Here is a 576,716-nt window from a genome sequence, read left to right as displayed (position 1 = left end):
ATGGTAACTATGATTAACAATACTCTTTTGAGGTGCCTGCGGGGCTCAGTCAGTTAAGCATCTGCCTTCAGCTAAGGTCATGATCCCAGGGTCCTGGAATTGAGTCCCGCATCGGGCTCCCTGCTCAGTGGGCAGCCTTCTTCTCCCTCTCTCTTTGCCCCTCCCCTCCGCTTATGCTCTCTCTCTCTCTCTCTCTCTCTCCCAAATAAATAAAATCTTTAAAAAATAATACTGTTTTGTATATTTGAAAATTATTGAGAGAATAAATTTTAAAAGTTCTCATAACCAAAAAATAAAATACTGTATCTATGTAAGGTGATATTGACTAACCTTATTGTGGTACTCATTTCAAATATACACATATGTCAAATCAACACATATATGCCTACACAATGTTCTATGTCAATCATATTGCAATAAAGCCAAGGGGGGAAAAGGAAAGGAAGAAATTACCTAGATGTCCAAACATGAAGAAGCAGCCAAGTAAATTATGGTATATATCCATACAGCGGTAAAACAATATTCAGTCATTAAAAATGATAGTATAGAAAAATATTTAGTGAAATACATGTTTATAAGTATCATTATGCAAAAAAAGCAAAATACAAAAACTACATGAATAGAATTACCTCATTTTCATGTCAATGTTTATGTTTATATATATATGTAAAATATTTAAACATATTACTCTGCCCCATAAAAACACATGAAATAACAATGGTTGACCCTGAAAGATAAACTTAAGATAACACAAATAGTAAATAATGGACCCTAAATTCAAGCTCATTACCTCTCAGATTTTAAAACCACAGTGATTTTGAATATGAAAATATATGATACTAAGATTCTATGCGAATGGCATGTTTAAAGTCATGGAAAAGGTTATCAGTAGAATCAGACCAAAGACAGAAAAGGACAATAAGAATTTCATGCCCGGGGTGGCCAGGTGGCTCGGTCGGTTTGGCATCTGACTAGATTTTGGCTCAGGTCATGACCTCAGAGTCATGAGATAGATCCCCACGTCAGGCTCTGCGCTCAGCATGAAGTCTGCTTGAGATTCTCTGTTTCTCCCTCTCCTTCTGTCCTTCCCCCTGCTTGCACTCTTTCTCCCTCTCCCCCTCCCTCTCTCTCTCAAATAAATAAATTAATCTTAAAAGAAAATGAATTTCATGCCAATATTCATTCCAAACACTTGTCAAAAATATCTAATGGTTTTTAACCTTCATCATTCAACTCTCATAAGAACTAAGTTGAACTCTTTAATTGGACTATAATTTATAAGTGTGATCACATTATTTTTAAAGTTAAACCCATAATTAAATAAATACACTTTCAACTTCTAGAGGCTAAAAACATAGTAATTTGCTCTTCAGCACTCTGTTCAGTTCTTTTGAAAAAGATTTACCATGTTGGAGTTCATTTGAACAATAGTCTGAAAAGATTTCATGGTGTGGAAAATGATTTCCTCCAATGAATTTGGGTCAGTAATTTTTCTTGAAATTAGATAAACCAGCATGACATTCAGGACTCAAATTAAGACCAACTTGTTCAAACTCAGTTTTCCCAAAGCAAAATACAATATAGTGTCAATCTCTTTCTCATCTGCATTATATATTTGAATAAAAAATCACCAATTATATCAAATTCATCTTGTGTTCACAGACTACCAATTTGTTCAGTTGAATTGTGATCAATTAGCTCTTGCTATGTCTAAGCTTGCTCAACCTTGAACTGTTACCACGAAAAAGAGCTTTCCCTAGTCCACATCATTTGCCTGACTCCCATAAGAGTTATCCACAGCCTTTTATTATCAGATTAAATGTCACAGGAAACATATCCTTTCAGCTTAAACAGCCAGGAGCTATTATTATTCTTTTTTTAGCAAGAGAAATTTGACCTCCTGTCCACAAGTTTCATATCCCAGAGTGAATCAGGTTTATCATTTAATTTACAATTAGATGACTATAATGTTCCTACTTGGCAGAAAATACAACAAAATCTTTTATCAGTTACCTTAACATAAACCCCAGGGAAGAGGCTTTAGGGTGAGAAGAAGAAAAAGCAACTCTTCTCCATGTTTGGTTTGAATCTTGTGATTTGACACCACTGTAAGGTTTAAGGGGAGAGAGAAGGAGGTAGTAGCTCTTACTACATTTATAACAGCTACTATGTGCAGGATATTCATGTACATTATATTGGTTAGTATGCTTAAAATCCACTAAGGTAATATTATAATTTTAATTTATAAACAAATAAACCATGGCCCAAGAGATTAAATAATTTGTTCAAGTTTATTCAGTAAGTATCAGGACAAGTACTCCAACCTTTTTCTGACTCCATGTCCATGCTCTTTCCACTATTTCATTCTATCTCTTTAAATATATCTGACTCTTTCCTCCTATCCTCCCCAGCTCCCCAAGACAAGAATTGATAAGTGCCTGTTTCCTGGTAGCTGCATAAAAAGGTAAGAATAGTTTTAACTTAAGATAATCGAAAGCAAAGAACATAGCTACTACAATATCTTGAGTTTCAAAACCTAAAACAGGCAAGTTTGTACCAAGTCAAGCTGTCCCATTCTTCAGTGGGGAAACCAATTAATTCTCATAAAAAGATTAGGCTCTTATTTTAAGTCCAAAGAGGAACATATTATAGCTTTATGAGAAATCCAAAATTTTATTGAATCAATTGGGCTTGATAAAAACTGATAGGGTTTTATTAGGGTCTCTGAAATTACAACAGACTCTAAGCCACATGCAGAAAAAAAAAAAAAAAAGCGGCACAAGATTTATTTACTGCGAATTCGTAATACCTAACATTTTTTTTTTAAGATTTTATTTATTTATTTGAGACAGAGCACAAGCGGGGGTGGGGGCATAGGGGCAGAGGGAGAGGGAGAAGCAGACTCTCCACTGAGCAGGGAGCCCAACGTGGGGCTCGACCCCAGGATCCCGAGATCATGACCTGAGCCGACGGCAGATGCTTAACCAACTGAGCCACCCAGTCACCTCAATATCTAACATTTTAATAAGAATTACTCAATAAATATTTGTTAAATCCAAAGTAAATATTGTCCCTTATGCCAAGCTTATTCATAATTTTTAGAGATTTTTATTTTTTAGTGTTTTAAAATAAAAAATGTATTGAGAAGTTACTACTGACTAGAAAGATTAGTTCAAGAATTTTTCAGGAAAAAGAAAAGAATTTCTCAGGAGACTTCAGTATTAGGAATAGTTTAATTTTAAGGCCCCATTACACTGATACCACTGAAAATAATAGGTCTCTGATGACAATAATCAGCAACATGCCTAGAAGCTTCAACTGAATATTCAGAAAAGGCCAGATATCTAAGATACAGCACCTCTTCTATTCTAAGACATTATCAATAGCAATGAACACCACTGGTTTAATAATAGCTCTTTTTGGAAAAAAAAAAAAAAGTAACAGTGTATTAATTGTAGTTAAATAAGAAAAAAATGTATTACTTGTATTACCCAATAATAGGATATTCATAAAATAAATAAAATTTTATTCATAAATATCTCAATCAGATTTTTAGTCTAAGACTTCTTCATAATATATCTTTAATAATATTTCTGCGTACTTTTTGGCCATTGCAATTTAGGATAATGGTGTCATGCTGTGTTTTATAACACAATTGGAATCTTGGCCTCTTAGTATCATTAGGACATTAAGACATTAGTGTCATTAGGACAGTTATTAAAAATCTAAAGCTTATAAAATATAACAGGACTGTCATATCCAGTACTGGGAACCAAGATAATTTAGATTAACCCCCTAGCCCCCACAAAAGACAAATAAAAAGCTGGACAAAATATATTTTTAAAAAAGCAATAAAGAACTAAAAAGAGAGAAGGCTAACTAAGCCAAGTTACAAGGCACTACAGAACTCTAGAGAAAAGAACCCTACATTCCAGGATGCTTTTGTTCCAGAAGCATTCGCCAATCCTAAATAGTTGACCAAGACAGTGAGGAGCACTTTTTTTATACAGAAACCAATAAGAATAAGAGAACCTTAGTGAGACATAATTTGCCTCAAATTCCCCTCTTTCCTGAAATTATATCACCTTAAAATGAGTAGCATATTAAATAAGGAATTTGCAATGAGAAAACAGATTCATGAGTTAACAGCACATTTATGGGTTATCCACTGTTTGATTCATACATATGGCTATTTTCAAGTTAAATATTTCAAAAAATTAAAAGGTAATCTCTAGTAGCTCTTTTGGGACTCTCAATATGTGTGAGCCACAGTTAGTAATTCTTTTTGGTGCTAAAAAGTCAATTGTTGACTTACTTTATACTTAGTACTAGACATATGGTACACAATAAATACTTTCTGCTTATCTCATGCTGCTGAAAATGGAAAAGGAGATAACTAATTACATTAGATTTCCCTCTAATGCATATCACAACAAATGTATTAGGACAAATTCATGATTTTCAAAAATATAATATGCCACTGTATCTTTTTACCAAAACAGTTTGTATAATACAATTGAAATCTGCAAAAATACTTCATCTTACACTTTTGATTGCTTTATGTGATCTATTACAAACTTCCTATGGTATATGTGATATCAAAATTTTTCTTCCCATATAAATAGTCTCCAGAGTTTGACGTTGAAAAAGATAAAACTGGATATATAAATTATTTCAATGACTTCAAATATGAAGCTGAGATTTCAGAATGGGTGTGTAGAAAGCTCTTAGGTGACATCTTTCTGAAGTCAACCAAAAGCTAGGAGAGCAAGAAAGTAAAATGGAAGTGCCATCTTCATTGATACTAATACCCTTGATACCCAACTTCAAAATAAATTAAGAAGGGTTACCAATGGAGTGAAAATTGGGCCAAGGTGAAAGAAAAGAAAAAAGACAAGATGCTTGCCACTGAAGATCTAAGGTAGAGATGGGAAGATCAAAACAAGTGGACTACACCCAGAGCCAGTCCCATGAATACAGGGAAACTAAAGTGGTAATAAAAGTAAAATTGACAGTATGTGAGTGAGAGTAGAATTATTCAATAAATTCTATGCAAACAATTTTACAGAGAAAAAATGAAATCCTATAGCATCTCTTACACAAAAATCAATTCCAGGTGAATTAGAGATTTAAATGTCACCATCAAAGCTACAAAAAAACTTTCAGGAGAAAAAATAAAAGCAGAATATCTCTATGACCTAGAGGTAAGAAAGAATTTTTCAAGCAAGATTAAAAAAAAAAAAAAAAGCAAGGTTGAAAGGAAAAGAGTGATCCATAAGCCTCCTTAAAGTTGAAATAATATATTTATGAAAACACCATAACAAGAATGAATATATAACCCACAAGTTATGAGAAGTTAAATGTACCACAATAACTGACAAAAGATCAGTGAAGATAAAAAGAATTCCTCCAAGTCATTATAAAAATTACACTTAAATCAATAGAAAATTTGGGAGAAAATTTAAGTATTGGCAATGTCAGCAACCTAAATGAAGAAAAATAAATATGGTAACAACAATTGAATGATATTCAACTTCATCAACAATCAGGGAACTACAAATTAAAACCATTAGACAATATTTTACTCTAACCATAGTAACAAAAATTTTTAAATCTGATATCAATGCTAGGAGCACCTGGTGGTTCAGTCAGTCAAGTGTCTGACTTTGGTTCAGATCATGATCTCAGGGTCCTGGGATGGAGCCTAAGTTGGGCTCCCTGCTCAGTAGAGAGTCTGCTTCTCCTCTCCCCCTCCTTCTACCCCTCCCCCTGCTCATCCTCTCTGTCTCTCTGTCTCTCTGTCTACCCCCCACCAAATGAATAAGTAAAATCCTTTAAAAAAATTTTTTTTTTAATATCTGATATCAATGCTAGCAAGGACATAGGACGCTGGGAACTGTTCTGAGTGCATAACAGCAGTGGCTGATGGGAATGTAAACACACATAACTACTATGGAAACTTAGTTCACATTCTCTAAGGCTATTTATATATTTATACATAGAATGTTTATATTTATACATAGAATAAAATGATCTCAAACTTAGCACATGCCCCTGAGCAATGGATTCAACCTTATTTGCTGACATATTCCCTTAATATTTTTTGAAAACTCTGTACCCCCTTGCTCATCTTTAAATTGGCTACCATCATTTTTTTTTTAAAGATTTTATTTATTTGACAGAGAGAGACAGAGTGAGAGAGGGAACACAAGCAAGGGGAGTTGGAGAGGGAGAAGCAGGCTTCCCTCTGAGCAGGGAGCCTGATGTGGGGCTCAATCCCAGGACCCCGGGACCATGATCTGCATGGAAGGCAGACACTTAATGGCTGACCTACCCAAGCACCCCTGGCTACCATCATTAATAAAAGTTTTTGTAGTCCCAAAGGATACAGTTCCCATTTTAGTATAAATATATGTTTATTAAATAAAACTATTAATTGCTTCTTTTTAAATGCATTTAAGGAATAATAATAAATTTTTACTAACCATTATTTATTTTTAAATGCATAATCAAGCTTTTCTTTAACATTTAGAAATTTAACATCTGTCCTTTCTCTCCTTGAACTCATATATGTGTATACATATATATATGTAAAACTGAGAGCAATCACTAAAAAAAAAAAAAGAGCTATGTAAGGACATACCTCAAAAATGCTATAGATAAATCAAAATGGATTCTTAAAAGTGTTCAAGTAATCTACAGGAAAGCAGGAAAAAGAAAACAGGGGAAAAAACACAGAATACAAAAATGTAAAATAAAATGACAGATTTAAGCCTTAATCGATCGATAATTTCATTAAATGTAAATACTCTAAGTAAACAAATTAAAAGCCAGAGACTGGCAAAGTGGATTTAAAAACAGGATCCAACTATATACTGTCTATAAGAAACTCACTTCAAATATAATGATATGGATAGATTAAAAGTAAAGGGATGAAAAAATACACGCCATGCAAATATTTTAATATAAAAGCATGGGTATATTATGAACATATTACTATTAGATAAAGTTGACTTCAAAACAAAGAAAAGTACCGGGGACATAGTGACATTACACAACAATAAAAGGGTCAATTCTCCAAGAAGATATAGCAATCCTAAATGTGAATACACCAAATGACAGAGATGAAAAACATGTGAAGTAAAAATTTATAGAACTAAGAGAATAGGCAAATCCACAATTCTAGTTGGAGACTTCAACACTCCTCTGTCAACAATTGGTAGAACAGCAGACAGAAAATCATCAAGAATATAAAATAATCACACCATCAATCAGTAGGATCTAAATGACATTTATACAACACTCTACGTAAAAAATAGCAAAATACTCATTTCTTCTTCAAGTGTCTGTGGAATGTATACCAAGGGAAACCATATCTTGGGCCATAAAAAATCCTCAGCTAATTAAAAAGAAACATACACAGTATATTTTCTGACCACAGTGAGTCAAACCAGAAATCAATTTCCAAACACTTGAAAGCTAAATAACACACTTCTAAATAATCTATGGGCTAAAGAAGAAGTTGCAAGGGGAATAAAAACGTATACTGGTGAATGAAAATTCAGCATATGAAAAATTGTGAGAGCAGCTAAAGCATTTTTGAGAAAGATATAGCACTAAATGCTTAATATTTAGTAAGAAGAAAGTCTCAAATCAAAAATCTATCCTTTTGAGATTCTAATTACATGATGCTAAACTGTTTGATATTGTCTCATAGCTCTCGAATACCCTGGTACATTTTGTTCACTTTTATTTTTCTCTTGTGTTTCAGTTTGGTATTTTTATTCACCTATGTTTAAATTAACTAATCTCTTCCTTGGCTACACGAAGTCTATTGGTAAGCTCATCAAAGCCATTCTTTATCTCTGTTATCAGAGATAACATTTGCATTTGTTTCTTTCTTATAGTTTCTATCTCTCTAGTGAAATTCTCCATCTGTTAAATCCTACTATTCACTTCACTAGAATTTTTTTTTTAATTTTTTATTGTTATATTAATCACCATACATTACATCATTAGTTTTAGATGTAGTGTTCCATGATTCATTGTTTGTGCATAACACCCAGTATTCCATGCAGAACGTGCCCTCTTTAATACCCATCACCAGGCTAACCCATCCTCCCACCCCCCTCCCCTCTAGAACCCTCAGTTTGTTTTTCAGAGTCCATCATCTCTCATGGTTCGTCTCCCCCTCCGATTTCCCCCCCTTCATTCTTCCACTCCTGCTATCTTCTTCTTTTTTTTTTCTTAACATATATTGCATTATTTGTTTCAGAGGTACAGATCTGAGATTCAACAGTCTTGCACAATTCACAGCGCTTACCAGAGCACATACCCTCCCCAGTGTCTATCACCCAGTTACCCCATCCCTCCCACCCCACCCCCCACTTCAGCAACCCTCAGTTTGTTTCCTGAGATTAAGAATTCCTCATATCAGTGAGGTCATATGATACATGTCTTTCTCTGTTTGACTTATTTCACTCAGCATAATACCCTCCAGTTCCATCCACGTCGTTGCAAATGGCAAGATCTCATTCCTTTTGATGGCTGCATAATATTCCATTGTATATATATACCACAACTTCTTTATCCATTCATCTGTTGATGGACATCTTGGTTCTTTCCACAGTTTGGCTATTGTGGACATTGCTGCTATAAACATCAGGGTGCACATACCCCTTCGGATCCCTACATTTGTATCTTTGGGGTAAATACCCAGTTTCACTAGAAATTTTAATGTATTAATCATAGTTATGTCAGAGTCCCTGTTTGATAGTTTCAACTTCTGGGCCATCTCTGGGTTTAGTTCTATTGATTATTCTGTCTATTGGAAGTAGATTGTTGTTTCTTGGGGGGGTTTTGTACCTTAAAATTTTTCATTGAATTCCATACATCTTGTGTAGATTAGTAGAGACTGAAGTAAACAGTTATTATGCTTAGAAATTTGCATGCCTCTTCTGCTAGCTATTAATATGGAAGGACAAAGAGGAGTGAGTCAACATGGTCAGGAGCTGAGCTAAGTTTGAGGTTTGTTATTGCTATGGTAACTTCCACTATACTGCTTACTTGAACTTCCTCTGTAATGTGTTTGTGAGTGGAGATAGACCAGCGTTTCCTCTGGGTTTTGTTTATTTATGCTATCTTCTCAACTTTCAGTCTTTCCTTGTGCACTTGCACTACACATGGGCTCTTTCTTCACTCTCTCTTATTTTTTTAAGATTTTGCTTATTTATTTGTGAGAGAGAGTGCAGGAGCAGGGGGAGGAGCTGAGGGAGAGGGACAAGTAGACTCCACACTGAGCATGGGAGTCCCATGCCTGGCTCAATCCCAGGATCCAGAGATCATGACCTAAGCCAAAATAAAGAGTTGGAGGCTTAAACAACCCCACTGTCTTTTTCTAAGTCAGTGCTAGTGTTTACTACCCAGAGGCATGATGAGGCAACGTATTTTACTGTGGTCTTGGTACAGCCTCATTCTTAGCCGAGCTCTGTGCTTAGGTCTCTGAAGTGGGATTTTCTTAATGATCATGCTCTTCTTCCCCATTGCAGCCACACCCTACCTAGTATATTTGGTAGATCTTTTTTGCAAGAGACTTTCCTGCCCATTGCCCAAGGGGAATATAACTGATAGTATGGAGTCCTAGCACCAGGATTTTTTCTGTATTTCCCCTGGTGGTAGAGGTTTGTTGTTGTTGTTGTTGTTGTTGTTGTTGTTGTTTTCCCCCTTTTACACTTTCCTTAGTTGCAGTAGGTCATCATCTGCTCTTTGGGGGTGACAGCATTTGTTTTCCCTTCCCCATCATCTTAAATTTTGTGTACCATTTGTGAGAAAGTTCTGGGAGGGGCTTCATGCTTTTAACATAGACACTGTCCCTCCCTTCATTCAGGCCCATACTTCTGAGAGAGTCTCTCTCAACACTCAGCCCTTGCTCCTATTTTTTCTCATGAGCACCTATAAGAGGTCTCTGGAGAAGAACCTGCAAGTGGATCCATTTGTGTCTGTGACTCCCAGGTTTCAACACTCTCACTTGGCCTTTAGCAATTCATTAAAAAGTATAGCTGAATGGTAATAGTGTGGATGGCACCCAACATCTCTTCCCCCCACACTCTACCACACATGAGCCAGTGCTTCCATCTTGTCACTCCTCGGAGCAGTCTGCCTGTCTTTAGATTGCCAGTTGGATTCCCTTTGACATCAGCTGTCTGATGGGCTCAAAAAAATTCTGATTTTGTCATTTATTTGACTTTATTTTTAGGGTGGGAGCACTGTTTCTAATTTTTTATATCCTAGACAGAAGTAAAAGCCTCAGAATTTTTTAATTTATGATTAAGATGTATCAAATTTAAGTCACTAATCACATAATTCCTTCTATAGAATTTCATTTTTTTTCTGGGTTTTCTGAATGATCTCGTCTTTTCAAAAAAAAATCATTCTGCAAACTGCTGTTAAGCCAACGCATCTCAATTGCTAGTTTTTCGAAACCAAAATTTCAATATTCAACATTCTGTTTCCTTCAGTTGTTTTGTAATTTAAATTAATGTTCTGAGGCACCTGAGTGGCTCAGTCGGTTAAGCGTCTGTCTTTGGCTCAGGTCATGATCCCAGGGTGCCAGGATCGAGCCCCGCAATGGGCTCCCTGCTCAGTGGGGAGCCTGCTTCTCTCTCTTCTTCTGCCCCTCCCCCCAACTTGTGCTCTCTCTCAAATAAATAAATAGAATCTTAAAAAAATATATTAATGATCTTAATTTAACTTAAATTGCAAAATTAATAAAAAATTAGAATTATCCACACTTTGAAATTTTAAGTGCTAGACATACAAAATTAAAGCTGCTGTAATTTGAGGAATTTGCAAAGGAATAATCAATATGTTAAAGTTTTAAAAGCTAGAAGATTATATTCAAAGGCATATGAATAGAACCACTGGCAGTTTAAATATGACCATACACAAAATTAAAGAATTTGGGTTAGAAAAATAGCATGAACTAAGGGAGATTTTTAATATATACTGATTGCTATTTCACTGGTCTGTAAGCAGTTTTATAATTCTCTAGCAATTCCATCAGTAACATATCAATCTTATTTTAGTTAATTTTAAGAAAAGTATACGTCACCAATAATCAAAAGGGAACATTCTTATGAAGTTGTTAAACCATTTCTATTAAAGCTATCAAAACATTCCTGAAGGATATAATTAGTAAATTCATCAAATTAGATATACTACAAATTGAACTTTCCTTTAATTCATTTCTTGTGAATTGATTTGTGAACTGTATATTAGGCAAATTGTCCATTTTGGGAAATTGAATATTGACCAATTTACCTGCTCTCATTAAAGCTTCAAACATTAGAAACGACCTAAGCATCCATCAATAGGGAGACATTAACCACATTATCATATATCCATAGAACTCAAGTGTCCAAAAGAGAGTCATGCAGTTTCAAACAAACTGGACAGGAACAAATCCTTAGTAGATAAGGAAAAAAGCAAGTTACTGCCATTTATATAATTCAGTGATTCTAAAACTGTGATCTGCAGACCAGCATCAGCAGCATCACCTGGGAACTTGTTAGAAAGGCAAATTTTCAAGTCCCAGCCCTGACCTAGGGAATTGGAAACTCTGGGGGGTGGTGCTGTAAAGCAAACTGTTTTAACAAGCCCCCCAAGTGATTGTGAGGCATGCTAAATTTAGTGAATCACTGATATAATTAAAAGGGAAACAATGCACATATGCACACACACCATACACACACACACACACGCTCACACACAGATCTCACACATCCCTGTAGAACCGTAGACTATCCTCTTCAAGTACAGAGAAATCTGTAAGAGTTGTTCTTTCTGGGCAAGAGAACAGAGGCACTAGGGGTCCCAGATGGAAAAGAAGCTTACTTTTGATAGAAGCTTGTGTACTTGTAGAATTGGTTTTCTGTGAACATCTTTGACAAGAGTAAATTTTCAAAGAAACCTTCAGGCTTAAAGCTAAAGAAATGTTCAGAGCTATTGTTCATGTAGGTGGTTGTTGTTGTTGTTGTTGTTTCCATTAAATTTCCATGTGGAAATGAAGGAAAATTAAAATTGAGACAATGGAAAAGAAAGCATTTTGAAATATTTTCTTCCCCTTTCTTACAGTAAACATATTAAGTTAGAGGAAAGGTAGCAGGTTACAGCCAAGGTACATATTTCATTGTTAGGAACTTGAAACAACTAAAGTAACAAATAGTGATTTTAATCAATTGTCATGCTATTACCTTTCTAAAGATATCTCCACATGACATTTTTCAAAATGTCTACACAAAGCAGAAAATTATTTGTAAAATATATCAGAGTGGGTATCTACAGGCTACAACTTTAAACCGAATAAAAGATATCATATGCATAGTTCATCTCCTTCACATTGTAGTGAACTTGGCAGTAACCTCAATTGAAGCATACAGACATGAGCTCATATTAAGTCTCTGAAGGCAAAATGTTGCAGTTATTTTTTCATTCTATAAGATTTTCTGAATTTGTATGAAATGTTTCAAAATGTTTGAAATATAGCCTATGAACATACCTTTAGACTTCTTTCCATTTCTAAAACAATGCAGATGATCAACTAATTATTAGCACCACTACCAAAAAAAAAAAAAGTTTAAATTAATAGTATTTCCAAAGTTCAGTATGAATTTCTTCTTGAGAGAGTAAGTAATACTCATTTTTTCAAAACACAAATCAGGTAAATTCATGTGAAGAACTGAAAAAACATATATAAATCCTTGTGATTATTATAAGTTGTAAGTTTTACTTATAAAAATCTGGTGGGGGTTTCTGAAATATGTCCACAATTTTTATTGTATTTCTCCCTTTTAAGAGATGGGGCTGAACTCTTTTCTCCTTGGGTGGAACATGGCAGAAGTGATATTATATCATTTCTAATGTTAGGTTATAAAAAAGGCTTCCATCTTACCTACAAAAAAAAATCTCTCTTAGATCATTCACTCTTGGAAAATTCACCTTCCATGAGTGAGGAACACTCAGGAAGCTTTTGGAGAGCCCCATTTGGTGAAGAACTAAGATCTCCAGCCAACAGCCAGCAAAGAACTGAAGCCTATCAACAAACAAGTGAGTGAACTTAGAAATAGATGCCACTCTTTATCCATTCATCTGTTGAAGGGCATCTCAGCTCCTTCCACAGTTTGGCTATTGTGGACATTGCTGCTATGAACATTGGGGTGCATGTGCCCCTTCTTTTCACTACATCTATATCTTTGGGGTAAATACCTAGTAGGGCAATTGCTGGGTCATAGGGTAGCTCTATTTTTAACATCTTGAGGAAATTTCATACTGTTTTCCAGAATGGCTGTACAAGCTTGCATTCCCACCAACAGTGTAAGAAGGTTCCCCTTTCTCCACATCCTCTCCAACATTTGTTGTTTCTTGTCTCGTTAATTTTTGCCATTCTAACAGGTGTAAGGTGGTATCTCAATGTGGTTTTGATTTGTATTTCCTTGAAGGCTAGTGATGTTGAGCATTTGGATGTCTTCTTTGGAGAAGTGTCTGTTCATGCCTTCTGCCCATTTTTTGACTGGGTTATTTGTTTTTTGAGTGTTGGATTTGAGACGTTCTTTACAGATCTTGGATATCAGCCCTTTATCTCTAATGTCATTTGCAAATATCTTCTCCCATTCGGTGGGCTGCCTCTTAGTTTTGTTGACTGTTTCCTTTGCTGTACAGAAGCTTAGATGTGGTACATATATATACAATGGAATATTATTCAGCCATCAGAAAGGATGAATACCCACCATTTGCATCGACATGGATGGAACTGGAGGGGATTATGCTAAGTGAAGTAAGTCAAGCAGAGAAAGACAATTATCATATGGTTTCACTCATATGTGGAACATAAGCAATAGCACGGAGGACCATAGGGGAAGGGAGGGAAATCTGAAGGGGGAGAAATCAGAGAGGGAGATGAACCATGAGAGACTATGGACCCTGGGAAACAAACTGAGGGTTTCAGAGGGGAGGGAGGTGGGGGGAGGGGTAACAGGGTGATGGGTATTAAGGAGGGCATGTGTTGTGATGAGCACTGGGTGTTATACGTAATTAATGAATCACTGAACACTACATTAAAAATTAATGATGTACTATACAGTGGCTAACTGAACATAAAAAAAAAAAAGAAGTAGATCCCACTCACACTCATCTCCAGTCAAGTCTTCAGATGTCAGCAGCCCTGGTCAACAGTTGACTGTAACTTCAAGAGAGACCATGAGCTAGAACCATCCAACTAAGTCATCCATTCTGGCTTTAAAATTCCTGACTCACAGAAACTACGAGGGAATTAATATTTGTTGTTTTAAGCTGCTAAATGTTTGAGTAATTTCTTATGCAGATACAGATGACTAATGTATGCCCTAAACCATATTATCAGTTAAATATAGGAACATACGTTTTGTAGTTCCCCAACATCCCTTACTTTGTAGAATCACTCCTTCCCCACTCTAAATAATCCTGCACAATCCATGGCATTCCTGGTATGGCTGATTTTTACACCCTCCTTGGCAAGGAAGTTCAGCGAATCAGAGTATAACATACCTTGACCTGAGTGATTGCTTTAGAGTCACACAAGGAAGCTAAACTGGGCCAATCAGAATCCCCTCAAATAATGTTACCAGAATAATTAGGAAAGATAATCACCCTTTCCCTGAGATCAACATTCTAAGTTTCACATAAGATTAAAGCTTCTAGGTCATCTTTTCACTCTTTGGGAAGATATTTTCTGAAAATAAAGCCATGTAGATACACAAAAACAAGTAAGAAAAAGTGTGTGATTTTTATCACGCCCTTTAAACCTCTGTATCCTATTATCTACCTTTTACTTCCCACTTAGTGAGGTCTTTCATTTTTCAGCTATTTTAGGAAGTTGAGCTGGGTTTCCGTTTTTGAATGGGTCTGAATTAGTCAACTGAATGAGTTCTAATAAATATGACAAATTCTATGAACTCAAAACACACCTAAGACTTTTGCTTCTGGCTATGATGGAGTAACAGGAACCAGTTTTTCCCTGTCAACACAAAAAACTTAAAATGAACAAACTATATGAAACAATTTTCAGGGGTGCCTGGGTAGCTTAGGTCATGATCCCAGGGTCCTGGTATCGAGCCCCACGTTGGGTTCTCTGCTTAGTGGGAAGCCTGCTTCTCCCTCTCCCCTGCCTGCCTTTCCGCCTGCTTGTGCTCTCTCTCTCTCTCTCTCTGTCAAATAAATAAATAAAATCTTTTAAAAAGAAACAATTTTCAGACATTAGACAAAAGTCATCTCAGCACAGTAATCCCTGAAGAAAGGAAACTAATGAAGTGAGGCCTAAAATTTCCCCAGACTATTGTCTGCGGAGTTTCTAGATGTCAACACAGAATGGTGAAAACCAAACAACCCTAGAAGTCATCCTGAATTGAGAAGACAGTTGATAATGGGGAGTCCAAAGCAGCTAGACTTCATAGGACAGAATAACAGACAAGAGGGTGCTACAGAGAGGTCTGAAAATATGCAAGGAATTTCTCTTGAGTCTTCAGCTGAGTAGTTTTCAGCACATGCATGTGAGGTAACTATCTGAGGCTGGTAAAGCAATTCCAGAGATCATAGCAGGCTGGGAATAATTCATCCTCCCAACAGCTAGACTAGAAACGTCTTAATGCATGAGGCAACGGGTTATGTACTTAGAAGGATATTATCTCAACAGTGGAGCCAAATTAGCTCCAGGCTAAAGACTACCCTGCTATTTTCAAGGAACTTAGATAAATCATAGAATAAACTTCAAAAAATATGTAAAAGAATACAAAAATTCCAGAACCAAACAACATAAAATACACTAAATCACTTTGACAATTTCATTCAACATTGTACTGGCTGTCCTAGCCAGTGCATTGAAGAAGGAAACTGAAAACACACAGATTGGGAAAAAAGAAAATTATCTTTATTCACAGATGACATAATGATCTATGTAGAAAATCTTAAGGAATCTGCAAAAAAAATCTAGAACTAATAACAATGTTTATCAAGATTTACAAAATCAGTATACAAAAATCAATTATAGTTCTACAAACTAGTAATAAGCAATCAGAAATTTAAAACTTTAAACTATATATAATAGCATGGAAATTTTTGAAATATTTAGGAATAAATTTGATAAAATATGTGTAAAACCTGTACACTGAAAACTATACAATATTGATGAGAGAAAATTTAAAGACATAAAAAGAAGAGGCATACATCTTCAGGGGTCATGTCAATTATTAAGATTTCATTCTTCCTAAATTGACATATGTAAATTCAATGCAATCGCAAACAAAATTCCAGCAAGTTTTTAAGACACTGACCACCTGAATCTAATATTTATATGTAAATGCATAAGCCCTAGAAAAGCCAAAATGATTATTTATTTTAAAAAGAAGATCCAAGTTAGAGGACTTACACTATTGGATTTCAAGACATATAACAAAACTGCATTAATCAAGAAAGTGTGATATTGGCATAAAGATAGACATGTAACCCAGTGAAACTTAGTAGAGAGTGAGAAATAGATCCACACACATATGGTCAATTGATTTTAACAGAGGTGCCAAGGCAATTCAAATGGAGAAATCATAATCCCTTCAACAAACTGGGCCAGAGCAATTGGATAACCTTATTTTAAAAACAAAAAGCTTCAATCATTCTTTGACATCACGTTTTTAAAAACTAATCATAGATGGAAATATAGGAGCTAAACTATTAAATTTTTAGAAGAAAGCATAGGAGAAAAATCTTAGTAACCTTGGGTTTGGCAATGATGCTTGTAATAGTATACAAAAAGATACTATAGAAAACATCAATAAATTAGACTTAATTAAACTTTTACACCTTGACTTTTCATACCACACTATTAAAAAAATAAATAAAGGGGTAAGCCCACAGACTTGGAGACAATATTTTCAAAACATGTATCCAATAAAGAACTTGTATGTAGAATATATAAATTCTTACAACTCAATAAGACAAATAACCATTTTAAAAAATAGGCAAAAGAGTTGAACAGACACTTGACCAGAGAAGATATATGGATATTTATTTACATATGGAAAAATGTTCAACATTTTTATTCTTTAGAGAAAACAAATGAAAAGCACAATGATATACCACTACACATCTACTAGAAGGGCTAAAATTTAAGACTGAGCATAGAAAGTGTCAATAAGTATGTGGAGAAACTTGAACTCTCCTGCCTATTTTGAGAATGTAAAATGATTTAGCCACTTTGGAAAACTATGGACAGTTCCTTTAAAAAGTTATATATGACCATAATATTTAACTTAACCATTCTGCTCCTATTTTTACACAAGTTAGCGAAAGCATATGTCCGTACAAAAACTTGTACATAAACCATAAAAGATTGTAGAATTTTTATTTATATTAGCCTCAAACCAGAAGCAATCTGAAAGTTCATCAAAAGGTAAATGAACAGATAGATGTATATACCCATACAACACTGTTCAGCAATAAAAAGAAATAAACTATTAATATATGCAACATCTATGAATTTCAAAATAATTATGCTGAGGAAAGAATCCAAAGTAGAGTGCATACTGTATGACTCCATTTATATAAAACTCAAAAAAAGTGCAAGCTAATCTGTACTGACAGAAAACAGAGTAGTGGTTGGTTGCCTTAGGGATAGTGGAGTGTTGGGATGAAGAGAGGAATCACAAAGGGCACAAGGAAACTTTCAGAGGATGTCAGATATATTCATTATCTTGGTTGTGGTGATTTTTGTTGTAGTTTTTTTAGGTATCAAAATTCATCAAATTTTATACTTTCTAATATGAAAAGTTTATTGTATGTCAATTATCCCCCAATAAATCCATGAAAATGCTCTTTTTTATTCCTAGCTGGGACTGAAATGTTATGTCTATAAGAATACATAAAAAAATTTTTGCCACGAACTAGTACAAGTAACAGATAGCAGAATCTTAATAACAAAAACAGTTCTCCCTAAACATTTCAATCTGCAGGGTACCTTTTACACCAGGTGAAGACTTCAGACCATAATGATAAATGATCACATTTAGAGCTAAAATGACTTGGCAATTCTGGATTTTATCTAACATTTGCATATTCCCATTGATCTCTGAACATTTGGAGCAAATAATACATTCTTGGGAACCACTTTTGTTATCTATTTATTCAAGAAGTAGCTAAATATTTGAAGCTAAACTTGAAGCTAAATATTTGAAGTTAACCCTCAGACATGATCATTCTTATTCAATATATAGTTGGGAGATATATGGTGCCTTTTTTGAAGTCATCAGTAAATGTTCCTGACTCTTTAATGGAGCTAAAATGGAATACTAGATGCTACCTTCTATATCCACCCCAACCCCCAAGAAGCCAGAAATGTCTAAAAAATGAAAAAAAAGTCTCAAATGAGAAAGTAAACAAAGCTATCTCATTGAAGTATGTCCTGGCTCGGGGTAGGACTGAGTCCTGAAGTGACAAACACCAGCTAATACACACACGCGCATGCGCACGCGCTCCCCCACACACACACACACACAACTGCATCTCTTTTTTTTAAGATTTATTTATTTTAGAGAGAGAAAGAGAGAGAGAGAAAGAGAGAGAGCACATGCAGGGCGTGGGGAAAGGTAGAGGGAGAGGGAGAGAGAGTTTTAAGCAGACTGTGCTGAGTGCAGAGCCCCACTCAGCGCTCAATCTCATGACTCTGAGATCGTGACCTGACCCAAAACCAAGAGTTGAACACAACTGACTGCGCCATCCAGGTGCCCTACAACCACATCTTATAATAGCCAAAAGGAGTGTAAGCCCAAATTTTAAAATGAACAGGTTCTGTCTGCTTGGAATTAGAAAAGCAAAAATTAATTCAAGGACAATGAACAATGAAACAGGTAAGAGGAATAAAATACTATTCGAGGCTTGGTTGGAATTTCAATAAAGAAAAGAGTACAGAGCTAAGTGTAAGAATCCCACAGTCTTTTTTATCACTGATATTTTCATCTTCATTGATATTTTGGCTGGATGGCTTTCAGGATATTGTATGGTACATGGAAGTTTGGTTTGTACAAACACACCCTAAATGCCCCCGTTAATCATTGTCATGAGAATGTAGTGATCCCATCCTCCCTCTATATTCCCATCAAGCAAAATGTATAGAAGAACGTATTGTTCAGTGTTCAAGGTCAAGGTCTCTGGGGGTGGCAGACCCAGAGCCTCTCCTTTGTAACCAAGAGCATCTGGATGGCAGGCCTTGATCTCCTGGAATGCTGGCCATGCAAGGAGGGGAAGGGCTATAGATAGTTGCTAGGGTAAGTTGCTACACTACAGAACCTTGCTACATGCAGATCCCAGCAGCAGATGCTTTGTCTGGTCTGCCATTCCTGGACTCCCTGTATGTAAGTTCCCCCAAAAGATCTATGTCTTACTCACTGTCTCTGGGTCATTTCTTTGGCCTCACCAGACCATCACCCACACTTGGCTTAGAATCTGCTGGGGTGCAGCTACACAGATATGAAGAAATGTATAGTAGCCATTGAAAATTAAGTTTTAAAATATCCAGATATTCTAGATTACTTTATATAAATTTATGAAAAAACTTTGGATATAATATATCTGTGTCTTATAGACAAGGTGTAAGGTTGTGTTTGGATACAGTCAGAAGGCACATAGTAATAGCGATGTATAAAAACCTGACATGGATCAATATTGCTCTACTCTTCCAGCATTATCCTAATGTGAGGAAGAGATAGGAGAGATGGCTCACCAAGAAGCAGGCAGATCATATGACAAGAAAAGAACACTGTCTAACAAGGTAATACTTTCTAATCTGGCAGAAAAATAACCCTGTATATAACAATTTCTACTCCCCCCACCCATGCTCAGTCCTGATTGATTTAGTGGATTACTTTTAAGTCTACTGATGACTGTGTTCTAGTCACTCCTGTTTAGCTGAAACACAATTTGTAGGATAAAGAATAAGTCCTTGGCTTGATAGACCTAATCTCTTTTGAGAAAGAGAGAAAGATTGTTAGTAAGTGCACCTGTCCTTAACACAAAGTCATCCCACAAATTTCAAAGGAGACCCTTAGTCTCCTCTCATGTCATAAATCAACCAACTGAGGTTCTTAATAAACCATATTTTGCCCACCCTACCCATGTTCTTTCTTCCACATCATTCTAATGAGAAAGTAGCTCACAGAAACTAAACTCTTATTGGACAACCTTATACCAAAACTGTGCCTTCCCCAATTCAGCCTTATTTCATGCCCCTCCTGCAGTGGAACATAAAGGATAACACTGAATTAGAACTTAAAAAGGATAAAACAAGTTTGTAAAAGAACCTACTATTCCTTACCTGTAGCTTTACTTCTTCCCCACTGTTAACACCATGGAGGCAAATGGCCAGTACCTGGATTTCCATTGCTTACCCTCTTCTGGCACCCACCACAGGCACACACATATGCACACACTCTCAGCTGGGTTCCATATATTTTAAAATCTCTAAAACTTAATAATTAAACATGTTTAACATTTGAAAAATGAAGTCCTTCATTAGAAGCTGAATAGCTCAATTTGTTGCTCATTTTAGAAAGTATTAACTAACATTTACTGAGCACTCACTGTGTACGTGCCAAGCACAGTTTCAAATGCTCCATCTGCTTTATCTCATTTAATCTTTCTGAAAACCCTCCATGAGGAGGTACTACTATTAACCTCCACTTTGTGGAAGTGAAAATGAGGCACAGAAAAGTGAAAAAATTGCTCAGAATCAGACACACTAAAAAATACTATGGCCTATGTTGAAACCCTGGCAATCTTGACTCCAGAACCAAATTCTAAATGTTGCATAATATCCATTCTGAAGAAACAAGTGAAAGTGACAAATGTATTCAAAAACCTCAAGCACCATAAGTATTCTTAACCTATGTCAGTCACTTTGAATTGAAAACACAAGGGTAAAATCGAACGTTCCAAGATTATTTTGTCAAATCAAACTTGAGTCCATGAAGGAGTGAAAGCATATCACAGTGGTGGGCACTCAAACTTCCCTAGGGAATGTTATCCATCAGGCCTATGGATCAGATGTTACACCAATCCAGGCAGGCCAACTCTCAAGCATCTGAGCTGTCTGAAGGCTTTTGCTGTGACCATGGCAACCCTTGCCTTCCAGCTGTGTCACACCTGCCTTCCATCATGACAAGAACATTTTCGCCCAGCTAAGGAGCTGTATATTTCTGCAAATAGTGATTTCAGCAAAACAGTTAATCTCCAGATTGTAACTCAGCTTTTCAGGTGGGCAAACTGAAGCCATTTCTTGGCTGTTCTTCAGGAATGAAAGAAAAGAGGAAGAAGAGGAGAGAGGAGCACTTTAAAAATTACATAAATGGAATTTAATCTTATTTCTCTGAGACTCAAAGCTTAATCTGAGTATACATGTTTTATTCCTTCACTTATCCAATCTATCTTTATCAATTCAAGCCATTTTTATTAAATCAGACACAAATTAAAGTATGTTATCATTAAAGTTTAAAAAAAAAAAAAATTTACCTCTCCCAGGGCAGTGATTTGCTGATCTGAGTGAGTGTGAAAGCATGAGAATCCCCCATTTAGTTATTTACAAAGCAGATTTCAGGGTCCTTCCTCCTTGAAGATCATGATTCTTTATGTACAAAGTGAAGCAGACAAAGTGAAGGAATTTGGGATTACTTTCTATGACCATCCAAATTTTAATAACTTTTTCCTCTTTTTAAGTTATTAGTTCTTCTGTATTTTTAATCTCCCTCAATGTTGACCTTTTTTCCTGTCCTTTTATGCAATGGAGTATACACATACATTGGCACACTAATAGGTATTTGCTCAAAAGCCAGGAATGCAATTACCATGTGCCTCCCTACTTCCCCACTTCAAGGAGATGCTTTCTGAATCTCATCATGCTTTCCTGTGGGATACCTGAATAGCATTTACAAGTATATAAAGAGTTCAGGGACACGTGGGTGCCTCAGTCAGTAAAGCATCTGACTTCGGCTCAGGTCATGGTCTCAGGGTCCTGCGATTGAGCCCCTACATTAGGTTCCCTGCTCAGCAGGGAGTCGGCTTCTCCCAAGACCCTCCCGCCACTTATGGTCTCTCTCTCTCTCTCTCTCTCTCAAATAAATAAACAAATAAATAGATAAGTAAATCTTTAAAAAAAAAAAAAAAGAGTTTCACATTGGTCTGTGTGGCTGTGGAGGGTTTACCCAGCAGCCTTAGGAGTCATCATGTGGCAGAGACGAAGATGGAGACCCAGACACAGGTGGAAGGATAGACTGAAATCTGAGAATCTTCTTCATAAAAATAGAGAGAAGGAATCTAAGAGAGACCTGGGGAGCAGAGCATTTCTGGTTGATTGGGGGCAGCCTGCTCAATAAGGCAGTACATCTTAGAAGTAAAGAACATGGCCTCTGGTGTTTGATTCCCACCTCTCAGCTGTGTGACCCTGGATCATTTACTTCACCTCACCATGCTTCAATTTTCTCATATGTGACAACAGCATAGCAGTGAAACTCACCTCACAGGGCTGTAGTGAGGATAAAAATGCACTAGTACATGGAAAGTGCTTGGTGGCATACCTGGACTATAGAAATTATAAGTTATTGCGACTGTTACTATTGAAGAGAAGGAATAGGAGAGCTTCAAACACCAACATTTTTGGCTAAACAAAGTTGGAAATTATATCATCCACCTTTCTTCACTCCTTTCAGCTATGCTCATCATAAACCTCTACTCATTGATGAGAACTCCCTTTTGGACTAACTTTAGTCAGGCTTCTCTGAGCCCTCTTCTCAACTAAGACTTGCCCTTGGTCAACTAAGCCTGGTTTTAGCAAGAATCCTGTTAAGCCAGTTTGGTGAAAATCCCTCCAATCTTTGGTATCTAACCAAATTCCTCTTAGTAATTTCTATCCTGTGACTCCCTCACATTACCCATTCACTATAAATTCCCAGCTGTCCTTGTTGTCTTCAGGGTTGAAGTCCATCTTTCTCTCTATTGCAATAGTTATTTCAATGGTCTTAAATAGAGTCTTCCTTGCCTATTTAACTCCATCCAGTGCAATATTCTTTGCCATTTGTCAATGAAAAACAAACATTCTCTTTGGAGAGTCCCTGACTGGGGTAAAAGGGAGAAAAGGAGAGACAAGGGGCACCTTGCCCTTAAACTTCTCCTTGTTATTCCAAGTCTCTCCCACCCAAACATGGTCATCCATCCCTGGTTAAGTGGTTTCCAGTGTAAATGAAGTCATTTGTATGGAATTCATTTGTTGTAAAGTATAATTTATCAACCATTACATTAAAAGAACTTAAAAGTGAGAAAGCACAAGAAAACGGGCAAGAATTGGGGCATTGGACTCATAAAACTAGGTGAGGGAGTCTGTTATTAGTAAAAGGGGACAAGGAGGGGGAGGCTGAGTATTTGAACCACAAGCTGACACCTTCACAATGTGGTTTACCTCAGAAAAATATTCATATTGTGCATAATTTTTCAGAAGCATAAAAGGAAAGGAAATGTGAGAAATTCTTCACGAAAAGAAGAGAAATCTCACAGATTTAATAATTATTCCTTGGGTATCGTTTCACAATAAGAAACATTGGATATAGCTGTAAACAAACATTTTAAACAGCCTTTTAGAAAGCAACACATAAAGTAATTACACTGTAGAGATCACCTACACTCAAAAGAATGGGAAAAAAACTGTCCTAATACTCTGTGAGGTGTAGTGGTAGACTGAGATAAAATTTTCTATGACAGCAACAAACACAAAAAACAGAGTGCTATGTCTCAACTTGAGATCCAAGCTATTGGGCCCCAAATAACTGCTTTAAATTACTCAAAAAGTATGTTTATTGATAATAAAGACAGATATTAAGTGTGAATGGGGAAAGTATTAATAGGTTGTTTTTGTTTTCATAAAAAGCAAGTAGAAAAAATTACTACTTCTAAAAAAATGTCAGATATTACTCTGGGCCAGACATTCTTCTTAATACCTTGAGTAATACACATAATTACTGTAGGGAGAACACTGAAAATCCCTAATTTGCAGGTGAAGAGATGGAAGTATAGAGAAGGAAGAAATTTACCAGAGCCATTTCACAATGAGGAGGTAGGGCCAGAACTGGAAGCCAAACATTGTGGATTTGGAGTGCACAGGACCACCAGGCTTTTCTTGCTTGGCTGGGTGTGTTCTCTAATCCGTCCATGCAAGGAGGGCATCTTTCTCTAATTCCCAAAAGGTGCTACGTACACTGTCAGTCCTGAGAGCACAGATACATGTGCACACGCACATACACACACACACACACACACACACACACGCACACCTGTAATGATAAATTTAATATTACACTTTATGAATTATACTCAATTTTGCTACATTCCTAAACGGTTACATATTCCCATCAACCAAATAAACTTTTTGGAGCTTCTTACCAAGAAAATGAAAGTAGGGGCGTCTGGGTGGCTCAGTCGTTAAGCATCTGCCTTCGGCTCAGGTCATGATCCCAGGGTCCTGGGATCAAGCCCCACATTGGGCTCTCTGCTCTGCCGGAAGCCTGCTTCTCCCTCTCCCACTCCCCCTGCTTGTGTTCCCTCTCTCGCTGTGTCTCTCTCTGTCAAATAAATAAATAAATAAAAATTAAAAAAAAAAAAAAAGAAAATGAAAGTAGTATATATTTTCTCCATGAAACCAGTGTTGCTCAATGAAGATATTCTTATATCAGGTCCTAAGAAAATAATTTTTATCCACATCTTTATAAGAAAAATGTTCAATAAAGGAAACATCCAAAGCATGAGGAGAACATTTTTACAATAATTTTTAACATCTAATTTGACCTAGTTTCTCTCAAATGTGTTGTTCACAGATAAACTTTGAAGAGCTGAATCCCATTTAAGAACTTGTGACATCTATTTTTTTGTCTACACTGCAAGAAGCTATCAAGTAAAGTATACATAGATTTTGGCTTTAAGTTGTTTGGATTCTAATCTCTACTGCCTAGGTAAGCAAATCTGGGAAAGTTACTTATTCTGCCAGTTCCCTTGTCAGTATAGAATAGGAATAGTAATAATCCTTTCCCTCACAGAGGTAGTGTTGAGTGTTAAATGAATTAAAAGTGCCTGGCAGATGCTCATATAGCCCAACTCAAAATAGCTTTCAAGTAGTACATAATATATTATCTTCATTTCTACTATGCTTTTACAAGTCAAAAATTCAGAAAAAAAAACTGCTATTTACCTACTTCCACTTGTTTTGTTAAGTGATATGAAGCATTTCCTTTGTAAAACAAATACTTTGCCCACTAGTTTTCTCCAATAGTCATTTGCCTCTGAAATACCATCAGACTCATTGAACTGGAAAAAGCCTTATCCTCGTTTAGGTGTAATTCTCCTTTGAAAAAAGAAAAGGAAGTTAAACAAATTTACTTCAGTTTTCTTTTTCAATTTACTGCTTAAAAGAAAATGCAACCAACTCCAAAAAATAATTTTTAAGGCAGAAATTTATTTTCATATAAAAGAAATAATGCGAACAAAGTTATCATTCAATACACACACACTCAAAGCCTTCACTTAAAGGACAACATAGTCTGCCAAAAGCAACTATCTAGTATCTTGATTACCAAGCTCTCTTTTTTTGTTTGTTTGTTTGTAGTCTACCTTTAATAAATGCTTTAGTCTTATCTATTTTAGGAAATAGTATTTTATTCCAAATTTCTACTTCTCTCTTTTGTCCAAATTCTCAAATGATTCATATACAATTTCTGAACCTGTTCTTTGCTATACATTGCCCTTTTAAAATTCCTTCTATCACCATTCTCCTCATGTAATGCTCTTTTAGGAGCTTACCAATGACCTTTCAGTTAAAAGTCAAGCTTTTTTCCTCCATTTTTGTTTCTGTTGTTTACTAGGACCCCTTTATTCTTCTCTCCTGACAGCTCCCAATACTCCTCCTCAACCCTTACCAAAGCTCCCATCCTAGCCCCTCCGTTCCTCTCTCCATGCCTGCTCCTTCAGAGAAACAACACATCATTGAGCTTTAAACATCACTCCTACACTATCTCTCAAGTTTATGTACTATCAATGCTCCAGGGTCATTTCTTCAACTTGAATGTCAATCACCATCTCAAGTCTCAAATGTCTGAATTCAACAAGTTCCCTCATCAAAAGAAGATCTCTTCATAGTCCTCTATTTATTTCCATTGGTGCCACCATTCTCTGAGCTCCTAACCTTCAAACTGGAGATATGATCATCACCATTGTCAGAGCAAAAACATCACTGAACAAAATTAAACAAGCGAAGAAGACTTTATTGAAGACTACTGCAATAGGAAAGAGAGTCCAGAAGTCATTCTGAACCAACTCTGCTGAAAGAAAGGATAAGAAGGATTTTAAGCCCTGGGGTGAACTTGTAGAAAAGTATGATGTTACTGGAGAACTTTAGGAAGAAATCATAGGTCAAATGTGTTTTCTAATTGGCTATTTCCCAAGGCAAAATAAACCTAACTTGATGACAGGAAATGGTGATAACTTTGGAGCAAGGTGCCCAATGAAGTGAGGCATCTACCCTCCCACAGAGACCAAGAGAAGATATTGCTAAGAAACACTATCTTTATTGATAAATACATTCCAAAGCGTCCTTCAGAGGGATGCCTGGGGGGCACAGTCGGTTAAGCATCCGACTCTTGGTTCCGCTCAGGTCCTATTCTCAGGGTCGTGAGATTGAGCCCCGCGTTGGGCTCTGCACTGAGCTCGAAGTCTGCTAAAGTTTCTCTCTCCCTCTCCCTCGACCCATCCCCACTAAAATAAATAAATAAATCTTTTTTTTTTTTAAGGGGTCCTTGGGAAACAAAATTGGCAAAAGGCTTTAAAAAGATTTACATCTCAAAAGAGCAAAGAAAGAACTTACAATTACAAATTTTCTATTTTTTTTAAGGATTTTATTTATTTATTTGAGAGAGAGAATGAGATAGAGAGAGCATGAGAGTGGGGAGGGTCAGAGGGAGAAGCAGACTCCCTGCTGAGCAGGGAGCCCAATGTGGGACTCGATCCCTGGACTCCAGGATCATGACCTGAGCCGAAGGCAGTCACTTAACCAACTGAGCCACCCAGGCGCCCCAATTACAAATTTTCTAAAGTAAATGGTCTAAGAAAAGGGAGTCCAGTGGCCTACAGTCAGGAAAAGTCTGTCAAAGTTTAGTCCTGCTGAGAGGAACATTAAAGCCTTCTTGGTCATCATCATCCACCGACAATTACAGAGCTTGTTATGAACACAGCTCTGGGTCATGAGAATTTTAGATGCCTTATATCTACACTTCTCCTTCACGGCCAGCAGTCCAACAGAACAAGCAGCAGTCTATTGACCGACAGGCTGCCAAGTAGCTGTGGTCAGTGTAGGAGAGGGACACTGAGGCCAGACCACACAGCAGATGGAACTGAGCACTATAGTCTTGGGTTCTGAGAAAATGTAACAAAAAGTCCTCTCCTTCTGAGGGGTCCCACCTCCCAGCAGAAAAATAATGTTACCCAGATCCTGTTAATAAGACATAGCAAACATTTGATAACACAGATGAGGATTTATTTTTAGCCTTTGGGGAGGCAGATTTCCTGAGAGGAAAAGACTGATTTCCTCCTTTTCAAGAAACTAGAGCACAGACCATCAAGATTTAAATATTACTCTAAATATGACACCTTTTCTGTTGCTGGAAAGTGAATCCCAGAATGTGAAATTTCAAGTCTAAATTATCAGTAGATTATTTCAGTCTTCAGTGAAGAGACCTCGGCATACCTCTGGGTATGAGTTGGCCTCTGAATATGGAGGGATTTTGTTTTTCCCTCTCTCACTCTCTCTGTGTTAGTCAAGCACATTCATACACATCCATGCCCACAGATTACAAAAATGATTCATGTTTACTTATGTGGGAACATAAGAATCAATTTCAGCATTCCAAATTAGTGAATACTGGACATGAAACATTGCAAATTAGAGCAGTGTGCTACACAGAACTTTTTGTTCAAATGATGATGGGACAGAAAACCTGTAAAAGATTTTTTAAAATATGTTTCTTTAAATTTTTCACATTTTTTTCATTTGGCGTTTTCTTCACCTCTTTGGAGTGAAAGAGAATTACTTTAACTTAAATTTGAGAGAAGAAGAGAGGATTTGGGTTGCCAGTGGATGATTTAGTTAATTTGTTGTGTTATTTATTTGTTGATTTGCTTTGCTGTTGGTTGCCACTTCTATGCACCTCTATTTATATACTAAAGGAAGTAGGGTATGAAAATATACATGGCACTTAACTGTGTGTAATGTCATGCTTCTCTTTTATTTATTAGTGTGACCCAGAATCCTTGGGAGCTGTTAAGAAAAGAGGGTATCTTTATCATAACACATATAACCAAAGCAATGGGAATCTGAGGGGAGAAAAAGAGAAAGGAAACAACTTTGGAAACTGAAACATTCCTGCAGATATGGGAGACATGATTCTCTGAAAATCATTTTTAAAGAAGAGAACACAGGACCAAACTAAGCTCATTCCCCAGGCTAATGACCAGCATGCCATGAAGAATGCCACATGACCTAGACTAAAGTAACATTTAGTCTGTTTTCTGAGTCCTGTCCAAAGCTCCTGAGGTAACTTATGGTAGGTGACTTTCAAAGGCATCATACCAAAGGTCCCAAATAGCATTTTACTAGTGTTTGAATAAATGTAAATACATGGCTTTCAACAAATGGAATCCAAATATCTCCTTAGACCCATTTCCCAGTTTTCACCAAACCCTCAATTCTAGCCAGACTATTTCCTGCTAAACCTCTCCTGTTCATTTCTACCTCCATAGCTTTGTTCAGGACTTACTAGCCTGAAATACCTGCCATCTTTCTCATTTAAATCCCAGTTATTTTCCAGGTTCTGTTTATCAGTCTGGGTAAAGTCTTTCTCTACTAGTAGGCCTATTAAGTTTCCTTCCTGCTTAAATTCTTAGAAAGTTTTATGTTCATAATCTTATAAAAGTGCCTTTCTTTTTGTCTTGAATTTTTGTTTAAATATGGTCATATCTGGGAGTCTCTGAGTGGCTCAGTCAGTTAAGCATCTGCCTTCGGCTCAGGTCATGATCCCAGGGTCCTGGGATAGGAGCCCCACATCAGGCTCCCTGCTCAGCGGGGAGTCTGCTTCTCCCTCTGCCCCTCCCCTTGCTCCTGCTCTCTCTCTCACTCACTTTCTCTCTCTCAAATAAATAAATAAAATCTTTAAAAATAAATAAATAAATAAATAAAGTCACATCTGTCTTGTGATTTTTAATGTGTCTTATAAACTTGTCTTATAAATACAACCTCTGTCTTTAAAGAGTTCACAGTCAAAAAGCTCCATAGTTTCAGGAGCCATATTTTGCATCTTCAGGCCTACCATTAATCTTTAGTCTTTTGATGCACTGAGAATACATCAGATGATCTATCACCTTCTGGAAGTGGTAAATGTTAATAATAAACCCTGGTAATCCGTCCCTCCCTCAAACTCAACACCTAATTCATTTTAGACAGATAAAGATCAATCAGATTTTTCAAGATTTCCCAAAGGTGAATTTTCAAAGCCTTTTCTGATCTTTGCTATTCATTTGAAAATTACCTCCACAGTTGGTTTGACTTCACCACACAACTCCCTGCAGACCCAGGCAAAGTTTTCCCAAATTCCCCTAGCTCAGTGGATCCTAAATGGGAGGGATTTTATCCTCCTCCAGTGAGGGGTGGGGTGGCAATATTTGGCAACATTTTTGGTTTTCACAGCTAGGGATAAGCTACTGGCATTCAGTCAGTAGATGCCAGAAATGTTGCTAAATATACAAGCCAGCCCCCCTTGATGAAGAATTACCCATCTCAAGAAACCAATAGTGCTAGGGTTGAAAATTCCTGTCCTAGCTAAGGTATTATCCCCCCTTCCATATGCTTAAAGTACTTTGTCTCTTGCTTCCTTATGGGAAATAATCTTTACTTTGTAAATTGGTGAGAAGGGGTCATGCCTTTATTATCTTTTGATCTCCCTGTGCTCAGTACTTAGCACCATGCCTTATGCTCCCATCTAGTTCCAAAGACCATCAGCAGAGCCCAGGACAGAAAAAAGCAGACCCACAAAATAATATCTAACATTTATTAAAAATTATCGTTCTCTGGGGTGCCTGGGTGGCTCAGGCAGTTAAGCATCTGACATTTGATTTGGCTCATGTCATGATCTCAGGGTCATGGGATCGAGCCCTGCATCAGGCTCCACGCTCAGCAGGGAGTCTGCTTGAGATTCTCTCCTACACCCTCTCCCTCTCCCCCTCCCTCTGCTCTCTCTCTCTCTCTCAAGTAAATAAATAAATCTTCAAAAAAAATTTCTCACTGTCTCCCAGATACCCTAAGTGCTTAACAAAGATGATCCCAATTAATCCTGCAACAACCCAATGTATGGGCATTGTTATTCTATAGATGGGAAAACCAAGGCATTAGAGAAGTTATCTGTTCACATTCACAGTTAATAAATTAAAGATCCAAGATTCAAATACACAAAGTCTCACTCCAGTGATCATCTTCTTAACCAATGATCTGTACCATTTGTACTCTATTAATGTTTAAACCATAATCCTCAAATATAGATCCCAGAATTTTTAGTAATAAAGTTAGGAAGAGTATGCTTTCAAATAATAACAGGATACTTTCAAACAAATGTAGGAAAGCAGGTTTTTTTACCCACTACATTAACCAAATGAACAGTGTCCAAAAATAAAACTTGTTTCTCATAAGCCACATTTATCATACGCCTTTCACTTTCCAGAAATCATGTTAAGTTCTGTGTCTATAAAGATGAACAAGAAATAGTCCCTGACCTCAAAGAACTCATGTTGTATTAGGAGAGAGAGAAAAGAGATTGAATCCAGTGAGGCTGGTACTCGTCTAGACCTATGAACAAGGTATGATGGGAACTGAATAGAAACAGAGAAAGGCAACCTACCTCAGCCTGGGAAGGTAGCACAGCAATTAACTCTTGATGGAGTAGTAAACAACATGGAGGTTATGCCTGCAAGGCGGAAAGGACAGACCTAGGGATGTGTATGCTCTTCGTGGAACTGCAAGCAATTCATCTGACTAAGTAAGAGTTAAGTATAAATCAGGAGCAAGATAAAAACTTTGAAAAGAGAAAAGTCAAATGATGATGCACCTTGTTTGTGAAGCTGATTGTAATCCTCAAAACAATGGATTAAGGATTCTTCAACAGGAGAGTGGCATGGTTAGATTTGCCCTTTTAAAAGGTCACCCGGGCACCAGAGTGGAATATATATTCAAAGAGGACAAGATTAAAGGAAGGAAAACCAGATAAGCATACCCTGTAGCAATCTAGGCAAGAAATGGTAAGTGCGTGAACAAAGACAGTGGCAGCCAGGTAACAGGAAGTTCCCTGACAATAAACAGATGTTCCTTACCTGAGTTATTTCCTAAAATTTACAACCCAATACACTTCACCATCAAAACAAAGCACTTAGGCACGCTCATAAATATCTTGTTCTTCAGCCAAACATTCAGCACTTCTGTGATTGCCCTTGGCTGTCGTGACAAAAAGTCTAGATCTTGCTCTCTAAAAATCCCAGTCAAACCAGCATTTTATGAGGGACATGAAAGAATTTAATAGTGGGTAAGTTTTAACAGTGGGTAAGATTCTCATTTTTCAAAGAATAAGGAGAAATCAGCAACAAATCTTAAATTCCTCACATACACCTGACCTATGTTAGGCCTTCAACAACATTGACTGAACAAATGATTTAAGAACGTCTTCCTGGTGGTTCTCAATAATATTCCACCTAAATTCTTCATACTGTACCTAGAGTTCATTCGGTCTTTTATTTTGTATTATTTCCTCACATTTTAAATGCCACATATACATTTATTTATCTTGATTTAGCTTTTTTGCAGCTATTTATTTTTAACCACAAATTAAGAATTTTCACTTCTGAAAGCTTAAGCCTTAAAAAAAAAAAAGCTAAATCACTTCAACGCCTAATAATGCTAAATGTGCTCAGATGTATCTGACAGAAATAAGTGCTAAATCACAGGAACTACTTAAATATGACCACATTGCATCCTTTCTGCCTCCAAAACCTAAAATAGATGGCAGATTCTGTTAAAGCCACAGCCTTTCTTTCCCAGGTTTTATCGTACATATCATTTCCCTAAGGGAGGCCTTTTACAACCCTCTAAGTAAAGTTAGGTACCACTGCTGATGCTCATCAGCACCCTGTACTTCCCCTACCCCAACACTTCTCACCCTCAGGAGAATGCTCATTTAATTACTATCCCGCTTTCCCCACTTGCCCCAGAAATTCATTGAGGGCATATTCTTAAATGGCCTTTATCATAGCATTCCCAGAACCAAGCATAATGCCTGACACATAGGAAGTGCTTGATAAATATTTGCTCGAATATGACATAATCTACTCATCCATCCATCCAGGCTGTTTATAAGAGATTCAAGGTGAAAAAAAAAAGACAAAATGAATCATTGCCAATGAGGAGTGAGGCTGTGTTGTAAGTTGGGAAAAAGACTTACTCTTTCTCTACACAGTTTTTCCATTGTTTGATTTTGGTATGGTTTGCAGGACATTTTTCATAATGTGAAGCCTTTCTTCATTAAAAATTTTTTTTAAAGATTTAAAAAATAAAATAAATAAATAAAGATCTTTAAATTCAATAATGAAAACTTTTCCTCTATTTGACAGATCTCTGAGACAGAAAGCATAGTTGGAAAACAGCACATTTACTGATTCATAAATACTAAGAACCTCTTTATCTCCTCAGTATAATTAGACATAATTGTTTAAAAAAATTCTTTCTTGAATATGGTTCAGGTTGTTTGTTTGTTTTTTTAATTTATGCTGGATTTATTAGCATTTGTGCTTTTTTTTTTTAAGTAATCTCTACACCCAATATGGAGCTCGAGTTCACAATCCCGAGATCAAGAGTAGATCATGCTCAACTGACTGAGCCAACCAGGCACCCCAAGTCTATCTCAGTTTTAGAACTATCATAGCACTCATATCAATTCTCCAGGTATTCATTTTTGTATTACTAAATGTAATAGGTGGGAAAAAAGCATTTTCTTAAATTACATTGTCTCATTGAAAACCCTTCCAAATCCATTTATCTGTAACAATGATCAGAAGTTCTCCACACCTCATCAGCATTTGGGGACATTTTTTTCAACCCAACCAAAAGTACTTAAATTCTCATCAGTATCTGATAATTGGCTAGGCTTTTTTTACTAATCTTTTTCTAACAAAATATAAATGTATAATTCTATCACTATATGTATCACTAGGCCTATTATGTCCCTTATTAAGAAACTATTCTGTAAGAGTAGCAGTTTGGACTGCACGTAACAGAACATCTATTCCTTTTAAAAATAAATCAATTTTATTATTTCACATAACAAGAAATTGGAAGCAGTATTTCTGTGGGTGGATGATACTGTGATTCTTTTATTTCCTCTCTGCTACCCTCAGCATGGTGGCTATTAATCTGAAAGTTCCCAAATGGTCAGAAGCTCTAGACATCATATCTTCAGTCAACAATTTGCAAAGTCCAGGAGAAAGAAGAGAGTAGTTCCATTTCTTTGTTGAAATAACTTTCCTGGCCTGAGATAGAGCCACTTCTGCTTGGAACTTAGATAACTTTTATGTCCCTATAAATTCTCCACTTGCTCAGAAATGCAATATATCCAGGAAGCCAATCCCCAAACACCAAGCCAAGTCTGGCTCTGGACTTGTTTTCTTGTTCCTTCTCACCCCAGACAAGGTTGACAGTCAGATATGTTCTGCCTTTCTTTTCTGTATGCTTTATCCTATAAAAGCTTCCTGCCTCCCACACCATTTTGCAGTTCTCCAAACGGAGACTGCTCTCTTCATAAAGCATTAAGTAAAGTTTGTTTGTATCACCTAAATTGTCTTCTTTAATCATTTTTTATCACCTTGGACCCCTTTATGCCAGCAGTCCTCCTTGGTCATGCCCATTCCTAAATGAATCATTGGCAAAGGGAATGGAAGTGTCAGGATTACCTTTTACTGATCGTGATGACACTTGGTGCTGGGAAGGACCTCCTCCGCACCCAAGCAAATAGTTGCCTAGTATCTGAAAAAATCTCAAGGTTCTATTTACAAAACAGATGAGAAATAATAACAACCTGATAGCCAATCAGATGAGTCAATCCCATGAGTATTTTTTTCCTCTGATTTGCCCCTTTTAAAGAATAAAATCATGATCATAATTCTTGGGAGCAATTTACCCTAGTTAGTTAATTATCTTTAGTAAGAGCAAAAAGATATTTTTTCTTTTTTTTTTAACTTGAAGATTTATTACAAGTACAAGATTATTACAAGTACAATAATCAATGCAATGTGATATTACAATAAGGATAGATATATTCACAAATGGAACTAAGTAGACTCAAAGAATAGCAAAAAGCACATGATATTCAATCATCAGATCGATACAACAGATATATGCAAATTAAAACCAGAATTAGGTACTATCACATACCTACTAGAATGACTGAAATTTTAAAATAGTAATGATAGCAAGTAAGATGAGAATATGGAGCATCTGGAAATCTCATATATTACTGATGGGAGTGTAAAACAGTATAATCACTTTGTTTTGCTTTGTTTCATTTTTTGTTTGCTTTTTTTAGATTTCTTTTTTTTTATATTTCATTTTATTTTTTTCCATTTTTTTACTTTAAATTCAATTAATTAACATATAATGTATTATTGGTTTCAGAGATAGAGGTCAGTGATTCATCAGTCTTATATAATACTCAGTGCTCACTACATCACGTGTCCTCCTTAATGTCCATCACCCAGTTACCCCATCCCCCCACCTCCCTCCCCTCCAGCAACCCTTGATTTGTTTCCTATGATTAAGAGTCTCTTATGGTTTGTCTCCCTCTCTGATTTCATTTATTTTATTTTTTCCTCTCTTCCCCTATGATCCTCTGTTTTGTTTCTTAAATTCCACAAATCAGTGAGATCATATGATAATTGTCTTTCTCTGTTTTTGACTTATTTCACTTAGCATTATATCCTCTAGTTCCATCCACATCATTGCAAATGGCAAGATTTGTTTTTGATGGCTTAGTAGTATTCCACTACATATATATATATATATATATATATATATATATATATATACACACACATATATATATACTACACATCTTCTTTATCCATTCATCTGTCAATGGCCACATAGTTTGGCTATTGTGGACACTGCTGCTATAAACATTGGGGTGCAAGTGCCCCTTCAGATCACTACATTTGTATCTTTGGGGTAAATACCCAGTAGGGCAATTGCTGGGTCATAGGGTAGCTCTATTTCCAACTTTTTGAGGAACCTCCATACTGTTTTCCAGAGTGGCTGTACCAGCTTGCATTCCCACAAACAGTGTAAGAGGGTTCCCCTTTCTCTCCATCCTTGCCAACATCTGTCATTTCCTGACTTGTTAATTTTAGCCATTCTGACTGGTGTGAAGTGGTATCTCATTGTGGTTTTGATTTGTATTTCCTTGATGCTGAGTGATATTGAATATTTTTTCATGTGTCTGTTGGCCATTTGTATGTCTTTGGTGAAAGGTCTGTTCATGTCTTCTGCCCATTTCTTGATTGGATTATTTGTCCTCTGGGTGTTGAGTTTGATAAGTTCTTTATAGATTTTGGATACTAGCCAAAAAAGGATATATTTATTCATTAATTTATTCAATGCATTTAAAATAGCTATGTCACTAAAATAACTGATAAATACATGGTCCTTGCTCTTGTGGAGTTTATACTGTAGTAAGGGAGACAGACAAAAAATTAGCCAACAAATGAAAACATAATCATATGTGGATAAGCACTATGAAAGATGAAACCATACATAGTAAGAGGATAATACAGGGAGGAAGCACTTTGATTCAGGGGTTAAGACTTCTCTGAGGAGCTGACATTAAGACTGAAGGATGAAAGGGAGATGAGAGGAAGGTAGGCACCTTGGGAAGAAGAAAAATCATGTGAAGGTCTTGAGACAAGGCAGAGGCTATCATATTTGAGAAGGGATACTTCATCTCCTAACGCAGAGAAGAAAGCAAGACGGTTCCAGGTGCAGACAGTAGCAACAAGTTGAGAGGTTCCCTTTGAATAGATTCTATGTCTTTTTTTTTTTGAGAATTTTTTTTATTATGTTAATCACCATAAATTACATCATTAGTTCTTGATGTAATGTTCCATGATTCATTGTTTGTGCATAACACCCAGTGCTCCATGCAGAACGTGCCCTCTTTAATACCCATCACCAAGCTAACCCATCCTCCCACCCCCCTCCCCTCTAGAACCCTCAGTTTCTTTTTCAGAGTCCATCATCTCTCATGGTTCATCTCCCCCTCCAATCTCCCCCCCTTCATTCTTCCCCTCCTGCTATCTTCTTCTTCTTTTTTTTTTTCTTAACATATATTGCATTATTTGTTTCATAGGTACAGATCTGAGATTCAACAGTCTTGCACAATTCACAGCGCTTACCAGAGCACATACCCTCCCCAGTATCTATCACCCAGTCACCCCATCCCTCCCACCCCACCCCCCACTTCAGCAACCCTCAGTTTGTTTCCTGAGATTAAGAATTCCTCATATCGGGGAGCGGAGCAAGATGGCGGAGGAGTGGGAGACCTGGATTTTGTCTCCTCTCAGGAATTCAGCTGGATAGGGATCAAACCATTCTGAACACCTACAAACTCAACAGGAGATCGAAGAAAAGAATAGCAACAACTCTCTGAACAGAAAAGCGACCACTTACTGGAAGGTAGGACGTGCGGAGAAGTGAATCCAAGGCGATATTCGGGAGGATAGACGGCGGGGGAGGGGCGTCCGTCGGCCGCTTCTGGCAAGTGATAGAGCCCCAGAGCACAAAATCGGAACTTTTAGAAGTCAGCTCCGCTGAGGGACGTCACTCTGGTGGCGATGTGGGGGTGGAACCCTCGCGGGACAGTGTGGTCTCAGGACCCTCGGGGTCACAGAAAGACCGGGGGTGCCTGAGTGCGGCAGAGCTCCCAGGTATCGGAGCAGGGAAGCCGGCTGCAGAGACGGAGCCCAGGCATGGGCTCTCAGCTCGGGGTTGCTATAAACCGTGATCCGCAGCACAGTCGGGCCACTGCTCCCCCAGCAGGGACCCAACAAGCGGCAGGTCCAGGGAGACTCACCTTCTTCCCCCGGGAGGAGAGGCGCGGGAGCGCACCGCGGGGATCTGCTGGGTTTGGAGACTCCACACGGGGTCGGGTGCCAGATAGAAAGGCGTGGTCACAGGCCGGGTGAGCACGGAGTGCGGCCGGAGACCGGGGAGACGGGAGTGACTGACTGCTTTTCTCTGGGGCCTCGCTGAGGAGCGGGACCCCAAGTTCTCGGCTCCTCCGGGGCGGAGACTGGGAGGCCGCCATTTTCACTCTCCGCCTCCAAAGCTGTACAGAAAGCTTGCAGGGAACAAAAGCTCCTGAGAGCAAACCCGAGCAGATTACTTAGCCCGGACAGGCAAGGGCGGGGCAATTTTGCCTCCGGCAAAGACATTTGGGAACCACGGCAACAGGGCCCTCCCCCAGAAGATCAGCGAGAACAGCCAGCCAAGACCAAGTTTACCGATCAATGAGAACGGCAGAACTCCAGCGCTAGGGGAATACTGCACATAGAATTCATGGCTTTTTTACCATGATTCTTTAGTCTTTCAAAGTTAATTATTTCTTTTAACTGTCTTTTTTCTTTTTTTCTTTTTTTTTTGAATTTTTCTTTTTCCCTTTTTCAACCAACATCTTATCAATCCCCTTTTTAAAAAAAAAACATTTTTATTTTTCATTTTTAAAGTCATATTCTATCCCTTCATAGTAGTTACCCGTATTTTTGGCATATATATATAAGTTGTTCCCTTTTTAAACTCTTGAGATAGTTTCTTCTAACAGATCAAAATATACTCTAAATCTCTAGTGTATGGTTTTTTTCTACTCCCCTGCGTGATCACATTCTCTCCCTTTTTTCTTTCTTTTTTTTTTTAATCCTCTTCTTTCTTTTTTCAAACAACTTAGCAAATCCTTTTTTAAAATTTTTTATAATTTCCATCTTTACAGTCATATTCCATCCCTTCATCATATCAACCCTTATTTTTGTACATATATAAGTTTTTCTTTCTTTAAAATTTTGGGAGGGACTTTCTTTTAACAGACCAAAATACACCCAAAATCTAGTGTGTGGCACTGATCTATAAACCAGCCTGATCATATTTGATCACATTCTGTTTTTGTTTTGTTTTGTTTTGTTCTGCTTTTGTTTGTTTTTATCTTTATCTTTTTCTTTTTCGTTTTTTCTTTCTTTTTCTTTTTTCTCTCTTTCCCTTTCTTTTCCCACTGCTTCAGGTCTTTTCTGATTTGTTTAGAGTATATTTTCTGGGGACGTTGTTACCCTGCTAGCATTTTGTTCTCTCATTAATCTATTCTCCTCTGCACAAAATGACAAGACGGAAAAAATCACCTCAACAAAAAGAACAAGAGGTAGTACCGACTGCCAGGGACCTACTCAATACGGACATTAGTACGATGTCAGATCTAGAGTTCAGAATCATCACTTTAAAGATACTAGCTGGGCTTGAAAAAAGCATGGAAGTTATTAGAGAAACCCTTTCTGGAGAAGTAAAAGAACTAAAATCTAACCAAGTAGAAATCAAAAAGGCTATTAATGAGGTGCAATCAAATATGGGGGCGCTAACTGCTAGGATAAATGAGGCAGAAGAAAGAATTAGTGAGATAGAAGACCAAATGATGGAAAATAAAGAAGCTGAGAAAAAGAGAGATAAACAACTACTGGATCACCAGGGCAGAATTCGAGAGATAAACGATACCATAAGACAAAACAACATTAGAATAATTGGGATCCCAGAAGAAGAAGAAAGAGAGACGGGGGCAGAAGGTATAATGGAGCAAATTATAGCGGAGAACTTCCCTAATTTGGAGAAGGAAACAGGCATCAAAATCCAGGAAGCACAGAGAACCCCTCTCAAAATCAATAAAAATAGGTCAACACCCTGACATCTAATAGTAAAACTTACGAGTCTCAGAGACAAAGAGAAAATCCTGAAAGCAGCTCGGGAGAAGAGCTATGTAACCTACAATGGTAGAAACATTAGATTGGCAACAGACTTATCCACAGAGACCTGGCAGGCCAGAAAGGACTGGCAGGACATATTCAGAGCACTAAATGAGAAAAATATGCAGCCAAGAATACTATATCCAGCTAAGCTGTCATTGAAAATTGAAGGAGAGATAAAAAGCTTCCAGGACAAACAAAAACTAAAGGAATATGCAAACACAAAACCAGCCCTACAAGAAATAATGAAAGGGGTCCTCTAAGCAAAGAGAGAGCCTAAAAGCAACATAGACCAGAAAGGAACACAGACAATATACAGTAACAGTCACTTTACAGGCAATACAATGGCACTAAATTCCTATCTTTCAATAGTTACCCTGAATGTAAATGGGCTAAATGCCCCAATCAAAAGACACAGGCTATCAGATTGGATTAAAAAACAAGACCCATCGATATGCTGTCTGCAAGAGACTCATTTTAGACCCAAAGACACCCCCAGATTGAAAGTGAGGGGGTGGAAAACCATTTACCATGCTAATGGACGCCAAAAGAAAGCTGGGGTGGCAATCCTTATATCAGACAAATTAGATTTTAAACCAAAGACTGTAATAAGAGATGAGGAAGGACACTATATCCTACTTAAAGGGTCTATCCAACAAGAAGATCTAACAATTGTAAATATCTATGCCCCTAACATGGGAGCAGCCAATTATATAAGGCAATTAATAACAAAAGCAAAGAAACACATTGACAACAATACAATAATAGTGGGGGACTTTAACACCCCCCTCACTGAAATGGACAGATCGTCTAAGCAAAAGATCAACAAGGAAATAAAGACTTTAAATGACACACTGGACCAAATGGACTTCACAGACATATTCAGAACATTCCATCCCAAAGCAACGGAATACACATTCTTCTCTAGTGCCCATGGAACATTCTCCAGAATAGATCACATCCTAGGTCATAAATCAGGTCTCAACCGGTACCAGAAGATTGGGATCATCCCCTGCATATTTTCAGACCACAAGGCTTTGAAACTAGAACTCAATCACAAGAGGAAAGTCGGAAAGAACTCAAATACATGGAGGCTAAAGAGCATCCTACTGAAGAATGAATGGGTCAACCAGGAAATTAAAGAAGAATTTAAAAAATTCATGGAAACCAATGAAAATGAAAACACAACTATTCAAAATCTTTGGGATACAGCAAAGGCAGTCCTAAGAGGAAAGTATATAGCAATACAAGCCTTTCTCCAGAAACAAGAAAGGTCTCAAGTACACAACCTAACCCTACACCTAAAGGAGCTGGAGAAAAAACAGCAAATAAAGCCTAAACCCAGCAGGAGAAGAGAAATCATAAAGATCAGAGCAGAAATCAATGAAATAGAAACCAAAAGAACAGTAGAAAACATCAACAAAACTAGGAGCTGGTTCTTTGAAAGAATTAACAAGATTGATAAACACCTGGCCAGACTTATCAAAAAGAAAAGAGAAATGACCCAAATCAACAAAATCATGAATGAAAGAGGAGAAATCACAACCAACACCAAAGAAATACAAACAATTATAAGAACATATTATGAGCAACTCTATGCCAGCAAATTAGATAACCTGGAAGAAATGGATGCATTCCTAGAGATGTATCAACTACCAAAACTGAACCAGGAAGAAATAGAAAACCTGAACAGACCTATAACCACTAAGGAAATGGAAGCAGTCATCAAAAATCTCCCAAAAAACAAAAGCCCAGGGCCAGATGGCTTCCCAGGGGAATTCTACCAAACATTTCAAGAAGAATTAATACCTATTCTTCTGAAACTGTTCCAAAAAATAGAAATGGAAGGAAAACTTCCAAACTCATTTTATGAGGCCAGCATTACCTTGATCCCAAAACCAGACAAAGACCCCATCAAAAAGGAGAATTACAGACCAATATCCCTGATGAACATGGATGCAAAAATTCTGACCAAAATACTAGCCAATAGGATCCAACAGTACATTAAAAGGATTATTCACCACGACCAAGTGGGATTTATCCCTGGGGTGCAAGGTTGGTTCAACATCCGCAAATCAATCAACGTGATACAATACATTAACAAAAGAAAGAACAAGAATCATATGATCCTCTCAATAGATGCAGAAAAAGCATTTGACAAAGTACAGCATCCTTTCTTGATCAAAACTCTTCAGAGTATAGGGATAGAGGGTACATACCTCAAGATCATAAAAGCCATCTATGAAAAACCTACAGCGAATATCATTCTCAATGGGGAAAAACTGAGAGCTTTCCCCCTAAGGTCAGGAACGCGGCAGGGATGTCCACTATCACCACTGCTATTCAACATAGAATTAGAAGTCCTAGCCACAGCAATCAGACAACAAAAAGAAATCAAAGGCATCCAAATTGGCAAAGAAGAAGTCAAACTCTCACTCTTTGCAGATAATATGATACTTTATGTGGAAAATCCCAAAGACTCCACCCCAAAACTGCTAGAACTCATACAGGAATTCAGTAAAGTGGCAGGATATAAAATCAATGCACAGAAGTCAGTGGCATTCCTATACACCAACAACAAGTCAGAAGAAAGAGAAATTAAGGAGTCAATCCCATTTACAATTGCACCCAAAACCATAAGATACCTAGGAATAAATCTAACCAAAGAGGCAAAGGATCTGTACTCAGAAAACTGTAAAATACTCATGAAAGAAATTGAGGAAGACACAAAGAAATGGAAAAACGTTCCATGCTCATGGATTGGAAGAACAAATATTGTGAAGATGTCAATCCTACCTAGAGCAATCTACACATTCAATGCAATCCCCATCAAAATACCATCCACTTTTTTCAAAGAAATGGAACAAATAATCCTAAAATTTGTATGGAACCAGAAAAGACCCCGCATAGCCAAAGGAATGTTGAAAAAGAAAAGCAAAGCTGGCGGCATCACAATTCCGGACTTCCAGCTCTACTACAAAGCTGTCATCATCAAGACAGTATGGTACTGGCACAAAAACAGACACATAGATCAATGGAACAGAATAGAGAGCCCAGAAATGGACCCTCAACTATATGGTCAACTAATCTTTGACAAAGCAGGAAAGAATGTCCAATGGAAAAAAGACAGTCTCTTCAACAAATGGTGTTGGGAAAATTGGACAGCCACTTGCAGAAGAATGAAACTGGACCATTTCCTTACACCACACACAAAAATAGACTCCAAATGGTTGAAAGACCTCAATGTGAGACAGGAGTCCATCAAAATCCTAAAGGAGAACACAGGCAGCAACCTCTTCGACCTCAGCCGCAGCAACTTCTTCCTAGAAACATCGCCAAAGGCAAGGGAAGCAAGGGCAAAAATGAACTATTGGGACTTCATCAAGATAAAAAGCTTTTGCAAAGCAAAGGAAACAGTCAACAAAACCAAAAGACAACTGACAGAATGGGAGAAGATATTTGCAAATGACATATCAGATAAAGGGCTAGTATCCAAAATCTATAAAGAACTCATCAAACTCAACACCAAAAGAACAAAGAATCCAATCAAGAAATGGGCAGAAGACATGAACAGACATTTTTCCAAAGAAGACATCCAAATGGCCAACAGACACATGAAAAAGTGTTCAATATCCCTCGGCATCAGGGAAATCCAAATCAAAACCTCAATGAGATACCACTTCACACCAGTCAGAATGGCTAAAATTAACAAGTCAGGAAATGACAGATGTTGGCGGGGATGCGGAGATAGGGGAACCCTCCTACACTGTTGGTGGGAATGCAAGCTGGTGCAGCCACTCTGGAAAACAGTATGGCGGTTCCTCAAAAAGTTGAAAATAGAGCTACCATATGATCCAGCAATTGCACTCCTGGGTATTTACACCAAAGATACAAAAGTAGGGACCCGAAAGGGTACATGCACCCCGATGTTTATAGCAGCAATGTCCACAATAGCCAAACTGTGGAAAGAGCCAAGATGTCCATCAACAGATGAATGGATAAAGAAGATGTGGTATATATATACAATGGAATATTATGCAGCCATCAAAAGGAATGAGATCTTGCCATTTGCAATGACGTGGATGGAAGTGGAGGGTATTATGCTGAGCGAAATAAGTCAATCAGAGAAAGACATGTATCATATGACCTCACTGATATGAGGAATTTTTAATCTCAGGAAACAAACTGAGGGTTGCTGGAGTGGGGGGTGGGGTGGGAGGGACGGGGTGACTGGGTGATGGACACTGGGGAGGGTATGTGTTCTGGTAAGCGCTGTGAATTGTGCAAGACTGTTGAATCTCAGATCTGTACCTCTGAAACAAATAATGCAATATATGTTAAGAAAGAAAAAAAGAAGAAGAAGAATGTAGCAGGAGGGGAAGAATGAAGGGGGGGAAATCGGAGGGGGAGAAGAACCATGAGAGACGATGGACTCTGAAAAACAAACTGAGGGTTCTAGAGGGGAGGGGGGTGGGAGGATGGGTTAGCCTGGTGATGGGTATTGAGGAGGGCACGTTCTGCATGGAGCACTGGGTGTTATGCACAAACAATGAATCATGGAACACTATATCTAAAACTAATGATGTAATGTATGAGGATTAACATAACAATAAAAAATTAAAAAATAAAAATAAAAAAAAAAGAATTCCTCATATCAGTGAGGTCATATGACACGTCTTTCTCTGATTGACTTACTTCGCTCAGCATAACACCCTCCAGTTCCATCCACGTCGTTGCAAATGGCATGATCTCATTCCTTTTGATGGCATAATACTCCATTGTACACATATACCACTTCTTCTTTATCCATTCATCTGTCGATGGACATCTTGGCTCTTTCCACAGTTTGGCTATCGTGGACATTGCTGCTATAAACAGCGGGGTGCACATACCCCTTCAGATCCCTACATTTGTATCTTTGGGGTAAATACCCAGTAGTGCAATTGCTGGATCGTATGGTAGCTCTATCTTCAACTTTTTGAGGAACCTCCATAGTGTTTTCCAGAGTGGTTGCAACAGCTTGCATTCCCACCAACAGTGTAGGAGGGTTCCCCTTTCTCCACATCCCCGCCAACATCTGTTGTTTCCTGACTTGTTAATTTTAGCTATTCTGACTGGTGTGAGGTGGCATCTCACTGAGGTTTTGATTTGGATTTCCCTGATGCTGAGCAATGTTGAGCACTTTTTCATGTGTCTGTTGGCCGTTTGGATGTCTTCTTTGGAAAAATGTCTGTTCATGTCTTCTGCCCATTTCTTGATTGGATTATTTGTTCTTTGGGTGTTGAGTTTGATGAGTTCTTTATAGATTTTGGATACTAGCCCTTTATCTGATATGTCATTTGCAAATATCTTCTCCCATTCTGTCAGTTGTCTTTTGGTTTTGTTGACTGTTTCTTTTGCTTTGCAAAAGCTTTTTATCTTGATGAAGTCCCAATAGTTCATTTTTGCCCTTGCTTCCCTTGCCTTTGGCAATGTTTCTAGGAAGAATTTGCTGTGGCTGAGGTCGAAGAGGTTCCTGCCTGTGTTCTCCTTTAGGATTTTGATGGACTCCTGTCTCACATTGAGGTCTTTCAACCATTTGGAGTCTACTTTTGTGTGTGGTGTAAGGAAATGGTCCAGTTTCATTCTTCTGCAAGTGGCTGTCCAATTTTCCCAACACCATTTGTTGAAGAGACTGTCTTTTTTCCATTGGACATTCTTTCCTGCTTTGTCAAAGATTAGTTGACCATATAGTTGAGGGTCCATTTCTGGGCTCTCTATTCTGTTCCATTGATCTATGTGTCTGTTTTTGTGCCAGTACCATACTGTCTTGATGATGACAGCTTTGTAATAGAGCTGGAAGTCCGGAATTGTGATGCCGCCAGCTTTGCTTTTCTTTTTCAACATTCCTTTGGCTATGCGGGGTCTTTTCTGGTTCCATACAAATTTTAGGATTATTTGTTCCATTTCTTTGAAAAAAGTGGATGGTATTTTGATGGGGATTGCATTGAATGTGTAGATTGCTCTAGGTAGGATTGACATCTTCACAATATTTGTTCTTCCAATCCATGAGCATGGAACGTTTTTCCATTTCTTTGTGTCTTCCTCAATTTCTTTCATGAGTATTTTACAGTTTTCTGAGTACAGATCCTTTGCCTCTTTGGTTAGATTTATTCCTAGGTATCTTATGGTTTTGGGTGCAATTGTAAATGGGATTGACTCCTTAATTTCTCTTTCTTCTGTCTTGTTGTTGGTGTATAGGAATGCCACTGATTTCTGTGCATTGATTTTATATCCTGACACTCTACTGAATTCCTGTATGAGTTCTAGCAGTTTTGGGGTGGAGTCTTTTGGGTTTTCCACATAAAGTATCATATCATCTGCAAAGAGTGAGAGTTTGACTTCTTCTTTGCCAATTTGGATGCCTTTGATTTCTTTTTGTTGTCTGATTGCTGTGGCTAGGACTTCTAATTCTATGTTGAATAGCAGTGGTAATAGTGGACATCCCTGCTGCGTTCTTGACCTTAGGGGGAAAGCTCTCAGTTTTTCCCCATTGAGAATGATATTCGCTGTAGGTTTTTCATAGATGGCTTTTATGATATTGAGGTATGTACCCTCTATCCCTATACTCTGAAGAGTTTTGATCAAGAAAGGATGCTGTACTTTGTCAAATGCTTTTTCTGCATCTATTGAGAGGATCATATGATTCTTGTTCTTTCTTTTGTTAATGTATTGTATCACATTGATTGATTTGCAGATGTTGAACCAACCTTGCAGGCCAGGGATAAATCCCACTTGGTCATAGTGAATAATCCTTTTAATGTACTGTTGGATCCTATTGGCTAGTATTTTGGTGAGAATTTTTGCATCCATGTTCATCAAGGATATTGGTCTGTAATTCTCCTTTTTGATGGGGTCTTTGTCTGGTTTGAGGATCAAGGTAATTGTGGCCTCATAAAACGAGTTTGGAAGTTTTCCTTTCATTTCTATTTTTTGGAACAGTTTCAGAAGAATAGGTATTAATTCTTCTTGAAATGTTTGGTAGAATTCCCCTGGGAAGCCATCTGGCCCTGGGCTTTTGTTTGTTGGGAGATTTTTGATGACTGCTTCTATTTCCTTAGTGGTTATAGGTCTGTTCAGGTTTTCTATTTCTTCCTGGTTCAGTTTTGGTAGTTGATACATCTCTAGGAATGCATCCATTTCTTCCAGGTTATCTAATTTGCTGGCATAGAGTTGCTCATAATATGTTCTTATAATTGTTTGTATTTCTTTGGTGTTGGTTGTGATCTCTCCTCTTTCATTCATGATTTTGTTGATTTGGGTCATTTCTCTTTTCTTTTTGATAAGTCTGGCCAGGGGTTTATCAATCTTGTTAATTCTTTCAAAGAACCAGCTCCTAGTTTTGTTGATGTTTTCTACTGTTCTTTTGGTTTCTATTTCATTGATTTCTGCTCTGATCTTTATGATTTCTCTTCTCCTGCTGGGTTTAGGCTTTATTTGCTGTTTTTTCTCTAGCTCCTTTAGGTGTAGGATTAGGTTGTGTATATGAAAACTTTCCTGTTTCTTGAGAAAGGCTTGTATTGCTATATACTTTCCTCTTAGGACTGCCTTTGCTGTATCCCAAAGATTTTGAATAGTTGTGTTTTCATTTTCATTGGTTTCCATGAATTTTTTTAATTCTTCTTTAATTTCCTGGTTGACCCATTCAGGATGCTCTTTAGCCTCCATGTATTTGAGGTCTTTCTGACTTTCCTCTTGTGATTGAGTTCTAGTTTCAAAGCATTGTGGTCTGAAAATATGCAGGGAATAATCCCAATCTTTTGGTACCAGTTGAGACCTGATTTATGACCTAGGATGTGATCGATTCTGGAGAATGTTCCATGGGCACTAGAGAAGAATGTGTATTCCGTTGCTTTGGGATGGAATGTTCTGAATACGTCTGTGAAGTCCATTTGGTCCAGTGTGTCATTTAAAGTCTTTATTTCCTTGTTGATCTTTTGCTTAGACGATCTGTCCATTTCAGTGAGGGGGGTGTTAAAGTCCCCCACTATTGTTATATTGTTGTCAATGTGTTTCTTTGCTTTTGTTATTAATTGCCTTATATAATTGGCTGCTCCCATGTTAGGGGCATAGATATTTACAATTGTTAGATCTTCTTGTTGGATAGACCCTTTAAGTAGGATATAGTGTCCTTCCTCATCTCTTATTACAGTCTTTGGTTTAAAATCTAATTTGTCTGATATAAGGATTGCCACCCCAGCTTTCTTTTTGTGTCCATTAGCATGGTAAATGGTTTTCCACCCCCTCACTTTCAATCTGGGGGTGTCTTTGGGTCTAAAATGAGTCTCTTGCAGACAGCATATCGATGGGTCTTGTTTTTTAATCCAATCTGATAGCCTGTGTCTTTTGATTGGGGCATTTAGCCCATTTACATTCAGGGTAACTATTGAAAGATAGGAATTTAGTGCCATTGTATTGCCTGTAAGGTGACTGTTACTGTATATTGTCTGTGTTCCTTTCTGGTATATGTTGCTTTTAGGCTCTCTCTTTGCTTAGAGGTCCCCTTTCAATATTTCTTGTAGGGCTGGTTTCACGTTTGCAAATTCCTTTAGTTTTTGTTTGTCCTGGAAGCTTTTTATTTCCCCTTCTATTTTCAAAGACAGTGTAGCTGAATATAGTATTCTTGGCTGCATATTTTTTTCATTTAATGCTCTGATTATATCACGCCAGTCCTTTCTGGGCTGCCAGGTCTCTGTGGATAGGTCTGTTGCCAATCTAATGTTTCTACCATTGTAGGTTACATATCTCTTCTCTCGAGCTGCTTTCAGGATTTTCTCTTTGTCTCTGAGACTCATAAGGTTTACTATTAGATGTCAGGGTGTTGACCTATTTTTATTGATTTTGAGGGAGGTTCTCTGTGCCTACTGGATTTTGATGCCTGTTTCCTTCCCCAAATTAGGGAAGTTCTCTCCTATAATTTGCTCCAATATACCTTCTGCCCCCTCTCTCTTTCTTCTTCTTCTGGGATCCCAATTATTCTAATGTTGTTTCATCTTATGGTATCACTTATCTCTCTAATTCTGCCCTCGTGATCCAGTAGTTGTTTATCTCTCTTTTTCTCAGCTTCTTTATTTTCCATCATTTGGTCTTCTATATCACTGACTCTCTCTTCTGCCTCATTTATCCTAGCAGTTAGTGCCCCCATTTTTGATTGCACCTCATTAATAGCCTTTTTGATGTCGACATGGTTAGGTTTTAGTTCTTTTATTTCTCCAGAAAGGGTTTCTCTAATAACTTCCATGCTTTTTTCAAGCCCAGCTAGTATCTTTAAAGTCATGATTCTGAACTCTAGATCTGACATTGTACTAATGTCCATATTGAGTAGGTCCCTGGCAGTCAGTACTACCTCTTTTTCTTTTTGTTGAGGTGATTTTTTCTGTCTTGTCATTTTGTCCAGAGGAGAATAGATGAATGAGAGAAAAAAATGCTAACAGGTTAACAACATCCCCAGAAAATATACTCTAAACAAATCAGAAAAGACCTGAAGCCGGGGGAAAAGAAAGGGAAAGAAAGAAAAAAGAAAAAGAAAAAGATAAAGATAAAAACAAACAAAAACAGAACAAAACAAAACAAAAAAAAACAGAATATGATCAAATATGATCAGGCTGGTGCATAGATCAGTGCCACACACTAGATTTTGGGTGTATTTTGGTCTGTTAGAAGAAAGTGCCTCCCAAAATTTTAAAGAAAGAAAAAGTTACATATGTACAAAAATATCAATAATAATTGATATGATGAAGGGATGGAATATGACTGTAAAGATGAAAATTATAAAAAATTTTATAAAAGGAACTGGTAAGAAGTTGTTTGAAAAAAGAAAGAAGAGGATTAAAAAAAAAGGGGGAGAGAATGTGATCAGGCAGGAGAGTAGAACAAAGCCATACACCAGAGATTTAGGGTATATTTTGATCTGTTAGAAAAAACTGTATCTCAAAATTTTAAAGAGAGAACAACTTATATATATATGCCAAAAATAAGGGTAACTACTATGAAGGGATAGAATATGACTCTAAAAATGAAAAATAAAAATGTTTTTTAAAAAAGGGATTGATAAGATCTTGGTTGAAAAAGGGAAAAAGAAAAATTCAAAAAAAAAAAAAGAGAGAGTTAAAAAATAATTAACTGTGAAAGACTAAAGAGTCATGGTAAAAAAGCCATGGATTCTATGTGCAGTATTCCCCTAGCGCTGGAGTTCTGCCGTTCTCATTGATCAGTAAACTTGGTCTTGGCTGGCTGTTCTTGCTGATCTTCTGGGGGAGGGGCCTGTTGCTGTGGTTCCCAAATGCCTTTGCCGAAGCGGAATTGCCCCATCCTTGCCAGTCTGGGCTAAGTAACCTACTCCCATTTGCTCTAGGGAGCTTTTGTTCCCTGCAAGCTTTCAGTACAGCTTTGGAGGCCGAGAGTGAAAATGGCGGCCTCCCAATCTCCTCCCCGGAGGAGTCGAGAACTCGGGGCCCGCTCCTCAGTGTGCCCCCAGAGAAAAGCAGTCAGTCACTCCCATCTTCCCGGTCTCCGGCTGCACTCCGTGCTCACCCGGCCTGTTACTGAGTGTTTCTATCTCTGGCACCCGACTCAGTGTGGAGTCTCCAAACCCAGCAGATCCGTGAGGTGTGCTCCCGTGCCACTCCTCCCGGGGGAGGAAGGGGAGTCTCCCCAGATCTGCCACTTGTTGGGTCCCTGCTGGAAGAGCAGTGGCCCGACTGTGCCGCGGATCACGGTTTATGGCAACCCCGAGCTGAGAGCCCGCACCTCGGCTCCATCTCTGAAGCTGGCTTCCCTGCTCTGATACCTGGGAGCTCTGCCGCACTCAGGCACCCCCGGTCTTTCTGTGACCCCGAGGGTCCTGAGACCACACTGTCCCATGAGGGTTCCACCCCCCGCTTAGCCACTGGAGCGATGCCCCTCAGTGGAGCCGACTTCTAAACGTTCCGATTTTGTGCTCCGCGGCTCTATCACTTGCCAGAAGTGGCCCACGGAGGTCCCCTCTCCCACCGTCTATCCTCCCGAATATCGCCTCGTATTCACTTCTCTGCACGTCCCACCTTCCAGAAAGTGGTCGCTTTTCTGTTCAGAGAGTTGTTGCTATTCTTTTCTTCGATCTCCTGTTGAGTTTGTAGGTGTTCAGAATGGTTTGATCCCTATCCAGCTGAATTCCTGAGAGGAGACAAAATCCAGGTCTCCCACTCCTCCGCCATCTTGCTCCGCCCCCCTGAATAGGTTCTATGTCTTTACTGAAGTAACGCACTGGGTGATTTACCTTAGTATGTTGCCACTGATGGAAGCCCAGGATGAACCCCTTAAAAAGAGGGGAAGAGGGAGGGGACTGCAAAGCTCCTCTAGGGAAAGGAAACTATCTTTTTCCTTGATCCGTTCCTTGATCTGTTCAAGTTCTTAACTGGAAACCCTGGAACAAAAGGCAGATTAAAAAAAAGAAAAGCATGCAAATTTATTTAATCTAAGTTTTACATGACATCAGAGCCTTCATAAGAAAATGAAGACCTAAAGACAGGTTAAACCTCAATGTTTTTACACTAGGTTTGATGAAGAGTGGAAAGGTATGATAGGGCAAAGGGGAGCTAAGTGCAATAAACCAGAGGAAACTTAGCAAGGTCTGTCCATTCAGATCCCTCTCTGAGTGCCTTCTCTTCTTCAAAGATAAGGATGCTCTTTTCCTCTGAGTAAAGGGAGGGCACCTCTCTCATGAAGGTTTTATGACCTTCAGGGAAAGGTCAGAAGGTCCTTCCCACATATGATGTTTCTCAAATTCCTTCAGCTTGATATACTCAATAGGCAAAGTTGCCAGATTTGGGGGGTAGCGTGTCCTGATCCCCGCTACTCCTGTGGCAGCCACAGAATGAAAAGTGGCAGCCACAGAATGAAAAGCCCTGCAGGAAAGCACAGCAGCCCTGAGGACCTAAGAGACTAGAGCCAGGGATTTAAAAGGTATCAGGACTCTCACAGGCTTGTCTGCCCCCTGGGCCTCAGCTGCACTCTCTCAAGCCTTCCCCTTGTGAAGTGTGACATTGCTATAGGCAACTCTGGGGGCAAAAGCTTATGATCCAACAAAAAAAGAGAAAATGAATAATTCTCTATCACTTCCATTAAAAAAAGAAGAAGAAAACAGTTTAACACATCCCAGAATTAATCACTGTGACCATGACAATGGAGCGCTGTTACTGACTCCCTGTCTCACAAGAGTTGGGCCCATTGTCCAAATGGAGAGGACACGAGGCACGGAGAACAGTCATTACACTCCAGCTCCTCAAAAACACAACTCAAGTGTGGCCAATAACTAAATCTATACTACATAAAAACATCATTTACAATTAATTTATATAAATAAACTACAAAAATCCTCTATAATTCCCGTATTGAAGTTCTAGCCCACATCACAATGGAAGAATCGATAAAGCCTTAAGCCAGTCGCAGCTTGAAGAACAGTTTCTCATATCTGTTTGAAACCTGTTCTTTCACTGTGCTGGTTCTGTGATGCTAACTTCTCTCATTTTGTGTCCCAGTTTATGCCACATCCCGTACCAGACCTTAGAATGTTCCTCGCCAATCTCTCTGCAAATGCTTAAAATTTCACACTTTTTTTTTTTTTTTTTACTCTAGCTATTGTGGCTCTTAATTGGCCACTCCACAAATTTGTGCAAAGATGGAACAGGACAAAAATATAGATAAAATCATGAAAATGGTCATCCTTGATCTTTATCAGACATCATATAATCCACATGCAATATGCTTTCTTTTCATTTAAAGTGTTAATAGTTTCTCTAACAGAAAAAGATCATATGACTAACTGTAAAATTCACCTTAGATTCAGATAGCACCACCTGCAGAGTCATTATGGGATGATGCAATTCAAAAACCCAAGCAAGCATAGCATTTACTTTGAAGAGTAGGAGACAGAACTAAGAGGTCAGATTCTTTGTTGTTATGTTTTTTTCCAGCCCTGCCTTTACTCTCTGCATTGCAGTTTTCCATAAGCATATTTTCCAGAAAATTTCAATGCTAGGGTTTCAATGTCTCAACTAAATTCACAGACCTTGAAATCGAAAGGCTTAGCTTAAAAATGTAAAATTGAATTTAAAGGATTTAAAATACTTTACTACTCATCCTCTTATACTGCATGACTTTCTTTAAAAGTTAATGGAATTATTTGCAAATTTGGAGAAATGTCAAAAACTTAAGCGACATAGAAAACATGTAACTACGGACTAGATTGAAGAAAAAAATTTCCTTTCCTCGTAATTATTGTAAGTTCACGATGCAGCTCCATCCAGGGTCCTTAAAGAGTTAAACCTTTTAGTTAAAGTATTTATTGATTGTTCTCTACTGTACATTAAAAATGGTTTCCTACACCTTTAACTGTTAATTAGCTCAAGTATTTGGTTCAGAAACCACAGCCTTGTTTAGTGTGACCTCCCTGGTATGGCATCTGGGCAATTATCTTTGAGATAATGAGCCTTTTCATCCATAACAGAACAACAACCTCTCACTTGGATTGCAAAAGATCAGAGCCAATCTGCTGCACACCAGGGTGCCTGCCATCCCCTTTGTATCATACCTTATTTTCAAACTAACCTTTCACATTTTGAATTAATTAAAGTGTTTTCAGATTAAAAATTAATGAATTCACTTTAGCATCATTTGGGGGGATAATAGGTACAAAATACCAGCCCAACTATGTTTTGGATTTTAATACCACAGGCTAAAATAGAAGGAAAACTACATCTCTCACAGAATTTTCTGACACATGTCACAGCCTAGCCAGATCTTGATTCTGGTTACTCAGGAAAACGAAGGCTTAGAAAAGATTCAGTGATACAATGTGGTAGGGTGCTCAGTTGCTATTTTGATATATTTTAATTACATTCAGAAATTAATTTAGAGGTTACCAAGTTTTTTATCAGGTTGTGATAAAGAGGTTTCTAACCTTAACCATCAACTGCTCCTATTTATTCGTCTCCTGCCTCCTCGTCTCACCTTTCAACACTAAATGTGTCACACCTTCGTATGTAACAAAAACTAATACGGAACCTGTTTTTCAAAGGATCAAGCTCTCCTTCTCAGATATCTGCTGGAACCCCACTTCTTTAAAATATCTCTGCATGGGCGCCTGGGTGGCTCAGTCGTTAAGCGTCTGCCTTTGGCTCAGGTCATGATCCCAGGGTCCTGGGATCGAGTCCCACATCGGGCTCCCTGCTCGGCAGGAAGCCTGCTTCTCCCTCTCCCACTCCCCCTGCTTGTGTTCCTGCTCTCGCTATCTCTCTCTCTGTCAAATAAATAAATAAAATCTTTAAAAAAAAAAAAAAATAAATAAATAAAATAAAATAAAATATCTCTTCATGAGGAAGCTTGAAATGGATAGATTCTGTTAACCTGAAAATAAAGACCCACGATGAGAGGCAAATAAGGATTTTATTTTAGATTAAAGAATTGCAATTTGGGGAGCAAAGATTCAGGGAGAAACCGAAATAGTATCCCACTGGTAGGGTAAAAGCAAAGGGTTTTTATGAAGAAGAGAAAAAGGAGGACAATCACATGGATTAAGAAGAGAAAGAAAAGTTTTCTGTGGGCATTTTAACCAACTAAGCTGCTCTGGGTTGTGTAGAGGCCGCTTTTAGGCAACAGGCTTGAGCAATGGAATGCAGAAAGGGCCCAGAGTGATAACCTGGCTGGATACAGATGGGCCGAAGAGACAACCCTCCTCAAAATCTCCACCGGCCCTAACTGACCAATGGGCTACTTACAACCAGGCCTAGTTCCCAAAAAAGGAAAACTCCATATGGCCCCATACCTCCTCACCTCCCCCTTTTAAATACATCCCTAGCCCACTGCCTCCTTGCAGACAGTCTCTCCTCTGCTGTTCTGCCCACCCCTCCCCTATGGTGTATTCAATAAACTTCTATCTCCTTTGTTCTGCCTCAGGTGAATTCTTTCACCTCTGCACCACTGGCTTCCACGGGATTGTCACCCCACATTTGGGGACCCCATCCTACCAGGAGAGACACCACAGGTTATACATTGATGGACTGCTGATTTTATCTCAGAAAGTCCACAGCTATCAGTCTTGTGATCAGGATGTCCTTTCTCCTGCTGACTTCTCAAGCAATTGCTTAAAACAATTGCCACTTTGCCCAGTCCTAAGGTTTTGGCCCAGTTCAAACAAAGGCAAGTAAAGTCATTTCTCTCCAATGGCTGCTCGGACTCCATTTTAAAGTAGCTCCAGTTGTGTCGGTTTTTTTACAATTCCATCTAGGTCTATTGTTAAAGTTATTCAGATACTTGTTAAAGACAGTAAGGAAGAGGCATCTAGATGGCACAGTTGGTGAAGTGTCTGACTCTTGATTTCAGCTCAGGTCATGATCTCAGTGGCAAGTCTGCTTGCCTTGCCCTCTCCCTCTTCCCCTTCCCCTGCTCATGTGCTCTCTTGCACACACACACACTCTCTCTCTCTCAAATAAATAAGTCTTCAAAAAAAATTTAAGGAAGACTTTATTCAAGAGGGACTACTGCAATGGGAGTTCTGCAGTAGGGGAGAGAGACTGAGCTTAACTTCAAATGAAACAGACAACAGGAGATTTACAGCCCAGGAGCAGGGTGGGGTCAGTGGATGCAAAATTACTAAGAGGAAACATTAAGACTAGGGGGATTCTTGCTAGCCGGACTCAACAGGATCTTGCTGAAGGCTGGTCCAGGTGATAAGACATGGAGGGGGGGAGGAGAAATTTGATCAAATACAGAGGATGAGGAATTTGATAAACTGATTTAGCAGGAATCCTGCAAAAACCAGACTAAGTATGCAAGGACAGAGCCCAAGATCAGAACCTAGCCTGAAGAGGGCTCAGAGAAGCCTGACACAAGTTTAGTCAAAGGAGAGAGTCTTTGTCAATATTAAAACTCCTCAATATAATCTTGAAATGACACATCAGTTCTCTTACTGTTTCATGTTTGACTTTACTTAATAGGGAGGGATGAGAAGAAAAGTGATGCTAACCACTCTGTCATCATTCTCTTGGTCTTAATCAAGTTTCTTTTGGTTGTGAGAAACAGAAATCTACTCATATTAGCTCAATCACAAAGGAAGAATTATAAAAGAAATTTTTATAAGAGGACTTAGTGTAACCAAACCTCATGAAGAATAAGATCCAAGGCCAGGAAAGGAATCAAAGCAAAGCATTACTCTGTCTCTCTCTATCTCTTTCTCTTTCTATCCATGTGTTTTTTTTTTTTTGTTTTCTTCCCTAGGGTGGTTTTTGTCTCTAAGAATGAATCTGACTTGACCACTCTGGTCTGTTGCGGCACTACTGTTGTTACAGGATTTCTTTTCCTTTAGTGCCCACGGTTCTTGGTCATGCCGCTTCAAAGAATGAAGAGGTAGACCAGATGAATGAAGAGTGGTGAACAGCAAAGCAAAGTTCATTGAGTGGTAATACAAAGCTCTCAAAGAGGGAGGGGATTTGGGAGGGTAGGGGATTTTATGGGTTTGTTGGTGGGCTGTTTTAATCTGATTAACCCTCCATGCACCTGTCATCCAATCAGGTTTTTGTCATCTGCCTATCAGGTGGGAAAGGGTGGAGGGCTCCTTCCAGGGTGGTGTAAAATCCTTTTAAGGGTGGTTTCCTCTTAGGGTCAGGGCCCCTTGTACCTGCCTGCCTTTTTCTTCCGACTATCCTGCATTACTCTTCCAAGTTACTTTTGTAAGGGGAAGTAAGATGATACTGAAGGGGAGCAAAATATACCACCCCAAAATATGCCCCTTTGGCAATTGATTATTTTGAGCTGGTTATTTTTAAGAAATAGCAGATACAGGTGAAGCTCAGAAAACTTTGTGGAAATTACCCTTTTGTAAGAGACATTTAAATTTATACACGGTGCCCTCCTCTTTGTACCAGGAAGAGAAGGGTGACTTTAAATCTCTAATTATTAGTGGACAAGGCATGGACTTAAATCCACATAACAACGTTACTCTTGTTTACCATACTTTTCCTGGTAACCTCCCATATAACTGACGTCCCAGCCCCAACATCTTCTTTTGTCTTTAACTGAAGATGGTATGTAAGGTGATGCCTTCGGCTCATTTCAGAGCCTTAACTCAGAGTTCCCGAGTGTCTCCTATGTATATGGGAGGTATACATGTTATTAAACTTCTGTTTGTTTATCTCGTGTTAATCTGTCTTATGTCAATTTGATTACTAGACCAGCCAAAATACTTAGAAGGGAAGAAGAGGGAGTTTTCCTTCCCCTACATCTCCTTGATACCAGTGGAGTTAGGAATTAAATTCAGCTGGAATGATGACAATGCATCTTAAAAATCACACCTAGAAATCTGGCTGATTAAGTCACATAAAATTCATATAACTCCTTTGCCCTTTTAAGAAAACTCATTCCTGTCGTCAGCTAATCTAATAAAAGGTTTTTGCTCACATTAGAAGTTATTTATATGCTTATTTTTTAATTCTAAAACATGTGGCAGTAAAGTACGCACATAACAGAACTAGAAAATGTTAATAGTTGATTAACCATTAAATTTAAAAAGAGGGCTATGGAAGATAGATTTCATTTTAATGCAATAAATTTAGAGACTTCACTCCATTTCATTTCTTCTCTTCTAACAATAAATTCTTGCTTTTGGCTATTATTTTTAAGGACCATTCAGTTGAACCTTGTAGGGGTTATAACTTGGTATTTTAAGGGACTTTTCCTTTGAGGAGGTCCAGGAATTAAATGCATCACTCACTTACATGAAGTGAGGCAGTAAAGGAAAGATACACACTGAAATATCAGGAAATTAAAGATCTGTGCTGAAAGCAATACAGGGAACAGGACTACATCTGTTTTATGTGTGATACCAAGCTTTTCTACACATAAGATTAGGTTTTGCAGGGCGAAATTGAATCTCTGAAATATTTAGTCAGATTAACACTCATTCTGCAATATTTGTACAGTGGAAAATTTTGCACAATTTTTCCCACCCTACTTTCTACACCTCTAAGGAAACCTTGAGCTTTGAAATCCATTATACTTGTGAATAACGCCAAAATGTACACTTTGTGGTTATGGGTGAAAATCATAGTATTCAGACCTCACGTAGTAAAGCTAATTCCTATAGCTAATAAATAATAAATATTGTACTGATTTTTTTGGCCTAAGTACAATGCTCACTGAGAGTTTATAAGTCATTATTTACCACTTAGTAGACACTGAGGTTATGTTAGCATGTTAGTACTTTGAATAAGCCATGACATCTTCCAATTCTTTCCAGTCAAGACCACAGCCCGCTCCCTTGTCTTGACTCTTCTGATTTCTCTTTCCCACAGCCCAAGCCCCTGTCACCACCTCTAAGAACTGTCACATCAGCCTCCCCATAGGATGCTGTTGCTTCCCTTTCTTCTCTCATCTGGATGTTGGAATGACACTACATCATTATTGACTTGCCAATCCCCAGAAAATAGTCCAATCTCTCTCTGAAGCCATACACATCATTTCCAGTTTCCTACTTCCCTGACCCCCTTTAAAAAAATAAATAACTAGGGGCGCCTGGGTGGCTCAGTCCTTAAGCAGTCTGCCTTCAGCTCAGGTCATGATCCCAGGGTCCTGGGATCGAGCCCTGCATCGGGCTCCCCACTCAGCGGGAAGCCTGCTTCTCCCTCTCCCACTCTCCCTGCTTGGGTTCCCTCTCTCGCTGTCTCTCTCTCTGTTAAAAATAAATAAATAAATAAATAAATAAATAAATAAATAAATAAATAAAAAGAATGCATATCTCTATTTCTTTTAATCTGGAAGAGCTCAACAAGTGCTCCCTGGTAAAGAGAGGTCTCTCCTCAGATAAATGCTACCTAAATTATCCTCCCTATACAAGCATTCTCACTAATCCTCTGGCATTCCACTCAGAGAGACCATACAGATGGGCTGATTTGGGAGACTGTGATGACATTTTATTTTCCTAATTTTTATTTATTTTTTTAAGATTTATTTATTTATTTGAGAGAGAGAGCAAGCGAGCATGAGCAGGAAGGGCAAAGGAAGAGGGAGAAAGAATCTCAAGCAGACTTTGCCCCAAGCGCAGAGCCTGATGTGGGACTCAATCTCAACACCCTGAGATCCGGACCTGAGTAGAAACCAAGAGTCCGTCACCTAACCAACTGCACCTCCAGGCACCCCTTCTTTATTTTTTTTTAAAGATTGTATTTATTTATTTGAGAGAGAAAGAGAGAGAGAGCACGAGCAGGGGGAGGGGCAGAAGGAGAGGGAGAGAGACAAGCAGACTCCCCACTGAGCGAGGAGCGGGTTGCTGGTCTGGATCCCACACCCTGAGATCATGACCTGAGCCAAAGTCAGATGCTTAACCCACTGAGCCATCCAGGTGCCCCTTATTTTCTTTAATGAACCAGAAAATCTTTGCCAGAAAAGGGTCTCTGCATTTCATTGAGTGTGGTGTTAGAAAGATATACTACTGCTATAATAAAAATGGCAACTTTGGACTGCAATGTATCATATACTTAATAATGGCTATGCAATCTTAAATAATGTAAATATTTGACATTGATTAAAATGGAAATATCCCGAGCTCTGAAAAGAATCTTCTTATTTTTTAGAAAAAAGATAATTTTAATCTTTTTGGTATTTAGGCAATCAGTATTTAGGATTTCTTTTATCAACTACGTCACTATCATAGTTACAAAGGAGGATTATTTTGCTTTGTTTTGTGTTTTTTTAACTAATCAAATAAGTAGCTAATTTCTATTATATACTACCTGCAGGCATTTCATTACCACTTGGAAAAGGTGAGAAAATAAGTCATTAATATGTATAGATGCTTTCCTTAAGCAATTTAGAAAGGTATGTACAACAAGAACTCTTTCCAGATCTCCACCATTGCAAAGCTAAAAAATTATATTGAAATTCACCTATTTAACCTTCATAAATGAAGTAACCTGCATAGCTAACATTAAATGTTTGATTTAATTTACTTGCACAGGTAACTCACTGAGAAGGCATTTAACCTTAAAGTTAATGATATCAGATCTATTCCACAGTGTATGTGCCTCCAATTGCTTTCTACAGCACTGCACAAACTAATATTAAGTTCTCCTTTTAGTAATATCCGTGGGCAGGAGGGAGACATTATCTTCAATTATATCTGCATAACATCTTTGTCAACTTCCTATGCCTTCCATTTCAAGAGCTGTAGGTGAGGAAAGTAGGGGCAAGGACCCAGTTCACACCAGATAACCCCTGAAAATGGATTCAAGGAGAAACCTTTTAGAGCCAAGCATGAGTGTCTGTTTTCAATTGTTTCTAGGCCAGAAGAGCCTCCTTTTCCCTTCTGACATTTGTACCTCAGCCATCTTTAGGATGATTGGGTGGGGCTGGTTTCTAAAGGGGGGAAATAACTACAAAAGTATTAGAAGACATCTTTGGAGAATTTATCATAATCTCAGAGGGGGAAGGCTTTTCTAATCATGATTTAAAAACTCAGAGGTCCTAGGATTAGCAAATTTAACTACATATACATCAAACATATCTGCATAGCAAAATTCACCGAAGTCAAAACATGACAAACTAGAGGAAAACCACAACCATGGGTAATAAAACACTTATCTCCCATTTAATATATAAAGAGTTTCTATAAATCAGTTTTAAAAGTCTGATAGCACATTAGAAAAATGGCAAAGAATGTGAGCACAGAGTTCACTTTAAAGAAATAAATATGGATCTTAAATGAATGAAATAATACCCAAGTTCATTCACAGCAAGAGAAATACAAGGTACCCAGACACCAGTATTCATTATCGGACTGGCAAGGATCCAGAGGTTTAATAAGATACTGAAGGTGTAGAGCTACAGACACTTCCATACAGTACCAACAAGTATACAATTTCATAACTTCTATGGAAAATAATTTGCCAATATCCAGCAAATTTACGAGTCTATATGCCCAGATATTTCACTTCTAAGAATAATATAGCCTATAGATGGACTCACACACTTAGGAACTAAGACATTCATGGCCCAACATTTTTTATAAGAGCAAAATGCGCAAACAACCTAAAAAACTAACATAAGTGGATTTGTTAAATTAAGGAATATACACAAAAGAATACTGTGTAGTCATTTAGAAAAGAATGAAGAAGCTGATTATATATTAAAATAAATTGACCTAATTTAAGACATACTGTTAGGTTAAAAAAAAAAAAAAAAGCAAAGTGTGGAACAGTATGTGTAGTTATAGCATGCATATATTTGTGTAAAAAATAAGGAAAAAGGAATACTTGATAATAAAGATACCCAAGAATAAATAAAGGACACACAAGAAACTGGTCATTTTAGTTTGTTGCACTTAGAATTTTGTACCTGAGGGACAGAAATGGAAGGGAAAAAGAATGTCCTTTAAATTTTTAAATTTTGAAGCATATAACTACCTCCTATACAGAAAAATAAATAATTTTAAAAATTAAAAGAAGGAAGCAGGGGCACCTGGGTGGCTCAGTCAGTTGAGCCTGACTTGGGCTCAGGTCATGATCTCAGGTCCTGGGTTGAAGCTCCAGCTTCTCAGGTTCCCTGCTCAGCGGGGAGTCTGCTTCTCCCTCTCCCTCTGCCCCTCACCGCACCCGCCCCCCAACTTGTGCACATACATGGCTCTCTCTCTCTTTCTCTCTCTCAAATAAATAAAATCTTCAAAAAAAGTAAAAACAAAAATAATTTAAAAATAAAAGAAGGAAGCAAACAGATAGTTAATTGCCTAAAATAAATCGTGTAGATTTTCTATGAATTTCAATTATTAAAAATTTAACTTTTATGGAACAAAGGTAATCAACATTATTTTTTGAAAGAAAAATTAGGAATGCCTTTCTGAAAACAATTGCCTGAGTTGTTTATGAGGATTCCTTCTGGAGAATTCCAAATGTTTTCTCAGCACTTTCCCCACTCAGTGCCTCTTTTCCTCTCATGGCATGAACCACGATTGGATAATTTCTCTAAAAAATATCAGTCAGGACTTTCAACCCTTGCTTAAGGTCTGTATGGGATTAGCCCAGGCCTGCTCAGTAGCAAACTGTAGGCTTTCTTGGGATGTAATTTCTATATTTCTCAAATAGGGAGGCCTTATCTAACATACAGTCTGGCACTGTGATAGGACATTTTAAATGGGGCCACTTAGAAAATCATGGATAGAAAAGAAGAGAATTTTTTAATGTTTAATGTTTAAGATTAGAGATTTGATATGAAATTAAATATTCTTAGGTTTTCTTCTATTCTCTTTATGTTTGATTTTCATGTTTGTCTAATAGAGAAGCTCTTAGTTATTGGTCAGAGAAAAATGTTCAGTCCTAACCCAAAAAGCCATGGACTCTTCCCCAAGGTGAGGCCATGGAGGGAATGAAATGGGCAGGAAGAGGTAGGAGTTGGCAGCAAAGGCAAAGGCACATGTAAATGAGGCAGGTGCATGATTCTTTCAATACTGTCTGGGAGGGTGGGAAATGAAATGTGACCCCAGTGATTACTAAAAAATTATCATTACACTGCTTGTCTATTTTTGGAACGTAAAGTTATCTCCCGTCCAACAGGACTGCAAGAAGTATGTTATCATAATTGAAAATAGGTAGTTTTTAAATACCACCTGTAATAGCAGTGCAGGACAAGCCAGGAGTGTGTTTAGTGCAGCGTAACACATTTAGCCTACACAAGAAAGAGGAGATACCGATCAAAATAAAAACAGCCAGAAAGATAATTCTCCACATTTACATGTTTGTGGTCACAAAAATTTTTCCTTCTGGCACAAAATCTTTTTCCTCATAAACTCAAGCTGGGCATAATATGTTCCTTCTATCTTCTTTTTGTTCCTCCCAGCACACAGTTTGACATTGGTTTGTTGTCATTAGCATCACCTTCAACAAATCATTTTCTTCGCTTGTCCAATTACAGACAACGTAAAAATGCCTGTCCTCCATGTTTCTTATTTCAACCCACTGGACTTGACATGACTCTACTCTAAATCACAGAAGCTGCTTGTCAGTTTCTACGACTTAAAGTTAATTTTCACTCGGCTTTCTCTTCTTTTTATTTCACATTTCTTATAGGTAATGGCCAGAGTGAAAATGATGGTTTAAGAGCTTCTCCCCTTCAGACCCCTACCTTCCCCATCACGGATTTATAGCACACTTTTCCTCAGGGAAATTTTAGTGTATCTCCCCTCCACTCAACAATAAAAGCAAACACTATCATAAACCAGTACAGATACCCTCTTGCACTCTTTAGGGACAGGTCCTTCCCTTACACCAAAATGTAGAACAGCTACCACAATCAATGAAGAAAATGGAGCATTTGATGTCCTAAGAAAATCACCTGTGTTTCTAATTCTTTTCATCCTACTGCTCCAAAACAGGCTTAGAGATACACATACAAAAAGGCAACTACCTCTGTGACTGCAATCAAGGTAAATACACAACAATATTGAGATTACTCTCCTTTCAATTTGAAGAAAAACATTTTACTGAAGAGGAGACAAGCTGAGTAATTTGAATTTTACTAAATTAGTTGTATGTTTTTAATTCTTATTTTCTGCATAAAAGAAGCAGCAATGGAAATATGGGCTAACTACTCAAAGCAGAAAATAAACTCATGAAAAAGTTTGCATATTTTGTTTCAGTGCATGTTATCTTGGCCTCTCTTGGGGTCACTGGTTCTTCATTGGGACCTTCCATTTTCCTGTTTCCTTTTTTTGGTCCCCTTTTTAAGATTTTTAAATGCCTGATTTGCAGAACCTGGATTCACCTTGAAATATAAGACAATCTTCTAATCAGCATTCTGAAACACCTCCAGGGAACCTATGTAGCACTGCTCAAGCTATTACTGTCAGGCTTTTATGGGTGAACTTCAGAGTTCCCTTGGATTAGTTGAAAATGTGAGCGTCTTGAAGATGAAACATCTTTCACTGCCAATGTCTCCTGCCTGTATATACTTTATCTTTGAGCCTGTGTGTTTCTATTTTACTTTCTTTAATGAAAATAATAATATCATCACAATTTAGATTCCAGGAATTTACTTCCAATTCCAATTCAAAATTTAAACTCCAGCCATTTTATAAATCCAGAATAAAAAAATACTCATCAGAGATAAAAATGTATCAATCCCCAAGACTATCTCAACTACAAATGCTTTTATAATTTGTTAATTAACTATAACATCTTCACCAAAATAAATTATTTAAACAATTTCTTCTTAATGTTAATTGCTATGTTGGGAATACCAACATGCACTCATTTAGAGAAAATATCCAAAACCATTTCACTAAGGGCAGAGGGAATTATGTTCCTTATATTGCATGAGTTCTATTTAATCCTATATTTTGTTACAGTGTTTGATAAGAACCTCCTGTTTTAAAGGAGCCTGCATGTTCAATATGGTAGCCAACAGCCATACATGTCTATTGAGCAGTAGAAATGTGGCTAGTCAGAATTGAGATGTGCTCATTGAGAATGATACACATTGGATTTTAAAGACTTAATATGCATTCACACCAGAAACAAAAAGGCATATATTTGAGGTGATGAATGTGTTAATTAACTTGATGGGGGGAAATCCTTTCATAATGTTCATGTATACCAAATCACCATGTTGTATACATTAAATATCTTGCAACTTTGTCAATTATGCTTCAAGACTGAAAAAGTAAAAAAATTAGTATACAAAAGAAAATGTAAAATATTTCAATAATTTTTATACAGTTATATGTTGAAATGATAAAATTTTGAATGTATTGGGCTAAATATACTATTAAAATTAATTTCACTTGTTTCTTTTTTTATATTTTTGGTATGACTACAAAAAAATTTTAAATTACACATTTGACACACATTATATTTCTGCTGGAGAGCCCTGATAGAGACATTTTAATAGTATCGTGCAAGGGTTGAGATCATTGTTCTTAATTACTATATCTCAAAGCCTAGCACATGTTCTAAATAACCCCAGTCCCTGGCATAATATAGGTGCTCAATAAATATTTATTAAATAAAATAATAAGTGAAAGTAAATAAATAATTTCTTAGCTCTCAAGTATATTTTCTTTTTTTTATTATATTATGTTAATCACCATACATTATATCATTAGTTTTAGATGTAGTGTTCCATGATTCATGGTTTGCGTATAACACCCAGTGCTCCATGCAGAACGTGCCCTCTTTAATACCCATCACCAGGCTAACCCATCCTCCCACCCCCCTCCCCTCTAGAACCCTCAGTTTGTTTTTCAGAGTCCATTGTCTCTCATGGTTCGTCTCCCCCTCCGATTCCCCCCCTTCATTCTTCCCCTCCTGCTATCTTCTTCTTTTTTTTTCTTAACATATATTGCATTATTTGTTTCAGAGGTACAGATCTGTGATTCAACAGTCTTGCACAATTCACGGCACTCACCATAGCACATACCCTCCCCAATGTCTATCACCCAGCCACCCCATCCCTCCCACCCCCCACCACTCTAGCAACCCTCAGTTTGTTTCCTGAGATTAAGAATTCCTCATATCAGTGAGGTCATATGATATATGTCTTTCTCTGATTGACTTATTTCGCTCAGCATAACACCCTCCAGTTCCACCCACGTCATTGCAAATGGCAAGATCTCATTCCTTTTGATGGCTGCATAATATTCCATTGTACATATATACCACTTCTTCTTTATCCATTCATCTGTCGATGGACATCTTGGCTCTTTCCACAGTTTGGCTATTGTGGACATTGCTGCTATAAACATTGGAGTGCACATACCCCTTCAGATCCCTACATTTGTATCTTTGGGGTAAATACCCAGTAGTGCAATTGCTGGATCATAGGGTAGCTCTATTTTCAACTTTTTGAGGAACCTCCATACTATTTTTCAGAGTGGCTGCACCAGCTTGCATTCCCACCAACAGTGTAGGAGGGTTCCCCTTTCTCCACATCCCCGCCAACATCTGTTGTTTCCTGACTTGTTAATTTTAGCTATTCTGACTGGTGTGAGGTGGTATCTCATTGAGGTTTTGATTTGGATTTCCCTGATGCCGAGCGATGTTGAGCACTTTCTCATGTGTCTGTTGGCCATTTGGATGTCTTCTTTGGAAAAATGTCTGTTCATGTCTTCTGCCCATTTCTTGATTGGATTATTTGTTCTTTGGGTGTTGAGTTTGATCAGTTCTTTATAGATTTTGGATACTAGCCCTTTATCTGATATGTCATTTGCAAATATCTTCTCCCATTCTGTCGTCGGTTGTCTTTTGGTTTTGTTGACTTTTGATGTGCAAAAGCTTTTTATCTTGATGAAGTCCCAATAGTTCATTTTTGCCCTTGCTTCCCTTGCCTTTGGCAATGTGTCTAGGAAAAAGTTGCTGCGGCTGAGGTTGAAGAGGTTGCTGCCTGTGTTCTCCTTTAGGAATTTGATGGACTCCTGTCTCACATTGAGGTCTTTCAACCATTTTGAGTCTATTTTTATGTGTGGTGTAAGGAAATGGTCTAGTTTCATTCTTCTGCAAGTGGCTGTCCAATTTTCCCAACACCATTTGTTGAAGAGACTTTCTTTTTTCCATTGGACATTCTTTCCTGCTTTGTGGAAGATGAGTTGACCATAGAGTTGAGGGTCCATTTCTGGGCTCTCAATTCTGTTCCATTGATCTATGTGCCTGTTTTTGTGCCAGTACCACACTGTCTTGATGATGACAGAGCTCTCAAGTATATTTTCTCCAAGGAAATCAAAATGTTCCATAAGTATGCAGAAATGGATAATTTGCATATTTGAGGACTAAAGGAAGACAAGCACTATGAGAGATAAATTTGGGGAGTAAAGAAATTGTACTTAAACAAAGAGTAAGTATTGGATGAAGTTGCAAAACCAAAAGCAAAGAAGGGAGAAATATTTGTAAGGTGTAATGAATGTGATAAAGAACATTTATATATTGTTTCTAAGAAAGGTAACAAAGTAATGAAAGATCAACATATCTTATGTAAAATTTGGGCCATTTATTTTGAGAGTAAATTATGCAAAGTCATGTTTTAAGGAAGTTAAATTAAAACTTGACTGTAATAAATGTAATAGTCCTAAATGGTATGAAAAGAAAAAATGGTTTAAAATAAGTAACTAGTGACATCAAAACTAAGTTAGCTATAAATACTAAGTAGGCAAAATTTGCTTTTTTAGAACTTTAACAAGAAACAAATATCCATCAGTTTTACCAGATATTAGAAATAAGTTGAAAGTGAATTATTTATCATAGGGGGAATTCTAAATGTTAAAAAACAAATTAGGCAGTTTGGAAAATCTGCAAATATTTAATAAAGGAGAAACCTCTTGAGTAAGTTTTGATTGTAAAGTAATAGAACACTAAATATCTAGAAGGGAACAATGGTATTTTTAACTAATGTAGATATAGTGCTTAATATATGCCAAGCAGGGTCCTAAGCAATTTATATAAATTAACTCATTTAATTTTCACAAGACTTTCATGATGTAAGGACTATGATCATCCCTATTTTGCAGATAAGAAAAGTGAAACAAGAGGTCAACTAACTTGCCCTAAGTCACACAGCTGAGTTGCATAGTCTGAATTCAAACCCGAGCAATCTAGATTCAGTAACCCTGCTTCTAATCACTCTGCTACACATTTATGAGAACCTGTCATGTGATAGGTGTTTTACATAGACTACTCATTTAATCTTTGTACAATCCTAGGAGGAGGTGCAGTTATTAGCAGCTTAAAAATTAGGAGATCAGGACTCAAAGAGGTTAAGTCACTTTTTTAAAATAACCTATTTTGTGTATCAGAGTCAAGATTTGAATCTAGATCCATCTGACCCCACAATTCTTTCCACTACCAGCTCAATCATGCTGAATAAATAGAGCCTGAATAAACAATAGAGAATTTGAATAAACTTTTTGTCTCTAAGCGCCTATCAATAACTCAGTTTGATTAAGGCAGATCACTTAGATTACCTGTACCAACCATTCTGAAACACTTTCTCTTGTGAAAATAAAATATTCAATCCAGTAATAACAGGTTATTTTCTTTGAAATATATTGTTCTAGTGAAATTGCGCAGACCTGTACTCTGGTATTTATTATATATTCTTATTTTCAAATCTTACAGTATCTGCTAAAATAAGTATAATACAGAATATACAAAACTATGAATGATACGAGGATAGAGCTCAGGACCTTGGAGAGCTACATCAAGTTCTCTGCCTCTTTCGAAAGTATTTGCAAGCTGCAGAAAACTCTTCTCTCAAACAAAGCAAATTTTCTATACTCTTTGAAACCTGACCCATAAATACATAATCAGTCTCAAAGGTCAGTGAACAGTTAAAACACAGAGATACATGGTCATCTCATTTTTTTTTCTCTTTAAGAAGTAAGATCAGGAGAAAGCAAAGGAACTAGTGCTAATTGTGCCAAAGAATTAGAATGCAGGAAAGTTAGAAATGAAAAGTTATGCTTCCCCTAGTAACTATAACTTGGCATATTCTATATAAGGACATAAATACAACAGCAAATATAGTACATAAAATACTATCATGTGTGCAAGGAACGAATAACAATAGCTGGGAGGATCATAATTTTGACTTTCTTGACTTATATGAGTTTAAATTCTCAGCCACAATGTTGCATTAATACATACAAGTTTTTTAACCAATCTTGACTTAATTTTTCCCTCTTTCTAGGCAATTGTCCTCTAAGTTTTCTTGGCACTATGCTAGCTAAGGCAGTAATATTTGAATGCTGACCTTCCAAATTTGATTCTGATTCAAGTCTTGACCTTTAAGGAGAAAAATGGGAGGAGTGAATATTTCATCTTGGAACTCATTAAAAAAGGGAAAGAAAGTAAAGGCAAAGCTTTCAGCTGTGCATGATTGTTAAACAGTGGGGGAATGCAGAAACTGTTAAATAAAACAAGTCACGCATCAGGCCAGAAAAAAAGCTGAAGCAATCGTTTAAACCTGCACACTGCTGTTTTTTTATTTAATGCTGAGAGGTGTTTACAGTGCTGTGATTGCTGGAGAAAGGTTAATCCAGATGAGTAAAAGAGTAGCAGTATATGAGACTGTTTCACATCAGCTCTTTGCAGTGAATATTTTAGTAACCATTGTGAATCCATGTCAGCAGTGCAACCATCGAATGAAACAGGAAAGAAAAGCAAATATTACCCTAAAGAATGAATTTTGATTTAAAATAGAAGGAGAGGCATTTTCATTGCCCTCTGCTGTAGTGATGATGGGGTAGAAAACAGTTTCCATCAGAGTAAAGTGCCCTTTTTGAGGTCCTATATTCTCAACTCACCAGCCTATTTGTGCATTTGAGAGGTAGGGAGGAGTAAAAACCTCCACTCATTCTCCTTCCAGTTTTCATTTAGTTTCTTTTCCCCCATGAGCTTCAAATTATAGTAGCAATTCTCTCCTTGGAGAGTATTACCTTGCCTCTGCATCAAGCTATGTCAAAAACTATTCAATATTCTAAGCAGCTCCACCAGGGCACATGTTCCTGTCTTATTTCCTTCCCTGAAAAGAATCCGTATTGATCTCTCCAAAACCTTGGGGCCAAATGAAAATAGCAGGAGAGGCATTCTGTAGGGGGAAAAATGCAGATTTGTACTGTCCCCTCCATTTTTTTCTCACTCTCCAGAAGATCAGTGAAGACAGAGCAATACTGAAAACTCAACACTAGTTTCTTTCTTCCTCTTCCCCAAGGCTATGTTATTAGCAGCATTTGTATTCCTGCCTTTACAGCTTCAAGACCAAAGATCAATGAGAGTCATTGTTTCAACTTTTCCTTTGAAAGAACCACTGCCCAGCCCATAAATAAAATGCAAATTTCCCCTACTGTTGGTCAGTGCTACTGATTTCTATAAATAATTACTTCAGCAATTCAAATTTGTTTGTATTTTTTGCCCAGTTAACATTACTCATAACTTTGTACTTTGTTAAAGAAAAAATTATTTAGACATTTGTTAAAGACAGTAAGGCAGACTTTATTCAAGGAGGGCTACTACATTGGGGTTTTGTAGTACAGGAAAGAGATTAAGCTCACCTCAGAATAGGACTAGAAGTGGAGATTTATAGCTATTGGGGAGGAAGGCTTTCTTCTGCCCTATGGTCCTTCTAGCTGGACTTAGAATCAAAGTCACATGAGACAGATTAATAGAAGAAAATCAAATTTAATAGGAATCCATACGGGGAATTCATACAGACATGAAATTCTAAAGACAATGAGGCAACATGAAGCTTATATGACCTAAGGAAAGGGGTAGAGTCTGAGGATACAAAGGGGTGGAAGGCCATTAGCAAGAAGGTGAAAGATGTTTGGAAAAACAAAGGTTACTAAGAAGAAACATCAGGGATAAGGGGACTATGTCAAGGGCTAAACTAACTCGCCAGAATTTTTGCTGAAGGCAGGCAAGGATGATAGGATATCAAGGATGGAGGATAAGGAATTTAAAGAGATCATCAAGAGTGGTCATTTACCAAGGATGTGGTAAAGAATTTGATCAAAATGTCAAGGGTGGGGGATTTTTAATAACATGACCGAGCAGCAGAATTCTTGCTAAAACTGGACTGAGTCAAAAACAGAGCCCAAGAGAGTCAAAAAGAGAACTCAGGATCCAAATTAATGATTGGTCAAAAGAGAGTCCTCATCAACTGACTTTTTTAAATTAACTGCATATTTTTAGACAAGAAAAGGGAAATATGATCAGGCATGTTCGAAATATTACTCTGATATGTATTGCAAGCAAATGTATTTTTGATAATATAACTTCTATATTAATGAATATAAATAAAAAATTTTTATTAATAAAAACATACCAAGATCTACTACATAAAACAATGCCAAAGGTTAGGAAAAGAATCAAAGTCCCTAAACAAATTGGATAACTGGCTTATTATCTGAATGATAAATTAATAAAATCTTACATTTATGAAGTGTTCTATATTTTAAGTTATTTTCACATAATACTGTCAGGGAGTCCTCTTGCCCAACTATAGATCTCAACAATTAAAACCAAAAATAGACAAGATTGATTAACTCATGCTCTAACTGAAACCCACTGTTCTTATTTCTTATCTCACTTATTTGAAGTATTTATGGAAATGTTTTGCTATGACTGGAACATTTTAACCACCAGGCCAGAAATGCCCTGAAATGCCTAGAAGACCACACCCCACATGTCACTTCCTTGCCCATACTCATGGGCTGACCACATACCAGCCCCCACCCATGATCGTGCAATCTCTACCTGCTCTCTTGCACATACTCCCTGAACCTCTCCCTATAAAATTCTAGGTGTTCTTCTTGCCAGTGGAGAGGTCAGTTGTTAAGTCTTGACCCTGCCACTTCCCCTGCTTGCTGGCACCCAAAATAAATTTCTTCTTTTCTCTTTTCCACATCCTGGCATCTTGAGTTATTAGCTTCTCTTGAATTTGTTCAGCAACAGTTTAGGCAAACACAGCCTGGAGCTATGCTTTCGATTTGTCCAGCATCCTTGAGATTCTGGGGGCACAGAGCGGTTGGCCTCAGTAGCACACCAGCACTCACCGTTCATTGCCTGAGTTAGCAGTTGTGACAGATTGATCGGTAAAAATACTACTAATAACTGAGGTTTACTGGGTATTAGTAAGTATCAAGCCCTATACAGAATACTAGGGATATTACCTCACTTAATTCTTTTTAGATTGACACATTATCGCCATTTAAGGATGAGAACACTGAGGCAAAGAGTATTACAAAGACATTCAGTGTTAGAGTTAGGATCCAAACTCAGATGTGCAATCGGTCACTGTGGTATAATGCATATCCATAATTTCACTTGATCATTTATACATTTTTACAAAACAAGGGAGCAAATCTTATTTCTACTTGACAGATGTGCAAACTATAGAAAAAGAGGGAATGATATAAAAGGTCATAGAGCTAAGTATGGATGAGGATTAACATCCAGTACATAATTCCTGAAATGCATTTGTCTTTTAACAATTCCATGTGCTTTAACTATACATGGTTTATTTTATTTATTATTTATTTATTTATTTGAGAGTGAGAGAGTGAGTTAGAGAACATAAGCAGGGGGAGCGGCAGAGGAAGAGGGAGAAGCAGGCTCCCCGCCAAGCAGGGAGCCCGATGCGAGGCTCGATCCCAGGACCCTGAGACCCTGGGACCATGACCTGAGTTGAAGGCAAACACTTAACCGACTGAGCCACCCAGGCACCCCTAACTATACATGGTTTAAAAGTCCTTTTAATTATGACTGTGAATTGGTACTTTGAGAAATTCAACTTCATAACACTAAAAAAGGCAAATTAAAATAAGCTGCCAATTATATCACTGAATAGATCATCCATACAGAATATTGATAAGAGAACATTGACCTCAAATAACACATTAGATCAGATGGACTTAATATATACATACACAACAGTCTATTCCAAAACAGAATATACTTTCTTCTCAAGCACACATATAACATTCTCCAGGATAGATCATATGTTAAATCACAAAACAAGTCTCAATAAATTCAGGAAGACTGAAATCACAGCACACATCTTTTCCAACAATAGTATGAAATCAAATACAAGAAGAAAACTGAAAAAATCACAAGTACGTGGAGATTAAATAGCATGCTACTTAACAACTAATGTGTCAACAAAGAAATCAAAAGAGAAATCAAAAAATACCTTGAGAGAAATGAAAATGGAAGTACAACATATCAAAATTTACAGGATGCAACAAAAATAGTTCTAAGAAGGAAGTTCATAGCAATGCAGGCCTACTTCAAGAAACAAGAAAAGTCTCAAACTATCTAACTTTGGAATTGGAAAAAAAAAGAACAAACAGAGCCCAAAGTTAGTAGAAGGAAGGAAAAGATAAGAACAGAAATTAATGAAGAGACATTTTAGGGACTAAATGGACAATAGAAGAGATCAATGAAACTTAGATTTGGTTCATTGAAAAGATAAACAAAATTGACAAAACTTTAGCTAGACCCTCTAACAAAAAAGAGGATTTAGACATATAACATCAGAAATGAAAGTGGAGAAGTTAAAATTGATAACCATGAAATACAAAGGATCATAAGAGACTATTTTGAACAATTATACACCAACAAATTCAACAATCTACAAGAAAGGGATAAATTCCTAGAAATATACAATCATCCAAAACTGAATTAAGAAAAAATAGGAAACCTGGGGTGCCTGGGTGGCTCATTCGGTTAAGCATCTGCCTTCAGCTCAGGTCATGATCCCAGGGTCCTAGGATCAAGCCCCACATCAGGCTTCCTGCTCAGCAAGGAGTCCATTTCTCCCTCTGCTCCAACCCATACCCCAATTGTGCTCTCTCTCTCATGTTCTGTCTCAAATAAATAAAAATAAATAAACAAATAAATAAATAAGAAAAAATAGACAATCTGAATAAACTTATTAATAATAAGGGGATTGAATCAGTAATCAAAAAAACAAAAGTTCAGCACAAGATTAATTCACTGGTGAATTCTACCACACATTCAAATAAGATTTAATACCTATCCTTCTTACACTCCTCCAAAAATGATGACGAGAAAGAAACACTCCCAAACTCATTTTATAAGACCAGTATTAGTCCAATACCCAAACCACACAAGGACACTACAAAAAAAAAAAGAAAATTACAGAAAATATCCCTGATGAATATAATTACAAGTGTTCAATAAAATATTAGCAGACCAAATTCAACAATACATTAAAAAGATCATACACTATGATCAAGTGGGATTTATTCCAGGGATGTAAGGATGGTCAACATGCACAAATCAATCAATGTGATGCACACCATGAACAAAATAAAGGATAAAAATCATATGATCATCTCAAAGATGCAAAAAAAGCATTTGACAAAATTCAACATCCACTTATGATAAAAACTCTCAACAAAATGGATATAGAGGGAAAGTACCTCAGCATAATAAAGACCATATATGACAAGCCTACAGCTAACATCACACTCAATGGTGAAAAGCTGAAAGTTTTCATTTAAGATCAAGAACAAAGCAAGGATGCCCACTCTTGCCACTTTTATTCAACATAGTATTGGAAGTCCTAGCCACCATAATTAGGCAGGAAAAAGAAATACACTGGGAAGGAAGAAGTAGAGTTGTCACTATTTGTGAATGACAAAAAACTATTAAAACTACTTAGTAAAATTGTAGGGTACAAAATTGATTTACAAACATCTGTTGAGTTATTAGACACTAACAATGAACTCTCAAAAACAGAATTTTTTAAAATCCCATTTACAATTTCATCAGAAAAATAAAATAACTAAGAACAAATTTAACCAAGGAAGTGAAAGACTTATACGCTGAAAACTCTAAAACATTTTTCAAAGAAATTGAAGAAGACACAAATGAATGGAAAAAATATTCTGTGCTCATAAATTGGAAGATTTAATATTATTAAAGTGTCCTTTGGGGCTCCTGGGTGGCTCAGTCGTTAGGCATCCACCTTGGGCTCAGGTCATGATCCCAGAGTCCTGGGATTGAGCCCTGCATCGGCCTCCCCATTTGGCAGGAAGCCTGCTTCTCCCTCTCCCACTCCCCCTGCTTGTGTTCCCTCTCTCACTGTGTCTCTCTCTGTCAAATAAATAAATAAAATCTTTAAAAAAAAAAAGTGTCCATATCACCCAAAGCAATATACAGATTCAATGCAATCCTTATCAAAATTCCAATGACATTTTTCACAGAATTAGAAAAAAAAACCCTAAAATTTATATGGAACCCCAAAAGATCCCAAGCAAACAAAGCAATCTTGAGAAAGAAGAACAAAGCTGGAGGCCTCACACTCTCTGGTTTTGAACTGTATTACAAAACTATAGTAATCAAAACAATATGATATTGGCATAAAAACAGACACATAGATCAATGGAACAGAATAGAGAGCCCAGAAAAAAACCCATATATATGTGGCCAATTTGTTTATAACAAAGGAGTCAAAATACACAATGGGGAAAGGACAATCTCTTCAATAAATGATACAGGGAAAACTGAACAGCCACATGCAAAATAAATAAATAAATAAATAAGTTGGACCACTATTTTACCATATACAAAATTAAATTCAACATGGATTAAATACTTAAATATAAGACCAAGAAATATAAAACTCCTAGAAAAAAAAGAAAAAAAAAAACAGGTGGTAAGCTCCTTGACATTGCTTTTGGCAATATATTTTTTGGATCTGATTCCAAAGGCAATGGCAGCAAAAGATAAAAAAAACGGGACTGTAGCAAACTAAAAAGCTTCTGCACAGTGAAGGAAGCCATCAACAAAATGAAAAGGCAATTTACTGAATGGGAGAAGATATTTACAAATCATGTACCCAATAAGGGGTTAATATCCAAAATATATAAAGAACTCCTACAACTCAATTACAATTAAACAAAGAATCTGAATTTTAAAATGCGCAGATCTGAATAGACATTTTTCTCAAAAAAGACAGATGGCCAACAGGCACACAAAAAGATGTTCAATATCACAAATCATCAGGGAAATGCAAATCAAAACCAGAATGAGACACCATCTCACACCTGTCAGAATGGCTATTATCAATAGAACTAGAAATAACAAGTGTTGATAAGAATGTGGAGAAAAGGGAGCCCTCATGCAATGTTAATGGGAATATAGATTGGTACAGCCAACTATAGAAAATAGTATGGAGTTTCCTCAAAGAATTAAAAATAGAACTACCATATGATTCAGCCATTCCACTTGTGGGTATACATCTAAAGAAAACAAAAACATTAATTTGAAAAGATATGTACCTTTATGTTCATTGTAGCATTATTTACAATAGCCAAAATATGGAAACAACCTAAGTGTCCACCAATCAATGAATGGACAAAGATATGGGATGTGTAAAAAAGTAAAGGGCATCAAGAGGTACAAACTTCTAGTTATAAAACAAATAAGTCATGGGGTTATAATGTACAGTATGGTGACTATAGTCAATGTTATTGTATTGCAAATTTGAAATCTGCTAAGAAAGTAAATCATAAAAGTTCCCATAATAAGAAAAAAAATTGTAACTCTGTATGGTGTCAGATGGTAACTAGATATTTTGGTGATCATTTCTAAGTGTATACAAATGTTGAATCATTATGTCATATACTTTAAAATAGTGTTGTATGTCAGTTACACTTCAATAAAAAATAAATAAGCTACTAATGCCTATCAAATTAACAGTGATTTTCAAATAATAATATTCAATGTTGAGTCAGTATGGTGAAACTGGCAGTCTCCTATGTTGCCGGCTGAGATGTAAAATAATACAAGCTCGCTAGGAAGGTTTCATAGTATGTAGAAATAGCTTTACAATATTGACACTCTGACCAGTAAACTCATTTCTAGGAATCTCTCTTAATGAAATAATCTGAGATGCCCATGAAGATTTATTTATGAAATTGTTCATAGCAGCATGATTTTAAAATAGCAACAAAAGTCTGAAATATTTAAGTATTCAGCATTAGGAAAAGAGATAAATTATGGAATACTTTTACCATAGACTATTATTTAGGCAATAAAAAATAATGTTTCCAAATAATTTTTAATCACTCATTAATGTTTATATTCAAAACTACATAAACAATATGATTCTAATTTTACAATAAATATAATATGTTTATCTCTGTATATATATTATAAACGCAAAAATACACAGGAAAAAAACTGAAAGGCAATAGACCCTGGTATTAACAATGTTTCTCAATAGGCTTACAAAAAATAACTTTCTTTTTTTTTTTTAAGATTTTATTTATTTATTTGTCAGAGAGCGAGCACAAGCAGGGGGAGCAGCAGAGGGAGAAACAGGTTCCCCACTGAGCAGGTAGCCTGACTTGAGACTGGATCCCAGGACCCTGGGATCATGACCTGAGCTAAAGGCAGGCTTAACCAACTGAGCCACCCAGGCATCCCAAACAACTACCTTTCTTGATACTTTCCTCTATATTCCAAATATGTACAAATGCACAAATATCTATTTTTTTGTCTGCAAAAAACCAAAGTCACTATTTTAAAGAAAGAAAATTCTTACTAATTCAAAAAATTGGGGGGGGGGGGTGGTTGTTCCAGAATTATCAATAGTTTGAACAATATACATTTTTTTAAAGGGCAGTTTTTGTTTTCCAGGTTCAAAATTCAGCTAATGTAGTTTCTTATAAGTCATATTTAAAATGAAAAAGAGAATTTCAGTCAGTTTTTCAAAGTGTGATCTATCAAAGTTTACATGCAACTACATTGTTTGTAAATTAATATTTCTAAATTAGTTAAGAGAGTCTACATTTTTACCAAAAAGGAATAAAGATTCCCTTTGCAATATTATTTATTGAACACAGTTGCTAATTTTCTTTCACCATACCCATATCCTGTTTCCTTCATAATATAAACATTATCTTCAGTCTGTTATATTCTTATAAATCTAAATTAATGAAATCTAAACAAATTATCTAATACTGATTTTTAACATACTGCTAATAACTCTTTAAACCTTTCTTTTAGAGATGTGATATGATGTTTTCTACCTACTCAAAATAAATTGTACTTTAAATAATGTGTTTTGAAGATTGTTACATAAAAATAATTGGTAAATTTATAAGCAAGAGATTCAACAGTTAAAGTTTTCAATGTTTCTATCCAGAAGATTCTATGTGTCTTTTAAGAATGTCTAATGTCATCAGAATATCAAGATTAACTTGGATTTTCTTCAAATTTTTTTTCTTTTCCACTTTAAAAAGCCATCATAAGTTTCAAATATTAGCAGCAGATGTTATCATCATAGCTTTTTCCCATATGGCAAATACTCTAAAAAATGAGCAATCAATGTAAGAATCCTCAACACCAAATCATCTACTTTGCATATTCATATGGTGAAGGCAAATATATAATTATAGTTCATGGTCATGTATTTTCAAGTTTCAATTTTTTATGTTAAATCATATAGGCAAATGGATCCCAAATATGTGTATGAGAGGCAGAAACTAATGCCAGATAATTCTAAATTACTGAGAAAACTCCAGATGCTGTCTTCAAACACATTTCACTCTCAAAATATTTTATAGGGGCAAGTGTGGGATAAAATGCTGTAGCTTTTTTATGTATAAATAATAGTTGTTTAGTGAAGTTTTTATACTAGCTCTTTAAAAAGAAGAGGGGAAGAGAGGCTGTGAACAAGGCTACACACTTAATTTATTTCCCTCATGAATTCTCTGCTATCCTCTGGGCCTTAAAAGGTAGAAGTCAGACTTTGACAGTAATTATTTTGGATTGCACTGCATGAAGGCAGCTGAGTATAATTCTATACTTCAAAGAAGTGTAGCCATGTGTCACTTTGAACAATCATCATGAACATAACTTGAGGTGTTCAGGGATGCCTTTAGAGAAATAATCTGCGTAGATAAGTGATTTTCTTTAGATGTTAGATGTAACCACATGCATGTACACATAGAGGTTTTTTGAAAAAGAGTAAGTAGAAAAATTGACTGTGAACCAAATTGTCTTTTGAAAATGTTGAATCAAAATGAGATTTTAAGTGCACCATTAAAAGGAGTTTAAAATACCAAAAGTAGTACTAAAATAGATGTTGAACTTTTTAAAACCAATAATATATTAGTAAGATGGCTTTCTTTTGACTCCTCACAAAGGCAACCCTGCTGAAATTCAACTCTGGATAATTGGAAAAAGAAAGTCTCTTCATCTCCTGGAGTTCATGAATTTTACTTTTGTCTTCAAACTACTGCAAGACCTAAGTATAAAACTAACTTCTTTCCAGTGAAGACCTGAAAGCAGCAGATTCTGATTCTCTTAAACATATATAAATATGTGCATCTTATACACACACAAACACACACACTCCTATATTATTTTACTAAAACCAAAACATTCAAAGATTGACATTCATTCATAAAACATTTGTAAGCAACTTTTATGCAGCCACTGGACTGGAAACTGTGTGGATTTAATGACGAATAGGATGCAAAAGGATCCTGTCCTAGAGAAACACAATCTAGTGCTGGAGACAGACTTGGGATCAAACACTTTAATTCCTAATCAGCCCCAAGGTTATTTTACTGAAAAAGCAGATATTGGCAATCTTCCTGGAAAGATCAGTGTCTCATGGAAAATAGGAGGAAAACAATGAATTATAATTGTTCTTTAACTCAACAAAAATACAAGTTATAGAAGCCACCTTCTTCCAAAACAAAAGAGGAATAAATGTTAAAAACCTGCCTGAAATGGCAACATTTTCCTGGGCCACCCTACTCTATTATTCAGAAATAGTAGTATACCATTATGTCTGCTAATCTAAATTCTTCTTTAAGTTTTATATTAATTTTTTTTTTTAGTTTTGAAATCAGGCTTTACCTTATGTCTTTTATTTCTGTGTAATGGGGTAAAGTTTTGAGATAATAACTGAGACTACTTTTCAGGCTTTCTTGTCTCTGTTCTTTTCTCAGAGAAGAGCTATTTGTTCAGGAAGAGGCAAAGTTCAATTTTAATCTAAATATGCTCTTGAATACCATAGACAAAAATGGGAGAGACAGTAGTCTTCAAGGCCAAGACTTTCATTGGCAAAAGCCAGGTTTTTTGAAAAAAGAAATCACCTGTCAGTGGGAGGTATACAAAGACCTACGGCCATCTTTAATCCAACAAATGTGGTGATTTACTTTTTTCAATTAGCATACCTTTATTACTGAGCATATGTATCATACAACAGAGAAGTGAACGGAAACAAAAATAGTTATACTCTACCATCAAATCTGCCACCAGTGAGTAGTCTTAGTCAAGGTATTTAGTTGTTCTGATTCTCACTTTTCTCATGCATATGATTTAACAATGAGCAAGGGATATCTAAGGCCACTTCTAGTTCTAAAATCCAAATATGTGAAAGACAGTTGCTATATTAAGTCCTGTAGAAACGTAAGCATATATAATCAAACATTGAGCAAACTTTATCAAAGGGCTTAAAATACATTTGTAAAATCAGGATAAACATACACAGAAACATAATTAAAAATATAAAGCATGTAATGACCTTGATTTTTAAACATTTTCCCCCACTAAACCAAAAAAGAACTTCTTGAAAACATGGCTGATTCCAGGGCTATGGTAAGGAAAATGAAAATAAGGCTAGATCATTATGGTGAGCTAGAAAGGAAATACCAAAAAAATTATGGAGACATGTCAAAAGGACATGGAAGTCAATTTAAAGTAGCTCTCACTAGCCAAATCTGGCAAAATTTGAACATCAAAATGAATAATAAAAAGAATGACACTTAAGTATTATAAATACCTCTGAATTCATACTACAAATGAAGAGATAAAGAAATAGCTCTTTCTTACAGTAGACTATCAAATACTAAGTGTAGAATGAATGACAAGCATAAAATCACCATTTCTAGCTATTATAAGAAAAAAATAAATGGATGTTAAAAAAAACCATTGAGCCAATGTTTACTGAAGAACAGGATATTTACATTACCACAAAGTGTCTTCACACAGAAAAAAAGCAACATTATAATGGAGAAAACTGGTGAACATCACTTTACTTAATTAATCAAAGTTATCATTATTAATTGTTGGACAAATTAGCATCATGTGTCTCCTGAGATGATGTACAGAGAAGTAACAAAATACCACTTAGGTAATATTTCTGCTCAAAAACATACTCAGAATTTTGTAATTAAGAAACAATAGGCAAACTCAAATGAACAAACATCCCACAAAACTGACCCATGCCAAAATATGAGTACAATGAAAAACAAAAACAAAACAAAATTAAACCAATAACAACAGCTGAGAAACTATTCCATATTGAAAGAAACTAGGAGACTAAAGAAACATGACAATTAAATGTAATGCATGATACTCTATTAGATCCTGAATGGGGGGGGGGGGTTGGAGATTTGCAATAAAGGGCATAGTTGGAACAACCAGTGAAATTTGGATGTATATTAGATAAGAATTTTGGTTCAACATGTAAACAGTTTAAAAGTTACCATTCCTTTCTCACAAGAAAAAAAAGAACTGAACAAACCAAAATCAACAATTTTTATTAGATCCATGAAAGAATTGAAGTCATAGGGCAACCCACAATCCTCAAAATTGGAAAGACAGGTGAATACAGAAAATCACACTTTTACAGGAGCGGAAGCCCACAGCTGAAGCCAGTCAGCACTGGTAGGAACACATAAACAATGACTAATGAATTGCTAGAGGCTCAGCATGGATGAGCTTGAGAGTTAAAAATTCAAGGAAGCCCAGCCCTTTTTTTTTTTTTTTAAGATTTTATTCATTTATTTAACAGAGAGAGAGAGCACAAGCAGGGGGGGCAGCAGAGGGAGAGGGAGAAGCAGACTCCCTGCTGAGCAAGGAGCCCGATGCGGGGCTCTATCCCAGGACACTGGGATCATGACCTGAGCCGAAGGCAGACACTTAACTGACTGAGCCACCCAGGCGCCCCAAGAAAGCCCAGCCTTAAAGGGACTCCCACACTTTGAGATTTACACGCAGGAGTGCCATCAAGTTCTCAGGCTAAAGATCATACAAAAATTCCCTCATACACCCGACAGGGAAGGGGGGGAAGTAGCTATTTGAAATAAGCCCAGATCATTCTTTTCTACTTAACAAAAGCTTGCCCTGAGGGAAATTATTTTGCAAGAGACAAATCCACTCAGGTTTTATCAGATCCTAACCAACTTGAGAACAGGAAAATACCCAATTCCAGCCCCCTGTAGCCTTCCTGTCTCTTTTAAGGAGGGAAAGGGGGAATTCCGAGAGGTATGTGTGAAGGTGACAGCCCAAAGGACGCAGGCTTACTAAAAGATTCATACTTAAATATAAAACAGCAAGATGATGGAATAGGAAGCACTGGACCTGCCTTTCCTCAATGAACACTGTAACTTAACAACTCAAAAGACAAATTCCCTTAGTGAGAAATCCAGAAACTAATTGAAATGCTCCTGCACACCAGCCAAGTGTGAAACCAAGCACATTGAAATTAGTATGGAAATTTAAGACATTTTCTCACTATAGTTCCTACCTCTGGCACAGCACCATACCAACTGGGAGGAAACCCCTAAGCTCCCAGGTTTTCCTAAGGGAGGGAAAGAGTCAGTCTTCATGTCCCTTACCCCAACTTTTCTGGAAGCTTCACAAAGGATTGGCCTCTATCTTGCCTATTTCAGAGTGCCGACAGGACTCAGCACAATTTAGCTACCTGGCTAGACAAAGTTTGAGCTGACAGTTACCATAAGCCTTCCCCCCAGCTCAATACAGAGAAAGTGGTTGAAAACTTACAGATCCATTTTTCTCCACAAAGGGGAAGAGTTAGATTGAGCATCCCATAAGCCAGCTTAGCTGGAAAGTGCCCAAGGAACTACTATCACTATTACTTGTTGATGAGACTTGACATACTCTATACAACTTAGGGCTGCTAAGAACAAAGAAAGGAGACTGGACTAGTGTGAAGATTTGAGACACACCCAGTATCTCTGTCTGGGCTAATTCTTAAGGGTCTTCTGTTGTATGAGGCAGTCCATGAAGACTGGAAGAGCTGGCTATTTTGCCTAATGTGCAGACACCAACACAGAGTCAAGGAAAATAAAGAAACAGGGAAATATGCTCCAAACAAAGAAAAAATAAATAAATCTCTAGAAACTGGCCCTAATGAAATCAAATTATATGATTTACCTGACAGAGAATTCAAAATAACTGTCATAAAGATGCTCACCAAAGTCAGGAGAACAATGCAGTACAAAATGAGAATTTTAACAAAGAAATAGAAAATATTAAAAAGTCCAAACAGAAATCATTGAGTGAAGAATACAATAACAACTAAAACATTTAATAGAGGAATTCAACAATAGACTAGATCAGGCATAAGAAAGACTCAACGAACTCAAAGACAAGCCACTAGAAATTATTCAGCTAGAAGAGTAAAAGAAAAAAATAAAAACAAGTGAGGAAGGACTAAAGGACTTATGGGATACCATCAAACAATGCAATATGCACGTTTTAAGAATCCCAGAAAGAGAAGAGAGAAAGAAAAGAACAGAAAGTCTAATCAAAGAAATACTGGCTGAAAACTTCCCAAATCTAGGGAAGGGAATGGACAACCAGATCCAGGGAACTCAAGAATTGTCAAACAAGAAATAATTTTTTGTATGTTAAATTTATTTATTGCACACTTAAGCTTTATTTAGATTCAGCTTATTTAAACCTCCCACCATACCTCTGGCAACCCCAGTTTTCTATACCTATGAGCTTGGTTTACATATATATTTACTTATTCTACATATAAGAGAGATCATCCAATATTTGTCTTTCTTTGTCTGACTTATTTCACGTAGCATAAAGCCCTCAAGGTCTATCCATATTGTTGTAAATGGCAAGATTTCATTCTTTTTTATGGCTGAATAATATATATTATCTTATATATATACACTATATATACCTATCACATTTTCTTTATTCATTCAGCTGTCAAAGGACACTAAGGTTTTTTCCATATCTTGGCTATTATAAATAATGCTGTGATAAACATAGTGGTACATATATCTTTTGGAATTAGAATTTTTGTTTTCCTCGGATAAATACCCAGAAGTGGAATTTGTGGGTCATATGGTAGTTCTGTTTTTAATTTTTTGAAGAACCTCCATAATGTTTTCTGTAGTGGCTGCACCAAATTATATCCCTACCAACAGTGCACAAGGGTTCCCTGTTTCTCTATATCCTGGCCTACACCTTTTATTTCTAGGTTGTTGGGGTTTTTTCTAATAGCCACCTTTGTAGGTGTGAGATAATAATTCATTGTGGTTTTAATTTGCATCTCCCTGATGATTAATGATGTAAGCATCTTTTCATGTACCTGCTAGCCATATGTATGTCTTCTTTAGAAAAATGTCTATTCAGATAGTCTGCCCATTCTTAAATCAGATTGCTTTTGCTATTGAGTTGTATGAGCACATTATATATTTTCATTATTAGCTCCTTAACAGATATATGATTTGCAAATATCTTCTCCCATTCATTAGGTGGCTTTTCATTTTGTTGATGATTCCTTTGCTGTACAGAAGCTTTTTAGTTTGATATAGTCCCACTTGTTTGTTTTGCTTTTGCTGCTTTTGCTTCCAGAGTCAGATTTAAAAAATTATCACCAAGACCTATGTCAAGCAGCTTACTGCCTAAGTTTTTTTCTACGAGTTTTATGGTTTCAGGTCTTATGTTCAAATCTTTAATCCATTTGGTGTTAATTTTTGTGTATGGTATAAGATAATAGTCCAATTCATCCTTTTGTGACTATCCAATTTTCCCTGTACCATTTATTGAAGAGACTGTCTTTTCCTCATTGTATATTCTTGACTCCTTTGCATAAATTAATTAACCATGTGTTCATGGGTTCATTTCTGGGCTCTCTATTCTGTTCCATTGATCTATGTGTCTGTTGTCATACCACTACCAGACTGTTAATTATATAGCTTTCTGATATAGTTTGAAGTCAAGGAACATGATGCTTCCAGCTTTGTTCTTTCTTAAGATTGCTTTGGCTTTTGGGGATCTTTTATGGTCCCAAACAACATGTTCTATGTTTGTGAAAAATGCCATTGGAATTTTGATAGGAATTGCATTGAATCGGTAGATTCCTTTGGGTTATACGAGCATTTTAAGATTATTAATTCCTTCAATCCATGAGCATGGAATATCTTTCCATTTTTTTAAATTTTATTTTATTATGTTATGTTAGTCACCATACAGTACATCATTAGTTTTTGATGTAGTGTTCCATGATTCATTGTTTGTGTATAACACCCAGTGCTCCAGGCAATACGTGCCCTCCTTAATACCCATCACTGGGCTAACCCATTCCCCCACCCCCATCCCCTCTAAAACCCTCAGTTTATTTCTCGGAGTCCATAGTCTCTCATGGTTCATCTCCCCCCCGATTCCCCCCCCCTTCATTTTTCCCTTCCTTCTCCTAATGTCCTCCATGCTATTCCTTATGTTCCACAAATTAGTGAAACCATATGATAATTGACTTTCTCTGCTTGACTTATTTCACTTAACATAATCTCCTCCGGTTCCATCCATGTTGATGTGAAAGTTGGGTATTCACCCTTTCTGATGGCTTAATAACATTCCGTTGTATATATGAACCACATCTTCTTTATCCATTCGTCTTTGAAGGGCATTTCGGCCCTTTCCACAGTTTGGCTGTTGTGGACATTGCTGCTATGAGCATTGGAGTGCATATGGCCCTTCTTTTCACTACATCTGTGTCTTTGGGGTAAATACCCAGGAGTGCAATTGCTGGGTCCTAGAGTAGCTCTATTTTTATATTTTTATTTTTTGAGGAACTTCCACACTGTTTTCCAAAGTGGCTGTACCAACTTGCATTCCCACCAACAGTGTAAGAGGGTTCCCCTTTCTCCACAACCTCTCCAACATTTGTTGTTTCTTGCCTTGTCAGTTTTTGCCATTCTAACTGGTGTAAGGTGGTATCTCAATGTGGTTTTGATTTGACTTTCTCTGATGGCTAATGATGATGAACATTTTTTCATGTGTCCATTTTTCATGTTAGCCATTTGTATGTCTTCTTTGGAGAAGTGTCTGTTCATGTCTTCTGCCCATTTATTGACTTGATTATTTGTTTTTTGGGTGTTGAGTATGAGAAGTTCTTTAAAGATCTTGGATATCAGCCCTATGTCTGTAGTATCATTTGCAAAAATCTTCTCCCATTCTGTGGGTTGCCTCTTAGTTTTGTTGACTGTTTCCTTTGCTGTGAAGAAGCTTTTTATCTTGATAAAGTCCCAAAAGTTCATTTTTGCTTTTGTTTCCCTTGCCTTTGGGGACGTGTCTTGAAAGAAGTTGCTGTGGCTAATGTTGAAGAGGTTACTGCCTATGTCCTCCTCTAGTATTTTGATGGATTCCTCTCTCACATTGAGGTCTTTCAACCATTTTGAGTTTATCTTTGTGTATGGTGTAAGAGAATGGTCAAGTTTCATTCTTCTGTATATAGCTGTCCAATTTTCCCAGCACCATTTATTGAAGAGACTTTTTTCCATTGCATGTTCTTTCCTGCTTTGTCAATGATTATTTGACCATAGAGTTGAGGGTCCATATCTGGGCTCTCTATTTTGTTCCATTGGTCTATGTGTCTGTTTTTGTGACAGTATCATGCTGTCTTGGTGATCACAGCTTTGTAATATAGCTTGAAATTGGGCAACGTGATGCCACCAGCTTTGTTTTTCTTTTTCAACATTTCCTTAGCGATTCGGGGTCTTTTCTGATTCCATACAAATTTTAGGATTGTTTGTCCCAGCACTTTGAAAAATGTCATTGGAATTTTTATTAGGTTGGCGTTGAAGGTATAGATTGCTCTGGGCAGCATAGACATTTTAACAATGTTTATTCTTCCGATCCATGAGCATGGAATGTTTTCCATCTTTTTGTGTCATCTTCAATTTCTTTCATGAGTGTTCTGTAGTTCCTAGAGTATAGATCCTTTACCTCTTTGGTTAGGTTTATTCCAAGGTATCTTATGGTTTTTCGTGCTATTGTAAATGGAATCGATTCTCTAATTTCTCTTTCTATGGTTATATTGTTAGTGTATAAGAAAGCAACTGATTTCTGTGCATTGATTTCATATCCTGCCACATTACTGAATTGCTGTATGAGTTCTAGTAATTTGGGGGTGGAGTCTTTTGTGACATAAAGTATCATGTCATCTGCTAAGAGAGAGAGTTTGACTTCTTCTCTGCCAATTTGAATGCCTTTTATTTCTTTTTGTTGTCTGATTGCTGTTGCAAGGACTTCTATTACTGTGTTGAACAATAGTGGCAAAGGTGGGCATCCTTTTTGTGTTTCTGATCTTAAGGGAAAGGCTCTCAGCTTTTCCTCATTAAGAATGATATTTGCTGTGGGTTTTTCTTAGATGGATTTTATGAGAATGAGGAATGTTCCCTCTACCCTATACTCTGAAGAGTTTTAATCAGGAAAGGATGCTATATTTTGTCAAATGCTTTTTCTGCATCAATTGAGAGGACCATATTGTTCTTTTCTCTTCTCTTATTAATGTGTTTTATCACATTGATTTGCAAATGTTGAACCACCCTTGCATCCCAGGAATAAATCCCACTTGGTCATGGTGGATGACCCTTTTAATGTACTGTTGGATCCTATTAGCTAGGATTTTGTTGAGAATTTTGGCATCCATATTCATCAGGGATATTGGTCTGAAATTCTCCTTTTTGATGGGGTCTTTGCCCGGTTTGGGGATCAAGGTAATGCTGGCCTAATAGAATGATTCTGGAAGTTTTCCTTCTGTTTCTATTTTTTGAAACAGCTTCAGGAGAATAGGTATTATTTCTTCTTTGAATGTTTGGTGGAATTCCCCAGGGAATCCATCAGGCCCAGGACTCTTGTTTTTTGGGAGGTTTTTGACCACTGCTTCAATCTCGTTACTGGTTATTGGTCTATTCAGGTTATCTATTTCTTCCTGTTTCAGTCGTGGTAGTTTATAGGTTTCCAGGAAAGCATCCATTTCTTCCAGGTTACTTAATTTATTGGCATATAATTGTTGATAATAATTTCTAATAATTGTTTCTATTTCCTTGGTGTTAGTCATGATCTCTCCCCTTTCATTCATAATTTTATTAATTTGGGTCCTTTCTCTTTTCTTTTGGATAAGTCTGGCCAGTGACTTATCGATCTTATTAATTCTTTCAAAGAACCAGCTTCTAGTTTCGTTGATCTGCTCTACTGTATTTCTGGTTTCTAATTCATTGATCTCTGCTCTAATTTTAATTATTTCTCTTCTAATGCGTGGTTTAGGCATCATTTGTTGTTTTTTTTCTCCAGTTCTTTAAGGTGTAAAGATAGTTGGTGAATTGGGGATTCTTCTATTTTTTTGAGTGAGGCTTGGATGACTATGTATTTCCCCCTTAGGACTGCCTTTGCAGTATCCCATAGGTTTTGGACCAATGTGTTTTCATTCTCATTGGTTTCCATGAATTGTTTAAGTTCTTCTTTCATTTCCTGGTTGACCCAAACATTCTTAAGCAGAGTGGTCTTTAGCTTCCAAGTGTTTGAATTTCTTCCAAATTTTTTCTTGTGTTTGAGTTCCAGTTTTAAAGCATTTTGGTCTGAGAATATGCAGGGAATAATCTCAATCTTTTGGTATCAGTTGAGACCTGATTTGTGACCCAGTATGTGGTCTATTCTGGAGAAAGTTCTATGTGTGCTCGAGAAGAATGAGTATTCTGTTGTTTTAGGGTGGAATGTTCTGTATATATCTATAAGGTATCTGGTCTAGTGTGTCATTCAAAGCTCTTGTTTCTTTGTTGATTTTCTGCTTAGATGATCTGTCTATTGCTGAGAGTGGAGTATTGAAGTATCCTATAATTAACGTATGATTATCAATATGACTATTTTGTTTAACAGTTGGCTTATGTAGTTGGCTGTTCCCATGTTGGGGGCATAGTTATTTACAATTGTTAGATCTTCTTGTTGGATAGACCCTTTAAGAATGATATAGTGTCCTGTGTTTCTAACTACAGTCTTTAGCTTAAAATCTAATTTGTCTGATATGAGACTTGCTACCCCAGCTTTCTTTTGAGGTCCGTTGGCATGGAAGATGGATCTCCATCCCTTCACTTTCAGTCTGGATTTATCTTTAGGTTCAAAATGAGTCTCTTCTAGACAGCATGGGGGTGGGTCCTGACTTTTCATTCAATCTGCAACCCTGTGCCGTTTTATGGGAGCATTTAGGCCATTCATGTTGAGAGTGATTATTGAAAGATATGAATTTATTGTCATCATGTTGCCTGTGAAGTCCTTGTTTCTATAGATTGTCTCTGTAAATTTCTGTTCTCTTTCCATTTATTTATGTCTTCAGTCTCTTTCATTAATGTCTTATAGTTTTCAGTATACAAATCTTTCACCTCCTTGCACCTCCTTTGTTAAGTTTATTCCCAGATATTTTATACTCTTTAATGCAATATAATGGGATTTTCTTCCTTTTTTTAATTTTTTTTTTATTTGAGTATAGTTGACACACAATGTCACATTAGTTTCAGGTGTGCAACATAATAATTGCATCTCTCTCTACATTATGCTATGCTCACCACAAGTGTAGCTGCCATCTGTCACCACACAACACTATTACACTATCATTGACTATATTTCCTATGCTGTGCCTTTCATTCCCATGATTTATTCATTCCACAACTAGAAACCTCTATATTCCACTCCCTATCCCTCAATTTGCCCATCCCCCACTTTTCTCTCTTCTGGCAACCATCAGTTTATTCTCTGTATTTATGGGTCTAATTCTGCTTTTTGTTGTTCATTTATTTGTTTTGTTAGATTCCACATATGAGTGAAATCATATGGTATCTGTCTTTCTCAGTCTGACTTGTTTCACTTAACATAAAACACTCGAAATCCATCCACGTTGTCACAAATGGCACAAATGGCACAATCTCATCTTTTTTTATGGCTGTGTTTTTTATGTTTTTTTATGGCTGTTGTATATACATACATATATATATATATTACTTCAGAAATATAATAATAATATATAAATATATAATAAATATATAAATATATTATATAGTAAATATATAAATATATTAGATAATAAATACATATTTATTAATATATATTCTTTATTCAATGGGATTGTTTTCTCAACTTGTCTTTCTGATAGTTCATTATTAATATATAGAACCACAACAGATTTTTGTGTATTGGTTTTGTATCCTGCAAATTTACTTATTTTTGTTATTAGTTCCAACAATTTTTTGATGGAGTCTTTAGGGTTTTCTATATATAATATCATGTGATCTGCATATAGTGACAGTTTTACTTCTTTCTTTCCAATTTGGGTATTTTTCCCCCCTTTTTCTTGCCTAATTGCTCTGGCTAAAATTTCCAATACTATGTTCAATAAAAGTAGCAAGAATGGGCATCCTTGCCTTGATCTTAGAGAAAAAGCTTTCAGCTTTTCACTGTTGAGTATAATGCTAGCTTTTGACTTGTCATATATGACTTTTATTATTTTGAGGTATGTTTCTTCTAAACCTGCTTTGTTTAGAGTTTTTTTATCATAAATGGAAATTAAATTTTATCAATGCTTTTTCTGCATCTATCTAGATGATCATTTTTTTTATACTTTGTCTTGTTAATGTGGTGTATCACACTGACTGCTTTGCTGATATTGAACCATATTTTCATCCCTGGGATAAATCCAACTTGAACATGTTGTGTAATATTTTTAATATGTTTGTTAATATTTGGTTGACGAATTTTGTATTTATGTTCATCAGGGATACTGGTCTGTATTTTCATTTTTTGTAGTGTCTTTATCTGGTTTTTGGTATGAGGGTAATGCTGACCTCATAAAATGAATTTGAAAGAGTGCCTTCTTCTTCTATTTTTTGAAGAGTGTGAGAAGAATTGGTATTAATTCTTTGAACGTTTGATAGAATTCATGAGTGAATCCATCTGGTCCTGGACTTTTGTTTGTTGGGAGGTTTTTGATTACTGATTCAATCTTCTTAAAGAAGTAGTAATTTGTCTATTCAGATTTTCTCTTTAATCATGGGTCAGTATTGGGCGCCTGGGTGGCTCAGTTGGTTAAGCGACTGCCTTCGGCTCAGGTCATGATCCTGGAGTCCTGGGATCGAGTCCCGCATCGGGCTCCCTGCTCGGCAGGGAGTCTGCTTCTCCCTCTGACCCTCCTCCCTCTCATGCTCTCTGTCTCTCATTCTCTCTCTCTCAAATAAATAAATAAAATCTTTAAAAAAAAAAAAAAATCATGGGTCAGTATTGGTAGGTTGTGTGTTTCTATGAATTTATTTCTAGAAATTTATCAATTTCTTCTAAGTTATCCAATCTGTTAGCATATAATTGTTCATAGTATTTAGGATCCTCTGTATTTCTTTGGTAACAGTTGTAACGTCTTCCCTCTCATTTTTGATTTTATTTACTTGAGTCCTCTCTCTTTTTCCTTGTTAAGTCTAGCTAAAAGTTTGTCAATTTTGTTTATCTTTATAAAGAACCAGCTCTTAGCTTCATTTACATTTCCTATTATCTTTTTAGTCTCTGTTTCACTTATTTCTGCTCTAATCTTTATTATTTCCTTCCTTCTACTAACTGTAGGTTTTGTTTGTTCTTCTTTTTCTAGTTTCTTGAGGTGTAAAGTTCGGTTGTTGATTTGAGGTAGACATGTATCACTACAAACTTCCCTCTTAGAACTGCTTTTGCTGCATCCCATAAATTTTGGTATGTTACATTTCCATTTTAATTTGTCTCAAGGAATTCTTTTAGTTCTCTTTTGACTTTTTCTTTGTCCCATTGGTTGTTCAGTAGCATGTCACTTAATCTCTACATATTTGTGAATTTTCCAGTTTTCTTCATGTAATTAATTTCTAGTTTCATATCCTTGTTATCAGAAAAGATACTTGATATGATTTCAATCCGCTTCAGTTTATTAAGATTTTTTTGTAGCCTAACATATTCTCTATCTTGGAATATGTTCCATGTGCACTTGAAAGGCATGTGTATTCTGTTGTTTTTGGATGGAATGTTCTACAAATACCTGTTATGTCCATCTGGTCTAATATATTGTTCACTTTTTGATCAAAATAAACTTTTTGTCATATCAAAAGAAACTTAGCCATAAGTTTGGAATCTGCATTCAAACTACACATGCAATGAGGACAATATTCTGCTAATGTAATTGATTTGTTTCTGCATCAATTATATACAGAGCAATACAACTAGTATTTGGAACAATCATTACAGTGTTACAGTGTCAGGCATAACATTTAACTTCTCTTCACACCACTAGTTTTCTTTGTTTACCTGGGCTTTAGGTACATACATATGTCCAACAGGTACCTGAAAAGGTGCTCAACATCACTAGTCATCGGGGAAATGGACTATCAAAACCACAATGAAATATCACCTCACACCTGTTAGGATGGCTAACAGGGTTAGAGAAGATTTGGAAAAATGGGAATTCTTATACACTGTTGGTATAAATGTAATCAGTACAGCCATTATGGAAAGCAGATGGAAGTCCCTCAAAAAAGTAAAAGCAGAACTATTATCTGATCCAGCAATCCCACTTCTAGATATTTATTTAGAAGAATTGAAATCAAGATCTGAAAGATATATTAGTACTCCCATGTTCATTGCAGCACTACCCACAATAGCCACAATATAACTTAAATATATATCCATAAATGTATAGAGATATTTTATGTACACATGCACACACACACACATACATGCATGCACACATACAATGGAATAGTATTCAGTGTTTAAAAAGAAGGGAATTCTGCTATATGCAACAACATGGGTGGATCTTGAGGACATTGTGCTAAGTAAAATAAACCAGTCACAGAAGGACAAATACTGTATGATTTCACTCATATGAGGTATCTAAAATAGTCAAACTCAAATAATTAGAGAGTTGACTGATGATTGCCAGGGGCCAAGGGGGGAGGAAAATGAGGAATTGCTACTCAAAGAGTGTAAAGGTTTGGTTATATAACATGTGTAAGTTAAGTGATTTGCTGTACAACATAGTGCATACTGTTAACAATATTGTATTATAGTCTTAAAAATTTGTTAATAGGGTAGGTCTCATATTAAGTGTTCTTTCCACAAAAAATAAATAAATAAAAATTTTAAAGACCAAGATATAATCATAAAAGTATAGAATGCTTCCTCTTCCCCCACACCTTATCACCACATCAATTGGATTCCTGTTTAATAACAGAAGATTACAATTGAAATAGCTACAAACTTCAGACTCTAAGAAACAGTTTCTAGAGAAACTTAAAGACAACAGGGGAGACGAATATAAGACACACGAGGACTTTTTAGGTTCTGACACCAATAGCTACAGCAAACAATAAACAAAGACTAACTTCTAGCTAAATAAACATAAAAACACACACTAAAGGCCTATTTATCTCAGTTCCTTTTACCCAATATATCACAACCAGCTAACACCAAAAAACTGTAAGACATGCTAAAAGGCAAAAACAGTCTTGAGGGACAAAGTAAACGCCAGAGCCAGACTCAGATATGGCAGAGATTTTAGAATTATCAGATGGGGAATTTAAAATAACTGTGATTAACATACTAAGGGCTCCAATGGAAAAAGCAGATGTCCTTAGTATATTAAGGGCATTCAGAATGCCAGAAGAGATGGGTGATAGAAGCAGAGAGATGGAAACTCTAGGAAAGAATCAAAAGGAAATTCTAGAACTCAAAAACATCATAACAGGAAGAAGTTTAATTTTATATCAGAGTTAAATCAAAGTTAATTGAATTGTGATTACATGAGACTATGTCCTTTCCATAGAAAATACCTGCTAAATATGTAGGAGCAGAGGAACTATTGTCTGCAATAGTTAATCTTAATTTAATTTAATTTAATTTGAACTTAATTTAAACTTAATCTGAAATAGTGCAGAAAATAATTTTAATGGTATATATATGTGGGTATGGGGGAGGAAACGAGTATGCTAAAATATTAACTTTGGGTGATTCTAGGTGAAGGATATATAAAAGTTCATATTATTTGTATTATTTTTCTCAATGTTTAAATTTCAAAATAAAAAAGATATGTGTGTGTATAACAATATAATGTCAATTCCAAATAAGTGGTATAGTAGATACCAGAGAACTGAGGAGAGTAGGTTAGGCATAATATAGGATATGGAACACAAGGGGAGCTGGGAAGTTGGAAAATTTTCAGGAAGGCAAGGAGAAACAGAAGACTTAAATGTGAGGAAGTGACCTTCACAAAAGCAATAGTCAGGAATGTGCATTGTATGTTCAAAAGGTGATGTGTATAGCAGTGTAACTAGGAAATAAATATGGAAACTGAATGAAACGACTTGACTATACATAAAAAATAATAATTAAAAAATCACCATATGGAGGAACAAGTTACCAGTCCTAGAAAAGACAGTGCCTAGAGATACCCATATTCCTCATACATATGTATTTACTAACTTCCTTTCAACCAGATGCTTGGACACTTCCTATATTCAAATCTTTTTGCAGCACTGTTTTCTGCTCTATGACCTGAACTCGTGAGGTTGTAATTCAGAGTTTCTCTGGGAAAGTTAAAGTTATATATTCTAGACAACTTTTACCGACTCTTGATTGCCATGATAAACAATTTGATCTTCTATGGATAGATGCCACAGACAAAATTGATCAAAGTGACAAACTAGGAAGTTTAAATGCAGCTGGATCTGGGTGTGAATCTTGACGTGGATACTCATCAGGTCTGTGACCTTGGGTAATTTGCAATCTTCCTAGCTGCAGTTTCTCCTCCTAAAATGATGACGGTAATATAGAGTCCTTTCAATATGTTTATTTAAGAATGGACTAGGTAGAGGCCTGGCACATGGAAGGAACTCACTATGATTGTTAGTTAGAGCTTGTGTAAGTCAAAGAGCATCCAACAAATATTTCTCTAAACCAGAAACAGGCAAATTATAATAGTTAGATTTGACCTACACTGCTATGACCATAGAAATTTATTTTTAAAGAAGAAGAGAGACACTAAAATATCTGCCTACCCGATTTGCTCAATCATTGGCAAGAAAACAGTGAAATTTTGAGTGAAAAATTCATTCTAATGTGAGGTCCAAAAATTGTCTGCTGATCTTTAGCCTCCCTGAGCTATCTTCAGAGTCGATATAAATCAGGAAGAAAAACCCATTGTGACTAATAACTGATGTAACAATATATCTCAAACTATGATCGTATAGTTTTAGGTAGGGAGACTTAAATTTATCCTTCTCATGGAAGACATTATCAACCATTATTCCCACTCTGCACATTCTCTTCACAAATATTCCAAGCACTAGAATTCCAAAGGAAAGAAGTGATAAAATACTTATTTCAGGCAAGATGCCTCTAAATTAGAACAAGGTGGAAGGGGTAAAAAATGCCAGTATGGGTTGTAGTCCAGGAGCTAAGGTACAATTCTGATATGCTTCCATCCCGGAAACTGTTTATTTTCTTTCCTGTGGAGATATTCTACAGCTGAATTATCATAAGGCAAAAAAAAAAAAAAAAAGGTTGAAAAGCATCCAAATAGAAATTGCTTACAAATGCTTGAAATACTGCATGAAATCCCTATTTAATCTTCCAAACAGATTTTAAGAATCACTGTCTTAACCATTTTCCACAGCTGTTCAAAAAGCCCCACAACTTACAGTGCTCTGCCAGGCAGAATTGAATTCGTTGTCACCTCCTAAGAGGAGGGTTTGGGTGATGTAGGTCAGAAAACAACTCATGTATGAACTACTTAGTGCTTATTTGCCAGATTCTATGGATGTTCTTGAGTTAGACCTGGTAGATTTGTTTGTTTGATTGATTAGTGAAGGTTTACGTTGAAGGGAAAGAATAGTATTGAATCAGCGAACACCTTCACATGAATAGCCTCGTGGCATGTTGCTATCATTTTCCACAAGATGAGGATCCCCATACCGACAGAGACCTTTGGATACCAGAATGTCTCTGAAGGTAGGGGGATGAATGAGAGATCAACCATCTCTACTATCATATTATTAAAAAAGAAAGTATTCTTTTAAAGACTGCATTATTGTGGCAATGGTCCCCATACTCACCAAATCTCCTTTCTAAGAACCATCGAGTTTAAGCCATTTTTCTCCAATTTCTTCCAATTCATTCTCCCACTCAATAATTTTTTTATTCCTTTGCATATTCTCCTTACATCTATCAAAGTTCTTTTCCTCTGTGGGGGAAGTTCTCATTAAAAATCTCCCCTCCTTCTTAGCTAACGGACAGCTTGTTTTTAACCCACGAATCACTCAACCATTAAACGGATTTCTTAAAATAATTTATTGATGCTCCAATCTATGCAAGGTGTCCTTGGGAGATAAAGAGAGGAGTAAGACAGTGGACCTGCCCGAAGGAGACAATGCAGTGGGAGACACAATGTGACAAGGGTTATTCAGCGGTGTGAACATAATGCTATAGGATCACAATATATACATGTGCTGAAATAATTGTGTATTGTCAGCATACGTTCTTTTTTCCTCCTTTCTAAATTTCTTGGCCATTATACTAAAGATTTCCCAAATATCAGCTGTGAAAATAAAATATTTTTAAAGCTTTTTCAAAATGTGAAAAAGATGAAAACGTTTCAATATCATGCCATAACTGACATATGTGAATTAATTCCAAAGAAGGAAGAAAGGAAGGGAGGAGAGGAAGGAAGCAGGGAAGGGAGGGAGGGAGGGAGAACTTTTAAACAGCATACACTCAAGGATCTGCCAAGGATCACAGTTGATTCACATTCTGTAATGACTGGAGTAGCCCTTTAATTGAGTACTGACACTTGTATGGCATCAAATGATATCTTCTGCAGGCACTTGTAGAGTATTTTTCATATTCTCCGTGTACTCATCTGATGGCCAGAATTATTAAAATACTCTTTCTAATGAAGAGACTTCCCCGTAATTTGAACATGTCAACCCCTTAGAACAGTGGCAATAGCCTCGTGCAAACTCGGCATGCTGGAGACAAGGATAAGAGCTTTTTCGTCCACTTATTCTTTTTCATTTTAACTCGCACTATCTTTTTACAAATTGAAGACTAGAGTATAAATTTGCGATTCACATCCCACTTTCAAAACTGAAAGGCTGATATTACGGTGGGTGAAAATATTTCCCTCAGGACCTCTAGCCACAGAGCCATGGCACATTCCCAGATAATGAGGTCTCAAGATAAGTATAGTAGCAGACAAAATAAATGCATCTTACATAGCACGTCTAGAAGGAGTAAGTGAGCCCTCAAGTTTTCCTAAAGTCTTCGGTAAAGTCCTTGAAAGTTAACTCACTAAGGCAATTTCTTACTTCTCCTACAATGTTAAAATGAGTCGTGATAACTTTAATGGAATCCAGGTTTATAAGTTGTCTCGTATAGGATTATAGACATTGAATAAATATTTACTGAGAAATTCAGCCATTGTATCAGAAAAGTTTACAAGCCTTATATTTTTGTCAGTGGCCTGGAACATAGTAAATATTTTCCCAAAGGAATGACATGGCCTCTGTAGAAAGAGAAGGCTATATAGAAGGATTAATCAGTTACATTATCTTGCCAAATATATGGCTCTCATTTATATACTGTTGAATTCCAACAAAGATTTAGAACAGCTTACAAAGATATATTAAATTTAGCAAGGAATTAAAAATAAAAAACAAAAAATACTAGTCTAGTTCTGGCAAAAGTATGGGGAAATGGGACATCTCATGCATTTTGAAAGGGAATGTAAAATATTCAACATTTCTGGAGGGCTATTTGGACCAACATTCAAAATGTGCATACCATTTCATCCTGAAATTCCATTTCTCATTATTTATCTTGAGGAAACAAGAGTGCAATTGTATAAAGGTGCTATATAAAGATGTACATTGAATACTGTGTAATACAGAACCCTTAAAATAATCAAAACATCCAATGATAAAAGATTGAGTAAAACAATGATATATCCATATAATGGAATACCACTTACTTTTTTTTGAGGTAGATTTTTATACTAACATGGAAAGATGTCCACAATATTTTGTTGAATTGAAACTGCAGGTTATGGATTACAATGTGTAGTATAACTACATTTATGTAAAATATATACATTATAGTTTATACTTGCAGAAGCATCTTGAAAGATATAATGAAATTCTTAAGAGCAATTACTTTTGAGGAGTGAAACGAGGGAGTGTTTCTATACTTTAAAACAGAGATGTCCTCCATTTTCAGAAAAAAATACAATAGGACAACTCATTTTAAATTATGCTGAAGGAATATTTCATTACATTGGAAAATGCTCACCATCAATTTTTAAATGAAAAGAAGCAGTTTCCTAACCAGTACAAACAGTATAATCATGATTTTCTAAGTTTATTCATACATAGACAATAAGCCTGAAAAATTTGTACTGAAACATTAATATAGTGCCGTTTTCATGGTAAGAGTTGATCAAAGTTATACATTAAGAGATCGGGGAACCACACCTGCCTTCATGAAGCCTGGCGGCGAATGCAGGGTTCTCTTCTCATCTGTATGTCAGGTTACAGCAACGGGAGCAACATTCCCCCTACTGCCAGAGAAGCCCAGAGAGCAGAGGAGTGAGTCCCAAACCAACTTAGCAGTAGGTAGAAAGGGAGAAGACCCTGGGAGACAGCATCCGCACTGTCCACCGCAGTGAGCTAAGTCCAAAGTCAAACTGACAAGAATAGACATATATTGAGAACTTGCTATACGTTAGGCAACCTGCTAAGAGCTTTGTATATAAATTATCTGTTTCATCCTCAAAACAGCTTTAGGAATAAAATACTATTAGCTCCATTTTGAGATGAAGATACCAGTGCTCAAGAAACTGATGCTGGTAAGTAACTAGTAAGTGGTAAAACCCAGTCCAGAACACAGACCTGCCTGCTTGCCAAGATCGTACTTTTTAACCATTTGTATGCCCAGGTAAATAATGTAGGCACTGCCTTTGTGCCTTTTTTTCTTGTTTTTAAGGTCTTAGTTAAATCAGTACAGTCTGCTACTTTGTTTTGGCTCAGACCAATTTCACCTGGTTGCCATACGGATACTCACGCAGGATGCCATGCAAAAGTATAATGCACTACATAAAACTCAAGGCATCTCCTTAAAGTGTGCAGTACAGTTTTCAACTGAGAAAACAGAGAGAGAAGATGACCATCCCCAAGATTGCTATTCTGAAAGAGATAATTGCTGTTCATCTCACTCTGCTCACAAAGAGCTTTGCTATGGTGACACTTACACCCTTGGAGGTCAGCCCACACTTCACTGAGAGCTACCAGTTCAGCTGTGTCAATTCTACCCGAATCTACTTGCTTGCAGGGTTTTCAGAGCACACAGCTTACCAAGCCATTATTATTTTGTACCTGTGCCCAGAGAGCTCTACAAAGGGTGCATTTTAATGAGCCTGAAATAGGTAAATAAATAAATAGCTCATAGGTAGTATGTAATTTACTAGCAAAAAAAACAACCATGACTTGCTGCCCTCACAGTCCATAGCCTGATGCCTTTGGTGATTACTTGCAGAATTCTATGGAGCAGAAAAGCTGAATTTCATTTTTTAGCCTATTCCTTAAAATTGTTAGTTGATGGATCTTTCCTCAGCTTGCCTCAAATGTCCTTGTTCATCTCCACTCTAAGGTAAACATATTTCACTGAAAAACTGCATCTATGCATGGATAACAACGCATTCAACATCCTCTGCATGCCTACCCATTCTATATAGGGAACGCAATCAAGTGTTTAGAAATACCAAAGCATCTTTTCCTTTCTTTACTGTTCAGAAAATGAAGGAATTTAAAGATCTACTTATCATTCTCCAACCACCGGGTCAATCTATGTTGTAACTTTCAGTTGGATCAATGATGTTCTAATTTGATGTTTCTGACAAAGCTGGTTGAAACATTTCAGAAAAAAAATGGGATATTAAAACATAGTTGCTACTTGATAGCAAGACCAAAGTGCTATACAATCAGAGCACTTTGCAGTCTGGGTTCCATGGACCCTCTAGCTTTGGAATATCTAAGAACTCCCTAAAGTGTATGTAAAATTTTGTGTTAATGTGCATTTTCTACCACTTATTAAGTTTTCAAAGTATCTGCTCACCAAAACAGATTAAGCATCACTGGATCATTCAGAATCCTGGTGGGGAAGGGGTGGGGGAGGACTGTAAAACAGGTGCTTTTGACACAAATGTTTATCTCAAGAAAACTCACTTTTACTTATTGCATTATTGCTCATTCATTATTCACATTGGGCCAACCTCTATCCCATCATACACTCTGCCCATTTCTACTTCTAACTTCTTTCATTGACCCATCTCCCTGTTGGATATGTTATTCTTCCTTGAAAGCAAACTCTAAAGTTTTTCCTCACTAAAGCTTTCAGTGACTGACTTTAACCTAGATCACTTTTATCCGATTTCTGAATTCTTACTGTACATAGAATCTGGGGAAATCAGAGAATGTGCACGCGCGTGCGTGTGTATGTGTTTGCCATAGACGTTTCATATACGGAAATGTCTCTAGACATATTATGACATACATCATATATCTTAACCTATATCTTCATTATTGCCGGGGATCCAATAACTCATCAAAGTCAGGGATAAGTAACACTTTTTGTGTAGCTCTCACTATGACTAAACTACACTTGCTTGCTTAATTCTTACTATGAGCTATCAGTAACTCATAATCCATGGAAATGCCTGTAGTTTCAACATTCCTCTCTGTAATTGAATTAGCTTTAAGGAACTTTTTCTTCCCTAAAGTTAAAGACTATGGTACAGCATTAGAGCAAATATAAATTAGAGATGGATTTTTTGAAATATGAAATTTTCTACCAAATTATAAATTCTGTATTTAATCCATACAATTTACCAGCAAATCCTATTGCCATTTTTTCCCCATCATCTGACCTATTTCCCCCAGTGTATAGCTCTTGCCCTAGTCTTACTCTGATTACCGCAACAACCTCCTCATCAGCCTCTCCATTTCTGAGGGTCTGTTTCACAGAGCAATAAAAGTGAGTCTTTTAAAATGTGAGTCAGATCATGACACTCTTCTCTTCCAAATTTTCCCATGACCTCCCACCTTCGAATAAAAAAAACAATAGAGTCTTTAGAATGGTCCCTAAGATCCTGGTTATTCAGCTGCTCACGCTTCACTTTGGTTAAAACTGCTATAATTTCAACTTTCCTTCTGGTCTAGTCCACTTGAGCCAACGATTCCAGTTCCTACACCAGAGTCCTAGCTGGTCCCTGAACCCAACAAACATAATCCTTTCTCAAGGAATTTGTACTGTTCTTGCCTCTGTACATTTCCCTCAGATTTCTCACAACCTCCTGTTTGAGAGTCTTGCCCTGATCACCCTCCAAAATTAACACATACACAAAGTACCCACATCCCTTTTTCCCTGCAGATCTATTTTCCTCCTAACATTTATCTCCATGTAACGTATTATATATTAATTTATTATCTTTGGTTCTCCAACTAAGGGACAAATATTTTTGCCTATTTTGTTCATTGCTGTAACCTCAGTGGCTAGAACACTGCCCAACACATATAAAGTGCTCAATACATTTTTGTTGAATGATTGATCCATATTAGCCAAATTTCTTTTGAACAAAGGCAACCATTTGAAAATATTTAAAGAATAAAATTATTTTTTAAGATTTATTTATTTTAGAAAGAGAGAGTGTGTGTGCATGTACAGGGGGAGGGGCAGAGGGAAAGGGAAAGAATCTCAAGAAGACTCCCCACTGAGCATGGAGCCCCACTCGGGGCTCAATCTCATGACCCTTAAGATAATGACCTGAGTCGAAATCAAGAGCTGAAAGCTTAATCGACTGAGCCACCCAGGAGCCCCAAGAATAAAATTATTAAAATGTATCCACAGAAGAAAGATTAGGAGGGAAAAACACCAAAAATGTCTACAACATGGTCAGTTATTTGCCATTTCCTAAATTTCTTTAATGGGTAAATAGAGAAAAAATAAGGAGGAGACAAAGAGGAGGAGTTATTTAAAGTAGCAGACAGATCATCTGGAAATTTTTGAGACTAAAAATCTACTCTGGAGACTACTGTCCAGAGGTAGTGGGAAAGGGCTACGATCTATGCTGTACCAAAAGATACCATTCCTCCTGACAATTAATTATTTATTTGCTTAACGCCCGCCATTATCACCCCCTTTGGAAGACAGCCTTGGTGCTCCTCACAAATCCTCTTAGAACCCTACAATTTCATGCATCCTATGTCCACCAGTGTGCTTTTATTCACAGCAGCCAGGAAACATACCTCTTTGTCAGAGGATGGACCTCAGGTGGCCAGAACTCTTAGCCTGTGCATGCAAAGAACCAGAACTCCCTGGGAATTGGTTTTCCAGCAATGGCAACCGCCTCCGTCAATGTCAGAGCTGCAGAGGAACAAAGACTCCAGCTCCCCTGTCTCCTGGTCATGCATGACAGCCCTGAGGTGTAGTCGCAATGTCTTTTGATCTTCCCCACATGAATGAGGCAAAGTTCTTCCCTCTTGTTCTACCTCTTTCCCTACCTGGCCTCATTGTTCCACTGCCCTGCCAGTCTTCCTGGTAACACTTCCACATAAATCCTTATTTCATGAGTTGCTCCTGGAAATCCCAACCTGAGACAATTGGTACCAGAAATCATCCTGGAGATGGACACTCAGGGTAGGTTTCTAGAGTTGGAAGATTCACTCGCTAGAAGGCAATAGGAATCCCATTGTTTGTGGTAAATAAAGTGACAAAAACCTGGGAACACTGTTAAAACTTCCATGTGCAGTAAATTGGATGGGATACAACAGGAAGGGGGTATACTAACTGTACAATATCTCTAGCATTTGCGACATATGGTCATGAGGCTAATTATTATAAAAACTGTGGGGTTCATAGTTGTCATTAAGTGCCACTAATGGAGAAAGAAAATTACAAATTTAGGTTAGCCAATTACCAATTCAGAGCAGAGTGTGAAAGCCCATAACTTTTCCATGGCAGCATTTAAGGAGACCATCACATCTGGAGCTGCAGGGAAGACTGTTGCAGCCAGGACCAGAACTTGAGAGTGACAGTAGCAAAGGTTGATTTGCACCTAGGCAAGTTCTTATGCTAAAAGTAGGATTGTGATAGAGAAGGAATGGGATCCTGAGACTTGGAATGGAGATACCTGGGATGCATGCAAAATCACTGAACTCCCAATGCCTTTAATCCCCTGGGCCTGAAAATGTGACTCAAATCATCTAGCTGGAGAACTACAGCTTCCTCTTGTTGAAGACTGTACAGAACTTTCCACTGAGACCAACGTTTTACAAAATTATATTTGTCCCTCAAGATGGGCCAATTCCTTTCTTCATTTCTACTAGACCAGCATGATTTTACCGGCAAAGTACTGCCTCTGCTAAGGGAAGAAAGGAATTACTCACTTAAGGACATATAGAATCTGGCTAATAGGTGCTGGAAGGAACTGAAAGAATATACCTGGAAATGGATATTGAAAGTGCTGGAGTGGAAAATGTAGATTTTAAGGCTAGATAGGGGAGAATTTGTTGCTATGGGTCACGCTCTTGTAACTTAACACCCCAGCAGGGGCACTTGCAGCCAATCCTAATATATTTTGTTTAGTTCGTTCCTAGAAGCTTTGAAAAACCAGTGACTCATATTAATTGAGGTAGAAATACCAGAGCTTCCTTGGTAGAGTTTGAAAAAGATATCAGCAGGCTCAAAGAAGTGGGCGAGCTAGTTATGTAAAACCTAATAATCTACCAGGAGACCATGTTCCCTGGGAAATGCCAGAAGACACTCCTCTCCCTAAGTGTCAAAGAATGCACTAGTGAGGAGGACACTGGTGTTGTCAAGAAGTTTATTGGTGATTGTTTTTAGTAGGATTGAAGGTAGGGATGCTGTTATGAAACTGACTTCCTTATCTCAGTGGGAAGGGTAGGATTTGGAAGAGCAGAGGCCAGATAGCAACACTTAATCACCGGAGACATAAGAACAGTTACCATAACAGGTATCCAAGCTGCAAGTATCTGTGGTGATATGTAATAAACCATGGTGTTTCAAGGACAAGAGAGATGGGCCTAGAACACGGGCATTACCTGATAATATATATAAGTTTTTTTTTAATGATGAGCAGATGAACAGAAGACTAATGTCATGTGTACTAATGGACAAGCAACTGCCCTTTTGTGGTTTCCAAGCTTGAGCCAGTTCTCAGACAGAGTCCATTATTTAAAGGAAAGGCCAAGTTCACCTGAAGAAGAATCCTGCAATCCACAGCAAGGACATTCAATATTGGTTCTTTCAGTCTTCCTCAAAGAGTACTGTGAATATTCACACAAATAACTGTACACTAGGAAACGGAATATCCATATTTGCTTTGTACTTTTAGCTACAGGATCCAAGCTAACATTGATACCGTAAGTTTCCAAAACATCATCATGGTACCCTTATAACAGTGGATGTGTCATATAGAGGCCAGATAATAATGGAGTCCTGACCCAAGTCTATCTCACAGTGTGTCCCTGGCCCCACACATCCAGTCAGTGACATATCCATGGGTCTACTACACCAGTACTGGGGTGGCCAAGGACAGAGGCTTTATGACATCTACAGGATGAGACATCCTATCCACAGGTTGTTTATCTCATGCTCTGCAGTGGATGCTATCTAGTGAATATTAACATTCAGGATAAATGTTCACACACTTTGTGTCCATTCTCACAGATCTATCCACATGCTTCTTCCCCAGATTTCCTTAATCTTCCCTAATTTTTTGCCCTAAACTTCTTCTTTTTTATTATTTATTTGAGAGAGAGAGATCATGAGTAGGGGGTGGGGGAAGGGGCAGAGGGAGAGGGAGAAGCAGACTCCCCCCACTGAGCAGGGAGTCTGATACAGAGCTCAATCCCAGGACCCCAAGATCATGACCTGAGCCAAAGACAGATGTTTAACTGACTGAGCCACCCAGGCACCCCTTGCCCTAATCTTCTAATCTTGCTGCTTCCAGTTCACCTAGAAAAGACTGGGGAAGATTAAGGAAACACTGAATATTCTTTCCATCCTAGTACTAGCACAGTAGACCCAGCTGCCCTTATAGTAGAGATGGAAGCTATTCATGGACCCAACAGCCTGGGCTATCTCACCAAGGCTGATCCAATGACTGATGCTGTTGAACATCCAACCAGTCAGAAGCAGAAACAGATACTAAATCCTCACTACGGTACCATCCCTTACAGAGACCAAGCACCTACTTGGAGGTGAGTTTATTAGGTCAGACCCATTCCACATTCTAGGCGTGGGTTTGCCTCTCTAGCCCATAGTGCCACAGCATGAGGAGTCAATTTAATGTTCAGTATACATGGACCTGAGTGATACACTGAGTAGTCCGGAAAAAACATTGTCAGTACCCTACCATATCCCCTCTGATCTTTTTACCATAATCATACTCACAGATATCTATCAATATCAACTACCTGCACCCTTTTCAGGCTTTGGGAACTTACTCTGCCCGCCTTTCATGGGAGAGCTGAAAGCGCCTTGGAATTTACATTCTTCCTAGAGCAGCTTACTTGCTCCAAGATCAGGGCAGCTCTCAGCTGTGACCTACTATCTCCAGAGCTCCCCTGTGGAACGGATCCAAAGTCACACTCTGTGGGATTTTCATTGATACTAGCCACTTACTAAGCCTCTTTCTTCCTCATCCTAGCTTCCGACTCCCTTAAAAATTTTTTTCCAGGAATACTCCCTAAAAAATCACTTCATATGAATCGCTGTCTTGATTCTTTCACTATAGCTGTGACTCCACACCCGGCACAGGGCCTAGAACATAGTAAGAACTCAATAAACATTTGCTGATAAACAGATGGTCATTTGGATTTAGCAAGTGTCCTCAATAGAACTGTACATCTCACTTGCAGTGGTTGGTTGTAAAAAAAAGATGTGATTTGTGGGTACTTGGCAGGAGTACCTACCCTCCAAAAATTCAAAAAACTACCATGTCACCATCAATCACAGAGCTCTACTGCTGGGAATTTTGTGCAGGTCAAATCAGATTTTGGTCTCTGAGGTACTCTATTAAATAGAGTAAGTCAAGAGTAAATATTTTAGCTAGGACTTGCAACTATGTAGGGCCAAGATAAATGTGAATGTGATAGAGCATACCCTTGAAAAAGCATCTAGAAAGAGAAGCCCCTGAATGTGAAGGTAGATCAAAGGCAATTCTTACTTCCTTTAAAATCTACTTCAGAATCAAACTTTATTTGCAAGTGATTGTATCATCAACTAGAAATCTCTTGTAGCTTAAAGAGCTAGCTTAAAGAGCCCTTGTATTAGTCAGGGTTCCCCAGAGGAAACAGAACAGGAGAGAGACAGATTATTTATGGGTAACTGGATCATGTGTTTATGGAAGCAGAGAAGTCCCACGATCTGCTATCTATAACCTGGAGACCCAGGAAAGCTGGTTGTATAATTCCAGTTTTCTGAGTCTCAAGGCCTGAATCTCAACCATGAGAGCCAATGGAGTAAATCCCAATCTGAGGGCAGAAGACCCATGTCCCAGCTGAACAGGCAGATAGGCAGGGAACAATCCTCCCTTCCTCCACTTTTTATCCTATTTAGGTCCTCAACAAATTGGTTGATAGCCATCCACATTGAAGAGGGCAATTTATTTTACTGAGTCTACTGATTCACAAGCTAATCACATCCAGAAACATCCTCACAGACACACCTAAAAATGTTGCTTAATCTGGGCACCCCATGGCCCAGTCAAGTTGATAGCTATAATTAACCATCACAACCCCCAAAAGACTGAAGAAGAACTGAACTCCTAAGCCACACTAGAACTAGAGAAAAATAGTAGCTTGCACTATATCCAACATTGGCTCTTCAAACAAGCCTGGATCTTTTGATTGTTAACAGGGGGCTCTTTAGAACTGCTCATGTCTTCTGAAGACACTCTAGTATAGTAGACTCCACAGGATGGAGTGTAATCATTTGGCAATCCCAACTATTGGATATTTTACACATGACTCTAGGGCCACATAACTGTGAGCGTTGTGGCTTTAGATTCCCAAGTCTTGGCTAGAGGAAGCGGGTGACTGCTTTCTGTGCACAGAGCTCACCCCACATACCTCCACCCTCAAGGGAAAAGAGCACCCATATGTACTGTCCATATTAAAGAACAGCAAATCCTGCCAATTTTACCTTCAAATAAAAATCCCAAATCTGAACTCTAGACACTTCCTCCACCAATACAATTTGGATCAAAGCTGCCATCATTCCTCTTTGGATTATTGTAATACTTTCTATCTTCCCATTTCTACCCTTGAATCCGTATAGTCTGATCTCAACCCAGCAGCCAGTATGTCCTCTTAAACTGTGTCTGAGAATGTCAGTCAGCAGCTGAAAATCCTCCAGTGGATTACCAGCTCATTCAGGGTAAAATCCAAGGTATACTAGGTTTCCAGGCTCTTCATAATCTGCTTTCCACCCACTTCCTCTCCCACTCTCCTTTCACTCAGCCTGCTCTCTTTAAGCCACACTGACCTCCTTCCTAGTGCTTGAACACATTGTGTTCCTGCCTCTGACCATTGAACTTGTAGTTTCTATTCTAAATGCTCTACCAGGCTTGATCCCTGACTTCCCTCTGGCCCTTTCAGGTCTTCTCTAATCAAAATAGCAACACTCCCCCCCCACCCCCACCCCGTACCCCTAGCCCTTTTCACCTAGCACTGCCTATACCCCTCAGCTCACTTTCTTTTTCTCTGTATCACTTATCACTATCTGCCGTTACACGTTTAGTGTTGTATGTTTACAGCCTGTACCACTAGTCTCTAATTTCCTTGAGGACAAGGATTTTGCCCCTCTTGTTTACTTCCATGTTCCTAGGTCTTTGACGGCAGACACATTGTACATACTTAATATTTATTCGCTGAATTTTAAAAAGATCTCCAAAAAATGTCATTGCCTCCATCTCAATATCATTTAGACAAACCCTCTACTGCCCCTTTATACCCACTGCTGTATGAGTGAGCCCAGTTGCATCCATTCAGGTATCTCTGTGTCCTGATATCTTCCATCTTCCCCATGCTTCAGATTCTTTTTGCCTTCACAGCCGTCAAATATTAACAATCCTCCGTGTCCTCAGGGAACCACCTTTCTCCTCATTTGACTACACTGCCTGGCACATAAGAAAGCTCAATTACTAAATGTTAAATGACGGAAGGTGGCAGTTTGCCAGCCTATGCTAATGAAACAGCCCTCCTGTCCCTCCAAGTCAGTATGCACATTTTGACAGGGCCTTCCAGGAGACCTTGCACCAATGCCCTAACACAAAGGAAATTGTTGAAAGTTATTGTTAAAAAAGGAGGCCAAGATAAAGTAGGATGAGTTTAGACCAGGGAAGGTGGTTTGGGGGGTGGCGCTTGTAGTACCTCAAGGTCATTTTGAATACAACTCTCTGAATCCCTGATTCAACAAAGAATGTTATTTGGCTTCTTATTTATCATGCTAATGGAGAGCCAATTTGTAACAAACAGTAATGAATACATTCTGCAAAATGATATAAACCTGAAAACATTTGCCATCTTGTCCTCCATGTACAAACGCTCACCCAACCCAAAGAAGTAGTTATAAAGTAGACACATTTATGCGGAAAGCAAGCACACAATGTCTCGCTAACCTTTACAGAAGCACATGCTTCTGCTTCCAAGCCTTCTATCCGATGTGTGCAAAGGCTATTGCAAAATAAAGAATATGCCATAATAAGGAAGTTCCTGGAGGAAAATTCTGAAATATCTTTCAATGCAGAAGTGCACACTATATTAATTCTAGAGATCCGCTCTACAAGATTGTGCCTATAGTTAACAATATCATATTGCTGTCAATACATAAAATTGACAATACATAAAAATGACAACATAAGATGTTGTCAAGTAGGTAGGTCTGATGTTATCTTTATCACAATAAAAAAAAAAAAAAGCCATACTAGCGTGGGTCCACATATGTACATGATTGCGTTGATAATGGTGATTTATATTGATTAGAAATTCTCTAAAACCAAATAGTAAGTACTTTTGTTGTTGCAACTTTATCAGGGAATGAAAAGTGGATTCTCAACAAGCTCTTGGTATTGCACTGGGAACTATAAATTCCAGACTGAAAAAGTATCTAATATACAGAAAATGGGAAGAATAGGGTGAGAACAGCAAGTAACTGCTGAAGAGGGATCTTAAAACTGCTTTGACCTGAAAAACACTTCAAACACAAAACTAGTGATTTATAAACTGAAACACAGATATAAAAATATATTTGGGTCATCTGTTTTCCTAGATCTTTCTCACAACAGTGCCATCTGGAGACTCGGTTTGACCAAGGACATGAGATCTTAAGGAAAGTTTGACATGGAAAAGGTTGCTGATGAAGTCATTCTTATTTCCTGTTACTCCTATGCTGTTTGTCACCACAGCAAAGAGACAACTGAAAATTTGAAAACTGAAATCTTTTTTTAAATCTTATGTATGCAAAGTTACAAAAGAGAAAATAAACTGTAATATTCTAGTGTGAATTACAGAGAAGTTAATGTATGAGTTGTTCATCCAGAGGATGTTATTATTTTAGGAGAATTAAGAAAATAGTAATACATTGCAATCATTCATGAGAATGCCAGTATTTACAAAAGTGTTAATTTATATATTTGAAATTACAAGATGGTCTCAAGGAATAGCATGGAGGACATTAGGAGAAGGAAGGGAAAAATGAAGGGGGGGGGAATCAAAGGGGGAGACGAACCATGAGAGACTATGGACTCCGGGAATCAAACTGAGGGTTTTAGAGGGGAGGGGGGTGGGGGGATTGGTTAACCTGGTGATGGGTATTAAGGAGGGCACATATTGCGTGGAGCACTGGGTGTTATACGCAAACAATGAATCATGGAACAGTACATCAAAAACTAATGATGTAATGTATGGTGACTAACATAACATAAAAAAAAAAAAAAAAAAAAAAGATGGTCTTCCAACCCTCAAAATGGGCAATTCAAGTAGGATCAAAAGACCTGAGAAGTAGAGAGCAAACATAACTCAAGTTTCCATAGGCTTTCCTCCCTCTGCTCACGTGGTACCTCAGCAGCCTCTCAATTTTCTCCCCAAGGGGACCTGTGAGGTCCCATGAAAGGTCTCACAAGTGTTCACAGACTCTGATGAGCCCCGTCCCCCTGGGTAAAAATACCACATCTTTTTGGTGCCCACACTCCCACTGGGCATGATGCTACCTCCACTGTGAATAGCTCCCAAAAGTCACCTCTTGTTTTGCTCATCTTCCCAGCAACTTCCACACTGTCTGGCAGGTGCAGCTGCCATTTTGCAGCAGGTAATACTGGGCATCACCACCGCTGAAATCGTGGGGTCCTCAAAATATAATACTGAGTGTTGATGGGTGGTAGAGGAAAAGATGTCTTCCCCTTTCTTCCTTCTCCAAGACAGATGTAAAGGCATGAATGTTTTTTGTCCAGACCTTCCAGAAAAGTCCTTCACCCAAAAGTTCTCAGTCTCTGTTTTAAAAAGAAAGTAATTTATTCTGACAAGCACCACTACTGAAATATCCACTTCAATACCTATATGACAGTGATATATTTTTAAATACACATGTAGACACAGACAGTTACACAAAAATACACAGTTTCATGGGCTGCAGTAGAATTCTTTTTTTTTTTCCTATGAGCACTTTAGAATTAGTATGTTTATTACAATAGTATATAAAAGACACAATGCAGGTTCTCAGATCAATTATGCACCAAGTTGCTATGGCTGGATTTCTGGGTGGAAGACATACAAGATATTTTTTTTCTTTTTTTTATTATATGAGTTTTAGTTATACAACATTATAATTCGATGTCTGCGTATACTACAAAGTGATCACCACCAAAAGTCTAGCTATCATCCATGACCCTGCAATTGAGCCCCCTTTTATTCCTTTCTTTTTTTTTTTTTAAGATTTTATTTATTTATTTCAGAGAAAGAGAGAGAGAGCAGGGGCAAGGGGCAGAGGGAGAGGGAGAGAATCCCAAGCAGACACTGAGCAGGGAGCCCAAAACACGGGGAGTGTGGCTAGATCCCCCAACCCATGGCCCAAGCTGAAATCAAGAGTCGGACACCCAACCAACTGAGCCACTCAGGCTCCCCCGACCTTTTACCCCTTTCACCCATCCCCCAGTCCCCTTCCCCTCTGGTAACCACCTTGACCTATTCTCTGTGTCTATGAGTTTGTTTTTGTTTCACTTTGTTTGTTCCTTTTTTTGTTTGTTTATTTTTTAGATTCTACATAATGAAATCATGCAGTGATACAGTGTTTGTCTTTCTCCTGACTTATTTCACTTAGCATAATACCCTCAGGGTCCATCCATGTTGTTGCAAATGGTAAGATTTCATTCCTTTTATGGCTGAGTAACATTCCATTTATATATATCTTCTTTATCCATTCATCCATCAGTGGACATTGGGGTTCTTTCTACATCTTGGCTATTGTAAATAATGCTACAATGAACATGGGGTGCAAATATCTTTTCAAATTAGTGTTTCTATTCTTCTGATAAATACCCAGTAATAGAATAGCTAGATCATATGGAAGTTCTCTTAATTTTTTGAGGCATCTCCATACTGCTTTCCATAATGGCTGCACCAATTTACATTCCCACCAACAGTGCATGAGGGTTCTCATTTTTCTACATCCTTTCCAACACTTGCTGTTTCTTATCTTTTGCTACTAGCCCTTTTGACAGGTACAAGATGATATCTCATTGTGGTTTTGATTTGCATTTCCCGGATAATCAGTGATATGACCATCTTTTCATGTACCTCTTGGCCATCTATATGTCTTTGTTCATGAAATGTCTATTCAGATACTCTGCCCATTTTTTAATTGCATGGTTTGCTTTGTTGTTTTTGAATTGTATGAGCTCTCTACATATTTTGTAAATACATGATTTTCAGCTATATGATTGGCAAATATCTTCTCCCATTCAGTAGGTTGCCTTTTCGTTTTGATGATGGCTTCCTTTGCTGTTTATCTTTGCTTTTGTTTCCCTTGTCTTTGGAGTTGGAGCCACAAAAACATTGCCAAAACTGATGTCAAGGAGCTTACTGCCTATATTTTCTTCTAGGAATTTTATGGTTTCAAACTTACATTCTAATCTATGTTGAGGTAATTTTTGTACATGATGGTATAAGATAGTGGTCTAGTTTCATTCTTTTGCATGTCACTGACCAACTTTTCCTACACCACTTATTGAAGAAACTGTCATTTGTACATTGTATGTTCTTGGCTCTTTTGTTGTAAATTAATTTTCCTTATATGTGTGGATTTATTTCTGAGCTCTTGACTTTGTTCCACTGATCTCTGTGTCTGTTTTTAGTGCCAGTACCATACTGTTTTGATTACTATCGCTTTGTAGTACAGTTTTAAATCAGAGAGCGTGATACCTCCAATTTTGTTCTTTCTCAAGATTGCTTTGGCTATTTGAAATCTTTTCTGGTTCCATACAAATTTTAAAGTTTTTGATCTAGTTCTGTGAAGTATGCCATTAGGATTTTGATAGGGAGTGTGTTGAATCTGTAGATTGCTTTGGGTAGTACGGAAATTTTAACAATATTAATTCTTCCAATCCAAGAGCACAGAATACCTTGCCATTTATTTCTGGCTTCAGTTTCTTTAACCAATGTTTTGTGGGTTTCAGTGTACAGATCTTTCACCTTCTTGGTTAAATTTATTTCCAGGTATTTGATTCTTTTTTATGCAGTTGTAAATGGAATTTTCTTAATTTCTCTAATAGTTCAATATTAGTGTATAGAAATGCAATGGATTTCTGTACACTGATTCTGTATTTTGCAACTTTACTGAATTCATTTATTAGTTCTAACAGATTTTTGGTAGAATCTTCAGGTTTTTCTATATAGAGATAGTATCATGTCACCTACAAATAGTGACAGTTTTATTTTTTCCTTTCAGATTCACCCAAAAGTTTTTCAGTCCCTTATTCAAAAAGACCCTACACTCTCCAATCTATCTATAATCTTTCTTACACAAGAACTTGGTTAAGAGTTTGGGGTCTGATCCAGAGAAGAAGTTAGGTAATAGATCTCACTGATACCAGAACATTGAGTTGTCTCAAGGCTGCCATCGATTTAAGCAATGCTGAACTCCATGTGGAAGCTATAGACTGACTTGAGCTATTTTGTGTGTTCTGGTTTTAATTTAAGTGCTCCTTTATACACCAAATGTCTCGTAGAGATTTTAGTTCAAATAGCTTTTTCTGATTTAGTTTCTTTTGTTTAACTTTTTTTTTTTTTAACACCTCCCTCCTTTGGATATATTCATTGGTTCATGTGGCATGGCTAGAGGACACGTATTAGTGAGAGAACCTGGCTGTTTTCCTCATTGCTTATCCCTATTTTCATCCCCCATTCCCAACTGAAACCTTCTATCCAGCCAGCTTCCATGTTTTACTCTCTCTTTGTCCAGTAGCAAAGGTTCTTTTTCATTTCCAAAGTGCTCCTATATTTTTTTCTTTTTTTTTTTTATTAACATATAATGTATTATTAGTTTCAAAGGTACAGGTCTGTGATTCATCGGTCTTACACAATTCACAGCACTCACCATAGCACATACCCTCCCCAGTGTCCATCACCCAGCCACCCCATCCCTCCCACCCCCCTCCACTCCAGCAATCTCTTACTTGAATATCCATCCTCCCAACAGGTCCCTGCACCAGGCCTCCAGGCACCAGCTGTGTGCAAAGGTCAGATTCAAGTTGAGCCCTCAGTGAAACATGATTGAGATATTATGTGAGCCACAGCATCTGTTAAAACCAAGATGCCATGGATCAAATTCAAAGAAATGTTTGAAGATTACCGGTGCTGGGTACTTTGGGGCTTTCTGAGGATTCTAAAGTTGTGTTGCTTTATAATAATCAATCAGATCTATCCAGAGTTTATCATACCAAATCTGACTAAATGTTTGCAGCCTATCAAAGGGAGAAGAATAGGAAAAGCAAAGCGGACAGGAAGCTAATATTGGTACATACAGGTTCTGTTTCCATCAATGCCACTAAGAAGTTCTGAACTTGAGCAGGGCACTTACTTACACTTCCTGGTCCTCATTTATCACATGAAAGGGCTGGACTGAATGATTGTCAAGGACCTTTTCAGTTGTAACAATTTATTTCAGTAATAATATATGGTTCTCTAAGCAACCTAGAAAAGAGGGCTGGTCATAAATAAAAGAAACAGAGCTGTGTCTCAGTTGGTAAAACGATTGTACCCAGCAGGGGATTTGGGCAAAAGGAAAGTGGTTTTCAGAGCTGACAATAAGAGGTGGGGAAAATGCTAGGCAGCCTGAAAGCAAGGGAACTGCCATTTCAGTGCAAAATTTATAGTGATAACATGACAACTGGCACATTGTCCAAACAATGGTATTTCATGAGGTATAATAAATTCAAATCAGATAAAAGCACTTTCTCAGAACTCTAAAATACCATATATATGTTAAAATTAGCTTCATAGATAACGTTACAAGTGTGTTCTTCAAGATTAAAGTGCAGTTTACAGGGATTCCAGCTAATTTTAAGAAAGAATAAATCTGACTTCATGCAGTTTCCTATTTGGTTTAGGACATCCATTTTTAAAATGTCATCTTTTAGGCAATGGATTTTTTTCACTTAATCCCAGTGAATGCCAACTATATCAGCAATTGCCAAAGACAACTCTTCCCAGCCTTTTATGTGTAGAAAACCAGCAATTTAAGCACAGGAGAATCAGCACTTAAAAAGTGGTAATACTTTGGGAGTTCTGTGTAAGAAAAAATAAATTTCTTGGGTTTTGTGGAGGGAAAAGATACACACAGACACACACGCATGCGCGCGCGCACACACACACACACACACACACACACACACACACACACACAGCCCACATTCTGAGTCTTCTTGACAGATGTTTTACTAAGGCCCAAGCCAGGGTTATTTGAGCCAGAAGAAAACAAAATGAGTCAAAGAGCTGGCAGGGCTGATAATTAGCTGTGTATAGGATTATAAACCTTAAAAAGGCACAGTAAGAGAGGTGTTTAGATTTATAGTGACGCACATATAACCATCAAAATTGGGAAGTCCAGACACAATGGTAATTTATGTGGTTTTGGTTTGTCTCTACTATTCAGCACTCTTTATAGCCTAAGAAGGAAAATTGGGATTCAAATGTGAATTTTATGTTTTGTGGCACCTTATTAAAATTATAATGAAAAATTCAATTCCTCCACTTGGAACTTCAGCATAAAATGAATTACATAAAAAGACAGAAAAGTACAGGGGAGAAAAAGTGCAGTTCAGCGTGATAAAGTAGAAAGAATATCAAGCTAGGAGTCAGAAGACCAGGATTCTATTCCCAGCTCTGCTAATAACGGGCTGTCTGATTTTGGACAAATCATTTCATTTCTCTGAGCCTCAGTTTTCTCATTTGTAAAATGTGGGGACTGGTTCTGACAAATACAAGTCTGTGATCACCAGTGTCAGACCTTGAAGTATTTTCTGTGCTAGCAGAGTCACTAAGCAAATTATCAAACACTCTTGCATAATAGAAAACATTTCATTAAATCCATCCCCTCCCATGAGGTCTGAGGTAGACAGAAGAACCCAAACACTTGGTATATCATGCACCTAGTTGATCACAATTTATCTGCAGAATATCCCTTTTCTGACATTTAAGAAAGGTCAAAATTCTCAAGAGCTTAATAGGAATGTTAATGCCCTTTAAAATGGTATGGCTACTTGGTTATGTTGAATCATTCAAAGGTCCCTGAGACTGTGAAAAATGAATGACAGTGACCTTGAACATCTACTCTACTCTTGTCCAGAGAGTAGGGGTAAGGGAAAGGGAACAATACAGTTAATCTGTCAAGAAATTATATAATCGCTGTTAGAAATATATAGTGCTCTGTTCACATCTTCTCTACCTGTATGTATGTCCTGATAGGCAATTTTATTACATTGAACATTTCAGTAGTTTTCTACTCAGTTGGTAAGATGCAGTGTAATTATGACAAACATCAGCTAGCATGTCACCTGCCTGGAATATTACAAATGGAAAGGCAAAGAGATGCAATTAGACATTTAACTGCACAAAAGTGAGTGCTGGATTAATGCACTTTTACGTTTAGAGGTTTTTATTCTTATTTGGAGAAAAATCATTGTTTAGCCTCTTTACCCAGATCCTCATCCTTTTCATTCAGGACTGTAAAAATCCTCATCCATTTTAGAAATACAGAGAACCAGACATCATGTATTCTATTAACTCATAATCAGCAAAATATATTAGGTAATTTTTTAACAAATGTATATTTAAGTTTTTCTTTATCTTTTATTGAATATTTTGATAACAAAAGAGAATTTTACAATGTCACTTTATAGTTGTCATATCCCAAATGTGATAGGCCACTAATATTCAGGTAGACTAACGTCCTAGTTTCTTACTCCTGAATTCCATCCCTATTCTCACTTCATAAAAAGTAAATCAAAACCAATTAATAGTATATTCCCATCTAGTGTCTGAGAAGAAATCACTGAAGCAACAAATTAGTTACCTGTTGTAGATAAATATATATGAACTTTAACTTTGTCATTATTTAAATGCTAAGAATTAAAGGGTTTTAATATTCACTTCTACAAACCTCCTACAAATTTTTTTTAGAATTTTTTTTTTTTTTTGACAGACAGACAGAGAGAACACAAGCAGGGGGAGCGGCAGGCAGAGGGAGAGGGAGAATCAGGCTCCCCGCTGAACAAGGAGCCTGATGCGGGACTCGATCCCAGAACCCTGGGATCCTGACCAAAGCCAAAGGCAGACGCTTAACCGACTGAGCCATCCAGGCATCCCTACAAACCTCCTACAAATTATCAAAGAAAAATATTTAATGTATTAAAACATTTTTATAAGGAACAGACTTGAGGTGAGGTGGGGGTGAAATAGGGTTAAATAGCAGTAAAAATACCCAAATTAACTGAGGAATAATTGACAAAAACTATTGTATACATTTAAAGTATACAATGTGATGACTTGATATACATATACATTGTGGAATGATTACCAAGATCAAGATAATTGGTACATCCAGCACCTCACATAGTTGACTCTTCTTGCATGAATGTGTGATGAAAAGGCTTAGGATGTTCTCTCAGCAACTTCCGAGTATACAATACTGTATCGTTAACTATGTCACCATGCTGTACATTAGATTCTCAGAACTTATTCTTCTTATAACTGAAAATTTGGACCCTTTGACCTTCACCCCCCAGCCCCTGGCAACAACCATCTTATTCTTTGTGAAATAAAAGATTTTCATTCCAGTGGATTAAAGCTGTATTACACGCCCACTATAGCATTCCTCTTCAAGCTAGTGAAGCTTCCTGCTTAAATATATATATTCAGTTAATAGTACATGAATAAGTATTAGAAATAAATACAATTTTAGAACTCAAAGAGAGTTGTTCAGGAGTCCATTCACATGGTCGAGAGCTCAGAAGCCAAGCCCAACAACATAGGCTAGAACGTATGAACCAACGACTTTGAAACAACACTGCCTGGATTTTAATCTGGCCCTACCACTTACTAGCATGAGGAACTTGGCAAGTTTAGGAAAACCTCTCTGTGCCTCTGCTAACTCATCTATAAAATAGGGACAAAAGTACATCAAAATGTTGGTGTGAATGTTCCGTGAAGTAACACACGTAAATGATGGGAAAAGTGCTAGGAACATAATGATAAGTATTGATAAGTATTGATAATGAACATAATTAATATGTATTTGCTACTATTCTGTATTACTGTAACAAAATGGACAACTTATGGATTCAGCTGTCCTGATTCACTGCAGCCTGCAGCCAACTTCTATGGCTTTGTGAATGTCAAGAAAGCTGGAAGCACAACCTGCATGAAAGCTGGTGACTCAGTTCACCAGCTAACCTTCCTGCCACTGCCATATTAAGCTGGGTTTTTAAATAGCGGAGTAGCCTGGCTTTGCCACTGGCCCACAGCATGGGAATTATGTTCTAATTCAAGTCTGCACAATACTAACACCTAGATAAAAGGTTTTAAACAAACAATTTAAGCCATCAATCTTGAAACCTGTTGGTGTATTTTTTTAATGAAAAATAGAGATGATTGTTTTATTCATCCCAATGATTATTGTCCCAATGATTATAGTTTTACAGTGTAAATGTCCATATTTATTAAATGAAATGAACACTATATGAAAGTACTTTACTAGGGTTTACTTAGGGTTAAAGGAAGGTGATCCACAGTGATGGAGTTTGTAATGAAAAAAAAAGAGCCCCCAATACGTTTATTTCTTTATTTTTTAAATTCTCTTCACTAGTTTTCCTGTATTTTTACTTTCTCTCCAAACACATTGTGAAACTCAGTTAAAAGGCACAGAATAATGATTCCTGTGTCTCCTGCAAACCTTACTATTACCAGTTTTATTAACCCACATTCTTTACTTGAGCCTTTGGGGGAAAAGTGATTCAAAAGAGTTCACGAACGACCTCTGAGTTCAGAACTATTGTGAAAAAACAAATCCTGCTCCTTATCTTAGAAAGCCTGACCTCTCAACTTTTAGTGCAATATATGTCCCTGGAGGGGGCACTGACAATCCCAAAGGCCTTCCCATCCGACCAACCGATATCAACAAGAAGCGTTGACCTTTTCAGCACAGCGTTATTCAACTTTTCTTCACAGCTGTCAACAACCCTGGACTGCAATTCTGACAGTTTTTAAGCAACCTATTTTTTCTTGCCTTGCCGAATGAAATTGTGAGTGAAATTGCATTGAAGTTTGATATGTTCTTGTTACCCACATGTCATTTAAACTCTGCTCTATGTAATTCATATATTGTTCATGAAAGTTTACTGAAAACATTTGGAGGAAGAAAATGTTTTCCATTTTTAGGTCTATGGAACTATTTTATTTTTAATGAAGCAATGAGGGTTAGGAGTCTTTTTCTTCTTTCACAAGTCCTCCCAGGCCATAGAAATAAAAGATGCACAGGCAGAAAGTAGCTGTTTACTTCTTTAAGTTTCCCAACTAAACCACATTATCTCCGTGGATAAGGTACTTTGTAGTTGGTTGAGTATATAAGAAAGCTAAGCAAATTTCTACATGTCACTAAGTGCAATTTGCTGCACAGGGGCAGTAATTTCATGAGCAGCATCTTAATAATTTGAAAGAGCTAGTACAGACATCTAAAAACTCAAAGGGAATAAAATACCTGTTGTGCTCCTACTCTACAAACTAAAGTTGCAAGGCTCAGCAAGGAGATTCCCACTAACACGGAGAATACTCCTGTAGGGAAAATGATTATGAAAACACGTTACATTATAATGCGGTAAAAGCTACATATGGGGTAAAATGATAGCTAATACTGATTTAATGTAATGCCAGGTACTGTTATAAGCATTTTACATGTGTTAACTCATTTAATTTTCAAAACCCAAAGAGAAGGTACTATTATAAGCACCATTTGATAGATGAGAAACTAAGACAAAAGAAAGATTAAATAACTTTGCAAAAATTACAGCCAGCAAGGATCAGAAACAGAATTTGAGCCCAAGTTGTTGGATGCTAAAGTCTTACTCTTGACCACAGTGATAGCTGGTAGTCACTAGGGCTGTTGAACAAATATTGAAATTGGAAAGGGGTGGCTCATGTGCTTGCTTTGGCCAATGATTAGTGAGTACCAGTGATGTGTCATTTCCACTAGAGATTTCAGGGAACCAGGACACAATTCATTCCTGAGGTGATGGAAGTGTGTATCAAGTAAAACTTTCACTACCGGGTCCCTGAGGAGTTACCATGAGCAAAAAGCTCCTGTGAACCAGCACTATATGAGTACTATAGAAGAGAATCAAAGACTTATTATGTTAAGCCTTTTGAAAATTTGGGATTCTTTATTACTGTTGCAAACTTAACCTACTCTGGCATGGACATCCTGCCTACATGATTATGAGGGTTCATTCATGTTCACATAACCCAGTTTTGGAGGGGATTCAGGATGAGGATGATTTATACAGGTGAAGGCAGGGCACAGGGAAAAGAAAAATCATAAGCAAAGGCCCAAAAGCAAAAAAAAAGAAAAAAAGTATGAAGCTTTTAAGAATTTCAAGTGGTGGAGAGGACTAAACATATTCACATTAAATAAAAGAATAAAGTGCACAATTATTCACACAAAATTTGATTTGCTTAAGGATTGACTCTTTTTTATAATCCATTTTTAAAAGACATGGTAAATAAAAAGTTTCAAATTACTTATTAGTTTATATATTTAGAGATGTCAAAGAATCCTTAAGTTCATTAATACGAGTGTTGGGGGCTTAATTCTGTTTCACTATTGTCACAGAATCACAACAAAATTTTCAAATCAGATTAACTCTAAGCAGCCCCACAGCTTGTTAACAGCAAAGGGTCAACTAGCAAGATCTCCTGCTTCCCAGAATTTTTTACTTCTTTCGCATTCCACTCTTTAATTTTTATTTTAGATTTGTAAATGAGCTGGAGTAGGTTGATAGCATATTATTTTAAGGACAGATTCACAAATTGTTAAAATGTTCACTGATAGTATAAATACGTATGGGACCAATTTCTCAATGCCCCATCACCAGGAGGCTTAGAGTTGCAAGCTATCAAACAATTCCCATTAGGAAAGGCTTTTGTAATTATTTGTCATCTTGTGTGACAAGTAATGGCATTAAGAGAATTGCACTAATTATTACTAAATTTTAGTTACATATTATGCCCTTTGATAAAGGCACTTTTTGTCTAATTAAAGATAGATATTAACTACTCACTTTTTTATACATGGAGACCAATATTTCTTTCTCGGTTCATGGAAATCATCTATGAATTATTTAGAAAACATTGCCAGGGTAAACTACCTTTGCTAAGCAAACATTGCTTTGAAATGGGGTCACCCATGGCAAATTGTGTTGGGAAGGTGTGATGGACATGCGTGTTTACATCAAAAGGGCAGATGTAGTAAAAATGCATTGAAAGGCAGTGAGAGCTACTTATTTAGTACCGAGCTTAGAGGCAGGAAGTTTTGTTGAAATTTAAACTTGGGTCAGAATCTGAATTTATTTCTCTCTTATGTGCAAATCCAGCTCTCTAATTGCCTATACTATGCTCTTGCCTTCCTAGAGAATTGGACAATTGATGAGATATTGATGGAGGTTCTGCAAGTTGGAAAAAAAATTTTTTTAAATATGGTGAAAGTTTCTATGGATATAAAAATTCTTTCACCATGTGTTTTTGAGACTATCACTTATCCTCTTAGATAATGGGAAGCTGTTAGATATTACACTTTCTCTGTATGTTGCTTTCAGTATTATTAATTTCCCTTCTCCTTAAATCCATCCCCCAGAAACGTACACAAATATACACCATTTTTTACATTTTGCACATTATGAAATAATTTTATTCAATCATGGCTCCTCTATAGAAGCTTCTTCAAACAATCTCTAATTTTACCCATCTGGTCATGCAGTGTGTCTAAAAACCCATACAGTTCATTTTTCATCACTTTGACAGATTCTCTTCAATTTCAGCTTTTTTCTCCTCAGTCAGCATTTCTCCTCACCCATGCATGAACACTATCCAGGGACAGAAGCTGTGACTCTAGCCTATACAGAGCCGCCTTCGATTCTTTCTTGGGAGTGAGTTTGATATAAGTAAATTTAAAATGTTCATGTCTTTTAGCATAAAGTGTTAAATGATCCATTTCTGGCCATTCTACTTTCTGATCCAGTTTTTAAAGGCACATTGCTATGAAAAACAAAGAAAGTTCATGAACAATGTGCCTCATTTCCCTGCATCTAAGTAGACAGAAAAAATTGAATGAAATTTCTTCAATTATATGAGAAGAGTAAGCCAAGCATCCCTGTCCATAAATTCTAAGATTTAAGATTGTTTATTGAAGGAAGAATCCTTCTCCATCTTCTTTGCCCTTCTCTGCTCTGCTCCTTCCCCCTGAGACTGACCAATATAAAGTTGCATCACCCTGGACAGCTGGTTCTTGCTAGCTGACTTCTGATTGGACTCAACCAATGGGATTTATTGGCAAAAGATCAGAGGACAGGAGGAAAAAGAGGCTGAGGTATTTTGCCCCCATAACTACTCACTCTGGGCCAGTTTTATAGCAGGGGTTACAATTTTCCAGGGATTCAGCTACTGTCTATGGTTCCTTTTCTTTAGCTCCAGCTCTCACTGGACTCCTGTTGATACTATTTCCTTTCCTGGGGCACCTGGATGGCTCAGTCAGTTAAGCACCCGACTCTTGATTTCAGCTCAGGTCATGATCTCAGCGTTGTGAGATCGAGCCCCACCATGGGCTCTGTGCTGGGTGTGGAACCTGCTTAAGATTCTCTCTCTCCCTCTCTCTCTGCCCCTCCCCCCCAAAAAAGAAATAAAAATAAAATAAAAGTGGTCAACACAAATTTTATATTATGTGTATTTTACCACAATAAAGAAATTAAGAAAAATAATAGTAAAACTGATGGAGCATTGTGAGAATTAAATAATCCATGTAAAGCTCTTAGCTTAGCCCAGTGCCTGAGAAATAGTATATGTTCCTGGTCATAGTTGTTTTGCTGTCCTTACTGTATTTATTCTATTTTAGCTTTAATATCATTGTGGTAAAAAATGATAGTTTTAATAATGGTGTTATTTCATTTTTATGCTGAAGCAAGCTATACGTGCAATATTTTACTCCTCAGAACACTCATTCATTCAAATGTATTGTTTCGTGTAGGTCAATTTGTTGAGAAGCAGCATCGTGAATACAGTTTACATTATGACGCTTTATTTATTTAAGTAGTTCTTGATATTTCATTACTATTTTATAATTTCAACATACAGGTTCTGACCAGTTTTGTTAGAATTTGTATCTAGGTGTTTTGTTTTGTTTTTTGAGTGATTGTAAATGGTGTTGATTTTTAAACTTTCATTTTCCACATTAGAAAAAAAAAGAGGTTGTTTCAAGTGACTGCTGTTCTAGAGAATTCTATGGGAAGCATGAAGGAGAGTGTCTCTAAATAAGCATGATTAGGGAGGTTTCCACAGGGGAGGTAATATTTCAGCTGAGGTTTAATTTCCTCCACTTGAGTGTGGGCTTGACTTACTGACTCACAGAATATAGAAGAAGGTGTATATATAGAGAGAGAGCAAAAGGTATGTGATGATATTAGATTATAAAAATACTGAGAACTGGGGTTTCCAACTTTCACGCTCTCTCCCTTGCTCATTCTGAAGGAAATCTGCTTCCATGTTGTGAACTGCCTTATGGAAAGACTCATTTGGTAAAGAACGGAGGGAGGTCTCTAGCCAACATCCACAAATGAAATAAGATCCCCAAGAAACAACCTGCAGAACAGGATTTTTCCAAGAACCACCTAAGTGAGTTTGGAATTGGTTCCTCTACCACAGGATGAAACCATAGGCTGGCCAATAGCTTGATGGCAATCAATAGCTTGAGGCCTTGATCTAGAGGCATCCAGCTAAATTGCACTCACATTTCTGACACAGAGAAACTGTGAGAAAATAAATGATTGTTGTTTTAAGGTTCCAAGTTTTGAGGTAATTTGCTATACAGTAAAATATAACTAATATGAATCTCTAGAAAGTCAATACAATCCAATTCATTAGATAATGTTTAAAGTTAAAACTAATCAGGAAATAACATTATTTATTATTATTATTTAGAAATATGAAGGTCAGAGTTAAAAGGGGTTGGCTCTGTATCTCGGGACTAGGGAATAGAAAGGGGTAGAGCAAGGACCACTACTTTTTCATTAAGCTCTTTGACTTTCAGAAATTTGCCTCACGTTTCTGAAAAACCTCTTCCAGAAAATCCCTTCTCTAGGGCTTCTGAAGAGCCAAGGCTCATTTTAAGATCTCAAAATTGCATAGCATTATATAGTATTAGCTGCATTTCTAAATGCATTACCTCTGTAATTCTCTCATTTCCTTCAATAGAAGGTGAGAATAGTGCAGATTTTGACATTGTCCTGAAAGCAGAAGAAAAGGACTAGCCATGAAAAAGATTCCATAACTCTTGATGGACAGTCAGTTCATAAAATGTCAAATATTAAATATTCCAAATTATTTGAGTGGTCTGACACTTAACAAATTTGCAAAGGAAAAAATATAGAACACATGAGAAAGACTCAAAAAAGTGACATTCATAAGCTAAAACTTGAAAAAAATAAATCAATGTAATTTAATGCTGAGCTGATGTGGTCTTGTTTGATTTAACTTCTTTCATTAAAAAGTCATATTGCTTTCTTTGCTTTTTTTTTTTCATTTGAACAATAGCTTACATCCATAACCATGTCAAAAACACAGAAATCAAGAGAAATGGCAAGGCCCAGAGGAGCAAGTAAAATTCTAGGATTTGAAGGAATTGAAGTTAAGCACCACCACTGACCTTCTTGAGGTTACATGAACTCACTTAAGCTAATTAAAAAATACCTATGGAGTAAAAATAAAAATGATCATGGACCTCATAAGACTGTGTTGGAACTAACAAATAAAATGGATCATAAAGCACTTAACCAAATAGAACTGAAAGGCTTGGAACTAAATACTATGCTAACAATATTTTGGTGTCCTCATTTAACCCCTAGAAATTGAAAAACATTGACTACAGACCTAAGAGCATAGAGATGGAAAAAACTGGCTGACAGTTTCCAAAGCAAATCTTTCTCCTTGAAAGAAGTGTCAAAGGTTTACCACTCAAATATAATTAAAATGAAAAAAAAAAAGCAAAACAAACAAACAAAAGAAAAACAAACAAACAAAAAAACCCCAAGCTCCTCCCAGACTAAAGGATGGCAAGTAATGAAAATAAAAACCACAATAACCCACAACCCCTATGATTTATTGAGGGCTTACTATATGCCAGTGATTTTGCTGAGCACTTTATTTCTATTATTTATTTACTCATCACCGTCTCCCACTAGTTGGGTATATTTGTACCTATTCTATAAAAGGGACCCTAATAATAAATAGGTCATAAAGTAGCTGAACTGATATCCAAACAAGGATCTGTCTGCGTGTAAAATCTGGTGAGCAAGAAAGCACAGCACTGGTAATGTAAGTATCCTGAAAAACTGTTTGTTGTTTTAATGAAGAGAAAGATTTCAAGTTCTTTGTTGAGAAACATACTAAACGCCCTTCACAGCTTCCCTGGGCCCAGGCTCTACTAAGGGAACTTAGGCAAACATTTCGTGTTTGATGATGGCCCTGTACCCTGACCAAATTGACAAAACCAAGAGCAACCAGCATCTTGAAATTAGCCATCAGTTGACTGTCATTGTCCAATGAGGAAAGTGGAATGATCAGTCTAAACTGAAGGGATGGTTATGAACGAGCCAATCAGATTCTCTCTTTAATTTAAATTTGTTAAGTTTTGAAATAGTTTAAAACCTGCAGAAAATGTACCAGCAAAGCACGAAGAATGGCTGCATGCCCTTTGCAGATTCCGATTGTTAAATTTTATATTCTCCCCGTTTCTCTTTCTTTAGAGAAAGATGGTGTTGTTGACCCATCCCTTAAATACTGCGTGTGTACCCCCTTCCTCCAAAACAAGGATACTCTCCTATATTAATACTATACACTCCTTCTAGTCAGGAAGTAAACATTGATACACTACCATCCGACTTACAGACACCATTCCAATGGTGCCATCTACTGGCATCAATTTTGCCATCTGTCTTAATAATGGCTCTTTTTCGTTTCTAGCCTAGGACTGTACCCGTAAACACGCATTACTTTTACTTGTCTTCTTCGTGTCCTTCAATCTGGAACGGTTCCTTAGGCTGTTCCTATCTCTCATCCTTCATAGTCTTAAGGAGTACAGGTCTTTTCATTTTTCCAAAAAAGACATACAGACAGCTAAAAGACAAGAAAAGATGCTCAACATTACTCATCATCAGGGAAATACAAATCAAAACTACAATGAGCTATCACCTCACACCAGTCAGAATGGCTAAAATTAACAAGTCAGGAAATGACAGATGTTGGTGGGGATGCGGAGCAAGGGGAGCACTCTTACACTGTTTGGTGGGAAGGCAAGCTGGTGCAGCCACTCTGGAAAACAGTATGGAAGTTCCTCAAAAAGTTAAAAATAGAGCTACCCTATGACCCAGCAATTGCACTACTGGGTATTTACCCAAAGGTTACAAAAATACTGATTCAAAGGGACAAATGCAGCCTGATGTTTAAAGCAGCATTACCAGCAGAATAGCCACATTGTGCAAAGAGCCCAAATGCCCATAGACAGATGAATGGATAAAGAAGTTGTGGTATATATACAATGGAATATTCCTCAGCCATAACAAGAATGAAATTTTGCCATTTGCATTGACATAGATGGAGTCAGAGGGCATCATGCTAAGGGAAATAAGTCAGAGAAAGACCAATACCATATGATTTCACTCATATGCAGAATTTAAGAAACAAAATAGATGACCATAGTGGGGAGAAAAGAGAGAGGCAAACCATAAAACAGACTCCTAACTATAGAGAACAAACTAAGTGTTGTTGGAGGGGAGGTGGGTGGGGGATGGGCAAACTGGGTGATGGGCATTAAGGAGAGCACTTGCGAGGAGCACTGGGTGTTATATGTAAGTGATCAATCACTGAATTCCACACCTGAAGCTAATATTGCACTGTATGTTGGAATTTAAATAAAAACTTGAAACAAAGGAGTACAGATCTTTTATTCTATAAGGTGACCCTAACCCTAGGTCTAACCACTGTTCACTTGTGACCAGAATCGGGCCGGGCATCCAAGGCAGCAATGCCAGAGAAATGACACTGCTCTTCTCAGTACTTCACATTTGGGAGACACACTGTGTTTATCTATCCCAAGGTAATGTTTACCTTGATCACACACTCAAGTTGGCATCTGCCAGAATTTTCCACTATAAAGTCAGTATTTCCTCTTTTGTATTTGATTAGTATTTGGAGGGAGATATAGATCCCTCTTTATACCATTTGATCTGGGAATATATAAAGACTTTGATAAGTGGAAGCAAATAGATGCGGAGAGGAACAGACTCGAATAGCATAGCTAATTCACCTTAATGGCAAATGCCTGAAATGAAGATCAAACCCTCTACTTCTGGAAACTGGTCCCACATGGCTTAGTTCTATTATGATTTCTCAGCTTCCTGAATCTGGAGAGTTCAGGTTTTCCTGAATTTGGGTTCTGTGCACACTTGAAATCACCTTAGGCCTGGGTCAGATTCCAAGGGAAACCTGCTCTGTGGCAGAGATTTGTGTGGGGGAGGTTTCATGGAAGGTGCTCTAGGGAACAATGCCTCGAAAGAAATGAGAAGAGCAGGATTAAGGAGAGTGAGAAGTTGAACTGCCACACAGGTGTATCAGAAGCCTCAGCCAGTCTCACGAGGAGATCTGGAGCTGGGATGGCCCTTCGGAGTTGGCCTGAATTGAAGCAAAGGGGCCTGGACCTTTATATTCTCTGTATGGATCAGTCACGAGGCAAAGTTTTTCCCAGAGAAGGGTAAGTACTGTGGGTGAGATAGCTCCCATTGGCAAGGCAAACTCCCAGGGAAGGGTTTAGTTGGGAACCTGAGCAGCCCAAACTCCTCCCAGTGAGGGAATAAGTACCTCAGTCCTGAAAAGGGAAGCTGGGAGGCTCTCGCAGCACTGTTCATAGCCCATCCTTGTACCACCTACATCTATGCGCATCATATGGTAAATCCACTCCACCTGGTAAGAACTCCTTCAGAATTTTAATTGGTCTTTTCTTCCCAGGGAAGCTTACAAAAGAACAAATGACAGCGACCACTGCAGCCAGTCTTTAGAGCATTAGTGATGCTTATCTTCTTCCTCATCTACTACTCATCTCATAGCTCTGTGGTATAAATAGCATACTTCCTGAGGCAACCCAGACCCTCACCCCTGAGGGATCTGAGCCCCTAGACATCAGGCCATCTTCAGTCCGTGGTTGCTGCACCTGTCTATCACTAAAATTGAACAGGGGAGTATCAAGAGATGACCCAGTAGATCCTTGGGTGTTACAGATGTCCCTCCTGCTGCTGTCATGTAACAGCCACTCTACTTCCCCTTGATGATCAAGGTCAACTTCCCTGACAGTATGATGACTCTCTTCCTTGTCTACTAGTATCTTATCACAAGAAACCAAAGTAACCAGGTGGAGCTCTTTTTGTGTTCCCTGATGGAAGGTTCTGTACGTAAAATCACAGGAAAAGAAGCACAAATTATCCAAGCCAATCATTAAGAGTTATAGTGAACAGGGCCATTTCTATTTCTGAGCTCAGTTGTTGATTTATGGTATATAACACACACTGGAAAATAGTGTCTTATCCTCGAAGAGTTTCACCGTCAAACTGGCCCCTGAGTTGAGCCTTTAAAAGTCCATTTCATCAGTCTGTCAGGTTGGGATATTCTGGGTGGCATGGTATGTTCAAAGATAATCGGATCCCATGGTCATGTGCCCAATTCTCTTCTCCTTTACTATAAAGTGGGTCCTTTGGTCTGAAGTGATGTGATATAGATTACTATGTTGGTAGATCAAACATTATATAAGCCCCTAGACAGAGAGGTCCTGCAAATAGGAAAAGCAAATCCATACTTAGAATATGTGTCATCTCTAGTCAAGATGTTTAGCTTTCCCTTCCATGATGGAAAGAGTTCAATGTAATCAACCTGCCACCACATGCCTATTGGTCTCCTAAAGGAATTGTGTCAGGCTGGGGCCTCATTATTGATCCCTGTGACTGGCATATTGGATATTCGGAAGCAACAGTGCCTAGATCAACCTTCATAAGTGGCAATCCATGCTTTGGGGCCCATGCATGGCCTCTACCGCATCACAGTGACTACCCTGTTGGGCTGGCGTTGGAGTAAAGGATGATAGAGCCTGCCTGACGTTGACTGGCAGGTTGTTCAGTTTACTTGGCTGTTGTTATCTCTCCCATAGGGGATGTTCTCTAGTGGGAATTAACATAGCTACAAAGATCTTTATACTTTGTACCTACTCCCATATGCTCTGATCTCCTTGTACCTATTTTCAATCTTTCCCCCTTCTAGTCTCTGCTTTAACAACAAGCCATTTGCCACCACTCAGGAATCTATATGTATCTTTACGAAAGCAAACTTCTCTTGTCACAAAGTGCTGACCACTGCAGGGATTTCTCCTCATCGCTCTCTTAAGATTTTATTTATTTATTTATTTATTTATTTATTTATTTATTTGAGAGAGAGCACACAAGCAGGGGGCAGGGAGGAGCAGAGGGAGAGAGACAAGCAGACTCTGCACTGAGCTCAGAGCCCGAGGTTGGGCTCGACCCCAGGACCCTGAAATTATGACCTGAGCCAAAATCAAGAGTCAGACGTTCAACCGACTGACCTACCCAGGCGCCCCTTCATTGCTGTCTTTTAAAGTCACATCCAAGTGGTGCCACAATGAAGCAGCAGTCCCTTTTCAACTTGCATCCATGTAATAAGCGAAATTATTCATAACCCAAGCGAGGCCTTTTGGTTATAAAACATTCCCCACAAGGCCAGAGGAGTGAGCTAAGGGATTAATGGCAGCGCAAGAGTGGTGGTTGATATGAGTTTCTACATATACTTATGCCTTCTCGCCTTGTCCATGCCTGATTTTGAATATATTTTACCATCACTTGATAAATTGCTGCTGATCCTGCCCAGAGGTGACCTGCTGGGTCTGACCAAACCCAGTTCATAATGGACAACTCTGACCCCAGTTTCAGCTTCACCATCTCTACCAAGGCCCAGTGGAATGCGAGGAGCTATTCTCGAATGGAATATTGTTCTCTCTCGAATGGAATGAATAACCCTTCAGAGTTGTCCCAAATTGAGGCAAAGCCGCCAAGCAGGTTTACCTCCATATCAACCAGTTAATAGATACAGGGAGAAGGTGCAGCCCTGAATGACGTAGCTCCCTTCTGCTGAGGGCAATTCCTGAGCAGGGTGGGTGGGGAATCAGCTACGAGGCATAGGCCGCTAACCCTCCCAGCAGCTGGGGCAATGTGGCTCTTGGTCTTACAGGAGAGATGCATGGCACCCCATAGCATCCATTACAAATAGCTTAGGTCAGACTAGTTTCTTACTAACACAGCCTAACTAAAACCACAATGGAGCATTTACTATTAGCATTAGAGATTTGGTTAAGAAAACAACAGATTTGTAATTACTCCCAAATAAGAGTTAACCATCTCACATGTACTGCATGGAGCACTGGGTGTTATACGCAAACAATGAATCATGGAACACTACATCAAAAACTAGTGATGTAATGTATGGTGATTAACATAAGAATAAAAAATTTTTTAAAAAAGAGTTAACCATTTCAGAAAGCAAATGGGCAGACCTTTCTTTTCTCTTTCTCCAATTTTTTTTATTGTGGTAAAATGCATATAACATAAAATTTACCATCTTAACCATTTTTAAATGTACAGTTAAGTGGCGTTAAATATATTTATATTGTTGTGCAACCATCACCGCCTTCCATCTCCAGAATTCTTTTCATCATGCAAAACTGAAATTCTATACACATAACTCCCTATAACACATAACAAATCCCCACTCCCCTTCCCCTGAAAATCACTATTCTACCTTCTGTCTCTGTGATTCTGACTACTCAAAGGTATATCATATTAATGGAATCATATAGTATTTGCCTTCTTGTAACTGGCTAATTACACTTAGCATAAGTTAATGCAAGTGTAATGTACATTAGGTTCCTCCAGGTTCATCAATGTTGAACATATGTCAGAATTTCCTTCCCTTTTAAGGCTGAATAATAGTCCACTGTGTGTGTGTGTGTACACACCACATTTTGCTTATCCATTTATCTATCAATGGACACTTGGCTTGCTTCCACTTTTTAACTATTATGAATAATGCCATTGTGAACATGGGTATACAAACCTCTTCGAGACCCTGTTTTCAATTCTTTTGTGTATATACCCAGAAATGGAATCGCTGGATCACATGCTAATTCTATTTTTAGAATTTTAATTTTTTGAGGAACTGCCATAGTGTTTTCCACAGCAGCTGTACTATTTTACATTCCCACCAACAGTGTACAAGCATTCCAATTTCTCCACATCCTCCTCAATACTTGTTACATTTTGTTTATTTGTTTTATAGTAGCCATACTAATAGGTATGAAGCAACAGTATTGCAATGTGGTTTCTGATTTAAATTTCCCTTATGTTTAGTGATATTAAGCATCTTTTCATGTGCTTCTTGTCCATTTGCGTATCGTCTTTGAAGAAATGGCTAGTCTGTCTAGACCTTTGCCCATTTTGAGTCAGGCTGTTTGGTTTTTTTGTTGTTGGAAAATGAGTAGACTTTTAAAACCAGTGTTCAATGTTGAATTCAACAATGCCAAATTTCTCCAGCCTAAGGTACCCACAGGAATTAAGGTAACTAGTGGCAAGATAGTTCAAATGTGGTATGGTGGAGGATGCCTGGGTGGCTCAGCTGGTTAAGCATCCGGTTCTTGGTTTCAGCTCAGGTCATGCATGGTCTTGGGGTCGTGGGATCAAGCCCTGCATCGGGCTCTGCACTTAGTGTGGAGTCTGCTTGGGATTCTCTCTCTCCTTTTCCCTTTGCCCTCCCCTGCCCTGGCCCTGCTCACACGCATTCTTTTTCTCTCTCTCTTTTTCTCTCAAATAAAATAAATAAATAAAATCTTCTAAAAAGGAAAAAAAAATGTGTTATGGTGGCTTTTCAAGTCAGGGGTAGAAACATTTTTTTTCACAGCTAGTTATACTTCTATATGCTTGTTCTTGAAATTTATCCTAATGGCTAGGAATTTATACTTAAAATGTCATCATGCAGATGATTCCAAATTAAATCCTATTTCTTTTTTTTTTAAGATTTTATTTATTTGTCAGAGAGAGAGAGAGAGAACACAAGCAGGGGGAGCAGCAGGCAGAGGGAGAAGTAGGCTCCCCGCCAAGCAGGGAGCTCGATGCGGGACTCAATCCCAGGACCCTGGGATCATGACCTGCGCCGAAGGCAGACACTTAACTGACTGAGCCACCCAGGTGTCCCTTAAATCCTATTTCAAAGGTACATCTGAAACTCAAAAAAAGCCAATTTCCCATTGAGGTAATGCTGTGCCTGAGTGTCAGGGCCATATGGCTAGTCCACAAAAGCCTAATACTGGAAAAAAAAAAAATCTCAAAAAATAAACCACTATCTATAGTGAGATTCCTATAACAAAAACAGTGTCTTAGAAGAAGGGACATAAAGGCCTGGAAGCAGTTAAGAAATAGAAATACCTTTTCTGATAAGTGGTAAGAAAGAAAGGTAGGGTGAAGTATAGACAAAATTCTCTCCTCTTCCCCCATCTTATCCTGTCCCCAATTTTAGGCATAACTATTTTATGTGACTGTATTCTGTGTTCCCGTTAGCACTCTATATGGCCTTCTATTAGCATTTATCTCAGTATTTTAATACCTTATTTAAAAGTCTGCCATTTTATGCATTCAATACCCAGCATCTTTCAAAAGCATTATATGCATTAAATATATGCTTGATAAAAGAATGAGTGATAAATGAAGACATCAATAACAGGAACTCATTACCCTGGTGGAACTACCTTGATTCTCTTGGCACCTTTAAAAATGGCTCCTAGAAATTCAATGTCTTCCACAGAATGAAAAATTGAAAACTGACGAAGCAAAACATCTTTTCAGAACCACTTACTAGCTTGAATTTTCTACAGTGCTATTTTACTGCTGCTCTGAGTTTAATGTCCAACACAAGGATGGCAGCCAGACGGCTGGTGGGAATCACACCACTGTTCCCTCCTACTGTGAAGAAAGTGATGGTGTTAGAACAGAGCTGCCCTGGATATAGTTTACATTCCTCCCAATGAACCCCTTTCCTGGTAGAAGTGCACATTTTGAATTTTTACCAGTGCTTCACCCCCACCATGATAATACATGCAGTGTGTACTCTGTGTTCCCTTAGAGAAAAAGGAAGGTATAAATGGTTTTAGGTTCAAGTGAAACCTGTAAAGACAATCTAAAAATTCCTCCACATTCCCACACTCATTTCAGTTCAACTTATATACGGTTCCTACTTTTCTATCCCAAAACTCATCTGGAGTTAAGCTTCTCTTGAAATGTTCCCCTTTCACAGGAGAAGAAACTTCGCTGTCCCTCCCAACCTCTACTGAGATTCCTCAGAAAAGGTGAGGGGAGCATTTCTCTTTGTCCTGGTTGGCTCTGGCTTAGAATCCCTTGTGAGTTTTATTAGTTGGTTTAACAGGGTCATTTCACTATAGCCTTCACACTGCTTCAACCACCAGCTCCCCCTCTACCTGAAGTACCAACAAACTGACGACTGGGCATAGGTCAGACATCTAGGAAGGTTTAGGGAGAGACAGGAGGGCTATGCTGCCACACTGCCTAGGAAACTTAATTAAAAATGTATATAAGAGGGTGCCTGGGTGGCTCAGTTGGTTAAGTGTCTGCCTTTGGCTCAGGTCATGATCCCGGATTCCCGGGATCGAGCCCCACATCAGGTTCCCTGCTCAGTGGGAGGTCTGCTTCTCCCTCTGCCCCTCACCTTGCCCATGCTCGCTCTCTTGCTCTCTCTCAAATAAATAAAATCTTTAAAAAATGTATATAAGATATCCATATTGTAAATGCCTTTCAACCATGCCCACTGGCCATGCTCACGGTAAACTCTGTGTAAATCCTTAGCTTCCTCATTACAGTTGGTCTCCTTTTCTCTTGTCCAGTCCCTCCAAATTCTTGTTTTATTGATAAAGGCAGTTGATTCTTCTTCTCATTCCTATGCTTTCCAAGCCATTCCCTGAAGCTTATCTTTTTTTTTTTTTTTCCCACAGCTAAATGGCTCATCTATTCCAAAGAGAAACTCTGCCACTTCCTTAGGATTCAGAAGCGGCTACAGTCTGCTGGGATTTTAAATAACAAATTGTTTCTCCTACACACAAAGACTAGTGGGATATAATAAACAACTCTTAAGGGGCTTCCCATCTGACAAGGCTTCCATCGCCTGTAAGAACCACCACCCACATGGGTGTGGTGGGCAGCCGCCATGTGTGTCCTCTGTCTCTCTTTCCACCCCCAGCCACAGCTGACAGATGCTTGAGGGAAGACCTGAGGGAAGCTGGAGAAACTGGGATCAGGAATTCAAAACAGTAATTCATTCCAAGAAAGATACAGCATCAAAATTGCCATTACTGGATAGTCACACAAGATCTTCTAGAAATGCCTAACCCCATCACAACATTCATTAAAAGATTGGGGACGAAAATGTCTAAAAGTTGTTTTCTTTTTTAAACCTCATTGGTTCCCCCCAGAATCTGTCATTTCCAGGAAGAGACTAAGAAATGCTGCTCTTCAGACTCTGACCTATTACAGAGATGAAACCAGCTGTGTACATAAGGCTGTTTCCTCTGCTAATCAAGTTATCGTTCCTTCCATGCCCTTGAATTTCAAAGTGAAACTTATAAATAATCTGATCTTAACATTTAAAATATGCACTCTCCTTCTGCCTGCCAGAAGGTAATGAGCAGTCTAAAGTCACTCAGCCTGGGTTTCCTTTCCCTAATTGCCCTAAAAATTAAATAAAACTTCCCTACATCCCTTCTGTTGCGCTGTGAAAACAGGATAAAATACAGCAAATTCTAATAAGCCAGCCTGTGTGAAGTTTTCCTCCTCACTCCTTAACACCGCATTTACATTCCCTTCCAAACAGCACTAACTTCCCTGCCTCTTTATCTCCATAGAAATCAAATCACTATGGCTCAAATTCATGCTGCAGAGAGAATTTTCTTCTATTAGAAAAAAATTGTCTCCCATTTTGTGGTGGAGTTTTTTGTTTTATTTCTTTAACACAGGATGGGGGGGGTCAGAGGAGGGAGGGAGAGGGGCAGCTTGAATTACAGGACTATTTAAGCCATAATATTTAATTTCAAACTTTGTTCTTTGCAGCCGATTACCTCAGCTGCTGTCTCTCTCCTTTTCCCTCATTTTCTGTTGAAAATTGATCTCATTGTTCTTGTCTGAATAAAAAGGCCCAGGCTCTGGGTATTTCAATTGGCTTTGGCTCAAGAATAAAAGATCCCTTTTAAAGTGAAAATCCTTGTTTTTGCCAATTCAAATCCCATTACTCATTTCCCTCCCAGGCCAGGCGGGAGAGCCAGGAGCGGCACCCATCAGGATGGTACACACCGCTGAGAGGTCTGGCAATTTGCCACTTCACCGGCAATCTCCCTGGCTGTGTGACCTGTGGGTCATTCACAAACCTTCTCGGAAGGGTCTTCAATTGGCAGCATCAGGCAAATCCTTATACGTTTCCATGTAGTGTCCCAAAGGGGTAACTTTTTGCACTTGACTTTATTTTCTGCACCACTGTTAGCCACCTAAATGGGAACACTGTAATTTGTTACCCATTTATAAGGGAAAATTGACATTGGAGCCTATTTGGAAAGTAAGATATTCTGAGCACCTAGAAGAAACTAGCGTCGCTGACACACCATGTCTTCTCCCTCTCCCTCTGCTGCTCCCCCAGCTTGTGCTCACTTGCTCTCACGCTCTCTGTCAAATAAATAAATGAACTGTTTTAAAAAATTAAAAAATAAATGGTCATTTCAAAGTAGCATCATGTCAAGCAAATGCAGTAAAATGATAACAATTTGGGCATCTGAGCGATAAAGACACAGGAATTTATTTTTCTAGGCTTGCAACTTTTCTGTGACTGTGGAATTATTTCAAAATATTACAAAAATATCATCTTCATAGCATTTGACAAAACTCTGAACTCACCAAAAATCTAACAGAGTTGATATTTGTAGAGGTCAATAGAACAATAGAGCATCACAGGGAGAGGAAAATGTTAAGGATTGAGGTAAAAAAAAAAAAAAATTGCCCCCGGGCTTAAAGATGTAAGTGGATTAAAGGTTTTACTATAGAACTTTATCCCCTGCTTTAGTTTATGAGTCTAGTTTCAAGGCAACAGGCAGAGGGAGGTTGTCGCCAAGAAGTTCTGTTTGCAAGTCTCCAAGCTTATCCTTCAGGACCGTCATATATCTGCAAACAAAAACGCCCCAAGAGAGTCCTCAATCTTTATACCAGCATCAGGCAAATACAATCTAGGGACAAATTAAAACATAGTAAGCATAAAACATGGCTTTGAGACAGATTAAAATGAGCAAGGTATTTGCCGACATCAGAGATGGCAAAGTTTAATCAATAATGATAATGAGTCCCTTATCAACAAAGAATTATTCACAAAGATGGAGGGGTTGGAGAGGCAGTCCGGAAGTGAAAGGAAGCAGAATTCTGTTCCTGGGTGGTGTTACATTACAGATTACCCAGGCAAACCACAGAAGGTCTCACCTTTGAGACACAAAGAAATTAGCATCACAATCATTAAATTAAATTGCAAACAGGCTTGTTTGTTTTCTTTGCATCCCACAATGTGAAGTTGGTGCGAGTGAAACCTCCCCTTTTCAATATTCAAAATTCTTTCAGCTCATCAAGACTCAGTTCAAATTGCCAATCCTTTTTGAAGTTTTCCCTGACTAAATAAATCTACCAAGCATAGCACAGGTGCAAGAGAGAGAGACCGGCGATTTTTTAAACTGCAAGCGGCCCCTTTGGGACATGATAGGATTTGCTGTTTCATGTAGCAGCTTTCAGGGCAGAGCCTTCTGGGGAAATGTTACCAAATAGAAAATATTTGAGGCAATTTGAGAGTTCATTTTGAGTCTGTCTCTGGGGTAAATATTACCCATAGCTAAAAACTATGGGCCCCAAAATCACATGTATATAGGGAAAAAAAATGTAAAAGCTACTTCAATTCACCTCTTAGCAATACCTGAGAAACAACTGGTGAAGTAGTGAATATTTTTGTTATCATAGTTAATTCAATAACAACTAATGTCTAAAAAGAAAAATACCCTCAAAAAGACATGGGTCATGTTGGATCGAACTTACAGCTTCAGCTGAGGGTCAGTATAACACAGCAGTTAAGGGCACAACTCTAGAGTCAGATGCCCGGGTTTGAATCCCCCCTCTGCTACCTGCTGGCTGCATAACCTGGGCAGGACACTTAACAGCTTTGTGCCTCAGTTGCCTCATCTTTAGATAGCAATAATAGTACCTTACGGTTCATTGGGGTAATGTAAGATTAATGAGCCTAAATTACATAAAGCCTTTGGAACTATGCCTGGTACATAGTAAGTGTTATATAATTATTAGCCGCTATTAGTAGAATCTTAAAATTAGACTTTCTAATTTAAATGATTAGGTGGCGGGATTGAAATCATTCAAAGGTTAACTATTTCAGGGCTATGGAGAACTGGATTCTAGTCCTTCTTCCATCATTATGCTTGTATGATCTGAAACAAGTCAGTCACTTCCTTGAAGTCTCTTCATCTATGAAATATAAATGAATAAAAAAACATAAGTAATGTATTCCACCTCATGCCATATGGGGAATAAACTGTAGGAGACAAGACCGGTGCAGGGATATGATTTAGGAGGCCACTGCAATGTAGCCCAAATAAGAGAAGCATGGCCCAAACCATGCTCATGGCAATATAGATGGTGAGAAGTGCTGGGATTCAACACTTCTGGGACTTGTCGATGGGCAGGAACGTAAAGGAAAGAGAGCAATCTGGGAAACTCCTTAAGTGCTTGGCCTGAACGACCAAATGGATGGTGTCACCATTAAGGAAGATAGGAGAGACTGAGAGAGAAGCAGGTTTAGAGAAGGAGAAATCAAAAGTTCAGTTCTCGACATGTTAATCTGAAAGTTCCAATTCCATCTCCAAGTGGAGAATCAGAAAGAGAATCAAATATATGAATCTGGAAATCAAGGCAGGGGTTGGAGTCGAGATATATATTTCAGAGTTATCAATATTTATGAAGAGGGGGGAATTGGAGTGGGAGACGAACCATGAGAGACTATGGACTCTGAGAAACAAACTGAGGGTTTTAGAGGGGAGGGGTTGGGGGGATGGGTTAGCCCGGTGATGGGTATTAAGGAGGGCACATACTGCATGGAGCACTGGGTGTTACAAGAAAACAATGAATCATGGATCACTACATCAAAAACTAATGATGTATTGTATGGTGACTAACATAATAAAATAAAATAAAATTTTTAAAAAATATTTAATTATCTCCCAATATTTTAATATAAGTGGGTTCAAAAAGAGAAAAGGATCAAGGATCAGGCATTAACTAAATCAAACCAAAGTTTAAAGGTCCAGCAGAGGAGCCAGCAAAAGGAAACTGACAAGAAATTGCCAAGGAATTCAACAAAAGACCAGGAGAGTATGGTGTCAGGGAAACCAGGTCAAGAAAATTTCCAGAAGCAACAAATCTCTAACTTTGAAAACCAGACCTAGGGGTCCCATTTGCAAGCAAAGATAAAGTCTGTCCCGATTCTAATTTTAAAATAGCTAACCAGACATCATATAGTCGACTGGAACCTTTAACTCTCCCCTAAAAGTTAACTACACATGTTGTCAAATGAAGGAATGAATGAATTAAAATTTTGGTTGAAACTGCTTCACCATTTGTGTATGAGAGATTGATGCAACAGAATCCCACCAGAGGAGGTGTTTTTCGCTGTCAACACATAACCTAGAAATTGAGAAGTCAAGTCTTGCTGCCCAAAGCCATTGTGAGTGTGACTGGTATGAGGAAGAGCCAGCAGCTTGAACCCCAAATCCCCCTGCAGCCAACATGGCTGTCTCCCTTCAGCGGCATGCTGCAATGGTTTCCAGCAGTTTTCAAAACCATTTAGGAACCCAGGGTAGCCAGCGGCTTCACGGATCACCGCCAACAGTTGAGCAATTCTATCTGAACCAAGCACACAGAAAGACTGAAAAAAAACATCTCTCTCCTGATTCAGTACTTCCACCACTTGTGCAAAACTTATATTCCGAAGTTCAGAATCCAGTTTTGTTTAGAAAGATTAAAGCAAGTAGAGATTTGCACTCTGAGGAAGTGACTTTTAAACAGAAAGGCACGGAAGCGCCATGTGTAATGTGTGCTACAGACTCCAGAGCCCAGTAGACGGAGTTAATAATGACTTTTCAGCCTTATCTCTTCCATGTGTCTGCCATTCTTAGAGCCAGACCCCTAACATGATCTGCCTTGCGGTGGGTGTAAACTCTTTTTGCAAGAACATCCTATCCTGAGGTCCTGTACTCAAGGGAGATTAAGCACATTAGATAGGCAAACCACTGTCCAGGGGAGGATTAATAGCATCACTTAGCATTTATGTGGCACTCACCTTCGTGTTTATTGTCCATTCCTTACAGAATCCCTACGAGGTAGGTGATCACTGTGATCCTCAGAGTTCAGTGAGGTGGAATGACTTGCTTGGGGTCACCCAACAAGAAACAAGACAGAATTGGAGCTTCGGTGTGCTACCTTGCCCACGAGACATATACCGCCATCACGAGCAATTCATTAGCTGGAGCCAAGGACTCCACACGCAAACAAAAAGGGAGACTCCTGCCACCTTCCCACTGCCAATACATTTCCCCAAGCAATCCCTTCCCAAATACAAGGTCAAAGTGAGAACCCACATGGCAATGCCCACTAAGCCATGGGATGTATACGGGTTGGTCATTCTCCGCATTCCCACTGCCCGCCCACAACCTTATCCCTGCACGCACGCGTGGGAAGCCCACGTGAGTACCAGCCTCGACTCTGTCCTGTGACAAGAGGTCCAGACCAGCACTATTTGAATCTCTCTCCTCCCCCGACGTGTACACATGCGTTCACACTGGGGCCAATACCACATCGTATCTCTAGTTCAGAAATGGTTTATATCACCGTGCCTTTGGAAGCGCTCACCAGTTTGGTTTCTTCTCACTTAATTTCCTCTCCTCTGCACGTATGGCAAGCTGTGCTTTTTGAAGCATGCTTTTCCCTAGGACACTTTTTATTCCCTTAGCTCTTGAATAGGGTCGATAGAATTTATTATCAAGCAAGTGCATCTTAGATTCATTCAAGTACAATTAGAACCGATGTGACTTAATAGGAAGGCAATCTCACAAAGCAGCTCTATTTTAATAGTAAGAACATGGATTTATGAATTGGGGAGACATGAGTTCAAATCTCTGCTCCAGCACTTACTGGCTATGTGATCTTCATGAATCACTGAGTCTCTCTGAGCCATACTCGTCTCACTTATAGATCTGGATAATAATATAACCAGTAGGGTGATCATGAGGAAATGATATATTGTATGTAGAGAGTTTGGCACATGAGGCATTCAATAAATAAAAATCATTTCTAGTTTGTAATGTTCTTGGGTTCCATGAATTTTGTTCTCCTAAAGCCAAATTCAAAAGTACATTGTGATGATTAAATGAGCTGATACAGGTAAAGTCCCCCACAGTCATAACACATAGACCTGTAGGCAATAAATGTTATTTCCCCCTACTGAGGGGGCCATTCTAGGGATACTCTGCCCCAACCTAATTTTATTTACAGCTTAGGAAACTAAGACTTATTCCCAATTATACAAGGTGGTGTAGTTGCCATATTGGTTCTTAAGTCCGTCTCCTTTCTTGTCCCACGTAAAGCTCATGGCTCTTCAGGTTTATTAGAGAAGTCCCTTTGAATGACAAATGCAGCAAATCCCACAGCTAAGATATTAAATAAATAATAAAATAATAATAAAACTATAGTTAAAATGTAATTCCTATATCCTATGTGCCAGGCAGTGTCTTCAAGATTTACATATGTTAAGTACTTTAATTAAAATTAGAAACTCTTATGGTTCCAAAACCCAGGTAGATATGGAATGGGCCTTGAGCCCTATCCTCACCCTTTGCCCCACAACTCTGCAGCAGGTATGTTGGTTCACATAGGTAAATAAACCAAAGGCCCCAGACAAGGTGAGAGTAGCAGTCACACCACGTAGCACAATATGTTTTTTGCTAGCGATAGAGTTTTGGACAAACGCCCTGGCACAAGTCAGCAGCATGGATGTCCCCTGCTCTGCTTGATCTACCTTAAGCACCTTATCCAAAAGGCACCATATGCTCCCAGGAAATATGGTCTATTTTCAAAGCCAAAGGAAAGAGGATTTTCCACACTGGTGCAATTGAGAGGGAGCAGGTCTGCCTGAGGCCAGACCGTAGCAGGAAAAGGCTTTGTGTTTCGTTGTGATTCCTTTCCTATGCACATTCATCTTGGCCTGCCACACTTTTATTCCTATAACCCCAAGCCCTCTGCAGCCAAAATCAATCATGCATGCCCACTTGTGCGCATGCACACACACACACACACACACACGCACACGCGCACACATACGTATTCCCTCTCACTGAGAGATGGAAACATGTCTCTGACTCCTCCAGGCATAAATTTTGGTTCAGCTTCATTAGGCTAACCATCTGGGTCATTTCAATTCTGTTTCCAGTCCCAAAATAATTGCAGCCTCTGAATCAGCCATTCTCCCAACCCTATCTCTTCCCAACACCCCCACCCCCACCACCAGCTGCGTAAGTGTTAAACTTTTTAAAGAGAACATAATGAATGTTTTTGGAAGATTGCAGAATTTTTTTAATCCACATCAGATCAGGCGGTCAGAGGTCTAGAGTTAATCTCTATGTTGGTCAGAGCAAATGAAAGCCCGTCCTGTCATGGAATAATTATTTAGAACTGTGCATCCTCTCCCCAAACCCCCATTTCTGATCTCTCTGAACTCTCTGATGTGACTAAGCTCATAATTGGGACAACAGCCAACAAATAAAATGTGACTCTGTAATTTCATCTGCATCCATCCAAATTGTACTAAAACAGCTGCGAGGGCCTTTGGCCTCTTACTAACTGCTTGACTTTATTTATGCCAAAGGAAATGATTATAGTTTGGGTTAATATAATCAGGCGCAGGCCCTGTGAATCCCCAAGCTTGCAAAGGGTAAGCACCTAATGTATATAGAAATATAGTTGTTGGAAGACACTGTCTATTAAGTTCTTCTATTACTGAGTTTTTAAACTGGTGGGATTTTAAAGGGATTTTCTGTCTTTGCAGAAAACAGAGACAAGAAATTAAAATGGATCAGACAGGTCGTGACAAATTCCCCAGCCAATTACTTCATCTGACCATAGCCAAGTAAAAGGTGTCTTTAAAAATGTAAGAATGTAGCTACCTCTAAGATAAAGAGCATCATAAGTTAAAAAAAAAAAAAAGGTTTCTTTTGTTGTTTTTGTTTGCTTGACTGCTTTCTTAAATTGCTTCTTCTTGCTACCTAATGTATTCATTCATCCAGCCAGTATTTACTAATTTATTAATATTTATTACCACCTGCTAAAAGCTAAGGATAAAACTGCCAACAAGCCGGACACACAATCTCGGCCACCACAGAGTTTATGGTCAAGTAGAAGATACAAAGCAGTAAATACGCTATAGCATGGTAACCACATGGAAGTGAAGGATAAGGTATTAGGGAGACACTTAGGAAAAATAACCAACCCAGACTAGAGGAGTCATAAAAACATCTCGGGGAGGAAAAGGAACCCTCGTGCACTACTGGTGGGAATGTAAATTGGTGCAGCCACTGTGGAAAACAGTGTGGTGTTTCCTCAAAAATTAAAAATAGAAATAGCATATGATTCAGTAATTCTACTACTGGGTATTTACTCAAAGAAAACAAAAGCACTAATTCAAAAAGATATATGGCCTTCCTTCGGGGGGTACACGAAGAGAAAGAAAGATCACATGTCCCTGCCTCTTTTTATAAGGGCATCGGTATCTTCATGATGGCTCCACTCTCATGACCTAATCTAACCCTAATTACCTCCTAAAAGCCCCACCTCCAAATGCTATCATTTGGGTTTCAACATATTAATTTGAGGAGGATACAAACATTCAATCCTTAGCAGTTTGGAAAACCATATTCCGGGCAAGGACAACACAGTCTGCGCAAAATTCCAGAGGCTGGAGAGATCAAGGCTCATTCCAGGACTTAACCACAATTTTCCATAGCTGAATTTTAAAGTGTGAAGGAGAAGGAAGTAGAAAAGAAGCTTGAGCAGTAAGAAAGGGGTGAAAAGATAGAATTTATCCTATTCAGATCAAAGGTCCACATTTTCAGAGTAGACAAATACCCTAATTAGATTTTGGTGATTAAAAGATTATTCTGTCAGCTATGTGAAAAGGAATTGGATGGAAGCAAACTAAAAGCAGTGAGTTAGTAGACACAAGGATTAAGTTTGAGAATTGGTGAAACTGAGGACTCTGATATACACAGATTACTTTTTGTTCTAACGAGCTCAAAGAATACATTTTCCACAAAGGACATCTGAGGATGTTAGCCTATCAAATGTTCAGTGAGTCTCCCATTTATTTATTGGAAATGTTCCTGGTTGGTGGCAACGGTAATCACCTATCTGTCCACGGTTAGACCCTTCCAGGCCTTAGGACATTCCAAGCAGGGGTTTACCACTTCATATTCCCCAACCACAACAACCTTATATTCCAGCAGATTTAATTTTTATGGTTGCAAAAACCACCATTAGCAAACCCCATTACCTGAATATAGCATCTGGACTCTAAGTATAATTCCTAAAAAGTCACCATCACATCCTGTTAATTGCCCACAAATCATATAATCACACGGCAGCTCTGAAGTACAGACCGATCTGTGGGCCGACACAATAATTCATCTCCTGATTTACAATGCACAAGAGGGTCTGAGCAGGACAGGTTTTATGAGAGCCCACCACAAACTTGGAGACTAGTCAAGAGGCTGGGGAAAGGAGGGTGACCTCAACGCCCATGGTGATAATAGGAATAAAATTGAAGCAAGCTCACAGATTCAAGATACATTTTCAAGATAGAACTTGGCTAATGATGGATATAAGGGAAGACAGATTTCTAGGAACTATTTCTTTATTGGGATATAATTAACATTATACTTGTTTCAGGTGTACAACATAATTATTCAATATATGTATATATGGTGAAATGATCATCATGGTAAGTCTAGGTAACATCTATTACCACATCTAGTTATAAATTTCTTTTTTCTTGTGATGAGATTTTTTTAAATCTTTCTCAAGAACTTTTAAGACGCATATTTTTAAATTAAGACTTGGCCATCTATATAGCTGGAATCTCACAGTTTCTTCTGTGTTTTTTAGAGACTTTCAGGCATTCCAAAGTCTATCAACATCATCAAAATGTAGCAAAATGTTTTCCCAGCAAAGATCGTTAGGCCAATACGGCAGATGAGGAACAAAATAATGAAGCAAAAGATGTTTGTTTTCTTTGCCCTCTATGTCTTTCAGCTCCTCCCTTACCCTCCAGGGGCTCCCACCCTCTAACTACTTAGGGACTTAGGGAACTCTGATCCTGGTGTCTCCAAACTGCTCTCCAGCTTTCTTGTCTTGGAAAATCCCAGACTCTTCTGCTCTGTTCACACCCATTCAAAATTAACTCTGCCCCCAGCCAGCTGCCAGGTGGGAAGGAAAGCTAATACCAGTTCCACAGCTAATAATGGTTTATATTTATACCAGATTTTAAGTCCATCACCAGTTGATGACAGAGTCCCTTTTATCTGAACCTCTGTTTGTTTATCTGTAAAATCAAGTGATTCGAGCAGATTCAGATGTTATAAATTCAAATACTTACAGAGATTGTGTGTAACATGGATGAAAAGCAAACTGAGGTGTTATGTAGTGGGAAGGAGTGGTTTCTTTGGGGACTGTTCTGAAGAAAAGATTCACGGCAGCTGTAACTCTCAGTTTCAAAGGGAAAAAAAAAACACGTTATTAATATTATAAAAATCTATAGAAACAGAAAGAAAAAAAGGAAATCTGTGCATAGATGAGGGCAATAGTAAGCAGTAAAGGAGAATAAGACAAAGTTACACCAAATCAGGTACTTACAACATCCAACCTCACTAGCTGGGGAAGCTCCTTGGAGACAGCCAGGCTGGAGTCCTGATTGAGAGGCCTGGGTGGTGCATCCTCCCCTCAGGTAGACTTCCAACTGACCATAGGGCTGTATTTATAGGGCAAATGACAGGGTCTGAAGTTAAACATTTGTTTGCCTATGTACAATTTGGAGTGAGCTGATTTCTATGTTATCATGTCTTTACATATTCAAGGAGCCTGGGCTAGGTGTGCTTGTCTCCCCTCCTAGATTCCATTTTGGGGGACCAGTCCAGCCTGGAGCCAGAGGGGATGTAAGGCAAGATTTACAGCTCTTAGCCTCTAGACCAGAAAGGCCAATTCTGACCCAGAGGCCGGCTAATGTTAACGAATCAGGCTCCCAAAGTTACTTATGCAGCGTAAGTCTCACAAACAACATTCTTTCTCCTGCCTGGGTACGAACCGTAGGTCAGGACAAATCACAGGAACTTCCATCCATATAATACAGGGACTTAGTGAGCTCCTTCCCTATATAAAAGGAGCAGCCTGGGGGCACCTGGGTGGCTCAGTTGCTTAGGCATTTCTGACTCTTGATTTGGCTCAGGTCATGATCTCAGTGTTGTGAGATGGGGTCTGGTGTTGGGCTCCGTGCTGAGCGTGTAGCCTACTTAAGATTCTCTCTCTCCCTCTCCCTCTGCCTTTCCCCACCCCAACGCCCAACGCTTGCACACACATGCACTCTCTCTCTCTTTAAAAAAGTTAAAATAAAATAAATAAATAAAAGGAGCAGCCTGTATTCTGCTTCAATTAACTATTGTCCTGTAGGCTCAAAGTTGCCAATACTTGCAATTTTTTTTCAAGATAATTTGGAAATGCAGATAATTAATGTGATTATCTAATTTCAAAAATTTGGCAATGTGACTAATTAGATATATATTTTTTTAAATTTGTGAGAGCCAGCACTGTGTAGGCCAAACAAAATGCATCTGCTGGCCAAATTTGGCCTGTAAACTACCAGTTGGAACCCTCTAGATTAGATAGTCTCTAAGGCTTTTTCTGGCTCCCCAACTGTGGGAAAATCTAAGATGACTTCACTTTCAGGACCTAATCTCTAAAATTGTGCAATTCTAGACTCTAGGACTGACCAGAGATAAATATAAGCTTGCACCAGTAGGTTGCTCAGAGTGTCCTTCCGATTTCAGCAAAAAATACTTCATCAGTACATATGATTAACCTCATTTTTGTTGACCTTATAACACTGTAAGGTATGAGACTGTCCAATGTGGTAGAAGATAAAATTGGCAATTTCTCAGAATAAACAAATCATTGCTTTTATCTTGATCCAAATTTAAATGATGTTTATTGATATTAAAATTAATGTCATCAGGGCAGTACTATATTGAAACAATGTGCCCCTTCAGCTAATATAATATTCAACAGTGAAAAGCTAAGATCAGGAACAAGACAAGGATGCCCACTCCTGCTACTTTTATTCAACATAGTACTGGAAGTCCTAGCCAGAGCAATTAGGCAAGAAAAATAAATAAAAAGCCTCCAAATTAGAAAGAAAAAGTAAAACGGTCACTATTTGCAGATGACATGATACTACTATATATGGAAAAGACTCCTTATAGACTCCACCAAAAAACTGTTAGAGGCAATAAATGTAAAGTAACAGGATAAAAAATTGATATCCAGACAACTGTTGCTTTTCTATACACAAATAATAAACTATCAGAAAGAGAAATTAAGAAAACAATCCCATTTATAATTGCTTTCAGAAGAATAAGATACCTAGGAATACATTTAACCAAGGAAATGAAAGACCAGTATACTGAAAACTGTAAGACATAAATGAAAGAAACTGAAGACGACAAAAGTAAATGTAAAGATATTCCATGCTCATGCAATGAAAAAATTAATATTGTCAAAATGTTCTTACTACTCAAAGCAATCTATAGATTCAGTTCAATCTCTATCAAAATCCCAATGGCATTTTTCACTGAACTAAGACAAATAATTCTAAAATATTTATGGAACCACAAAAGATCCCAAATAGCAAAAACAATCTTGAGAAACAATGAAGATGGAGGTATCACACTCCCTAATTTCAAAATATACTAGAAAGTTATAGTAATCAAAACATTATGGTCCTGGCACAAAAACTGACACATAGATTAGTGGAATAGAATTGAGAGCACAGAAATAAACTCACACATATACAGTCAATTAATTTACAACAAAGGAGCCAAGAATATACAATCTGGAAAGGACAGTCTCTTCAATAAATGATGCTGGGAAAACTGGACAGCCACATGCAAAAGAATGAAACTGGGCCACTATCTTACACCACATATAAAAATTAACTCAATATTAATGAAAGACATGAATATAAGATCTGAAACCATAAAACTCCTAGAAAAAAACAGGAGGCACTAAGTTCCTTGACATCAGTCTTATTAATGTTTTTCTCCAAGGGCAAGGGAAATAAAAGCCAAAATAAACTACTGAGACTACATCAAACTAAAAAGCTTCTGCACAGCAAAGGAAGCTATCATCAAAATGAAAAGGCAACCTACTGAATGGGAGAAGATATTTGCAAATCATATATCCTATAAGGGGTTAATATCCACAATATGTAAAAAACTCATACAACTCAATAACAACAAAAATTTTCAATTAAAAAAAATGGGCAGAGGATCTGAATAGACATTTTTTTCAAAAAAGACATTCTGAAGGCCAACAGGCATATGAGAAGATGCTCAGCATCACTAATTATCAGGTAAATGCAAAGCAAAACCACAATGGATATCACCTCACACCTGTTAGAATGACTATTATCAAAAAAAAAAAAAAAAACAAGAAACAGCAAGTGTTGGAGAGGATATGAAGAAAAGGGAACCATTGCACATTGTTGGTGGGAATGTAAATTGGTGCAGCCACTACAGAAAACAGTATGGAGGGTCCTCAAAAAATTAAGAATAAAAATACCATATGATCCAACTATACCACTTCTGGGTATTTATCCAAGGAAAGTAAAAACACTAACTTGAAAAGATATGTGCACACCTATGTTCATTGCAGTGTTATTTACAATATCCAAGGTATGGAAATAACCTAAGTGCCCATCAAAGGATGAATGGATAAAGAAGATGTGGCATATATATACAATGGAATCCTACTCAGCCATAAAAAAGAAGGAAATCTTGCCATTTGCAGCTACATGGATGGATCTTGAAGATATGCTAAGTGAAATAAGTCAGACAGAGAAAGACAAATACCATGTAATTTCACTCATGTAAGGAATCTAAAAAAACAAAACACACAAACAAAATTCATAGATACAGGGAATAGATTACAGGTTATCAGAAGGGAAGAGGGTTGGGAGGTAGGTGAAATGGGTAAAGGGGGTTAGTTATATGGTGACAGATGGTAACTAGACTTATTGCAGCGATCACCTTGTCGTATACACAAAAATCAAATTATTATATTGTACACCTGAAACAAATATAATGTTATATGTCAATTTTACCTCAATTAAACAGAAGACATGTAAACAGATTTTTTCAGTTATGAAACTTGAGAAGAATAAAGAAGGTTTTTTTTTAATACCAATAATATTATTTCTCACCATTCTGAATTAGCTGGGCAGTTCTTCTCATCTGGGCCAGTGTGGCTAGTCTCTATGGTCAGCTGGTGGCTTGGCTGAGACTGGATCATCCAAGATGGCCTTACTCTCATGGGCAGGCTGTTTGGTCTAAGGAGCCTTAGCTGGAGCACCTGCCTCTGCTCTATATGATCTCTCATCCTCCAGCAGGCTTACCTAGGCTTCTTCACATATTAGTCTTAGGGTTCCAGAAAGAGAAAGAGACAGCAAGCCAATTGGATCATCCATGTTACACATTCAGCCCTTGTAAGGATTTGAATTTGTAACATTTAATCTACTCCAAGTTCTTTCTAAGTCTCTGATTTTATCATGCCTGATAATGTCCTTTTGGCCTGGGCCTCAGAATTTTTCACTCTCTCCCTATACATCTGCCCCCCAACTCCCCAGGCTTGCCAATAGCAAGAATGGCCTCCTTGTATGATCTTAGGGAATGTGCAATTTTGTGAGACCATCACTGCTAAAGAAGAGCACATCTTTTTTTTCAAAAGCTGCTTGTGTTGCCCTATGTTGTGAGGTACTTGGTAAGGGTGTCTCTTCTCTGGATTTCAGGTGGGGACAGATCTCTATTTTGTTTGGATGGCCCCTCAACTTATCTTAGGTGTTGACGATCTTATTAGCAATCTTGTTCAAGACCCAAACAGCTATGGCACTGGATCCCTTTTGAAATATTCAGGGCCCACCTAGTTCCATCTCTTCTGATCTTTCTCTTTTGACCTTCTTATAGCAGGAATCTCCTTTCCTTTATCAGAAGGAAAAATTTCTTAAATCATATTCTCTATCTTCTTCTGCTCTACAAATTAAACACTCCTCCAAGCATTGGCTCAATATCTTTCAATTCAAGTCCTGGACGAGGTCTAATTTGCCTTGGGTCAATATGAGGTCTACAGGTCAAGCTCAGAGCTTCAATTTTATGACTACTTAAGAGGTCAGATAGGAAATCTTCACGAAGGCCCTCTCTTCAATAGAGGTTATCCAATAATGAGAAGAATAAAGTGGTAATTTTCCAAATAAGCTAATCATTGCTTCTATCTTGGCATACATTCAAATGGAGTTTAACCACATTAAAAATTAATGTCGTCTGGATGCAACCATGTGCAAATAGATTTTGTCTACTTATGAAATTTGAGAATGATAAGATACTGCAAGGTGTTTTTTAGTACCTATAAAATGACTTTAATAACTTTGAGTTGACATCTTATGCAACCTTAGTTCAGATTGTTTGAATAAAATGCCCTGAATCCCTTAGAAAGAAAAAAGAGACATTAATTCAGTCATTATTTTGCATGACATACTGTTTAATTCTGTTTTCAACTTGTTCAAAACAGTTTCTTGGTATAGCTGAGTAGTTTTAAAAATTATACTTGTTAATTGTTCCTAAGAAAGTGGTGGTTTTAGTATGCTATTTTCATAATCTATACATTTAAAAGTTATTTAAATATGAGTTTTTATAAAAGTACAGAGATAGCTGGCCAGGAATTTAGTACTAAACTCCTAAACTGTGGATAAACATAATAGCAACTTCATCATTTCTACCCAGCCTAATGTGTTCACCATAATTCATAAAGCATCATTAGCACGTGATGCTATAAGAAAAGTCAATGGATGTTTTGGAGGTTGAATCCTCCCATTGTCTGCCACCAAGCCTACTGTTTACTAAAACATTTTTGCCTTTTGTTAAATGTCATCACTAAATTATTTTTCATCATATAGTTGTATAGTTTTTTTTAGCTGGCTATAAGGACCCAGCAAGAAACATCATTTCTGAGAAGTGAAGAGAAAAATACACAAGAAGCAGGAGATAAAACAGCAATTTGAGTGTTTCTCAGAAAACAAGCATCAATAGAAACATAATATTTTAACTATGCTGCTGGCTGGCCTCATTCAGCTCCGGGCACCACAGGTTAGGAAAAACATGATCGTGTGCAGTTCATTTAGCTGGAGAAAGGATTGAAAATGATGCCATGCTTAAAAAATAAAGACCTGTGAGAGAGCTTAATGCAATTAACAAACAGAAGATTTGCAGCGTGATGGTTACTTTAATGCATCCACTTGACTGGGCTAACGGATACCCAGATAGTTGGTAAACCATCATTTCTGGGTGTGTCTGTCAAAGTGTTTTCAGAAGAGATTAGCGTTTGAATCAGTAGACTGAAAAAAAGGTTCCTCTCACCACTGCAGGTGGGTATCATTTAACCTATTGAGGGACTAAGCAGAACAAATAGGTGGAGGAAGGGTCAATTCACTCTCTCTGTGACATCCATCTTCTCCTACCTTCAGACCATCGATCTTTTGATGCCAAAATTAATACCATCAGCCCCAGATTTTTGGGCCTTTCAACTTGGACTGGGACTTACACCATCAGCTCCCTGGTTTTTAGGCTTTCAGATTCAGACCAAATTATACCACCAATTTTTCCTGGTTCTACAACTTGTTGATGGCAGATCATACACCTTGTCAGTCTCCATAAACATGTGAGCCAATTCTTGTAATAAATCTCCATATATACGTCTAGATCTCCTATTGGTTCTATTTCTCTGGAGAACCCTGACTAATATCTGGGAAATTCAGAATAATTCCCTTCATATGTGGAAAGTACTGTCATGGGAAGAGAAATCAGTCTTCTTTTTCCGACCCTCTAGGAGCTGAGGTAGGAGAACCTCAGCTGACTATTCGGCAGAACCCTCTTATAGTCAGAAATGTCCAAGGAAAGAATAGACTCCTGGGTCCCTAGCACGCTAATATACAATCACAGCAAAGCAACCAGCTGATAGAAAGGCCATAGAAGGAATCTGAGCATCAGACAGGTGATTGGAATGGTTGAATTTTAATGTTGTTTTGTCTCCTGCGGCCTGATATTTGCAGTCAAACAGCATGGGGGTTAAGAATAGGCCTCAGGCAAACTGGGTCTCGGCTTCCGCTCTCTGTGAAGCTCAGTTTCACGGTTCTTAAAATGGTTTCTACATCACAGGGCCACTTTGAGGGTTATCAAAGACACACATGTTCAGTGAGAGCTCAGGGCAGAGCATAACACCGTATACTCTCAATAATGTTCGCTGCTATTTTGGTTACTACCCAGCCTCATGAAGATCCTTTCAAAGAATGATTCAGAAACCCAAAGACAAAGAATTGATGGGGACACACTTTTTCCTAATGGTAGACATTGAAGAGAAGGGAAGTATAGCGTCACTGTAAGAACAAAAGAAGAATCATTGTGAAAAACCCAGAGATCTGAACTTTTTTTTAATGTTTAAAAAACGCATTTTATACAAACCTTTGAAACATGAGGGGTCAGAACAGTTTTTTAATGTTCTGTACTTGAACATAGCAAAGGAAACCTGACTGGAAGCTGGATTCTCTGTTCTGGGTCTCTGAAGTTAGATCAATAGCATATGAACCCAAAAGGGAGTTTCTTCCCCTTTAGGTATCTTGTACTCTCTCCCATTCCAGCCCCAACTGATTGCATCCAATATTCTTCACTGCCCTGCATGGAGCAGCACCCCAGAGTTTTCCCCCTTTACCAAGACAGAAATGTCGTTTCTGAGAGAGCCTGGCTGTTTTCGGTTTTGAGTTAGGTTTATGAGGGAGTTCCATACGTGTCTCCTTAGGCTATCCTGACATGTCCTGTGGGAGAATTTTCAGCTCCGCCTTTCAGCAGGGGGAACGCTCAGCCCGCCTATTTGTTTTCTGGTTATTGGGTGACCCCTGCTGGCCACGAGGAGCTGTTACTGCCTTTCTAATTCTGTCTTGGCCTTCCGCATTTAATTCCCCGTCATCATCAGCCTGTAACTGCCACTTTCCAAGATTCCATTCACCTTCACTTAGTTGTGATGGCTTCTATTAATACCTGTTGTGCATTAAATGTCATTTTTATTGCATTAAACTCAGAGTTTTTGAAAACTGCTCCCCATAAAATGATTAAGTCCATAGCAAAGGAAAACATCTTTTTGCTCCAGTCCGTGCTGGTGAGTCTTAACGATTCAGTGAACTCATGCTGACAGAGAAGATGACAATTTTTCTATTTGCTTGAAAAATACTAGTCGGCAACAAACCTGGGGACTGCCACATTTTGAAGCCCAGCTGCCAGCGCACAAAAACATTTGCTTAACTCTTCAGCCCAGTGCTCTCATTGATTGAACATACATAGCTACCCAACCACAGCACAAGGTAATCTATGGCTTACACAGCCAGAAAGGACTTTAAATAAGGTTAAAAACATCCCACCATTGTAGAAATCAACAGCATTTATCTTTTGAATACATTTTTGTTTAGTGCACCTACTATGTAGAAGGCTTTAAATAAGGTAGGGAAGAGAATGAGTAACAAATAGAAAATGCAAGAATACAGCCATATCTCAGCTGCAACAATATTAAGTCTATATATTTTGAGCCTCTGGCCTGTTCATATGTGTTAAATAATTTATTTCAGTGAATCTCGGTGTCTTCTACTGAGTTTCTCATTTATCATACAGTGAGAGTAAAATGATAGCATACACTTAATTCCCTTAGTATTATAATGACTGGCAAACCCCCGCTCCCAGCCTCTATAATTCACCGTAAATAAAACTGCTTCTTCAAAAAGATTGTATTGTATACTCCTATGGATAATACCAGCCACTCACCCTACCAAGAGCCAAGATGGGCAAACTTTCAGTTCAGCTAGTCATATGTGGTTTTTAAAATCTCTTTCAAGAAAATACAGAAAGCATTATTTTCAGCAGTCTCAGAGGTCATCACTCAAGAAAATGCAGGAAAAAAAGGAAAGGAAGATTGGGCACTTATTGGCTATATAGATGCGTGCGTGTGTGCGCATGCGCGTGTGTGTTCCACGTATGCAACAAACACTGATAAATAAACGTCCATACCTTAATGTGAATGGTAGAGTTACAATGATAACTAAATAAGTTAATAGGATTTAAATGAGGCACTGTCCCCTTGTGATTTTGCTCTGTTCAATTTTAGGCACATACAACATATCACCTCCCTCTCTTTAGACTTTGCAAACCAAGCTATTATTTATTCTATTTATTCATACTTTCTCTTGAAAAGTCAATCCTCCACAGACCCTGAAATACTTTTGTTGTGTGGTTTTTTCCCTCTGAATTCCCATCTCTTCATCCTCCTGGCAGTGAAATGCCTCAAACTGAATACAATATCCCAGGTTTTGTGAAAGGTCTTCATGACTTTTTTTTTTTTTCATGACTTTCTAATAGTAAAGACTTTGCCTAGGATTTGAAAATCAGCCTATTTAGAAAAGTAAATTCACAGCCTTATCCATTTAAAGTCTTATCACAACTCCTTTTTATTTATTGTATTGGCATGGCTTTTTCTCTCTCAGAGGTCTTTCTACTTTATGTGGTTCTTATAACCTCTTGACCCTTTTAGTACACATTAATTTAATTAAATATTGCTGCTTCTCTGTGTATTTTCTCTGCAAGTTTTCGATTTTTGTTGGTGTTGTTTTTTTTTTTTAACTGTTCCTTTTTTTCTATTTTCCAATACTTCAGTGACCCTTAGACCTTTGAGAAAATATTTGCAAATCTGCACTGACTTATTTATTCATGGCTCTTTTCAGCAATGGTTTTGTTGTTGTTGTTGCTGTTGTTTGTTTTTTGTTTTTTGTTTTTGCAAGGAGTTCAAAGCCACTAACAAGAGCTAAGGTCATTCTCAAAGCACACTTCCGATTACAACTGAAAAATAAAGGGAAAGGGAAAAACTGGAAAATACTTTAAGAATCCTAAAGATACTCAGTCTTGACTTCAGTTATACATTATAAGGTATAGCATTCTTTTTTCAGTGAAATGGTATGGTCCTTTGCCTATATCTCTTTTTCAACTTCAGAATTTAACTTTCTCCAATTTCACAGGAAGTGAATTCTCCAAATACTGTGGAATTTATCTTAATAAAAATATTTATTTAAAAAAACCTGCTCCAGGGGCGCCTGGGTGGCTCTGTTGGTTAAGCGTCTGCCTTCGGCTCAGGTCATGGTCCCAGGGTCCTGGGATCAAGCCCCGCATTGCATGGAGCTCCCTACTCAGCAGGAAGCCTACTTCTCCCTCTCCTACTCCCCCTGCTTGTGTTCCCTCTCTCACTGTCTCTTTCTGCCAAAAAATTTAAAAAAAAAAATTTTTTTTTAATTAAAAAATAAAAAAACCTGCTCTGTTGTGTCATTTTATCATTCCTTCCCTGAGAGTGTCAGTGAAAGTGTACTGAGCAACCTGTGTCTCACCTACCCATTTGACTCAGCCTGGAGAGTGACTAAGCTTCCTGGTTGTTTTTAAATCTTTGCCTTTCTCTTTCTTCTGATTAAGGTATAGATATTTCCTCATCCTAGCTTTGGCCAGCCTTTACACAGCCTAGGCCATAAAGTTTTCATTTTTAATGGAAAAATATCTCATGGTTGATGCAAGCTTGTCTGTTCCTTTTTATCTGGCAGATGCCTGTATAGATAAGCTCCTGAATCCAAGATTATGCACATATCATCCCACGCTTTCAAGTACTGGGAAAATGAAAAGACATTTGAATCATCTCTACACCCATCTCTACAGATAATTCATTAGGGACTCTGATTTTTATTTCCATAGTATTCTTCATATCTGTACTACCAATTCCAAATACCGTAACATAGAATCAGATTGGTACAACTAGCATGGAACTCAGTCTACCCCCTTTACTATGTAGATGAAGGACTAAAGTATAGCTACAGAAGGCAAGGGACTGGTCCAAGGTTGCAAAAGTTGGCTGATGACAAAACTAGGATAACATCAAGTCTTTGTGTGGGGCACCTGGGTGGCTCAGTCGTTAAGCGTCTGCCTTCGGCTCAGGTCATGATCCCAGGGTCCTGGGATCGAGCCCCACGTCGGGCTCCCCGCTCAGCGGGAAGCCTGCTTCTCCCTCTCCCTCTGCCCCTGCTTGTGTTCCCTCTCTCGATATCTCTCTCTCTGTCAAATAAATAAAATATTTTTTTAAAAAAATCAAGTCTTTGTGTATTTATAAGTATGTGTGCTGTTGTAATGAGCACTGGGTATTATATAAGACTGATGAGTCACAGACCTGTACCCCTGAAACAAATAATATATTATATGTTAATTAATTGAATTTAAATTAAAAATAAATAAATAAAATATAAGTATGTATGCAACAAATGCTTAGGTAGAGTTTACTATAGACCAGATACAAGCTGAGTCCATTTTATAAATCTTGACTCTTTTAATCCTTACAACAACCTTATGAAATTGATACTACTAGTATCCCATTTCAAAGATGAGGAAACTGAGGCACAGAGAGATTAAATAACTTTTTCAAGGTCACAAACCTTGTAGGCAGCAGAGCAGGGATTGAAACCCAGGCAGTCTGGCTCCCAAGTCTGTGCTCTTGATCACTATGCACTCTCTCTCATGAATTTCAAGCAATCCATTACATGTCATCAAGAAGTAAGCCTGTTCCAGCGGATGCATAAATTACCTCAATTCTGGCTGAGCCTAGCTCTCCATTATCAATACATCTCAGTTTCCAAAATTATCCTCACACTGGAAACATAAACAATCTCTCCAAATATTCACCCATAAAGCCAAGATATACTTTATCCAGATGTGAACTCCTACATAAGGAAACACATAAAATCTTACTCCTTTGCCCTCAGGGAAACAAAAACTGAACCAGAAGGTTACAGCAGATTTTTGAAAATCACCACACTCTGTCTGCCTCGCTCACAGTATGTTTCTATAAGCTCCCTTCTGTCCCCCCTAGTGGGATCGGAGCATTTCTAAAGCTAAGAGGCAGAGTAAACACCTTTGCATTTAGTAGATGTGTTCTGTTTCCCCTGTTTGCCTGTGGCCGCCTCTGGCTTTTCAAGAGCCTCTGGGATTGAGACATCATGCCAGGCGCCTCAGGCAAGGCGCACAGCAAATGTAAACTGTGGTCCTCTATCATTCAGGGCCGGCCTTTGTCTGGATCTTCTCCTCACGCGGTGGTTTCCCACAAACAGCTCTCAGTGGACATTGGAACCGAGAGAAGAATGACCCTATGATCAGCTGGTAAGAACACAAGAAAACTTGAAAACTCAATGAGTCCACTATGCCAGGAGAGGTGCTGCTAAGAAGCCCTGAGCACCCACAGTATAAACATCATCCTCTACTTAGATTTTTATAACAACAACAACTACGGTGTTGGAGAGATTTACTTCTGGTAACACAACAACAAAAGCACACCAGAGAAACAGGTTGCTCTGACTTACCTGTGTCCTTAATGAAGTTGTGCTAATAGAGTATGAGGGAAAAGACATTACTATGGTTTCCCCTAAGACACAGTGCAACAATTTGACAGGAAAAACTGTTTATGCTGTGGGAACATTTACTGTCCCTGAAAAGTCAGAAATGGCTTGAAGTGATTTTGAAGGGGTTTTGAGAGGTGCAGGGCAAACACCCTGAAGGGTATTAAAGGAACTAGATGTCAGGTGTGGAACTGTCTCTGCACGCCACCCACGAAGTCAGAAAAGGCTGCCAATGTTTGACCTCCCAGGACCTGCGATACCCCCATTTATTTTCAAGAGAAGAGCCCACATTCAAAAGCAGAAAAATCACACAGCACAAAGCTGTAGGATTTAGAGTACCAGGGAAAATCAGAAACAAGTTAAAGATGGATTCATAAGGGGCGCCTGGGTGGCTCAGTCGTTAAGCGTCTGCCTTCGGCTCAGGTCATGATCCCAGGGTTCTGGGATCAAGCCCCACATCGGGCTTCCTGCTCGGCGGGAAGCTTGCTTCTCCCTCTCCCACTCCCCCTGCTTGTGTTCCCTCTCTCGCTGTCTTTCTCTCTGTCAAATAAATCAATAAAATCTAAAAAAAAAAAAAAAAGATGGATTCATAAAACAGTGTAGGGAGCTCAAAAAAAAAGTAAAAGGAGCAAAATTTCTTTTTCAGACTCATACATCAAATGCCTTCTTTGTTATCATATTACACGTTTGGGTCTTTGTGTTAAATGTTGTGGGTTGTCTACAAATATGACTCAGGGTTTTCTTTTCTTTTCATTTCAAATTATCATTTATATTTAAATTGGAAATTTTAATCATGTTGCCACCTCCATCCACCCAAAGGAACCATGCTTACAGGTTCTTTTTTTTTTTTTAAAGATTTTATTTATTCATTTGAGACACAGAGATACAGAGAGAGAGAGAGCATGAGCAGGGAGAGAGGCAGAGGGAGAAGGAGAAGCAGGCTCCCTGCTGAGCCAGGAGCCCGATGTGGGGCTCGATCCCAGGACCCTGGGATCATGACCTGAGCCGAAGGCAGGTGCTTAACCATCTGAGCCACCCAGGTGCCCCCTTACAGGTTCTTTGGACAGGGATAGGCTCAGAGTGGATGACTGGATCAAGGACCAGCCCATAAGATTGTCCCAGCCTAGCTCTCTATCCAATCAGAGGATGGTGATTAGCAAAGCCAGTCAGACAGGCTTCCTCCAGGTTGTTGACTGAAGAACCTGCGTGATCTGGCCTATGAGTCAGAGAGAAGCGGAGAAAGGCCTTGTGAGCCCAGGGAGGGAGTTGCTGACCATTGGAATGGCCTTGGTTCTTTGGCTTTTCTTTGTTCCAATCCATGTGTATCCTTAAAGTGAGCTTTATTTTTTAAAATCTAGTCCATATCTCATCTAGTCACATCTTTGGTTCCATGCAACCAAAGTACCCAGTTGAGCACAACATAAAATAAAATCAGTGACATATCCATTAGTTGGAATAGTCCTGGATTTTATGTCCTGACTGTTCTGATAACATCTTTACTCTGTCCCCCATTTACACATTTCATCTTTTACCACATATCCCTCAATGTCATATTTTTCTTTTCCACTTACCCCCTCTCTGTCTCTTGCATATCCTTTTGTGTCTCTCTTCCTTTCCCTCTCCCTCCTCCCTCCCTATTTCCCTCTCTCTCTCTTACACCTCTTATAATTCTTCTTTCCAGAGATAATGTCATGGCTACATCCTATTTCTCCCCTTCTGTTTTTCCTTCTTCATCCAATTCCATCCCGGTTTTCTAACTAGGTCCCCCAGAGTCAACACTCCATCCTCACTTCATATATACTTGAGGAGAGCACTCTTCCTTAAGGCTTAAGATTCAGTGTATAACTTAGGCAAGAATTGGGTATTTCTAAAATCTGGTTCTTTAAATAAAGCCATATCGGCTCATTGCTATTCAACAAAGTGCTAATTTTGGTTTTCCATATTCAACACAATTTCACAAATGTTTATACCAATATGTTCAATAGGGAACACCAGAATGGATAAGAAAGGGCCCCAACAGCTAGTTACCTTATGATCTGGAAGGAAGAAAGCACATATGGAGAAATAATTATCACTCTAGGCAGAATATAACTGCATTGCTATGATGAGGGAGGCACAGAAGGCGACAAGGTTCAGCCAGGATTCTAGCTGCAAAAACATGGCCCAACTCCTCCAGGGCGTGTGCACATGCTTCATATAATGTAACCCACAAATCACAGTGAAGGTGGACCATTCTTCATAGGTATATGGTATGAAGACAGGCATTGAACTTGATATTTTTGAGAATATGCCAAAGAGCACACCAAGAAGGTTTTCAGTATTTTTCTAAAAATGACCATGATGGAGCCCAAGGGAAATTTCAGAAGAGGAGATAATAATCTTTAGTCCCAACCATTTTTCTATCTTTTCTTTTCTCTTTTTATATGTCTTTTGAAATAAAAGTGCCTTGGTTCTCACTTCACTTTCAACTTGCTTGTTGGCTACCAAGTCCACCGTAGGGCCCTTCCACATGGCCATCCTACTTTCCCTATGCTCTCATCCTGTCTTTCCCAAGCATCCTATTCCACTATATTTTAGCCATGTGTTAGGCAATGTAATTTTCTATTCAAATATCCACAGTAAAGGGTGAACAACTGAGGGACTTTACCCTCCCCAGGCATTTTTTTTCAAATTTTATTGATGGATTATTGACAAATATAATTGTATATATTTAAAGTGTACAATGTGCTGGTTTGAGATAAATATATATTGCAGAATGATTAACAAAGATATTTGTTTTTTGAATGGCAACTCACTTCAATCAAAAATTTTCAAATTGACAGAATGGATATTTTAGATATAGCCCTTCAAACTTATATCCTATTTCTGACCTTACTTCAGTTCTCCCAGTTTACTACCCCTCCCTCCACCATCCCACCCCCACACATGCAATCTCTGTGTCAGAGAGATACAGGGGGAATCTCTGCCCTCATTTGAGGAAACTGGCCTCCAACCCTAATTAAATAGTAAGAACCTAATTAAACATAACTAATATGTAAGCTCCCATGTCATTTCTACATAAAAATTGAAATTAAACATAACTAGACTTTTGTGACCTCCTATTGCTGCATAACAAATTACCTAAAAACTTAGTTGTTTAGAACAATCGACATTTATTCTCTCATAGGTTCTGTGGGTCAGCAATTCAAGAGTGCCTTAGCTGGGTGGTTCTGGCTCAAGGTTCCTCGTGAAGTTTAGTCAAGTTGTCAGCTGGGGCCAAGGTCATAGGAAGTTAAATGAAAGCTTGACCGAAGCTAGACTTGACTGAGGCTCACTTAGATGGCTAGGAAATTTGTGCTAACTGTTGGCAGGAAGCTTCAGTTCCTCACATGTGAACCTCTCAGTAGGGTCTCTTAAGTGTCCTAATGCCACAGTGGCTGATTTCCCCTTGGGTGAGTGATCTAAGCAAAAGAAAGACAGATGCAGTAATGCCTTTTATGACCTGGCCTCAGAAATCACTCATCATAATTTCCTCTACATTTTCTTGTTGAGAAGTAAATCACTAAGTCCAATCTGATTCAGGATAGGGAGTGAAAAGTTTAGACTTTACCTTTCGAAAGAATTTGTAGACATATCGTAAAACCATAAAAACCATATTGTAAAACCATAAAAATCCCTTGACCACTTCTTCAGTCTTTTGCTTCCCCTGTCTATTTAGCAACATACTCTATTGAGTAAATACTCTATTAAGCAAATATTTTAAAAACTTTAAGTTCCTAGATTTTAAATATTCTCATAAGCAATATAAGGTTTTCAAATCTTTATTACTAATCCCTTTCTCCAATTTTCCATAAACTTTCTGCATTCCAAATTACACAGTGTTGTTCAAAAATAAATCTTATTAGTAATTTGGGGTTCAACTATACAGCATTGCTGCTATGAATTGACATTCATAAAACCAATTTTTAATTCATTCATATGTGGCTAAGTAAAATATTGTATGAGGTATTCGTTCAAACATCTGTTCATTTCTTTTCACTACTACTTCAGTAATTGAATTATTTTTGGAAAAAGCAATCAAATTAGCTTTTCATAATTGTAGACTGTTGATTGTTCATATTTCATGTCCCTCACAACACAGGAGAGTGATTATTTTTCTACAAAGCATTTTTCCATTATTTTACTAGACTCTAAAGCAATCTTATTTACCCAAGTGACCTGCTTCCACAATTAAAGTCTGTTTCTTAAGAATAGTGGCAAACAAGGAGTGTTTATCTTACTGTTTCAAAACTGAAGGTATGTTTCTCTTCTGGTTGATTGATTTGTACTGTTGAAAAACAATGGCAGTTATTCTCAGGAATATTAATTTAAGTAATGCAATAGTCGATAAAGCAACCATGCGATAAATAGAGATCACTGCTTCCTCTCTTCAAATCCATAAATTGGGTTAACAGAATGACAAAGTCAGACAAAGTCAGAGTCAGTATATCTAATTAGGTCAAACAACCTTCCATTTCAGTGAAAAAGTAATGAGGCCAGATGTTTAATTTGTGTACTCATTCAACGGACAATTTAATTAAGACTTCAAATACTCCAAACACTGAAAAGATTATGGTTACCATACTTTTTTCAAAATAAAACTAGTATCTACTTCCAATACAACTAAGTAAGGTCCTCCTGGATCCTCTAGATATCAGCTATGAACTGTGGGCGAAGTAAAATAAAATAATGAGCTGAAGTCACTGGAGAGTGAAAAAAAGCAGACAAATTCTAGAGGGAAGAAAAAATTAGAAGAAACAAGTACAGAATATGTTTACATTTTTTCAAATGGCTTTTAACTTGTGAGCAGGATGAAGATAGCATCAAGTAAAGTGACTAAAAGTCTGGCATAAAAACCGTATTTCTGGCCAGAAAAAAAAGAACACAGAGTTCATAACAACCACAGATACTAGAAAGTAAGGGGCTAAGTCTCAGAAAAACAGAACCAGAAGGCATGAGCGCTGTGTTAAGTACATAATTTCTGCCAAAGTCTCTGGCTGCCCCATGAATGCATGCATGGAACAGAATTAAAGCAGTGCAGCTAAGTTAAAAGAACTGAAATATTATTTGAACTTCCACCAAAAAGAGAGTGTTAAGTTTGAGTCTAAGCAAGTAAATTTTCTGATAAAAATCTCATAGTAGGAATATAGCAGAATTGAGAGTTTCCACAAAATAATTTTCACAATACCTAAGATAAAATCCAAAATTAGTCAACATGCAAACAAGAATATTTGACCTATTTTTAAGAGAAAAGACAAGCAACCAAGACCACTGGTGAGTCGACCTAGATACTGCAATTAGCAGACAAGAATTTTAAAATAGCTGTTATAACTATGCTCAAGGAAGTAAGGGAAAACATGTATGCTTGCAATGAATGAAAAGATAGGAAATCTCAACAGAGAAACATAAATAGTAAAAAAGAACCAGGAATTCTAAAACTGAAAAATACAATTTCTGAAATTATAAATTTACTATATTGGCTTAACAGAATGGAAATGATGGAGAAAATGATCAGTAACTTGAAGATAGTTCAGTGTAAATGTATAGAGCACAGAGAAAAGGGATTAGAAAAAAATAAACAGATCTTCAAGGACCTGAGGACAATATCAAATGTCTAACAGACATGAATAAAATCCAAGAAGGAGAGGTAAGAGAGTATAAGGCATACAACTTATTTGAAGAAACAATGCTCCAAAACTTCTCAAATTTGATGAAAGACATACATTTTCAAAATCAGGAAGCATAGTAAACCCTAGTAGGACATATACAAAGAAAACCATGCCTAGGCACATGACAGGAGCAGTGGAGGGAATGCCCCCAGGCCGAGTCCCAAGTCCTTGAGGGAAGAATGATAGAGAGAGGAGCTGGAGGCAAGGACGGTGATAAATAAGCTTAGTAGCTATACATTAAAAACCCTGGGGCACAACATCCTGACCCTGTGGCTTCCAAGACCTTGTGGATGACAGATCAAGAGCCACAAGTACAGAGCATGCTCTCTCCTCTTCCACTTCTGCCCCAGGGTAACCCCTAGACTCATTATAATACATTTGAATTACAGGTACACACACTCCACCCCCCACCCCCCCCAACCATGGAGAAAAGCTGCCAAGAAGATCTGGTACAAACCTTGTAGAGTCAAAAACTCCTCCTCCCAACCTGTGGGAGGAGTTTCCCAAATGATTGGAAGCAGCCTCCATTACAGACCACCCCACTGTAGGTCATAGCTCCTCCCAGCCCAGAGAGACCCAATAATATCCAATCCTAAAATCACCCACTCCGGTTCCACCTCTGGAAACTTTCCTGCTCTCCCACCTTGAAACTACTTTTGCTTTAATCAACTGCTTTGTTCTTGCTACCTTCTGGCTGTCTTTCTTCCAGCATGGATCCTCGCTTAAATTTTCTCGTGTGGAATCCAGGGACTAAGACCTCCATTCATACAATGCGGACTCTCCCACTAGTAACAAAACTGTTGATAACTAGAGTTAAAAGAAAATTATAAAAGCAACCAGGGGAAAATGACACATTACATACAGGGGAACAATGACTCAAAATTTATCAAACTTTGACAGACAGAAGCTGTGGAACATTGTCTTTTAATTGCTGACAGAAAAACACTCCCAACTAAGAATCTAGTGAAAATATTCTTTAAATATAAAAATGAAACAAGAACATTTTCATATTTTTAAAAAATACTAAGAGAATTCATTTTCAGTAGAACTCTTCTCCAAGATATGCTTTAAAATTTTATTCAGACTGAGGGAAATGATATCAGACTGAAACTTGAATCTACAGAAAGGCATAAAGAGCATCAGAGATGCCAGCTCTCAGGGTAAATATAAAACTATCCTGGTAAATATACTTGTATATACCTATAAAGCCAAATCCCTATCCAGATATAGATGATCATTACTCCAGAAAGTTCCACCATCCTTCTTCTGTGTCAACTCTCCCTCCCAGGAGAAAACCAACATTCTGGGGGTTTCCCATCCTAGATTAGTCTTACTAATTAGTTTTATCTGCTCTAAAATTCCATTAAATTCAGGGTAAGATCTTGAAACCCACTTAAAAGAAAATAGTTATAAAAACATTTTGATTTGCAAGGCTGAAGCACATCCAGTCTACACTGTGTAGTCAATCCTTTCTTCAGCTGCCCAATATTCTCTTTAAATCTTGTCCCCTAAATAAAGTTTCCCTGGGTGCCCTGAAGAGGCAATGTTGTATGGAAAAGAAAGACACCCCGCTCCTGAACTTCAGGTAAGGTGGAGAGAACAAACTCTAGTCTTCCCATGGATAAAGTAGTGAGACCCACCTCCATTCCCAATTACAGCCTTGAAAGGAAAGAGCCATTAGAGGGGATAAAGTTGAAGATACAAACAATAGAAGGTTGAGTGGCACAAACTCCTGGAGAAGGTGGGAGAACATGGTGTCAAAGGACAAAGTGGCCTTAAACATTAGAAAGGACATCTTATCTCTTGAGACTAGAAGAAAAAGGATAAGACTGATAAGGAAATAAAAACCTTTAAAGTAGTGGGTTCAGGAAACTAAGAGGCATCTGCCTTGATTAATTGACAATTACTGCAATCAAAACAGCTGAACCTGGAGATCCAATGGACCCAGGCATTAATTTACAGGAGTTGTGATTTGAAGGTCAAAACAATTTAACCCTGTACATTTGATAAAGTAAAGTGGTGCAAGCACAACAAAGCAACTACTCTAAAATAATGCTGGATGCCTATTTTACTCTTTAAAGCAAAATTTCAATTAGATCTAGATTCAAATATAGAGAATAAACCATAGAAATACTAGAATTAACTACTCTGATACAGTACCACCCATTGCACACTGTTAATACTAAAAAATATGTCATGATGAGGCCACACATCATTTTTAAGAAAAACTCTAGCATTTGACATTCACCGCCTTCTTACATACTTGCTTTGCTGTTTCAGCTTTTCCAGGTTACCAGTAGTTGGCAGACTTTGCTGAGATGGTAGAGACAGTCTCTAAACTACAGATATTTAAACCTGACCTATGAATTGAAATTGCAAATAAACTGCCAAAGTTGGCCAGAGTAGCTAGTTATGGAGTGTTTTAGCCCTCACAGTCTTTACCAGAGGACCTGTTACATATTTTAACCATTGAAGTTTTTGGAGCCACAGTACAGCTGACCTTGAACAATGTAGGGTTAGGGGCACTGACCCCTGTGGAGTCAGAAATCTGAGTATAACTTCTGACTCCCCCAAAACTTAACTACGGTTGATAGGAAGCCTTACTGGTAACATAAAAAGTCAATTAACATATATATTGTATGTTAGATGCATTATATAATGCATTCTTGCAATAAAGGAAGCTAGAGAAGAGAAAATTTTATTAAGAAAATCATAAGGAAAGTACATTTATAGTACTGTACTGCAAAAAAAAAAAAAAATCCATGGACCTGCACAATTCAAATCGGGTTGTTCAAGAGTCAGCTGTATATTGTAATTCAATCAAAATACTCCAACGTTCATTTCCTTTCATTCATCCAATATTACTGATGAGGTCCCACTGAAGAAAGAAACTATATTAGAGGTAAAAACAGAAAGAGTGCAGGCATTTTTCACTCTGAGGAAGTTTAGCTCATAGGAGCCACCTTTAAGTGTCAAGAACCCCTCGTTTGCAGCCTCCCCACTCATCTCCTCCACAATGTCTTGGGTCTTCTTTTCCACATTTCTCATTCTGGAATACTGGAATAATTCAGTGGAATCAGAATACTTCAGATGGCCACCTGGTCTTTTCCTGACCATACCAAATATTATGCCATTCCCTTTATTCCTTCCTTCCAATTTATGCAAACACAAAATAATAAAATCAAAGTTCTATTTCACTTACTAGCTCACAAAACAGTTGACTCAGCTCCATACATCTTGCCTTCTTTCCATAACACCTTTAGGAATTATTTTAAAACTAGGGGAGTGCTAGGGAACATTCCTACCTTCTGTGGATTGATTCTTATTTCAGAAAAAAAATAAATAAATAAGTCACTGCAAACATGACTGGTGGGTGAGATAACAGAATCAAGATATAGTATCTCATGTACCCTTTGGAATTAATTTTACCATTTTATAAAACACAATTAGATATCACTTTCCACCTGCACCTCTTGAATTCCTGGAGCAGTGTACCAGCAGCACTTAACTATTATCAACCTATGTATCAGCAGCTTTTGTATTTATTTTTTCTCTGCTCAACTTCAGGAACCTGACTGAAAAACAATGGGTCCAGCCTCTCTCCTGGCCACTGAAAGCAAGAGGATGCTCACCATCCACCATTCACATCAGCTTGATGATTGTTCCCTCTTCCCTTGACTTTGGGCATTTTAAGATGCTTTGTTAGAGAAAAGACATAAAACTTATGCTTTAAATGCTTTAAAATGTTGAGATAAGAATCCTGCTCAATTTGTGTTAACTCACAAAGCACATTGTATGCAGCTCAGAGGCACATCTGGGTCAGAGACTGCATTTATAATGATCAGTTCTTCAATGTTGGTCTTCACTTCTTCCCCAGTGACCTCAGCTCGCAAGTGAACTTAAAAATTGTCTTACATGTTTTAAGTAGATAAGAGTCTGAGCAGATCTTTGTCTTAAGACTGTTCTATCTTGGGTGCCTGGGTGACTCAGTTGGTTAAGCGACTGCCTTCGGCTCAGGTCATGATCCTGGAGTCCCAGGATTGAGTCCCACATCGGGCTCCCTGCTCAGCAGGGAGTCTGCTTCTCCCTCTGACCCTACCTCCTCTTGGGCTCTCTCTCTCAAATAAATAAATAAAATCTTTAAAAAAAAAAAAAGACTGTTGTATCTTTTTCACGGTTACTTCGTGAGGATCAGTTTCCAGAAGATAATGTTAAGTTTGGAGAATAGTTATGATGTCACAGGTGAAATGTTCTGGCCTAAAGCTCCTTTAGGCTATAATTTAAAGACAGTAACCAAAGCAGCATGGAGTCCTCCTAGTTTACCAAGGTCAAGGCATATGAGGTGAGAAACAGAAAGGTCTGGCTGGATGTCACACACCATTAGAAAAGGGAAGTTTACCTGAAGTCTTTGGGAAGTCAATGGCATCCATGGTGAAGGTTAAGATTATTACCCAGGATCAACTTCTTGGGCATGCAACTGTGCACTCTCACAGGCCCAGGTTCAGAAGTGCCCCCACCATGCTTGGTTTCATGCTCTTCAGTCACCATCTTAAAATTATTGCTAATTTCTGAATAAGGATTCTGCATTGTCATTTTGCACTGGGCCCTATTTACAAATTATTTTGCAAATAATTTTACAAATTATTCAGCCAGTCCTGTTGTCACTTTTTCTTCTTTGTATATATCGTGAGGCAGGAAAAAAGAAAAGGAAGAATCAGTTGAAGTCAAAGTGGTTGCTAATAAATTTTGGCTGTGGGACTTCTGGATTTCTTCTCTCTATCTCCATCTCTTTGCCCGACTAAGCCATTCAGCACATTTTAAAATTATGCCATCTGACGCCTCAATTCCCATCTGCTCTGATTTCAAATAAGAAGCTGAATAATAGTAAAATATATACCCATGCCTTTTTTCCTTGCTTTTGGGAAATATCCATTTTAGGGAAAGGAACTATACGGGAGGAATATGCTTTAGCAAGAGGTCCTTGGAGGCAGGTTGGGAAAGAGAAAATAAAAGAAATGAAAGTCACTCTCTAGGAAGAAATGAAAAGAGATCTTCAACACTCCAGAAGATGTAAAAGCAAAAATAAGATGACATTTTCAGAAAATGATCCAGTTCCCCTTCTCCTGGTAGAATCAGCCCAGTTCCATGATACAGAATCATGACAAGGGGACACTGGATTACAAAGCCCACACAGCATCTCAGAAGGTAGTCAAGACTATAGCCTGAACGAATAAGAGGTTTGCTTTTTTGTCAACACAGAGAGGAGATAGCTAATTTAGCAAATGCAGTTCTGTTTTTTTCTAAGACTTAGCATTTGCCACATGCAAGGGTGAGCCTAGGAGAGAGAAAGAAGGAGCTAGGAGGGAAGAGGATTCAGAGTATATGTTAATGTAGGGGCCGAAGTCTTCCCCTCTGCCCTTCTAGGTTCTTTGGTGGTCTAATAATTAAACTGATAGAAGGCAGATTAACAGGAGAAAAATAAACAAAAGTGACTTACATGTATCCATGGGAGAGACCCAGAAAAGCTGACTTACTCTCCAAAATGCCCGAAGCCAACACTTTAAATACCAAAAAGCTAAATATGAATAGCTAAAGACAAAAGAAGATGCTGGGGTAGGGAGGGAGTTATGGGGGGTTAAGAAATAACAAGTATATGGTTGTTGTGCAGAGTTAAGTCCTTGCCTTCTCCATTGATAGAGTTTCCGGAGATTTAGGGTCATCCCCCTCTTTCTCTGTACAGTGAGGGAGACACCCTTTCAAATGGAGATCTCCTTTATACATGTTAATGGCTTTCACAAAAGGGTAACTTTTCTCCTTAGTTTTCTTAGAGCTTCTTTTGTGTTTGCAGTTTCTCAAATAATAATAATAATAGTGATAATAATCAGCCTAATACTTACGCCAGAGAGACATATTTTGAAGTGGCAAATTCTGCTCCCTTACATTGGGTACACATAGAGGGTGCTGAGGGGAGATGGAAGTCACATCTGCTGGGGAGGACGGAGAAAGTTAGGAGGATACATACAGAAGCAAGCGAGGCTCAGTGTCTGCGTGCCGGGGAAGGAATGGCACTCCTGTATCAGCAGGTGGTGTGAATGAGCTCCACAGTCTCAGGTGATCCAGGAACTCTCATGACTTCCATGTGCACTAAAGTTTGATATATGCTATGTAGTATTTTTTCTTAATTAAACTTCTTAATTAAACTTTATAGCAAAACACTTGTCTTTTATTTCAAATATCCCCAGGAGTGCTGGAAAAGGGAAATGTACCACTAGGAATTATTCCATAAAAGTAATTACCTGAAGGAATTCATGAAACAAGTGTACTGATTCAGGTTTTACACATGCGATTAGTCATATTTGAAAAATCTTAATGCAAACAAAATATTTGTATTCTCTGCAGATGGTATTGGCTCTAAAAAGGAAGTCATTTCCATGTTGAAATGACTGTAGAGCCTACAAAAGTGGAAAAAGCAGCAGACTGGGAATATTGATTCTGCATATAATTCCACTTCTGCTACAACCTAACTATTGGACATTGGCCAGTCATTACCTGTGTGACCTTCATAGGTTGAAAAAGGAAGTGTTTAGAGCAGTGGGATATCAAACCCAGCAACATTGGCATCACTGGGAACTTAGAAATGCAAATTCCCAAGCTCTATCCAAAGACCTACCAAGTCAGAAACTCTGGGGCCTACCAACCTGTGTTTTAACAAGACTTCCAAGTCATTCTAATACATGCTGAAAATTGAAAACTACTGAATTAGATGAACTCCACCTTTCCTGACAGCTCAAAAATTCTACAGCACTGACTTCAATGTCATCACCATCAATAATATATATCAAGAGCTTACTCTGACCCCACCCTGCCTCAGGCACTTTATGTATAATAATCTATCTAATTATCACAATACTCCAGGAAGTAAATTATTACCACTTGGCCAATGAGCTATGAAAAGTGTCTGGTAATTGTGGTGAAAATCACCACCCAGATACTTCTTCAAGGAAGGACTGTTCCTCCAGCTATCAGCAACTTCAAGGTTCTCCTCAGCTCAGAGAGCCCTTTGTCCAAGGATACATTCTTTCCAGGGAAGCAATGAATAACAAAAGGGTTTTAAGGCCTGACTCCACCCTGGGGCAACTCTGACAGGTATATATGTTCCAGAATTCCCCATGGTTGGTGGAGTCTTTGTCAGGCCTATATCACAGCTCAATTTCTCTCTGCCCAGTCCTGTTTGCTTTCCCTCCCTTTCACATATATTGACTCCTAAATATCCTACACACCAAACTTCTCAGTACCTGCTTTGGAAAAATCCATTTTACAACAGTAGATGAAGACAAGCTAGAGGCCAGGAATTAGTAAAGCCTGGATTCAAATCCAGATGGTTGGACTCTAAGCCTTAGGCTCTTAAGTATTAATTTGTCACCCACTTGGACTTGTAAATTAGTGGTTCAAGCATTTGAACAGGAGACCTTGGAAATAATTTAATTTTACAAATGAGGAAACCAAGGCTAGACTGCACGTTTGTCCCTGGTTGGTAGTGAGCAAGCACTGACTTGATCTGAGATGTTCCAATTCCCAGTGTTCTTTTTCCTGTTACATCCCACCTTAAGAAAAATATTCACATATTATAATACCAGTGAGAGAAGATTGTTAGGTAAATTGTAACTGTACTGGGGAACATGAGCCACAAAGCCTAGGAGACCTAACAGCTGATAACACAGAAATACCAAGGATAGTAAGAGACAACTATCAACAACTATAAGCCAGTAAAGTGGATAACCTAGAAGACATGCATAAGTTGTTAGAAACACACAACCTAGCAAGATTAGATCCTGAAGAAATAGAAGATCTGAAGTGACCAATAATAAGTAACGAGACTGATTCAGTAATCAAAAACCTTCCAACAAAGAAAAGACAGATGGCTTCACTAATGAATTCTACCAAACATTTAAAGAACTAACACTAATCCTTCTCAACCTCTTCCAAAAAATAGAAGAGGAGGACACACTGCCAAACTCATTATTTGAGGCCAACATTACCCTGACACTAAAGCCAGATACAGATCCCACAAGAAAAAAAAAAAAAAACAACTATGGGTCAATATCACTGATGAATATAGATGTAAAAATCATCAACAAAATATTAGCAAACTCATCCCAACAGCATATTAAAAGGATCATACACCACAGCCAAGTGGGGTTAATCTCTGGGTTGCAAATAAATTAATTAATGTTATTCACCACATAACAAAATGAAGGATAAAAGTCACATAATCATCTTAATTGATGCTGAAAAAGCATTTGACAAAATTCAACACCCTTTTGGGGCACCTGGGTGGCTCAGTCAGTTAAGCATATGACTCTTGATTTTGACTCAGGTCATGATCTCAGGGTTGCAAGATTGAGCCCGATGTCGGGCTCCATGCTGGGCATAGAGCCTGCTTAAGATTCTCTCTCTCTCTGTCAACCTCTACCCCTCCCCCACTCTATCTCCTTTTCTTAAAAAAAAAAAAAAATTCAACACCTTTTCATGATAAACATTTTTAAACTAGGTACAGAAGGAATTTATATCAACATACAAAGGCCATATATGACTCGTCCACAGCTACCATCAAAAACTGAAATCTTTTTGCCTGAGTTCAGGCTGCTATAACAAATCCTATAGTGGCCTAAACAACAGAAATTTATTTTTCACAGTTCTGGATATGGGAAGTCTAACATCAAGATGCCAATTGATTTGATTCCTGGTAAGGGCCTTCTTCCTGATTTGTAGACAGCTGCCTTCTTGCTGTATCTTCACATCGGAGAGAGAGAGATCATCTCTCTCTTCTTATAAGGACACTAATCCCATACATGAGGGTTCTACCCTCATGACCTAATTCTTCCCAAAGGCCCTACTTCCAAATAACATCACACTGGGGATTAGGGTTTCAACATATGAATTTTGGAAAACACAAACAGTCAGTCCATAGCACTTTTCCTCTAAGGTCAGGAACAAAACAAGATGCCCATTCTTACCACTTCTATTCAAAACAATTAGGCAAGAAGAAGGAATAAAATGCATCCAAATCAGAAAGGGAGAAGTAAAATTATCTCTGCAGATAACGTGACCGTACATGTAGATAACCCTAAAGATTTAAAAAAAAAAAAAACTTTCTCAGAACTAATAAACAAATTCAGCTAAGTTTCAGGATATAAAATCAACGGACAAAAAAATAATCTATTCACTAACAACAAACTATCCAAAAAGGAAATTAAGAAAACAATTCCATTTACAATAGCATCAAAAAGAATAAAATACTTAGGAATAAACTTAACCAAAGAGATGAAAGATATGTATACTGAAAACTACAAAACACCGATGAAAGAAATTTAAGATACAAATAAATGGAAAGACATTGTGTTTGTGCATTGAAAGACTTAATAATGTTAAAATGTCCATACCACCCAAAGACATCTACAAATTCAAATCTGTATCATGCTCTCTCTCTCTCTTAAAAATAATCTTTTTTAAAAAAAGAAAATATAGTATATATAATGGAATATTATTCAGTCTTTAAAAAGAAAGAAATCCTTCCATATGTGACAACGTGGGTGAACCTCGAGGACATTTTGATAAACTAAATAAGCCAGTCACAAAAAGACAAACAGGTTATGATTCCACTTATATGAGGTACTTAAAATAGGCAAAAGCATAAATCAAAGAGTAGAATAGTGGGGACTAGGGGCTGGAGGGAAGGGAGAAGTGGGAAGTTGTTTTCAATGGGTATACAATTTCAGTTACACTAAATGTATAAGTTCTAGAGATGTGCTATACAACATAGAGCCTACAGTTACCAATACTATATTGTACACTTAAATACTTTGCTAAAAGGGTAGATCTCATGTTATGTGTTCTTACTACCAAAACCAAAACAAAATAAAACAAAGGGGCAGAGGGAACTTTTGGAAGATGATGGTTATATTTATTACCTTGATTGTGGTGGTAGTTTCATGGGTATTTCCGTATGTCAAAACTCATCAAATTGTACACATTAAATATGTGTAGTGTTTTATATACCAATTATACTTTAATACAGCTGTAAAAAAAGAAAAAAAAAAAAAACCTGGAGTGTGATTTCAGGTTACACATGAAACAAAGAAATAAAAATTTTTAAAGCAAGTAACCATCACCAAAAAAGAACTTTCACTGGAAAGAAAGACCTAAAAATGTTATAACCAGGGTAAGTGTTTTAGTGCAATGATGCTCAATATTGGCTGCTCAATGGAATTACTAGAAATTCTCATTTAATTGGTATAGGGTATGATCTGGGCATTGGGATTTTTTTTAAGCTCCCCAGGTGACTCTAATACTCAGTGAAGACTGAAAACTACTGCTTCAGGGTAAACTCAATTCTCATAACATAGCAAACAGTTCCTTATAGAAGAAAGCACTCCTGTGTGGTAAATTTGGAAGGACACTTAAATATTTCATTTTATGAGGTGAGGTACCTGATAGATTTAATAGCATAGAAGGGATTTGCCCCAACAGTGATGAGATACAAAAATAAAAGTGCATTTCTATTGTAAAGTAGTAGGGTGGGGACACAAATTTCACCTACTTCCCTCCCTCTTCCTCTCTCCAAATTCAGCCTTGTATGGATCACAACCATCAAAGCCACTGCTGGCCAGCCCAAGAATGATACAAATACTCTAGGCAGATGACTCTATGCTAATAGTAAAAACAGATAACTTTATAGAATTTTATACGTCACATAGGATTACAAAGACATTATCACATTTAATCTCAGACCTATCTCCTGGTGTACCCTTCAGGCATATGCCCAAAGTAAGTAACAAACTAAAATATTTGTGTGCCCAGTATTCATTCAACAGCTTTTATCCAACAAGTATTTATTGAATGTCAGCTATGTACAAAGTACGAGAGGACACTCAATAGGAAAGGATAGAAATATGAATTAAATACTGATCCTTAAAGACATTTACATTCTTATAGAGAACATAAGACAAATGTGTAACTATGCCACAAAATATGGCATAAACATAGAGAAAATGCAATGAAACTTCAGATTAGAGAAACTACATCTGGATGGACAGATGATAAGTTCAAGCTTGGTGGAAGACAGGAGGAAACAAACCAAAAAGACAGTCGGATGGGGATCAGCTCTCCAAAACCACTCAGTGTGCTGATCATTGTAAAGGAGAAGGATTTGGACATGGGAAGGACAATAAAGAGTAGATAGAATGGGGCGGACCAGGAATTCCTGACATAGGGAATCAATGAGAAGCCATATTTTATTTATTTTTTTTAAAGACTTTTCTTATTTATTTGAGAGAGAGAATGAGATAGAGAGAGCATGAGATGGGGGAAGGTCAGAGGGAGAAGCAGACTCCCTGCTGAGCAGGGAGCCCGATGCAGGACTCGATCCTTGGACTCCAGGATCATGACCTGAGCCGAAGGCAGTCACTTAACCAACTGAGCCACCGAGGCGCCCGAGAAGCCATCTTTTAGAATAATGTGATATAGGACATGCATGACAGAGAACCATTTTTGCTTGGCGAGGCTAGAGCAAAGAATGTTCAAAAGGGACTAAGAGAAAACAGAGAAAAGTTGTAAGATCAGACCCTGAAGAACAAACATACCTGGCTAAGGAGTCAGGGCATTAAACCATGTCCACATTTTCCAGCAAGGTACTGATATGGCCAGAGCTCTGCTTCAAGAAGTTCATAACGGCAGCAAGAAAGGGAGCCCAAGCAGAAAGTTACCACAAGTGTAACGAAGGCCTAACACACAATTAACAATATGCACATTTCTTCTGTCAAGAAACCAGACTGGGTGTTCGCAGCCGCCGCCGCGCGGCCGTCGCTCGCCAACGCCAGCACCGCCTCTAGCTCGCCGAGCTCCCGCCGAAGGAGAAGGCGGGTAAGTGAGGAGGTTTCTGTACCAGGGCTCCTACAAAGCAGACTGCCCGCAAATCGACCGGTGAATAAAGCACCGAGGCAGAACTGGCTACAAAAGCCGCTCGCAAGAGTGCGCCCTCTACTGGAAGGGTGAAGAAACCTCGTCGTTACAGGCCTGGGACTGGCACTCCGTGCAATTAGACGTTATCAGAAGTCCACTGAACTTCTGATCTGCAAACTTCCTTTCCAGCGTCTGGTGCGAGAAATTGCTCAGGACTTCAAAACAGATCTGGGATTCCAGAGCGCAGCTATTGGTGCTTTGCAGGAGGCAAGCGAGGCCTATCTTGTGGGCTTCTTTGAAGACACCAACCTGTGTGCTATCCATGCCAAATGTGTCACAATTATGCCAAAAGGCATCCAGCTAGCGCGCCGCATACGTGGAGAACGTGCTTAAGAATCCACTATGATGGAAAACATTTCATTTCTTAAAAAAAAAAATTATCTTCTTCCTGTTATTGGTAGTTCTGAACACTAGATATTTTTTTTTCCATGGGGTCAAAAGGTACCTAAGTATATGATTGGCGAGGAAAAATAGGGGACAGAAATCAGGTATTGGCAGGTTTTCCATTGTCATTTGTGTGTGAATTTTTAATATAAATGCAGGAACATAAAGCATTAATGCCAGTCAAAATGTTTCAGTGAACACGTTACAGCAGTTCAAATTGAGGGAGACACAAAGAAATGGAAAAATGTTCCATGCTCATGGATTGGAAGAACAAATATTGTGAAAAATGTCAATGCTACCTAGAGCAATCTACACATTTAATGCAATCCCTATCAAAATACCAACCACTTTTTTCAAAGAAATGGAACAAATAATCCTAAACTTTGTATGGAACCAGAAAGGACCCCAAATAGCCAGAGGAATGTTGAAAAAGAAAAGCAAAGCTGGTGGTATCACAATTCCGGACTTCCAGCTCTATTACAAATCTGTCATCATCAAGACAGTATGGTACTGGCACAAAAACAGACACATAGATCAATGGAACAGAATAGAGAGCCCAGAAATGGACCCTCAACTCTATGGTCAACTAATCTTCGACAAAGCAGGAAAGAATGTCCAATGGAAAAAAGACAGTCTCTTCAACAAATGGTGTTGGGAAAATTGGACAGCCACATGCAGAAGAATGAAACTGGACCATTTCCTTACACCACACACAAAAATAGACTCAAAATAGATGAAAGAACTCCATGTGAGACAGGAGTCCATCAAAATCCTAGAAGAGAACACAGGCAGCAACCTCTTCGACCTCAGCCGCAGCAACTTCTTCCTAGACACATCACCAAAGGCAAGGGAAGCAAGGGCAAAAATGAACTACTGGGTCTTCATCAAGATAAAAACTTTTGCACAGCAAAGGAAACAGTCAACAAAACCAAAAGACAACTGACAGAATAGGAGAAGATATTTGCAAATGACATATCAGATAAAGCGTTAGTATCCAAAATCTATAAAGAACTGATCAAATTCAACACCCAAAGAACAAATGATCCAATCAAGAAATGGGCAGAAGACATGAACAGACATTTCTGCAAAGAAGACATCCAAATGGCCCACAGACACATGAAAAAGTGCTCAACATCACTCGGCATCAGGGAAATCCAAATCAAAACCTCAATGAGATACCATGTCACACCAGTCAGATTGGCTAAAATTAACAAGTCAGGAAACAACAGATGTTGGCGGGGATGCGGAGAAAGGGGAACCCTCCTACACTGTTGGTGGGAATGCAAGCCGGTGCAGCCACTCTGGAAAACAATATGGAGGTTCCTCAAAAAGTTGAAAATAGAGCTACCATATGACCCAGCAATTGCACTACCGGGTATTTACCCCAAAGATACAAATGTAGTGATCTGAAGGGGTATGTGTACCCCAATATTTATAGCAGCAATGTCCACAACAGCCAAACTATGGAAAGAGCCAAGATGTCCATCAACAGATGAATGGATAAAGAAGATGCGGTATATACATACAATAGAATATTATGCAGCCATCAAAAAAAAAAAAAAAAAAAAACGAAATCTTGCCATTTGCAATGACATGGATAGAACTAGAGGGTATTATGCTAAGCGAAATAAGTCAATCAGAGAACGACGAGTATCATATGATCTCACTGATATGAGGAATTCTTAATTTCAGGAAACAAACTGAGGGTTGCTGGAGTGGTGGGGGTGGGAGGGATGGGTGGCTGGGTGATAGATATTGCAGAGGGTATGTGCTATGGTGAGTGCTGCGAATTGTGTAAGACTGATGAATCACAGACCTGTACCTCTGAAACAAATAATACATTATATGTTAAAAAAAAAAAAAAAAGAAAAAGAAGAAGATAGTAAGAAGGGAAAAATAAAGGGGGGAAAATCGGAGGGGGAGACAAACCATGAGAGACTATGGACTCTGAGAAGCAAACTGAGGGTTTAAAGGGGGGGAACTCGTTAACCTGGTGATGGGTATTAAGGAGGGCACGTATTGAATGGAGCACTGGATGTTATACGCAAACAATGAATCATGGAACACTACATCAAAAACTAAAGATGTAATGTATGGTGACTAACATAACATAATAAAATTAAATTAAAAAAAAGAAAGAAAGAAAGAAACCAGACTGGCCAGCGCATAGGGCATATGTTGAAAAATACAATTAGGCAGAAGAACAGGATCAGAGTATAGACAACCTGAGAAGCCAAGAAGACAAGACAAGCTTTCTCGGCCCCTCCACTATCCAGTTCTAGACCTCTCTGGATCTTGCACCCCTTATTTATTAAAAGACAGAAGTGAGGCAGCTGGGAAGTTGACCCAGTCTCCCACTTGCAGAGTTATGATTTAATATGATTGCCCAAGAGAAACTCATTGTATGTTCTTGAGCAGGGAAATAGTAAGATGAAAGGGATGGTTTAAAAAGATGAGCTTGTCAGCAAATATCTATTGTAGGAATTACTATGTTGATAACACTCTCAGTACAATACCTTCTATCCTGATGTCATATTTTAGAATCTTCGGAAAGCCTTTGATATGCACTGAACATGAAACATATATCACTGCTAAAGACAGGCAGTATGTTTCCCTCTTAGAAAGCATAATGATATAATTGCAAAATGGATTCAGATGAGTGTTTCAAAAGAGGTACTTAAGGTGGTGAAATATGTAACTACACTCAGGAACTGTTCAACAATCTCATAGATATAGCTACTCTTCATTTATTCAGCATGTTATTGAGCACTGCTATGTGCCAGGCAGAGTGCTAGGTTAGGAAAACAGTGGTAAATCAAATGGATGTGCACTCTTCCTTCATAGAGCTTATAATCTAGGAGAGACATATAAATATGCATAAGCAAACCGCCAGCGGGACTGTGAAAAAAGAAAATACTGGGATGTTGAGCAGTCTATGGACCTGGTTTAGACTGGAAAGCAGGAAAAATTGACAAACCTTCTGTGAGAGAGAAATATTTAAGCTGAGACCTGAAGGATGAGAAGAAGTCAGCTAGGCCAGAATTAGGGAGAATACTTGGAGGGGAAGGTATCACATTTCCTTTTTCTTGGAAGAGTATAGTGAAGACTGTATGGGAGTTTATAAGACATAAGATAGCAGCAGATCATGGCTGAACAGGAAAGGTGGCTTATTGTCAATTTGCCCCAGTCCATTGAAATCACCAGCTATCTCTACAGCAGGGTCAGTAGAAGGAATGTAGTCCCTGATTCACCAACGTCACCAACATACTTGGCTGCCAACCTGTTGGTTCACAAACCGGCCCTCGTAGACAAAGGACAAAGAAAGACTGAAGAAAGAAGCAGACCACTCCAAATTGGTAGGAGTCAGTTTTAATAAGCAAAGGAACTTACACATGAGCTTTGTTTTGAGCAGTCGCAAGGTAAGATCTCTCAATCTACCCGCTAGAATCTTAAAAGTATACATAGAGGCCTTAACTGAGTTCAATGGCACATCCACCTAAATGGTCTCAACACCACATTTCTCTCTCAAGGCTGAGTCCTTGGGGCAGTTTCTAGCCTCAGAAAGGTAGTTAGAACTCACATTCTAAAAATGGGAGGGTGTGGGGAGCCTCTGATTGCCCAGGTCCAGCTTGCGGGGCCAACTGGCAGTCACATTCCCTTAATGACCTCCTCTAACACTTCATCTCTTGAGACTGGCTCTTACAATCTTATATGACAACCCCCCCACCTCCTTTCATAATGTGCCCTGAGAGATCAATGAGGCGTTTCGCTAACATGGAGGTGGCCTATTTGGTGGGTGACCGGCTGCCTTGGAGGCAGATGGCACAGCAACAGTATAGACATATGCAACAGAAAACAGAGATTAAGATAAAGATTTCCAAAATAAGTAACAGTTTTTCTATCAAGAGCCCCATGATCTGAACCACTGATTTTATTAAGTCCTCTAGGTTGCGGGTCAAATCACTCAGGGTATTCATTCGTGTCTTTATGTGATTTAATAAAGATGCTACATTAGCAGACTCATCAAGCAGAAACATATAACATTCTGTTTGGATAATGGCACAGGTGCCTCTTCATGAGGCAATGATAATATCCAAGGCCATCCTATTTTGGAAAACAGCTTTTCTCATAAGAGACATTTCCGTATTCAGTAAGGATAGGCTTTGTTGGCTATCATTTAAAGCTTGCTGAGTGAATTTAGTTAAGAGCTTCTATATGTGCTGTAATGTCCTCCAAGCCAATGGAAGGAACAGACATGGAGGCCATTGATCTTACCAGTGGAAAATACAGCATGCCCATCTGGCCTTGAAAAGAGGGTGGTTGACAATTGTTGTTACCATGAGGCAGATTCTCCCCTGTGCCCAGGGAAAACCCAGGGTGCAGAGGCCCAATAGCCCAGGTGGAGGCCACAGCCAAAGATTTGTGCCTCATAATCACTTGGGCTTACCCAAAAAATACCTGGGAGTATAACCAGTTAGGGCTAAACCAATCATTATCCTTGTGTGTGACTGAATGACTACACAGTTCCAGTGATATCCATCCCATATTTCTGGTACAATTGGGTTAGTTCTATTTTGAATAATTTTCCTGTTCCCAGTGTAAGGGTACCTGGGTGTTCAAATGTCCATAACTTGGGGTAATGCACATAAACCCATCTCAAATCTGAGCATAGCCACCCATGTCTCTAATAGAGGTATTTTTAGGACCCTTCTGGTCAGCAGTTTGATGGGCTACCTGTGTAGTTTGATTGACAGAAAAAGAATACCCGTGTCCAGTGTTATTAATAGCATTAATAAACCTGGCCAGGTTTTTGGATCACTACTGGTAATATCAGATGAATTAAGAGTACCAGTCTTAGCTTGCTTTTCCTTAATGCGCTGCTTTAGGGCCTTTTAATCCCCTCCCTGGATGATGATAGCCATCATGGTCATCCTGACAACCTAGAGAGGGGCATCTGCCCACATACCTAATAGTTGGATTGATTTCTTTGTTGGGTACAGGAGTGGGCTTATCGATTGTAGAAAGGTATTTCCATCAGGTGTCCATCCTATAACGAGACACCATAGGAGCAGCAGAAATCTAAGGTTGAAAAGACAGATATTTAGTAGGAACTTGTATGGGAAGGTCTTTCCCTTCCATAAGAATTACACCTGTGGCCTGATCCTTAGATGTTAATGTGGCTGCAGCTTTAGGAACTTGATCTGATTGTGCATAGCATACATGTTGGCCAGGAGAGGCAGCACTATTAGAAGTGAGGCGATAAACTGGGGGTAGGATATGCCAGACCAGGTTCCCCACCTTCTCCCTCTTCAATGGTGTGTGTTCCATTCCAGGTATCGTGTCCTGCTTACAGCAGGACAATGGGATCCCAGTGGAGACTGAGTAGTTCCTCCTTATCCAGGGGCATGAAGTAATATCCTGACAAGATGTCCTATTGCAAATTCCAATAAATAATTCTTTTCTCCAGCAGGATGGGGCTCAGTGTTCTCTGCAGCTTAGCATGTTGATCCACAAGTAAGAGTTGGAGCAATGGCCATTTCCCATGATTTCCATACTTTTAAAGGTATTGGATGTTTCAGCAGGGATCCCCAGTCTGGCATATGAGGCAACAGGCCTGATTTATCCAAATGTATTTCAAATATATTAAAGTCTGGGACAGTACTTCAGTCCATTCCAACAAAGTGGTTTCACTTGTTAGTCATTTAATCTGTTGCTTTAATACTCCATTTTTCCTTTCCATTAACCTTGTTGTTTGTGGGTTAGAGGGGAGATAGAACCTTCATTCGATGTCACGTTCTATTGCCCAGTCTTGCCTATAATGATCTCTGAAATGTGACTCCTGATCACTGTCTATCTGATCAGAATATCCATACATAGAATTCAGTTCTTTAATCCCCTGATGGTGGCAGCCTGGTTTGCACAGTGACAGTGAAAAGCTTGAGTTAAGCCAGATACAGTATCCACACAAACCAAAGTATATTTAGAATCTTGGCTCAGAGGGAAGGGGTCAGTATAATCAATTTGCCAATTCCTCATCAGTTGGGAACGTCAGTGGATGGCCCCAGATTCCACTGGCAGTCGCTTTGGGTGCTGTTTAGAACATGCAGGGCATGCTGTTACTGCATTAACAAAATCACTGTATTTCAAGGGCAATCCAGCATCCTCGGCAATATGCCATCCCATGTGGGTGCTATGGTTGTTCCTCTTTTTATACATCCAATTTACTGTATCTAATGAAGGGTCGGCTGCTAGGGTTTTTAACCCAAGCTAGGGCATCAGCTTTCTGGTTAGCAGGGGGTGTCAGTGCTATATGATGTAGAAGACAGGGAAGACTGCCTCAGGCTCTTGCAGGCAGACCCAAATGCCTTTCTCTATCTCATGATCTCACCGGGGCTTATTCATGATCGTCCACCCCCTCAGTTTCCCGTTGTCCAAGCCAAAGGGTTAATCCCTTTAGAACAGCCCAATTGTCATTGCAGCCAGAGCTCAGGACTGATCACCAGCCAAAGTGCTCTGAGTTCAGCCCACTGGCCGCTGCAGTTTGTTTCTGTTTCAATCCAGATGGCATCAGTGTTGGGCTGAACAGCAATTACAATCCATGTGGCCAATTGCTTGATTAGATCTATCCATATACTAGGTATCAATGGGAATTTCCTCATTCTCTTCTCCATAGGAATAGAGGTGGAGGTATTTGGAAGATCTGCATACTCTACAGGGCCTAGGAGCATTCCAGAGACAGTGGGCTGGTGGACAGGGTTCTCCTTTGCTGCAAATAAGCATGCCACATAGTCAAAGTGGCAGTTTGAGCCATAGCAGAGGTGGGTGGATGGAACATATTCTCAATTTACCCCTTCAGAGCAGGGAAGTCCTTACCATACTATGCAGTACCTTCATGAGAGGCTCTACATGAGGATGCTATGGACACCGCTAGGAGCTGTTGCTTTATGGGGGTATATTGGGTTTCTGTCCCTTTCCAGAGCTGGGACCAAAATCCCTGGGGTATTCTCTCCTTTTGTTTGTTTCTGCCACAGTGTCCAATTCATACCTTCTGAAGTCACAGATACATCTGACTCTTATGGTAGCCCTGCTTTGGGAGAGTTGCTCAAGTTTCAATCTGTTTCATTAGTATTTTTGCCATCTCAAAGTCAGCTTGCTGCTCTAATCCCCAGTCCCATATGTGCCATTTCCTTACCTGGCAGCACATGGGACAGAGGCACTATGTCAGATGGGGAATAAAAATCCTCCAAAACCTCAAAATCTGTACAAAGGCTTGCATCTCTTTCATGTTCTTAGGGGTTGAATGGGCTTGCATTTTATCAATCACAGTTTTGGGGATAATGCACATCTTACCTGATCAAATGACTCCCCAAAACATTACAGTGGTCCCGGGCCTTGAATTTTTTGTGGGTTTAATATTTATCCTCTCCCTCAAAGATGTTCCAGCAAAGTTTGCAGAATGTCCTACAGGAGAGGTGAGTCTTCACATGTTAACATTATGTTATCAATGTAATGGGCCCATTTGATTGATGTGGGAAAGGAGAACAATAACAGATCTCGTGTTACCATCCTATGATATATTGTGGAGCCAGGCAGGTGGACTTGAGGAAGCACTTGATAGGTCCATTGTTGTCTCTCCCATATTAAAGCAAATTAATCTTGTAATTCAGTGGCCATGGGTATACCGAAAAAGAAAAAAAAAAAAAATGTGCTAAGCCCAGTACAGCATGACACATTCCTAGGACCATGGCCAAGGTATCTAAGATGGTGGCAATGTTGCGCACAGGCACATGGATGGGGAGCACTACCTTGTTCAATTGTCTGTAGTCCATGGTCATCTGCCATGAGCTATCTGGCTTTTTTAGTGGCCATACTGAACCATACCAGTAAACCTTACTGGTTCCCAGTTGGCATTTCCCCTTAGCCTTAGTTTGATTAACTGGGAAAAATTCAGCAATAGAATCTGCAGAGTTTGACCTGGTAGGATATCACTGCCTAATATTTTCTCTGGTATTGAACAGAGAAAAACTTTATATTCTTGTGGGGGAGAATACCTACTTTGCAGTGTCAAAAAGACCTTCCTAATCATAACTGTTTGCCCTCCATAACCATCAATGGCATTGATGGGGCTAGAAAACTTTTGAAGGTTACTATGTATTATAGTACACCTAGCTTCAGTGTCATCTGGAGCTGTCACCTTTTGTTTATTTCTTTTTTTTTTTAAAGATTGTATTTATTTATTTGACAGAGAGAGACACAGCGAGAGAGGGAACACAAGCAGGGGGAGTGGGAGAGAGAGAAGCAGGCTTCCCGCGGAGCAGGGAGCCCGATGTGGGGCTCGATCCCAGGACCCTGGGATCATGACCTGAGCCGAAGGCAGACGCTTAACGACTGAGCCACCCAGGCGCCCCACCTTTTGTTTATTTCTGGGAAACCAGTGAATAGTGAGCTCAACATGAGGCCTCTAATCGCCTCTAATGGCCCTCACCTGGAGGCCATTTTGGCCTGCACCTTATACCTAAGGCGTGGGAGGTACCTACTCAGAATAGGACTGAATCACTGAGGCCTCTGCTGAAGCAGGTGGAACATCAGGGATAATAGTAACAGGTGAAGGTCTGAACTATTGTCCAGGTTTTTAAGCTTTCCATAAGCCGATCAAAACAGCATTGGGTTGTCAGTCTATTTGTTTAGGTGGGGTCCTAGAAGTAATGAGGTTCCCATAGCCCATACCCACTTCTGGAACTTGTCAGTCAAACCCAGATTAGCAATAGATTGCCTAATATCATAAATGTCTTGTCCCATGATTGGTTTCATCAAGCATATCAGTGTCCTCTACCAGGTACTGGGGCAGACTGGAGAATCTTAGCTCTCATTCCTGCCATGAATGTAGCCCAATCGGGGCCTTCAAAGACAGGGGCATAGATGGCTTGTGTCATCCCTAACTGTCTAAGAATTTGTTGTAACACCTCTATAGATTTCCAGGGTCCCACATGCCCAGCATAATTCCCCTTATTGGGCCAAGCCTCCCTGAAGGTTAGAATAATCCAGTCTAAAAGGGAATGAGTATCTTGAGTCCCCCAGGTTCCCTGCAGGTACTGCAGGAGGGCAGAATGTGTGACGATGTTCATTTTCCCTGCCTCCTGCCCAGTCAAAGAAATGCAATCACACACACACACACGCACACACACACACACACACATACACAGCCCGTATCCCATAGCCATGCTAACCATGCATGGATACTTTCCCTGGCCTTTTGTTGGAATTTGGCAGCCCTATCAATAAGCTCAGCGGGAGTGTAGTCTCTCATCATGAACATTTCCTGAACTGGGGGCTGCCCAACTAGCTGGGGTTATTGTTGCTGTGTTTTTGCTTTCCTTTGCATTAGGGGTCAGAAAGCGTGGGGCACCCCGTCTATTTCATCGTCAATCACCGCAGCATCCTACCCTTCTTTTTCTTCACTTTCCCAGGGACTCCACCTCTTAGTCTCCCAAACAGGCTTTGTCACAAGTACTCAGACCCTAATCCTCAGCAGTTTGTGCCCCCCCAGTGTTGCAAAACGGCACCCTAAATTCTCCCACTTACTATCCTACTCTCCCACCTCATCTGCCAGCCCCAAAGCCAGCAGATTAGTGGACGCCGGCATATCCTTCTCTAATAACCTCAGCTCTTCTTCCAACTTTCTAACCCGAGCTTCAGCCTCTAGGTGGGCATCGGCAGCCCATAGTAGAGGCCAGCCCGCTTGTGGCAGCCATGCGCAGCTCCTCTGACGAGCGCGTTAGACCAGCTGGTGCTTTCCGGGCGCCCCATACTCCTGCAGAAGTCCGCAAGCATCTAACATACAGGACACCCCTCCCCACACCGAGGCGGGAGTTCCCCCACAGATGCTCATTTCATCAGTCTCCTAGCAGGCTGCCCAACTGTCAGCTTGCAAACCGGCCCCCCGTACACAGAGGGCAAGGAGAGACCGAAGAGGCAGACACGCCAGATCGGTAGGTGCCAGGTTTAATAAGCAAGGGAACTTACTTACAAGGTATGTCTCGGGCTGTTGCAAATTGAATAAATCTCCGCGTCCCGTTGCCAGAATCTTAAAAGTATATGTGGAGGCCTTCACTGGGTTCTGTCACCTATAAATCCAAATGGTCTCAACAACATGTCACTCTCTCAAGGCTGTGTCCGTGGGGCAGCTTCTAGTGCTGAGAAAGCAAGTGAAACACACATTCCAAGGACGGAGAAGCGGTGGGGAGCCTCTAATTGCCCTGGCCTCAGGTCAACCAGGGTCACGTTCTCTCCATGACCTCTGCTAATTCCACCCCCATCTGTGTCTCCATCTGATGGTCCCTGTGTAACTGTTTTCTTATTTCTTCCCTCTAGTATTTACAGGAAAGTTACCTGGACCTTGAAATGTTGTTTTTATTCATTTCTTTTCTTAAACATCATTTTGAAAATGATTAAAAGGTAAAAAAGGAATACTGAAAGTAAAAACTACCCAAAATATTTGTAAACCAACTGTTTAACTATTATACAATGTAGTTATTGGAAGTCTCCCTTTCGTACAACCTTACCCCTGACATGCAATCCTATTTGTACAAACTTCTTATTCCTATTAACACATTGAGCATTTCCTTCTAATTTTTTTTTCTGTTTACTCACACCCAATTTTTGTTTTTACAAATGACTTTTTACATCACATTTCAAATGTCAGCATTCCCAGTATGTATATTCCCAAGATGTATATATAATCTCACCTATTTTCGGAAAGGGAGACAAGCCACCACAGTTTAAAAAAAAAAATCGGGGCACCCGGGTGGCTCAGTTGGTTGGGCATCTGCCTTCGGCTCAGGTTATGATCCCAGGATCCTGGGATTGGGTCCCACATCGGGCTCCCTGCTCAGCAGGAAGCCTGCCTCTCCCTCTGCCTGCCACTTTTCCTGCTTGTGCTCTCTCTGTCTCTCTCCCTCTTTCTGATAAATAAATAAAATCTAAAAAAAAAAAAAATTCAATTATCAACCCAGTGTTTTCCTCACAAGGGCTTTGGAATTAAGAAACTTTCAACAGATTCTGAACTGATAAAAAAAGACCTACTTAGACTGACAGCAAGATTACTGGTGAGCAGCAAGGGAGATCCGTAGCCAGACACCTGAGACAGATCAATTTCTTCTGGGATAAATTATCCTTGGTGTATACTGTAAGGGCCAAGGGCAGACTGCCCCCAAAATGTGCTACTTTGGTGTATTGATTATTTTAACTAAAAGTTACTTAAGAGACAGCCTGTACGAGAAGAGCGCTCAGACCCTCCTCTGTTACCCTGAAAGCAGGAATTAAATCTCCATGTGAAATGTACCCTCTCTCTACCAGGAGTAGAGACATTCTTATCACCACAGATGGGAAGTTTAGAACCAAGAAGCTGTTTAAACAACCGTTATTACTTTTTACTAATTTACTACCACAGCCCAATAAGAACTCTTTATTTGAAAGATGCAAGAAAGAGGGGCGCCTGGGTGGCTCAGTCATTAAGAGTCTGCCTTCGGCTCAGGTCATGATCCCAGGACTCTGGGATCGAGCCCCATGCCGGGCTCCCTGCTCGGCGGGAAGCCTGCTTCTCCCTCTGCCTCTCCCCCTGCTTGTGTTCCCTCTCTCACTGTCTTTCTGTCAAATAAATAAATAAAATCTTAAAAAAAAAAAAAGAAAGAGGAAAAATTTAACAAGCAATATCAGCCCGTGAAAGAACAATATCCAGAAAGTAGTGGGCATGTGTTGCCTATTATCACAGAGGAAAAATGAAACAGAAGAATAGGCTTAAATGTTATTAGAAAAAAATTAGGTTAAGAACTCAAGCGAAGTAAGTAGATTATTGTCAGATTAATTTTAATACGAATAACAATATAAGCACATAATGTTTTACACGCTCTTTCAAGTTACCCTCCTCTTAAATTCTCAGTCCAAAATAAAACTAAACTGTACTGCAACCTCCCCCATCCCACATCCTCCCTTAGAGTAACCAAACAAAGCCTCTTTAATTGTTCATGTCCTCAGGAAGGTGGAACTTCTTGAATGTTTTTTGTGATGTCTTTATCAATGCACTTTAAGATTCACAGGTCTTTGAGTGGAAAGTTGACATGACAAAGAGCACGAGGATGGAGCTGAAAGTCCGCAGCATTTCATTTCATCACTGCGGTAAGACATCACAGGGAAATTATCTGCTGTTGCAGGGAGTGACCACCAGAGAGAGAGTGTGAGCCATAAAGAAGGAACAGAGCCCGAGAAAATCCCTTCATTATTAAAAAAGCAATCGCAGACCTGTACCTCTGAAGCAAATAATACATTGTATGTTAATTTAAAAAATAAAAAATAGCAATTGGAATGGGAAATGATGTTTATCTTATTTATGTATTTTTAAGATTTATCTGTTTTATTTATAAGTCAATATTTAATACATATAAATAAGGTGTTGAGAATCAAAGGAAACACCTATGTACTCCAGCTAGGTGAAGAAAGGAGACTTAACCAATACAGTATGGCACAAACCACAAACCCCTTGGGTATTCTTTCCTTATCATATTAGCCTCCTCCCACCCCAGGGATAAAATACTAAATTTGATATCTCTCATTCCATATCTCTTTTCATACTTTTAATATAAACATATGAATCTCTAAAGTTTTGTATGGTTTCAAACTTCATATGGTATCATAGTGAATATATAACCTTCCTTCTGTATCCCGTTTGTGAGATTTATTCATGTTGACAGATACAGTATTAATTCCTTCTTAATATATTTATAGCATATTTTTATATTGAAATACTACAATTTCTATATCCATTACCTATATACAGAATAAAGGACTCCTAAATTTAATAAGAAAATGATAACTTGAAAGATGGGCAAAAACATTTAAAATATATTTGGATATGACCATTTTATTCCTAGGGCAAATAATGCTACAAAAAAAAAATCCCAAATATATCTCATTGTATACATGTAAGGGATTCTCTAGGGTATATATACTTAGGAGTGATTAGGCTAATACAAATTCTTGCAACAACACAGAACAGATATTTGATATTCTCAGATGTTTTTAAATCTTGCTGATCTGATGGATTCAAAATGGCTTCTCATCCTGATTTTAATTCTCATATTCATCACCACTAGTAAGGTCAAGAATAACACCATATAGGGGCGCCAGGGTGGCTCAGTCATTAAGCATCTGCCTTTGGCTCAGGTCATAATCCCAGGGGTCCTGGGATCGAGCCCCGCATCAGGCTCCCTGCTCCGCGGGCAGCCTGCCTCTCCCTCTCCCACTTCCCCTGCTTGTGTTCCCTCTCTTGCTGTCTCTCTCTGTCAAGTAAATAAATAAAATCTTAAAAAAAAAAAAAAATGCCATATATTTATCAGCTATTCGTGATTCCTCTTCTGTTTATTACCTGTTCTTTTTCCTGTCCATTTTTTCTACTGGGCAGTTTTTCTTATTGGATTTAGGAGTCCTATATTAATTCTTTACTAACTCTTTGTTCTATGTATTGTAAATAACTTATCCCAGTCTGTGGCTTGACTTTCATTTTTTTAATAAAGATTTTTGATGAACAAAATTTTGATCTTATTTTAATGTATTCTATTTATCAATCTCTTCTTTATGGTTTGTTCTTTTTATTATACTGTTTGTAAAAACTCTTTCAGATCCTGAGAACATAGTGTTCATTTTCTCTTTTCATTTTAAAGTTTATTTTTCATAATTATTTTTCATCTACATGAAATTTATAGTTGTGTATGGCATGAAATAGAGAACCTAATTGTTTTCCACATAAACAATCACCTGAGGACCATTTTTGAATAATCCATAAATATGCAATCCAACTGTATCATATATCAGGGTTTTATATAATGTACAGGTTTGTTTATGGACTCTCTGTTCTGTCCTGTTAATGTGTCTATGCTTACTCCAGTACCACATCATCTCATATTACTAGAGATTTATACCAAGTTGTCACATTTTGTCCTTCAACTTTGTCTATTTTTAGCTATGAGCTTCTGTAAAAATATTACAGATGCCATGAAAACTTTAAATTTTTTATTGGCATGGCATTTGATTTGTGGATTGATTTGAAAAGACCTTATGTCCTGGTAATATTGAGTCTTTATATCCATGAACATAATATATTTTCTACTACTTAGGACTTCTTTCTAATCTTTTAATAAACTTTTATAATTTTCCCCATACATTTTTAAATGTTATAATATATGTATTTCTAGGTCCTTTATTTTCTCTTCTTGCATATTATACCATTTTAAAATTACATTTTCTGATTTGTTGCTAGTTTATAGAAATTCCATTTTTTTTAAAGATTTCATTTATTTATTTATTTGAGAGAGAGAGTGCGTGCGCTGAGGGTTGAGAGAGAGAAGGAGAAATAGAACATGAGCAGGGGGAGGGGCAGAGGGAGAGGGAGAAGCAGGCTCCCCACTGAGCAGGGAGCCCATTGTGGGCTCAATCCCAGGATCCTGGGATCATAACCTGAGCTGAAGGCAGAAGCTTAACCAACTGGGCCACCCAGGTGCCCCTAGGAATTCTGTTTTTTTTTACAACTTTATTATGGTATAATTTTCATATAATAAACTGCACAAATCTAAGATGTGCAATATAATGTGTTTTGACAATAACAATCAAGATGAAAACAATTGCATTACCCCAAAAGTTTTTCTTGGATCCCTTCACAATCCATCTCACTGTCCACTCATGTTATCAGGCAACCACTGATCCTGTTTATGTTCCTATGGATTACTTTGCTTTGGTAGAATTTTCTATAAATGAAATAATATAGTGTGTATCCTTTTACAAAAGTTTCTTTCATTCAGTATAATTATCTTGAGATTCATCCATAATTTTGCATGGCAATAATTCATTCCTTTTCTTTTTTCTTTCTTTCCCTTTCTTTCTTTCTTTCTTTCTTTCCCTCTCCCTTCCTCCCTTCCTTCCTTCCTTCCTTTTCTTCCCGTCCTTTTTCTTTCTTCCTGTTCTTTTATTCTTTCTTTCTTTCTTTCTTTCTTTCTTTCTTTCTTTCTCTCCATTATGTAGATACTACACATTTTGTTTATACATTCACCTGCTAGTGGACATTTGGGCCGTCTAGAGTTTATGGCTTCCACAAATAAAGCTGCTATAAGCATTTGTGTACAAGACTTTGTGTGGATATATATATTCATTTTCTCAGGTAAATCCTAGAAGTGTAATGGCAAGGTTATATGCTAAGCATTTATTTTCCTGCTTAAGAACTGCCAAATGTTTTTCCAAAGTGATTATACCATTTTACATTATACCAACATTATCTGAGGGCTCTAGTTGTTCCATATTCTGACCAACACTTGGTACAGTCAGTCATTTTAATTCTAGCTATTTTAATAGGTGTGTAATGGTATGTATTTGGATTTTCATTTGCATGATCACTGATGATGTGGAACATAATTTCATGTACTTACTAATGTGCCATTCATGTCTTTTTTTAACGATACATTTATTCAAGCCTTTTGAATACTTTGATGAGTTGTCTCTTCTCCTTGAGTTCTAAGAGTTCTTTGTACAGCCATCTGAAATACAGGCTATGAATATTTTCTCCCACTCTGTGGCTTGCCTTTCATTTTCTTAAAAAAACAAAGTTTATAATTTTGACAAAGTCCAATTTGTCCATCTTTTCTCTTAGATTTTGTGTTTTTTGTATCTTTTTTTGTATCCTAAGAAATCCCAGGTCACAGAGACTTCATCCTGTGGTTTTTTTCCTAGAACTTTTACATTTTTTGCTTTAGCATTTGTCTGTGGGGCACCTGGGTGGCTCAGTCGGTTGAGCATCAGGCTCTTGATTTCAGCTCAGGTCATGATCTCAGGGTTGTGAGATTGAGCCCCATGTTGGGCTTTGTGCTGGGTGTAGAGCCCTGCTTGAGATTCTCTCTCTCCTCTCCTTCTGCCCCTCCCCTTGCACTCACTCTCTCTTTCTCCCCACCCCCACTCTCTAAAATGAATAAATAAATCTTAAAAAATAAATAAACCATTTCAGTCTGTGATGTTTTCCAAGTTAACTTTTCATACAGTATGAAGTAGGATTCAAGGGACATTTTTTTTCCTTATAAATTCAGTACCATTTTTTGGGAAGAACTTCCTTTTCCATTGAATAGTACTGGCAAAAAAATTTTTTTTAAAGATTTTATTTATTTATTTGTCAGAGAGAGAGACTGAACACAAGCAGGGGGAGCAGCAGTTAAAGGGAGTAGCAGGTTCCCCGCTGAGCAAGGAGCCCAATGCAGGACTCGATCCCAGGATCCCAAGATCATGACCTGAGCTGAAGGCAGACCCTTAACCAACTGAGCCACCCAGGTGTCCCGGTACTGGCAAATTTGATATAAGAAACCTATCTATGTATAAATGGATCTACTTCTCTAATTTGTTCCACTACCTCTTTTCTATTATTGTTACCAGTACCAAACAGACTTGATTACTGTAGCTATTAGAGTAGTTTAAGTTTTCCTGACTCATTCTTCATTATTAAAATTGCTTTGCCTATACTAGGCCAAATGGATTTATGTGTATTATTTTATTTTAGAGGCAATATTTTAAAAAATTTAATTCTAGTATAGTTAACATATAGTGTTATATTAGTTTCAAGTGTATAATATAGTGATTCAACAATTCTATACATCAGTGCTCATTTTATGTATATATTTTAAAACCAGCTTTTCAATTTCTATAAAAGAGATTCTAAGAATTTTGATTGGGATTGCATCGAATCTGTAAATTAACTTGGGGCAAATGAACATCTCAAAAATATTGAGTCTTTCTTTTTTTTTTTTTTTTTTTTTTTTTTTAAGATTTTTTATTTTATTTATTTGAGAGAGAGAGAATGAGAGAGAGAAAGAGAGAGAGCATGAGAGAGGGGGAGGGTCAGAGGGAGGAGCAGACTCCCCGCCGAGCAGGGAGCCCGATATGGGACTCGATCCCAGGACTCCAGGATCATGACCTGAGCCGAAGGCAGTCGCTTAACCAACTGAGCCACCCAGGCGCCCTATTGAGTCTTTCAATAAACATAATGATAGCAAGACTTCTAAAATAGTTCCTAAGAACCTCCCTCCACCACTTTGGTATGCACATCCTGTGTAATCAATCCCCCTCCCTTGAGTGTAGGCAGGACTGTGAATATGATAGATTTCACTCCTATAATCTTACATTACATTAAAAAGGGATTTTATAGATATAACTAAAGACCCAAAGCAGTTGATTTTGAGTTAATCAAAAGGGAGAATACGGGTTGGCCTGACTTAATCAGATGGAAGACCTTAAAAAAAGAGAGAGTCAAAGCATGAATAAGATTTCACTTGTGGGCCTTGGAAGAGCAAACTTCCATGTTGCAGGAAATAGCATGTGGCCTCTAGGAGCTGAGAATAGCTGCTGTTGACAGCCATCAAGAAAGCAGGAACCATGAGACACCGGGGTGGCTCAGTCAGTTAAGCGTCTGCCTTTGGCTCAGGTCATGGTCCCAGGGTCTGTGACTGAGTCCCTCATCAGGCTCCCTGCTCAGTGAGGAGTCTGCTTCTCCCTCTGCCTGCCACTCCCCCTGCTTGTGCTCTCTTTCTCTCTGACAAATAAATAAATTAAAAAAAAAAGAAAAGAAAGAAAGAAGGAACCTCCGTCCTACAACTGCAGTGAACTAAATTCTGCCAACAACCTTAAATAAGCTTGGAAGAGGATCCCAAGTTCCAGAGGAGGACCATTGCCCTGGCCACCACCTTGATTTCAGTCTGGTGAGACCCTGAACAGAGGACCCAGCTAATTCATACCCAGACTCCTTCCCCAAGGAAACTGTGAGAAAATAAATTTGCATTGTTTTAAGGATGTAAATCTTATACATACTGTGTTAGATTTACCTCTAAGCATTTTATGGCTTTTTATTCTATTGTAAGCAGTACCTTTTTAAAAATTTATGTTTTCAATGCTTTCATTGCTAGCATAGAGAAGTACAAGTGATTTTTGTATATTGATCTTATGTCCTCCCAGGGAGCCTCTCTCCCAGCCAGGCCTGCCAACACAAGGATGTCAGGTGGTTTAGACCACCTTCAACCACTCCCTTGGCTCCATCTTTGCAGATGACTCATTTAGTCAGAAAATGTTTCTCCAGCCCCTCCTAAGAGAAAAACTTCTCTCACTCAAAAAGTTCAATCTAGATAGAAAAAATTTTATAGTTTCCATGCCCTACCTCCTCTGGAGGGGATGATCTTTGTTTTTCATAATCAAGAATATTTATTATTTCAAAACGTGTTGGTTTATTCTAATAGAAGAGAGTTACCTTCTGTCTGCACTGGGTTTGAAGTATAGATTTCAGGCATCCCAGAAGTCTAGGCTTAGAAAAAGAGAAGTGTAGGCTTCAGCTCTTACTGAGTGCTTGCTTTGACTTCTACAAAGTGACCAAGGTCATGGAGGGAGCTTGACAGTGACAGGACATACCCACCTTCATGCCAGTTTAGTTCCTTTGTACCTGTTCAGGGGAAAGATTTTTAAAACACATTCTTGCTTATATCATACTGTCACTATAAAAAAAAAGTTAAAATTACTATTAAAAACATCCAGGGCTTGTCAAACTGAGAAAAACCAATAAAGACTCCACCCTATAACTTGGGTCTACCAGTCTTTCTTCTGCTTCCCTCACTAACTTGAATTCTACACAGCTTGTGGAGGGAGAAAAGGACAGTTACACAAGAATAGTCCTCACTCAGTCATCACGAAAGACAAGGGATAATTAGCTTCACATAGCAAAATGTGAAAACGAAGTTTGGGGATGGTTAGGCTCTGAATTCTAATGCAAAGGAAGAAATCTGTGTCTCTGGATCTCTTGGTGAAGAATTGCTGCCACCTGCCTGTAACTTTCCTAATGAAGGCTGACGATATGAGCACTGCTCTCCAACTCTTACCTTGACCTCAGTGAAAATGTCCTGGAGTCTACCATCTTCCCCTTCTACTACATTTATTCATACTCCAGAACAATAGGGGGCCGAACTTTTAGCTCCATGACCCAGGTTGGGGGTTTGTCAGGGAAGATGCTGTCACCCTGGTTCACCTCTCTGCCCCAGTTAAAAGTATCTCATGTTCAATAGTTTGCTCACAGGTTACTCCAGAGAGATGGTACAAACAGCTATGTGAGTGGCACATGTGTGTGAATATCTATATGCTAATTTTGGCTATTTGATTGTTCAACTCAGGTCACTCATTAGTTACTGAAGTACGAACTGCATTCAAACACAGGCATTAAAATTGATCTCTGGCCTGGGTATGGAACCCCCTGCTTTCAAATGGACCTTGTAGGGTTGGACAATGAGCATCCTAATGATAGCCATAATGGACTGAACATCAGAGGCCCTTTTCTCAGTATTTTTTAGCGGTATACTCCCACCAACCCCACCTCACCCCCACACACACTGAATAGGAAGGTGAGCTGCCATGATACCCAAATGGGTTTCTTCTTACTCTAGTGGCTAAGAGCCAGATTCAATTTAATTTGGAAAAATTAATAAGATTTCACTTATACCTTGGTGTTGTATAACAAATTTATGATTTTACACTTATTAACCTGTTTAATCTTCATCACTCTCTGACGTTGGTACTCTCTGTATCTTTAACAAGAAGACAAAATGAGGCACTGACAGGTTCAGGTTAATACATATTTATTGGGGTAGCCCAGAAGATGGAGACAATGATAGAGAACCTTCTTGTATAGTGAACAATCATGTAGCTGAACTGTCTGGGAGCAGGGTTAGTTTCAGGCAGCAGTGCTGATGCAGGGTCTCAAGGGATGTCATCAGAATTTATTTTATTTCCATATTTTGACTCTCCCTCTTCTGTGCTAGCTTCATTCTTAGGCTTTAGGTGGTGACTGGATGACTGTTAGCAAGTTAGAAGCTACATCCTCCCACATTCAAGTTTAGAAAATGGGGTGCCTGTATCACAACAACACCTACAGGTGGATTGTTTGCCTCTCCCTAAAACAGTCACTGTGGCCAGCTGAGCCAGTTGAGTGAAATCCTCTTTTGGGGCAAGCCTGAGTAGAGGTGTGGGGGAAGACAATTACACCTGCACATGGACTGACACTAAAAAATGTGGTTAGTTTCTCTAGAGGGCAATTGAGGTACAATTCACAGAATGACAGGTGACAAAATAAAACAAATACAAACAGATGTCTACTACAGCCCTCTCTCATGGTCCAGCTCCCGACTTTGGGCTCACAGCCACATGACTGCCTCTTTGAGCTATGAAGCTTGCTGTCAAGTCCGAATGCAGGTACTTCTAGACACCTTGGGAGATGGGAGGAGGGGCAGCATGGGGTCCAGGGCAGGGATCTCAAAGAGGGGAAAGCTATCTGGGAGATCTAGACATCCCTGTGATGGACCATCCAATAAGTTGGCACCGCATTTCCCAGATCTAGAATTTCAATCTCAGAGTTCTTTGCCTCTATTCCAATAGAGCTATGACCACAACCTAGGCCTTACTCGCAAGGAACTGCTCTGCCTGCTGAAATAATGCAGTTTCTATCTCACCCTCTGAACTCAACCTTTAGTCCTTCCTTCTAGCCTATGTCCACATGCCAGTCTTCAACCTTGTCAGTATCTCCCGTCCATCCTTCCACTTTCTCTATCAGCAACCTCTTGTCTTCTCTACACCATAGATTTTAGGACCCATCACTTAACCAGCAACCAAAACAGCCCTCCACCCCTACCCATTCTTCTCTTTTCTTGCCTAGCAAAATCCAAACTCTCTGCCTTTTCCAGGCTACCCTCTAGTAAGATCATTCACATAAGTATATTGGTACCACTGTAAATTCATGGTCTACAACCAATGGACAACTACAATACCACCTGAAACTTATTCGTTCATTCATTCATTAAAGCCATGTGTTCTTTACTGAGTGCCTATGTGGCACCTGCTTACACTTAACACTGTGGCACTTACATCATTGTGTCCTCAGCCAACTGGCGCATCCCTCTCAAAACTATCTCAAACCTTCTCCATTTTCCTCAAATTTCTGTCCCTCACCACCTCGCAGATGTACTAGGACTCTATTTCAAAGGGAAACTAGAAGTCCTTAAGGGAACTACTTTATTTTTTCTCCTTATTTAGAAGGTTCTTTCCTTTACCCTCCTAAACTGGGATATACACCTTTACTTCCCTCATCACAGCAGTTTTCATTCTGTTATAACTTTTGGCTTAATTATCTTTGCTCCCTCGGGACACGGACGGTGCCTATGTCTTCATTATAGAGGTCTGTCTCTAGCACCTGTTGCTTGGCCGCTAGCATTCACTCACACCCCCACCCGGGGAAATGAATGGGCTAATATGAAGCACGTGTGGGCTAGGCTGGGGTTCTAGTCTCCAGTGCTCCGGAGTGGGGCCACGTCGAGGGGCGGGGTCTGAGCCAAGCCCTCCTCAGGCTCTGAATGGCCTTTGCCCGCTTCCCCCCACCCAGAGCCGTGGGGGGTTGTCTGCTTTACTTCTGTGAAATAAAAAGTCTTGATTTACACTCACCGAGGGGGTTTTGGAGACCCCTTGAGGGACCCTTCAGCCTTTAGTGCCATTTTTTCAGCCAGACATGCGGGGGTTCGCGCCACTGAGACTTCTGAGGCCGCTGTCTGCCTTAGGCCGCAGTTTCTCCAGCCCAGGTCTGGTTGCAGCGAAGGAAGGTCTTGGAGGCCATACCCGAACCTGGGCCTGCAGGAGATAGGAGCCGCCTTCTCTGTTGGCGGTCGCCGGAGCTCTTCAGCATCACCGCCCTCACAACTCCTGTTTGTTGCGGCTACACGGGACACTACGGGACACTACGGGACACTGGCTGCCAGCCTGGGGTAAGTCACTGAGCTGTCCCAGATCTCAGCTCTAATGGGACATAGGGATACCGACCTGACAGGGTTATGGTGAGGAGTGGCTTGAACAAGAAAAGGGCTTTTACACCAGTGGAGTTAAAAGGTCGGGCTTGGGGCCCTACTGCAGTTGGCACATGGCCTTAGAGTGACTCTGCCCAGTGAGTCCCCGGAGCGCCCCAGTGCTCTGGGGGGTCTGGGCTGCAGGCCTTTGTGTTAGGGTAGAAAAAAATCTAAGGCGACTGCCTTTGCAAACTCATATATCGATACATTCTTGATTTATTGAGAGCCTACTATGGGTCAGGTACCCTGCCAGATGGGAACCGTTGCCAAATTTTTCTTCACTAGAGCTAGAAGTGATGCCCACTGTCAAAGAATTTCTTGAGCCGTTTAAGGTGCAACTTAGTAAGTTTATTTAAATAGCACAGAGGGCAGGGCCCGTGGGCAGAAAGAGCTGAACTTTTTTTGCTGTGTGAGCTGGTTATATACTTAGTAATCGAAGGGAAGGGGGCATGCAGGGAGTATCAGATTACAAAAGTTTCTTACAATTTCTTTGAATTTCTACTGGTAAAACTACTTTGGCAAGATTTCTCTGGTGCTTATTATTGAGCTCAATATTAACTATTGGTGAGATGCACAGGCAGTCGTGTGCCCCTTAAAGACTGTAGCAACCGGCACAGTTTGATCCTTATGGAAACTATGCAGGCTTTAGGTCCATCTTCTGGCCTAAGGGTAGACGTTTTCCTGCTTCTTTCTCTCATCATTTTCCCTGACCAAACTTCAGTCCTTAAATCTTTAAGGTTGTTAAAGGGTGAAGGGCTCATCTTCTGTAACTTCTTCAAGTTGACAGGGAGTTGTAGAGAAGTTCCTGCCTGTGGACCGAAATCGGTCACTATCTGTCCCTACAAATAATATTTACGGAAGGCCACTGCTGCAGAGTACAGAGTGGACATCAAGGAAGGATTGTTTTCGTGTAGTAAGGATCATCTCTCAACAAAGGAGTCAGGAACTGTTTATGTGTACCTCGACAATAGAAGAAAACAAAGCAGAAGAGACAACACATTAGGATTAATATTATAATAAAAATAAGAAGTGTGATAAGACCCTTTAAGGTAGGCCGTAGTCCTCCAAGAACTTAACCAATCATTAAGGGACAATGTAGAGTCTTTAAAAGCACCCATTTGATTATTCATATCAGTAAGTAATCCTGTTACATTTTTTGTCATGATCTGGACGGTAGACACAGTATTCTGTTTTAATAATGGCACGTGCTGGGTCGCCTGGGTGGCTCAGTCGTTAAGCATCTGGCTTCGGCTCAGGTCATGATCCCAGGGCCCTGAGATCAAGCCCTGCATCAGGCTCCCTGCTCGGCGGGAAGCCCGCTTCTCCCTCTCCCACTCCCCCTGCTTGTGTTCCCTCTCTCGCTGTATGTCTCTCTGTCAAATAAATAAATAAAATCTTAAAAAAATAAAATAATGGCACGTGTTACTTCTTATGCAGCTGTCAAACCATCTAATGCTGTTCTATTGTGTAGAACAGCTTTACACATTTATTTCAGTGTTTAATAATCTATTGCTATTTTGAGAGTCCTCTGAGTCCTTCCTTATGTATTTATGAAGGGCCGCTCTGTGCCCATTGTAGAAGAGAGTTGCCATTTAGATATGGTGTGTAGATGGCAAGTAAAAGAAAACCCTCTTTTTTTTTCCTGTTGTTTGAAGAGGAATTTGAGCTCTTCCATCAGTTCCCAGGAATATGAGGGCACATCGTCCAGTTCATTGTTGTCCTGTGTTGAAGGGGTTATAAGTTTAATTCTAGAAATAGGAGTCCATGTTGAATGACCTTTTAGCTTCACCACAGTGGGAGTGCTTAATATGGCCCCGTAAGGTCCTTCCATTTTCGAATTAGTTCTCCTGAGTTGTTTGTCTTCCAATCATTTAAATAAACCAGTTGTCCGGGGATTGTTTGCAAAGTAAATTTTGATCTCCATTAGGGTCTGGTTTTGGCAGTAACTTACTAGCATATTCTTTAAGAGTTTTATGGATTAATCCAGCTTCTAAGGAAAAATGTAGCGGATTATTATAATCAGGGTCCAAGGATCAATCAGTGGTAAGGAAAGGTCTACCATATATTAATTTAAAAGGGCTTAACCCTAATCTTTCCCATGGGGTAGTTTTCATTCTTAAAAGACCTACTGGTAAAAGAGTTACCCATTTTTCTTGTGCTTCTATGCTCATCTTAGTGAGGTGTCTTTTTAAATTATGGTAAGTAAGCCTTTCAACTTTGCCTAATGATTGAGGATGCCAGGCTGTATGTAAAAAAATATTTAATTTTAAGGGTGTGGGCTACCTTTTGAGTTATTTAGGCTATAAAGGATGGGCCATTGTCACTTTGAAGAGATCGAGGGAGCCCAAACCAGGATGATATTCCTTAATAAAGTCTTTGTTACTTCAGTAGCCTTGTCTGTCTTACATGGACAGGCCTCTACCTATCCAGTAAAGGTATCTATATAGACTAATAGATATTTATATCTCTTACAAGGTGGCATTTGTGTGAAATCACTTTGTCAGTCTTCCCTGGGATATGTTGCATGACTTTGGACAGGTGTGAAAAGAGGGGGTAGTCATAGTACACCTTCTGGATTAACCTTAGCACATACTGCACAGGATTTGCATACCTTTGTGAGACAGCTCTTAATTCTATTCCATCAAACAGTGGTGTGATGAAATTCCATAAAGCTTCTCTTCCCATCTGAGTAGCCTGGTGCAGGCCTGTTGCTAATTTCCATTGTTTTTCCTCAGAGACAAAGATTTTTCCTTTTTCATTCTTATACCATCCCTCGGCAGATTTAGTATATCCTTCTCCAAGTGCTTTGTTGTCCACCTCTATAGTATAAAGTAGAAACAACAGTGCTTAAGGGATTAGAGACTAGTGTAAGACTCATAGCTAGTTTAGTTCAAGCTGCCAGTTTGGCTGCCCAGTTGGCTGTTATTTCCTTTAGATTCTAAATTCTCTCCCTTTTGATGTACTCTAAGATGTACTACAGCAACGTCTTTAGGGAGATGAACTGCCTCTAATAGAGTTATCATTTCAGGTCCATATTTAATAGGGGCATTTGGTTAATAATCCCCTTTCCTTCCAGATGGCATCATGGACATGAAGTACAAGGAAGGCATAATCTATATCCATATGTATATTAACTCGTTGGCCTTTAGCTAACTGAAGAGCACAAGTGAGAGCTCTCAGTTCTGCCTTTTGAGCTGAAGTATTGATTGGTAGTAGGTTGGTAGTAGGTTGGCCTTGATGGTTTTTGTTAAACTAACAATTGTGTAGCCAGCCTCGCTTTGTCTTCCCTCTGTAAAACTATCACAGTCCATAACCCAGCTATCATCAGCATTATCTATAGCTTGATCTTTTCGATCTGGATGGCTGGAATAGACTAGTTCTATTATCTCTTTACAATCATGTGTAGACACAGTAGTGGCATGGTCTGGTCCAGGCATGGGGGTCGCCAGGTTTAGGGTTTGACAGGTTTTGAGAACAGCATTGGGGGAATATAGGAATATAGCTTGATATTTAGTCAATCGTCCCCCTGTCATCCACTGATGTTCTTTAGTTTCCAAAACTCCTTGAACCTAATGAGGATCAATGTCAATGGCTATCCCATTGAAATTTTAGATGCTTCTTCTACCAGTAGTACAATAGCTGCTACTCCCCGGAGGCATGCTGGCCATCCTTGGGCTACCTTGTCAATGGCTTTCGAAAAATATCCTACAGGTCTCAATTTATGCCCTAGTTTTTTTTGTTAGTACTCCTAGGGCTTGGCCCTGTTTTTCAGCAGCGAATAGAGTAAATAGCTTTTCTAAATTTGGCAGAGTCAGCTGGGCAGTTTAGCTTAGTTTTTAGTTGTTGAAAGGCCCCCTATTGTTCTTTGTCCCGTTTAAGAGGTTCTTCATCAGGTCCTCTAGTGGTCTCATATAGAGGTTTGGCTAAGATTCTAAACCCTAGGATCCAGCAAAACCCAGTCATTCCTAAAAAAGGTTCAGAGTTGGGGTTTTTTTGCAGTGGGAGGTCCGGATTCTATTATAGCTCTTTTTCTCTCAATTGACAGGGAATGATGTCCAGGAGATAATTCATTTTCTAAGTATTGTACCCTCTGTTTAAAACTTGGAGCCTTTTTCGATGATACTTGATATCCTCTCTCTCCACGAAAGTTTAGCCCAACAGTAGAATTATAGTCTGAGGCCTCTTTCATGGGGCTACATATTAAAGTGTCCTCAACATATTGTACTGGTGTTCCCTGAGGCAGTGTAAGATCTTTAAGTTCTCTACTGAGTGCATGGCAAAACAAATGGGGACTATCTCTGAATCCCTGCAGTAGGACTGTCCACGAGAGCTGGCATGCTTGGTGTTCTCCTAATGGAGTCCATTCAAAGGTGAATAGAGGTTGGGCCACTTTGCTTAAGGGGTTACAAAAGAAGGCATCCTTTAAATCAAGCACTGCAAACCATTCTGAGTTGGAGTCTGGGGGTCTAGGGCCATCTTTGCCAGTTTATAGTGAATGTGGATTGGCTCATAAAATGCCTATTTAGAGTAGCCCTCCCTTCTGGGCTGGTTGGGTCTAAATTTGTGTATTTACAAATTGCTTCTATTAAGCACTCCTGAAATAAGGCCGGATTTTCATCATTTGAAATAAAGGTAAGAGGCCTGGAATCTTGCCAGACACATCCTACAAGTCTCTCTTAGATTAGGATCCCAACTGAATGCCATGAAGGCCTGGTTGTAGGGCACTTTGGTCCATTTTCCCTTATGCCTACAAAAAAGGTCTAACTGATAGATACAAGTATTGAAGTTTAAGAGTTTAAGTATCAGTTAATGGGCCATTTTTCATCATTCTCCAAGGAATATTGAGGCCAAGCATTATTATAGAAAAAGATGAGGTGCTTCTTCTTTAAATCCTGTTGTCCAAATTGATTCCATTATGTTAGGAAACAGGCTGAGGGGGAATCCTTTGGGATTGAGGAAGTTGATCCCATAGTTAACTCCTATAAAATGAGGAAAGTACATTACGAGTACATTACCAAAATCCCCCTCTGCTTCCAAATCGCGTCCCATCAGGAATATTACCCAAGGTTCCTGGGGTTCAGAGTGGCAGGAGGCATCCTCTTCTTGACCACTCTGACACCTTTGTACTACTTGAGAAGGGATGTCAACCTCCCTTCACTTCCCTCCTGCATCCTAGGCTACAGTACGTGCTGTGGATGGACTGAAATGCCCCAAAGTTGAGGCTGCCTCTTTCAATTTGAGGGAGTCGATGTATTTAGCAACCAAAAATAATACCCTTTATAAGCCTCTAGATCTAGTATTAATGGATGGGGTAAAGGCCCTAGCCTTTGTTGAGAAGGGGCAGCTATTTTATATCATATTAAGCATCATATATCTAAGTTAGAAGTACTTTTTTTTAAGAGGGGGGAGGGGCAAAGGGAGAGGGAGAGAGAGAATTTTAAGCAGGTTCCACGTGCCCAGCATAAGCCTGATCTCATGACCCTGAGATCATGACCTGAACTGAAATTGAGAGTCGAGCACTTAACCAATTAGCCACCCAGGCACCCCACCCCCCCCGGCAAGTTAGAAGCACCTTTAATCTGAGAAAGACTGAGACCATCAAATAGCTCATGGATAAGGACAAATGAAAGACATGGAAAAATGAAAGTAAAGAATTCATATCTAATCCGGGCAACTTTCTCATGAGCTTTATCCATGATCCAGTTCCAAGGGAGCCAGTCCCCTATTGGGTGAGTGCCCCAGCTGGGTAACAGCTCCAACCAGTCCCTTTCGGGAAGCATGGGTCGGATGTAGCTGTGATTTTATGCTTATCGGAGGATCACACCAGGTTATTTAGGAGGAAACCTTAAGATCGGTGACCATCCTAATGACAAGTATGTCATCCCGTGCCTGAGAAGAATACAAGTATTAAAAGAACAGGTAAAACAGGAAAGCCTGATTTCTGAGCCCAACATTGTAAGGGCCAAGGTACTAGTGTCCAGCGGGGCGGCAGCATTTTGTCTCTCCCTATAATGCAGCCACAGGCAAGAGGTTCTCTCCTGAGAACTCAGACAAGGCACATTCCAAAGGGTTGTACTATTCAGGACATTAAAAACAAAACAAAACAGGTAAGAAACAAAGACTGGGGGTAAAAAAGACTTAAACCAAGCCTCACCTAAGCTCTTGGATTCTCTTTGTCGCTGTCCCTGTCCAAATGATGTTGGGTCATTGAGAGCAAGAAAGAATTCTTGAGATGTTTTATGGTGCAGCTTAGTAAGTTTATTTAAGTAGCAAAAGGGCAGGACCCGTGGGCAGAAAAAGCTGCACTTTTTGTTGTGGGAGGTTGGTGGTTATATACTGAGCAATCAAAGGGAAGGGGGCACGTAGAGAGTTTCAGATTAGAAAAGTTTCTTCAAATTTCTTTGAATTTCTACTGGTAAAACTACTTTTTCAAGATTTCTCTGGTGCTTATCATTGAGTTTGATATTAGCTCTCCGTGAGGTCACAGGCAGTCGTGTGCCCCTTAAAGACTGTAGCAACCAGCACATATGTGATCCTTATGGAAACTGTGCAGGCTTTAGGTCCATCTTCTGCCCGAAGGGTAAACATTTTCCTCCTTCTGCCCCTTATCAGAAGGAAGGTTGTTTTTTTGTTTGTTTTTAACCCGAGTCTCCCTTTTATTCAAGTAATATATACTGAATTTGGAAGATTTTGAAAAGTAAAAAAACTCCATAACTTCCCACCTTGCCAATATTAAAACAATGTATTAAATGTATTAAAAATATGTATTACTGTATTACTCTAGTAAGTGGTTACACTATACCAACTTAACCATTCTTTCTCATTGACATTCTTGTGGTTTCCAATTTTTTGATATAGTATTTGCTTTAAATCTTTGTGTATAATATATATATTTATAAAATGTTTTATTCCAAAAAGCATAAAGATTTTCTGGCTTTCACATTATGTCTTACCCAAGGTTTTGCATTTTAACCACTGATCTTCTGTCTCTAGAGTTTTTTGCAACGAGGAATACTATGATCCATTTCTTATTCCCACACTTCTGACAACAAAAATGTAGGGTTTTCCGCACCAACAATCAATTCTCCACCTCACCAGACATCAAATGGATATCCAGTATTTCAATACCATTTAGTTTTCACACTAACTACCCAGAGTTACTGGCAGTCCCCACACGATAAGGGCTCAGTTCCACAAAATTGCCCCAATTTAGATGCCAGTCATAAGTCCTGGGGTCTAGTACTTCTGACCTACCAACTATAAATTGGGGGTTTCCACAGCCCCCTCCTCAGGTTTGATCATTTGCTAGAATAGCTCACAGGACTCAGGAAAACAGTTTACTCACTATTACTGGTTTTTATAAAGGATACAACTCAGGAATAGCCAAATGGAAGACATGCATAGGGCAAAGTGTAAGGAAGGATCGCAGTGCTTCCGTGTCCTCTCTGGGTGCACTGCTCTCATAGCATCTGTGTGTTCACCAACCAGGAAGCTCTCTGAACCCCATCATTTAGGGTTTTTATGGAGGTTTCATCGTATAAGCATGATTGAATAAATTACTATTGGTGATTGAATTCAATCTCTAGCCCCTCTCTTTTCCCCAGACATGGGTTGGGGTGGGGGAATGTGCACAAAATTCCAACCCTTTAATCATGCCATGGTCTTTGTGGTAACCAGCTCCCATTGTGAAGTTATCTAGGGAGCCCCCAGCCACCTGTCCTCTCATCAGCATGAAAAAAGATAGTCATCACTCCAGAGATTCCAAGAGTCTTAGGAGCTTTTGTTTTAGGAACTAGGACTAAGAACAAATACCATAAGAAAAGATGCTCCTATCACTTGTCACTCAAGAAATTAGAAGGGTTTTAGGAGTTCTGTGCCAAGAATGAGGGACGAAGACCAAAAATATACCACAATAGCCAGTAATCCATTTGTGTGGCTTATTTTGGTACTGTCTTCTCTGACCTTCAATCTCCTAAAAAGCAAATTGATTGCTAAATATCCTCAAATTCAATTTGCCACAGGAACCCCAAACTTAATATTTTCAAAACTCAGCCCATTCTCTTCTGCTACCAATTTGCTCTTACTTTTATAGTAGAGTCAATTAGTAACACCCATTGGTCGAAGCAAGAAACATATGAACTATCCTATATATTCCTCTCCCTTCATAATTTCCATGTGTAATCAGTCACCAAGATTTGCTGATTTTATCTTCTAAATATTTCCCAAATCTGTCTCTGCTCTCATTTCTTATTAGACCATCATCCTTCAAACCCTCATCGTTCTCAAACTGCAGTAGTTGCCTCACTGATTTTATTGTAGATTTTTCCCTCTTAAATTCTTTCTTCTCACTACTGCCAGAGCATTCTACCTAAAACAGCTATGGACTCTTCTGGTTATCTATTTCATCTTGGCTAACTTTTGGAAGTTTACAGTTTGGGGGAATTAGTTCATTTCTTCATAGTTGTTGAATTTATGAGTGTAAATTTGTTTACAGTATTCCCTGATTATCCTTTTAAGGGCTGTAGGTTCTATTGTGATATAGTGTTTCATTCCTGGTTGATGACGTATGTCTTCTCCTTGTCTTTGTCAATCTTGCTAGAGGCTTATAAATTTTACTTATCTTTTTCAACGAACCAAATCTTTGTTTTATTGATTTTTTTTCTCTGTTGTTTTGATATGTTCAATTACAAAGATTACTGCTCTTTACTATTTTCTTCCTTCTGCTTGCTTTAGGTTTATTTTGCTGTTCTTGGGGTTGTTGAGGTGGGAGCTTAGATCATTGATTTGAGATCATTCTTCTTTTTATTTTATTTTATTTTATTTATTTTAGAGAGGGGGGAAGGCAGAGTGAGAGGGAGAGAGTGAATCTTAAGCAGGTTCTACCCCTAGCGTGGAGCCTGACCACTGAGATCATGACCTGAGCTGAAATCAAGCATTGGGCACTTCACCAACTGAGCCACTCAGGTGCCCCTAGACCATGTAAATTTAAAGTAATTAGTGATACATTAGGACTTAAGTCTGACATTTTGTTTTCTCTTTGTTTCTTTTTTGGTCTTGTGTTTTTCTTTTTCTTGCCTTCTTGTGGATTGCTTGAACTTTTTTTTAGAGTTCTATTTTAATTTATTTATATTTTTGAGTAAATCACTTTGTAGTTTTCTTATTGGTTGCTCTGGGCATTACCATATCCATATGTAACTCGTCAGAGGCTACTGGTGTTAAGATTTCACCACTTAAGAAAAAAATTTTTTTCACCACTTTAAGAGAAGTATAGAAACCTTACTTCTACTTAAGTCCTTTTATCTGCTTCACCTTAAATGACCATCAGCTTGTGAAGGCATAAACCAGTTGTGGTACATCCATACAGTGGCATACTATTCAGCAATAAAATGTCATTAACTACTGATACTTATAAAAACGTGACTAAATCTCAAAACCATTGTTAAAGAAGCCAGACTCAAATGTTACATACAATATGATTCTGTTTAGATAACAGACTAATGGGATCGAATGGAAACATCAGTATTTGCCATAACCTGGGCTGCAGGGAAGGGGTCTAATACCAAAGGACTGAAGGAACTTTTGGGGTGATGAATTATTCTATATATATTGGGTGTTGTTTATATGACTGCATGTATTTGTCAAAATTCAAGTGGTAGGATGACTGGGAAAAATTCATAAGGTGAACTTTACTATGTACAAATTATATCTTTTTATATCTTTTTTTTAAAGGTAGCCTGGCTACATGGCACATTTATCTCTATCACATATGAATTTAATTTCATGAAAATATATTTTTTAATATCAGAGTTTTTGATTGGACTTATTTTTATGAGAAAAAATAGAATTCCATAAAATATATGATCTTAGAAGGAAAAAAATACTTATGGGCCAGTAGAGATTTGGGTGAAATGTTAGAAAGTAGATGGGAGATATCAAGAAACCTTTCACGGAGGAAGTATCCATAGACATGATTCAAAACTAATAAAAGATATTGATATATATCATTTAAATTGCACTCTTAAAAGCTTGGATTGTGTTAAAAAGAGGGCATCTTTCCCACTCCACAAATCAGGATGGATATGTAGGTTGGTGTGAATGTATTTGAAAGAGCTGAAAAGTTGTTTATTATTAAAGGACAGGATGTTTAAACATTGGCAGGAAGGTAGTAACCTGAGTGAGAGAGAGAGAAAGAAGAGAAGGACCGGTAGGATGAGATCCTTAAAAGAGATTGCATGAGAAAAAGAATAGCTGAAAGGGGGGTTTTGAATTGTTGCCTAATTGTGTGCTATATGTCTCTCTTGCTCTTTGTCATCCTTACAGTATGCTTAGTAAAGACTACATTACTCACTAAATCATTTTTATGTAAATAGTGTCTTTGGGGGAGGGATATTGAAGGAGGGGGTATTGATTTCTATGTCTAGATGAATACAAGTTAAAACCCACCCTTGGTTTAGAGGCATGTACTCTTCATTTTCCATTCAAGCCACTTCAAGGTCTTACAGTGTTCAGCACCTGCCTAATGGGGGACTCAGGCTGACCTCCTTCCCTAGGTAACTTAACACGTTGTACCTCAAAAGTCGGTTCCAGTGATGTGGGGTTCACTCTATTGCTGTCACTACTGCTTGGTGAGGCTACTACTGAAACACAGAAAACCATAAAAAATATAGAGTATAATATACCACAGAGCAACTTCACACCAAACTGACATGGAGATGTTTTAAATCTTGAGTCCCAACCACTTAAGCCCTGCTAGGATTATTTTGCCAACTGATTGTCCTACTGACTTGGGTGGACCTCACATTGATTTCCTGTGCATCTCTAAAACCCCATCATTGTCTCTACTTGTAGGGACTGAGTTTGAGGATTTTGGAACAGATTGAGAAAAAGATATGACCATGAGGTGGCAATTGCACACACAAGTTTATTTAGGTAATTCTTAGCACACACCCCCCAAAAAATGAAATACTTAAGTACAAATCTAATAAAATATGTACAGAATTTATATTAGGAAAGCTACAAAATTCTGATGAAAGAAATCAAAGATCTGAGCAAATGGAAAGAGATTGCATGTTCATGGGTAGGAAAACTCAATATTATTAAGATGTCATTTCTTCCTAACTTGATCTATAGATTCAACATAATCCCAGTTAAAATCTCAGCAAGCTATTTTGTGTATGTCAACAAATTGATTTTAAAGTTTTTATGAAGGGAGCCTGGGTGGCTCAGCTGGTTAAGTGTCCTACTCTTGATTTTGGCTCAAGTCATGATCTCAGGATCCTGAGATAGAGCTGAGCATGGAGTGTGCTTGAGATTCTCTCTCTCCCTCTCCCTCTGCTCCTCCCCATCACATACACACACACACCCTCTCTCTCTCAAAATAAATAAATAAGCCTTTTAAAAAAATAAAGTTTATATGAAAAAGCAAATGACCCAGAATAGTCACACACACACACACACACACACTCACTCTCTCTCAAAATAAATAAATAAATCTTTTTAAAAAATAAAGTTTATATGAAAAAGCAAATGACCCAGAATAGTCAACATGATATTGAAGAAGAAAAAGTCAGAAGACTGATACTACCTGACTTTAAGACTCACAGTAAAGCTACAGTAATGAATACAGTGGGTATTCATAGACAATGAATTCATAGGTCACTGGAACAGAACAGAGCTCAGAAATAGACCTACATAAATATAGTCAACTAATCTTTGACAAAGGAGCAAAGGCAATTCAGTGGAGAAAGCGTAGTCTTTTCAACAAATGGTGCTGGAACAACTGGATATCAACATTCAAAAAAAAAAAAAAATGAATCTAGACACAGACTTTGCATCTTTCACAAAATCAACTCAAAAATTAAGCCATAGGCCTAAATGTAAAATGCAAAGCTATAGAATTTCTAGAAAGTAACTTAGAATATCTAGGTCACCTTGGGTTTGGCAGTGACTTTGTAGATAGAACACCAAAAGCAAATAATTCATGAAAAAAATAATTGGTAAGTTGGACTTCATTAAAATTAAAAACTTATGCTCTGAAAAGATCACTGTTAAGAAAATGAAAAGATAAACCATGGACTTAAAGAAAGCATTTGAAAAACATATCTGATAAAGGATGGGTATCAAATAAACCAAGAACTTCTAAAACCTGACAATAAGTAAACAAACAACCCATTTTAAAAATGGGCAAAAGAGCAGACACCTCACCAAAGAAGATATAAAGATGACAGATACGCACATGAAAAGATGCTCAATAGCATCAGGCCTTAGGGAATTGCTAATCGACATAATGAGATAGCAGGATAGAAGGAATGGAGAGTGTGATTATTTCTAATGTTGAAAGTCATCTTATTCTCAAATAAGCCATATCTGTAGTTAACCTAGAGAAATGAGTGCAAACATTGGGCTCCAGTCCTTTATTCTTGCCTTTTAGTGTCATTGTAAAGTCATTAGGAGGACTGAAGGTGAAGCATTAAAAAGTAAGCTCTCACTTATTCAACCCTGAGTTCCCCAAGGATTAAACATAGTCTCTTCTTTTTTTTTTTTTTTTTTTTAAAGATTTTATTCATTTATTTGACAGAGAGATAGACAGAAGAGCACAAGCAGAGGGAGTGGCAGAGGGAGAGGGAGAAGCAGGCTCTGCACTGAGCAGGGAACCCGATGCGGGACTCGATCCCAAGACCCTGAGATCATGACCTGAGCCGAAGGCAGACGCTTAACCATCTGAGCCACCCAGGCGCCCAAACATAGTCTCTTCTTTTCAGAAAGTGCTCTGGTCCCCAGTCTCTGAGGATGGCAGATGCTAGAACAAGTCCCTCTCAGAAAACAAATCCCTTAGAGGAGAGGCTCATAGGAAGTTAGAACCTGGCACCTTTCTCAGAGTCCCTACCAAGTGTATCCTCCTAATCAAAGAATGATGGAGCTGGACAATGGGTATTGCTAAGTGGTTGTTGGAGTGAAGTATAGGGGGACCATAACTGGTTAGTTTTGGAAGCAAAATTTCCTGGTCCTAACACTGTACATTTATATAACTTACCCAAGGCTGATTCCTCACAGGTTGTTTAATGGAACACATTGAATAATGTATGTGAAAGTACTTTGTAAATGATAAAAACACTATACGTGTGTGAGCCTTACTTTTATTATCATTCACCATTTGAACACTAATTCCTGGGGCTCTCAGAGTCCAATCTCCAGTCTCCTCCAAAGCCTATTCTGCAGCATCCTATAAGATCCATGCTCCTACCTCCACCACATATACCTAGTCTCCTGATTTCCTGGTTTGGAGAACTTGCCAGAAAGAAGCTAAAGTTGGCCTTGAGCTAATTTGTCTTTGGACATATTTGTCTTCCCCTTCTTTCCTAATCTCTCATGTATGTTTATATGTATGTATGTATGTATGTAATCTCTACACCCAGCATGGGGCTCAAATTTACAACCCTGAGATCACATGTTCTATCAACTAAGACAGCCAGATGCCCCTTTCCTAATCTCTTTCCAACATAGTTCATGTAATTCTGGGCCCAAGTGCAGCCTAAGATTGACATAAATTGAGGAAACCCATTGAGAAGAGAATATTAAAACCTCTGGGTGAGTGACAGGTGTATTGTAATGTGAAGTGTGTGGGGAAATCGACCCCTTCCTGGGTTGCCAGGCCTTTCTGTCCCCATTCTGATCCTGGCTCCTATTTGTACCTCCTGCCTCCTGCAGTCCCCATGGGCAAGCTTTCTGACCATTAAAGGTTCTTTAACTATTATAGCAAGATCCCAGATATGAGGTGTGTGGTATAGTTTCTGCAGGTGACCTAGTCTTCGGGGGTCCTCTATTCTCTTCCCTCTCACCAGAAGCTTTAGATAACCAGTTACCAGCCTTTCTGCCTGAGCACTCTTGCCTCTTGCCTGCAGTCTTTCACCAGATTCTTCAGAGGCCCAATTGCCAGGCTTTCTGTGTGAGTCCTTGGAATAACTTTCAAAAGCTCATCTTCCCTCATTGGACCCCATCTTGTTTCTGATCCTTTCTGTTTCCCTTTTTCTCATTGTATCTTGCCATCACATTGAGTCCCATTCCCTTATCATTCCTTTAACTATTATCATTGGTCTTCTCTCTGCTACCAGAGGCCACTCTACCATTGCCCCCACATTTTTACTGTTTCCAAACTTTCTGATGGCTGTCACCACCTTTGTCCTTAGATCCTTCCTTGCTAGTTGGCCATTCTAACTTTCACTTACCTTCTTTCACCCCTACCACTGGTTTTCCCAGCTGTGACCCAAGAATCCTCCCTACTTCTTTTTCCCCACTTTTGCCCTTTCACCCTCTACACTGGGCTTCTCTGTCACTGGAGAGCCCCTTTGCCACGGTATTCCACATTCTTAATGAACCATCTTTTATGCCAAACTATTTGCCTTTTCCCTTCTTCCCCAGAGCACACTCAGATACTGGATCTTTTTGTCTAACCAGACCTTACTTTGTCTCTAGATCCTGCCCTGATCCCACCAATCTCAAGATAATCACCTTTTCAACAAACTTGACATACCTTATGGGTATTTATTTCCCAGTCATTCCCCAGCAAGCGCTCTATTCCAGCTCCACCAGATTTCACTTTAACTCTGACTCGATATGACTTAGTCCCAACTTTACTGAACACTGTCTCCACACAATTCATATCCAAATAACTCCTGTTGGTTGGCCTCTTCTGTCCCAGAAATTTCAGGCGTTGACTAGTCAAGCCTGTGCATTTCAACTTTCTCCTGGCAGCAGATCTCTGCCAAGGATTTGTTCTTCCTCACATATTGGGGAGGGTATGTGCTATGGTGAGCACTGTGAATTGTGTATGACTGTTGAATCACAGATCTGTACCTCTGAAATAAATAATACATTATGTTAAAAAAAAAAAAAAGAAGAAGATAGCAGGAGGGGAAGAATGAAGGGGGGGAAATCGGAGGGGGAGTCGAACCATGAGAGACTATGGACTCTGAAAAACAAACTGAGGGTTCTAGAGAGGAGGGAGGTGGGGGCATGGGTTAGCCTGGTGATGGGTATTAAGGAGGGCACGTTCTGCATGGAGCGCTGGGTGTTGTACGCAAACAATGAATCAAAAACTAATGATGTAATGTATGGTGATTAACATAACATAATAAAAATAATAATAATAAAAAAAACATATTGTGATTTCCAACAAAAGTTTCATACTCTCTGCTCAAAAGAGACGCCTCCTATCTCTAGGAAGCTTCTGCAACCAGACATGTGGAAGCTGGCAGCTTCCCTTTCTTCAGTCCTGATGTCCAAGTACTCCCAGAGATAGCGTTAGAAATAGACTGGATTTCCAGATTTGGGAGGGGAAAAAAAAAGGAGGAATCCCTTCCAAAACAACCAAGACCAGGCTATCAAGTAAATTCTTCTGGGAAAATCATAACTTCACTTGCTGATGAGTAGGATACCACCCAGAAGATTATTTAGGGAATTAGTTATCAAGGAGCTCAAAGGAACCTGGACTAGAAGCAACTCAAAAAAGCATTAATGGTACACTTGGGCAAGAAGTTGGAGCATCTCTCTCAGGATTGGATGCCTGTAGGTGGGTTTCATTCATTACTTTCTCCTAAGAATTCATTGTCTCCTCTTGGAAAATACTATGTGCCTTGGGATACTAGTAATTTGGTATCCTTGTTGGGTCCAGAAACATCACCTGAATACCTCCCTGGAGTTCTTCCCTGATCCAGTTCTCCATCCCTCACCATTTGCTAGAAACTCATAATCAACTTTGAGTACAGCAGAGGTAGGGCCTACCCCTCAAGATCTTTGAATCCATAAAACTGTTTAAAGATGAGAGAAGCCCAATTATAATTTCTTCCATAGTTAGCCTTCTTCTCACACATTTAGGGGCTGACACCACAGTAAAGTTGCCAGCTTCTTTGGGGAAAACCCTCTTGCAGGTAGGAGAGTAGGTGATCACAAAAAATTTGGTCCACCAAAGAGTTCTGAGAAGGTTCCCCATCAAAGATTGGTAGTGGCCCTGCAGAGTCCTCTCCATCTCCCTCCAATGGGGAGAATAACAGAATTTTTATCTCCTCTCATCTAGCTCATAGAAAATAACCTGGAAAACTGGAACTTTTTGGAGGCCCTACCAAAACCACTTTAGGTCCTACAGAATTAGCTAGGCCTCCAGAAGAAGAGCCTATTTTCTCAGAAGATTAATTTCTATTCTTATATTTAGTAATATTATACATCCATCTTTCTGTTTGATTCTCAAAACTTGAATTTTCCAAGTACTATATCCCAAAGACTTGGGATTACATAATATGTCATACTGGCCTGCCAAATCTTTGCTTATTTCCAGAGAAAGAGGGAACAAGGCAGTCAGGGTTTGTAATCCAAGAGACTACTAAATGACTTGTCCAAAAAAATGAGATAAGGATACAACCTAGGAAGAAACCCCCACTCTCATTTTGCTTCTAGAACTCAAGTTGTGGTTTTGTTTTCCCTTTTAGCCAGCTCATGCCCATGTGGGAAAGCCAAAAAAGTGTGTGGGGGGGAGCGGCAGAAAGCTCATTAAACTGAGTAATGCTAGGGGAAATGAGACATTTCTCTAGAAAACTTTTCAAATGTTTTGTGCCCACACCCAGAGCTCCTAGTATTATACATGTCCAGGAGGCATCATTCACTCTGTAGAGTTGTGCTCAAAAAAGTTCTGCTGACATCGAATACAACAGGAGTGGGGCTTCCTGGAGTTAGATCATATCAAGTCCCCCACTCCATACCTGATGTTAGGACAACTTTCTCCCATCTTACTTTATTTAGAGACTTCTCTACTTTGCTCAAATTTCAGCCTCACTACCTCAGCAGATAAACCTTCTCTACTCCAAACAGGAACTAGAAACCATGAAGTAGGAAGCTTTCACTAACAAATATTCTAAAACACTTGGATCTCAATCCTCCTTTCCTATTTCCTCCCAGCTTTAAAGAAAGAGCTGTACCTAAAGGAGATCTTCTTTGGCCATGATAAAAGAGGATAGGTGCCCTTACTTCCCCCATTACAGCATTTTCCACACTGTTGTGACTTTTCATTTAGTTTATCTTTTTTTGAGGAAGGTGATCTGGTCTATCCTGTTACTGCTCTATCCCCAGCATCTGAGTTTAGCATCTAGTAGGTGATCTATAAACCTTGGGGAATGACTGAGCAAAGGAAGGGACACCTGGGGGACAGGGCTCACCCAACATGCTCTGCAGCAGGGCCATCTCCAGGGACAGGGCCTGAGGGCCTTTCCCAGGCTTCACTCCTCTCAATTCTGTCTCTGTTGCTTCTGAGTTGGAGATCTTACCACACACTGGAGTTTCTGGTGGAGCTTTGTGAAGTCTGAGGAGTCTTGCATTTGTTCCTTGTCAGCAGGCAAGTCTCACACTCCTGGAGGGTGCTCTAGCCCAGGCTTGGCCTTGGAGTCTCCCAGCACCCAGATGTGGCCGCAGGTCCTCAGAGACTTTTCAAGGCATTGGTCTGCTGAGGATGAGATCCTTTTCTCCAGAGACTTGGGCAGTGTAATAATAATGGTAATAATACTGACCCACTGTTTATTGAAAATCCCCCTGTACTGGCTGCCTGGTATTGGGGAAGTCATTTGACCCAAACCCCTTATCTCATCTATTGAAGGAAATATAAATGCCTAGCTAATGCAGTTGTTATGAAAGTGGTGCTAGAGTTAAGGGCTCAGTAGTGTTCTTGTTGCAGTCACTATTGGCCTTACTGAATGGCCTCCTCCACTGCCCCCTAAAAAAGCCCTAGGGTCTTGGAAATATCAGGATGGATCAGAAAGACAATGAGACCTCAAGACGCCAGCCAGTCTACTAAATTGAAGGGTTGGCATCTCAAATTCTCTCTGCAGGACCAATATCTACAAATAGATAGTGCCCACAGTCCTACTCTAAATTGCATTCAAAAGAGCTGACATGAGCTGTGCAGATCCTAGTACCCAAACGTAAGGCCAGAGAGAATGGTTTGTGGTTACCCCAGAGAAAGTCCTGTCAAGGCCCAGAGTCAGCATCACAGATGAAGCCTCCTCCTGAGACCCAGAGGCAGAACCGCGTCTCATGCTCTGCAAAATTCGGCAATTGGCAAGATTCCCTGCAGGAGACAGGATTGGATCTCAGGCTTCTGTGATAGGGCAAAAATTCCGAGATGACTTCCTTCAAATACTCAGGTATTGACATGTTCATGCATTCATGGAGCGCCAAATATTTGTCAGGTACTGTGCTCATAGGAAGTTTATTTAGCTACTTTGTCATCACTAGCAGTAGAAGGAAATATTTTTCTTTCCTAGTTTTTCCAATTATAAAAGTATTATATAGGGAATTTGGGAGATATAGAAAAGTGGACAGAAGAATCTCATGACTCTCAACTTCAAAACAATGACAGTGAACCTACAGATGTTTTTCTTTATAAAAATGTGCAGAGCAAAATCTATAATGTTTAATATATAGTGTTTTTAAAACCATAGGGGAATATTTGACATCATAAACATTTCTGCATTATTGTAAACTTTTCCTAAACATCATTTTTAAAAATTGAGGTATAATTGACATACAATATTACATTAGTTGCAGGTGTACAACATAATGATTTGCCATTTGTATACATTGTGAAAGGATCACCATAATAAGTCAGGTTATTATCTGTCACCTTACAAAATTAATACAATATTATTGATATATTTCCTAGGCTGGACATTATCCCCATGACTTACTTATTTTATAATGGGAAGTTTGTACTTGATCTCTTTCATTCATTTTGCTCCCTTCCCCTGGGGCTACCACCAATCTGTTCTCTGTATTTATGAGTCTGGGTTTGATTTGGTTTGTTTGTTTTGTTTTTTAGATTTTGCATATAAGTGAAACCATGTGGTATTTGTCTTTGACTTATTTTACTTAGCATAATACCCTCAAGTTCCATCCATGTTGTCATAAATGGCAGGATTTCATTTTGGGGGGCTAAGTATTGCTCCATTTTATCTATCATCTATCTATCTATCTATCTCACATCTTTTTTATCCATTCATCCTTTGATGGACACTTAGATTGTTTCCATATCTCGGATATTGTAAATAATGCTGCAGTGAACAGAGGGCTGCATATATCTTTTTGAATTAACTTTTTTGTGTTCTTTGGGTAGATATGCAGTAGTGGAATTGCTGTAGTTTTATTTTTAATTTTTTGAGGACCCTCCATACTGTTTTCTGTAGTGGCTGCACCAATTTACATTCCCACCAACAGTACCACAAGGATTCCCTTTTGTCTACATCCTCTCCAACACTTGTTATTTCTTGTCTTTTTGATAGCAGGTGTGAAGAAATATCTCATGTGGTTTTTATTTGCATTTCCCTGATGATTAGTGATGTTGAGCATCTTTTTATGTATCTGTTGGCTCTCTATATGTCTTCTTTGGAAAAACATCTATTCAGATCTTCTGCCCATTTTTTAATTGTTTGGGGTTTTTGTTGTTGTTGAGCTGTATGAGTTCTTTATGTATTGTAGATATTAACCCCTTCTCAGGTATATGATTTGCAAGTATCTTCTCCCATTCAGTAGGTTGCCTTTTCATTTTGCTGATGGTTTCCTTTGCTGTGCAGAAGCTTTTTAGTTTGATATAGTCCCAGTAGTTTATTTTGGCTTTTGTTTCCCTTGCCTTTGGAGTCAGAACCAAAAAAAAAACATTACTAAGACTGATGTCAAGGAGTTTAGTGCCTCTGTTTTCTTCTAGGAGTTTTATGGTTTCGGATCTTTCATTCAAGTCTATAATCCACTTTGAGTTAATTTTTCTATATGGTATAAAATAGTGGTCCCATTTCATTCTTTTGCATGTGGCTGTCCAGTTTTCCCAGCACGATTTATTGAAGAGACTGTCATTTCTACATTGTATATTCTTGCTTCCTTTGTCAAAAATTGACAATATATACATGAGTTCATTTCTGGGCTCTCAACTCTGTTCCACTGATCTATGTGTCTATTTTTGTGCCAATACCATACTGCTAAACATCATTTCTGATAATTCTGATATTTTATCAAGTGGGCATACCATGTCTACTATATATATGTGTATAAATATATCTATAAATATATGTGTGTTTGTGTATATATATATATAAAATAAGTGTGTGTATATATATAGGATTTTTCAATTTTTTGATAAGACTTTGCTTCACATCTTGTGCATACTTGTACTTATTTAGAAACTGTCTTATTCCAACAAGTATGAAGCTGTTTCTGATTCCAGATTATTTCCTAACCCAAAACTCTATCCTTGCTTCTCTCTCTCTACAGTCTCCTTAGTTGAATTATCCACAAACGTGGTTTGTTACTTCAGCTCTATGTCCCTGAGCATCACATTTATTAGCCCAGTTGCTTGCTAAACATCCTAACATCAATTTCCCACTATTAACCTAACATCTTCAAAACCTAACTAACTAGTGATCTAACATCCTCAAAATTTAGCTCATTATCTTCCTACACCACCAACCTACTCTTCTTGTATTACAGAAATCAATTAGCAACAGCCAGTAACCCAACATTAGAGCTATCTGTTCTCCTTTCATTCTTCCCGTAACTAGTCACCGAGTTTTGTCCATTTTATCTTCTAAATATTTCTCAAATCTGTTTCTCTTCTCATAATTCAAACCCTCAGTGTCTCTCACCTAAACTATGTAGTGCCTCCTAGCCAATCTCCATCCTTGCAACTTTTCCCCTCTTATGCTCTTTCTTCTCATTACTACCAGAGCCGTCTACCTAAAATAAAAATGTCCATGATATTCTCAAAATCCTTCAATGACTCTATTGTCTGTCAAATAAAGTCTGCTTCTTAACATGGTATATAAGCCCTCTACTAGGACCCCTCCTCCTTCATGTTACTTCTATCACTACTACTCCCTGCTCTGCATTTGTTACTTCAGTAACAGAGAAATGTTTGTAGTTTCCCATGAACTCCCAATGCTATTCAATGCTTGCATGTCTTTGCTCATAATGATACATCTGCCTAGAACACCCTTTACCCTTCTCTTCACCGGGCTAATTCTTTTTTTTTTTTTTCTTAAGATTGATTTATTTGAGAGAGATAGAGCACAAGCAGGAGGAGAGGCAGAGGGAGAGGGAGAAGTAGACTCCCCACTGAGCTGGGAGCCCGACGTGGGGCTCGATCCCAGGACCTGGAGATCATGACCTGAGCCAAAGACAGATGCTTAGCCATCTGAGCCACACAGGTGCCCCAACCTGGGTAATTCTTAACCATTCCTTAGATTTAGCTCAGTCAGTCATCACCTCTTTCAGGAAACCTACTCTGAAATTTCTGGTTGGGAGAAATTCTTCTTTCACATAGTATTTATCTCTATCTTTTCATTTTGAACATACTTTTAAAATACTTTAAACATACTTGTTTTATATACTTCATTATAATTTCAGTATCAGTAGTCTTTGCAAGTGTCTTAGTTCACAGTTTGTAGTTTCTGTTGCTTCTTGCTCATGTTGTCTTTTTCCTCACATATTGTAGGATTTGCTAGATTTTATTTTGAGCTCAAACTTGGTTGACTTTTAAATTTGGGAATCCCACATTACCTGAATTGCTTTGGTTTCTGCCAAATGCTAGAAAACACTACCAACCTGGAACCATTTCAACTGAATTTCTTGCATAGGGTTTCTCAGCCTGGGAGTATGCTGAAATTCAAATCTCAGGACTACATGAGAGTAACACTGCAGTGCAAAACATTAGGAAATACTATTAGGAATTTTTTCAAACCCAGTATCAACTGAGACAGATTGATTTTCTTTTTATTCACTTTACCAGCATTCAGAATTTTCTAAATTCATCTTTATTTTAAAGATTTATTTATTTATTTATTTAGAGCATGCTCATGGGGGGGGAGGGGCAGAGGGAGAGAGAGAATCTCAAGCAGACTTTGCACTGAGTGTGGAGCCTTACGTAGGGCAACCCTGAGATCCATGACTTGAGCCAAAATCAAGAGTCTCACGCTTAACCAACTGAGCCATCCAGGCGCCCCCTAAGTTCATCTTTTTAGTTGAAGACATGGCTTAATGTGGGTGTCTCAGTTTCCGCTAACTCACTTTGTCAGGTTGAAATTCTGTTCCTTAGTGGGGCTTTGAACTAGCAAAGCTCTAGGACACTGAGCTGGAGACCAAGCTCAGGTGAGCCTAAGCTACATGTTGGCTACCACACTAGTTTCAGCTCTATATTTTGTTTCGTTTTTGGACAGGAGTTATTTTTATTGTTGTCTACTTATTCATTAAGGACTTTTCTTACTTTCTTATAACCTCAGCAATGCATTTAAAAGTATGTTTCCTCTCATTTATCTAGCATTTGGAAGCACGTTTCATAATATCCATTCTTGCTAAATTGTTGGAAATGGAAATGTCAAGAGCTAATTTTTAATTTATGTTCTATATCAGGATTACTTGCAAATTAAAAAAATAATGCTCTGCCAAATACTTGGGGGTTTTTTCCTGGCTAATTTTTAAATTTTTTAACCAGAGTCAAGCACACACACTGTATTACTAAAAGTCATATAGTAAAAACAATGATTTGTCCTCTACTTTCCATTATCTCAACTCCTGCCTCCCAGAAGCAACCATTTAAAATCTTCAAAATCTTTAAAAACTGCTTGTATTATTTAACTCCTTTTTAAAAAATATTTTTATCAATATTCTTTGATTCATTAATTATGCACATTGCATATTGAACTCTTGTAATGAGAGATGACATTTGTTTCCTGCATCTCCCTATATAGCTATATGATAATTTTTTATTAAACCAGTGTTTAATATCTGCCTTACTGTGTGAAGTAGTACACTCCAATTATGTTTACTTTGTGTACAACATTCTTTTTTCTGGAGTCAAAAATTTACTCACTTTTTTCACTTACTCCATTTCCTATACATATTATCTCTCAAACCTGCTTCAAATTATCAAATTATCATTTACATTATTTTGCCCTGATGACCTCCCTCCTAAAATTTTCAGTCTTTATATTCTAATATGGATTTTTTTTTCAAACTTCTTGTACATCTGTCAACCAGAATCTTTCATTTGTTGCTCTTCTGAAATAAAGAAGAGCACTTCCTGGATACTATGTTGTTCTCTTTCTTATTTTTTCCTCACATAGTTTTGTTGAGAATGCATCCTCCAGTGGCTTCCTGAGAGAGTCCACAGGAAGTAAAATTTTTGAGATCTTGCATGTCTGAAATGTTTTTATTCTACCCTGACACTTGAATAGTTTGTCAGGATAGGTACTCCTATGTTGGAAGTCATTGTGCAGTTGTCCCAGAAGCAATGGTTGAAGAGACCGTTCTTTTCCCAATAAATGAACTTGGCACCCTTGCTGAAAATTGCACGCATTTTCTTAAGGCATTAGTGTTTTCCTTCCATTTATCTAATGTCAAGTTGGTAGCAAGTGCCCTGTCCCTTATTTCATATTGTTTTCTGTAAAATGGTTGTTCAGACCATGGAATGCCCTGTAATGATAATTAAAAATAGTGTTCTGAATGTGGACGGTTTGGATTCAAAATTTGACTTTACTGCCACTCAACAGTGTGAAGTTGGTCAAGTTATTTACCTTTGCTAGGTCTCAGTTTTCTCATTTTGAAGTGGATATAGTAATAATAGTACCCACCTCATATAGTTGTTTTCTCTAATCAAATGAGATGGTGCATAAAGAGTTTAGTGCAGTGACTGGCACAGAGTAAATATTCAATAAACAACACCTGTATGCTGTAGAGGCTGTCAGCCCTTACCTAGACTATACAGAGCTAGAGGGGAAGATAGTGTATTCTGGGATTAGCTTCTCAAGGTGCAGAGACCCTCAAATGTAGAAAACAGAAGGAAGGTTCCTTCTCATTACAGTCTGATTATGTGCCAGCAATATTACTCTTGGTGACTCACCAAATAGAAATGTGGTATGATGAGCCGCCTCGCCCCCATGTCCCATCCACTCTCTGGTGATCCTGTTCCCACTACCAGTGGAATGCATATTTTCACTTCATATCATTAAGCAACTTCCTGTGGGTTGGATCCTGTGCAGAGTTTTCTGTTAGTTCATTTGCAATTCCAGACAGAATGATCCTCCTCTGCGTCTCAAGGACAGTCCTGGAAAACGGGCCATGTGGATGTGAGGATCAACCACTGGCATTATTGACAGCAATTCAAGCTCTGTTGTTGTGGGCAATGTGCTTTCTCCTGTTGAGCACTAGAGGGTGCTCTGTACCTGTGTATAGGAGATGCTGAGCCCATAAATTTGGGTGGACTCAAGTGAAGTAATTCAGAGAAACGCAAAGATATACTCATGCACATACGTGTATTCAGATACATGGATAAACACCCACCCATTATCGCATATATAACACGCACCTCCACAATATAGATACATACATACCCATCAGCACATGTGCACAGAAAACAGACTCGTGAATACAGTCACATGTCCCTAAAAACCCATGCAGACACACAAATGAACATATCTATAGACACAAAAGATACATTCAGATACACACATATAGACCCATCCAGGTCCACTTACACACACACAGATGCACAGACATAAACACAGCCAAAGACATATACAAGCAGGCAGTCTACAGACATTTGTACACCCATGACCTCACACTGGGTTGGGATCATCATTTACATGTTGTAGACGGGGAACAGAGGCTGCAAGAGTTTAAGTGTTTTAACTATGGTCAAGTAGGGACAGATGATAAGAGTTAAGATTAGCCCCTAAGAAAGTTCTCCAGTAAGGAGAAGCAGTATTTCAAAAAGATGTAAGTTGTTGCTCATATTTACTTTTGCAATTACTCCAGTGTTAGGGTCAATTCAGCTGTTGTTCCTTGAAAGCTGTTGTTTGAAATTTCCACCTTCAGATCCACTGGTTATTTAACCAATAGTTTTTTTCTCAATTGACAATAGCTCCTTGTTCATTTTATTCTGGCTAGGGAGATGGAGAGCAAACATTCAGACTATTCTGTCATTGCAACTGCCTCTCAACCCCGAAGATAATGGAGTAGTCATGGGAACACTTGCAGCTTTGCTCACCAGTAGGAGAAGCCAAGAAGGACAAGGAAAATGATCTGGGATTCATTCTGCCTTTCAAATCTCACACAAGTTCATTTAACTCACATTTAAAATGTTAGCTGTATACAAATTTCAAGAATATTAACTTTCCAATCTCCAACCAGAAGGAGAGTAGAATGACATTTAGACAAATTGCTTCATAGTATAGTGTATATTTATACCACAGCAACTTGCTCAAGGTCATATAGCCAGTAAGAGGTAGAGCCATGAAATTCAAAATGAGTGTGCATTCTGCATCCTTCTCTTACTCAGTAATCTTATACAGTTTCAAACAAATGATATTATAAGATGATTGATTTAATGAAGAGGGTTTTTTTTTTTTTTTTTATTAGAGAGAGAGAGTAAGCACAGCAGGGGGAGCAGCAGGGGCAGAAGGAGAGGGAGAAGCAGGCTCCCCACTGAGCAGGGAGCCTGACAAGGGGCTCAATCCCAGGACTGTGGGATCTTGACCTGAGCCAAAGGCAGACACTTAACCAACTGAGCCATCCAGGTGCCCCAGTGAGGAGGTTTTTGAGAGTTAGAAATGAAGATGTCTTCCATATGCACCCCAATGTTCATAGCAGCAATGTCCGCAATAGCCAAACTGTGGAAAGAGCCGAGATGCCCTTCAACAGATGAATGGATAAAGAAGATGTGGTCCATATATACAATGGAATATTACTCAGCCATCAGGATGAATACCCAACTTTTACATCAACATGGATGGGACTGGAGGAGATTACGCTAAGTGAAATAAGTCAAGCAGAGAAAGTCAATTATCATATGATTTCACTTATTTGTGGAACATAAGGAATAGCATGGAGGACATTAGGAGAAGGAAGGGAAAAATGGGGGGGGGAATTAGAGGGAGAGATGAACCATGAGAGACTATGGCCTCTGAGAAACAAACAGGGTTTTAGAGGGGAGCGGGGAGGGGGGATTGGTTAGCCCGGTGATGGGTATTAAGGAGGGCACGTACAGCATGGAGCACTGGGTGTTATACGAAAACAATGGATCGTGGATCACCACATCGAAAACCAATGATGTATTGTATGGTGACTAACATAACATAATAAAATTTTTTAAAAAAGAAAAAGAAATGAAGATGTCTTACTGGGTTCTCCAGAAAGAACCAGAAAGCAGAGTCTGAGGCAGAAAAGTCCTTATGAACTATTTATTACTTTGTTAGGGAGCAGAAATGAGGGACAAAAGGAGGGAAGCAGGGAAAGGAGATGAGGCAGGACAAGAATATATTTTTTGAACTGGCCACTGCTAAGTGCAACTCATTGCTGGATCTGTGAACAAAATGTATCTCAGGTCAGTAGCTTATTTTATGGAACTGGAAAGGAGGTCCTGGTCTCTCATCAGTTAAAAATTCATGCCTAGGATGTGAATTCCACACCACTTCCTGGTTGTACGTGCATCTCTAGGAGACCCCAATGACTGAACAAGGATGGTTAGAGTTTGGTTTTAATGGACCTTGAATGGTGACTCATGGATTTTGGGCTTGATTCTGTAAGAACTGCACAACTACAGGGATATTTTGAAAAGGAAAAGTGGCATAGCCAGAGGGGGCCTTAACTAGTTGTATGATTTCCTTATAAAATCTTTATCATCTCCCAAAGTGAAATATTTGTGGAAATTCACAAGCCAACTCTTGGCAAATAGTACTAGCATTGCAAATCCACATGTCATAAGCACAGTGCTTTGGAGTTTCTGAAGTGCTTTTCTTTCTTTCTTTTTTTTTTTTTAAAGATTGTATTTATTTGACAGAGAGAGAGTGTGCACAAGCAGGGGGAGCAGGAGAGGAAGAAGCAGGCCCCCATCTGAGCAGGGAGCCCGATGTGGGGCTCGATGCGGGGCTCCATCCCAGGACCCTGGGATCACGACCCAAGCCGAAGGCAGATGCTCAACCAACTGAGCCACCCAGGCGCCCCCCAAAGTGCTTTTCTATCAAAGACTTCATCAGTCTTTCTCTGTGTCCCTTGGGACATAGGCACGGTAAGGATCAATAGCCATGCCCATTTTCAGAAGAGACCGTGTCAAGCAGGACCCATGGAAGATAGTAAAATCAGGGTGGTGGAAGCCAAACTTGGCCATGTGATGAGACTAGATTGAGAAATTTCATTCAAATTGAGATAACACTCATTTTCTCAGGGTGGATGGGGGGGAGTGGGAGGGAGTTATTGCTTCCTGAAAAAACCAGAAGGGTAATATTTTGGTCTCCCTCAAGGACTTAAGGATTATGTCATTGGAGATTCTGTCTTCCCTCTGACCAGCTTATCTGTACAGGTCCCTGTGCTAGGTATCAGCCTGGCATTGCGAAGCCAGATGGCTTAGGTGTTCGCTGCCAGCATCATCTAGTGGGATAGGGCAGACTTTGTTCCATGCCTGCTGATCTCTGAGTACCTTCAGTAAAAAACAAAATTAGGGTAGATAATACATATAGTCTTTTGTTTGTATAACAGCTTATAATTAAAATAACTCATCCAAATATTTGTGCATTTAATATCCACAATTTTTGAAACTTCTGATTTCTTATCCTTACATTTCTCTTTGCTCTCAAGCAGAGCAAATTACTTAATCTCTCTGGTTTAAATGAAAAAAAAAAAAACTGGAAAAGGCAACAGTCATAATAAGTAATAGTCCTTATCTCAGATTGTTGGGAGGATTTAATGAGGTAAGGTATAAAAAAGTACTTAGGATAATACCTGGTACAAAGGGAAGGCCCTCAATAAATATTAGCTAATCTTTTAATCACCATCATTGTGCCTTTTTTGATAGTATCATAATCAGCAGTAGTAGTAGTACTTGTAATAGTATCATCAGGAGTTTGGTCCAATTTTGAACCTTCTAGAACTAATGCTAAATTGTTAGGAGAGAATACAAAGTATCTAGCACAATATGTAGTATAGAGTGGCTGTCTTCGTCTGTCTGGACTGCTATAACAAAATACCATTGGCTGGCTTATAAACAGCAAACATTTATTTTTCTTAGTTCTGGAGACTGGAAGTCCAAGACCAGGATGCCAGCATGGTCAAGTTCTTGTGAGTGTCCTTTTGGGTTGCAAACTGCTGACTGCTTGTTCTGTCCTCAAATGGCAGAAGGGGGCAAGAGAACTCTCTCAGGCCTCTTTTATAAAGGCTTTAATCCCATTTATAAGTGCTAATCTCCTTCTAAAGGTACCTCTTCCTAATACCATAATATTAGGCATTAAGTTTCAACATATGAATTGAGGCAAGGGGACACAAACATTCAGACCATAGCAGTGGCACTCAGTATATATTCCAGATGTTAGCTGCCTTTCCCCAGTGGAGGAGGGGTATAAAATCACCACTCTCAGGACTCAGGAATCAGTCATTCCAGATGCTATTTCTGGTAACTGGAATTCTTTTTCTAGTAACTGGAATTCTTACATAGTCCTGTGATGATAGTTATTTAAATAGTTAAGAGCACAGACTTTAGAGCCAGATCACCTGGGCTCAAAACCTATTCTACCATGGGTAATTTGCTTAACCTCTCAGCGCCTCAATTTTATCTTTAAAATAAGGAGGTAATGGTGGCCACTTCATGGAGTTTGATAAGAATTAAGTTGATAAACGTGAACATGCTTAGAAAAATGCTTGGCATAGAGTAAATGCTATGTAAATATTAGCTAATATTGTCTTTTTCTATTCCCTTTGCCTTTGAGTTCTTGCCTAAAGTTCTCATCCAAATTCTCTTTTGCTTCCTAACCACACACACACACACACACACACACACACACACGTCCAAGTGTCTGGGCCCCTGATCTGCTGATGGTTCCCAATTGTAATATTGAGATTTCCCAATTGTAATATACTAATACCAGGATACCTCATTATTGTAGAAATTCAACTACAAATGTCACAGTGAGGTTGGAGTGATGCCATAAAGGTCCCCTTGACGTCCTCATGCAGAGCCACAAAGAGTGGCATTACTTTGGCGAATTAACAAAGATAAATAGTTCACCCTTATGAGCACCCAGGAGTTTGACTTTTTCATGTCCTGTGATTGACCAATTCAAGGACACCACATGTCAGTAATAAAACTCTCAAAGATTCTCATGTGTAAACCAGTGTGTCAGTTTACTAATTCCCAACAGGAAATATTTTCAATGAGGGGCTTAGCACTTTACATTATCTGGCCAACAGGTTTTGTCCTTGTAGCCAAACTACTCAGGGAGCCAAAGGCAATCAAAAGTCCTACTGATATGAGTTAGTTAAAAGATCTAAATGTTAAACAATCAGGGTCTCAACACCTGATGCGTCCATCTTAACAAAAGCAATATCACATGCCAGAAGAACTGACAATTCAAGTCCTAGGTCAGGGTGTCCTCTACCCAGATTGTACTTACACAGTAACTACCAACATTTGCCCCTAAGACTGTATTTTTAATGTTTCCATGGATGACCAACTTCTCTCACCTTTTTCATTGACATAATATTTTTAGGGGAAGAAAGCAAAGAAATAATGCTAATAACTTTACTTAGGCCTGATCTGGACTCAGATCTATATCTTTAACATTATTTTGCATATATGTTCTGATGATTCATAAATAATGTTATATTTAATTATTTCAGAGTAGTCTTATTGTCCTTTGTTCTGTATTCATGAAGGACACTTAGGAAGTGCCTACATTCTCTTTTGGACTTTGGACTTCTTGATGATGACAGCTATGCTCTTGGACTATCATTTGTTGTAGATTTTATGTGGTATTCTATTTGGCCAATGAAGTTTAGGTCTATCTCCATCCTATTGTTCTGTTTCTCTGGAGAACCCTAACTAAATACACAGCCTTAGCAAACTAATACACTTTGTAAGAATAGAGAGGGCATTATCAATACCTTCACTTGAAAGCATAATTATAAAACTTTACCTTAGAGTTATAAGTTATGATAAGCATGAAATAAACAAATATTCACAAAGAAGTTATATCTAAACTCTTTGAGCAAAGTTCAGAAGTAGGCTATGCCAATATATTTTATTTATCAAATAATTTATTATCTGTTAACCATCTGAGGTGCATAACCCATAAAGACAGTTGCTATCAAAATTAACAGTAAAATAAACATATATGTTGTTAAATATTTAAAATGCACTGTAAAGTATGATAACATGGATCACCAGTTACTACTTACATACACTAATAAACACAATTTTTTACTCAAAAAATGGGAGTAAGAATTTTAATCCAGATGTGGTTATGGTAGGAAAATATTTTGGCTGCCCAGAGACTTTCTTTTAGGGAACTTTTCAACTTAATTAAATAATAGGAATGCTGATTGGGGCTGTCAGTCATTATACCTATTTTTACTAATCATTGTGGTATGCATGTTAATCAAAGCTAATCATAGTATACAGTGGTAGGCAACATAATAATGTCTCCTCAAGGATGTTCATGTCTTAATCCCAGGAAACTGAAAATATGTTACATTACATAGCAAAGAGGAATTAAGACAGTATAGAATTAAGGTTGCTAATCAGCTGACCTTAAAATAGGAAGATTATCCTGGATTATCCAGGTGTGCCTAAAGTGATCACAAGGTTGCAGAACTTAGTCCTATAAGACCCCACTTAGATCTATATTTAATAAAAAACAATAATGACCTGTTTCTATCCCATGATACCATAGGATTTTTACTCTTTCTGTTTCTTTTTCCAATACTTTTCTGAGCTGCCTGTGGCCTTCAGGACATTCTTCCTTCTCTCATATGTAGTGATGAAAATAAATAGTGTCAAATGTAAAATTCACTTTGACTTGCAGCTCTCCTCTTATCAAGCCCACATTCCACTGATTCCTGGCATCAGTCTAAAGTGAGGACATCACACTAAATATCCTCTTGACAAAAGCATTTGAGCATGGAATACTTAAGATTTTACTTACCAGCAACAGCAGGATTCTAAACTTATGTGAATTAGTTTCCAGCTCTCCAAAACCGTCCACCCACTTTATATCTACAAGCTTGTTTTGGTTTATCAGTTGGGTTCTTTGCTTCTGTAAACTTATGATAGAGGCTACCCATGTCTAAAATGCCCTTCATTTTAAACACTTATAAGCACATTGGACATCGTCATAAGTTAAACCTCTCTTTCTCCAGAAAAATGGTTTTAAACCATAGAGATAACTTGAATTTATGGTATCAAAGTTGAATAACTGTTAAGTTACAGTTTTAGTAAAGGAATCAGTTAACTGTTTAACTTGGCCATCTTCTTCTGGGGGCTTCATTTTGAAGTTTTGAAGCAATATTATTTCAAGAAAAAAATAGCTTTTTTTCCTGTATCAGTTTTTGTTGCAACCAAATAGAGCATTGAACAACTCAGGTGCAGTCAGTTCATTCTTTTCTAAGCTTCTTATGTCTCTTCAAAGATCATCAAGCAGTTTTAGAAAAACACCACCTACATTTCTGTTTGTAATCCTTTTCTCCTTATCCTCAGTGTATGTCCAAATTAGAGAAGGGCATTCTTCTTGTCTCACACTTTCAAAATCTAATTTTATTTCATTTTTAAAACAGATTTTATCTATTTATTTGAGGGAGAGAGAGAGAACACAAGCTGGGGGAGGGAGAGGGACAAACAGACTCAAGCTGAGTACAGAGCCCTGAGGCGGGGCTAGGTCTCACAACCCTGAGATCATGACCTGAACCGAAATCAAGAGTAGGCTGCTTAACTGACTGACCCACCCAGAGGCCCCTCAAAATTGAATTTTATAGCAGACCAACATTTTCACATCTTCTCTATGGCCAACAACACTGATGGGTACTTGTGGGCATATGTCTAAGGGGGCTATCTCCTTGCACTTCCAAACAATCAAAAATCTCAATGGCTTCTGCACATTTTGAAGAAACTGAAAAGTGACCAAAAGCTTTCATTTGTAATGGCTTCAATATCATAGGAAAGCAGAGCACATCCTTTCTTAGTGTTGTATACAAAGTGTGCTGGACATTTAGCAGATAAGATCTTATCATTTTAGTTAGCAGTTTACAGACTGAAAAGAATTTGCCAAAATTTACACTTTCACTGTGGAATATATAGATTAATGAGCAAGTTCTTGCTTGTATTTAGACAAGGTATCAATAATCTTTTACTTCGTATTTTCTGTGGTTTCACTAAAATCTTTAAGGAGATTAAGGAGATAATTTGAAAGTCCCATTTTTCAAATCAAAGTACCTAAGAGCTAGCAGGAACATTTTTTCCTGCCACATTTCAATCTATTATGTGATATACTATAGAAAGCATAATTTTTGGTAAGATCTGACAGAGTCAGCTCTACACTGTAAGGGGTCAAAACACCTGTTATTTAAATTTCCCTTTTTGTTCAACCATAGGACATTTTAGTTGAAACCTCTGGAAATGTGGCTTCACTTGGTTTCATACAGCAGTCAAGGGAACAGTTCTGCCAGTGTTTGTTTTTGAGTATACCTAAGCTAATTCAGAGCCGGCTGTTTTCTGCTGAGCTTTGGTATCTTTTTGGCAATGAAAAAGCATTTAATTGATTTAGAAGTACTTGCACAGTTCATCCCATACTTGTGAGATTCAGTCTCCATGTTCACTTTCACCTTCTCTTCTCCACCATACTCTTATCCCCAGTTCTTTTCTGCATGTTGTGCAGTATGCTCTGTTTTGGTTATTTACATCCTAAATCTAGTCATATATGTCCTTCTGTCCCATCATCGAAATAATACAGTTGCTCGTCTTCAGTGATGTCTGGGTTATACTGGCATTGGTATGGTAATCATTATCATTTTCATGAGCTGAGCCCTTAGAAAACATGGTGACAGTATTTACAACTGTAACACTTAAACTAGTTCTATGTCAAAACAAAGCATAGTTAGTTAATCTACAGTCAAAGATGGGTTGGTTGTTAGTACTCATAATTGTGACACACTTAAGTTGCGTGCCTGCAAAGAGGAAGTTGGGCACGAGCTAAAGGCAGTAAGACACATTTTATTCAGTACTACTGTAATAGGGGAGGGACGACAGTCTAAACTGAGCACAGTTCTGCTGAAACAAAAATCAGTAGGCTTTTTAAATATTGGGGTGTGATAAAGGAAAGTTTTGAAGGTTGTTAAAGGGGACAGTCAATGGAACTAAGCCATCTGTTTGCTTACTGAAGTTATAATCCCAGAGACTGGGAGGCAAGGGCACTATCTTTCTTGATGATTACATTTCAAAAGGATGATCTCCTGGGCCTTGAGAAAGACATTCCTGGGTTGTAAAAGGTACATCTCAAAGGGACAGAGAAATGGTCTACAATGGCAAGTTTTTTAAAAAGTAAATGCTTCTAAGAAAAGGGAGGTCAAGAGCCTATAGTCAGATGTTGGCAGAATGGACAGTAAAGTCTTTTGGCAGTGTTGAGCTTTCTCACGCAGGTTTTTCAGGGGGCTGGAGTCATCATCTTAGAGACATGGCCTTCAGCTGTCAGGAACTATGCTAGTGTTGTTCAAATCTCTTAGTTTGGGAGTTAGATGAAATCATCTGTGCTAAGACTCTGCAGCCAGGTTCTCACAGGCCAAAGTTGAGGCCTATTCAAGAAGAAGTCTCAGTGGGAGGCTGATTAAAGTTTGGTTAAGGAGAGAGTCTTTGTGAACACTTAAGCCACATCCCTTGGAGTGATGCATTTTTGTGTACCACAAATCATGATTGTGACAGCAGTCATGGAAGATGGATAATCTATGCCATATCTACTTAACACTGAAAACAATATTGTTTTTAGTCCCTATTTGGGGGTTAACATATGGCTTTTATGCTTTCGCCCCAACCTTCCATATCTACTGCAGAAAACCAGGACTTTTTGCATCCCAGGGTGAGGCTTCCAGGGAAGCAGGAATTTCCATGCTATAATCAGAAAAATCATGGGTAAAACTAGTTGTTTACCCTCAGAACTCCCCTTCTCACCTCAAGTGAAGAGGAACTTCAAAAAAGCTTGAGGGGTGCCTGACTGGCTGCCGGTTAAGCGTCTGACTCTTGGTTTTGGCTCAGGTCATGATCTCAGGGCTGTGAGATGGAGCCCCACGTTGGACTCTGGGCTCAGTGAGAAGTAGCTTGAGACTCTCTCTCCCTCTCCCTCTGTCCCTCCTCATTGCATATGCTCTCTCTCTCAAATAAATAAATATTAAAAAAAAAAAAAAAAAAGACTGATCTCATTTAAGATACATGGTAATTCAGTATCTGGCTTGGAAAATATAGAGATTGATAAAATGAAGGAGGAGTGGCTGCAATGCATGACATGCCTTACAAGAAGACATGAGGGCAAAGGACATGAAATTATTTACCATGAAGTAACTAGCAGTAGCAAAGAAGCATTAGTCTGGGTCAGGGAAACTACTGGTGAGAAATCCCAAGAGATGGAGTCAAGGAAGTCCTCTGAAGATCCAGGAAAGGGACCATGAGAAAAAGAATCAGCTTTAAAGATTTTATTTTTTATTATTATTATTTATTTGACAGAGAGAGAGACACAGCAAGAGAGGAAACACAAGCAGGGGGAGTGGGAGAGGGAGAAGCAGGCTTCCTGCTGAGCAGGGAGCCTGATGTGGGGCTCGATCCCAGGACCCTGGGATCATGACCTGAGCTGAAGGCACATGCTTAATGACTGAGTCCCCAGGCGCCCCAAAAGAATCAGCTTTAAACTTGAGCCAAAGCCAGAAGAAACTAACACTAGATCAGAATCTAGATCTTTCCTCATTCCCTCTCCTGACCACACCCCCTTCCCTCAACAGGAAGACCTTTTTAAATGTAATTAAAATTGAAGTTTTAGGGCGCCTGGGTGGCTCAGTTGGTTAAGCGACTGCCTTCGGCTCAGGTCATGATCCTGGAGTCCCCGGATCGAGTCCCGCATCGGGCTCCCTGCTCAGCAGGGAGTCTGCTTCTCCCTCTGACCCTCCCCCCTCTCATGTGCTCTCTCTCGCTCTCTCTCTCTCTCTCAAATAAATAAATAAAATCTTAAAAAAAAAAAAAATTGAAGTTTTAACTATTATTGTACCTGAATATTTTAATTACTGACCAAAGAACATTTTAGTACCTGAGTGTGAGCAGAGAAGTTGTGGGACTTGGCCTAAATTTCATTCAGTGGATAAACTACTTCTACCAAGTAAATTCTAACTAATAGGGGAAACAAAAATAAATTTGCTTTCTGATTTTACTCTGTAAAAATTACAGAGAAAAGGTGATTTGTAAAGGGGCTATTATTATATGATAAGCCCCACAATGTCACAGTCACAATTCAACAAATGCATAATAAGTATCACCTAACTAGTCACTTAACACTTCTGACAAGAAAGAACTAGGAATATAAAGATAAAAAAATACTGACTTTAAGGACCTTAAGTGTACAAAGGGAGACATGTTACTATATAATTATGTAAATATTATAACCCCTTTTCAGCAGTGGTGTTGAGGCAGTTGGTTTTATTACTGTCATCCCACGTGTTTAAAGTTTCTCCTCAGTGCACACTATTCCCCCCAGGCCCCAGCCCTGCTTCTCAGGAGGGCAAGCCCGAGCAGTAGTAGAGGGACATTTGTTTATAATTAAGTCTTTCAGTATATGGCCAGAAGACCAAGCCAAGAAAGCATGCCTTTGAAGATCACAATAATCTGTGAAGAGTTTAGCATTCTGCGAAGACTTGCAAGAACAAAACAAGAATATAAGAGCACAAGACATTGCATTTCAAGCCAGAAATGGCTGGCTTGGAAAATTGTAAAGGAAGCAAATTTCATATAAAACAAAACCTATAGCCTCAGCAGATCATCAAGCCAACATCAGTGTTTCTTGATCAATTAAAGATGATGATTCTGTAAGAGATTATTGTACTGATGAAATGGGTTCCTTCTTGAATTTTTTTTACTATGAATTTTTTTAAAAAACTCCTAATACTATTGTAGTTTTCCCCACCCTTTATTTTCTAAGAGAGTTTAATCTTGCCAGATAAAAATTACTTCTTAGAAACACAACCTCTATACCAGATAAGAGAAGGTAGCTCACTGTATAATCTCAGCCACAAAATTTCTTGGATTTTATTGACAATTATATTTTTACTTTCTTTGGAAAGAGGCCAGATCAAAAATTTCTACATCCAGAACTACCTCATTAATTTGACAGCATTTTGAGAATTTGAATTTGTTTTTCTTTTTTATAAAACACAGATCATCAGAAACTATTTCACTATACAATGAATACATAGTAACATAGTTATTGAAATAACCAGAAATTCTTTGTGATTGAGAACACTCTTTGTTTTATGACACTGACTGATAATAAATCCAATCACAGACCAAGATAATCTCTGCTTTTACTGATATTTAATACTCCAGAAAGGGTAATGTACTTTCAAGGATTCTCAAACCTCTTTGGCTTCAAGGCTCTAAAATTGATTCAACTCTTTATTGTGCAAAGAAAAAAGATTCTGAAATAATGAAGTGTCAGTGCTTGAGGATAAAATGTCAGAAACAGCTCAGTGAAGCATATTATATTGGTGTCCTGTAAATGATCGAAATGGTTATATTGTTTGCTCTCAACACATTTATTGACGATCTGCTATAAGCAAGGAATTATTTGTAATAGGTACTATGGAGAATGCAAAAGGACACAGTCCCAGTTGTTACAGTTCAGTGAGAGAGACAGACACACACAAATAATTAGAATACGCAGCACCTGGAGTTTGCATTGCAGTAGAAATGTGATGTAATTGGAAATTGGAGTAGTTCTAGCTGTAACAGTAATCAGTTATATAACAGTGAACATAATTCAGAGATTCTCTGTAACATAATTCCTTAACTTGTAAAATGAAGTGTTATATGGGCTGGTCCAGAAACCTCTAAATATTTTGGATTGCATATACCTATCCATAAAAATTGTTATATCATACCTCCAATATTTATTTCTAATAATGTGCATGTTACATACTCTATTACATACTCTATAAAACAATGGTCAGTATGAGAGGCTTTTAAAAAATGCCAAGACCAGGATCCCCATCAACCTAATTATATCAGGAAATCTGGGAATAGGGCATAAACATGGATTTTTTTTTAAAGATTTTATTTATTGTGCTCACTTCAGCAGCACATATACTAAAAAGATATTTATTTATTTAAGAGAGAGAGAGAAAACACAAGCAGGGAGGAGGTGTAGAGGGAGAGGGAGAAGCAGACTCCCCACTGAGCAGGGAGCCCGATGTGGGACTCAATCCCAGGACCCTGGGATCATGACCTGAGCCGAAGGCAGATGCTTAACTGACTGAGCCACCCAGGTGGCTTTTTTTTTTTTTTTTTAAGTACCTCAAGACTAGGAGAAGAAACAGATGAACAAGAAATGAAAATTCAAGTGTACTTTCAAATTTATCATAAATTCTATGAAGACATTTGATAGAATTAAAGAAAATTAACTGGAGATACTTACTTAGATAAAGTAGAGGTACTTGTTTAGAGAAACATAATCAGAGAAGGCTTCTCCAAGAAGGAGAAAATTTGAAGAATGAGAAAGAGCTCCCTATTAGGAGCTGAGCTGTGTGGACTTGTGTATGTGCGGGCAGGGGGCATGGATAATAAGAATATTTCAAACAGAAAAGCAAGAAACATACATCTAGAAGAATAAATGAATGGGAGCAAACAGATGAGTTGAGAGAGAGTGGCATGAGTTAAAGCTAGAGAATTAGTTACAGGGTAGTCATATAGGCTTTATAGTGGGGAGCACAATTTATTCACAGCATAGAAGAAAGCCAGTGAGGGGTTCAGCAGGTGAATCACGTGGTCTGATGTTCATTTACAGAAAATACTCTATAAGCACTTAGCCTGAATACAGGCATACCTTATAACCCATCAGTTATATACTCTTTGGTATATACCTAACAGAAATGTGTACATGTGATCTCCAAAAGGCATATAAGAGAATGTTCATAACAGCATTCACAATAGCCAAAAACTGGAAACCACCCAAATGCCCACCAACAGTAGAATGGATAAATAAATTGTGGTATATTTATATAATGGTACCCTATATAACAATGAGATTTAACAATCTATACGCATATTCAACAACACTGGTGAATCCTATAAACTTTATATAGAGTAAAAGAAGCAGGGCATAAAATGGTCTATATGGCCAGTGACATTTAATGTACAAAAATAACTCTCCACCTGAAAAGGCAGTGAGGGAAGAGTGTGCTGTGGACAGGTCATTTGAAGCCAATATTGAGAATCAGTAATGTAATATAATTGATACCCTAAAGAGACCAAGTATCTCTCAAGCCTGTAATTCTAAGTATAAAGTGAAAATGTATTCCTGAGTATAGATATAGATACAGATATAGATTTGTAGATATGTATCTATTGCAGCTTTCAAATTCCTTCTTAAAGAGAGCATGCTTTAAGAAGATTAATAGCTAAGGGTAGAATAATTCTACCCAGAAATTTAAAAATTCTCCTTAAAAAAAAACTTTTATTAAAAAAATACTACCTACCTGGATTACCAAGAAAAAATAGAAAAAAAAAAACAAAAAACAAAAAACAGAATCATCAGAAAGAGACACTAGAGGTGCCTGCAAAAGAACGTTACAAAAAGAGAAAATTACAAAGAAAAATGAATATTTTGGGCCTGTTGGCAAGGTTATCTCTATCATGGAGAAGAACTTTTCAAGCTACCTGGACCAACCAAGCCGTCTTTGATTAAAATGAGGCTTCTGAGTAAGAGTCCATCTGCAGGAGGGGAACTGGTTGATCATGCAGATAAGAACATTCCTCTATTCCTCCCTTTGTGTCTGTTTGTTTCATAGACAGTCTAAATTTATACTTGTCTTTGTAAGCCAAGTAAATATTAGACTTTTCCTTAGAAAATGTGCTTTTTTGTGCTTGCAAATTAGGATTCTTAGTTCACAAGGTTGGGGGTAAACCCTGGACTCAGGTGAATTTACCTTGGTGAATATATTGTTTCCTCAAATCTAGATACCATTCACTGCAAGAGTCACACCTTTACCATAATAATTGTTTTGTTTCATGGGGGTGGGATATGCAGGGGAGAGAAGAAACACCACCACTCTATTAAATGTCCCTAGCAATTGTAAGATACATCTGAACATCTGCAATATTGAAATACGAAAAAATATAGACATCCTAGAATCAGGACCATTCCTTCTAAGCCTCTTCCTGTCTCTTTGTCTGGTAACCTTCCATTGTTTTGGCTTCCTTTTCACCTGGTGTTGCACACTGATCTCTCTAGCAAGAGACTACTTCCCTCAGCAGTGACCTTTTCCATTTGAAATGTGTACTCTGGTGCCCACTCCCTCAGAGTTCCTAACACTGCAACTGAATGCTGCTGGGGCCATCCACTCTATCGGATACTATTTAGGAACACGGCATGCAGCCTTGTAGAGGAAGTGCGATGTGGGTCATCTGTAGTTGGAGGGGAGAAGAAATATTACAAAGACTTGCTAACAAAACCTTAATGTGGATATGGCCTCCTGGGAAGCAAGGGAAGCAGGCAGACTAACCTAGGAGGAGTCACAAGAAAATGGAACAGCTATTTTTAGCACAAGTGCCTGGCATTTAAAGGAGCTGCAAACAAAGCCTTAAGGGGGAAAGAAAAAGGACTGTGGCTACAATTGTAAGCCATATTAGATAGGTATGCAGTGAGAAAAGAACTGCTTCCCACATATAATACACATACCTAGCAGGATAGTCAACTATTGGCCTATTAAATCAACTATTTCAAACCACTGCATTGAAACATAATCCAGTTGTTTAGTGGTTACTGGGATTGCAACTGGAAAAATAAAAAAAAGTTCAATTCCATACTGTCCATTTGTCAGCCAGAGCCAGTTTTAAACTCTGTCCACAAAACAGATTGAGCAGAGTCTCAGGAGACTAGATGCTTAAGCTGCCTTTCTGAGAGTATAAGACCTTCCTGTTTCCTTTTCCACTATACCATAAAATAAAAGAAAACAAAGCAACACATACACATAATCACTGGAAATTTCATTTATTCTCATGATACATGCCACTCTCACCTTGAAGACATAAAAAATACTACCTTTAACATTTAAAAAATATGAAATCTCTGATCCTCTGACTATATAAAAGAGTTCACACAAACTAGTCAGTTTTACTAACTTGAATGTACACATCCCATCTACACAGATTGTTTATTGTTGTTATTGTTGTGCTCATCAGGCTCCAGATGGCTAGTTAGAAAAACAAGAACAGTATCAGGTATTCTACCTGGTAGAATTCCAAGAGAAAAAGAACAGCACTTTGGAAGTCTCTAGATGTCAGTAATCCCAAGAGAAGATAGAGACAAACTCTTAAAAATCTGTTGAACATCTCCCATGTGCCAAGCACTATACTAAACACTAGAGAGGATGTGAAATAAAACCTGGTCTCTGACCCCGAATACTTAAGAACCTAATGGATCTAAAGACATAAATACAAATGCCAGTCAATTGATTAATGATTAAATAACTGATGGTCACTGTATGCCCGAGATATGTTTCGGCAGGTTTGGGGGTGTACATTTTTTAAATGACCCATAGCTAATTATATTGCATAAGCACATTTGGGGACAGTTGGTCCAGTTAATTAAAAACACAAACCAAGTACTTTGGGAGCACCAACAAAGAATAAAATCAGTTAAGCTTCATAGAGGTGATTGTATTTAAACTGGGATCTGAAAGCTTTTAAACAAGCATGGTTGGAGATAAGGCAATTCTACAATGAAGGGAAATTGTATATTATATATTTGTTTGTACCTCTGTCCCTTAAAACAAATTGGCAGTACTCTACAACAAAAAAATAAATAAAATACTGATGAAAAGAGAAAAATGGAATTGAAAGAAGAAAAGCAAATATGCCAGCCATAAGTATTCAACATGATTTCTGTGAATGAGCATGTGAGTCTGACTTTATGATACCCATTACCATAAAAACAGTTTCAACAAAAGCAGCTACCTAGAAAGGAAGGAACACCAACGGTTCAGTATGAGGTTGGAAAATAGGAAAAGGCCATGAAAAATAAGGCTATTCAGACTCCTTCTGTACTTCTGCCTCATACACAATCTTCTACTCACCAAAACACCTATTCCAAACTTTCCTATTCCCATTTTTTTTAAATGGCTCCCAAATTCTTTGGTATTTCTCTCAATGAGAGATGAGGTCTATATTTCTTCTCTTTGCATATGGACTCCTTGACCAACAGAATATAATAGGAATGATGCCGTGCCAGTTTCCAGGGCCCGGCCTTAGAAACCAGAAGCTTCCAAGGTTGTCTTTTGAGACACTCTCTCTTAGAATCCAGCCGCCATATTATAAGATCAGGTCCATGAGATGGGCCCACGTAGGTGTTCCAGTTTACATACTCAGCTGAGGTCCCAGCAAAAAGCCGGTATCAACTGCCAGATATGTAAATAAAGAATCCTCCAAACGATAAGAGGTGCTAGACCTGGAGTTACCCTCAGCCTCCATGTATTTCTGGTTGAAGCCCCAGACATCAGGGAACAGTGAGGAGCTATCCCTATTGTGTTCTGTAATTGGGGTTTATGAGCATAATTAAATGACTAAACCACTAAAGTTTGAGCTGCTTTGTTATGCAGTGGTAGATAACTGAAATACTTTTCTGCATTTCCCTGGTCTCTTGAATCCTCCATTGAACTCCCCTCTCCCCAAACATACATACACACACATTTACAGAATTTCTTTTTTTCTCAGGAAATAGCTTTATTTCTTACTTTACATAAAAATAAAACCGTCAAATGAGAACCCTTTCAGTCTGCTTCTACAAGCATATCACATTACCTACAATTGTTGCCATACTTCTGTTAACAAAAGGAAAGCTCCTTTCTAAGGTAATATGAGAACCCTACGGGAGGGTAGAGGGCAGGGATTCAAAGCATAGCCGTCTCATAAAACATACTTTATCAGGAATTCAACCTTTCTCTCCTAATTGAATCCTTTCCATTCTTATTTAGATATGTCCAACTAATTCTCATTAAAACAAACCATATCACTGAACCCTATATCTCCCTTCTTCTCCCTAGCTTCTGCTCTATCTCTTCTTCTTGCACAGAGTTATATATACTAAACATCTTCCTTTTATTCTCTTTCCCCCACTTTTCTGGCATCTAATCTGGCTTCCACCCCATGATTCTGTTGAAACAATTCTTACTAATGTCATAAGAGACCTCCACTTCACTAAATCCAGTGACTATTTTGGACCTTGTACTTGATATCTTCATTGCATGCAGCAATGTTGAGCGTTCTCTTTGTCTTCTCTTGTTTCAGGCTGCTACAACAGGGCTACCGTACTCTGGCTGGCTTAAGCAGCAGACCTTTCTCACAGTATTTGGAGGCTGGGAAATCCAAGCCAACCCAGGTGCTGGCAGAGCCGGCTCATGGGACAGAGCTCTCTTCCTGTTTTGCAAATGGTCATTTTCTCACATAGACAGACTGAGGGAGCACTCTGGGGTCTTTTTTTATAAGACCACTTGTCTTATTCTTGAGGACTCCACCCTCACATCCTAATCACCTCCCAAAGACCGCACAGCCCAGTACTATGGTATTAGGGGTTAGGATATCAATGTATGAATCTTGGGGTGACACAAACATTTAGTTCATAACACACTCTTTCTTAAAATATTGTTTTCTCCTGGTTTTCATCCTACTATTCTGGCCATTCCTTCTAAGTCATATTTTCTAGCTCAGTCTCCTCTAATTAACCGTTAAATTTTGGAGTTGTTCTCTTGGCCTCTCTCCTTCTCTGTTACATACTCTTATTCTAAGAAATCTCATCCACATCCTTAGTTTAATTGCCATATAAAATTACGAATTCATATCTCCAGCCCAGACCTCTTTTGTTTGTTTGTAAGGTATAAACCTATGTATCCAACTGACTGTTTAATACCTATCTTCTCTCTTAAACCTGCTCCCCTTCCAACACTCCCTGTCTCAGTGAATAGTATCACCATCTGTTCAATTATCCCAGCCCAGAAACCTAGCAATAATAATACCTATCTTCCTCCTCCCCATAGTCAATGTCTCATCAAATCCTGTGTGTTTTACCTACTAAATATTCCTCATAGCATTTCTTTTTAACTTACCACTGCTTCTCTCCAAACGCCTGATCCATTCCTCAGAGCCAGGTGATGATGTTTTCAATGTAAATATGATCAAGTCTGTATAAAGCATCTCAAATGGCTTTCGTTACTTTTTCAATAAGAAGAGAGAATTTTTTTTTTCTTAACATAGTTTGCAAGCCCTGCATGATCTGTCCTGTATCTGCTTCTTAAGCCTTACATTACTCTGCACTGTTGGTGGGAATGCAAAGTGGTACAGCCACTATGGAAAACAGTATGGAGGTTCCCAGTTTCCACCACTGAGTATTTACCCAAAGAAAACAAAACACTAATTTGATAAGACACATGCACCCATGTTTATTGCAGCATTATTTATAATAGACAAGATATGGAAGCAACCCTAGTGTCCCTTGATAGATGAATGGATAAAGAAGATGTGGTATATTTATACAGGAATATTACTCAGCCATAAAAAAGAATGAAATCTTGCCATTTGCAATAATGTGGATGGAGCTAGAGTGTATTATGCTAAGAGAAATAAGTCAGTCAGAGAAAGACAAATACCACATGATTTCACTCGTATGTGGAATTTAGGAGATAAATGAACAAACTAAAAGAGACCAAAAAACAAACTCTTAAATGGAGAGAACTGTTGGTTGTCCAGTGGGAGGTGGATGGGGGGATGGGTGAAATAGGTGAGGAGATTGAGAGTACACTTATCATGATGAGCACTGAGTAATGTATAAAATTTTGAATCATTGTACACCTGAAACTAATATAACACTATGTTGATTATACTTGAATATATTTAAAAAATATATTTTTTTATATGCTGAATCACAGACCTGTACCCCTGAAACAAATAATACATTATATGTTAATTAATTGAATTTCAATTTAAAAAAAGAAACAAAAGTGAGGATCATAGGGGAAGAGAGGGCAAAATAAAACAAGATGAAATCAGAGAGGGAGACAAACCATAAGAGACTCTTATCTTAAGAAACAAACTGAGGGTTGCTGGAGGGAAAGGGGGTGGGAGGTTGGGGTAACTGGGTGATGGACATTAAGAAGAGCACGTGACGTAATGAGCACTGGGTATTATATAAGATTGATGAATCACTGAATTCTACCTCTGAAACCAATAATACACTATATATATGTTAATTAATTGAATTTAAATTTAAAAAAATTTAAAAGAAAAAGTGAAAAAAAACTTGAAACTTGCTTAGTAAAAAAAAAAAATATGAGTGCTGAGGAGATTAGGATATTATTGTTTATTGTAGGAGTTTGGGGACTAAGTGAAAAATGCCAGTGAAATTTCCCATGAGAGCCCTGGGCAAAGGACATTGACAAAAATAAATAAATAAATCTAACATTCTGTTTAAAGCTATATGCTAGGCTCATCCTTTACTACAAAGTTAAACTTGGCCATTGTTTCCATGTCTTCTTCAGCAAAATGCTAATAAACCCAAGTTCCTTTTGCGTGCCATATAGGGATATAGGGGAGGAAAAACATCTTCCCTCCTTCGTTTTAAGTTCTCTGCCTGGGGCCCTGTAAATTATACTGACAAAAGACAGGTTAACAGGAGAGAAACAAACCAAAGTTGATTAGCATGTGCATCATGCATACAAATGGAGCACACTGAAATGAGTAGCTAGAACTCGGGCTTCTGTAGCATCTTAACAAAAGAACAATAAATTTTTAGAGAAGTGACAAGACAAAGGAAAATGACTTTGAGTTTTGAGGTGGCAAATTATGGACAGGTAAATATATGAGGAAAACTGATGGGAGATAAGGACTAGCTTTAGGAAAATTTGTTATGTAGATTCCTCTGGTGCCATCTCTGGGCTGATAAGGGTATAGAGTTGTCTCTGGTGATTAACTTCTGTCCTTCCTGATAGTGGTGATGGAATGGGGGGAAGGGGGACACCTTTACAAATTTGTTCTATTTTTAGCCAAAATAGAGGGAGGGCAGAGAGTTTTTCTTGTCTCTGCTTCTCAGTTGCCTTCAACTGAAAAGAATCATTATGCCAAAGTGTTATGTTTTAGGGTGGTGTATTCTGCTACCTTTCAGGGGAAATAAGGGGGCTGTATTTGTTAGGGTGCAGGCTAAACTGCTACAACAGAGAATCCAATGGCTTACAGAGCAACTAAGTTCACTTTGTTCTCATGTACTAGCCCCAGTGTGAGCCATCCAGTTTAGGGAGAATCATTTAGCGACCTGGTTTCCTTCAGTCTTATTGCTCCCATCAGTCCTTAGGACTTTGTCATCATCTGCACAGTCAAAGGTGAATCAACCTTCAGACTAGATTCCAGTGAATGGGAATGAGAAACAGAACATAGAAGGGACCCTAACCAAAAATGGCACATGTTCCTTTGGCTAGAAGAGTTACATGGGCATTGTTAACTGCAAGGAAGGCCAAGAAATGTGATCTACAAACCAGCAATGAGCTCAATCATGCCAATCATCTCCATATTACTCTGGAGAAATAGATAATGGATATTGGCAGATAGCTAGCTGGTAGTCTCTGCCAGAACCCAGCTCTCTGGACATCTACATATTCGTGTATCTTCCCACAAGTAAAGCATACCCTTTCCTCAGAGGAGAAATTCAATGTCCCCTCCAGTTACTGAATCCAGTTCAAATTTCAGAAACTATGGGTAATGTTCTTATGGGACCTTTGTAGTTCAGGTACCTATAAACAAAATGATTTTTTAAATCTGCGTAATCTCCCTACCCCATCCCACTCCCACACTCCATATGCAGTGATGGAGCATAAACAAGATAACCATGATAAAATTCCCACCTAGAAAAGAGAATAAAAAACACACAGAGATCACTAGTGCATAAGTATTATCAAATCCTGGGTAGAAAATCATAGAACTTTACCCTGGCAGTGAAGTCAGTTGTCTGGTAGCCCAATTTTTTCTCTGGATATAACTCCTATGTCCTTTATGGACCCAACTTTGCATTTATAGGACGTTCTTTCTTGTCCATGACTCCCAGGGTCAAATGTAAAGTAGATGTTAGAGGGGCGCCTGGGTGACTCAGTCGTTAAGCGTCTGCCTTCGGCTCAGGTCATGATTCCAGGTCCTGGGATCGAGCCCCGCATCGGGCTCCCTGCTCAGCGGGAAGCCTGCTTCTCCCTCTCCCACTCCCCCTGCTTGTATTCCCTCTCTCGCTGTGTCTCTCTCTGTCAAATAAATAAATAAATAAAATCTTTTAAATAAATAAATAAATAAATAAATAAATAAATAAATAAATAAATAAATAAAGTAGATGTTAGAAAGTATGCCCTATTAGGAACGGTTTGGGTTGAACAAGAAGCTTTTACAGGCGAGGCTTGTCATTTCTTACGCAATACAATCCCTTCAAAATCTTAGTAGACTTCTGGTATATTTTTATAGTCTGTTCCATGTGCTAATATCCATACCTACCATTCTTTTCCAGCCATATTTCTTTAACCTGCTTTATTTTTTATCCTCTGAGCTTAAACCTGACCTCTCCATTTTAATAAAGATTACCTTGGGGCCATGTGAAACTCTAGGTTTGGGTAGGAAAGCCACACCCAGAGACTTGGCTCTCTTTGTTTTGCAGAAAAATTTTAATGGGTCTTTGAGGAAAAATTTCAAGGGGTTCAAAAGTGGTTGGTCTTTAACTTATGAGGCTCTAAATACATGGAACTCTTCCCATTTCCTTACATCCCTGATTACAAACTGACTAAATCTTGGCTGAACTAGACTCTTTATTGAATTCCTTGCTAAAATTTGCCAAGAGAACCCATAGTCCTGTTCTTTCCAAACACATCCCTTAGAGCAGATAGTGTGTCAGGTGAAAGTTTTAACAACATTTTGCCATGACGTAAACAAATATGTTTCCAGCCCGCACTGTCTGCTTTCTCACTGTCTCACTCTTGTCAAACAATGTATAACTGATTGGCATGAAGGCTAAGTTGCTTTAATAGAGACCCAAAAATACAGTGGGTTGAAGAACGTTGAAGATTATTTCCCTGTCCAGTACCAGTTAAGCAGGGCACCCCCCTCTAGATGGCTATTCATGGACCCAGTTTCCTTCAGTCTTGTTGCTTCACCTAAGGCTTTGTTATCACCTGTTTGACCAAACCTGAGTCACAGCCATAACTGGGTTCCACAACCTGGTGGGAAGGGGAATGAACAAAACTAATGTCGTAAGACCCATACCAGCAAGTGTCAAACATCACTCCTTTCCTATGCCATTGATAAAACCTTAGTCATATTACAAGGGTTTTCTGTCATATGTGGATGGATCAAGAGATACTGAACAAATGGGAAATTCTCATTCACTATACATTGCTTTTCCCTAAATTGTAGACCAAACCTCTTCTGCTTGTAAGGATTGTCCAAATTGAATCCTGCAGCTGGCCTCTCAGAGAGGGAGTTGGCTTTCTCCAAAGCTTCATGTAATCTAGCCAAAGCCCTGGTTGAAGGCAGTCATTTCTCATCAGTCATGTACCTGGACCCCAACCCCTCAACAATGCCAGCAGAGAGCAGGTGTCTCTCTAATGATAGAAGCCAGTGTGGCAAATGCTGCTTCTGTTTTGTCATGTTATACACAAGTCTTGAACACTGGGCCCTTGACCATATCAGAGTAGAAGCTAGTGCTTTCCCAGTCACAAACACTGAACTCTCAGGATAGGGCTGGACCCAAGATTCTGCTTCATTATATTGCTATTGTATGAGTGCCCTGATCACAACAGGGAGGGGCTGGTGCTTCCCTAATCATGCGGCTTAACAAACTTGAGTTCGAAGTTTGAGGTCCTCTCCCATCTTGTCTTTTTTTTTTTTTAAGATTTTATTCATCAGAGAAAGAGAGAGCACAAGCAGGGGGAGCAGCAGGCAGAGGGAGAAGCAGGCTCCATTCTGAGCAAAGAGCCCGCTGTGGGACTTGATCCCAGGACCCCAGGATCATGACCTGAGCCGAAGGCAGACACTTAACCGACTGAGCTACCCAGGCATCCCTCTCCCACCCTGTCTTAACTAGATCTCTCTGCACTGCCCTAGAATACAATGTGCAGTGATGGGCATGCACACCGGCTACGCTCCTGTCTCCTGAGTCTTACCCAATCCATACTGCTCCACCAGCTCAAGTACATATGTGCTCAGCTATTTGTCCCCTCTGGAGCTCAGGTGTGAACTTGGTCTCTAAAGGAAGAAAGGAAGGCCCAAGATCTTTTCATTTGAGCACTAGAAGAGAAGGTAATTCACAGAAGCTTGTGGAACAGGAGACACATGGGAGGCTGATATTTGGGTTATACCAAATATCAAGTACAACTAGATGATTTTGTTTTTTAAAAGCCTAGTGATAAAGGAATTAAGCCCTTTTATAATAACAGGACACTACATACAGTAGTTAGAGAAAGTTGAAATCTCAACACAGTGATATATCACTATAGTTTTGCTATTTAAAAAAAAAAAAAGTTGTAATCTCTTTCAAATAAGCATTCTCAGTACTCCCCACAAATAAACTTTTTGAAATCTGCTAAATTGGGTTTATAAGGTTCACTTTCTCTTGATGTGCTATCACAAGGCTTCTCCTCTTCAGCCTTATGCATTATGAGGCCCTTTCTCCCCTGTTGGTGACAAGGCAATTCTCAGAATGGGTCTTAGATTGTCTCGATAACCTAAAGAAAAGCCTGTCATTTTGATACGTGAAGAACTGAGATACAATGTTTGCCCAGTATCTGGCTAGTGCTTTCTTTCCTCCCTGCTGTGCAGTTCTTAGTAAATGACAAGTTTTATTATAAATTCTGAGTCCATTTTCTTAATTGCTGCCAAACTAGTGATTACTAATTATGTCCCTTTGCAAAGCTTCCTGGCCAGTTGCAGACATCAGACACCCATAATCCCCTTAGCATTGAATTCTATGAGCCACCTGAGCTGCTTATTCTAGACCATCTGCACAAATTCAGTTCTGGAAATTTTATAAATGAAAGAAGACTAACATTAGCTTAGAAGATAGGATACAAATATGTAATTGGCAAAGAAATTTAAAAAAATTTTGGGGGAGAATGAATGAGACAGAAATCACATTAGAAGTGTAGAGAATCAGACTAAAATTAGGAGAAATGAAACAGAAGGGGCAGATATATTCACATTATGCTTGTCTATTAATTTTTACCCTATGCCATTTTTAAAAAGATTTTGAACCAAAGTGAATTTTCTGCAAAGAAATTAAACCTTATAAGCTTTGGTTTAACTAAGGATAATTCATGAATTTTATGAATAGCTATATGCCCCATAACAATGGTTCACTACAATGCTTTTTTTTTTTTTTGTCAATAGCCATAGACTTCTACTACATTAGAAATTCTAGGAAATTAGTGAATTAGTTACCAGATGCTTTCCAATTAACATTTTATATCTAAATTCCAATAGTCAACTAGATGTTCTTAAGATTTAAAAATATAGCTGAGAGGCAGCCCATTATGATCTCTAAATTTGCATTATGTTTAAAAGACTAATAATAGTAAGGAAAGGTGAAGAATATCACCTTTGTATGTCTGATTTGCAGTGATATTTTGTAAGCTTTATGAGAACAGGAAACTTCTTGTCCCCCGAGTCCTGGTACAAGGCAGACACTCAGTGAGTACTTGTGGATTTGATGAATAAAGAATGTCTTAAAATATCAGGTCTTATATATTCAGAACTTTCACCATCACTTCAGTCTAAGCCCAGATCTTTCTAATCGAGCAGCAGAAAGACCAAGTTCTTTCCTTTGTGGTTTAGAAATATAAAAGATCTGTTTGCATATTACTCAGTTTTCATCTGTCATGATCACAGGGACCAGATGGCTACCTCCTCTATAACACTTGCATCCCAAGGAGGACAGCATGACAGAATGTGAAACTGGCAGCATTCAATGTGAGTTCTTCATAATTCTGCAAGGAAGACTTCCGTTTGTTTTATATTTTGTGGAGCATGCGCACTCTAAATATGGCCCGTAAGATGAACATTTATATAACTGAGAGACTTTCGAAGCAGAGAAAACTCACTATGGTTCTCAGAGCTGTTTTGAAATATTCCCAGAGGGCTATCAGTGCTGACACACAAGTATCCATTACCCCATCCCAGAGCACCCCCATGCCTGTCAAGAAAGGAAGCTTCAGATCCTCCCTTAGTTAAAGACTAGAATACAGAGGTAGGCTGTATTTTTCCCACTTGACAAACAGTATACATATACCCAGCTACAAACAGAAGTGAGTGAAATGAAGCCAGGGATTTCCAGTGCATGCAGGCCATCCACTTTGCCTACTCAGTAAGAGTATATCTCATCCAGGAACATGGTTTTAGAAGAGGCAGTTCAATCCCTATTACTGGTTAGTTCAGAATCCCCACCTTCTTCAAGGGATTGTATCATATTTTAGGTCAATTTCAAGACTGGAAACAGAGTGTGACTTCAGTATTTCACCATGTCTGTCTACAAAATTGGGTTGAATGCCATGGACAGGCCCTCTTTAGTTTCTCCGTGTTTGTGTGTAGGCTGTGAAGAGTCCTCTGGTCTTCAGGTAGTTTGTGTCTCTCTATCATGTGGTTTCCTACCTCCAGCTCTTTGGGGGTTTTTTGTTTTATTTTGTTTTGTTTTGTTTTGTTTTCAGTGGTGTTGGAAACTGCTGTGACTTGCAGGTAAAATTTAAAAGCAGTTTTACATCTGTTCAGAGTAAGTCATAAAGGACTATGACTTTGTGATTTGGAGTACAGATACCTTGAACCAAGTATATAATTGAGGTTCCTTTGGAGAGTTAGTATGTTTGCATTTAAGGAAGTTCAGGAGAGAAAGAATTTATGTTTGTGCAAATAACTTGTATAGATTTTTAACAAAGAGCTTATGCTTTCTGTCAGAGTGATAGACAACGCAAGCTTAAAAAACAAGAGCAAATGAAAGAAAAGAGCTGTGAAATAAACAGTGAAGGGTGCAGGAAATGCAGGATGGAGCATGGGACATTTATTGACAGTAAAAGCAAATCGAATGCAACAATGTAGTCTACTTCTTTAGCCCCTGTAGTATCATTGAAATTCCAGCACAAACATATTAAGAACCATCTATTTTAGTCAGCTTAAATTTTTGTTCTTTTTTCTGTTTTGTTTTCCAGTTATTGCGTCTGTTAAACTATCAGTGGGTTTAAGGTGTATAAGTAGATAGATTTAATGTATAATGTATATATATTTTACAGTGAAAATAGAGATAAAAACTGAGTAATATGCAAGCATATGTGTATGCAAATATATACACGTGTGCATAAATATGTGTGTGTATGTATTATGTGTATCTCATTTTGTTCTTTCTTTGTTACCTAGATAATTTACAGTTCTTCTACAAAATAAATTTCTCTCCTCACCTCAGGTTTAGCTCTGGACAATTTAAAATGGCACTGTGGGATTGAACGGCAGTGAAAATAGACAAAGGATGAAAGTCCTTCAATAAAATAGCCCAGTATCTATCCTTGGTTAATCTCACCTTAAATCAGCACAGCCACCACCTACATGTCCTCAAGGGGAACAAAACCAATATGACTTCATTCATTCATCATTAAGAAAATATATTGAATTCCTACTGTGTCCCAGACACATATCAGTAACAGCAAGTATTTCTATACCGCTTTAAACTTTGTCTCAGTTTTCCCACATGTAATGCCAGGCAATCATCCTAAAATCCTTATGAAGTAGATATTATTGTTATTCTTTTTTTTTAAAGATTCGTTTTATTTTTTTATTGGAGAGAGAGAGAGAGAGACAAAGAATGAGTGGGGGGAGGGGCAGAGGGAGAGAGACCGGCAGACTACCCGCTGAGTTCAGAGCCCTCCATGGGGCTAGATCTCATGACCCTAAGATCATGACCTGAGCTGAAATCAAGAGTCAGACATTTAACTGACTGAGCCACCTAGGCACCCAGATATTACTGTTATTCTTAATCTGTTTTTAGAGATGAGGAAGTTGAATCTCAGAGGTATTTAGTAACTGGCCCAGATCACATGGCATTTGAATGGCAGATACAAGTCTCAGGTCCACGGTCATTAATGGAAGAGCCTGTGGCTCTTCCACAATACAAAATGGATGATCCAGGATTCAAACTCAAAATAAATGAAAAAGTTATCATGAGGAAAACACGGGGATGTCTCCTTTGAGTATAGTTATGTTCTAGGGATGGTACATTTTTGCGTGCTTCTTTTTCAGTTAGCCTGGTAATTATAAAGAATTCGCTTTGGGGTAATCAATTAAAGTGGTTTATTAGGGAAATTGTTCAAAAATTTAATCAGTTTAGTAAATTAAAAGGGAGTAGGGTGGGGGTAGTAATCCCCAGGAAATTATATAACATCTAACAGTGTTTAATTAGCTTTTTAAAAATGTGTTGCTGTGAAGCAATGATTGCCTATAAAATGCTTGAATTGGATTTACTGTAAAAGTTATGTGAAATAAGAAAAATTGATCTTTTCCTTCTGCAACTTTCATGAGCAACATCTGTTGCCAAGAAATAAGGAGTGCCTAAATAGCTTAAAGCTTGCCTGAAAAGGGATCACTTTGGTGAAGGGAAAGGGAAAGACAGACTTTTTCTTCTGTGGGAATTACATGCTAGTCGAAAATAAACAAATGTAAAAAAATAATGTCATGTAAGGGAGTGATAAGTGCTAAGAAGAAGAAAACAAACAGGGAGATAGAATGATCCCAGGATACATTGGTTAGGATACATTGGTTAGGAAACGCCTCTGAGGGGGTACTGTTCAATAAAGACCACAAGAAAATAAAAAAACAAAGCACTAAAAATATATGGGGGAAGTGCATTCTAAGGTGAGGGAAGAGCAAGTACAAGGGCCCTGAAGTGGGAAAGTCCTTAGCATGTTCTAAAAAATAAGGCCAGTGTGGTGGGAGCAGAGTGAACAAGGGGAAGAAGATAGAAGTCGAAGAAATATGGGATAGCCTGACCATGGAGAGCTTTTTAGTCCATGCAGTGGAATTTCATCTTATTATAAGTATATTAGTCAAGGTTTTCCAGAGAAGCAGAACCAATAGGAGATAAATATAGATACAGATGTGGGTATAGTTATCATGAGACTACATATTTACATATAGTAGTCTCCCTTTTCCACGGTTTTGCTTTTTGAGGTTTCAGTTACCCGTGCTCAGCTACCCTACAAGCAGATGATCCTTCTTCTGACAATATTGTCAGAAGGTCAGTAGTAGCTTCATGTCATTCACCTCACTTCATCTCCTCATGCAGGCATTTTATCATCTCACTTCATTATAAGAATATGGGTGAGTATAGTACATTAAGATGTTTTGAGAGAGAGAAATCACATTCACATAATTTTTATTACAGTATATTGTTATAATTGTTCCGTTTTATTATTAATCTCTTACTGTGTGTAATTTATAAACTAAACTTTATTATAGGTATGTATGTTTAGGAAAAAATGTAGCATATGCAGGAAGAGGGAGAGAGGAGAGAGGTAGAGTATTTGAATGAAGTTGATGCTTCTCCTTGATCTCCAGTAACTTAAATACTATGATGTAAAGTTAACAATACTTAAATACTATAATACAAAGTTAATACTTCTTATGTTACATGATAAGGGAATAAGGGAAGAAAGACACACATATTTTTAACAAAATAAGGAGGGAATACTTATGAAAATTATAGTCCTCATTTCTATAACTGGTCACACGGTTGTAGCTGGCATGTATAACTACTTTCTTTTACTACCCATTCCATATTCTCTTTGCCTTCAAGTACCTCAGCTGATCATGGTTCTTTACCTGGTAGGGTAACCCAGACCTTCATTCCTGAAGAGTTGGGACCATTAGTAGTTCTGCCTGGATTGGGTTGTTGTAGTTTTCCATTGACCTTAATCACAGGACATGATGATAGAAGAGATGCCATAAGGGATCTCCTGTATTGTAGACATACTCTTCCCTGCATACTTTGTTGTGGAGTGGTAGCCCAATTTCCCTGTGGTTGTCAGAATCAATCACCCAAGCCAATGCAGTGGCTTTCCTTTTTGCCAATTGGTTCATAGGCATGAGGAACCCAAAGTGGCCAGGCTGCAGTCTTAGTTTCCAGTTCAATGGAATTATTGTTCTGTTTCTTGGCCTTTGGAACTAAGACCTCTAGGCCAATAGAACATAAGGTCATGGGAGCAACAAGTAAAAATTTTGCTAGTGGGTCACTGGGAGTAATAGTGAGGGATGCCACTCTCACTTTTCACTCTTTGATTCCTGGACCCATGAATCCTAGCTATGGAAGAAGCAATGCCATAGATTGGATGCTGATTCAGAGCATATACAGCCTTCTGGAGAACCTTGCCCTGGCCTTATAAGGCAGTGCTACCTAGCTGTCATTGTAACTGTCTTCAAAAGGCTATTACACCTTTCTGTCAAGCCAGCTGTTTCAGGACAGTGGGGAACATGATAATGTTAATGAATTCCATGAGCATGGGCCCATTGTCATACTTCATTTGCTGTGAGATAAGCTTCTGGATCAGCAGCAATGCTGTGTGGAATGCTGTTTGACCAAATGTCTGGGCATCCCATGACCCAGTTAAGTTGACACATAAAATTAACCATCACAATAAGCTAGCTAATAAGTCATTATAGGTTTCTAAGTAGATCATTACATGACCTGGCTGTATTTCAGTAGGATCAATCTGGCAGTTGTGTAGGAGATGTTAGAGGGAAGTAAAAACAAAAACAAGGAGATTATTGCAGTCAGGAGTTGATGGCTTGGACTAGATGGTGATGGAGAGATGGAGGGAATGTATTACGAAGCTAGAGTCTGCCAGATGTGATGATGGATAGTATGTAAGTCATGAGAGAAAGATGGGAGTTCATTCCAATTTTGGGGTAAATGATGGCATTTACTAATATATGGACCACTGTGGGAGGAAGAGATTTGAGAAGGAAGATAGAACTTGGTGTTGGATATGTAATAATCAAGATTCCCATTAGAAATCAAATAGAGGTATAGAATGGGCAGTTGAATTTCTGAATTTAGAGATCCAGAGAGATTCCCAGGCTGGGGAGGTAAATTTGGAAGTTTTCAACATATAGATGTCTTTTAAACCATAGAACTATATGGAGTTGTCTAGAATAAAGTAAGTGTGAAAAGAAAACAAGAGTCTAAAGACTGGACACACCAACATTTAAAGGTGAGAAAGAGGAGGAGGAGGGGTCTGCAGTGGAGGCTGAGAAGGAGCAACCAGGGAGGGAAAAGAAAAGTAGCACTGGAAGCCAAGTGAACACTGTTACATGAGAGAACAAGCAACCAGATCAAATGCTGCTAAACATTCAAGTAGGGTGACTGCAAGTGAACATTAGAAGAGGCTCTGTGGGGGCACCTGGGTGGCTCAGTCAGCTGAGTGTCTGCCTTCAGCTCAGGTCATGATCCCAGGGTCCTGGGATTGAGCCCCACATCGGGCTCCCTGCTCCACGGGAAGCCTGCTTCTCCCTCTCCCTCTGCCTGCTGCTCCCCCTGTTTGTACTCTCTCACTATCTTTATCAAATAAATGAATAAAATCTTAAAAAAAAAAAAAAAGTAGAAGAGGCTCTGTGACACCGTGGCTGACATTGACAGAAGCAGCGGACTGGTGGGCTTGAATGTCAATAGAAGTGGTTCAAGAGAGATGGATGCTGATGACAATGATCCAGTAGAGAGGAGAAAAAAAGACAGAGGAAAGTGAATTGCAGGAATTTAGTCCTTCAGGAGGTGAGAGGATGGGATATGGTGTCACAGTAAAGAAATTTGCTTTAGATAAGAGCAAGGGAAAGTCCCCCATCATACATGGAAGGAAAACAGAATATATATATAGCTGCATATGGTGGATGGATTTGGTGATGGAAAGAAATAGAGATTTTCTTCTGATCGCCTCTGTGTTCTCAGTTACAATAGAAAGCAAGATCTCAGCTGATATATCATTTCAGTGAAGGAGTTTGAGGAAAGTGAGAGAGTAAAATGACAACGGATATGTACAAGACTGACAGGCAGTGCCGGGGACCACTTGAGGTTTGGCATCACAAATTTAGTAAGACTTGTTCAGTTGTCTTGGCTGTGGACATTAGGAACAACTGGATCAAAACAGGTGGAGAGATTTCCCAGAAAGCATAAGAATGATGTAGAGATATAAGGGACTTTAAGGTATATTCAAGGGAGTAATTACAACGATGAACCATAGATTCTAAGCTGGATAAGTAAAAGGTGGTAGACTCAATTAATTGGAAGTGGAGTCAAAAAATTATTGAAACGGGGAGCCTAAAGGAAATAAGCTATGAGTATAAGAGATAACACTCAAAGAGTGGTATATTTGGAATTAAGGTTTTGGAGATTGTAAAATTATAGGCAATGACAAAGATATGATTGTGGAAGTGGGGGGCTGAGGTGGGATGGAGGGCAAAGCATTATAAGCAAGGATGTCAAGGAACAGAGAGGTCAAGATGTGGATGGATTATTTATGGGGATACCAGTTATCAGAATAATAACCAGAGTCATGCTGGGGAGAATGACAGTGAACCAGATGGTAAGATATCAGTAAGGGGAAAAGGGTAACCAAGAGAATGGTAGATAATTGCAGTGTGAAGGGGTAGATACAGATCTAATCCAAGGTCATGTGCTTCAAAAGATCTTGAATATGTTAGGAAAGAGGATAAACAATGGTTTGGAAAGAGCAATGAGGAGCTAGGAACTACCTGCCCCAGCTTTACACCTAGTCTGAGCATCAGAAAAGGACCAGCCACCATTTGAGACATCTCTGAAGAAGCTGGGTCTTCCAGGGACAACCAGGTCTGAGCAGTACTGTCCTAGAGCAATACAATGTAAGCTACGTGTGTCATTTAAATTTTCTACTAGCCATCATTTTTTGAAAGTAAAAAGAATTGGGGTACCTGGGTGGCTCAGTTAAGCACCTGACTCTTGATTTTGGCTCAGGTCACATTCTCAGGGTTGTGAGATCGAGCCCTGTGTTGGGCTCTGTGCTCAGTGGGGTGCCTGCTGGAGATTCTCTCTCCCCCTCTCGCTCTGCCCCCTTCCTCATGTTTTGTCTCTCTCAAAAAAAAAAAAAAAAGTAAAAAGAATTGGGTACACATAATTTTAATAATCTGTTTTATTTAACCCAGTAATAGTGAAAATATTATCATGGAAAAACCATGGAAGCCAGAAGGAAGTGATATGTTTTTAAAGTGCTAAAAGAACCATCAACACAAAATCCTATTCTCACCCGAATAGCCTTCAAGATACTTTAAATTATTTTTTTTTCACAAAAATCTTCAAAATCTCATATGTATTTTGTACTGATAGTACATCTCAGTTTGGAATAACCACATTCAAGTACTCAGTGGCCACATGTCGGTAATAGCTATTGTATCAGCTCAAAGTTAGAGCAAGAAGGTGAAAGAGATATGTTCACAGATGAGATTGAAGACAGGAAATCTTAGGATGACAGGCTCTGAGTTCCAGAGGGCCAGGGGAATGGCTAGGGGTCAGGAAGGGGTGGGAACATGAGTCGATGAGAAAATGTCCTGAACGATTGTGGGAATGAGTCAGAATTTAAAGGTTGACCTTGAAGACTTGGACTTTTGGAGGTGACTGAGGCAAGCAGGGACATGAGTGCTGGAGGGATTTTTCCTCATGGTCTCCTGTGGGGATGTGGATAATCAGTTCTCATTACAATCTCTTTTAGGGGGCTGGTCTCTTAGGCAATTTATAGTGAAGACAAGGGAGGGTGAAGGGTGGGGGGTAGTAGATTATCAGAGTCCTTGGATCACTGTGACTCCCCCTTTAGTCCTGCTATGGGTGGGGTTCAGGCTTGAAGAGGCGTCAGAGCCCCCCACATTCCTGACCTAGCCTTGCCAGCTATGAAGAGTAAAAAATGGGAGGTTAACATGGGAGGTGGTGGGGAACTGAGCAGGATTTGTTACTTTGAACAAAACAGTACTTTTCTTGAGAAGAACACTGCAGAATAGTGGAATCAGTGCCTCTTAACTAAAGGAAACTGAGCATAAGAGGAAACTAAATCACCAGAGCAGACAAAAGGAGTGCCGACAAGGCAGGAAAAGAGAAGAGGGTAGGGCAGGAAGGAGAGAGGGTGGAGTAAGGAAAGGAAGAGGGAAGTCAGACAGGATGGATGAGGGACCCACTGTCCTTGCTTTGTTTTCAAAGACCTGAAAAAAAGATGGGCTCTCTGTGGACCGATGGCCCTTGGCTGGCAGCCCCATTCACAGTGACTGTCAGGGCCCAAGTGCTGAACTCTCCCCAAGCAATCTGCCTCCCCCTGCGCGGCTCTGGGCACACCAACCTAGAATGAATGACCTTTTCTCATGCTGGCACACCCTTGCTCTCCCATTTAGGCCTGCCATGCGTACCCCCACAGAATCAGGCGCATAAATGACTTACATGTGTCTGAAATGAATCCCTCCTCAGCATCTGGTTACCCACCCATGTTCTTTTCAAAGGAGCAGGACCGGATCACAGCCCCCAGCCAGCACTTAGGCAGGTGCGAAGCTGTCTTCTAAATGATGGCTTCCCTGCCTTGTAAACTTGCATCCACAGCTAATCACAATAATGGGGACATCTCCAAAGGCTTCATGTTACTCCAAACTACTTCTCAAAAGGTTAGAAGTATGGAAGTGCCCAGCGGCTATTCTCAAAGAGAAGGTGAAGCCAGGGTCCAGCACCCATTCTGAAGGGCATAAGGGTGAGAGGGTGAGTGGTAGGTCAGCTGCCTCTAGTAAAAAAAAAAAAACCTCCCCCCAGGGCACACATCCCACCAGCAGATCCCCATGCTGTGGGAGAGGCGTCAAAATCCTCAGGGGAAATTTCTCTGTGATTAAAAAGGGCTGCCTAATCCAGTTGCATCTTTGTGTGAAACATTATCTCAATCTTGTGTTAAAAAAAAAAAAAAAGTCTGTGAGAGGATTTAACTAGTCTAATTTTAGAATGGCGTTTGACACAGTTCAGAGGGAAACAATTGACACTTGCTAAATTAATTCAAATTGGTTTGACTGCAAACAGAAGCACATTACCCCAGGATGTCAAACAACTCCATTTCAGGCAGAAAGGGACTGGTAGAATCCTGTCCTGAGCTTTAGCCTCAGGCATGTGGCCCATCTCCACCATCTTCCAACTCAGGATTCCCTCCGCACCCGCGGGCGCTGGCAGGACGCACCCCATCCAGAGAGTGCGCTGCCCTGGCAGGGGCTGAGTCACCCTGGCCTGCCTCCGCCTTCCATTCAAGAAAGCACATGCTCATAGGAATGAAAACGTCTCAGCAGGCAGACTCTTTTTTCCTCGGAGGCATCATTATCTAGTTTTGAGTGGCCTCTTTTATTCCTCTCCCATTTTTCTCCTTGTGGCTCTAGATCAAGACGGCCTGAGTGCAGTCCTGGTTCCCGCATTTACTGGCTGGGTGCTTTGGACTCTCTGTGCCTCCAGTTTCCCAGTTACTACATGGAAATAACACTAGCATCTCGTCATAGGGTTGCTGTGTAGGTTAACATATGTAAATCATATAAAAGACTGTCTCTCATTTAAAGAAAATACCCAGGAAATATTAACTCTTTTTATGGAGAAATAGCGATTTGCCAACTCGGCACCTCGGTCTACTGGTCCATTCCTTGCAGCTGCTAGTTTTAAATCTAAGTTCATCTTGTAGTGTAATGTCCTCTCTTACCCACCTCACTCCACCGCCGCACACACACACAAACATATCTCACTCCTGTACCTACCACCATCGCCAAACCTTGAAGAATCTAAGTCAGAAAGAAAAAAAAAATCCTCTAGTGACACCAGAAAACATAACCCCTCCCTTCCAATGTTTAATCCATGCACAAGGTTGGTTCCCTCGGACTTCTTGCCTGAGGGTGAGGATCTGCCACTGCTGGTCTACAGGTTGGGCATTTAGGGAGAGCATGATGTCCCTAAATTTGTCCAAGCGTTATCGTGCTTAGGCTAACTTGGTCAGACCTTCCCTCCCCACCGCCCCGCCCCAGGAGAGTTTAAAGCAAGAGAAACCTGCATAGAGGTCACTTACAAGCCTAAATTCTAATGGTGGGCTTCCTCTGAGTCTTTAGCTATATGTCTTCAGGTTTCGTTCCTTTGAACAAAATGGCACTTAATGAAGATGGGACATGGTATCTAAGTTGAAGTTGAGGTGAAAGCATCCTTTGCCCTCTTTTTGGAAAGGTTTCAGGTGCATTCACCTGCTGCCCAAAGGCGCAACAAACACGGCCTGCCTTTGGGAATATAGGCCTGAGCTGCTCATCAGTCTTCTTTTTTGCTCCCTCCCAAGCTTCTCTCCAGCACAACAGTAGGCGGTGCTAGCTTCTTGCAGAGTCAGCTCGGTATATCCTTAATTGTCCTAATTGACTCCCCAGAGTCAAACATCTGCTCAAGTCCAAGAACGTTTCAAAAAGCCAAAGTAAATAAACAAAAGAAACCTTTTTCCATGGCTCACAAGTTGATTTCCCAAGTTTTTCCCAGCTATAAAAAGATATTTCAACTGACAGGAAATACTTTCCCAACTGACACACTATCTCTTGAGGGGAAATTTAACTTCTTTTCTCTCCCTATTTCAAGTCAGCTAGAGAATCATCCCACCTTCCTTTGAAGGCCTCCTAACATGCTTTCTCCTGGGGAATCAGGTGTTCTAGTCACGAACGCCATGATATTATCTGAACCTGATGCTCCTCTTGAGTAATCCAATGTATTGGGAAATCCCCATCTTTACCCTTAATTAGCAGTGTTCTTTTAATTAGCTCACAGAATAAGGCCCAGGTATATTTGGAAATCTTTTTCTCTCTTAAAGCTTCTCGTGGTTCAAGAGGCAAAATATTTTTCAATACGAGGTAATCCATTTCAAAGATGCTTTAACTTAACTCATGTATTATTTTCCTACTGCTGCTGTAACAAATTACTACAGATTTAGGGCACAGACAACAAAAATTTATTCTATTATAGTTTGGGAGATCGGAAGTCTGAAATCCATCTCACAGGGGCGCTTGCGTGGCTCAATGGGTTAAGCGTCTGCCTTCAGCTAAGGTCATGCTCCCGGGGTCCTGGGATCAAGCCCCGCGTCGAGACCCGCATCGGGCTCCCTGCTCAGCAGGGAGCCTGCTTCTCCCTCTCTCTCTGCTCCTCCCCCTACTTGTGTTCTTTCTCTCTCTCTCTCTCTCTCTCTTCAAATAGATAAAATCTTTAAAAATAAATAAGTAAAATAAAATAAAATCCATCTCACATTGACAGGGCTGGTTCCTTCTGGCAGGTCCAGGGAAGAATTTGTTCCATGTGTCTTCCAGCCTCCAGAGGTTGCCTTGGCATCCTTGGTTCATAGCCATATCACTCCAAACTCTGCTTCTGTCTTCACATCATCTTTTTCCTCTTTGACCTTCTTGCATCTCTCTCATCATTATGTACCTTTGTGATTACGTTTAGAGCCCACCCAGATAATCCAGTATAATCTCCCCATCTCAAGATCTTTGATTTAATTACCTCAGTAAAGTCCTTTTTGCCATATAATATAACATTCATAGGTTCTGGGTATTAGGAAGTAGATATTTCCGGGGGGACTGTTATTCAGCCTAATATGTATGGCTTTTATTCATTTTGAACATTGTGTACTAGTTTGCACTTAAAAGAAAAGTCTTATTTTATACATTATAATATGGGTCAATTGATAAAACCAAATTTTCTCTGTCTGACAGCCTGCACAATTTTAATACCTATTTTGAAGTTCTGTCCTATAACTATGATTTTCCCAGTCACTCTCCTCTAGGACCACAAGACCTCCATATAATATTTCATTCCTTGTCATGGCCAATAGTACCAATTCACAGAAAACTAATTATGTTAATCAGAACTCTTTCAGTTGCCTGTGTAACTCAGCTTCAATTGGCTTAAAATAATAATAATAATAATAATAGTTATTATTACTGGCACACAAAACTGACAAGTGCAAGAGTATGGATGGGCTCAGACATAGAGGGAAGCAAGTACTCAATAACATTTTCAGGAATTTACTTGCCCCATCTCTTTGATTTGCTTCTGGGTTGGCTTTTTCTCAGGCAAAGGTTAATGCTTTTAAATATTTTTTAAAAAATGGCTACCAGAAGTGCCAGGTTCCCATTCTATCAATTTAGCAACCTAGTATAAGACCCTGTATCTTTCCCAAAAGTTCCAGCAAAAGTCCCATTGAGGGACTTGACCCAGCTGAGGTCACAAGCACATGCCTCACCCAATTCCTCTCACTGATGTGACATGGTGCTCTGATTGGCCAGGCTGGAGTCATCTACTCTTCTTGAAACCTAGAGGAAGCATATGATCCAGGCCACATAATAGAGAGGGATGGACTCCATCACTCAGATAAAGATGCAATTAATAGAGGAAGGGAAAATGGATAATGGCCAAACAAAATTAACATGTCCACTACACCTGTGTTGGACCCAAGTGGCACCTTTCACATGGAACATCTAATAGTATATTCAGACAGTCTCTGAAGGCAGATTTACCATAGCTTTCTTAAAGCCAGATCCTTACTTTTGTCCTCGAGCTACAGTGTTAATTGGTTGTTTGTGGAATCTCAGATAACACTGGGGTCTGGGGACAAATTATCTTTTCTCATGCCTAGGGATGAATCATGAAAGGACTATTTTCTTTCTAAAATGACCAAATATTCCAGGATCGCAAAACCACATCACAAAAAGTCGGAACCAATAGTTAGATCTATTAACCCTGGGGAAATTTAAAAGAAAATAAGTAATTCAATTGTCTGAAAGGTTAAATGACAACAATGAAAACATGATGTTTAGAGCACTATCCTCTCATTTCCAGTAAGACACAGAATAAGAGTAACTGAACCAAAAGTTCTTAATTTTGAAAGCTCTCCTAACTAAATGAAGTAAAAAGGGACCAATAAAGGTCTCAATTTCATGGCTTTTAAAGGCTTTTAAAGCTTATTTTACCAAACTAGTCCTTGGATTCTTGAAGTCAGAAATCTATTTCTAGATAGGATATTCTCTCTCCATCCAAGAGTGGATATATATTCTCAGTCTGATTTTAATTTTTGTCTTATTCGAAAAAGATGAGCTAGAGAAATAGGAAACAAAGATTACACAGATAAAGGAATCTGTAATATCACAGTTTATACATTTTTCATATTGTTATCAGTTATTTCTATTATAAAATTATAATCTTAGTGTTTCTCACAGTTTCTTTGTTAAATGATTATAACAGGTAGTATAATCAGACAAGTATATGCTGAATCAAGAAATCAACCTGAAGGGGGCACTGCTTACCTAATTTTCCCATTTTGAGTGACAGAATTTTTATTGCAGTTTTTAGTGGGGATCCACACTGCCCAGCGAGACCAACTGTGGAAATAACAAAAGGGGTCATTTAGATCGATTCATTATGTAAACAACTGAAAAGTTAACAAAAGTACTAAACCTGCATTACAAGATGAAAATCATACATTATTGTAATTAACTCAACCACATAAGGATGAACAATAAATAATAAAGTCTGAGATTTTTGCCAGTTCCTTCTAGGAGCTGGTCAACTCATAACACAGTAAAAAGTGTTTTACTCTTTTCTGATTAAATATCTTCTCTTTCTTGTTTCTGATTTCTTCTGGTTCTTTCTAATTTTAGAAGTCTCCATTTTTAGTTATATGAAGTCAGAATTTTAAATGCAAGGTCATTATTCTTTATCATCTCAATTATTTTTGAAAGTTTATTCCTTTAAAACATTCTGTACAATTCTTTTAACTACCTGTCTGCCTCTGGGAGTAGTCCTCCTCCACCAAAGCATATGAAACCCTAATAAAACAAGAGACTTTGTAGCAAGGTTTCTGCTCAGAGTTGCATTCATAGACCTCCCATACAAGAAGCAAGGTAAGTTTTAACAGAGACTGTAATCTTTTCTTGCATATACTGAATAATATTGAAAGACATCCCTTTTTAAATTCACAGAAACACTTCTCAAATGTCTCTTTCTACTCTTCATTTCTCTCCCTCCTTCTAACCACTCAAAATCCCCTCATATGTTCGACCTAAAGCTCTCATTTGAGCTCCTGCCTATGTCTTCTGAACCTCTCTGGTTCTTTCCTCTCCCCAGGTTCTATTGTATGTGGAGATTTAGGCTATCTGAGTAAGTTGTTTCCCTTTTTTCTTACTACTCAGCAGTCCCGTTTTACTGACTGCAACACTAAAGAGTAGGAAACACAGGCAAGTTGAAGCAATCCAAACATGTTAAGGGATAGGAGATTCTTTGCAGAGGAAAAACAAAATTTTCTGAAGGCAGAAAGGGGTAAATTGGGGGAAGGAGGCAAGGAATATTACACAGCACTGAAGCTTGTTCCTTGTGTTTCTACAGTCTTTAGCACTTTTGGTTCAGCACTCTTTGGCTGTTTACATCTTGTTCAAGTGTGTGTGACTCACATCAGATAAGAAAAGGCTATTAGGGGGTTTACAGTTGTCTGCTTTTTATTTTTTTTTTAAGATTTTATTTATTTATTTGAGACAGAATGAGAGAGAGAGAGAGAGCACATGAGAGGGGGGAGGGTCAGAGGGAGAAGCAGGCTCCCCGCCGAGCAGGGAGCCCGATGCGGGACTCGATCCAGAGACTCCAGGATCATGACCTGAGCCGAAGGCAGTCGCTTAACCAACTGAGCCACCCAGGCGCCCCTGTCTGCTTTTTATAAAGAAAAATAACTTCCAAATTCAGTCTGAACTAAAAAGCCTTCCCTATTGCTCAGAAATCATGGATGCCAAGACAATTTCAAGGAAAACCATTTATGTAACCTTTCTGGATATAGCAATTCAAATGTTTAGTGTTTAATCATTTACAGAGTAATGGTTAAGACCACAAACTCTGGAGCTAGCCTTGCTGGGTTCAGATATTCTAGCTCTACATCTTTCTAACTACAACTGCAGCAAGTGGCTTACCTCCTATGCTTGTTTCTTCACCTAAAACAATGGAAGAAAATCTGCCTTATAGGGTTGTGACAAATCATCCTGTCACTAAAGGTGACATGCCTTGAACAGTGTCTAGCACACAGAAAAGGCTCGATATGTATCAGTTATTGCCATTTGTGTCTGCTCTCATGTAGACTACATAGACACATGGATCTGGGACTCTAGGATAATGTCTGCTAAAGTACTTTTAGCATATTCATGGCATAGAAAAATTTCTATAAGCTGTGATACACATACTGCTGTGCAGTTCTGGGTTCACAAAAAGTGTTATTTAGACTAGAAAATGACAGTGTCTCTGAGTCTCCTGTAAATAAGTAAAAGACTACCTCTCCTGAAAGAAAGGCTAATGTACATAGATCTTATGTCCAGAGTGAGCATTTTAATTGAATTTACCATTTGACAGACATATAGTTGGCCAATGGTCTGGTATTCTCAAGTCTGAAACTGTTACAAGCTTAATAATAGGTCTCAGGTCCATTACTAATTATGGGTAGGTCAGTCCACTTTTTGAAATTACAGTTTTCTTATTTAAGGTTTGATCCAGCTCTGAAAGCATATGTGTTTCCTGCTCTTAATCAAGGTGAGGACTTTCATGTCTATTCCTATTATTCTGGGAGTTTTTATCATAAATAGGTATTAAATTTTATCAAATGCTTTTCTGCATTAATTAATATGATCATGCAATTTTGTTATTGTTTTCCATTAGTATGGTAAAGTTTGCTTTATGACTAAGGATATGGTCTATATTGGTAAAGGTTCCATAGGTATTTTAACGAATGTGTATTCTGTTGTTGTTGGGTGGACTGCTCTATAAATGTTGATTACCTCCTGTTGGTTAAGGTTGTTCAGTGCTTCTATACTGTTGTTGAATTTGTTCCATCTTTTGTTCCATCAGTTGTTGAGAAAGGAGTGTTGAAGTCTTCAACTATAATTCTGGATTTGTCTGTTTTTTCTTTCAATTCTACCAGTTTTTCCTTCCCTAGGTGGGATTATAGATTTTTAAATAAAATATAATTATAGATTATAAATTTTTAATGCATATTGCCAATCTTTATCTTTTAATTGGTGTACTTAGGCCATTTACATTTAATGTAATTACTGGAGTGTTAGACTTTAAGTCTGCCATTTTGTTTTCTGTTCTCTGTTTTTCACTTCTCTGTTTTCTTTTTCCTGCCTACCTGTGGGTTACTGGAACATATTTTAGTATTCCATTTTGATTTATCTATAGTGTTTTTGAATGTATCTTTTTGTATATTTTTTTTACTAATTTAGGTGGTACATAATATATACATAACTTGTTGCTATCTCCTGGTGCTAACATTTTACCCATTTTACCAGTTTGAGAGAAGTATGAAAACCTTATCTTTCTTTATGACCTTTACTCTCTCCCATTTGTAATAATTGGCTTAAATATTTCTCCTACATATATTAAAAACTATATCTAGCAGTATTATAATTTTTGCTTCAATTCAAACATAAGTTAGGAAATCTGAGAAAGAAAATGTTCTGTATTTACACCATATTTACTCTTTCCATCCTTCCTTCTTCCTTTCAGATGTAAATTTTCTTCCACTCTTGCCTTTCTGTTTTGAGAACTACTTTTAGCCACTTTTTTAACGTAAGTCTACTGGTGAGAGATCTTTTTAGCTTTCCTTCATCTAAGAATGCCTTGATTTCCTCTTTATTTGTGAAGGATATTTAGTTGAGTGTAGTATTTTGTGTAGACAGGCCTTTCCTGCAGCACCTCAGAACTGTTGTTTCACTTACTTCTGGCTTCCATGGTTTCTCAGGACGAATATATGTTATTCAAATTGTTTTTTCTTTGTAGTTAAAATATCATTTCTTTTTCCTTTTTCAAGGTTGCTTTAGCTATTTGAGGTCTTGTGGTTCCATACAAATTTTAGTGTTGTTTGTTCTAGCTCTGTGAAAAATGCTGTTGGTATTTTGATATGGATTACATTAAATGTGTAGATGGCTTTAGGTAGTGTAGATATTTTAACAGTATTTGTTCTTCCAATCAATGAGCATCCATTTCTTCATGTCATCTTGAATTTCTTTCCTCAGTGCTTTATAGTTTTCAGAGTACAGGTCTTTCACCCCTGGTTAGGTTTATTCCTAGGTATCTTATTATTTTTGGTGCAATTACAAATAGCATTGTTTTCTTAATTTCTCTTTCTGCTCCTTCATTATTGGTGTATAGAAATGCAACAGATTTCTTTTTTTTTTTTTAATGAAATGCAACAGATATCTGTAGATTGATTTTGTTTCCTGCCACTTTACTGAATTCGTTTATGAGTTCTAGCAGTTTTTTGGTGGAATCTTTCAGGTTTTCTAGATCATGTCATCTGCACATGGTCAAAGTTTTACTTCTTCCTTACTGATTTGGATGTCTTTTATCTCTTTTTGCTGTGAGAATGCTGTGGCTGGGACTTCCAGTACTATGTTGAATAAAAGTGGTGATAGTGGACATCTTGTCTTGTTCCTGACCTTAGGGGAAAAGCTCTTAGTTTTTCCCCATTAAGGATTATGTTATCTGTGGGTTTTTCATATATGGCCTTTATCACGTTGAGGTATGTTCCCTCTAAACCTACTTTGCTGATGGTTTTTATCATGAAAGGGTGTTATACTTTATCATGCTTTTTCTACATCTGTTGAAGTGATCATATGGTTCTTATCCTTTCTTTTATTGATGTGGTGAGTCATCTTGATTTATTTGTGCATATCAAACCATTCTTACAACCCAGTTATAAATCCACTTGATGATGGTGAATGATTTTTTTTAATGTATTATTGGATTCAATTTATCAGTATTTTATTGAGGATTTTTATATGTATGTTCATCAGAGATATTGGCCTATAGTCCTCTTTTTTTTTTTTTTTTTTGTGGTATCTATCTGGTTTTGATATAGGAAAATGCTGGCCTTATAGGATGGATTTGGAAGTTTTCCTTCCTCTTCTATTATTTGGAATAGTTTGAGAATAATAGGTATTAACTCTTCTTTAAATGTTTGGTAGAATTTGCCTGTGAAACTATCTGGTCCTGGGCTTCTGTTTGTTGGGAGTTTTTTGATTACTGAGTCCATTTCTTTGCTGGTAATCGGTCGGCCAGATTTTCTATTTCTTCCTGTTTCAGTTTTGGTAGGGTATATGTGTCTAGGAACTTATCCATTCCTTCTAGGTTGTCCACTTTGGTAGCATGGATTTTTTCATAATATTTTCTTAAAATTGTTTGTATTTCTGTAGTGTTAGTTCTTATTTCTCCTCTTTCATTTGTGATTTTATTTATTTGAGTCCTTTTTATTTATTTTTTTATTTGAGTCCTTTCTCTTTTTTTCTTGGTTAGTCTGACTAGAGAGTTTACCAATTTTATTAATTTTTCAAAGAGCCAGCTCCGGGTTTCATTGACCTGTTCTATTGTTTTTTAGTTTCTATATCATTGATTTCTGCTCTATTCTTTATTTTTTCCTTCCTTCTGCTGGGTTTAGGTTTTGTTCATTGTTCTGTTTCTAGCTTCTTTAGGTGTAAGGTTAGATTGTTTATTTGAGATTTTTCTTGCTTCTTGAGGTGGCCTTGTATCCCTATAAACTTCCCTCTTAGAACTGTTTTTGCTGCATCCCAAAAGTTTTGAACCATTATGTTTTCTTTTTTTTATTATTATGTTATGTTAATCACCATGCATTACATCATTAGTTTTTGATGTAGTGTTCCATGATTCATTGTTTGCGTATAACACCCAGTGCTCCATGCAGTACGTGCCCTCTTTAATACCCATCACCAGGCTAACACATCCCCCCACCCCCCTCCCCTCTAGAACCTTCAGTTTGTTTCTCAGAGTCCATTGTCTCTCATGGTTCATCTCCCCCTCCGATTCTGCCCCTTCATTTTTCACTTCCTGCTAGCTTCCTTTTTTTTTTTTTTTAAACATATAATGTATTATTTGTTTCAGAGGTACAGGTCTGTGATTCATCAGTCATACACAATTCACAGCACTCACCATAGCACATACCCTCCCCAATGTCTATCACCCAGCCACCCCATCCTTCCCACCCCCCACCACTTGAGCAACCCTCAGTTTGTTTCTTGATATTAAGAATTCCTCATATCAGTGAGATCATATGATACATGTCTTTCGCTGATTGACTTATTTCGCTCAGCGTAATACCCTTCAGTTCCATCCACGTCATTGCAAATGGCAAGATTTCATTCCGTTTGATGGCTGCATAATATTCCATTGTATATACATACCACATCTTCTTTATCCATTCATCTGTCGATGGACATCTTGGCTATTTCCATACTTTGGCTATTATGGACATTGCTGCTATAAACATCAGGGTGCACGTACCCCTTCCGATCCCTACATTTGTATCTTTGGGGTAAATACCCAGTAGTGCAATTGCTGGGTTGTAGGGTAGCTCTATTTTCAACTTTTTGAGGAACCTCCATACTGTTTTCCAGAGTGGCTGCACCAGCTTGCATTCCCATCAACAGTGTGGGAGGGTTCCCCTTTCTCCACATCCCCGCCAACATCTGTCATTTCCTGACTTGTTAATTTTAGCTATTCTGACTGGTGTGAGGTGGTATCTCATTGAGGTTTTGATTTGGATTTCCCTGATGCCAAGTGATGTTGAGCACTTTTTCATGTGTCTGTTGGCCATGTGGATGTCTTCTTTGGAAAAATGTCTGTTCATGTCTTCTGCCCATTTCTTGATTGGATCATTTGTTCTTTGGGTGTTGAGTTTAAGAAGTTCTTTATAGATTCTGGATACTAGCCCTTTATCTGATATGTCATTTGCAAATATCTTCTCCCATCCTGTCGGTTGTCTTTTGGTTTTGTTGACTGTTTCCTTTGCTGTGCAAAAGTTTTTATCTTGATGAAGTCCGAATAGTTCATTTTTGCCCTTGCTTCCCTTGCCTTTGGCAATGTGTCTAGGAAGAAGTTGCTGCAGCTGAGGTCGAAGACGTTGCTGCCTGTGTTGTCCTTTAGGATTCTGATGGACTCCTGTCTCACATCGAGGTCCTTCAACCATTTTAGTCTATTTTTGTGTGTGGTGTAAGGAAATGGTCCAGTTTCATTCTTCTGCATGTGGCTGTCCAATTTTCCCAACACCATTTGTTGAAAAGACTGTCTTTTTTCCATTGAACATTCTTTCCTGCTTTGTTGAAGATTAGTTGACCATAGAGTTGAGGGTCCATTTCTGGGCTCTCTATTCTGTTCCATTGATCTATGTGTCTGTTTTTGTGCCAGTACCATACTGTCTTGATGATGACAGCTTTGTAATAGAGCTTGAAGTCCGGAATTGTGATGCCACCAGCTTTGCTTTTCTTTTTCAACATTCCTCTGGCTATTCAGGGTCTTTTCTGGTTCCATACAAAGTTTAGGATTATTTGTTCCATTTCTTTGAAAAAAGTGGATGGTATTTTGATGGGGATTGCATTGAATGTGTAGATTGCTCTAGGTAGCATTGACATCTTCACAATATTTGTTCTTCCAATCCATGAGCATGGAATGTTTTTCCATTTCTTTTTGTCTTCCTCAATTCCTTTCATGAGTATTTTATAGTTTTCTGAGTACAGATCCTTTGCCTCTTTGGTTAGATTTATTCCTAGGTATCTTATGGTTTTGGGTGCAATTCTAAATGGGATCGACTCCTTAATTTCTCTTTCTTCTGTCTTGTTGTTGGTGTATAAGAATGCCACTGATTTCTGTGCATTGATTTTATATCCTGCCACTTTACTGAGTTCCTGTATGAGTTCTAGCAGTTTTGGGGTGGAGTCTTTTGGGTTTTCCACATAAAGTATCATATCATCTGCAAAGAGTGAGAGTTTGACTTCTTTGCCAATTTGGATGGCTTTTATTTATTTTTGTTGTCTGATTGCTGTGGATAGGACTTCTAATACTATGTTGAATAGCAGTGGTGATAGTGGACATCCCTGCTGTATTCCTGATGTTAGGGGGAAAGCTCTCAGTTTTTCCCCATTGAGAATGATATTTGCTGTGGGTTTTTCATAGATGGCTTTTATGATATTGAGGCATGTACCCTCTATCCCTATACTCTGAAGAATTTTGATCAAGCAATGATGCTGTACTTTGTCAAATGCTTTTTCTGCATCTATTGAGAGGATCATATGGTTCTTGTTCTTTCTTTTATTAATGTATTGTATCACATTGATTGATTTGCGGATGTTGAACCAACCTTGCAGCCCAGGGATAAATCCCACTTGGTCGTGGTGAATAATCCTTTTAATGTACTGTTGGATCCTATTGGCTAGTATTTTGGTGAGAATTTTTGCATCCATGTTCATCAAGGATAGTGGTCTGTAATTCTCGCTTTGATGGGGTCTTCGTCTGGTTTTGGGATCAAGGTAATGGTGGCCTCATAAAACGAGTTTGGAAGTTTTCCTTCCATTTCTATTTTTTGGAACAGTTTCAGAAGGATAGGTATTAATTCTTCTTGAAATGTTTGGTAGAATTCCCCTGGGAAGCCATCTGGCCCTGGGCTCTTGTTTTTTGGGAGATTTTTGATGACTGTTTCAATTTCCTTAGTGGTTATAGGTCTGTTCAGGTTTTCTATTTCTTCCTGGTTCAATTTTGGTAGTTGATACATCTCTAGGAATGCATCCATTTCTTCCAGATTATCTAATTTGCTGGCATAGAGTTGCTCATAATATGTTCTTATAATTGTTTGTATTTCTTTGGTGTTGGTTGTGATCTCTCCTCTTTCATTCTTGATTTTATTTATTTGGGTCATTTCTCTTTTCTTTTTAATAAGTCTGGCCAGGGGTCTATCAATCTTGTTAATTCTTTCAAAGAACCACCTCCTAGTTTTGTTGATCTGTTCTACTGTTCTTTTGGTTTCTATTTCATTGATTCCTGCTCTGATCTTTATGATTTCTCTTCTCCTGCTGGGTTTAGGCTTTATTTGCTGTTCTTTCTCCAGCTCCTTTAGGTGTAGGGTTAGGTTGTGTATTTGAGACCTTTCTTGTTTCTTGAGAAAGGCTTGTATTGCTATATACTTTCATCTTAGGACTGCCTTTGCTGCGTCCCAAAGATTCTTGAACAGTTGTGTTTTCATTTTCATTGGTTTCCAAGATTTTTTTTAATTCTTCTTTAATTTCTTGTTTGACCCATTCATTTGTTAGTAGGATCCTCTTTAGCCTCCATGTATTTGAGTTCTTTCCAACTTTCCTCTTGTATTTGAGTTCTAGTTTCAAGGCATTGTGGTCTGAAAATATGCAGGGAATAATCCCAATCTTTTGGTACTGGTTGAGACCTGATTTGTGCCCTAGGATGTGATCTATTCTGGAGAATGTTCCATGGGCACTAGAGAAGAATGTGTATTCTGTTGCTTTGGGATGGAATGTTCTGAATATATATGTGAAGTCCATTTGGTCCAATGTGTCATTTAAAGTCTTTATTTCCTTGTTGATCTTTGCTTAGATGATCTGTCCCTTTCAGTGAGGAGGGTGTTAAAGTCCCCCACTATTACTGTATTGTTGTCGATGTGTTTCTTTGCTTTTGTTATTAATTGTCTTATATAATTGGCTGCTCCCATGTTAGCAGCGTAGGTATTTACAATTGTTAGGTCTTCTTGTTGGATAGACCCTTTAAGTAGGATATAGTGTCCTTCCTCATCTCTTATTACAGTCTTTGGTTTAAAATCTAATTGTCTGATATAAGGATTGCCACCCCAGCTTTCTTTTCATGTCCATTAGCATGGTAAATGGTTTTCCACCCCTTCACTTTCAATCTGGATGTGTCTTCGGGTCTAAAGTGAGTCTCTTGCAGACAGCATATCGATGGGTCTTGTTTTTTTATCCAGTCTCATACCCTGTGTCTTTTGATTGGGACATTTAGCCCATTTACATTTAGGGTAACTATTGAAAGATATGAATTTAGTGCCATTGTATTGCCTATAAGGTGACTGTTATTGTATATTGTCTGTGTTCCTTTCTGGTCTATGTTGCTTTTAGGCTCTCTCTTTGCTTAGAAGACCCCTTTCAATATTTCCTGTAGGGCTGGTTTCGTGTTTGCAAATTCCTTTAGTTTTTGTTTGTCCTGGCAGCTTTTTATCTGTCCTTCTATTTTCAATGACAGCCTCGCTGTATATAGTATTCTTGGCTGCATATTTTTCTCATTTAGTGCTCTGAATATATCATGCCAGTCCTTTCTGGCCTGCCAGGTCTCTGTGGATAGGTCTGTTGTTAATCTAATGTTTCTACCATTGTAGGGTTCAGATCTCTTCTCCTGAGCTGCTTTCAGGATTTTCTCTTTGTCTCTGAGACTCATAAGTTTTACTATTAGATGTTGGGGTGTTGACCTATTTTTATTGATTTTGAGGGGGGTTCTCTGTGCCTACTGGATTTTGATGCCTGTTTCCTTCCCCAAATTAGGGAAGCTCTCTGCTATAATTTTCTCCAATATACCTTCTGCCCCTCTCTCTCTTTCTTCTTCTGGGATCCCAATTATTCTAATATTGTGTTGTCTTTTTTTTTTTTTTTTTTATCTTTCTGATTGAGATTTATTTTTTTTTTAATTTTTTATTGTTATGTTAATCCCCATACATTACATCATTAGTTTTAGATATAGTGTTCCATGATTCATTGTTTGTGCATAATACCCAGTGCTCCATGCAGAACGTGCCCTCCTCAATACCCATCACCAGGCTAACCCATCCTCCCACCCCCCTCCCCTCTAGAACCCTCAGTTTGTTTTTCAGAGTCCATTGTCTCTCATGGTTCTTCTCCCCCTCCAATTTCCCCCCCTTCATTCTTCCCCTCCTGCTACATTCTTCTTCTTCTTTTTTTCTTTCTTAACATATATTGCATTATTTGTTTCAGAGGTACAGATCTGAGATTCAACAGTCTTACACAATTCACAGCGCTTACCAGAACACATACCCTCCCCAGTGTCCATCACCCAGTCACCCCATCCCTCCCACCCCACCCCCCACTCCAGCAACCCTCAGTTTGTTTCCTGAGATTAAGAATTCCTCATATCAGTGAGGTCATATGATACATGTCTTTCTCTGTTTGACTTATTTCGCTCAGCATAATACCCTCCAGTTCCATCCACGTCGTTGCAAATGGCAAGATCTTATTCCTTTTGATGGCTGCATAATATTCCATTGTGTATATATACCACATCTTCTTTATCCATTCATCTGTTGATGGACATCTTGGCTCTTTCCACAGTTTGGCTATTGTGGACATTGCTGCTATAAACATCGGGGTGCACGTAGCCTTTCGGGTCCCTACTTTTGTATCTTTGGGGTAAATACCCAGGAGTGCAATTGCTGGATCATATGGTAGCTCTATTTTCAACTTTTTGAGGAACCTCCATACTGTTTTCCAGAGTGGCTGCACCAGCTTGCATTCCCACCAACAGTGGAGGAGGGTTCCCCTTTCTCCGCATCCCCGCCAACATCTGTCATTTCCTGACTTGTTAATTTTAGCCATTCTGACTGGTGTGAGGTGGTATCTCATTGAGGTTTTGATTTGGATTTCCCTGATGCCGAGCGATATTGAACACTTTTTCATGTGTCTGTTGGCCATTTGGATGTCTTCTTTGGAAAAATGTCTGTTCATGTCTTCTGCCCATTTCTTGATTGGATTCTTTGTTCTTTTGGTGTTGAGTTTGATGAGTTCTTTATAGATTTTGGATACTAGCCCTTTATCTGATATGTCATTTGCAAATATCTTCTCCCATTCTGTCAGTTGTCTTTTGGTTTTGTTGACTGTTTCCTTTGCTTTGCAAAAGCTTTTTATCTTGATGAAGTCCCAATAGTTCATTTTTGCCCTTGCTTCCCTTGCCTTTGGCGATGTTTCTAGGAAGAAGTTGCTGCGGCTGAGGTCGAAGAGGTTGCTGCCTGTGTTCTCCTTTAGGATTTTGATGGACTCCTGTCTCACATTGAGGTCTTTCAACCATTTGGAGTCTATTTTTGTGTGTGGTGTAAGGAAATGGTCCAGTTTCATTCTTCTGCATGTGGCTGTCCAATTTTCCCAACACCATTTGTTGAAGAGACTGTCTTTTTTCCATTGGACATTCTTTCCTGCTTTGTCAAAGATTAGTTGACCATAGAGTTGAGGGTCCATTTCTGGGCTCTCTATTCTGTTCCATTGATCTATGTGTCTGTTTTTGTGCCAGTACCATACTGTCTTGATGATGACAGCTTTGTAGTAGAGCTGGAAGTCCGGAATTGTGATGCCGCCAGCTTTGCTTTTCTTTTTCAACATTCCTCTGGCTATGCAGGGTCTTTTCTGGTTCCATACAAATTTTAGGATTATTTGTTCCATTTCTTTGAAGAAAGTGGATGGTATTTTGATGGGGATTGCATTGAATGTGTAGATTGCTCTAGGTAGGATTGACATCTTCACAATATTTGTTCTTCCAATCCATGAGCATGGAACGTTTTTCCATTTCTTTGTGTCTTCCTCAATTTCTTTCATGAGTATTTTATAGTTTTCTGAGTACAGATCCTTTGCCTCTTTGGTTAGATTTATTCCTAGGTATCTTATGGTTGTGGGTGCAATTGTAAATGGGATCGACTCCTTAATTTCTCTTTCTTCTGACTTGTTGTTGGTGTATAGGAATGCCACTGACTTCTGTGCATTGATTTTATATCCTGCCACTTTACTGAATTCCTGTATGAGTTCTAGCAGTTTTGGGGTGGAGTCTTTGGGATTTTCCACATAAAGTATCATATCATCTGCAAAGAGTGAGAGTTTGACTTCTTCTTTGCCGATTTGGATGCCTTTGATTTCTTTTTGTTGTCTGATTGCTGTGGCTAGGACTTCCAATACTATGTTGAATAGCAGTGGTGATACTGGACATCCCTGCCACGTTCCTGACCTTAGGGGGAAAGCTCTCAGTTTTTCCCCATTGAGAATGATATTCGCTGTAGGTTTTTCATAGATGGCTTTTATGATATTGAGGTATGTACCCTCTATGCCTATACTCTGAAGAGTTTTGATCAAGAAAGGATGCTGTACTTTGTCAAATGCTTTTTCTGCATCTATTGAGAGGATCATATGATTCTTGTTCTTTCTTTTGTTAATGTATTGTATCACGTTGATTGATTTGCGGATGTTGAACCAACCTTGCACCCCAGGGATAAATCCCACTTGGTCGTGGTGAATAATCCTTTTAATGTACTGTTGGATCATATTGGCTAGTATTTTGGTGAGAATTTTTGCATCCATGTTCATCAGGGATATTGGTCTGTAATTCTCCTTTTGGATGGGGTCTTTGTCTGGTTTTGGGATCAAGGTAATGCTGGCCTCATAAAATGAGTTTGGAAGTTTTCCTTCCATTTCTATTTTTTGGAACAGTTTCAGAAGGATAGGTATTAATTCTTCTTGAAATGTTTGGTAGAATTCCCCTGGGAAGCCATCTGGCCCTGGGCTTTTGTGTTTTGGGAGATTTTTGATGACTGCTTCTATTTCCTTAGTGGTTATAGGTCTGTTCAGGTGTTCTATTTCTTCCTGGTTCAGTTTTGGTAGTTGATACATCTCTAGGAATGCATCCATTACTTCCAGGTTATCTAATTTGCTGGCATAGAGTTGCTCATAATATGTTCTTATAATTGTTTGTATTTCTTTGGTGTTGGTTGTGATTTCTCCTCTTTAATTCATGATTTTGTTGATTTGGGTCATTTCTCTTTTCTTTTTGATAAGTCTGGCCAGGGGCTTATCAATCTTGTTAATTCTTTCAAAGAACCAGCTCCTAGTTTCGTTGATCTGTTCTACTGTTCTTTTGGTTTCTATTTCATTGATTTCTGCTCTGATCTTTATTATTTCTCTTCTCCTGCTGGGTTTAGGCTTTATTTGCTGTTCTTTCTCCAGCTCCTTTAGGTGTAGGGTTAGGTTGTGTACTTGAGACCTTTCTTGTTTCTTGAGAAAGGCTTGTATTGCTATATACTTTCCTCTTAGGACTGCCTTTGCTGTATCCCAAAGATTTTGAATAGTTGTGTTTTCATTTTCATTGGTTTCCATGAATTTTTTTAATTCTTCTTTAATTTCCTGGTTGACCCATTCATTCTTCAGTAGGATGCTCTTTAGCCTCCATGTATTTGAGTTCTTTCTGACTTTCCTCTTGTGATTGAGTTCTAGTTTCAAAGCATTGTGGTCTGAAAATAGGCAGGGAATGATCCCAATCTTCTGGTACTGGTTGAGACCTGATTTATGACCTAGGATGTGATCTATTCTGGAGAATGTTCCATGGGCACTAGAGAAGAATGTGTATTCCGTTGCTTTGGGATGGAATGTTCTGAATATGTCTGTGAAGTCCATTTGGTCCAGTGTGTCATTTAAAGTCTTTATTTCCTTGTTGATCTTTTGCTTAGACGATCTGTCCATTTCAGTGAGGGGGGTGTTAAAGTCCCCCACTATTATTGTATTGTTGTCGATGTGTTTCTTTGCTTTTGTTATTAATTGCCTTATATAATTGGCTGCTCCCATGTTAGGGGCATAGATATTTACAATTGTTAGATCTTCTTGTTGGATAGACCCTTTAAGTATGATATAGTGTCCTTCCTCATCTCTTATTACAGTCTTTGGTTTAAAATCTAATTTGTCTGATATAAGGATTGCCACCCCAGCTTTCTTTTGGTGTCCATTAGCATGGTAAATGGTTTTCCACCCCCTCACTTTCAATCTGGGGGTGTCTTTGGGTCTAAAATGAGTCTCTTGCAGACAGCATATCGATGGGTCTTGTTTTTTAATCCAATCTGATAGCCTGTGTCTTTTGATTGGGGCATTTAGCCCATTTACATTCAGGGTAACTATTGAAAGATAGGAATTCAGTGCCATTGTATTGCCTGTAAAGTGACTGTTACTGTATATTGTTTGTGTTCCTTTCTGGTCTGTGTTGCTTTTAGGCTCTCTCTTTGCTTAGAGGACCCCTTTCAATATTTGTTGTAGGGCTGGTTTCGTGTTTGCAAATTCCTTTAGTTTTTGTTTGTCCTGGAAGTTTTTTATCTCTCCTTCAATTTTCAATGACAGCCTAGCTGGATATAGTATTCTTGGCTGCATATTTTTCTCATTTAGTGCTCTGAATATGTCCTGCCAGTCCTTTCTGGCCTGCCAGGTCTCTGTGGATAAGTCTGTTGCCAATCTAATGTTTCTACCATTGTAGGTTACATATCTCTTCTCCCGAGCTGCTTTCAGGATTTTCTCTTTGTCTCTGAGACTCGTAAGTTTTACTATTAGATGTCGGGGTGTTGACCTATTTTTATTGATTTTGAGAGGGGTTCTCTGTGCTTCCTGGATTTTGATGCCTGTTTCCTTCCCCAAATTAGGGAAGTTCTCTGCTATAATTTGCTCCATTATACCTTCTGCCCCTCTCTCTCTTTCTTCTTCTTCTGGGATCCCAATTATTCTAATGTTGTTTCGTTTATGGTATCGTTTATCTCTCGAATTCTGCCCTCGTGATCCAGTAGTTGTTTATCTCTCTTTTTCTCAGCTTCTTTATTTTCCATCATTTGGTCTTCTATCTCACTGATTCTTTCTTCTGCCTCATTTATCCTAGCAGTTAGCGCCCCCATATTTGATTGCACCTCATTGATAGCCTTTTTGATTTCTACTTGGTTCGATTTTAGTTCTTTTACTTCTCCAGAAAGGGTTTCTCTAATAACTTCCATGTTTTTTTCAAGCCCAGCTAGTATCTTTAAAGTGATGATTCTGAACTCTAGATCTGACATCGTACTAATGTCCGTATTGAGTAGGTCCCTGGCAGTCGGTACTACCTCTTGTTCTTTCTGTTGAGGTGATTTTTTCCGTCTTGTCATTTTGTGCAGAGGAGAATAGATTAATGAGAGAACAAAATGCTAGCAGGGTAACAACGTCCCCAGAAAATATACTCTAAACAAATCAGAAAAGACCTGAAGCAGTGGGAAAAGAAAGGGAAAGAGAGAAAAAAGAAAAGGAAAGAAAAAAAGAAAAAAGAAAAAGATAAAGATAAAAACAAACAAAAGCAGAACAAAACAAAACAAAACAGAATGTGATCAAATATGATCAGGCTGGATTATAGATCAGTGCCACACACTAGATTTTGGGTGTATTTTGGTCTGTTAGAAGAAAGTGCCTCCCAAAATTTTAAAGGAAGAAAAACTTATATATGTACAAAAATAAGGGTTGATATGATGAAGGGATGGAATATGACTGTAAAGATGGAAATTATAAAAAAATTTTTAAAAAAGGATTTGATCAGTTGTTTGAAAAAAGAAAGAAGAGGATTAAAAAAAAAAAAAGAAAAAAGGGAGAGAATGTGATCAGGCAGGGGAATAGAAAAAAACCATACACTAGAGATTTAGAGTATATTTTGATCTGTTAGAAGAAACTATCTCAAGATTTTAAGGAGAGAACAACTTATATATATATGCCAAAAATACGGGTAACTACTATGAAGGGATAGAATATGACTTTAAAAATGAAAAATAAAAATGTTTTTTTTTTTTAAAAAAGGGATTGATAAGATGTTGGTTGAAAAAGGGAAAAAGAAAAATTCAAAAAAAAAGAAAAAAGGGAAAAAGAAAAAAAGACAGTTAAAAAAATAATAATAATTAACTTTGAAAGACTACAGAATCATGGTAAAAAAGCCATGAATTCTATGTGCAGTATTCCCCTAGCGCTGGAGTTCTGCCGTTCTCATTGATCGGTAAACTTGGTCTTGGCTGGCTGTTCTCGCTGATCTTCTGGGGGAGGGGCCTGTTGCCGTGGTTCCCAAATGTCTTTGCCGGAGGCAAAATTGCCCCGCCCTTGCCGGTCCGGGCTAAGTAATCTGCTCGAGTTTGCTCTCCGGAGCTTTTGTTCCCTGCAAGCTTTCCGTACAGCTTTGGAGGCAGAGAGTGAAAATGGCGGCCTCCCAGTCTCCGCCCCGGCGGAGCCGAGAACTCGGGGTCCCGCTCCTCAGCGAGCCCCCAGAGAAAAGCAGTCAGTCACTCCCTTCTCCCCGGCCTCCGACCACACTCCGCGCTCACCCGGCCTGTGACCGCGCCTTTCTATCTGGCACCCGACCCCGGGTGGAGTCTCCAAACCCAGCAGATCCCCGCGGTGCGCTCCCGCACCTCTCCTCCCGGGGGAAGAAGGTGAGTTTCCCCGGATCTGTCGCTTGTTGGGTCCCTGCTGGAGGAGCAGTGGCCTGACTGTGCCGCGGATCACGGTTTATAGCAACCCCGAGCTGAGAGCCCGCGCCTGGGCTCCGTCTCTACAGCCGGCTTCCCTGCTCCGGTACCTGGGAGCTCTGCCGCACTCAGGCACCCCCGGTCTTCCTGTGACCCCGAGGGTCCTGAGACCACACTGTCCCATGAGGGTTCCACCCCCGACTTCGCCACCAGAGTGACGTCCCTCAGCAGAGCAGACTTCTAAAAGTTCCGATTTTGTGCTCTGCTGCTCTATCACTTGCCAGAAGCGGCCGACGGAGGCCCCTCCCCCGCCGTCTATCTCCTCCCGAATATCGCCTCGGATTCACTTCTCCGCACGTCCTACCTTCCAGAAAGTGGTCGCTTTTCTGTTCAGAGAGTCGTTGCTATTCTTTTCTTCGATCTCCTGTTGAGTTTGTAGGTGTTCAGAATGGTTTGATCCCTATCCAGCTGAATTCCTGAGAGGAGACGAAATCCAGGTCTCCTACTCCTCCGCCATCTTGCTCCCCTGATTCTAATATTGTGTTGTCTTATGGTATCACTTATTTCTCGAATTCTGCCCTCGTGATCCAGTAGTTGTCTGTCTCTCTTTTTCTCAGCTTCTTTATTTTCCATCCTTTGGTATTCTATATCACTAATTCTCTCTTCTGCCTCATTTATCCTAGCAGTTAGAGCCTCCATTTTTTATTGCACCTTATTAATAGCCTTTTTGATTTCAACTTGGTTAGATTTTAGTTCTTTTATTTCTCCAGAAAGGGTTTCTCTAATATCTTCCATGCTTTTTTCAAGCCCAGCTAGCATCTTTAAAATCGTCATTCTGAACTCTAGTTCTGATATCTTACTAATGTCCATATTGATTAGGTCCCTGACAGTCGGTACTGCCTCTTGTTCATTTTTTTGAGGTGATTTTTTCCATCTTGTCATCTTGTCCAGAGGAGAATAGATGAATGAGAGAACAAAATGCTAACAGGGTAACAAAGACCCCAGAAAAATATACACTAAACTAATCAGAAGAGACCTGAAACTGGGGAAAACAAAGGGAAAGAAAGAAAAAAGAGAAAAAAGAAAAAGAAAAAGATAAAACAAACAAACAAACAAAAACAGAATATGATCAAATATGATCAGGCTGGTGCATAGATCAGTGCCACACACTAGATTTTGGGCATATTTTGGTCTGTTAGAAGAAAGTGCCTCCCAAAATTTTAAAGAAAGAAAAACTTATATATGTACAAAAATAAGGGTAAATACGATGAAGGGATGAATATGACTGTGAAGATGAAAATTATAAAGGATTTTATAAAAGGAATTGATAAGAAGTTGGTTGAAAAAAGAAAGAAGAGGATTTAAAAAAAAAAAAAGGGAGAGACTGTGATCAGGCAGGAGACTAGAACAAAGCCATGCACTAGAGATTTAGGGTATATTTTGGTCTGTTAGAAGAACCTGTATCCCAAAATTTTAAAGAGAGAACAATTTTGTATATATATATATACAAAAATAAGTTTAACTACTATGAAGGGATAGAATATGACTCTAAAAATGAAAAATAAAAAAAATTTTTTAAAAAAGGGATTGATAAGATGTTGGTTGAAAAAGGGAAAAAGAAAAATTCAAAAAGAAAAAAAAAGAAAAATTAACTTTGAAAGACTAAATAATCATGGGAAAAAAAGCCATGAATTCTATGCGCAGTATTCCCCTAGCGCTGGAGTTCTGCCGTTCTCATTGATCAGTAAACTTGGTCTTGTCTGGTTGTTCTTGCTGATCTTCTGGGGGAGGGGCCTGTTGCCGTGGTTCCCAAATGTCTTTGCCAGATGCGGAATTGCCCCGCCCTTGCGGGTCCGGGCTAAGTAATCTGCTCGGGTTTGCTCTCGGGAGCTTTTGTTCCCTGCAAGTTTTCCGTACAAGATTTTTCCAAGGGGTAAAGCTACGGAGAGCAAACCTGAGCAGATTACTTAGCCTGGAGGAAGGGGAGTCTTCCCGGATCTGCCGCTTGTTGGGTCCCTGCTGGAGGAGCAGTGGCCCGACTGTGCCGCGGATCACAGTTTATGGCAACCCCGAGCTGAGAGCCTGCGCCTCGGCTCTGTCTCTGCAGCCGGCTTCTCCGCTCCGATACCTGGGAGCTCTGCCGCACTCAGGCACCCCCCGTCTTTCTGTGACCCCGAGGGTCCTGAGACCACACTGTCCCAGCGAGGGTTCCACCCCCCGCTTAGCCACTGGAGCGCCGTCCCTCAGCGGAGCAGACTTCTAAAAGTCCCGATTTTGTGCTCCACGGCTCTGTCACTTGCCAGAATTGGCCAACGGAGGGCCCCTCCCCCACCTCCTATCCTCCGGAATATCGCCTCAGATTCACTTCTCCGCATGTCCTACCTCCCAGAAAGTGGTCACTTTTCTGTTCAGAGAGTTGCTGCTATTCTTTTCTTCGATCTCCTGTTGAATTCCTAGAGGTTCAGAATTGTTTGATCCCTATCCAGCTGAATTCCTGGGACCAGACGAAATCCAGGTCTCCTACTCCTCCGCCATCTTGCTCCTCCCCTCTGAACCATTATGTTTTCATTTTCATTTGTTTCCATGTACTTTTTTATTTATTTTATTTCCTCGTTGTCCCATTAATTGTTTAGTATCATGTTATTTAACCTCCATGTACTTGTGGTCTTTTCAGATTTTTTCTTGTGATTGACTTCTAGTTTCATAGCCTTGTGGTCAGAAAAGATGTGTGGTATGACTTTGATCTTTTTGAATTTGTTGAGGCTTGTCTTGTGGCCTAATATGTGATATATTCTGGAGAATGTTCCATGTTCACTTGATAAAAATGTGTATTCTGCTGTTTTAGGATGGAATGTTCTGAATATATCTGTTAAATCCATCTGGTACAGTGTGTCATTCAAAACCATTGATATAAATGAGGTGTTACAGTCACCTCCTATTATTGTATTATTATTGATTAGTTCCTTTTGTTTTGTTTAAGATTCATTTATTTATTTTGAGACAGAGAGCATGAGTGGGATGGGTAGAGGGAGAGGGAGAGAGAATCCCAAGCAGACTCTGCACTGAGCATGGAGCATGACTCAGGGCTTGATCTCACAACCCTGAGATCACAACCTGAGCTGAAACCAAGAGTCGGATGCTTAACTGACTGTACCACCCAAGCACCCGTCCTTTATGTTTGTTATTAACAGCTTTATGTATTTGGGTGCTCCCATGATGGATGCATAAATATTTACAATTGTTGTATCTTCTTGTTGGATTATCCCCTTATTATTATATAGTATTATTTTTTTTTGTCTTTTCTTACAGTCTTTGTTTTAAAGTCTATTTTGTACAATATAAGTATTGCTACTCTGGCTTTCTTTTCACATCCATGTGTATGATAAATGTTTCTCCATCCCTTCACTTTCAATCTGCAGGCATCTCTGGGTCTAAAATGAGTCTCTTGTAAGCAGCATATAGATAGGTCTTGTTTTTTATCCATTCTGTCACTCTATGTCTTTTGATTGGAGCATTTAGTCCATTTACATTCAAACTAATTATTTATAGATATGTATTTATTGCCTTTTTATTACCTGTTTTTTAGTTGTTCCTGAAGATTTTCTCTGATCCTTTCTTGTCTGTCTTTCTTTCATGGTAGCCTTATGGGGTTCCCCATGTATGTAACTGCCTTCTTTTTTCTTGCTGCTTTTAAATTTTTTTTTTATTACTATATTTTGCCATTTTCTGAAAAGATTTTATTTATTTGAAAGAGAGAAAGCAAGAGAGTTCACAGAAGGAGAGGGAGAAGCAGACTTGAGGCTGAGTGGAGAGCCAGATGTGGGGCTCAATCCTAGGACCCTGAGATCATAACCTGAGCCAAAGGCAGACACTTAACCAACTGAGCCACCCAGGTGCCCCTATTTTACCATTTTAATTATAATATGTATTTATGTGGATCTGCTTTTGTTGATTTTGTTGAGGGTTCTCTGTGCCTTCTGGATAAGTTTCCTTCCCCAGATTAGGGAAATGTTCAGCTATTATCTCTTCAAACAAATTTTCTGCCCCCTTTCATCTCTCTTCTTCTGGGATTCCTATAATGGAAATGTTATTACATTTGATGGAGTCACAGAGTTCCCTGAGTCTACTCTCATTTTGCATAATTCCTTTTTCTCTCTTTTGTTCATCTTGATTATTTTCCATTACTCTGTCTTTTAGGTCATTAATTCATTCCTCTGCTTTTTCCAACCTGCTATGCTTTGCATTGAGAGTGTTTCTAATCCTGTTTATTGCACTCTTCATTTTTGATTGGTTCTTTTTTATCACTGTGTTAAGGGTGTCACTGATGTCTTCTACTCAAGTCCAGTGAGTATCCTTATGATCACTGTTTTAAATACTCCATCAGGCATGTTGCTTATATCTTTTTTCCCTAGGTCTCTGCTGGTGGCTTCATCCTATTCTTTCATTTGGTACATATTTCTCTGTCTTCTCATTTTATCTAAGTCTCTGTGCCTGTTTCTGTGTGACAGGAAAGTCAACTACATCTCCTGTTCTTAAGGGTAATGGCCTTATGAAGTAGTGGTCCTGTGGTGTCCTGCTATGTAATGTCCCCTGTTCCCAAGGGTCTGGCTCTTCCGGGAGTGTGTGCTATGGTCCTCTGCTGTTTTGTCTGGCTGTTTTATCTTTCAAGCCAGTTGTCAGCAGAGCCTCTCTTTGCCTTTTGTGGGCAATGTTTTGTCCCTGGCCTGAATGTGGCATGTTTTAAGTAGGTGTGCTCTGGTCTGCTTATGGAATGAGACCTGTCACCACCATTGCTGGAACTTAGGCTTCACAAAACTCCCAGGTCAAAAGGCACAGTGTGGGCAGGGGTTTGGGCTGATCTTCTGGTTGGGGGTGGGGGGCCACCACACTGGGACTGAGGCAAGCATAACTTGGGAGGGTGGTTCCCCTGGAGCACAAGGGGCTTGGTGTAAGCAAGAAGCAAATTAGGTAGCAAGTATTGATGCTGTGCTTATGATGAGGCGCAGGGAAGGGAAATGGCACCTGCCAGTTCCTTTGTTCCTGGAGGGGTCTCTCCATGAACACTGCCTCTCTGGGATGAGCAAATAACCTCTGAACTGGGTACCCCCAGACACTCTTTAGATCACTGTTCCCATTGTATGTCCTTGGGCTGTTTGTCCTGCCTTTCTCCAAGAGCAGCCCCAAATGCCTCTGGGCTCTCCTTGAGCTAAGCCTGCTGACCTTTAGAACTCCAGGCTTTAAGCCCCACTGGTTGCAAGAACTCATGAAACTTGGCCCCTCTCTCATTCCAAGTCAATTGCTATGGGGATTCGTTTTCCCTGTGCAATCCCCTGTATGCTAATCTGTCTCCTGCCTTCCTCCAAGACCACAGTGGCCATGATCCATTTCTCTCCCAAACTGCACCTCTGCCCTTCCTACCTTCTTTGAACAGCCACTTCTCTACCTTTAGTTGTGGAGTCTGCCAGTCTTCAAGTCAATTTCTGGGTTATTTAGGATGATTTGATTGTTACCTAGTCGTATTCGTGGGACAAGGTGAGCTTAAGGTCCTCCTACTCTGCCGCCAACTTCCCTTCTTCCCAGATTGGGTAATTTCTATTGTTCTGTCTTCAAGTTCACTGTTTCCTTCCTCTATCCCCTCTATTCGGCTGTTGAGCTTATCTACTGAGTTTTTTTGTTGTTGTTGTGTTTTTCAGTTCTGAACTTTGCATTTCTCTTTTTTATATCTTCTATTTCTCCATTGATACTTTCTACTTCTTATTTGTTTCAAGCACATTTGTAATGTTTGTGAATCATTTTAATGATGGATTCCTTAAGACCTTTATCAGATAGTTCTAATATTGTTGGCATCTATTTTTTGTTTATTTCTCTTTAGTTTTAGTCTTTTTTTGTTTAGTTTGAGATCTTCCTGGTTCTTGGTATGAGTGATTTTCTGTCAAAAACCTAGACGTTATGTAATGAGATTTGGGGGTTTATTTAAATCTTGTTTTAGCTAGTTTCTCGTAGGAAGGGAAAGCAGAAGTGGGAGGTATACTGCCTCATCACTGCAGGATGGTGTAGAATTTCAGGGCCTTCATTGGCATCTGAGGGGAGGAGCTAATCCTAACTGTGAGATGGGAGCAGGAGTTTTTGCTCCACACTCAGCCACCCCTGGGCTGGGAGGGGTCGAGGGGCTTGTTACAGCTTTCCTCATGGCATTGACTGACATTATGGGGGCAGATTGGCCTCATTACTGCTGGGGGGAAGTAAAAGTCTTGACTCTTCAGTAGGCCTCCTCTGAAACCCAGCCAGGAGGGGCAAAGGCACTTCATTATTGCTCATTACTTCTGGGTAGGTATGAAAATCTATACGGTCTTGAGTGATACTGCCTGGGAGGGATGAAAGTCCCAGCTCTCTGATCAGCTTTCTTTGTCACTGGCCCAGTAGAAGTTTTAAGGGGAGATTGGTGCCACTACTATTACAGTCTGGGAACAGTGGAAATCTACGCTTTCCATCTCAACCTTTGCTGGCATGGGGAGGGTGAGGCTACAGTTTTTTCTGTGCTGTTTCCCTGGAGCAGAGCAGTTATTGTCTAACGGTTTTCTGTCTTGCTAGTTGCCCATTTCTTCATTCTTGCTAGAGAGCTGGCTTGTTTTGTTTGCTCTCCATTCACTGACATTTCTGGGTTGCCAGCTTTAGCTCCGAGATACATGAGGCAAAAAGAAAACCCAGGGAGCACATCACCTCTGGTCCTGAGGTATCTAGCCAGCCTGTCTTCTCCTCTCCACCTTTCAGAGTCATCTTATGTTTGTTTTATATATAATGTCAGAGGTTTTAGTTGTACTTTTGTGTAAGGAATAGGGGAAAGTACATTTATTTTATCTTCCTATCTACAGATTTTCTAAAATGAAACTGCAGTAAGCTACTATAAACACTAGAGGTCTCTTCTAACATACGTTTTTTCCCCCTTTTTTTTAAAAGGAAGTCTAATTTTCAGCATTCTCAAACATAAATGAGGGATTAAATTGTTTTAATTAATTTTCGATTACTAAATATCCAGATTTTCTTAAATTTCATCTTGAAAAAAGTCAGCCTTATCTAATTATTTTCTTAAGATTACATTATTCAATGGGAGGAGCTACAGGTGTGAGTAAACTGGGGCATTATTATTATTTGTCCACATTGATCAGTTTACTTTTGACATGTTATATCCAGTAAAGTCTTTGAAGGGAACACATCAACTGCAGTTTGAAACAAAAAGTAACACTTAAGTCAGGATTTTGAAATTAGTTTTATTATTCATGTATCTTTAATGAAAAAGCATTTATTGAAAATCTAAAGCATTTATTGAAAATCTGAAGAAAAGCAATTTACATTAAAAAATCTTTTCCATTTTAACCAATTTAGTAGCTGGATGGGACAGCAAGTGTTACAACACTTGAATTTCTAAATGTTTGTTTACCAAATGTAAACCAAAAAAAGAGAGAGAGAGTTAAATACTGCATCTGGAAAAATTGAAAATTCTTGAGGCTATTTTCTAGTTGATTGTCAGTTTTATTGGCAGCGTTGTTTGCTCTTAACCTCTCACCTACATTCTCTCATCTTCTTTCAGAACAGAATGATCCGCCTTTCCAAGTGTTACCACAGAAATTCAAATTGAAATTCTTAGTGTCTTTGGAAATGTAGATTACCATTCCAGTTCAAGTGTAGGTAAAGGTCATAAACTGCTTCTCTAACTTTGCTTTCTGTAAGCCTTTGGCCGATTAGTAGTTTAAAACCAATTCTTTACACTCAGATAGAGGCATTCCCATGACCTCTAACTGGACCAGCAGGATTTTACTCTTAAATCACTTCTGTATTTAGAAATCAAAAATTACCATAAGAAAACATGGATACCATTTCAAACCAAGCTTCCCTAAACTTTTGACCTGGGTGCATTTGTGAGTGAAGAAGGTAAGGAAAAAACTTTCTTCGAATGGAAAGCTTTTTCAGTTGCCTATTATTTAGAATTACTGGTCATGACGGCTTAAAAAAAAGAAAGAAAGAAAAAAGGTCAAAAATCCGCATAATGAATGACATCCCGTGCTGTGAACTCTGAAAGTGATCTATATGAAACAAAGGCAGATTTGCTTGCTGCAGCCCTGGGGGCAGGAATCATTTCTCTAAGGTACAACATGAATGGTGTCTGCTGGGGTTTTCCCGTGTTTTCTCTTACCCCTACCACCTATGAACTGCTGCCCCTACCCAGTTTATTCATCCACCTGCCTTATATACTTCGTGGAGATTTTTGAGGAACAAATGAAATAAGAAATGTGAGCAAGATATTGGAAGTCCAAAATACTACTTAAGTTTTCTTTGTGAACAAAATATAGTCATTTTACTCTATAAAGCTTTTTTTTTTTTTTTTTTTTTTTTCCCAAAGCTGGGAGAAGCATTGCTGAAGCTTGAAAGTAAGTCAGAGTTTGCTGGCAGTGCAGGAGAAGGGTTGTGGGGAAAAAATACAACACATTTGAATGAAAACGCGATTGTCTAAAATAATTTAGAGCGCTGAAGGAAACACGAGTGGTGTTTATGTAGACAAAGTTAAGAGGAGAGATTGGAGAAATAAACAGGATCTGGATCCTGAGCAGCCTAGTTTATTTCAAAAGGAATGTTTTCTTTAAGTGATAGGGGGCCAGTATGTGCTTCTAAATATAAGAGCCAAATGAATCAATTTACATTTAAGATCTTGCTAATGGTTCTTGGAGGAGCAACTGAAGTGGGTGAGACTAGAGGTCAAGAGATAGTTAGAAACCTGTTGCCATAGTGCAGGAAAGGAAGAAAGAAGTCCTGAACTAAGACAGTGGCAATGGGAATAGAGATATTGAAGATGTCGAATGGATAGAACTTTGGGCTGTGGTTCTGTTGCAGGTAGGGAAAGAGGAATTAAGGATGACTCTTTGATTTTCTGACATAGACAACTGGATAGAAGGTTTTAAGTATTGTTGTTTTTAGTGTTGTCTTTTCTTATGAAAAGTCTCTAAGAAATTTTCTATGAAAATCTCTAAGAGTCGACCTCTTGAGAATTTTGATTATGTACTTGTACTTACATGTACAAGGCTCCATTATGTACTTATAACTTATGTGAAGTTGTAAATCATCTCAGCCTGATATTTGTGTGTGTGTGTGTGTGTGTGTGTGTATTCAGCATTCAGAAATAATTTAAAAATGAAAGTATTTTATGTTGAAATGACATGATATCTTAAATTTTCTTCAGAATAATCCATTGAGGGAGCAGGAGTAAATAGGTCTAAAAATGAAATAAGATTAGCTATATGTTAATAAGCGTTGAAAATGGGTGCACAGAGGGGTGGCAGTAAACTATTCTCCCCACTCTCTACCTTTAAAATTTACAAAAGGAACACATTTTTTTAGAAGATTTTATTTGCCAGAGAGAGAGCAACAGGACAAGCAGGGGGAGCAATATGTAGAGGAAGAAGCAGGCTCCGCGCTGAGTAAAGAGCCCAACGTGGGCCTTGATCCCAGGATCCTGGGATCATGACCTGAGCTGAAGGCAGACGCTTAACTGACTGAGCCATCCAGGTGTCCCAGGAACACATTTTTTGGACTAACTAAAAAATTAAACAAATACACAAGTTTGTAAAAAACATTTCTAAGGAAATTTTGTTCACAAGAAAAGTAAGAGCATACGATTCTAGGAATTAGGTAGTAAGGGCAATGCAGTTTTTGAATCTCTCTGGATTTCCCTGTTAAAACAATCAGAGCAACTAAGAGAACAAAACCAAATACAGAGATCTACTAAATGACTCTCAGTGACTCACTGGAAAGGGTGGTGGACGATTCTAAGAATAGCTGCAGAACCTGCGAAGGCATTTTGCAGGCTGCTTTGGGCCGATAACTTCCGTGGGGTTTCAGGAGATTGAGGATGCAGAAGATTGAGGATGCACAAATCTATCCAGGGATTTGTGCCTATGAATTCTTGAAAGTAACAAACCAAGCCAGTTTTCTGTGACAAAGCCCTGCACCAGGAAGAAAATGCTGAGAGTAGGATCCTGTTTGAGTAGAACAGAAACAATAGAGACAAAGGAGGGGGAATTTAAATAAAATTAGGGGAGAAGACCAGAAGAGGAAAATTTCAGGAATTTTACTGCTCTATTTTTTTATCACTTTGGAAAAACAACAGAAGAGAGAGATCTAGAGTCGTGAAGTTAGAAAAACTGTCCTGGCTCATTCATTCCTCTTCAGAAGACAGCAGTACTCATTTCACTTAAAAATGAATTGCAGAAAGGGATTTATCAAATCTCAAGCCAAGATATTGTTATTAGAAAAAAAGGGGAATGGGAGTATATTAAAATAAATCCTTCACATACTATGAAATAATGCCAGAAATCCAACTCACAAAATGAATGAAAACTGTACTCTAATATTTCAAAATATGTTAAAATAACATAAGGAAAAGTATTATAGGCTTTGATACAGCATCAAAAATCAGAATTTTTTAAAAATTTCATAAAATGAGTAGAGAAAAAGCTTTAAATGAGAAGTGAAAGAATTCAGAAAATGAAACACAGTAACAAAGCCAACACAAAAACGTTTTAAAGGAAATAGAAGATGGCAAAGAAGGAAACTTAAGCATCAAAAGGAAATGAAGAAAGAGACAAAAAAAGATTTGATTGAAAGTGGTAGCTGTAAAAGTCAGCAAAAGAGAATCCAACGTGTATTATGGGGGGCCTTTGAAGAGGAAAACCAAAATAATTGCAACGAATGCTGAAATCTGAAATTCAGTAAAATTTTCTTTAGGAAGGATGTGAACCTATTTATTGAATGTGCCCCCTGCTTGAATGAAATAATAGCTGACAATTCACAGCGCAAGATTTCTGATTCTAACAAAACTATAGCTTTTCTTGGGGAAAAAAGATATCCTTTAGGCTTCAATGCAAAAAGAGCACAGAAAGTATTGCTGGCTAATAAATTACCCCTAAAACATAGTAACTTAAAACAACAAATAGTTTCTGTGGTCAGGAATTTGGGAGTCTTTGGCTGGGTGGTTCTGATCACCATCTCTCATGATGTTGCTGACAAGTCAAGCAGGGCACCGGGCATCTTAAGGCTTGACCGAGGCTGAAACATGTTCCAAGCTCACTCACATGATTGTTGGCACCTCCATTCTTCACCACATGGGCTTTCCACGGGCTGAGTGACCTCACAGCACAGACTGCTTTCTTCCAAAGCTGTGATCCAAAAAAGAAGCAAGAACTCAAGATGGTAATTGCATTCTTTTATAACCTAATCTTGAAAGTTATGTACCATGACTTCTGCCATATCCTATTGGTCAGAGAGACCAATATCCATCATGGAAGGGGCACAGGGGTATAAAAACCAGGATATAAAAGGTATAAAAGACCAGAGATCATTGAGGACTATTTTGGAGGCTCAGCAATGTAAATCTCTCCAAGTCACATAATGAAAGGAAGAAGATCTGGATTTCAAACCAAGATCTATGTGACTCCAGAAACTGTTCTCTTTGTTGTATATTCAAACCAAGATAGAATGTAGATTATAAATGTTCTAGATCTTTCTCTTAGAATTAAACTATAAGAAAAATAGACTAACCTTTCCTAGAGTTTCATATCTATATTTTTAACAGATAAATAGGTCTTACTTTATTTTCAGTGACCCTGGACATCCACAAACACTTTTCAAAGTTCAGCCTAACAGCTTAGTTGCTCATCATTTTCATGTAGAGAAACTCTTTAATTTATAATTTTTAATGTATGTGATTTATGTCTGTTTGGTTTTAATAAGGAATGATCAAAATGGTCTGTATAACAGGAGCCCAATCTAAATTTTAAGGTAGTGATTCTCAACCTCTTTTGTTGACACATTTCATTATATAATATCCAAAAATCACATTCTTTAAGATATCGCTACTGGGGGGGGGGGGGAAGATGGTAGAGGAGTGGGGGACCCTATTTCAACTGGTCCCTGGAATTGAGCTGGATATCTACCAGACCCCTCTGAGCACCCACGAAACCAGTCTGAGATGTAAGAAGATCTGGATCTCTGTGCTTGCTTCGGCAGCACATATACTAAAATTGGAAAGAAGATCTGGATCTCTAAAAACAGAATATCGCAGGTGGTTGGTTTTGAGGTATGAAGCGGGGAGCCGTGATTCCGGGGGCAGATATCGGAAGATAAACGGCAGCAGGAGGGTGCCTGGCCGTGGGGATCCTACAGCGCCAGTGAGTGACAGCCTCGCACGCTGGGGACCGGGCACAGACTCGCAGACAGGTAGTGGTGGGGAAAGGACTTTAGGGCAGCCCTTGGGGCAGAAACCCGGAGCTGCGGGGTAGTGCCCGCGAACTGGGAGCGGCTGGCAGATTTAGAAGCACAAAGGAGAGAGACGTGCCCTGACCTGGAGGCAGGACTGGGAGTGCTGTGGAGGGGCGCACAACCCAGGACGCTGCTGTTTATAGCAGCAGGGACAGAAACGGAGACGGTGTGGCCTGGAGAGCTCACTGAAGAACAGACTGCGATCTCTCTGCTCTGAGGCAGAGGGTTGGAAATGGTCTCTTCTGCTCTGACTCGTGGAAGAGACGCGGAAAGCCACCAGGGAAAGCCGCCAGAGAACAAAAGCCCCAAAGACTGATTCCCGCTGAGCCCATCCCCCTCCACAGAGGGGCAGGGCAACTCCGCTGGAACAGGGTTGCCTGAGTAACAGCGTGGCAGGCCCTTCCCCCAGAAGACAGGCTGGGAAAACAAGAGGCCAGCAACCCTAAGGTCCCAAGAAAACAGGTGCATCTTGCTTGGGTTCTGGTCAATAATTTGGACTCTATACGTTCCCTCAAACACCCATCAACAGAATGACTAGGAGGAGGAGCCCCCAAAATAGAAAAGACTCAGAGATTATGACTTATGCTGCAGATTTACAAATGGATGCAGATATAACCAAGATGTCGGAGATGGAATTCAGGCTAGCAATTGTGAAGACAATGGCTAGAATGGAGAAATCAATTAATGGCAACATAGAGTCTCTAAGGACAGAAACGAAAGGTGAATTGGCAGAACTTAAAAATGCTATCAATGAGATCCAATCCAATCTAATCTAACAGCTAGGGTAACTGAGGCAGAAGAGCGAATAAGCGACCTGGAAGACAATATAATAGATAAAAAGGGAAAAGAGGAGGCCAGGGAAAAACAACTCAGAATCCATAAAAATAGAATCAGAGAAATAAGTGACACCATGAAGCATTCCAATGTGAGAATAATTGGAATCCCAGAGGGAGTGGAGAGAGAGAGAGGACTAGAAGATGTATTTGAGCAAATCATAGCTGAGAACTTCCCTAATCCGGGGAATGAAACAAACATTTGCGTCCTAGAGGCAGAGAGGACCCCTCCCAAGATCAAGGAAAACAGGCCAACACCCCGGCATGTAATAGTAAAACTTGCAAATCTTAGAACCAAGGAAACCATCTTAAGGGCAGTTAGGGGGAAGAGATTCCTTATGTACAGAGGGGGGAACATCAGAATAACGTCAGACCTATCCACAGAGACCTGGCAAGCCAGAAAGGCCTGGCAAGACATATTCAGGGTACTAAATGAGAAGAACATGCAGCCAAGAATACTTTATCCGGCAAGGCTTTCATTTAGAATGGATGGAGAGATGCAGAGCTTCCACGACCAGCAGAAACTGAAAGAATATGTGACCACTAAGCCGGCCCTGCCAGAAATATTAAGCAGGGTTCTATAAAAGGAGAAAGACCCTAAGAGTGATATACAACAGAAATTTACAGGGACAATCTATAAAAACACCGTCTTCACAGGCAACATGATGACAATTAATTCATATCTTTCAATAATCACTCTCAACCTGAATGGCCTAAATGCTCCCATAAAACGGCACAGGGTTGCAGATTGGATAAAAAGACAGGACCCATCCATATGCTGTCTACAAGAGACTCATTTTGAACCTAAAGATACATCCAGACTGAAAGTGAAGGGATGGAGATCCATCTTCCATGCCAGCAGACCTCAAAAGAAAGCTGGGGTAGCAATTCTTATATCAGACAAATTAGATTTTAAACTAAAGTCTGTAATAAGAGACACAGAAGGACACTATATCATTCTTAAAGGGTCTATCCAACAAGAAGATCTAACAATTGTAAATATCTATGCCCCCAACATGGGAGCAGCCATCTACATAAGCCAACTGTTAACCAAAATAAAGAGTCATATTGATAACAATACGTTAATTGTAGGAGACCTCAATACTCCACTCTCAGCAATGGACAGATCATCGAAGCAGAAAATCAACAAGGAAACAAGAGCTTTGAATGATACATTGGACCAGATGGACCTCATAGATATTTACAGAACATTCCACCCTAAAACAACAGAATACTCATTCTTCTCGAGCACACATGGAACTTTCTCCAGAATAGACCACATACTGGGTCACAAATCAGATCTCAACCGATACCAAAAGATTGAGATTATTCCCTGCATATTCTCAGACCACAATGCTCTAAAACTGGAACTCAATCACAAGAAAAAATTTGGCAGAAATTCAAACACTTGGAAGCTAAAGACCACTCTGCTCAAGAATGTTTGGGTCAACCAGGAAATCAAAGAAGAATTTAAACAATTCATGGAAACCAATGAGAATGAAAACACGTTGGTCCAAAACCTATGGGATACTGCAAAGGCGGTCCTAAGGGGGAAATACATAGCCATCCAAGCCTCACTCAAAAAAATAGAAAAATCCCAAATTCACCAACTAACTCTACACCTTAAAGAACTAGAGAAAAAGCAACAAACAATGCCTAAGCCACACATTACAAGAGAAATAATTAAGATTAGAGCAGAAATCAATGAATTAGAAACCAGAAACACAGTAGATCAGATCAACGAAACTAGAAGTTGGTTCTTTGAAAGAATTAATAAGATCGATAAACCACTGGCCAGACTTATCCAAAAGAAAAGAGAAAGGACCCAAATTAATAAAATTATGAATGAAAGGGGAGAGATCACGACTAACACCAAGGAAATAGAAACAATTATTAGAAATTATTATCAACAACTATATGCCAATAAACTGAGCAATTTGGATGAAATGGAGGCCTTCCTGGAAACCTATAAGCTGCCAAGACTGAAACAGGAAGAAATTGACAACCTGAACAGGCCAATAACCAGTAATGAGATTGAAGCAGTGATCAAAAACCTCCCAAAAAACAAGAGTCCAGGGCCTGATGGATTCCCTGGGGAATTCTACCAAACATTCAAAGAAGAAATAATACCTATTCTACTGAAACTGTTTCAAAAAATAGAAACAGAAGGAAAACTTCCAAACTTATTCTATGAGACCAGCATTACCTTAATCCCCAAACCAGGCAAAGACCCCATCAAAAAGAATTTCAGACCGATATCCCTGATGAATATGGATTCCAAAATCATCAACAAAATCCTAGCTAATAGGATCCAACAATACATTAAAAGGATCATCCACCACGACCAAGTGGGATTTATCCCTGGGGTGCAAGGTTGGTTCAACATTTGCAAATCAATCAATGTGATAGAACACATTAATAAGAGGAGGGAGAAGAACCATATGGTCCTCTCAAGTGATGCAGAAAAAGCATTTGACAAAATACAGCATCTTTTCCTGATTAAAACTCTTCAGAGTATAGGGATAGAGGGAACATTCCTTAAGTTCTAAAATCTGTCTATGAAAAACCCACAGTGAATATCATCCTCAATGGGGAAAAGCTGAGAGCCTTTCCCTTAAGATCAGGAACACGTCAAGGATGCCCACTCTCGCCACTATTGTTCAACATAGTACTAGAAGTCCTAGGAACAGCAATCAGACGACAAAACGAAATAAAAGTGTGTTCAAATTGGCAAAGAAGAAGTCAAACTCTCTCCTTTTGCAGACGACATGATACTTTATGTGGAAAACCCAAAAGACTCCACCCCCAAATTACTAGAACCCATACAGCAATTCAGTAATGTGGCAGGATACAAAATCAATGCACAGAAATCAGTTGCTTTCTTATACACTAACAATGCAATCATAGAAAGAGAAATTAGAGAAACGATTCCATTTACAATAGCACCAAAAACCATAAGATACCTCAGAATAAACCTAACCAAAGAGGTAAAGGATCTATACTCTAGGAACTACAAAACACTCATGAAAGAAATTGAAGAAGACACAAAAAGATGGAAAAATATTCCATGCTCATGGATCGGAAGAATAAACATTGTTAAAATGTCTGTGCTACCCAGAGCAATCTATACCATCCCGATCAAAATTCCAATGACATTTTTCAAAGTGCCGGAACAAACAATCCTAAAATTTGTATGGAATCAGAAAAGACCCCGTATCACCAAGGAAATGCTGAAAAAGAAAACAAAGCTGGGGGCATCACGTTGCCTGATTTCAAGCTATATTACAAAGCTGTGATCACCAAGACAGCATGGTACTGGCACAAAAACAGACATACAGACCAATGGAACAGAATAGAGAACCCAGATATGGACCCTCAACTCTATGGTCAAATAATCTTTGACAAAGCAGGAAAAAACATGCAATGGAAAAAAGACAGTCTCTTCAATAAATGGTGCTGGGAAAATTGGACAGCCACATGCAGAAGAATGAAACTCGACCATTCTCTAACACCACTCACAAAGATAAACTCAAAGTGGCTGAAAGACCTCAATGTGAGACAGGAATCCATCAAAATCCTAGAGGAGAACTTAGGCAGTGACCTCTTTGACATCGCCCACAGCAACTTCTTTCAAGATACATCTCCAAAAGCTAGTGAAACAAAAGCAAAAATGAACTTTTGGGACTTCATCAAGATAAAAAGCTTCTGCACAGCAAAGGAAACAGTCAACAAAACAAAGAGACAACCCACAGAATGGGAGAAGATATTTGCAGATGACACTACAGATAAAGGGCTGGTATCCAAGATCTATAAAGAACTTCTCAAACTCAACACCCAAAAAACAAATAAGTCAAAAAATGGGCAGAAGATATGAAAAGACACTTCTCTGAAGAAGACATACAAATGGCTAACAGACACATGAAAAAATGTTCATCATCATTAGCCATCAGGGAAATCCAAATCAAAACCACATTGAGATACCACCTTACACCAGTTAGAATGGCAAAAATGGACATGGAAAGAAACAACAAATGTTGGAGAGGTTGTGGAGAAAGGGGAACCCTCTTACACTGTTGGTGGGAATGCAAGTTGGTACAGCCACTTTGAAAAACAGTGTGGAGGTGCCTCAAAAATTTAAAAATAGAGCTACCCTATGACCCAGCAATTGCACTCCTGGGTATTTACCCCAAACACACAGATGTAGTGAAAAGAAGGGCCATATGCACCCCAATGTTCATAGCAGCAATGTCCGCAATAGCCAAACTGTGGACAGAGCCGAGATGCCCTTCAACAGATGAATGGATAAAGAAGATGTGGTCCATATATACAATGGAATATTACTCAGCCATCAGAAAGGATGAATACCCAACTTTTACATCAACATGGATGGGACTGGAGGAGATTATGCTAAGTGAAATAAGTCAAGCAGAGAAAGTCAATTATCATATGGTTTCACTTATTTGTGGAACATAAGGAATAGCGTGGAGGTCATTAGGAGAAGGAAGGAAAAAATGGTGGGGGGAATTGGAGGGAGAGATGAACCATGAGAGACTATGGACTCTGAGAAACAAACAGGGTTTTAGGGGTGGGTAGGGGGGATTGGTTAGCCTGGTGATGGGTATTAAGGAGGGCACGTACTGCATGGAGCACTGGGTGTTATACGAAAACAATGGATCGTGGATCACCACATCAAAAACCAATGATGTATTGTATGGTGACTAACATAATAAAATTAAAAAAAAAAAGATATCGCTACTAATTTCATCAGAAAATCTTTAACTGTTGGGAAGTTTTCAAGGGTACAATGGCAGATACAGATTTTCCAAAATTTTGATTTTCACATGAAAGTTTGAATTTTATCATTGACAGCAAATACCATCGGTTATTCTTCCTTAAAGGGGTGGGCTCACTTTTTTATTTTTGAAGAAAAATTTTACCAAATGTCATAGTCAGTTTGGGCTGCTATAACAAATTACCATAGATTGGGTGCTTATAAACAACAGAAATTTATTTCCCACAGTTCTGGAGGCGGAAAGTCTGAGATCAGGGCGCCATCATAGTTAGGTTCCCGGAGAGAGCCCTCTTCTGGGTAGCAAACTGCTGACTTCTCATAACCTCACATGGCAGAGGAACAGAAAAAGGAAGTCAACTTGCTTGTGACTCTTATGAGGGCACTAATAACCATTCATGAGGGCTCCACCATTGGAGAAATCCTAATAATTTCTCAAAGGCCCTATCTCCTAATACCATGACATGGGGAAGTAGGGCTTCAACATATGAATTTGGGGCGGGGTACAACACGACATGTGGTCCATTAACACCAAATATCCAAATCCAAGTAACCATAGTCATTCTTCTGGAAAAAATGATGTTCTTAATATTTCATGAAAAAAAAAGCAGCTACTTAAGTTTACATTCAACCAAAAAAGTGCATTTTCTTTTTTTAAAAAACCACTTTATTGAGATATGATTGACATCAAACAATATTAAGTGCTTTTTCCTGAGGCGATCATTGTACTTTGGTATACAGAAGTGCTTTATTGGCATTTACATTTCTTCATCAAGAATGTTAGAGAGATGAGCACTCCAGGGACAAGATTTAATAAAATCTTAAAAGTTTTAAGGGTTGGCGTGTTTCTGTTTTATCAGAAGTAAATGACAATGAAAAACAATGACAGCTAGTTCAGTTTGATGCTCCTGCTTCAGTTCATGTTAAGATACCAACAGTTTACCCACCGTTGCTTTTGCATCATCAGGTAGATGCCAACACAGAGAACAAAGCAAATGATGTGTTCATTCATTCATTATTTCCATGATAATGAAGCTGATGGAGTTTTGACCACATACACCTTCTTGAAAGTGTTTTGAGAACAACTGCTTTTAAATGGCTACAGTCATTGGACTCTGATAATTTGGAAACTTTCACTTGAGTTTTTTTGCTTAGGATTTCTTGAGACATTTTCCTTAATCGTGTTGCCTGAGTCATTGTCCTGGGCTCACCCCCACCACGACCCGCGGCCCTGATAATATCCCCAACCACATCCTGTGCCAGCCAGACTGGGTCCAGTCACCACACGTCCAATCTAAGGGCCAAAGGGCTGGCTAAAGCGTCCACTGTTCCAGTACATTATGGACCTTCACAAGCGCTCTGCTCTGCGTCGTCAGCATTTCCCCCAGGACAGGCTGTACTTCGCAACCTCGGCTCGGACATAGCTGCCACGTCTCCAGTTTGGGGTCATGAGAGGACCTATTCCCTGATAATTGTAACCCATCCGACTTCACTGCCACTTGCAGGTTTACATCGTTAAAATGTGTTCGTGCACATCTATGCCTTTTATGAAAAAAAATTCTCAAAAAATATGCAAAAAGTTTGCTACTTAGGAAAAGTTATTTGATACTAAAAACTAAGACCTTGGACTCAGCAGAGCATTTCCTAGGAGGAAACAGGGACTGAGGGTCCTTATGAGAGACTGATAGGGCCACAGCTTACCTTTAAATGATCTTACTCATCATGTATACGGACAGAGTCCCTGGAGGATTGTCATTAGTGAAGAGTTTTTTGGCTGTCCCTTTGTGCTGCATGAGGACTATTGCTTTTGTGAACCTGAGATCTTGCTCTTAGCTCCCTGCTGGCTCAGTGACCACCTATTATGGATTGAACTGTGTTCCCTCAAAATTCATGTGTTAAAGCCCTAATACCCAATGCGACTCTATTTGGAGGGCCTTTAAAGGGAGCAATTAAGGCTAAATGAGATCATAAGAGTGAAACCAGAATAATAGGACCAGTGTCCTTAGAAGACACGCTAGGGATATGTACTCAGGGTGAAAAGGCCATGTGATAATACATCAAGAAATCAGCCATCTGTAAGCCAAGGAGAGAGGCCTGGGGAGAGCCCTCTTGATCTTGGACTTCCGGCCTATGAGAAATTACCCTTCTGTGGTATTATGACAGCCCTAGCAAACTAATTCAGGGAGCATAAAGGAAAGAGAGCAATCCGGGATAAGCCCAAGAGACCTTTGCTTTCTCCTCCTGCACACTGCCTGTCCTCCCTGCTACCAGGCCCCAAGCCACTCCAAGTCTGGCGTGTTCACCAGTAAGCCTGGTAGACTTCCTGTCCACGTGTCACCCCGCTCCTTCACAGAGCAGGATGGACACCAACCTCTCCCTTATGGCAGATGACCGTGCAGTGTGAGCTCTGTATTCCTCGTGATGCTTTGACTTGTCATAATGATGCTTTTTAAGAATAAAATAAGGAATGGGAGTTTGCTACTACATTTGTATTTGAATTCATCCCTTAGGGCTCACACATTCCCAAGAGGTGACTTGGAGACCTTGCTTCAGTCATAGAAGGAAGCCAGCCTGACCAGGACTGGGGTGCATTCATTGAACATCTTGGGAAATTTATTGGGTCCATAGGCCATAACAAGAAATGCCAGAAGGCCGTCCTGGGGTGGAAAGGAGCTTGGCTCAGAGCACTCTCTGGCAGCTGAGAACAAGCTTTACCTTCACCAGGGAAAGAAGCCCAAGATATACACAGACTTCTTGTCACATTTAAAAAAATATATATATGTATATACACACACACACATATACATATATGTATACATATATATGTGTGTATATATATATGTGGCATATATATATGCCAATTTACTGTCTTGGAGGAGAGCTTCTGGAAGGATATTCATATATAGCTTTATACACATACACACACCACAGGAAAAGTAAGCACGACTGAAAACTTTGAGTCGTTCACCTCCTTATATCCAAAAGAGTTCTCGGAAGAGAAATAATCTCTTTTCATTATGCTCACGGTTTATTTAATTTTTAAAGATAAAGGTTTGTTGTCATGTAGAAATAAGCCAGGAAAAATGGTTTGCAATGTCTTAAAGAGGGTTAGAATATTTTCTTAATGCCTTCTGGTTTCTTGGCATCTCAGCTTAAGTAGCTGGGCTACATTTAAAAAAAAAGTTTTAAGCTGTAAAACTGTACTCACTATGTGCCTTTACTGTTTCCTCTTTTCCTTTTAATCTGTCTTCTTATCCTCCTTCCACCATATTTATACCCATCCTTCCCCACATGAGCGCACACACACACACTCATCTTCTCCCTTCACACCTCTTATGTCCTATCAAACACATTTACTGTTCATCTTGCATTGCCAAGAGCTTCTCATAAGACAAACCCCAGCCTGATCAAAGAAATTAACTAGTTTAGTGAAATGATGATGCCCATTGCCTTTGAGTAATGTTTTTAAAGGGGGAGGGACAGAAGCTCATTTTTTTCTTGGGATGGAAATGAACATTGTCCGGGCTTTTGTGCAGAGGCTGATGAGAGGAGGTATCGGGCAAGAAAGGACACCAGCGAGCTTGGTGGAAGTTGTGAAGGGTGTTTCAAAAGATCCTCAAGACTTGGCAGTAGAAGATTCATAAGGAGCCTGAGGATGTAGATGAATGCATTTAGAATTTCTCTGAGAGCTACTCTTCAGTCAGGTGTGGGTCAGGATAGAAGAACGCTCAGAGAAAGGAACTGTCTTCCTAAGGCAGGGGTGGGTGGTGGTGAAGGGTGTGGGTGAGGACAGGGAAAGGAAGAGGGAAGGAGGGGTGGGGAAAGAAGGAACTATTTTATGGTAGATATAAGTTAATAAAATATTCAGAGAAGAAAAAAGCACCACAGTAGCTAATAGATATTGTTTACTTCTATCCCACTTTGTTTCAGAGACATATTGAAAGTGGTTTGAAAATCACTTAAAGCTTACTGACACTCCTAGCTTTAAGCTCACTAAACCCCTCAGTGTGACTGTCACCATGGGGCGGAGTCTTCCTGTCTGGGTGGACAAAGCATGATTTAGAGACCCAGTGAAGCCTCCCCAGCATTTGGAGTCAAGAAGGCGGTGACATTCCATTGTCATGAGAATTAGTTCCTCAAAGAATCTGCTGCCCTAACATGACCTCCAGCGGGAATCCTTGATTGATATAGAGTGCAAAGGGGCAGCTTCCTGGAGAGCCATGAGGAAGGAAGCAAAGTTTCACTTAGAGTCATTGCTCAAAGAGTAACTCAGAGTTCAAGGCTTATAATGTGTGAAGCTGATAAATTCTGGGTTCCCTTCTGGGTCTGGAAAAAATTGAAAGCACTTATTAATATTTTGTCTCTTAATAGTGATATGTATATAAATCCACTAATAATTTGCTTCCTCCTGAGCTGACCAGGTCAACTGAAATTTCAAATGAAGTGAATGTGTTTAGCCTATTCTACCCTCCCCATAAAGATGGCCTCATCTGGGGGAACTCTGAGGATCTCAGTCTCTATAGGAGTAAAAGGAAGCATGGCTGTTGAAATTTCAATCACACTTGACTGACCTCAAAAGATACTTGAAATCAAAGAAGAAAACCATTCTAAGTGTAAACCAAGAAAACTCTGGATTCAGCTATGATGTGAAAAATTAGGTACTTTAATCTTAGACTAATTAAATGAGCTTATCTGGTAACCACCAAAATCTGACAATTGAAAGATACAATCCTTTGCTGTTATCAGAAGTATCCAAAATATAAGCCACATTAACTATTATTAATGGGAAAATCTCAGCGCCATTATTATAATGTGAAAGGGCTGGGGTTTCTTGTTGCACAAGAGTTCTGCTCTGCGCCATGTCTGTGCATTTTAATTTTGAAAACCATGTTTGCCATATACCCAAATATGAATAACCATAGCTACTGTCTCAGCAAAGAAAAGTGAATATAAACATCCTCTTCATTCTTTCTATTAGATGCCAGGAAGTAAAACCAAAAGAAAAATGTGTTTCTGTTATTCATTTTTTTCTTTATTATGATAATGATATTGTCAATAAAGTGGTAGTATTCTTCACATATTATGGTTAATACACGCATATATATTGAGTTATTTGAAATGAATATGAACCACTGTGGAGATTTTCCTCTCTTGAAAATGTTATTTATTTCTCCCATATGATCGTTGTTTCTTACCCTTCTCTCTTTCTCTCCATCTTTCCTTGTCCTTCCATCTCTACTTAAGATTCTCCTGAGTTTTTCCATACTTAGTAATATTTAGTTCTACTCTTGACATCCCATAATCAATGACAACATTGTAAAGAATCTGGATTTATGTTACTTTCCTCTGAAGAGTATTGCGTTGTGTTCCTTTGTAATTAAATTACAAACAGATCACTTTGATCCTGGGGGCTTAGCTATAGGCTTTGTCAGGATGACTCTCTTTTAGTTTTGCCTTAGAGGACATAGCCCTCAGTTTGGGGACATAGCCCTCTTTACTCCTAGTAATGGCCCTTTTGGGCTTTCAGTGGAAAGCCTAAGGTGATTATTCTAACTCCAGTCTCCCCAGAACCTGACAGTGGCTGAAATCTCTGCTTAGCTCTCTAGCCTCCCAGCAGCTGCCTTCTGCTGGGTACTTTGGACCATCACTTGGCAGGTGAATAATCCTGGAGTCCTCCAGTAACTTGAAGGGAATTGTTATGCAGATTTGGTGCCTCTCCTCTGTGACTGTTATCTCTCAGCCTCTCAGGACAGAACTCTGATCTTCCTGAGCCCAGTACCACTGACTTTGACCTCTGTCCCTGATGGGCCATGTTACCGGAGGGTTCCCTCAAGGGAAAAGTCAGTTGACATGGAGCTCACCTGGTGTGTTTTCCTTCCTTCGAGGGCTGTGTCCCTACCAATATTGCTTTTGGTTGCTCTCCAATGCATTCAAACTATTGTTTGTTTTTATATTTTGTCTAGCATTTATAATTGTTATCAGCAGGAGGGTTAGTCCAATCTAAAGCTATTCTTCCATTACCAGAATTGGAACTCCTACTTCTAATGTTAAAGAATGGAGCTGAAGTCATACTTGATCCTACCTGATGCTGGGCCCCCAATCCGATTAGTTAGCCAATCGATTTTCTGTTTAATTTCCTGCCTCATAAATATATAGTACCATCCTGTTTTCCTAAAGCATCAATACAATGTATTGGACACAGGATATAAGTAAGCAAGGTTATTTTACGTTCAAATGTTTTAATTCCTAGTATCCTTTTAATTAAAACTGATTTGCCTTTTAAAGGGAAACTTATCCCTGATTTCATATTTTCATTCTCAAAGAGAGAATTGTACAATTTTGTTTCCATCTCTGGAAGATGGCTATAAGGAGCAAGAAGTATAGAGGCACACATGGAGTGAGACCACTGTGGGCTAATGATAAACTTTAAAAAAAAATTTTATGGTGGTAAAATACACATAAAATTTGCCATCTTAACCATTTTTAAGTGTGCCAGTAAGTGGCATAAAGTATCATCACTATGCATCCACGAAGCCTTCTCATCTTAGAAAACCAAAACTCAGTACCTTTTAAATGGTAACTCCCCATTCCTCTGGCCACCGGCAACTGCCATCCTACTTTCTGTCTCCATGAATTTGACTCCTCTAGTATGCATACCTCACGTAAGTGGAATCATACAGCATATGTCCTTTTGTGACTGGCTTATGTCACGTTAGCATAATGCCCGGCCATTCTGTAACATGTGTCAGAATTACCTTCCTTTTGATGGCTGAGTAATATTCCATTACAGGTATGTGCCTCATTTTGTTTGTCCACTCATTGGTCAATAGGCACTAAGGTTACCCCCATCTTTTGGTTCTTGTGAATAATGTGGCTGTGAACATAGCTGTACAAATAACCCTTCTGGTTCTTATTTTCAATTCTTGTGGGTATATGCCCAGAAATGAAATTGCTGGATCATATGGTAATTCTATTTTTATTTTTTTAAGATTTATTTATTTATTTGAGAGAGAGAGCGCATGCGCGCATGTGGTGGGGAGAGGGAGAGGGAGAATCTCAAGCAGACTCCCTACTAAGTGTGGAGCCCAATGCGGGGCTCAACTTCATGACCCTGAGATCACAACCTGAGCTGAAACCGAGAGTCGGACGCTTAACTAACTGAGCCACCCAGGCGCCCCTATTTTTAATTTTTTGAGGAACTGTTTATATTGCTTCCTACAGTAGCCGTACCGTTTTGCATTGCCACCAACAGTGCTTCACCAGCCTTTGTTATTTCCTGTTTTTTTGATAGTAGCTATCCTAATGGATATGTAATGGTATCCCAGGGTGGTTGGGATTTCCATCCTCCTGAAGCGATAAAACATTTTGCTTAATTGCATTAAGTTGTACACTTAAAAGCATACTTTAATTGCAAATAGATATAGAGGTCATTAATATGTACATGCTATTTGGGAAAATATTTTGCATTTTAGAAAATCTAACAGCTAACATTTTTTTTAATTACCTACTATGTGCCACACACTGTGTAAAATGTTTAATATGTGATATTTTACTTTACCTTTGCTGTTACCATTGAGATAGATACCATTATTTTAACCATTTTACACACAAGGAAACTGAGGTATAGAATTCAGTTTCTTTCCCAGAGTCACACAGTTAAGAAATCAAAACCAAGGGGCACCTGGGTGGCTCAGTTGGTTAAGTGACTGCCTTCGGCTCAGGTCATGATCCCAGGTTCCCAGGATCGAGTCCTGCATGGGGCTCCCTGCTCAGCAGGGAGTCTGCTTCTCCCTCTGACCCTCCCCCCTCTTGTGCTCTCTCTCTCATAAATAAATAAAATCTTAAAAAAAAAAGTTAAAAAAAAAAAAAAAAGAAATCAAAACCAAGCAGTTCAACTTCAAGATTCAAATGTTTGGACAAAAAAGAATGTTAGTAAGATTATAAAAGAAACCTTGGCATCTATTCATTTCACCTTTTTGAAAACAAGGTGTTTTGTCTTGTTTTTCAGAGCCTTGGTCACATCTCAGGACTCTTGATGGAGTAAGAATCTTAGCAAAGGACTTCTGTTCCCATTTCTTGGGTAGTGAAGGACCCGACAGCAGGCACAGTGGAATGCCAAGTCACCAGTCTCTTCCCTTGTCAGGAAAGTCCGTGGGAGAAGAGACGCTCAGAGAATCAAGACTCTCCCATGAGCAGGCTGGGCATGTTTTCATTTCTGCTAGTCCTCGGGGGAGTGCCTTTTTTAAGGTGAGTCTCTGAAATTCCATATTGTAAACGTCCTTCTCTGGGCCTAGCTTTTCATGTGAATCAATAATTATAATTTTGTGGGGCTGTGGCCTAACCTCTTACCCACTCAAATTCTCTGTTTGGCTCTCTTCATTCTATTTATTCACATTCTGCATGGCTATTTTGTTTCTTCTACACTTTTGGTCTTTTGAAGTGCTATAAAAAAGACTAACCAGCTGACCCAAGATCACACAAATTCTATCATTTAAGCGTAACTATAGGGTACATAGTGCTAGAAATAGTTTGGTTCGGTGTAGTGGCCTGCCCTCAAAGATTTGAAACCAAGGCAGTGATATAAAAGAATGAATCAAACATGTTTTGCAAAATGTCCCCTAACTTATAAATACAATCTCTGTAAAAAATTTTTGTTTCATGTAATCTCACATTCCCCTAATTATTCCACTACTTTCTCCTAATGCTGATGTCCCATCTAATTAAACGTGTCTCCCCAGTGTCCCATGGGCACTGCCTTTGTTCATCACATCTTCCTAATACATGAAGGGAGAACTGAAGACTCCTTTTTATGGATACTTCAGTCTTTATGGATCTTTCACCTGTCTGAACTCTGGCCACACAAAATTTAACTCTTAAACAGTATTCTATTCTTTGTTCCTTCTGGTTAATCTTCAATCCTTGCTAGTCTTGTTAAGAGTCATTTATTTGTGAATTATACCTCAATAAAGAAAAAATAATTTTTTTATAAACTCATTTATTTTACTTCTGAGTATTTACCAGTACTGGGCACAGTTGTAGATTCCCCTCATAAATGCATGTTGGCTGATTTTGATTATCCAATCTACCAGTGTAATTTGGGCCCTTTAGGGTGCTTGGTAAGATATTCATTTATTAAAAGCCTTTACAATATCCCAGGCACTGTTCTAGGTGCTGAGAAGAACGGTTATCAGAAGAAGAAACACAAACAACAGGAATGGCTTTTCATCCTGGTTTCAGGAAGAATAAGAACAATTCACAGAGCTAAGCCGCAAGGGAGTTGTTCTGAGACTGGAAATCTATTCAGGTACATTGAAGATATATCTTTTGGTTGCTTCCTAGGAAACAGGCATCTGTTGTGCTAAGCTTTTCCCCCCACTCCTGTCTTTGATTAATCCCTTTCTTGACTTCAGAGACTCCTTCTTATTCATGATTTCTGCATGCTCATCACTTCTCTTGTCTCATGGCTTCTGCATACGGATTTGAATACAGCTTTTGCTCTTTTTTGCTTTCACCCAGAAATACCCCAAAGAGAACGTGATGAGTTCAAGTTGGTTGTTGCTTTCCTTACTGGTCACAGTGCTTATGCCATGACCCGCTTAAACATTGCTGGCAAGTCTACATGGGTAACTCTTGGGCCAGGTATCTCCTTTGATCCAGCTATGATCAAGACTATTTGATAAGATGTTCATTATTATCTTAGGATCACTCAGTTTTCCCCTCTAAGGCCTGAGAAATGGGAGACACCTTGCAAAAACACTGTAATTAAAAAGCACCTCAGTTCATTTTAGTAAAATCTATAAATATCCAGCATCTAAAAAGTGCGTCGATCATAGTAAGTACACAAGATGAATGAAATCAGCTCATTTAACTACATCTGGAAGCATTGCACATATTTTCATCTTAATGCTACACGTGACACTGACTTGATCCTATATCAATTTTATAGTCTGATTTGAAAAAACTGTTTTGTAAAAATTATAAATCTAGGGGCTCGATCCCAGGACCCTGGGATCATGACCTGAGCCGAAGGCAGACGCTTAACCGACTGAACCACCCAGGTGCCCAAAGGCAGACGCTTCACGACTGAGCCAGTTTATGAAACTATTTACAGAATATAACTAGCTTTTATTTATTTATTTATTTTTTAAGATTTTATTTATTTACTTGACAGAGACAGCAAGAGAGGGAACACAAGCAGGGGGAGTGGGAGAGGGAGAAGCAGGCCTCCTGCCGAGCAGGGAGCCCGATGCGGGGCTCGATCCCAGGACCCCGGGATCATGACTTGAGCCAAAGGCAGACGCTTCACGACTGAGCCACCCAGGTGCCCCAACTAGCTTTTATTTTTGAGGTGTTGAATAGCCTGGACTGAATTTACTTAACACCTCAAAAATAAAAGCTAGTTGGGGCACCTGGGTGGTTCAGTCGGTTAAGCGTCTGCCTTCGGCTCAGGTCATGATCCCAGGGTCCTGGGATCGAGCCCCACGTCGGGCTCCCTGCTCAGCGGGAAGCCTGCTTCTCCCTCTCCCTCTGCCCCTGCTTGTGTTCCCTCTCTCGCTGTGTCTCTCTGTCAAATAAATAAATAAAATCTTTAAAAAAAATTTATAAATCTATATAAATTAAGGAAAACCTCAAATATTCTAATGTACTGTTAATTCATTGGTTCCCATAAGACCATACTGCGTGGCAACTACTCAGTGTTAGGTCACATAGTTAATATTATTAATAAAGTTCCTTAAACTTTATGAAACTATTTACAGAATATAACTAGCTTTTATTTATTTATTTATTTTTTAAGATTTTATTTATTTACTTGACAGAGACAGCAAGAGAGGGAACACAAGCAGGGGGAGTGGGAGAGGGAGAAGCAGGCTTCCTGCCGAGCAGGGAGCCCGATGCGGGGCTCGATCCCAGGACCCCGGGATCATGACTTGAGCCAAAGGCAGACGCTTCACGACTGAGCCACCCAGGTGCCCCAACTAGCTTTTATTTTTGAGGTGTTGAATAGCCTGGACTGAATTTACTTAATTATTTCCCCTTCTCTATAAAATTGGTCATTTGACTCTGAATTTGGTTTGCTATTATATTCGATGCCCAATTTTTCCCATAACCTGTTATGAAAATTGTTATCTTATTGATTGCCCATGAAATAAAGCCTAAGATTCCTTTAAACTTGCATGCAATGTTTTGATCACCTCTAAAAATTTGCCTGTTATATAGCCATGGCATTGTAAAAACTAACTGGGCAATAAGTATAATTTCAAACATAGGAATTTTATTGTGCTTGCAAAGAAATGCGAATGTCAAAAAAGCGCAATTCGCAAATTATTCTTCAGTTCCAGTCAGTGTTTCTTTTTTCTTTTTTAAAGATTTTTATTTATTTATTTATTTGACAGAGAGAGAGACACAGCGAGAGAGGGAACACAAGCAGGGGGAGTGGGAGAAGGAGAAGCAGACTCCCCGCTGAGCAGGGAGCCCGATGCGGGACTCGATCCCAGGACCCCGGGATCATGACTTGAGCCGAAGGCAGACGCTTAACGACTGAGCCACCCAGGCGCCCCTCCAGTCAGTGTTTCTGTCTCACTTTCAGTGGGGTAAGTTCTCATTCACTTTAAAATCTTTTTTCAAAGTCCTGTCAGCTTGGCTGCAGTCTGTCCTACTCATTTCCATCACATTATTGCCCTTTTCAACATTCTTCTTGACATTAGTGAATATTCATAAAATCATTTCCCTCTCCATCAACAACTTCACCTTCAGTTGCTTCACTTTTCCTTTGAGTAAGCTATTTTTATTTTTATTTTAAGATTTCACTTATTTATTTGACAGAGAGAGACACAGCGAGAGAGAGAACACAAGCAGGGGGAGTGGGAGAGGGAGAAGCAGGCTTCCCGCTGGGCAGGGAGCCCGATGCGGGGCTCGATCCCAGGACTCTGGGATCATGACCTGAGCTGAAGGCAGACGCTTAATGACTGAGCCACCCAGGCACCCCGAGTAAGCTATTTTTAAAAGAGAATTATATCATGGAATCAAGGACTCTGCTTCCTATTTTGCTTTGACAAAAACAGAAGTGCAGTAATGCATTAATACATCAGGACCCTGACCTAACAGGTGTCATTGCTAAATGCATGCTCAGAACCTTGCATCATTCAGGAACATTGGGGGAGATATTATCAGTGACCTGGAGATAAAATATATTAAAGCATAAGTGAGCATAAACTCTACACTTCCCGACAGATGAAAATGGATTTAAGCTCTGGAGAATCTTTGGAGGGCTTTAACTGGGATGTGTGGAAACAGACCTGGGCCTGTGCGGCTTCTTTGATTAGGGACTAGAGCATCAGATGTTTGCCAACAAAGTACTTTCTACGACATTCCTAAAACTTGGCCAAGTTCTGTTATTAACATGACATAGGTTAAACTCACTACTATCGATTATATCTGATGAACACATACTTCTTGAAGCCCTGAGGCAGAAACAAGTCTTTGGCTACTTGAAGGTAACCTAAAACATCAAAGTGTTAATGATGGGCACCGTGGCTGATTTGTCATTTTCCTATGTTTTTAGCAGAATACAAAAAAGTTAGGAAGAGCTTATTAATATCAGAATTTTTTTGAACCACATTTGAGAAAATTAAGCTTTTTGAATGACAAATTTAAATAGAGCATTGCATTAAATAAAGCATAGGTTTTTGTTTTGGTAAGAGTGTTCCTGAGTAATGGGTTTCATGGGGAAAAGATGGAGGCGGACACATAATACACGTACACACCGTCCCTTCATTTTGTAGACGCTATGGTTGAAGCTATTGGTTTTAATTCTCCAATTGTTTTCATGGACAGAGTTTCAAAATTTACTCACCAAGATAGCTAGCACAAATGCCTCAGGAAGATTTTTAGGTTTGGCCAGTGGCCACGTTAGTATCGGCACTAAGCTCCTGACTCCTTTTTGGACTTTCTCACATCTCGCCCCCGTGCTCCTGTATGCTTCCGCTCCAGCCTCTGGCGCTTCCCGGTGAGTGGTGGGTGCTGCTTGTATTTATGCGTGCTGCCGGGTAAGAAACGAGTCCTTGGTTTCAAAGTGTGCTTAAATAGCTTGCTGCTGCTTACCTGATTTTTACCTTTTTAAGTATAATGCCCTTCTGATAGGCTGGAACATGATTCAACTTACCCAACAATAGAACTCGTAGACACAATCATTTTTATGTACTCATTAGAAGTCTGAAATCGTTAGCTAAATTGTACCTTTAACCTAGTGGTCATGATCTTGAAGGACAGTTTAAGTTCTCCGAGGTCCTGTTTCTCAGGATGTATACTGGGAATTAAAACATTATGTCCCACAGAGATTTTTATTGGAAAAAGGTTGAGAAGAGACAAATGCTCTGTAACTACATAGTGATCATCGTCATTATTTTTCACTGAATCCCAAGAAACACTGAAATCTGAACATGGTTGGGTTTGTGACGTTAATTTCTCTGAATCAACAGAGAGCTACCTAAAAGAATAGGCCATTGGTCAGTTTTTACGCTAAACAGATTATAAATCTCCTTGGCCTCCTGAGGACTTGCTCCTGCAGGGAGACCCAAGAGCCTTATTACACTTCAATAATAAAAGCATGCACGATTCATTAAGGATATAGACAAAAGGCTTTACGTTATATTTATTTATTTTCCAGCTTGTACAAACTGGATGTAGAAGCATAAACATAGTACATTTCTACCATCTTCAACAAAAATATAACCAATATGTACAATTATTGTATTAAAAATACAAAAGGGATACAGACTCCACCAATGTCTTTCTAAAAGACATACAGGTACAAGTAGTATCAAAAGTAGGAGGAAATCACCAGTTAATTGTACATTCTGCACTTGACATCACAGAGCGAACTGAGATTAGCAGTCCTATGTTCTACGATTACTTATGCTTAGATAACATTTGTGCAACTTGTGGTAGAGCTAGATTTCTGTCTTTCTATCTGCACATGAGGTCCATAGCCTATATAAGAAAACTGGCAAATAATGCATATTACATGTAAAATTACAAATGCATAATTGACAATGTAATATATAAGCAAGTAGACAAATGCCATGATACAGAAGAGATTTATTAAATAAAGCACGGACATCATTTGATACAGTGAAAAAACACTGCAATTTGACTTTTAAAATTTGAAGCTATTTACGTTTATCTACTGATCAATATGATCAGCTGAATTTAATGGAAAAAAAATCCAAGACCAGCAGTTCCTCACATTTGAGTACTACTCGGATTGGCAGCCTTCACTTTTCCGGAGTCTGTGCAAAAACAACACAAAAATAGAGTGGAGGGGTCATTTCGGTCATTATCGGGTTCATAGCAGCTGTGAGCAGGTGGTTGCTACACGGAGGCCTTCTCTATCTGCAGTGTCCATAAAGCCACTTACAGGTTAGTCTTGGGTGACTAACCCACCTTGCAAAGGCTGGCGTATCTCAACGGGCTTTCGATCTTTTGTTCTTTTATCACGTTAAAGGCTTGCTTCTTCCCTCATGCCAGTTCAACAAAGGGAGGCTGTCTTGACCGAGCAGTACTAACAGCGGGCTTTCGCTCCAATACCCCAGCTGCTTTCACTGCAGGGCTATCCAGTTATGAACGTTTCTCTTTAAAAACGACCACCAACAACAAAATCCCTAAAACTAATTTAACAAAAATCAAAGAAACATAACTTAAAAAAAAGTGGGGTTTGCCATCCATCTCAAGGGAGCAGGACCCGCCCTCCAATGACACCGCCCTGCACTCCATAAGGCTCAGACACAGGACACAAGAGTCCCATCTCCCTCCCCCGGCCATGTGCAAACAGTTTTACAGAAGACCCCCACCCACTGGGGAAGGAGTGGATGAGGCGTCTTGGTAACTACGTAATTGGCTGACCTCTTCTACTTCCAGGATAGGGCACTTCACGGGTGAGGCCAGACGGACCCGGGAAGACAGGGTCGCAAGCCAGGTCTTCCCTCTCCTCGCTGTGACCACACCCTGTCCGGCATATTTGGTTTTTCAGAAACCCAGGCTGGCAACCCGACTTAAAGGTTCAAAATAATACTGTAATCATTAAATGGATATAACATTTACTCTCTGAGCACAATCTTTCAATTCATTTCTTAAAAAAAAAAAAAAAAGACATTGTAAACAAGTGGACAAAGCACTGTACTCGAAGGATTTCATTGTTTTTCTTTGTCTTCCTTGATGGGTTAAAGGCCCCACGTAGTTCAATGGCTAGCTTTTCTCATTATCCCAATGAGACCAAGTGCTAGGACTGGATTGAAATCTAAAAGGAAGATTTAAAAAAATCCTTCCAGGCATCGAGAAGTGCAGCCAGAGTGAATCATCTTGTTGTGATGATCTTGGAATTGGGAATGATACTGTGTGATGTGGCAGGCAGCAACAGTGGGAACTCGAAGATTGCTGCACTGTGCATTTCAAGCAACAAAGTCTGGAAAGTGCCAGGGCAATTTCTTCACAGTATTTCACATGCAAAGGGGAAAGGAAGAAGGGGAGAAGAAGCCCCATGCTGCTTTTAAGGCAGGGAAGGAGGCAAACTGGTCCACCGGCCTCAGAATGTGAGTTCCAAGGCTCCGCTGCTAGGGACGTCTTCTTGTGCTCTCCTTTTAAAGGTGGCTGACTCTGGATCCAGAAAAAGCCTGTGCCTCAAACAGCAGATACTTGTTCATCTTCTGCAAACATAACCAGGAAAGAGAGAAAGGAGAAACATCAGTGAGCAAGCGAGTCGCTTCTTGGGCTAGAGAGAACACATTTGCTGATGGGTTAAATAAAAATACCATAGCTGTTTCTTTAGTATAACTCACCTAAGTAATGATTAATAATAGAGTTTTTAAAAAATACATAGGATTCATATCTTTAAATATATATACACAATATAAAATAGAAACATTATTGAAAAATTAATTTATTGAAAATTATAAATCATAGCAGCACGTGACTTTAAAATAATATATACTCACACATAAAGTCTAGAAGGATATATAATAAAATGTAACTAATGGTTAGCTGCAAGCGGCAGCATTAGAATTTTCCTTTTTTGTCTTTTGCTTTTTTCCAGAATGATTGATTATTTACATAATAAAACAAGTTAAACTTGAAAAAATAAGGGGAGGGGATGATCTCTGTCATCCTCATTCCAGCATGACCAGGTAGATTTATAGAAAGAAGGCAAAAGAGTTATAGAGAAGTCTATTTCTTTATCAGACTTCCATCTGAACTCATTAAAAGCCCAAATGCAACATTTCCACAGAAAACGTTGACAATTAGTAAAGAAATCTAGTCGCGTACACACTTCATGACAAGTGCTCCCCTCTGCAAACTTTGGTATTTCTTAAGCCATTAGAAACAAATGAAAAAACCTCAAACATTCGAAAGCTTTAACCCTAAATCTGGACCTCTGAATATAAACTGTTCTTTGTGTGTTAAGAAAACCAATGCCCTGGAAAGCTTACAGTAGGCAGCATAAGTGACCACAGCTAACGTTAGGGTTCTAAGAATGCGTATGTACCGTCCTCCTCGGTGGAAAACCCTGGAGACGACTGATACGGGGCGAGGCGCGGGTCGCACTCGTTGGGCTTATGCCACTGCGGTTTGCTCACGGGCCTGCCGCTGGCCGGATGCCCGTGCGCCTGCTGTACCGGCGAAGGCCCAGCCGTGTCCGTGGGTCGGGCGACCATCCGAGATCTCTGAAGTGCCACGTTGTAGTCTGGAGGTTTCCTGGCTGGGTGGGAATGCCCTTCTGGAAAGTCAGTGATGGGGATTCCAATGTAGCCGGGAGGGGTGGGTGGGGGCTCTCGATACCTGCCCTCCTTCCGCGCTGTAGTAAAGACAGGGTACCGGCCATGAAACATTTTGTGGAAGAATGTTTCATGCCCCCAAATGTTCATGGTAAATTATACAAGTAATTATTGAGACAGCAAACACAGTGTAACCGCAGGTGTGATTGTGTGTGGTATGAGATAGCCGTGGGGGATATATGGTAGGCGAGGGAATGGGTGGTAACTGGACCAAATATCCACAATGGTTATCTCTCCGTGGTGAAATAATTGGTGAGAGAAGCAACTAAGCAATCTGTTATCTTTAAACAGACTCCTTCAAGCCTCGTACTTAACTATAAAAGAGTCATAAGGACCCTTGGGTTTACTGCAAAGATTAAGCAAAGAGAAAACAGAAAAGGTACCCAGTAGTATGCGTGGAACATGTTAGTAGTGCCTGGTGAACGTTTCCTTCCTTCTGTCCCAGCCCCAAGGTCAAGGTAGGCTAGTCCATCTTTGCCAGGCACTTACCCAGCTTTACTCTTGTCAGGCAGAAAAATCAACCTTAGGCTACTTTCAGGTCTTGGACCTCACTTTGGAAAATAGAGAATTAAATTTGGAAAAGTAGTACCCAAAAAGATGCAAATTTAAAAACCCTAAACTATACGGTTATTTCTCTTAAAATCCTTTTATTAATGTTCATGACCTAGAACATGAGCTCTGTAAAGGCAAGTAAAACTAAAGTTTTATTTTCTTGAACCTCACAGATTCAATTTTTAGGAATGAACATCATTCTTTTCTTTGCAGTAACAATTCTGAGTATTAGTTTGTTTAAAAAAAAAAAAATGCTTGAAAAATCACAACCAAGAAGAGGTATTAACTGTTATCTATCCATGACTGTTTGTTTGTGGCGAAATAACTGTAATTTCTTGACTAATAAAAGTGATATCCGTAATGATGATACTCTAGGGTTTCTCGCGCTCCATATCCCGTAACGTAGTCCTGAGCTTCGATTACGTAGATATTGAATATGCCCCAGAAACTACAAGCTGATAGGACTGGGGGAGCACGGAAGACTTCACAACAGCAAGCGCTGCGGCAAAGGAACAGTGTGTTTCAGGTACGTATGAATTCCTAGCCAGGCACTGTTCCAAGTGCTCGCCCTAGATTTCCCTTAATCCCCACCTCAACTGTATTAGAAGAAATTATTCAGCTCATTTTACATAGGAATAAACAGGCCAAGTTTGCTACCTTGCCCAATGTCGCAAAGCTAGTGAACTGGCCAACAGGGAATTCAAACCCCAATCTGCCAGATCCCTAGGCCTCTGTACGCTCTCCCTTGTTCTACAAGGTGCAGAGAGGATTTGGTGAGCGCCCAATTTGTCTGCATAACCAAAGTCAGTGGAAGATTTATACATGCAAAGTGCAAAGTTCTAAATACACTTCAAGGGAACAAAACAGAATAATAGAACATTTAAAACAAAACAGAATAATAGAACATTTAAAATAGTTTCAATTAAAGAAAATTCTTCCTTTAGAAAGAACGGGCAGCCTTCCTCATAATTTTAGCTTAATGGGTAAGAGAACATCCATAATGATAATCTGCTGATCTTGACTGCCAGGATTCACTGAATGTTTAGAATGTTGGAATATATCTGTATGTACCTGACCATGGAAGCTGGGCTCTTAACTACTCTTCATTTCAAAATCCTGAACACACCGCTAATTTGGAAGCCCTATACACCAATGGGTGGGACAAAACGAGGAAAAGCACCACGAACACATAATTTTACTTTGGAAACAAGTTAGATGCGACAAAGCTCTCTAATCTGCTTACCAATGAGTCCCTTTGCGGTACTCGATGTCACAGCGATGTGGGCCGGCATGGGAACAGGTTTGGTTTCTTCTGTGGTCACAGAGGTCATGCTGTTGCTTTCAGCCTCAATGGAAACATCCTTCCCACCCCTCCGCTTGATTGTGCCTGTGTCACCTTCTGAGTCTTCTCCCCAGTATCCTGTGGACGATGCCCAGCTTGCCCGGGATTGGGCTTGTTCAAGACTTTCTCTACTTTGATTTTGCCGGTTATACTTTGTGCTATGATCGGAAAACATAATTTGGTCCATATGGCTGCTGGAGGCCCATAAACCTGCAGGATCCCCTGAATAATCAAAGTGAGTGTGCCCGAATGGAAGTGTCTCCCAGCTTCTCTGGTGCTGGATGGTCTGTATGTTATCATGTGAGCCGCTGGAGCACGACGTCCAGCTCCCACGGCCGCTGTCGGCAGCATCGAGTGAAGCCCGGTCCCCTTGGTCTTGGGAAAGTTCCTCTGTGCTTGGAGAAGAAATTACTGTAGCTGTAGCATATAAGCCTCGGCTCTCGGACATTGGTGCATAGGACCTAAGCAGTTGAAAGAAATGAAAAGGAAGAAAAAGTGCAAGATTGTTAACTAAGAAACCTAGGATATAAAATCTAAATACCTTTTCTTCCCCCACCCCTCCCCCCGGGGAAAGGTGGCTTTGTGGCTTTTTTCATCCCAGGAAGAGGATGAAAGCCCCACTGAACAGTATTTTCATAGCCGGTTCTGCTACATCCAGTTTGCTCACCTTGTCATTACCAAAAAATAAATCCAGGAGGAAAAGAACAACCACCTGCTTATAATAAAGGAACACTTTCCTTATGAGGTTAAAGGATGGCTCAACATAATCTGATTTCAGGAAGGCAGCTTCTACAAAGAATCTGGGGGGTACGTCCTAAAGCCACCCTCTCTGCCTTTAGCACAGAATAACGGTCTTCCTTTTTTTTTTTTTTTTTAAGATTTTATTTATTCATTTGACAGAGAGAGACACAGTGGGAGAGGGAACACAAGCAGGGGGAGTGGGAGAGGGAGAAGCAGGCCTCCCGCTGAGCAGGGAGCCCGACACGGGGCTCGATCCCAGGACCCTGAGATCATGACCTGAGCCCAAGGCAGATGCCCAACGACTGAGCCACCCAGGCGCCCCAAGAATAACGGTCTTCCAGTGAAGAATAAACCTAACTTGAAAAGCAGTGTGTACAACAAAAATAGCATGACATTTAGTAATCTAGAAATTGTGAAAATTAGAACTGGGATGGGAGAGCATTTCTTAGGCATTATGTAAAATAGTAGAAATATACATCAGGAGTAAAGGACTCATTTGTAAAGGATGGGAGAAGGAATGTAACAGAACACGGAACAAAAGCTGCCTACCCTAAGCTGTACTGGTCTGGTTCAATCATAGTTCGCCTTTCCATCCTTCCCACGCCGAGGTTTGCTTCCACGATGCTGACAGAATGCCTCTGGCGCCTGTCATCGTGCAGCGAGGCCGGCACCGAGTCAAAGGAAGAGTTGCTGATGATGCTGGATCGGGAAGAAATTTCACTGTGACCAGAATCTGAGAAATTATCCACAGTACCACTGGGAGCCAAGGTGTAGCCTGCGTGGGAAATACAACCATATTCATTAGACACTGTGGGTTTACAACAAAAACCTGAAGTCTACCAAACAGAAGCAAAACCGAAATGTGGATCAAAGATAGCACCACTGAAGTGGGGGGGAAAAAAACCACTTTACTTGTGGAGACCGGGTGACCGAGATAAGGTAAACTTTTACTCAGATGAAATTTAACATGCTTAATGAAAGATTAAGGAGGGAAAAAAAGAGACCGTGTTATGTGAGCCAGGCAATGTTGCAGAAATCAGGGCACTACTCGACTATTCTTAGCTCTTTTAAGTATAAATTACACTATTATTAGTCTATATAAAAGAAACTGAAGAACTATGATCAAGTTTAAAAGTATTTTTTTTTCAAACTGCAAAGTCAGTAACCTTCCATGAAGTTTTAAATTTTTTGAACTTTATGGTATAGAGTAATTCAACTGGAAGTATCTATGTTAGAATTTTAAAAGGCGACATATGAGAATAATACCTGAAGAAGACCTCTTTGGTTTTTCAATATTAATAATATGTTGGATGAATCACATAAAAGCCAGTTGTTTTGAAGGATGTAACGTGCAAAATCTCCATTTTTCTCCCTAGACCAACACAATGTCTAAACAGATGTCCCGAAGGACATTTTTTCGCCTGAAGGAAAACTCTCCTTTGTTGCTAAAAATAATTTTGAAAGTCACAAAGGAAGAGACACTTGTGTTGATATTTTTAATGAAAAAAAAATTCAAATCTTCTTTCTCAGAACTCATTTTTTTAAACATTACTATAGATCTCATGTTACCTTAAAATACTGGTTTTATATGATTATATGGATGCAATGCAAATTTTTCAGTGCCACGTACCTAATGAAAAAATTAAATCTAGAACACCTAAATGCTGCTAATGTACTCTCTAAATAGTACTTGCCCATCCTTTCAGTAGTTTGTTAATTCCTGATTTATTTTTTAAAGGTTGCACAGGTCTTGATAAGGTTTAACGTGTTCATCTATGAGAAGTCTTTTTATAAACCACCCTGGAAGTTCTGACAGACAAGATTTAAAGCCTTTGCTGAACAGTCTGCTCAAAAAAAAACCAAAAACCAAAAACCAAAAACCAAAAAACACAAACATCTCGAGAAAAAATCATCACTCAGATGGAGCACTTGACATTTAGAGGAGTTCTCCCATTTTCCTTAACTAATAATGAGAAAATTCCTCTCTTTCCCACCCCAGTTTTGGTTCTGTTAACCCCACCTATCCCATAGGTCCGTGGTGCATTGTTATTCTTGTTACTGTTCTCACTTCCAAGAGAAGAGGAGGAACTGGTTAAGTCCAGCTGCCCGGGGCCAAAAGGTCTCAGGTGATTGCCACTTCCACCTAACAACAGGATGAGAAAAGAATTCAGATGTATCCATTTAACCAGGACAGTAGAGACTGATACCCCACAAAATGCACAGATGTCTGAAATATCTAAAAAGCAAAGCTGAAAAGGTATTTGTCATGTCAGTGAAATCGAACAGTTTGTTAATCTCTTTGGCCTTCCTCCAGAGAAAACCGTCTTGGCCATTCACGGCTGGCTTCCCCCCGTTCACTTACGGGGGGGGAGAGAGCAACTCGGGGGGTTATGCAGCAGAAAGCCACTGTTACTGTAATCTCAGAAAGCATCAATATAAGGGAGAGAGTTTGCCTAAAAATTTAATCTCTTTTAAAAATAAAACAGCGACAAAAAAAGATAATCAAGACCCGTGTTAATACAATGAAAAAATAAATCAGGAAGATACTAATTTTTCTTATGTATTTAAAGTCCTCTACTCTGTAATTATTGTTATATAATCATATTTAGTTAGAACAACTTTTGGTATAAAAAGAATTATTTCCACTTACAGTCAATAAAAATCTTAAATGTTTTAAAAGGCCTTATCTAGTTTAACACTACTTACTAGAAATATAATATTAAAAAATACCAAAATTCTTCCAAATTTATAAACTGAGGAGGGAAAAAAATCTCTTAGGGATTACATAGTAGATCATTTTAAATGACTAATATTAATCAAAAATGATGTAATATGTAACTCTGGAATTGATTATAGCTGAAATGTTATAAATCACTATAAAGGAAAAGAGAAGTAATTTAGTTCTACCTTTCCTTGGAGAACTTTGTGGAGAAGTGGGAGGAGAAGAGAGCTGTGAAGATGCATTTGATATAGTATCTTCTGCTTGTTTTTTATGACGCTCCAGACTTCCTTCTTCAGACAAAGAAAGAATTTTCTTTAAAGCTTGTGGAGAGTTTATGCCTGTAAAAGAAAGAAATACGTATTTTCAAGACGAAAAAGAAATAACATTAATAACTAAAATCTTTTTGTAAGATTTAACATTACACTCAGTTTCAATGTATTTATAATCTCAACAGTCTTTGTACTCATCATGGTATAAACAGTAAGCTTGCAGAAGGCACACGATACCTGTAATGTGGTTTCTGATTGCTATCTGCTGGAGTGCTAGAAACAGACTGTTTTTGGTATTTTACTTTAGATTCTAAATCTTAATCACCATCTTTATTCAACAATATATTAAACAATGAAGAGAAAAACAAGCACAACTTGAAAATATTAGAATTTAGGATGGAAGTGATACAGCTAGGCATATTTATTATTAGAATTCAAGTTTGAGTATTTTGGTGAACTCAAACAGGTATTTTGGTACTGTTGGATATGTGAGCTCAGGAGAAGTGGGAAAGATGGGAGAAAACTAACGAGCCAAGAGCTAAACAAAAGTAGTAAGAAAAGTGAATAAAAGCATTCTAAGGAATTCCATACAGTTAATATTTGATCAAATAAGTAGATGAAAGAGAAGGCAGAAGGAGACCCATGAAAGTGCCCTGTGTCACAGAAATCAGGGGAGATGATTTTCAGAGGAGTGATCCAGTGCCAAGTAGAGGATCAAATAAGGTGAGTGTAGAAGGAAAAGGATTACATATGCCAATATGAGGTGATTTCCCCCAAAAAAATTATTTTTAGAAATAAGGTACTCACGTTAAAATATTTTACAAAGCCTCTAGTATTCCTATGAGGCACTCTCAATTACCTTATTTTAAACAACAAAGAGATATTTGGAAAGGCATGATAGCCTGACACTACCTTGATCAATGCTAGTTTTAATGTTCTTAAACTTAACAGAATCCATTAAGAAGGAGGCAGTAAAATTTAACAAAGATGTAATCCTTCATTTCACCTCATGTAAGCATTTGATCTTGTTTTAACACAGTTTTTTAAAGCCACTTTTTTTTTTTTTTAAAGATTTTATTTATTGACAGAGAGAGTCACAGTGAGAGAGGGAACACAAGCAGAGGGGGTGGGAGAGGGAGAAGCAGACTCTCCGCTGAGCAGGGAGCCCGATGCGGGGCTCGATCCCAGGACCCTGGGATCATGACCTGAGCTGAAGGCAGACGCTTAACGACTGAGCCACCCAGGCGCCCCTTAAAGCCACTTTTAAAGCAATATTTTATTTACATGTATAGATGCTAATATAACCAAGATGCATGAAAATGTTAGCTACACTAAAACTGTATGAATAGTTTTGATTTGGGAAAGAATTCCAAGGCCAGCATTATACACAGATTCAAAAAGTGCTTTATACTCAGGCACACCTATAGGTTTGGCTAATAGGCTATATTTAGCTAAAAGAAAGACTGATAAACTTCCATATAAGAAATTCAGTGTAAAAGAGGAAATAAAAGTCAGGTTGCAGGGGATTTAGGAGTATATAAATATTAATAAGATAGTGGACAAATAAACATGTAACTCAGTTTGTGATAGGGAGAGCAATACAACTATTTCAAAGGGGAAATGTCAAGTAAAGGTATTCTTTTGTCACTCTTCCCCAAATTCAACAAATGGCATATTTGCTGATCAGGAAGAAAGGGCCAAAGATAAGAGTATGAAGGACCTACTATAAGACTCTTGCTCACCTCATAAGGACAGGTTGTAATTGGGCAGGAGCTGCATCAGTGACCAAGTACCTATTTTATCTAAGTAAACTCTACTACCAAGTTTTTTTTTTGTAATTTCTTCCCTTTTATTAACATTGTTTCCTTACACACACACACACACACACACACACACACACACACGTATAAAAAAGAACCCATACATTTTATGAAATATAATTTTGTTCATAAAGGGACTAAACTTGTAGATATATTTAAATGGAAGATGAAGCATGATTTGGCTCCTTAACATTCAGGAATTAACTATATTTCCCCCTCAAGTTATAAGAATCAGTGATTCAACAAATAAGAATTCACCTCCAGACAAATCATTTCACTTAAAAATATTCTGCCTAAATTCTAGCAATTCATTGATCATAAGCCAAGCTAGTTTAAATAATGTATATGGACAAAGCAACTTCTGTTCTCGTTAAAAATTAAATTAATAAAAGCAAAAATTTTCCCATTTCACACCCCCACCCACCCACTGCCATGACAAATGAGCATGATTAAATGAGAAACTCTGTAACATAAACAGTCCCTTCCACCAGCAAAAGTAACATTTCACTTAGTAAACATTAATGTTTTATTAAGAGGTAACAATCGGAGAGAGACTCAAGTATATTAGATAACAGAGTTATTCAAGATAAGGATTTTTTCCTAATCTGAAAAACATGACACCGAATAGCCTCAAAAGAAGATATGGTTTTAATCACCTACCAAAAGGTGGGAGATCCTTTACGGGGACTTTCTTTCGTGAAGGATAAAGGGACACAGCCGGAACCTGCAGTCCCTGGTTGATTTTATGTTGGGGCTGCGGCTGCTGGGGCTGGGGCTGGGCTTGTGCTTTCTGTTGCGACCCTGCCCTTGGGGCCACTGGGGAGGTCTCCGATTTGACAGGCTTTTTGTCACCAGGATTCTTAGGCACTGTTCATTGTTTGGTTTGAAAACAGAACAAGAAATTTCAGAGGTTAGTAACTATATACCAGATAAGTTTAGAACCGCATGAGTATTTTCTACACTTTGGAACACTAAAATGTATCTCTTATCTTTTTTCTTATTGCCTATATAAAAGACAGAAATGGGGGTGGGAGAGAACTCAGCTACAGAAAATCTTAAAGGCATGACAGGAAAAGATATTTACTTTACGAAACTAGCTCTCAAATGATAATTATACTATTAAATACTACCACATTAAAATAAAAACAGAAAAATATGGGGAGCCCAATATGCTACGTGTATGTATATAAAAAGCACAAATAAATGGTAAAAGCTACAACCGGAAAGTTGTTAGGAATTACTTTTCAAAATGGAGTCCAAAGCTCCTCGACATACATGAGCCTAGTTTTTATTTAATAAATGGTATGAATTGTAATCTTGTTACCGTCAAATTCTCTCTCCTTTGGGTAGAACGATCTATGTTCGCTAATAGCAACCAATACTGCTGGACTATTATACTAAGTATATAATTCCACGGCATATAGAAAGTAAACCAATTTAGTAGGGCAATGAAATTCTGTATGTATATAAATATTTGAAACAACTCAGTGACATAGATATACTTCCTCCATTTTACACATAAAGAAGCTAAGGATTAGGCAGCTCACATAACTTGCCTAAGGTGACACTGCTATTTTGAGGAACAAACAGAATTTGAACTCAAACCCAATCTGACTCCAGAGAACAAACTCTTCATCATGACACACAGTGTTTCCATAGCATCCTGAGAAAATCTAATAATTTGAATCTTCTCAAATTATCTAACATTTAAAGTCTTTATAAAAGGTATCTTCAAACCTGCCCATGAAAGACCCAGAAGTGTCCTATGCGGAAAATGCCTCTATCTCACACGAATGCAGATGCAAGTAAACAGAAAACTGTCCCCACTTCTAGCCTGGCCAGATTTTTAAAGGCTGGGAAGCTACACGTTAGGCTGAGTCGTGGCTCACCGCGTAGCAGAATTACTGCTTTATGTGGTAGGTGAACTTACTGCTGGCCGCTGTCCAGGCTGAGGGTCTAAAAGGCAGCCAGCACGCCTAGGTACGGGCCCCTCTGACAAGGCAGGCCCCTCACCCCTCTCAGGTGGCCCATCAATCTGGAAGTATCTTTGTGAGAAAAAGGGATGCAGCCAAAAACTGCCGGCACTGTCAGTCAGTCTCTGATGTCATCCTCCCGACACTAACCTAGTCGGACACAAGGGCTAGCCTAGGACAGTACTGCACGGTACCAACAGCAGCATTCAAGGGAAAGGCTGGTGTGTCCCTGGGATGCTAATTACCCCTGCGCACTGAAGCCCCATCTGTCACGGCCCATACCACCGCACAGGAAACCACTCTGCATTCCAGTCAGATTCTGCAGCCACTTCAGGGAAAAACTCACATGTGTTGGTTGCTGGCTCACACTGCAGTGATAATGTCTGAAGACTCTCCTCATCCATTTCTAGCTCCAAATTGGACAGGTACTGCTTCACTTTTCGAGCCATTTGGGCATCTTCATAAAGCTTTTTGGCATTGAGAAAGGAACTACGACGTACCCGCTTTTTATGACCACCTGTCTGAGCAACGTCTAGCACTGTTGCATTTGTACTACCCTGGCTGAGAGACCTGGAAGATGAAAAGGCAGATATGCAGCTCACTCTAGCACGGGGTTACGGCAGCTATTTGAAACACGCCAAGACTTACATAAGTATTTTATGTTCAAAAGATCACATGCCTCATTCTGGTAAGTAAACTGTTACAGAGAAATATAGACTAATACAGATTAAAATGTTTTTTAAGTTAAAAAATCATACACACACACACAAACATATATATGTTTGGCACCTGGTTCTAGTCCAATTAGGAAATTCTGCTTTTCTCATCTATAGAGCATTCAAGGCAGTTCTTCCATAGAAGCCAGCAAATAATAATGATTATATATATAAGCTCATGCAATACACAGTCAAAATCATTGAGATTTACATTAAATTTACTTCTCTTTTAAAGAGGATGTCTTACCTAAATTTAAATAAAGTTAGCTTTTACACTGTTCACAATCATTTCCTTATTCCTTGAGTTAAATGTAATGAGTTTTTAAAGTAACATGGGTCAATTTGTTAATAAAATGATCATGCAAATGTAAACATATATATATACAGAAACTAGTACATGAATTGTTAAGAATTACGTTTAAAAAGTACTGGCTTATAGAATGAAAATAGTAGTTAGTTGAGCTATAAAAAATTTAGTTTTAACACGTAGGGGCACTTTTTGTATTATACATATTTACTTAAATATCTGTGCAATACTATTTAAATTGCACAGTTTTTCCTTTTAATGTTCTTCCTCCCCTAACCCCACATTAGGCTTTCTCCATTTCAAAGCACACAAATTAAAATCTTTTTGAAAGTTCCGAAGTATGCCTGGCCTACAGTTCCCCAGAACCATCATCCATCATTTCACAGCTGTTATGGATCATGACCTCAAAAGCAAAAGCCCCAACAGATTAAACTTGAAGTCAGTTTGTCAGCTGAAATTCTGCTAGAGCAAGAGGGTTAAGAAAAAAATGCAAAGCATCAGAAAATATAGCAGGTAAGAAAACAATGCAATGAGCAGAATAAGAATCGTGTGTGGGTTTGCAAGGTCTCCACCACTTACCCCAAACTCCTCCACTTCTTCTTCCTGTAAGTGAGAGCCATGGAGATTGAAGCATGGGTGTAGAAAGAGAGACAGAAAGATCACAAGCTCAGAAAGAAGGGACTAGACTTCTGGGTAAGCAGTACTAGAAGCTCACAAACATTAAACTGCATAATCACCTCACACATGCAGCTTTACTGGCAATAATCTTCTGGCTCAAAAGACAGATATATTTAAAATTTTTGTTCTAAAAACTCCTCTCCTTCACTGGATTAATCATTTTTGCCTCCACTGACAACTAAATCCATTGTATAGAAACTGAGACAATATTGTTTGGGTTCTCTACATATTTCGGTTCATCCTATCAATTACGAGTTTTAGCTCCACAAATTGGTGTTCTGACAAATAAGGCATAGTTCTGCCTCGTGTCAAGTGAAAAATTTCTACGGGACAGGCTGTTCTTAGTAACAGTCAAAAGTGTACCTGATGCAGAATAAGACATTTATTTCAAACTGGAGCTCAAGGGGGATTCTCGGCATGACCTTACACAATTTCTACCATGTTACAAATATAAATATTCAAAAATTTCTCCTTTATTAGGAAGCTCTAAGACCAAACTTCTTTAATCCCACATGTGCTACTGAACTTGACACACTCACCGAGTCCTGAACATGAGGGCAGGGTCCATGTTAACTGAAGCCATGCGACCAACATGACGAATTTCTTTTGCGATCATCCTTAGCTTCTCAAAATTGACTAGCCCATCGACTTTTGAGTCATTTCCTATAATTGGCAAAGAAGAAAAAGGGGATCACGTTGCATTCATTTATTCTGTGCTTCCACAAGTGAAGACAGAAAATCTACTTTAGATTTACCTTCGTGAAGGAATGTGAGATCCTTCTTGATAACTGGGAATAGGGGGATTATGGGAGGCTGTAGGTTTTGACTGTTGAGGACATTGCGATATTTTGCCATGTTTCTGGAGGGATCAAACAGGTCTTGGAGATCTTGAAACAGCTTTTCATATTTATTGGGAAGTTTTTCCCAGGTGGTTCGTAGTCTTGCCACTGGTGCCAAGTTTAGGCCACTGGAAGGAAAAAAAGAAAAGTGACATAAAACCAAATTACTCATTAACGATGGAAGTAAAATAGCATACTGTTTATTAATATATAACACCTCTGTGTTTATGCTGTATATACATAGCAATTTACAGGATTCATAAGAAACTATTAATAATTCTGGGTAATGAGAATTGAAGATAGAAGCAGGGTCAGGGCCAAGGGGCATTACTCTTCTTCTCTTTATAGCTTTCTAGTCTGTTTTTTATGAACAAAAAACTAGAATGTGATGTATCACGAGGGTAGCATTTTGTTTTGCAGCTTTGTCTCTGTACATAGAGAAGCACTTGGCACATAGTGGGCATTTGATAAAACAGACTAGCCAGCTATCCTGTAATAATAAAATGAAAGTCCTAATAGAAATGAGAGTATGCTCAAACTCCTAGTGACAGAAAATGACTAATATCACCATGACTATCAATATTGCTAATTGTTTCAGTTTATATTTTCTTCCAGCCTCAATATAAGCACTTTTAAAAGGGAAGAAAATGAACATTTACTGGGCACCTGCTTTGTGCTAGCGGATAGAACTCCACATACATAATACCATTTAATCTACTCAATCACTCTCTGGGACATTGTTATTTTACAGAGAAATAAAACTGATGTTCAGAGAAATTCAAATAATTTGCCCATTTTTTTAGTTCACAGAACTAAAAAAAAAAAAAAAGTAGCGAATATAGCTTTTCTGGGCTCTACATGTAGCTTACAGGAGATTTTAAATTAAGAACTACTGGATTCAGAGAAAAAGAATCATTCAATATGATTCAATTAAAAACTGCTACCCTTACACAAATTATATGGTGTTCCTGGATTGATATATATTTTTGATCTACAAACTGAATTGAATCTTAGGACCAGTACGCTCTCTTACCTGATGATTGCAAACATTGAGTTAAAATTCTTGCATTCCCTGCAGTGTAGTGCTATCTTGATGAAATGCTTAATGATCTTCATCCTCTTTAGCTGGTTTGTCTCTCTCAGAATTTCAGATGCTACCCAAAATGTTTCTTGGTTAATTACTTCTTCAAATTTCTTCAGGTTGGCACAGCTGGTTTTGGATTTGAGTTTAAATAAATCATCTATATATTCAGTCGGTTCAATGTTACGGAAAAGTTCAAAATTTCGCATGGAGAGCTGTGTGGCAACTTCAACAGTACTGAGCTGCAGGAGGGAAATTTGACTCTCCCTCAACAGCTCCTGAGCATCTTCATCTGAACAAAGAGTTTCTGTCTCCATGTTGTTTTTCAAGTAATACCTATGAAAAACACAGAATTCAAAGCCTAAGCAGTAGTCTCATGACATTACTTGAAAGAATAATGCTGCTTTGTAGACAATATTTATAAGAACGCTCAGTTGAAGGATGGAAGAATTCTTCTCTATAAGGACAGAGAATGCAGCTGCTGCCTGAGTCACTGGCTCACAGAATCACCTATCCAGAAGCCACTGGTGGAAGCTAACGAATCCCACGTCATTTCATTTGTACCAGTTGTAGTGCATTTTTCTCCTGCCCTTCCCTGCTTTCTAGATGATTTTATCTGTTTTTGCTAAAAGTGACAGAGAAGAGCTAAATTTGAAATTTCAGTTTAAATAAGAAAATAGTCTCTAAGGAAGGCAGCAGGAGAGATCAGACACAGGTCATCACTCTATTTTCACAGAGAGAATCTGTGACTATTGATGGGTCCAAACTGGATTAATCCAAGTTTACCTATTTATTCAAAAACCAAAGAAACCTATAAGCTATTCCCCTCTGTTTGATACTATGAGTACAACAATCCTAATACAGATTTTTAACTTTTAAATACCTGATTTTCACAAAAACCCTACAAGTGAGGAAGGTATTATTCTTATCATATGAGGAAGCAGAGGCTCCCAAATATTAATGAGTAGTTAATATCAGTGACAGAGATGAGAACTCATCAATACTCCTTTCTCTCTGTAAACAACTTGTTGAAAATAGAATCCAGATGTTTGCCCTGTGGTTTTTTTTTGGGGGGGGGGGCGGGGGTTTGTAGACAGATGCTTTTCCTAGGCCAAATTCCATAAAGACAGAAACAGAATAGACAGTGGGAGTCCTGACAAACTGGCCTGTTGTATATTTCACCAAAGCAACCAGGACAGGAAACACATACCTTGAGGCCTTCACATTCACAGATTTAATGTTCCCAGTTTTCATTACTCATTAAGCCCATGACATGTATTCATCTATAATTTTCTTGAATGTGAATCATGAATCTGCACCTCAGTGGAGATTTGTAGTACTCCATCATGGATACAGACATATCAATGTACATTCAAATGACCATGAGAAAAACTGATCTCCTACAACAACACTAACTGCTAGTGTCAGGGTTGGAAATAAAGGAGGAGTGAAGGAGAGTACGAAAGTTACAGTTGATAGCAAGAAAAACGAAGTTTTGAATGAATTAGATCAGGTTTAGATACAGATAATGGAAAAGTCAAGTACAATAAAACACTCCATCTGGCAAGAAAGAAAGGAAAAAAATGTGATTTATGGAACTACTTAATATTCCATCAGTGCAGAATCTGGTCATTAAATGAGAGCGAAAACTTAATCACTTTTTCAACTTCCACTAATTTGTGGTTTGAGGATACAAAGGATATATATATCAAGGGAAGTAACACTCAGGAGACTCACAAAATCAGGCACAATGTTTTCTTGCCAGTAATAGGTGAGATAAGCAGTTACACAGCAGGAGACCAAGCTCGGAAGCAACTACAAGTTTAGCTCTAGAGCGAGGTACTTTCATAGTGTAATGCATGATCACAGGCAGCATCGGCCAACCACGCTGTCCTAGATGTCGTCATCTAAACAAATGAAGCTCCTCGAAAAGTTAGGCAGGCAGGAGCAACTGACACTAGAACATTCTTTAAAAATGTGTCTGCGAATGTACACATCCAAGAAGAGAGGCTGTCCTCAAGGGCGAGTCTAAGAAGTGACTGCCGGTGCCCTGACAGGCCATAACAACATTCAGAGCACACTGCCCTGCTTTGGAAAGGGTTCTTAAGAGATCCTCATGAGGGTCAACAATCTATGGGGTACATTTACTTTGATATAGCAATTCTTAGAGAATGGGAAAATACTTCTTTCTAGTTTGCAGGGGTATTTAATTCATTTTAAAAACCCTTTGAAAGTGTTCATTTCTTAGACTTCGGTGTGGGTTTGAAGAGGGGTTAAAGAAATCCAACAGAATAGATATCATATACCTTCCACTCAGTTGTATTCTATCAGCAAGTTTGGAAAGCTGATCCGGAAGTCGTCTTTGTTTGATGACACCCTCAGGTGTGACGGAGACCTCACACAACGAATACTGATCCGGGGTGGCAGTCACAGCAAACTCCCTGATGGCCTGAATGACGACTTCCTTTGCTGTGGTGTCCTTACTGATCATGATGTATCGGCTTTGCTGGTCAGCCTTAAAAACCCGTAACACTTGATCTGGCAAGTCTGGGGGGAAAGAAAGGCCATAGGTAAGTAGAAAGGATTTTAGTATATGGTAATAACATTAAGTGAAGTAATCTGAAAAACCTCCTGAGAAAAGATAACGCTGAACGAATTTCATCTCTCCCTCATAATCCTTCTTCAAAGATTTGAGCAGTCAACATACTGATTTGCTGCATGAACACATTTTTCCCTGTAGGTAACCGAACGCCTGATCCACAGACAAATGCAAACCTATCAGTACACAACCGCATCACTTAAGATTGTTAGGTTGTTAACACATCCAAAAAAAAAAAAAGATTGTCAGGTTGGTAGCAAAAAAATGAAAAATTTAAATCTAAAATCCTTCTTTATTATACTGAAAATCCCATTTAGCTAACCTAAAATATTCCTTTTACACTATTTAAGATGACCTAGTAATAATCTGCATGGTATGCGTTATCTTCATTTTATGAAAAAGAAAACAAGTTCAGAGAGATTGATTTGCCTATGAAATTAGTCTGAAGAATAAAAAAGAACTGATTCCAGTTGCTTGAAATTTAAGGTTCATTCTAACTTTCAGCATTTTTGACATAAACCATGCCAAACCAAGAGCATAGAGCATCACCATTATGTTAGAAGCAAACAGATTACTACAAGAAAACAAAAGCGGCATGGGCAGGGCTCACCGGGAGTAGTACTGAAGTCTAAAATGCGATGATGTGACTGCAACAAGTCGGGATTGCTGGATGACAAGGTTCCACTGACGGGCAGCGCAGTTGGGATGTGCTTCGTCTGCCTTAATCCCACTATGCTGTCATCTTGAGACTGACCAATCCCAATGTCACTGAAAAAAGAGGAAAAATTAGAAAATCAATGATCCACAAGTAAAAAGGCTATAACTCATCAATACGTAATAGACGCAAACCAAAAATAAACCATATTTCCTAAGACTTGCAGTTAATTTAAAAGTACCATTAATAAATTTGGTTGAAAACAGCAATAGCAAGTAATGCTTAAGTGTATCTAACTCAACTTATCTTGCTGTTTCTTAAGCGTATTTTACTCCAAAATCTATGTCTTTTTCACTAGACAGAGCATAACAAATACTAGTAGTTTATCAGTATATTCAAGAGAAGATAAGCTCTATTTACTCCTGGAAATAGATTTAAGAAAAAGCACATCGAAAAGAGTGCATTTAGTCTCATTCAATTGATGATTTATGCATCAGAATGATAAATTATTTTATAATCTGATCTTTAAAAACTGAAAAAAACAGTAAAATGAACAGAGGGGAAAAAAATCGAAACTATCCTAATTTCATTCTCCAATGTTTCAGAGAAATAAATGAAATCTCTATGGAGTCAAATGTAAAGAAACCCTGACACAGACACTGTTTCTTAATTATACAAAGCATAAAAAAGCAGTGATGCATGGTGATATTTCTTAGCATCAAAGAAGAGGCAATGGAAATCCAATGACTCACTTTTAATTCTCTACTCAAAATTTCTAGTTAGACATTTAAGTTCCCAGAGAAATACTGCTTATTATTGATAGCTACTTCCATTTGTAAAAAGTCTGTTACTGTGGACAATTCTTAAAAAGTGATTTCATAACATAAAAATTTCCAGAATTGAAGAGTCAACTGTTTCCAAAACATTAGAATTAAAATAAGCATGGACACACACAAAATAACTAGATCATAAGCAAATGCTTATAGTTCTAACTAATTTCTAGAAATACCTTAAAACGAGGAGAAAGAAAACTGTACTAAGGTTGGGTGTCCAAGGTGTCATAAATAAAGTTAACATTTAGTATCAATTAGGTTTTCAGACATTAGAGCTTGATCATAGTACCTACTATCTTTAATGGCTGTGATAAAAAAAAAAATCTAGCTGCATTCTTTATTTTGAGGGGGGAAAGAATGGAAATTCTAAAGTTAAATAAGCAAGGATAAGATTTTTCTTTTAAAGTCAACATAAAAGTTAAAGATATTAGTGTAAATTCTTCCAAATTCATAGGTAAGTGAATGACAAAATTCAATTCAATTTAAGCACATATAGGCATGCATATAAAGACAAGAAATATTAATGTTCTGTGAAACATTAAGACCTTCACATTAGTAAAATTTCATTTTTCATGCATATAAACCTTTCTGCCAAAAATCTCAGATATAATCCATGACATGAGACTACTACTATGGGCTCAGGCCAAAGATATAGCCAACTGGACCACCACTGCCACAAATGGCTAAAAATACTAGAGCTACCTTCTTAAGAAATGTTTCTCAGCAACATTTTAACACCTAAAATGAAGATCTAATAACTCTTGCCTCTATCTCTCTTATCCACAGACGTGAGGCTACTCTTGGATTGAAACTACTTTATATTCAAGACTTAATTCAGAAATGTCCCTCTCTGAGCACATTCTCTTATTTTTCGATCTCTCCAACTCTCTCACTGTTACTAAAACTGTTTTTTGGCCTTTGTTGATTCTATAGTTTGTTGACTTATTCCCTCTTTTCTCAGGATTCATCAGTCTTTCTCTACTTACCTTACAACCAGATCTGAGTCCTATAATCCTCTTGCCTCATCCTTTTCTTCCCCCACCGTTATTACGCCATGATGCCTATCCTTGCCAATTCGCCCATCATCCAGCATCTTACCTGCTGTAATACTGACAGTGTTTGGTGGGAGAAGGAACCACAGTGTATCTAGAAGATTTGTCTAACTGACTAGTTTAGTGGCTTTGTTTAAAAAAAAAAAAAAAAACCTTTGTGAACACATGCTGATTTCTAGGAGAGCAAAGTTTAAGTAATAACTAGTATTAAATCAAGACTATCACACCATATAATAGATCCTACAGTTTACTGAGCCTTCTTCTAAATATAATTTTTTTTCATTTCAGTTGCTTTACATATATGAATTATTTCAAATAATTTTCACAATAAAATACTTAAAAGAGGCATACACGTTCTTAAATACAAATTAAGATGTTTCCTCAGTGTTTCAAAATCAACACACCTTATTATCTTCTTTTCCCTTCTCCAGCTTTTGAATACACATAGAACAAAATTATACATAGTATTCTCATATTGTGTTCCTTGCCAACATCCTGTACTGTGGATGGCTTATATCCCAGTTCTTACATGTCACGTTTCTATTAATACTTGCCAGGGTCATGCTGACTTTTATTTAACTTTTTTTTTAAGGTTCATATTTAACTCATGGTCAAATATGACTGTAGGATATTTTTGTTATTGTGCTGCTAATAATTCTACATTTAAGTTATTTTTTTGCCCATTTAAAAATAAGTTGTTTTTTTTTTTAAATCTAGAATGGTCACTTTAAAAATCAATTCCTATTTTCTGTAATGTTAACAGGCCTAATCCATCACTTATTAGAAACTTACTCAATATAAACATGCTCTCAAGTCTATAAATAAAACCATCATACTCATTGCTTATCCTTAGGACTCTGTTATAGAAGTCTTTTTAGCTGATACAAACCCACTAATCCTTATAGTTCAGTGGGGACAACACAGGTTTGACACTCCCATCAATACTATATCTTGGGCCATATTTCTCTAACCTGTGGATAAAAATTTTATCTGAAATGGAATTTAAGAAATGTTTGATATAGTTCTGAATGTCTGTATCTACTGTTCCTCTAGAAGACCCATTATATTATCAAAGAAAGAAAAATAACCTACATGCTTTGAACTTCTCTCTTACATCACTATAGTTCAAGGAATATAAAATAAATGCATTTGGTGCATCCATGTTATTTATTTATGATTTGATAGTGCACGTGCATGTGAGCACTTGCACAAGGAAGGGGAGGGGCAGAGAGAGAGGGAGAGAAGCAGACTCCTCGCTGGGTGTGGAGCCAGACATGGCCAATCCCAGGACCTTGAGGCCACAACCTGAGCCAAAAATCAACAGTCGGAGGCTGAACCAACTGAGCCACCCAGGGGTTATCTATTACATCCAGGTTATTTAACATTAAAAAAAAAAAAACTTTGGCTAATGGTAATTGAGTTTTATAAGATTTCTAGACTCAGAAGGTGCTAAAATGAAGAAATAACCAAGCAAACAGGCAAACAAACACACAAGACTTAAAAACTGTGACACCTACAACTTTGTCCAGTCTGAGCTCCTGGCATAAATAAGCAGCCAAGAAGAGATTCAAGAATACACCTGACATTCTGACTGTAGAACCCACTGAGAGACGGAAAGGAGTTCTGTGCTTGGTTGGTGATGTCTTGGCAACAATTAAATAACAGAAAACAGAGGGAGGAAAAAGGAGAATGGCAAGGATAAATAGTAGCAACTAGAAGAAGCAATGATTTGGTTGTCAAAAAGCAGATACTGACGGTAGAGAAGATATCCGGAAACAAAGAAAAAGTAGCAAAAATAACTCCAAACCATGGGTGAAACAGGAGTAAACATACATTCTTAATTTTTTTAAGTTCAAATGATTAAAAAAAAAAAAGTTCAAATGAGGAAGTGCTAATGAAGCCTGTGTTGGACAAGTAAGTGGCAAATATATGAGTTAAAATTAACGTGGTTATTTAATATTGCTTCTAAGATAGCTCAGCTATAAAAGCTTAGAACATTTTTTAGATTCATGTGTAAACATTAATTATATCACTACCTTTGCATATCATTTTAACACAATAAAATAATGCACAGAAAATTTATACAGACACTTACTTATATGGTTTCTGTGGCAAGATACTGATCCGAGTCTTGTCGAGTATCTTTTTTAGCTTGTTCCTTCCTCCAACAGTATTGGCTTTACTTTTTTTATTTACTTTTTCAAGTCCTATCACCTGTTCTACATCTACAGCGAGATCTGGAATGGAGTAGCGACTGGCCTTTTTGATGTCTCCAATTTTAGGAAGGTGAGGGGCACCATTTCTTTTCTCTTCTGACAATCTTGTTAGAAGTTCTTTAAATACTAAAATGGAAAGAAACACCAAAAAACGCCCATTATAAGAAATCTAAGCAATTCAAAGCAAGTTGTAGAACTCGGAAATAGGTGAGAAGTAGACACTTCAGCTATCAAAACTATAATCCTATTGAAAAATACTACTCCAATGAATGAATGGCACCAAGAATCTGCTTTGTTATGTTGCTCTACCACTTCCATTCAGAATAAGTTACAATACAGGAGTATTTTTAAGTATTTAACATAATGGATGTTTAAGACATTTATAAATAAAAATAATTTTTATGGTCCTCAAGTTAGTGGATTTTGATTTAGACCGAATTATATACTTACATAATTAATATCTATATATACTTACATAAATAATATCTATGTATATGCATTTTACTGCATCTTGATTCTTATATTTGAAATATTACTTATAAAAATGACTTTTGTCATGATTAAGACCTAAATGTGGAAAAAAAAGACTGAAAGGAGAAAAATGAAAGTATGCAAAACTACTTACCGAATAAATTGGTTTTCACAGTGATCGATAAGTGTGTGTTATTTCTAAGGATTTCCATAGCTTTTGACAGCTGAATATTTTCAAAGTTTTGACCATTTACTTCTAATATCTAAAAATAAAATTATGAAATTTATTTCAGCATCCCAATTGATTGGAGAAAAAAAAGACACCAGTATTCACCCTGAAGTTTGGACTTAGAAATACCATACCTGATCTCCTCGTTTCAAGCCTGCTTCAGTTGCTTTGCTACCTGAATCCACACTGTCAACAAAAATTCCAAATCCCTTCTCTGAGCCACCAAGTAAGAGAAAAGGCAAAGGAGCTTCTCGGGATGGTTTTGTTAACGTCATCAATCTTCTTTTTGCTTTAGCTGCACATGCAATATTTAACAGCCTTAGATGTCCACCCATTTTCTATAAAAGGTCAGAAAGAATGGTTTCAAAAATAGGCTGAATTAAATGAACTTAAAATTGATGACTTTTTTTAAATCACAAATATTACCTCTCTTTCCAGGTTATTTTCAAATTCTTCTAGAAATCTAGTCATTGCAGGATCTCCTTCAAAGTCATTGAAGTGATTATTCACCCACAATAATACTACCCGTGTAACCTGAAAAAGCAATTGTTTTCAATAGGTTTTCTTCTTTTCAGGGCTAAAAATGTGCGATTAAAGTCATTTCAAAAAAGATATCTAACAAACAATTTACTTAATAACAATGGACAATAAACTAACAATAAAACTCCTCACAGCAAGGATTTTACTCATAAGAAAATGACCTTCTGAAAATATATATATTATGAATATAGACTTTTTGTTGTTTTGCCCAGAAAGGTTTTGAATCTGTGAAGGGTGGTACTTGTATCTTGTCTAATCTCAAAACATTTGAAGCCGGTCACAAAAAAAACAAAGCTATAATAAAACCAAAATAAATACAAGACAAAAGAAGACAGAAACTAAAAAATAACGGCAGAGGGCAGAATAGACAAAAGGAATGAATAGTATGAGGCCTAGAAAGATCTACAAGGGAACAAGTTGTAAAAGGAAGGGGTTGCCTGGGAGTTACTGGGAGTTACATCTTACTTGCTAACGTTAAGATTTAGGAGGCTTTTAATAGCTACAATTCTTCAGGAAAAATGAGTAGCCTTTCTTACACTGCACACTTGTTTTCACAGAGCTCTATACCTCCTTTATACAGACACATAGTTAGAGAATATTTGTGTTGTACTCAGCAAGAAGTGTGTGACTTTCATTAGACTCTAAGTTCCACATGGACAGCTTTATCTGTTATGTTCGAAGGACATCCTTTAAGACTTATTACAAAGCCTGGCATAGAGTGAATTCTCAACAGAATTTTACTAAATGGGGATGCCTGGGTGGCTCAGTTGGTTAAGTGCCTGACTCTGATTTTGGCTCAGATCATGATCTCAGGGGGTCATGAATTCAAGCCCTGCATTGGGCTCACTGCTGGGCATGGAGCCTGCTTAAGATTCTCTCTCTCCCTCCCCTCCTCCTCTGCTCCCCACTGGTGCACTCTCTCTAAAAAAAAATTTTTTTTTTACTAAATGAAGTGAGTATAACTGTAACTTTAAATATAAAAGTATTTGCTGGTGATGGGTATTAAAGAGGGCACGTATTGAACGGAGCACTGGGTGTTACATGAAACAATGAATCATGGAACACTACATCAAAAACTAATGATGTAATGTATGGTAATTAACATAACACAATAAAATAAAATTAAAAATAAATAAATATAAAAGTATTTGTTTTATTTATGAGTTTAGTTTTCTAAATTTTAAATAACAACATAAAAGCAATTTTCCATAGAATTGTTTTCAAACATCTTAACCTCTAATCAAACCATCTAACTTTTTAATTAAAGTGAGAAAATTAAGCACGGTATTCTTCTAGCAGTAGAGAAACAAAGGTGACAGTATATAGTTAATTTTTTTAAAAGATTTTATTTATTTAAGAGAGAGAGAGGGCACGAGTGGGGGGGGCGGGCAGAGAAGCAGACTCCCCGCCGAGCAGGGAGCCCAATACGGGGCTCGTTCTCAGCACCCTGGGATCATGACCTGAGCCAAAGGCAGAAACTTAACTGACTGAGCCACCCGGGTGCCCCTAGTTAATTTTTTTTTAAAGAGGTTATTTTTAAGTAATCTCTACACACAATGTGGGGCTCGAACTTACAACCAACCCCAAGATCAAGAGTCGCATGCTCTTCTGACTGAGCCAGGCAGGCACCCTGGTATATAGTTAATTTCTAACTATAGTTAAAATACTATTTACAGTTAATATACACTTAGGAGTCAAGTCTTGATATTTATATTAATTTTTGGTCATTTACTATCACCACTGTCCATTTTTCAAATTCTGGAAACCCAGAAGATTATCTCCCTTGAAACTATATCAAACACATAACCTTTTCATAAAATTAAAATTTTGCAGCCAAGAAGCCAACTTAAAAGTCTTACTAGCTTATTACAGGTTAGAAAACTGAGATTCATAAATCATAAGTTGAATACTACCAACTTCCACCACCAACAAACAACTTTTAAGATGTATTATGTGTTAAGATATACTAAGTGAATTGAGTCAGGCACTACAAAAAGAACTTTACTTCTATTATTCACGTTCACAATAACCCCAAAAGGCTGATGATTATTCATTTTACAAGTAAGTGATTGTGAGGAGGGGTCAGATGACACATAAAGTACATGGCAGAGTTAATACTCAAAACTAAGTTTTGACAGCTGGAGAGTTTGGCTCAGCTCTTCTAGGCCTATGACTCTCAGAATATGAAATGAAAAGCATTGCTGTCCAAATGATTTCTCTAAGGCCACAGAGCTAGTTAGTGGTAGGACGAGCAGGAGAACTTGGGGGCTTTTCACTGTCGGTCTCCTATTCTGGATCTTCCTACCTGTCTTCCCAAGTCTTGGGAAGTCTCATGTAAATCAGACTGTCCCATGGAAAGGAGAAACTGAGTACAGGCTACGATTAACTCACACCTCACAAGAGTATGCAGAGTTTATCATCCAATCTGGCCTTGACAGAGCTCGCAAGAGCTGCTAAAGGAGTCTGTTTAGAATTGTATTACTGGGGCCTACCGACCAGCAATGCTTACAATAAAATGCTGCTCTGGTGCCAATTTAAAAACTGTAACTTTATCTGACATACACTGACCATTTGCCCAAGTAGAGAATGCAGATTCCAATGGAACTCAGGAGTCTGGGGGCACTTGCATCATTTTTGGGGGTTAGAAAGTACATTCTCTTATTCCATTAAAATAATGTGAACATAACTGGTGTGACAAATATTAAAGTATCTTTAAGTTTATATCTGAATATTTCACATTTAAAAGCCAAACTAGAATATATTTTCCAACCTTATCCCTGAGGCTCGGGTCATTAAACCACTCCAATAACTTTTTGCCCACTTCCATTGGGCTAGAAAGAAAAGTCCTATAGGTCAACAGGAAGTCCTCTATGAATGTTGGATCCACCACCGAATGCTCCTCTACCAAATGCATTGTTAATCTTTCTGAGGTGCCCTGTAACAAATAAAAGGTTTAATCACTATCCTGCATAAATATCATCTATATGGTACCTTAATTCCAAATTTTCAATATAAGATGAACTGGGTACTAATATATATATATATATATAATAATTTATAAAATTGCTGTTCATCAGGCGGTATACAGATTTTTCTTAACAACTGATAACTTTTCAGAGAAATTATACACAAAAATGTGGCGGGCAGAATCTTAAGTTGTCATAACTAACTGATACTACCAAAAAATCCTTCCCAGAAGATGGAGGAACGTCTGTCTTACCTTGATGACGATGTGCCCCTTTCTTGTTCCGGTTCTATCAAGTTCTCGGTGTTCTTTTACCATAACAATTTCTCCTTCCTCCTCAACTTTTTGCATGTTCTTTTCTACTTGGTTCAGAATACGGCAGTAATCTTGCTGGGCTATACAGACAAACTGGAATAAAATGTAAGTCACATGTTACTGATGAAGTGCTTGCAAGGGACCTAGCAGTACTAATAATTCAGTGTTTTAATTATTTAACACTGACATTTTTCCATGTCTTTCCCATACTCTCTAAATGAATGCAGTAATGAACCTTAATCAGACTTCCCTACTTTTTAATGTATTTCTTCCTTGGTCAAATCAAGTTTCATTTTTAGCATATTTATATGTAGTTTATATTAAAAATCCTAACAATTTTAAAAATCAGAAGACATAATAAGAAGAGTCCTTCTTCATGCCTCTTCTTTGATGGTGGAATCCTAGGAGGATAAATTTAAAAACATAACTACCATTTAGTGGGTTTTACAAGTTAGAAAATATTTTAAAAGCAACAATTTTAAAATAAAGATGGTTTTAATAAAAGATCAAAATTCATACCCTCCCCAATATATGTGCTATGGTGAGCGCTGTGAACTGTGTAAGACTGTTGAATCACAGACCTGTACCTCTGAAACAAATAATACATTATATGTTAAAAAAAAAAAAAAAAAAAAAAAGAAGAAGATAGCAGGAGGGGAAGAATGAAGGGGGGGAAATCGGAGGGGGAGATGAAACACGAGAGACTATGGACTCTGAGAAACAAACTGAGGGTTCTAGAGGGGAGGGGGGTGGGGGGATGGGTTAGCCTGGTGATGGGTATTAAGGAGGACATGTACTGAATGGAGCACCAGGTGTTATATGCAAACAATGAATCATGGAACACTACATCAAAAACTAATGCTGTAATGTATGGTGATTAATATAACATAATAAAAAAAAAGATCAAAATTCAAAGATACCCCTGGAATAGATATTATAAATTTGCTATTTATATTAAGAAATCAGTTTAGAAAGTTTATTCAAAAAAAGTCCACAAAACAAGCCACCTACTTGTTGACTCAAGCCATTATTCCTTGTAACTAGTATTAAGGGTAATCCTTGCTCTTAAACAAAAAGTTAAAAATAATATGCACATCAAGCCATTACTCCTCCATCACCCCAAATATAAAAAATATCAGGGCTTAGGGCAAACTATTAAATTATATTTCTTAGTAATTTTTAAAAGAAAGTGAAGAATGAATTATACAAATCACTTATTGCACAAAATAAGCAGAAGCCAGTGAGGAGGAGATAAGAGATTCTAAAGTAAGAAAGAAACGTTATCTTCTCCGAATTTTGAAGAATTTATTCTCATTTTGCAAATGAAAAAAGCATGGACATTTCTTTTTCTCCTTTAATGTGAAAAGATGAAAAAAAGGGGATGGTTAAATTACAGCATACAGAAGATAAAATATGACACAGCCATTCAAAAATCATATTTTCATGGAACATTTACAGTTTTGACTTAATGTTCATGATAGCACATTAATTTTTTTTTAAAGATGCAAAACCAAATGTTGTACTTAACTATAATGAAGACAACAGGATGATCATCATCATTTTGTGGTAGCCTTACAGGAACTTTCTCAATTTATCCTCCTAATCATCCCATAAAGGAGGTACTACTATTATCCCCATTGTACAGATGAACAAACAGCTGAACCAACAGCCTGTTAATTTGCCCAGTGTCTCATAGTTACACACTTGTTAATTAAAAAAAAAATTATACATGCACATCAAAATCTTCGAATGAAATATAACAGTGTTAATAATTATTGTTTCTGAACAATGCAAATTACAAGTGACTCATTTTATTTAAAATACTTTTCTATATTTTCCATACTTTCTGTACAATCAGTAAAGTTTTTTAAAAGAAATAGCAGTGCTTCATACTTGAGCAACAGCGTATTACAATACTAAGTTTCTTCCAGAGCTGGTTGATAGAATCTCATTAATTTTTCAATCAAGAATTTGGAATAAAAAAGTTGAAATTCAAAAGACAGGCTTTTTTTTGTAATTACATATAGTTTAATTTTTTAAAAAACCTTAAAAACAAAACCCATTTCTGTAACACTGACTACAGGTATGTGTATGTTTTGAAATATGTGGTCCTTAGTCCCTTGTCTCAAAAATAGTTTATTTCTGTCTTTTTATAGGACACCAAAATTGCTCTCTATGCCTTCAAATAATTTTAGGTGATCTTTCTTATACTCAGTTTCAGAGAAAACAATTATATATTGTATTTTCTCATTTATCTCCTAAAAAAGAAATACATCTATGAGTTAAAAGGAGTAAGTAAACAGAGAAAAGAAAAATGCTTTTAGAAGAGAAACATACTAAAATTAATCTTGACCAAGGATTTAAGGAGAATAAGCTTGATTTGAAATGCTTAATGCCTAGAGAGACATTTTTGGCACTTCCTCTGTACCAAACTGAAAAGTACCATCCAAAAAGAAAATAAAACCCAACTGAATTTCTAATATGGCCACACATACCTAAAAAAGAAATTTTAGATGAAAACATTTATCTATATTTTTATTAGCAGATTTATTTTTGCTTTAAGAAGTTTGTAGATCTAATAAGAAATTCATGTGTAAAACATAATTTTAATTGGTATGATGAAGCCAGATGAAAAATTGTGAATTATGTAAATAATTGTATTTTTACACTTTCAGATAGCGGTTAACACATGAAAGTGATATATGATCTTGGCATTATGATATAAAATAAAAATTCAAACAAGATTTTGCTTATAAAAGGCCAAAGGCAGTTCATATTGCAGGATTGGTTTTGGGGCACATGACATCACAACTGATATGTAGAAGAAAAATTACAGATGATAAAAGGATGAAATATAATTAAACTTCAGCCATAATATAATATTGTCAACTTTCAATTTATCCATGCAAATTTCTCCAAAACTACTTAAATTCAAAGTGTCATTAGTTCCCATGGTCTCTGAAAAAGGTATGTCTAACAGGTTTACCTTAAGAGGTTAGATCTATTTAAACTGGGGCACTTCGCGGTCTGTAAGGGAAATTCATACCTAATTGTTCACACAGGTATCCAAGTGTTCATTTCCCATTGAAGGGTGTAGGACAGGGCTAAGCAATGCCTGATGTGTCACTGGCAGGCCTAAGACACAGGCAGTGGAGAAGGAAAAAGGGAGAAAGAAAAGGAGAGTAGGAGAGTAGAAGAGGAGGAAAGGAAAAAAGGGATAGGAAGTGAGAAGCAGAAAAGAAAAAGGCACATATGGGAAACAGAAAACCATTACCAGTCACCGGGTACCATAGGGTGTCTATATGTAGCCCTGCCTTTGTCCTTCAAACCGACAGGGGAAGAAGAATAGACAATGGAAGGAAAGAACTGAAAGAGGAGCATACAAAGGAGGGATCCAGAGCAAAATACAACTTTGAGTATGTCTTGGGTTCCAAATAAACAGAAATAAATGTCAAATTTAATCCACTCACTGTAAACCACTCAGGCTTAATCTGAGCTCAACTCAGTATCACATTACCCAATATTTATTTTCGGAACACATTGGAATGTAAGAAAATTAAGGCCAGTCCTAGGTGAAGTTGCTTTTGGTAAAGAGAACACCATTTTTGTTCATTTCATTCAATAACTGTTAAATGCCCATAGTGTGCTCAGGAGAATGATATAAACTTATGGAGGCCATCTTATGGCTGAATGAAAATATGATTCTCATTGTTTCCTTTACTTCGCCTAACAAGAGGATGATCTGACATGTGTACTTTCTGAGAGATGTATGACATTTTAACAGAAATACACTAAACTACTAGACCAAAACAAGCATTTACATTAAATGGTCTAACTTCATTCTCCATCATTGTTTTACTGCTGAGGGAGTGAATGTCAGGCCTGAGCAGATGAGTCAGTGGAGGTACAAGAGTGATTCTTGAAACCCCTGATTTAACATGTTCCTTTTACAGTGGCTTAGACTGGAGTGGAGAGGAAGAAAGAGACTTTCTCCAGCAGATACCTCACCCTTGACCTTCTTTGTATATCTGGCAACCTTGTATCAGGAGCTATAGGAATCTAGGTATCTTAATCAGAATTTTCTTTTGGGTCTACCTTGCTAACATTGGGTTTCCCACCAATTCCTCATCCAGTAAATAGATTAGACTTTCTTCCTTGACATCTACTTCCTCTTCCTTTCCCAGAACTCCCAGATAAGTATTTAATGTTATCTGGTACATGTGATTATTATTGCAGCACTCTGTAATACTCAGTCATATAACATTTTTATCAATTATTCTGAAACATTTCTATGCCTCTAATATCATTTCAGTTCCATGATTACAAATTTCTAACAAAAGGAGCTGGCCAATTAAGACATAGTAATGTAATCAATGAATTCTCAGGAATAAAGTTACTTTTTAACTTGCCCTTTAAGGGCAGAGACTGACTAAAATGCTCTAGTAATGATATATCAGTTCCAGGGAGGAACTGATAAGAGATAATAGAATGGGGAAAACTTTAACAAATTTCTAGTTTGTTTTGGACTAAGTATGGCTTTATTATTTTTGGGAGTACAGTTCCAGAGCTGAAAAATCACATATGATCGCTTTTACAAACACATTTCCCAGCCAAATAAAGACTTCAAGATTTACCTACCATTTTGTTTTCTTCTATTATGCTAAATAATTGAGAGTTGACTATATTTAGAATGTTCTTCCGGCATTACTATTCAAAACAATGAACATCGCTATTTATTTTTTCTCTACAGTGCTTACTGAAAGGAATTATTTGGCAACATTATTTTGATTCTCTAGGTAAGATCATTTTATTTATAGCTATGGTCATTTTCTCTTTTGGTAAGTAAAATGCTCAAAATGAAAATTTAAATGGGTACTATTTTTCATTTATCAGACACTATAAAAATTCAATGATGTTCTTTTAGAATAAAGTATATTCAGATGTATTTCAGACTACAGACTAATAAATACAATGAGCACTTAACATTAATTAGTCTAAGTCAAATCTTTGGGTTTATTTATATTAAAATATTTTATCTTTCAAAGACTTCTTTTTTCAGAAGAAATAAATTTTAAAAACTTGGTAACACAAACATCTTAAATTTATCTCTTACTAATATAGAGGTTATCAGTTATCAATCTAATTAAACTTCACGTTTGGTCTCCATATTTTCTCTAGTCTTTTATTAAGTGCTTTTAAATAATGAATATTAACATAATATCAACATTAACATTTTTCTTTTGCTACCAAGTATTTTCTTTTAATTAGTAATTACTTTTTTACTAGCAAGTTCTTCTGATTCATACTATGATTAATTTACATGACTTCTAAATCAATTCCTTATCTTGTATGTATTTAAATAAAAACACTGCATAACTGTATCACATCATCTTTATTAATCTACTTATAATTTCTTTTCATAGTGGATGTTTTACTTCTATATTTTTTGATGAACAGATTATAAAAATATTAATGGAAATTTTAAAATACCATATTTATAGAACACTTTTAATAGAACATATTTATAGATCACCTTATAGAACACCTAGTTATGCAGAGTCCAAACAACCTTTTTTTTTTTTTTTTTTTTAGTAAGCTCTATGTCCAATGTAGGGCTTGAACTCTTGACCCAAGATCAAGAGTCACATGCTCTACAGACTGAGCCAGCAAGGTGCCCCGAGTCCAAACAACTTTAAGGAAGATTTATTTTTAATTTCCTGGGGCATGATAACACTAAAAGTAATAGTTCTAATTTAAAATATTATTTATAACCCTAAAAAATGACCTATTTATATAGGCAGAAAAATCTTACCCCAACGGCATATATGTGTTAAGCATAAAATATACATTTTTAATGATATTTTATACCTGGCAGTCATCCACTTTTGTTCTCATTACTCCTTTCATGTATTCTTTGTCCATGGTAGGAGAGACACCAAAACTATTCCCCATACATAATATTTCTGCTTTTCCATCTGGATAAGTTACTTCCACAGAACCATTCAAAATCACTGACCAGGAATCCAGCTAATTCAAAAAAATGAAGACAAGGCAGAAAATCATGGTCATGCAGCTGTAAATGCAAGAATGGTCCCCACAAATGATTTAGCAGATCTTTCACTTTAAAGATGGAATAATCCAAGTAAAATGAACTGTTTACTAAACTCAAAGAACAAGGAATAAAGCAAAGCACAGCCATGTATCTGTGTTTTCCACATGCCTAGCAAAGTACACATCATTCTGCTCTTTTAATTTGACCTTGGATATTCCTCTCTAAAATGACACAAGGAAAAAGAACTCTTCTGCTCCCCAAAACATATGTAAGCAATATCAAATGATCACTATTGCCTCAATAAGATCATTTTGTTCTGACCAAAGGCATATTATGAACATTTAAAGTTACAAAAATCTGTAAAGTTAATACAAAGTATTTCTATCAGTATCATATGAAATATTATAATAAAAAATGGATTTGGAATACTTTGACATAACAGTAAGTGTATCACAATTCTTGAATTATTCAAATTAATTGCTGCTTATTTTTAAAGAGGAAAACATGAAATTTGATTTTTTGTTTTTTTGCTGTTACTGAGAGACCCTCAAACAGAAACTTTTCCAGTGGTGGCAATGTTCACTGACCTCTTCACCATCATTTAACACTATGGTCCCAGCTCTTTCCACCACTGCGAACACCATCACGGCACAGAGCTCTCGTCTCACCGACATGGTCATATTGGCAAAAGCAGGCAACTGGTGCATAAATTCTAAGAGTTGTTCTGAAAGGCAAAAGATATCATAAACATTATAACTTTTTTAAAAAGCAAGCATTCAAAAAGAATGCTCTAGGGTTTTTGTTGTTGTTGTTGTTTGTTTTTTGAGAGAGCGAGAGAGGGAACACAAGCAGGGGCAGAGAGAGGGAGAAGCAGACCTCCCACCAAGCAGAGAGCCCTATGCGGGACTTGATCCCAGGACCCCGAGACCATGACCCAAGCCAAAGGCAGACGCCCAACTGACTGAGCCACCCAGGCGCTCCTCTAGGGTTTTTTTTAAATGTCCTACAAACCTGCCCACTGGAAAATATAATTACTTCAAGTATTGTTAGTATAAAAGTTGGATTTCTTGCAGGTACACAAAGAATTGTCACTGTGGAAATGGTGACATTTACCTATTGATTTAGGAACAATAGTATACACTGTAATTCAAATTCTAATGGGAATGAAGAAATTAACAAACTTCAAATGGGAAATTTCTACTGAAAATGAGCTGTGATCTTATTAAGGCTAATTAAAGGATAAAATAAGCTGAAATGAAATAGAGCTCTGAGAATTCTCCAAGAAGTCAACAGGTCTATTCTAGTGCCTTCTGGGCAAGTAGATGTCCAAAACAGCAGAAATAACCACTTTCAATCTAAAGATAGTCCAGGATTTAGAAACCAAAGGATATTTTCTATGAATGAAAACAAATCTATAAAAATAAATCAACTAAAAAAATTTACATTATGTGAGAAATACAAATTAATATATTATTTTTTATTCCACAGATTGGCCAAAAAAGAGAAAAGTATGATCACTCTTCCTGTTGGCAATGTTGTGGACAAACAGCTTAAACTTTCATACATTTCTAGCTGTTGACAAGACAGATGACTTCATAGTCTTTTCTAGTCCTGTAGTCTCTATTTTTAATTTTCTCTATTATTAGGTAGCTTTACTAATTACTTACTAAGTTCCTTCCTTACTCCTCACCATGGATCTATGAGGCTCGTTTTCTTTCTCATTTCACAGGGAGGAAACAGGCTCCAAGTCATATAATTCGGAGGTGGCAGTGATATGATTCAGGGCTGCCTGCCTCCAAAGCTTCTGCTGGACATTACAGGTAGTGACAAAGAGCATGAGGTGTATGTCAGACAACATCTGAATACTTATTAGTTATATTACTTCGGGAAAGTTGATTGATTTCCTTAAGCATGTTTCCGTCATTTGTGAAAGAACAATATACAGTTGTGATAATAAAATTAAATAGAGATAATAAAGTCCTTAGCACAGAGTGAATACTCAATAAATAAGAACTGCTATTCTTGTCATTATTATATCATTCAAACTTTTGGCTAAGTAAAAATTCTGGTACATTTTTCTTGTCCTCACATAATGAAACTGTCCCCATGCACATTCCCTCTATCTGTTAGGATTTAGTGACATATTTTATGTTACTGCGTATACAGTAGTTTGTTAACTGCAAAAACAACACAGAATAGAAAGATATATTCTGTGAAAACATTACATTTCCAGAAGGTCAGACTGAGTGTTTTTCTCTGGCCCAGCTGGGTAATGTCTCTTCTGATTAGACCCTACATCATCCCTCCTGTATAAAACTTTTCATAACACAGGGTGGCTTCGGAATCAGAATAACAATGGTAGGTGGTACCCAGTGTTCTTAGACCTGACCCAGACTGACGTGCCAGGAAATCAATTTACTGCTGCAACCAGCACTTTTTTTTTTTTGCAACCAGCATTTTAAAAAAAAAAAAAAAGAGAATCAAAGCATATCACTTATAGAATACGTTCTGTTTAGTGAAACTTTTATTTCTGGAATGAGTAGGTGCGTTTGTGTCATGCCATATCTATTCCTGGGGACAGCGATAAAGCAATTTTTAATACCACTTCAAGAGGTACCCATATCTATTATATATGGGAGGTAAGAATCATTGCTTTACAAATGTCCTGACCTTTTGATCTGAAACATAAAGGCAAATGTATAAGCCCTGGTCCTCTGACTTGCACGTCACTGTTCTGCAGTTATCAGCTCTGTTTTCTTCAAGCTATCAGTCCCTTACCCCTCACCATAAAGTATTAGAATATTATCTATAGAACACATATTTTGCTTTTTTTCCCCTTCCCTACTGATACTAAATTTCCTTGGACAAATGAAGATTTATGGTCATAAGAAAATATGAGACCAGAAGTTGTCAGAAATGTTTTAAATTTAACATAATATGTTTAGGCAACAATAAATCAAATTACAACTACATATATGATTGAAGAATATGAAGCATATGAATATGAAGTATAAAAATATATTCAGCTAGGGGCTCCTGAGTGGCTCAGTCGGTTAAGTGTCTACCTTCACCTCAGGTCATGATCCCTGGGATCAAGCCCTGCATCTGGCTCCCTGCTCAGCGGGGAAACTGCTTCTCCCATTGCCACCCCCCCAATACTCTCTCTTGCTCTCTCTCAAAATAAATAAATAAAATCTTCAAAAAATATATTCAACTAATACTTGTTATAATGATTTGAAGTGCTTTGCATAGACACTGTTCTTGCTTTTTGGAAGATTCCTGCTCCATTAGTGGGTCATGAAATCAAGTTGATATATGAGTAATGACTAACATTAAAAAAAAATATGACAGGATAGAAAATATCTGTGCATCACATATAATATAAATAATAAAAAGATAGAAAAGATGCAATTATAGTAATGTACATGATTCTTCAGGCTCAGTTGAAAAACTAAAAATAAATAAATGCTTAACCAGAAGGCATCTAAGAGTTGTTGAGACTCTCAAAGATTCAATAATGGTACTGCTGGTTTTATAGTAACTTCTGTTTATTACACTAGAGAATTAGAGCAATTAAAAAAATAAAAAATTTCTATCACTAACCTTCAAAAAATAAATAAATATAAAATGAAGCATTTGGTTGTCAGGACTCAACATAAACTCTGGTAATGCCACAGGAATCACACAGAGGTAAGGAATTCAGAACCTGGGATGAGTAATAAGATAGTTTCTAGGACATGGAAAGAAGCAGCCATGGACTGGAGAAGCAGGACTACTTTCTTCTATATTGCTTGGGAAAATCTATTAGAATAATACATTAATTAAAACTATTTTATTTTATTAGGAAAGGAATATTTCTGTTTATGAAAAAAGACATTTTTTAAAACTTTTTTCTAGTCAGTGTGACGTACAGAAAAGCCTGATAACCAACTTATAGACACCACAAGCTACGTCAGTATAGAAATTATCTTATTTGCTTTGGCTTAATTTTGTATAAGAAATTATACTATTAAGATTTTTTTTTTTTTAAATCTGTGGAGGTTTTTTGGTGGTATATTGAAGGGGAGAAAAAAGAATTCTTTGGAAGGGGTCTTGGAAGTAGGTCTCTACCTTAATGTGTCAAGGCATCAAAACAAAAAATTAAATTCACAACCATTCAATAATTGAGGGCCTACGAAGTTATGAGTTGGAGAGCAGAAATCAATAAAGTCCCTTCCTTCAAAGCACTGAAACAAACAAAGCATTGAACTACACCCAAGAATCTATGGGAATCCAAAGGCAAATTTTTTTTAATTCTTGCAGTTTTTAAAATAAGATCAAATATTAGCAATTTCATTTGATTCAACTTAGATCCCCCTCCCACCCAGACACACCATTCCTTCCCTTTTTTGTGGGGGTAGAGGAAGGTGGTTAGGAAGAGAGGCATCCAGAGAAAGCATCAATTATGTAGAAGTTTGTAGTTTATATGAAAGGTGTCTATTGTAACTAAATACTGGAGGACCAGTTAGATTTAACAAGAGTAAAAGCAAAAGAGCTAAAGAGTTCTCACATGTGGTTCTGTTTTGAGGAGTCAGAATATAAGACCTTACAAGATCTCTTGTAGACCACTCATTAGGCCTTATCTTTAATAATAATGGTTTATTATTTTAAACAAAAGTATATTTGATAGAAGCAAGAATCAGAATCATCGCTGCTTGTAAGTGAATTGGTATTCAAGTAAATGTTATTCACTGGAGATTATATCAATAAGCCCATTAAAAAAAAAAAAGATAGCTTTGTATTCTTTTGTAGGAATCAGCATAGCTTTTGCTTTCCAGAAATTGTGGAAAAGAAAGCTTCTTAGATATGAAGTGAAAATTTTAAATTTCCAGGAATGACATTTTTAATAATCATTATTTTCTTCCATAACTATACTAAAATGAACATATTCAAAAAGATGATACATTAACTTACAAAAGAATAATTTCCACATCAATCTGTTCATAAGCAATGTTCAATCTAATTAAAAAAACCTATGAACAAGGATTTCGGATTAAGATGGCAAACTGAACACACTTCCAATTTCACTTTCTCTTTAAAACTACAATAAAAAGATTTTTGAAAAGAAGTCAGCAAGGACAAAGAGAATAGGACAGTGAAGTACAACTTTGGACAATGGAAACCAAATGCATGTGTATGTGGTATCAGACACGAGAGAGTGAAACCCAGTATTTTCAGCAGGTAAAACAGAACCACTCTCAGAACCCTCCAAAGACTTATGAACTACTAACACCTCTGGAATGGGAGTAGAGGTGGTAGAGAATGAAATGGGCTGGAGTCAGGGATGGACATCTGTGAAGCCATTAAGTCCCCTCCTCTGGCAGAAATTATCCAGAAAGGATTAACACAGAACACATTCTTTACTGGGGGCCACAGACACAGGTGGCTTCCTCTTTTCACCTCCTTCAGGTCTGAGCCCTGGAAAAGGGCATTACCAGCCACTCCTTCCTAAAACAGGTTCCTGTTCAGTTCATTCCCCAACCTCCATCACTCCCTAATCCCCACTTTATTCTTCAGAAGGCAAAAGAGCAAGGACCTTACATGCCTTGCCCCCCACTGAGTTGCCAGGACCTAAAAACATGTTCAGTACATCAAAGGCGTTCAATCGCATTAGCCGAATGAATGAATGGTTACCAACACGTGATAGTCACCTTAAATACTTAGCAACTCCTATAAATTTTAAAATTATATTTTAAGTGTCTAATACTAGTTGTTGGTTTTTCATCCTTAATTTTCTAGCATATGTATATAGTGTAAGTGGTAAAAGATTTTCTTCATAATGTTTGTTTCCCTCAAAACACATTCAACTGGCCACTCATAACTACGCCCATACTATCCTATATCTAACCCCAAGAGATCCAGTTCCTTGAATTTGTCTTCAAATATATATTGGCCCAAAAAGAGTTGGCAGAGTGGTAGGACAGATAATCTGGGCTCAGCCAAAGATGGTTACAGATTGCAGGCCTGTGGTAGAGAGAAGACGCTCAACAGAAGTTGCTCTGACTCCTAGTATTCTAAGGAAGAAGCCGGCGTGCAGAAGGCATACTCAAACACTAAACCGTTATTACACAGTCCACTCTTGCTCTAATAGGAGAGTGGGTAAAGGGAACTTCAGGGATGGGGAAAACAGATACAAAACCACTTAGATTTCTAACCTTAGGGTGCACTTAAAGTCTCAACAACCCACAGCTCAGAGGCTGCTAACTTGACATTTCGTAGTCTTCTTTCCCTCAGTCCCATCTTCGTATGGAACCATAGAAGCAAACACAATTTTACCAATTGTCACTGACTAGTATTTACATACAGAAAACATGAGCTTAATAGGAACAGTGCTCACAAGAAACATAATAGAAGTAACACTATTTGGAAGACTACTTTTAATTTTTTTTTGTCATAAAGTAAACTAAGAAGGGGCTATGGGGAAGGGTTGTATTAGGAAGTTTTATTATTTGTAGACTCCAGAACATAACTGAATAAAATTGATTTTATTTTCAAACTTTTTTCAACAAATGTCACTTATTGTTTATGCAAGGGAAATTTATAAATTAATAACTTTTTAAAGCTTACTATTCTTGGGCTCTATTTTATCAGATCATTTTACCCTAAATTTTTAAAATTGCTCTTAGGTTCCTTTTGCCATCCAAACTTACCAATGTCATCATCTGTTCTGTCAATTGGATCCTTCTCTAGACAGTCTCTCACAATGTCCCTACTCATCAGAGGATCTGATGCCCTCTCAATGTCTTCTTCATCATCGTCGTCCTCAGAATCCACTGCTGTTTCTGGCAACCCACTCAGGTCCATATCACCAGCCTCACTTTCTGTGGCCTTAAAAGAGACCAAAACAATTTTTTAACTGTTTTAAGTAAATCTTTTGTAGTCAAAGGAAATAAGAACAAATCTAATTTGAAATATTCAAATTTTAGTATATTAACTTGTCTATAACTAAGCATGTATTCAATATCAAGAAATATTAATGCACCAGGTACTATGTAAAAGGAATTATTTCAACAAAATAGGAGTGAATTTATCTCCTATTACATTTCTAGTTAGGATTAATGATCTTATCTCAATAATTCTGATTTCTTATCTGAGCTGTCATATGTACTTGAAACAGTAGACTAAAGAAAAAGATAGTGTTTGTTTTTACTCCATTTTTCAAAGAGAATGGCTTAAGCTAAGAGCTTAAGGGTAACACATGATTTTGAGCAATCCTTCCCCAAAAGAATAGGTGTGAACTTATTAATGCCAAGAAGACTGAACAACTTCTTTCCTATTAGATGGTCTTTATGGAAAAGTGAATCATAAATCAAAGGTAACTTGATAAGTACGTGAACAAAACATTTAGTGTGACTATCCTAATGTCCACTCTCCAATTATAAATTACCAAAAAATATTAAAAGACCATATGCCTACAGGTAACACATTCTTTCTTCATTCCTCAACACAGGTGACTGTATCACCAAATTTCAAGTAATCAAGATATACTCTAGTACTTGAATGTTTTCTTAGTCACTAGAGTCACAGATTTCAAAATGATCTCTTTTGTTGGGCGATCTCAAGGCTAGAAGAGTTATCCTATTTAGGTCATTCTATAGCCTGTTGTGATTATCATCTCAATAATACATATAAATGTTATCATATTGGCCTTACTTGACATTCTATACCCAGAATTCACCGTTTAAGCATAATAAGAATGACTTCAATTAAATATTACTGTGTAAGTCTTAAACATCACAAACATGTTTTGCCAGATAAAATATTAAAACTTTTGAAAACACTTTGTTTTAAAATGATTAGCTTTGTGGAAAACATGTATTATAAAGTTTACTAACTTTGGATAACTTGCAGTCCACATGGTTTTCAAAGACAATAGACACCTTATTTTTAAGAATAGCCAAAAACACATTAAAAATGAAAGATAAAAACATAAAATGTTGAGCCTGATCATCATCACCATCATCATCTAACACCAATACTTACAATGTGCCAGGAACTGCTCTGTTTTATATATATATATTAGCTCATTTAATCCTCAAAACAATCCTATGAAGTAAGTGCCATTATTGACTTTTACTATTATTCAAACATTCGGGTAAAGAGAAATTATTTTTCCAAGGTCATGTTGCTGATAAATTGCAGAATCAAAATTAGAACCCAGGAATTCTGACTCTACAGTCTTAACCAAACCTAATCTGTCTCTTTATAAGATACTTACATATGATTGTGGCTTATAGAAGGATCTATACTTTTTCTGTAATTTAGCTTAAGTCAATATTTAAAGAAAATTTTTATTATTTTCTTATCAACAGAGTTTTATTCTTCTCAAGTATTTTCTCTTGGTTTATACTGTCAAACATAAGATTTAATCCTACCTTTCAAAGCAATTCAAACAGGTGTTACTATTTTCTAAAGTTTAACAAAAAGAATTTTAATCACATGTTTAGTTCTTCAGGTACAATTTCCTCAACTAAAATACATACATGGTAAGAAAAACTTAAGGGGAAAATAAGTGAAGACAGAATACCTAATGAAGACAGAATAATTAAAAATGGAAAAACCTAATGTCTACAAAAGCTCTAAGCAATGGCCTTAATAAATATTACTGCTGGGGTTAAGACCATTATCAGCAGAGGTGCTCTAGGTGGGAGAGCAGTAAAACCACAGAATTAATTGTGGCACACTCAGAAACACATCTCCTAATTTAAATTCAGAATTCACAGAATTGTCTCTAGACTGTAGAATGAAACTGAGGTAGAGCTTGATACGATGTAGTATGCCAAGACTATGATCAGAGAAATTAGGCCAACCCTGTTATTATCACTACCTTATTTCTGAAGTCTAGAAATGTGACAATGTGCTAATGCTTGCTATGTTTACATTTTCACCCCAGTTTCATCTGAACATTGAAGATTATTATTTATCACCTTATATTCTCAAATATACAATCAGTCCTCTATATATTCTTTAATATGAGCCTGGAGTGAAGAAGGGACACTAATGGAGACAGAAATAAATAACAAAACAAAAAAATAACTTCTAAGTAATACAGTTATATAGCTTACAGTTTTTCTTTAATTTTTAAACATCTACCATACAGTAAGAGATAAGATATTTCACACCATCCCAAAGAAATCATTACCGTCATTTACATGAATTATATGTAAATCTTAAATAGAAGAAAAAGACTTTTTTTTTTTCTTAAAGTAAGCTCTATGCCCAACATGGGACTTGAACTCATGACCCCACGACCCTCACGACCCCAACAGCAAGAGTGGCATGCTCTAATGACGGAGCCAGCCAGGCATCCCAGAACAAAAAGACTTTTAAATGGGAATTGGATTAATCTCTTCAAAAATGAAACGTCTACCCCACTTGTGTAAATGATCATTAGTTGTTTTCTATTATGTGTATTCCATTCTTAAACAAATTATTCATGAAATAACATTCACTAAACCAGTAACTTATTTTTTAAAATAAATATTCATTATATTTTAAAATACTACAGAATTCCCCCGCCCCCTTTTTTTTTAATCTTTAAGTAAGCCCTAGGCCCAATGGGGGCTTGAACTCACGACCCTGAGATCAAGTGTTGCATGCTGTACTGAGTGAGCCAGCCAGGAGCCCCTACAGAATTCCTTTTAATCATACCTTTTAAATAGAACTTGATAAACAATTTTTTAGGAGTCTACTAATTCCATAATATTACTGTTTCATGAACAATGAAATGTTTGGAGACTGGAGTTAAAAATTTAATGAACAAACACCAACTGGTCTACAGGAGAAGTGTACTAAGCTTAGGAGTGCCTGGAACCTAGTTACTGAATTTACACTTGCCAAATGAACAAACATAGAGTTTAGTTATTCAAATCTCAGCTCTACCATTTATAATGTGACTTTAGCAAAATTACTTACCTCTATGAACCTAGTTTTATCAGTAAACTAGAGTTATATCTTCCCACTCATAGGACTGTTCTTGACTCAAATAAGGAGAAAGAAAAGAAAGCTTGTTACAGGCTACTTCAAAAGTCAGTCCCTTCCTGGGGTACCTGGGAGACTCAGGTCATGATCCTAGGATTGAGCCCCATGTCGGACTCCCTGCTCAGCAAGGAGTCTGCTTCTCCCTCTTCCTCTGCCCCTCACCCCATTCATGCTCTCTCTCTCTCTCAAAGAAATACTAAAATAAAATAAAATAAAATGTTTATATAAAAAAAGCCCCTTCCTCAAGGGGACACATTTTTTAATATCAGCACTGGCTTATCTTTACCTCTTCCCATCCCAGTAATGAAGCTTGCACACAATTTATATTGGCAGAATTTTCAAAAAAACCAAAACTCTGTTAAATACTGCAACCTCTTACTGTAAAAAATGTCTCAGGCTAATTGCGACTATTAAATTCCGGCTAAATGGCTCATACAATAATTATAAAAACAGTGATCCTACACTGAATGACTACCATGTAGCTAGTACTACATTTGATGCTTTTAATACATAATCATCTTCACATCAATTCAGCAAATTAGGATTATTACTCCTACTTTGCAGATGAGAAAACACCAGGAAAATCAAATAAATTGTTCAATGTAAACAAAACCAAACCTAGTGATTGTACTGGGACTTAAAATCAGGTCTGACCAATACAAACTAGTAAAATACTCTGCACTATAATACTGTGCCCAGTTTTCTCAATAGACTGTCTTCATAAAGAAAATAGTTAAATCATTAATCATCAGGGAAAAGCAAATCAAAACTACGAGATATTACCTTACACCTGTCAGAATGGCTAGACTCACAAAGACAAAAAATAACAAGTGTTGGTGAGGATGTGGAGGAAAAAGGAACCCTTGTGCACTGTTGGTGGGAATGTAAATGTGAAAAACACTATGGGGGTTCCTTAACAAATTAAAAATAGAAATACCATATGATCCAAATATTCTACTGCTGGGTATTTACCCAAAGAGAATGAAAACACTAATTCAAAAGGATACGTTCAACCCTATGTTTATTGCAGCATTATTTACAATAGCTAAGATATGGAAGTAACCCAAGTGTATATCTATAGATGAGTGGATAAAGAAGATGTGAAGTGCGCGCGCGCGCACACACACACACACACACACACACACACACACACACAGATATTATTCAGCCGTAAAAAGGAATGAGATCTTGCCTTGCCGTTTGTGACAACATGGATGGATCTATAGGGTATTATGCTAAGTGACTTATTTCAGTCAAAGAAAGACAAATACCACATGATTTCACTTATATGTGGATCTAAAAAACAAAACAAATAAACAGACAAAAAGCAGAAATTGACTTATAAATACAGAGAACAAACTGATGACTTCCAGAGAGGGAAGGGGGTTGGAGGATGGTCAAAATGGGTGAAGGGGATGGGAGATACAGGCTTCCAGTTATGGAATGAATAGGTTAAGAGAATAAAAGTTACAGACAGTATAAGGAATATAGTCAATAGTACTATAACAACATTGTATGGTAGCTATACTAGTGGTAAGCACAGCATAATTTCTTGACTTGTGGAATCACTATGTTGTACACATGAAACTAATGTAACAATGTAACACTGTCAACTATACTAAAAAAATAGTTAAAATATAATAAGGCAATGAAATGTTTTCTGCTTTGCTAAGTCATAAAACATAAAATTTTAAATATATCTATTTATGTATAAACATAGATAAAATGCTTGCTATTTTCTAGCTTCCTCCAAACTATAATATTACTAAGATTAATGCTAGTCTTTAAACCCTTTTATTCTAAATAAAGATAAGCACACGGGCACTCTATATTTAAAAATTATCTGATTATATGTGTCTCAGGAGCAAGAAGGAAGATTTACCTAAATTATAGATTTAGATGTACATTATAGTTAAATAATAATATTCTCAAAAAAACTAGTAGTATTTTCAGATCAATGCCAAAAGCTCTATGATTTACTGAAATCAAAAGGGACTACATATATTGTATTATGAATACAGTTCTTAAGAGATTATTTTGCATTTTTAAAGGATATCAAGAAAATGAACAGAGGAAATATTAAATGCCTAAAGCTCCAGTGAAGCATTAATTTAACTAACATTAATTTATTTAACTAAAATAAAAATAACTACTACATATATTTTATCATCAAGTACTCAAAAATCATTTATGAAAAAAAGTTTTTCCAATATCCCCATGGTTAAAAGAGTTGCTTAATAAGCATTCTTGATGTAAATCAATTTTGTGCAGAATTTCGAACATACATATTTAACCCAAATAGTATCTAAGTCAGACCTTGACATAAATTTAGGTTAGAAGAAGGTTATAGTGAATGCTTAATGCTGATGATAATTTAACCGAGACAACAAGTGAGTAGGAACTACCTACAAAACCATATATATGTAGAAAGTATGAAAATATATTTGGAAATAAGTATAATGCTTGCTATAAGGATAGTTTGTATATTATAAGTTATGCTGTTCCTAATTTTACACATCAATTTTTTTATTTCAATATAGGCTTTAAAAATATATTTATGCCTAAAAAACAGGAACAATTTTACAGCTTAGTATAAATTGTTAGGTTTCTTTCCAAAAACTATAATCGTAACAGGTGTAATAACATCTATCTGTAAATATTTATTATAAGTAAGAAAGTCTGTGCTAATTTGACAGGAAAATATCATATTTAATCCTCATATACTCAATTACTAATATATTTTGAAATACTTTATTTAAGGTACAGATATCTACATGTACTCTTTTGCAAATTACCTACTCTTGTATTTTGAATATTGTTATATGGTGAGCTGAGTATTTTTCTTATTAATTTGCATAAGTGAGTTGTATTCTGACTTTATTTTTTTTAATTTTTTTGGATTTTTTTTGTATTCTGACTTTAAATCTTTGTCTCAAATGATCTTTTAATTATTAAATTTTTTATTATTATACCATTAAGAGTTTGCTAACTCTTTAGTTTATCTGGAATTTAATCTTAGTTATGATATAAGGTGAGACTACAGAGGTGCTTGGGTAGGTCAGTCAGTTAAGCGTCTGACTCTTGGTTTTGGCTCAGGTCATGATTTCAGAGTCACGAGATTGATCCCTGCGTCGGGTTCTGTGCTCAGCATGGAGTCTGCTTGAGATTCTCTGCTTCTCCCTCTTCTTCTGCCCCTCCCCTTGCCTGCATTCTTTCTCCCTCTTTCTCATAAATACATACATACATACATACATAAATATATTTTAAAATAAAATAGATAAAAAAATAAAGTGAGACTATAAAGTGACTCCCCCACCCTAAAGATCATTTACTGAATAATCCATCACATTCTTCATTGATTTGTCAGGATTTCTCTATTACATATTATGTACTTACACATGAATTCCATTTTACTTGACGTCTCTGTTCTATTGATCTATTTTTGAACAACTGTTTCCAGTCCACCAAGCTACTGCTCTGATACTCACACTACGTAGCCAGGATCTTATGGCTAGAATTGCACTGTCTCATATAAACAACTTAGGCATTCTGTTTTCTACTGCCAACAAACTCCTACTTTCAACTGCTTCCGTCTGTTTCCAAGATAACCCTTTTTCAACTTAAGCATGACCTTCAGTCTGCAAGACCTACTACCTTCTATGTTTAGCTTTCACCCCTCCAGCTTGTAAGCTCTAACATTTCAATCACGTTCATTCAACACACCTTTACCGAATGCCCACAATTTCCTGGCTCTAAAGAGAAAATGGGGATGAGACAGAGAAGTTCCCTATCTTCTTGAAGCTGTCATCTTAGTAAGCAGACAGAACAACATAGAAAGCAATAATCATTTCAAAGTCTAAACAAAAGGACTAGCCAGGGAAGAAACCAAAATGTAGGACCTACTTTTCAGAAAGTAATAAGGAAAGAACTCTCTGCAAAGATGGTACTTAAAAATGAAGGCAGAAAAGGATCAACCTAGGAGAAAACATTCCAGGCAGAAGGCATGCAAAAACAAAGCTCAGTAGTTAAAAAGAGGTTGGCAGGTTGCTTCATCCGTCTTTGTGTTACACTCATTTAACAAAACTCCAGGACTGGGTGAAGCCAAGTCTTTGCTTTCTTTTTGCTTGCTGTAGGAAAAAAAATACTTAACAGGACAGAGGGAAATCACTCTGTATTTGCACCATCTCAATTGAGCTTCCATTACTCTAGTCAATTTGCTCTCCTACTCCCTGAAACTTCTATTTCAAAACTTCTCTCTCCTTAAAACTCTCACCCTTGCCAATCCTCTCACTCTCAACAAATGAACTCACCTCTTCAGAGAGAAAAATTGGAGCCATGAGAGAGAAACGCACTCAACTCCCAAACTCCCCACTCCAAACCCACCATGATAAATATGTACCTTTTAAAACAGAGGAAGGTTTCTCTTCTTAAAGCTAGTTATTCCACTTTGCTCTTGAATTCCCTTCTTCCCACCCTCTCAGAAATATTATTCTACCCTTTTCTCTCTGGTACACAGCATTCAATTTCAGTCTCTCTGTGCCCATCTTGTAAGCATTTATACTCACTTCAATATGACAACTTTCTGACTTAGGAGAAAGTTCTCCTAAGTCAGAAGTATACAAAGATTAAATGGACTGCCATGGGAGATAGTTGTCCATCCCTGGAAATGTTCAAGAATAAACTGGATGCTTCGCTGATAGAAAAGCAGTAGATTAAGTCGGTCAGAGAAAGACAAATACCATATGATTTCACTCATATATGGAATTTAAGAAACAAAACAGATAAAAATTGGGGAAAGAAAAAAAAAAAGGAGAGAGGGAGGCAAACCATAAGAGAGACTCTTAACTATAGAGAACAGACTGAGGGTTGCTGGAGGGCGGGGAGGGGGGGTGTGATGGGCTAAATGGGTGATGGGTATTAAGGAGGGCATTTGTTGTGATGAGCACTGGGTTTTGTATGTAAGTGATGAATCACTAAATTTTACCCCTGAAACTAATATTACACTCTATGATAACTAACGATAATTTAAATAAAAACTTGAAACACTGAAAAATAAATAAAACATAAAAAACAAATAAAAAGAAAAAGAAGAAAAAACAAAAAAGAAAAGAAAAGCAGTAGAGGACTCAAATACAAGATTGGTCACTGACCCAGGTGCATCTGTCAGGGTCCTTCTGAACCTAAGAATTTCTGATTTAAAGATAATCGAAATGGTCTATTGGGGATCTTTATTAAATGTTAAGTTTTGTATAGCTAGTAACAAATCCTCAGATACACCTATGGATTTTTCCTTATGAGGGGTATAAACTTAACAAGGCTACATGCCTACCATCAAATTTGAAATGAATAGCCTTGAAACTCAACTAAAATGAAGCAAAATACACAGGGACCCTCTATTCCATCTATATACCCCAAGATAAAGTTAGGCTGCAGGCAGACCATGTCAGAGCAATTTGGAGTTCTCACCCACAGTCTGGATTCTCAGACATTCCATACCATCAAGAATTTCCTCATGAACTTATCCTAGCCTACTCAAGGTTTAAACACATAAAGCTAGAATTCCCTTCAGAATATGCCTCAATAAATTATTTGAACAACTTACTTCATTCTTATTATAAATTTGCCTTCTAGGAGTTCCATTCAGGTTTGTATATACTATAACCTCAAGCTGTGTTTCCACCGCAGCTCTTTAAAGTATACAATCATCTCAAAGTTTGGAAGACAAGGGCTCTATCATGATATTTCAGTTACTATAAAGCACAGCTTTTAGTTATACTGTTCATTGTTTTAGGATAAGGGATACTCGAGTAAATGTTTTAAAAAATCAACTTCTAAAAATAGGCAGTACTGGCTGGTGGAGGGAGGAGAGCAAAGTTACCCTTATTCACCACCTTCTCCTCCTCTAACATTTGAAAAATGGGATTACTTCCTAAAAATTTTATTATAAGTTAACACTTATTATAAGGTATTGATCTTTGCATTTGATATTCTATCAAACTAGAATTTTTTTAAAGTTACCTTAAAGAGCCAGATAATATTTCTTATTGCAAAATACTAAATTCTTAATCAGCCAAAAATCTACAAATAATTGCATTTATGTCTTTTGATTATTAGGCAGTAAGCTCTCTACAATACCCCTAAATTATAGGAAAATGTATACCTATTACCTCCTTCAAACAAAACTATTTTCTAAGATCTACTAAATTTAGAAGTTAAATATTTTTGTCTGGAGGGTATTCTAATTGTTTACTTTTAGTATTTTTTTTTTAAATAGAAAGTTAGCACTGCCTGAATATTTCAATGACCCTAAAACTATAATGTTTCTAAAGAAAGGTACTTCTATGGTCATCTCATTCACAATTCCTAAGAAGTCAAGAATTATACCTTGTAAAGCGAGTACTATGTTCTTTTCATTTGAAACCATCCAAAATCCCATATTAGTAGTATTTATTTAAAGACCTCTCCACAAACAGACCTTTTTTGCATTATTTTAGTCATTATTTAGTCATTAATTTAGTCCCAAGCCAGTGAACTCTTCCTTAACAATTAAAATTATTTTGCTTTTAAAACAGTTATGGAATTCCATAGTTCTAGTTTCTTTTCTATCCATCGGTATCATAAAAATTTATTTTATAAACATAACTAAATCTATACATAGTTTAAAAATGCAAAAAAAAATAACCCAATGATTTAATAATAACCTCAAGATTTTAATAAGAAAAATTTACTATATAGCATAATTCTGCAGTTTTCCCCTACAGTTTTGAGAAAGAATCAAAAACTTAATACTACAGTCAAATTTATAAAATATTTAGTCAAGAGAAATATCTCCATTGTAACCACTCTATTTAAAACTCTGATAATTGGTAATAACAGAGGTAAATACAATTAGACAGTAGTTCTACTTCCTGAAACAAACATACTATAACATTAACATTTTATGTACCTGTACATATAATATACACATATATATTTACTTTATAGATCCTATCAATTAAGAATCATAAAACTCCTTGGAATACATAAAAATGAAGCAAATGACAAGGAAAACACTTTCTTACCTGGTAGATATCAGAAAGACTGCTGCTTCCAGAATCACTAGTGATACTACATCCTGAATGGCTAGAAGAAACGTGCGTCACCTGTGGGTGGAGACTATCAGTAAGGTGTAGTTTTGTGAAATCTGCAGGAAGCTATGGAAGGAGCAGGAGAAACAGGATTACAATTTGAATCAAGAACTCTTAAGACATTGAAACATTTTATTATACTCTATCCATACCATTTACCCAAAAGTACTAAGAAACATCTTTCATATTTCAAGTTCACAAATTACCAAATGTTGTCCTATGTATCAAAAATCACAAAATAAATTTTTAAAGTTTAGGGACATTCAATGAATCTTAACACTACGTTCAATATTTAAAGAGGTGGCTTTAAAGAGGTGGGTTAAAGAGGTGCTCACTTGGGTGAGCAATTAATTCAGTGAGTGACAACTTTCTAATTACACACCACTGAGGAAATTATTCTATTATTCGTTAGCCCCACAAATATAACTTTGTAGCAAGAACTAGCTTAAACAAGAAACAGATTTGAGGTTCTTATATGCTCAAATACTATTTAGAAGTAAAGAAAAGGGGTGACTGGGTGGCTCAGTCGGTTAAGCAGCAGACTCTTGATTTCGGCCCAGGTCATGATCTCAGGATCCTGAGATGCACCCCGCGTGGGGCACTGGGCGTGGAGCCTGCTTAAGATTCTCTCTCTCCTTCCCCCTCTGCCCCTCCGCACCCCCTGCTCATGGGCCCTCGCTCTCTCTCTCAAAAGAAAAAAAAAAGGTAAAAAAAAAAAATGAGCATTTTAGAATTGACAAAATGTACTGTTATACAAGTAAATGTCCTAGCCTCTATGAAGAAAACAGAAAAGAATGCCTTCAAAGAACTTAGACTTGAGAAAGTTATGGACAACATTTACCTATCTATACACATACACGTACATATCAATTTTCTATTTGTTCATGTTTAAACCCTAAATAAAAAAGCTTCTATGGAACAGATTCACTAAGTATCCCTCAAGTGCTTCTACGATTCCCCCATATAACAGAGAAAATGTATTGAAAAAGAAAATATCCATGGGTGGCCTGGGTGGCTCAGTTTGTTCAGAGGTGGACTCCTGATTTTGGCTCGGGTCATGATCTCAGGGTCCTGGGATTAAGCTCTGCATCGGGCTCGGCACTCAGCAGGGAGTCTGCTTGAAGATTCTCTCTCCCTCTCCCTCTGTCCCTCTCTCTGCTCTCTCTCAAATAAATAAATCTTAAAAGGAGAAAACATCCATATATTTTTCCATTCAACAAATATTTATTGAGTCTTTTTCCTGTTACTATGTGCTAGTCAATGAATGAGACACTAAGAAAACACGCCTTAAGAATCTTATACTCTTATAAGTTATTACCAGTTCTTTTGAATTAAAAAAAGGGCACTATTTATACTATCCCACTTATTATACTATTGGCCAGTAATACACTTGGCATTTCAAAATATAGGCTGACATCATGCAATACTGGTAACATTTTCTATGTCCTCCCTACATACTGATTCTATTTAGCTGTTAAATAATAATAAAAAATATTAAAATAAAACCTAAATAAGAGTTTATCTTAGCAACATTCCCTTTTCTCCTTTGATCTCATCCCTTCTCCCCTTCCAAAAACAAGATGCCATTCCATAGATTAGAATAAATTTCCCAAGGGAGGTGATTCAGTTTTATGACAATGACCAATGAATTTTAATACCTCAAAGTTTCAAACAAAGAGGCAAGATGTACTTATATCCCACAATCATTCAGATCTGACTCAACAAACAGACTATGATATTTAATAATATTAAATACCGTCTGTACAGAAATATTTTTGACTTCATGAGAGACAAGGTAAACAAAGAAAAGACTTAAAAATAAAGTTTTTTTCAAGGCAGATGCCTAATGGGGGCATCTGGGTGGCTCAGTCAGTTAAGCATCTGCCTTCAGCTCTGGTCATGATCTTGGGGTCCTGGGATGGGGCCCTGCATCAGGCTCCCTGCTCAGTGGGGAACCTGCTTCTCCCTCACCCTCTGCCACACCCCCCTGCTCATGCTTTCTCCCTCTCTTTCAAATAAATAAAATCTTTATAAAAAAAATAAAGTTATTAGGAGGTATATGATTAGATGCCAAATAAATGGACAAAAAACACATATGTTGGAGGAACTCAGAGAAGTGAGGTGCTTACTCAAATGTGTGAAATCATTGCAAACGTGACATATCTCACTAAGGGTGTTGTTTTTTAAAAACCTGATAACTGAAGATGCTGTGAAATATTAGATAAAATTTAGGAAAATAACAATTCCCATATAAGGAATAGATAGGTGAATAATTCTAAGTTGAGAATTTATATATATATTTATCCACAATGTAGAATGGTGAAATATTTGCAGGATTTCTTCAGGAACAATTTGAAGACAGAAATCTGCCAAGATGTACTAATGACTATGATTTTGCATGTTGTTAAGTGATAGATATCAGATATTAAAATGTGTCCAAAACCAGGATAAATATCCTTCATCGTCTACATTTCCATTTAATTCAGCCACTCACTGCAGAAGCCAACTGGGGAAACATTATTCAATGGCTCAGTGATTTTAAAAGGCATAAATCAATACATATAATTATAGAACAATAAACTGATTTCTATTGATTATTTTTTATAGACATGACTCAGGTTGACACGTGCCACATAGTGTGATTTTTTTAAATTAACTTAAATTTGTCAAATGAAGATAAAACTCTCTAATGAATTTTTACTCACTAGACATTTATTCAAGTCTCATAGGACTCTCTTCTCTTCAATATCCATTAGGTGGTCATCTTTCCTAAGAATTTGCTGTGTGGATAGTACTAAGAGCTACAGAGCTCTACATCTACTACAATACACATGGATCCAGCCCTTATATACTACAATCTCTTCAACTATGCTAGCTTATAGCCACAGATACCAGAATTATATAGCTATGTTAGGCTAAGACCCATAAAGAGCTATTTAAAAAGAAAAAAAAATATTTTCACTCTTAAGAATTCAATTCTACTTTAAATACTTATTATTGAGTATCTGCTATGTCAGACGGTTAGGGCCAGGGAATATGGAGGTGGGTAAGACAGTCCCAATTCCAAATGTAACTTTTACTACCCAAAATGTTATTGAAACAGGTGTTACCTACAAAAGAAAAAGAAATCAGACATACTTTTTTTTAAAAAACATGGCTTTTATCTTCCCCCTACCACCAGTATTTTTTTCAGAACAGCATGAAATGTTATATTAAACTCAGAGTAAATGCATACATAATTTAGTATTAACTGAATACTTCTTTATATTAGAGCAGATGCCACATTTAAGAAAGTTTAAAAATTTTCCCCATAGATTTGTATAATAGTATCATGATTAAATTTTATTGACAGCACACCTCAGCCAAGGTTTCAGAATGGGAGAAGCTGTGGGAGCTGTTCCCATAAAGGAAGAGTCTGAAATGCACTGCTTTCACCCAGCCAGCCACAATACTCTAAAAGAATAGAGACCTGAGCCCACATCTAGGGGAAATGGTCTTTAAGAGGCAAATGGACTAGACAGGGGTTGGAAGTTAGGGGACACGCACAGTACAGGCACCCATGTTTAAACATGAGGTCAACAAGGATAACACAGAATCCTTAGGGAGGCAGTAACTCATAGTCTGAGTAAAATATACCAAGAAAGGGCACAGTATGCCAAAGACAACAAGATTCATCTATTCCAAATTTTTCTAGGCTTGACACAGTGCCCATTTAAATTACTATCAGTATCCTATTTCATTAAATTTCAGATTAAAATGGGGCTGTGAATTATCTTGTGATTCTAGCCACCATTTATAGCTGAAACTGTTCAAAATATAAGAAAAATGTTTGAAGTTGGGACTATATACAGTAATTACCTGAATAAAATTAAACAATAATTAAACTAAAGGGAAAATTAACACATTTTATACATTTTGATCTTAATACCAATATATTTCACAATCAAGAACATAATTTAAAGGAGTCCCATATTTTTTTATCATTTAAATATTTTTACTATTTGATATATGAATATATTACTGTTCAAATTTTTCCTGGATCCAGCAACCTATATTCCTAAAAATATGGTACTTGTGGATCACAATTGCAATAAACTTCTGTTAGGCAAATGACTGAATCATAGTTTAACCACAAACACTATTAATACATAAAAAATGCAGGGTAATATTAAAATCAGATTTTTAAATGCATAAAGTGAGCATAAACAAAATTCATCATAATTTCATATAATCTGGGTATTGTAAAAAGTTATATTATTATTTATATATATTATATTATATAATAACTTTTTTCTTTTTTGGGAGAAAAAGGGATGTTACAACAATTAGCTGTAAACAGGTACTATACAAAAAACTTTAGTCTCATATAGGAACAGGCATTTGATAGTCTTTGATTTATTAATTAGTCCAATGACTGGCATTTATAAAATTACTAGTTAATAAATGAACTATGTTTTAAACATAAATGCACTGGCTTTGAGTGCTTTGAAGTCTCTGATACCACTAAGTCAATACTTTGTTGAAATGGTAAAATTCTTCAAAGTAGTGATAATGTATTAGAAGCTAAGATGGCTGCCTTCTTCCCTTTCCTTCTCTCCCCACCAAAGACTTCTTTATTCTCATGTTTTTAAGCTCTACAAGGAAGAGTTGGTATATTACTGGACATGTAATGGAAATGGACTAGAGTTTCATGTTTCACAATGCATTATTATTAGCATAGGGGGTTGCTAAGAAAGCCAATAGTTAAAAAACAAAACAAAACAAAAATACTGCCACCAACATTTGAAATTTATTTAACTGAAAAATTTCCCAACTAACCTTTAGAATCACTTTATTTCAAGAAATAGTTAACAACAAAACACACAAGGTTTGGGTTAATTGTTGGGATCTATGTAATCTTCCCTTTACCTTGAGTGACACTATCTAAAGTAAGTTAAATATCGTACTTAGTGACCCAAACCTAACTTTATATTAAGATGTATTCCTAAGAATTTACCCAAATGAATACTGTTTTCCTCCTATCATCACTGGAGTTTTGTGAGTGTTCTTTATGCTCATGTTTTCAAGCTCTGCAAGGAAGAGTTGGTATGTTACTGGACACATTTCCTATTTTTCTCTGAGATGTTAGTGAAAATACAGTCCCTTCTATTTTCTATTTTCTACTCATTCATCACTTATTGGAAACCTATGTTGTGAGGATTAAATGTATGACCAGGCATAAAGCATTTAGGGTAGGGCCCAGCACACAGAAATCACAATAGAAGTGTGTTAGCTATAATAATTACCACACGTGGATGCTGTGTAAGACACAGGTCCTTTCCAGCTCTAGAATTCCTACTGTAGCTAGAATCTAAGACTAGATACCAGTGGGTTATTGAGAGGGCTTTAGTGGCCAAAATCATTCAGCCACAAACACTGTCCCCTTACTCACTTTAGAACTCAAGTTGTGTTTTAAAAGCAATTCATATTTTCTCTCTCTCTCTCTGCGTCTGTATACACACACACCCTATTTTTCTTTTATTACTCATCTGTTCAGATACTACTAGTCCTGACACTCTCTGACCTGTTTCAATATACAGCTTGAATAGGCAGGAATATTATTTAGTAGCTCATTTTAAAGGCCACTTCATAATACGATCGACTTTTATATCTCTCAATCCTAATATTTCTTTAAGAACACCAGAAAAAGTAAACATTTGGATTCCTGAATATTATTCATCAGAAGTAATTTTTGCTTCCCTTATACCTTATGATATGTTCTAGATCCAATACTTATTCTTAATTACATCATCCATCAGTATTCCAGAGAAAGATATTTGCACAATATACAGTTTCTTTTGTTCATAAACATAAAAGCAAGAAACAGTTTTCCTAAAAGTGTCATGAGATAATGATTTAATAAATGAATAGATCTAATTATATTTCTCATTAAAATACATGGAGACATTTTTTAATGTTGATATGACTATGTTTCACAGGAGTGGGTCTACAAGAATTTGCTTTATGTCTACTGGAGAAACCTGACAAAAATTAATCATTTGTAAGAACATTCTCCCAGCTTCCTGCCAGGCTCAAAAGACATAAGCTTCATGTCAACATATATGGAGTTATCCTCTGGTCAACCTCTTCCTCAGGAAACTTTGGACAAGTTAATTAACTTCTGTGTACCTTAGTTTCTTCTATCAAATGAATATAACATAATACAAGGACTAAATGAAATAATCATTGTGAACTACAGAATCTACCTTACTGATGCCTCTCTCTTCCTTTTCATTCCCTCTGGCATTTTTCCAGTCAAGGTTCTCCATCACCTTAGGTCAGATGTTTTTCAAATACAATGAAAAAAAAAGAGAGAAAAACCTGACTTATTTTTGACACTGTCATAACTAACACTACCATTACAGTAGTTTACTTATGATATATATTCCCCCGTCTATATGTTACATTTTAAATAAACCATATGTTTATATGGACGAGCTCGCTGCTTAGAATACTGTACTAAATTCTGTGAAGTAAACAACCTCATTATCATGATATGCTTGTAGTTCAATTACTTACTCTCTTTTATAAACATTCAAATTGTCATAGCTAAGAATTCTCTCAAAGTGATAACATCTTGGGGAGTTTGTGCTTTTGTGTGTATAGTCTTACGATGTTTGACTGCAAACACCTCCATGTATTTGACCCAGACACATGCTGAAACCTGGTATGGCTTAACCACAGTAAGATACTCTTGCCATCCTGAGCACACTGCCTCTAGAGGACAGTCTGAACAGAAACACCACTGAACAGGAGCAAAGTCCAAGTTTAGTCATGCTTTATTTCAAAAATTCCTTGCTACTTTCGTACATGAAAATAATGCTTTAAAGGGAACTTAATAGAGAGGACTTGCTATGAAGATACTTATACACATGACTATTTCACATGGCTTTCTGTCCAAAAATAAACCTTTACGTGTTAGAATTAGCTACTGAGATATGGTAGTGACCTAGCCCTCACTTCAACGCAGAAAAGTCACTCTCATGTTTTTTGGGGTTGGTAACATAAATGAAATCATAAACTTCATTGGCTAGAGTTGGACAAATTACAATCTAAAATTTAATTCCTACACTTATGAAATAGTGATAATTTGCACACAAATAGAACACATATTACCCTCTGTTGAGGAAAATAAACAGCCAAAACTAGTAAATTGATGTTTTTAAGCAAATACTTTTAGAAAGCCTTTTCTACTAGATGTGGAATGAAAGCATTGAACAGAAGGAATCCACGTGACATTTACTTCAAAACAGAAAAGTAGAATCCTTTAGTATGATGAGAAAATGTATGAACTTATTTAGGTACCATATATTTCAAAATGTAAGGCTGTGCCCCATTTTTTTCAAAGAGAAGCAATACTAAAAACACCTGTATATGAGTTCCTTTGTGCCAGGCCCGGACCTAAGCACTTGCAGATATATTAGGTCATTTAATTCTTATGACTATCTTACGAAGTAGGTGTTATTATGACCATTTTAAATAGGAGGAAACTAAGACACGGAAAAGTTAAGTGATTTGCACCAAGATCACGTAGTGAAGAGGCAGTAAAGAAAGATTATAGCTCTGGATGTCTGGCTCTAGAGCACACACACTTAAGCTTTAAATTTAATGTATTTATTTAGTAGCTGACCTGAAAACTCTCATGGATATTAATGAAATGGTCACATGGCTGCTTATATCAATTTATTGATATAGTTTCTTGTGCAAATTTTAAAATCATATAGGAAAATACTAATTTAAAATAATTTTTCACTGTCACTTTCATAAAATCAATCTATTAAAACTTTACATCTGCTTCCTAACAGAATTTTCATTCCTTCTAAATTGTTTGAGATATATTACTTTTTTAGTCTGTATGTGATAATGTGCATTAGTGAAGTTGATTTTTCATTTATCTTATAGGTTCTTTATAAAATCGCTTACTATATACCTTATAAACTCATCTTTAAAATATTATGGCAATATCCAGTACTTGCCATTTTGAGATCACACACCCAGGAATCATTATTAAATCTGTATAAAATGTAAAGCTTCTTTCACTCCTTTATGCCAGCTCCATCATGTGACACTGGTAAGCATTCCAAGCTAGCACTGCTTGAGGTCATTTCTGCATTATGTTCCTTACTGAAGAGTATTTTAAGTTTTTTTTTTTTTTAATGTAAAATAAGAGAGAACCTCATAAAATATGTGAGGAGAGCAACTCCTTTTCTGGCACTTATTTTTGGCAGAAACTAAACCTTGCCTGATGTATAATTTCCCTAACATTTGATAATCAGAAAAAAATTATGCAGACACATACACAGAGTTAGTTATAAGTTAGTCAATGAATTTCATCGTCTTAAAGGAAGACACCTGGCATAGTGAGAGCAGTTCTATAATTAATATCAGAACCAGTGAAAATTCGTCATTTGAAAGATAGCTGTATTTTTTCAAAATGAAAATGCTTATCTGGGACCTAAAATAAAACAAATGTCTATACAGTTTTCCACAGAAATACTGAGGTGGTTGATTAATTATGATATATGGCCATGAAACGTCCTGTTGCCTATTAAGAAACACAGTTTTATGATGGTTTAAGAGACAGCCACTCCATTCTCACTCCACCCCCCCATCCTAACTCCCCTACACAACATATAATCCCTTCTTCTTTTCAATTTATTTGCAATCATCAATAACCACCAATCTGAAAAGCACACATTTCTCCAAGGGATTTAAAAAAAAAAAAAAAAGCCTAGATCACTCAGTCCAAGAAATTGTCAATAAAATACATGGCAGCTGCTGGCTTTGAGTCAGGTATTTTAAGCATCATCTTCTCAGTAGCATTCCACCTATTTAAATCCCAAACCCCTTCGTGCATTTTCTCTTCATGTTAGTAACAATGACTGCCACTATTTGGGGGGTATGTACTGTGTAATGAGCAAGGAGTTCAATATTCGATATCTATTTGTTCTAATACTTGTAAAAAAGCCCAGATGCTGCTAAAGAGACAGAAGCTCAAACAGCTCAAGTGACTTGTCCAAGGCCTCCAGGTAAGAGGCTCCAAAATCTCTACCCTTTTTACTTTGTACCCTGACTCTAGATATTTACTATTTGGGGCCATATTCTTTTTTTTTTTTTTTTTTTTTATTTATTTATTTATTTATTTGAGACAGAGAGAATGAGAGAGAGAGAGAGAGCACATGAGAGGGGGGAGGGTCAGAGGGAGAAGCAGACTCCCTGCCGAGCAGGGAGCCCGATGTGGGACTCGATCCTGGGACTCCAGGATCATGACCTGAGCCGAAGGCAGTCGCTTAACCAACTGAGCCACCCAGGCGCCCCTGGGGCCATATTCTAACCCAATCTTTGCACCTATCTTCTCCCTTATTTAAACAGTAAACACCTTAAAGGAACTTTACACTAATATAAGAACAGCTTTATTTTCTAATGTGAAAACCAGCCCAATAAATACACTTCTTAGCAAAATTTGTGATTATCCATATGGTAAAACTGATAATCTCTTGCAGTTGCTAAAACTTGAGTCCTCAGTCTCTTGTTTTCCAGGACCAAGGGGGACCAGTGCTATGGAAGTAGCAGTCTCTGGAGAGGTTGAGAAGTTGCTGGTAATACCTGAAACCAACTTCTGTGACCAATTAGACAAGAACTCTGATGAGCTCCAAAGGGACTATGCTCAGTTATCCCGGCTGTAAAAATGCTCAAGGGAGTATGGAGTTAGGGAAATGAGTGTTTAAAGTCAAGGAAAAAAGATTCCCAGGGGATCTATGGAGAACCTTAAGCTGCCTTCTTTTTGAATAAAAATAAAACAGTTGGTTTGGGGAGAAAGCCTCACACAGAATTAAAAACATTAACCTACAAGTAGTTTTTAACTCTTTAAAAGTTATAAAAGCTACCACACATCCAAATGCAAAGGTACTAAGGTCTCTAGATGACAAAATACCATAAAATGTCTGAGACTGGCTAGTTATTCATCAGTGTCCTCCCTTCCAGGAAACACAGCTGGACCACATTTCCCAGCCTCCCTTATAGTTACGTAAGTGCCCATATAAGTGAGTTCAAGCCTTACGAGTATGGACAAACACCAGTGATATATGCCATTTCCACACCTTACTTATAAAAATCTTCCTTAAGACTGTCATGATCTTTCCCCTTGCATCAAAAGAATGTCTGTTGGATGACAACAGAAACTTTGTTTTGAGGGTTAGACAACTGAGCCACCAAACAGAGGGGACTGGATCCTCGAAACACTGCTTAGAAGGGAACTATCCACTAAGTAATCAAGAGGACTTGCTTTAGATTTTATGCAAAAGAGAATAAACTTCTACCGTGTTTGAACCATTATGTTTTGTTTGGTACAACGGCTAGCATTATCTTAACTCATATAAATACATTATCATTAACTCACATAAATAAATATAAATAACTCATATAAATACATTGTCTTAACACATAAATATCTTAACTCATACTCAGTGAGACCTATTTGTGAAAAATCTTTCACAATGAAATTCTAAATTCCTTAAGGAGAGGTAGGTGGGGCTCTGAAAATATCTTGACCTCATAGTACTAGGTCCAATTTGGATAAAATAAACATTAGAGTTTTTCTACATATTCAACACATTTATTGAAACCCCACTTTATGCTAGTATACCAGGCACTATTCCAGGTTTTCTAGATATTGGAGTAGGAAAGATAAACTCCCTGCTCTCATGGATCTTACAACTAGTGGGTAGAGACAAACAGTAAAAGGATAATGAAGAAAACTGTCAAATACTGATAAGTGCTGCATTCAACAAAGATTAAAGGAGACTGATGTGTTATGCTAAGTGAAATAAATCAGTCAGAGAAAGACAAATACCATATGATTTCAGGCACACGTGGAATTTAAGAACAAAACAAGTGATTTTGGGGGGGAAAAAAGAGAGGTAAACCAAGAAACAGACGCTTAACTATAGAGAACAAACTGATGGTTCCCAGAGGGGAGGTGGGTGGGGGGAGGTGAAATAGGTGATGGGGATTAAGGAGGGCACTTGTGATGAGCATCGGGTATTGTGTGGAAGTGCTGAATCATTATATTGTACACCTGAAACTAATATCACACTGTATGTTAACTAACTGGAATTCGAATAAAAACTAAAAAAAAAAAGAGAGAGAGAGAGAGACTGATGTGATGAAGAGTCACAGGATAGCCAGGGAAGATCTAAGATGTGATACTGAGATGAGAAAATTATTTTTTACATTTTCACTTATTTTCTAAAGGAACAGTTCCAATTATATCATTTTGCTAGATATATATATTTTATAGATGTATATATGTTATGTTATCTAATAATACACATAACATACACCTACACACATATATATTATACACATAAACATACATACGTATGTATATATATACACACATACTTTATATATATAACACATACATTACTTTCCATATATTTTTATAATATATGTTGTCTTTGTGTAAAAGTGAGATAAGTCTAGTACATCTCTAAGCCAAAGGAATATAGTTATTAAACATTTTATTAAAAATTCTTAGCTATTTATACAACTTAACAAAATCAACTAAGTATCACATAGTACCTTATGAATCAAAGACAGTATAAAATACCTTTGGAGTTGTTCAGTGCCCTATGAGTTGGAGACTACTAATATCTGCTCACATTTCATGACACAAATATTATATGATGGAAATACCAGTCTTCAAAATAATTATTTGTTCTCAAAAAATACTGCTGAATAAATTAAATGGAAAATTAAGTCTAGAACCCACCCACTTGTAGTCAATTGATTTAAGTACTCAAAAATTTCATTGAATAGACTGACCACTTAAGAAAAAAAATAATTCTGTTAAAATTTATGTTGTAATCTTTTAAAAATAGGAATTATTGAACCTTTATTTCCCTAGGAAGAAGCCTGGATATCCCCCAAATCCTAGATTCCATAGACTTTACATCCTAGCATTTGTGTGTGGTAGTAAGACCATCAAACAAATAAGAATATGTCACACAGAGTTAAGTAAATTGAAAACTAATAAAGTAGGATACAGGATATAGAGGGTAGAAGGTCTCACCACTAAGATAACATTTCAAAGACCTTGATGGAGCAAATGCCTGAACCCTACAGATACATAATGGGGAAACAGGCATTTCGCAATACAAGGACATCAAGAGCAAAAGTCAAAGGCAGGGGCGGCCTTGGTATGTTTTAGGAATAGATAGAAGGTTAGTAAAAGCTCTGAGAAGACCAGAGGGAATTAGTACAGAGAGATATTCTATGCTGAAATCATGTAGGAAAGCTATGGTAATGATTCTGGATTTTATCCTGAGTGACAGGGGAAGCCACTGGAGGGTTTTGAGCACTCACAATGTATGCATCCTGAATTTAAAGCATTTTTCCAAAGTGTTTATTGTGAATATATGTTACTTTTTTGATAAATATTTATGAGTAATTCCACATGACTTAGAGAGAAAAAGATGTTTATTACAGCTTGTATCAAGAGGCCGTCAGCAAACAAGGGCATTGTAGCTTGTCTTGATGGATACACCATAGGCAGTGTGACTCAACTGTGAGGTCGTGTCTATTCGAAGTTATCGTTCATGGGTACACTGGCTGTGTAACTTAATTTACTGAAAAATCCCACTCCATTTATGTGAGACACACATGTACACACACACAGAGGAAACGACTTTGATTTTAATCGACTTCTTGGATCCTACCTCTAATGGTTCGTTTCTAGATTTCATTCAAACACTACCACCAGAACTGCTACTTTTCCAGCGATGCGTCCTACAACTTAGCTAGACAATAAACTTTAAATCAAAAAATAATTACATGTGGGCGCCTGGGTGGCTCAGTTGGTTAAGCGACTGCCTTCGGCTCAGGTCATGATCCTGGAGTCCCTGGATCGAGTCCCGCATCGGGCTCCCTGCTCGGCGGGGAGTCTGCTTCTCCCTCTGACCCTCCCCCCTCTCATGTACTCGCTCTCTCTCATTCTCTCTCTCTCAAATAAAAATAAATAAAATCTTTAAAAAAATAAAAAATAAAAAAAATAATTACATGTTATCCCTCTTAAGTTACTAACAAAAATAGTAGGTATTAATTTTATGTGTCTAGTGTATCACTTTTTCCTTTTACTTCAAAGACAAAGATATTCATTTCAGCATTTATTTCCAAGGACTTCAATGCTAGGACATTTAATTTAATGTTTATTGTCAAGGGCTTTATGTATCAACCCTGGCACACCAGGTAATTTCATTGCTTTAGCTCTGTCTGGAGGGCACTATGGGAGAACCGACTGAACATGTGCGGTGCATTACTCATTGCCCAGGGTCAGCAGAAACACAAAGTGCATAAATTGCAAGAAGTCTAACAGATTTTTCTTTTTCCTTCATCTTTCCCTTTTTTTTTTTTTTCTTTGTTTGGACTAGTAAACCTTAGACACCATATCATCAAATGAATAGTTCGAATTACTAAGACACAGTCAAACACAACGTTACCTCATAAGGAGACTCCTTCCTAATACCCTCACTTCTGTCAATGCTCCAGCATTTTTCATGACCTTCTCAGTCATCTGCAAAGATTTATTTACATAATCAATTGAGCGACTCTCTTAGAAAGCACATTCTTCCTAAATTAACACCAACATTTAGTACTCTATCAGTCCATTAAGGTTTTACTTTCCTCAAACTTCAACTACTTTCTCTGAACTTTTCTGTTAAGCATGTACGTGTATGCATATTAATTTATTACCCCAAGTTTAAATCAGGAAAATAGAATAGCATTAATCAAGATGCACTTAGGGAATCTTATGACTGGTTTAATATAATCTGTGATGTCAGTGCATGTGTGTATGCACGTACATGCACACACACAAGCACTTAATAAATTGAACACGTCTTTGGATATAAACAGTTTAACTTTCATAACCTGGAAGTTACATAGCCTCCATTCACCTTCAGCAAAAACAAGAACTTATAAAATGAGCCACACTTGCAGTGACAACACTGTGCCAGGGGATTTACAAATACTATCCCACTTCCCTCTGATGGTCCCGCACCACCATTGTCCTCTCCTGCTGCTCCTTGCAAGTCTTTTATTTTTTTCCCCCTTTCCATCTCTTCTCCATGTTGCAGCCAGAGTAAACTTTTAAAAGAGGACAGAAAAATACACACCTGATCTTGTCAATCCCCTGCCACAAATCTTTTATGGACTCTTTTCACCCTCAGGCAAGTGTTTACACTCCTAACCACTGCACCCACCAGCTTCTCCTCCTGATCTTTTCACACACCTCTCTGCCCCCTCAGTCTCCATACTAGATCTCTAAAGCTCTTTATGGTTATTGAAAAGTCAGACTCTGTAACTCTCTCTGGGTCTTTACTGTTCCCTCCTCCTAGAAGAACACTTACCCCTAGGCTGGCTAATTCTCTGAACTTTCCTTATAGAGGTGAGAAGTTCTTATAAGATGCTCCTGTGACACTGAGAATGTTGCCTGTGATGGAACTTAACCCCACTTTACCATAGTTGTTGATTTAACTCTCTAGGTTAAACTCTAGGTGAGTCCAAAAGGGAATATGCCTTTTTCATCACTCTTTCCCTTGCTTCAAAGTGCCCAAGCTATAGTCGGTACTTAATACATGCACGAACCACAGAACTATTAACCCTAGTTTAGAGCTGAAGACAAAGCGGCTGAGAGACACTGAACAAGACTATCTGTTGCCAATGTTCTCTCTCCCTTCCCAATTCCACAGTCACCTCTTCTTACCAGCAGTTATATGCAGGATCACCAGAATAAGATGAAAAGACAAGGAACAGAAGAGGGATGGAATTATACAAAACCTAGGCCTACAGTAACTATAGTTAAGTATTATATTTAGTTTGGATTTCCCAGAAGTCAGGACAAAAAAGTTAAGGACAAAAGCCTCTGGGCTAAAAAGTTTTTGACTTTCTATCTGTAGAGATCCAAAAGAGGAGCCTGGAAGATGAAGAGTGTTGGAATTCTACTTCAGAATTGTAAGGTTCATTCATCTACTTAATTATTTAACAAGTATTTACTGACTTGCTTCAATTAACCAGGCATTGCTATAGGAGCTAGTTATATGGCAATTGACTGGGACTGGCAGTTTACATTTCTAGAGGCAGGAGGGGCTTGAGGGTGGAACAGCAAGAAAAATAACAATAAACAAAACAACTTTAGATATGAGCAACTACGGTAAAGACAATACTAAAAAGGTAGGGTGATGTAATGGACAGTGGTGGTTGCGAACAGGGACGTTATCTTATCTTATTTTCTGGGAGGCTATTTTAGATTGGGCAACCTGGAAAGGTGGCTCTGAGAAAATGACGTTTGAGATGAGGGATGAATAAACACAAAGGATCTAGCCAAACAAGGGGCGGGGAGAGCTTTATAGGTAGAAGGGATCTCAAGGGCAAAGACCCTAAGGTGGGAAGAACCTATGAATGTTCAAGAAACAGAAGTCCAAGGTGACTAGATGGGAGAAAGGGAGAGAATGCTTGAGGGGGAAAGTGGTGCAAATGAGGTCAGAAGAGCAGAACTATTCCTGCTAAAAACTAGGCTTTTTAAGGGCAATGGGAAGACACTGGACTTTTTAAATAAGCAATTAACAAGATCCAGTTATGTTTTATAAGATCATTCTGGTAGGGTGGTGGGGAGGGAGAACAGATTCCAAGAGGTTAGAATGGAAGTGGAAAGACAAGTTAGGACAGAGTGAGGCATGCCATCTAGGTTACTGCAAACAAAGTGGCCTTTTGAAACCTAACCTGTGATACTTAGAGGGGTCTCTGTAATCAACTGTTTAACTTCTTCAAAAGATAAAAATTCTATCTAAAGTACCATAATGGCGATTAATTATATGGCACCGGTTGCTACAATACTTTAGTAATTAGTTCTGACCTCCTATAAGTTCTGTGGGTGCCTAAACAGATTTCCAAAGAACAAGGGGTCAGATTATAAAAATATTCACGTTATTTCAGTAATAATTTATTAAATATCCTAATAAAATGGATACTTCTTTTGACAAAGCACCTAACCAGAGAGTAGCATTAGGAGGTCACAGTTTATAATATGACATTATAAAAAGAAGACATGGCTAGTTCCAAGCTGTCTGTGTGACTCAAGAAAATCATTTAAATTCCTTGCAACTCAATTTCCTCACCAGCGTAGAACAGACATAACAAGGTCTGTCCTGCCCATCTCACAAGAGAGCTGTGAAAATGAATGGAGGATAAATGTGAAAGAATTCCAGTAATATAAAGCATTACACAAATGCAAGGTTGTGTATGAACTACAGTGACAGACCTGGGAGTATTTTTAGGGGTTCATTTAACATAATCTCATTTCACAGTTGTGAGAATTGATGTCTGAGAAGGTGAATTAGCATGGCATTGCTAACACTAGAATCCAGATCTTACATTTATGTAATAGAAAAAAATTAATTTGAGTTTCCAAATTCTCTACAATATAAACTGTAGCATTAATATTTTTAAATAAGTATTCTGAAGAACACAAAAAGTACTAAAAGGGAAAAGTAACCTGGAACTCATTATTAATGATGTATGATGTTTGTATATATCAAAAATAATGTAGGATTAATTTTAATCTCAATTCCAAATTACGGACACATAATTATGGTCACAAGTTATGTGTCTTAAAACAATGATTGCTCTCAGAAAAGCATGTAACTTTCATAATGGTAAGTGGTCAGGGTCTTTACATGTAAGGACAGAAGCAAGTACCTTTACCTGGTTTTTGGCATTCTACTGAAGGCCTTAGAAGATAGTTTAATATTTAATATAATCCATATTAATATTGTTTCTAAATAGTATGTTTCAAACTTTTTTTTTTTTTAAAGATTTTATTTATTTATTTGACAGAGAGAGAAAGACACAGAGAGAGAGGAAACACAAGCAGGGGGAGTGGGAGAGGGAGAAGCAGGCTTCCCACGGAGCAGAGAGCCTGATGTGGGGCTCGATCCCAGGATCCTGGGACCATGACCTGAGCCGAAGGCAGACGCTTAACGACTGAGCCACCCAGGCGCCCCTCAAACTTCTTATTATCCAAAATTCCTAAATAGCTTATACCAGAAATTTTTTGCTGCTTAGGTGGATATTTATTTCCATATTTACATAAATGTGAAAGAACTGCATGACTTACTACAACAAAATTCTGATAATTAACAATGTTAATCCTAATTTATCATTAGAATTGCCAATATAAATATCGGGGAGCTGATGCATGCTGGCTCCAACTTTACACCCTACTCAGTTTCATCTAAGTTTATCTAGCCATAGGGGGAAAAAAAAATCTTCCCAAGGTAAAACAATTATCCACTGATTCTGAACTTAATAACATTTGCCTGTATCTGCATTTTTGCACTTCTTATTAATTCATCTCTTATACAATCAATAAATACTTATAAAATGGCTGAGATCTGAGAGTCAAGGAATTAAGATCACAGGAAGATCAAGGAATTGAGATCACAGGAAGCAGAATTCAGGCAAAAGAAACAACTGGAGGAAAGACTCCATGGCTTGGTCTGTTAAATGAACAAAAGGAAGATCATGGCAGCTGAAGTGGAGTGGATAAGGAAAGTAGAACAAGATAAGGGAAGAAGAGCAAGCCTCAGCTGCTTCATACACAGCTCTGTAGGGAGTACAGATTTTATTCCAGGTGCAATAGGGAGTTACTAAAGAGTTTTAAAAGAAATGACATGGTCTAGTTCATATTTTACAAGATAAATCAGGCTGCTCTGTGAAAATGGCAAGATTTGAAATAAAGGAACAGTGGGAGTCAACTGGAATAGTCCAAGTGAGATGATGATAGCTTAGATCGGGATGATAATGGAGATGGAGAGGAAAAGCATGAATTCATGATTAAAAGGGTATAACAAACAGGATTTGATGAAGAATAATGAGTTTTGGGCAACGTGAAGAACCAAAGATAATTTGTAGCTTTAGGGCTTCGATATCTTAATAGATGGTAATGCCAAAGATGATGAGATGAGGAAAACTAGAGAATCATAGGTATTTGTGGCCTACTCGGTGAGTTAGTTGGTTGGGTTTATTTTTTGGTGGTGGTTGGGAGAACACTCAGGAGTTATAGTTTGGCCATGTCAAATCTGAGTTGACAACATCTACATCAATATATCTAGTGGGTAATTGAATATATAGTCTTGAATTTTATTATAATCAACCAATGGATGTCTGGCTTGGGGGGCACAATTTTGTAAGACTTTTCACCTGCTCATTAAGTGTTTACATGTTAATACATACAAAAATAATAAATGATGATCAAGATGATTATGATGATGAGGAAGAAAATATTTTGATTTATACTGTGATGGGATAAAGATTCTTGAAATCAATAAACAGATGGGGCAACAAGAGATACAAGGTCCCATTTTCTCTCCCTTTTGATCTAAGCCATTAATATAAAAGTGTTAGATACACACTAGCAAAAAATTTAAAAAGTAGCCCCACGGGAATGTAAAATAGGAATTCATTTATATTTTAAAGTTAGCTTAAACATCCAGAATTTTGCTCACAGAATCTTTTAAAGAACTTGCAAAATACCTAGTACCTCCTCCAAATGTATAAAGCTAATAAAAGTTCAGTTGAACTAGATGTTTGTCATTTGACTTAATGTGCCTTTGCAAATAAAGTCTGTTCTTTAAATGCTTTCAGGATTAACAAACCTCCTAAGATAGAAATCTTCTTTCTTTTACATCTTAAGAAAACTCACTTAAATATCAGAATCAAGAAAAACTAAATAGTAACCAAGACACCAATAACAAACACATCCTGCAAATAAGACATAATCTCTGATTTCTTTTGTGTATCCTCTTCCCTTGAAGGCCATGGTCTGACATCTGTTATTCTCTGATGCTTATAAACTAGATATCTTCATATCAAACTAGATAGATGCATATCTTCATATATGACCAAACAAGGCTTATTCTAATGTATTCTACCAACTATGGAAAACTGGGGAATAGGAAATTAAAAGTAAAGGAGGTGGAAATAATCTTAGGTCAATGCAGAGAGAGTAAATTAAGACGTCTTTATTCCAAAGTGAACAACTGATTTAAGTGGTGAAAGGAGGGGAAGGTGATGATAAATACACAATTGCCAAGAATTCTATATATTCCACTTAATTATGTTTCAAATCTGTGAGATATTCTGAAGTGAATGGAACAACAATAAAGATTTAATCACCTTTAATTCAGGAAAAGGGGGGTGGGGTGTCGATGTGAAGGGATACCTGACAAGTCAGGTACTGCATATCCCCACGAGGACACTGCTTTGCTAATCTTAGAGCAGATGACCTGCTCTATGTGTACATGTGGGTGGGTGTGGTGTGGGAGTGGGGGTGGGGGAGCAAGGATTAACAACATCCTTAATATTTCCAACCTAAATCCTCCCCAGGGTGGTTAGTCCCACCAGGTACCTTAAAAAAATCCTTGAAGTGTTCAATTTCACAAGTCCTAAGGGTTGCTCAGCGTTATTTGTGTAAGAAGCTTATTATATAAGTATCTCCCTAAAGTCAGTGAATGGTGAGACAAGAAAACATTTGCCTTACCTGAGAGCATGTTTAATTGATATGGTTAGTATATTATTGTGTTAGAAGAAGGCAGATACCTTTGTTGGTTGATTTGGGGTAAACAACTCTGAAAGAACAATGGCTTTTCTGACAGAAGTGCTAAGGGAATTAGGAGAAGGATCCAATAAAGCCAGATTTAGGAGCTGTTATACCACTTTTCAGTAAAGAAACTTTAGCCTAAAGTTGTTCACTTCTCTTAAATTTAAATATAGATGATTTCACTGAGAAACAGCCAACATAAAATATGTTGCACTTAGCATATAAGAATTTCAGTGTTAACACCTTTTTTGGCACAGCTTGTCAATTTTTATTGCATGCAAATTTGGGGGGATGAACTCATGACTTAAAAATCTGGCAACTGCTTGAATTTCACTGTAAAGAAGCATCATTAAGAAGCTAGGAATGTGACTCACTTAATATCAGGCTTCAGCTAAATTCTTAAGTGGTTACATAACACCACTAATTTTTAAGAACAAGAAAGAATTTTTTTTTTTTAAATGTCAGGCTTTAGGATTTCCTTTTTCTGTTTTTCATACTACAAAAATGTCATGTCTGACCCTACTATATTTTATTTATTTATTTATTTATTTATTTATTTTTGAAGAATGAAACCTCTCTACATCTTCAGACAGATGTCCATTATTAATCTGGCTCTCCAAGATCATACCTTTCTTTAGGTTTGGAAACTCATCTTTCTATGATAAAGCTTCATGTTTACAAAATAAAGTAAAACATGAGGAATTCCACTGCAATAATTAAAATAGCACTAAAATCCTGGTTAGTTCACACAGTATCAAATAATTGAATTAAAAATTAAAAACCAGGCTTTAAATCCTAGAAGCTTCACACCATGCAGATAACATGTTCGAATGAATAACAAAAGTTTTCACTCAAGCTTAGACATTTTGACATGAAGTATAAATATAAATTTTAAATTTTGGAAAATGAATAAAGAACATATATTTGAAAATTAATTTTAAAAATCGTTTGAACTTCTATATAAATACTTTCCCAAAATTAGCTGTAGTAAAATTAGAAAAACAAATATATAAGTTCTATGTTTATTATTAATCAAAGGCACACTTTTGTGAGAACAAGGGTCACATACAACTAATATTAATTTGCTTAAACTGTAAGAGCTTCTTTTCCCAGAATTTTAAAAAAGATGAGAAGAACCAGACAAAAGAAAATATTATCGTAACTTAATATATACAACACTGTGTTTAGAGCAACAAGAAAGCAAATAACCATGTCCCTCTTACATGCTCAGCATTAAATTATCTTTCACAAAGCAAAAGGCTTTTTTTTTTTTGACCGAAAAGCAGTATGTACAGTTAAGAGGTCTAGAACTCCCACATCCCGGCCTTTAAATTTTTCTTCTTATAAGAAAGCAGCATTTATGAGCCCCATAATGACTATTTTAAATCCCCTGAATCACATCACAATAGAAAAACACTGTGTAGCATAATCTATAATGGCATATTTAAATATGACCCAAAATTCCATGCTTCTATAATCTATATTAAGTTGTGAGCAAAATAAAGGCATTTCTACCTTGATCATTTCTCTAAGCAAAGGTTAACCAGAAAGGCCAACCTTAGGAAGAAATAGAATACATACCATGATATAGTCTCTTTCGTTAGAAAAGGCAAGAAGAACAGATTTAAATTAAGACTTGGTGTATAAAAGCTGAAAGCATAGAATTTGTATCCACATAATGAACTGATGTCTCCTCTAAAGACGTCAGATTGCTGTTCAGCTAAACTATCTAAAAATACCTCCTTGCAAACACACACACACACACACACGAAATGACTACAAAGACAGGTCTTACTAAGCAGCTCTACTTGCACAAAATCACTTAATAAGTGGGGAAAAATTTTAAAGTACTTAGGGAAAATTTAACGGGAATTTTTCATAGCAACTATGATCTTTTATGAGCTATTTTGAAAACCAGTTCCCATCTGTAAAAAGTAGTTAATGAAGGATCTTAAAGCAAATCATACTTGATCGAAGATGTCCAACAGAGACTCATGTTCTATGAACTTAAAACGAGATAAAGAAAGATAAATCTCTACATCACTGTCAACATTCTATTTAAAAACCAAGAAAAGGGAAATTTTCTGGCTAGAAAAGTGGGAATCAAACTCATGGATGCCACCGAATGCCAGACCCTGTCTGTGCCCCATACGTAATCCCCACAAACAACCTATGAAGTAGGCATCGTTAACAGCACTTTATAGACTAGGAAAAAGGGTTCAGAACATTTAACTAATCTGCTTAAAGCCACACAGCTACTAAGAGGTAGGGTTCCAACCCACAGAAAAATGATTCTGGAGTATTATAATCTAGCATCAATAACTGACATTCACATAGGCTGCAGAGTCTGCAGATTCTGAAAACATTAACTTTTTACGTTTTTCTTATTTAAACCTCAAGTTTTTCATCAGTAACACAGGGAGATTCTCACTTCAGTCCTAGTATTATTTTGGTAATTAAAGAAAATAATATGTGTAAAGTACTCAGTAAAACAACTGTTAACTATGACTGTGATCATTAATAATCTTCAAAACAAGGTTGTGAGGGAGACCAGTACTGTCATCATGATCTCCACTGTGAAGTGAGAAAACAGAAACTTCAAGGAGTTACATGACTTGCCTAACAGTTGAGCAGCTAGTAAACATCAGAACAAGGACTCAAAGCAAGGTTCTTGTATATAAGGTATTTTATTGTTTGACTCTACAAAAACCTATAGTTCCTTCCTATTACTGTGGGGAAAGGTTCACAGCTGAAATAGGTATTTTGCTTTTTTTTTTTTTATGTTATGTTAATCACCATACATTACATCATTAGTTTTTGATGTAGTGTTCCATGATTCATTGTTTGTGCATAACACCCAGTGCTCCATGTAGAACGTGCCCTCTTTAATACCCATCACCGGGCTAACCCATCCTCCCACCCCCCTCCCCTCTAGAACCCTCAGTTTGTTTCTCAGAGTCCATCGTCTCTCATGGTTAGTCTCCCCCTCCGATTTCCCCCCCTTCATTCTTCCTCTCCTGCTATCTTCTTTTTTTTTTTTTTTTGCTTTAAATAGCCCTGTTAGATACTTGAAGATGATATGCAATGAGCACTGTTAGTGAGTGAGTTTTGCTACACTAGGACATTTCAGTATGCATCCTGTGTGCTCTCAGGTTCAGAGTAACACTTCAAAGCTACCCATTAAGTTTATTATAAACCAACTGAAGGCAATATCTTCTTTCCGCAGCATCTGTGGATAGCACTTAGAGGAAGGAACAAAACAGAGAAAAGAAGTAATGTGTATCCCATGGCTAACAGAGCCAGTACTTGATACACCTTGAGGGATGGTCTCTGACCCAGCCTACTACAATGCCCTGCCCACCATCCTACTTCACAGAGAATGGGGACTGAACCTAGGGCCACGAGCGCTGCCAAGAAAAATCTTCTTAATTGCAAGAGAGTCCATAATCATCAGATCTCGGGTCACTGTTGCGGCCAGGTTAAAGTATATTTTAACACAGCTTTCTAAAAGGTAAGTACATTCCACAGTCCAAGAATATGTGTTATAGGGAAGGAGGTTAAAGAAATGTCAACATTGTGACAAAGATGGATCTAACTATGATTCACTTATCTGTATTTTAAATGGCTAAGACAATGTTGCTAAATCTGTGTGGCTGAAAAAACCATCTCATCTAGCTAAATGCTAAAATTAGCTCCTTATAAATTACTTATCGCACTAGAAACAAATTAAGAGGGCAAGCATATCACCCAAACAGTAAGTTGAAAAAAAAAAAAAAAACAGCATTCTTTTCTATATTCAAGTATAAAAATAAGGTAATGTGAAAGATCTCTGAAGAACCATACAGATGGGAAATCTCAGATATGTGTGGGGACCCGGAAAAGGCTGAATTAACAAAAGAAAACTTCCGTGTAAAGAGAGTAATTCTTCAATACAAAATTACACTCTTGTAATTTATTTAGCTAAATAAATTAGCTAGGCTCACATAGCTGGTAAGTGGTGAAGCCAGAATGTAAGTCCAAGTTCCTGGCCGTAGAGCCCTCCTCTGCCCACTAGGCTACAGTTTTTCCTAATCCCTTCTCTCTGTGTAACTTTCTTCACAAAGGTTACAACTGGTCAGATTACAGTTTTCATTATTTCATGTACAAACTACTTCCTAAATTGGGTTATTTTTACAGATAAAAAGTGAAACTACTCCTAGGAACTTAAGTAAGATTCCCCCTCTCCCATTCACTGCTAAGTTCTAAGAGCTCCTATAGATCCCTAGGGTAGTTTTTTAAAATATATTTCAGTATTCAGTTTCCTTTAGGTAGAAAAGATAGCTTCATATAAATTACAAGATTACTACATAGAAACCAATATGGGAGCAGGGCATCTTCAACCTCATTTCATCTTGGGCTTCTAGTTCTTCTATCGGATGACTCTGATCTGCTGCTTAAAACCTCCAAAATCTGTCTGCCTGAAATGCCCTTATATTCCTTACATCTACTTATATCCACCAGGTGGGCTCCAGCTGCCCCCCGTATATTCCTCCACTAGGCCCCATACATAACACTAATACACATGTCAGCAGGTGTCTCTCCTGCTACTCTTCTGTGAGCAACTCTTGAGACAGAAGTGAAGTCTTATTCACAAAAAACCAAGACCAAATATAGAATACATTTTCCCAAAACCAGTGATTTTGTATATCTAGTTCCACAACTATATGTGCACTATTATTGTAATATACAAGTGTTATTAAACAAAATTATATTAAGCAGTATACTAATATCATTTTTCACTGATTCTAAGATACACAGTTTATTTTTTTATCTTAACATCTTTGAAATTGGGATCCATCTGAAAATCAATGAAAAGAAAATACTGGGTTATTTAAAGCAAGGTGAATCGTCAATCGTGTCTTAGATTTGATAAAAAATTATATTTTCATTAAAATACAAATTTTTAAAGAAAATAATGTTAGGGAATTCTTGATCCATCCCACCTGCTTACCTAATATAATTAGAAGAAATGATTAGTCAGCTATGTCCAGATCAATAGAAATGGTTTGTCTACTAGCTACCCTCAAGAAAGACTTAAAACAAAGCCCATACTTCAGAAAGCTAACTCATGAATATTACAATCCCAGGTGGTACCCTGGCCACATCACACTTTTCACTATATTCTACCACTAATGGCTTTCTAATTAATACCTGAATCCACAGCATTGGGCCAAAACTCTTTGAGCTGCCATTCAGAGGGTTTTACAGTCTGAGCCCTCTCTCATCAACGTGTGTACCTCTGGCTGACCCTCCACCTCGGCCGAGCTGATCTATACTCACTGTTCCTTGACTGTGCATGAACACTTTTGATTCAGTGCTTTAGCTCATTCTGTTTGCCTTGCAAACATTCCTCCCATTTCCTTTTTTCTTCACATCTTGCTTATCTCTTGCCCTTATTTGTGGCACAGCTCAGGTCCTATTTCCGTCTTTGTAGACTACTCAAATTATACGTGACATTCCTGCTTGTGCACTCCTATGTATTTTTTGTCAATACTGCTCACCCAAGCATTTAAATATATGCAACCAGATGCAAAATTTTCAAACCATATTTTTCAATCTCTTTGATAGAAATCTGGATAAAAGAAAACATTAAATGTTTTCTTATTTTGACATTTTATTCAGTTAACACTGAAAACACTTCTATTATTTGAGAACTACAATCTATATTCTCTTCTTCTATTCGAAGAGAGAGCTTAAGTGGTCTTGCTCTAAGAAAAAAACTGAGAGATATTTAATTTATCCATACCTCTTTTTCTAGAGCAAAAGTAAGCTTTCATTTAATATCACTACTGTCAACTTTTGTGATGTTTTTCTTCAAAACACAGGCTTTAAATCTTATTTATACCAAGTTGTTAATTTTTTTCAGGGGGACAATAAGCAAACAGGATAAAGAAGGGTAAAGAAATCTGGGAATATGCCCAACTAAAAGGAACACAAAAGGTTTCAGCGATAAAAGACATGATACACAGTGGAAAGGGAAGAGGACAGGACTGCCTTCACAGGTGTTTATATATTTTCTTTAGCTAAGCCATTTGAAAGCTCACTTCCTTTTTCTTTTGACATTTTAATATTGACTTCCAATATCTTAAATTTTTTCATAAACTTCAAGAAAAGCACAATGATATGAATACAGTAAGCTTTATTAAAATCACATTTTGCATTTTTTCTCTTCCATATTTGGGATGGAATTCGAACACTAACTAAAGAAGCTCTAAGTAAATAACTTTCCCTCAAAAGGTAAAATACTATATATAATACATACTACATTATATATCAATATTTAATATATGGCAAACTTTGAAACTATAAAGTAGACAAAGCAGCTTAGGATAGAAGCTTCATACTAGTTACAGTGTGTCTCTTAAATCAGTTGTCCTTAAATATATTTTCTACATATATTTTGGGGGGGGAGGAAAATCTAGAACAAATGCTATTACCAGATTTTACTCTATGGTATAATACGAATATGTCTGTAATAAGAAGATACGTATTAAAATGTTACCAGTGGTTTTGTCTGACTAGTAAAACTCTGATTCTTTTTCTGTCCTTGTCTTCACCTGTTTTCTCTTCAATGAACATATAAGTTATGTATTTTTTAAATTATAAATTATGCACAAAACTAATAATGCAGACAAGCCACAGGTTAAACTGCCACCTTATGAATAACCATAACACAAAGCAAACAAGCACCAAAAATTAGTTTACCTATTCAGGCAGTATCCCTTCTAAAATAATTTTAAATTATTTTTATACTTAGGTAAATGTTATCTCTAAAGTAGTATAATTTTGACATTTGATTGTTTCCACAAATGGAATTAATTCAAACAAGAAATAGGAAACTTTATACATTAATATAATACAAATATAATATAAAATGCCTATTTTTAATTGCCACTTAATATGAAGAAAAGTGCATTTTAAGAAAACAGGTAAGTATGAGATTAATCAACCTTAAAGAAAAAGTTAATTTCAGCCTTCACATCTCAATCACTAGAAACCTAGGTTGTAAATTGTACTCATCACTCAACTTCTGCCAACCTCCCCTGGCTCTCCCTTGCCCAGCCACTACAGGCCCAGTGAACCTTCTAAATCCTTACTGATAACTCCAAGCAATCTTCTTTGTCACTAATAGTAAAAGTGCTATGCACTTCTCAGTTCCATAAAACCCAGAAAGACTACATGTCACAATATCCCCACTTAACTCCAAATTTTTCCTGATTATTGAGAGAGAAAAAAAAAAAAAAAGAGTGCTTTCATTTATTCAAAATCACTCAGAGAGTAAAAATGTCTAGTTGAACCCATTCTGTTTCTCTAGGAGAACAGAGACAATCAAGATTACAACTCTATAGCTTTTTTTACAGCCATGTTTGTCTCCGTTTATTATGAAAGGCATGAAGTTGTGTACTAGCACTTAAACTTAGTGAAAAGTTGACCTACAGGAAATAATTCATTATAAGGTGCTCCCATCATGATCTGTATTTTTAAGTTCTCTAATTAAAATTAGCTTTTACCAATAAAATAAACTATGCAGAATATTAAATTCTAGCTTTTTCTATGTACCTAAATTAGAAATGAGATTATGGGCTATTTTTAATTATTTTACACAAACACATGTGCATGAAATACACTCATTATATATATAATGCATATATATATGAATGAAATGAAATGAAATAGGGGTATTTCATTTTATAATCAATTCAAGTCAATACATAAGCCAATCATGTATTTCTCTAGAGTTCACAAAAACAGAATATATACTTTAGTCTGAAAGGTGTTTTCAGACTATCACTTTATCAATCAACAAATGTAAGGTTAATCCATAACTAAGACACCTCTGAGAACAGCCTTTATAATGCACATGCAGTGTGATCTGGTGTACTGATACGGAATGAAGAGATTTGAAGTGCACAGGAGAATATTTATATAGTGACTTAACATACAAAAGAAACATAGATAAGGGGTTGACTGGTAAGTTATGCAGATATGACACATATCTTAGACTGTACAATTAAGATCAATCATGTATCATATACACACACTAAGTATATATGAGAGAGAATACAACGTAACTAACATAAAAGGCCTATGCTACAGGTTCAATTAAGAAGAAGAAATGGCAGAGGTTGACAACTGACTAGTTCTAGGTGGCAAGGTGTTTCTCTACTAACAGAAAGGGCAAGGGCAGGGACCAAGAGCTTAAGAGGACTACCTGTATGATGCACAACACTTCTGTGAGTGTATTCTGCTACATCATTTCTTTATGTGCTTTGGAGTACAAATGTATATTTATGTTCTCCTATATGCTTTTGTACATGTTTCTTATCTGTGTTCCAAAAAAAATGGGCACAGTATTTAACCAGTCCTCTGTAACTCCTATGTCAGTACTAATAGCACTGGCATTTTAATACTGTAAATGGAAATAATCACAAGCATATGTCAGGTCTTCAAAAATAAATTTCATTTCTTAATGATGAAGAAAAATAAGGAGGTCAGAGAGAGTAAAGATCTTAGAACAAGGAAATTAACAGGGATCTGAAGGACACATTTACAAACTTTCCTTTAAAACACACACACACACACACACACACACACACACACACCCAGGTGTATCTCTATATACATCCAGACACTCATGTTCTTTTGTTTTTAAAACCTCTTTTTTTAAAAAAAGTTCATAACCAAACCACAATCCAAATAAAATATGTGGATAATGATAAAATGGTCATTTTGATCTAAATAGGTGAAGTTTTCCAAGGTTTACAAAAGACTGCCAAAGACGTGATGGTACTAAATTATTCTTTTTCTTTTTACTAAGTACATAAAGTAAGCATTAAAATGTACTTCATTAGGGATTTAAATTAAATAAAAATAATTTTATGTGGCTATTACTAAACATAGGAAAATGAAGAAAACTGCACAATTACTCTGGAGGGATTCTTAAACAGATTACCTGAATAAAATATTTAAGAGTGTTGTCAGACCTAAAATCAAGGAAATGGACTGAAGAAATTTCAGGTTATATTTCAGGGATATTTATAGCTACATGACCAAATTTAAAGGGCATTTATTTTGGTGCAAATTAAGTATCAGTACTTCAAACATATAAAATATGTATTTTAAATCAGAAGGGAAAACTACAATTAGTGATCTTACTATGGTTAAACAGTTAAAGGAGAAGAAATAATTGAGCTTCTAATGATGCATTTTAAACATTCTCTTCTTTTTTTTTTTAAGTTGATCATTCTCTTTTCACTAATCTTAATTGATTTACTTTTTATACAGTCTATTTTTAAATGGACCGTTATTAAATTATTAAACAATATTTAAAAGCAAGGATGGGAAGTATGGTTCTTCTCTTGACTAAAAGTAAGGATTTTTCTTTAATATATTCCACAATGAGACAGAGCTTTTTTCAATATCACACATATAAGTAGTGCTTGCAATACACTGCAAGTTTCTAAAATAGATTTCTTCACTTCTAACAGGGTAAAAAGATCTATTATTTGTTGCTAGGGTTTCTTGGCCCAAATCCAAGACAAGATGACCTTGTCCTTGAATAAAACAATAGGATATTGCTTCCTCTCAGGCCTCTTTGCTAGCTAGCACAGTGAAAAACCTCCCCAAGAGATGAGTTTATTTCATCTCAGGAAATATATCTGTTATAACAGATGAAAAAAAGATCAGATAAAGAAAAGGTGGAATCTTAACCCAAAAGATGCATAACCTAACATCCATAATTAATCTTAATGCTATTTTCTACATTGCTAAGGAAAATGTATCAATCAAATTATATTAAAGAGATACTCTACTCAGTGTTTACAGACAAGGTCAAATTGCCATGGTAGGAAAAAAGTAATTTCTTAAAAATTGACTTTTCTTAAATCTATTTTAGTTAAAGATAGAGGGGGTGCTTTGGGAGGTGGAGATGAAGAGGAGGTCACACTCCTTTGCTGGATCTTCAAATTATAGTCATTATTTGTCAGGTATCCTAATATCTTCCTCTCCATCACCTGTATTGACCTACTCTCTAATATAATCCATTCCAACAGTGATGATCTCATTGATTTTCCTAACCTTCTGATTCCTCATATGCTTCTATATCTTCCTGCCTCGGACCCTCACCTGTTATTCTTCCTTCTCTATACTGTACTTTTAACAGTTAACAATTCCGAATTGCAACTACATCCTTAATACATGGTATAAGGAAGGTGAAGAATTAATTCAAGATATGATCTCTCATCTAACTGTAAATAAACCAATTTACAAGCACTGGTTAGAAGAATAAATAAAATTAAGCATTACATATTAGGTGCCACTAAATCATTGCTCAGAAAAAGCAGAGATGAATATGAAGAGACAAGGAGCAAGTGAAAGTCAAGCAAAGAGCATTGCATTCTGAGAAACAGGAAAAGAAAATGAATCTGAAGGGTCTGTAATCAGATCATCTTGTCCTAAATAAAAAAGTTATAATTGGGGGGGAAATATGTTCATAAGGAAGAGAAGGTAGATTACAGGGGGCTTTAGTGACCAACAGGAATTTAGACGTATGGTTAAGCTACATTATACCCTTCTTGGTTAGGGCTAATGAAATAATGAAATTTATATTTATGGCTACAAACGAACCATGACCAGTATGGACTTCTGAGAGGTGATCACGAATTCAAGTTGGCTTCCATGATAGATGCAGATTTCATTAAAGCACAAACAGGGTAGAAGAAACAGCAAGACTCAGTGCTTCCAATGAAGCACAAGTGGCCAAGGTCAGGCTGTCACAAGTTACAAAGGGAACAGCGGAAGTTGAGGCATGAAGGTTATGTTTACAGAGTCAAGCAGCAAAAATAAAAAGGTATGTGTGCGATAAGGCCAAACACAGAAAAGCAGAAAGAGGAAGGAACTGAGCTAAATTCCATCTATTCCTGATCATCCCAACTCAAGTCTCAAGATAACATCAAAATTGCACAAAGCAATAAGTAGCTTTATAAAACTACTTTTATGGAAGTTTTATACAATAATTTTGATCATGACATTGTTGCTTTTTTATGTTGACAGTGCTTGGAATGTCACAAACACCAGGAAAAAGAGTAGCAGGAGAAAAGCAAGCATTTTTTTCAAGTTATGTATTCCACTGATTAATACCAGCTCTCATAATGATGCAGTCTACACACCTAATGTACTCCAAATTTGGCTCCATAAGGAGAAGTAGTATAGGTTTGTGGTTAAAGCAGGGCTACGAAACCAGACAAACCTGGCCCATGACGGCTCCACCACTTACTAGATGTTGGAAAAGTTTATTTTTGTCCTGCTAAGCCTCAGTTTCATTACCTCTAAAAAGGTGACGATACACCTTTCTTTAATGGGTTGTTGTAATAATTAAGTCAGATAATATACAGTCCCTGTCATACAATAAGTGCTCAATAAACAACAGCTATTATGATTTATTCCAAGCATTTAAGTAAAGCGTTTTCTTATGTACACCACTTTTTAAAATTATAATTCAATCATGACTGAGGTTTTATCTACTCTAAGTACAGCCCACTACTTATACCAGTAATTTCTAGAAAAAATGCACAACTGGAAAAGCGATTATTGGTTTCACAGTATCAAGTTGATTTATTTTAAGTAATTCATTTAAAAATCTGCAACGATTCAAAGTTATCGTATAGCGCGGAATTTTTAAAAGAATGCTCAAGGAACACCCTTCCCGTTAGATAACCCGAGGCAGGCAAAAACGGGAGAGGAGGTTAAAAAACAGTTGGTAAACAGAGTAATGATGCCTTTAATGCCACCCTAAGGCTTTCCCCAACTTACTGAGCTTTCAAAACTTTTTTCATGAAATATCTATTCACAGTCCGTTCAACTAGTGCTCAACAGTAGTCTTTTGGAAAAGCAGTTTTATCACACATTTTTAAAATGTATCTTATTTTCAAAATTCACAAAACCAGAAGATCCCTCTGAAGACTAACTGAAGGCACTAGATGACTGTAAGGACACAGCCCAGTGCCGGGTACACTGTCGGTGACACAACAGGTATTCATCTCAGTGTTATCAACCGACTATCTAGAACTGGGACAGGGAGGAGATGTAATAAAATATATGAAATTTACTTGTTTAGAGGGTTAAATGAGACTTCATTAATCCAAAAATACAATTAAATGACAAATTCAACAGTACTTATTGTGCACCTACTATGTGCCAGGAACTGAGATATGCGCTGGGTTAGCCAGAAATAAAGAATAAAAGCCCATAAGATCTGAAAAATCCTGACAAAGTAGAATAAGTGAGTTTACTACTGGTGCCCAATCACAGCTCTTTTAAAAGCGCCCAATTTAACATTTTTGCTTTTTAGTTTCTCACTGCCTTCTATTGTCAAAGAAGCGAAGCCACTTGAAGCCACTTAACGAGCCGCAACCCTAAGAAGATGTGGTGTATACGTATACAATGGAACATTATGCAGCCATCAAAAGGAATGAAATCTTGCCATTTGCAACGACGTGGATAGAACTGGAGGGTGTTATGCTAAGAGAAATATGTCAATCAGAGAAAGACATGTATCATATGATCTCACTGATATGAGGAATTCTTAATCTCAGGAAACAAACTGAGGGTTGCTGGAGTGGTGGGGGTGAGAGGGATGGGGTGGCTGGGTGATGGACACTGGGGAGGGTATGTGCCATGGTGAGCACTGTGAATTGTGTAAGACTGATCAATCACAGACTGTACCTCTGAAACAAATAATATATGTTTAAAAAAAAAAAGATAGTAGGAAGGGAAAAATGAAGGGGGGGAAATCGGAGGGGGAGATGAACCATGAGAGAATATGGACTCTGAGAAACAAACTGAGGGCCCTGGAGGGGAGGGGGTGGGGGGATGGGTTAGCCTGGTGATGGGTATTAAGGAGGGCATGTTCTGCATGGAGCACTGGGTGTTATATGCAAACAATGAACCATGGAACACTACATCAAAAACTAATGATGTAATGCATGGTAATTAACATAATAAGAAAAAAAAGCTGCAACTTTTGTAGAAGCAAAAACGGAAGTATATATGAATTTACTAGATTTTTCTCATTTAAAATGAGCTCTGACATTATTCTCATAAAGCCTCATAGGTCAAAAGAGGGGCATTCTCACTCATTTTTGCTCAACAGTTTACTGAATCACCTGTTATGTGAGAGCCAGAGTAATTATTCTCCTATTCAACTCCTTATAAATCATTAAAATCTTAAAGGTCTGCTCATTACACAGCAAAGCCTAGATAACCAAAAAACTCATAGCAAGATCTTGACACCATAGGCTACCAGCTCTGCTGCACATGATGATCTACGATGGCCAGTTCTAGTATTCCAACTTGTAAAAGTATCATGGGAAATACCACTCACATGTTTTTTAGAAATTGCTTGGTTCAAGGCTATTTTATGGCTGCAGTGATTTTTGTCATGGTGTTACCCTAAATTTCAGTAAAATATATACATAAAGCACTTGTCAAGAAACAAACATGCTTACAGAATAGTATACTAGGTGCCGCAGCTTACCCACTATTTGGTGTTATCTGTCCCAAGTGATCTTGTTGTCACAAATCTAGTAATACTCCACCCACCGCCACCACCAGTAAATAATTTTAACAATTTTCCTTGTTCACTAAAATGATATTATTAATTTAAATACCCCCTCTCTCCATTTTGAGAAAGGTTATATGAAAAAGGTAGACAAGGAACCTGTAGTTTAAACTTTCCTTCGAAGGTTCCTCAAGTAGTCTTAAGTAATATTCTCACTTTTACCTGGAGGGACCATGACTACAGAGGAGCTTAATTTCGAAGGCCCTGTTAAGAAAATCAAACTACAGTAGAACTTTTCTGTAACAACCTTTCCTATTAGTGAAATTAAGTATAAGGCTGGTCTTTTCCTGGATCTGGCCCGAAGAGATTTAATTAGTGAGGTACCATTAGGATCTCATTAGGAAGGGGCTGGGCTCTAAGCACAGCATCATAACATGTTTCCACCACAGATACTGCCCTAAGAGCACCCTGTGGTTCACTGGAAAAAGTGAGATGGTACCTTCAGAGTCACTTCCTCAACGAAAATCTCTTGGATTTAATTTACAATTTTGTTCATAAGGATGAACAAAACCAATCTATACCCATAAACCTAAGCATCTAAATATTCTAAATTCATGGCCGCCTCTCTATAAATTTTCAAAGCCTTAGCGATCTATCTCCATTTTTGCAGTTTAACATATTATCCTTTTTAGAATACATAAAAGATAATTCCTACACCCTAATAGAATACTTTCTATATGCTAGGGTGTAAAAATAGGCAATTCAAAAATACTTTAGACTACTCTATAAGCCGCCTAAATTTATACATTTTCATTTGGGGAATTTAAAAAATAGAGAGAGAGAGAGAGAGAGATAAAAATATGACTTCGTGTGATGGCAGAAAACTTCCAACACGGTGACATAAAAGTAGCACTCTGAGAACTCCCATTCCTGAAACAGGAGGCTCAGACTTGGTGTTAACCATAGAAAAGTGTTTCCCACAAACAGCAGTAGCTGCCTGTGGGATTTCAGCATGACAAATGCATAGCTGACTCATGGGATCAATTATAAAGAAGCAATACTTGTGGCATTAAAAAAATTATTCTCTGTTTTTATCACCTATTAATGCACGTTAAGAAGTCAGATGAGTCCCACTGACCAAACGTTTTATTACCAAATCAATACCCAGAGCTCTCCCTCCCTCCCTCAAACCTACATGTGAATTCCTTACCACAGACGTCTGTTCCCAATAATCCTTTTCGTGATCTCTCATTAAATTCAACTATAAAAAACATTTTTAAAAAAACTCTCTGAGTCTTAAAGCTGAATTGTCTAGTTCTCATTTCTGATGACAGAAATTTAAGGCAATATTTTGTCTTAAATGAATTGTTGATCTTATTTAAAATTTTTAAAAATTACAACAAAATTGGAAGCACGAGCCAGTCGTAACTTACCCTCCCTCCTCCAAGCACACTATGTCACACCCTCTAAAAAACCTGTTTTCCCTGAACAGAAGCAGCAATAATTCCCATTTTAAAGCAATTCTCTCTGACGTGCTTTTGAAGCACAAGCAGCATTTGCGATACTTACTGAATGTTTCTCCTGCTGGCCCATAACTCCATGGTTAGCTGGGATTGCTAGTGGTTTCATAATGAAGAAACATATGCTGAACTGAATTTACACATCATGTACCAATCTCTCATGGATGGCAAGTCACCCTCTACAGCATTAAATTAAAAAAGAAAAAGGAAAAAAAAAAAAAAAAGAGAGGAGGAAACCAAGCTGCAGCTGAAAGTGTCACTACTGGTGAGCTTAAAAAACCCCTCACACTTGTAGACCAGAAAAGGAATCCGAACAACGGTGTTCGTCTCCATTTTTATAACACTGAAACTCTAACCATCTTAGGCTATGACAAGACAGAGGAAACCTTATACAGCTCTCAGTCTTCCAAGAGAACAAGATCATTTCTGAGATTGAAGAGCAAGAGGCAAAAGAAAAGAAGAAAAAAAAAAAAGCTAAAATGGCTGACTGCACACAGACTCCCCTCAAAAAGGCTTAATACAGAATTATATTAGTCAGGGTGGTATAAGAACCAGTCTCTAGCATTCAACCAAGCATTGTTAGTACTCTTGTTTCATTTGCAATCACACATACGGACCCCTCCAACCAAGAAAAAAAGAAAAAAGGAAAAGAAAGAAAGAAAAAAATCAGGACAGAGCATGTGAATCAGGACCTCCTCCCTAGCTGCTAATGATGCTGACAGAGTGGTGACCAGTGATCTCTGTCCCACTCCACTAACCAAGTTTGCACAATTAATCTTAGCAGCATGACACTGATGGACATTTAATTTAATGATGTCTGTCCCTCACAGTCAACACAAGCATGACTGCTAGCAAGAGAGTCACTAACAGAAACACAACACATGCACACACACAATCTCGAGAATCATGAGTCTGAATGCAATACACCAATATAATTACATTATTGTGCTTACTTTGGAGGACCATGGCTGCAGGCAGTTGGCATAGCAACGCACAAGGAAAGCCATTTCCTGGGTAGAGAGAAAGCTTCCTTTTCTAAATAAAAAATTCCTCTTAGGGAACAAACGGCATTGCTGCTTCCTGCAGAAAGCAAGACACTGTAGTCTGTCTCTTAACCTGCAAGGCTCACACTCAATGCAGTTCTAGTGATGTAAGTGGATTTCTCTCTCACCCTCCCTCTCTCTACATACACTGAGATATTCAGCTCAAATGGTACACACATTCCTTAAGACTCGCCCCCTCCTCTACTTAACCATTTCACTCATTAAGGTAGCGATGGACAATTCAGATAAAGTAACAAGCTCTTGCCTGTATTATATCAGCGGCTGTAGGTTAAGCAAGTCTCAGAGGGATGGAATCCATTGATTGCTGACTCCAAATAATATCACTGAAGACAGGGTGGGAAAACGGAGCAAGGACTTACTTGAACAGCTTTGAACTAAAACATGATTTTTCACCAATCTGAAGATAAGAGAATGGATGTGACCTCTTCCCCACCCTCAAACATTACTGTGCTACAGGAAGCAAGTATCTATCAAAAATTTACAAAATGCACATTTAACAGCTTTATATAAATTTAGATGTGATTTTCACAAACACCCATACACACACACACACACACACACACACACACACGCATGACGCACACAGCACATTGCAAATAATAACAAAATAAACACACTCACAATTTAAAAAAAAATCAAACTTTTAGAGGTAGAGAGTTTAAATTTAATGAGGATATGTTATTCTACCATAAACTCTTAATTTCATCTGGATTAGCAGGTTATTTGAAAGACAGCATTATAGCTGACAAAGAATAAGGACATTTTAACTCTAAAGTACTGGTCAATTTCTCTTGTCAAGACTGTCTATAAATGGCATACATAATAGAAAATAGATATGGAAAATCTAGCAACTTTAATAACTGACTTTGGAATTGTCAGTGCTTGCTGATTTGTGTTTCTTGTCTACTTAAAACTGCACCCATACTATTTTCTTTTCTTTTCCCCTCTCAGTATCTAAAGGCAACCATTCCCTCCACATGACTATTTTGGATTGTTTTCTCTGCCCATGACTATTTTAGATCCTTCTCTCCTGCCCATCCCCAGTATACCCCTTTCACAGACTTATTATATTATCCACTATCCCTTCTTTCCCACATATATTCCACCTCTCCCCCACAACTAGCAGGTCTCTTCACTGGCTTTTAAATATGTTCAGGTCTCTCACATCTCAAAAACAAAACAAAGAACAGAACCTTCTTCAGACCCTACATTTTCCCATGGCTACAGTCTAATGTCTTCACACGAACCCACTTCACAACCAAATTTCTCAAGAATTACCTAGTTTTGGCTTCCACCATTTCCTCATCCCATGCACTTCTTCAATAAAGGACCATCATGGTCCTGTTGTATAATTTATAAATCTACGAGTTATCCTTAACACCCTTCTCCATGCCCAATCCATCACAATATCCCATTAATTAAATTCTCTACCTTTTCTCAAATTTAAATTTCTATTCATTTCTGCTGCTATCATCCCACTCATTACTTTTTGCCATAAAAATTGCAAAAGTCTCTTTATTGAACTGTCTGGATTCAATTTTTCCCTCACCCACCCTTCTCCATTTAACATACTCCTCCTGAGATCTTTTAAAAACTAAAGTCTGGTCACTTCAACCTAATCTATTGAGCCCTTTTTTAAATTAAAACATATCAAAGGCTTCCCATTGCTCTCAGCATACAGACTAAAACTCCTATTACAGTGTGCAAGATTTGTATATGTTTTTATGAGTTATACCATGCTCATGCCCTCCAGGTCACCTGGGCTGCTCGTTTCCTTGCATGAGCAAAAAGGCCTTTCTACACATGGTTTCCTCTGCCTACAACATTCCTTCACCCTCCTTTTCCTGATTGATTCTTATTCCACCCCTAAAAACCACTGGTGAAATGCCCTCAAATTTATCAAGATATTGTGTATCACTTCCCTATAATGCTTATTACAGTTCTAATTTTGCATTTAATCATGGAATTACTTAAGTAGTTAGTGTCTACTTCCCCTGCTACACTTAATCTCTGTGCTGGCTGGCACATGTTTGTGTACAGTCACTGCACCTGCAGCCCCTAGCGTGGTACGCATCATAGGCTCTCACCTTTTCTGAATGAGTAAAATCTTCAGTGATCAGGAATGGACATTAGCAAAACCATATTTGATCTTGTAAACTAGTTCTTATCAAAATCCCAAATGCTTTTCTACCATAAACAAATGAATGATTTAAAAGTAAATGGCACTGATCTTTGACAAAGGAGCAAGGGCAATATAATACAGCAGAGATAGTCTCTCCAACAAATGGGTGCTGGAACAACTGGACATCCACATGCAATAACTCAATAAATCTAGACACAGACTTTATGCCCTTCACAAAAATTAATTCAACATTATCACAGACCTAAATGTAAAATGCAAAATTATAAAACTCCTACAAAATAACAGGAGAAAACCTAGATAAAGTTGGGTATGGTGATACCTTTTTAGATACAACACCAAAACACAATCCATGAAAGAAATAATTGTTAAGCTAGAATTCATTAAAATGAACAACTTCTGCTCTGTAAAAAACAGAAAATTAGAAGACAAGTCACAGATCAGGAATAAATATTTGCAAAAGACACATCTGATAAAGAACTCTTATCCAAAATACACAAAGAACTCTTAAAACCCAAGAGTAAGACAAAACTTGATGAACGGGCCAAAGACCTTAAAAGACACCTCACCAAAGAAGATATACAAATGGAAAATAAGCATATGAAAAGATGCTCCACATCATATGTCATCAGGGAAATGCAAATTAAAACAAGAGTGAGATACCACCACATACCTATTAGAATGGTCAAAATTCAAAACACTGACAACACCAAATGCTGGTGAGGATGTGGAGCAATGGGAACTTCACTCATTGCTGGTAGGAAGGCAAAATGGTACAGCCACTTTGGAAGATAGTGCGGTGGTTTCTTACGAAACTAAACATACTTATAATGTGATCCAACAATCACACTCCTTGATATTTACTCAAAGGAGTTAAAGACTTATGTCAGGGCACCTGGGTGGCTCAGTCAGTTAAGCAAGCGTCTGCCTTCAGCTCAGGTCATGATCCCGAAGTCCTGGGATTGAGCCCCGCATTAGGCTCCCTGCTCAGCAGGGAATCTCCTTCTCCCTCTCCCTCTGCTCCTCCCCCCAGCTTGTGCTCTCTCTCTCACTCTGCTCTCTCTCACATAAACAAATAAAATCTTTAAAAAAATAAATAAAAACTTATGTCTACATAAAAAACTACACACAGATGTTTAAAACAGCTTTATTCAAAATTGACAAAATCTTGAACGGATAAATAAATGGTAGTACACCAAGACAATGGAGTATTATTCAGCACTAAAAAGAAATGAGCTATCAAACCGTGTAAAAACATGAAGGAAACTTAAATGCATATTACTAAGTGAAGGAAGCCAATCTGAAAAGGCTGAATACTGTATGATTCCAACTATATGACATTCTGGAAAAGGCAAAACTATGGAGGCAATAAAAAGATCAGTGGTTGCCAGGGGTGATGAATAGGTAGAGCACAGAAGATTTTTAGAACAAAGAAAATACTCAGTATGATATTATGTTGAAGGATAATATGTCTTTGTACATTCGTCCAAACCCACTGAATGTACAACATCAAGAGTGAACCCTCAGGTAAACTATGGACTTTGGGTAAATGTGATGTGTCAATTTGGTTCATACTGAGAGTTTAAAAATGGACCATTCTGGTGAGTGACGTTGATAATGGGGGAGGCTATGCATGTGTGGGGGTGGGAGATGTATGAGAAATCTCTGTACCTTTCTCCCAATTTTATTGTAAATCTAAACTGCTCTAAAAAAAATAGTTTTTTAAAAAGTACACAGTATCAAAAGGTAGAAGCAATCCAAGTCAAGTGTCCATCTATAAATGAACATGTAAATAAAATGTAGTATACACCTACAATGGGATATTACTCAGTCTTTAAAAGAAATAAAATTCTGTTACAAGTTACAAGAATAAACCTGGAAGACGCTATGTTAAGTGAAAAAAACCCAGCCACAAAAAGACAAAACACTGTAGGATTCCACTTACATGAAGTATCTAGACTAGTAGTTAAATTCATAGACCAAAAGGAGAATGGTGGTTGCCAGGGGCTGGGGTAAGGGGCTAAGAAGGAGTTATTGTGTAATGAATATGGAGCTTCAGCTTGGGAGGATGCAAAAATTCTGGAGATGGGTGGTGGCGATGGCTGTGAAACAATGGGAATGTACTTAATACCACTGAACTATATACACTTAAAAATGGTTAAAATGGTAAGTTTAAATGTCGTGTATATTTTACCACACACACACACACACACACACACACACACACACACCCCACAGTTAACGGCAACCCAAGAACTAAATAATCAAGTTCTACAACTTCCATCCATCTAGCCCATGTCCCACATGTCCATGTGTCCATGTGACAAAAACTCTCCTCCAAGTTTAAGTCAAATTAGCCCCATGCTGATGATGTCTGACCTTACATGTGAAGGTCTGCCATTGCTTGCCTCTCTGGGAAAATGTGTCACTTCTCTCAAGAAGGAAACTAAATGGGAAAACCTGATAGGTGATGTCAGAAAATCACACATCCTCAGGCACCGTTGCTTTTCTGTGCTGAGACTTGGTGTGATTTCTCTCACAATCTGGCTCCATGCCTACAACCTACATATCTTAAAACTCATGACTGTTATACTGAAATTTTACTATTCCTACTACCTTGTGCATTGAAACACAATTATGCCAGGCTATAATATGCCAAACACTGCTTGAGGAATAAAATATAACCTGAAGATTTAAGAGAATCCTATTACAGATTTTATACAAACAAGAACTTATACTCACCTTGAAGTAGCCTTAATTTGAGTTTTATTTGCTTCATTCCTTAACCATCTAAATTTGGCAAGTAGCATTAAATAGATCCAGCCAGAAAAAGGACCATGTAACAACCTTCTGTCTTGTGTCAAGAACATCTAATAACTTCCAACTTATTGGTAACAATGATCCAAAAGACAGAGATTACATTCATAGTTCAGGAAATTACTTATGTAAGGCCTTTCCATGCTAAATTTAATGTCATTGTATTCATTCATATTTTTTCCACCTATTGTGTTTGATTTTTAATTACTATGAAACTGAGAAAAAATGGACTGTTCTCAGTAATTATTAACCACATTTAGAATTATTATGCTTATTTATTTATAATATCTATACTATTTATCCATAGATCTCAATGTGCTTTACAAATATTTTAATTAAGCTTGATCATAAGTCAAGGAAAGCAATAAAATAATTTATTCATCTTTCATAGAAAATAAACTGTATAAAATTATAGGTTTGGTAGTTTGGAAGAATACAAAATAAAACTCCAGGTCTCTAATATCATTTACTTAGCTTATCCACTATATATAGATTTCCTCCCTATTCCCCCTACCTGAGAGGAAAAACTTTAGAGTTTTGGAGAGATTCTGTGGGAGAAGGTAAAAGAGTTTACTCTTTGATATCCAGAAACAAGAAATTTTACAAATCTCATTTCTAATATTTTATTGTTCACCAAAGAAATGACATTTTAAAATGCTGTTTTCCCTATGGATATGCCAAACGAATTAAGCACTAAGCCAACACAAAATAAAATTATCGTAGGAGGTATGGTCAGAAGTTTTTCTTCTCTTCCTAAACCCAATATATCCCCCCCATCAGTACTACAATTTCAAAGGAAAAGTTGATTATCTAAAGATTCTTTATACCATAACTCAATCCTATATTTCACATAATCTATTCTATCCATCCCTGAGTATACCTCAGACACATCTTCCACGTTCATCTTCCTAAAGCTTTCGTAGACAATTTTACTTTTTTCTACTTTGACCAAATAAAAATGGTACTTCAGTTCATTATTAAAAATAATTTTTAAATTAAAAAATTAAAAAAATAATTTAGTTATGAAATACATGAAAGATACCAACACAATGCCTGACACATGATAATTGTTGAGTAAGTACTGAGCTGAATTTAAATACAGGTTTCACAAATACTGGGAACCTGTTACTTCAATTAACACTTAGTATCAGAAAGACCAAACTAAGAGTCCAAAACTTTCACCCAGATATAGTTCAAAGACAGGTTCCAAAGAAACCTTTAGGCTCTTTTCTTTTTTCTTCTCAACTTCTTTTTTCTCTTTTTCTTATTTTAATCACCTGGTGCCCATCATGACAAGTGCACTCCTAAATCCCCATCACCTATTTCACCCATCCCCCCACCCACCTCCCCTCTGGTACCATCAGTTTGTTCTCTATAGTTAAGAGTCTGTTTCTCGGTTTCTCTCCCTCCCTCCCTCCCTCCCTCTCTCTCTCTCTCTCTCATTCTCTTTTTCCCTTTCCTCATTTATTTTTTAAATCCACATATGAGTGAAATCATATGGCATTTGTCTTTCTCTGACTTATTTCGCTTAGCATTATACTCTCTAACTCCATCCATGTCATTGAAAATGGCAAGATTTTATTCTTTTTGATGGCTGAATAACATTCCATTATATATATTATGTGTATATATACACTACTTCTTTATACATTCATCAATGGATGGACAGTTGGGCTGCTTCGATATCTTGGCTATTGTAAATAACACCGTTATAAACATAGGGATGTATGTATCCCTCTGAATTGTTGTTTTTGTATTCTTTGGGTAAATACCCAGTAGTGCAATTGCTGGATCACAGAGTAAGTAGTTCTATTTTAAACTTTCTGAGGAACCTCCATACTGTTTTCCAGAGTGGCTGTACCAGTTTGCATTCCCACCAATAGTGCATGAGGGTTCCCCTTTCCCCACATCCTTGTTAACACCTGTTGTTTTTTGTGTTGTTGATTTTAGCCATTCTTGACAGGTGTAAGGTGATATGTCATTGTAGTGTTGATTTGCATTACCCTGATGATTAGTGATATTGAGCATCTTTTCATGTGCTTGTTGCCATATGTATGTTTTCTTTGGAAAAATGTCTGTTCATGTCTTCTGTCCATTTTTTTTTATAAGCTCTTTATATATTTTGGACACTAATCTTTTTTAGATATGTCACTTGCAAATATCTTCTCCCATTCCAGAGGTTGCCTCTTAGTTTTGTTCTTTGCGTCCTTTGCTGTGCAGAAGCTTTTTATTTTGATATAGTCCCAATAGTTTATTTTTGCTTTTGTTTCCCTTGCCTCAGAGGACCTAACTAGAAAAAAGTCTCTAAGGTCAGAGAAGTTACTGTCTTATGCTCTCTTCTAGGATTTTGATGGTTTCAGGTCTCACATTTAGGTCTTCCATTCTTCTGAATTCATTTTTATATATGGTGTAAGAAAGTGGCTCAGTTTCTTCCTTTTGCATGTTGCTGTCCAGTTTTCCAATACCATTTGTTGAAAAACTGTCTTTTTCCCATTGGATATTCTTTCCTGCTTTGTCAAAGATTAATTGACCATATAATTGTGGGTTTATTTCTGGGTTTTCTGTTCTGTTCCATTGACCTATGTGTCTATTTTTGTGCCAGTACTATACTGTTTTGATTACCACTGCTTTGTAATATAAGTTGAAGTCTGGAATTGTGATGCCTCCAGCTTTTCTTTTCTTTTTCAAGATTGCTTTGGCTATTCAGGGTCTTTTGTGGTTCCATACAAATTTTAGGATTGTTTGTTCTAGTTCTGTGAAAAATGCTTTTGGTATTTTGATAGGGATTGCACTGAACATGTAGATTGCTTTCGGTAGTATAGACATTTTAACAATATTTGTTCTTCTAATCCATAAGCATGGAATGTCTTTCCATTTCTTTGTGTCATCTTGAATTTCTTTCATCAGTGTTTTATAGTTTTCAGAGACAGGTCTTTCACCTCTTTGGTTAGGTTTATTCTTAGGTATCCTATTATTTTGGTGCAATTGTAAATGGGATTGTTTCCTTAACTTCTCTTTCTGCTGCTTCATTATTGGTGTATAGAAATGCAACAAATTTCTGTAGATTGATTTTGTAACCTTTTATTGGAATTCATTTATCAGTTCTAGCAGTTTTGGGGTGGCTTTTATAGGCTATTTCTTTCTTTAATAAAAAAAAGTTCCTGACTTATCCTGTTTGTGATACTTTTGATTGATAATTGGAAAATTAACATAGTAACCTAGCCATAATAAATATGCCCAATATTTACATGATGCATGTTAGAAGAGAAAGATTAAAAGATAACATGAGATGGGACACATGCAGAAAAAAAAAAATAAAGTAGCCTGTAAGTCAGTGAGAAATTCCAACATCAAGAATGGGGCTTTTCCAATGCATTTATTCAAAAAATGAATAGACTTTAATAGCTTATTTAACAAAGCTTATTTCATTTCCTAGAACCTATTTTAAGAAAATTCCAGACTTCATCTTGAAATGCTCAGTTATAGAGGTGAAGTCCTTATACACTGGTACTCAATATGGGCTCCCTACTACAGTATTTCACAAAGCAACCCTCCAAATTCCATAGCAATTATTACCTTTATTACTAATTTGCCATGTAACATATTCCCTTATAATTAATATATTTAAATGAGCACATGAATTGTTAATTACCCCTCCATTTTTATTGAACAAAAAGGGGACTATTGATCACAAACTGGAATGTCAGTTAGCTGAAGGCAGGGGCCATATATATTATTTATTTGGTATTGTTAATGACAAATTATGCTTTATCTCTTACGCTTAACACACTGTAATTACTCAAAAAAGAATGAATGCATAAGTGATTCCATTTAAACTTTTCCAAACTACCCTGTGAAGTATTATTATACCAGCTTTAAGATGATGAAACAGACACAGGATAATTGTATAACCATAAAAGATGTCCAATTTGTTTACCAACAAAATTAGGTGTTTTAAATAATTTGACAGGTGAAAGGAGTAGGCTAAAACCAGAAAATTTAAATTTAACAAGGATAAATATAAACATCTACATGTGTACTATCAAAATGTCACTTGCACAATTACAATATAAGGGATATCAGACTGGAAGAACAATTCACAGGGATGGGAGGAGGTGGGAAGAATTATCTATAAAATTGAACTGGCTAAAAGCTCCATATGAGCCAATACACAATACCTTACAACTCTCATATAATTATGGGTTACGTCATCAGACATATAATGTCCAGAGCAAGGAAGACAAAGTTCTGCTATAATCTACACTGTAGGGTACTGCAGGACCTTATGTAAGTGGTAGCAACCAGTTCTAGACATCATAACCTAGGAGAATAATGAGTAACTGTTGTACTAAAAGCAGAAAACCTAGATAAGGTGTTTAGGAAAGTACCAGAAGTTAGGAATGTTTAACCTAGAAAAGAGTCTTAGTGCAGTAGGATCTCTTTATCTGAAGCATAGTTATATGAAAATGGAATATGAATATTCATTTGTGTTGCTTTAGAAGAAATCTAGAACCATGAACTAAAATTATAGAGAAGCAGATTTCAGCTAAACATAAGGAAAAGTTTCTTCATAATTATCCCTTCCCTAAAATAAATAATAACTGTTATGATTTACTAAACCCTTACTTTGTACTAGGCATTAGGGTACAATTTTGACACATTATGTAAGGACTATCTTGCAAATATCAGTGCTAGTTGTAATTAAAAATCTTACAGCAGAGGCTGAATGTCAGTGATTCTATAGAGAAAAATAAATTGTATTAAGTGGTTTGACTGGGAGATTCCTAAAATCCTTTCAAGTTCTTAAGGTTATCTAACACAGCTATTTTTTTTAAAGATTTTATTTATTCATTTGTCAGAGAGAGAGCACAAGCAGCAGGAGAAGCAAGCTCCCCGCTGAGCAAGGAGTCCGATGCAGACTTGATTCCAGGACCCTGGGATCATGACCTAAGCTGAAGGCAGATGCTTAACTGACTGAGCCACCCAGGTGTCCCTCTAATACAGCTATTACCAAATATTAGCTGGTAGCAAAATGGGGATAAAAGGGATGATACGATATAGAACAAAAAAAGAGAGACCCATTGAATGGAAAAAATCTGTCTTGTAATAAGATTTCCTGCTAGTAACTATTCCTTTATTCTGAGATTTCTGTCTTCCTTATTTTGGCAGTTAAAGGGGAAATATTAAAATGCTCTTACTTTTTAAAAGTTATAGTGCCAATTAGACAACAGATTAGAGATTTTTTAAACATCCTTAGCTCATAAATTAAAAGTTGCCAAGTTCAGAAGAAGGTAAGTAAAAGATGATTTTCTTAACGTTAACAATAATTGATTAAAAATTATACATAACTAGAGGGGCACCTGGGTGGCTCAGTCATTAAGCGTCTGCCTTCGGCTCAGGTCATGATCCCAGGGTCCTGGGATCGAGCCCCTCATCGGGCTCCCTGCTCAGTGGGAAGCCTGCTTCTCCCTCTCCCACTACCCCTGCTTGTGTTCCCTTTCTTGCTGTGTCTCTCTCTGTCAAATAAATAAATATTTTTAAAAATTTAAAAAAAAATAAAAATTATACATAACTAATCAGTTTTATAAAATGTTTTTTAAATCCCTTGGAATTACTTAATATATGTTTTTAATATTCTTAAATATTACCAAAACTTCCAGTTTTTTCTGGTGCAGAAGCAAACAATTTTATGACTTTATTTTTTCATCTCTAAAAACTATGACTACTTTCAGACAACTATAAGTTGTTTTGATTCATTAAAAAGTCATACTTAAAAAAAAATCTTTAAGATTTGGCTTTTGTTAGTTATAATATTAGTGAAACTAACTTTTAAAATACATTAATTACATAGTCATCTTTGACAAAATGGTACTACTTAACAGTAAAAACCCGTTTCTGCACTGGAATGAAACTAAAGGTTAAAGAAGGGGAAAAAATGCTGTGCTTTATTGATGAAAGAGATGGTTTGAAAAGGAAAAGTGCTTGCAACAAAAATACTGATGAATCAACCAAAGCCTATTATCACTGCCAATATAATTTAGTAATTATTTTTCACATTGGACATTCTCTGCTCTAGCCTATGTCTTTTAAAGGTACTTAAATAGCAGGCATCTAAAGTGGCTGAATTATTTGATACATATCTCTTTGAGATAAAATTTAAAGTTCAAGTAACATAAAAGCAAAATATGTTAAGTTCATTTTTTAAATAGTAGGAATGGAAAAGAAAGATGTCTAGGTTTGACTCTAAGTACCATAAACATTGAACATGTAACTTAACCTCTTTGACCTTAGCATGCTTATCTCCTATCAGTGGAGACACCATCACCTAAGTGTTCAGAACTACAAAGTTTAATTGACAAAATATATGAGATAATACCTAGCCACTGGTATATATCATAAGGACTCAATAAGGGTAAATTTTATTCCTTCCAAGATATTCTAAAAAGTCAACTGCACTCAAGGTTTGGGCAATCCATTACTTAATACTGTATAGATGGCTGGGATTAATATCCTTGTGCAGATATCCTTGTGTAGAACTGCTAATGTAGGTAGATCTAAATTGTCACACCTAGGGGCACCTGGGTGGCTCAGTCGGTTAAGCGTCTGCCTTCGGCTCAGGTCATAGTCCCAGGGTCCTGGGATCGAGACCCTCATTTAGGAATTTAATTTTTAACAAACATACTCTCACTTTTAAGATCCAGTGTCTTGGGTGGCTCAGTCGGTTAAGTGTCCAACTCTTGATTGCAGCTCAAGTCATAATGTCAGGGTTCTGAGACTGAGCCCCATGCCGGGCTCTGCTCTGGGCATGGAGCCTGCTTAAGATTCTCTCTCCCTCTCTCCCTTTGCCCCTCCCCCCTACTCTTTCCCTCTCAAAAAATAAAAATAAAAAAAAAACTAATGTCTTCAAATAAATATCAAATGTGTAGGTTTTCATAATGCTTGAATAATCTTCAATCTAAGAAATGACAATGTTTATAAATGGAAGCATTAATCAATAGACTTCACAATCAGGAGTAGAATTGAGACTGTCCCTCTACTGTAATTAAATATATTCCAGACAGGCAATGCTTCCAAGTAAATTTGCCTGGAAAATAATTAAATATAGAAGATTGTCTCAATATAGAAAATATTTTAGATACCAGAGAAATTTTTTAAGTGTTCTCTTGAAAAAGAAGTCAGCCTACGATATATAACCATATGAGCTCAAGATGACAACATTCAATCGTCCTTCTCATAAATAAATGAACAAAGCCCAAACCACACATCTAATTTTTCCCTCTCCTTAAAAGCTCTAAAAAAGGCAAACAGAGTATTTTACCTAATCATATTTTAGTTGCACTCTGAAATTTTCAATTACCACCATGCTGATATTTTTAAATAATACTCAAATAATTAATTGTATATATCAGACTATTATAATTGTTAAAATTGTTCACAACTGGCCAGATGGATCATATTCATGGAAGACTATAGCTCCTGGTTGTGCCATAAAGTAGCAGTTCATAGTATCAACACATAACCATAAATCTATAATTAAATATTAAACAGAACAAGGCAGTCACTTATTCATTCTACATTTGACCCCCAAGACTTAAGTGGGTAAGTTAGGAAACAAGAAATCAGGGATTAACTTTAGAAGTCATCCTGGGCAGCTGAACAGTGTGACAGACCTAAATAAAATGTATTGTTCATCATATAAAATGCTCACTAAAAGACTGCCTTAGAACAAATGTACAACAAAACCTATTTTTCTTGATGGCTTATATTTTATAGGTTTTTCAATGACAAAAAGCAAAATAAAAATCTGTTGGACCAAAATTTAAAAATATATGCCATTCAACCCAGTGGACTTACAAGATTAAAAACAAAAACCAAAACTCTAAGATATTAATATATTATACTCAAACGACTACAAAACATGGTATTTACAATAAAGGTAAAAATACAGTAGGGAAGAAAATGAGACAACTGTTTAAAGGAGACATTTCTCTATGTGAGAAATAATACACAAACCTATAGTAACCACTAACCCCATAAAATATTCATGTGGACATTTCAGCTTTCATTGAGGGAAACCCACCCACAATTTGAAATCTGTGGAGCAGGACATTTTCAGTCCCTTTCCAAAGGCAGCTCTATCCTGTCAGATTTTTGCTTTAGTAGTTGATTATTGAATCACATTGAACCTCTGAGCACAATCAGTAGTAAATCACACTTTGTGATGACAAAGGAAACTAGCCACTAATTAACATAAGCAGAACAAAAGATTGAAGACAGAATCTTTATTTAGACACAAAACAAAACGAGTCAGTAGAAAAAGATAGAAAATAGGTACTCAAAGTAGAGGATAACAAAGAGAAAAGAATTCAACTCTAAAAAAATAGGAAGTGGAGTTTTGAGAAGAAAAAGTTTTAAATATATTGCTAGGTTATTTGTTTATTTTGTACTATCAAACTGGGAATAATTTGTAATAAATTGGATTAGATTATCTTGAACATTAATGATGAATCACTCACAGAATGTTGTTAAAACTACCCATGGTGATTTTTTCTTTTTGAGGGTATTGGGGGACAAGGACCTAAAACTACTCTTATTGATATTGGCATAAGACCCCAAATGCATTTTTAAATATTATCTAACAGACATTTTACAGTTATGATTACTATACTTTCACTGCCATACAAAATTGGACATAAACATTTTAAATATTTTTTAATTCCACATAATAGCTCATAATTATCTTAATAGGGAAGGGGTGTTAACTTCTTTTGGAGGGGATGGGGGAGTAGATAAAATTCCTAAAGGGAAAAAAGCTCTAAATGAGAAATGTTCAATAAATTAAGTAAAAATGTCTATCTTTTAAAATCACTACAGTGGGCGCCTGGGTGGCTCAGTTGGTTAAGCGACTGCCTTCGGCTCAGGTCATGATCCTGGAGTCCTGGGATCGAGTCCCGCATCGGGCTCCCTGCTCGGCGGGGGGTCTGCTTCTCCCTCTGACCCTCTTCCCTCTCGTGCTCTCTGTCTCTCATTCTCTCTCTCTCAAATAAATAAATAAAATCTTTAAAAAAAATAAAAAAAATAAAAAAATAAAATCACTACAGTAACTACAAAATGGATTGTTGGTAACCATCCAATACAATTAATACATTTAAAAATACAATTATTTAATGTAAAGCATTTTAAAATTCTTCTGATTCTACCCAAAGGGGGCTTGGGATCTTTCCATTTTCTCCCAGTATCTATAAAGGAATTAGGCAGCAAAGAGGAAAAGGAAGCAGTGAGAAAAATCATACAGGAAACAAGGTTAGGGTCAGCTTCAGAGGTATGGGAACCTATGCAGTCACAAAGGACTCTGTTCAGAAGGGTCCCTGCACTTGGGAAAACTACTTTTATTTTAAAGAACAAGCAACAGACAAACTATGGTTATTCAGAATTAGATATTTGGCAGATATTTTCTTGAAAATGAACAAACCGAGCTTGTCACTTCAAGGAAAACAGCTGATAGTACTTTGTTTGCCAATGATAAAAATTTTAGCTTTCAAGTAAAAATTAAGACTTTTGCAAAATTTATATCCAACACCATAAGCCTGACAGCTTCCCAATAAGTGAGGCTTTTTTAGTGAGACTGGTGGTGATATTAATAAATGTGATTTTTTTTGATATTGTATAACACACCAAAATTTGGATGACAGCCTAATTTACTGACCAATGCATGATGTTACAAAGTCATACATGAGTCATATGGGCTTTAATAAAAGAGAGTAATTTCACTGACACAGCTTTACATTCTTTACTGCAACTAAATTTTTAAGAAATGACCACGTGTCAAATTTGGGTGAAGTATATCAATAAGATTATTTGAAAAAGCTGTTAAAATACTCTTGCCTTTTCCAACTACCTGTGTGAGGTCAGATTTTCTTCATGTACTTTATATACTTGAATCAGAAGACTGTATCATAACAGATTGAATACAGAAGTTCATTTGAGAATCCAGCTGCTTCTATCAGGCCAAATATTGAACAAAAGTATAAAACAACATTACTCTTTATTTTTTTTTATATTTTTATTTATTTATTTATTTATTTGACAGAGAGACACAGCAAGAGAGGGAACACAAGCAGGGAGAACGGGAGAGGGAGAAGCAGGCTTCCCACTGAGCAGGGAGCCCGATGCAGGGCTCGATAAAGTATAAAATGCATATAAATTTTCTTCTATAATTTAACCTGCTTAGGTTAAGCCTTTCTTTCACCTAAAAGTGTATTTAATTTTTCTAAATTTTCTTAAAAAAAAATTTGTTATTTATTTATTTGAGAGACAGAGCATGAGCAAGGAGGAGGGGCAGAGGTAGAGGGAGAAGCAGACCCCCCCGCTGAGCAGGGAGCCCAATGTGGGGCTCAATCCCAGGACCCTGGGACCATGACCTGAGCCGAAGGCAGATGCTTAAGGACTGAGCCACCCAGGTGCCCCGAAAACAACATTATTCTTCTTATAAATTTTTTTGTTTTGTAAAATATAGTTATTTTTCACCAAAAAAAAACCCCTTATGTAATATATAATAGTATAAAGGAGTCCTGAAATGAAAAACTTTGACAACTACAACTCTAAGAGATGAACTAGAAAATAATCAGCCTTTTTGCTCTTTTAAAGATTCCACAGTTATCAAACATCCATAGATTCCTTTAAGACAAAATCCTGTGTTTACATGAAATACAACTTCAGCTGAACCCTCGAACACCTTAATCTGCTTGCGGAATGGTTAGTTGCTCATACTCTTCCGGTCTAATTAAAGTTAGGAAAATGTTCGTACCAAAGAGACATAAAAAGACCAAAGCTATCAAGTGCTCGTCAATAATGCCCACTGTCAAGGGCATCAATATCATCAAGAATATTAATGATGCCCAAGTACTCTCTACTAGATCCCAGTTAGTTGGGATGCTCATGCTTATGTCACAAATTAACAAATGGCAAAATGATCTTTTTTTCCCAAAAACTTTCCTGAATATTCCAAAATTCCTGATGATTCAGCTTTTTTAAGGTTCAGTTTAAAAACTGTATAAAGAAATAGATAGAAAGTAGAAGTATACTAATAATTAGTGAAAGGAAAATGTCACAACTTATTTTGAGATTTATCTTTATTTTCTAACATTTGCAAATGCCTTCTGGATTGTACCAAAACCACAAGTGACCAATTATCATTATTATCCTCATAGACATCTAAGTAAAAATCAAGACAACCTGAATATTTTCTTTTTCATTCTTAAAATCTTCCCTTCTCAATTAGTCTGCCAATCAGTCATCCCAAGGAGCAATTCATATTTCAGATTGGCTCACTCTACTGTCACATCATATCTCCTCTAGGCTAGCAATTCCAAATTCCATGTCACATCCAGCTAGCACCTATGTTTCACTTGAGAGAAAGGAAGACCTAAGAAAAATAAAGGACTACTTGATCCCATACTAAGTCCATAAGAAATTGCTCTAATACAATTACTCAACAGATTCTATAATTATTTTTTTTTCCAAAATACCTTAGTCATTTTTCAGCCTCTGTGTAATTTAAACCACAGAGGATATTAGGTACAATGTAAACTGCATATGTTCAAGTCAGTCAAAAGTAAACTACTGATATTCTTAACACTACTGAACTATACATTTAAAAATGGTTAAGATAGTAAATTTAATGTTATGTGTTTCTTACCTAAAAAAAGAAAAAAGAAAAACCATTGAATTATGCACTTTAAGTAGGTAAACTGTATGGTATGTGAATTATAATTCAATAAAGCTATTATTTTTTAAAAGTGTAAGTCTGCTCCTAATCAGTTGCTTTTTTGTTTGTTTTGTAGCAAAGGTTTGAAAAAAGGTTTACTACTGAGATATGGATGACTAATTTTTCTTGAGAGAAGAAGTGGGAGATCTTATATACATAATTATGTATAACATATAGTAGGCATTTTAATAATTAATTTAAATATTTCCTTTCACAAGTGATTTAAACCTAACACCTATACACTGAATACAAACCTAGAGTTTCTTCCAGAGTATCTTCTAGCTAATAGAAAGGCATTTCTACTTAATAATGTTTTAACACTGGATTCAAAATCAAAAGAGAATATTTCTAGTCACCTGTTATTCAAACAGTGAAACAGACAACTTACTGATAACTTAATTGTAAAAAGATCAATTCAGCACTGTTAGGAAATAGGTCTGAATATCAAAGTAGATTTTCGCAAAGAAGAGAGACATTTTTCAAATCAGCATGTAGCACTGCAAAATCTCATGAAGAAAAAATCACATAAGAAATGAAACAGTCTAAGATGAAAGGATCTTTGCTGTTGAAACTAAAAGCTAAATTTTAGCCAAGTATATTTAAAACATATACAAGCACAGAGAGTCACCAGCGTTCACAATTAGAGGCAGGACAAAGTAGCAGTGGTCTCTCTGACAAATAAATTGCTTGAAATATTGCATGACTTGCTACACAACACCCTTATTACTTTCAATTTCCAAGTGCAACCAAAAGATGGGTCCAATTATGACATCAATACAAGCTTTCTTTCAAAATGGAATGAAAGAACAGTAAATCCCAGTGGACACGGGAGTTCTGCAGCAGAGATGATGTAATATATAAAAATAGACATCCTCTAACAGAAGCTGAAACTTGGGTAAACAGCACACTGCATACTATTCTCAACTGCCTTGCATGAATTTGCAATGCATGCTGTTAATAGCGCAAGAGAAATCATTTCATGTTTTAAACTATTTCCTGATTTACATTTCAATTTCGATACACACTCTATAGTATAATTTCCCAATCTGTATAAATTAAATGAACATAAATACCTGATTATAACTGCAAGAAAGAGAAATAGTCCCCCCAAAGCAAGGAAATGGAGGCCACTGCAGCAGTTTTTCCATGCTGCATTTTGTTAGAAATTGCAGCACACATGGCATAGAATTGTTACGTCCACCTATTGTTCAAAGACCTTTCCACCGGGAGCTTTCTGCAGGATTTTAAAATGCAACATGATCTAGGTGAAGAGGAACCAGTAAACCTGCTGATAATGGGTGTGAAAAGCAAAGAGTATTTTTGACATTCTAAGACTCTGATGCAAACATAAAACATCAGGCATGCACACAATAACTAGGATCTAGCAAAACTTGTGTTGTTGGTTTTTTTTTAATATATACATCACTACTGTCTAACACTCTCTCTACACCTTTCTTTTCCATTCTTTACCAATTCAGTTTTCACATTTCTATTGGGCTTTCCTGGATTGAAGAATATTTTCCTTTGAGCCAAGACATTAAGAAACCATGCCTGATTCCTCAAGTGCCCTGTCTATGTGCCTCCACTGTATCTAGAATTCCCTATATTTTAGTTGCCCATTTATTTATCTATATCCCCTATGAAACTAAAAGGACAATAAGGGCAAAATATGCCTGTCCTCTAGACCTTCATAGCCCTAGAGTCTGGCACAAACCTGAAACAAGGTGGGCACTCGATAAATATTCATTAAATGAATAAAATATGTAAATGAAAATACTGAGCTTTCCTCTCTATGATACAAGAAAGAGAATACACACATTTCCTGAAACTCCATCCTATTATAATTCACAGAGAGGCACTGATGACATTATTGAAGACAAAGGCTTTAGGTTTAATTAAGCGAACAAATGCTTGACGAATTTAAAAAAGAATGAAAATGTCAAAATAATTAAGACATTTCCCCTATATGTGAATATTTTCTATTTAAGCATATAAACAGATTTTTAAAATATCATCATATGAATAAATCATAGTCAGGTATAATATGATGTGAACTGATTGTTGTAAGTTAAAATCCTAAGACCTTAATATTCTAGGAAATTTAGTAAATATACAAGTCACTGATATATTACTCAAAACATATTCTCTTACTGTTAGGCAGCAAATATTGTATTAAACTAAGAAGACTTCAGTAAAAAATTAAATAGATAAGTGAAAAAGCAAAGCCATAACACGAGTGAAAACACTATTTCTAATGCAAGAACAACAGTCCACATCAAAAAGATGACTGTCAAATAAAAGTACATAATCACACAAACACTATAATTTTTCATTTGTTTCAATATCTGACAATTTTTGAAACTAACGAAACCTACCAAGTAGCCCTTAACTAAAAATGAAACCAACTTAAATCTATCTTTAAAAAAAAAAATCTACTTCAGAGAAATATAAGATACAACTTAGGAATGATTATATAACCATTATTAGAAATAGAACTTGTCTTATATTATAAAAAATGGAACTCATTTCCATAAGCCTCACGCATGGATCAATCTTATTACAGTGGTGCCACATTTTATAGATATTGTATTATCACTGACTATAATACAAAAATTATCCCCATTATGTTTTTTTTTTTTTTTTAAAGATTTTATTTATTTATTTATTTGAGAGAGAGAGAGAGAGAGAGAGAAACAGCATGAGAGGGGATAGGGTCAGAGGGAGAAGCAGGCTCCCTGCCGAGCTGGGAGCCCGATGTGGGACTCGATCCTAGGACTCCGGGATCATGACCTGAGCCGAAGGCAGTCGCTTAACCAACTGAGCCACCCAGGCGCCCCCCCATTATGTTAATATTACATTGTATTCAACTTATATTATATTAACTTAATAATTTTATGCACTATTTTTTATTACCTTTTATACATCTGCACCAAGAATTTTAAACTAAGCCTAATCTACTGAAAAATGTAATACATAATTATTAAACAGTGCTTTGAAATGTATATTCATATTGTAGAAAAGGACTACTAATAAAATGTGTGGGAGATATCTTTTTATATGATCAACCGGTTTCCATTATTTCAAAAATTTTGCATTGATTGAAACTTTATGAATATGTTTTATGTTATACTGTGTTCAAATCCTCCTAATTCAAATTTGTATAAAACAGAGCCATTCCTTGGGAAAATGTCCTTTGGGACAGTGTGAGCCTGCTTACACCTGATCAAATAAAACATTCCAAGATTAAAAAAAAAAACGACAACACAAAATTAAATGTCACAAGGCCATCTTGGATTTTGACTGTCTCTTCTCATCCTAAAACAATTACTAGTCACGGACATTCCAAATATTACTTAAACTAAATCAAATCTCATAAAAATGTTTGGCTAAGAAATTATGACAACTGAGGAGTACCAATCCTTTTAATTTGTAATCTACTTTTTTTTTTCATATTTTAAAAGAGGTCACTTTCATTCATTGAGTTCATTGTATTCTGCAGTATAGAATAATGTGAAGCGCTTTGACTCTGGAGCCAGACTTCTGGGGTTAGGATTCTGGCTCGATTACTAATATTAGTTGTGTGTCCTTAAGCACATCCCCTAATCTTGTTCTTTCATTTCCTAATCTGTAAAATGTACTAATAATAATCCATTTCTCACGGTAGTTATGTATATCAAATGACTTAATTTATATGAAATGTTTTAGAACAGTAGTACATACATAGGTAATACTCTATAGATGTTTGCTAATTAAACTATTAAAAAAAAAAACAAAACTAGAGCCATCTGTTGGAGGTAAGCAGGAATGGGAAGTGGACAGTCAATCAGAATGTCAAAGCACCAGGAGCACTCCAATTCTTTCAGCCTTGCTAGGCTGCAATATCTGTTGGTACATGTAAACTCCATGGAATAGACAGGACAAGTTTTCTTCAGTCTCCAGTCTAATATCTCTGTATAATTTTGTTCTTTCTAAACTGAGAAGAGGGCAGAGCTCTCTTTTTATTAAAATAAAAAAAGAAATAAAAGATGACAGAATAAATATGTACCAGTCTCCCCATCACTACAATCAGGTAAGTTAAGTCGTCCCCTTAAGTATCTTCTAGAATAAATTACAAACTCCTAGAATAAATTACCCATAAATGTAGACAGGCAGGGTCTGTAATCATGGATAAAATAAACAAAGCTTTTTTCCTCTATCTACTCTGAACCCAGAGACAAAATAAACTTGTCCAAAGTCTAAAGAGACTGACCCCAAATTTTCCAGCCTCTGCCAAGAACCTTATCTACTACCTGCCTCTATTTTCATTATCTACCTTAAGACTGAAAATTCATGCCACATCCCCTTTTCTGGCAATCTTAAATACAGCCTCAACCTCAAAGCATCAAAATGTAGGAAAATGTTAATGAAAGCCATCTCCAATATTCCCTTCTCACTGCATTTTAAAATGCTGATTATTCTCTCTGCAAACCTCATAGACTTGCCTTGAAAAAACGTCTTGAAAACACTCCACATGGACTATTTGAGTACTCATATTTCTGAAGAAAATGATTATAATCGGTTTAAAACTATTGCAACACATCTAATTTTAAAAAGTGTACATAAAGTATATATCATAACTCAGTGTACATTTTCAATTCAATTCCTACTTCTAAATGGGAATTAGATGAACTAGTAATTTTTCCTATTAGAAAGGAGAAAGATTATGTACTGACGTATCTTTTAAAATATTAAAGTTACATATTTTTAGACTATACTTTTACCAGATAAAAGCCCAAAACACTGGTGCAATTTTAAAAAGTATACAATTACATCAAAATTTTATAAAATTTACAAATGGTATGAAAATGTTTAAGATTTACCACATCATTTAAAAATTAGCAGTGCTTCTCAAGTACAATATAGCAACAACCTGTGGCATTTTAATATGCATTCTCTTGCACAGAACATAAAGTTACTGCCTCATTTTAATTTGAAACTCTATATAAATACTTCATGCTTTCAGGCAAGGTCACTATAGTAGCCAAAGATATTATATTGACAGTCGACTTCCTCTAATGTGAATTAAATTATACATGATCTTTTTCCTGGGCAATAAGAAAACACAACCATAAGATTTTACTAAGTTACTTAACCAATTCCTTTCCAGAGATAAATCAGTTTTCCTTCCTTTACTCCAAATTCCCTGATAACCCCCAATCTGACCCCCAGTTTCAAAAGAGTAACACTGAAAATCATAAATTAGTCATGTGTTGGCATGAAAGAAATGAGCAAAGATATTATTATAGGCTTTTTGATTAAAATATAGAATGAAATAAAGCATGAATTCTGGTTAAAAATAAAGTACAAATAAGAAAACACAAGCGTTTTCAAACTCTCATTTCCTTTTTGACTAAGCCTTTACTCTATCTGACTAAAATTTTACTTGTATTCTCCCAAAATGCTCTCATACTGGGATTCCTGAAATTTAAAGCTTTTACCTACAGCATCATTTAAAATGTAAATTTCTAGTGGATTTCCCATAAGCTTTTGCATAAAAAGCAATTAAATTTCCATTACGTCTACCTGTCTTTCTCTCCTCATTTTTTTACTTGCAAATCATGTTAGTTAAGAACAGTGCTTCCACTCATTTAAAAAAAAAATAATAAGTAGGTTGCACTTAGGTGGACCTAAGGTGGACAAGGTGGACAATCCATCACTACATCTGCACAAATAGACTGTGCTATCACCTAAACCATTAACAGTTTTAAGAGATTTTACTGAATCAGGGCAAAATACAAAAGAACAAGACCAAGCTAAACACATCAATATTATAAACTCATTAGTTACAATGCAAATTCACAAATAAACTTAGGTTAGTATTAGGAGACCACACACAAATTACAATACCTGAGATTTAGTGCATTCCTTTGAGCCAAAATGAAATGAGTGCCATAAAAGAGGAAAGGAAAAGATGAACATTATCAGACATGCTATAGTATATCTGCCAAAACGAAGATAATGTTAAAATTAGGTTAAGAATGACCATATAGAATTGGCTGTATGTATAATGTTCTCTATGTTTTTTAGCCATGCACTTGAAATGCACTTGAAATCATTTAAAATCACCTGTGAAGTATGATCATGCATCTTCTAAATAAACTTTTCACCCTCAGTCCCACTCTACTAGGGTTCTTTCAAAGAGAAATATTTCTGTTAAGAATAAGTAAATATAACTTAGGACTAATGAATAATAATTTCCATTTCACTCTTTTTATCCTGTGGCACCATATATACAAAACAAAATTTTGTTGTTTTCTATGTTAAAATCATGTATTTGGTGAAATAATAAATATTATATAAATATAATTAAAACACACCTTGCACACGCAAAAAAGGATCCAATATTTTCAATTATGACCATGTTGCTGCCAATCTGAACTCATCCAGTAAAATTAATACCAACATGTCACATATTAGTAAGCTAGTACATGATCCATTAGTAATCAAGTCAAATTTTTCATCCTAGCACTGAATATTCCCTAATAAAAGTACCTATTGACCAGGTAAGATATTTATTAAAACCATTAAATTAAAATAAAAAAAGTAATCTTGTAATAAAAAACCCTGCACGTTTTTTTAAAAATCAAACCAAAAAAGGGAAGTCACGTAGGGAAAGTGAAATATTCCATAAAGAGGGAAACAAATGGGAATAAAAGAGAAAAACAGTTATAGGATTTCCCCAACTTAAGTGTGAAAAACAGGACTATAAAATTAAACCAATCAGCTTTAAGACTAAATTTTAAGTAATTCACACTCCCACTATCTTAGTATGGAATCTGATTTGGAAAAATAATTCCAGAGCAGAAAGAATATTAACAACATTAGCACCAGGCTAAAATAATATATGGAACTATTAATATGTACAACTATTTTTAATCCAAATTTCCTTCTTCCATGATGCTATGTCAACACTAAAAATACTACCTTCTTTTACAGATAATGGTAACAAAAAACCTTTCATAGTTGTTGTTTTGTTTTTTTTTATACCAAGTCTCTCCAAAGGACAAACAAAGCTCTCTTTATGATGAGCAAAAAGCTACCCTTTCCAAAGGAGCTCAATGAAATGATTCAACTATAACATTCATGTTAAATTAAAATAGTGCATGGGTAGTGTAAGGAGTAGGCGGGTAGCTGGTGGTCAAAACTGCTTAAATATTCACACACAAAGAGCTCTCAGAAATAAAACATATGAAGTGTGGGTATAAAGTATACCGTATCACTAAAAGTTACCAAAAATTGAGTATATAATTTTAAGTCTATATATTTTCCCATGTATTTTGCATTTATACTTATTTGCAAAAGGAAAGAAAAGTGCAGGTAAGCAAAACAAATGAGAAATGTAAAATAGCTGTCAATTACCTATTTTTATGTTTTTCATATTTTTATTTTAAAATTAATTTCACATATAATGACTACTCACTTAACGGTATTTATGTACAGACAAACCATCTTAGACTCTATTATGACATATGTAAGAACTCATGTTACTTTCTTTTTGAAAATAGAAATCCTCAAATATATTCTCAGGGGAAATGAGCATAGTGCAGCTAAGCAGAAAGAAAGGAATAAGAAAATAAGGTCCTAAAACTGACTTTATTGGGGTCTTGTACAAATCACTCATTATCTGTGCCTTGGTTTCCTCAAACATAAAAATACTTTATCAAATATTTATGAAATAAATGATGATCAAGTGGACTACAGCATTTAAGAGGATCTTTGAGTCTATCAAATACTTCAGATCATCTTTACACTGGGATTTTAAAAAGCATCACTTCAAATTATGTTTTCACTTCAGCGTATTAAAAACAAAAAAATTATCAGGCAATATTCTCACAGTGGTATACAAAGTATGAAAATAACATATCATTTTTATATATCTACTTTTGAAATAAAAAGTAAGTCTGATGTCAATCACTGGGGTAGGAGCAGGGAGAGTTCAAATTTTAGATTAAGGTAAGAACTTAAAATATCCCAGTTACAACTGCATTGCTGTTCACAAAGCTAATCCTCAGAGAACATTTTAAGAAACAAAAGGGCTAAACAATGTCTTTTGATAACTTATTTCAATGCTCCTTAAAACTATTCATACTATATGTGTTTCCAGCACATATCACAGAAAGGAATTATTCAATTAAAATAGGAAATGCACATGTCTCTTCATAAAATTCCCAATAAAAAAACTAAAGATTAAAAATATTATATTTTAATAACTTACCGTATGATAGCCTCGAGGCAAAGGTGGTTTGCCCACAGGATAAGGATCCACAGTGTCAATGATTGTTTGTCTTTCACCTTTCTGGTTGATTTTTCTAAATCTCCTTCGAGATTGTCGATGAGAAGCTTGACGCTGAAAATATTCTTCATTTTCATCCATATAGTCCACCTGAAATAAAACCCCCCAAAATTTATGTCTTCAAACACAACATTCTATATTAACATTAGACGCAGAATAAAACTTACAGATAAGTCCATATTCATTCATTTTGCAAAGACATTTGTGGACAAACTATCATGACAGACTAAGTGTCTTTGAACTTCTCTGGAACTAATTGGTTTTGAGTTAACTTTTCTTTTATGAAGAAGCATTTTCAGTTCCACTTAGGACAATATGAGTAACTCTTGAATTTCCTGCAGTTTCAAAGGGAAGGATATTTTCAGCAATCTTTGTACTGATTTATTAGTGAAAGAACTCACAGGATACATTGCCTCACATTATGAAAGCAACTGCTTCATTGTCCTAACCCTGATGTATGTGAGTAAAGCTGTAAAAACCCCCAAATCCCGAATGACTCAAACAGGACTGCTAGCAGAATGGCTTTGGTAGATTACCTAAGGGTTTCTCTTCCTACTTTCAATCTGTAGATTCAGTTTCTCTTCTTATAGTGTTATTTAAAAAAAAAAAATCCTCATTTTCAACATTTTAGAAACTGATGAATGGACTAACCAGAATAAAAGTTACGTTAGGACAATCCTCGTAATACTTATATAATGAAAATGTGATTGCTCATAATCAAGGCATACTAAGATTCTAAGACTATTCTCACACTGGCAAACTTAGGAGTTTGTATAATATCGGCAAGTATAAAATCCTCAAAGAATTTTGAAGATCAAAAGTCCCTTACAGAAACACAAAATAGCACTGATGGAGGCCAAAATCTCTAGGAAATATCTAAAATGCTTTTCAAGACCTGGTGCTGGAAAATCCTATGTAACCACCCACATTCTTCCAATCCTAAATCTTTACTCACCACCATGTTACTTTCTTACTGAAGAGTAAATTTTGTGAAATTTTACCAAAGGTTTTCACTAGCTTTGACAAGGAAGTTTTCATTCTGATGAATTCCTCTCCTACATTATAGGGAAAAACCCTAAATCCTCTCTGAAAATAGACTTACAGCTTTCTACCAAATACTTTACTTAATGTGAATAAAAAGCTTCCACCATCTTCTACATTAGGCCAGAAAATTGGGGGACTAGTATGCTGGTTAGACACTCTGTTGAAATCTTTATCTCTCTTTTTAACCGAATTGTAGGATTTAAAAAATATATTGATATAGGACATAGACAAAAAACAGAAATTGATTTCCTTATGTTAACTGTTGCCTGAATACATATCACCTTGACTCATCTGAAGTATTTCACTCATTCCAATTAATATTTGGAGAGCTAAAGTCCTGCACTTCAAATATTCCTCCCAAATTTCAATTAAATGGCATTATCATAGATCGACTTGACAAAGTTCAAGCACAAAACACATATGTTCTTGCCCCTTTTGAGCCTTCTTTTTCATTTCACTGAATCTTATAAATAATTACAATATAATGATTATAAACTCAGATTCCCAATAAAAATTATGAAATAAATATATCTAAAGTTATAAAATACATAAATACAGTATTATAACTACTTAGTTAAAGGGCTTTTACTTTATAATTTTTTTTTAGGGAAAAAAGTCTTCACAGAAGTATTCTTACCACAATCATTTCAGAAGGCTCTAAAACAATGCATTCACAGCCACGCCTAAAGCTTCCTGCAGAACGCTTGCCAAAACTAGGAAGGAAAAAAAAAAAAGATTTATGAAATATAAATTGTAAATTTGGGCCAATTCTCTAAATAAATGAAAATGAAAAACAAAAACAACTAGTGGAGAAAGAGAAACTCTTTAATCATTATTTACACCTAATGACAAGGAACCATTCAATTTCTTAAATTTCAGACATATATTTTTCTGGAAAATTCCAATATTATGTTTTCAAACTGATAATGTAAGTAACAGAAAATCAGTATGAATGTGTTTTATGTTAGGCTGTTTTAAATTATTCCCAGTTAGGTGAAGACTTAGAATATTCTAACGGATGGCAAACTATAAAATGCATATAAATTTTCTTCTATAATTTAACCTGCTTAGGTTAAGCATTTCTTTCACCTAAAAAGTGTATTTAATTTTTCTAAATTTTCTTTTAAAAAAATTTTTATTTGAGAGAGAGAGCATGAGCAAGGAGGAGGGGCAGAGGCAGAGGGAGAAGCAGACTCCCTGCTGAGCAAGGAGCCCGATGTGGGGCTCGATCCCAGGACCCTGAGATCATGACCTGAGCCGAAGGCAGATGCTTAACTGACTGAGCCACCCAGGCGCCTCTTCCTAAATTTTCAAATCAACTTATTCTAAATAAGTTTAAGGAAAAGGTATTCAACTTAAGACTTTTTTTCTTAATTCAAGTGGTTGTGCATATTACTAGCCCATTTCCCCTGAAAATTTTTCACTAGTGAACTCAGATACAGCAACTTTGCTCTATCTGTGATAGCTCCCACCTTAACACTTAAGTAGTTTTTTTTAATTGAATTTTATTTTATTATGTTAGTCAACACTGAAGCAGATTTATTCTGACACAGCTATATGCACACTAGAACCATGAAGAGAAAATCCTTGTACAAATTAGCCATTGACTCAGAAGAATTTTATGGTAGGAAGATATTATTTGCACTAACACTATTACTTTGGAGATGAAAAGTTTGCATCCTATACACTGTGCTATTAAAAAATACTTCCATAAGAGTCTTTTGGGAAATGAGATCCACTAGAATCTGATGAAACTTTCTTTGCAGCCACAAGAGTCAAGTTCTACTGAACAACACAAATATGTGAACCGTAGGAGAAATAATACTGTCCCTCAGGTGACTCTTTGAATACACAGAGCAGAAAAGGCAAATGCACACAGAACGCAGTCTAGCAAAGGAGAATATATTATTTCATTTATCAAAAAATCTATTATTTCAAACATAGCTAAGAACCCAGAGGTAAAGAGTGGGCTCAAAAGAGACAAAGAGTGGGTCATGAATGCACATGCTAAGCCTAATGACTAGGCCTCTTGTCTCTAAAGCAAAGATGACTTCCTCTTTGCTTACAAACCAGAAGCTATCAGGCAAGAATGAACAGGGAGAGTAATGAAAAATGTTAGCTAGAAATTCACTAAGTCCGCAAAATACTTTTGCTTTTCCTATGTGATTCTCTGAAAAAACAAATATGTAAACAAAAGTAAGTAAATAATCATTATTTACTAAGCTTTTTAAAATCTTGGACCAAGTTTTATTAACTGTCTTAAAAACTCAGTTCTGGAAAATAGGTATAGAGATAAAAAAGGAAACCAGATAGAGATGTATAAGAGGTAAGATCTACCCGAGGTGATATTAAGATCAATTCTTTAAAATATTTTAGATGATTTAGTAGAAAGAAATGGAGAGAAATCTTCAAGTTTGCAAATGACATATAGATGTTTAGATAGTAAAGCACAAAACAAAGCCAGTAAGAATAAAGTACAACACATTTCACTAAGATTTATGTGAGTGCAAGAAAGCAGTAATTAGAGGATCCAATCTACACAATGAAATATCCAATGTGAAAAGTGATCAAATGCACACACCATTTAATATGACATTAAACAATAAGGGGTTCTCACATTTTAGTTAAAAGACATAAATGAAAACTAGAAGTCTTTAAAGTTTAGCACAGTAGGCTGCTGACATAATAAAGAATAAATAATACACAAAACACACCTCAAAATGATAAACACACCAGGAAGTAATAAAAAATGAAAATGACTAAACCTACTCTTAGAGAAAACCATGCAGAATCTATGAAATAGCACTGCCCTAGACAAGTTTCTAAGGGGAAAAACACAGAACTGAAAAGTTTCCAATAAAAAAATTAAGGAATTCCAAAGGGCTTTCTGTAAGATCAGGGGCACAAATTAAAAGAACACTTCTTCAGTCTTATTAATAGCAGCTGAAACTTAGTAGCATTTAAGATTTTAAAATCATGATTTAAGAAAATTTATGAATGATACAAATTAAATAAGAATGCGGGCAACTTAAACATACCTACAATCCTTAAGGGTTTTAAGAAGTCAGAGAAAGAGAGAAAGAGAGAGAGAAAGAGAAAGGGAGAGAGGGAGAGAGGGAAGGAAGAAAGGGAAGTCAGAGATAGGTAAGTATTATTTCCAAGCTATGTGACTAAACTCTGCTCCAAATATTCCTTGGTGCCACTTCAGAAATGGACAATTAGTCCTATCAAATGCATTTTTTTATTATTAAGTCTTATAAGAGACTACACAAAGTACTCTACAGATTCAATGCAGTCCCTATCAAAATCCCAACAGCTTTTTTTGCAGAAATGGAAAAGCCAATCTTCAAATTCATATAAAATCCCAAGGGACCTACTTAGCCAAGACAGTCTTGAACAAAGTCGAAGGACTCACACTTTTGATTTCAAAACTTACTTCAAAGCTATAGTAATCAAAACAGTGTGGTACAGGCGTTAAGGACAGATGTATAAATCAATGAAATAGAATCGAGAGTCCAGAAATAAACCCACAAATCTAACCAAATTTTGACAAGGGTGCCAAGTTCAGTCAATGGGGAAAGAACAATGTGCTGGGACAACCATATTGCCATATTGAAGAAAAAAAAAAAAAAAAAAAAAAGAAGTTGGACCCTTACCTCTCACCACATACAAATATTAACTGAAAATGATCACTGACCTAAATAAAAAAGCCCAAACCACAAAACTCTTAGGGAAAAAACTGGGATAAATCTTCATGACATTGGATCTGGTAATGGATTCTTTTGGTTTTCTCTTCCAAGTTTTTATTAAATTCCACTTAGTTAACATACAGTGTAATATTAGTTTCAGGTGTAGGATTTAGTGATTCATCACTTACATACCACATCCAGTGCTCCTCACAACAAGTGCCTTCCTAATCCCCATCGCCTGTTTAACCCATTCACCATCTCCCTCCTACCCCCCTCCTCCCCAGCAACCCTCAGTTTGTTCTCTACAGTTCAGTCTGTTTTATGGTTTGGCAATGAGATTCTTAGATATGACACTAAAAGCACAAGTGGCGAAAGAAAAAATAGATAAATTGGACTTCTTCAAAATCAAAAACCTCCGTGCATCAAAGGACATTATCAAGAAGCTGAAAAGAAAATCTACAGAACGGGAGGAAATATTTGCAAATCATACATCTGAGAAGTGTTTAATATTCAGAATATATAAAGAATTCCTACAATTCAACAACAAAAAGACAAACCACCTAATTAAAAAATGAGCCAAGTACTTGAATAGACCTTTCTCCAAAGAAGGTACACAAATGGCCAATAAACACATGGAAAACCGATCAACATCCTGAGTCATTAAAGAAAAGCAAATCAAAACCACAATGAGATACCATTTCACACCTGATACTAGATGTGAGATACTAAGATGGTTATAATTAAAAATATATATATAGCAAGTGTTAAAGAGGATAGAGAACTTGGAACCCTTGTTATTTTGCTGGTGGGAGTATAAAGTGGTGCAGTCACTGCAGAAAACAGGTTGGTGCTTCATCAAAAAGCTATACAGAGTAACCATATGACCCAGCAATCCCACTCCTAGCTAAATACTCAATAGTACTGAAAACAAGGACTCAAAGGGATATTTGTACATCAAAGTTGACTACAGCATTATGCACAAGAGCCAAAAGGTGGAAACAACACAAGTGTTCATCAACAGATTAATGTTTAAACAAAATGTGATAAATACATACATTGGGAGCCACAGAAAGGACTGAAGCTCTGATACATGCTACAGCCTGGATCAGCCTTGAAAGCATTCTGCTAAATGCAGTAAGCCAGTCACAAAATGACAAATATAAGATTCTACTTATAAGAAATATATAGAGGGCGCCTGGGTGGCTCAGTTGGTTAAGTGACTGCCTTCAGCTCAGGTCATGATCCTGGAGTCCCGGGATCGAGTCCCACATTGGGCTCCCTGCTCAGCGGGGGGTCTGCTTCTCCCTCTGATCCTCTTCCCTCTCGTGCTCTCTGTCTCTCATTCTCTCTCTCTCAAATAAATAAATAAAAAATCTTTAAAAAAAAAAGAAAAGAAAAGAAATATATAGAACAGGCAAATTTATAAGAACAGAAAGTAGATGACAGATTATTGGGGGTTATAGGAATGCTTAATGGTTACAGAGTTTCTGTTTGGAGCCATGGAACATAAACTTTGGGAACAGGTAGCAGTCATGGTTGCACAAGTGTGATTGTAATTAATGCCACTGAATCATACAGTTTAAATAGTTAAAATGGCAGGGGTACCTGGCTGGCTCAGTAGGAAGAGCATGGGACTCTTGATCTCAGGGTAGTTGAGTTCAAACCTCACATTGGGTGTAGAGATTACTAAAAAAATAAGCAAATAAACTTCAAAAAAAAAATGGCATATCTTATGTAAGGATAAAGAGGTTGAGTTTCTTGGCAAAAATTCAGGGCCTGAATAACAAAAAGGGGGAACACTACCACTTTGACCAAATAACAGCAAATCTTAGGGACAAAGAAAGAGTTTACTTTGATGACAGAATTATACCACTGACAAGCCTCGAACCAATCTCTTTTCTATGTTAATTAGCAATGAAGTGAGAGAAGTTGTGGGTAAAAGTTGAACCAGTAAGGAATGGGGAAAAGGTAAACAAATATTACTGAAATATTTTTGAAAAGTCAATTATACCTACATTTTTCTTTCACCTAACATTAATCCCATTTTTATTTTATCCCTGGCCATAAATTAGAGGGTACTGCCGTGCTAGCCCCATCTCCACAATTCGGCTTCCCATTCCTCGTCCACATATTCACTGGACACATACAACAGAATCTATATATAAACTCTATTATCAATACAGAGCTCACTAAATACAGTCCCTCTTCTTACATAGGTTGTGGGTAAGAACGTATGTATCTTCTAAAAAAGATGAGTACACAGGAAGTTGTAAATACAGACAGAATAGTAAGTGCCATGAGTTTAACAAAAAGAATGTCATATTTGTTTCCTACAGTTGCATCTCAAAACCAAAATAGATTTGTAGAACTTCAGAGTTGAGAAAAAAACTTAGAAAATCATATCGTACAGGGCCTCTTGGCATTTTTTTCTTCAGTTTTAAAGCTGAAAGTATGCCATAACCTAAGCTACTACAGTCAAAGGTCCTCAAACATTTGTATTTAGAAAAAGGCCCCCAAATGATTATAATACGTGACCAATGCATTCCTACTTTCCCCATAAGAACTGTCTCTCCAGTTCAATTTTCCTTTCACAATTGAAGAAACTAGGCCAACCTATCTGAGGGAAGGTTAAATGAGATGCCTGAAAGGACAATCAGATTCCATGATAACAGGATTCTGTCCTCCTACACGGACCTTACCCTCTCTCTTGCTTTCTACTATAGCCCCCCCTTCCGCATTCCATAACTTGAAATCTACTCTTTGGTAAGCTTGACATTTATGAGGAATAATTACCAGACCTCCTCAGGAATATTGCTACAGTGTATCACATTTACCCATAAAGCACAAACCCGATAACCAATGGAGAGCAGAGCTTTGTTAAAAGGTAGATTCTCAGAGGCTGGCTAGGCTCACTCACTGCCTAGTTGAGTGAGAAAAAGACAAATCAGCTCTTGTAATTCAGAAGGCAATTCAAATTCAGCAAAATTACAAAAGACCATCAAGAGTTTGAGGGTTACCCTGGAATAGTCAAAGATTTGAATGTCCAATCTATAAAAACCAAGCTTCTGCAGGCAGCTGCTGCCAGAACTTCAACTAGTAGAACATCTGCTTCTTCGAAATGGCACTCGTAATACCACACATCACGATAAACAATGACATTTTTAAAGTTTAAACTTAATTTTTTAAAGTCACGTAGCATATTTTTAAACTTTGAATTAAATTATTTTTAAAAATTCCCATCTTCTGATAATTTCAGTCCTTCTGTGTATATACATAAATATGAATACAAATGCATAATAACTTTCAAAATCAAGAAAGATGTGGGTAACAGTTATCAGTAAGACTTGGCCTGAATATTTAAAAACTTGTTAGCCCTTTCTATACTAGATACCAGCCTTTCACAAGAGGCCATGAAGTCAGAAAGAAAGAGATAGGGAGATAGGAAGAAGTACGCTATGTGTGTTTTAAGAATGCTGATAGTCTTCCGGTTCTACGCAGTGTGAAAATTTAATTACTCCCGCCTATTTTAAATTCTTCTAAAACTGTTCTGTATGAATACTCTGTACAGTTTGGCTTTCAACTGTTAACCTCAATGTAATTTCAGAATGTCCTTATAATCTTACATTAAATAACCAAAGATGACAACTAAAAGTGATGCAGGTTCACTTTTGGTCAATCTATTGGTTCTCTGAGCTATTAAAAAGAAAAAAAAAGTTAAGCTCACACAAATGATTATGGAAAAGACCACTTACAGCATAACAAGCAGATTATTCCTAAATGCTCATGTTCCCTAAGTATAACTAATTTATGAATGGTTGCTCCCAAAACAGTTTAACAATCCTGATTTTCATTCCCATTAAGTTTCTGTACAGAACAAATTTAAAATTAAGAATTATAAATTGTTCTAAAATTGAAATAAGCTAACTTCAGTACCTTTACAGGTGCAAAATGCAATGACTTTATAGTACTAAAAATACGCAAAAAATTACTATAAGTAATTCGTCTTCTACATAATGTAAAATAGAGAAAATTTTAATAGCTTTATAAACTTTTTTCAAGTTCAAGACTCACAACCAGAAAGCACAAATGGTTGAAAATATAAAGGCTTGGGGCGCCTGGGTGGCTCAGTCGTTAAGCGTCTGCCTTCGGCTCAGGTCGTGGTCCCAGGGTCCTGGGATCGAACCCCGCATCGGGCTCCCCGCTCCGTGGGAAGCCTGCTTCTCCCTCTCCCACTCTCCCTGCTTGTGTTCCCTCTCTCACTGTATCTATCTCTGTCAAATGAATAAATAAAATCTTAAAAAAAAATTATAGAAAATATAAAGGCTTACCTAGTTTTCATAAGTACCTTTGGTAATAATACACCAGACAGGCTATTGAGGGATCTTACTCTGGTAAGGCCGTCCTGTCTTAACTTGCTGTGACCACATTTTCCCCACCCAAGTTGAATCAAGCGCACTTTCCACCAGTGTAAGTTTCCACGAAAGGCAGTTGCTGAATACAGAAGCTTCTTCTAACAGTGTCCCTAAACTTGCCCTTTGTATGGGCCTCCACATTCTTGTTGTACGTCAGAACTACTCAGTGGAATGCAATTCCTCAGTATTGGAATGTAAACTTATTCATGTCAGGCTATACCCAGCGAGGGAATACACAGCAATCAAACTGAGATTATACTGGTGGGCAATCCCAATTTATAAAATGATTTAAAATGTAATACTCCAAGATACCAATTTTTCATACCTATTTCTAAGTAGTTACTAAACTGCACTGAAAAATTTACCATAAAAATGCATTTAATCTTCTTAAATATTTTGTCCTCACTCATTAGTTTAACCAAAAGGAAAAAAAAAAAAGGTAACAGCTATTTAAAACAAAAACATATACACACCAAGTATACATATAAGTTACATGTGTGTGTAAACTACAAATTGTTTCTAAAGCATGGCCTTTAACAAGCTCATATTTCAGAAGTAACTATTTGGGAAAACTACATACACACTTAAGAGTCTCTAAATTTCTTTCGAGGTTCATTTAGAAATGTTCTAACAATCATCACCCTGTACAAATTAACGGGGGCGGACTTCTCCACAGCAAATCTCAACATTTAACCTTTGCTTAAAATAGAGCAACAAGAAAGGCCTCATAAGCTGTGTCTTCTCCTCTCTGTCCATTCCTCAGCAGCCTGTTGTCTACTCAACGACGGGAGAAGTACTAAACATTTGCTATTAGTACTATTAACATTTTAATTCATTTAAAAATAAAAAAATCTAACCTGCACTGTCTTCATCATATCTTTGAAGCACCAGTAACAGCAATAGCACTGCCACCTTCTATAGGAGCTCTTTTCTCTGCAGCAGTGAGCACTCCCCATTTCCCTGTGTGTTTTCTCTCCGTGAGTCCATGCGGCTGTAGCTTGTGCAGAAAGCCAACATTCCTTCTGAAGGCGAATTTCCTGCTTCGATGACCCACCCACCCCTCCTGGCTGCAGTTATGCGTTACGCATGTTGTATGGGCACTGTTTCCGCATACCAGCCTCATGACCTCAGCGGCTGCCTGACAGACGCTCTTTATCAATTTCTATTAATTCATTATCTACTCTCTTGTAAGTCAAGGGCAAGTAGGGAAATCTGCAATGTCTGCTCTCCTAGGAGTCTTCAAGGTCAAATGCTTAGATGTGCTCAGCAGCGCAATTTTGTTATTAGAATTTATCTAAGCTGTACTACACACATGCTCTCCACCAAAGGGAGGCTGAATTGTGTACCTGACTTGAGGGATTATCATGGGAAAAACTAGCATAAATTTAAATCAAAACAATGTGGGAAAAGTTGAAAGAGGCTGCTTTTGGTCTTGCTTATCCCTTCAAGAGAAAAAAGGTGGATCTTACCTCAGCTGTACTGGGGTGGAGAGCAAGCAGTTTTTCTCTCTTGCCACAATCTAAACCAGCAAAGGACAGTGGTGTGATGATGACTACACTTTGGTAGTGTCTATGTCCTCGTGACCGAACTGCTACAGAACAGCTCAGCTAAATTGATCTGCTGCTATCAGTCTAAACAGTGGCACAAACAGGTCTCTGCTGATCACAGTGCTTTGCACACAGATGGCAGCTGATCAGTTTGTATAAAAGTTATGGTCCATAACAGCTTTCCCCTTCAGCATATAGACACATGCCTTATCCAAAATGCTTCTGTTAAATGGTCACCATTTCATCCTGCAAAGCTCATCATGTAGAGACAAAGAAGCTTAGCTCTAACATCTTATTTAAAAATGACCTAATTTTCGTAAAATTCATTAAACAGGTAAAATAAACAATTGCACTAAGAAATAACCAAACAGATCTATGTAACTTGTTAATGAGAAAAATGGTAGATGAATTCGTATGAATGATTCAGATTGGCCCTTCACCAGGAAGAAACTGAATGGTTCTCAAAAATCAAACAAGGTCTCAACCATGCAGCTGATATTCTTTAAAGGCTTACATGAATGGCACCAAAACCTAGCCACCAAGCTCCCCCAAATCTGGCATATACCATAAATGAAGTTGAAATAGTAGGTATGTCCTTGTAAGACAGGACCCCAAAACACAGGTCACCTGAGTAGTATCATATTCGTAAAATTCTTAGAAGTTAAAAAAACACATTTACAAGAAATGAAAAGCATAAACTCAAACCTATATGTAAATTCTTACAAAGATATCAAGTAATAAAATGTCAACTAATTTAATTCATCTGAATAAAATGTGGACATCTCTCATAAACCATATTTATTTTGTTTTACCTTGTTTTATAAGTACTTGTTCTAATTCTACCAATAAGTAGACAATCCTGGCAATATTGATTAATCTGTTTCAGATCTTCCCTTATAGACCAAAGTAGTAAAAACCTACTACTTATCATCAAAAATAAAACACTTAGGAATAAATTTAATGAAGGATGCATATGGCCTGTACACTAAAAATTATAAAAGGATACTTAACCATGTGAAGGGAAATAATAGAAGATGTAAATAAATTATAAACTATACCATGTTCATGGTGTGGATGGCTCGATATTGCTGAGAATAAATCTTCCCAAACTGATCTATAGATTCAGTTCAAACAAACCCTAACAAACATTTGACACTGACCAGCTGATTTTAAAATTTATATGAAAAAGTGAAGATATAAAAGAGCTAAAACAATTTTGATAAAGAACAAAGCTGGGGATTTATACTACGTGATTTCAAAAGCTACTATAAAGCTACACAATTGAAGACAATGTGGTATTGGTATAAGAACTGACATGTAGATGAGGGCGCCTGGGTGGCTCGGCTGGTTAAGTGTTCCAACTCTTGATTTCAGCTCAGATCATGATTTCAGGGTCGTGAGATAGAGCCCTGCCTCGGGCTCCACCCTCAGCAGGGAGTCTGCTTTAGATTCTCTCTCTTTCCCTCCCCACCCACACTCACTCTTTCTCTCTCTTTAAAAAATAAATAAATCTTTAAAAAAAAAAAAGAACTGACTAGTAGATCAATAGAACAGAAGACAGATTACAGAAATAGACCTTTTTGGTGGGCAAAATCCAATTTTAAAAAAAAAATTGTTTTAAATGGGTGAACTAACATTTCACCAGAAAAGGCATATGAGTAGCCAATAAGCATTGAAAATATATGAAAATATTCTCAACAACACTGGTCTTCAGAGAAATGCATAATAAAGCCACAGTGAGATTATCACCATATATCCACTAGAGTGGCTAAAATTAAAAACACTGACAATACCAGGGGTTAGAGAAGATGTAGAACACCCAGAATTTTCCATAACATGTTGAGAATGAAAAATGTTACAGCCATTATGGACAACACTGTGACAGTTCTTTACACAGCTAAACATATATTTACCATATAATCCAGCAATTCTACTCCTATTTTCAAAAAGTAATAAAAACATATGTCTGCACAAACAGATGTTCATGAATGTTGAGAGAAGTGAAAAATTGGAAGGAACTCAAACTACCATTTTCAAATTATGTTTTGCAAAAGATTAATACTACCTTGCTTACAAAATTCAATAGAATGCAGGTGACTGGGTGATTCAGTTGGTTAAGCGTCCAACTCTTGATTTCGGCTCAGGTCATGATCTCAGGGTCATGAGATCAAGCCCCAGGTCAGGCTCCGAGCTGGGTGTGGAGCCTGCTTAAGATTTTCTTTCTCCCTCTGCCCCTACCCAAACCCCCTGCACTCTCTCTCGAGCGCATGCTCTCTCTCTCAAAAAAAAAAAAAAAATCAATAGAATTTATGAAATCTGGCATCCACTTTATATGAGAATTGGCAACATATTGCATGGTTTGCTTAAAACAGGCCATGAGATAATTTTGCATGGAAATGAGCAGCAAAATTTTAGTTGTCAAAGTCTGTTCCTATAGCCTTCTGACCTTATAAGCATCTCATTTTTGCTTCTGTATTCTTCCTATTTACCTACCTTTCCAACCTACACTACTCTATCTCCAAAGTGTTTCATGTGACTCAATGCCTAGGTTCTCTTCATACCTCCTGTAGTCCCCCTGTCTGTCAAAGCACGTACCACAACATGCCTAATACCCAATATATTCATTTCAACTCTGATATCCACCATTTCATTCCTTCCAGATTTGGTTTAGCTGGCAAAGGCATCACGCTACATGCACACTACACACACAGACATGCAAGTTCAAAGCACTGGAAACTCTTTTATTCCATCTTTTCCCTCACCTGTAATTTCAGTCTCTAAATTCCGTCAATTAGTCCTAAATTACACTGACATGTGACCCACTGACTTCTATTTTCCTGAAAATAACAGGCCCTTAGCTTTGGCACACCAAGGCCACTGAGATAGGGTTCCTGTCTTGGTCCCAGCTTTGTCAAATCTTGATGACCTTCTCATTCTACTGATCTTTAAACTTCAGTGGTTACACATCAGTTTCATAGTCATTAGCCCAGCCTTTCAGTTCAAATCTGACTGACCACCTACTTGTAAACTTTGAAAATGAGAGCGTATGGTCCAATCTCGATTGTAATGAGTAAAAATCTCTAAGGCCTGGGCCTCTATTTTACCCTCCCAAGCCAGGTGAATCTACTAACTAGCCCAGTTTAGAAACCTCTGCCTTGGTCAATTACCTTTCATAATCTTGCCCCATGTTATCTGCTAACCATAATCCAATGTCTTTTCTACTTATCATCCCACAAGCACATTCTTCGGAAAAATTAAACTCATACTTCTTGGGCTACAGTAGTTAGCAGCCTGTTCTTCTCTACTATATTGAAAAACTGTAATTACTTTAGACTCTGACATAGATAATCAAGGAAAAAAATCCCTGCTTTAGCCACAGTGATGTTTCCATACACAAAATTAACTATATACAAAGGTTTTTAAAAGTTCACTTAATAGGGGCGCCTGGGTGGCTCAGTCAGTCAGTTAATCATCCGACTCAGGTCATGATCTCGGGGTTGTGGGATCAAGCCCCTGTAGAGGGTTCTGTGCTCGGCGGGGAGTCTGCCTGAGATTCTCTTTCTTCCTGTCCCTCTGCCCTCACCCTCCCACTCTTGGGCCCTCTCTCTCTCAAATAAATAAATAAATCTTTAAAATATAGTTCACTTAATATATGTCAATCATACTTCAATTAAAAAAGTTCACTTAAATGAGATAATGATTATAAAACCTAGAAGACCCTACTCACAGATAACTCTTCATTCTGTGTTTCTGAAATCATGTTAAAATCAGATCAGGTGACAAAGTGGTAAACTGAAATGGTTTCAAGATCCTGAATAACAATTAAGTAATCATTACTTCAGACTATATAAATCATCTTGGCAGCAGCAGACCTCTGAGATATATATATATACACACATATACATGGACAGGTACAGATATAGATATATTGTGTATTATATACGATTTAGAATGAAGTTTTTCCTACTTGTAAAACTAAAGTATACTTAATGATGGTTTTCTAGATTCATCTTAATAAAGCAAAAAATAATAAAAATAAAACAGAGGAAAGTGACAGATTTTGACCATTGCCTCAATATTTTAAATTATCTGAAAATGTTTAAATTAAGAAACATTATCTTAATAAAGCTGATAAACTAAGCAGTTTATAGCTATAAAACAGAATAAGTCATCAATAAAAGACAAAGTAAAAATAATCTTGAAGTGTAGTAGGACTAGAAAAGATTTACACGAACGTATAACTAGGAAAATACAGTTACTTAATGTTTATATAGATCTATAACATATGAACATGCAATACCAGAAATTGTATTTTATATTTCATTGCAAGAAACACGTAACCTCTATAAAGCCATAGATAAGTGACAAAGTAAGAAACACCTAAGGAAATAAAAATGTTTTCATATTTTCAACTTACAGTTCAATATTCTCATCAGTAATAAATATAGAAGGTAATTTTTAAGCACACATTACATTTATTTAAATTCTAATATAAAGATGGTAATACACATCTAAGCTATTACTTTATTTCAACTATCTTAATTCTTGAGGTACTTTTAAACAATTTCCAGTACACTGAAAAAATCAAGTGCAGTACATAATATAAAGGCATTTTCTTTAACATTCAAATATATGATTGTTGCCTTTTATACATATATGTACGTATATATAATTTAACTCATAGTGAAATGAAATAAAGGGTCCCTGAACTATGATTAATTAGAAACCTTTATTTTAATAAATATATTCTAATTTCACCAAGTATAATTTGTTTCGTATAGCAATCTTTCTCTTAGTAATAACATTCTTACTCCTATTTACTGTTAGTGTTCCCAATACTGAAAGTATGCTTCTTTAAAAAAAAAAAAATTTTAGTTGCTACATATTTTAAGACACTTTGAATGCATACAGGTGAAATGGTAATTCACCCATTCCTCTAAACCAAGCGCCCCCCACCCCAAATAACACAAATAGGGGTCGTGAGTTCCATCACACTTAGCAAAAGATAAGCAAATCCTGCTTTTTACAGAGAAAAATATTGTATTTCATTGACACACACATCAGACTTTAAAACCTTTATGAAATACAATATTTACTTTTGCAAGAGAACTCCAAACATCACTACATAGGACATCTAGGGTGAACTCTCACACACTCATTTACACCAAGGATCACAAATGACAAATTCCCTGACTAGAAGATGTCAAGCATCAGATGACCTGGGATATCGTATCAATTATACTACAAACGAAAACATCAGAGTCCTTCTCTTTAAGGCTACTTACGTTGTTAAGACACTACCAATGCCAACTTTCCAAGGACTATGAAAGCCTGTGCTTTTTATCTGTGAAGTTGTAGTTATAGCAACCAAATTCCCAACTTGATCCAGCAACTAAACTCCCTCTCTAGAGAATAGTTTTGCTCTGTGCCTCAGGTATCCCATCAGAATATGATTTAAAAAGGGATAGGGTTGTTCTAAAAAGTGCTCAAAATCATGTTAGCTTTCCAGAATGAAGATGCTTCATCTTGAAGCAGAAAGTACAACTAATACCTGAAGGGGAACATTTTAATATAGTCCATTGTATCTTTTACATATCTACTCTATTCCTTTAATTTAGACATCTACCTTATTTCAAATTTAACACAGGATATATTTGTATCAAGTGAAACTAAACTCTCCCCTCAATATTACCAGCTGTGGTCAAACCGAGCTCACGTTTGTTTCTTAATTTTATTTGCCTTATTTGGAACCCTATCCAGCATTTCCTTAAAAATCTTTACTATATATCTTTACCTTATATGTGTGTGTCATGGGAATACCTGGACTAAGTCAACTTTAGATACGACAAGTAGAAATTATAGATGATGTAAGCCCTGAAGCGGCATGAATAAGCTGAAGAGGAGTATGATCCTAGGGCTGAGGGAAAGAATGATCTGGCAACGAAAAATAATGAACAAACTAAGAGAATGTGAGGGGAAACTAAAAAGCAAATGTAGCAGAGACTGCTGATGGTCCACTCCAATATCCACTCTCCTCCTTCTCCTCAGAAGGATATTTTTATATTATTACTTTTAGCAGGTACATTACATAGCAAAATAAAAGACTACTTGTCTTAGACTCCTGGGTAACCTGAAGTGGCCATGTAAGTACCTCTGGACAACATGATATAAAAAGAAACGTAGTTTCAAGGAATCTGATGGGGATGGAAGTTAACTTTTTTGTTCTTCTGCCTTTCCTCCTGCGTCTAGCTCCCACTGCAGATATGACGGCTAGCATTCAGCAGCCATCCTCCGGTATGAACCAATGCTGAAATCGGCAGGTATGTGTAAGCAAGTAGAGAAGAAGGGTGAAAGCCAGTAACCTTTTCACATTGTGGAGCCACCAGACCATCACGGACCATCTACCTTTAGGGTTCTTTTGTGTGACAAAAAAAGTAGTTCTTGCTGTGTTTATGCAATTGTTTTATATAACCAAAATTAATTGTAACTAATGCAGTAAGCAAAACGATATTCAACAAGACACCATTTGCCCTTCTCCTCCTCCTTCTACACTCCTGCACAAACTGGCTAGAACCAACCTCTCATGAGCATCCCCAGACTCCCTCCTTCCATCGTGTTGCAGCCTCCTTCTTTTCCCAGACTTTTCGTTTCAGTACTAACCAGACTTTCAATACGTCATAGGTTATTGAAAAGTTATTTCTAAAAGGGAGGATCTTAGCATAATATTGTTAAACTCTTAAAGGGCAAGTTAAAAATATAATCCTGAACCAATATGATTCAACAAATATTTATGAAAGGGCTGCGATGTGCTAGGCACTGGGAAAGCAAAGATGAGTAACACAGCCCATGCTCTTCAAAAAATCTTACAGTTGAGTATGGATAGGGAATGATTAATCCCTACAGGAATACAAGGGTAGGACTCCCAGAGAAGAAAACATGCTGTTTTCACCAGCAGATGAGAAGTGGGAGTGAAGGTAGCCACAATGAGATGGACATTCCAGACAGGGAGAACAGCCTGGCAAAGGTATGCTCAGACCACAATGATTGGCTTGGGTGTCTGGAGAGGGTAGAAGGAATAATGTAGGTTGGAGACATTTTGAGCTGCCCTAAACATATCACTAAGAAGTCTGGATTTTATCTGTTTGGCAGCTGATGGTCATTTAAGTTCATTATGTGAAGGATCAAGGAGAAAAATTCAGTGCTTTGAACAATGATATGGAGACACTATGGGAGAAGTACTGAAGGCACATGGGGAGCTACTTTAATAGAGTGACACCTGAACAAAGCCACTGCCAGTGGGGATGGAGGCAGCTGATCTGATAGATACTGTCATTTCTAACTCTGAAGTGTTTGCTTAAAAAAAAGAAAAACAACTGTCAGGGGAGAAAAGGGAGGTCAAAACTGAGACCCACAGAAATTTCTAGAGTAGGTGACAAACTACTTATCAAAGCCATTATTAGAGAGAGAAAAAGCAAGAAGTGAAGCACACTTGTAGGTGTTTGTTGCTTTCCATGTATGGTATCTAGAGTTCAAGGGACCTGGAGCGAATCCACATAAGGAATGCGTGTTCCAAATACACCCTTAACTCCTGTTTCCATCTCACCCTTTACTGTATGCACTGACAAAGCACAAACCCCAGCGACACCCAACTACCCACCTTCTCCATGCCTGCGCCTAAACAGCCAAAAGTAGCTAGGACACACACACGCACACATGGACACACACACGCACACATATACACACAAACACGCACATGCACGCACGCACACACACACACACACGCACACCTATGACCACAAATACCAAATGGGCACTCAACACTCCCTTTGTTTCATAACTTCTCTCTCTTTTGTCAAAACTCCTAAATACCCACTATCGAACTCCCAAATCTACCCAATGACCTATATAACTTTTATCATCAGCTTGCAAAGAAGGTGAAGCTCTTTCATTCCTTCCAAAGCTAACACCTCCCCCATCGTGGGGGGGTCTCATCCACTTCTGCAATTACCTCTCCTCTTTCCGGTATCATCCATTTACCCCTCTCTACTGGATCCTTTCTATCAACATACAAACACATACTAGCATCTTCTAGCTTTACAGAAACAAACCTCTCTTTACCTCACAAACAACTCCCAGCCCCCACCCCATTTCCCCACTCCTCTTCACAATAAAATTTCCTGTAACAATGAAATTTCTCTTTCACCAGTTCTTATTTTCCCATTGTCCCCCCCAACCAGCTCCACCACTTACTGCAGTGAGACTGGTTCACTCAGGTCACCTATGACCTGCCAGTGGCTAAATCCAAAGGTCACGTCTCTATTCTCACCTTGCAGCACCCGAGAAGCTGACCTTCTCAAACACTTTTTATCTCTTGGCTTTGGTGACACACAGGCAGGATCCTGGTGTTTCAACACTATATTCTGGGCAGGCACACAGAGGCAACTCAATGCTATTTGTAGGCTGAATAAGATAGAAGGATACCCATATATAACTGAAGACAAGCAATTTAGGACAGAGGTTGATAGAAGGACTCATTAATACTAATTAAGCATCAAGTTGAAGACTCCCTTGAAAGGACATAACTAATAGCCTACGGTACTGTTTGGTGCTAGAAATCAGTTCTAGTCATTATGCTCATCACTTTTGATAACCCTTTTGGCAAACAATTCTCCTAAGATATGAAGTTGTTAGGACACTATCCCTTGTAGTGATTAGGTTTAACAGGCTAACATTTTAAAAGAAAAATACATTTATCATTGATTCTTGGTAACTATCTGTTTAACTTAATTAATCTATGAAATAGAATGCTTATGCAATCTCAATAAAGTATTTCAGTTTTGTTTTCTTTTTTTAAAGATTTATTTATGTATTTGAGAGAGAGAGAGAGAGAGAGAACGTGCACGAGCGCAGTGAGGAGGGGCAGAGGGAGAGAGAATCCCAAGCAGACTCCATACTGAGCACGAGCCCTACTTGGGGCTTGCTCTCATGACCCCGAGATCATGACCTCCACCAAAACCAAGAGTCAGATGCTTAACCAACTGCGCCACCCAGGCACCCCAAGATATGTCAGTTTTTTAAAAAACTGCCACTGGATTAGGTGTAGGCAAAATAACTGTAGAAGACTGACAGGACGCAGTGAAGTCCAATAAGCCTGATACACACACACACACACACACACACACTCATGCATATATGTGTATATTTTAATCCAATTATATATGCAAGAGTGTGTGTGTGTGTTTATATTTATAGATCAAACTGAATATTTTTAAGTTAAAATAGAAGTATATTTCTGGGGAGCTTGGGTGCCTCAGTCAGTTAGGTGTCTGACTCTTGATTTCAGCTCAGGTCGTGATCTCAGGGTCGTGAGATCGAGCCCTGCCTCAGGCTCCGAGCTGAGCGTGGAGCCTGCTTAAGATTCTCCTTCTCCTTCTGCTTCTGCCCAACAACCCCCCCCCACCCAGCTCTATCTCTGTTTAAAAAAAAAAAAAAGTGTGTTTCTATGATTCCATGCCTAACCAACTATTTTCATTAACTGGCCATCCACAGGCCCCAATCACTTGCTCCTGCAAAATAATGTGGTAATGGGTTGTATGAGACAATGTCTGAGATAAGTGGTTCTTATAACTTACTAGCCCTTACTAATTCTTCTATCATCCACTAACTTTAGAATATTCCAAATATGAATTAAATAAAATCTTATGGTTTCTTAGAAGAAAGGAAAGAAGGGAGGGAAGGAGGGAGAGACAATTTTTTCTTTTAAAGAAATAACTTTTAGTAATACTGGCTATAAAGAAAACTTCCGAAAAACTTATGTATCATGTCATTTAATCCTATTACAAGTTACTGATATTTCCTCACGTGAGAAGGAAGGTATATAGAACCAATACATTACTTTAAAAACCCAATGAGGGCAGTTTTAAAATGAGTTAAACAGTTTTTCTTTTTCTTTTCTTTTCTTTTTTCCCCATTCCTTCTTTAGTAACCATGATTTCTCTTCCTTGCTTAATCTATGCTACCATTGTTGTGAATTGGCCAGTAACTGAAGGTAAATCTTACCTGTAATGTACAATTTCCAGAATTCTGATCCTCACCTTCCCTTCATACCATTTGGATACATTTAATGTCCAATTAAGTTCCATAACATGATTCACCAGTGAGTTGTTTTTTAAAAGCCATATCCCATCTCCAATAAGGCATCATATGATTTATAACACATTTGTACTTTCAAGAATATGATTTTTCTAATCCTATACAGCTCTTTATATGAAATAAGGAATATTTAGTTGTGTTTTCAGTCCCTAACATGTAAATACAGAATCATTTTTCCATTGTTTCACCCTCTTCCATTACTGGAAAAAACTAGCAAGTTTCAGAGCAATCAATTAACTTATCATGTAGCACTGGCAAGCAGGAAGTAGGCCTATGATTTTTAAACTCAAGTAGCTCATTGTCTGTCATGTGAATCATAATGAGAATAGTATTTTAGCCTCTCAGAACTGATTAGTTAAATGTCTTGTTTCCCCACTTAGCCTCATTATAGCTGCCAGCTCTAATTTAAAATGTGATTATTGAGAATACCATAGCATAATTTTAATTTTTAAATTGTGGATACATTTGGTATCAATAAAAGAGAAGCGCTACTTGTAAACGGACACAGCCGACATGATACAAATAAATGATGTGTGCGTTTCTCCCAACCTCTCATCAATGTTACGTGACACCTAACTTACCAACAATCCTAGCCTTTCCAACCAACTTACGTAGCTTTGTAAACTAGACCTCTCATTAATGCCACCATTGCCAATGCTTTTGCAACTAGTTCACTCCCTAAAGTGCATGTCTGTTCTAGATAGATGATCCTATTCTTGGGCCTCCACCCAAGCTTTTGCATATGTATGAACTGTGGTCCTTCAATCCTATTTCTGTGCCATCACTCATGCTCTTTACTATGTCCAGACTCCTTTGCAACCACTGTCCAAAAATCTAAATCATAAACTTAACTCAAAATTCACTTCCTTAAGAGCGACTCTTGATTACCACATACATTAAAACACCACTACTCTGGGAAGGGAATTTGCATTCTGTGTGGTCTTTGCTGTATCAATTTACACTGTATTATCTAATGACACCTAGGCGATTTTTTCATGTTTCACATAAAACAGCCTCAACTCCCCAACCAGATATCAAATTACATGACAGCAGGGAGTAGACCATTTTGCTTCTTTTGCAAACTCCAGAACTTCATATAGAGACCATACAGTAGGACTTAATGCCACTTTCAACTACTATTTGAAGTGACAGGGATATATGCCTCAAAATTTAAACTCTACCAAACCTATTTTACCCTTCTGTCCCCAATTCCTCCAGCCCCCAGCTTTGATTACAACCCATTTCTTGGCATCTTCAAAGTTTCTAGACTATGGCTAGCTTGGGTTTATCTTTTCCTTCAAACTTACAGCCCCTGATACAAAGTGAAGAGATTTGTTTACTAATTGCTCTGTATGTAAAAAAATATAGGAAGTTTTTAACTATCAGAGCAATAAAAATAGTACTTATGCTTAAATATGGTATCTATGATCATTTCTATTAAAAGTCCCTTCCTTGGAGGCTTCTATGATAAAATTGATTCTATTGAGAAAATCATGTTCAACATTTTAATAAAGTGATTTTTTTTCCAGGATTGTGATCAACGTAAACCCAAAGGAGAGTTTTATAACTATAATGTTTAAATATCTAGCATTCTGTTTTTTGCAAACAAATGTAAAATGATTGATAAACTACTAGAAAAATATTCCAACACTATGAGTTAATGTAGGTAAACTGTCTTCTTTTCTAACAAACAATCCAAACAGCAAGTGAAAGTTTAGAGGCACCGTCTAAGGCTATCTTCATTATCTACATTAAAATGTTCAGCCTTTCAGGGTGCCTGGGTGGCTCAGTCGTTAAGCGTCTGCCTTCGGCTCAGGTCATGGTCCCAGGGTCCTGGGATCGAGTCCCACATCGGGCTCCCTGTTCGGCGGGAAGCCTGCTTCTCCCTCTCCCACTCCCCCTGCTTGTGTTCCCTCTCTCGCTGTGTCTCACTCTGTCAAATAAATAAATAAAATCTTTAAAATGTTCAGCCTTTCAAAGAAGCCAGCAACCAAAACACAACATATCAACCCAAGTTATTAAATTGTGACTTTACTACAAAGTAGGTCTCAGCATTCATAGGATGGGACAATTTTAAAAGTGAGAAAATGTAAAGTATATAACAATTTCTATTAAAGTTCCATAAATATGCTGATTTAGATCACATTAGGACAATGAACACTATTAATATCTTCCTCCCATTATGTAGAATAATTGAAAGTATATTAAAAAAAAGAACCACTTCTAAACCTGCAACTTTATATAAGACAATTTTCATCATTGCTTTCCAACCTCACTGTTGTTGCAAATGATGCCTTTGAAAAAATTGAGGGGGGGTAATTACTTCCTCAAAATATTTCACCACCCTTTGCCTGTCACCGTCTTAACAGATCAACTTACTATTACCATGGACACCACCTGCACAACTCAGCGACTACCACTGCTTTGCTTATAGGATTGGAAAACACATCCAGTTTACACTGTTTCTATATTCATCTGTGACAAATGTCCCCTCTGACATTTTCCTAAATGAGAATGAGAATAACCCTTGCTGCTTTCCTAAATTACCCTTGCTCACCATCTTTCTGGTCAAAGAAACTGAATTTATTTTAAATACGACTTTAAGAAAAACATTACTGTAAATCATACACTGCTTCAAGACTACAAATTTTACTCCAAATGAGAATTTAGCCCTATCTTAGGGCAACATTATATGTAACAACATTATAAATGACATTATAGCCACTTGTACAAATACCAGTGCTTCAAAAGGTGATACATTTCTTTTTTTTTTTTTTAAAGATTTTATTTATTTATTTGACAGAGAGCGACACAGCGAGAGAGGGAACACAAGCAGGGCGAGTGGGAGAGGGAGAAGCGGGCTTCCCGCCGAGCAGGGAGCCCGATGCGATGCAGGGCTCGATCCCAGGATCCTGGGATCATGACCTGAGCCGAAGGCAGACGCTTAACCAACTGAGCCACCCAGGCGCCCCAAAAGGTGATACATTTCTAATAGATTTACAATAAAGCTCATAAAAACATTTATGAAACTTAAATTGCTTGAAATGGGAGTAAGCTGTCACTGAGAGTCTCAAAGGAATTAACAGACTCCATAAATGCTGTAACTTTTATCACAGAAAAAGATTCATGTTTCAACAATCACGGTAAAGGTATGCAACCGCAAGAACATTTATCTATCTAAAAAGAAAACAAAATTTCTTTTTTAAAACCATAAAATGCTGACCTAAATGTCAACTGAGGAATTCAATAAAGCAAATGAAATCTGGAAGTCAAATGACAAATTTTTTGCAATGTACATCATCCTTCTCACTTGATGATATCAGGTGTCAAAGCAACGTCATGAGAATTAGTTAAAAATATAAAAATGTTTTTCGAAGTACTTTGATTCAAAACTAACTGTTCAGGGTAAATTAGCTGTCAAAATGAGTTGAAACTTTTAAGAGAATGAGCTGGTTACTTATTATATATACCAATAAACAATTTCCAGACTAACATAATAAAAATTCAGTAAATGTGAGGAATAATCTGTGAACTAGTTGTTTTATAAAATCAGACTGTTACTAATACCTCACCCATATTATTCTCTAATCGAACCTCAACATTTTCTGGAGAAAGAAATATATATGAACCACTAATGTCAACCTATAGCATAGCACCAGCAGAGACTCCTTATTAAAACAGTATCAGTACTATTCCTAAGGCAACATCACCAAAGGAAACAAACAACTTAGAGCAAATGTCACAGGTGCAATGTGAAGAAATAGTCTATATATAGTACTAGTTGTCATTCAGACTGAAACACCATTCCTTCCTTCATCCCATTAAAGTACTGGCTTGCAAGCATTTGACATCCAGCCAGAGAAAGAGTAACTTATGTCATCTTTTTAAACAATTAGACATACAGTCCAATGTGTTCATAAAATAGGTCTGAACTGCAAGTCCTCTTTCTTCTAGAACAGCAGTTTTCTGAACATTAGGTTCCCTTTCCAGAAGTTAGAACAAGCTGTTACTTGACTAGCTAATTATGGCTAGTAGTCAAAAAAGATCATCACAGGCTCCTTCACTGTTCTAGGACCTCAGTCTATAGATTCTGTTTGCACAACAGACCTTGCATCAATATAATGAAGTCATTAACCTCTGTACTCTTTTAAGATGCATAAATTTCAAATCACAGTCATTAAAGCAATATTTATAATAAAAAGTATCAAAAATGTACCCTTACATTTATTAACTGTGGAAAGTTCAAATAACTGAACAATTAAACAGGCATTAAGATGCATAAAGTGTAAGCCTTTTAGAGTTTTTAATATTACAAGGCAACATATATATGTACACATATTCTTTAACTGAAATAAACAAGATATTAAATTGTTTATTAAGTATGCTCTTAAGTGTGTGGAATGCATACATGTAAGACTAGATAGGAAACCACTAGAATATTACAGAATGATTTCTTGGATAGGAGATTATAAATGATATTTTCCTTCTCTTTATCTTTGCTAATTTATATAGTAATTATTATTACTTTTTACATTAAAATTACCATATAATTTTAAAAATGTAACAATGTTTAAATATCATTTGCCTATACCTTCTTCCAGGTTCAGAAATACACTTAGAGTCTCCAAAAAGAGACCAAAATGAAGGTCCTGTATTTGAATAAGAGTGTTGTTATTCAATTCGCCATTCCTCTGGGAAACAGAATTCCTAGAACTACAGGAGCTGGTTCATAGGGACACTCCAGGCTTCCTGGGCACAACTCTAGGAGGTACAACCACCCACCATCCTCTCCTGCCAGTTTCCTGAGCCATAAAATGAAGATGATAAGTATACTTACCTCAAAGGGTAGTTGCAATATTAAATGATTTCATATAGAGAGATATGCTAAATACATATGTGTGTGCATATATATATATATGCAAACAAAATGCACATATATTTAGCATATAAAATGGTGACCTGGTAAATAGAAAGCACTATCAAAGCCTTAGCTATTTTTCTATCCTCATTTTATTACTACTACAACGACTACGACTTCTCTTACTACTACTACCACCACCAACGCTAACACCATTACTCTAACTATTGCTACTATAAGAACAACAGACAAACAGGCAATAGAGCCCCTCTCCCTCATGGGGCCATTTTCCAAAGAGAATAATGCCTGCCAATCTGATCTCGGAGAAGGAGAAGGGCAAAAGAGGCATGGGAATTGCACCAGAGCTTGTTTTTCAGTAGATGCAATGTGCCCCTGGCACTCTTTCACTACATTCTGGCCTCCAGAGGCCATCCCAGCGCCTTCTAGCAGCACACCCAGGCCTGTAGAAATTACCTCTCCCTGTCTCACTGACTGACATTTTATAAAAGTTTGTTCATATCTTTAAAATAGATTCTTAACATCTCTCTGACCCGTTCAGAATTACTCAAGAATATACCTTAATATTTTTGTGAGAGAGTTAGGTTACAGAAAGGTGGGAGTCATTATGCTTTAATAAGTTTTGTCAATTTAAATATTTATTTAGTAAATTTAAATAAGGATATTTATTCTTTTTTTTTTTTTTTTTTTTAAGAGAGAGAGTGTGTGTGCATGGGCACAAAAGGTGGAGGGGAGGTGGCAGGGGAGAGGCAGAGAGAGAATCCCAAGCAGGCTCCACACTGAGTGTGGAGCCCAATGTGGGGTTCCATCCCACAACCCTGATCATGACCTGAGCCAATATCGAGAGTCAGAGGCTTAACCGACTGAGCCACCCAGGCGTCCCTTAATCAGTTAAAATTTTAAACACTTTAGTCAAAATAAAAATATTTAATTGTAAACAATAAATAATTGGGGCAAAAAAATAACTAGTAAAAGTTAGTGGCTGAGTTCCCTCTGCTGAGTCAGGGAACTTAAACATAGGCGGCCACATGTGTAACAGGTAAGTCCTAACCCTCTTTGGTCATAGCTGATTGAAACTAACTACACATCTGCCCCAAGCCCAGCCAATGAGATTGTAGCCTGAAGCATCCAAAGAAAAGATATGGGCACTATAGTCAAATGACATCATCATTAGGGACATAAGGTCATCAATCAACAGTCAGCACATACAAACCAAAATCAGAGGAAGAAAGGCATTAATAGCTTTAGAAAGCAGAAGCCAGTCGACCGACAAATGCAAGGATGAGAGACCATATGGTCCTGAGAAGCAGAGAAGTCAACGACAGTCCCTGGCTTTCTATTTCCAGTCCCATGTGGTCTCAATGAACTTTCTTTGCTTCTCTTTAGATGTTTATGAGACTGCCTGTTACAGAGGAAGAGATGAACAAATGTGCCCTAAACTAGCCTGAAATGTATATTCCTATAACAAATGGACATGTCACCAGCCATCTTTTTGTTCTTTTCCTTGGTTAAAGAGATTGGAATAGTGTTTAAACATCAAATAGTCCTTTCTTAAAGACAGACGCCCCAAGATACTACCCTGCTTTGTGTCAGCAGAAGAGGAAACAGGAAAAGAAGAATTCTGCAAAAGAACTCAATTCTGCAAAAGGATTTTAAGCTTCATGGATAATCTATTACAGAATATCTATACAATACCTGCTTCTTGGAAGAAACATGGATTCCTTAATGAACACGGAACCAGAGAGAAGTATATACCAGCAGGTCCCAATATCATCAGGACTGGAAAAAAAGATAATAAAATCAGATGATTATCTAAGACAACAACAACAAAATCAAAACACACACAGCACAAAGTATAGTACCCATGTTCCTTTTAGAACCATGAAGAATAATGAAATAGCATAAAACAAGTACATAAATATACCATTTCATTTTTTAAATTATCTTTTATCCCAAAAATAAGTTAAAGATACTAATCAGTATATTTAAATGTTTTAAATGTTCCTTAGACCTACTGCACCTACCATCCCAAGTTTTAGCTTTTAATTTTTTTGACTGAAAATACTTCCCCTGCTTCATAAAACAAAATATAAAGAGGTAAACAGTGAAACTCAGTCTTCCCAACCTTTTCCCTGGTCTACCAAGCTCCCACATTTTTCTACCACACTTGTTGGATATTCTTTCAGAATTTCTTTATGTGCATGCACAGAAAAATAGACATATATTCTTACTCCCTCTACTGTCTTTTTTTCTTTTTATGGAAAGATAGCATACTCTAGTGTTCTTTCCTTTGTGCTCTTAGAGATCTTTTTATGAGAGTACAGCTTTCTTGTGGATGTGCCATATCTGCTTTAAGCAACCCCAGTGACAGTCATTTCTGTTGTTTTTAATCATTTGCAATTATTTAAAAATAATAAATAAAAAGTGCAATGAGTAACCTTGTGCATACATTATTGACTATAACTGGTAACCAGAAGTGCGACTGTTGGGTCAAAGGGCATGTACACTGTAATTTTGATAAATGTCAAATTGTCCTCCGCAGGTGCTCAACAACTTATTTGCCTGTATACTTTCACACAGCTTTACTAATATATAATATAGTTCGTTATATTAGTTTAACAAATGTTTCACAATTTTATGAGGAGGGCTATTCTAGGTGCTTAGGATACTTCAGGGAACACCACCACCACCACCACCAAGTCTCTTCCCTTATGGAGCTTATAATCTGGTGGGACAATACAGATAATAAACAAGAAAAATAATAAATTGGTAAATTACAAATCAGTGCTCCGGGGAAAGAAATCACTATAGGTTAAGGAAAATAGGGGGCAGGGTGTTATAGTTTCAAATGGCTGGGGAAGACGAGTCTCGCTGAGAAGAGCACATTTGAGCAAAGGAGCTGACAGCCAACTGGGTTCCTAGGGAACCCGCATTCCAGGCAAAGGGCGGGGAGGATCCAGTGTTTGTGCAAACGCTGACATGGCCTAGCAAGGGGGAAGAGTATGGTGTGGCTGAGGCAGAGTAGGTGAGGGGTAAGCCTGCTGGGGGGCATAAGGAATTCTACCACTGAGGCTTTTTATCAATCTTTTAGGTTTTTGCCAATCTGCTTGATGAAAATGAGATCTTAGTATATCTTTTTCATTTCTTTTTCTTATTATTATTACAAGAGCATCTTTTTTCTTATTTCCATGAGTCATATCTTTTTCTGTGAAATCAGTTTACTACTTTTAACCAACGTTCTATTAAGTTGTGGGACTTTTTCTAATCTAGAAACACTTTATAAAAATTAACCTTTTTAAAATACGTGCTGTGAATACCTTTTTCCTCAGTTTGTTGCTTTATCCTTTGTGCTTTTTGCCATGTGTAAGTTATTTTATTTTATCCAGTCAAGTTCACCAAATTTATTTGTTAAAATACAGGCTCAGCTACTATTAAAACAAAACAAAAAGCTTAACATAGTAATGGCTTAACCAAGAGGGAGTTCATTTCTCTCACACACACATAATAACAGCCTTAACAACAAAGGCCCAAGGCTGATAGGATGGTTCCATGGTATCGAGAACTCAGGCTCTTCCTATTGTGTGGCTTAGTCATCCCCAACCCACAATTATGTCATAGTCTCAGGTGGCAGCTTCATATCTCACCAGTGTATTCATATTCTAGCCAGTGGATGCGGTGGAAGGAGTACAGAGCCTACCCCACTGCTGCTAAGAGTACAAGGAAGCTGCATACTACACTTGTCTCACATCACAATGAATCACGTGTGTATTCCAAGGGAGTCTTCATCAATCCCGCCCCCCCTCAAGTTCTCTCCTTTTTGGGGAATGAGTGGGAGGTGTAAATAGATTCCAAAAGTTTTTAAAGGACAATAAATTCTATTTATGATTCTGAATAGTTATTTAAAACCAATCACTATCACGTAATCATTTTCATTTTGCTATTTGCTTCTAAACAAATCAGCAGTTGACCATTGTTTCCTCCCAAGTCCAGTCTTAACTAATATCACAACTACTAAGTCCTCGATGGCAAGGCCTCATGAAAATGTAAAGGAACAATACTGACAAATAAGAGTTTAGCTCCAAGGAAACCATAAAAGTTAAATGATTTCTCAAATGAAAATGTACAGTACTTCAGAAATAATTCATATCCTTTTCTCTCCAGATTTTAATCATTAGCTTTTGCAATCTACATTTACCTAGTTTTGAGGGAAAAACTTTGTCTTTCTTAGCATAAGGTGACCGAATTATTATTAAATTCTAATTTATGTCAAGTGAAAGTGTGTTCTCCCAAATGCAAGCATAGCTTAAAATTTTTTTTAATAATAATAAAACACTGAAATAAAAAGAAAAAAGAGAATTATTATGTAAACTTAATCTGCTCTTACAATGCTCCCTTTATCACCAAAAGGTTGGTCAAGAGAAATGAAATCTAGAAAAACAGGAAGTTAAGGTAGATCACTGCTTATTAACTATGTGGCCTTGGGCAAGTTATTAGAGCGAATGCAAGGATTAAATGAACAATGCTCATTAAATGCAAATAATAATTATTGTAGAGCTTTTTATCATGTACCATGATCTAGATTAACTGTGACATAGAGAATATAACAAACATTCGTTGGCTTTCTAGTTATTCTGTATCTGTCCATTTTGAAGGCAAATTATTATGGATAAAATAAGTGCAAGGTTTGTAAACTTGGCTTTCCTGGCACTGATCATAAAGCACACATGAAATGAAAGGCGACCAATGTCCAAAGTGGATAAAGGACTATAACAGCAAATATTCTGGCTCCCTGAACGTCCATTCATTACCCTATAATTAGGGTTGGTTCTTCTAGAAAAAACCGAAGGAGATAAAGATAAGAAACTGGTCCACCCAACCTTTTCCACTTACTATAATTTTGTTTTCCTAATAGATGGGCTGTTTCCTCTAACTTTTCCAAAAAATTCAAAGGTTAACTCACGAGAGCTATATTTGCTTGAGTAGGAATTGGCAGAGGATGATCATTCAATTAACAAACATTTATTGAACTTGGTAAGCATTTACACTACATGCCATGCCAAATACAATCACTCCAATTTCTTTATTATTGAGTTGTCCCTCTTTTACAGATGCAGGTTTTATAAAAGTAAGCTCATTAGAACTAAGAAAACAAAAACAGTGAATCTTATTTTATCGTGTTCTGGAAATAGCTGTAAGCTAGAAAATCCCTCCCATCTCCTTCTCTTCCCACCCATCCCCCCACAGAACTCATGTGGGTTTGTGTTCCAAAAATTCCTTGCTGTGAGATGCCACCATAAAATCTGTTTTACTCAGTCTTAATCATCCAGAAAATTCTCCTGACTTTGTTAGAAATCATCTACAATTATGCCTCAGGCAGGCAGTGTTTCAGTATGGGGTACATCCTGCTTCCCTTCAAAGTCTGCAAATACTCCTTTCCCACAGTGCAGCTGTCGTTACCCAAGAGGTTTTAGACCGTTTTTGCACAAAGTGATGTTTTTTCAAAAGAAAAAATGAGTAAGTCCTAAGAACAGTACTTAGCAGGAACAGCATTAAACTTTTCTGCACTTAAAGGGTAAGCAAATTGAATCCATGACCTCGCTTACAGACACACTGGCAACAAAGTTAGCTAACAGAAGATTGACTATAACAGTAATAGTTATCTGGGACTAACGCTGGGATTTTTTTTAGTCCAGTGGTTCTCAGGCTTTCATATGCATATGAATCACCTGGGATATTAATGAAGAATGCATGCTCCCAGGCTCTGCCTATTCCACCCGATCCCACAGTCCGTGATCGTTAGGTGGGAGATCCATCACAGTGACTTTCAAACAAATATCCCAGGTGATTCTTATGCCTGGGGCTTGTCAACTTTGAAAAACCTTTAGAAAAGCTGTCTCAATATTAAGCCCCAACAACAACAAATGGCAAGAAAAAAAAGTACAACTCATCAATATCTGTGCCAATACGTTGCCGGTGTTGTATTCACCAGTGTTATTTTAATTTTTTCCTCAAATAATTGTTTTATGCTTTAAAAATATGAGCTAAAGGCCGAAATTATGAGCTAAGGGGAAAAGCTGAATCTTAAAATAAACCTGATTGAACATCTCCAAATAACCTAAGTCTTAACACCACCAGCAATGGGTAGAAGAGAGAAACCTAAAGATTAAAGAGGGACATATAGCAAAGTAGTACGTTGCAAGTCTCTCTGATTAGCCAAAATGGACACTTAGAAAAGACCTATAAATTTTTAGACTGAACTAACAACTACAACAGACAACTGATTTGATGCCAATACAGCCCATTCTGCAATCTGCAAAATGAAAGCCACAAAAGCCTAGATGTATAAGATACTCTGAAAGCCTATTTTTTTTATTTCATCAACAGGGAGAAAATGAATAAACCCAAACAAAACAAAACAAAAACAAAATATAAACAGACCATTACAACATGATCGCTTCACTCCCAGTATAATTAGATAGAAGGACCCTGAAGTAATCAGAAATGAATGATGCCCTTTAAGAACCAAGGCTAAACCAAAATGGCAAGTGCAGACCTGGAATAATGGGGAAGAGGCAAACATGGAATCTGGTGCCATTCTTTCCCAACCTTATTTCCTTCTACTCCTCATCATAAACCCACCACTGCTGACGGGCTGCTTTCCTGTCTTTCTTTCCCACCTCTGTCAATCTGTCCAAGATGTTTGCCTTTCTCCATCTTCTCAATCATATCGTACCTGAAAGAAATGGTTCAAACCCTATTTCTTTAACAAAATCTTCTCACTCATTGTTTTCCAAATTCCAAAATATTTATCCCATCTAATTTCATTCTATTTTATATTTTTCTCTATTGAATTCTTAGTCCTGAGGTATCTAGGTATCTTCCTCCAACTACACTGAACCTCCTTTTAGACAGGAACTGTGTGCTGTACCAGGTAGAAACTGGGCACCATTTCAGTTATCATTTGCTCGAGTAGATCAGATCATTGCATGCTTCTGCTCATAACCCACCGTTCCCTCACAAGGGACAGTCCAAACCCCTTGGCATAGCAGGTAAGGGAAGCAATCTATTGCTATGCAAAGCGCAAAGGTTTTGGAACATATGTTCTTTCCTACTAGCCACGTGATTCTGGTGAAGTTAAATTCTGACATTCTAGTTCCTCCACTGTAAAATGGGGATATCGATACCTTTTTCACGACATTACTTGGATTTAACAAAACAGTATATATGCAGTGCCTTGTATAATAAGTACACAAAAAAATACCAGTTCTCTTCATCTCTTTTCTTCTCTTATGACCCTTTCTAAAAGGGCCAACCTACAACTGTACTTTCTATTCCTAACCCCGAATATCCTATACTGCAAACTTCACCCTGTTCAGCCATACTACACTTTTTTCCCACCAATGCCTCAGGGCCTTTGAACAAACCTGCTGTTCCAGCTTAGAAACAGTACCTTTTATCTAGTAAACCCATTACTCATCCTTTGAATTCCAGGTTAACTACCACTTCCTCTGAGAAGTGTTTTAGTAGCTTTCAAATAAAGTGAGTCACTTTCCTCCTGAGTTCCCAGAGCATTTTGTACATGCTTACACTAAGCAGTTGCCAGTATCATAATATTTATTTTAGGAGTCTTCCCCCATTAGTTTTTAAACTCCTCTAACTCACCAGCACCCCAATATATAACGCTACACAATGCTTGATTGGCACTCAGCTATATTCTTAATGAATGAATTAATAATTTAATAGACACCAACTCAGATATGGTATTAAAGTGAAAGTCGGTTAAGCATCAGACTCTTGGTTTCTGCTCAGGTCACGATCACAAGGTCATGAGATCTGGCTGAGCAGGGAGTAGGGCTCTGCGTTCAGCATGGAGTTGGCTTGTCCCTCTCCTTCCCCCTGTACTCCTGCCCAACCCCCCATGCTCTCTCTCTCTCTCGCTCTCTCTAAAATAAATAAAATCTTTAAAAAAAAAATAAAGTGAAAGTCAAAGATATAAGTTCCAATTTACTAGTAACCAGAAGAATGAAACCAGGCTAAAAGAACTTCCTTAGCAATATCCTGTAAATCCACACGGTGGCGATATCTCCACGTGAAAGAGCTGTGTGTGCGGCTCCACATTCCCTATTTGTAAAGCAGGAAGCTAATACAAGGGATCAAACTGAAGTTGACAAAGGAGTTGAAAGAATCATCACCAGCACCAAAAGAAAACTAACTCAGCAAAGATGGCTATTAGAGAGCAAAAAAGTAACATGAAAAGGCCACTGTATTCAGCTGTTAATATGATATGAAAATTTAATAGTGTTTTGTGGCACCCAATCAACCAAAAGGGCTGCTTATGGCAATGAAGGCAAGGAAAACTGAGGAGAGAGAATGACTTGTAACAAAACATGAGTGGCAGGAGTGGGGCAGGCGGCTGTGGGCAAAGGATACTTAGCTAAGCTTAATATTCAGCTCAAAACAGACATCTAAAGGGGGAAGGGTGGTGACAACAAGTACGACACTGAAACATTGGTAAGAATGGTACCCTTGCAAAATCCGAACAGTTCTGGACCAGAAGTTAGTGCCTTCCCAGATGACCTGACAAAATAAGGCATGAGGAGGGCATGAGCACTACAAGAAGGGCTCCCTCCCACTTTAGCAGATCAAGTGCAATACGGGACTGGCACAAGGCAGAAGTGATCCAGGGAAGTGTAGAAGCACCTCTATGGTGCTTTCCATGGGCAGCATCAGCAAGGGCTTTAGAACACAGAGAAGCAAAGACATGAAAATCATTCAAGCATCGGGGAAGTGTCTACAAACAGTGGTTAGGAAGACCATTCAGGGAAGAGGTGGTACATGGCAATCACAGAGAGGTTAGGTACAACTAAGACCTCAAACATCAAACATCAATGTTTTGGATATTTTAGAAGGGATGTTATACCATATTCAAACAACAAAGTTGCTGGCATCCAAGAGATGCGGAGACAGGATTATTATCACCTTTATGTGGGCGACTGGCTCCACATCCAGGGTAAAACATCAGAAAGGGGAAAAAAAAAAATGAAGACTAACAAAAATTCCAATAACTAAGTGGAGACAACTAGCAAGGAATCTCAGAGGGCCAGCCACCTAGTGCCCAAAACTAGAAAAATACCTGTTCCTTTTCCTGTATCCACTATCTGAGCAGCAGCTTCCAACCAGAGGACAAAAACCAGAAAACAGAAAACCTTCCTAAGTGTCCCCTTCCCCCCAACCTATCATCACATCCTTTTTGTGCCTCCCAACCCCTAAGACTCTCTCTCTCTTTTTTTTGCTTTTAGTCAAACCAAAACAGAGACTTTATTTTGTTTAACCAGAGGGACGATACTTCAGAACTGAAAGGAGTGCTATAAATGCAAAATTCATAAACCCCTATCTACTTCTTTATCACATGTCCTTTGGTACCTTACTGTTCTAAGTGTGGTGCCCTGGTAGCAGCATGGACATCACTTGGGAGCTTGTTAGAAATGCAGAATCTCCGGCCCTACCTCAGATTTACTAAATCTGCATTTTAACAAGATGTCCATGAGGTCTGTATATACATCAAAGTTTGGGGAACACTGCTGCATAGATGACTTTTTAAAAGGAAATTTTAGCTGTAAAATAATATCGTACTCTTAAGCTCCCTCTCCAGGAAATTAAAAGCACTAATTTAACAAAAATATGGCAATTACACATCTCTTGCAGAGCCATCAGCAAAGCCTCTCAGTGGAAGCGCTCCGCTGAAGTTCAGGCCCTCACTGCTGCCCACATATGCTGTCATTACCCTCTTCTGGTGGGCTTAGACTCGTACTCTCGAATATAAGATTATGCCAAAAACATGAAAATAACGTTACTTATTTACAGCAAATTATTCTCTGTTCTTCTACAGGAGTCAGGCAGTCAGCTCACATCAGAGGTTTTCAATACGAACTTGCGAGCCCCCTGGGACGGCACACTGTCCAACCCTCCTCTAACCATAATAGCTACTGCTATTGAGCTAAATAGGATTTCCTATGAACAAAGTGTTCCATGGCTTAAAAAAAAGAAGTTCAAACAATGGCCACCTTCCAATATGCAGATGGCTTTTCAGATACACAATAATTGTAATCTTTTCCAAATACATTACATCACTTTTGTTACTGGATTTATCAAAAAGTTTAATCATTAGTTGTTTTTGGTTTTTGCTCCTCTGATGGGGCTGTAAGCTATAAGCTGAAAAGCAAAATATGTATTATTTATTCTTGTATGGTCAATGGCACAAAGTAAGCTCACCAGATAAATTAATGCAACACAGCAATGTAAGTGACCCTAACAATATTAGGTCAAAAGAAAAGTGAACCCATACCATTTTTACTAAGGCATAAAATATAGGATATATTTTAGAAAGAGCTCTACCAAGAGTTACAGGTGTTTGGCATTTGTATTTCTAACCTATAGAGAAGTAATATTTTATCATAAAATTATATACTTCATAATATTTAATTATATATAAATATATGAATTCCCATACTTATAAAAACACATTTAAAAAATAGAGGGTAACTTTTTATTCTATTTCCTAAAAGTTCTAAATTGTAAGGAAGTTACTTCACTTTTATAAATAAAAACTTTGAGGGGGAAAAAAGCACCATTTAACATTAAGTTTTTCAGAAAATCCTTATTCTCTACTCAATAGCAACTCAGTTGCAGAGGCTTAGAACCATGGAAAAGGAAAGTAAATAGCATCAGAAGAACTCTGAAAACTGATGAAAATATTAAGGCTATTTCAGCTTTATTTTGAAAAAAAAAAATTGTATTTTAGGGGCGCCTGGGTGGCTCAGCTGGTTAAGCGTCTGCCTTCGGCTCAGGTCATGATCCCGGGGTCCTGGGATCGAGTCCCACATCGGGCTCCCTGCTCAGCAGGGAGTCTGCTTCTCCCTCTCCCTCTGCCTGCCACTCTGCCTACTTGTGCTCTCTATCTCTCTGTCAAATAAATAAATTAAATCTTTAAGGAAAAGAAAAAAGAAAAAAAAGAAAAAAATTGTATTTTGAAAATAAAGGGAATACAGTAGGCATACATTTTTTTAATTGTAATTTATATAACCAGCAAAATGAACAATATAAACTATTGAAGAACTAGTAAAGCCAAAAATTCTGTAGGTTCATAAATGGAGTCATTCTTAAACATAAAATTCATTTAAAAAATGAAATGAAGGAGTGATGCCTTGGGAGCCATGAAGTTATTAAAAACACTTTTTTTTTACAAGAAAGAAAAAATGTCAATGCAGATTACATATTTATTACAATATATCAATCAGTCATTCAGCTATATTGAGGGTGGAGGGATAGAGGGCTTATGAAACAATTTATCAGATTTAAAAGACCGGCCAAATCTGAAAAATTAACGGTTTTGAAAACTACCAACGGGTCATAAAATTAATTTTAAAAGACATTTTTAAAATGTCTTTTAGAATTATGCACTGCAATTTCGTTTTCACAACAAACCCGTTCCTCATGAAGAAAAAACTGGTGCTCAGAAATTAAAGAGAATTGTAGACATCCAGAAACTGAGTCAAATCCAAAGCCAGATCTGCCCAACCCACTAAACAAGGGTCTGGAGTAACTGCGATAATACTGCCCAACAATTTATAGCACCACTAACCCCTACTTATCAGAAAGCAGTAAGCCTTATTTACCTTATTTACCAACCTTACCTTATTTACCAACTATATATTTCCTTAAATAGCTATATTTGAGGGTTCAGAGGTCTTTATGCACTAAGTTTCACAGAAAATTGATACAAAGAATCTAACACCTAACATGTAGTCAGCTCTTATATTACAAAATGAGACCATAATGAAGGTCTTTATTGGCTGATCTATAAAACAGTATCTTCCTTTGAAACAAATTCAAAAAAATAAGAGAACAGATTAATGCAAATTTCTGTACTAGAAATGGCAAATGTAAACCCCAGTCCTTGCCCTGACAGAGTTTAAAACTAAATACAGTTTTGAAAGTTATTTAATCTTACATTCACCACAAAAATAAAACATTTTCATTGAAAGACTACTAGTCAATATTAAAATATCGATATTGCTAAGAAGCCCTAAAGTATTACCATATGTACATAAAACAATCTTTCTAAGTATGTCCATATGTTGGTGTATATACACACACACACGCACGCATGCGTGTGTATTTGAATTTTCATACTTACGTAGGGCACATGAGTACCTCACAACATGCCAAGCTTGGTGGCCAAATATCCCTGTACTATAATTCTATGCACAGGCTAATTCTTTAAAAATATCATTGCTTCATGTAAATGAAAACCTTAGGTTTCACCATTTTCTTTATATACACATACAAGTATAGCAAAATTATGGAAACATGGACAAGAAGGATACTTAAAAATTGTGATTACAGGGGCGCCTGGGTGGCTCAGTCGTTAAGCGTCTGCCTTCGGCTCAGGTCATGATCCCAGGGTCCTGGGATCGAGCCCCGCATCGGGCTCCCTGCTCCACGGGAGGCCTGCTTCTCCCTCTCCTACTCCCCCTGCTTGTGTTCCCTCTCTCGCTGTGTCTCTCTCTGTCAAATAAATAAATAAAATCTTTAAAAAAAAAAAAAATTGTGATTACATCTTGCTAGGAAAGAAAGGAGATTTGAAGTATTTTCTTTTTTTTTTTTTTTTTTAAGGGGGAGCTAAAGCAACCTAGGTAGTAGATGCATAATGTAAAATAAAATAAATGCTTGGCCACATCAGGAAGGAAAAAGCAGTACAACAATTGGATATGGGCCAAAGAGTCAAAGGAGACCGTTTTACGGATGGCAGAGACTGGCACACTTGGAGTCTGTAGGGAAGGGGGCAGGCGGGGAGGCCGGCAGCACAGGAGAGAGCAGGAATAACCACCCTGTGCAGGAAAACGGACACCCCTCCCCCTGGAGGGATGGGTGAGACAGGAGGCACCTGCAGCCACAGACAAATTGGGTATCTGAGAACAGAAACTAAAGCCTGAAGCGAAGTCCCTGGAGGAGGAGTGGGAGGGCACAAAGGGGACAGCAGTGGCTTGCTGGCCTTGCAGAGAAGTGACAATTCAGGATAGCTGCTGTGAAAACAGGAAACCATGTCAACAAATGAAAAGACTGCTATAAGCAATAAGGGCCGAGCTGAGGCTTAAAGTCCTAAATTACACATTGCACATTTACAGATTTAAATCAAAATGCTTGAGGAGACTCAATAGGCCTCAATGAAGCTTTTGTTTTTTTTTGAAGAACAATTTCCTCTCCTGCAATAAGGAGAGATAAACCCCTTCACAAAATGCTATGAAAACTCTTTTGGAGGGCGCCTGGGTGGCTCAGTTAGTTGAGCGACTGCCTTCAGCTCACGTCATGATCCTGGAGTCCCGGGATCGGGCCCCGCATCGGGCTCCCTGCTCGACAGGGAGTCTGCTTCTCCCTCTGACCCTCCCCCCTCTCATGCTCTCTATCTCATTCTCTCTCTCAAATAAATAAATAAAATCTTTAAAAAAAAAAAAAACTCTTTTGGAAACCAAAGCATTCAGGCAAATATACATGTGGAAATAGAGTTACACATATTTATAGTGTGGGCGTGGGGTGTGTGCTTACACTTTTAAAAAACTTATATAACAGTTGAATTTCTGATCCAAAGGTTTTTAGCACTTCAAATGTATCTATAAATTAAACTGAAATGGTGAGGATGGTTGGCCACTAAAGAAAAACTAAAGCTGAAAGGACACATTGTTTATCTCATTTCTTGAATTAAATTCTTTAAGTAAAATATCTCTAAATTAAAGTCCGTCAGGTTAGGAATTTATATTATCCAACTCTGATTCCCAAGTGAGCAAAATACCTAGCATATAGTAGATAACAAACGAAAGGAAGGCAGAAATCACCTGATATTCTCATCCTCTGTATAAAGTTCAACTAATTTTATCTATCTAGTACAGAAAAATACTAGAATCTAAATGGTCAATTCTAAGTTTTTTAAAGTTCTATTTCATCAGAACCACAACTCTCCCCCTAATCTTGATGCATTTTAAAGCAGCATTTTTGTCATCCTGTTGGTTTATGCTAAAACAATAACACCATAGGAGTTAGATGTCACTACCATAATGCCTTCCTAACAAAAGTCTAAAGCAGCTAAAAAATTGGGAGACCAAAATGTAAATTATCAAAACACTGATGATGACCAAGACAGTAGCAGCTAACATTTTTTTAAGATTTATTTATTTATTTTAGGGGGAGGGGAGCGAGAGGGAGTGAGGGGAGGGGAGAGGGAGAGAATCTCAAGCAGACTCCCTGAGAAGCTGCTAACATGTTTATGCACTTACTACGTATGCAATGCTCTACATATTTTACACATAGTACTGATAACTGTCCTCACACCAACACTAAAAAGTAGGTACAATATTATTCCCAATTTATAGATGAGAAAAATGAGGTACAGAGTTAGATCAAAAGAGTATTATATTTACCTGGTGAAATTATTAAAACCATAGACTTAGAAGTTACCAGCACACAAACATAATAAGGAAAAGAAAATACTCATCACTTGGTCATAAAACCAAAGTCTAAAAGTCTTTGATATTCTGGCTACACTACATTCTTAAAGCTCAAGGGAGAACAAGAACAGACAAGTCATTTCCCTCATGAGTTAATAACAACAGGTCCCCAAAAGAGGGATAGCATTATTAAGTTATCTCATATTTATATGCATCACAAATACAAGTGTTCTTTAATTTTCAAAACTGCATTTACACGAATTGGTAAGAGCAGAAACATGTCTATTCAAGGATCACAGAAGAAAACGCTCCAATTACCCTTCATCACAAGATTGGCCAAATACTAGGGATCTGATTAAGTGATCTACAATTAGTCTCTGAATTTTTGGTCTTAGGAAATCATGATCTCCTGAATATCCACAGACTTTTCATTGCTTACTAACACTGTCACCTAATTCTAACTAGTCAAAAATGAGCAACTGCTACAATCAACTTTATATATAAACTCTAGCCTAAATGCAATCAATTTAGGATTATCTATAACACATGGCTTTGCATTATCAGGAGACTCACATTCACTGTCTAAACTGACTTAAAAAAAAAAAAAACCAAACAACTCAGGTATATTTAAAGACACTGTAACCTACCTTCAATTTAAATAAATAATAAGTAATCATTGCTAGGGACTCAGGATAATGAAGGCAGAACTGATGGTGGGTTTCATCACCCCAGGGAAGCCAGCAGCAGGGAGGGATGATGTGTTTATACCAACTTGCACACAAGCAATGGCATTTTTACGGCACCATTTCTTACGATGGCATGAAAACGGCCGGAAAAAGCTGGTGAGTGATAACAGTTAAGGTGATAAAATCACAATGTCTAGGCTCAAATCCAGATCCCACTTTCAACAATGAGACCTTGGCAAGTTCCTTAGCCCATAAAAGCCTCAGTTCCTTCATGTGTAAAACTAGGGTGATGACAACATCGACCCCACAAGGCAAACTATAAGGAATAAGTAAATTAATGCATGTAAAGCACTTATTAGACTATGTGGGAGATAGGAAATCCTTGTTAAATGTTTGCTATGACCTCATCATCAATACTACCAAAACTGTGTTTTAAGGGGGGAGGACAAAGGAATAGAAGGTTGACACTTAGTGCCACTAGACTACTTCAATAAATGTTAATAACAGTCCTCAGAGATTTCCAACCCTGACATCTGTACACCTTATTGCACTGATAGCTTCTAATTGCTCCTAAAAGAAACAAATATTCTAAAATATTTGTATCTTAATTTCTTCAAGAATAAATATGTTAAGGGCATTTGCCTCTTGTTATTTTTCCCATTAACAAATATATCCTCATTACTTACTATTCTTCTACATTTGATGTACATTCTTTTAATCTCAAGACTGGATATTTACAAATCCTGTTAAACAGCCTCTAGATGTCATAGTTTCCTAAGTTACAACCTAAGAATCACCCTAGATCAGATCAGATCACCTGTATCTTCTTCTAAACCCCATCCCTGACTCCCCCCATTCCTTCAGTTAGCCTCAGTTCAAGCACTACCCTCCTCAGATTACTTCGATTGTCTCCTCACTAATCTCCCTGCCCAGCCACTCAATCTAATCCACCTTTGTATTTTCAGAGAGACACAGGTATCGTCTTTGAGGGGAAGGATGGGGAGGCATTTGGTCACATCATTTTGCTGCTTGAAAACTGGCCACCTGGCTACAGATTAAAAGAGATTTAAGAAAAATATCAACCAATAAATAAACTGTAAAGAAAAGATTTTTTTTGAGACAAAGAGATTTTGAATATTTTCATAATATTAAGGAATTATTTTTTTAAGGTTCGATGATAATATTGTGGTTAGGGTTTTTGTTTAAGTCTTTATCTCTTAAAGATAAAGATACATATCAAAATTGATACAGAAGAATTGTTATGTCTGTATTTACTTAAAAATAATCCAGTTAGAGGTGGGAGAGGGGGAGTAAGAGATGAAACATAACTGGCCATCAATTAACAATGCTGGATGATGCATACATGGGGGTCCATTATACTACTGTCTCTAATATTGTGAACATTTGCAATTTTCCATAATAAAATGTTATTTAGAAGGGAAAAAACTCATTTCCAATTGCCTAAAGAATCACGACTGGTATTTTTAACAACACGTTCACAAGCAAATATGACTGTAGCCTGACCCTTCTCTTAATTTGTCATCCTGACGCATACCCAGATGTCAGCGGCCCTGAACTTGCCGCAGGTATTCAGAACATCAGACCAGGCCCCTTCCCCTCTCTGTGTCCCCATATTTACTGTTCCTTCTGCCAAGAAAGTCTCTCTAGACTACCAGATACACTTTTGAGACCTAATTCAAAGGGCCACTTCTCTGAGACTCTTCCCATTCCCCTCAAGGCTTCCCTTGTACTTCTTCAGCCCTTAGTACCTACCTATATTCTCAGTTCTTCTGGTTGGTTACGTTTTGTTGTTGTTGTTTTCCTTTTATTCTATTTCTACCTCCTTCAAGAGATTATAATTACAGCCTCCCTAAGGGGGAGAAGCTGTATTTCATTTATTTCAATAAATATTCCCTATAATAAGCATGGAAAGTAGTAATTATTTATTTAATAGCACTTTGAAAAACAGAAAGTCAACAGAACAACAGCCAATTATGGCAAACATTATTAATAAAATAATATGTGCAGTAAACCAGTTTATATGTCCTTAATACAATATATTTACCTACTATATGTTTATCACATTCTTAAAAAAAAATTGTAATTTTTTCAAGGAATATGTTACATATCTTGAAAGAAATATCAGTATTATTTATAGAACAAACTAAGCCCAAAGAGATGTGGGCAGCTTATTTTCCTATTTCTGAAAAGGTGATAAACTAAAATATGACATTTATGCTATCATTAAATCTCATTTGATGTGGTTGTGGGAACATGTATTTTGTTCTGTTAGAAAGACTACACTGTTTCTTATTTCATAATGATAAAAATGTCAAATATTCCATAATATTAAATAATATCTCTGAACCACAAGTGAGAGATATATAGGTATAGATGGGAACTTAGCAGCAAAGGACTGTAAACTTTTACTTTATGACAGGCAATAGTTGAAATGTTTTACGTTTCTAAATTACAAAAAATAAGTTAATAACTTAGCCTTTACTAATACTTCTGTGATACTTTAAGGAAATTATTTCGTTATTGCAGTATACACTGTACAAAGAGAAAGAAAACACCTACTAGTATAAAACTTCATTTGCTTCGTGTCTTTCATATCTCACAGTCTCACACATTAACCTGTAAAAAAAACAAAACAGAGACATGAGTTCAACATGTCACGAGAAAACATTCTAGTAGGTTAAAAACATAAGAGACATGTGGTCTAGAAAGTTAAGATTACTTTATATGGACTGCCACAATCATTTATTAGCCTCAAGATAAATATAAATATTTTTGGTACCCAGGTTAACAAAATATAATAAAACAAAATCTGGTAAAGAGAAAAAACTTTTGTTAGATGTCAATTTTGCCATGTGTATTTTATAGGGAACAAAATAGCATGTGTTTTACACTGTGTAAATGACATGTGGACAAATTAATGTTTTCCAAGGTAAGCAGAAAATGAGAAAAGAACCTAAAAATTAGAAGGGAGAACCCATTAATTTAAAAAATGATAAAGTCATTCACGTTAATGTTACTTACCAGTATGTAATTTCAGACAAAAGGAGGCTTTTATTAACTCAGTATATTTATGACTAATGACTAAATGGAGGCTTTACAACTTAAAGATTTGTTATTTTGGCTGATTCATCCCTGAGGAAAAAATTATGGAAATTATGGAAAACATGAATAAATGTTTAAATATTCAAAATTACCTCAAGAACAGCATCTTCAAGAAGCATCCTATTATATTAAGCCCAAGTAAAATTTCCAAAAAACACAGAAATGCAAAAGAGAAAATGACTATTCCTTCTTATGAAGGAACTAGCAAATAAAAAAGTGGCTATAAAAGTGATTATTTCCACAGCACCTCCATTTTGGTCAATGGGGTTAGTGGTCTCCAATTTGTGAAACTCTGATATCAACCTACATCCATTTTTCCTGTTTGCTAAATCCAATTAACACCACATACTCTTGATTTTTCACTTGAAAACAACTCTCTGGGATATTCTTTTTCCTTGTTCTTACTACCATCACCCTACTTCAGAGGTCCTCTCAATCCCTTACTTGAAACATTCTACCTGAATGTCACTAACTCCAGGAGGAAGCATCAAACCTTGAATACACATCATTAACAGAGATTGAATCACACCAATTCTTTATAAGAAAAGATAAGAGTCACAATTGATGGGTCTTAAATTACACAGCAGCTCTGTCTTGTTTCTATTAGAATGAAAGAAGGATCCTTGCTGCAACCTCTTCACTGGATCTCATTCCTTCTCCTACAATAGACTCTGCTTTCCTTCAGGTTTACCTCCTTCTCCACATCACCATCCATTTCTACCTCTCTCCTAAATCACTTCCTTTACTAAATAAATTCATCTTAGCATCACCTATTGTATGGGGCAGGGGGACACCTATTTGAGCACACATCTCCCTCCAGTTATTATCCATATTTTGCTTTTCCCATGACAAATATTCTCCTCTTGGACTGACTATATATTCTTCTCTCCATTTTCTCACCCTCTTGCCACTTCTCCATCATCTGCTCCCTGAAATTCCAAAGAAAAGACTCTAAAAAGTTATTAGCATCCTCTGTGTTATCTAAATCCTTTCTGTCCTTATCTTAATTCCACTTCTCAGCAATATTTGCTGACTCCCTTTTTCCTTACACCATCATCTTCTCGAGGCTTCCTGTCCTCAGGCTTCTGGTCTTCCTCTTAACTTCTTAGTCATTTTTTCTGTCTCCTTTAGATTCTCCCCCCTTTCCATTCCTCTACCTGACTTCTAAATGTTATCAACTCCTGTCAGCCCTCTTCTCCTCTGCACCATGTAATCTCATCCAGTTTGTGGTTTTAAATTTAATCTATAAACGGATGACTTTCCAAGCAATGCCCCACACCTCTCACCATGATATACACTCATCTAAATGCCTACTCAACATAGCCACTGGCTGTGTAACAGTGATTTCATGTTCAAAATGTCCAAAACAGATCTTAAATTTCTTTCCTAAGAATTTGCTTTCCCACAATCAGTAGTACCCAATTGTTTAGGCCAAAGATCTTGGAGTCATTACCCTTGACTCCTCCCTTTTCTTCATATCCCATCTCTCTGCCAGCACCTGTTTCCAAAATATATCCTCTCAAATTGACCAAGTCTACAAATGTAGATGTCAGCTTCTACTTTTGTACACCTACTGTCCATTCTCCACATGGTTTCTAAAGAAATCTTTCTAAATGTTAAGTCAGATCACCTACACTTCTGCCCTTGATTTCCACTACCTTTGGAAGAAATCCAAACTTCTTATCCTTGGTGCCTTCATACAACAAGCCTATTCCCATGGCAGAGTATCCGGGGCATCACTACACTGTGGAGATTTCTGCACAGCTGCCCTGACTCAAATGTTACTTCCTTTGACTACAAAGTCAAAGCAGCCCAGCACCCATTCTTATGTGTATGGTAAGTGCTGGAAGGCTTGTTTGTACAAACACACCCTAAATGCTCCCAATAATCACTATCTTGAGACTATAGAGATCCTATCCTCCCTCTATATTCCCATCAAGCAGAATGTATAGAAGAAAGTGTTCAGCATTCAAGGTCAGGGGCGCTGGGGGATGGCCGGCCAGAAGCATCTCCTTTGTAACAAAGAAAAAGAGGTATCAGAAAGGCAGGAATGAAGGAAAGGGACTCACAGGAGAAGGAAACAAAGAAGAGGGCTATGCATGTTACCTGTTGCCAGATGTAATAAGACCTCACCGCAGCAGGGACCACCCCCTCCTTGAGAAAGCAAATAATCCAGTGCAGCCCTTGTTGGGCTCTGGCAGAAATTAAAACCTGAACAGCAATTTACAAAGGGCACCCTCAGAGGGAGGATGACGGACGCTTTCTCTATGAACTAGGGAAGAGGCAAAGGACACGGACTGCTGGTTCAAGCTACTGTCACCTGGGTGTCTGGGGACCGGAGCCACATGTCGGTCACATGTAGAACTCACCATATATTGGTCTAATAGAAACAAAATGTTTTGGCTCTGGTTGAAACCGGTGCCAAATTTACTCTCCTTTATGGAAACAACTACTTTCAAGGGCCCATCTCTGCCATCGATGGGTGGGGGGTGGTACCATCCAAATGAAGCAGACTGCAGTAATTGCGCACAGGATAACTCCCACCAAAGCCCCGTACAGTGTATATAACCCCAATACCCAAATATATTCTAGGAATGGATGTCCTCTCAGGACAACTACTGCAGGGGAATTCAAATTGAGGGTACACTTGGTCAAACAAACAAAAGGAGATGCAAAATGGACAGCTGTAATACTACTTGTCCACAGAGGGTGATGGCAATTAAACAATATCATCTCTTGGGAGGCCATGAAGAAATCACAGGCACAATTAAGGAATTAGCCAATGTGGGCATTATATGACCAACTCATGGTCTATATAATAGTCTCGTCTGGCCTGTGAAGAAACCAAATGGAACATGGAGAATGACTGTGGATTACAGAGAACTAAACAAGGTGGTACCCCCTCTACGTGCAACTGTGCCCAGCATCATGTCACTTGTTGATGTGAATTGGGGAAGTTTTAGGTACATATGTTAGACCTGGCTAACACCTCTTTAGGTATTCCCATAGCCCCAGAAAGCCAAGAACAATTCGCTTTCAGCTGGGAAGGAGAACAGACATTCATCATCCTACCACAGGGGTATTTATATAGCCCCATGATTTGCCACAGCTTAGCGGCCAGTGACCTAAGTCATTGGGCAATTCCAGAGGCAGTCTGTTTGTCTCATTACATTGATGATCTAATGTTAACTTCTCAGTCTTTTTCTACTTTGCAGTCCGCTGCACCAGATTTGCCTTCTCACCTAACAAGTCAAGGATGAGCAGTCAACAAAAACAAAATGCAGGGCCCTGGCTTAACGGATAAGACAAAAGTTGTTTCTGCAGCAGTTATTGATAAAATACAGGCACACCCATGTCCCACCATCCCAAAGCAGTTGCAAATTTTCATAGGTCTCCTAGGGTTTTAGCATCAGTTTATCCCCTGCCTGGCTCAACTGCTTCTGCCCCTTTATAGACTGGTTTAAAAAGAAGCCCAATGGGACTAGTCCACAAAGACAAGGCAAGCATCCGAACAAGCCAAGATGGCTATTAAATACATCCAAACCTTAAGTATTCTCATACAGGGACAGCCATATGTATTGGATGTCTCCAGTTACCCAGAAGGGTTTGGATGGAGCTTGTGGCAACAGCAAGGGCACAAACATGTGCTATTAGTTTCTGGTCACAATTTTAAAAAGAAGCTGAGACCCAATATAGCATTTTAGAACAATAGCTGTGTGCTATTTACCATGCCTGATGGCAAGTAGAAAACATAACTAAAGGGATCCCAGTAGCTGTTCACACCCAGTATCCTATAGCAGGATGACTAAGGATACATTCCAAAAGCCCAAATCAGGCAGTGCCTAGACCCAAACTAGCTGAATGGCATGCCTACTTGCAACAATGTAGTACCTTGACACACAGCCCCCTTCGTGTGGAGCTGCACTCCATCTTGGCCCCGTAACTTATGTCACAGCCATTAACTGACATAGCATAGCCACCATGGCTGCCATCCTTTGTGCTGGAAGGAGAAAGACCAATCCCTGAGCACGCCTGGTACGTTAATGGCTCAGCAAGGAGCAAACCCTGCACCTGGATGGCTATTGCCATCCAACCCTCAACTGAAAGTATCTGGGTAGACTCTAGTACTAGACATAGTAGTCAATGGGCCAAACTATAAGCAGCATGGGTGGTACTGCTCCATGAACCTACCCCACTATTATATGCACAGATAGCTGGACAGTCTACAAAGAATTGACCCTGTAGCTTCTCCAATGGAAGGCACAGGACCGGATGGTAGTGGAACACCCACTCTGGGGCAAAACGTGGAAGGACATACTCCAGCAATCATGAGGTATGAACATCACTATTTACCATGTAGATGCACACACAGCATGCACCCCACCTGGTAATTAACAAGATAATGATCTGGCCCATGGCTGCCTCCTAGAAGATATGCCAACAGAAGATGTTACCACTTGGCTACACAAGAAGGTGGGACACAGGACACAGACCTTGTGGGCCATTGCTAATAACTGGGGCTTACTGTGGTGTTACAAAGACATTGGAACCATCAGCTAACAATGCTCCACCTGTGCCCAGGAACAGCCACAACCTTTGTCAAGTGACACTGGACAGGTAACAAGGGAGTAGCACCATATTCAAAGATGGCAGACTGACCACCTCGGCCCCCCGCCCCTCTCTGATGGTTGCTGTTATACTCTGATGTGTACTGACACTCATTCGGGACTCCTGCAAGCCTACCCCAGTAAGCGTGCTAACCCAAAGGCTACCATCCTCAGTCTAGAACAGCTGGGTGCTCCCTATGAGGTACCACTGACATTGACAGCAACCAAAGCTCCCACTTTACAGGACATGAAGTGCAAGAGTGGGCCAACACTCAGACATCCACTGGCATTTCCATCTATCATACAATCCCACTGCAGCTGGACTGATGGAACACATGAATGGACTGTTGAAACAACAAGTGCAACAAGAAACCCATTCACTGGCCTTCTGGACGAGTGCCCTGTCAACAGCTATATGGACATTAAATTAACATGTACATTCCAATCAGTCCAGTGCCTATACTCTACTCACTCAAGGACCTGATGTCACCCTTAGAAGACAAGTAGACAGAATGCAGGAAGGATGTTCTCTGCTGCAAGTAGAGGCACAAGGTAACCTTTTATTGTCCCTGCCACAAGATCCATCTATAGGGAAACATATAATTAAATGGCTCTGGAAATGGCAAAGAAGTCCACAGTGGTTCGGGTTTTTGGCCCAGTGGGGACTAGGAACAGAACAAGACCTACCCATCACCCCATTTCTTGACCCCACTCCACCAAAGACAATGAAGGTACACAACCCCAGGCCTCTCATAAAAAAGGACACTACTGGGCCATATGGGTGGCTCAGTCGGTTAAGCACCCGACTCTTGATTTCAGCTTAGGTCATCATCTCAGGGTTGTTTGACTGGGCCCCATGCTGGGCTCCGCTCTGGGTGTGGAGCCTGCTTAGGAGTCTCCCTCTCCCTCTCCCTCTGCCCCTCCCTCCCTCTATCTCCCTCCCCCTCTTAAGGGAAAAAAACAAAACAAAAGGACACTATCATAATCACCTTATGGAGCACTATTATAGCCCCACCATCCTTTTCAGGCTTATCCCACTGTATAGCAGAGGGGAGGCCAACAATTGGATACTATAAACCTGGAGCCAAACCACAGTCATGGGTGGTGTTATTCCAGAACACTGCCTCCTGCATTCTATTAAACAATCATGACTTGCCTCTTCTGGTGCTTACTAAACAGCTTAACTTTTTGCCCTTAGATTCTGCATGGGGAACCTTTTGCCTATCGGGTCCTGACCATAGCTTCTATACAGAATAAAACCAACTGTTGGGTATATAGTGAACTCTCCCTATCAGCGACTGTAGGCTTCCTCTGGCAAAATGTTTTCTAGAGTTTCTTAGCCATTTGTGTTCTCCTAATATTTGGATGCTGTGGCTTGTACTGTTGCTGTAGGATTTGGTTACACTGCACCTCGGCATACTCGGCCCCAGGGACATTGCAAAAGAAGAGAATATAAAAAATGTACAGGCCAGGGGCACCTGGGTGGCTCAGTCATTCAAGCATCTGACTTTTCATTTAGGCTCAGGTCATGTTTTCAAGGTCATGGAACCTGCTTAAGATTCTCTCTCTCTTCCTCTCCCTCTGCCCCTCCTTGCCTCCTCTCCTCTAAAAAAAAAAAAAAAAAAAAAAAAAGAAAAAATGTATGGACCATCCAAGGTATGCAAGGTGGAGTATATGGTACATGCTAGAAGGCTAGTTTGTACAAGCACACTCTGAATGTTCCTGTTAATCACTATCTTGAGAATGTAGAGATCCCATCCTCACTCTATATTCCCATCAAGCAGAACACGTACAAGAACGTGTTGTTCAGCGCTCAAGGTCAGGGGCTCCAGGGGTGGCCAACCCAGAGCATCTCCTTTGTAATAAAGAGTGACTGGATGGCAGGCCTTGAGCTCCTTGGAACTGGCCATGGAGGGTGGGAAGGGCTACAGACAGCTGCTAGACTAAGTTGCTATGCTATAAAAACTTGCTAAGTGTGGATCCAGAAGCAGGTGTTTTGTCCAGTCCACTGTTCCTGAATTCCCTGTACCTAAGTTCCCTCAATAAACTTAGGCCTCGGGGCGCCTGGGTGGCTCAGTTGGTTGAGCGACTGCCTTCGGCTCAGGTCATGATTCTGGAGTCTCGGGATCGAGTCCCACATCGGGCTCCCTGCTCAGCAGGGGTCTGCTTCTCCCTCTGACCCTTCCCCTCTCATGCTCTCTGTCTCCCATTCTCTCTCTCAGATAAATAAATAAAATCTTTAAAAAAAAAAATAAATAAATAAACTTAGGCCTCAATCACGGCTTCTCTGCCCTTGGTTTAGAGTCTGCTGGGACATGGCCACACACCATGCTGAATGCACTAACATCTGAATAAAACAACATTGACCCATTTACTTAAATCTTGTCTGCCCCACCAGGAATATAAGCTCCATAAAGGCAGAGGTCTGGCCTACCTCAATGTATCTCCATGGCTTACGTCAATGTCCAGCACATAATAGGCACACATCAATGACTGCTGACTGAATAAATAAATTTAACCAGTGCCCTCAGAAAATCATGATAAAATCTTCTATAAGACAAATTAATGGGGAAAGTACTAAAATAAATAAATAAATGGGAAAAGTACCAAAACTGGTCATCTTTAAACATCGTTGGAGGATGTTTTAACAAAAAGCACATTGATATTCCCTGAATTCAAGAATATACTAAGCATAATTTAGTTGTTTCTTAATGGTCTAAAACTGCTTATGTAACAATAATTACACTTATCCGTAATGCTAAAGAACATGAATTCCAGCAAGCTCTTACTTCCAACACTGAATGGGTCCAGACAGTTAACTTTGCTTTTTCAGATTTTTGGCTCTCACCTAACTATAGCATCCTCTGCCCTTTTGGCAAATATGCTGCTTCTAATCCATGTGGATTCAGGGAGTAAACGTTAGAAAAATAAAGTTGTGTTGAAAAAATATATAGTTTTCAAGTGAAGATCTGAAAACCTATACACTTCATAGGATATGTGATCTTACAGCAACATAGTCATTAACTGCATGCCAACTAACACTCAGAATCACTTTACTGCTTACACATGGGTGGGCCACAATAATGCACAAAGCTGAAGTTTTCCAAAAAACGAAAGTCTCTGCTGTCCCTCATAGAAGACTAATGTTCTATTACCTAACGCCAAATAAACAAACTTTCAAAATCATGATTAAGTGCTGTTTCTTTTCTAAAATTGGAAAACTCTATTATGTGGAAGTCTTAACTGTTCCCTGTTAATCCCAGGGATAAAACTTTTATGTATAAAATTCAAAGAAAATAAATTATCTAAATAAGATATATTTTTCCTAGAAATGGTAGCTCTTTTATCCAAGTCATTGTATTTATCTATACCTCTTTTTTTGTTTGTTTGTTATTAACCATGTTGGTATCTTGATCTTGTTCTAAAAAAGGACTGAAGTTAGTTTCAGCTGATATTTTCCATAAATATCAGAAACAAATGATTTTCAACATAAGCAGAATAAGATAAACATCTTAAAGTTCCCTCCCTGTAAGCTCATGCCAACAAACAAAACTGTATAGTCTCCAAAACAGACTTTCTAAAGTATAAATAGACTAAACTATATGACTGAATTAATCAGCTATTTCTACCCAAAATTTCCCTTTGAAGCAGTGGAAAATTGGTGGTTCTAAAGCTGGGTGATGGATTTATGGGACTTCATCGTACTACTTACTTTTGTAATTTTGAAAATTTCCATTAAGAAGTATTAAAATTTTCCTTGTTCTATTGCACAGAGTCCCTGTTACCTAAATAACTTTATAACCACATATACCATAGACATACATTATATATGTAAATATTATTTAAATATTATCCATGTGTGGTTTTATACACACATAGGAATGTGCCATTTATATTTGCTTATTAAATAATTCCACTTGCACTTGCAGATTAACTGCATTCAATCAAATAGATGGTGCTACAATTTTTTCTTAGGGTAGTTGTCACCAAAAAAAAACATAAAATGGAAGTTAGACACTTTTAAAATTATTCCTACTTTAATTTGAGCCATCTTCTAAATTCCCAATAGTTTTGTCCTTTCCAATAAAACCTGAATTTTTAAACACTTAACCTGCAATCTAATTTAAATGATTTTCATTAAAAATTAAATTTTAGAAGAACTCAATCCTCTTGACACTTTTTTCAATTAACAACTAAATATGAAATTGACATGCTCGCATATTAATTAGTGTTTAAAGAGTAAAGGGAAAATACATAGAAAAAGTATTCCTTTAATAATTAAAAGCTGCTGGTATCAAAACTAGCTACAATTGGAGGAAGCAAAACCTTCTCTATGTCCTTGCTGGTGTTTATATATAATCCATCTTCCCAAGGTCCTTTATATTCTGTTCCAGTTAAGACAAAATCACTGGATTATATGTTTTTGTTCTTTAAATACAGCCCAGATAACCATAATTAAGGTTACTCTATCACTGTAGAATAGAACCAATAAGATTTTATATGTGTTTCCCAAAAAAGGGCAGTTAACTTAATGCAATAAATATATTCCATACAGGGGCACCTGGGTGGCTCAGTTGGTTAAGCGACTGCCTTCGGCTCAGGTCATGATCCTGGAGTCCCGGGATCGAGTCCCGCATCGGGCTCCCTGCTCAGCAGGGAGTCTGCTTCTCCCTCTGACCCTCCCCCCCTCTCATGTGCTTTCTCTCTCTCTCTCTCTCAAATAAATAAATAAAATCTTTAAAAAAAAAAAAAAAAAAAAAATATATTCCATACAAAGACCTAAAACATATTAAAATAATGAACCTCATTGTTCTTTGAATGGTTAAAAACATTCTGGTTTCTTATATATCTAAGTGCTGAAATGTAGATCTTTGTTTGCCAGGACAGCAAATAACACTCCTTTTGGGGTATTCACCAAGTAGTGTTTATTCCTTTAGATGAGGGGGGCAAGGAGTGGGATATGGAGGAAGAGAAGATATCACTATGGCAGAAATGTCAAAAAATTATTATATGGATGTAAAACTTATAAGGCCCAGTACAGAGGCTAGATGAGGCAGAGTTTTCATAAGTTATCTTTAATCCTACTTCTTAACCATAATAAAGGGTCATATAAAATTCCAGCATCCCATTATTAGTCATCATAAAATGACTTACCTAAGTTGGTGCTCTCTCAAGTTTGATAAGGCTTCCATACCATGTAAATAGGAATATACTATTTCCAGATCCTGTTTGAAAAGAAAAATAGAAATTATTAGACTTGTCAGGAAAAAGCAGGAAAAATCAAGAGAAAAGCTAAATCACACAAGTGTCATCCATTCAACCATCTTGGGGATATATACAAGGGTATTAAAATATATAATAAATTGGCTTAAACTTATCGAAAATAAGTATTTTAAGAAACTTGAAAAATTATCATTTTTTTAAAAGATTTTATTTATTTTGAGAGAGAGAGAGCGAGAGAAAGAGCGTGTGCGTGCACGCATGGGGTGGGGGGAAAATCTGAAGTAGACTGCTGCAAGGAGCTTGGAGCCCCACGCAGGGCTTAATCCCACCACTGTGAGATCATGACCTGAGCCAAAACCAAGAGTCTGACACTTAACTGAGCCACCCAGGTGCCCCTATCCTTTTTGTCTTGTTTTAAAATAAGAATTCTATTGAGATATAATTCACATACCACAATTTTTTTTTCTAGGAGACCACAGTGGCACTAAGCCATGGCACAGAACCCAGCGGAGGCCATGTACATGACCCTTCCCCCCTGCCCTCTTGGCTCTGAAACCCACTGCACTCTCCTCAGCCCAGAAAAAGAGCAACAGGAAGAGGGCATGGGTGGGCAATCCGCAATAAATAAATAAATAAATAAATAAATAAATAAATAAAGCTGAAATTTTAATAAGGATTGCACTGAGTCGGTAGATCAATTCAGGTAGTATTGCCATCTTAACAACATTTAGTCTTCCAATCCATGGCAGGGGATGTTTTGCCGTTTACTTAGGTCTTCCTTAATTTCTTTCAACAATGTTTTATACTTTTGAGTGTACAAGTCTTATACTACACTTTGGTTCAATTTAATCCTCTTTTCTTTTTTTTAAGATTTTACTTATTTATTTGTCAAAGACAGAGCACAAGCGAGGGAGCTGTAGGCAGAGGGAGACGCAGAATCCCCACTGAGCAAGAAGCCCAATGCGGGACACAATCCCAGGACGCTGGGGTCATGACCTGAGCCAAAGACAGATGCTTAACCAATGAGCAACCCAGGTGTCCCTTAATCCTCTCTTTTAGTTAAGAAAAAAATTCTGTAGCCCTAGGAATACCTTTCTAAACAATTCAAACTACATGTGTAATTAAATTTCGTATATTAAGGGCACAGATAAGGGATAGTGATAACAACTAGGTAAGAAATTCGAAAACTTTTTAGGAGGATATTGAGGTTTTCAGCCTAAAATATTTTAGTGTAGTCCTTAAACAATATTGTGATGTGATAGGGGGAAAAAACCTTACTTATAACTTTAAATTGTCCCAATTTAAAATTTATAGCATTAGATATTTAAAGTGCCATCCTCTGGTGATCAACTTTCAAATAAACTGATGGTCTTCAACTTTATCCATCTATAGTCCTTGTTATTTCCCACAAGTCTTTTAAAAGCTATTTAAAGACTGAAATCTAAAACTAGACCCTATAAATTCAATACAAATAAGAAAGCTGAAACAAAACCTTTCCCACCATCTAGTTAAAGTTTGCATTCCTAAAGCTAATAAATTCCTTCTTTAGAAACAATCAGACTCCAATCATAATACTCTATTTGCATGTAGGGAAAATCAATAAAAAGTGTCCTAATTAATGAGTTTTCTTTAATAGCTATAATAAGAGCTTTTCTGGACAATCCTAAAGTACACATTCTATTTTAGATATTATAAATATCTGTGCTACTTGCAGTCATTAAATAGTATGGAAAGACTGCCCCCCATTTCTGAAGACCTTATATTATGAATCTAATACTAAAGTCTTAAATATTTTTCACTGAATTACCTATCAACCTTGGGTTATAACCTGCCCAAGGCCTAAAACACTCTTATTTAACAGACAAGACTATTCACATTCATTTAACACTCATCAAGCAAATAAATTTACAATGACAAAAAAAGGTATACTGGGAAAGCAGTAGAAAGAAATAATTTTTTTTTTAAAGGTGGAGAAGGGAGAAGTCTAAAAGAAACATGACAGAAGCAAGAATTTGGAAGCTTAGATATAGAACAGAGGGAAAAAACACCCTTAAGCCTTAAAAGACAATAGGTCTTAAATAACTGTCTTGTTCAAACAAACCCAGCAAAATCAAAGTAAAAGAGCATACCCCTTAATGAAATGGCACTTCATTAATCTGGTGCTTCTTAACATTGTAGGGTTTCATAGTTGCGCAGGGGTCACCTTCCTGAATGTTATGTCACACCCAGGACATATGTCAGTACTGATGCAACAACTTGGAGTATGAACATATAGCCTATATGATTATATAAAATATATTTAAGGACAATAGCTACATTATTTATCTTAAGATGATAAGTATAGTTATAACTTGCAAATTAAATAAGATTGCTTATTAGTTTTAAAAATGTAGAGAACAATGGTGTATTCTCACCTATAAGTCACTGATATAGTAAATGGGTCAGAAATCTGTTACGGAGCCTGCATTATGAAACTCTGAGTGTGAAGGAAAGGGACTGCATTACCTCACTACTGCGTGACCCAATCTGTATGTATGTCACTGCATAAATAAGACATCTGCAGCTCACATAATCATGATGTTTTCTGGGGAATAAATTTAAACATGTGTCACTCAAGCAATACAAAATCAGGGAATCCTATGCAACTGTTTCAAGTACTTCAGATATCTAACTAGACTATAAACTTCTTGAATTGTATTCAACTCTCGAAATGAATTCAACGATTACGTCTAGAGTTTCTTCTATTACCCTTAGAATAAGCCATCTCAAAAGAAACTTATTTTAAATGGTTTATGCCCCAAGGAGCTTATAAACTCAAGAAGCAGACACCATTATTCTAAATGAAGCTGTTAAATGGAAGGCAATATAATCTAGCTTGAATTAGATGACTTTATAGATACATTGTATCTACACTTGAGACCTCTTAGTTGTAACTAACAGAAGGAATGGTAAGAAATGATGTCTAGATGGCAACAACAAGTAAGTGTAATGTTTCACTGTGCAATATGAACACAGCCATCACAGATTTGAGGTAGGTAGGAAAAGCAGAAAAGCTTTGGAAAAGGCATCAGGAAATCTCTCCTCCTGACTCTGAGGAAAGAAAGAACTTGATTAGAGATGAGCAGAAGAAATGCAAACTAAAGAAATAAGGACTCTGGCTAAGCTTTTCTTCAATAAAGAGCCCAGTGGCCAAATATTAGGTTTAGCGATGATCAGGGATTTCAAGTAAGGTAAATAACACTGAAAGGCAAAAAGGAAGACAAGCTTTCTTATCCTTCCCTAGGAGCAAAATGGACCAAGCAATATTTTGAAATAGGCAAAGATGGCCTTTTGAATCTTCCTACGCATTTTTTTCTACCCTCTCCCCAGGTGTCCGGCGATACCCCAAACCTCATTCTAAGGCATCAATGCCTCGGTCTAAAAATTAAAAGTCTAAAAATTAAAATTAAATCTGAAGACAAATGCAGAGATGAGTGATCAGTGGGGGCCCTTGAATCTTCTGTGGGTAGTTGTCTGCCTCCATTTGCAGTTCCATAGTCCAAACAAATCTGTAAATGTATGAGATTTCAGAGAGCACAACCAAGAGAAAGGAAAAATATCAGCAGAGTAAGGGAAGAGATACGGGGGCATGAGAAGCCAAGTGAAGCAACCCAACAAGCCCAGGAACCACTTCCATCCCCCTTCCTTGCCCGTAGAGGTCACCCCTAAGTGCTCTGCCTTCACTTTTCACCTATAAGTTTTAACCCTCATTTCCTCTTAATAGTTGGTCTTTATTAAAATAATCTATAAATTGGCATGGAATTGCCTTTACCCAGCAAAGATACAAAAAGGCAAAAAGGTGAGGTGCTAAGGAAGATTAGCTCCTCCAACCAACCTGAATGTGCAAACCTCAGTGAAATGCAGATATGCTTGCTGCATCAGAGAGCAAAGGCTTTCTCTTAAGATAAACAAGGAAATGTATGACCTTCGGGGAGTCATATTCCTGGATGATAAATTTTTTTCTATGCAAACAAGAGACATTCACAGACTGAAGTTACATTTCAACAAACTTGACTGCAGAAAAACAAATGCTGGAGCATTAAATCACCTGAAGTATCCCAACTGACATTTCTGTCAAGAAACTATGATATGCAAACTGAGAATTCCCCAAGTGCACCTCCCAAGACAAATACAATTGACATGACCGTTGCTATTTTAAAGGACCCTTAAAAATGTACACTATTTTTCCCCAAATTTTTCTAGTCTTGAAGACAAACAGGAAAATGTTGCTCTAACCAGGAAGCAGCATTTTTTGGAACAATAAGCTTTTCCTTCTACCCTAGGAAGGACATCCTTTTTTCAAAAATAGATGCTATTTGAAAGCAGACTGAGCGACTGTAAAAACACTGCAGCCCAGTAGACAAGAATACTGACAGGCCGATTGGAATGCAGCTTTCCATGAAAAGAAGAACAAACAAACACACTTTTGCCCCAAACATAAACCACATATCAAAACCCAAAAGCATTCTCTACTTGTTCAAAACCTAACCAACCTTCTTGCTCAGAGTCTATAAACACAACACAGTCTAATAGGAAAGAAGTCAGAGGGAAAGTTTTCTGCATCTTGGGCTCTTTCTCTAATTTCTCCTTAGAGGCTCATTCAGATTATCATCAGCCTCATAGCAAATTCATAATGCATTTAGAACTAGCTTTTAATTTCACTTGTTCACCAGAATCGGGGATTCGCCAACAACTTACAATATATTTTAATACAATCTTTGGAGATCTGAGAAAAGAGAAGTATTCCTCTATCTCCTTTCCCACAATTAGCGTTGTGTGCTCCTTCTTCCTATCCTCTAGAGACTCTTTGTAAACAATGGGGGAGGCAGTATTTTGCACCGCACTATGAGAAAAAATACATGCATCTTGTGAAGCTATGTATTTTTTTTAAGATTTTATTTTCAAGTAATCTCTACACCCAGTGTGGGGCTCAAACTCACAACCCGGAGGTCAAGAGTCACAAGTTCCACGGACTGAGCCAGTCAGATGCCCCATGAAGCTATGTATTTAAACTATAATCAGTAAGGTGGTCAAAGGGTATAACCCTCCCGTTATAAGATAAATTTAAAAAAAAAAAAAAAGGAAGGTTGATTCCTTTAAAAAGACTTTATCTCAATCATCAAAGAATCTAAGGCCAAGATTTTGCCACAATTAGCAGGTCTATGGAGACCCAAGGGGTAAAAGCCTACAGATTTAAACATAAGGAGAAAGAGAAAGGAGCACCTGCTTAAGTGGCATCAATGTTAGCACCAGGAACCGTACTGATGCCAATTTATTCTCCCTTGCAAAGACAAAAAGGTAATTTATCCTTGTCGGCTAAAGATCACTAGCAAGGAATTAGAGAGCTATGTCTTGAACATCATTAGTAAGGACGTTAAAAGCTAAAATATTCAAGACTAAAACTCAAGTGTATAGCCAAATGGGGGAGAGGGCAGAAAGGTGAGAAGCCTGCAAGTTTCTCTGTGTCTGTTAACATGGCGGTAAAGCTGCAAAGTTTTATTTGGAAGATCCTCCATTTTTATACACTAAAACATATAAAACAATTATCCCAAGAAGGATAGTTGGAAAGAACATAGGTTTGGGTGTCAAATGGAGCAGAGTTCACATCCTCATCTCCATCACTGCCAAGACGTGTGACCTTTGGTGTCTTACAGAGACTATATTTGCAAAACAAAGTAAAGACTATCTACTCGGCTAGGCTATATGGCTAACGTGATATATAATTTCAAAACAACACTTGGCACATATAGACCCTTGGAAACTAGTAGCTGATTTTATTACCTATGAGATCGGAGTACAAGCACATAGTAATGCTAAGAATATAAAATTAAAAATATTCCTGAAATCATACACATCAGAATTTTTACAAATTAATGCATCCTTTTCATACATATCTCTATCTAAAAAAATAAAAATAAAGTCAAATGAATTATTTATAAAACTTTTAAAGGGTCCCTTAAATTGTCTGCTTTATAAATCCCAATTTTTATATCAGGTTTGGTGGGCAGAAGATGCCTATTTCCTCCAGAGCACCTACCTGTGCACTGTTTCCAGCACATCCCATTCAAATCTCCTGCTTCCAAAGCCCCCCAGGAGGGCTTCTGAATAAAGCCCAAACACCAACAATCTCTTGCACCCTTTTTGTACAAATGACTGACAATCTTTGGGTCCAGCCTAACAAAGTCCCTCTCACCCTAGTGAAAAGCACGTTTCCCAGACCCCATTTTGCACAGGTAGTGTGGGCTTCCTTTCTGAGCCACGGAAGATCCCACTGCCTGTGCCACTCACATGTGGCCCTTCACATGTGTTCTGGGTGGCCACTTTACTTTCAAGGGTTTGCATTTTATCTCCTCAACTGGAGAATAAGCACCTTGAACAAAGTCACTCTGTTCTCTTTTACACCTTCTGTGTATCAACAGACTGCGGATGCACTAGATGCAAAGAAAGGAAAGGGCAACCTTCCTGTGGGGGTGGTGGTATACAAGACCTTAAAGTGAATACTCCTGAGAATAACAGTAAAAGAAAAAAAGGCAGAAAACATGTTTCCAAACTTGGTGTTCAGAGCTGTGGGAAACTCCTACCTCTATAGTCTGAGACAATTCTGTAAAGGGCCACAAGGTGGCAGACCGGACCAACAGTCCATTTCTATGACCGGAAATCTCAGGCGCTGGTCTCAAGTACATTTCCACTATACATATACTTAAGAGATTTGAGTGTTTAAAGCATTCCTTAAGATCATCTGAGAAAATACAAGTCCTTTTTCCCGTGCTCGTAATGAAAAGGGCGTAGGGGAAGGGAGACAAGTCCATCAGCACACCTATTAAAATCACTTAATTCCAATCATCCGTAGCAGGGAATGATCTTTTAAAGCAGCTTCCCCATCCCACATGTCATAGTAAAGCAACAGAGCATTTAAAACAAAAATGTCAAATCACAACACGGCTGAGGTGTTTTGTGCCATCCAAGTCCTTCATATGCCAGAGTTACACCATCACACACTTCAGGAAAAAAATCCATGGTGGACTGTATGATTTTCAGTAAAATTCTTAAACATGTTCTTAAACAGCAATTTCAACTTTAAATCCTATGAAGACTGTTTCTGAGCTTACTAATTTATACCTGAAAGGAAACATTCTCCCAGAGCTGTAATTTCATTCAAATTCACATATCAGAACTCAGGAAAATGATATTACTGGTCATCTTTGATAAAGCCTGGATATACTTCTCCAGCTTCAGGTTTTTCAGCATTGTATCTTCACAAGACACGTGCATAAGGAATTCCAGAAGTAAAAGGTACAGATTCAAGCTATTCTGTTTGTCTAAAACTTCCTCGGGTGTTTTCCCCTGAAGAAGGCATCACTTATACCTTTAAAAAAGACACAGAGTTTTTGAACAGTTGCTAAATTTGAGACAAAAGTAGTTATAAAGTCATTCCCTCCTGAATTAACCATGACAATTACAAGACAGACATCTAGCTTCAACAAAACACACCCTTGTCCCAAGACTCCTCTACTTCAAGTTGGTGTCAGGGAGACTTGACAGCAGTTACGTTTCAGGGGTGATGAGCTGAAGAAGGTAGAAAAGTACTTCATAAATTCTAAGAGAGAGATGAAGTGTTGCAGCCTATCCTCATTCTCAAAGAGTTTACCTCTTATTGAAGAAAATGCAAGAGTTAAAAGCTACAGCAACAACAGACATCACAAAGCAATTTTTATGATTACTAAATGAGCAGTGTTATGTCGAACAACTTAGAATATATTGCACCCTATGTTCGTTGTCATATCCTAAGGGGGAAAATCCATCGAAGCAATTAAGTTTCATTTGTGAAGATTAAAATTTCTCATTAGAAAAATCAACAATTTAGTTGTAACTAAAAACTCATCTTGTGCACGAATGAGAAAAATATCAAGTGTCTAAATCAGTCCACGATTCCTGTTTTCAAGAGTCAGTATAAGTATTTCCCCTTCAGAACAATGCATTACCACCAAGTTTACAGCTTCCCAGAATTCACATCTCCTAGGCAGCAAAAACAAAATATATCTTCATTTTAAAGTCACTATCTTACTTTAATTTCTGAGAGTAAAAAAACTGTGTAGTCAAATTTTAATTTCACATATACAGATTAACACACTAGAAAATTATTTGCAGTAAATTTAACGCTAGCCTGCTTTTTGTTCTCCATGATTAAGCTAGCAGGCAGTGAATGACGGCATTTCAAGTTAACATTTAAACATCTGCTGAAGAGCAACAACCAGAAGGTCAATCAGCTGGACACAGGCGTGCGCACGCACAAACATAAACACACAAACACACCGCTCTAATGATTCATTTCAATTAAAAAAAAAAAAAAAATCAACCAAACATACTCTCTCGTCCCCAGCTCTCCTCTAAACAACACAGTTAACGGGGCGCCTGGGTGGCTCAGTTGGTTAAGCGACTGCCTTCGGCTCAGGTCATGATCCTGGAGTCCCTGGATCGAGTCCCGTATCGGGCTTCCTGCTCGGCAGGGAGTCTGCTTCTCCCTCTGACCCTATCCCCTCTCATGTGCTCTCTCTCTCTCATTCTCTCTCTCTCAAATAAATAAATAAAATCTTAAAAAAATAAAAATAAAAATAAACAACACAGTTAAAACCTACAGTTTGGTGTTCAACTCACTTCCCACAGACAGTTTGGCTCAGGCAAACCCCGTAGAAACCTTGTTGAGCTGGGGTGGGCAGAGAGGAGCTGACAAACACCACTCCACTGAACACAGTCTCTGCAACAAGGGGTCCTGGAGTCTACAAAAATCACCCTCAGTTTGCCTCAAGTTTCAAATACCGACCTAATTCCAGAGGCTCAACTTACGGTACTTATTTTGAATCATTGACTGTACAAACGTCAATATTCCTACAGCAGTGGAGTTTAGGCAGTCCTAACATAATAAAAGCAAAGCAGAACAGGTCACTGAGGACACAGTCTCTTTATTGCCTCTTAGCAGAAAGGAAGAGCTTCTGAATGGAAGCAGGTTTAAATATAGAAAACTTCACTGCTGCCATTTTTCCAGGACAAAAGACAAAAATAATTTGACATCTGTTTTTCCCATCTTGAATGTTTTACTGAGGAGTCAACCACCAATATTATACTTTTTCTCAAACTTTTCTATTTCTCAAGAGAACAGGAGAAGCAAATGAGAATATCCCACATATGTAATTAAAGCCTCCCAACTATGTTAGTCAGAAATTAACTAAATGCTAAAAAAAAAATATTAGGTACTGCTCAAAATTCAGATCTGTCCATAAAAGGTAAGGTGGCAGGAAGGGGGAAGTTTGACCATCTAACCAGATAAACACTTGATGGTAGGGTGGGGGCAGCAGTTATAGAAAAAGAAGTGTATTATTCAATTATAGAAAAGAATTAGAAACATACACATATAATATATATTATATATTACACACATATATATAAAATTCGAATCAAGTATTCCACTAGAAGGGATAGCAGGTCATACTTTCTGAAGGATCCCACCTCTCAATCATGTTTTGAACTCTCCTTCGAAGCTAAAATCTAACGTCTTTTTACTTATCCTACTGTAATTGTTTTACCTCACCCAATTGTACAGGATATGCCAGGCACGCATGACAGCTTCAATCTGTGCATGTATACACTGATATCATGGACTCCATGACATTCATACATAAACACATCTGGCCTTCTTAACAGCAATACTCTGACATCAACACACACACATACACACACCTGAAGCCACTGGAGCATCGTTACACACACACACACACACCTGAAGCCACTGGAGCATCGTTACACACACATACACACACACACACCTGAAGCCACTGGAGCATCGTTACACACACACACACACACACACACACACACACCTGAAGCCACTGGAGCATCGTTACACACACACACACACACACACACACACCTGAAGCCACTGGAGCATCGTTACCAAGATTCTCCAGAAATAAGAAGAATGCAAAGAGCTCTTCTGTGACAAGAGTGACGGTCCTGTGAAGTCAATGATTGCAGAGACGCTACCACAACCAGAAAGGGAGATAAGAAGGTGGGAAGATGGCTCCCAGCTCCACATTTCCTAAAATACATGTTCACAATTTAAATGGCGTGCCACTTCAGAGCCAGCGTTACAAAGGGCAGATGCGTTTCTACATCGACCCCGGAATCCTAGAACTACAGGATCCATACAGGAAGAAGGAAAAGGAAGCTGTACAATTTTCCCTTCCTGGTAAAGGACAAATTTCAAAGAACCGTGAGAAGGTTCCAAATGTAGGTCCACAGGAACATTTCTGCAAGAGTGAGTGGCAAGATGAGATAACAAGGACAATGTGGTGAGATTCTCGATGAGCTAAGTGTATCCAATTTAAAGAGCCCTCCTTTATGTTAGGATCATAACCACATTTTTTTGCTTTCTTTGAAATTGATACTAGATGATAGCAGTTCATTGTTTTGTCTAATATCATTAATAGAAGAAACTTTTTTTAATTGCCCACATTATGTCGGTAATTTAATTTTTGAATGACAGGGAATTCAATGCTCTTAATTCAATGAAATCCAAAAACCTGGGACACCCACTTAGGCAATCATACTAATGAGGTGGTGGGGGGTAAATATAAATTTCAAAAATTATTAACCTCTTAGGGGCGCCTGGGTGGCTCAGTCGTTAAGCGTCTGCCTTCGGCTCAGGTCATGATCCCAGTGTCCTGGGATCGAGCCCCACATCGGGCTCCCTGCTCCACGGGAAGCCTGCTTCTCCCTCTCCCACTCCCCCTGCTTGTGTTCTGCTCTCTCTATCTCTCTCTCTGTCAAATAAAGAAATAAAATCTTAAAAAAAAAAAAAATTATTAACCTCTTACTTCTAGCTCTTATTCTCAGAACTTTCCAGAGAAAAGCACTGCAGGTATTTGACCCTCCCCAAAAGAGATTTTTCAATAAATTTTAATTCAAGAAATTTCTCACATTAGAAACTTCTGGTGGAATTCTGGGCCTTAGAACAGAATGAAAAATTGGCAGAAAACACAGCAAGATATTTATTTTGGGCAGGGTAGGTATTCAGAGGAGTCCTGCCGGGCAATTCTCCTGTGTACTCTCTGTCCACCAGGCCACTGGGCTAAGAGTATAACTCACTTGAACCACACTGCCTGAGTTCAAAACCTGACTCTGCCATTTAGTAGCTCAGCATCCTTGAGCAAGTCAAGTCACCCGTCCTCGCTGTAGTTGTTGACTCACCTGTAAGATGAGGATTATAGCAGTATCTAAGTTAAGCTTCATAAAGTGTTTAGACAGTGCCTTTGCATATAGTAGGCACTTTTCTTGAGCACCAGCTACTATTACTATTACTCAGTGTTTAATGCTAATTATGGGAATCTAAGACACAGGGGTGCTGCAGTGGAGGAGACATCAATACTCCAAAATTTGTCAGGCTACAGAGACCTCCTGGCAACATATTCAAAATAGCACTTTAGTGTTTTGTTGTCTTCTTATATTTCTGGATTTAAAAGTAAAATACAATGCTGCAACACTCTTAACAGGAGATAGCTAAAGAAGTAAAGAATGGCTGGATTTGAAAAGTAATGAAGAATCCTGAATACACCTCATGCTCTTTGTGATACAAATGAAGACTTCTACCTATCCCAATTTCAGCACAGGGCAGGGAGGACCCAGAATCTGTTTAGACGTCATCCCTTCCCTTCATTCACAGTTCACAGGCAATCCACTGTCAATACTGAATACGTGCTCTGAGCAAGCGCTGTGCTAGAGGTCGTCTTGGAGGACAGAGATTGGAACAGAACAACTCTGGTCCTCAGAGAAACTTAGTCTGTTAAGATAGATGAAACATCCCCACAACCAGCTACAATGCAAGACAGAAATGCAGCTGTAAGTCATAGGTGTCAGAAGACACATTTTCTTACTCCCAAATTCAACAAATGCTTTCTGTCACTCTACCATTGCCACCAGCCAATATCAGAACTTCTAAATTATATCACATATTTTCTTCCCCCATAGGCTCTTGATCCTCAAAACATGCATTAAGAGAATGAATTATACCAGAAATCTTAGATATCTAGAACCTCACTCTTTCATTTGACAAATTGTTATTGAGTACCTACTATGCATAAGGAAATGTGATAGGATCCAACAGTCAGTATCGAGTCCTTTTACCATCAGAGAAGGAGTGTCATTTCCAAAGTGTAGGTTTATGGAGTTATTTACATCTATTACAGCTCAATAATAAAATTTTCAGCAATGCCTTAAAAGTACAAATAAATTTACATGCCTCTGGGGAGAAAACCCAACTTAGCAGAACCACCAGCTAAACGCGTGTCGGGCCCAGCCTTCCACTGCCCTGCACCCAGTCTGCTGTCAAAACCAAGTGCCAACTGTGATCAACTGAGCAGAAAAAAAGAAAAAGGGAAGACAAAGGACATACTTGCTTCCTCTCTAGTCACAGGTCTCTCCCCATTATTCACAGCTGTGGTCTAGCTATTGAACGTATGCATAAGCTTTGTGTGCTTTATGAATATCTGTAAGCACATTCTTCTGAATTTTATCATTAGTAGTACTTCTGGGAGGTTGGGCTTTTGAAAACAGCCAACATTTACCCAGAACTAAGCCTAGTGAGTGAGTTGGTTTTTCAAGCTCAAGCAGGCTCAAAAATAACATACAATTGTATGAAGTAAAGAGGTAACTTCCTTGTAGGATTCACTAAGCAACTCTGATAACACCACATTACAGTCTAAACATGTTTTGAACAACAGCAACAATGTTTTTATAAAAACCATATTACTTGGAAATGTAACAAATTCTAAAGATAATACTTTTTTAAATATATAAGCCCTGATTATAGCTGATCCTCATTTTTGGTAGAAAAAAAGTTAGTACATCAAAATCAAATAACAGATAATTAGGGAACTAAATCTATATTACATGACTTATACCTATGTTTCATTTAATCCTCCTTAACTCTAAAATATGTGGCAGATAACTAACTGTTGTATTTCTTATTCTTCTGGAATCAATGCATTGTTTTATTCATGAAGGTAAATATTAGATGCCATTGAAATGATCCAAATGTAAACCTGTCCAAAACCGTTGCTTCATCATGCCAGTGAGGATTCTACCAAACATACACGTATTGCCCAGGAGGCCAGTTATCTTATGATTAGAAGATTCAGTGCAAAAATGTGAAATGCAGAAAAAAGTCTGGTAGACTAGTAAACTCCTCCTCACAACCCCACTACCACCACCACCCAAAACACTCATGCTGATCCTGCCTTTAGTATTAATACCCTGAGCAAAAATAAGTCATTACAAATTAAAACAGGGGGGAAAAAAAAAGAGTAGTTTTTTTTTCCTTTTTGTGTCTTTTCTGAAATTGGTAAGTCATTCAAGCACAAAATAACAGCATACACCCAGATTTTTAAACTATTAACATTGTGTTCTCTGTAACATTTTCCATTCTTTCCTTAGCAATGAACAAGTTCCCCACCTCAGAAAAATCTTCACTTGACCCTTCCTAAATCCTCCATAGCAACAGCTCTATTTCCTAGCCAAGATTGTGGAATGAGAGGTGTACCCCTTTTATCCATTTTTTCAACTATCGTTATTGTATAACCTTTTGGAATCTGATCTTTGCCCTTAAATTGACTGAAAGTCCTTTCTCCAAGATCACCAATAATCGGCTTAAAACAAATTAATTTTCTCTTTTCCCCTGTGCCAAGCACTCTTGTAGGCGCTAAGGATACACTAATATATAAAACAGACAAAATTCCCTGTCCTTGTGGATACTGCAGTCTACTGGGACAGAAGAAACTGAATAAGCAAAGCATAAAAACTGTTGATAGTGATAAGCAGTAAGAAGAAAAAAATAATGAAGGGAAGGCGAGTATGAGATGTCATGAAAGGTGGCCAGTGCTGACCACTCCCTCCACCTGGCTCTTCCCCAGCCCCCTCAAGGGGCTCTGTAGTCTGCACTGAGTCTCTCCAAGGTGAGTATCCCAAGGCTGGTCTTTGAACCTCACTCTTCTTTATAAAATCCTTTCACTCAGAAATCACATCTGCTCTCAGCCTACCATTACAAATGACTCCCAGACCCTGACTTTTCTTACAAATGACCACAATCACCAGCTGATTAGTGACCATTCCAAGCTGCTGGAGCATTGCTTAAAATGGTAACTAAAATCCACACTAAATTTCCCCTACCCAAACCTTTTGATTTCTCTTCTTCTGCCACTGGGGTACAAGTACCCCAGCTGCTCTGGGGAGAACAGTAGGACTTATCTTCAACCTATAGCTGCAACCTATAGCGGCTCTTTTCTCCTTTTTCACACATTTAGTTTTTTCAAATCCAGTTAAGTCTTTTGTCATACTTTTTTTTTTTTCATTCTATTTTCAATGGCATGGACAGTTTTAGAGCCATCGCCCCTTTTATCATGCATAACATAAGGGACTCCAAACAACTGTGTAGGCTGCCCCCCCTCCCCTAGTGAAAAACTTCCATTGATCACCAAATTTCAATTGCATCACACATGCATTCACAGTGCTTTCTACATCCTGCGCCTGAGGGCCTATCCCAGACTTCTCCCACTCTTCCTCTGCTCCATTCTCTACTTGGGCGGCTTTTCTGCCTACCAACATATGCAGTGCAAGATGTACACCTCCTTCTGCCTTGCACATATCCAATGCCCAATCCATCCTGATGGGCATCTCAGCTCGCATCCTCTGAGATGCCTTCTTTTCAGACCACTCTACCATGCTCTTTCTTCCTCTAATATCCTAAGCATTTATTAATGTATCATTCATAAGTAACTTACCATATGTTTGTTGGTACTGTTCGTATTTTTTAACATGTATATAATGAAATATCTACGGGAACAAATCGATATGGGCAATACTCAATAAAGACCATATGCTCCCAGAGAGGACCATATCTTGTAACTCTTTTTCCCCATAATCCCTAGGAAATGTCTAGAATTGCTGAAATCCAGAATCTGATTGGCAGAGGGCTCTGTAGCTAGTAGCTACACTAACTTCTGTAGTTGACTAGTCCTGAGACTGGGAGAGATTAACAAAGTGATCATGCTAAGATCCCAGTGCAGAAGGTAAGTGAGAATGTGTGTCTGGTCACTATTTATTATCTGCAAATAAATACGTCTTTCCTCTAGGAGCGTTCACCCCTCTTGCCCAGCAGCCTTCCACCTCCACCACATCTCACTGCCTGAGCCTCTAAAGGGGTTGTTTGCTTTTAATTTATGCCTCTGCTCTTTTCCTTCCATCTTTTTTTTTTTAATTTAAGTTATCTCTACACCCAGTGTGGGGCTCAAACTAACAACCCTGAGATCCTCAGACTGAGCTAACCAGGCACCCCTTTCCTTACATCTTTAGAACACCAATCTGCATTTGGCCAGTTCCTACTTCCTAATTTTTTATTTCTCTTTCTTCAATTCTTTTGTTTTTTTTTTTCTTTTGTCCCATAATTTTTTTTCAAATATTCCACAATACCCTTTGCTTATACAATTTGTTCAATGTCTGACATGCTAAAATATAAATACCTGTGCTTCTATACTCAATCAGACATGAATTCTTCACTTATGATAACTTGAGTTTGAAAACTGTTAGGCAAAGAAAGGATACATTTAATTCTATTCATGCATGCATATTTAATATATAGAAAATCACAGTCAAAATAGATCAGAACCGTATGTTTTTTCCTTTAAGTTAAAAATGTACTGATTTTAAAATAGCAGTTGCATGAGAAAGAATGACAACTTTGTACCAGGTAGCCCATTCTAAATGTTCTAGGTGAGGCAACACTACTTTAAATAAGACTCCTTTATAAGTCATCATTTAATTAATATCCAAGTACCTTGAGAGCCAATAATAGTTCAACAAACCAGCTGGAAATCAAATATCAGATATAATTACTCACAGCTGGCTTTATTCAACTGATGTCATATTAAATAAACTTATCCCACAGAGCTTCCCCCCACCCCTGGGAAAAAAAATTTCTTCAAGAAACAGAAGGCTCTTTGTGTTGTCTCTTTTTTAAAGTTCGCCGAATATACTCCAATATTAAAGATTTTCAGCAGGAGTACATAATATTAAAGATTTTCAGTAGGGTACATTGTTATTTTTTGTACCATTCTGTGTGCCTGCAATATTTCAGAGTCTGGGAGTTTTGTTCTCCTCAAGACTAATACAAAAATAGCAAACTGGACTAAGTCACAAAATACAATGGACATCTGTATTTTTATGATCTGGCATTCAGTTTACTGTTTTGATATTGAGCTCTATTTGTAATTTTTCTAAAGATGTCATGTCTCAACAGCTTAGTAATATGAATTATCAAACAAAAAATTGGTTTCATACATACTGTTTCAAGACATTATTTAAATCATTTCACTATATTGTACCACCTATGTTTTATGAAGGGTAACCTCTTTATAAACAATCACTACTACCCATTACGTGCCAGGCACTGTGTTGGATGTTCTACATCTATTATCTCTAACTTCCATTAACAATCTCACATGTAGATATTTTATATTCAATATTTACCAAATGGAAAGAAATCAGTTTTTAAACTGCTCCCCTCCAAACATGCACACAAAAAGATCACTCTATAATAAGCAAGATTATTGTATTTATACTACAGAATTTTTAAATCCCAAATATTCTAATATTCATTCTTCTCATTCATTCAAATTCATTCTCATATTCATATTCTCTTCCTCTCCCCCCCGTTTTAAGAAAGAAAAAAAATGAAAGAAATTACTGGTAGTTATACACGTTATAGTTATCTAACCATCAAACTTAAAACTAAAGTCATACTTTATGAAACCTCACAATTAGTCCTGGTGTTGTTTCATATATGATATAACCTTTCAACAATCACCTTTCCAAATTAAATGCATGCTCAGTAGCAGCAATTTAGAAATATACAAGTCCAATCATAACATGTCACTTTAAAAAAAAAAGTCTGTAATTTATAAACTACTATATACCTTGATACAAACCTACATAATATTAATTGTACTGTAAGCAATTGGCAACCTTCAAAGCCTATGATTCTAACTTTGGTCATTTTATCTGTACTACTATTTCTTCATACCCATCTAGATATCTGACATGATTTCCACAGTTGTAATATGTCCACTTATTTTTCTGATCCCCTTTGACCTTTCAGTAGATCCATCTTGGCATCTTTCTAAACTATACAGCATCTAGCCTACAGAATGTCCTCAATGAAAATATATTGACCCAAAGCACTGCAAAAGGTAATTCTCATTTCATGCCCACCAAACTATTTCAATAGATTAGTCTTAACATGAAATTTTCTTGGTTTGCCTTAGTGCCACTGGATTGATTTAATTTGTGGATTTTTAAGAAGTGTGAATATCATTTATTAATCAGAGCTTTTATTTTTCCATGAAAGACCAAATTTTTTTCTGCAATATATAATGTAAAAAAAAAAAAAAAAATGGACTTAGGCATCATTACTCCCAATAGCCAAGGTATGGAAACAACTTAAGTGTTCATAGATGGATGAATGGATCAAGAAAATGTGATACATTTATACAGTGGAATATCATTCAGCCTTTACAAAAGAACGAAATCCTTTCATCTGCAAGAACCTGATGAATCTGGAGGGCATTACACTAAGTGAAATGAGCCCAACAGAGAAAGATAAATACTGTGTGGTAATAAGGATCACTTATATGTGGGATCTTAAAAAATTTTTTTAAAAAGTCAAACTCATAGAAACAAAGTAGAAAAGTGGCTGCCAGGGACTGGGGGGTGGGGGGAATAGGGAGAAGTAGCTGAGAGGGTAGAAACTTTCCCGAAACAATAGAAATTTCATGTATATGGTTAGAAAAATTTTCTACAGAATTTTCAAATCTGTAGATGTTAAATGTTAAATCTGTAAAGCTGTAAATGTTAAAAAACATTTTCATGAAACAAAAACTATAAGGGAACTACAAATTATATATGATGCAGACTTCTAAAAATATAATTTAACTATTTTAAAAGAAACCTACCTCCAAATAGTTAAGATCTTCTAACTACCTCCTTTCTAAGCTCAGCATCACAGAAGAAATTCATTACAAAATTCAATTTTACTAACAATTTTGAATTCATATTGAGCAATCAATTTCTAACAAGTTAACACATCTATCTTAAAATGTTTAGAATGCTACATAGCAATCCAGTTTTAACGATTACATCCAAGATTTTTTTAACCACATACATGAAATTTAATAGTAGAAATTTTCATAAACAAAGTTTCTGTTTGTTTGCATGCGGCCTTCGGAGGACTTTTCTCCCCAGAATTTTATAATGCACGCTTTAAAAAATTATGAAAGTTCAGAACATATCTGGGAGATAATCTAAATTACTGTAGCTCTCAAAACATAAGTCTTAATTCCCCTTATTAAGCGACCATTATATTCCTGAAAGATATTGTCATTCTTGATTTACTCATCAAATCTGACCACACACCAGGGATCAAATTTAATATGTATGAAGATAAGCAATTACGTATGGCTATTATTAACAAACTATCACAATTGACATCACAATCTACATTATTTCTTTAATTCAAAGAACAATTTTCATGAAACAAAAACTATAAGGGAACTACAAATTATATATGATGCAAACTTCTAAAAATATAATTTAACTTTTTTTTTTTTTAAGATTTTATTTATTTGACAGAGAGAGACACAGCAAGACAGGGAACACAAGCAGGGGGAGTGGGAGAGGGAGAAGCAGGCTTGCCGCAGAGCAGGGAGCCCAATGCGGGGCTCGATCCCAGAACCCTGGGATCATGACCTGAGCCGAAGGCAGACGCTTAACGACTGTGCCACCCAGGCGCCCCTATAATTTAACTACTTTAAAAGAAACCTACCTCCAAATAGTTAAGATCTTCTTCTAACTACCTCCTTTCTAAGCCCAGCATCACAGAAGAAATTCATTACAAAATTCAATTTTACTAACAATTTTGAATTCATATTGAGCAATTTCTAACAAGTTAACACATCTATCTTAAAATGTTTAGAATGTTACATAGCAATCCAGTTTTTACAATTATATCCAAGATTTTTTTAACCATATACATGAAAGAAGGTCCTCATTCAAGTTATCCTTTTTCCTCTCCTCATGATTTTTTCCAGTGTAATCATGTATCTGATCAAAAACATTTATGTATTCAAAACCTATAGCTTTAAAGAAATTTAATTTCTGATTAGTTCCAAAATATGTAATCACAAGAAATTAGCAGAAGATGGAAAATGTAGCATAGGAGATATTACAGAAGAAATTGTTGCAGTATTTTTACCTTTTAAATCTCAACATGGATAAGTAAACTCCACTTGAATATGAATTCCTGCCTTGCACTTGGAAAGTTTCATTGTGAAAAGAGAAAAAGATGATCATTTACCAGATTGCATAGATAGAGCCTGCCTTACAAATTCACTTAAATCAGATTCACTTCCTTTTGAAGTCATTACTTTAAAGCACAAAGTAGCAGATGTTCGTCCATATAGCTTCTTACACATAGAAAAAGGTAAACTGCCTATCACATTAAGGATGTACACCAACTCTAGTCTAAGCTCTGTGGGTTTCAATGCAGTTGATTTGAGGTAGACTTTCTTCACATGTGTGCTACTGAGTGAAATAAATTAAACAAACACCTTGTAGCCATAGTCTCAACACCATCAAGGATATTCCTATGTTATGAATGGGACTTTAAAATCAAAGAGATGGGTTTGAGGCTTTGTTCCACCATTTACCTTGGGCGGGTGTGACCTTGGGCAAGTTCCTTAACTTTCCTCACCTGTAAAATGAGGATAAAAATAAAAGTATGTTCTTCATTGGGTTTGAGAGAGGATTAAACTTGCTTAAATATTAGCTATTGTTAAGATCTCATATAGAACCATGACTAACAGTTATTGGCAGGAAACAACAGGGAAGAATCAATTGGTAAAAAGTGCATTTCATAGAATAAATAACACTTCAAAACGAAGATAGGAGGCGGCGCCTGGGTGGCTCAGTCGTTGAGCGTCTGCCTTCGGCTCAGGCCATGATCCCACAGTACTGGGATGGAGCCCCACATCGGGCTCCCCGCTCAGCAGGAAGCCTGCTTCTCTCACTCCCCCTGCTTGTGTTCCTGCTCTCGCTATCTCTCTCTCTGTCAAATAAATAAATAAAATCTTAAAAAAATAAAAAATAAAAATAAATAAATGAAACGAAGATAGGAAAAAAGGGGGAACGGCTCCTGGGTGGCGCAGTCAGTTAAGCGTTGCCTCTGACTCTTGGTTTTGGTTCAGATCATGATCTCAGAGTTGTGGAATCGAGTACCATGTCGGGCTCCACACTCAGTGGGGAGTCTGCTTGGGACCCTCTCTCCCTCTCCCTCTGACCCTCCTGGTCATGCTCATTCTCTCTCTCTCTCTCTCTCTCTCAAATAAATAAATAAATCTTCAAAAAAATTTTTGAATAAAATGAAGCTAGATAGTTGTGCCCATCTATGGTATACCTGACATAACAGAAGAGTTTTTAAAGTCTTTGCACAACCAGAATACCAAAGTAAAGTTGAATAATGACAGTTTATTGATGAAAAACTCCCATTAAACTAAAAAATAATGTAAATGTCCAATTATGAATCCAATGCCACATTTCATACTTAAGATATTAGAGTTAAAATGGATTCTCTTCTTTGCAGATTAGTAAAAGCTTGGTTGGAGGGAGATCAATAATATCTATGCTATAACTGTCTTGCATTTTCCCACAGGAGTGTTCACCTGATGATTTGAGGACAATACTGTTTGCTCCTCCTAAGAAAAAGGATGCAGCTGCTTCCATCTGGAAATAGGGGACTGCTATACAAGTTGAGAACACTATTGTTCACACTGTCAATTAAAATTGCTTCCACACTTTTTTTTTTTTAAGATTTTTTTTTAAGATTTTATTTATTTGACAGAGAGAGACACAGCAACAGAGGGAACACAAGCAGGGGGAGTGGGAGAGGGAGAAGCAGGCTCCCCACCGAGCAGGGAGCCTGATGTGGGGCTCGATCCCAGGACCCGGGACCATGACCTGAGCCAAACGCAGATGCTTAACAACTGAGCCACCCAGGCGCCCCTGCTTCCACACTTCTAATGAAGAGTTCCAGTTGTAGAATTTTTATATTCTGCTAATTTAAAAAAAAGAGGAGGGGGGAGAAAAAACTAAGCCACGAGAAAGTACCTAATAAAAGAGCAAAGAAAACCCCCACAGAAAGCAATGAATGGGTTGATAAATAAATGGGTGGTTCTGCAGTGGCCTAGCCAATGTGCTATCCCTTCTAAATAACAGATCACTGAAATTTTGAAGACTGGAAAATATAAGGCCTCAAATTTAATTTGTCATAATATAGACAAAGATAATTTTATAGCGGTCAAACTCAATTCTGAACTGTTTTTTTTTTTTTAATTGACATCTTGAACAACAAGAACAAACTACACTTAGTTTTCTTAGAAATATCATAGGTTGATTCCATTATAAGTTCTACAATCAAAAGAAAATTTTCCACACAGATTCGGACAACACATTTTTTCCAAGAGAATAGTAATGATGCCTTGCCACTTTTGCAATACAGTGGAATCTCAACTTACGAATTCTTATTTGTAAAATGGAAGGAGGATGATGCAAAATATAAAACAGCTGCACGATCCAGAAAGACAAAGGTTGAAGGACAGATAGACACTGCAAATGATAGAGGTAGCAGAGGACAACAATTAAGAGAACATTATTTTGGCATCAGAACCCAGTCGCAGTCCTGACTTTGCTATTTACTGCTGTGAGATCCTGGGAGTTACTTCACACCACTAAACTTAAATTTCACCATATGTAAACTGCGGATATTATCTACACTGTAGAGTGCTGCTGTGAAAATCAAGTAAGATAAGGTATATAGGGTGGCTGGGTGGCTCAGTCGTTAAGCGACTGTCCCTGGCTCAGGTCATGATCCCGGAGTCCCAGGATCGAGTCCCGCATCAGGCTCCCTGCTCAGCGAGGAATCTGCTCCTCCCTCTGCCCCTCCCTCTGTTCATAGCTCTCTCTCTCTCTAATAAATAAAAACAAAGATAAGGTATATAAAGCATTTACGCATTAGCTATTATGAAGCTATTGCTATTATTTCAAATTTAAGGGGAAAAGGATTAGCCAGACTCCATGATGCCCATCAAGACAAAACGTGAGAAAGGGACTGTGCAAGGCGGCCAGTGACAGTTTCCAGTTCCTTGAAGTTGTCAGGTCTGATTTAGCAAGTACTGTTAGTAAAAACTTCATTATTTTCAACGAAATTGAATCAAAATCATACAAAATGAGTAAACTGAGAAGACTTTGGTGTGTGCTTTTCAGATACTTTGGATGTTCTCCTAAATGAACAATCCCTGCATTATTTTTTTTACAACTACCAAGGGTTACCATTGGTATGAACTTACTTTTTCCCTCCTTACAAAGAAGAAAACATTTACACAAAATGTTCAATAAGGAACTCTATAAATGACAGGTGTCCACTCCTTAAAAGTAGAGAAATTTAGGTAGAGAAATGCTGAATGACAGCCAATAATCTTTTAAGTGCCTTCAATAAAGATGGTTTAGGTACTGCCCCCCATTGAAGACTAAAGATTAACTAGATAATCTTTTTTTTCTTAAGATCATATATATATGAGAGAGAGAACACCTGCACAGCAGAGGAAATGGGAGAGGGAGAAGCAAGCTCCCCACTGAGCAGGGAGCCCAATGGCGGGACTCAATCCCAGGACCCTGGGACCATGACCTGAACCGAAGGCAGACACTTAACCGACTGAGCCACCCAGGCGCCCCTGACTAGACAATCTTAAAGTTCTTCCAGACATACAACACAAGAAAGAGAACCAAAGAACAGTCACATGCCCTTTGCTTTTTTCCAAATACAGTCTCTATCTGTATCCATATTTATACCTGAGTAATAGTATTTTCCCAGAGGAGGAGAACAATGAAAGATAGAAGAACAGTGAAGTGCAGTTCCTAGAATTTATTGTTGGATGGGGAGTACAGAGGGTGGATGCAGAAGACTTAGCAGGAACTCACTCTCTCCTCCCTTTGGCAAAAATGCAATGCAGACATTATTAAGAATAAAAATCATCAAAACCTGCTAGTTTATATTTTTCTCCTTTAAGGAGAAAATATTGACTTTCAGTAAGCTCTGAAATGCTGAATAAGCAAATTGGGGAAATAACCAACTGGGAGAATTTTTAAATGGCACAACCCCGGGTACCCTTTGTTAGTATTAGTACAGACATTTCATTGTGCTTTGCTATCATTGCTCCCTGCCTCAGTCCATATTCCAACTCCTCCAAAACCCAGGTTCCATACCCCAATCACCTTGCCACCGCCATGAACTCAAGAGGAGAGGAAAAGGGGGTGTGGGGGGATGGGATGGCTTCAATGGCTTAAGGGATTGTCACAGGAGAAAAGTGATTCCTTTCTCTGACAATGAAACTCTAGTAACAGTTGGGGGTCTTTTTTAAATTCCTAAAAGGAAAGTTGATATTTTAAAGGACAAGGAAAGCCACTGCAATACAAAGATTAAAGTTGTTATCTCTTAAGTTTTCCCTCCATCCTAAAGAGCAGGCTTGGTGAAGAATTCCTTTTCACAAATAGATTACAGATACCAAGCGCAACAAACCCTGTAAGGTTGTAAAACCTGTTCTTCTAAAAAGCCATTCATCTATCTTGGCTAACAGATATAGTCAAGTTAAGCCAAAGGCAAGGCTCTGAAACTCTAGAAACCATTTTAAAAAGTCATAGGCTTATGATTCCCAAACTGGAAAGTAAAGAATAAACACAAAATTCAGCAATAAAGTTTAGGAGTATCGGCCATAATGGATGAATACAATAAACACGAAATTTGGGAGTATCACCATAATAGATGAAATATTAATGGCTCTGTCTCTCCCAACTGCTTAGTAACAACCCTGCTGGCTTTTTTTTTTTTTTTAAGACTGATACTGACTTGGTATACCCTGCAGGCCAGCATTTATATTGTTATTACATGGCAGTTTCTTTCAGGCTACTCAACTACAACCATCTCAGATCCCTACAACAAAGGTACAATTGAGCAGTATCTTTTCCCTACCTTGAATGGACAAGGCAAAAATCCTGACTAGCCAAATAAAATGAACAGCCAATGAACCAAGCTACGGGGGCAACTAGGGAAATAGTTCCTAAATTAACGGAGTCACAGGGTGAGCTTCTTAAATAGTACATAATCCTGAGCCTCTCTCTAGCTGTATTCATTCTTCAACTCTGGAGACCTAGGAATCTATATTTTCACAAGCAGAATCTGTGCCTCCCCTGCCCAAAGTAATTCTTATAATCAGATGAGTTTGGGAAACGTAGACATAAGGGAACACTTGAAGGAATCATTGGCTTCCTGTCATGTGCAACTGGGTTTCTTGTCTAAATCACCTACTTACCATTGTACTTGCTAATCTTACGGTGTTAGATGACATTGTGATACCAGAATTATGATTTTCCACATAGGGTATAAAAATCATGGTATTCGTTTACAGTAAGTCAGCTTTATAGCTCTCATACAGTTAACTAACATACCTAACCAAAGATGCCATAAACCAGGTAAACTGAAAATGCTAACATAAGCCATCCTAATGATTACAGCAAGCTCCTACTTAAGTATTTGGAATAAATGTATATAAGCATTTGTTAGTACTTTAAGGAAAACAAAAACACAGCATATTGGGACATGGTAGGGAGTAGCCTGACTTGGGGATCTGAAAGCCTGGATTTCAATCCCAGCTTTCCTACAAAAAAGCAAATTACCAAACTTCCCTGAGTCTCATTTATATAAAAAGGGGTAATAACGATTTCACAGTTTTACCATTGCAATTAAGTAAGGAATAGGTGTACCATCAATAAAAGTCACAAATACATTTGAGCATCTGCCTTGTCCTAGAGATTACTCTTTTTTATCAATCAAAAATTTATTTCAGGTTCAATTATTTTTTTTTTGTTTATAATTTCTCCTTCCCAGCTCTATCTAACTCTTTCTAAGATTGTAACCTAAAATGCAGCCATGATCCAAATTGAATTATTGGATTTAGTAGTGTCAAACTCATAAAAACCACCTGTTTGAAAAAGATCATTTTTTTCAATCCTCAGAAGAGTCTTATGAGGTAGGTTCTTTCATTATCCCTTCTTTTACAGATGAAAAAGTTCAAACAGGTTAAGTAACCTGCCCAAGTTCACACAGCTTATAAAGGAAAGAAAGAACCTAGGATTCTTAACCAGTATGATAAACTAAATCTTTCCTCCCAGTCTCTACTAATTCAGGATCCTGGGCAACAAAAACAGATCTCATGCTTCCAATTAGGTTTAATACTCCTTCCCCAGCACATTAAATGAAATTGTCTCTTTAAACCATTTATCTACCCCATCTGGTTGGTCAAGGATATCCTGGTGTCTCTTGCCAATGCACTCCTTTTTTTTTTTTTTTTAATTCTCTGTAAGCCCAAATTTCAAGCTTAGAATGCTTTTTGCCTCTGTTACCTACCCTTTATTATTAATAATTAATAATTATAATTTATATTTACAATAAACACAATGACCATTTCAGCTGGACTTAGGGCTCCATTAACTTTATCCAAAGAGAGCAGTGAAAACCTAAGGGCAAGCACAATTATCCTGCCTAATTTTGCATTTTTACAGTGGGTTAGAAGACAGCAATTCACAACAGGCGGTTTTCATAAGTTTGAACTACTGAATCAAATACTTGAATTTGGATGATGGCTTCATTTTAGGTTAGAATACTGAGAAGAGTTGAATAGACCTGGAAAGGAGAAATTATAAACAACAACAACAAAATCAACTTGGTGATACAAATTTTTGACTGCCTGAAAAATGTGAATCTTTATATTGTAATTAAGGATACTTTACTCAAAGGTTTCAGAGCAAGGAAATTAGAAAGTGACCATTTTCAAAGTAATTACTTAGCTTGTCTATACTTTATAACATACACAAGTGAAATATATTTTTTTCAAGATCAGTCAATTGCCCTTACTTTTAAAAATGAGTTCATCTTGAAGCATAGGATGCATTTAGTTATTAAATGGCACAGGTCTGCCAAAAGAGAGTACTTTTTCATTCCTTAAAAAGTACTCAAAAGACATACTTGAAAACTGTCACATTTTCTGCAATATCACCCAAATTAATTCCAGGAGTTTCTCCTGTTCTAAATAGAGTCAATTCAGGTGGGGAACTATAAAATAATGCCCAGTAATGGCCCTACTACAGAAACAGATTAACATCTCATCTGTTCCACTACCTGGAAACTTTTTCCACAAAGAAACCCATTATCTCCTTTTCATTAAATATGTTTCTTCTCAAGACACAGTTATATTATTGAACATTCCCCTTTGTTCAAAGCCAAAGGGAAGAAATGCCTAAACATTCCCTTCTCTAATCCTCTTAGATCATGTCAAAACAAGGAAGAGGAAATAAAAAGAAATGTGCACAAGAGACTGTCGATCAAAATGGAAAATCAAAACTGCTCACCTGGAGTTTCATAGTGACTTTAAGTGCTAAGTTTTCAACTTTTTCCAACCTATCTACACTTTTATAAAACTTAAAAATCTGTCTTCCCCCTATAGTTTAAGGTTGTCTGTCCTCTATTTCCAATTTCCAATTTGAGAATCACTGTAGCCACACCAGCTAAATGTTTCCCCATGTTAATTTCTGTGGCTTATGTTACAGAAGTTACAGGATTTTCTGGATTTCAAAATATCAAAATTTTTATAATACCGAGTGTTTCACCCCTAAAAATTATGCTTTAAATAAATATGTAATCTACTAAAAACTGGTGTATACTGTATATTTATAAATAGATTATACAAATGATTGGCTTCCTAGGCAAATAGAATTATACCATGGCACATGGACTATCCTCATACCAATTACTATCAGCAGAACACCTGTTTCACAACCATTCAATCTAATGTAGAATCTTAGTGTAGTAACAAGGTGAAAAATCTGACTGCAATCTGGAATCAAATCCTATCTGAGATTCTGAGCAAGCCACTGATTTCCTCTGGGTCTTTGATCCCCAATGTGTGTTGTAAAAATGGTTAAATCAAGGATCTCTAAATTCTAAAATCCCTAGTCAATCACTAACTCAGCCTCTCACCTATCTCCAAAATCAGTTTACTGTACAAATCTTCAAATACATTAACATAGGGCGCCTGGGTGTCGCAGTCAGTTAAGCACCTGCCTTCGGCTCAGGTCATGATCTCAGGGTCCTGGGATTGAGCCCCGCGTCAGGCTCCCTGCTCAGCGGGGAGTCTGCTTCTTCCTCGACCTCTGCCTCTCCCCCTGCTTATGCTCTGTCTTTAGCTTTCTCTCTCTAATAAAAAATAAAATCTTTAAAAAAAAAAAATACATTAACATAGTCTAACATCAATCACCAATCATATGTTTTTTTTTCTAAATGCTAAAAGCCGTTTCTAAGGCAATCTGAATTTAAAACAAAGATAAAACAAGAAACAAAGGTAATGTGAGTGGAACAAGAGGTTACATAAGAATGTGATTGTAATCTGAGTTCAATGATACTAGAAGTGTTTATTCTCTAACATACAAAGACAACTTTATGAGTGAAAGGATTTCAAAAGATGGAAACACACACACAAGACAATGATGGTGAGGCAATAGTATCATGTATCTCCTTTATTTCTTAGGAGTATTCAAGAACTGTGCTGGGAGAGGATTAACCTCTACTATTTTCCTTTCCAAACCCTACCTACCTAATAAGTTTTCTTGACATTTCACCAATATAATGAATCTCACTTGTTTCTCTAGTTCTAACATAAAACACAGTTATATATTGATCAGTTGATGAAAAGATTGTGACCAGAGGCTTTCAGGGACCTACTCTGGTACTTCCCCTAGGAGCAATGGCTCATTATTTGCTAATTCACGGTTCTCAGCAATTTTATATAATATAAATACCACAAATAATGAGATAAATCAATTCTACTAATAACAGTAACAATATAACTAATAACAAGATAAATTAATACTACTTGATGAACCTTCTAGGATGTGCAAATTCCACTGCAAAAACCAAAATATCCTAAGTAAAAAAAACTAAGATTACAAAGGCAATTTTCTAGATCCAAATTCTATGTGCGCCCAACTGTTTTTAGAATAAAATTATGTTCTAAATCACATCTGTTTGTGATAACAATGTCTCCTATGAACCCTGATTATTATTGCTCTAAAGCAAACAAGGGGAAGCCTACCCAATCTTAAACAATTCTATTTTATGAAGTGTCTGCACAAAATTGGACAGTCTAAAACTTAATGCTCAAAGCAATTTTTGAACACTCTTAATTACCAATGTACATAGAAATAATCTATTTAGGAAAACAGAGTAATTCTCTAGTTATTTTCAACATTTACATAAAATGTTCTCTTTAAAAAAAAAAGGAAGGGATAGATGGATGGGGGCAGAAGGAAGAAAAAGGAAAAGAAAAAAAACTGAAACTTTACCTATATCTGCTATCTTTTAAAGTGTCCACAATTTACAGTTTTAAGAGCCAGTTTTACTTCTTATTCAATGAGTAGATATTTCAGCTCTTTTTTCTTCTTCTTGCTCTCTGTATTTTTATTTATTTATTTATTTATTTATTTATTTATTTATTTATTTTTTTTTTAAAGATTTTATTTATTTATTTGACAGAGAGAGACACAGCGAGAGAGGGAACACAAGCAGGGGGAGTGGGAGAAGGAGAAGCAGGCTTCCCGCCGAGCAGGGAGCCCGATGCGGGGCTCGATCCCAGGACCCCGGGATCATGACCTGAGCCGAAGGCAGACGCTTAACGACTGAGCCACCCAGGCGCCCCTCTGTATTTTTATTTAAAACAGTATTTCCCAGAGTGTCCTTCATGATGATTCTGCAAAAGCATTGCCTAGTCAAATAAATTTGGGAAATACATACTCTATTTCCTTCCGCCTGAGAGAGGCATGATGCAGACCTGAAACTTAAGAGCTCCAAAAATGCTGCAGTAAATAAATTTGTTTAATCCAAGTTTAATCTGGAGCCAAACACTAATTTGACAACACTCTCATTTCAAGAAATAGAGTAATAGACATTTTCTAAAATGTCAACATTTGACAAAATAGATTATAGAGAGAAGAACTTGCATAAAATAAAAAAATGTGTTCATCAGAATTAGGTTTACTTTTGTTTCTTCTGGACTCGTTCTTGACAGTCCCACCAGAATGCAACCAATAAAAAAGAAAGATATACTACTCCTGAGACAATGTAATATGAAATCCAGATTCACTCCTGTACCCAATGCCTAACTACGATCAAAGCTAAGAATGATTTACAAGAAAACCATGAAAAACACAATGAAATTCCATTTCAAATGGAAAGAGTAGGCATTCTATAGGTAGTTATTAAACATGGACCACCATATGTGCTACAGATACTTCAAAATAGGTAGAGGCAAAATGGAAATAAAATCAGGAAAAGTAATCAGAAACAGCATTATACATAACCTCCAAAATTAGTAAATCATTTGATAGTTTGCTCTTCTCTTTATTAAGGGTCACAACAACACTTCCTCATTCAAAATATAAGAAATGACTTATATAAAGTAAAAACTTTCCTGAAAATAAATATAAGGAACTACTATTTTCAATTTTCAACATCTATTCTTTGTTGAACCTCACCTAACCACCTACTTTAACAATAAAGAATAAGCCCTAGGATTCAATGAAAACTATCTTCATGAATACTACTAAATATAAGTGTACTTGAAGGGCTGTTTTCAACACCAAGTGAGTGGTTCTCTTAATTTTCCAATTCAGTAAGCAATATAACAATTTCTGGTATATGTCTCATCTAATATCTAATCTATATTTTCTCTCTTTAACCCCGAAGTAAATTAAGCATTTTCTAGCCTTTTTTAAACTCAAAAAACATACCTATTGTAGAACAAGTATGAATTGTAGAAAATAAGAAATTTGAAATTATTTGTAATCCCTTTACCCAGAAACAAGATTTTTTTAAAGACCTCTGAAGGCCATTTATTAAGCACATATGTCAGACACTGTGGAAAACTCTTTGTGTTTATTTAATCCTTCCAACTACCTGTAAATTGGTAATAGAATTTCTGTGAAGAAAATTAAAGCAATAGGAAGTTAGGTAGCTTGACTAAAGTCACACACCTAGTAAGGAACAAAGCAAACACTTGAACCTGAGTCTGTTGAGGTGATTTCCAATCACCTATGTAATGTGAGCATATGGGTATATTTTTAAAAATTCAATTACAGTATGCATTCTGTTTTGTAATCAGCTTTCATCAGTGACATCTATTATAAATATCTTCAGGAAGTTAAAGACTACAAGATAGTCTTTGACTGTAAACTCTGTTCACTCCATTTAAGCCATTCATTTTAGATATTTAAGTTCTTGCTATTTTTTTTTTTTTTTGACGATTTTAAGTGATGCTGTAATATATATCTGCCGCTTGGTAATGTGTGACCTTGGGCAAGTCATCTGACCTTTGTGAGCCTCTTGGGGTGCTATGAAAATTATGTAAGTTAGCAGATGTAAGTGGTAGATGGCATATAAATTAAGCCCTAAATGGTAGTTTATTCAAATATCCTTAATTGCTTTCTTGTGATTAAATTCTAGAAGAAAAAAACTGCTGAGTCAAAGGGATGTACAGGCTTTCAGTGCATGTTACCAAAGGACCTTCCAAAACTGCTATAAAATTTATATGCTTACTACCCCTGTATGAGGGTACCTCTTCCTTAAACCCCTAGGAAAACTGGGTATTATCCTTCTTTTTCTAACATTTTTTCAATTTCATGAACAAAAACATGGTATTTCATGCAACCTGTATCTTTAATTTCTAATGAAAGTCACTTTTTCATATATTTTAAGCCATTTGTATTTTTCTTTTTGTATTTTCCTTTCTTTTTTTCTGTTCACTATTAATGTTTGCCTTTCACATTGAGTTCTTTTAAGGACAGTATCCTTTATGTTGCAAGTAATTTTCCCCAACGATGTTTAGTTATTAATGTTTAGTTTCAGATGAAAAGAAAAGGCTAGCTACTAGTACAGTAATGTGGAAAATAAAAAAGAATGATTTTAGATTAATGTTGTAAATGTTGTCTTAAAAAAACCAACTTTTTTAAAAAATAGTTTTAGCAGGTTTTGGAAAAGTAGCTATAAACATCCATGTTCAGGTTTTTGTAAAGACCTAAGTTTTCAACTCCTTTAAGTAAATACCACAGAGCATGATTTCTGGATCATATGACAAGGGTATGTTTAGTCTATAAGAAACTGCCAAATCATCTTCCAAAGTGGCTGTGCCATTTTGCATTCCCACCAGCAATGAATGAGAGTTCATATTGCTCCATATCCTTGCTAATATTTGGTATTGTCAGTTATAGATTTAGGCCATTCTAACAGGTGGGTAGTGATATCTTACTGTTTTAATTTGCATTATTCTGATGCCATTTGATGTGGAGCATACTTTCATATGCTTACTTTGGTAATTGATACTTCTGAAAATTGTGTTTTCTATACCTGCGCTGTCCAATATGGTAGCCACTAGCCACGTGGGGCTATGGAATGCTTGAAATTTTGCTGGTCCTAGTGGAGATAAGTTGTAAGTGTAAAACACATACTAGATTTTGAAGGCCTGGTATGAAAAGAAGAAAGTAAAATATCTCAATAGGTTTTACATAGTTTACATGTTGAAATGACAATATTTTTGGATATACTGGTCAAATAAAACGTATTGCAACTGTTTTGTTTTACATTTTTTGCTGTGGCTACTAGAAAATTTTAAGTTATATGTGTGGCATGCATTACATTTCTGTTGCGCAGCACTGATCTATATTTGGCCTATATTTTGACAATTGTATTGGGCAAACACTGAGTCCACAGCAGTACTTTCTGAATAGTATTATGATAATAAGGAAATTAAAAATAAGAAAATTAAAAATAAGAAAGCAAGTTGTGATCATCAGCAGACTTGATCAAAAGTGCTCTTGCTTTGCTTTCTCCAGATATCCTAGACCCAACGAAATGTTACAAGCAGTTTCTTACAATAGGAATCTGTTACTTATAATCTTCTGAAAAATGCATAACTTGAGGAGATAATCAAGGACATCCCAGAACCTGGCCAGGCTACAAGTACCTGGTTAATATGTATCACAGTTCAATTTTGCTAGGTTGAATATGTGAAGAGAAGGAATGAGTGGAGGATACCTAAAACAATTTTTTCAAATAACAAAATAAACAGAGCCTATTGGGGAAAAAAATGGAAAAACAGATTAATGGTAGCTTATGACCTGGCTTTCACCAAATCAAAATTAAATCAAGCAAGTATTTATTGAGTGCCTCTACTGAACAACATGGAAAGGACAGGGAGAAAGAGAACTGAGGAGTTACAAAGAAATACAATGGGCGAACACTCTAAACATCCAAAACCTGGGTGGCTCAGTCATTAAGCGTCTGCCTTCGGCTCAGGTCATGATCCCAGGGTCCTGGGATCGAGCCCCGCATCGGGCTCCCTGCTCTGGGGGAAGCCTGCTTCTCCCTCTCCCGCTCCCCCTGCTTGTGTTCCCTCTCTCACTGTCTCTCTCTCTGTCAAATAAATAAAATCTTAAAAAAAAAAAAAAAGTCCAAAACTAAGGGACTAGATTAGAATAGAATACAATACACCAAGTAAAACAAATGAACCGGACATACATCCACATGAAGAAAACTCAAGAAATATGGCTAAGAAAAAAAGCAAGCTGCAGAATCATATATGAAGCATGGTAGTATTAAGATAAACTTTAAAAACATAAAACTATGACGTATGACACATATGCAGTAAAAGAATAAAAACACTGCAAGGACATTCACTAAATTCTCAACAATGGTTGGTTCTCTCCTGAGAGGAAGGAGTATGACACTAGAGAAGGAAAAATGGTTTTTCTCTATACTGTTCCATTATTTCTATGTCAGACACACACACATACATAGGGAAAAAAAAGACAAGAAAAGGGGAGATTGCAAAAAGACCAATGGGCTTCTGGCTCCTGCAAAATAACTTCTATGAACAAACTGACTATACACATCTGGACTGCACTCTGCTCTCATGGCCCCTCACACTCAACCCAATGCCCTATTTCTGTCTACATTTATAGAATCTAAAGGTCTCCATGGCAACAACATGGACTGTGAAAAAGGGAGATATTTGTTCAAACACTGCTCCCCAAAAGCACCCTGCCCATCCAAAAAAAACAAACAAAACAAAACGAAAAAAAAATAAAACAAAAAAGCCAGCAACACTTACTCCATACAACTCACTCCCCATCAAATATCAACTTAAAAGCAACCATGTAAGATTTGATCAAGCTCTTACCCAGATTATATATCCCTGCAGCTGTAAAAAATTTATAAAATGTGATCCAAGCCCTCAGTCAATATAAACTAATATATCACACGGTTTTTAAAAATCCTCCTTCTATTATCAACTAGATAGGGGCCCAGAGGAATATTTTGTGCCAAAAAATATATTTCCCATGTGTATACCTAAAGATGGGGAAAATAAACATTTCAAACGTATAATTTTTATGTGTCTCACTTTTATGGGTTTCCATTTAGTGTGGGAGTCTTCACATAATCCCTGGGACCCAAACAAGGGAGAATTAAGATCTGAATCAAGAATAGCACAAACACCAACATTTTTCATCAAAAGAACTAGAGGAAATGGGTATTTATTGTAGAAAAAAATTATTTTTGAATCCTTGAAAAGTACTCAAAGAAAAATTTTTAATGTTTTAAAATTAGCAAAGTATTTATTTTATTAATATAAGCCCAACTCACAAATTCTATTTGTTCTTCTTAATGACTTAAATCCAATCTAACACAGTGCTTAAGAGCACAGAGTCCCTGATTCCAACATCGGCTCTACCACTTACCATCTATATCAGCCCTGACAAGTCACTGCATTTCCAAAGCCTCTTCTGAAAAATGCAGTGTGTTCTTCACATAACAGTAAAAAATGTTTTATACAGAAGCTATTCAATAAATGTTTGCTCTTGGCTATTACTATTTTTTTACTTAACCGTTGCTTTCTGTTATTTGAAACACTGAAAACCAAAAAATAAGGACTCTTTTTAGAACTATGTTTTAAGTGATCTTTTTTATTTATTACCAGTAACTTGTCAGTTTACCCTTTCATGCCCAAATGCATTTCGTATTATTTTTCTATGGGTTTGGGTTGGTGGGGTTTTTATTGTTGTTTTTTCACTGTTGGGTTTTGTTTTTTGTTGTTGTTGTTGTTGTTGTTTTTTATTAAACCATGAAGTATTCTGGTAAATCAACCCTTCCTCCATAGCAGCTGTTGTGTGAAACTGACTCATGAAATGTAGATGTAGAAATGAAATATCTGATCATCTGGTCCCATCCACTTGCCAATGTACCAGTAAGATTTTTCCATCCTATTATTTACTTTCAGACACTGCAAATAAATTGCTTATTGGTTTTGTCAGAAATCAATCTGGATTCATCATATATTAGAAATAATCTCCCTCATTTGTCAAAAAAGGAATAAAATAAGATATTGCCATGATTTTTAATGTTCTGAGTGGTGTTAAGGTATCTTTTTGCTTTCAAAAATCAAAAAAGAAAAATAAATATCCAAACTAAGTCTTTTTTTTTTCCAATTGTTCTTTATAATGTTCTTTGCTAACAAGAATAAAACTGTTATACCTATAATCTTAGATGGACACAACATGGAAAAGATGTTTGGTCACACGTACTCAGATGGTACAGGGGATTCTCTATTTCTTCTGTTCTACATACATGCCCCACACATGCACCATACACTGCAATGTGCACCCCACTATGTTATAGAGGAGCAAGGCTTTCGGGGTCCCATTGTTTGTTGAGCCAGTCTCCACTTAAAATGAAGCATTTCTCATTGACATATAGGTAAAACTGGTTAAGACTGCCTTCAACATTAGCCAGTAAACATATAAAAATATGTTTAACCTCACTTAGAATCAAAGAAATGTTATCTGAAAACTGTGATACAATTTTTCACTTCTCAGATTGGCAAAATTGGAAAAGTTTAGTGAAAATCGATTGTTGGCCTGGGTTTTAATACACTGTTGGTGGAAATAAAAATTAGTACAGTTTTTTCAATGAGTCATTCGGAAATATCTATCGAAATGTTAATTATATGTATTCTTAGACTTGGTAACTCCACTACCAGGAATGTAATCTATGTTCCATAAACACACAGACACACATGTGCAATGATATTCATTCACCACAACACTATTTGTTAAGGGACATGGAATCTGGAAACACCCTACATGTTCATCCTTGAGGGACTGCAGAGATAAATTATGATGCATCCAGGGGGACATGGTACAACCTCTGAAGAGAACAAGTCTGACCTCGGGATCATCTCATAAAAACTCTATGTAAAGGAAAAGGCAAGAATTATATGTAGAGAATGACTCCACTTGCATATATCTTTTATATATGCTGTAGGATCATAAAACTTTTTTCCCAAGTATATAAAAACTTATTAGAGATTTTGGGATGGTGGTATATAGGAGACCTATTTTTACTTATACTGCTTTAGATGAGGCTTTAGAGTGTTTGCATTTTTTAAATTAAAAAACGTATTTCTAGAAAAAGATTTGAGGCACAAAACAGATTCAACATCACTGCTTGTAAGATCCCGTTACACATTAAATTGGCATTATCAATGTTAAATTCCTCTCAGCCTCATCTGCTTAAATAATGTGCTGGTCTTAATTTTGTTTTCTACTTTGTCTACTAGAGAATTATCAATGAGACCCTTTTCTCATATTGATCTCCACCCCCATAAGTAGAAGAGCCTTCCACAACACTATGTTGGTTATCCAGTTCTCCATTTTCCCAGCTCACAACAGATCCTGAATTCTCTGACATTTTTAACACTTAAAGCTGTCTCCGTACAACTTAATATTTGGCAATTACAGAAGAAACATTCCAAAAACATTTTAAGAAATTGTAACATCACTGGAATTAATATATACCTTCCAAAAAAAAATTTTTTTTTTTAAGATTTTTTTCTTTATTTGAGAGAGAGAGAGGGGAGGGGAAAGGGCAGAGGCAGAGGGAAAGAGAGAAAGAGAGTCTTAAGCAGACTCCCTGCTGAGCACCGAACCTGACGCGGGGCTCGATCTCAGGACCCTGAGATCATTACCTGAGCCGAAACCAAGAGTCGGATGCTTAACTGACTGAGCCACCCAGGCGCCCCCAAAAACAACAGCTTTGAAAGAGAAAAATAAGTTCAGGTTTGTTTGATGTTTACCTGCTGGAGTTCCAGAAGGGGGAAGTGCTTTTTAAATATTACAGCTGACATTTTCCCAACTTTCTTGAATATATATACACACATATGTATGTAAATATAAAAACATGTGGCTATACTAAACAATATGAAATTCTACTAACCATTCTAAATTATACCTAGAACTATCTCTGTGGGTGCCTGGGTGGTTCAGTCGATTAAGCGTCTGCCTTCGGCTCAGGTCATGATCCCAGGGCCCTGGCATCGAGTCCCGCATCGGGCTCCCTGCTCCGTGGGGATTCTGCTTCTCCCTCTGCTCCTCTCCCCACCCGTTCTCTCAATCTCTCTCTCTCTCGCCCTCTCAAAAAAAAAAAAAAAAAAACTTAAAAAAAATAAAAAAATAAAATTATCTCTACCTAAAATGAAATAGTATCTCCTTACAGTATAAAGTATTGAAAACAATGAGGCTAAACACGGTGCATTAGCCTGTGAAAATACAACTGAATTAAATTTAAAACCTTTAATCTGCAACCTGCAATCTTAGTAGAGATCATTTGTCATCCATAGTATTATAGTGATGAGAAAAAAGACCACGTGGCACTCCATAACACTGCACATTCTTAAAAAGGTTCTCATAATGGTGAAATATTCCACTGAAATTTTCAGAGCATGGGCCTCCATTTCCCGTTCAAAATCTGTCTCTCAGCATGCATTTCCTGTTTACTGGGTTTCAGTCTTCCCGTTTAATGACTCCACCCCTGGTGTGACAAAACTCAAAACTTGAGGAATCCATTTTTAGCACATCTACTTAGGTATTTTCTATTTAATCAACAGGATATAACATTGTTTATGCCTGGCAAAAATCTGTCCAGTTTGTTCACTGTCCACTTGCTAATACTGAACAAAGGAAAATCTTTTTAACAAATATTATTTGACAAAAGATAACTTTAGAATAATCTGGAACTTAATATCCCTCTTTATATTATGGGAATTAAGATTACCAAAATAGCCTTTAAAGAAAAAATTAAGGGGTGCCCGGGTGGCTTAGTTGGGTAAGCCTCCAACTCTGGATTTTGGCTCAGGTCATGATCTCAGGGTCTGAGATCGAGCCCTGCGTGGGGCTCTGTGCTCAGGGGAAATTTGCTTAAGACTCTCTCTACCCCCCGCTTCTTCCCCACTCATGAGCACACATGTGTGCGCTCTCTAATAAATAAATAAATCTTTAACAAAAAAAAAAAGAATTAAAAGTGCTCTGTATATTTGGGGTATAAATGATAGTGCAGGAAATACTGCTCAAAATGCCTTAGAATCTTTTATTATTCTATGCTCTAGAACTGTGCTTTACACTGTGTAAGATGCTCTTCTCAAAGCCCTAAGTATCACAGAATTACTATCTCGAGCAACACTGAATTCAGAAAGTATATAGAAGAGGCTGCTGAGGAACCAACAATCCTTCCAATAGAAACAGTTACAGCGTATGTCATTTGACATTTGCACATTAAAGTTCCTTTCACTCTTTTCCATACCACCTCATCGCTTCCACAATTGTATGAATTCTTCTCCACTGAGTACTGCCTCCCTGAACTGTAAGTTCCCTTCACTGTCTTACTCACCCGAATATCCAAATACAACTAGTAGTGCAGTGCCACACACACCATAAATGTGTTAAAAAATATCTGGCCAGTGACAGTGTGCCTCAAGTGTCTAAGTATGCACCTCTTAGAACTTTACACTGTTATAATATATGTTACCTTCACCCATTCACTGGAAATGTTACTTAACCAGATGTACCAAATTGACTGAGGCTCTATTTCATAGAAATTGGACAGTATTCTGTCCAACCAATTTCAGTGCATTATTGTCTGGAAACTTCCTTCAGGTGGTAGTTATGTTAGGTCTCCATTCAATGTGTATGGAACTCTAAACTAGAACTACATGGTTGGTATCCTGGTCCTGTTACCTTTGGTTCAAGTGGTCTCAAAGAACAGTTTTATGCTCCAAACAGTGAAGTAGCAAATAGATAAAGTTATAAGATTATTACGCTGCATTTCTTAATCCTTTCAATCAACTAAACTAAAAATATAAAGTCAAAATCCCCTTGTCTTCACCATTTAAAAAAAAAAATAAGTATGGGGGAGAAAATATTTTCCCCCAACACATATATTTTATTCCTTCATATGAATCTTTCTACCTCCCAAATATGAAGTTAACTAACTCACCACAAAGGCAGTGAGTCACCTTATTCTTATTGGTGTATTACAGTCTGTTCACTCAACTCAATGAGATTTTAACAGAGTAGAATTTTGACAAGGTTTGCTCTGCATCCTAAGGTATGAACTTAACTTTTATTTCCTCCCCATACCTGCCTAAATTTCAAAAGCTGAAGAGAGATAAAAATTTTATTCAACATAGCAGTGAAAACTATTATCAAACTATTTGTATCACACACACAGGCTTTGTAGCTTTAGCTGGATAATATGGACGTGAGAATATAAGCTCTGTATTTTCATACTTTTTATCAAAAAGAACAGAATACTCTATAGTAGTGCTTTTAGATGTTTTGTGTATATAGACCCATTTGTATATGTATGTGTGTGTATATCTCCATCTATCATAGATTATTGGTTCTTTCAGCAGTGTCGGAGTGGGATGAAACAGATACCGATGTAAAATGTCCATGGGGATACCTCTTATTCCAATACCTCCCTAGAGAAAGCTTGTGGTTGATGTATCAGGCCATATTATGTGGTAAAATTAAGCCATATTCATTAAGGTTCCACTAATTAGCAATTCAGTCTGTGCAAAAGTCAATTACACCATGAAAATGCTAAGCAAATTAATAATGCAATCAAATCTGTATGTGGGCACATTTTCCCTACTTAAGAAAAGAATTTAAGAACCCTAGCACATTAGTTGCATGTTAATTACAAGTGAATAATTTCTTAATTCACTAAAATCAATTCCATCAGGATAAAAAAAAAATTCTTAAAGTATCACTATTATTCTTTGTGCTTATAGATAAGGAGCTGCATGTATTTAAATATTCTACAACGTAAGCATTTCAGAAATTTAAACTACCCTTCCCAGTAAACCTAAATCTTTGCATTACTTTTGCATTTATTTTTCACAAAGTCATTCTCATTTTCTAGAATGATGCCTCAGGTATAAGCACCTTAAAATATGTGTTCTTTGGGGTTTTTTTCAAACACAAGGGAAACTGCAAAATAACCCCAGTATCTAAAGATGCTACCATGGTAATTGTGTCCACCCCCGCCAACCAAATTCATATGGTGAAGTCCTAACCCCCACTGTGATATCTGAAGATGGGACCCTTAGGAGGTAATTACAGTTAGATGAGGTCTTTAGGGGGCCTTAGTCCAATGGGATTGGTATCTTTATGAATGAGGGAGAGACATGAGAGCCCTCTTTCTTTACACAGAGGAAAAGTCCATGTGAGAACACAGCAAGAAAGCGACGCTCTCCAGAAACCAAAGCAGTCAAAATCTGGGTCTTGAACATCTAGCCTCCAGAACTGTAAGGAAAAAAATGCCTCCTGCTTAAGCCACTCAATCTACCTTGTCTTATTATGGCAGCCTGCACAGAATAATATAGTAAGTTTCTTAAACCTAGTAAAGTTAAGCCAAAGTTTCAAAACATTAAATAACACATTCAAATAGATCTCTAGGCCCACTGAACAGAGCCAAAATACAGTTACTTCCAAACCCTTCACTTTTTCTGATAATAAATAACTTATGATACATATAAATTTAATTTCTTTCACAGTCTAAGCATTAAAATCAATGGCCATAGGAATAAGAAGCCTAGGATCAAGGATAGCACTTTTTTTTTTTTTTTTTTTTTTTTTTTTTAGAGAGAGAGTGCAAGTGGGGTGGGGAGGGGACAGAGGGAAAGGGAGGGAGAATCTTAAGCAGGCTCCATGCCCAGTGTGGAGCCCAATGCGGGGCTCGATCTCATGACCCTGAGATCATGACCTGAGTAGAAATCAAGAGTCAGACACTTTAACCGACTGAGCTACTCAGGTGCCCCGAGGATAGCACTTTTGATGATAGTCAGGAATAGAAGTAATGAGGGAGCAGTGTGAATAGCTTCAGCTCAGATACATGTTCTACTTTTTAATATCTACACATTATTTCTTAGCATCTAAATATTTCCAGAAACTATTATAATAAAATATATCATTAGAGAAAACAGTATTGAGATTTACACTTCAAGTCCATTCATCAAATATTAAACATTTCCATCATATCAAGCACTATGCTAGGCACTCTCATCACTAAGATCAAATAAAGTCTTCCAATGATAGAGAGATGTCAGGTGAGAGTTAAAAAGCATATAGCACTGGGGCTCCTGGGTGGCTTTGTCGGTTGAGCATCCAACTCTTAATATCAGTTCAGACCACTATCTCAGGTTGTGAAATGGAGTCCCAAGTCAGGCTCTACACTCAGTGGGGAGTCTGCTTGAGATTCTCTCTCCCTCTTTTCTTCTGCCCCTCCCCCCATGCTCTCTTTCTCTAATAAATTAATCAATTAAAAAAAAAAAAAAAAGCATTATAGCCTTAAATTTCGAGCCCAGTAAACTCCAAACTACTTACCTGACAACAACTCTGTGGATCACAACTAAGCATCCCAAGCTCTACTTGTTCTAAAACTGAACTCCTGATCACTACTACCACCAGCACCACCATACCATCCCCAATCAAACCTGATCTTCCCAAAATCCTCTTGTCCAGTAAATATCATCCCCACTCTTCCAGAAACCATGAAGTCATCCTTGAGTCCTCTTTCACACCCAGTTCTAATATATTTTGTCAGTTCTACTTTCATAATGTACCTGACGTGACCATTTCTCCCTTCCATCACCTGCTATCACAATTAGCTGATTGCTTTGACCCCCTGGACAGGTCTCCCTGTTTCTACCCTCTCCCCTCTACTGATTATTCTCAATCCGGCATTTAAAATTGATCTTACCCTACTGCTATTCAAATCCTTCCAATGGTTCCCCAACATGCTCAGAATAAATGCCAAAGTCCCTAAGCAATCAGGCCTCCCCTGCTAATACTCTGACGTCAATACCTTCCACTGGCCACTGCTTCAACTCTGAAACTTCCATTCCTCACCAGGCCAAGACAAGATCACACCTAAAAAGCCTCTGACGTTTTCTATTTACCACAAAGCTAGTTCCATAGCTACATTCAGTCCTTCTTCCAATACCACTTCATCAGTGAAGCCTTCCACATGTGACCTTACTCAGCTTAATATTTTTCTATAATACTTATCAACATCTGACACGCTATATATTTCCTTGTTTGCGTGCTTCCCCTCACTAAAATGTAAGCTCCGCATACTAAGCAGGGGTTTTTCTGTTGTTGTTCACAGATGTATGCTCAATGGTTAAAACAGTGGGTGGCACACAGTAGACCCTTGATAAACACTTGTTGAATTATTTAATTTCTATTACAAGGATTCATAGGAGTAGTGAATGTTTACTGATATCCAAGGTACAAATATTTCTACAGTGAGATCCACTGTAAAAGGAAAAAATAAAAAATATCTGCCTCATACAAAAGGGTCCTAAGGCCCCCCCGACCCTCAGAGGCTTTCTATCCAGTCACATATTCACGTCTGCAAAGCGTCTTTCCCTATGTTTGTCAGAAAAATCAATCACATCACACAGGGAATATTTCAGCAATAAGAAAATATTTTTCTGGGGTGCCTGGGTGGCTCAGTTAAGCATCTGACTTGATTTCGGCTCAGGTCATGATCTCAGAGTCATGAGATGGAGCTCCGCATTGGGCTCCATGCTGGGTGTGAAGCCTCCTTAAGATTCTCTCTCTCCCTCTGCCCCTCCTGCCACCCCCCAACTCCTCACATGTGTACTTACTCTCTCAAAAAAGAAAGAAAGAAAGAAAGAAAGAAAGAAAGAAAGAAAGAAAGAAAGAAAGAAAGAAAGAAGAAAAATATTTTTCTGAGAACATATCTACAAAACTATGGTGAAATCTGGAGCAAATATAATTTTTTCATAATTTTTAGAATATATTCATTTGTTATGTAAGTGGGGAAACTACAGACCTCTAGTGTTATGTAAATTTAATCAGCATTTAAAAATATACATACTTGCATTTAGCTAAAACAGAATGAGTAATGATTCTGCTGCAAATAAAAATTATTTTATAGAACTCCGCAAAGTTACAAGTGGCATTCATCTGATAAAGGACTTGTATCCAGAATATATAAAGAACTCTCACAACTCAAAGAAAATCATCTAAATTTTCAAAATGCTAAATGCAATGTAGTATCCTTGACTGGATCCTGAACAGAAAAAAGACAGTTGTGGAAAAACTGGTAAAATGCAAATAAAATTTATAGTTTGGTAAACAGTATTGTTCCAATATTAATCTTTTAGTTTTAACAAATACACCATGGTTCTGTAAAGTATTAACAGCAGAAAAACCTAACTGACAGGTATACATGGGAACTCTCTACTAATGTGCAAACTTTTATATAAATCTAAAATTATTTCAAAATAAAAAGTTAAATGTGGGGGACAAAATATTTGCAAAGACCTTCACCAAAGATATGTGGATGGCAAATAAGTATAGGAAAAGATTCTCACCATTAATCATTAAGGAAATACAAACATGTACATGAATATTTACAGCAGTACTATTCAAGGTAGAAACAACCCAAATGTCCATCAACTAGTGAATGGATTAACAAAATATGTTATATCCATATAATGAAGTATTATTTGGCCTTATAAAAGAATGAAGGGAGTACTGATACATACAACATGGATAAACCTTGAAAACATTCTGCTAAATGAAAGAAGGCAGTCACAAAAAAACCACATACTAGTCCATTCATATGAAATGTATGCAATAGGAAAAGCTACAGAGACAGGAAGTAGATCTAGGGTTGCTGAGGATGGGGTGGTGGGGAGGACAGAGGTAATAGCTAAAGAGTGCAAGGATTTTTTTTCCTGAAGTCATGACCATGTTCTAAAACTGTGATGACACCTGCACCTATGTGAAAATATACTAAAAACCATTGCTTACATACTTTAAATGGGTGAATTGTTTGGTATGTGAATTCTATCTCAATAAAGGGGTTTTTAAAAAAAGTAAGTAGACATCAATACACGCCTATTAGATAGTTTAATAAATAAAACCAACAAATCCAAGTACTGACTAGGGTGCAGACACTGGAATTTTCATACGTTGCTAACAGAAACACAATATGACACAGCTGCTTTGGAAAATAGTTGGTCAGTTTCTCATAAAGTTAAACTTACACTTACCATATATCTCAACAATCCCACACTTAGGTATTTGTCAAGAAAAATTGAAATATATGTCCACATAAATTCTTATGTACAGATGTTTGCAGCAGCTTTATTCAGAATTGCCAAAAACAGGAAGCAACTCAAATACCCATCAGCTGGGGAATGGACAAATTTTAGGACATCCATATAATAAAATACTTCTCAGCAATGAAAAGAAAAAAATTATGATATGTGGCATATGATATATGCCACAGCATGGCTGAATCTCAAAAGCATTATGCTTAATAAAAAAAAGCCATACAAAAAGATTGTACACTACACGATTCCATGCATAGGATATTCTGAAAAAGGCAAAACTACAGGAATAGAAATCAGTTCAATAATTGCCAGACTCAGGGCTAGTAAGAGGAGGCTGACTACAAAAAGGGACAAGGGAATTTTTCAGGAGGATGAAAATGTCTTTATTTTTATCACAGTGGTGATGGTGATGATGTGACTGTACAAATGTTAAAACTCACTGAATTTTACACTTCAAAAGGTTAAATCTTACTATGTATAAATTATACCTGACTTTTGAAAAAGTTGCATCCAACTTAATTGCAATTCGACTTTTTAAATTCGTAATACAATGCTGGCAGGTAGTGTAAACTGCTACTACAATAACCACCAAAATTAGAAATGCAAGCACCTTTGGTCCAGCAGAAATAGACCAGATTACACATGTAAGGGGTATTCTTTATAGAACTGTGAATACTCTGAAATAGTTAAGCACACAGACACAGACACAGACACACACACACACACACACACACGGGAACTCTTCATGTCCTATTCTAGAAAGATCCCCAAATTATATTTTCATTTAAATAAATAAGCAAGGAACAGATGTATAGACATAATTTAGGGGTGGGGGAATACATTTTGAATGGGTCTGTATATGGTTTAAAAAAAAATCTTTGGAAGAATAAATAAGCAACTAAAATCACCCATTTCCATTAGGGCATTGGGAACTGGGCAGATGTGAAACAGAAGAGGAAGTAAGACTCTCCACTGTGTACCTTTTTATACTTTTTGATGTATGAGCCATGAAAAAAACTAAATAATATTGAAAACACTAATTTTAAAAATATATACCTTAAGTACAAATTATAAACATTTTTGGAACACTAAAAACATTCCAGAGACAGAAAACATTATCAGGTACACTTACAATGCAAGTTAACTTTCAATTACCAGAAGATAATGAGCAATCCACATAGGAGAACTATGTACTTAACCTTTCTTTTTGACCCCAGTACCCTACAAAAATAGAAGAAAATAAGAAGTATAAGAAATAGAGAACAGAGAATGTTTTGGAAGGAAAAGGTGTAAGTTTTTTAAAAGGAGGAGTAAATGAGAAAAAAAAAGTCAAGAACTTGGTATACCTTTGAATAGCCTCTATCTTTTTGTCCTGGAGCATTGTCCTCTTCCAACCCTAAAGTAGGGATTGATATTTTCTATGTCTTATAAGAGCCAAAGGGAAACAAACAGAACGTCTTGCCACAAAGTGACACACGTCCTGGGAAAATGACTGATACAAAAGCATCATTTAAACACAGATATACACTCAGCACAACCAGAACATCTGCATGAATTATTTTTGGATTTCAGAAGCACTTAAGAGTCCTGGAAATTTCACATTCCCAACCCAGCAATCTGCCCTTTATTCTGTAGTTGAAACTGTGAAATACAATCCTAAAATGGTGTTAGAGCTACATAACTTCAGATAAATAGTACATTTGTGCAAGATATAGGCTTATGAATCAATTCTTAGCATACCTGAATAAATGTTTCTCAATTCTGGTGAAATTCTAGTCCAATTAGCCCCTCCCTGAACAGTGTGGCCAGACAACAAAGTTCATTTACAACCAAAGACATCCTCATGGCCACAGCTAAAGAAAAGCAGAAGTGCCAGGAATGTTTTACCCTCCAAACTGTTAAGTTTCAAAGACTAAAGCCCATTCAAATCTAGTCCCTGGTAGCAATCTCCCAAAACTTTCCCCTGGCTTTTCCAGTCAGCACTGAAAACCAAAGCTCCCAGCTATGTTCTTATACAGAAAGGCTAAGTATAAAGTAATTTCATGTTGAAACTTCATAAGCAATGGAAATAAAGAGGCAAGCCAATTCTGTGATTCTGACAATCCAGCAGATGCCTGGTTGTGCTACTGCTGATGAGAAACGGTTACTTTCCCCCAATAAAGAACAACTTGAAAGGCCACATGCTAGCCCATTCTGTAAACCAAAGAACTCTTAACCAGACTTATCACTGGCAAAAATCTCCAACAGTGTACTTGAATATTTAAAAACAAACGAACAAACAAACAAAAAAACCCAACAAGCTAAGAACCAAAAACCAACATCAAATAGTTCAAAGAAGGTATCAGAGGATATCAAGATAATAAGTCATTTACATCCTTCACACAGTGTCTGGTAACAAAATTAACAATCAATAAATATGAAATGCTATTAAGACAGGCTACTTAAAAGGTATAGTTAAAATAACAATAGCCAACATTTATTGAGAGTGATCTATTTGCTAAGCACCTGAATCTAATTTTAAAAAGTAGACCTTCTAGCCCTACTCTAGTAACTGTAATAAAACTAGACTTTAGATCTGAAGCTCATCTCTAAAGTGTAAGTAACCTAATGTAGTACTGGGAATATAAAAAAGAAAAATATAAGCAAATCAGAACTTCATTTTGTAAAAGTCCTTATTAACAACATACAGTTATACCCAAACTTACTGTAGAGGGAGTACAGTATAGTAGAAAAAACATGGACTTTGAAATCAGACAATTATGTGTCCTTTAGCAAATTACTTAACCTCTTTGTAGCTCAGTTTCTTCACTGGTAAACTGAAGACAGCACCTCCTATTTAATTCAGTTGATTTTTTTAAAAAACCAATGAAAAAATTAGAAAACACCTAGTTGACTTTCAAGCACATAACTGACAATAAATGTCAATCGCTTTTCTGTATCTTTCCTCAGCTATTCTGAGTTATGCTCTCCCCGAAATATAAAATGAAGAACAAACACAACTCAAAGTATTTACATATTATTACATTGATAGGCAACCTGAAACAGCTAATATGGAACTTTCAAAAGGGCTGCATCATAAAAATCACTCTTATTTAAAGATAGTTAGAGGCATAATATAAAGATTCATTTACTGTTGCATCTTTTGATTTTGAACATTTATATTATGAAAGTAATTCAAGGGTGCCTGGGTGGCTCAGTTGGTTAAGCGACTGCCTTCGGCTCAGGTCATGATCCTGCAGTCCCTGGATCAAGTCCCGCATCGGGCTCCCTGCTCGGCGGGGAGTCTGCTTCTCCCTCTGACCCTAACCCCTCTCATGTGCTCTCTCTCATTCTCTCTCAGATAAATAAATAAAATCTTAAAAAAAAAAAAAAAAGTAATTCAAATTCCTCCTCAAATTCTTTGAAAACAGTCATGAGATCTCTATTCCACATTCTTATTCCTATTATGCAAGTTTCTGGCTATATGTCTAAGTTCACACAGCATTCATATTTAAGTACAAAATGATGACAGATCTCAATAATCAAAAAAGAAAAGAAAATTGCATCCATTCATAACATATAATTACAAAGATTTAGTCTAAAAATTGTATTCTGATAAACACTCTTAGAATAGAACATATGCACATGTTACACACATGGAAAGACTTCGCCACTTTTGAACACTTTTGAAAGTGAAGAATTTGGGGTTCAGCTTTTTTACTCAAAATAAAATGATGAAAACTATTTGAGATACATTGGTGTAGATGAGTTTTTACACTGTGGTTCTTTGAAGTCTGAAAATGCTTTTAAAAAGAAAAGTTCTTTATAAAACTCAACATGAAGCCTATGCTTCTAAAATGATCCAGAGAAGTATTAACCTGGACAACCAAATAAAGAAATAATTTGAAAATATGGTTTTACTGCCTACACACACCAAAAGGAGACATATTTCTATAAGTGCTACTAGCCAAATATTAAAAGGATCTTAGTCCATTATTATCTTTATAAATGGTTCACAATTTCTACTGGCACTAATATTTTGGCTGTGTGCTAGTAATGCCTTACACAGTGTAGACTTTTCCATTTGTGAAATACTTTCTCATATATTATACCCATTTAAGCCTTACACCACCCTGAAAAATAGGAAAGGCAGACAGTGTGCCCTATTTTACACAGACTAAGGCCAAATGAAAGTTGCCAAAGTCACACAGAGAATGAGTGGTATAACACCAGTCCTTCTTTTCTAGCTACTCTTCCTCATTAGAATTATAGAACCCAAAAATGAGTGGCATCATTAGAGTGACAATGCAATGCAAAATAATAATAATAATAATAATAATAATAATAATAATAATAATAATAGATAGATAGATAGATAGATAGATATTGTAAGGCATTATTACTCTCAGTTTTTTTCTTCTTGGATCTTAAAGAGATTGAATATATAATTTAAAATACTGTTGATCTAGCTTAAGAAAGGTTAAAAGGTAGATGAATAAAACAAAAAGTTCAGAATCCAGTGAAAGCAAATGGATACATACTGAAACTTAATCCAAAGCAACAAACTCAAGTCCAGGGCTTAGAAATTCATAATGTCATGCCTGGAATTCAGGTTTTACTTCTGACTTACTTCTTTGGCTGACACAAGTCATGGTGACTAAGTAAAATCTGAAGCACTATCACCTAATCAGGTAATTCTAAGAATCAACTGGGCACAGTCTTAAAATAATCATAAGCCTCAACTATGTTACAATGAAATAAAAATAATTTTCTAAGAGTTAAATTTTAAAACTGTACCAAATTGGGTCGTGCCCCATCAGTACTGCTTACTGAATTACAGAAGAATGTCTGACATACACTTCACACATTCAAATATTTATTAAATGCTAAGGTCTTTTAAAACCTCATGGAAATATAAATGTCAATAAGATTTCACCTTTAAGGAATTTTGCAGGTTAAAAGAAGAGATAAGATGTATATAGCTAATAATTACAAAATAATTACCAGAGGACAAATGCCTTAAAGAGATGCACAAGCTAAAAATAGTAAACATCCCATAAAGAAAAATTCAGCCTCTTGCTGAAGGGACCAGGAAAACCTTCATGAAGGAGGAAAAAAATTGGTTAATTCTTAAATGACCAGGACAGCCATGAGGGTGGGAGAGTAGCATTAAATGAAGAGCTACTAGCATGTGTAAAAAGAGAGGAAATCAAAAACTTCACTAGCGGGATGCTGAAAAGGCCTGAGAAGGACGGCAGTTGGAATGGAAAGAAGAACTAGAAAGGAAAATAAACTGTTTTCTTTCCTCAACTCCACAGTTAGCTTTTTACAGAATCAGTTCAAACACAGGAGCAGTTTACTCAGAAGATAATGCGAGATTATTGTTCTCTGTGGTTACAAGTATCATTCTTGACAATTACCATCCACATGAATGGGTTCTACTTGACAATGAGAAATGAGGCATCAGGTTTTTCCTCTAAAATACCATCCTAAGTAAACAGACCCACAACAGCATTTCTCTTCTCGTACTTTTGATCTTATAATCAACTGAGAAAAGTAAAAATGAAGGGAAATGGAAATTAGGACCTAGCCTATAAGCAGAGAGGAAGAAAGATAAGCATGGTACATAAGTATGTATTTCTAATGTAGTTATTTTCATAATCAGCAGAGGGGAGTGATTATCCAATAAATTACGAAGAACATTCTAAGAAACTATTCTAATCCTCTGAAAGAGAAGACAGGGATTAGGCATTTTTTTAAAGCCCTGGACAAAAAATAAATGACATTTTAGCCTATTTCATATATAAAGAAAACTGTAAGATGTACAAAAGACCAGATTTTAAGGCCCAGATGTTATGGGTGAGATCTTTCTTCTCATTTTTCCTAAAAAAAAAATTCACCCAACTTGATGAGAATTATGGACTGCTTTCCATCAGACTTCCAGAGTTATAGGAGCTGCTAGTTTTTTGGGGTTTGGGGGATTTTCTTTCTTTCCTCCATGCTATTTTGTTGCAACCAATTTGAAGGTAAGTATTGTTCTCCTGAAAACTGATTCAATATGCTTAATATCTACTCCCTTTTTTAAAAAAATCAAAAGTAGAAATATACAAAATATTGTATAACATGTTTTAAAGTTTTAAGTTAGTTTTTGACCCTTTCAGAAGACTACATTAATCAGCTGAGATCCAATTATTTTCATAAATAACTGAGATAACACCTCAAGAGATAAAAATTGATTACCCTCTAAGGAAAAGTAGCTGAAGGAGAGTAAACACTAAGAACATTTCTATTTGGGAGTGAGGAGTTCTGATACTATGTACATTGCGATAATGTTTTCATTAGTATTTTCTACAAAGTTTCCCCTTAATGCTGGCAAGACACTGTTGCAAATTTGGAGGGGTATCTCCCTCCTACACCACCATTAGAGCAAATGCTCTCAACTAAGTAATTTCACTTCTAACCCCCCAAGTCCCATTGCAATAGTCTTTTCTTTAATATATTTGATATAATTTATTACCACAGATGTACAAGTTATATTAACTAATTATTTAAAAATTATTTGTGTAATTGCAAAGAAATTAACAGCTACTGAAGACAACCCCATAGCACACTACAAAGAGGAATGATAAACTCATGCAACTTTGGTTGGGTGATAGAGAAAGGTAAACAACTTAATAAAAAGTAAACAGTTGTATCTCTGAGTCCAATTTCAAGGTTTAGATAATATGCTTACAGTAATTTTAAATAAGATAAAGTAGCAGTAAAAATAATTCTTCACTGCAAATTAAATAGAAATTAGGGTATCTTTGAGTACAACACAAAGGTGCATAACTGAGCAGAGCACCCAGCATGCACCAGGGACTGGGGCCTGATATATCCGATAGGCTTACAGAACTCAATGATTTCACTTTGTTTTGTCTTTTTCATAACAAAAGCCTAATTCAGGAAGAAAATTTTATTAGAAATTTTCATCTAACTCCAAATTTCTTGAAAACCTGGAAAAAAGTTTCTAAAACAGACACAGTTTCCAAAAAGTTAGGAGGCTGGAAAACCGAAGACAACAACCTAGACAAAAAAATATCCTTCATAGGAGTGAAACTGTATGACTCAGAAAAACCATATTGGGTGAACACTAACAGATAAACAAAATAAATAATGCATATTATATCCACTGTCTTTAAGATGTTTTGTAAACAGTTATGTTAATAATACTATTATGGAATAAAGTTTCTTTTCTCCTTTCAGAGTTTATTTGTAAAGATCACAAAGAGCTACTTTATTAGAATGATTAAAAGTCCTACTCTTTGTCTGTCTATACATAGGAAGAAAAAATAAGAGATTGACAAAGTAGCTTTGTTTTTGCTGTTTTAAATAATAGTGAAACTATGCTGGGGTGAGTCCACTCCTCCTCATTCCTCTGTGTAAAGATATCTCTTCACACTGAAATGACTACAGGCTTGCAATTATAGAAGACTTACTAAATCCTTGAGCCCTAAAATCAGTGGGAAGTTCTCACTGAGTGCCCAAGAGACAACCTAGGAAAGAAAAACTTAATGTTTTTAATGCCACCAAAAAAAAAAAAGGTAAAATAATAAGAACCCATATTCCGTGCCCCTACCTCTCTTCAAACTCCTCTTTAGCTTTCCTGACAAATCAAATTTCCTCATTTACTTTATCCTCACAGTCAATGGACTGTAAGATGTTATTCCTTTTTTGCTGTTGTTCTGTTTTATTTTGATTCCAGTATAGTTAACAGTGTTAAATTAGTAAGACATTATTCTTAACATATTCTAAAAAAATAACATAATCTAATATAAAAGTCATATATCATGCCCTTACACCATAATTGATCATTCATAACAGTCAAAAAAAAAGAAAATAATACAGTCGTTCATTTCAAGTATAGTCCTGAGCTACTACTGGTCCCTCTTCCATCCAAGTTTGTCTGTTTCATTTCGAACTGATATAGATCCATCTCCATGTAATTTCTTGTCCAGTCTAGTTGAAGTGTATGCCTTAATCATGTCAAAAGCCTTAGCTGTCCTCCATGACCTTCACATTCATCCTAACAGTACAAAATTATTTGTCTTCAAGCACTATCTTGACTCACTGCCTGGATTTAAAAGCTTCCAATGATTCCCCACTGCATATCGAACAGACTAGAAATTCTTAACCTAGCATGATTAGATGTTTCAAGCCTGTAAGCAAACCAGAAATCAGTGAAACACATTTTTTTGTAACCACTAGGGCAGTCAGCAAGATATTTCTTAAGGAATATATGCAAAATATGAAGGAATTAACACTTCCAGTATAACGAAAGAGAAATATGTAATTAAATGTTCCATCACAAAAGCAGAAAGCAGCCTTGCTAAGAATTGGTGAGTAAACTTATCCCACAAGTAGCTAGCTTTCTAAATTCTCAGTTTGAATGGTTCCTAAGCTTTTATTGTTATTGTTGGCAAAATAAACAGCTAAAATAATTTATTTACGAAGGGGTTTAAGAAATAGAACACAAAGCTCGTGGATTAAGAGAATTGAAAATCAGTGTTTTCATTTCCTGTGTTGGTGAATATATCACCTTCATTCACTAATAGTACAGCATTTATTTCTAAGGTAACAAATTTGTTTTCTGTCAAACAAACAAAAAAAAAACTTTCACCAAGTTATCATACAATAAATGAAGATATATGATATGTGCCAAGAAAATTAATTTACAATATGGGGGCCTACTCTTTAAAAAGTTCCTAAAGTTTTCATTTTATGAATTGACTAGTAGTAGACTATGGACTAGCAACTGTAACATTCATAATTGTAATCCTTGAAGAGTTCAAGCAATTAACTGACATTTCCTAAAAATCACTGTACACATAAACAAATTCTGAGTTAGAAAAAAACTGAGTGAGAAAGAAAAATAATGGTCAGGTGACTTAATGTTCTACCAATTTGATACACATTTCCAGCCTATCTTCTTCATTCTGAAGTTTTCTAAACTGTACAGCAGACCATTCAAGAAAGTTAATTATTTAATCAAATCTGCTCAGAACTACATTATAAACAACTCCAAAAGAATTCTGCATTATCCCTGAGACAAATACATATTTCAATTTAAGGCATATAATTAGAAATAAAGACATTTTTGCTGATTATATTGCTGTTTTTTTTTTTTAAAGATTTTATTTATTTATTTGACAGAAAGAGAGAGAGCACAAGCAGGGGGAATGGCAGGCAGAAGGAGAGGGAGAAGCAGATTCCCCGCCAAGCAGGGGAGCCACCCAGGCACCCTATATTGCTATATTTTTAATAGAAGCAGCCCCTCAAAATTATAAAATACACTCTTTTAGCAAAGTTTGGTCCACTCCTCACCTTATCAAATATTAAAAAGGAAATTTCCACTTCTCTGAGGTTTAACTGATAACAGTACTGAATAGTCACCCCACACCCACACTCTTCCAAAAGTATCTGCATTTTCACCTAGATGAAGGTCTAAGAGAAAGGGCAAACTTTTTCTGTGAAGAGCCAGACAATAAAAGGTTTTATGCTTTGCAGGCAACACTGTGTCTGTCAACTCCTAAATTCAGCCTCAACAGCATGAAAGCAGCCAGAGACAACAGTAAAGAATGAGCATGGCTGTGTTCCAATAAAACTTTACCTACAAAGACAGGCTATAGGTTGAATTTGGTCCAAGGGCAATAGTTTGCTCACCCTGATGTAGACGATTAAATTTTCAAGTTTGCTGGCTCTGTCTCCGTTGACATGGAGACATTCACTCAACTACTCTTGTTGTTTACTTCTTCTACTCAGGAGTCCAAACTAGATCAGGAATTTTCAACATTTTTTTAGTGGTGAATCTCCTTTTTCTAATAAAAATTAAGTGTGCAAGCTAGGCTACATTTCCAGGCCTCCCAAAAGGTCCCTAAGAAGCCTCCCAGGGCCCATCTACAGGTCTGCGGGACAATGATCAGCTGATCTCTAAGGTTCCACTCAATACCAAGAACCAATATTGACATGTTTTCCTCACTGTCACCTTAGGCATCATCAGAAAATGAGGGAAGCATTCTGTGGATTAGGGGCCTTCCAGATTCTCCAGAAATCACACTCTCTCCTTCCATGAAGAGAGCAGTTACATGTCAAAATTAAAAATAAAGAACTGGTGAAAAGTAGAAGACAATGAAGTGAAAGTTAAAACACTACCTATGTATTTAATTAATACATCTCTTGCTAAAAATTTATAAAAGAATTTACCTACAATAAGTTTTATTACAGCTTACTTTTTCTTAAAGTTTTATACATCAAATCTTGAGTAAGATTTCAATGGAGTATATTTAATCTATTCTTGACATCACCCCTTAAGAAGTTAACAGATTTGCATGTAAATCATTCTACAAAAAAATAGTCTTATCTATTAAAATAGGGCAAGGCTAGGATCTCTACTTAGTAACAGTTCGTCAGCAAATTAGTTTTAGATGCTAGAATCGCATTTAATTTTATAACTTAAGTCTGTCATTAATTTAAATTACTGTTCCTGATGATAGTCAAAAATCTCAAAGTAATAAAAAAATTTGCATAATAGGACAAAAATGTCACAGGAGCCCAGAAAAAGAATTTATACCCTGTGTTAAATGCCAGTGAAAACATCATGTAACTGACAGTTTAAAATACTAGCACCAAAGTGATTAAACTCACAGGGAGGCAACTGCCTGATACTCAATAAAAATAATTTCATTCCACAAAGGTACACGTTTCTATAAAATAGGAGGACTTAAATGTTACAGAAACTGAACCAAAAATTACTACTCCTTTTCAGCTTTTATTCAACTTGCTATTAATATAGAAGTATATAATTACTTTTCCCCTGTATCTCAAACTCTCAGGAAAGATCAAGTCATTAAACATTTATTAGCTCAAATTCTGCACCAAAGGGCACACCAAGTCCTGAGCTTTAAAGATGGATAGTTAAGTCCCAGACCAGCAAGCTCTCTAGTTAAGTCGATAGACACAGTGCAAGCTAATCCATTTTAAATGAAATGGGGGTCCTAAGTTAGACTAAAATTTCAGGCATTTATTATGCACTCACCCCACCCAAACAAGAAAGTTATGAAAACATAGACTATTTTTAAATGACAAATAGCCAGGACTCTTTCCAATAACATCTCTATCCATTAGTTTCTGATAGCAAATTGTTTAACTGACCTCACTATACATAAGCACCATTTATCTATATAAAATCTTGAATACTACCATAAAAAGCTCATAACTAAACAGAACAATTGCTCTAAGTTTTAGTATCAAAGCTAGTTTTGTATAACATTCATTATCAAACCATTTTCCTTAAAGACATAAGTTTATAAGTATGGATCCAACAAAGTACAGAAAACTATTTAAACAGCTATCTTTTACAAATGTTTTATATATAAATGTATATATTTATAAAGTGATGATTCAACTTCTAGGAGGAATGACAACTGCAACCTTAAAGTCACAGAAACATGACAAAGTATTTACTACATGTAGTAATATAAGAGCACACAAATGGAGCACTTTAAAAAAATGAAATAAAATTTCTGCAATTTTAAAAATAGAGTAAATTTAAAGCAAAAGTAACAAGAAATATAAGCCTACATTTAACTTTAAATCAATATGTATATCAATAGTTACCACTTAGAAATAATTACATTTAAAAGTTACATTGATAGTCAATAAATATAAATAAATTTTTATATATTTATATTTACATATAATGCTCACCCACTGGTATTTTTATCTCTATTTTCAGATAAGAGATTGCAGTTCAGGAAATTAATAACCATACACCCAGTAAGTGAACCAAGAAATTAAATATATCTGTATGACTCCGTAACTGTAGCTATAATAACATAGCTGTATATTCCAGTAAGATTTTCAAAGAGGGCTCCTGAGAATCACTGCATCAACTTACTACAATTATCCGTTTCCTATGCAAAGTAAGTTGGATAAATACTATCAGCTCACAGCACTCATTCATCTGAATCTCTCTCTTTCCTGCCTTTCTGTAATATGGAGGTTTAAAAGCAAAATACTCGAATTTCCAGCTTCCTTTGCCACCAGTAGTCACGTGACACAGCTCTGGCCAAGGACTAGTACCAGGAAAGGGTTGTCCTTCAAAACAAAAGCACTCTTACCAAGAAAACATTCTCCCTTCTCTCCTGGTTGGTGGTACAGCTGTCATCTTGGGACTTTGAAAACTAAAATCACTTCCTAAGTAGGCAACTGAGCCAGCTTCCTTAATGACACCCTTGAGCATCTGCACCAATCTTACACCACCTACCCTTAGATTTCTTATTGTGTGAGGAAAATAAGCCCATGGCTAAGCCTATGTGTATAGTTTTTGGTAACCTGTAGACTAATGCAATCCTAACACAATTTATGCTATGAATCAAGCCTATAAAATTGACTCATGTTACAAATCACTTTGGTGAATTAGCCATAAGGCATACTAATGATGAAAAATTATCTAAGGGGAAAAAGTAAGATCAGATAGTAAATGAATACCAATTATTGAAAAATAATAATATTAATAATAAACATGAAAATATTAAACTACTATTATTCTTAGCTATTCATTAAATTATTTATGCCAGAGACTGTTACAGAACTTTCATATACATGAACACATTTAATCTCCACAACGATATGAGGTAATATTACCACACACAGCCATTGTAAAATTTTCATCAATTCTTGACAAAAACAATAATATAATAAAACAAAGCTATATTTACTTATTCTGAGGTTTTCTATTTTTACATTAAAATGTCCTTTCTTTCATGAAATGGGAATAGTGGAGAACAAGTTTATATTCATCTTAACATAGTTAGCAAAATGAGTGACAAATCAATGTCAGTGCCCCAGTGTTTTATGAAATTTTAATAGTCCACGAAATCCAAAGGCCTGAAACCCACTGAAGTTAAATAACCTGCCCAGGACAAAAGAAGTTTGTTTGACACCCAAGTCCAAGATCACTAAATACACTAAATGAAGTCAAAACAACTATTCTGTGAACACAATTAAAGATATAAATGTAGGGGCACCTGGGTGGCTCAGTCGTTAAGCGTCTGCCTTCGGCTCAGGTCATGATCCCAGGGTCCTGGGATCGAGCCCCGCATCAGGCTCCCTGCTCTGCGGGAAGCCTGCTTCTCCCTCTCCCACTACCCCCTGCTTGTGTTTCCTCTCTCGCTGTGTCTCTGTCAAATAAATAAAATCTTTAAAAAAAAAAAAAAAAAAAAGATATAAATGTATAACTACGAAGGAAAATAGCCAGCCCAGAATATATAAAGTGGGAACAAGGACTTCTAAAGTGAAATGACTTTATCATGTTACCCCCCCCCCCCAGTTTTCTCTGTGTAATGTAGATTTAAACCATACCAAAGAAATGGACTCAAGATAGGAATTCCCACTCATCCTAATCACTAGGTTTGGAGATTCACACTGGGAAGAACTTTTGGGTCTCTTCCTACATTGCCTGACTCTAAAAGAAGTTTGTGGTTTCCCAAATAGAAGGAGTAGGAGCAGGTATGCAGATAAAATTTGCCCCCTGAAGTTTGCTCCTCCATTTTTTCCAGTTCTACAAAAGTAGGGGGATCAAACATGAATGAAGATTAGAAACAAAACTGAAATGCAGTCAAATTCTTACCTCAATTCTTGGCATTTTATGCTACTGCATTTCATTATTTTAAACTCTTAACTTTTTAAAACTCATCTCTAATTGGGAATATATAAATTTGATCAGTTTCATAATATTATAAATAATGGTTTATGTCTTTATAAGTGAAAATAGTAAATACTTTCAGACTTAAGTTTATTTGTAGTTTTCTCAAATGTTAGGGTCCCATATTTTTAATCCAATCTTCCAGTGCCAATTTGTTTTAGAAGAAAAAAATATATACAAATACAGCATGCATTCTCCAGTATTTACCATAAATAGAGGAAAAGTAGATGGCTAATGGAGGGAAGGGGGCTGGGAAAGTGGATGGATGGTGGAGTTTGGCTTTATAATTGAAATACAAAGGTGTACATATGAAGGAAAAAAATACTGGTAAAGATATTTCTGCTTTGAACTGATTTTTTTTTAAGATTTTATTTATTTATTTGAGAGAGAGAAAAAGAGAGCACGAGCAAGGGAAAGGAGCAGAGGGAAAGGGAGAAGTAGGTTCCCTTAGCGCTAAGAAGGGAGCCAGATGAAGGGCGCTCAATCCCAGGACCCTGAGATCATGACCTGAGCCCACGGCAAACGCTTAACCACTTACCTGACTGGGCCACCCAGGCGCCCTGCTTTGAACTGATTTTAAAAGAAATTGTTTTTTTTTTATTATTATTCTAATTAAAAAAAAGTCCTAGAAAGTGTATTGACCGCACTCAGTTTATATAATATTATCACATCTGTAGTGGTAATAGTGCCTATGACCAAACTTCTTATACACACCCTTGCCTTTTCCTTCCATCCACACCCTCACTCCTACAAAAAGTAGTAATTTAAGTAATTTTTTAAGTTCACAGGAAAGCAGGGAGGGGAGAATCTACACCTTTATTTTAACCTAGACTGACTTCCTTAAGCTACTACCACAATTTCTTTTCTATTGTGATTAACGTACATGGAATATTTTATTTCCTACATGTTTTTTCTTATACCAAATACACTAATCTAAAATTCAGGACTGTGAAACATTCAAAACTGATAAAATACACTGCATCTTGTGAATGTCTACAAAATTCAGACAGGAATAAAAATGAATAGTTAAAAACTTATTTTAGCTCTTCATGTCCACTTATCTATTAGTTCATGTGCATGTTTTAAATTTCTTCCAACTAATATATTGCTTGGAACATGTCATTAATGATCCAATGCATACAAGACATTTAGCTAGAAAAGGAACAGGCTCTTCAGTAAGATTAAATCATTAATCAGGAAAAAGATTATTTTTCAAAATAAATATCTTTCAAAAAGATTATTTTTCAAAGTCACAATAAAACTCCAAAAGCTGCCTTTTTTTTTACTTTCAATTTTAAAATAACTTTAGAATAAGAAAGTTATACAAAAATAGTTCATAGATCCTATATACTCACCTAGCTTCCCATAATTTAACAAATAAAATAACCACAGTAAAATTATCTAACTGCTCAAATTTCACCAATTGTCCTACATTATTAACTTTTTTTTTTTCCCCTGGTCCAGGATCAAATCCAGAATGTCACATCTCATTTGTTTATCACATTTCCTTAGTTTCAATCTGTAACAATTCTTCAGCATGTCATCCTTCCATAAACTGGACACTTTTGAGTACAGTTATTTTGTAGAATTTCCTAAAATTTGAGTTTGTCTAGTATTTTCTGACATTAAGGTTGAAGTATTTTTAGTAAGAATACTACACAGATGTGCCCTTCTCAATGCAGCATGACGTTGATATGCCTTCTCGCTGGTGTTAAAAAGAAACAACAGGTGCAAAGTGGAGTCACTTGTGCTAAACCCATGTAACCAAACCGAGGCTTCATAATTAACCTAATGGCAACTTCAACCTTCTCCAGGAATTTAGTAACTGGTCCCCACCAATGAGGTAGTTTGCCACACAGACCCTTTCCATCCCCCAAAGAAAGATGAAGTAATCTGCTCTTTCATTATCCCCTTCTCCCTTCAGCCTTCCATTTTCTAGAGCTTCTGCGAGCTCCTTCCTGTTTGCTAGATGGGATGCTACCTGATTCATGAATCATCCAATAAAGCCAATTACGTCTGCAAATTTATTCAGCTGAATTGTGTTATTTGACAGTGGTAATATAACTTTGATTCACCTGGTTCATTTGGTGTCTACCAGTTTTCCTCACTATAAAGGCACTGATTTCCCCTTCATAATTAATCAATCTTGGGGAGATATTTTGAGACTATGCAAATATTCTGAGGATATCTGACACAGATTTCTTTTTTTTTAAGATTTAATTTATTTGAGAGAGAACATGCACGCACCTGAGTGGTGAGTGGGGCAAAGGGAGAGAATCTCAAGCAGACTCCCCCGAGTGTGAAGCCCAACCCAGGGCTTGATCTCACAATCCTGAGATCATGACCTGAGCCGAAACCAAGAGTCGGACCTTTGACTGAGACACCCAGGTGCTCCTCTGATATATGTTTTTCATATTTTCACCCACTAATTTTGACATCAACTGCGTATTTTTGCTTACAGCAATTATTGCTGCGATTTTCTATTTCCATTTTTTATAAAACTTTTTTTTTAATTTATTTATTTTTGCGTGTACACGGCGGGGGAGGGAGGAAGAGAGAGAGAATGAGAAGGGGTAGGGGCAGAAGGAGAGGGAGAAACAGACTCCCTACTGGGCAGGGAGCCTGATGTGGGACTCGATCCCAGGACCCTGGGATCATGACCTGAGCTGAAGGCAGACATTTAACTGACTGAGCCACCCAGCGCCCCCTTCTAAATTTTTTTTAAATTGGAATTCTACAGTAACAAAGAGCTGTCTCTCTTCTTCCCCCATTTACCTATGTATTCAATTATTTACTTACATTGGTATGAGCTAATGGATATTTTTTCCCCTAGAAGGTTATAACTGATTTTTTCCCCTAGAGGTTATAACTCATTTTTATTTTGTTAAAACTGTCCCTGATTTGACCATTGGGACACCTTTATAAAGATATTCATTAGACTTTCTTTTGAATTGTAAAAATGTCACTTAGGGAAGATCAAGTTATTTTTTTAAATGAGGGATCACTGATAGGCTAAAGCTAGCTTTACCACTTCCATTATGACCAAAAAAAATATTTTTTTTTTATGTTAAGAAACTATATATACTGAAATATCCCAGATGTGTTGTACTATCATAACTCTTGCTCATCCATGACCTTATAATCTTTGGTCATTATTTTATACATATCACAGAATTTTCTCACCATTGTCACTATTTAAATCCACTTTACCTGGCACTCCCCAATCCCCAGATACTACCGGTATTTCAGGAAAACAGCCCAAACCACTCAGTGACAATAGTAGAAATTCATTTTAGCCAAAAGGTAAAAAGCTTTATTTATGCTGAGTGGGAGCGGGGGAAAAAAAGTCAATCCCAAAGGTCAAATATTGTATGATTCCGTCTGTATAACACTTTCGAAATGACAAAATTATACCAATGGAGAACAGACTAGTCCATGCCAGAGGTAGGGTCAGGGAATGATTATGTCTACAAATAAGGGCAACAAGAGGAATTCTTATGGTGATGGGATTGTTCCGCATCCTGACTGTATGAATGCCAACATCCTGATTGCAGTATTTTAGTCTCACAAAACGTTGTTAATGGGGAAAACTGGGTAAAGGTTCCACAGGACCTCTGCATTATTTCTCACAACTACATGTGAATCTACAATTATCTCAAACTAAGAAAATTTATTGAAATAAAAAAAAAGATGATGAGTTTTGACAAGAGTTTATACTCAGGAGAAATTAGATTACCATCATCGTGCCTCACCCCTTTAGATCTACTGATTGCTAGGTAACTTCTCAGAAAGTTACTATCAGGCCTCTTTGGAATAACCAGCTAATGACTAATTCTTCTTTAGAGTCTCTTAGCAGCTTTTATGTTGGGTAGGAACAAATACCAAGAGGTAGAGAAGAACAGGAAGATGCTAATAAGGGCCAATATTATGGTGAATGTTGGTTTGTCAATTTAACTACCAACAGGATCAAAATATACATTTTTATTTCATTTAGCTCATATTAAATATTTGAAAAATCCTAAACATCCATAATTTATGGTTTTCAACTTTTAAGAGTTGAACAGCAAGAAAAAAGAGGGTTTAGTTCCAATGACAAAACAAAGTTCCCCTTCAAGTCACTAACACCAACTCCTGTAAAACACTTTTTATGCGTAAGGATGTGAAAGCACAGAAATGGTGGACCCAAGAGAATTTAAAATGCAAGGACTAAACTTTCCACTCCATAAAAACCCCACCATAACCACACGAAAGGTAAATTCTTCCACAGATTGAAGAAGAAAAGGAAACACCTGAGTACAGCAAGAAACACTTAGGGTAAATAGTTCAGTAAGTAGTGGTTAATTAGCATGTGAGACCACAGCTGTTTTTTTTTATTTTCCTGAAAAGATAAAAAACAAATAAAGTAGCAATCAGCTTGTTTTTCTCCCTACAAAGGCTGATATAACTACTGAACATATTTTGACTAACTATATATATTCAATCTCTGACAAAGCTACAAAAGAGCAATAATATGTACTACAATTTGCTTTTCCTTCCTAACTTACCAACATTAACTAAATGGTACAGGGGAATATACATCCCAAGTGTTCTCAAACACTCACTATAATCATTACATTGTGCCATCATAAGTCACTTGTGAGTTTTTATATAAATAAATCCTTTTTTCCTGCTTAAATTCAGATAATCCTCAACTCTTCGAAAGGGCAGAATGCTTAAAAATCACATTACAGGGATGCCTGGGTGGTTCAGTCGGTTAAGCATCATCTACCTTCGGCTCAGGTCATGATCCCAGGGTCCTGGGTTTGAGCCCTGCGTTGGGCTCCTTGCTCAGTGGGGAGTATGCTTCTCTCTCTGCCTGCAGCTCCTCCTGCTTGTGCTCTCTCTCTCTCTCTCTCTCTCTCATAAATAAATAAATAAATAAATAAATAAATAAATAAAATCTTAAAAAAGTGGGGGGCAACCCTCTCGGGCCCCTTCCCTCCTCAGGAGCTTTGTACTATCACTTTGTTATCACTCAATAAACCTTGCTTTGCTGCCCACTTCAAAAAAAAAAAAAACCCACATCATTACAAATTAAGAAATAAAATATTTAGCAAAACGATACGATAAATCAAATATTTCATATTAGATTCCAAAATGTAGATGTAGAAGATACCAAAGTTTAAGGAAAAAACAGTATAAGATAAAAAAATTTCAATAAAAAATATATTCAACAACTTAGAAGTTTTTCCTATGAACTAGGAAATGTCCATCATAACCACTTGCCATGGGGCGCCTGGGTGGCTCAGTCGTTAAGCGTCTGCCTTCGGCTCAGGTCATGATCCCAGGGTCCTGGGATCGAGCCCCGCATCGGGCTCCCTGCTCTGCGGGAAGCCTGCTTCTCCCTCTCCCATTTCCCCTGCTTGTATTCCCTCTCTCGCTGTGTCTCTCTCTGTCAAATAAATAAATAAAATCTTTAAAAAAAATAATCACTTGCCATGATCAGACTGTAACTGGCATAATGTGCACTAGTTTGATACAATGAGTAGCTGATAAAGATATGCACACATTCAGTCAGCCTGTCCAATAAATTCTACTACTGCAATAATTCTAGTCCCTCTCCACTGTGTAACTCAGGCTACCAACCATCTCAAGCCTGAAGAACAGACAACAGTCTTTAACAGATTTCTTGGTCTCTGCTTACTCTCCTTCAAAACACAACCTTCTATACTCCAGTGGAATCACTTCTCATCCCCTACTCACTTCCTTGGCTCCAAGCACACAGAACGAAGGTTTACACCTATTTTCTTACAACCATGTGTGCTACTTCTGGAATATCCTGCATGTCCCCTACTCCACTGGTGGGTAACTTCCTACTCCCCTGAGACTCAATACATGCTTGTCTAAGTGTTGGCATAGGACATGTCATCTAGGAAGTCCACAGCCTCAATGGCTGCTATTGCAACTAAAGAATCACATCCTACTTAAAGGATACAATACATTGGTGAGTTACTGGAGGGACAGAGGTCTCATTTCATCTTTGAATTCCCAAGGCCTGATAAAAAGTATTTCATTAAAATGTGCTACAATAAAAACTACTATTAGACATTGCACTAAGTAGTAAATGTACTTTCTTTCACTTAATCCCAAAACAACCTCAGGAAGCTATTATCCTCATTTTACAGATAAGAAAACTATCTGGTGCCAAAAATGAGGTGAGTAGAGGGAATGGCCCATAAAATTTAGATATCAAAGAACTATCAGCACATTTCCCTATCTCTTTAGCCTAGATCAAAGTTACTCAGGTAATTACAAGTCTTTTTCACTAAAAAGGAAAAAAAAGTAAGTTTTCAAATGAGTCAAGCAGCAGTATGTGTCTTTAAACAGTTATTTTATTTTTACCTCAGATAGTTAATTTATATCTGAAGTATAACCCACTGTTACTTTACGTGACTTGAATTTCAAATATCAGCAAAGGCAGACCTACTGTTATCATTTATTCCCCCCAAAATCCACTTGGATAAAGTTGTTTTCAGGCCCACAGAAAAATTAAAAACCAAAAAACAAAAGTGAGTTTTCTTATGAATCAAGGAATCTTTGATCTCGAGAAATAGCTTTACAATGACAGTATATCCTCCCTTTCTTATTAAAGGGCAGGACCATTAATAAAATGATAGTGATCGAAGGTTATAGTTTGTTATTTTACATCCTTTCTTGAAAGGAAAAAAATGAAACAAGTTGGCAACCGAGTAGTCCACTTCCTTTTCTTAGTTTTATTTTGTTATTATTTTTTTGTAACTGTTCTGTTAAAGGCCAGGGCCTGGGAAGAACTGCATTAAACCAGTCCACATACAGCACTGCAGTTGGATAGATTCATTTTGAAACTCAGCCAATATATGCAAAGCTAATTATGGAACTGTTAATTACTAAATGTTTAAAAGATTATGTTAAAACAACTAAGTTTCTACCAATATCACAAAAAAATGTTAATTTTTACCATAAATTTCAAAGTCACATGCTAATACAGTTTGAAATTAGTATTTCAGTTATAAATATGTATATGTTTAACCTATAAATTCAAATATCATTATTATGAAAGGTAAATAAGTGATTGTTGCTGAACAGGAATTAGTGAAATATGATTTTCTAAACTGCACAAAAATCATTCAGTTCTATCTTTTGAACAAAAACTACTTCAGAACCAAATATTTATTACTAGAGCCCCAAAATTTGCTAAAATATAATCAAAGTATAAGTTGTCAGATGAAAATATGAAACTGCTCATAAACAATGATAAAAAGAAATTCAAATGGAAAATGTAACTGTAATAAACACAATTCTTTCACTAGATTTTAAAGTCAAGTATTTACCAGAGATACTCTTTTGTGCAGATTCTCATAATTTAAAGTTCTCTAGGAAAACGGTATTTTTTCAGTCCTCTCATTATGAATAAGTGACTTTGCAAAGAATGAAGTCCTACACTGTTTTGGGCCCTCAGCTGACAAATTCATGAGTTAACAACTAAATCAAAAGGTTCAAGAGCCAAAAAAATTTTCAATAGTGAAGGACAAAGTAATATTATTAACTAGGAAGAAATGAAATGGAGCTGTTTTACACATACCATTTTTAAAAATAACTTGTAACTGGCTAAAAACACATTAAATTAGATCTTGAAAGAAAACAATTCAGCAATAGATGCTTCACCTGAAAAACTAAAAACATGCATTTAAACACTCTACAGAAGCAGCTACAAAGGGTCTGAACTCAACAAGTTAATAAAATGGTTTAGAAAAAGCATTTTATTGTTTAAAGCCTTGGGGGATAAAGCTGTTTGTAATTTATTTACATCTTTTACTTTACTAAATTGCTTTGGTGACCAAGCTTCTCATTTAAATGATTAAAGCATAAACCCAAATAGTTTAATAAAGCAATTACTTAAGAGTCCTGTTTTTCAACATAGGTGCATTGAAAAATATCCAATAGAACATTTACTGTTCATTATTTTCAAGGGGTTTGTTATTTAGAATACAGTGCCCCATTGACTAAAACTTAGCCAGGTTTCCAGACACATAATGTGGGACACACATAGGATCAAAGATTTTTTTCATCCTTTCAGAATATCAGGTGAAAGAGTGACAGCCTCTTAAATCTAGGTATGCATGATTAGGCTAAAAATTCAGGTGACTTTTTTTTAATTTCTCCTTACCATTCTGCCTCTCTAATGACATGGCTAAATAAAATGGGTTCCCACTTTCCAGGTGTGCTTGAAAGCTCCCTAATATGCAAAGTCTCCGTGTTTACACTGGGACTCTCCCCACCCTCAAATTCTCCTCTAGCTAACGTCTTAGGTTACACTAGCAACATCACTATTAACTTCTAGGCAATGGATTGACCTAAATACAAAACTATGTCTTCACAGAGTTTGAGAGAGAAACTGGGATGGTAGAGATTAAAAAAAAGAAAACCTGAATTTAACAAAAAAATTATATATTTCCTCTATTCTTTTAAAGCATTCCTTTTGCCTGTAATGAGAATCATATGAACTCCTTTATCGAGTCTATCCTGAAAAACAGAAGGAAGCATGACAGCAAAACTTTCCTAATTCATATCCTTCTGTTTGTGATATCAAGTTTATTTAATACATTTGCTTTCCTCGTATTACAAAATTCTCTCTAGCATTGACAAAAGATGGTAACAGAAAAACTTTCAGCACTCAATATAGTGAGTGCTTACATTACAAAGCACTCAATATAAAAAGCACCTTCTACCAAAACATTTTTTTTTACTCTTGAGTACATTTCAAACTTTTAGAAGATTGTTTTTAACCAGCCAGGTAAGGTTGGGAAAACATTCACATTTCAAGCTACTTTCTCCTGAAAACAACAATAAGCAAACATGGGGTTTGCATTAGTAATAACCAAATGAATATCAAAGTTAATAGGGCTGACACTTAACAATGTTCAAAATGTTTGGTAGCTTTCTCTATGCCTACTTTTCCAATGAAGGTTTGGTGGGGGTAAATGTGCTGCTTTCAGATTATCAATGAAGCTTTCACGTTGTGGTGTTAGTAGTAACCGACCCACTTCTGAATCAGGCCAAGTTCTATGCTAGGTCAGTTTTTACTCTATTCTACACAACTGGCAGGATAAGAGGAAAGTTTAACAGTTCATTTATTTGGCACCATCCACACACTTTCACAGTGGAGGTTTTGTCTCTTCCAGTCTTGTTTGTTGACCCCACCCCCCCAACTGATAGTAGGTTTCAAGTCATTGCTGTTCTAATTAATCAACCGAAGGCACAGCTTCCCCCCACTCCCGCTTTAATTTCCACTAAAGGCCTATGACATCATTTTCTAACCCGCCTTGCTAGGTTCTAATATTCTCAACTTGTGTGATTTCATTTGGTACTTCAAACACTGAAAGAAACTGAAATATTTCACTGAAATTTGCTTTTCCATCACACTACCACGGAGAACGTGCATTTTCGGATGCATTAGACTGATTCAATTTACAATTTTAAAACAAACAGTAGAGAAGGAAGGCACATGGGAGGCAGTGCAATGCCCAGGGACAAGATCAAAGCAGGATACTGCTTGGTTTTGATAAAATAATCCTATAGAATTGGAACTTTCCGGAAATACAGTGAAATGAATATTCTTGTACAATTATCACACACTGTCCATTCTTTTGGTAAATATGTGCAACCTATGATCCCCCAGATATGATGGCTCCATCAGGAAAAATGAAAAATCAGAAACGGTACCAGGTGCCATTCTTGGGCCTTGTCCAAAGGCAGCCAGTGGAAGATTCTATTTTATTCTGTTCTCCCCACATTAAATAATAATAATCAACATCAGAGAAGGAGAGCATTTGGGTTTGAACAGATGGCATCCAACACCTAACAAGCGAAGCAACTCTTTCAAGCATTAGATCCTAAATGTCTGATGGTCCCAAGGATCAGGAGGGCTTATTTGTCTTAAGAGGGTTGGCAGCAGGATCCCCTGTAGTCACCATCCCAATGCTTAGGAATATGCGTCATTAACCAGTCAGCAACTAAAAGCTTAAAAAAAAAAAAAATCAAAGCACCACATTTTTATACAATTTCCCCCTCTCTAGTCCAACTTGAGACGACCAAATCCAACACCATCTGCAATCGCTCCACTTAAAGAGGACAAATAAGCCTGAAGGTAAACGAATGTATATAAAGGTTAACAAACTTATCTAATTTTGACAAGGTTGTGCAACACCAAAAGAATCCGCAGGGTGCCCTTTCCGGGGGTGTATTTGAATATGCTCTGCAGTTATGCCTGCAATTTAAACTCAAAGCACCAACCTAGCTAATCAACTTTTCTTCCCCTGCACTGGAAAGCTGCATCCCTTTTTCAAAGAAGCAAAATAGTAAATATACAAACATCTCAATATTTTACTTTAGAAGGTCAAGACGGATTTGTCTTTCGCAGAGCCATACAAGTTTCCTTCCTACACCTTTTCAAACACCACGGAACTCTGAAGGTAGAAGGGGCCACATGCATGGGAAGGAAAGGGGCCCTGCAGCCAGGGTGGCAGGAGTAGCTGGTCATGGGGAGGTGAGTCCCCCCTCACCCCCAAGATTCAGAAGCTCCAGGGTACGACTGGGAAGAGGGGAAGCTAATTAGAGAATTCCCTCCTCCGCGGGGCCAAACGAAGGAGGAAGGTCAGTAATGGGGAGGGCAGCGAAAAGAATATCGAGGAGAGGGAAAAATAAACCCAGGACGACCAGGGGAAAAGATTCGGAGATGGGATGCCATTGAAAGTTGGGGGTCCTGATGGGAGAAGTGGGGTGCGCGGGGCCAACTGTGTCAGGAAGGGGGGACGGGGACAGGAAAGGGCGCAGCCGGCGAAGCACAAATCCAGCCAAGTCCCGGCGGGTCTCACCTGGGGGGTCCTCTCGGCGGGGTTCTTCATCACCGCTTGGCGGAAGCTGTTATCCACGTAGGACGCCATCTCCCCCCGTGGGCCGGGCCGGGGCCGCTCCGCACCCTCGTCGGCCTCCTCCCGGCCCAGCGCAGCCGCTGCCTCCGCCCTGCGCGCTCCGCCTGCCTGCTCGCCCGCCCGCCTGAGGCTAGTAAGCCAAACCGCGGCGGCGGCGGGGCCTACGGGGGGGCGGCTCCGCTGGGCCCGGCGGCCCCGAGCGCGGGACGGGCGCGCAGGAGACCCGGCAAGAGAGCGAGGCCGCGCGAAGGGGGCGGGTGGCGCGCAGCTCCAGAGACCCGCGGCCCGGAGGGTCCCTGCGGGCGCTCGGCGGCCGGGAACTCCCCTTCCTCCTCTTCTTCCCCGCCGCTCGGCCGGGAGAGGCTTCCTGGCGCGCCCGGCTCCCTCCGGGCCTGGCTCGACACGCCTCCCCCGGCTCCACTCGGGGGACAGTGGCGTCTCCTCCTGGCCCCGGCGGGCCTGAGTTATTTTTAGGGAGGTACTAGCGACTGTAAGGAAGGGAAAGGCTTGCAGGCAGACGGGGCCTCCTCTCCCCTCTCGCGCGGAGGGTCGCCCCCTCCTCTCAGGGGCTCGCCCCGCCGCCCGGGAGTCTCCGCGAAGCACTCGGATCTCCCGCGTCCCTAGTCCTCGGGCACTTGGGCGCCGCAGCCGACGTCGGGACGACTGGCTCAGGTCCGGGCGCTGCTTAGCCCGATCGTCTCCGCCGCCGTGCCTGCCGCTCCTAGTCTCCGTCTATTGGACTCGGCCGTCCCTCCCGACTGCTGCTGCATCCCCCCGGGCCGCCCCGCCGCCGCCGCCGCCGCCTCTGCTGCTCTGGCCGCCGCCGTGGGCTCCACCGCCGCCGCCTCCCCCCATCAGCGCGCCAGGAGCGGAGCTGCCCCGGCGCCGGCGCCGCTGCGGCCAGAGCACCCAGCCGGGGCTGCAGCCCTCCGGCCCAATCGCTCTCGGCAACTTTGTTCCCGGTCGGCGCGGGGCGGGGGAGGGGGAAGAGGGGGCCACGGGCAGCCCGGGTCCGGACTCCCGGCGGCGGGCGTCCTAGGGCCGAGGGCCGAGAGCCGAGAGCCGCGCACAGCCCCCTCGGCGAGAGTGTTTGGGAAGCGGCGACTCCCCCTCCGCTTCCTCCGCCTCTTCCTCCTCCTGCGCCTTCTCCGGCCGCCGGAGCCGCTCCTCAGGGAGGAAGCGGCCTCCGGGGCTTGTTGCTTTGTGCTGCAACCATGGTGAGGAGTGAGTGACAAGGCGGAGGCGAGTCGGCTGGCGCCGCATCATCGAGGGGCGGGGCGGCCCCGTCGCGCTCGGTCCCGCCTCCTCGCGCTGCCTGCGCCCGCCCGCCGGCCGCGCCCTCCCCCCCGAGCAGCACCTTCGGTCGCGACCAGGTGAGCCCGGCGCTCGCGCCGCGAGAGGGTCTCAGCGCTCCCGGCTGAGCTGGCTAGAGCCCCGCACCGCCTGGCTCCGAGGAGGCGACGCGAGTCCTGGTGCACGGGTGCGAAGCGCAGGGCTCTCCTCTTCCTACCCTCCCCACCCCTTCCCTGTCTCACGCGTGCCGCGTACCCACACCCCACCCGGTTCCTAGGAGACTCTGCAGAGTCCAGTCGCCTCTCTCAGACGACTCCTCGCGCCACGCCGAGGCCAAGGGGGCTGAAAGTTGACCCGGAGCAGAAGTCCAGCCCGCAAGCTTGGGCTGTAGTGGGCATTCATTTTGAACCCGGGGGTTGGCTCCGAGTTGCTTCAGAGGCGATAAATCCTCTAAGATTTTATTTTGCTTATTTGCAACTTGCTGCAGGGAAAGCTTTCCTCTCTTGCCTTCCGTGCTTACTGCCACCTTCAGACACTTTAATGACGACGAGATTAAGGACATGGAAAAGTGCCAGTTTCAACACTAGATCCAATACCACCCCCAGACAGGCAAACATGCCAGATTTAAAGGTGATCAGTCATTAGCGAGAGACCCGGACGGCAAGGTCCGTGACATAATCAGAAGCATTGGCAGATCTGGCTCTGCATCAAGGCAGAGCAAACCTTCTCCAGACCCCAGATTTCCAAGCCGGACTCACTTGGTGCAGAGAACACGGTAATATAGCCCTTTAAGACGTTAAAGGGCTGCTTCATTTCCCCCTCCCTCTCCCTCTCTGAGCCAGGTCAAGGTGTGTAAGGTCAGCCAAGCTCTGAGGACAGCTCTGCTGTTCTGGTCCTAGGGTTTTATTTTTATCTGCCTCCTCTCCTTCCTCCCCCCTCCCTCCCAATAAGTTCATGTTTTGATGTCTGTGTGGAGGCTATACTTAGAGGAGGGTTGTTACTTTTATGGCCTACTATATTGAACTTTTTTCAAATTTTCAAACATATCTTTTTAACATCTAGTTTATTTTAAACACTTAGAATGGGTTGGTTATGAGCAAACATTTTGGGGACCTTAAGTCACCTTTGTGTTATTAAACAGATTGTGTGGCTTCCTAGAGAAGTGACTGCCCAACCTTGTGAAACTGGACCTGAGTTATAAATTGTATCTCTAGACCCTTTTATATTATGGGTCTATCTTGCTGAAACTGCTTCCCCACATGTTTTTCACCCCTTTGTTGAACCCCAGCATCAAATTCTCTATGACATAGACCACCACATTGAAAGCAAAGGGACATGAATAAATGCTATTACAGCTCTGTAAAGAGAGAAGAAGAAGAAGAAGAAAAATCAAAATCCAGTGAAGTGAAAAAATATACCTGACATCTCCATCTGCTGTCTAATAAACATCTCAGAATTAACGTTTGTAAACCAGGGTCTAGATATTACCCGAAAAGTGCCCCACCCACAGCCTTCTTCATTCCAGTTAATGCTGGCTATGTGGTTCTCATTGCTCAGGTGAAAAACTTTCGAGTCTTTATGACTCCTTCCTTTCTGTTATACCCCACAAGTGTCAGTAACCTCTCAGCTCAACCTTCAAAGTGCCGTATCTGGAATCTACCCTCTACCCACCACCTCTACTGCCAGGACCTTTGTCCAAGCCAGCATCACCCTTTGCCTGCACTTTGCAATTACCACCTACCTGGTCTCCCTCTTTTTGTCCTTGCCTCCAGCAGTCTACTTTGAACACAGCAGCCAGAGTGAGTCTTTTCACTTTAGCTCAAATCACTCGTCTGCTAAGGAAAAAAAAAAAATCATTAGCTCCTCATCTCATGTGAGGTAAAGACCTTACCATGGCCTAAATGACCTATGGACCTTGTTCCCTCCACCCCATATCTCTCTACCCTCATCTCCTACGACTCTACCCCCAACTCGTTTTCCTAGCCACGCTGGAAATGGAGATGCTGTTTCTGAATGCATGAAGATGCTATATAGTGAACAAACTCCAGGCTCATGGCCTTTCCATTTGCTTTTCCCTCTACCACCTGAATTAGCTCCCTGCTCCCCAGTCCACCAGAAAACAAAACCAAACCTAGAGTGTTGTTCCCTCCCCTCCTTCATATCTTTATTCAAATGTCAGTTTCCCTGCAACTTCACATCCCTATTTCTCTTGCTTTCTTCACCACCATCTAACATATATTTTACTTATTTTATTGTCTCCCTCCCCTATAATGTAAGCTTCTGAAGTCGATGGCTTTTGTTCCTTTTGTTCACTGCTATATCCCCCAAAGTGATGTAAATGAATTAATAACTACGGTGTTGCCTTATATGCAAATAAGATTGTTACATACATTATCTCAACTGTGTCCCTGATGGGGGAGGGAAGTCTGGGAGAGAAACTTAACCTCTCTGAGCCTATTTTTCTGTTCTATAAAAAGAGGATAAAAATTGCATGCCCTGAGGATTTGTAACCATTCAATATTGCCTTGAAGAATCCTTGAACCATAGTATGTATTCAACAAATGATAGTTATTTTTAATATCATTCTCATCATCCCACCCTTTGAGGTCAGTGGAACAATTATGATCCTGTTTACAGATGAGGAAACTGAGACTGAAATAGGCTACCTGACTTGCCCTAGTACCAGGCCTGCCTTTAACTTTGGAAGGGTCTGGGGTAAGCTAACAATGGAGACCCATTTGCCCTATTAAAAATACTGAAAACTATACATTAACGGGAACAAAGTGCTGCAGGGAGGAGTAGCTACTGGCCTGAAACTCACACTCGATTTTCTTCCCATGTGAACTCCATCCCATACCACAAAAAGGCTCCTACCCATGAGGACACCCCAGCCTGCATATCTAACCTACACCGTATTCCATGCAAAAGGCACCGCTCGGCGATTCCTCCAGCCCTGGGCCAGCCTTGGAGGATCAGGCCTAGAAGTGGCAGACCAATAAATTCCAGGGTCCTGGGTGCTCAAAGAGTATGGAACTCCTTGTCCCATGAAGAAGTGTGAAGCTAGAGTGGGGTCCTTCAGAGCACGGGCAGTAGGCTGAAACCCCCCTCATCTGTATCTCACAGCCATTAAGTTGTGAATTCCAGCTATAAACCTAGCTCTTTTTTTCTGAGTGCTCTCCTGTGATACTGAATTGCACCCATGACCTCAGGTAAGGCTTAATAGTATATCTTCTCCACCGCCAAAATGACTAACTCACTGTCAACTTCTACACTATCATTTAACTTCAATTACAGCTAATGTTCTCACTATTTAAAATCTACTTATCTACATATGTCAATAATGCTTATCACCATTCAGCATCTAGGACATCTGATTCTTGGCATGCATTGCTGTTTTAGTATCTTTGAGCACCAACAGCATGTTAGGTATAACGTGGATGACACAACTGGACACAAATCTGCCAATTTGCCAAATAGTCTGATCCAAACTGTGTCAACCAACTATAATCAAAGTAAGCCATCTATTATGCTGCCTTATAAAGGCAAGTATAAAAATGAGACTTTCTTTGTTCTGTCTCCACAACCATCATATTATCTAGAAAGTTATTAGAGGGTAGACAGAGACAGAGCACTAAGTTTTAAGTCAGAAATACATTTTAAGTTCTGGCCTTAATACCATTCTACTTGTAATCTAAAAATCTTTTATCTTTCCAACTGTAAAATCTAATACATCCCTACATGTATTAATATATCATGTAGGTTAGGTGTTGAGGCTCATTTTTTAAAGTGAGTTAAAATAATTTTTAAAAATTCTTGTGAGTCCAGCTATGACACAAGACTAGGGATTGATAAATTTACATTTATACTTTATCTATTGACCAACTGATAGAGAGAAGTCACTTTGTTAACACACACACACACACACACACACACACACGCTGAGCGTCATTGTTCAGTCAATAAATATTTATTGGGTGCTATGTGCCAGGTGCTGATTTTGATGCTTGGAATACCAATGGTGAATAAGACAAGCATGGTCCGTCCCCTGGCCTTGTGGGCACTCGTTCTATGTGCCAAGCACTTGGTTAATTTACTCACCTCACCCAGGAGAATGGTGGCAGTGACTGAAAAGATCCAGGAAGCTTCCCTGATCTGCTGAGACAAGAGCTTCCTCTGGTTACCATTTTCTCTGGTTGTTAAAACCCTCTGAACAGAAGATTCAGAGCAGAGAAGTTGAATTCTATTAATGACATTCCTCGCATACTTCCCCCTCCCTCCAAAACATTTTTTTAAGATTCTATTTATTTATGTATTTATTTATTTGAGAGAGAGAGAGAGAGAATGCACATGAGCCAGGGGAGGGGCAGAGAAGCAGACTCCCCACTGAGCAGGGAGCCTAATGTGGGGCTCAATTCCAGGACTCTGGGATCATGACCTGAGCCAAAGGCAGACACCTAACCACCTGAGCCACCCAGGTGCCCCAAAACATTTTTTTATATTGTTTTACAGTTACTACTACCCCTGACATCAAGTCAGTAAGAATCTCAGGAGAGTGGAAGGCTGTAACTTAGACACTATCATTCATAGCACACTCCACTAGGAAATATTCACCTGCAAATAGCATATTGACATAGAATGCAAATAGCATTCCAGAAGAGTCCCTGGTGGAGAGTGCAGTGACAGACATCCAGGGAAAGATGCAATGTGCACATAGGATAGAGCTCATGAAATAAGTTAGATGAAGCATATCAAAAGCACAATTAGAATCAGACTCTTAGGTTTGATTTTACAGGAATCGTAATAAATTCAGTTTTGAGGATGCTGCCACATGAGTAAGAACAACACTAATGTAAATGTCACATAGATGTTTAGATATTTTGGAACTGACTCTAAGAAAACAAATCCATTTATTTCCCCTAATTTAACATTATTATCACCTTGGTTCTGCCTTGGACATAAATAAGTATACAAATAAAAAAATATTCAGGCTAAGAAAACTGTTCTATCTGGTTACACTATTATATCCTTCATACTGATATAACTACTTTCTTCCATTGATTTGTTTGCATTTGAAATAGTAGGCTAGTGGGAGAAAACAACCGTCTTTATTTCCTTATTGTGAGAAAGCTGATGCTGACATTTCTAAAAGGAAATGCATTGTTAAACTTTGGATCCACCGTCAATTCCTTCTATTGTTGCCTGGTGTTTGGCATTTATTTTTATGAATTGCCCTGTGGAACTGTAGTCCACAATCAGTCTGCCAACTTAAAGGGGTTTAGGTATGATATACAGATTTTTTTTAACATTAAAATAGGTAAAATTAAAGACTTCACTTTAAAACCTAACAATGTAAATGCCACTACACAGTCAATGAGTACTTGATGCATAGATTTTGAAAGCCCACGCTGGATATCATGAGTGCTCAAGCTAATAATTCAAAGAGAAAAAGACCTTCAATTTCATGCAAAGTTAACCCAGTGAGGTAATTCTGTCACAACGGCATCAGGGAGCATTGTATAAGATTGGACCTGAGTTTCTCTAGTTATGGTAAGGTGATGCCACACAACTGAAATTACATCCACAAGCAAACTGGTATGTGGTGCAGAATTTGTAAATGTGTTCTGCAGAAGAAGAGCAGCTATGGTTATTGCCAGTGCTTGTCTCCTGAGTGGTATTCAAGGGGAAATGCAAGTGTGCGATAATACCGGCATCTACTACAAGACTGTCAAAATCAGGCAAGGTCATTTGAGCAAAAAAAAAAAAAAAAAAGCAGTACTCTTGATGAGCTGTGATTTTTTTTAAATGCCAATACTCATAATCATTCTGAAGTCATTATTATTTAATATTTGTTAAATCCAAGACCAGTGTGAGGCACCGTATGTACATAAAGAAAGACAAAGTGCCTATGCATTGCGCCTACAAATCTAAATTAGGCAAAGGAAGTGAAGGGCAACCAAGGGCGTGGGAAACAGGCACTGAGGGCCTGTTTAGAAAATGAGGCTATTTTGTTATGTTGTTATTTTAGTTTTAACTATCAGAAGGTCCATTATGTTGCAACACAAAAATTTAAAGGCGGGAAGTCAAAGGGAAAAGCACATTCCCTCTACGGGAGTTTACGGAGGGAAACCTTAAACATAAAATGGCAAAATGTATCGAGTTAGAGACCTAATGGAAGAAAGCACAAGTGAATAGCAAAAAGAGAAACTCTGAATATTGGATGGGCTATTAAGATACAGGGACCAGGTAAAGATAATACATGAGATATGGCACAGAAGAAAATAGAACCGTCCAAGCCCTTGAGAGGCATATCACAATCGGTCCTGGCCATCTTCGGTGTTTTTCTTACCGTTAACATTTTACTCATCACATAACATAAATACAACCAGTGATAAGTACTGGTAAGATGTTTAAAACAAAGTTCAGTTGCACCTTATGCTCATCTCACCCACAAGGAATGAGCCTGTGGCGTCAGAGCTGTCTGTAAGCATCCAGAGGTAATTACATCAAGTTAAAGACCAACATAAACCCACAGCGCACCACCCCAACCTGGTCAGGGCCACACAAACAGGTCTATTGACACAGAAGAAATAGCAGAGAGGTGACTGAATTTACAGAACTTTATCACATTGCTGCAGGAGGAAAACATAATCTGTATTTTCAGTGGAGTCAATAAACGCAGCTTTATAAAGGCATAGTGGAATATATGATATAAGTAATATAGTGGGAAAACCTTGGAATCTAATAGCAGACAGCCCTGAATTCGAAAGCCTTTCTGATATGCATGAGTTCTGTGACCCTGAAGATAGAATTTAACCTCTCTGAGCCTGAGTTTCTACCTTTGTAAAATGTAGTTAGTAATATTTTCCTTGCCAGATTAATATGACAGTGACTGAAAACAGGGTTTATCAAAGTAAACACCCTTTCTCATCTCTCACTTCCCCCTAAAGGGAATAGCATTAGTCAAAGAATCTTAATATGGCCCTTCAAGTCTCTAGGGCAGAAAGATTTTAGGTTAAAAATGTATTGACCTATCTAACTTTATATATAGAATTATGAACTTAGAGAACTAAAATAGGCTTTAATTACTTTATTCTAAATAGCCCAAAGCCTCAAAAGTAAATAATTTCCCACCTGGGCCAGTGATCCCCAGCTGTGGATGATCAGCATCTTCTCAATGCCGAGTGTACTGGCCACCTGGACAGGGCTAGCAGTACCCTGAAAGCCTCCAGGGTTCCACAGGGCAGAATGGGAGCGGCCCATCAGATGTGCCAAACCTGGGTCTGACAGCATCTCTGCCTTTATCAAATAAATGAAAAACCAGAACTTACTCATACAAATATTAAATCTACTGCCAGGTTTATGTTCATTCTGAAAAGCAAGGGATAGTTGCAATCTACTAGTTTGGGTGTTATGGTTTCATTTTTTAAGTGTCAGAATTACTGATTCCAAATACTAATATGTGTAAACCTACACATAGCACTCAAAAGACTAAATCTAAAAAAAAGAGAAACGTAGAGTAAAATCAAACAAATCAGAGCGATCCAATTTATTTACATATGAAGATAATATCTAAAGTGGTATGTTTGTAATATTTGCAACTCCCAGATTTTTAATGGATTTTAAAACCAAATCAATCTGTGCCTTACCCTGACCCACCAGGGGCCAAAGAATAATGCTCCAGGAGCCTCTCAATACCCTCTACCCAAGGGTAACCACAGCGTTACAATCTGATTAACCAAGTGGAATCTGTACAAAATTACCTGAAGCATTCTCCCTCCTCCCCATTTATCTTTACGGTGATCAAAAAATTTTTGAAGATAAGCTGTCTGCAATCTAACACAACTTCCATCAGGAACTATGAAAACTTGTGAACACAAAATCACTGCAGAATTTCCAGAATGAATAGTAGCAGCACTAGGTCCCAGAACGATTGGCTTTCTCCCAATACTACAAGAGATCTCAAAGGAGCGCCTGTATAGCTCCTTTGCCTGATTGGAGCATCTGCAGTCTATGTGACTGTATCAGACACTAAGTTAGCTGTGGCTCTCGTTCCTGGTACCCGCCAATATTAGAGAATACTTGTCTTCTGGCCAAGACATTTTTGACTCTTCACAATAAGATGGAAATTGGAGAAAATAAAGACTCTCTGAAAGGGCTTCAGTTCTCCCCTTCCTTCCATCAAACAAAGCGCCAAGCATTGTCCAGACCATCCGGTTGTCCCTGCATGATTTCTGTCCTTGCCCTGAAATGGGATTCTTTTGAAGGGCCCTGGCTCCAGGGTGGAGCCAACTCATGCAAAGCTGGAGACAAACTAAGCTAAGGTGCTAATCTCTGTGAACAAGGCCAAGCAACCACTGGTGGTAGGGAGGGGTGGGGAGGAAGAATATGAGTTCTGACCGCTTTTCTTTTGCTTCCCTTCAGAAAGAAATTGTGAGTTCATGGTGATATCCAGCCACAACTCTCATACTTTATTTGGGAGACATTGCAAAAACTGCAGCAGACATGGTTTCTAAACAAAGAGCTTTGGAAGGGGGACAATAAGACCTGGGTATATCTTGTGCAAGAAAAATTACCACAGTGAGTGAATCCCATCTTTTCTCGTGCAAACCAGGAGTAATTACCAAATAATAATAAGACTCTTAAGAACCATGAAGTTTTTTCCAAGGCATTCCCACAGTAGGCTCCTGGCAATTCATTTATGTCACTAGTAATAATAGCTGACAAGTATTGAGTGCTCACTATAGCCAAGCACTGTTCTATGTCCTCTAGATGTACTGTCTTAATTCATCTTCCAACAACCCTATGAGGTGGGTACTATTACCACACATATTTTACAATTCAGGGGAACAGGGGCTTGATAGGTCCCAGAGCCAGAATCTACACACATGCTCTCTGGTGCCCAAGTGTATGTGTTAAATCCTCATCATGGGGGTTCTCAAGTCTTCCTTAACTTATTTCTTAAACTTGGAACTTCTATCAAGTGCCGGAATTAACCATTTGTTGACAATTGAGGTGACTTTTAATCCTCAGCCCTGTTTTCTTCTCTATCTTCTGTCCCTGAAAAATGTGACATCTCTTGAGAAATATGTGATTATACTAAACCTGAATTCCAACCTAGACAACACCCCAGATCTCCAGGCTTGCCCACAGAACATCTGTGCATAGGTGTACACAGACCCTTAAAATCAACATGTCCAACCAAAACAAATGAAGTACTTAGGGACAAATTTAATGAGATACATACAAGAGCTGTACACAGAAAACTATAAAACTCTAATATGAGAAATCAAAAATGTCTAATTAAAGTGGAAAAACATACCACGTTCACAAATTGGGGGACTCAATATTAAGATGCTGATTGCCCCCAATTTGATTTATTGAATCAGTGCAATCCCAATCAAAATCCCAGCAAACTTTTTTATAGATATTGAGAATCTGATTCTAAATTCATATGAAAAGGTCACTTTTTATCACACTTCTGATAAAAAAGAACAAAGTTGAAGGACTCACATTACCCAATTTCAAGGCTTACTATAAAACCACATTCAAGACAGTTGGTATTGGCAAAAGGATAGATACACTGACCAATGGAAACAGAATAGAAAGGCCAGAAATAGACCCACAGAAATATAGCCAGCTGATTTTTGACAAAGAGACAAAGGTAATTCAAAGGAGCAAGGAGTGTTTTCAACAAATGGTACTGGAACAACTTGATATCCAGCAAAATCAGCATGTTCAAATCTGAAATCAGCATCTTTCTTCCAAAATTTTTCCAAATATTCTTGTATGTTGGAGAATGACGCCACCAACCACCCAGTTGTTCAGGCTAAAAAAAAACAGACCAGGAGTTATCTTTGACCCACTGTCTCACTTTTAGCCAAGTTTGATCACTTACTAAATTATGTTGAATTACACATCTAACTCTTCACTCCCTTCTACTGCCATTGACCTAGTGCAGGCACTCTTCCCCCTAAACCTTGTCTCCCGCCTTCAGTCTCCGCAAAATGCCTCTTAAGGAGGAGCATGGCTGGAAGTAGCAGAGGGAAACTTTGCTTCCCTGAGCACCATTTGCAAAAGTGGTACCTTTACAACATCCTTTAAAAGAACATGTTGACATGATAGTTTCTATGATTGTGATGAAAAGATGTTACATTCAGTCTTGTTGAAAGAAGGGCCATAAGTTGTAGAGAGAACACAGGCAAAGGATAAGACCTGCCCGGTGTCTCCAAAGTGTAGGCTCCACCACATGGCTGGCTCCCCTGCTGTTAGAAACTGCCTGGGCCTTTGCACAGAGCGATATTTTGAAAAATCAAATCTATCATGTAATTCCAAAGCTAGAGTGGCTTTCCAACTCATTCCGTGAAGTACAAGCCTCTTTGTACAATATTCAAGAGCCCTGAGTGTTCCGGCCCAGGTATACCTGTCTAGTTGTCTCTCCCACCCCTTGCTACCCACAGAACTTCTACTCCAGTCATTCCTAACAATTGAGCCTCTGAGGATTTGCTAAACTCTCTGAGTCCTTAATGCAATGCGAAAGCACCTCTTGCCTAGAATTCTCTCTTCTTTCCAAGGTTCACCTGTAAAATTCCTACTCCTCCTTTCGGACCTTCCTAACCAAAGGTCTATGGGCAGGTGGTGTTACATACTAGATGGAGCAAGAGATGGAGACACCTGAGTTCTAACCTACATTCTGCCTTGCCACATACCAGCGGCTTGTCCAGAGGCAACTCACAAACCTTCTCCTGTGAGCCTCAGGCCTTGTTTAAAATGGAGGCAATATTATCTGGATAACATATGGGAAACACCTGGGAAGGGAGTCTGCGGCGATGGCAAAAACGTTCTAGCCCGGTAGACTTGTTAACATTTTTTTACTCAAGATTTGTATTGATATATCCAGGCACCTTCCCTGCTAGTAATTTGTACTGGCTTCTGCCAACCCTCCACCCTCCCTTATGCCTTCATAAATATAGATATAGTTATTATATTTAGGACTTGCATGTTAGTATTATTACTGTTGTTGTTGTTACTATTATCACTTATTATTGTAACATTATTCCCTGATTCCTCATCTCCTCCCTCCCCTACCAGGTCAATTAGGCTTCTTACTCCATGCTCCCATAGCAGCTTATACATACATTATTATAATGCTTTTTACATTGTACTTTAATCATGTGTCAAATGTCTGCCTCTCCAATTGACTCCGGACTCCTGGAGGACAGGGCCCATGTATTTTTATCTGTGTATGTTTCAAGCTAACACTGGCCTTGGCACAGAGTAGACAGTCAGTAAACTTTTACTAATTGGTTGAATAAAGGAAGAAAATATATTGTATGGATTAGGAAAGTATAAGAAATACCACTTTATTGATTCTTAACAGGTTCTGAGTTGCTAGAAAGCTGATGTAGAAGAAATTCATCAAAAGAAACCAGTTAGTTGGTTTTCAAAGGGCAGGACTCCCTCAGAAAGCAATTGGCATTTGGCCAGTAATTACTAGGATTAATTGAACTCAGGTCTTTGTATGCTTGTGTGTGTGTGCGTGCGCATGCCTAAATTCATTTATCTAGAATATACACTACAATGATCTTTAAAAATGTAGATTTCTTTGATGAACCTAATAAATCAAAGCTATAGTTTCCCATGTATCTTAAAGCATCATATAATATCAACTCTGTTTCTTTTGATACTTGGCATTCTAGTTTTAGTGATTATGTGGTTTTTCCCTCTATAGAAAATTTGGAAATATAGTACATATTATACCACATTTTTGTCATATTTGCATTCTCTCTCTGTTCCTATCTCTCTGTGTCTATATATGTACATGTATAACACACATAGTTTTACAATTTTTTTCTGAACCATTTACAAGTTACAAACATCATGACACTAAAACGCTAAATATTTTAGCATGTACTTCCTACTGATGAGAACATGTCCTATATAATCACAATACCAGTATAATTCCTAAGGAATTCAATTCAATAATATCCAAAACTCAGTCTGCTTTCAAAGTCACTCAACTGTCCCTAAAATACCTTTAATTGTTGTCTATGATTCCAACTGGGGTTATGCACTTTATTTGGTTTCTTTCCACTTTTGAAGGAAGGAAAAAGGAGCAGCAGTGGCCTCAATCTTCATGAACTGATTGAGCAGAGAAATTAGACTTGTGACCATATTGGGATTCATGCTAGAGATGGTTCATAAGGACTCCTGCACTTATACATAGGGAGGGCTGAGTAACGAAACAGACAGACTAAACACATATTTAGGGCACCAGCACAGCAGGGACATTTAAAAAAAAAAGATTTTGGGGGCACCTGGGTGGCTCAATTGGTTAAGCGACTGCCTTCGGCTCAGGTCCTGATCTCAGGGTCCTTGGGATCAAGCCCCAGGTAGGGCTCTCTGCTCAGTGGGAGTCTGTTTCTCCCTTTCCCTCTGTGCTCTCTCTCTCTCTCAAATAAATAAATAAAATCTTTAAAAAAATTAAAAAAATATTTCTTAAAGATTCAAAATAAAGGAAGGAAAGGAGAAGGAGGGAGAAAGGAGAGAAGAGAAAAAAGGAAAAAGCATCAAAATGCTCATTAAAAGGAAAATCAGAATTTGTTGGACTCTATCTTACAAATTAGTTTGTTGGTTTTTTTTTAATTTAGAATTGCATGTGGGGTGAGGGACCACCTTTTTTTTTTTTTTTTTTTTTTTTTAGCACTGAGGATTTCTAAGAGTCTGTGTCCAGGCCTGGTTGGCTGTGACAGGGGGCTGTAGAAAGGCAGGCCAGCATGATTTGGGGACACCTAACCAGGAAAAACTGTGTGCTGTAACTGTGATGTGAGTCATCTTTTCTTCTTCAAGGACCACAATGTGAGGATGATATCAGCCAAAAAAGTTAAAATGTAGCTTTTTTTTTTTAACTAAATATAATTTCTTACATAACAGGATGGTGGTGGATTGTCTCCTACTCTATGCAGGGTGATCTCAACCCTGTTTAACACTCAGGTGTCAAAGAGTGTTCTGGTTCCTCTGAGAAAGCTTTATAACACAAAATACATTTGATAGCTTTGCCCTACATAGTATATCCAAAGTAAATGATGCTCTTCACTCCATAGAGATAGTCCACTAAACGTTTGTAATTGTACTCTAAGCATACACTTAGACACAAAAGGATAATTCATACTCATTTGCATTTTCAAGTTTGTAGACAGCCAACTAATTCAAAAGTCCCTACATGGACACAGAACCTAGTCCTTGTTTTTCAACCAAGCAGCTTTGAGTAACTGCCACCATTTTCTTTTCTTTTCTTTTTAAGATTTTATTTATTTTATTTGAGAGAGAGAGTGAGCGAGAGAGAGTGAGAAAGAGAGAGCAGGAGCAGAGGGAGAAGCAAGCTCCCCACTGAGCTAGGAGCCCAATGTGGGACTCAATCCCAGGACCCCGGGATCATGACCTGAGCAGAAGGCAGACGCTTAACTGAGCCATCCAGGCGTCCCTGCAACCATTTTCTTTTTTTTTTTTTTAAGATTTTATTTATTTTTTGACAGAGAGAGACAGCAAGAGAGGGAACACAAGCAGGGGGAGTGGGAGAGGGAGAAGCAGGCTTCCCGCGGAGCAGGGAGCCTGATGTGGGGCTCGATCCCATGACCCTGGGATCATGACCTGAGCCAAAGGCAGACGCCTAACCAACTGAGCCACCCAGGCACCCCTCCTGCAACCATTTTCTTAAATCAAAATACCATACTAACATTTACTGCACTTACTTGTAACTATGTAGTTAAACTGGGGAATGTTATCCCCTGTGGTTCCGGAAGCACTTTTAAGTAATGGAAATTATAATGCACTCTAGAGAGATTTATGAGAATATTAATTAAAATCAACTTGTCCTAGTTTTCATAGTTTTTCCAGAATTGAGAAGGATGATGAATAGGGCGAAGTGACATGTTTTGAAAATATGTCTGCACCTCAAAACTATAGTTTTAAACAAAGTCTAATAAATCTTCAGAAAAGATGATTTTGAGTAGAACACAGCATTTTTTACTTCAAAAATTACACAATAATTTATACTTGGGACACAGGAGGGACTCAATTAAATTAATGAAATATGAAAGAAATAAGACAATTTCTGACAGTGTCTGAGAAATCTGCAGCATTTTTTTCTCCCAAGGCAGAACCTATTCATAATTCTACTTTGATGTACACGCTTAATATGTATTAACATTGACAAGAGTTAAGCACACAATTTAAAGGAGAAAATTGCACCATTTTGAGTCTATCTCCCAGATGATTTAATAAACACCAAAAAAGTACGTTTAATTTGAAATATAAATCTAACTTAAAATACCAAAAGCTGAGAAATTCAGCTCTGATTACGTTGTCAGGTACTAAGACAAATGAAGGGGGTGATGGGGCAGGGAGATCCAGAAATTTAATTTCATAGATAGCAAGTGCTTAATCTGTTGAACTGATTATTTGCCCACCAATTTATAGCCAGAATTGTTCCTGGAACACTATTTTCTGATTATGATCAGATTAATACATTTATGAAACTGCAATTGAAAACGTTTGACTAGGAGCACCTGGGTGGCCCAGTCGGTTGAGGGGCTGACTCTTGATTTTGGCTCAGATCATGATCTGAGGGTCATGAGATCCAGCCCTGGAGGGGGGCTCCATGCTCAACTTGAGATTCTCTCCCTCTCCCTCTGCCCCTCCCCCTGCTCACGCACATGCTCTCTCTCTCTCTAAAATAAATAAGTCTTTAAAAAAAAGTTTGAATAAAATTGTACAGTATTTATTTGAAGATAATGTTTCAGTACTTCCAGCTTGTCACCAAATACCGTGCTTAACTTCCCCTTCCTAGTCTTGAGTCCCTTCATCTTGGCCAAGCTTGTATTTGACCAAGCCTCCTACCCCTCAGGTCCCAAAACAAAACAAAACACAAGCACAGACACACACATGCATGCAAATGGTGAATTGTCAGATTTAGATTATCCTTCCTTCTGCTTGACTTGAAAACTTTTTTTTTCCTTCTTCAATTAGAGGAGAACAACTTTTCAAGAACACTCATATAAGCCAGGTGCATTAAATGACTAAGTGTGGAGTCCCAACACAGACTAGAGAAGATGGGAAAATCAAGATTCCAACATTCTATACATCTTGAATTTCAGGCCTTCCTTTACTCATCATTTCATTTCCAGAAATCGATTATAAGTAAAGAATGAAGAGTTATTTGCAGCACTGTTTATAATAATAAAATAGTAGTGGGATGCCTGGCTGGCTCGGTTGGTGGAACATGAGACTCTTGATATCAGGGTTGTGAGTTCGAGCCCCACATTGGGTGTAGAGATTACTTAAAAATAAAATATTTTCTAAGTAGTAACAATCTAAATATTCAATAATAAAGCATTTATTAAATAAATTATGTTAAAGCAATAGAACACTATGAGGTTACTAAGCTCACATTTTCAAGATTATTTATTTTATTTTATTTTTTTAGAGAGAGAGCAGGAGGAGGGGCAGAGGGAGAGGGAGAGAGAGAGAATCTCAAGCAGAATCCCCACTGAGCATGAATCCCCACTCAGGGGCTCAATCTCACGACCCTTAGATCATGACCTGAGCCAAAATCAAGAGTCAGCCCCTCAACCGACTGAGCCACCCAGGCACCCCACATTTTCAAGATTATTTAGTAACATAAGTATATGCTCATATTATATTTAGTGAGAAAAAAAGTAGACTCCAAATCTGAATTTACAATGATATCCCAATTTTTAAGGTATATATATATAGAGAGATATAGCTATAGAAATAGAAATAGGGGCAATTTTTATGCATTTACTTATATAGAACATCAAATTAAAGTAAAACCTAAAATGAAATTCAGTATTCCAAAAATTGTGCTTTAAATATATGGTTGAGCTCTGGCTGGTAAAACCAACCAATGTACCAACCAAACAGCAACCACAAAAATCCCAAGTCTTCTTGAATAGAAATCAATGTTTTAATGTGTCCAGTTGGTTTTGAGATGACAAATTGGTTTCCCAGTTGGAAATATTGATCTAGTAACTAGGTAAATGTTTGCGTTGTGTTATGACCAGCTCTATGCTCACAGGGAAAGTGAGAAGTTTGTCTTTTGACTTCCAGCCTTTCTTTTGGTGTCCTACCCATCTAATCCTCCAGCTTTCTTCCCCTCCTCACCCTCATGCGCATCCATTCCCTGCTAAATAATACTAGGCTAAAGACATGTATCATATGACCTTACTGATATGAGGAATTCTTAATCTCAGGAAACAAACTGAGGGTTGCTGGAGTTGTAGGGGGTGGGAGGGATGGGGTGGCTGGATGATAGACATTGGGGAGGGTATGTGCTTTGGTGAGTGCTGTGAAGTGTGCAAGACTGTTGAATCATAGATCTGTACCTCTGAAGCAAATAATACATTACATGTTAAAAAGAAGAAGGAGAAGAAGAAGAAGAAGAAGAAGAAGAAAGAAGAAGAAGAAGAAGAAGAAGAAGAAGAAGAAGAAGAAGAAGAAGAAGAAGAAGAAGAAGAAGAAGATAGCAGGAGGAGAACGAAGCGGGGGGGGATCAGAGGGGGAGACGAACCATGAGAGACTATGGACTCTGAAAAACAAACTGAGGGTTCTAGAGGGGAGGGTGGTGGGAGGATGGGTTAGCCTGGTGATGGGTATTAAAGAGGGCACGTTCTGCATGGAGCACTGGGTGTTATATGCAAACAATGAATCATGGAACACTACATCAAAAACTAATGTGTAATGTATGGTGATTAACATAACATAATTAAAAAAAAAAGGAAAGGTTATCAAAAATTCATTCAGCCCAAGCTTAAAAGTTCTGGCAAGTTTCATTAAGTCCTTCCATCACAGGTATTTGTTTTTAGTAGGGAATCAGCTGTGAAGCCCCCAGTGTTTATCAACTGGGGCACTTTTTGCATTGGGGTAGGGCAATTCCAACACCAGTAAGAACTCCACACCCCCTCACCCTGAGAATCCAAAGTTGATGCAGAACCAGCATCATCCTGTTCCATTCTGGACTCCTACAGGTTGCTTGAGAATTCATTTCTTTATGGATATTTATTGAGGACCTACTATAGGCCAGGCACTCCTCTGGGATTTCAGAGCAAACTTTGGTACTCATAGCTGCACAGGATTCATGAAATAAAACACATAATACACTGAAAACTTCATTTAATAAAAATCATTTGTCTATTGTTCATTCTAGGTTTTCCCTCTCTACTTTCTGCTTAATTTTTATTTATTTATTTTTTAATATTTTATTTTTAACTAATCTCTACACTCAATATGGAGCTTGAACCTACAGTCCCAAGATCAGGACTACAGACTGAGCCAGGCAGGCGCCCCTCTAATTTTTGAAGCAAAAACAAAAAAAAAAACAAAAATAAAAAAGGCTAGATTTAACTTGGAAATACCTGTTGCACCAGGCCTCTGCTTCCTTTCACATTTCATATACTATTTTTAGACACCTTGACTTTTTTCTTTTACGACTTTTTTTCTTTTATGTCATTTTCTGTACAAACTTGAGACGCCTGATTACATCTCCTCTTTAGTAAAGGAACAAGAAAATGAAAGTGCCACCTGCTTGCTACCACAATCACACTGTTTGCCTATCTAAGTTTCAGTAGTTTATTTGAGAGGATGATGCTTTGTTCCATTAAATTGGAGTCTCTGGGTTTTTTTTTTTCCCAGATGTTAATCACCATCATTCTGTTACTTAAGAGGCTTTGTCTAGGTAATTAAAGATCTCTTCATATCATGATTGAATATAAAGTCTTAAATGAGTTATGCAGTGACCTTTTGTCTTTTGAGTATAATGAGGTCTGTTTTAATGAACAAAATTATTTTTTGATACATTTTTAAAATGTAAAAGAAAAATCCAATTATACATTCCTAATATAGCTGGACTTAAATAGCATTTAAGCTTAGTAAATAATGAGAATAATTTATAAAAACTATTACAAAACTCAAACTTTGGGTTAAAAAAACAAAGAAACAACCCCCCCCAAGAAAAACTCTCCTAAGAGAAAAACTCAAAAGAAAAACATGTAAAGTATTTATTACTGTTTATATAACATTTTTTTTATGGACATCTGGATTTCACCCCTACTTTTCTTATGTTTTAAATAATGAGATGTATTCAATTTGTGGATAACAATGTTTATTTTAAAAGGATATTTTTTTAAAGATTCATTTATTTATTTATTTGAGAGAGAGAGAGAGAGAGAGAGAGTGAGCAGGGGGAGGAGCAGAGGGAAGGAGAGAATCCTGACATAGACTCCATGCTGAGCGTGGACACACCTAACATGGGGCTCAATCCCAGGACCCCGAGACCACGACCTGAACCAAAATCAAGAGTTGGCCACTTAACTGACTGAGCCACCCACGCGCCCCAGGAAATTTTTCTCTTTTCTCTCTCTCTCTTTTTTAAAGATTTCATTTATTTATTTGAGAGAGAGAGAGCACAAGTGGGCGGCGGGGGGGGGGGGTGTTAGGTAGGGGCTGGGGCTGAGGACAGAAAGAGGGAGAAGCAGACTCCCCGCTGAGCAGGGAGCCTGCTGGGGGCTTGATCTCAAGACTCCAAGATCATGCCATTCATCGAAGTCAGATGCTCAACCGACTGAGCCACCCAGGGGCCCCAGGAAATTTTTTTCTTGATACACTAGTTGTTCCATTAAAATTCTAGTAAGGAGACATTAAATTTATTTCAGCAAAGAGAAATAAGAACAATTACAAAAATAATTAGAAGTAACTGTGAAATCAACTATGGCCTGCTATATAATAACAGAAAGTAAACATATTGACCCAAAATTAAAACAATAGGTCAGAAGAGCAATCTATTGGAAGCCAACATACTATACAGCCATCAGGACAAAGATTGCATCCAGACAGACCAGAATTTGAAAATGGGTTTCAAAGTTATTGGAAGTGTAACCTTGTTTTCATAGCCCTCTCTAAGCTACAGATTATTCACCTGTAAAATGGGAATATTTGTACCTGCGTCATAATTGTTGAGAGAATTAATATGTATGAAGCACACAGTACATATTATCCCATAAATGTTAGCATCATCATCATCATCGTGCCATTAAAGAAACTAGAAGCCAACTATTGGTTTAAAGACCTAGTTAGAGGTAAAAATTTATTGACTACATAAAAAAGTTTGTCCACTAACCAGGGTATTTTTCTGCTATCAAGAGTTAAGCAGAATGTTTAGCATTATCCATTGCTCAGGAATGTGCATAACTGCAAAGTCAAAGCACTCACTACAAAGTATCAAAGAGCTTTCAGAACTTAAAAAAAAAAAAAGTCAAATTATAGTCTCTTTGGTAGTCATAATATCACTATTTCAGTTGGATCTAATCATTTGAATATTAGTGATCTATGTTTAGTGGAAGCTGCAGAATACTGGGCTGTGACACATCTAGTCTGCAGATATAACTGTTTTGGCCAGGGCACCTGGGTGACTCAATGGGTTAAGCATCTGCCTTTGGCTCTGGTCATGATCCTGGGGTCCTGGGGTCCTGGGGTCCTGGGATCGGGCCTCACGGTTCTGGGATAGATCCCCACATCCGGCTCCCAGCAGGGAGTCTGCTTCTCCCTCTCCCTCTGCCTGCCACTTCCCCTGCTTGTGCTCTCTCTCTCTCTCTGTCAAATAAATAAATAAAATCTTAAAAAAAATAATAATTGCTTTGTCCTAACTAGTGTTGGCAGATACAAGAATGAAGTGTCCAAGATTAGAGAACAGGATTCAAATTTAAGTTAGCCTGCTTCCAAAAGCTTCTATTATGCCCGGCTCTCTCTTTGAATCTCTTCCAGGCAATACAAATATTATATAATAATATATATTATAATCATAATTATTATATACATATCACTAGATATTCAATTGCACAGTTGTTTCTACTATATTAAATGTGTTTGTCTGCCTGTCTGTCAGTCTGTAGGTCTGTCTGTATGTATATAAGGCTGTCCTAGAAATTTTCTGTTTGTCCCTCCAGATCTCTACCCTTTTCACCCTAGACTTTGCACTGCCAGGCTGACTTTTTAGGATATATCAATGGACTGCCTCGTCCACTGGCTTCTAGGCAGGTTCAGCCAACAGGGTACATCAGCAGGAGATGAGGAAGAGAGGACAGCAAGACATTGGAGTATTTATTCTCCATATCCCTCCCTAAAGTGGTCACTGTGGGAGGAAGTGGGCTGTAGCCCTTGACCAGACTTAAGAGGGTAAGGCCCTTGCTCCTACTAGTTCCAGGGAATAACATCACAGTGATTTCCTGGCCTCCTCTTCACCCCTTTATAAAAAGTCCCTTCATTAAGATCTCTTCAAATTACCTAATATGTGTTTTGTGTTACCTGTCCTGACCCCCTGACTGATACCAGTTCTTAATGGAAATAATGTAATGGACTGGGTAGTTAATATTCTCATTTGCCTCCCAGTTTTAACATCCTCCTTCTTCTAGTCAACAGCCTACTTCTGTTGAGATTGGAAAATAAATGCCCATTCCATACTGCCTCACTGCAACCACCCCCAGACCTGGTGGGCCAACTCTGTTAATATCACCCCCCCAATAATGATTCGTTCCTGTGGTGAAGCCGTAGTTTAAGCAAATGATAGAGATTCTTCACCCAGAATTTCCCAAATTAGATGTAAAGGTGGCCCTCTTCTTCCTAAACTAAAGACTGTTGAATGTAACATTGGGGCTCTCTGCAGCCAATCTCTCTATTCCCAGTAGGGTATTCTGCAGAATGGAGCTCAGCAGAGACAGGTAGGAATGAATGAGAGAAAGAAGACACTAGGAAGGGGCCTTGGAGTCACTGTGCTCAGTTCCAAACTCTGAGCCCCTAGTCCCTTCAGCTCTCTTCTACAATTGCCTTTACCATTATGTGAACAAATACACTGTAGTTTTTTTCCTTGAACCTATTGGAGTTTCTGTTACATGCAACTGAGAAAAAAAAAAAAAAAAAAAGACGACGAAGAAGATCAAAAAAAGGTACTGATTAAAACAATGGCAAAAACTTTGCAAATTGATATGTTTCTACTATTTGAATCCAATTCTTTCAAAGAATTCAGAATTCAGCAATGCTGGCAAGAAATGCACCAAAAATGTCCTGATCTATATATACATCAAAATCAATGGGCTTTTTTATTACCAGGAGCCTCCAGAAAGCCTCTACTGAAATTCAGTTTGCTTCAGGAGGTATTTTGGACATATTCCTGGTCAGATTATTTCCCAGAGGGGAAAATGACTGGACTGGGAGAGGTGGGATGGCAACGGGTATGCAAAAAAAGAACTTTCATTTCTTCTCATTTTTAAATTAACTAGTATGTTTAGGTAACAATGATTAATAATGGTATTTTGGCTTTACTACCCACTGTGGAATTGTATTTATTATTATTATTTTTCTGGTTGAAGAGAGCCTTAATGAATATTAGGTAGAATAATAGAAGAAAATTTATTTTTCCTAAATAGAGTAACCTCCCTCCATAGGTGTGACATTGTTCGGATTCAAGAAAAGTACAAAGGCGGCACAAAAGACGAATGCAGTGTATACTCCATTACCATAATTTGCTATGTATTAACAATCCTTGTCACCCACTTCCCTGGCAGAGCCATTGTGAGGCTAACAAAGCCTTTGAAACGACGAAATGGCTTATAAATATTAATAATAGTTTACCTTCCTACATTTAGAAGTAGTAAGCCAACACTACTCACAATTTTTTGTTGTGCTTATCAAAGCACATCTTTTCACTAAAATTCTAAGTTTAGTTTTTGAGCATTTATATCATTACCGGTGAAGTGGTTCTCTTGGGAAGAACTTGGGACACTGAAATAAGAATTTGTAAAATTAACAATGAACATCATTAAAACACCATAACAGAAAAGAAAAGATCAAGAAATAACCCTGGGGCACCTGAGTGGCTCAGTTGGTTAAGCGGCTGCCTTCGGCTCAGGTCATGATCCTGGGGTCCTGGGATGGAGCCCCGCATCAGGCTCCCTGCTCAGCGGGGAGTCTGCTTCTCCCTCTGCCTCTACCTGCCGCTCACCCCCACTTGTGCTCTCTTTCTCTTTCTCTGTCAAATAAATAAATAAAATCTCAAAAAACCCCCACAAAAAACAAAACAAAAAAAACCCTGAAGGAGGGTTGGAGAACATTGGAAACCTGTTCCCCAAGGAGAGGATGGACAAGGAAGACATCCAAATCCAAGTTTTCCTCAATTTATCAGCTGTTATTTTTTTTACTCTCTAAATGGACATTTGTGAATTCATTTGGAACTTAGAAGAAAATATTTCTAGGGAAAGCATGTTAAAAATGGTTAGGTTTCTAGCAGGCCTTGTAAACCTACTAACTCCCATGTAGCTGCACCAAAAAATTCTCGTTCCCTGTTGTTCCTGAGAGAAAATGACAACATTGCACCCTGCAACCCAGGATGCTGGAATATCTCCCTATTTCCCAAACTGCTATCCACCACAACTCCCCAGTTTGGAAAGTAGTCATGGAATGCTCCAGCCTCCTCTCCTACTGGGCCAAGGGAGAAAGACAATTCTTTTCCTCATGGTGACAAAAGAAAAAAGAATTCTCAGGTAGCCAATGTGAACAGGAAGGGGGCAATGACTCACATATTAGGGATGTTCCTAAATTAGTTTTCAGGGTTTGGGAATGGCCTACATCCAGGAACTTGCTTCATTTTCTTTCACAATGAGTTTGTCATTGCTGCCCCATATGTTTGGTTTAGTTTACTAGAAATAGCTGTGTTGCTTCTTGATCATGACAGGTGGCAGGTGTCCTGACTCTTCTTTCTTGTGGCCAAATAATAGATCCTATAAATCCCAGGCTACTCCCCTCCCCTAGCCCTTTGTCCTCCATAGAGCCTCAAGGGAAGGGTCACTCTGGACAACTGGAACTGAGGTACCAGAAACCTGTGCACCGGTTCTACCAGCCACGTCACAGGATTCTCTGATGACATAACCTATGCACAATCTCCTTTACATTATTCCAACCACAACTGAAGCTGGAAATAACTCTGATATCCATAAAAAAATTTAAGCCTCGAAAGCCTTTCTTCCCCCCCCCCCCCACCATACTAGCATGTAAATGAGTTAGCTAGCAGTCACTAATGACATTTTTTTTGCTGCAAAATTATTGGCTAATTATACCAATTATTGTATTCTTAGCCTATCAGACCGTGCTTTGATCATCCAGAGACAAAAATGTTTCTTGGACTCCATCCATGGGGCAACAAATGGCATCTGTTTTGATTGTTCTTTCTGAAAACCCTGTTGCCAGTAGTGCTCATCATCATCATTGACCACTGAGGCTTGGCGTGGCTCCAGAAAAAATGGTTGCAGCACACCATCCAGAGTCCTTAGGAGAGGAGTTCCCCCTTGGCAACTCTCCCTTCTAAAGCATTCATAAAAACAAATAATCACCACACAAACACATACTCTCCTACCCACCGAATTATCACCCTATCTTTCAGAACACTGGACATTCTGATTATATGGGTATACACACATTTAAGTGATAAAAGTCTGTCTCTGTTTTAGAGCACCCTTCCCTGCGTACCGCATTACATTACAGATTGCCATATTGAGGACAATCCAGTAAGACGTATGGATGTATGAAGAAGCTAAGAAATACCTACAAAGTTGGCAAGATATTCACATATCTATCCTTTGGTTGCAATTAATAATTTAAGGTTCTTCCAAACCATATGTGTATCTTTACATTTGAAAATGTCCAGGGACCATCTGGCATTAAATCTTAATCACCTTTCAGAAAAGTTTTTTTCCATGTAAGTCAAAGCTTACTGAACTATTAAAGCAACATAAGCTTAGAATGGAATTGTCAAGGTCATACCAGATAATATGATGGTCGGATTAAACTGTGCCTCAAAATATAACTTAAAACATATTTACATTCTATCATTCATCAGTACCTATATTACCTTTGAATCAGTCAAATACTTGATGACTGTTGATGTTTATTATGCCAAAAGTTTTTCTGACCCCGCTGTATTCACAGTATTATAAATGCACTCATCATTAAATTGTGGTTTTAAACAATTTGGTAGTATAAACTATTGCAGATTTTTATCTCCAATGATTCTTTCTTTCTCACAGTTTTAATACAAATATTCTATTTATGGTAGGGCATGGTAAGTCAGGTTAGGGGCAGATTATAACAAGAACCATCTGTCCCCCCCCCGTCTGAGTCCTTGTGTCATGATTAATTGTTGTTAAAAAAAAAAAAAAAAGCATACCACCTCTTTGCTGGTGTCTTGCAAGAGGTTAACAGTCATTGTCTTCTTTTAGAGTAATGGTGCTTAAAATATTACATGCTTTGTTCCCTGCAGTACTAAACACATGATCTGCTGTTGTGGTTCCAAAACCTTCCCATAGACTGTGAGAGACAAGGGGAGGCCACTTTTGTGAATGTCAGAGTCTAACAAAATGGAGACAAAATTTAAAATGTTAGTCAAGAATGTTCCACTTTGTATTAAGTATCTCAGCTGTCTGCCTCATGGGGATGAAAAAACAACTGAAGAAAAAAATAAACATATCATGGTTATACTGATAAAAATGAGCTTCTAAAAAGTATAAGAAAAATACTGATTTTACATCAAGGTGTATCAGTGTTTGATAGAAAATAAGTTAAAAACATAAACCCACATTTCCTAAAGACCTCTGCCATTGCTTAATTTCAAAAGTATCCCAAGAGAAAGGGAAAGGAGCCAGAGCTGGGATTTAATTTTTTTATTTAATTTTTCTTAGAAGGAAATGCATTCTAGGAGGGGCCAACATGGGGGGGCTGGTAATTGAGGAGATGAAAGATCTGCTCAGAGGTGTTGTGTTATGAGCCCTGGAGGGGCTCCCAAAGGATCTACTTTAATTCAAGTGGAAGATTCATAAAACTGTGTCACAATCCTCAAAAATGCTGCCTAGGTATTTATTCAACCAGCATTTATTAAACGCCTTCTATGTACCCAAAATTAGATATAGAGAAGGGGGTATAAGATGCAAAATTGATAGAAAATATTGTTGCTGTTTTTTTTTTTTTAAAGATTTTATTTATTTATTTGACAGAGAGAGACACAGCGAGAGAGGGAACACAAGCAGGGGGAGTGGGAGAGGGAGAAGCAGGCTTCCCGCGGAGCAGGGAGCCCAATGCGGGGCTCGATCCCAGGACCCTGAGATCATGGCCTGAGCCGAAGGCAGACGCTTAACCGACTGAGCCACCCAGGCGCCTCTGTTGCTGTTGTTTTTAATCATCAAGGAACTTTAATCTATTGGGCTCAGACGTTAAATCCAGGACAACCAAGGAATAAAGACATCCTCTAGTAATGTGATTTGGGGAACCACAAAGGCTCTGTCTTGCCCAGAATATCCTTTCCCTTAGTCTGCTAATTTTTCTGAAGTCCTCCCTATTAGAACCATTCTTCAAGTTCAGGCTTTTTATGTAGGTAAAGATGTGGAACACACACATACACAGAGTCCCTATAAAGCCCCTGTTACAATATAATTATGTTACTTAAAGGGCTCATACAGTTATCAGATAACATTTCAGTCTTGGCATAGGACAAAACAAGGTCCTGAGGTCGTGAAATCTAAGACAAGAAACAAAAACATAGGTAAGGAAGGAAAAACAGAATGGTCCAGAACAAAATGCGGGAAGTAGCTAAAGGGAATTATGAAATCGATAAAGTGAGTTCAAACTACAGGTCCAGAATATAGGGGCATTTCAATGCCAGCATGATAAAGCTAGAATTCTACTTATGAAGAACGAAAAGCTGAGAGGTGATTATCAAGAAGAAAGTGTTAGTAACCTGGCAATATAGTCTTCAGACTAGATCAGAAGAGCCAGAAACTGAAATCAGGGAGCTCAATAAAGACTATTGACTTTTTCAGGAATATAGAGACAAAATACTTAAATTGGGTGAAGGTATAATAAGAATAAATTTTTATTCTAAATAAATCTAATGAACTGTAGTAACAGACTGGTTATGAGAATTGCGGGAAAGAGGGGCAATGACTCGTGAGTTTTAACAGTAGGTAACGGGAAGCTGGCGATGGCATTGAAAGATGCAAGGACATTGGAAAGGATACCTAGTTTTGCCACTCGTGGCCCCATGGAGAGCTGGGGATTGGCCAATATTACTCTAAACACTTCTAGTCATATGATCAACTAGACATTTCCTGCTGCCTTATGACCCAGGACTGGAGATTTAGTGAGATATGGGCCAAAGAAATGTGAATCTGCAAGTCACAAAGAATCGAAGCCTTGAAGGTAAATGACAAAGAACAGAGAGCCAAGGTAAGATTTCTTGGAATGTTCACAGTTTGGTGGGAAGGAACAGAGCCATCCTAACTTAAAGGAAAGGGATAAAGAGGAAGTAGAGGAAAGGAGGAAGAGGGGCTTTAAGAAGAATAAGATGATCCGTGGTATGAAATGGTGATCTAAAATATTCATTTTTTTCTCACCTTCAAATGATTGTCTTGCTGGATATAGAACTCTGACATAGACATTCTTTTAGTACTTTGAAATTAATCCACTGTCTTTGGCTTCTGTTGTTACTGTGAGAAGTCTGGTGTCATTTCAATTATCATTCTTTGTTGGTAATTTCTTTTTCACTAATTACTTTTAAACTATTCTCTTTGTCTTTGTTCTGAAATCGCACTAAAATGTATTTTTTATTTATACTGCTTGGGACTCACTGTGAATCATGAATCTAAGGAGTATGTCTTTTAAGCAATTCTAGAAGTTCTTCAGGTGCTATCTCTTTAAATATTACATTTCTCCCATTCTCTTGATTCTTTCTTTTTATAGACCCAAAAGTTTTATAAGGGTAGTTGAAAGTTAGACCTTTTAATTTTCTTCTCCATCCCAACTTACCTCTCTCTCTTTCTCTCTCGCTTTTTAAAAAGAGAACAGATATGTTTAATTATTGTATTTTTTTAAGTGAACTCTACACCCAACATGGAGCTTGAACTCACGACCCCGAGATCAAGAGTCACATGCTCTAGCGACTGAGCCAGCTGTGTGCCCCCAATTTACCTCTCTCCCCTATATTTTCCATCTCTTCCTCCCTCCAAGTGATGATATACGGATAATTCCCTCAGGCCTGCTTTGCAGTTTATCAAGTCTCATTTCAGCTCCTTAACTCTTCTATTAATATTTCATTTCAATTACTTCAGTTTTTCATGTATTGAAATTGTATTCAATTATTTCTTTCAAATCTGTATGTTGGTTTTTCATAGACTCTTATTATTTTCTCATACTTTACAGTCTTTCTTTTATGCCGTTAATCACATTATATTTACTTTATAGTCCCTATTTAATAGGTCTGTTATCTGAAGTTCTCAGGAAACCTAATCCCCTAATTGTTGTGTTGTATCTGCTGACTCTCAGACATGGCGAACCGTTTACTTGTATGCTTTGTATTTGGGAATGTGTGTTCATCTTCAGCATGGGAATCCCTGACAGCCTGAGCTAACGAGGTGTCCCTTCGCAACAGTTTTTATGTTTGCTTCTTCCAGGAGCCTTAGGGTTTTCACTGGACAGGACCAATTTTTATATCAATTTTTTGACTTAGAGATACTTGGGCCAGGCAGATAGTGTAAATCAGTATTCAGCAAACCACCATCTATTTTTATAAATAAAGTTTTATTGGAACACAACTGTGCTCATTTGTCTACGTATTGTCTGCGGCAACTTTCCTTCTACAATGGCAGAGTTGCGTATAGTCACATTAGAGACTGTAAGGGCCAGAAAGCTGATACTGTTTACCATCTGGCTCTTCACAGAAAATGTTTGCCACACCCTGGTATAAATTCAAATCCTAAGTTGGAGTAAGACAGCCATAAGGTTATAGATTCTCAGGGAAGAGACCATGTCCTTCCACCTTGATTCTAAGCTGACAGGTTTCTTTGTGGACTCAATGAGCACCTCAGGAGTTGCTATTGTTTTTGTTTTTTTAATAATCCTGCTTTCACTAAGGACATGGCTTTTGGGGGATCCTGAATTCATGCAGATTTACTGATTCTAACTCTTTTGCGTGACTCGAGAGCCTAAGGACTCACATCCTAAGGACATCTAAATCCAAACTCGTTGATCTAGAAAAGCACATTTTTCCTGCCACACCAGCAACCCCTCTACAGGACTGCAGCTCCCACAGCATCTCTACTAGCTACTTTGTCTCCTGCAGGTACCACTTTACAAATCAGCTGCATATTAGTTATTTCTTTCCAGCAGTTACAGGTGTTTTATACCAAAACATTTCTCTAGTTACGTAATATGTCATATTTCTGGGAATTGAAAGTTGAGTAAAATGTAACTGGAATTTTGGAAGACTGAATAATTTAAAATTTTGCTAAAACAATTTTAGGATTATGAATAAGACTATGTATGTGGAGTCACAAAGGTAGCAGGTACTTAGGAACATTGAGAAAGACCTAGGTAATGAGGGAAGTAAAGATACATACAGAGTCCCTAGTGACTGGAGGTCACATGGCAGAGAGGACTCTGACGTCAGACTTGCCCCAATTTAAATCCTACATGTGTGACCCTTAGAAAGTAGCTTAACTTCTCATGACCTCAATTTCCTTACCTGTGAAATGGGCATAAAAAGGTCCACCATACAGCAAAATTGCAAGACATGACCCTTGCAATTAACGTGAATGGGTTACAATGTCTTTAGAATGCTCCTCCCTCTTCAGATTACCTCATTCCTGCTCCGAAGGAAGGCAAGACCCATGTTTAACATGTGGCACAGATCACAGCAAATTATTCTAGCTGAATTTAGCCATTGTCATGGTTTCCATGGAACTATCTCAACCTGAGAAGAGATGCAGAACACATGAAGATGCTATCTATAAAAGATTGATAGTCACTTGTTTTAAATGATCTTCTTAACTCTCAGGGCTATGAGGGCAGGAGTTATCCTAAACATGTGCAATAAAACTTCAAGTAGTTATCAACCATTTCCCTTGAGAAACTATTTAGTAACTTTTAGCCATTTAATAATCTGGTCTCCCTTTTTAACCATGCCTACTCAACTGTTATAGAAAGTTATCTAGATCGATACAGGTAATTTTGTTTGAAACGATCTTCAGAACTCTCAGGGTTTTCCCAAACACGTGGCAATAAAACTTCAAGTAGTTATCAACCATTTCCTTTGAGAAACTATTTAGTAACTTTTAACCATTTAATAATCTGGTCTCCCTTTTTAACCATGCCTACTCAACTGCTCTAGAAAGTTATCTAGATCGATACAGGTGATTTGTCAGAGTATAGGCATTAGGTAGACATTAAGAAGGAAAAAATAAGCCAGAAAACATGGTGTGAGGCAAAAGGAGAGCTAAAGTTTGGGAAAGGAAGGCAGGGCGTTGATTCGATTGTGGGGGCTGAGAGGTATAGTCTTGCTGCCTAGAAGCAGCATTGTAACAGGGGAGAGGGGAAGGGAGCAACTGTTATATGAAAAATGCACTTCAATGTTATTCTCACTATAGAGTGCTAGCACAACCATGTGAAGGCCTTGCTTGAGTCTTACTTATTCAGATGCAGCATTTTTTCCTGTGTTTTTCAAACAATCTTTTCTGAGAAGATTTTTCCGTTTCATGGAACTCACAGGAGACAACGCCAATCAGCTCCCCAAATGAGTTTTCTATACCTCACAGTGTTTTAATCAGTCAAGTTTCATTTCTTAAACTCTTAGACTTGTTTTCAATTAGAACGTATTCAAGTGCAATGAATATAGGGATACAAATCCCCTTTGGTTATCTATTTAAAATTAGTTCTAAACACATAATTAACATGACATAATTTCACTTCCAACCATGCCTGGAGAAAAAGGAAAGCAATATTGTGCTTGAACACTTTCAGTCTCTAAAATGCAAATACCCTCAATTATTAGGGAGCTTATGTTGTAAAGAGAAAAACAGCTTTTATTTTATTTTTTATTTTTTTTAGAGACAGAGAGAGAGAGAGAGAGCACACGCGCGGTGGAGAGGGTGGGGCGGGGAGGGGGGGGAGAAAAGAGAGAATCCCAAACAAGCTCCATGCTGAGAGTGGAGCCCAAAGCAGGGCTTGATTTCATGACGACAGAGATCATCACAATCACAAAATCATGACCTGAGTGGAAACCAGGAGCCGGTCATTTAACAGACTGAACCGCCCAGGTGCTCCGAGAAAAATAGCTTTTAAAAAACTTACTAAATGAATAAATACATCAAAAATCTCAATTTTATTTACTATGAAAAGTTACTGAAAGGGCATTCTTCCTCATGGTAGGAAACTCAGGTTATGATGAACTTGTCTAGACATATCCAGGACATTTATTTAGAAGACGGAGAGTAGATTCTACCCACCACCCCTCCTTCTCCAAAATAGGGGCTGCGATTGGGTCTCTATTCATTGTCAAATATTCAAAATCAGCTCAGTTGCTATAGACTGAATATGTGAGCCCCCTCCACTCCCTCCCTGCAGCCAATTCACACATTGAAGCCTAATTCCCAATGTGAGAGTATTTAGGGATGGGATGGGGCTTTTGAGAAGTGAGTAGATCGTGAGGGTTGAGCCCTCATTCATGGGATCAGTGCCTTATAGAAGAGGCCCCAGAGAGATCCCTGGCACCTTCGACCATGTGAGGACAGAGAGAGAAGAGACAATGGTCATCTACAAACCAGGAAATAGGCTCTCACCAGACACCGAATCTGCCAATGCCTTGATTCTGGACTTTCCTGTCTCCGGAGGAATAAATGTCTCCTGTTTTTAAACCACACCATCTATGGTATTTTGTTATAGTAGCCAGAAAGGATGACTTAAGACAGAGTTTTAAAAGAAAGTCTGCTTAGAGAGGAACTAGAAAGACACCTTTGCTCAGGGGCCTTCCAAAACGAAAGTGCAAATTGCTCAGGGCTAGGTACTAGGGAGCATCCCTAGGAGTAGACTTACCATTTATGTGAATAGGTATAATGTGAAACCTTCTAGAAGGTGCCCTGACCACATACATCTTCCTAGGAATGTAAAAAATTGTGTCCACAAATAATTGCATGAATTATTAATGCAAAGGTATAAAATCAAATGGAAAACCCAATGTTGTGTTACATTAATGTAACTTGAGAGCTAATCAATGCTTCCTTTCATCCCCTCGGTACACAAGTGTATCCCTTCCATATGTGGAACTTGATGTGAAAAATCTACACTACGTCCCAGGTTAAAGACTAATCTCAATAGAATTAGACTATGATATTTTCATGAAAAGGCTTTTAAAACATTATTGTTTATTACTCTCTATATATTCTGAACATATATATTTAATAATTAATTTAATTTATATTTAATATATTTTCAATATGATTAAAATCATAGAACTTGAGGGAGAACAGCCTAAACCCTATAAATGTTAGAGAAAACTTAACATGAAAAGCCAATGATGCTCTTCTAAAACAATCCTCCTAGCACAGTTTTTGAGTAGTATAGGAGAAAAATATTATTCATCCGTATTTCTTTCAAATAAGAAACAATGAAGAATTCCAAGAAGATCACTGACATCAGAAATGTGATTTTCCTTAGTTCTGAATTCCTTCATTCTTTTCTAGCTTACTTGCCTTGTCATTTTGTAAATTAAAATAAAAGGTATAATGAAGGACTGGCTTTTAAATAGTAAAATGAGCTCTGAGAGCGAAGAGCAGTGAAGATAGTAAGAGGTCACTTTTATTTCCCTACAAGTTTCTTTTTTGGAAATATTTTAGAGATAACTCATTTGAAATATTAAAAAAAATTTTAATACACTTTTCTGGTTCCATAGGATCCTTGGAAAAACCTGAAGAATTCAACCCATGACACAGCAAGCCTCAATCACTCTCTTCTAGCCACTGCTCAAACCTATTTTGTTGACTTGAAAATAAATATTCATTGTTCATCTTGCTATTCATTATTTATTCATCAACTCTTATTAATAATACATAGTCATAAATTACAAATATCAAAGTTAATACTCTTATGGCTGTCTTTTGACATTATCCCTGCAAGTACCTAAATAAACAAATAAAAACTAAAGCTTAAGGAATAAACTTTAGTGGGAAAAAGACAAGGAAAATATCACCCTCTTAAATACAAGCTTATTTATTTTTAGAACACAATGAAGCTAAATAACCTACTGAGTCAGTCCAGCCTTCAGTGCATGTTGTAAGAAGCCTTCTATTTTTGCTCAGGATCTTCTCTTTTGTTGATCTTTAAAACAAAAGCACTGAAACTTTGCTTTGCAAAGCTGCTCTGACATTTCATTCTGCAATTATCTTTGTGGGGTTGAGTCATAAATAGATAAACTTAACCCAATGGTAATGCCTTCATATATTTTTACCAACTCTGGTATGGAGCATTGAAAAATGCAATCAGCCAGGGTGCCTGGCTGGCCCGGTCAGCAGAGCATGTGATTCTTGATTTTGGGGTCGTGAGTACAAGCCCCACGGTTGGGCCTAGAGATTACTTTTTATAAAAAAATGCAAGCAGCCTGAATGAACTAAAGATAAATGGATCAGCAACATAGACAGTGAATCACAAGCAGTTCTCAGGACTAGCCAAGATAGGCAGGTGAGGTGATTAAGAGTTGGGACACCACACTTTACACAGTAAAAGGAAAATGTGGGGGAACCGTGGGGAAAACCTGGGTCTGGGACCTAGGCACCAGACTGGGTTTGAGTGTCACTCTATCTTTCCGAGTGTCAATTTCCTTAACTAAAAAGGGGGATCATTAAGTCTTCCCTAAATGTATAAAGAGCCTCTCCTATGATAGTGACCAGCATGTAATAGGTGTTTTAAAATAGTGGCTCATTAATAAGGAAAAATATGAAACAACTTAAATTGCTTTAATATTGCAACTACAGCCAATGATCTTAGTTTCAAGTTCTTGTAAGCCGTGCTTTCTAGGCCATAGCAGCCTGGCAGGAGACAGTCAAGGAATAACCTTCAAAGATAATAAAAAAATCACCTCTGGTTTGTAGCTGCTCAGAGTGGAATCGCCGAACCTCCTTCTCTCCCC

At 37.7% G+C, this 576,716-nt stretch overlaps 1 protein-coding gene, 3 long non-coding RNA genes and 1 pseudogene across 21 annotated transcripts; 4 read left to right on the top strand and 1 right to left on the bottom strand.

The window, feature by feature from the left end:
- Positions 1-173,373: 173,373 nt before the first annotated feature.
- Positions 173,374-174,171, top strand: LOC118531519 (histone H3.3A-like; annotated as a pseudogene).
- A 110,803-nt stretch (positions 174,172-284,974) lies between these two features.
- LOC144381277 (uncharacterized) lies at positions 284,975-303,420 on the top strand. The gene is made up of 3 exons (XR_013446183.1): positions 284,975-285,077; positions 302,131-302,369; positions 303,279-303,420. It is a non-coding gene; the product is annotated as an uncharacterized LOC144381277 (long non-coding RNA).
- Positions 303,421-305,521: 2,101 nt separating this feature from the next.
- LOC144381390 (uncharacterized) lies at positions 305,522-332,442 on the top strand. Its single transcript, XR_013446539.1, has 3 exons — positions 305,522-305,713; positions 311,928-312,026; positions 332,108-332,442. It is a non-coding gene; the product is annotated as an uncharacterized LOC144381390 (long non-coding RNA).
- Positions 307,759-542,642, bottom strand: RAPGEF2 (Rap guanine nucleotide exchange factor 2). Of its 17 annotated transcripts, none has more exons than XM_078069378.1 (32): positions 542,306-542,642; positions 473,787-473,857; positions 463,483-463,539; positions 447,411-447,494; positions 421,677-421,752; positions 419,918-420,085; positions 417,550-417,567; positions 365,308-365,373; positions 358,997-359,128; positions 348,605-348,782; positions 342,503-342,639; positions 341,732-341,890; positions 335,804-335,956; positions 335,354-335,518; positions 332,470-332,577; positions 332,178-332,381; positions 331,969-332,077; positions 331,223-331,469; positions 327,198-327,355; positions 326,295-326,535; positions 323,941-324,324; positions 322,824-323,035; positions 322,608-322,731; positions 321,970-321,993; positions 320,714-320,937; positions 319,055-319,261; positions 316,491-316,643; positions 315,604-315,726; positions 314,133-314,358; positions 312,744-313,303; positions 310,660-310,968; positions 307,759-309,823 (listed from the first exon to the last, which is right to left on the bottom strand). In XM_078069378.1, exons 1-32 carry the CDS (start codon positions 542,372-542,374, stop codon positions 309,798-309,800), a joined length of 5,172 nt encoding a protein of 1,723 aa, XP_077925504.1. In that variant the 5' UTR covers positions 542,375-542,642; the 3' UTR covers positions 307,759-309,797. The 17 variants fall into 17 exon arrangements, with proteins under 17 accessions (XP_077925504.1, XP_077925501.1, XP_077925499.1 ...); XM_078069375.1 differs by having other exon boundaries at positions 315,652-315,726; XM_078069373.1 differs by lacking the exon at positions 542,306-542,642 and adding an exon at positions 483,820-483,974.
- A 919-nt stretch (positions 542,643-543,561) lies between these two features.
- LOC118531515 (uncharacterized) lies at positions 543,562-575,597 on the top strand. Of its 2 annotated transcripts, none has more exons than XR_013446540.1 (2): positions 543,562-544,430; positions 575,484-575,597. It is a non-coding gene; the product is annotated as an uncharacterized LOC118531515 (long non-coding RNA). The 2 variants fall into 2 exon arrangements; XR_004915249.2 differs by lacking the exon at positions 543,562-544,430 and adding an exon at positions 552,082-552,232.
- Positions 575,598-576,716: the final 1,119 nt, after the last annotated feature.

Source organism: Halichoerus grypus, chromosome 3 (assembly GCF_964656455.1).
Source record: "Halichoerus grypus chromosome 3, mHalGry1.hap1.1, whole genome shotgun sequence".
In the NCBI taxonomy this organism is placed as follows: domain Eukaryota; kingdom Metazoa; phylum Chordata; class Mammalia; order Carnivora; family Phocidae; genus Halichoerus; species Halichoerus grypus.
This window is presented reverse-complemented; position numbering and strand designations above follow the sequence as displayed.

Bases quoted from the DNA above. Each gene is read 5' to 3' on its own strand.
- RAPGEF2 (XM_078069378.1), bottom strand. From the start codon at position 542,374: ATGGCGTCCTACGTGGATAACAGCTTCCGCCAAGCGGTGATGAAGAAC. The intron at 342,640-348,604 runs GTAAGTTTGGAT...TTTGCCTTTCAG, and splicing joins CAGAACAGATGATGACATTG to AACAACTCTTAGAATTTATG. The intron at 319,262-320,713 runs GTGAGTTTTTCC...AACAATGAACAG, and splicing joins TGAGCCAGCAACCAACACAT to TGCCTAAGAATCCTGGTGAC.